This window comes from Aotus nancymaae, unplaced genomic scaffold (genome assembly GCF_030222135.1).
Source record: "Aotus nancymaae isolate 86718 unplaced genomic scaffold, 86718_ANA_hifiasm-v0.15.2.pri h1tg000058l, whole genome shotgun sequence".
In the NCBI taxonomy this organism is placed as follows: domain Eukaryota; kingdom Metazoa; phylum Chordata; class Mammalia; order Primates; family Aotidae; genus Aotus; species Aotus nancymaae.
Window position 1 is genome coordinate 40185265 of NW_026988472.1, and position 489663 is coordinate 40674927.

Here is a 489663-nt window from a genome sequence, read left to right on the forward strand (position 1 = left end):
GGTCTTGAACTCCTGACCGCAACTTATCTATCCGCCTCGGCCTCCCAAAGTGCTGGGAGTGAGCCACCCCACTCAGCTTCAGTTCCTACTTTTGGGGACTTTGTTTAAAAATTACAAAAGATTGCCGGGCGCAGTGGCTCATGCCTGTAATCCCAGCACTTTGGGAGGCTGAGGCGGGCAGATCACAAAGTCAAGAGATCGACACCATCCGGACCAACATGGTGAAACCCCATCTCTACTAAAAAAAAAAAAAAAAAATTAGCTGGGTGTGGTGGCGCGTGCCTGTAGTTCCAGCTACTCGGGAGGCTGACTGAACCTGGGAGGCAGAGGTTGCAGTGAGCCAAGATCACGCCACTGCACTCCAGCCTGGTGACCGAGCGAGACGCCATCTCAAAAAAAAAAAAAAAATTACAAAAGATTGTTTTGAAAAGGATCCATTTCCTCACTGGCATGCAAACAAAACAGAAGAGACCAACGGCACTCTTTCAGGAACAACACGAGGCCTTCATGAACGTGGGCTTCCCGCAGCCACTCAGGTATCAGAAGACCCAACCCGAGTCCAGCCCTGTGACTTCCCAGCCCTGCTTCCAGTCACAGGCAAGGCACTCAAGCTTCAGCTGCAATTTCTTCAGCTAAAAAACGAAGGTCATAATACCTGCCACAGCAACCTCACAGGCCTGTGGCCCAGGAATGTAGGAGAAAGTGCTTTACAAACCATATTGCATTTTACTACTAAGAGATTGTGAGTCCAGGCGCGGTGGCTCACTTCTGTAATCACATCACTTTGGGAGGCTGAGGCAGGTGGATTGCTTGAGGTTAGGAGTTTGAGACCAACCTGGCCTAACCTGGTGAAACCCCATCTCTACTAAAAATACAAAAATTAGCTGGGTGTGGTGGTAGGCGCCTGTAATCCCAGTTCCTTGGGAGGCTGAGGCAGGAGAATCGCTTGAACCCGGGAGGAACAGGTTGCAGTGAGCCGAGATAGAGCCACTGCACTCCAGTCTGGGCCACAGATCGAGAATAGAACAGTCTCCCTCCTGGAATGGAGAAAAGAAACAAGAGTTTTTTACCAATGGCAGACACCTGTGTTGCATGCAACAGAGGGACACCAGCTTCTTTTCTACAAGGAGGTTAAGTGTGAGAACTTGGTCAAAGCTTGCACTTAGCAAACATGTCTCTATAGCCAGGAGCGGACAGAAAAATCGGTGGGGGGAGGGTGGGAGGGGGCTGGAGAGCAAAGCACTTCCTAGAGACACCAAAACACAACCAGTGGGTGTAATTTTAGGGCCAATTCCTGGCAGTTGTGTTCTGGACTGCTAGGGGTTTGGAAACAGGTGGGATATACTTATTATCAGGCTTCCCAGGAGTCCTGAGGCTTGCTGACTAGCGGGAAACGTGGAACTCTCACGAATGCATCCTCGGGCTGGTGGCTGGCTACTCCTGGTCATCTGGTAGCCCACAATCTAGGCCTCAAGCGCTCGAGAGGCCTCTGAAAATGTCTCACCACAAAAGCAGACTGGAAGGGGCCCCATGATGAATATGAGGGAGCTAACTGAGGACATCGGGAAGCGGGTACTAGAAAACCCACACACTAGCTGGCCTGCCTCTATTTCTGGGGGTAAAATTACATTGCAGATAACTACCTCCGTTTTCCTACCTGGAAGATGGGCATAACATTGAGACCCAGAGGTGAAAGTGGGGTGTTTAGTCCAATCCTTGTATTTCACAAAGGAGGAGACGGAGACGGGACGTGAACTGACTAGCTCAAGTACCCAGCTCATGAGTGGCCAAATCAAGATGAACATCTAGATTGTGACCCATTAGTGTTCCCTGCACCCATCTGGTTTCTTCCAGGTCCTTCCCTGAAGACAGGAGTTGGCTGAAGGGAGTTCCTGCCATAAAATCAGTATCACTTTATCAACCTACCGACCTCAGCGGAAGATCCAATGAAAAGGACAGCTGCCGCCTGCAGACCAAGTTCACCTGAGTGCTTAAAGACGCCCCCCACAAACGATTATAGGTGGGTTTTCAAGCTTGAGGATGGTGAGCAATCCTAGGGTGGTGATGCAGATCCATCCAGAAGCCCTGAAGAAGGCAAATGACACTGATGATGAAAATCAAGAAGCACCCTTTGTGATGGAGGGTCCCAGCCCCTTACCTAGACCACAGTCCTGCAAGCAAGTCAGGGCCAGGACCTGAGTAGGGTCAAGGAGCCCCGTGACTGGTTGAATGCGCAGCAGTTACCGTGTGAAATTTTCAAGAACTTAACGAGGGGCCTGGCATCTTCATTTTACACTGGGCCCCTCAATCACGTGGCCAGGGCCGCTGCCTCCCTGGAAGCCATAGAGGGATGGCCCGGTCTACACCTCTTCGCCCCCTACCCCACCCCCGCAGCCCTAGACCAAGGGGACCCAACGGAAGCCCTGCCACTTGCACCCCCCGCTAGGCCTGGCTTCGGGAGGGGAAGAAGGCCGTGGGAAGGGGCAGGGGAGCGGGAAGAGATCCACACCCTCGGACAAGGAGCCCGCTAACCAGCAGCCTTTTCCAACCCTGGCAAGCCAGACGCCAACGCAAAAGTGCCCCCGGCCCACTCCCATCCCCTGCGCTGCCTGACTTGGTTCCAAGGGTTGCCCCTGTCCTCCCTGCTCCGGAGGCGACGTTCTGACTTCCGACGGGCAAGTGGGCCGGGGATGGGGGCCGAGGCTCAGTTTGTCGGTGGGGAAAATGGGAAGGCGCGAGGCCCTCGCGGGCGGAGGGAGCTGCCAGGGGCGCCGAGCCCGAGCAGGATGCACTTCCGGCCGCCGGGCCGCCCAGCCGGCGCCTCGGCTGAGGGAAAGTTTGGGGACTGGTGACGGGGAGGCGCTGTCGGCCAGAGCCCCGGCCTTGCCCTGGTCCCAGGGGCCGCAACTCTGACGGGCAGGAAAGACTAGCCGCCCAAATGCGGGAGCCAGACGCCGGGAGCCGCTGCAAACTCCGCGCCTTAGGGGCGGGGTCACGGTGGAGGGGCGGGGCTCCGGCGGAGAGGCTGAAACCGCTGTGGTGAATAAAGTTCCAACGACAAGTTCGTTCACGGAGGTTCCATAGTGTAGTGGTTATCACGTCTGCTTTACACGCAGAAGGTCCTGGGTTCGAGCCCCAGTGGAACCATAGCCGTAAATCGGCTCTTTTGGCTTTTAAAATCCCTTAAATGTTTCGGTTAAAAAAAGAAAAACACAATGAAATGTTTTTCTTTGTCCTTTTTTTCTTTTTAAATTTTTTGGCATGTTTATCTCGCAGAAGTGAAATGACAGATACCCTCTCCTATCCCACAAGGTCGCTGCCACCATCGTCCCACCTGAGAAATAGCGAAGGGCAGCAGCCGGGGGAAGTCCTAGACCCGATCCGGTGCCCCCGATCCGGCTGGGCCCTACCCATCCCCTCCTTCCAGTACCCAGGGGCGGCCTTGGAAAATCGGGCGCTCAGGGATGCACCTGGCGCTGCCTTTTGCCTGCAAGTCAGCAAGGGCCGCCCCCCCAACCTCCAATTAAAATGTGGCAGGCAATATACAGCAGCTGAATTATTAAAGGTTGATCATGATTATGACTGATTAAAAGTTCTATTTTTCATTACGCTTTGATGCACAGAGCAAGAAAAAAAAACACTGTCCTTTTTAGTGCAGCAGTAGAGTTTGTGTAATAGAGTTCATACACAGTATAAAATAAATGTCAGACATTCAATTAATACTGGTTGAACGAGCAAACGTTTCTCTAGTTTCTTTCTGTTCCTCTTTACTATTTCATTACAGTTTCGTTTGGGGAGTTTGTTATTTGTTTAAATATTGGTTTTTTTTTATCTTTGACAAGAGGAATGAGGGTGTAAGCCATGGTGGGATGGTGGGATGGTGGTAGCAAAAAACTAAAATAGGAAGGAGCACTCAGTATTTTTCTCTGCATTTTTCAACCTAGTAGTGCATCCTTAGCAGTGTAGAAATTTGTGTATTTTTCTAACTCAAGATCATAACTCCTTCCCTGTTACTACAATCACTTCATCGACTTTATTCTTTTTTAAAACCACCTTAAACTTTTTTTTTTTTTGAGATGGAGTCTCGCTCTGTCACCCAGGCTGGAGTGCAGTGGCACGATCTCGGCTCACTGCAACTTCCGCCTCCTGGGTTCAAGCGATTCTCCTGCCTCAGCCTCCCAAGTAGCTGGGATTACAAGCACTTGCCACCACACCCAGCTAATTTTTGTATTTCGGGTAGTGATGAGGTTTCACCATGTTACCGGACTGGTCTCAAACTCCTGACCTCAAGTGATCCTCCTGCCTCGGCTTCCCAAAGTGCTGGGATTCCAGGCGTGAGCCACCGCGCCCAGCCCACCTTAATCATTTTTAAGTATACAGTTCAGTAGTGTGAAGTATATTCACGTTGTTGTGAAACAGATCTCCAGAACGTTTTCATCTTGCAAAACTCAAACTCTATACCTATTAAACAACGCCCCTTTTCCTCCTATCAACTTTATTCTGAATGGTGATGTAAAAATAATAGCTAACTATGTCTAGCACTGTGCTAAGTATTTTGTATATATGATCTCGTGAAAGCCTCAAAATGACTAGAAAGTAGGCATTATTGCCGGGCATGGTGGCTCACGCCTGTAATCCCAGCACTTTGGGAGGCCGAGATAGGTGGATTACGAGGTCAAGAAATTGAGACCATCCTGGCTAACACAGTGAAATACTGTCTCTACTAAAAATACAAAACAATTAGCCAGCATGGTGGCAAGCGCCTGTAGTCTCAACTACTCGGGAGGCTGAGGCAGGAGAATCGCTTGAACCAAGGGGCCGGAGGTTGCAGTGAGCCAAGACCGCGCCATTGCACTCCAGCCTGGGCGACAGAGTGAGATTCCGTCTCAAAAAAAAAAAGAGAAAGTAGACATTATTATCGTCATCTTACAGAGGAGAAAATTGAGGCACAGAGATGTTAATAACTTGCCCTGAGGTCACAATGTAGAGTGCTAGTGCTGCAATCTGCACCCAGTCTGGGTTGGCAGTCTGTGCTCTTAACCCTACTGGCTGCGTTCATCTCCTACTTAACCAGCCCCTAACCTTGGCCATTTAGATAGTTTCCAATTTGCTGTTATAAGCAGCAATGCACAGCTTTGTGTAACTGTCCTCCCACCACCAAATTTAGCCTCTTCCTGAGTGAATAGGTGTGCACATGATGCCTAGTTGCTTTCAAAGAGGGGAATCCATGACATTTTCATACAATTTGAGAATGCTAATGCTTATTTGGCAGGAAATTGTTCAAGGTTGCCCCCTAGAAGATGATGGGGAAGAAAGGACGAAGACCTGAGACTTCTGGTTCTAGTTCCTATCTCCCTCCATTGCTTCCCTTACATTAAAGATAGAATGAAAACAGTATGGGCCAGGCGCGGTAGCTCACGCCTGTAATCCCAGTACTTTGGGAGGCTGAGGTGGGTGGATCACCTGAGGTCAGGAGTTCGAGACCAGCCTGGCCAACATGACAAAACCCCATCTCTACTAAACATACAAAAATTAGCCAGGCAGGGTGGCGGGTGCCTGTAATCCCAGCTACTCAGGAGGTTGAGGCAGGTCACTAGATTGAACCCGGTTGGCAGAGGTTGCAGTGAGCCGAGATCGCACCATTGTACTCCAGCCTGAGTGACGAGTGAAACTCCATCTCAGAAAAAAAAAAAAAAAGAATGAAAAGTACCTTCCTCACAAACCCAATCTCAGCTGATGCTAGTATCTTCCATGAGACTTTCTTGTTGAGGCAGGTAACTCTGTGGGTTAACTTGATGGGGCTCAGCCCAAGACCTAAGAACTAAATGGAATAAGATGCTTAACGAGGCCAGGGCTCAACTTAATCCCCTGCTCCTGGCCCAGCTCTCCAGTTCAGGAAGGTAGAGCTTCGACTGAGGACGACGGGAAGATGCCACGCAAGATAGAAGGCTTTTTGTTATTACTTCTCTTTGGCTATGAAGGTATGTGCTATTCAACCATTGACATTCATTGCATACTTAACATGTAATTTAATTAATATCATTGATAAACAGGAATATAACTTGAATAATGAAAATATTATTAATTAGCAACATGTTAATTAACTAATATGTGTTATTAATGAATAACAGTTGTCTTTATGTAGATGGCTTTCCACTTCTGTGAGGAGCCTTCTAAAGTTCAAAGGATGCTTAAATTTCGACGGAAAGAAAGATGGGTCTCAAAAATCAATAAAATAGCCCTAAGTTGCCACAATGAATGAGAAAGTACGGCATATTCTGGAAACGTTTTAGGAGTCAAAGTTGGAGTGACTGTAGAATTTAATATTGCAAACCAGAACGCTATTGACAATGGAGGAGGACACTATTAATAATTCTGCTGGGACAACAGGTATAACCCAGGACCATCAGGGCAAATCGGGACGTAAGGTCACCCTAGTTTAAATATGGATTAATGTAACATGCCCAGTACCACTGGAATCTAATAAAAAACATAATCCAACTGAGAGTCAGGAAGCCCTGGAGACTTAATACACTCACTCATTTAACAGTTTCTAAATATGAGCCTAGCGGAAGTGATGTGCTTCAATTAGGAAAAATTAAGGGCAAATCTCTAAAATGTCATCCAGTTCCAATTCCCCCTCATCTTTGAAATAATATTCTTTCATGCCTCTCTCAATTCTCAAGTATACATCTGCTCAGAATTTCTTCTCAGGTACATCTAGATGTTAGAAATTGGTTGACTGTCTTCTTTGTGGATATCGTGTATTTGTGTGTGTTATAGACAATAAATTAAAAAGCAGGAAGAAGGAGGTCTCGCTGCTCTGCAAATGACCTGGTAGACAAACACAATGAAACTCACACAAGTAGAATCAGAATTCTTGGTTTCACGGCTCGCTGCAGCCTCAACCTCCCAGGCTCAAGCCATCCTCCTGCCTCAGCCTCCCTAGTAGCTGGGACTACAGGCATGCACCACCACATTCAGCTAATATTTTGTATTTGTAGAGAGAGGTTTTCACCATGTTTCCCAGGCTGATGACTTTTGTTACTAAGTCACATTTCTCAGTATTTGGAAAGACTGGTGACAATATAATTCCAAGGTCATTCTGCAAACCATAAGGTATATTTCTAAGTAGGGATCATTTAAACCCATTGTCTGTTGTGATTTTTTTTCCCTTGCAATTAATAGTCCACAACTTGTCCCGGGAACTCTGAGCACTTTAAGATGCTTCGTTGTTTCTCCTTTATTCCTTGACCCCTCCTCCTTCCTTAGCAAGAAAATCTAAGCAGACTGTGTCAAGGCTTAGATCTAAATACTCCTGGTTCTCAGACACCCTCCAGGCTCACTCTCAGATTTCTCTTCTTTGTGATTCGCATGGAGATTCATTCATTCCTCGGTCCCTTCATTCAAGAACTCATCCCTGACTATCTGCTAGGGGCAAACACCGTGTAAGAACTTGACATGCAGGGCGGATCTTTGTTGCTTCCACAGCGGAGTCTAACAACCCCGTTCTGTGACCTCCCCACCCCCATGGGAAGCAGTCCTAGAAAAGTTTACCAATGAGCGGGGCACGGTGGCTCATGCCTGCAATCCCAGCACTTTGGGAGTCTGAGGCAGGTGGACCACCTGAGGTCGGGAGTTCCAGACCAGCCTGACCAACATGGAGAAACGCCGTCTCTACTAAAAATACAAAATTAGCCAGGTGTGGCAGCGCATGCCTGTAATCCCAGCTACTCAGGAGGCTGAGAAAGGAGAATTGCTTCAGCCCAGTAGACAGAAGTTGCAGTGAGCTGAGATTGTGCCACTGCACTCCAGCCTGGGTGACAGAGTGACACTGTCTCAAAAAAAAAAAAAGTTTACCAATGCATTTTAAAATTACACCTGCCCAGTTAGTAGCTATCAGTAATAAAAGACAGGCTGGCAGGAGGCATGAAGGATGGCACTCTTTTGTGTTCTGAAGTTTACCAATCTTTGTGCATGGCTAGGGAGCTCCAGAAATGTCCATGAAGAGCAGAGAACATCGTCTCTCCAGGTGGATGCAACGTGGGCCAGTGGGAAAGCTTGGGGAGCTTAAATGATCTTACCCACCTAACCCAGGCCTTTAACACCTCTTGGAAGGAAAGCAGCCAGTCAAAAATAGCTACTGTGGCTTGGTAACTTACTGTGTGCCCTACCCTGAGCCAGAGGGATGCTCCAGGGGACAGAGGACACAATCGCTGCACTTAACCAGCGTATTATCCAGGTGGAGATGCATAAGACCCCCATATATGGGAAAGATGTGATCCATTGCACAGCTGGGAACCTGAAGACAAAGCCTCTTCGTCCAATTTACCCTCCTCTGCTTCCGTTCCTCGGTGGCAGTGTCTCCTCATTACGGTGAGATGAGGTAGAAGAATTGTCTTCACTTAGGCGTTGCGTGAAGGTTCATTTGGGAGAGCACACAGCATCGTAGTAAGGCACTTCCCGTGTCTTCTAAGAGTCAGGCTTCTATTTCTCTTACACTGCACATATTGGATTCAATGCCAATAATGATTTTTAGAACATCCATCTTATTAAAATATCTTACTTCATTACTTGGTCATGTTAATCATATAAAAACAAAAAAAGTCCTTCAGCCCCAACTTATAGGTGACTGTGTTACCATCAGGGACTGCAGGGTTGTTTTTAAAGCAGCCTTATTGAGACGTGATCTATGTGCTCTTAAATTCACCCATTAAAAGTCTATCGTTTGATTGTTTTAAGTATATTTACAGATTTGTGGAGCACATAATCTAATTTTAGAACATTTTCATCCCCCAAACATGAAGCTCTCACTCCCCATTCTCCCTGTCCCCTCCCTCCCCCAGCCCCTGGGCAACCACAAATGGACTTTCTGTCTGTAAAGATTTGCCAGGCCTGCACAGTTCATTTCAGTGGAATCACACAGCATGTGGTCTTTTGTCTTTCACGTAGCATACGTCGTCGTTGAGGTTCATCTGTGTCTGAAGCCTGTGCGGATAACAGATTTACCCATGAATATGACTGTCGCCTAAAATAGTAACACTTTCACACCAGAAGCAATTTCCTTCTTTTTCTTTCACGAGAGGGATGTTATTGCAGCCTGCTGCGTCCCTCCTGTTTCTCAAGTAGATTGGAAGCTGGTTACAGACCATTTTTAATCATTCATAATTTTATGCTTTTCTCCTCGGCTTCATCTGTTTCCATGGGAAAGAACACTCTGTAGTTGGTGATATCCAATCAAAGAGACCAAACTAGTCTTTCCTGTGTGTATCTAAGACCAAACTGCAGCCTTTCCTTGTGGGTTGCAAGGTACATTTCAAGAAATAGACATGTCTTGAAATTTCATGCTGTGGCAACAAGGGTTTCCCCAGCAGAGGAAAACTGAGGGGCAAATGGACCAAGGGGCAAATGAGCCCATATTGCATAAATCTAAGATTGGTGACTGGCAGATGTCTCATGTAACGTGTGGTGGAATCACAGAAGCCATCCAAGCAGGGAGAAAAGTATGCAACCACATAATCGAAATCTTTCACTATTTTTCCTTTAGAGGCTGAGGTTTTTCCCTTGTTCTCCTTCCAACAATGCTATTTTCCAGTATGATACTATTAGGTTGGTGCAAAAGTATTTGCGGTTTTTGCCATCACAATAGGCTATGGTGAAAAATGCTTTTGTTCTCCAGTTCATTGGTGATTAAATCCTTGTGCGGCACTGCAGCTACCATGTTGCTTCTCCTTTGGTGACAGCTTTTTCTGTAAAACACTTGTCGTTCCTTCTTTCTCTGTTCATTTCCATAAGGATCTGGTACCTCAGAACTCCAGGCTGTCTACAGACAAATGCTTTCTTGGGGAGGGGAGTCTAGGAGGAAAAGAAACACAAAAAATCAGTCCAAAATTGGATTGCACCCAGGAATTGGCTCTGAAAGCAGGCCTTTTCCTTGGACTCTGTCATTTGCTCAGTGACAGCTCAACAGACCAGACCCTCTCCAGTGACAGACATGGCCTTTGAGCCAAGTGGATTTGGTTATGAAAGCCACACTGTCAGTAACCAATACCCCTTGCCTTTGGTTTTTCAAAAAGAGGATCTGGTACAATTTTATTTCTTTTTGAGACGGAGTCTCACTCTGTTGCCTACGCTGGAGTGCAGTGGTGTGATCTCAGCTCACTGCAGCCTCTGCCTCTGGGGTTCAAGTGAGTCTCCTGCCTCAGCCTCCCAAGTAGCTGGGATGACAGGCATGCGCCACCATGCCCAGCTAATTTTTGTATTTTTTGTAGAGATGGAGTTTCACCATGTTGGCCAGGCTAGTCTGGAACTCCTGACCTCAAGTGATCTGCCCGCCTCGGCCTCCCAAAGTGCTGGGATTACAGGTGTGGGCCACTGTGCCCGGCCTGGCACAACTGATGTTAGCATAAGTGACAGGGCCCTTCAGAAACTGCCTCACAGCCAGTCCCAGCTTCTCCTGAGGGTGGGGATGGGGCAGAGCATCTCCTGGACTAGCAGCCCCCAATTAACTAGACCCTAATTGCTTATTTCCTTTGCATTTCTTGATGAACAGCTACAGGTCTGAGGTTAGGAGTTCATGTAGTCATTAACTCTGCAGAGCACAGGGCACCATCCAGCCTTTCTGGGCTTCCCCTTGAGTTCCAGAAGCATCTGTCCCGCTGCCAGCTCGATTTCAACACTGGGGTGTCCCCTAGGCATCTTAAATTCATTATGTCCCAAACAGACCATCCTTCTCCCCATCCTCCCCAAACCCCTTGTCTTCACTGAAACCTTCTCCCCTTCCCCCCACCCTGTAAATGGCAGCTCTATTCCCCCAGTTGCCCCAGCCTGAGACTTCTGTTTCGTTCACACCCCCACCCCTGCCACGTGTAACCTGTCTGCAGGTCCTGTGGGCACTACTTCCCCAGTACAGTCAGAATCCAGCCACTTATTTTTGTACCTGAGCAAGTCGAGGAATGTGCCACACTGTGAGATTGAATTATGAGTCTATTATTATGCCGGCGACCGAGAGGTGGCTAACACCCAAAATTCTCTCGGCCCCTAAGAAAGTTATGTGGTCTTTTACACCCTAGTTTTAAAAGGGAGGGGGAACTTGGCTGAAGCAAATTTTTCACAAAAGCAGAGTAAGCGAAAAGTTAAAAGGTAAACTAGTACATGAGAAATAAAACAGTGCCAGGTGCCAGGGGTAGAGCTGTCATGAAAGACACACAACTTACAGATATGGGGGCTCTGGGCGCGCGACAGCACCTGCATTCCCAGGCTCTGCTGGTACCATTTAACTCGGCCTCTTATCAACAAATGCATTCCTGGAGGTGCCCAGTGTCGGCCCGCCCCAGCTACATACTACAGTTACATACTGAATGGTGGGAAAATAACTAAAATGAAGAAGCTAAGATGGAGTCTGTCCGGCTAACACAAAGCCTGAACAGCTTTTAGTCTGAGAAAGAGAGAGTTAGTTATAGCTGGCAAAAAGCAGGTTATCACATTATCACCTCCACTGCCACCACCCTGGGCCAAGCCACCATCTTCTCTTCCCTGGATGACTGCACTCACCTCGGAACCAGACCCTGTGGCCACCCTTGCTGTGGCCAGTCCGGTCTATAATACGGTACCAGAGGGGAGCGTTTGGTCAGGCACGGTGGCTCACATCTGTAATCCCAGCACTTTGGGAGGCCATGGCGGGTGTATCATGAGGTCAAGAGATTGAGACCATCCTGGCCAACATGGTGAAATCCCATCTCTACTAAAAACACAACAAACTAGCCGGGCGTGGTGGCGGACACCTGTAGTCCCAGCTACTCAGGAGGCTGAGGCAGGAGAATTGCTTGAACCCAGGAGGCGGAGGTTGCAGTGAGCCGAGATCACGCCATTGCACTCCAGCCTGGCGACAGAGCGAGACTCCATCTCAAAACAAACAAACAAACAAAAACAGAGGGAGTTTTGAAACCATGGTCAGTCACATCCTCTCCTATCCTCAAGTTCCACAAATGGCCCAGGAGGCCCTACGGGAACTGGCTCGCCGATACCCCCCAGCCTCCCCATCTCCTAAGACTCTCTCTCCTCTGGCTCCAGCCCCAGGGGCTCCTCGGTCTTCCTGGAACACGCCACGCACATGCTCACCTCGGGGGCTTGGCACATGCTGTTCCCTCTGCCCACAATGCTTTGCCCACAGGTGTCTCGCCTCCTTTGGATCTTTGTGCCAACATCACCTTCTCAGTGAGGGCTTACCTAAGTCCAAAAGGACCAGTCCCTGTCCCTACTTCCTTGCTTCTTCTCCACGGCAGTCCCTGGCATCTTCCATACTGTGTATTGTATTTCTTCATTCGTTCACGAATGTATTCTCCCCACCCACTCCCGCCCGACACACACACTAGCCTATGAGCTTTATGATGGTGGGTGTCTTTCCTGTTCCGTTTACTACTCTATCCCCAGCACCTAAAGCTGGGACTGGAATGTAGTAGATGCTCAATGAATACTAGTTGAATGAATGAATGCTTTGGGGTGAGTTATTATCAGCCATCTTTGTTCTGTATGGGTTTCTATGACTTGTGGGTGAGAAAAAGGTGGACTGAAAAGGCCAGAGCAAGTGGTGAGCTGGGGGACAGAACAACCCTCTTTTTTTTTTTTGAGACAGGGTCTCACTCTGTCACCCAGACTGAAGTGCAGTGATGCAATCGTACCTCGCTGCAGCCTCCAACTCCCATAACCCTCCCACCTCAGTCTTCCAAATAGCTCGGATCACAGGTGTGTGACACCACACTTGGCTAATTTTTATTGTTTATTTACTTATTTATTTATTTTAGCAGAGACCAGGTCTTGCCATGTTGCCCAGGTTGATCTGAAACTCCTGAGTTCAAGGGATCCTTCCGCCTCAGTCTCCCAACGTGTTAGAATTCTATGCACGAGCCAGTGCGCGCCCCCAGGAAAGGTCCTCTTTATAGGGAGGGGCCGAGCAGGCGGAGAAGTTGGAGAAGGAGGAGGCATTTGAGGCAAAGAAATTCTGTGGATGGAGGCACATTTGTGGCTTGGCGAGCAGTACAGAGTGAGAAACAGAATCCCAAGAGGTGGGCAGGAGGTCGCTCCATCTCCATGACCCCTTGCAGGACACTTTATTATTACACGTATTGTAGGGGTGAGAAAATGGAGAGCTCACAATAAATGTCAGAGATGGAACTCAGCCCCTGGCAATGGGGACCCGCCAAAGGGGTTTGTGCAGGAGAGTGGCAGCATCAGGCATCACTTCGCTGCCTCGGCAGCATGGAGGATGAAAGAGATAAATCGGCCGGGCCTGGTGGCTCACGCCTGTAATCCCAGCACTTTGGGAGGCCAAGGCGGGTGGATCTCCTGAGGTCAGGAGTTTGAGACTAGCCTGGCCAACATGGTGAAACCCCGTCTCTACTAAAAATACAAAAATTATCTGGGCATGGTGGTGCATGCCTGTAATCCCAGCCATTTGGGAGGCTGAGGCAGAAGAATCACTTCAACCCGGGAGGCAGAGGTTGCGGTGAGCTGAGATCACGCCACTGCACTCCAGCCTGGGTGACAGAGTGAGACTCTGTCTCAAAAAAAAAAAAAAAGAGACAAGTTTCTCTTTAGCAGGTACAGTACCCGGGAGAGAGGGTGGGGCCTCAAGCAGGTAGTGGCAGTGGGATGGAGAGGAGAGAAAGCCCCTCGTGGCCATAGGATGTAGGGGTTTAGGAAAAAGAGGAGTCTAGGAAGAGCCCTCTGGATGGGGTGGTAGATGGATGGCAAAGCCACTCAGAAGATAAGAAATAGAAAAAAGCAGCCAGGCGCAGTGGCTCATGTCTGTAATCCCAGCAATTTGGGAGGGCGAGGCAAGAGGATCCCTTGAGCCCAGGAATTTGAGACCAGCCTGGGCAACATAGCAAGACCCCATCTCTACAAAAAAATTAAGAAAATTAGCTGAGCATGGCGGGGCATGCCTGTAGTCCCAGCTACTCAGGAGGCTGAGGTGGGAGGATTGCTTGAACCCAGGAGGCTGCAATGATCAAGAAACAGAACATGACCAGTGGGGCCAGGCGCAGTGGCTCATGCCTGTAATCCTAGCACTTTGGGAAGCTGAAGCAGGAGGGCGGCTTGCATCCAGGAGTTCGAGACAAGCATGGGCAATATAGTGACACCCCCATCTTTACAAAAAAAAGATAGAAAAATTAGCCAGGCCTGGTGGCACATGCTTATAGTCCCAGCTACTCGGGAGGCTGAGGTGGGAGGATCACTTGAGCCTGGGAGGTGAGGCTGCAGTGAGCCAGGAGCACACCACTGTACTCTGGCCTGGGCAACAGAGCAAGACCCTGTCTCAAAAAAAAAAAGTCATTGTTAACTTCCTCTGACAGCACATAATTTGGGACTATGGGGCTGTCTTAGTCTGTTTGAGAAACTATAACAAAATACCATAAACTGGGTGGCTTATAAACCACAGAAATTTATTTCTTACAATACTGGAGGCTGGTAAGTCCACATCAAGGTGCTGGCAGATTTGGGTCTGGTGAGAGCCTGCTTCCTGCTTCATCCCTGGCACCTTCTTGCTGTGCCCTCCCATGGCGAAGACACAAGCTAGTGATATGGTCGGGGGGCAGGGTGGTCCCTGGCTCAGGCCCCACCCCCAGGCCTGTGCCCACTGACCTAAATGAGGACAGGCACAGACCCAGACACTCCTGCCTTGGTGCCCAAATGTTGCGTTTCCCAAGACCACCCTGGCTCACCATGCCCCCCATCCTGTGCCTATAAAAACTCCAAGACCCTAGCAGGCAGACACCCAAGCGCCTGGAGGTGGAGAGGAGCACATTGGCAGAAGAAGACATGAGTGGCTGGACGTCCAGAGGACGTTGAGAGGGGCACGCTGTCAGAAGAGCACGCGACAGATGCCCACAGCCGTAGGCCACGGACCAGCGGAACGAGGCAGAGTTTGCCCGGGACTGTCAGAGAAGAGTGGGGCCACCTAGCAAGTCTGACTCCAGGGGAAAACCATCTCCCTTCTGGCTCCCCCATCTGCTGAGAGCTACTTCCACCATTCAATACAACCTTGCGCTCATCCTCCAAGAGCACGTGTGATCTGATTCTTTCGATACACCAAGCCAGGAACCTCGGGATACAGAAAGCCCTCTGTCCTTGCGACAAGGCAGGGGTGTAATTGAGCTAGCACAAGCCGCCTCCGGACGGCAAACTAAAAGAGCACCCTGAAACACACGCCCACTGGGGTCTCAGCTGTAAACATTCGCCCCTAGACACTGCGGTGAGGTCAGAGCCTGCAGTCTGTATGCTCCCCGAGGGGCTTGAGCAGCGGGGCACTGAAGAAACAGCCACAGCCCCCTCGCAGGGCATGCGAGGGGGCGAGGGGACCTTTCCTATTTCACTAGCTCCCTGGGGTCTCTTTTACGCAGATTCTAATCCCATTTAAGGGGGCAGAGCGTCATCACCTCTCAAAGGCTGCATCTCTTACTACCACATTGGTGATTAGGTTCCAACATATGTGAGACCACAGCAGGGATTCTGGTGGCCTCCTACAAAGATGGCACGCCCTAACCTTCATGGCTACCTGAGACGGTCAGTTCTGCCCCTAGCAGGTGAGTAACCAGTGGAACGAGCACCCAGGAGAGACAGCAGTGCGGAGGCTGCAGGTGAGCGTGGCCTGAATCTTCCTAGGCTAAGTGACATGTCCGCTTCACTGCACTGCAGCCCCTGCATAACCCATGGAAGCACTCACCCCCAGCATGGTCCAGTGGCCTGTCTTCTCCTGGGTCCTCAAGCCCCTGCGAGCAGAGAGTGAGGCTTCCATTTCAGAAGGCCCGGGCCCTAGTACAGCACTGGGCCCACAGTGGACACAAAAAAGTGGTTGCAGAACGGGCAAATGTGTATTATTGAAATGAAAACTTTTATCATTGTGATGAAAAAGGCAAGACCATTTCTAAAAGCTTCTTGTGAGCATCAGATTCACTTTTTAAGTAGCAAAGTGGTTAAAGGAGGGACGTTTATTTCCATTTTTTACACTCAGGTTTTGTTTGAAATTTTTCCAGTAGTTGTGTTGCCTTTATCATCAGAAAAGAAAGAAAGGTGTTTGTTTTATTCAAAATGTCTGGGAAGGCCAGGTGCGGTGGCTCATGGGAAGGCCAGGTGCAGTGGCTCACACCTGTAATCCCAGCACTTTAGGAGGACAAGGTGGGTGGATCACCGGAGGTCAGGAGTTCGAAAGCAGCCTGGGCAACATGGCAAAACCCAGTCTCTACTAAAAATACAAAAATTAGCCAGGCATGGTGGCTATAACCCCAGCTACTCGGGAGGTTGAGGCAGGAGAATCGCTTGAACCCGGAAGGCGAAGGTTGCAGTGAGCCAAGATTGCGCCATTGCACTCCAGCCTGGGCAATAGAGTGAAACCCAGTCTCCAAAAAAAAAAAAGTTTAGGCAATGCTTTTCCTCACTTCTCTCAAGGCTCATGGCTGAGACCCCTATGACAAAAGACAGTTTAATGACGGAAAACCGTCCCTCATTTAGCAGAAACCCCGTCTCTACTAAAAATACAAAAATTAGCCAGGCGTGGTGGTGAGCGCCTGCAATCTCAGCTCACTGCAACCTCCACCTCCCGAATTCAAGCGATTCTCCTGCCTCAGCCTCCCAAGTAGCTGGGATTACAGGTGTGCGCCACCATGCCCAGCTAATTTTTGTATTTTTAGTAGAGACAGGTTTTACCATGTTGGTCAGGCTGGTCTCAAACTCCTGACCTCGTGATCCACCCACCTCAGCCTCCCAAAGTGCTGGGATTATAGGCATGAGCCACTGCGCCCAGTCATAATTATCTTTTTTTTTTTGAGACAGAGTCTCGCTCTGTCACCCAGGCTGGAGTGCAGTGGTGAAACCTCTGCCTGCCGGGTTCAAGCAATTCTTGTACCTCAGCCTCCCAAGTAGCCGGGATTACAGGTGTGCGCCACCATGCCTGGCTAATTTTTGTTTTAGTAGAGAAGGGGTTTTCATCTTGGTACTCAGGCTGGTCTCAAACTCCTGGCCTAAGTGACTGGTCCACCTTGGCCTCCCAAACTGCAGGGATTACAGGTGTGAGCCGCCGCACCCGCCCTATAACGATGGTCTTGTTCTTTCTGTTTAATTTTACTGTCCGTAGCTTCTTAGTATCTGTGGATGTTTTTCCTGGCAGGTATTTACTTCCCTTAAATTCTTCCAAAAGGGGTCTTGTTAGCGTTCATGTGACTATTTCTGTTTCACTTTTCCATGTAACGAGTGATGCTGTTGGAGCGCTCTTTCTTTTATTAATCGGATTTTTTCTGTCTCATTCTTTTGCTTTAGCCACATTGGGATTATCGTCTACAGAGGTATGTAACAGTAAAGGCTGCAATGTACATGCATGATGCTTTTGAAGATTTTCCTAGCCAAAAATAATGTAGAGCACTATCACTTTTTTAAACATGTATTTTGAAATATATTTTGGCCGGGCATGGTGGCTCATGCCTGTAATCGCAGCACTTCAGGAGGCCAAGGCCGGCAGATCACTTGAGGTCAGGGGCTCGAGACTAGCCTGGCTAACATGGTGAAACCCCGTCTCAAGTTAAAAAATACAAAAATTAGCTGGGTGTGGTGGTGCACGCCTGTCATTCTCCCTTCTCAGGAGGCTGAGGCAGGAGAATCGCTTGAACCCAGGAGGTGGAGGCTGCAGTGAGCCAAGATCATACCACCGCACTCCAGCCTGGATGACAGACCAAGACTCTGTCTCAAAAAAATGCATTTCTTTGGGGATGGCGGCAGTACCACATTTGACCAAGGCAAGCTCCACCATTGGTATTTGAGAATGAAAGTAAACCACGTCTTGAATCAGATGGCACAAACTTCCAGGGGATGTTAAAAGTCTGAACCTGGATTGGGGCTCCCCAAACTTCTGAAGATAACTATAATGGGGTGAACGGTGCCCCCTAGATGGGTGTATCTGTGAGATTATTAGTTGGTTGCCCAGGGTGGCAGACATTTACTTATTTAGAATGCAAGATGAGCGGTAGCTGTGTGTATGAAGCCTGGATTAATAGCTCCATTTGGCCGTTGTGGCAAAGCTGCCGTGGACGGTGCGTAAGGAGTGAGTGCGGTGTTTGATCACTCCAGGGGTGGCAGCCACAATTGCCTTTGACCGTGACTTTTCTGATGTCCTGCCTCTCTGGTTGGCTGCAGGATGAAGGCGAGGACCCCTGGTACCAAAAGGTATGCAAGTGCGATTGCCAAGGAGGAGCCAGTGGTCTGTGGTCTGCTGGTGCCACGTCCTTGGACTGCATACCAGGTGGGTATCCCCTCTCCTGGAGATGGAACAGTCATTAGGAATACCCCGTATCTCTTCCTTTTTCCCACTCGCCTGAATTAACCCCCTGAACGCTACCCTCATCTTTAGAATGAAAGATCAGTGGTAGCTGTGTGTATTCATGTATTACCATTATTAACAGTAGGTTAATGTAGGTTTTCTCCAGTTGGCCTCTGAGCTTCAAACCTCACACCGGGCCCTGCTTCAACACATTGCGTTGGTGGCAGTGTTGAGAAACAGCTCCCTAGATCTCCATGTCTCCAGGCTGGGATGGTAGGATGGGACCTAACTTTCAATGAAATTGATGCATGGGACTGATTAAAAATAAATTAATGGGAGGCCGGCCACAGTGGCTCATGCCTGTAATCCCAGCACTTTGGGAGACCGAGGCGGGTGGATCGCTTGAGCTCTGGAGTTTGAGATTTGCCTGGGCAACATGGTGAAACCTTGTCTCTACTAAAAATACAAAAATTAGGGTGTGGTGGCTCACACCTGTAGTCCCAGCTGTTCATGAGACTGAGGTAGGAGGATTGCTTGAATCCGGGACGTGGAGGTTGCAGTGAGCAGTGACTGTACCACTGCACTCCAGCCTGGGTGACAGAGAGAGACTATCTCAAAAAAAAAAAAAAAGAAAGAAAAAACAAAAGAAATTAGTGGCAGGCAGCCTGGAATTTTGAAAAGAGAACAGGCTCTAGAGCCAGGAAGACCAGGGCTGAAATCCTGGCTGTGTCACGTCTGGACTCTGGGACTGTCACTTTGTTCTTTGTCTGTGCAGTGGACGTGATGATAGCACCACGCTTGGATGCTGCCTGCACACCAAACAGCCATGGGCTTCCCTTCCAATGCCCGGCCCCCTTGTAATTAGGCAGGTGGTGCCATCCAAACAGCTCCAGCCAAGGTGAGCAGGCCACTTCCAAAATGGCACTGAAGGGCTGGCACTCGACTCTCCGGCTCTCCCTTTCCTGCCGTGAAGCCCCCTGTTGAGATAGTGGCTTCTCCTTCAACCTGGTCCCTGCGTGATCATGTGGAGCAGAATCCCCTGCCTACCTACGACCAGTCGTCTGAGTGAAAAATAAACCTGTGTTTTGTGGAGCTTCTGAAATTTCCAGGCCAATTTGTTCTGCAGCGGATGGAGCCTATGTCTAAGACAGGGGCCAGCAAACTTTGTAAAGGAGCAGAGAGGAAATATTTGTGGCTTTGTGGACCAAAGGTCTGTCGCAACTACTCCATTCTGCCCTTGTTGTTGGAAAGCAACCACACACATTATGTAAATGCTCAAGCATGGCTGGGTTCCAATAAAACTTTATTTACAAAACAAGCAGAGGGCCAGATGTGGTCCATGGGTCATAGTTTATTGACCCCCGCTCCACGGGGTTGTCAACAAGGAATAAATAAGACGAGGCATGAAAGCAGCCTGTGGGATACCCAGCACACTGTTGAATAAAGGTTGGTTCCTTTTCCACCAGCCTCCTAAGAGCTCACACTCTGAGGAGGGAGTGAACATATCCAATTTTCAGAGGCTTGGGCAGTACCTGCTAATATTTGCAATGCTTAAATCCTTTCCACGCTCAGAGCTTATTTTGTATGAAACTGGCCTCGCCACCTCTCCAGGGTTATGATGGTATCGTGCCACTTCATTTACTTTACACAATTGCCTAGTAATAGCTCCACAAGAGACAGGTTTGTGTATCTGTGTGCGAGGCTGTTTTCATCATTTCATTAAATTTGCATTAAAAAAGCAAATTGCAATGTGTGTGTGGGAGGGTAGGGTGCAATGGCTTCTACAGTGTGATTTTTCCATTTTCTGAAGGGGAAGTCATTTCTGAGCCAAGTTTGTTTTCCAAGGGAGCTGTGGAGTACTGATCGCGAGGAAACCAGTGGGGTTTTCCTATGTGACATCCCATCAGGCTCCACGGCCTGAGCTCATGCAGCCATTAAATGTTGGCAAGATGGGCTCAGTCAATATTGACACATCCTTGTTAATAATCCATTTATAAATGAATTCACCCGTCTTTCAACATGTGCCTATGATGTGTCAGGCACTGACAAGGAGACAGAAATGAAGGCATTGTCTCCATCTTAGAGAAACTTACCATTTAGTGGAAACAAATGTTCTTTTCACTAGAGACATGAGACCTCCTGGAATTCCATTCCAAGTAAGTTCTGTCTAAGAAGAAATTGAAAAGACATTGTTGATGTGGATTGGCTTCATTGACCCAATCAAGTTTGAAACTTCAAGACAGGCTACGTGCAGCCTGGGCAACATGACAAAACCCCATCTACAGATGGGGGGAACGGTGGCTATAGTCCCAGCTCCTCAGGAGGCTGAGGTGGGAGGATCACTTGAGCCCCGGAGGTTGAGGCTGCAGTGAGCCATGATCATATCACTCCACTCCAGCATGGGCAACAGACAGAGACTCTGTCTCAGAAAAAAAAAAAAAAAAAAGCCAGGCACAGTGGCTCACACCTGCAATCCCAGCTTTGGGAGGCTGAGGTGGGCTGATCACGAGGTCAAGAGACTGAGACTGTCCTGGCCAACATGGTGAAACCCCGTCTCTACTAAAAATATTTTTTAAAAAAATTAGCTGAGTATGGTGGTGTGCACCTATAGTTGCAGCTACTTGGGAGGCTGAGGCAGGAGAATATCTTGAACCCGGGCGGTGGAGGTTGCAGTGAGCTGAGGTCACGCCACTGCACTCCAGCCTGGTGACAGAGTGAGACTTCGTCAAAAAAATAAAAAATAAAAATAAGAAAGGCCATGTGTTTGAGGGATGTGATGTTAACTCTGGTCCCCAAAGCTGTCTCCCCTACACAGCTGTCATGAGCTTGAAGTTCTAAAATTAGAAATTCTTTTAGCGTAAGTGTTCTCCTCTCCCCACTGTGTTTTGGCTTTGTTTTTAACAATGCAGATATTTTCAGAAAGGAAAAAACTCAGCCTCAGTGTTAATGGTGAATTAATTCATGTTAATTGGTTCTTCCATGAGAGAGATGATGGGAACAGCCACAGGCCTGCAGAAGGCACTTGCCTGTCAGTCCCTGGGATTCTTGCGGTATGCCAGGAACGAAGCTTGTTCTGTCTGGGCCTTGTACATCAGGGCTTCTCTCATAGCCTGTCTCACCAAGAAAGAGAACCCTGGAAAGCGCAGAAGGACAGCGGGGTCATTCAGAGCTGCCAGGAGGAGCTGCCAGGTGCACTCTGACTAATGCCCGCCCCCCCATGGAGCAGAAGGTCACGTGCATTGTGGCCTCCTAATCTTCACTTTAATGCTATTAAAAATGCTAAAAGCTCTGTCTTTTCCACCGTTGAGCCAAGATTACCCCGGCACTCTGAGAACAGAAAATAGGGTAGGGAAATTATCAAAAGTATATGAAATCCCCCGGTTTGCTAACGCTTCCTTTTGATTCTAGATTTTCTATTCTATGTGATACTTGAGCTTATAATCCATTCTTCCAGAAATATTATTCTATATATTTTCTTCTGTACTCCACTATATTGTCAGATGTATTGAAGTCTAATATATATGCATAACACTATTCACATGTGTCTGGAATCTCGTGTTAAGAACATCCCTGAACTCTGTGTTTCTTTAGGTCTGCATGCTTTATAAGCCTGCCTACAAACCCAGAAAGTAGCCACTTAAGCAAAAAGGCTAGAATATGAAACATACACAGCCTCGGGTTGGTAATATTGCAAATATGCCTTTATCCATCTCATGATCACATCATGGCTCAGAAGAGCCATTTGGGCCACAGATGTAGGCTTTTCCTTCAGTGTGAGATGACTACAGAAACAGTTCTAATAGCTGCAACAACCAAGTGACATTGGGCAGAAAACTCGGCAAGGTCATATTCTATGTGTGTCTGATAAGGATCCCCCTTAGTTCTTTTTTTTTTTGAGATGTAGTCTTGCTCTGTCACCCAGGCTGGAGTACAGTGCCACGATCTTGGCTCACCGCAACCTCCGCCTCCCAGTTTCAGGCGATTCTCCTGCTTTAGCCTCCCGAGTAGCTGGGATTACAGGTGCCTGCCACCACACCCGGCTAATTTTTGTATTTTTAGTTGAGATGGGGTTTCGCCATGTTGGCCAGGCTGGTCTCGAACTCCTGACCTCAAGTGATCCTCCCACCTCGGCCTCCCAAGTGCTGGGATTACAGGCGTGAGCTACCGCTCGCGGCTTAGGATCCCCTTAATTCTTTCACAACACTATTTATGTTGCCTTCTAGCATCTACTCAATTTATGTTGATGAGGCCAGAGGTCACAGTCAGCATCTACTTCTTCCCTGAGGCCTCTGCTGCCTATTTCTGTCATTTCCTCTGCTTGTCCCCAGTGGCCACCCGAAACGGGGCAATGGTGTTTGTTCATTCATCTGTCCATCCACCCATCCAGTCAATACCTAGAGAGTGCCCAGCACCTGCAGGCATTCTGCTCTGCTCGGGGAAGAATGGGGAGGGAGGTAGGCAAAGGGAGATGACAATGAACTACGGTGGAGGAGGAGGAGGGGTATGTGACAGGTGTGGAGGGTGCTGGGGAGGAACCATCTGGGGCCCCTTACCCAGCTCAGGGCAGGCAGCGATCTGAAGGCTGAGGTGTGGAGGACCAGGCAGAGGGGTGGGGACAGCCTCAGGGAAGGCCTGCAGGCCACATGCAGACCTGAAAAGAGCTCAACCAGGCTCCCTGAAGGAAAAGGAAAGGGGAAAAAGGAGTCAGGAAAAATCACAGTAAAAGAACTAGAGTGCGCTCTTCTTCAGGGCACGGAGTGGGGGAAATGGCACATTTTCTATTTTTCCATGTTAAGAGAAATCCAGCTGGAGTTCCCCTTGTAATGGCCCATGAGGAGTCTTTGGACAGGATTTTTGAAGGTTTTTTCTCCCCCTTTAGACCCTCAAACCCCCCAGGAGCTTGTAAGGGCAGCCTGGCCACAGCCTCACTGGAAAGTGAATGCCAAGCTCAGTCCGAGGGACCTGTCCAAGTTTTCTGAGGGTGCGCAGGGCTCCCAGACCCACCCTGGTCCAGCCCCTCAGGGGAATCAGGTCCCTCCCCGCTGCACTCTCAGGCCCTCACCACACCCCTGCGACTTTAGCTGGGGCGGTGACCTCCTTCTCGGACAATGCACTAATTCCTGGTGGGGCCTAGATCTTCCAGGTTCAGAAGCCTGAGGGATGCTGTCGACAGGGCTTCTGTCTCACATCCTTCTGTCTGTCTCTTTCTCTCTCTCTCTCACACACACACACTTGCCCCTGCCTGGGGCAAGGAGAGCCGAAACCATTAGTCACATGAAGCCGGCCTCATTCTCTGGAGGGTGTGGTGGGGGCCATGGGGCGGGGGAGGATAAATGGCAACAGAACAAAGTAGGATAGAGGCCCTTGGATTTCCTCCCGATTGAGTCTTTGCCAGAAAAACATGCAAAATTCAAGATCTCAATGTAATCTCATGAATTCACCTGCACCAATGTCATGTACCTGCTGCTTTTCGGCCAGACGCTGTGCTCTATGAACTCTGCAATCTCCAAATAGTTTCACTTAATCTTACAGTGATTTTATGAAGACAGGTACTACTTACTGTCATGCCCCATTTCACAGATGAGGAGACTGAGACCCAGAGAGGTTAAGCACGTGGCCTGCGCTCATGCTGAGAGGGTGGGCCCCTACCCCAGGTGTCATTGGTTGGACACAGGCCTGCTTGACCATGACTGCCCATTACAACCCTGCAGCTTTGCCCCACGCCCGGGCCAATGATATCAGAATCCCGATGGTGTGGCCCGAACATCAGCATCTCTACAGCTCCTCCAGCAATGCCGAGGTGCAGCCCAGGCTGAGCCCCACCATCTAGAGTCTCTGCTTACCGGATTGCTGGGTTAGGGATCTGAAATCAGCAATGCCTCAGACCCAGGTTGTCAGGTGCATGGAAGTGCCTCGGGCCTCGAGCTCTGGATAGGGAGCAGGTCTGGAGGCTGAGTGATGAGGGCTCGGTTTGGGACATACGGAGTGTGAAGCTTCTTTGGGTTACCACAGGGAACGTATCCTCCTGGAAAAAATTCAGAGGGCAGTGGAATGAAGCTTGGGGCCAGGGAGTCAGGCATCAGCCCCCAGACACCAGCTGAAGCCAAGGTGACAGTGAGATCATCACCTTCCCTGGGGAGTAAGTACAGCATCCACGTCTGGACACACAGGTCTTTGGATCACAGAGTGAACCACACATTCTCTGCTGCCTGGACAGGCCCTCCCAAGCCGCTAAGGCCATTGGCCCTTGCCAGGTACCTCTGCAGGCCTACAGCCCGCTCTGAAACGTTAGAAGGGCTATTTGGGAAGAAATGACAAAAGAGATGTGGAGGGGAAACACACGAAGAAGAGCAAAGTGCCAAGAATAAGGTGACTGGGAGAGGTGGCACTGTGTTTTTCCCTTCCCCTCTGCCTCCTCCCTCAGAGCTGGTGACCCTGAACAAAAAAAAAAAAGAAGGTTCAGTCATCAAATGCTCAAAGTGGAGGGGCTTCAGAGACAACCAAAGTTAGAATTTTGCCCATGAAAAAACCCTGCCACCTGGCCTTGTGCCCCGCTCCTGATCGCTTGGGCTTGTCTTCCTGGCTGGAGGGGCAGCGAGGGGTGGAGGGGCCCTCGAGTCCACAGGCACTCAGTCCTCGGGATCTGCCAGCCCACAAAATGCCTTCCCTGGCAGGCCAAGGCTTTCAAAGTGCACTTTCGAAAGTGAGCTTGTTAAAAATGCAGTTACTCTGGGGTGGAGTCCTGGAAACTGCATTTTTAATAAGCTCCCCTGATGATTCCCTGGCCACACAAGGCAGGATTGAATGGCCCACAAAGCACTCCTCTTCACTCTCCCGGAAATGGACATGATCGTAACAGACTCCCAAAGTCTTGAGTACTTGATAAACTACAAATTCTGTGTCCTCACCCTCAGCCCCACAGAGCTGCAGATGCTAGTGGGATCAGGCCTATTCCTTTGGTGCATTTGGGTAGAAAGGAAGTTAAGCCTCCCTGGCCAGAGGTCTGAAGCTGGCCTGTTTTTAGCCTCTGGGGACAGGGCATAGCCGTCTCTGCAAGCATGTTTCATTCAACTTTACTGGCTTTTGAAAAATTCTCCAGAGAGACTTCAGCCCTCGTTTTACAGGTAATGATGCCTCAATAAATATGTTCGGCCCTTCAACCTGAACTCAAATTTACAGATGAAGAAAATACTATGATTTGCCTTATTTATTTCCAGTTTATCATTCATCATCAGAAAACTAGGACAAGGAGGTGGGAGGATCGCTTGAGCCCAGGAGTTAGAGTGCCAGAGAGCTATGACTGCGCCACTGCACTCCAGCCAGGGAGATGCTGTCTCTAACAAAAAAGGAAAACACATTTGCCATTTGTTTTCTGTAAAAATTCAGTTAGGAACTGGGTTTGGTTATAAGTACAAGGCCTCCTAAATACTGGCTTATTGATTTAGGAGTTTTGTTTTAACTTACATGGTAAAAAATATTAGGGGTAGGGAGTTACAGTAAGGTTATGAAGGCTGAGGTCTCTGCAGTTCTTTTTTTTAGACAGGGTCTGCCACCCAGGCTGGAATGCAGTGGCGTGATCATGGCTCACTGCAGCCACAGACTCCTGGGCTCAAGCAGTCCTCCTGCCTCAGTCTCCCCAGTAGCTGGGACTACAGGTGTGTGCCACAGGATGGGATCTCCCTATGTTGCCTCAGGCTGCTCTTGAACTCCTGGCTCAAGCGATCCTCCCAAAGCACTGGGATTACAGACATGAGCCACTGTGCTCGGCCTCTGCAGTTCTCTTAGCCTTACCCCCGTGGTGCAAGATGGCTACTGTCACACCAGCCATCAGATGTAGTCTAGGTGACAGGAAGAAAGATGGGGCAAGCAAAACCTGAACAGAAATCCCAGCAGGCAGACTTCGTATCTCACTGGTCAGAAGTGATGTCACGTGGGCACTTCTAAATGCAAAGGAAGCTGGGAAAGGCCCTGTATTCAGCTGGCTACATTGCTGCTCCCAATGAAAGGGGAGCTCTTTAGTCAATAAGAAGGGGAGGCCGGGGCAGTGGCTCACACCTGTGATCTCCAGTGCCTTGGGAGGCTGAGGCGGGCAGATCCCTTGAACCCAGGAGTTCGAGACTAGGCTGGGCAACATGGCAAAACCCCGTCTCTACAAAAAATACAAAAATTAGCCAGGTGTGGTGCATGCACCTGTGGTCCCAGCTACTTGGGAGGCTGAGGTGGGAGGATCACTTGAACCCAGGAGGCAGAGGTTGCAGTGGCCTGATATCGCAATACTGCACTCCAGCCTAGGTGACAGGGTGAGGCCCTGTCTCAAAAAAAAAAAAAAAAGAAATAGAAGAAGGGGAGAATGAATGAATACTAGGTTGAAAACTGGCAGCCTCTGACCAGGTAACGACACTGTGTTTAATGTGAGGGGACATATAGACGAGAGGAAGGGAGAGAGAATTAACACAGAAGAACCACCTTAGGCTACTACCCCTGGGAAAAAGCAGTTCCTTTCAGCTTTTTCTCATTCAACAGTTCCCCGAGCACATTTCACCCATTTTTTTTTCATTAGACTGGTGAGAAAACTGCAATTTACAAGTAGGAAGTCACTCTCAATATCTCAATATGCAATCGCCCGTCTTGCCTCTCACTGTGGTTTTGCCCCTATAATTGGCATCATCTGCTGCCCAAAGACAGTGAGGGGACGGCTAAATCTGTGTTAATGAAGGAAAGAAAGATGCATGGCATTTTAGTGCGGCGTCTCGCTGTGCACCTCTTGGTTTTCAGATCTCTAAGTTGGCGGAGGAGGCGAGGCAGTTCTCAAAATTCCGCACACTCCTTGTGAGGTTTCCATAGAGCCCCTTCCCTCTGCTTTGACAAAGGCTGTGAGTCTCTATGGCAATTCCTTTACTTCATCCTTCATTCCTTTCTCGCATGAGTAGTGAACCGTTGAAGACCCAGCTCTACTCATTGTGAACCAGAGAGACAGGTAAAGCCTTTTCCAGCTCCGAAGTGCAAAGCAGATGGGTTTGTTATTTCAGTCACCTGGTGCTTGTTGAGTATTGAGATATGTGTTTGAATATGCATCCTTTTTCCTTTCCCAGAATGCCCATATCACAAGCCCCTGGGTTTCGAGTCAGGGGAGGTCACACCGGACCAGATCACCTGCTCTAACCCAGAGCAGTACGTGGGCTGGTATTCCTCGTGGACTGCAAACAAGGCCCGGCTCAACAGTCAAGGCTTTGGGTAAGCAGGGCCCAGGGGATTTTTTTTTTCATGTGCTTTAAAAAAACATGCACTTCTCTACCATCCTGGCCAACACAGTGAAACCCCGTCTCTACTAAAAATACAAAAAAGTGGCCGGTGTGGTGGCATGTGCCTGTAATCCCAGCTACTCAGGAGGCTGAGGCAGGAGAATTGCTTGAACCTGGGAAGCGGAGGTTGCAGTGAACCACACTGCACTCCAGCCTGGGCAACAGAGGGAGACCCTGTCTCAAAAAAAAAAAAAAAAAAAATCCCTCTCTAATGACACAGAATGTACTTATGAGTGCTGCGGGGGAGATGAAGGAAGAAAGACCTCATCCATGCAGCCAGCAAAGGCTTTCTAAGGAAAACATATTTGACCTACAACTTGAAGTTGGCCAGGCAAGGGAGGGGAAGAGGTGTGGGGTGCAGGTGCAAAAGCCTTGAGTTGGGACGATACCTCCAGGGTGTGGATGGAGAACATACAGAGGGCAGCAAGGCTGGGGCACAGCTGAGGCAAGGTGGAGAGGCAGGCAGAGGTCAGACGGTGCAGGACCTTAGAAGCCACGTTAGTGACTGTGGTCCTTACGGCAGGGATAATGGGAGGACCCTGAGTGCAAATTAGTTAGCATACAGGTTTATGCTGCTGTAACAAAGGCACCAAAATACAGCAACTTAATGTGGAAGTGTGTTTCTTGCTCACTTAAAAGTTTCATTCATCAGCCGGGCGCGGTGGCTCACGCCTGTAATCCCAGCACTTTGGGAGGCCGAGGCAGGTGGATTACCTGAGGTCAGGTATTCAAGACTGGCCTGGCCAACATGGTGAAACACCGTCTCTACTAAAAATACAAAACTTAGCCGGGTGTGGTGGCAGGTGGCTATAATACCAGCTATTTGGGAGGCTGAGGCAGGAGAATCACTTGAACCTGGGAGGCGGAGATTGCAGTGAGCCGAGGTTACAGGCCACTGCATGCCAGCCTGGGCGACAGAGCAAGACTCTGTCTCAGAAAGAAAACAAATGTTTCATTCAGCAGCCTAGGGTTGTTATGGTGGCTCGATGGCACGAGGGGCCCAGGCTCTATTTGGTTGTTCTGTCATCCTCGACATGAAGCATCTATCTTGGGGTTCAAAATGGTGGCTCTGTCTTCTACCATCACATCCACATTCGAGTTAGTGGGGAGAAACAAAAGAGCAGCAGAGTGCGCATGATTTGCCTTTAAGAACACAAACATATTCTATTGGCCACTTCTGCCCACAGCCCATTGACCAGAGTTTGGTTAGTTGCAAGGGAGACTGGGAAATGTCATCTTAGCCAGGTGGCCATTTGGCCAGATGAAACCCAGGGGTTCTATTACCAAATGAAGAGGGGAAGGAAATATTGGGCGATAATTAGCAGACTCTGCCAGAAAAAGATTTTAAGTCAAAGAGTATCACAAGCACATTTGTGTTTGAAGAAAACTTCTCTGGTTTCTGTGGGGACTGAGCGATCCAGGGAGACTAATTAAGTGAGGTGTGGCAAGAAAGGAGGGGGACATGGGCTAGAATGGTGGCGATGGAGACCCACAGAAATAGAGGAAGTTGTGACACTTGGAGATGGGGCCGAGAGATGGATTGGGTGCTGGAGGTATGGAGAGGAGGGGGCCCAAGACGGTTCTCAGGTGGCTGGCATGGATGCACGGGAGGGTGGATACTCAGAGATGTGGGGTCTGAAAGCAGGCGGGGTGGGGGGGGCACTTCGGGGCTCACATTGGGACATGTTTCATCTGAGATGCTGAGAGGCATACGGAAGTCCTCTAGCTGGCAACTGAACTCTCTGGATTTGGAATTTAGAAAAGGTCTGGGACGGAAAAGTCAGGAGCCACCCAAGAAGTAAATCTGGAAAAAGAAGAGAAGGCTGCCCAGGGCTAAGTCGTACGAAGCTAATTAAAATACACACTGAAAGGAAAAAAGGAGGCGGGCGGTTGGGGGGGAACTACGATAGGTTTCCGCAATTTATGAGGAATGTACCTAAAAAACAAATTAGCTGGCCGGGTGCGGTGGTTCACGCCTTTAATTCCAGCACTTTGGGAGGCCGAGGCGGGGCGGATCACTTGAGGTTGGGAGTTCGAGACCAGCCTGGGCAACATGGTAAAACCCTGTCTCTACTAAAACCACAAAATTAGCCGGGCATGGTGGTGTACGCCTGTGATTCCAGCTACTTGGGAGGCTGAGGCAGGAGAATCGCTTGAACCCGGATGTGAAGGTTGCAGTGAGCCAAGATCACGCCATTGCGCTCCAGCCTGGGCAACAAGAGCAAAACTCCGTCCCCCCAAAAAAAAAAAAAATTAGTTGCTTCAACGGTTATCTGGCGTGAGGCTTGTCAAAGCCCTTCCAGATCCACATGGGTCAGTGCTCTGCACGAGGCAGACACTTCCTGAATGCCAGGGATGTCACCATCCGAGGGAAACACAAATAGGTGTGAAGAGGGTGAAATGCACAGCAACAATCACCTGGGGAGACTAATGCAGAGGGCAGGGGCTGGTGGTGTAACAGCCATGCACCTGCATGCTTTGTAGACAGACGTGTTCAACTGTGCCCAAAGGCAATTTCAGCTACTCCAAGGCATTTCTTTGACAAATTAGTCGAATCTGGCAATTTTTTCTCAGGAGGTGGAGGTGCAGGGAGAGGGAGAATGAGATGCAAGTTAAGTGTAACAGAGGCTGGACACTCCTAGAAGACAAGGCTCAGACTGCAGCCCAGACTGCCGGAGCTTGGCTGGGGGCTCTTCGGGTGCTGACATCCCCTCGAAAGCCAGCACCTGGGGGCTTTTTGCAGACGTACACAGGGGAAGGCTCCCGGTGACTCGATATGTTCTTGGCAGGTGTGCCTGGCTCTCCAAGTTCCAGGACAGCAGCCAGTGGTTACAGATAGATCTGAAGGAGATCAAGGTGATTTCAGGGATCCTCACCCAGGGTCGCTGTGACATCGATGAGTGGATGACCAAGTACAGCGTGCAGTACAGGACCGATGAGCACCTGAACTGGATTTACTATAAGGACCAGACTGGAAACAACCGGGTAAGTTGGGCTTATCCCAAACCACCTTCAGCTCACACCCCCTGGGGCTTCTCCTCCTGTCCCTGCGCTCCTGTAGCTGTCCTCTGTCAGAGCACTGACTCTGCGGCACGGTGGGTCATCTGCGCTTTCCCCCACAATGTACTGTGCCCTCTTTCCTCGTCTTGCCTTGGTGTCCAGCAGTTTGCAAATGAGTGCCACTCTTAGGTGCAAAAAAAATTGTGTCTGAGTTTCCATACCAGTAGACAGTTGCCTGAATTCTGAAGACTGACCATTTAGACTATTTCAACTCACTGGATCATTGAACGCACTTTGCTTCACAGGTGTGGTCTGATGTTACCGATGTGGGTAGGCAATCGTCCATTTATATAGATGTGGCCTCTCCTATTGTCTGAGACTGACAGAGGGGAGCTTTTGAGAACCTAGCAAATAGCCATTAGCTAAATGGTTAAAAGACTTCACCAGCACACACTTGAACCTTCGGGCAACTCCACATCCTATTAATCTTTGTGGATTGAGACTGAAGTCGTCTTCACCATAGACTAAACACAGTAGGCTTCTGACTATATATATATATAGATTTGCTATGAATAAAAATGAATTAACAACTCACTAGCTCTTCGGAAATGTTAAACATCCTTTTGTCTAAGAGTAGGAGATCCTCAGGCTAATTTCGACATTTAATCAGGTTAAGTAGACATGTACAGCTGAGATTCAGAAGGCTTTGTAAGTCTCTGATGACAGTTTGTACAGCAAGACATTCATGGGTTGTTTCAAGGAGTTTGAACACAATAGGAAAAACCATCTTGATACTTGGACGTTTCATTTTATTTTTATTCTTACTAGCTGGCTTCTCCAAAAGACAGAATTTTGTCAAGCCCTCTGCTTCTGAAGGTCTTGAAGGTTCTTTGCAAAGAGGCACTTCACCCCTGCACTTGTGCAATCTGGTGGGGCCTGTTCCACCTTCCCGTCTCTTCACCTGGCTCCTGACTTGAATAGGCTCAAGCACAAATTGCAATAGAGAGGGTGGTGTGGAGCGGTGCCGCTGTGAAGAAAGGCAAGAACATGGCAGACTAGGCTCTTCCCGTTTTGTGGATGGATGGGGCCAATGCAACAGCCGGTTATTTTCAGGAGACGATCCCAGAAGGAAATGAAATGTCCTAGTGGCATCAGGCAGAGCACCCTGACTTTGGTAAGAGGGCAAAGAATGATTTCTTTGGAAACAGCGTCAAACATCCACAGCATGTTTTTAAGTTACATCTTTAAAAACACTAAGCAAACTCCCTTTCTCTCTACTCTGGCACCACCTTCCCCTTTCCAGAATCTTCCTTTGAGTTTTTATATCTTTTTTTTTTTTGAGTTGGAGTCTTGCTCTGTTGCCCAGGCTGGAGTGCAGTGGTGCGATCTTGGCTCACTGCAACCTCCGCCTCCTGGGTTCAAGCAATTCTCCTGCCTCAGTCTCCAGAGTAGCTGGGATTACAGGTGTCTGCCACCGTGCCTGGCTAATTTTTTTTGTATTTTTAGTAGAGATGGGGTTATTGATGTAGGTAGAGAATTGTCCATTTATACGTGGTGTGTTGGCCAGGCTGGTCTCAAACTCCTGATCTCAAGCGATCCACCCACCTCTGCCTCCCAAAGTGCTGGGATTACAGGCATGAGCCACTACACCCGGCCAAGTTTTTATGTCTTTTTTAAAAAACATTTTCCAAGTTGAAAAGGTTCATCACTTGTATCAAAGTAGGAACACATATTTAAGCTTTGCCTTACAAATCCCGAGCCAAGCATGGGTTTTCACTTGAGCCCTAATTTGGATACCTTTAGAACATGTAAGTGTGATGTGGGCCTTTTCAAAATGTCAAAATGCGAAGGACAAAAACTCAGAAGTGATGAGTGAGGAGGCATGTTCCAGCAGCACCCTCCGATAGAATTCTCTGTGATGATGGAAATGTTCACATCTGTACTGTCCAATATGGTGGCCACTGGTCACATGTAGCTATTGGCCACTTGAAATGTGGCTAATATGACTAAGGTACTGAATTTTTTTTTTTTCGAGATGGAGTCTTGCTTTTATTGCCCAGGCTGGAGTGCAGTGGTGCGATCTTGGCTCACTGCAACCTCCAACTCCCAGGTTCAAGCGAGTCTCCTGCCTCAGCCTCCTGAGTAGCTGGGATTACAGGCATGCGCCACCACGCCCAGCTAATTTTGTATTTTTAGTAGAGATAGGGTTTCTCCATTTTGGTCAGGCTGTCTTGAACTCCTGACCTCAGATGATCCACCCGCCTCGGCCTCCCAAAGTGCTGGGATTACAGGTGTGAGCCACCACACCTGGCCAGAACTGAATTTTTATCTAATTTTAATGAATTTAAATGTAAACACATATTGGCTAGTGGCCACCCTATGGGATGGTGCAGTTCCAGATGTCCTGAGCATGGAGGTGTGATGACAATCACTCAAGGTTGGATTTTAGGGGGCACCTGCAAACTCTCTGTGCTTTAACCACTTTCTAATCCTTCCACAGTTAAAAGCTGGGGCTAGCTCCTGAAAGGAATCATTCTTCCTTTTCCCTCTTCTGATGTGACGGTGACAGGATTTCCTCCATCTCTCTAGGTCTTCTATGGTAACTCGGACCGCACCTCCACAGTTCAGAACCTGCTGCGGCCCCCCATCATCTCCCGCTTCATCCGCCTCATCCCACTGGGCTGGCATGTCCGCATTGCCATCCGGATGGAGCTGCTGGAGTGTGTCAGCAAGTGTGCCTGACGCTCACCTCGGCTTGGCGCCTGCCTGGGGGTGACCAGCACACAGCGGGCCCGTAGGAGACCCCTGACACACCACCAGGGTGGACAGGGCTATATTTCACAAAGGAATTTTAACTGCAGTACGGGGTAGAGAATGTTGCTTTTTTCTTTAAGATAGAGTTTTCTGATTTCAATGAAATAAAAATGAACTTATTCCCCACTCAGGGCCAGAGAAAGTCAGAACAAAGAAAATGTCCCCGAAACCAGTTTTCTTACAGAAGCCTAAGTAGCAGGGGTAATTTGCTGCTCATTTCTTTGTCTCAGTGACACTATGAAGTCTCAGGAGAACACAAAGCAGCCCCGATAATTTGAAAAGTCCTTTGCTTTACCACATTCAAGACAAAAACAGTTTCCTAAAACCTGGCTTCGAACGCAGAAGGGAGCAGTTCCTCCTAGTTAAGTTTCCACTAAATCATCGCCAAAGAGGACTTCACAGCCCTGGGGAGGCAGCTGAGGGTCTCCAGGGTGACTGGGTGGCAGGGATAAGTGCGGTGGGTGAGAGTCCCGGTGCCCTGAGAGGCTGTACATTACAAATGACCAAAAGCTCAAGGTAGGGGAGGTCCCTCTGCTCGCAGTTCTTACCTTCAAGGTGGTCTGGGCTTCCACCCCCGACCAACCCAGGGATCAGGGAGGGTCCAGAGCTCCCTATACACACAGCTCCATTCTGCAATCCATTCCTGCAAATTCCCCGTGTCTGTGGTCCCCATTTAGGTGATCACACAGCACAGGCTGCACATCTAAGTATATGTAGGGACCCCAAATGACCATAACGCAGCACAACTGCCCTTTACCTAGGGCTAGCATTTCCCAGCAAACTAAACATATTTCGAGAACAGCCGGCCCAGGAGCTACCACTGGCTACTCAGAGGCCCATTAGATCACTACAGGCTTAGTAGGAAGTGGGAAGGACTCACATCATAAAAAGGACCACGTGGCTTTTTCCCTGAAAGCTTCTCGCCCTCTACCTTCTGCCTTGCAACAGGCAAACTGCGCCTGCTCCTGAAAAGCTCTCTGGGAAGCAGTGGACCTCACCTTTGCTTCCTGGAGGCGGAGCCTTAGATTGAGAGGCCTCATTGGCCACTTAGAGCCCAGCCTGAGTTTCCAGGCCCCTCCCTGGGAGAGGCTGTTAAACACCGGGGAGGGGCAGGAGAGGTATATGGAGAGGAGGTGGTGGAATGGGAGAATGAGGCTGCTCCAAAGACTGTCCTGGCCCTAGACACAGGGTAGCCTTTGCTAGCAGCTCATTTCCGAGTTACTTCTCGTTTTCAAATGCCAAGGCAAGTGACTAGACTCGCGCTAACACAGTCCTGGACGACACATTCACCTTCCCTGTGAACAGGCAGCCTTCTAAAAGCCCCAGATATCCTCCTTGATGTTTTGGGGGCTCAATTACTTCATATGCAACCTAGCATCATTCTAGTCCCCATGCTGTATGCTTGAACTTCGGAAAACGCTTTTCCCTGCCCAATCTTCTGTCAAATATAAACATATCACACAGGGTGTCAGGGGAAAATCCTATCCCTGGCTTTAGGACACAGGAAAAAATCTATTTTGGACAGAAATGCCTGAACAGAGACCCTTATTTGGAAAGGTGAATCAACTTTGGTCACGACATGGACTGTCAGACAAAATGGCAGTATCCTAAGAGTTAAGGACTTCCATAACCGGCACATCAAACACAGGAGTCAAGAGAGTGCAGTTCAGGAAAAAAGGAAAGGAGGAAACTGAGGCAGGGAAAAATGTTCTCCAAATAATTGTTCATGTTGGAAACTTTTGTAATGGCTTTATTGAAATTTAAGTTCACATACAATTTGTATCCATTTAAAGTGTACAATTTGATGACTTTTGGTATATTCAGAGTTGTGGAACCATTATCACTAGATCAATTTTAGAGAATTTATCACCCCAGAGAAATCCTGCACCCATCAGCCATCACTCCCCAACCCATCAGCCACCCCAAGCCCTCTGTAACCACAAATCTACTGTCTCTATAGATTGGCCCATTCTGGACGTTTTCCATAAATGAAATATAGTATGTGGGATTTCGTGACTGGCTTCTTTCACTTAGCACAGTGTCTTAAAGGTCATCCACGTTGTAACATGTGTATCATTACGTCACTCCTTATTGCTGAACATCATTATTCAGTATCATGTCAAGACCACATTGTTATTTATCCATTCAGCCACTGACGGATATTTGGGTTTCCACTCTTTAGCTATTATGAACAATGCTGCTATGAACATCTGTGTATAAGTTTTTGTGTGGATGTGTGTTTTCATTTATTTTGGGTATAGACCTAGGAGTAAAATTGCTGGAACACACGGTCACTCTCATTTAATCTTTGGAGGAACTATCATCCCAAGTGGCTGCATTATTTTACGTTTTCACCAGCAATGTATGAGGCTTCTACTTTCTCTACGTCCTCAGCAACGCTTGTTACTGTCCATCTTTGATTATACCCATCCTAGTACGTGTGAAGTTGCATCTCACTGTGGTTTTGATTGGTATTTCCCTAGTGACTAATGATGTTGAGCATCTTTTCATGTGGTTACTGGCCATTTGCACATCTTTGGAGAAACGTCTATTCAGATCCTCTGCCCATTTTAAATCGGCTTACAACTTACTGAGTTTAAGAATTCTTTGTATGTTCTAGGTATAATTCCCTTTTTGGATATGACTGGCAAATATTTTCTCCCATTCTGTGGATTTTTTTTTAATCCTCTTGATAGAGTCCTCTGAGGCACAAATTTTTAAACATTTGATGAAGTCCAATTTGTTTTTCTCTTTGCTTGTGCTTTTGGTGTCATATCTGAGAAACCACTGCCAAATTCAAGGTCATGAAGATTTAACCCTGTGTTTTCTTCTATGAGTTTTATAGTTCTACTTCTTACATTTAGATCTTTGGTCCATTTTGAGTTCATTTTTGTATATGGTGTGAAATAGGAGTCCGACCTCCTTCTTTTGCATGTGGATATCCAGTTGTCCCACCACCATTTGCTGAAAAGACTATTCTTTCCCCCATTGAATGATCTTGGCACCCTTGTCAAAAACCAATTGACCGTAATTGTGAGAGGGTTTATTTCTGGACTCCAAATTCTATTACCTCACTTTATTCATTACTGTAGCTTTGTAGTATTGAAATTGGGGCATGTGAGTCCTCCAACTTCGGTCTTCAGGATTGTTTTGGCTATTCTGGGTTCCTTAAATTTCCATATGAATTACAACTAACTTGTTCATCATTGCAAAGAAGCCAGCTGGGATTTCACATTGGAAACCACTCAATACTTCAGCATTTAATAAACAATAAGATATACGATTCATAAGACATTTATCTGCAGGTAATTTGCTTACAACAGCACATTATTTACTTCATTCAATTCATGACAGAATGTATAAAAACTAAAACTTTTATTGAGGGAAATCTGAAGCCTAACAGAATCTTGCTGTCAAACACACAAACTATGCTTCAGTGTCATTTCTTTTGTGGGGGATACTTTCAAATTAGAAATTATACGTAACATAGGAAAAACTCACTCTTATTTTAACAGGTTTACTTTTATTTTTATAAATGCTGGAGCGCGGTCTACACTGGAGGAGATTTTTTGTTTAATTGCGGTAAAATATACACAACATTTGCAGATTTTTAAATAATTAAATGAAATGTTATGAACAAAAAAGTAGCATTAAGTGTTGCCAATATTAAGAAAAAAAATCTGAGCTGATTCGGGTACTCAGTGTGGGAGGAGGTTACTTGGACAAAGCAAAGGTATTTCCAGATAGAGGCACTGCTATGAATCCATTCTCAGAGCCCAGAAGATTGCACCCCTAAGTGACCCTCGAAACGGATGCTCACAGAAGCCTGCCTTTCTGTCCACTTGGGGCTTGGTTGCAAAGGCCTACTGACAAAAGCTTACAAGGGCTGTCACTTCCCCTGTGGTCCCAAGAGTAGTTCCATGCCGGGTCATTCTTAAGCCCAACCTTACAGGGCTGATATGAAGAGCAAATAGGATACGTGCATCTAAGGGGCTTTGTGGCGACCTACTAAGCTCTGTTTAACTGGCATTCAAGATTCAGTGATATTCCTTCTCAATTTCCTGAAACTGCCAATTGGGGTAGAAATACTAGCAATAATGTTTTATAATAGCAATCATGTTATAGTAGCTCTGTCAAGTGCTCTGCTGCAGGTTATTATCTCATTAAATCTTCACAACAACACTGAGGTAGGTACTGTGATTACCTCCATTTAAAGATAAGAAAACTGAGTCACATGAGATGTAGGAAATGGAGCCAGGACTCCACCCAGCAACCTGACTCTAGATCCTGGGCTTTTTAAAAAAAATTTTATTTATTGATTTTTGAGATGGCATCTCACTCTGTCACCCAGGCTGGAGTGTAGTGGTGTGATCTCGACTCACTGGAACCTCTGCCTTTTGGGTTCAAGTGACTCTCCTGCCTTAGCCTCCTGAGTAGCTGGGATTACAGGCATGCGCCACCATGCCCGGCTAATTTTTGTATTTTTAGTACAGACAGGGTTTCTCCATGTTGGCCAGGCTGGTCTCAAACTTCTGACTTCAGGTGATCTGCCCACCTCAGCCTACCACAGTGCTGGGATTACAGACATGAGCCACCGCACCTGGCTTGATCCTGGGCTTTCTAAACCACATCCCCAGATGACCTCCAGTGACTTCTTTCAATGAAATGTTCTATTCTCAAATCACATCAATTACCATCTGTAAGGAAAGGGGATGAAAGCTGGCACAGAAATTGTTGTGAGCTTTTAGAAAAGAATATGTTATACATCGTGGGGACTTATTGCCTGCTCTAATTAGCACAATTATTCCATCAGTGTAGATAGCCATTTCTGTTACCCTTCCTTCACTTGACTAAGTTGTCTTTATTTCTGCACCTAGAGTAAACTTTAGGCAAAGTTCTTAATATACTCTGTGTTGGAAACTGTTTTTGAAATTTGAACCGTGGAGTCACTTGAATAAGCCTGAATTACTAAAGAGAAACAATACTGACCATGACCACTGTTATGCTCCATGTCAGTTTCCATACATGGAGGTGCAGTGACTTTTAAGGGTATATGGGCTTTACAATGAACATATTCGGCTTCAAACCCTGGCCTTGCCACTTCCAAACTGGGTGACCTTGGGCAAGTTAATATCAAGTATGGAAATCTGTTTCCTCATTTACAAAAAGGGGATAATAATAGTACCTGTTTCACTGCGTTGTTGTGAAAAAAAAAAAATAAATAAATAAAAGCAAAACACTTGGGCATTGTGCCTGGCCATAGTAAGTGCTATGAACATTAAAAAGTATAAGCACCAAATACTTTGATTCAGTCTTGTTAAGTGTATAGTTTAAAGCACAGGCCATAAGTTTCCATGTCACTTAAGGAGACAGAGTGAAGAACTGATTGACACAGTACTTTTAAGAACGGAAAGCAATGACTTTTAGCTTCTACCCTTTGTTTAGAAAGACAAAGAAAATTGGAGAATATTTTATATATGTTAGCACAAAATTTAAGTTCTTTCTCTCCTGATTGAACGTGTACTTGGTTGGTCTTACCCTAAATGATGAAACTGAGGGCCTAACACAGGAGTTAGTAAACTATGGCCTGTGTCTATACGTAAAGTTTTATGGGACCACAGCCACACTCGCTGATTTACATCATCCATGCAGCTTCTGCACTACAAAGGCAGAGCTGAGTAGTGGTGACAGGAACCTGATGGGCCACAGAGCCCCCAATATTCATCATCTGGCCTTTTAAAGAAAAAGCTTGCCCACTTCTCCTCTAGAATGAAAAAACCCTTATTACACTGTCCATCTTTGCTTTCTCCATAGCACCTAGCACAAGATCGGCCTCTCTTCCCATCCTCCTCAAACTACCACATGAGTATCTAGCGACGTGCAAGGGTGACAACACTCAAGTATAAAAGAAACCAAAGTTTTCAAAATGCCATAAGGGGAAAAAAGCTTTATAAATAGGAAAACAAAGATCAACATCATTAAGTTACAGGATTTGCCTTGTTTTACATTAATTTCTGTCTCTTAAACTGATTACAACCTCAAAGGCCCATCATCCCTCATTTGAATTCGAATGCATTCTTTCTTCCCAAGAAGGAACTAAAATGGAGCTGTTCGCAGTTAAGCCCGAAGGACCACAGTGCTCAAGATTGGGACGGCCTGGCAGTCACATCAGTCAGTGCAAAATCTGCATTTTATTAAAGACATTTGGGAAGATCCATTCAAAAATACATTGTGCTCAGTAAAAATTAACCATTTCATGCTGATAATGAAGGTTATCACAGAGTAGATATTTGTGTAATATTTACAGCAACAATAGAAATTTTACATAAGTTTAGAATGGAATTACATGCCAGAAAAAACTTGATAAGATGTACCAACACATGATACAAAGAGTTATAGAAACACCTTACAAATGGTTCATAATTCACTTGTGAGGATTTAAGTATTCAACACTTTAAATTCATTTTGGATTCAAAAATTAAAAAGATTAACAATCACATCACACCCTTGCCACAGTAAAAAGTATGGAATTACACTTTATATAATGGATTATAAAGTCTGTGCAATTAAGAATTTCCAATGAATCTTCATCTACCACATACTAGATGTCACATCATTGTGGCTTATCCCTATTTTTAAGAATGAACAGGGTCTCAATGTCACCCTGCCCTGTGTCTTCCAAGATACCACCTTCAAGCTTACAAGAGACTGAGAAGCTCTGAATAGTTAGTTAGCTAAGTATATACAGAATAACTACCTGAATTCAAAATGGCACAAAGCAATTCTTGGAGATAGAAATTTGGGGCAATGATTTTGTTTGGTTTGTTTTTGTTAATCAATCCAAGTTTATAGTGAGAATTTACTTCTTTTAATCACCGTATTACCCCTCTAGCCTGACTCCATCGGTGACCGAAGAGTAAACAAGGGGAGGGAAACAGACTGAGGGCCAGAATCAATTGTGTATCTCTAAAGAAAGCAGGTTCTCTGCAAGCTTTGCTTTCCATTTTGGAAAACCTAAGCCGTGCTGGAGAACTTACACATTCTCCGGGAGGATAAGCATCTTTTTGTTTTGTTTTTCCGTGAAACTCTACGGAGTTCAAACTGGAGCTTTTGACAATTCTGGCAATAAACACTTTAGTCCCCACAACAGGGACAAAAGTCAAGGCATCTACCTTTTCTATTCCTGGGTTTCTTCTGATTAGACCTGAAGCAGAGGACTAGGACAAGCTTGTCTACGCCTGAAAGAAATCAGATCAGACTTTTAGGAAAGTAAAATCCCCAACCAAAGAAGTCCTGAGGAATTCTTAGCAGTCTGTCAAAACAGAGGGGATGGAGGAACAGATAAGGCCTCTTTCTCCCTGATACTCTGTGTTGGAAGAGTAACGAACAAGGCAACTTCTAATCTGCATACAACATGGAGACCGATTTTCAGATTCCAAAGGAGGATCAAAATAGGACCCAAGGATCAAATGGGGTTTCGAGAGCTTAACCTTGTGGGAAATGAAGGGCCTTGGAAGTGAAACTAGTTTCACGGCTGCAGTTTTCCTGGCCCTACAAATCCAGCGTGCCAACTATTACAATTTTTTTTCTGGCAAAATGAGACAAACTTCCCTTAAATTTGGGAGTAAACAGTGGATGAATGAAAATGCAAGGCAGGTCATGATCATATTTAATAGCCTACAGTAAATACACGGAAAGGTGGGGTCAGTGCCCGGAGAGGAGAAAGTGGAGCCAAGACCAAGCCTAACACTGATGAATGAACAAACCACCGTGGGAAATGAAGATTCATGTAGTAACTGGCTCACACGAAAGCCTACCACTTGTATAGTACATTCAATTCACAAATAAAAGATAGAATCAAAGGGGGCAGCGGGCTCAGAGTTTCCTAGCCACCCCACTTCTCCCACATCACGTGTATGCAGATAGATGAGGGATTTCATTTTCTTGCATGGTTTCTTACTCATCGTTTCTGAGACAGAATTTTTCATCGGCTGAACCAGACCTCAAGATATTCTGTATCCCAGTTGGTCAAGAAGCAAAAGGAAGAAATCGTAACTGCTTACAAGTTTGGTTTCTGGTTATTTTTGTAAGCCAGGCTTTTAAGTCTGAGAGGACTTTCTTGTGAGATTCTGGCCCTGGGAATTCGTGAGAGGACACTTAAAACCTTTGTACCATCTTTTTTTTTTTGTACCTTTGTACTATGTCCCCTTTCAAAAAAAAAAAAAAAACCCAGAATTGTGGTTTTTTTAAACTATAAATAAGTTTTCTCTGCCTACACACTTTCTTAGTGATGAACTGAAGGAGGCAAGGAAATATCTCACTATTTTCTGACTTGGTTCAGTGTATCCTACCGCATTCCAAGTTCACAAAAGTATGAGTCCGTGGATCTTAGAACCCACACAGAGCTCAATATCCCACTATCATGCAGGAGGTAACGAACTTCTAGGCAGAAAAGCAATGTTCTCCAGGAAATATGTTCTGACCAGCAGAGAACGTGCAGATTTACTGAGTCCCAGCCGAGCTCCAGCACTGAATCACACTGAGCCACTGCCCTTGCTGAAAGAGTTCAGTCACCGCCAGGTCCTAGGTGAACAGAAATGGACAGATCTTTCTACACACTTGAAAAGTAATCCTCTGGCCTTTGAAAAAAAGTTGTACACTATGAGTCATTCTCAATAATACATGGCTAGAAGAAAATAAATGGCTTTTTTCCTTATTTACTCTAAAGACTAGTTTAAGAAGTGAGGATACTATGATCTTAACTAAGAGGGGCTGGAAAGGGAAAATGGGATAGCATTTCCTAGTATAGTCCACTAATTTTCAGATTAGGAACATGCTAAACTGGCTAACTCTACAACCACAACATACTTTATAATACACGGCATGACTAGAGACTGACCAGCATAGCTCTGAGCTTAGAATTAAAGTACAACTGCGTAAGGTGAATCTTAAAGCATGTTTTAAAACAGATTTAACCAAAGCATACAGCACAAATACTTCTATAACAGCCACATCACAACCACCAATACGGACTTTTTTGCTTCTAATTGGTCTGCCATATGCTAATATATGTAAAGAGCTATTAAATGACTTGAATAAAAAACAAAGACATTTTCTTTTGGGAGACACAGCTAAAAGCCATGGATGCCTTTGAGCAGTTGGTAAAAATCATGCCAATCTGCCAGGCTGTTGCTTGCTTCTAAATATAAGCCTCGTGGCTCTATGAAAGATTTTCTAAGGATGCTAACCTAGAATTTAAGTTCTCCAACACCTATAAAGTAACTCTGGTCTCCTCCCAAAGTATGCACCTTTTAGCAGGCCCAAGACAATGGAAACGAACAACAGGATTCCAAGGATTCAGGAACAGTGGTAGAAGACTCTTAAGAGAATGTGATATTGAAGAATTCATACTAGCAGTACTGCAGCCTGGACAGAACAAGGGCAGAGCCAAGCTCTGCAAGACTGGTGGGCTTGGATGGTGTATGGCAGGGTTTCTCAACCTCAGCACTAGTGGTGCTTGGGGCTGGACCACTGTTTGTTTGGGGGGCTGTCCTGGGCATGGCAGGATGTTTAGCAGCACCCCTGGCCTCTACTCACTAGATGCCAGTAGCATACCATCACCCCTAGCTGTGACAACCCAATGCCCCCAGACATTGCCAAATATGTCCTCGGGGGCAAATCTGCCCCTAGTTGAGAACCACTGCTGTAGAGTCAGCTCACTTGAGCCCCTCAGCATGAAGCACTCCCTTTCGGTCTTAGGCTCTAGAAAGAGGTTAAATTTTAGAGCAAGACCAAACAAGGTTCAGTTAAAGTTTATTTAGAACTTTTAGAGAAGAAAAACGAGGACGGCAGAGAAATAAAGGTAGAAAAACAGTGAAGCAGAGTTTCTTTTCCAAAGGAAATCAGTGATACTTTCATAAAAGTAACATAAGCTTTCATTCACCCTTTTTCTTCTTTAGGAAGTTAGGGCCAATAATAGGACATGGATGTCATAAATTCCCCTTCCTAAAGAAATAGCAAAATATTCTGACTTTAAATCAAGTCCTTTCTATCACGGATGGCAATCTTTGTGATGTCAATAATTCTTCATCAACAAAAGGGGAAAACAACAGTTAAAAGCTAAGAGAGGGCCCATAAGGTCGGCGAGAAAACTTTATCATCCCCCTCCGTGAGCAGGAAGAGAATTGCATGCTAGAAATGCAGATTGTAGTTCACTTATAGCTTATTGGATGAAAAGTCAGAACAGACAAAAACTGAGAAGAGGATTAAAGAGCTACCTCGAAAACACTGGTTGAAAACATTTGTAGATATCTGTAGGTATTTTCTGGCTCAAATCTGGGAAGGTAGAAAAAGTACGTATTGACTTTTCAGCAATTAGGTTTACTTTGCTCTAGGTAGAAGGCAAATATGCTAGCCCTTCTTTGAAGAACCACTATGAATAGAAATGTTCTGCAAACATCTGAGATCCCAGTGTTAGCAAGGATGACAACATGGGAAACCAGCCCCTAGGTGACAACGAGCCTCGAATGCCACAGCATGGCAACAGGACCGTGCAGTTCCTAAGCGCATAGCACAGTGAGAAGTCTTTCCAGAGAAAAAAGTATAGTTTCTGGTTTGCAAGGGGGAATACAAGGTAGAGATCTAATATGAAAAAGAAGAGTTAAATACACACCCTTTTAGAGTCATTAGTGTCCAGGCAAAACTGCTGATGGTCCACCTCACCTGTATCATCAAGCAGCTGCCTGGGAAAAGCCAGAATTCAGAGCTACCCACTGACCTGGTAAAAGAAGTAAGACAGAAAAAGAACTAAAGAGCATGCAAAACTATTGATTTGAGTCAAATTGTTTCAGTAATAGTACCCAGTCGAGTTTCGTTTTAGTGCCTATTACACTTATTAGAATTAAATAAAAAGCACCTTAAAATGACCTATCTATATAATCAATACACATTATAGTATTTATATAAAAATGCAATATATGCACAATTTAAGCTTCAAGGAAACTAGGACCTTAGTCTTTATAATCTTCATAATCATCAGAGCTATGATGCTCAAAATCTGGGGGGAGGGTTAACAGTAACAGCACATTTCGATTATAGCTGACTTGATTCAGGGGCTGACACTCAGAATTTGAGGACAAGTAATAAATATGAGACGTTATCTCTTTGAGGGGTGGAAGGGACCTTTAAAAGTATTATTGCTAAGAGACTACTTCCAAAAATCTACTACTACTGATAGATGATGGTGCTGAGGTGATTTCCCTCAAGGATGGCCCAGAGGCATGGGAGGGTAACACTTGATGGCCAAATTTGATGATACTCAGGAGTAACATGGGAGCTGAAAGAGATCAGATGAGGGGAAGATAGGTCCTGTTCTGATGGGGGTGTGTATGTAACAGGTGTGCATGAAAATCTTGTCATAAATGGACAGCCCCAGGAAGAAAAAAATGGATACAGCAATTTTTTCTCTCTCTGGAATCGCTCCATATTTCTTTTAAATATGGTACTGGAGAGAGCAATAGCAAAAAAAGCATTCAGAAATAGAAATGCCACATATATCTCACACCCCATCAGCCAAGAGTCTCCAGGACAGTGGACAGTATTCAGGAGAATAGAGCTGGTTTGCAAGATCTGCAGACAGGTACTCTTATGACCTCACAACAAGGAATGTTCACTGGCAAATCTTTGGTCTATGCTCTACACTAATGCTAAGTGGAAGAGCACATTCTCTCTACAAAGATCCATGAGTAACACCTCAATCTATTCTCCCCTGTGTGCAAGTAATATCCCTGGACACAAACAGGAGCCAAGTGTGTGAGGACGGAAATGAGGCCTGCTGGAATTCTCACTGACCAATTACTTTCTCCCCTGCAGGTTTGGAAAGAGATGCTGCATTTTGTCTGCTACCAAGGATCATGTCTAGAGGCTACTGCTGGGGCCTAAAAGTTGAGCAAGGTTCATACTGTTACAGTCACATGTAGCCACGATTCAACTCCCTTTATTAGAAGTATAATACTCACTTCATATCACAAATGTATAAAAATATGGCAGATAGTGTCATAACGATACTTTCTTTAAATGAATATATTTATAAAACAGATATTTACCATATATATATTTATATATAGAATAAAATACTCCTGATGCAATATATAAATGTTACTGTTTAGTTTTTATAGAAACTACTGTAGCTGTCCCACTGCTTCACAATGTTTCAAACAGCTCAAAATAACTTTACATTATAACATAAAAGATATGATTATAACAGTACAATATTAATTATAAATAAATGTTACAAATCCTATCAAATATGGAAGTTTAGAAAACAATTTAAGACATACAGTTCATCTGCTAACCCTTCAAAGGGATACTCTTGGATTACAATAAACCCCACATTTAGTCTAGGCAGAAAAAAATATGTAGTAAGGGCATCGGTCAACACGACTTTCCTATCCCTTGCAGTGCCAGGACACATCCTGGCGTTCCCAAGTTCAACAGAGATTGCACTAAAGCTGGAATGTAAGGGGGAGAAACTGGCAAGAATTTCTTCTTCCTCAATGGCACACTCTATCCATTCTCACACAGACCTGTGGGGAGTGGCGATCCCTAAGGAACTCCTGTGGCTCTAAAATCCCTGACTAGCATTTGTGGCCGCAAGGAGCTCAACGGCCCCACACATGCATATTGCACACACCTTCATAAAGCTGAAAATACTGGCTCACCACCTGGCCCGGCCCATGCCCCAAGCCCAGCCCACCCTTCCCCACCCCTCCCCACTGGCTTGCCTGCCCACCCCTCCCCCCACCAGCACAAATTACAAGGCTGTCTCTTTTAAATCATTCAGATTTGGCATTCGTGATCGATTTGTTCTGTTATAGGGGTGCCCATTTGGCCCACTCTTGGCACCCAGCTGTTCAGAGTAGGAAGGGCCCTCTGTGGCACTCCTGGTCACAGAGGACACGTGCCAACCAGGATCCATCTGACCTGGCAGCTGGAGGGCTGGCCTGCCCTTCGGTGCTGGCTCCTGCCGGATGTTGCTGCTCCCGCCAGAGGCCTGGCTCAAGGGGTGAATCCGAATTTCTGAGAAGGAATTTTTGGTTTGTTGAGCTGTTAAGGGCTGGAAGCGGGGATCTGAGGAAGCCGGGTGATTCGAGGCGGAAGAGAGATGTAACAACTTGCGCAGTGATTTTAATGGCTGGCTCTGAAAGAAAGGATGAGAATACACATAGGATTCAAGTTAGAGCGACCATAAGGCTGGGAGGGAAGGGGGCTTAGATCTGAGGTGACTGGGCCTGGCCAGGAAGGGCAAGCTTGTGTGAGGAGGAGACAGTCCAGCCATATCTGTGCTTCTGGTTTTCTTCAAACGAGATTGTATTAGTCTTTAATGGAAAAGTCTAGAAATCTAGATAAGACATATAGAGTTGGTATAGCAGTCAGTCAAAGGCCCAGGCTCATCTACCTGGTTGCATCCTATCTCTAACCAGGGGATCTCATGCTTCAACCAGCAGGAAGGAGAAAGAGCAAAAGAAAGTGTATGCTTCTCTGTTTTGAGAAGACTTCCCAAAGGCTCCACACAATGCTTCCACTTATATTTCACCAGCTACAACTTAGGTACACAGCTGTATCTAGCACAAGACAAGCTGAAAATATGGAATGTTTTAGTTAGTTAGCAACGTACTCCGCTACAATTTGTATAGCCCTTTCTGTTCTTATCTCCCTGACTTCCCTCTCTAGATATTGCAAAATTCAAATGCTCCTTTGCTGCATTTTTTTTTTTGAGAAGGGGAGGGTAACATTTGGGCATTAAAAATACAAAGCACAGAGAAACATGCAAAACCCCAATATAACTATCTAAAGAATTCATTCACAGGAGGCCTTCAATTGCTAACATGGGCTCGCAGTGGTCCACCCTGCCTGCCTGTCTACTGTGTAGCTAGCTGGACACTCCCAGGTGCTGCATCATGTAGGGAGACTGACTTCAGGGCAGAGGGCAGGAGCCTCGTAGCGGTCTGCTCACTGGCCAACTCCTGAGCCTCATGCTCAACATTGAAGGATGACTCAATCTCCTCTTCCTTGATCTCAGAAGAGACATGGCAAGCACTTGGAAATTCACAGCCAATCATGACTGCTGGACACAGCCACTTGGGCTACAACCCTAGCCTTGGGACCCCTCTGGGGCCAATCCTCAGAGTACCTTTGCTGTAAGTGTCATGGTATAAGGGACATGCATTTAAGGGCTCAGCAAAGTTTGAATAAAATGTTGACAATCTCAAGGAACATTACAAGATCTGAAGGAACTAGGCACTGAAACCCAAGGTAAATGGCTTCAAAACTGACTCAAGCAGATATTGTTTTAGGGGAAAGTATTCTCCATCTTCATTCCGAAGTCTCTCCAAAAAAGCTTTGTGCTCCCTAGAGGAGGTAGCACAGTACACTGTACACTCTAAGTGCTCAAAAGTGACTTTTTAAAAATAATTAAATTGTATAACACAATGAAACTCCTGGTGATTATTATAGCCTTGACCACATGTAACTATCAAGCAATTACAATAATCTGCATTCAGCAAGAGAAATAAAGTTACTTGAAAATAGCTTCTAGCCAGGGCAACAAGGCAAGACCCCGTCTCTACAAAAACTTAAAAAACTAGCCATGTATGGTGGTGTGGTGCCTGTTGTTTCAGTTACTCTGGAGGCTGTGGTGGGAGAATGGCTTGAGCCCAGGAGGTCAAGACTGCAGTGAGCCATAATCTTGCCACTGCACTTCAGCCTGAGTGATCAAGCCTGAGTGATCAAGAGCTTCTTGGCAAAAGAAATGGTTTCACAAAGAAAGTTCTAAAGCTGTCTATTCTTTTTGTTTTGAAATTGGGAACAAAGAAGCAGAGGCTTGTCTCTGTAGTTTGGATATATATCCAATAAACTTGGATATCTGGTTCTCTATGCTTCCAACACCCCCAGATTATATTATGTTAGAAGCAGAATATATAAATGGTTGGGGCAAATAGAATGGGAATATGGGGAACTTCTGTGAGCAGTTCTATGCAACAGCTTACAGTTACAAAAGAGTAAACAGAGGCTGGGCATGGTGGCTCATGCCTGTAATGCCAGCACTTTGGGAGGCAGAGGCAGGTGGATCGCTTGAGCCCAGGAGTTGGAGACAGCCTGGGCAACATGGTGAAACCCCGTCTCTACTAAAAATTCAAAAAATTAGCCAAGCGTGGTGGCACACATCTGTAGTCCCAGCTACTTGGGATGCTGAGGTGGGAGGATTGCCTAAGCACAAGGAGGTCAACGATGCAGTGAACTGAGTTTGTGCCATTGCATTCCGGCCTGGGCAATGGGAGTGAGACCCTATCTCAACAACAAAAAAAGTAGTCCCCTCCCCCAATCACAGAAATCTGTGACACAAGAAATCATAGACATAAGTAATCCTATAGCTTCAAAAGCTTTGGAGGATTGTCAGAAATTATAGTGCAGAAGAATAAAGAATTTATAAAATACTCAATATCAAAAACCAAAATGCTCATTATGGGATACTGAAAAGATAAAATATTACAAAATTCCCAACCAAATAGTTGTTTAAAGGAGATAAACCTCAGATACCTGAAAAATTTACTGATTCAGTTTCTGCTTATTCCTCCATTATGGAAGATAAATGTGACTACATAGTACAGTCTAATATGTAGTTCCTAATGTAACTGTTTGCCTGTTTCCTGTCAAAAAGAGTATAGATTTCAGGAGTTAAAATATTCTTTCAAGAAAACTTATCATACCTGTCTTTCAATTTGTACGCTACTACTTTTAATGAAACCTTAATCTTCCCACCATCTCTGCTCATCCTGCCTGAAATGTTATGGCATGCTTCACTTTTTACCATGAATTATGGTTCTTTAACACAGTTCATCTCTTTCCTGGGCTGTATTTGTGGGCTGGGACTACATCTTCAATTGCCTCCAGCTGGGTGAAGGCTAAAGTGAGCTTGCATTTTTCCCAGTAGAACATAGGTCATTGAAGCAAGATTCATTCTGGCTCACAAGATGCGTCTGGCTATAACTGAGGGTCTATTTTGAGGAGGCGCGCGGCCTTACTGTAACATTGAGAGGCTAAGTTTCCTCTACCATGCCCTCCCAACTCCTCAGGACAGTTATTGCAGAGTTGGAGAGTCTAGGAGTAGTGCCGGATCCACTTACTTGGGTCTGTAGATCTGAGATCTTCTCAGGGCGCCACTCCTTTGGTCTGCTGCTTGGAGTGCTAGTAGAATGAATGGATTTCTGCAATGTTAGAAGATCAGGGCTGTCGGAATTGGGTACCTAGAGTAAAATATGGACAAACATTCAATAAGCCCACTAACAAGCCTAATTAAGATATGCGACCACACCCAAGAGAAGAACCAAACTAAAAAGCAAACCAAACCAAAACTCAAATAACCCAGTAAAAAAAGAACCCCAATTTCTCCCAATGTTCACAATGCAAGTGATGCTAGTTAAATTCTTCTGCCCTCTTAATAATTTTCCCTGCATTAGGAAAAATTGGCAGATGTCATGCAGCTTTGTTAAACCTCAACCCTTAAAGCATTCCCATGCTGTTAGTTTTAGTCGCTGTAAGAGAGAGCAGTTAAATTGAGTTGTACCAGGAATTGCTGTCGTATCCTCATTCCATATTGCAGTTAGGTTATGAACCAGTTCAATAAAACAGAATTTTTTTCCTGCTGGGAAAATGATCCAAACAATGTACTTGGTAGTGCCAAAGAAGTCTGGTAGGCTTTCAAGGATAGCAAAGTGAGAAAGTATGGTTTAGATCATATTCCCAAACCATTGTCTGATAAATCTGGATCTAGTATTATGTACTAAGAAAATACTGGAAATTTGTGCCACAAGTTCCAGATGAATGCTATTGGTCTATTCACCAGTTTTGGCGAACACAGAAGAGTTATGTTAAATGCCAAGCAAAAGCCCTGGTTTTAAACTAAGTGACCAGCAAAAGCTCAAGCCAGGCAAGGAAACAAGCTGTTTTTTCATGGAGCCTGTTACCTCATTCAATTTGGTCAATTCAACTTGGCTTCAAAAAGACAGATTGCCAATCAAGTGTTAACAATCTCTGTGAGTCAAATGCAAAGACATTTGTTAACTGTAAATTTAATAGAATTCCTTACATAAAATACAGGCTTTTATAAATGTTATCTGCCAATAATTGGCTAATCACACAAGACAAACTAGCCTTTCACTAGTTTGTTTGCTTCACAGAATTTGTGCTTCAACTTCCTAACTGATTCAGAAGAATGGCAACAAATTTATATCCCAGTGAATTTATGGAACTGGCTCACGTACTTAACTAGCATAAAGAGAATATGACCTCATGAAAATAAGACATGCTGTTGTCATCAGTAAAACAAGTTTACTGGAGCAGTTTTCAGGGCTACCATACATAAAAACGGGTACCATGGGTGGAGTGACTACAGGAAGCTTTTTCAAAGAAGAACTATGCTTTAAATGATTCTTTGAAATAAAAAGAGGAAAGAGGGATTTCTTGATGCTTGGATTCTCCCCGTTGGTGGAATCTGTCTGCAATATAAGATACAAATAAACTAATTGCAAAAAAAAGTGCTTTTATTGAAACTACTAGCCCTTGGAAGCCCTCAAATTGCTAAATATTAACAGTCCTTGACAGAATCTCGGTGCTGTGCATCTATAGAGGTTCTGTGTCAGTTCTCACCTGAACGTGAAGATGTCAATAATGCAAATTCAAAACAAGCACAAACTTCTTCTAAGTATATAATGTGAGATCATGATCAATACCTCTAGTAGGAATGCTGAGAGACCTAGACACACCTACTCACATTAAGCTTATAAAACATTAAATAATTTTACTTATTATCAGAAAGATGACTATAAAGAATTGTGCTAAAGAGCTACTGATACACTTCAATCTTTTCCTAATTGCTAGAGAGGACTTCAGCAAGTAAAAATTCTACCATGTAATTTGCCTATTAGGAGAAAAAATACCCCAACATACTGGAAACCCTTTCGAATTTGGTCAACTTTTAAGCCAGAAAACATCGCTAGGAAGAGGTATTGATCACTGTGGTGGGATACTAATGTTGAGTAAGAGGCCTTGTTCTATACTGCTAGAAATATTAACCCAATGGAAAACATCTAGCATAATTCAGAATACTGGTTTTCAAAAGGAAGAAGCAGAAATTTCAATACTTAAATGGAAGCATCATCACAAGTTGAGACACTAACTAACTAGGATACAATTACCAAGTTGGCAAAGTCACCATATGCTCTGAGGGCTTATGTAACTCTGGATATGTAACTGAAGCCAGATTTCCCAAGGCAGCTTCCAGATTTACTTGAGTCAAAGCAGGCACCTTTACAATACAGAATTATTTTTTTGGCATGACTTTTCCCTGTTTTGGATATCTCAACTGTCAGAGAACCAGAATGTATGTGAAGGTATTCAGGTATTCAGGTCATCTTTTAAGGGTGTGTATAAAAAGAGATTTGAGTAAAACATCCCATAAATTTTCCTGTTCCAATGACAAAGAACCCTGAGGAAGAGTTTAACTTGCATTGCTAAAGAGGCCAGAGAAGAGCTCCTAGAGGCTCTCTAGAGAGGCGGGTCCATGGTAATAAACTGAGCCTGGACTTGGTATTTAGGAGAGCCCAATCCTAGTTCTCCCAAGTGATTATGTGATTTTGGGCTTCTAAGCAAGCCCAAGACTTGCTTGGGCTCAGTTCCTATACTAGCAAGTAAAAACATTCAACCAGATTTAGGATCCACCTCAGCTTAAACATGTCACGAGTCTCTATGTACACTGGGTATCAGATTTTTATTCTTTTGGAATCTTATGCAAAGGCCACAATGCCTTAAATCTTTTGAAGCTTATTCTATTTAGTTTCTTTTTGCTGGGTTCTAGAAGGTAAAAAATAATTAACTATTTACATGCTCATTCAAAGAAGGCAGAGTTAACTCAATGTCAGGCTTAGGAGTCTGAGGGTTTGGAAGGCTGTACTGAGCGCTCTTTGGAAATCCCAAAAATTTTATTTTTCATTTAATTAAAAGATACAGAGGTACAAACAACTTTTGGTTGGTTAGGCTTAAGGCATTCATTATAGCCTATGCAGAGACATTCTGCAATTACTTTATATATCAAAAAGGAAACTTATGAAAACCTAATAAAAAGTTTAAGTGGAGAGGATGTTAGAGAATATTTTCCTTTTTACTTCTAATCTATACTACTAAAATGCCTAAATTTAACTAAATTCTGAATAATAAAGTCAACATGTATACTCTACTTGTGCCACAGTGAGCCAGGGACTTTAGGTTTAATGCTGCTCTACAGCATACATCAAAATCTAAATCTATATACGAAAACACCTTCAATTCCTTCATCTTTCCTACTTCCTACCACTTAATCACCCCATCATGGCTGGAGACCTGTGGTTTAGAACAAAAACCACAAAATAAAAATACCAGTGGTCAGGAGGTAGCCAAAGTTTACTGCTCACGATAGAGAAACACGTTCTACAGACAATGATAAAAGTTTATTAACACTTTCAATATTTTAAGTATTCCTAGGTTAAATCAGGTCTAATTGTTCACCCAGTCTAAGTAACAAACGTAGTAGAATCTGAGTGGCATTTTGACTTGACACTTTAAAAGTAAGCTTCAGTTAAAAAATATAGGAAGTTTTTAAAAATGAATACTTCAGAAACATTATGCAGCCATTAGGATTCAAGATAATAAAGTTTTTGTAGTAACAGACATATTCTGTGCATGTAGATAAACTGTTAAAAGCCAGAATACAAAATCCGTACTAAAAGGATTACTATAATTTAAAACTTAAAAACAAACAAAAACCAAAAAAAATCCCACACCTCCTTTCCACAAACACACGCATAGGCTAAACAGCTAGGGGGAAATATAACAAAATCCTAATACTAGTTGTGATAGGGTATTAAGATTTAAAATGCTCTTTTTCTTTTTCTCAAATTTTCTATAATAAACTCATTTATTTTATAAGGAAATACATAAATTTAACGAGCAAGCAAGAGAAAGAATAATCTAGAAAGATAATCTAGGAAGGTATTTGTTAACATTTCTACAACATCTGTGAGATAAAAATGCTTACTTCAGGTTATTTATACACATTGCTGTGAACATCTATCTAATTTACTTCCCACTGAGTCATAATCCTATAATGTTCATAATAGAAAGGGCCTCAGAAACATTGTCTAGTCTACTAAACTTACAGATGAAATCCATCTGAACAGGCCATTTTGATTACGTCTTTTTCCTCTTCAAATAAAAGAGAATAAATTATGTATGAAGTAAAACTAGAACCAAACCACTTAAAATGGCTAACTAGGCCAGGCACAGTGGTTCACGCCTGTAATCCTAGCACTTTGGGAGGCCTAAGTGGGCCGATTGCTTGAGCTCAGGAGTTTGAGACCAGCCTGGGCAACATGGTGAAACCCTGTCTCTTCAAGAAATACGAAAAAATTAGCTGAGTGTGGTGGCGTGCGCCCAGTTATTTGAGAGGCTGAGGTGGGAGATCACTTCAGCCCAGGAGGTGGGGGTTGCAGGGAGCCAAGATCACGCCATTACACTCCCGCCTGGGCAACAGAGAGAGACCTTGTCTCTAAAATAAATAAATAAATAAAAACGGCTAACTCCACCTTGTTCAGCCTTGAAATTGTCATAAAGCAAAAGGGGATGCAGCCTCATCAAGGGGAAGAACTGCTTCTGCTGCTGTCCTAGAGGCCGGGTTTCCCCAAGGTTCTCACGTCACTAACCAGCAAGATCCTTGCTTGGGTGGTTCAGTGAAGTGATGTGAACGGTCCCATGGAGCCAGCCCTTTGTTCAGGCAGAGGGCTCCCAGGAGATAAGGTGCATTCCATCCCACAGCATGATCAAAAGGCAAACATGTTTTCCTTCTAAAGCAAGCCCTAAAATCCCAGATACGATCTTTGTGACTATACAACTCAGAAACACACCTGTCAACGTGGGAATTCTATAACCAGCCAGGGGAGAATAAGGAATGATGGTTATTTATGAATTTCAAGATTTAAAAGTAAACCAAAACCCATTTCCTAAGTTTTCACATATCTTTAAACCCCCAGAGAGAAACAAATCCTGTGTCTTCAAAGTTTTTACATGAATATAAACCCACATAGATAAGAAGTATATTGAGAAAGGCTTAAAGTGTTTTCTCTCATCCAAATTAAATTTCTTCTATTCCTGGAGATTCTGCTGAATGTAGAAAAGGCTCTGTTGAGAGGATAGTTGTATAGAATTTCAGAAAGAGACATAATACAGTGCATAAATGTCAAGTCTCGATAAGAAAACAATCAACTTTGATTGCCAAGTGCAAAGTGTAAAGTATCCATTGAATAATACAGAAACATATGTCATTATATATAGAAATTGGCCATCTACTTACTGTTTGAGATTTCTTCTTTTTCTTTTTCATTGACCTGAAAAATCCTTGCTTCTCTTTTTCCTTGAGTTGCTCTGAATGACTAATATTTTCAGGACTTTTCCTAAATGAGAAGAGATTTTTATCATATTGATTTTTCAATCATTTTCTTGCCATTGTGTGACAAATATAATAAAGACTGAAAATGCATGACACTAGGTTCAAATAGCCAGGAAGAATCAAACACTTGGGTAAAGAGCCTCTAAAAAAGCACAGGACCAACTGAATCAAATCAACCATAGTTAGTGATTATCCTCTGGCACAGGCTCACTCAAAACAGCAATTTGAGCATTATTACAAATGACCTGTAACTGTTGCTGCAAGACACTTTTCATGATGTTGAAGACCTCAGAATTTGAGATTATGAAAAGTAGACAGCTTAAAGGATGGCTTCTCTGTAATTCTCCAAGGGAAAGAGCAGAAACATTTTCAACACCTACCTTCATTTTTTTATTTACGTTTTAAAAACCAGCTCAACAAGTTTATTATTAGCGACTTGTCAAGATATTAAACATAAAGATCAATACTGCTACAAAAACATCTTGAATAAAAGTAAAAATTGCCAGAAACTGGAAATATCCTAATTATTAAACCTTTTATCTATTTATTAAAACTAAATAAAAATAGTGACAAAAAAAATGTAGGGACAGGTGCAGTGGCTTATGCCAGTAATCCTAGAACTTTGGGAGGCTGAGGTGGGATGGCTTGAGGTCAGGAGTTTTAGACCAGTCTGGGCAACACAACAAGACCTCATTTCTTTAAAAAAAAAAAAAAAAAAAAAAAAAAAAAAAAGTAGACAGGACAAATGCTTTAATATAAAGCTTTCATGGGGTGGGGGGAAGCTCCTACCTAAAAATACTGACATTAAGCTTGGTACCACTCACACCACCAGGTATTTTAATAAAATCAGAAGATATTAAAAGAATAAAATAACTAATATTAGAACTCAGAATGATACATTTATAATTTTGAAAGCTAGAAAACTTCAGATGCGATGAAATGGGTAAGAATATTAAAAAGTTAAAAGAGTCTATATATTTATTTATTTATTTTTGAGACAGTGTCTTGATCTATTGTCCAGGCTGGAGAGGTACAATTTCAGCTCACTGCAATCTCTGCCTACTGGGTTCAAGCATGTCTCCTGCCTCAGCCTCCCACAGGTATGTACCACCAGGCCTGGCTAATTTTTTTATTTTCAGTAGAGACAGGCTTTCACTATGTTGCCCAGGCTGGTCTAAAACTCCTGACCTCAAGTGATCCATCCACCTCTGTCTCCCAAAGTGCTGGGATTACAGGTGTGAGCCACCGCACCCAGCCAGAAGAGTCTTTAAATATAGTGTTGTACTGTTAGGAAAAACATTCTAATCCCAGTGACAGACTGTGCCTAGGCCCTGGGAATTTGGTAAAAGTTTCTTGTGACAAGTTCTTTTGCAATCAAGGAGATGAAACCCTCTTACATGGGGCTTACAGATAGACTGCCCTAAGCTAAACTCCAAGACACAGCATTCAGTCACTTGACATTGTTAAGGAACACTGCAGAAGAGTGGGGTTTGCTGGAATCACAAAAGCATGACTTTGGATGGAAAGGAGCCTCAGAGAGCATCTAGTGGAACCGGCAATACTATTTTTAATGTTCTGAAACTTCTAGAGGTTAAAGAATTACATGCTTATGAAATAGCTATGTCCTTCCACAATAGTATCTGCAAATACGTAACCTAGAAGCACAATAGAATATTCAGATTAATGGGTAGAAGTTTTTACCAATCAGAATGAAAGTGTAACAAAATACCACAGGTGTGCTGAGGGTAAAAGTGCTTTCTGCCAATCCAGCAAATCTTTAAGGAAAGCATATTCATCATGACTGTGATCTCAGAATGTGAATGGGCATTACTGGAATAATGTCAATGCTGGTACAAGAGGAAATGAAGGCTTGAGACACCAGTCCTAGGAGGAAGTAGGATTTTGCATGGTAAGAGGAGAATCTATCTAGGATGAAACAGAGAATAAGATGAAAGTGAAAGGAGAGGATAATAAAAGGAAAGCTCAATGTTTACAGTTTGCATGTTGCACTGTTGGGTGCCAAAGACACAGGGAAGATGGGCCAAAGACCCTCTGCAGGGGCTCTTCAAGAGGCACTGGATAAACCAGAGCCCAGGTGGGGATAGAGGAATGATCGGGATATTTTCAAATTGAGGCTGAGCCAAGATGGTGAGGCTAAGATCTAGGCAGAGAAAGATCCCAGAGGCCAAAAGAAAAAAGAAATAAATTACCCTTAAACTGTTGGATGAAAACTAGGAGTGAAGTGTTTGTATCACCAAAGACGAGAGAAGGAAGTCAGAGAGAAAAAACAAAATAAGGGAGAAGCTATGTAGAAACATACATACCCAATTAATTAACAGAGAAAGGGAATGGAGAAAAGGCTGAGAGAGATTCAGAGACAGATGGAAAGAGGCTGGATGGAACAAACGCACTTGAAAAGCTGTGTTGTATAAAGGAATGGAGAATGAGTTATACATTGACAGCTAGAACTGAGCCATATGGGTAAGCACGTATTTGGTCATTTCCCTCATCTGTGCATTCTGGTCCCTGTGATTTCACCTGGAAAACAGCAGCTTCGTGCTGAATGGGGTAAAGAGGAGCAGTGGAGAAGAAGGGTAACTTCTTTCTTATCAATTCTTCTTTCTCATCAATCTCAGAGAAAGAAGAGTTCAGAAGGACTACTCATCCAGTCATCTGGCACATTCTCCAGGGCAGCAGTTGGGACCAAAACAGTATGGGAGGAGGGCAATGAGACAAGGGGTAAGCAGGCACACAGGCATGGGACTCTAACGTTATCTAACATGACAGCTATTTCCATAAGGGGCCAAGAGGAGACACAAGTCTAAAGACTCACCTAAAGAAAGGAAGGAATTAAAATTCAATGAATCAGTCAACCAACATTCAGTGAGTACTTTATACATGTCAGGCCCTGTGTTAGGTGTTGAAGAAATACAGAAAAATAAAAGAAGGAATCTGACCTCAATCAAGCTGTTCACAGACTCTTGTAGGGGGAGGGGAACAGGTTTGAGAGCTAGGGGAAGGTGAGGGGGGGAACATCACGGTTGGTCAGGTTTATGGGACCTTTATCATAATCCCTCTGAGAGCAGCATGGAAGGTGAGCTGAAGAAGTGAGAAACACTCCTCTGTGACACTTTCCTTGCCACCTCCCCTCCCCGGCAATGCGATGAGCATGGTTAGCTAACGTGTGAAAAGAGAGAGTCAGTGAATAATTCTACAAGAGTAATTCTGCAAGCTATGATGACAAGCACTAATGGATACCAATATATTCATAACCTCATGAGAAAAAGAAGGCTGGGATTGTACAAGTTACAGCAATTCTTCATTTAACCAGTGGGATTTCTTTCTTTTTTTGAGATGGAGTTTCGCTCTTGTTGCCCAAGCTGGAATGCAATAGTGCGATCTCGGCTCACCTCAACCTCCGCCTCCTGGGTTCAGGCGATTTTCCTGCCTCAGCCTCCCGAGTAGCTGGGATTACAGGCATGTGCCACTATGCCAGGCTAATTTTGTATTTTTAGTAGAGATGGGGTTTCTCCATGTTGGTCAGGCTGGTCTCGAATTCCTGACCTCAGGTGATCCGCCCGCCTCAGCCTCCCAAAGTGCTGGGATTACAGGCGTGAGCCACCATGCCTGGCCAACTAGTGGGATTTCTAAGTAATTTGGTTTACTCTTTAAACATTAATTTTTAACCCAATTGACAGCAGTCTTTCTAAACATATTTATACATTTTGTCTTTTAAAGCAAAGTGAAGTTGCCTGTTTTATAAACACACACTCCACAGAGATCTATGATATGTATGATTTTCCCACCTGCTTCTCTCCATAGCTATTGCTTGGATCCTTTTCCCTCTGCATACTGTAGTGTTGCCTTGAACTATTTCTTGCCCTGACATCCTCAGTGCCACCTGCTAGAACTGGACATAAATGAAGAACAGACTCCAAATGAGGGTGGGGATGTTATCCTATTAGTAAAGATGATGAATCCTACTATATTAACTCTGTTTTTCTTGTTCTGAGATATTTTGGCTATCTCTTGATTCTTAAGTGGGTTCTACATAATTGAGATGGCCGGAACAACAGCTCTGGATATCATACTGCAACATCTATTTATTGCTTTAAAATATAACACAGTAGCTTGACTTTTCCATTGTAAGAAAGGGGGATACTGTACAAATATTCTCTTCCTGAAGTAAATCTTAAGTACTACTATTAAGGAAAAACAGACTGAACTTAGGTAAGAGATAATTTAGGAATAGCGATTCACAGTCAGGCACAGTGGCTCATGCCTGTAATCTCAGGACTTTGGAAGGCCAAGGCAGGCAGATCAATTTAGCTCAGTAATTGGAGTCCAGCCTGGGCAGCATAGCTAGACTCCATGTTTACAAAAAATACAAAAATTAGCCAGGCATGGTAGTGTGCACCCACAGTCTGAGCTACTCAGGAGGCTGAGGTGGGAGGACGGCTTGAGCCCAGGAAGTGGAGGTTGTAGTGAGCCCAGATTGCACCACTGCACTCCAGCCTGGGCAACAGAGCCAGACCCTATCTCTACCCCATTGCAACAAAGAATAGCAATTCACTATATTACCAAAACAAGGTTCTTTCATGTTTTTTGTAAGTTACCAAATGTGCATTTCTCTCAAATATGAAGAACCTGATGAACCAATTCAAGAACTTGTTCAAGAAAATAATCAAGATGAGTCAAGTTTAATGACAGACTAAGTGAGATGCGATGCAGGAAGGAAATATGTCATAGCAGCATTATCATGAGGAGTAACAAACAAAAGAACAGAGCCAGTTCATCGCTGGCAATTCTGGAACTCTCAAGTCTCATAACAGCAATACTAGAGTAAGGATGACCCGATGAAGACTCAACTAAAGTTCAATATCCCAATTGAGCCTCTCATTCTTTTTTAAAACAACTCTTTTCAGGTTTCTATACATATCCACGCATAAAACAAGACAAACTGATTATCAAAAGACAGAAATAATACATTACTAACACTGTCTATCCACGTTTGGATTTAATTTTGATCTCACCTACCTAAGTTTCACAGGACTAAGATAATCTGTAATTGATATTCTTTTAAATAATCACCACTTCATTATATAATAACCAAGAGAACCCAATTCCTTCTATATTTCTGTATTCTTGTCATTTAGACAATTTTGTCATGACTTGTCAAAGCCACACCAGAAAATGGTCAACCCTGGCAAGTAAAGAAGTTGTACCTGTATTCTTACGTTAATTCACAATAGAGCTTAAAACAGTCACACGGAGAAAGAACACCAAAGTTTATCATGAAAGTGGAGGGGGAACACCCGACGCTGAAGTTAGATGCCATAACAATAGTAACTGCAGTCACTAACATTAACAAACACTTAGGAGCCAGGCACTGTTCTAAGTGCTTTTAATGTATTTGCCTCATTTAATTATCACATGAACCTTATGAGGGAGGTGCCATTCTTAGCCCTATTTTTTTACACATGAGGAAACCAAGGGACAGATAGACACAGTCCCCTGATTGATAGACAAGTTGCCATCGATCAATATATCCCATTTCCAGAGTCTAAATTCTTAGTCACGAATGTTAAAGTTGTCATTTTATAAATAGGCAATGGATGTAAATTGTGCTTACAAACAAAAGTGTTATTTACAGCTTTTAAAAAGTCATTTTTATTATTGTTTTAAGAATAATTAAGTAATTTTCACTATAGGGCACAACAACACTGAAACCTTGATGTAACTCTGTCAATAGGGTCCAAATTGTGATATCACACGGAGTCAGGAGTACTGACATAAGGCCCTTCTGTTACTTCTGGCAACAAACACCAGAGAGGGACTATCTGACAGACTGGTCTTATTCCAAATTCAGTGTATTAGAGTGATGTCCCATTTTATGATCTTGGTAGAGAACTTAGTAAAGTTCTGCGAAGTACACGTAAACACTACACATACAGATCCTGGGCAGTCTTTCAGGACAGTTGAGAAGAAGTACTCTACATTATTATTACTTTTTTTAAAGTCCTTACTCCCCAGACAGATTTGCTAATGGAACTTAGTAACACTGTATTTCTTTCCCTAAATATTTATTAGATATGACACAAGAAAGATAAATGAGGAAGAAAAGTTGACACATCATTTGTGCCTTTCACTACTATTATGCTTTTATGGTAGCATAAAGGACTGTTTCCCTATTTCTTTTTACCCTGAATGACTTGGAGTCCATTTAAGTTTGAACCCTGGCTCCCTCCTCTGCGTTACTGGCTGTCCAGCACGGGGCCAGTTCCTCGACTTTTCCAAGCTCCGGTGTCCTCGCCTCTAGCACGGGAGCACAGCGTGACTGTGAGAACTGACCGAGACAATGCACATCATCAAGTGCTAAGCAAAGTGTACCTGGTTCAATGTCAACAAAAGGAGACTGCAAAAGTCATCATTCACATCAGAAGAACACAATGGAAAGCATATCAGGTATTTAATAATCCAGGAGATTTTTTTGTCTCTTACATAATATTTAATATAAATGCCAAACTGGAAAAAAGTTACCAATAATGAAAAATCACATTTTCCTTATTCAATAATTTATCTAGAGAAAAAAGGCCTAGCAGGAGAAAGAACACTAAGAAGTTCATCCAGAATTTATTTGAACTCTCAAATCTACAATTAGAAAAGGGAAGAGTAAAAACAAACAAAATGCTCACCATGGATCGAATGCTGGTTGTCTTTTTGAGTGGTTGGTTCCAGAACTGCTCTCTGATGGTAGGGAAGAAACTCTGGTGGACACATTATTTTCGTGGAAAGAATTGTCTGGACGTGGAGATGGCACTGAATAAAGAAAAAGTAAGTCACTGATGGACTTTTTTTTTTTTTTTTGAGACAGGGTCTCATTCTTTCACCCAGGCTGGAGTGCAGTGGCGCGATCTCAGCTCAGCACAGCCTTGACCTCCCAGGCTCAAGCAATCTTCCTGCCTGAGCCTCCCAAAGTGATGGGATTACAGACATGAACCACCACACATGGCTGATGTACTTTTTTGGTCAAAGCAGTTTTCACATTATCCTACTGCATTTTCTCTAACACAAATAAAACAAGAAACAAACATAAAAATCCTCATCTACCCTTCACATAACTTTTGTGTTTTCTGAGGGTGAAGGCATTCCAGGGAACCTTCTCCCTCAACCACTACTTATGACACTAACTTGCAAGGGGTTAGCTGACACCAGGTAATATGTACTGAAAACAGAAACCTGACCTGCCAGATGATAAAGTGAAGAACATTATAGGATATATTCTTTCTCTCCTCTGTCTCTCTCTCTCTCTCTTTTTAATAAGAGACTGTTACCCACGCTGGAATGCAGTGGCACGATCATGGTTCACTGCAAACTCCAACTCCCAGGCTCAGGTGATCCTCCCACCTTAGCCTCTTGGGTAGCTGGGACCACAGGTGCACACCACCACATCCAGCTAATTTTTTGTAGAGACAAGGTTTCACCATATTGCCCAGGCTGGTCTCGAACTCTTGAGCTGAAGCGATCTGCTCACTTCGGCCTCCCAAAGTGCTGGGATTTACAGATGTGAACTACTGCACCTGGCCAGGATATTTTCAAGTATGAAATCTCATAGCCCCTACCACCATCCCCTGCACCGTTCTGGCATTCTTTGAAGTTCAAGCTTTCTTATTACAGATCAACAATGTAAAATCTATTCTTAGTTTGAAGTAATTCACATGTGTGCTGAAACAGACAAACTACAGTTTAAGCCTTGACACTTGGGAGGTAGTATCACTCATGTTTTTAAACTAAATTACACAGAAATTCAGCTAGTTCTACAAAAATATTATTTTTCTCTAAATTCTAAATGAACAGAAAGATAAAATACAATGTATGTGAGTAAATACTTTTTTGCTTTTGGGGGGAATAGTTATTAACTTTTTCTGTCAATTTCTAAGAATGGTTATAATAAAAATATACTGCAAATTTCACCACAAAAGGAATATACAGACTGTATACCAAAATAAATGACACCATTTCACTTATCTCTTGACCAGTAGAATGAAAACAGGAAGCATTCTGGAAACATCTGTCATTTCAATGATACCACTAAATCTTCCTCTAGAACTTAGTAGTATCATTGAAATGACAGGTGTCTCCAGATGCTTCATCTAGTTAAATATTTTCCTTCTATGTCTGAAATTTTTAAAATTAAAAATTCCACCTGCCAAGCTCTCACCACCCTCTCTACTGAGGTAGACATATGAAGTATTTCTCTGAATTAACCCATTTATTTTTTTTGCAATCAAAATAAAACCACGTTTCCAGAAGTAAAAGACTAATTAATTTAAATCTCCATTAGCATTTTATATTAATGTTATTCTCCACACATCTATAGAAGTAACATGCCTATGGTACATTTTAGAGGTAATGTTTTCAGCGATAGAAGAAAAGGCTTTTGCACGTGTATGCTATGATATTTTAATTAACTTAAATCTGAATTAAAAGTTTAGTCCCATAAAATTCTAAAGTGTAATCATGGTATCAGAAAAAAATGCATTAAAAGGCATATTCAATCAATGCCTTATGCTTTTCCAAAGGTGAGGCTGGAAGGGAAGGAACAGAGTAGCCTAATCATTAAATATACATTTAGTCCTAAATAACACTTCTATGCATTTATTTAGCTGGATTTCCTAATTAAAATGACTAAGCAGTTCTCCATGCCCTAGCCCCAAATCCTGGCCCTTTCCAACTATCCTCCTAAAACAACAGAAATAGTGGGAAGTCAGGCAACATGGGCTTACGAGGCCTTAGAAAGCTGTGGTGACTCTTGAAGGCTTTGCAGGCCTCCTGACCCCAGGCCTTGCTTGTGGCCCTCTGGGCTTGCTGTCCATTTTCTCTGCCAGGGTGCTGGAATGCCAAAGGGCTTTACAATCTATTATTGCAGAGTTACTAAAAGGGATTTGTCTTTCAATGTCTCCTAAGTTCATACAACCCCAAAAGCATCTGTTTTAGTTGTCTGTTAAATAGCAAAGTACATTTTAGGCTGTGCAAGTACACTTGACATTTTTCTTTATTTCGACAAATATTTATGAAACTATGCCAGGCAATGTACTAGTCAATAAGAATAAAAAGAAGAGAAGATGAAGAAAACTGAGTGTCTCTGAGGGGCTCACAACCTCATGAGAGAGAACTGCAGACAAAGATTCAGTGCAACGTGGTCAGTGTTCCATTAGAGTTACAGACAAGGTACCACAGACAGAGAAGAAAATGTTTCACTCCATCTGGAACAAACTGTGGGAAGACATTATACTGAAGAGGATCTTAAAGAAAGGGACAGAAACAAGCTGTTCCAGCAGGAGGAAGAGCACATTTCAGGCCAGAGGAGGGCACAGCCTGTGCAGACCCATAGGCTCGGCATCAGAGAGACCTGGGGGGTGGGGGAGAAAGTGGCCAGAGAGAATAGTAAGGGCGAGACCATGGGATGTCTGGAATGACATCCTAGAGAATTCAGTTTGTCCTGATGCCAATAGGAAGCCAGCAAAGGACTCTCAACAGGTGAGCAATAGGGGATTAGGGATGGGTAGGGTGGGGTGGGCAATGGGATGCCTTACTCTATTTTTTTCCCCCTTGTAACACTTAGTATCTTTTACTGCTCTATATAATTATTATGTTTACTGTTTATCTCTCCTCCTGAGGATGTGCGTTCTGTGATGGTGGAGATCTTTGGCTGTCTTGTTCACTGACAAGTTCTAAGCCAGAACAGTGCCAGACACACAGGTAACATCAATAAGTGTGCTATAGTTTGACAGAACAAAATGAGTGGTATGGTCAGAACATAGCTTCAGAAGGATCACTCCAGTCACTATATTGATGGGCACCTTGGAGATAGGGAGACCAGTTAAGAGGCTACTCAAGGAGGCCAACTCAGAAGCCAGGAGGGCCTGACTTAGCAGGAGCAGAGGCAGGGAGAAATGCTAGAAGGCAACAATGTAGGTGAGAAGGCTGCTGGCCTGAAGTCAGTGAAAGCAGTATGTACATAAAGCAAGAGAGGGAGGAGAGGGGAACCTGGTCAATGCTGGGGGTGGGCTTACCTCTGTAAAAGCTACCCACTCTCCTTGGCATGGGATCATTATACAGATGTCTATTTTCTTTGGGGGCTGTGCCATCATCAGAGTGTGGGTCATGATATACTCCACCCTGAGACAGGAAAGAAATTTATGAAAGTTAAGCCGCACATTGATGACAATATTGCCTATGCCTTTTTTCTTGAGACAAGGTCTCACTCTGTTGCCCAGGCTGTAGTGCAGTAGTGCGATCATGGCTTACTCTACCCTTGACTGCCCCAGTTCAAATAATCCTCCTGCCTCAGTCCCGAGTAGCTGGGACTATAGGTGCATACTGCTACACCCAGCTAATTTTTAAAACTTTTTGTAGAGATGGGGTCTTGCTATGTTGCCCAGGCTGGTCTTGAACTCCTAGACCCAAGCAATCCTCCCACCTTGGCCTCCCAAAGTGCTGGGATTACATGTGTGAGCCACCTGGCCCAAATTTAGAACACTGTCTAATCAATCTAGAATTGTGTAAAACTCAGAATTATGCCACAAGGAAAACTACTTACTTTTTAAGCCACTTCAACTTATTTGTGAGAGAGTGGATATTAATATATTTTAAAAGCTAGGCAGTTAATGATGTTGAACTAATAATGTTTACAGGCATATTTTATTGTGACATACCTCAGACTTCTGGCGTGTATGGAAGGAAGAGGTGCCTTCTCTGGAGGTCTCTTTGACTGATGATCTTGCCACAGTCATCTCTGGAGGGAGCTGTTCTCCAGGCTGGAAGTAAAATTTAAAAGGATTTATAAAAGCATCCTGTTCCTAGGGATGAAACTCATCACAGCCATTAGTTGGTATGACTAGAACCATAACCAGCTAAAATAAAAAATGTTAGTTGGCTAAAATACAAATATAGTCCCATAAGAATGAATAATCTGATGAATGTAATATAAGGCAAATTTCACACAGATGGAAAGTAAAATTCTCATTAAAGTTAAGGCAAGCAGGGAACAAATTAGTCTGAAAATAGTTCAATTAATTATTAAAAACAAAAAAAAATTACCCTTCTAATATCTAGACAGTCATGGTTCTGAGCAGTCCTCTGATTAGGGATTCTATTAGTTTATCTGAAATTTCTCTAGCAGATTTTAAGTCTGAGTTCTCCAAAATGAACCGTGCAGTTCCAAAAGTATTTTTCATGCAGGACTTATAAGGCAAAGTCAGATGAAAACAAGTGATTTTTGAATATATCAAGGAATAGAATAAGTCCTTTTAATAATTTTTGTGTTAAAATCCTCTAACTACTATAGTTTATGTGCTTAAATTCTTGTCTTAATCTCCTCTAGGATAACAGCACTTATGTTTCACGCATTTTCTGAAGCCAAATCATGACAGTGCTCATCTCCAAAGACATACCACTACCTACCTCTCTTAAAGAAGTGAGTCACAAGCTAAGAACACTACTCAGTCCACAATGGTGTTCACTGAGGAGGAAAAATGTGGCATTTTCCATCATCAGAAAAAAGATTAAGGAAGAAAATTACCAAGTCATTAGAAGGAGTTAGCTGCATTGCATCTGTATATTATGCACAGAAAAGTGCATTACCTTAAGCCTATGTGATATATCAAAAACATTTTATTTAAGATTTAAAATATGATTATTTTTTCTCCCTCTCATTCCCCAAATGCACTCTGAGGATTCTGGGCAGGAATTCAACCAACATAGCCTTCCTTCTATTTTATGAAAATGTCTCATTTGATTTTTACCACCCGTATTGTTTACAAAGGCCTCTACAAAAAGTATTTTAAGAAAACAAATTATTAACATCTAATATGAACTCAGTAAGAGTCTCTATGCTTTTGAAGGTGGTCCGATTCTTTGCATAGGAGTGATTCCTATGATTCACTCACAACTTAAGTTACTTTTCTAGCCTTTCTGGTACCTTTGTGCTTTTAAACTGGTACTTTCTTGTAGCTGGGCACTGTACCTCCTGAACTGGCCTTCACAGTCAGGAACAGATCTGTGCTTAGCCCACAGTAACTGTTTATAATTCGCTTATGATCACCATGTTCACAAAAATCCTTTTCCTGGAATTCTCAGAGAGCAATTACTTTTTCTAAGTTAAAAAGCTATTTGTTTTTGTGATTTCTTCTTCATTTTGTACCATGCTTAATGCTAGCACACTTTACCTAATTTTCCCTTCCATCTCTCCTCTACAGGAAGCTGTCAGGAGATCTTTCTAGGTTCTGGATGTTCTTTCTCCCGACAGTGTCTCCTCAGGGCTCCTGTGACCATTCCTCTGACTGCACTTCCAGCCTCTGCAAATGGGCACCTCCTGCCTTCTCCTTTCACCTGGGTATCAGACCATCTTTTTAGCCTCTTAGAGCACACTTCTGCTTAGAGGCCACTTCAAACTCAACCAACATGTCAGCAAGACACAGTGGCAAGCGGCTGGCCTCAGCACCTGGAGCCTGCCTCATAACCCCAGCTCCATCCTGAACTAGTTGGGTAAACTTGGAGCAACTCACCTAACTTCTTTGAGCTTCGACATGCTCATCTGTGAAATAAAGGGGTTGAATTAGGTGACTTCCAAATTATTCTCTTCCACTCCAAAAAGGAGGTCCTAGAAAAGAAACCATGAAGTCTTCCTTTTTCCTATATCCAATCCTTCAAATCACAAATTCTGTTGTTTCTACTTCTGAGGAGTAGAAGATCCACTCTGTTTCCAACTGGCACTGACTTAGTCCCAAACATACTCTCCTCGCCTCATGCTTGAATTATTGCAAAAGCCACTCCAAATCTTGCATTTTTCACTCCAGCAAAGTGGAACAAGTCGTAATCCCCAAAGCACACCATGCTATGTAACATCTGTTACCTTCCTTCTCCTTCCAATGCTCTTTTCTTCCCTCTTTCCTAAGGTCGCTGTCACTTTCTTCCCAACCTTCCTGGAAGTCTCTACTCAGGTGCCACCTGTTCTAGGAGCTCCCACAACTCACAACTTGGACTGTCCCGCTCCCCTGGCACACAGCATACCTCTAGTACAGTAGCCAGAATGTAAGCTTGCAGTAGCGGAACAACCTGTTGACAAGTGTCCCCTGCCAGCCCACACACTTAAGAGGACAGGGACCCTATTCTTTTCATCTTTCTAGCTAGAGCTTTTCATGGTGCCTAGCTGAAGATATGCCTGAAGATATCTTCACTCTTCAGCCTATTCAAAGCTTGTCTATGCATCCTAGCCCAGAGCAAGACCTTCAGTTGCCTGTAAAGCCGTTTCTAACTGCTCCTGTTCATAATAACCTCACTCTATTCTCAATTCCTACTTATAGCCATATTGACTTAGGTCTTACTTATTTCATTGTTATCATGTATCATTTAATCCTCCTCAAGAACAGGTAAGTTTCTCAAGTGCAAGAGCTCTCTCAGACTCTTTTGAGTGCCTGGGAACATTCAGCACAGAAAAGGTGTTCAATGTCCAAATACCAGCCCCTGAAATCACAGAAGCAGCAGGAATAACTAAAATTTGTTAGATACTTACTTTGTGCCAGGCACTGGGCACAGTGCTTTATAGATGAAATCATGAAAACATTATTTTTAAAACATGCTCTATTGTAAGAATGCTACTTCTTTTAAGCAGGTTAGGTCAGTTCTAGAGTCTGATGATAAGATGGAGGAGGCATTATGCTAAAAATACTGTTTTAAGATTTAAAAACAATCCAAAAGACTGAAAATTAACATCTGGCATAAAGTTAAATTTATCTATAGTTCTGGACAAATTTAAAACTTTTAAATTCAGTTAAAATATTGAGTAAGGTACTAGCAAAAGGTTTTGATTTAAGCAAATGTCATTTGGAGAGATCAGAGAAAATACCCATGAATTCACACTGTATTTTAAGCAAAACTAAAACCTAACCCATACAGCTGATGAATTCTGTAATAAATCAAAATAAGATTCTCTCAACAAAATATGCCAGAAAGGAACATTCAAGAAAAAAACTAGATTGCTAAAAACAAACTTTTGACTTCTCTTGAATACTCAACAGTTGATCTAAGTAGATTTAAAACAAAACAAAACACAACACAACAAAACAAAACAGAGATTAGGCCAAGTATTGCTTCCCTAAACGCATCCTATCAAGAAAAGCACAACCTTCTGTAGTAGGGAAAATTGTAGATGGACCCTCGTTACATCCCTTGCAACACCTTCCCCTGAAGGGCCACCAGATCTGGTCAAGGTGCTCAACTGTACCTGGGGTGACAAGAGTTGCAGGCTGTTGGCTCTAGCTGCCATCCCTTGCCCTATGCTTAAGCTTCCATCCAAGCCTTTGGCTCTCACTTTGTCACGGGTCACATACATAGAATGCCTATGAGGACGCTGCTGGGAAGAAAAGGGGCTTGTATAGCCCAGTCCATAAGAAAAAGATTCGTGAGGTGCAGACAGCGAATGGGAATGGCTACTGTCCATGTGCTCGGGCAGCTTCAATTCCTCCATTGTCTTAGAATGTCTGGTTGTGGTTCGACGTGAGTCCAGCGTTCCTTCATTTCGGTTATTTCTCCCTGAAGGGCTGAGCAAAGTTCTTGTGTCGCTGTGTCTGGTGGGGGTTGGGCTGGTGGGAGAATTCAAGTCTAAGCAGCTAGATGGGAAGTACCTACTGCTACTGGGCTCCGTAATTTGGGCCCTGGCTTCAGAAAGGTTGCTTACAGACTTGGAGTCACTCAGTGCCCCATGGCTTTTGGCCTTGGTCCTGTAGGAGGGACTCCTAGAGGACTGGGGAATGGTGTCGATATAGCTATGCCGACTCTGCTTTTCATTGGGCTGCAGTGTTCCAGCTTTGCTCTGAGAGCTTTCCATGAATGAGTGGCGGTTCTGCTGAGATCTGCTGTTCGACTTGAGGTACTTTGTCCCCGGGCCTTCTGAAGGCTTTGGGTCAATATTAAAATCAAACTCTGTTTTTGACTTGGCTTCTTTTGGGCTAAGAAGGTGTGGTATGTTGTTGTTGGTGAGATCTTTGCTGGTAGACCCAGGCTGGCTGCTTGCTTGGTAGGTTTTGGTGTGCATTGGGCTAAGACTAGCTCCGGCAAGGTTTCCATTTAGGAAGCTTTCATTGGCAGGGAGACCTTCGTCAGCCCGGGGCAGGCCTACACTCAGATTCTGGATGTCTTTGCTGTTAGATCTGTGGTGAGACTGCAAAGCAGTACTTTTGCCGGCTTGGTTTCTATGTTAAAAACAAAAGAAGTTTATCAGTTTCCCTCAATAGCTGACACACAAAAAGTATTGTTAAAAAGAACAAATACTTAAAACACCTGGAAAACTAAAAACATTAATTCTCTCAAGCATGTGCCTACCAATAACAAGTAACCTATCAATAGCAATTAAGTTTCTTAGACCAATTCACTCTGTAACAAAGCACTGGCCTTGATGAAATTATCCTGGCACTGCTAAATGCTCAGCTAACTTGCTGTCAAAACAGTTTCTAAATGATAATCTGGTAAAACATGCTCTCTCACTATGTTGGTACTCATATGAGTGTTTGTGATAGAATGACTGCTAAGAAGAGAGCTGAGCTATAAACTCTCTAACTCTTTTGTCTGCTTGAATGTCAGAAGACAACATTTAGACTTAAAGGTTACTATGTTTCTTGAACTTCATTTTTATTTGTAAAACTTATAGCCTACCTCAGAGATACATACAGCACATATACACAGACACCAATGTCTCTTTTGCCTGCATAATCAAAGAATGAGAATTCTGGCAATGTACTCAATAAAAGAAAATGACACTCTAAAAAGAAATGTAAACTGTCCAGTGAGGTTTGTTGGAAAACATGATGATCAATGTTTATGTCTTGGAGAAGTGGCAATTACTTGGGGCTCGTCAGACATCTTGTATAGTAAACAGGAATCCTGTACTATACCGGATTACAGAGAGCTGAAAGAGTTCATTTCTCTCCAAAATACACAATTATTTTCTTTTTTATTTAACACTTCATTATCCTAGACTGACTGAGCCCTCCTTTAGGACTTAAAGCTTCATTTCACACTTGGTTTAAAATCCAAATATAAATCCAGAGGAAAATCTTGTCCTCTATTTGAAAGCTGAAACTGATGCCATAGCAAGATCAGTTTGTTCTACTGTAACTATTGAAAGGACATAATTGTAGCTTGGGACAGACTAGAATGTTTAAAAATGAATAATGATTTACACAATTCTGGTTTTACTATGCATTTAGAAAATATTGCTGCAAATACTGCTATTGCTACAGATGGTTTGATTTGGGAGAGTTTTGTTCCCATGAGACACTAATTGGAAGTCACTTTTTTTGTTGTTCATGTAGAATGGTAGTCTGTGAAACTCTGCCTTCCAATTTTCCCCATGAGAACCTGCATGTTCAGCCATCAAATAACATAAGGACCCTTTTCCTAGTCTACCTTTCAGTCAGTAATCTCTGCCACAATGCTACCTGAGAGTGCCAAAATCTGATATTGAGCAAGCCTGTGACAGTGTGGGGGGGGGCTCATCTCCTAAATGTCCTCACTAATCTCTTCCAGTTGGGTTATTAGAATTGCAGCATTAAATAAAAGAATACCTAAATATGAGCACCAAATGGCAAAGCCCAGATCTAGAAATTACAAAAAAAGAAATACTAAGTTTCACTTTCTGCTAAATGATGTTAACAGAGTCTATCCGCAGATCAATAAAGTCCCTGTATCCTAAAGGCATCAGGTTTTAAACCACTGAGTTGTTTGCCAACTTATATCTTGGTAACTAAAATATCTCAGTGACTTTTCAAACCTAAATAGTGATAGACCGTCTCACCCACAAATAGATCTAAGTGTGATGGTTATTCTTCATTTGCCCAACCTCCAATCCATCCTCCACCCCATCAGCGCGGCCCTGGGCCTCAGGAACCCAATGCTGCAGACTGTCACTCAAGCTTCCTAGCCAGCTAGCTTCTGGTTGGGCTTAGCAGTGGAAGGCATCACAAGACAAGAGGAGAGAGGGGCTGGGAGATGTCTTTCCTGCTCCTTTCCTGCAGGCATCTGCACCCTGACTCAGATCGTGGCTGTGTCCTTCTAGATGACAGCTTCTAAAGAGTGGCTCCTCCTGCCCAGCTCCAGCTCTCCCTGGACTATCAGAACCCTACTTTGTCCCCATTCCCCTTCAGGCCTAGAGACAGTAATCGCAGACAGATAACATGTGCAGATATTGGGAAAAGTCCTCAGATCACGAAGACCAAAAAGGGACAGAGAACAGCAAAGGCAGTTGCTTGAGCCTTTGGAATACTTAGAAACACTGTTAGCGACATTGAGCAGAAATGTACATGTGGATTTTAGGAAGAACATATTCAGAGCAACGTAAGAGACAATTCTAACATGAAAAGAGACGTTATCCAGTTAAGGTAGAAACGTGTCAAAGCTTTAGGTTTTCCATAAGTGTACAAAGAGCCTAAACTCATTCTGAGTGTTTGTGTCTTAGGATTAGTTGGAAACTAGTGAGCTTTGCACCTAATTCCTACATAGAAAGGGCATCACACTGTCTTCGCATTGGAGCTCTGCCAAAGTGCAACAATAAAATACAGCTTTGAAAATTCCATAGATTTCTTTGACATACAACTGTAAAGAATCTGTGTTAAATTGCCGACTAGTTAAAAAAAATTTTACATATAAACTCAAATGGTTGCAGATGGATAGATGGATAATGATTTAAAGTAAGTTTTAAAAGCAAATGTCAAAGGTGCAAAGCTCCATTTTGACGGAGAAGGCTGGTGCAGGACTGGGAGAGTGGCAATGTGGGGCAGCTGACGCACCATCACATCATGTCCATGGTGAGCAGAACCTCAGGAGAGCCTGAGGGAGACAGGCAGGCGCTAAGTAACACAAGAGTCCACTGCCTCTCTTAGAGAGAAAGAATTTAGAAGACAAGGTACACAACAGTGTGTGTATCTCCGGAGACAAGACAGGGGAGTTTATACGTGGCAACTAATGTGATATGGTGCTGTGAGCATCTCTAAAACGGTCGTGAGAAGTCTTAGGAAGCCACCGTTTGTTTTGAGATTCAAGCTCAAAACAAAAGCTTTGTCTCTAACAAAAAAAGCTTCCATGGAATATGTATGGACCATAGACAAGTGTGAAGCAAAAGCGCTCGGATGCATGTAAAATGTGGTAAGATCATTCCTAGAAAAAGCATTTAGGACTTTTTCTTTAATATATTCAATACAGTGTCAAGACGTGAAAATGAATTCTTCCAGAGATTTTAAATTAATTTATATTCTCCTTTATTTCAAAAGGGGACTTGGGAGGACTCCTCAAGGACCCATACAGATCTTATCTTCTGTATCCGCTGAAAACATCATCATCAAACACATCCTCCTTAACAGATCCCTAAACAGGTTCCTGAGGAGAGCCTCAGGTCCCCACTGGTTAACTCCAAGAACTCTCTCAAATGAGTCACTAGAAGACAAACACACAACCTCTTCACAGTATGGGTTACAACAGTAATTACCATAACACAAATCAAAAACATATTATCAGTCTACTGAACTGTATATCATTGGGATGTTTTTGTTGTAAACTAAAGGAGCTAAGAGACAATTAAGGTAGAAGGGAGACAAAAGCACCTGAACTGACAGTAACCCTAAAGAAGACATAGGACTAATTCGCACTTCCTAAATGCAAAGGAACAACCAAATGATGACGACTATTCCTTGACTTAGTGTCTGAAAATTTCATGGCAACAAACACAGCCAGCTAATATAAGTTGTGAGGAGAAACAAACTGAACCAGTCATTTTCAAGAAAAGTAAACAACTCTAAAACACAATTACACTATCACAGTTAAGCAGAGAAAACATATGATAAATGGTCATCATCAATCTATGGATGCTCTCCCAGACCTAAATAGTACCAGGTCTTGAGCTTTCAAAATTCTGATCTGTTAAGAACAATTGCCTGGCCAGGCGCAGTGGCTCACACCTGTAGTCCCAGCACTTTGGAAGGTTGAGGTAGGCCAATTGCTTGAGTCCAGGAATTCTCTACAAAAGATACAAAAATTAGCCAGCAATGGTGGTGCATGCCTGTGGTCCCAGCTACTCGGGCTGAGGTGGGATGATCACTTGAGCCAGGAAGGCAGAGGCTGCAGTGAGCCATGATTGCACCGCTGTATTCCAGCCTGGGCAACAGAGCAAGACCCTGCCTCAAAAAAGAACAAATGCTCTATATGGATGGAAAATTTAAGGTTGGGGTGGGAAGAAAATTTGTATTAAAAAAGCTTCATATTAGAAATGACTGTTTTCAGCCAGATGCTCTGGCTCATGCCTGTAACTCCAGTACATGGGGAGACTGAGGCAGGAGAACTGTTTGAGGCCAGGAGTTTGAGACCATCCTGGACAACAACAGTGAAACCCCATCTCTACAAAAAAATGTAAAAAATTAGCCAGGCATGATGGCATGCTCCTATAGTCCCAGCTACTCAGGAGGATGAGGTGGGAGGATTGCTTGAGCCTGGGAATTCAAGGCTGCAGTGACTTATTATCATGCCAATGCACTCCAGCCTAGAAGTCAGAGCAAAGGCCCTGTCTCTAAAAAAAACTAAAAAATAAAAATAAAGAATCATTGTTTTCTATTTATCTTGTAATAGCAGAGGAGAGAAACTATGTCCTATCTCCCATAATCCAATGACCCGAGATGAAAAGATCAGCCTCTTGGGAGATGAAGGAAGACAGGGAGACCATGACTAGGACACCGTCCTCTTGGACATGCAACCAACAGAATCAAGGAAAGTCAGGTCTGAAAGACAACCTGATCATATGGCCCAAATCCTATATGTGTGTTTTTTAGGAAACAAGCTTTTTAAAAATTATGCTGAAAAATCATATTTAAAGAGCAATAATTTTAATCACTGACTTTACTATTTCCATACTGTCTTATGAAAAATTAATTTCCCAACTCAGTGAGTAAAAGACAAGAGCAATCAAAACACAAGATCCCTCTGTAGAGCCAGATCTACTTGGTCCAGTCACAAAGATTACACTAGATACATTTCCATCCACCATCTGTGTTTGGCATCCTCTTCTCTCTCCAGGAATCCCCTTGCCTTCACCCATCTTTCCTCCTCTAGGTATCACTGATGGGTCTCATTCACACAGAATATTCTAGCTCTTGAGACTGTAAAACCCCTTAGTTGCTAACCCAATGCTACCTTTCCCAGGGAATGCATAGGTTTCCATCATATACTAGTTAAAGATAAGAAAGTCTTTAAGACCCACACAACTCCTTAATTGTGGTTCTGAATCATGCAATAAGCATAAGGAAGATATTTTTGAATAAAGAGCGCTTTCCTTCTTTTCTCTAATTGCATCATTTAAGCAGCCACCTCCTCCACCTACTTGTAAGACCAACACTGCATCTGTATTTCCTTAAAAGGGAATATTTACCTATTAGACAATGTGCTGCTTTCCACATGGTAAGGTTTTCTTTTTGCTGACCTTGAAGGAGAACGATCCAGAAGTCTCTGGGTTTGAAATGTAGGGTGATTCAAACACTGTTCTGTCAAGTATCTGTCAGCTGGGTCCAACTTCAGTAAATTCTCAGGAAATAAAATTTAGGATTGTTAAGAACATTACAAAGTCAAATTTAAGTTCTAATAAAAACCTTATTGTTTTTCCTTATAAAAGAAATACACGGTCATTGCAGAATATCAGGTAAACACAGTTCAGGAAATAAAAAAAAAAGACTATCTAAATCACCTATAATCTCATCATCAATGTCCTATTGGTATATATCATCCCAGCCCTTTTTTGAACATCTCATATACATATTTTCTTTTACAAAATTTGGCTTATATTATATACACAGTTTTATACCCTGCACTTCTCATTAACTAATCAAAATCATTTTTATAATATAATTTAAAAATTTAAAGTATACTTTTAATTAAGTGGATATTCACTTGAAAGAAAATACATTCTTAATCTTTCTCTTGTCCCCCAGATACCCAGTTCCCTTTTCTGGAGGCAGCCTAGGTTACCAGTTTCTTGGGCATCCTTCCACAGATACTCTATACATATCTCTATCTGCTCCTTTTATTTTACCCACATAGTAGTATACACACAATTGTGGGAATTTAGCTTTCTTCCCACTTGACGTAAGATCTTAAGAAATCATTCTGGTCTGGGTGTGGTGGCTCACACCTGTAATCCCGGCACTTTGAGAGGCCAAGGCAAGCAGATCACCTAAAGTCAGGAGTTCAAGACCAGCCGGACCATCACGGTGAAACCCCGTCTCTAATAAAAATACAAAATTAGCTGGACGTGGTGGCTCATGCCTGTAATCTCAGCTACTCAGAAATCAGAACTGTCGTTTCTCAAGGTGGGGGGAGGAGGCGGGGGGCGCATAAAGCCTGGAAGGAGTCGTAAGAAGGCTTCCAGGGTGTTAATAATTTTCTCTATCTCCATCTGGGTAGAGTTACATTAATATGTTTACATTATAAAAAGTAACTGACATATAGACATAATTTGTGCACCTTTTGAAAGGGCATTTCAATAAATATTTACTTAAAGAAATCTGATGGTAAAGATATTAAATAAATAGGAATTTGAATGTTTAGCTTCTAAACTGGCGGAAGCACAGGAAGATTCAGGTTATCTTTCTACTTTTATCTGTGCTAGTTTTTACAGGTACCACACTGATGCTTGGCAATTATATTTGATAATGATTTAACAAAAACATTCAATTATTTTTAACTAAAGAAAGATAAAAGGCAGAAAACATGAAATTGTATTTAATTCCATGTTTCTACTTTATTCTATTTACATTTTAAAAGTTACCAAATTATTAAGGTCTCAATCAATAAGGATTGACTGCGTAAAAAAGTATATTGACAAAACCTACCTGATTTAAGTGATAATTTATGTATAATTACACAAAAGGCTTTGAGAGTTCTTTTTTGGGGATAGCATTTCTCAATCTGTGTTCAGAAGAACACTAGAGCTTTAGTTTTATAAAAAACAGTATTCGGTATTTAATTAAATTTGGAAAATATTGGGTAAGACAGAAATGCTTTTTTATTGTGATGTTTCTAAAAGCCTTTATAGATTAATGAATATTGTGAATTTCTACAAAAGGTTATATGGTATGTGGCCTTTCCCAAATGTCACACCCTCCTCCCCCACCTCCGCCCTCATACCTATGTACACTATGTTCCCTGGAACACAGATTAACATAGTTTAAAGCACAGCAAAGTTCTGAGAATGCCACTCAGAAATTTCCAACTGTGCTAAGTATGCCTTTTAAAGGCTCTATGCACAGTGTAACCTCCACTGATTTTGACAGTTGATTGACTGGGCATAAAATAAAATTGATCCATTAACAAGTGTTCTTTGAAGGTCTACTATCAAACAACCAACACTTGCTTATGCACTTCTGGCTGCAGTGAAAGCTGAAGAAATATGAAAAATAGTTCCTACTTAAGGAGCTGACTGTCTACTGGAGAAAAAAAAAATTAAACTTGAATAATTCGAGAATGCTTTTAGAGTGAAGAGCAGGAAGACTTCGACAGGGAGGGTAGCATGAGAGAGAACACTCAGACCACAGTATTAGCAATGATCCTGTTATGTCTAAAGTAGAACCAGAAAGAGTCTGGGAGAGAAGAGGCCAAGTTAGAAAAAGAGGAAAATTAGATTCACTGATCAAATCTGTGTAGACGATGGGAGGCTTCAAATACCATGTCAGAAAAAATTGTTGAATCCCTTCTTTCAACATCGATTTTAAGATATGTTTTAAAACCTTATGCTTGAACAGCTCTTGTGTGCTAACAGATTTTTATTTTTCTGTCCATTTTAAGAATGTCATTTAGGGATTTCATGATTCTGTCTAGATGGATTGTGACAATACCAGATCCCATTGTAATTTTAAATAAATTACATGCCTTTTAATATGACATAGTTCCCCATGATTTGCCATTACACATCTCCTAACATTTCACTCATAAAAGCAGGCTATGGTCACATGTAGACATAAAAGAATCCACAAACCAAAAGATATTTTATAAAGATAATATCAACTTGCCTTACCTTCATTAGGTCAAGTAGAACACTATTCAAAATTCCAAGGTATCTTCTTTCCAAGGACTGAGGATGGTTAACAGCTGGAAACTGTAAGAGCAACACAATGGTAATGTTAACATTTAGGGAAGGATATGTGTGTGTATGTGCTTGTGAATGTTGCAGAAGGGAGCAGAGGAGCAAAAATGCCAATCCCAGTCACATTCATACTTGTATATTACTTTTGTTGTCTACGTATTTTTTTTTTTTTTGAGACAGTCTTGCACTGTCACCTGGGCTGGAGTGCAGTGGTGCGATCTTGGCTCACTGCAAGCTCCGCCTCCGGGTTCAAGCGAGTCTCCTGCCTCAGCCTCCCAAGTAGTTGGGATTACAGGAACCTGCCACCACACCCGGCTAATTTTTTGTATTTTTAGTAGAGATGGGGTTTCAGTATGTTGGCCAGGCTGGTCTTGAACTCCTGACCTCATGATCCACCCATCTTGCCCTCTCAAAGTGCTGGGATTACAGGTGTGAGCCACTACGCCAGTTGTCTGTGTATTTTTATATGGATTAATGGGACTGGGTGCCAATTAACAGGAAAACTCACAGGTGAAAGATGATACTTAAATTTAGGCAGACAATACTAAGGCATGTGAAACAAACTAAAATACAAAAATTTGAACTAATTATGTAGTAAAATAGAATATCATCTGCTTACACAATTAGTTCTAATACAGTGTATACATGATTTGTCTGCTTATGCACATGATTCGTCTGCTTATACACATGATTCTTAATTACGGATAGTAATTGAGGGACTAGCAGAAGGGATATTATAAGACATCAGATAGAATTCTTACAGCTTCTTAACAACAACATACCATTTACTCTTGAAAACAGAGAAGTAAAAAAAGAGAAAGTAAGTGGCCAGTATCTAAAAGGTCACAGAAGTAGAGAGTGAATTCAGACACACATTCTATCATCACTTTTAATATGCTCATATAATGACTTGCTTTCAAATCCTTCCATTTTTAAAGCTGGAACCAAAGAAAAAGCTAGGTTCCCAGATTAACAAATGCATTTTTAAATTAAATGAGGGGAAGAGGTCAAGTTTATTTAGATGCACTTTCTGTTCTTTCCTCTGCCAACTCACATTTTGCAGTATCTAGTGGATGTTAAAGTACTGAGTAACATGACTGGCAAAGCCTAATGCCATGCACTGCCTTCCAAATGTGAGGGCTAGTCTGCTTCCATATATTATTTCCTCTATACCAATATACAAGCATTTCGAAGTACTAAAATCCCTAAACATGCCAAATAAGTAAATGGAAGGACTAATTATATAGTAAAATTTCAAACAAGGTATTTAAGGAGAGATTATGACATCATCTCCACACCGTGCTCTGGACAGCAGGAGACAAAAAATACAAGAAAGACCCAAACCCTGCTCTTGAGGAATTGGCTGTCTGGTTGGGAAAGCAATCAGTGTTAAACTGTGCAAACATAAATTCTAGTTGAAGCTCACAGAAAGGAAAGACCAAGGTGGTTTATGGCCATGGAGAAAGAACCCATAGGTAATAGCTGAACTGGGTTTTGAAAGATATGAAAAATGTAAAGACAGAGAAAAGTAGGACAGCACCTTCCAGATAGAGGAATAGAATGAACTCAACACAGATGCACAAGGCAATATCCTAAAACTGATTTCTGAGGGAAGTGATGTTATGCGAGGCATTCTGGATATATTATTCTTATTTTAGAGATGAAGAAGGTGACAATCAGAAAGTTCAAATAACTGGTTCAAGGCAAGTTACATAATTAAACAGCAGTAGAACTAGTATTTGCACCCAGTCTTGTGATCCAAACCCACACTCTTTCTAAACCTAGGTGCCTCTCTCCTAAGGGAAGTACAGAGGTTTCCTTTCATGTTACTGGAGCATTAAATATCAGCCCAAAGAGAAAGACACCAACCATGCTGTGATAAAAGACCCTATACCAGTATATTTTAATATTTTGTGTATCAGGTCTATCTTATGCTACCAGATACCCCCTTCTTTTTCTAGGAGTCAAATTTCATTGATTAAAAAATTAATGCTGAAAGTCAAAAGGTATTAGAAATATTATAATAAAAAATGACCAAGCAAACTCCTAACTTCAAAGAATTAATTTACATGCTTTTCAATGAGACCTGCCATTCTAATATGAAATAATTCAACATACAGCCAAAACTCATGCATAGAAGTTTAACGTATATCCCTATCAGTCTTGTTTCTTTCTCAATCATGTGGCCAATCCAATCTAATCCAATGAGAATGCCTCTTTGCTGAGCACTATGTGTGAAGTTCTGGTCTGGACATTTTACAAATAATATTTCATCTTTACACCAATCCAATCAGGCAGTCCTTTGGTTATCATCATTTTACAAAAGAAGAAATAGAGGCACAGGATGGTGAAATAACTTCCTGACATCATTCAAAATAGTAAATATGGATCCAGGCCTTGAACCCCAGCAGTCTAACTCCAGAGTCTAGGCCCTCTACTATGGGGCATCAACTGTTACTTTATCACAATAACGCAAACCAGTATAGCATCATCTTGTAGATTTTCCTGTCTCCACATAACTAAATCCAAATGCGCAACTCACTGGACTGGTTACTGGTGAGTCCGTGGTGCACAGCAGATGCAGTTTACATATCCCATGTGCTTACCTATCTGTCATAGACATCTCCCTCAAAAGATATCGTCAAGCCTCCAAAGAGATTAAACTAATTTAGTTAAAATACCAAAAACATTTTCAGACTAAAATGTAAAAGTATTAAGGTTTATAAAAGTCAAAGGTGATGGAGGCAGCAATTTCCCTGAAGGATGTTTGTAAGCAGCATTGTCATATGCTGTCAAGCATTTTATAGACAATATTGTTTAGGGAAGAAGACTATGAACAAACAGGACCACAGACAAATGAGAAAAAGATATTCTTTGTGGGACCAATCTAATCAAAATGCTCCTCGTTCTTCAATATCCATTTCAAATGTCAAATGCTCCATAAAGTCTTCTCTAATGAATCCCCAACCATGATTTCTAACTTTCCAGAAAATCTGACACTCTCATGTTCTAAACCATATGGAAATACATTAGAAAACTGTACAATGCGGTAAATAATGCAGTACTTTATTATATACCCTGCTTTCTTATCAACTGTATTGTTTTCTAATTATTTTGTGGATGAAAGTCTTAATTCCTCAGCTAGTTTGTAAGTTATTAAAGCCAAGTAGCATGTCAGACCTGTTTATACTCTCTTCAGAGAAACCAGCATAGAGCCTCATTAACTAGGCCAAGAACAAGTCAGCCAGCAAACCAGGCTTAATGTTCCAGCAGTTAATGTTAAAATCCTGAGATCAAATATTTAATCATTCAACACTATTCAGCCTAGCAGGCACTATTCTAGGTGTGCTGCAAATATAATGGTGAACGCAACAGTTCATTTCCTCAGGGAATTCATTAGTCCAGTGAAGATACATATTTGCAAACAGCTACTTAAAGGAGAATGCAATGGGTGCTAAAAAGGAGGTATGACCAGAGTGTTATTGAGTCACCAGTTTCCCCTCGAATAGTCTAGAAGGTCTTCATGGAGGGAAGAAATTTGGCCTGAGTCTAGGGGAGGAAGAAGGAGGAGAAGAAAGAGGGGCAAGTGTTGGGAGCATTATAGAAATAGAAATGCAGACTTTAGAAGCAATATGTCAAGGAAATGGTGAGAGGTTCAATGTGGCCAAAGAGCACACACTGGGCCAAGCAGGGAGGCAGAGATGAGGCTGGAGGGCTAAGAAGAAGGGGTTTTTAAAGCTACCCTAAAGAGTTTAAACTTTCAGCAACCTTGAAGAGGTGTCTAAACAAAGAAGAGAATTGTGTGGTTTGAGAAATGTGAGAAGGCTAAAGTGAAAAGATAAAGATCGGGGGATCCGTTTGGGGGTGGTGGTCAAAGGTTAGGTAAAGGTAAAAGGGTAGAAGCATGAGAAATGGAGAGAAAAAAATACAGTTGAGCTTAAATGCTGATGCTACAGACTGGTTAATCACTTCTCAGATATGTAGTGCGTACTTACTGGATATGGCACTTTCTGTGTTAAATGCTGGAAACACATCTGTGATGTGATAAAACAGTTGATTTCTGCCCTTGAGAAATTTAAATTCTAGTGAGGGAGGACTAGATAGTTAATAATTAACAAGTAAAGAAATAGACAAAATAATTCCATACTGTGGTAAGTTCTATGATAGAAAAAAAAGGGTGTTATGGGAGAAAGAATAGGAAGAAGGTAGGGGTGGTATGTTGGGTGGCCAGAGAAAGGGGCACTCTTTGAGACTGACAGAATGAGAAGGCACCACACGAGGGAAGCACCTTGCCAGGAGTAGAAGCCATGGGTCCCAAGTTGATGAAACTGGAAAAACCGTGGAATGTTTACAGAAGCCAAAGAACAAAAAAGGCAAGCGTGCTACGAATCTGGAGAACGGGGGGAATGGAGATAGGTATGAGATGAGGTCAGGCAAGGAAGGTCTCATAGTCTACAGCAAGGAGTTTGGATTGATTCTCAGTGAAAATGCAATTCATTAATTATGACTAACTTTATTTCTGAATATAATAGATTTTTCTTTCTTCTAGACTGTGGACAAGTCCTGTTTATTGTCATATTTCCAACATCTAGTATGACAAATGTTTGAAAATGTTGAGCTAACCTGCTGAACCACATGTGCTGCTGGCACCCCAATTACTGGTCATATCTGGCAAATTTTTGGCTTACAAAAGCAAAAATAAAAGGAGAAAAGACAAACTTGCCTGAGGTAACTCAGACAAATGTGAAAGAGAGAGAGAGCAGGAGGAGGAGATAAAAGAGACACTGGTATGCCTTTGTCCATTCATTTTGCCCACATTTACTGTGCCTAGAAGGAGCTGGATGGTTGGGCACCAGGTTTGAGTAGTGGTGGTCTCTAAAGGGAAATTAACTGAGGGCCAGAAAGTCAAAAGAAAAAAACAAAGTACTTTGTAAATGGCAAAGTAACATGGTTTGAGAATTATACATTTCAAAGAAAGGAAGGAAATGGTGAGGAGATTATTTTGTAGTTGCCACAATGACCAGCAATTATCCCATTTTGGCCCAAAAAAGTAGCTGAAAACTTTAAAAAGGTTGTTTTTGGGGTAGATGAAAGACAGAAGTAATCTATAACTCACTGAGCACTCCAATAAGGTGACTCCTCCTCATTTGGGAAAAATTTATACTTTCTAAGACACTATTTAGCATATTCTTAGAAAAGCTTTGCACAAAGTTGTCAAGTCTAGGAAAGGCTGCCCAAGACAATACACTAATTTTTTGTTTTTGTTTTTGTTTTTGAGACAGAATCTCACTCTGCCGCCCAGGCTGCCTCAGCTCAATGCAACCTCTGCCTCTTGGGTTCAAGCAATTCTCTTAATTGCCTCCCGAGCAGCTGGGACTATGGGTGTGCGCCATCATGCCCGACTAATTTTTCTATTTTTTTGTAGAGACGGGGTTTCACCATGTTAGCCAGGCTGGTCTCAAACTCCTGGCCTTAAGTGATCCGTCTAACTCGGCCTCCCAAAGTGCTGGGATTACAGGAGTGAGCCACTGTTCATGGCCCCAAGACAATGCACTAGTTTGAAAAGAAGATTTGATGTTTCACTGTCAGTAGACCAGAAATATTTACTAAAACAAGAACCTTTAAATCTGGGGAATTCAAGTTTTCAGGGCTCTCCTCAAATCACTACAAATATGTATGCTCAATATTCATACATTTGGTATATTTGGGGGATGCTTACTATTTTGGATAAAGAAACAGTCTAGGCTGGGTGTGGTGGCTCACACCTGTAATCCTAACACTTTGGGAGGCCAAGGTGGGCAGATCACAAGGTCAGGAGATCGAGACCATCCTGGCTAACATGGTGAAACCCCTTATCTACTAAAAATACAAAAAATTAGCCAGATGTGGTAGCACACACATTTAGTCCCAAATACTTGGGAGGTTGAGGCAGGAGAATTGCTTGAACCCGGGAGGCGGAGGTTGCAGTGAGTCAAGATCATGCCACTGCCTTCCAGCCTGGGCAATAGAGCGAGACTGTCAACAACAAAAAAAAGAAACAGTCTAAGATAACCAAAGTTTAGAGTGTAAGAATGTATACACTAAAAAAGATTCTGAAAAACTGGAACTTATAGATTAAAAAAAAGATTAGAATTTGAATTCTAACCACTTTTTAAATTCACAAATACTATAAAAGATTTCGAAATAAAATATTATGGTAGGGATTATAAACACCATAATGGGAAAAGAAATAGTATTCAAAGGATAGTTTAGCATTCCACTGTTGTTCAAATGGTATTTGAATTCTATTCAAATATTGCAGTGTTGATTCCATTTTGGGTTTCAGCAAAACCTCTTACCCGGAGCCCATGGAAGCGAGGATTACTGTAGAAAAGCTTCATCTGCTCAGATGGAAGTGGTCCTAGCACCTTCTGAATAGTAAAAAGTTGGTCAATTTCACTTTCTCCAGGAAATAAAGGCTGTCCATCGCTAAGCTCCCCAAGAATACAGCCCACTGACCACATGTCTACGGACTTTCCATAGGGAGCGCTGAAAAATAAAGGAAGAGATCATTTTGGCAACTGAAAAAATACAATGTTTTGATAATTTTCAAATTATTGTGAACAAATTTATAATTTGCAGCAAACTTGTATATTTATGAAATTAAAATCTTCCATGTGAAAAAAGGTAAGGCTGAAAAGTAAATCATAAGAACACAGGTGAATAAACTTAGGCAAATAAAGCCATCAATTTAATAACAATTTAGTATACACTAATTTGAAAAGTATTCACATAAATATATGTAAATATATATATATATATATATATCTTAAACATGAATGGCTTAATAAACCCTAATACAGTATACATGTCTGGCAAGTAATACCTCACTAGGGGAATGAAATGCTTCCAAAGAATTGCATTTTCTTTTTTTTTTTTTTTTTTTTTTTTTTTTTAAAGAGAAAGAGAGAGAGAATAGGAAGGAGGAAAAAGGAAGAGAAAGAGAGAGAGAGAATGGGGAGGAGGGAGAAGGAAAAGAAAGAGGGAGAGAGAATGGGAGTATTGCTTTCTTGCCCAGGCTAGAATGCAATTTAGTAATGGGTATTGAAAACCTCTTTTATACTGATAATTATACTTAATGATGTAGTCAGGAAGGAATAAGGGAAGAAGATAACAAACAAACAGCCAACCAATATTTAATTTAAACCTATGAAATGCTATACGATTACTGAGGAGTGATTTACTTCCAATTATATAGTCACCTTTGGAATAGGTGTGAGGTGGTAATGTATGTTTTGTGTATTTGAAGTGGAGAGTTCTATAAATGTTTATTAAGTTTACTTGTTCCGGGTCTGAGTTCAAGTTCTGAATATCCTTGTTAATTTTCTATCTCGTTGATCTATAGAATCGTTAGCTCTTCTTGTTGCATTGATCCTTTTGCCATTATGTAATGTCATTCCTCGCCTCTTTTGATCTTTGTTGCTTTAAAGTCTACTTTATCAGAGGCGAGAATTGCATCTCCTGCTTTTTGTTTATTAGTTTATTTTTACTCTCTGTTTGATTGGTAAATCTTCCTCCTTCTCTCTGAGTCTTTGTGTATTGTTGCATGTAAGATGGGCCCGGATGCAGCATACCGATGGGTTTTGGCTTTTTATCCAATTAAAATATATATAAGTTTAATACCGGCATTTGATGCTAGCTGGCTGTTTTGCCCATTAGTTGATGTAAATTTTTTATTGTGTTAAAGTTCTTTGCTTTTTGATATATTTTTGGAAAGGCTGATATTGGTTGTTCCTTTATATGTATAGTGCTTCTTTCAGAAGCTCTTGTAAAGCAGGCCTGGTGGTGGTGAACTCTCTAAGTACTTGTTTGTTCGCAAAAGATTTAATTTTTCCTTCGCTCATAAAGCTTAGTTTGGCTGGATAGGAAATTCTGGGTTGAAAGTTCTTTTCTTTAAGGATGTTAAATATTGGTCCCCACTCTTTTCTGGCTTGTAGGGTTTCTGCTGAGAGATCTGCTGTAAGTCTGATAGGTTTCCCTTTATGGGTAACCTGACCTTTCTCTCTGGCTGCCCTTAGTATTTTCTCCTTCATTTCAACCCTAATAAATCTGGCGATTATGTGCCTTGGGGTTGGTCTTCTTGAAGAATATCTTTGTGGTGTTTTCTGTATTACCTGGAGTTGAATATTACCCTGCCTTGCCAGGTTGGGAAAATTTTCCTGAATGATATCCTGAAGAGTATTTTCCAACTTGGATTCATTCTCTTCATCACATTCAGGTACACCTATCAAACGTAAATTAGGTCTTTTCACATAGTCCCATATTTCCTGGAGACTTTGCTCATTCCTTTTCATCCTTTTTTCTGCATTCTTGTCTTCTCGTTTCATTTCACTGAGCTGGTCCTCGACTTCTGATATCCTTCCTTCTGCTTGATCAATTCGACTGTTTAAACTTGTGCATGCTTCGCGAAGTTCTTGTGTTGTGTTTTTCAGCTCCATCAATTCACTTATATTCTTCTCTAAATTGTCCATTCTCTTTAACATTTCGTCAAACCTTTTTTCAAGGTTCTTAGTTTCTTTGCATTGGGTTAGAACAAGTTCTTTTAATTCACAGAAGTTTCTTATCACCCACGTTTTGAAACCTGCTTCTGTTATTGGAACGCACGTGTAATCTATTAAGCCTTGTTCCATTACTGATGAGGAATTGCAATCCCCTGTAGAGGGAGAGGCATTCTGATTTTGAGTATTCTCTACCTTTTTACGCTGGTTTCTTCCCTTCATTATATATTTGTCCGTCTGTCGTCTTTATAATTACTGACTTTCTAACTGGGTCTCTGACGTCCAACTTGTTGATTCCCAGCGCCGAAATCTGAGCAATCCACTGAGCCGGCCAAAACAGCGGTGTTAAGATTGATGGTGCTTTTCTGCCCGGGAATCTCCGGACTCTGCACCAAGAACTGGCGTGCTAAGGCACCAGCAAAACCGCCACGCCGGCCACAAGAGTTGCCCTGGCGACCCGTGGAGCTCCTCCACTGGGAATCTCGTGGTCCGTGAGCAACTAATATTCGTCTGAAAGTGTGGCGTCCTCTCGTTCTTTGTGCTTTCACTGGGAGGTACGTGCCCGAGCTGCTAATCATCAGCCATCTTGGATCTCTCTCCCCTAGGTCCAGAGCACATTTTCTAAGACAAATAATTATCCTTTAGCTCTCTAAATGTCAAAAAGATACATCTTATCCATTTTATGAGTTTAGTCTATTAAAGTTTACTATGGGACTGACTTATGTGTTTTCTCAACAATGAATATTATTTAACCTTCCATTACTCAGCATCACAGTTTCTGATAGCTAAGATTGTGCTAAGGTCTACCATATTATTTATTTGAATATAATATGTGTAGCCTATGTATATAGAGCATTATGGTAGGTATTTCCCTCAAAACATTTTCCAGTTTACTTAGGCGTTTACAGCTTTCTTTTAGGGTGTGAGTTTACCAGAGGGCTTTAGGAGTGTTGCTATTATTGATAAATGGAGGTTGTATATGAAAATCTAGGTACCCTCAAAACAGTTTTATATCTATTTCCCAGTACCTAGAGTGTTAAAATTATTTATAGCAAATTAAGAAACCACACACACACAAACACACACACACAAAGTGCGCATGCTCACACACGTTTCAAACATAAATAATCCAAGCTTTAAGAAGGGAAAGCCAAAAGAAAATATCTGAAAAAGAATATGGAATGAAATTCTGGAATGCCAAAATGATATAGTAGTGAAACAAAACTTTTAAATCAAAGGACTGTTAATATTACACAGAACAGATTTCTAGGATAACAAATCATTGCAATGGTAAGTCAATATTTCATTTATTCATTTCCTTCCCATATCAACTTAAGAACCACACAAAGAAACTTCACTTAGATCTTTTTGGTAAGTTTGTTGTGCAGGGAAAGATACTGATCTTTCTTTCATATCTGTTTGAGAGAGAGAAAATTTGTTCCATAGTGCTAGATGGAGAAACTTATGGAAAATTTCCACATACCCACTACAAGCTATTTTTCTTCTGTCATTTGATTTGAATAATTTATGCAGCTGGAATGATTCTGAATGTCAAGGACAAAGCCTTGAGAATGTATAAAATTTAAATTCTTAATGTATAACCAAATATCTGATTTCAAAGGGATTTTTACTAATACAGTCTTCAACTAGTACTTGACGATCAATTAGCAATGCTCATTTTAGCACTAATTTAGTTACATTATCCCCATACTTTCAGCAGCTACCACACATCTCTAAACATAACTCTAGTTTTTCTGTAAGTATTATTAGGCAGCAAATACTCTCTGAAGATTCACAGTAAGGCTGTCCTCAAGATAAACTTCTTGGGGCCATGTTACAGACACCACCATATTATAACAAGCCCTTCTACTACACTTGAGTCCTCAGATGGGGTTCTAAGAACAATCTACTTCATACTCAGTTCTCCATTGGTAAAGTGTCCAGTAAATTCAAATTTCCCAAAAGAAAATGCACTACGCATCCCAATGAGTCCAAAAGGTACACAGAAAATATATAGACAAACACAAAGAAAATCAATCCTAATTCTAAGATTAAAAATTAGCATAAAAATTCTAAACTCTGCCCACACAATAGAAGAGATAATAAAGTGACTAAGCATCATTTGTTTCTCAGGATAAAGCAAGTTTTTGATTAAAAAAAAATAGTAAAGCTTTCAAAAAGTGATGTCAATGATTCTTACAGGTTTTAGGTCAGAAATGAATCAAGAATTACTACTAGATGGTTGGTAGGTAGTGGAAAATAAGTAGTTAATATCAAAATAAACCCTCAGTGAGTAACTTAAACATGCAGTCATCATGCTCTTCAGAAAAAAATTCAGAAACTTATATTACTATTACATAAGAAACATTTTTAAAAATTAAATTCCTCATGTCCCCCAGATACACGTATGGAATGCTAAAGAAATGAAACCTACAACTTGTGCACTTGTCATCATTATCACTATATCTAATTTTATTTGTGGAGTATAGCTTCTTTCTCTGTTCTTGGGTGGTCCCAAAGAAGGAAATACAATCTAGGGAAAATAATCCTACAACTAGGGTAGGTAGAGAATTATTAATGAGAACTACAGGCTCTTTCTTAGGCTTTAAAGTTAAAATGTACTAAAAAGAAAAGAACCTGATCAGAAGACCTTTTTCTGGTGCTAACAGATGAATGAAACAGCATTGAAAGTTAAAGGGTGGGCACAAAGGGAATGAATGTAGAGATGTTACTGATAAAATCATCAATGCAGTGCTAGTTTGAATAGGCATTTATCATCAAATAGGATTTACATTGTTCAGAACAAAAATGGCAATTGGTTCGTTTTTTCGTTTTTGTTTTTTTTGTGATGGAGTCTCACTCTGATGCCCAGGTTGGAGAGCAGTGGTGTGATATCAGCTCACTGCAACCTCTGCCTCTGGGACTCAAGTGATTCTCCTGCCTTAGCCTCTCAAGTAGATGGAACTACAAGCAGGAATCACCACGCCTGTCTAAGTTTTATATTTTTTTGTAGAGACAGGGTTTCACCATGTTGCCTGGGCTGGTCTCGAACTCCTGAGCTTAAGTGATCCACTAGCTCTGGCCTCCCAAAGTGCTGGGATTACAGGCATGAGCCACTGCACCCAGTCTGGTTCAATATTTACTCCATGTGCCTGGCAAAATGGCTGGATGTAAGAGATACTTGATAAGTATTTGATGAATGAATGAATGAACAAATAGGTAAGACAGAATGTCAAACTGTGTGGATATTCACATTCTTCATGTGGAAGTTTATTAGCAAAGATGGCTACAATAATTTTTTCCATTTCCATACATATACCATTTTGTAATATGCTCTGCCATTTGTCCCATCAAGAGGTGGAATTTATTTCTCCATACCATCAATCAGGGGTTGGTCATGCAACATGCTTTGGCCAACGAGGCAAAAGCCATACAAAAAAAGGCCTGAAAGTTACTGTTGCTTTGGGGTTCACCCTCTTATAGCACAGAATTCTCCAACTATCACACTTAGAAACTTGGACTAGCCTACTGGAGGATAAGTCTCCAGGGATCAGAAATGTTCTGACCCATCTGAGACCCCTAAACTAACCAGCTCCCAGATGACCTGCCAGCTGACTATACCTCCATGAGTGACTCCAGGAGAGACCAGCAGAAGAACTACCAAGCTGAACTCAAACTGCTGATGCCCCCACACCCAGAATCGTAAGCAAACAAAATAGTGCTTATTTCATACCATTAAGTTTTAGGTAGTTTGTTATACTTCAATATGTAACTGACACATTTAATTAACTAAAGTTTATTTTCCATAGATGATCTCAAAGCCAATGACAATAGGATCAGCAGATGTGGAGATGTCATTCTATTTTGGGATGGTAACTCACCCAAGTAAGAGTTCTGGGGATCGATACCATCTGGTGGCAACGTACTCTGTGTAATTAGCATTATTGCCTTCTGACAGATTACGAGCAAAACCTGAAAGATAGAAAAGCCCAAAGCTGTAACTTTGAAAAATAAATAGTAATTCATGTTGGCAAAATATTTCAGCGCTAGTAATACTTGAAACAACATCAAAAGAATGTGATGACTGTTCTTGCATGGGCTATTTATTAATAATGTCCTTATCTGAAAAAGTTAGTAGAGTGTTCCTATGTCAATTGAAAGACATACAACGTATTCACTTCAAATCCAGTCTCTTCACTATGCTAAAGAAATCCATGTTTTCAAAGTCACTCCATGCTTTTATAATTATTCAGAGCGTACTTTTAAATCAGCTCTCTCAATAAATCCAAACCTCAGGAAAAAAATGAAATGAAGTCCCCACAAAAGCTAGAAATCAAAATCAAACTAGCATATTGTAGATGGTCATTAATTTTGCTATGTGGCACTTAACACAGTATTTGCATATGTATTGTTGCTGAGCAGTTCTGGCCCTTACATAAACAGTGATGGAAACAAAGCAGGCCAAAATTAGTATAATTTCCTAATGATTGAGCATATTAGGGGTATCTTAGTCACCAATTACAGACTCTATCACAACTTTTACCCCCACCCTTTCAAAAGGTTTTAGGGCCACTGCAGAGCCACAAAATAAGGCAGGAGGATAAGTTAATCATCCATCTAAATCAACAAACACAACATAGGTTCACTGTGAATAGTTACAGCAAATCAGAACATTAAAATTAAGAGTAAAAATTAGGTGTACATCAGTTTTGAGACACGGAAAATAGTGTTTCTTAAAATGAAACAGCAATAAATAAAAACAATCACAGCACAAGACAAAACCTCCAACTTCAGATAATCAGTGTTTCTTCATAAGACATGCTTTGAATAAATATTTGTATTTTTGAATGGGGTTCTTCAAGTCAGACCAAGAGCTGCGTGCTCTGGGAGGGGAAACAATTAGGAAGTCCTTGCTAGGGATACATGGGACACAAAATGCCACATGTGGTGCTGCCAGAAGGAACTTCCTGACCATTCACAACAGTCTTTTCTCTGAGAAATAATGCCAGACCAGGAGCACTCTTTTCCTACTATTAACCATTCTATAGGCATTACTTTATATTTATAACTTGCTTTATATTTTCAGTAACTTAAGTCTCCATTTTGGGTGGTAATCACAATTACAGACAGGAAATCAGAAACAGATGCTATTCCTGAAAATCATAATGCTAAAAAAATGCTAAAAATGCTACAATCAAAATCTTTTAGATCTAGTATTCAATATTTCCTTTATCCTAAGCACATTCTTTAAAAATTTAGGATATAGCAAGACTCTTTTACATACTAGTCCTTATCATAAGTATGAAGAAAATTAGCTTCCATAAAACATTTTTTCTCAGGCAAACAGGTTGATAATATTCAAAACCTTTGAAAATATTAAGTGACAATAGCTACACATGCTTCCAATTGCTACACTGGACAAAGTGCATAGGAGATGAATGTGTAATTATGAAATATTTGACATTTAAATATTAAATATGAAAAAAGACTTAAAAATCAAGTGTTTATTTTTCAGAATACAGGTTAGGCAAAACTATAATTTTAAAAAGTGACCCATGACCTAAACAACCTAACATACAATCTAAAATTTTTTTCTGAATTATTTTAATTTAAATGTTTAACTGAGATTAATACAGAGTTATTATCTACATGGGAGACACAGACAATTTTCTACTAGGAGAGAGTACAACTAAAAAAATTTCCCTATACATTCAATCAAGAGCTGGAATATTACACATTACTAATTCCATTCACTGAACATTTAGAGGGAACAAATGAAAATGCTCTAAAAATGTCTTGACTTTACAGATATATAACTATTGCATATACAAAAGACTTATGTGTATTTATAGAGGAATACTTTTGGTGTTTATGATTAAACCTGGAACAACTATCAACATTAAAAAAATTTTGTGAAGTTATCAGGTATTAGGCTTATGTGTGTATTTGCTTTGAACTAATTCTTATTAAACAAAAATCATATGACAAATTTTTTAAAATAGTAGACAGTACTCTGAAAAGAAAGAGCAGTACTCCTCTAGCAATCAAGTTTTCAACACATGACTCAAAAGAATGTTACTCTACCAATTTAAGTCAAAACATATTAATTACTTTTAATATTCCTTTAAAAACTACCTATGTGTTACAATAAATTAATTCTGTTAAGTACCAGGACTTAATTTCTTTTTAACTTACCAAAGTCGCACAGTTTTAGGACATCATTGTGGCTGATTAAGAGATTTTCTGGTTTTATATCTGGAGTGTCAAGATTAAAAAAAGAAAATTAGTAAAAATGTTCTATGTTCTCCTGACTGACACTGTTAGATCACTGCAACAGCATCTAATTAGAAATATCTAGAGTAATTTGAATAGAAAACTGAGGCAGCAAAAAGAAAAGTAACACATTTTATGCTGGTACATAAAAGTTTCAATGAATTTCTTTTTCAGAAACATGCAGGCCACAATTTCAAAAATAATTTTTTCCTTTTTAACTATTAAAAGGATTAACTAGATCTCTGAAAGAATTTTAAGAATAATTAAATCTAGGCTAATACATACCAAAAAACTATTATTACTTCATAAAATACTAATAATACCAATTTTTGGAGATAGAAATATAAAATATTTACACTCACAAGATACTTTAAAATACATGAGAATAAATAGCTAGCATTACATTTACTGGAGAAAAAATACAAGATATGCTTTCTGTTACATTCTTCTATATAATTTCTATATTTACATCTCTTTAGCTTTTCTGCATGGTTCACAATTATCAATGTCTAATGCTGAAGCCATACTGGATGAGTCAAATTAAGATTTCTAATTTTTTCCATGTTTTGAAGATATGGTGGGAGTTAAGTAGAAATTCACAGAAAATACAGTTGAATTCTCTCCTTGGGAGGCATCTCACAATTTTATTTTTAGAGTAGAATACCCATCATCTATATCATATGGTAGAAGTGCAAATGGAGAAAGGGCAGAGGTAGTAAAATCTGTAGATTTCAAATCATGGTTTCTACCATTAATTCGCAACCACTGATTCACTATGCACGTAACCAAATCAAAGCATCATGATGGAAATGCACCTAATTCGGATCCTCATTAATATCCTCAAACTACATTATAGACTGTTACTAGAATCATTACCCTAGACACTAGATGTCCAGTTGATGTGGAGATCTACCCATGCTACCAACAACCTTGATAAGGTAACTGCTATGAGAGTCAAATACAAGAGAAATATAAACTGTTTCTAGGAATAACAGATGTTAGCATTCTTCCTATGACCTTTAAACTATTCTAACAAGTGAGACTATTTTTAAAGTGATATCCTTGTGCATTTATGTATAGGCAAATTAAAATATAGCATTCTTTTATCTGCTAATTCAAAGACAAAAAGTAGATACTGCAATATTTTTTGATAAATATTTAGGGTCACTGTTCTATCAGTTTGTGTCCCACTACTGTAAAACTCTGCAATGCAAGAGAGATTATCAGGAGAAGATAATAGGTATAGAGTCTAAGATGATGCTGAGCAAGTAATTTCCCTTTTATTGTTATAAACCACCCACTTCATGGCAGTAAAGGACAAAACAGTTTATGGGAGTATAATTACGACCTTTTTGCAGGGTGATCATGCCTGCAAATGTAGACAATGGGCACTTTTCACTAACGTGTAGGGAAAATTGGGAGGTGAAGATACATACTGGAGATTGTTGGTGTAAGAAGGAATGAGACATGAATGCCAATAGGGGCCAGTGAACTTAGGGACCACCTATATGAAGCCCGATTTGGAGTTGTTTCACATTACTATGTGCAGGATCAAGGCTATAGAGACCAACATTTTGCTCTTCTCCTATACCCAAATAAGTTTCAAAGTTCACACTTGTTGAGTTCTCTTACATCACTAGGCATTTCTACAGTTGGGAGTGGATCTATAATAGTTATGCAACTGTAAAGATCTCACCACAATACCCAAATAAATTTGTAATCCATTCTTTTGGTGACAGAAAAGGAGATTCGGAGAGCAAATGACTTCTCATATCTTGTACTTTCACAATATATTTAATTTAAATGGCAATGTCAATGCTTATGAAAATATTCTTAAAGATAGTAACGTCTGAAATACTCTTAACTTTATTTGATGTTTTAATATTTTCCATTTAAAAAAATCTCATACTCACCTCTATGGACAATATCATTCTTATGGCACCAGTGAATAGCCTTGATTAGCTGATAGATGTAGCTTTTCACTTTCTCAGGTGGAACTCCATTGGGCATTTCTTCCAGCAATTCGAGCATATTCTAAAAATTAAATAGAGTCATTAATTTCCCAAATTGGGTAGGCCCATAAATTATGTATTAACAATTTTATAAAGCATCTAGAATAATTCATCTAATACAGAGTATGTATTTTTTTTTATTGTTCTGCTTTCTATACATAACTTTTTCATGCTGAATCAGGATTAAAATTGGGGCTTTCTTTTATGAGGAATTCCATTTCTACTATTCCCTAATGCTACCCCAAATAATAATCCTGTATACTTTCTACTCTCCCTAAAGGTTTTCAGGCATTATTTTAGAATAATTTGAAGAGAAAAGCAATACAAAGTAGAAATATGACACTGTAATGTATAAAGTGGGGAACAAATCATTTTAACACAGTGTGCTATATCTCTGCAATAGAACCTTGTGATAAAAATCTGGCTTTGAAAATACTTCTGGAAGATCTGGGCAATATTCGTAAAAGAAAAAAAAATCTCTAAAATTAAAAATGATCAATACATTTAGTACAAAAATCAAACAGGCCACCAGAAAATACTGTTGAAATAAAGTCACAGACCCCATACAATTCAATACTCAAAACCTTAATTTGGAGACAGAGACCATTATAAACAAAATTCATGCAAAATTTTTTATTATGTGGAAACTCCACTTAGCCATTCTCTATTGAATTTCCAGATTAACAAAACATTCTCCTTTCCCACTGTAAAGTACAAGGCCCATGGCACAGACGTAGCTTATTGTATGTAGGCAACCATCCAGGACAGCAGTTCTCAAAGTGTGACCTGTGGATCTGTGGGATCTCAGACCTTGCAGAGGGCCCATGAAGTCAAAGCTATATTCATAAGATAGACTATGACATTTGCCTTTTCCACTGCGTTGGCATTTACACTGATGGTACAAAGCAACAATGGATAAACTGCTGGCACCTCAACATGAATCAAGGCATTGGATTCTTTAATCCAATTAAAACTTGCCTCTAAAAAAGAAAACAGAAGTTTTAGTTAAGGACATCCTTGATGAAGCAGTACAAAATATTACTTTGACTAAATTTCAATTCTTGAGTACATGTCTTTTTTTGGAATCTGCATAAAATGGCAGACTGCACATAAAGCCCTCCTGCTGCACATGCGCCATCTGTACAATGGTTGCCCTGAGGAAAAGCACTTGAAAGATTGAGATGCAAGCTGAACGAGCTGCTTTATGTGGAATGCCATTTTTTACTTTAAAGAATAACTGACATACAAACTTACCTATGTTAACAGGCAATACGTTTATTGTCATTTTAAAATGAACTAATATTTTTATATTGCTCAGTCATGACTAATATGAGAAACACTAATAGATAAAATACACATAAATAAAAAGCTCTTAGGGTTCCCAATAATTTTCAGAGTGTGAAGGGGCCGTAAGATCAAAAAGTTTGAAAATCATTGCTCTAATTTGGCCTCACAATTTTGTTCCCACCAGTCAAGTTGTATACCTATAAAGACTCAGTTGTATTTACTCTCAGGTCTATTTACAATAGATGCACTTATTATTTTAATATAATTAAATACCATATAAACCAATGAAATAATGTTTTTGTTTAAAAAAGAGTTGCTGTTGATAAGAAAACAAAGTTGAATACTCTACAGAGGCTTAATAAAGGAGAAGCCACTGAACTTGTTGCCATCTAATCAAATATGAGACAATTACAAAACACTGGCAAGGGATGGGTGCTGGTGGGAACAAGCATGTCCACTGAAGGATTCTGCACGGAGATTGCTTTGCAGATGTTTTTGAGCATTTGCTTTACTTTAAAGATGCATTACAGGTATGATGTATGTAAAAAAGACCAATCAGAACTTCAGAAGAGCAATATGCAAAAGCCCTTGACCCTACCTTTATAGTGTGGTAAATGAATACTACAGTATTTATATTTCCAATTAAAATAAACATTTTAAGTATGTATGCATCGTTTTTTGATTCTCCATTTGAATTCCCTTTTTCGATTAACAAATTTATAGGCAGTCCCAAATGCATAAGTGGAATAGGAAGGCTTTGTAATATAGAAAACAAATTGTATCTCTTGTTTCATATTCCATTCTAAATTCCTCAGTGGCAGAGATATTGTCCTCCAGCATCCAGTCTTCCCTTACTCCACAGGACCATAATTTTCAAGTGGAGGCCTAGCTGCCCAGAACAACGAATACATTTCCCTTCTGCCTTGCAGCTAGCGTGGTCATGAAACTATGTCCTGGCCAAGGGGATATGACAGCTGGAACTCTATCCTGACCTTTAGGACAAGGGTCACACCTCAGTGTGGTGGAACAGAGCTGCCACACTAGTCCTGTACTGCCCTACCTTTGTATTTATACGTGAGGGTGGTATACACAGAGACCCAGGATTACAGAGGCTTAAACCTCTGTAATGGTAGGCCTCTGTTACCAGCCCCTTACCCCTTAGAGCACTTTCTCCTTGCTCTCCTGAGACTCACTGTTAATTAAAAGGCACTGACACTAATGTGGCAAGTATGACAGACATGTTCTACCTAAGAACCACAGGGTCAAAAGAAGAATCTTAGGCCTGACTGTCAGACAGACAGACAGTTCTAGTAGCAGTTCAGCCATTTACCAGCAGGGAGATTGCAGACACACAAAATTGCCTCTCCCAGTGAGGAAACAGATACACAGAGCTGACTTCTCCATTTGTTATACTAAATTATTATTATTAATGAACAACCACAAGAATAGAAATAAAAAAGATAAACTAAAATAGATGTCAAATTTTTCTTACTTGGTAGTGAAAACTGCAAACTGCATGATTATTTGTGATAATGAAAAAATAAAGAGCAGCCAGGCATGGTGGTGCGCACCTGTAGTCCTAGCAACTCAGGAGGCTGAGGTGGGAGATTTGCTTGAGCCCAGGAATTTGAGGCTGCAGTGTGCTATAATCATACCTGCAAATAGCCACTACACTCCAGCCTAGGCAACACAGTGAGACCCCCATCTCTAAAAACAATTTTTTAAAATAAAGGACATCTGGTTTCCCCTGGAATTCTAATATAGCAATTCTTTTTTTTTAATAGAATTTGGTTTCTTTTAAAAACCAACTTTTAGTTTTATTTTGGTATGGAAGGTACCTTAGAGGAATGTATAAATTGACACACAAAAAGAAACTTAGATTCTGGAAAAGGAACATACAGCAGTGGTTTAAGACTACAAAGAACCTTCTAGCATCTTCCCAGTTTTTCTAGCAATGAAATTATTGCATGTTTTTTTTTTTTATTTCAAAAAATTATTTGTAAAGGCTGAATGCATTCAAAGCCACATTACTGGTCTGTTACCTTGGCAATACTGCTTTCCATTTGGTTATGACAATGTCGATGCTCTGTCATTTATGGTATAGCAAGCACCTGGGTATAGACCTGCAGCAAACATAAACCTCTCCCGCTTCAACCTTCTTTGGACAATAGCATAGGAATTGGTAGGAGCCACCTATTTACTCACCAAGAAAACCTGCTAAAAAGTTTGCCTGGCTCTAGTTTCTTCTACTATTGTTAAAGTGTTTATCTGCTTAAATTCTTGACCATAATAACTGCTGTAGGTCAGCTGCTCCCCAAGAAATTTCTCTTTTTTTTTTTTTCCAGAGACAGGGTCTCACTATGTTGCTCAGGCTATTCTTTAACTCCTGAGTCTCAAACGATCTGCCTGCCTCAGCCTCCCAAAGTGCTGGGATTAAAGGTGTGAGCCACTGTACCAGGACCCTCTCCAAGAAATTTCTAGGCACATATTATTGACTACTGTAACATATATTTGCCCTTAGGTCGTGTTATTAATATTGTCACTAACAAGGTGACCATTTTTCAAGGCAGGCTAAGGCAAGTGCACAGACAGCTCAAACAATGCGTGCTTTTCTTTCTTTTTCCCATGCTTGCAATTCCTGACTCATGGTCTCATCTACCATTTCAAGCCTCACCTTAGGCCTCCTGGCACAGCTCCTACCCTCAGATAAAGCCAAAGCACTGGCAGTTCACAAAAGCTGCTTCCTGGGCCCACTCATTCCCCAGCCTGGGTCTCATTCAGTGTGGTATCTTACACAGCCTCTTCCAGCCTGTACCATCACTGTCAGTTTACCAGTGTCTCCTTCAGAGGCCTTGTTTATGCTTAATTAAATCAAGCCTAAAAATTACTTGTTGAATATAGAGTTTAAGACTTCAGAAGCCAAATCAGTATATTTTTTAAACTTATGATTATCTCTACACAGTTTAATTGTACAAAATTCTTAAATATATTTCAGAACTTCTAATAATTATGAACACTTTCATTTTTAAAGTCCTCAGATTATGAATACATTGATAAGCAATATTAGATAACAGTACTTTCTTAAATAATGTCAGAAACAGCCTTAAATAAAAGAATCAGGCAAATCTGCACATTGGCAATTAATGACTTACTTTTTCAACATACTCAAACACCAAGTACAACTTTCCCCTCCGACGAAATGCTTCCTTCAGCTCCACAATGTTTTCCTGCTTGAGAGTCCGAAGCATTTTAAGCTCTCGTAAAGTCGTTTCCTTGACTTCTTCATTTTCTAGAATGTAAACAATGGTGAAGAGAGTAAAATGAAAACTTTCAAACTACTATTCAAAGAATTCCAAGAACACTGAAACATCCCAATTTCACCTTCCACTTTGAGTACTTCTGCATAAGAAGTCCCAGAATGAAATATTAAATAACATGTTTTCTGGTTGAAAGGATCAAGAATAATAGAAGAAACAGTTTACTTGATCAGCACAAACTTGATTTTCTGCTTATATATTTTTATGCTCCTTTTACTACAGTGTATGTGTAAAAACACACTTATAGATACAAGATATGCATCCATTGTCATTTGAACTCTAACACTCTATACTAGGAAAGAAAGATTAAAAGGGCCATAATGAATCAAAAGTGTCAGTGTGCAGAGGAACCTCTATGTGACCAGCATCTGTAGTAGTTGATGTTTTTAAGGATGGTCTGAAGCTTTGGCCTAAAAGAGTATTTTATTCCTCAGGCTGCATGAGTCACCTCAGGGAGCAGAGGTCATGCGCCAAGTATCTACAATGCAAGTCACAGCCAAGTTTCAGGGAATTCTGAGAATGTCTAATCCTCTCTCTGAACAGCAGCTGCTGCAGGTTCCTGCTGTCCTCCCTGTGGCATGTCCATCTGTCCATCCCAGGTAGTGTAGCTGTTCTGGGATGGAGAATTTATGCTGAACCAATAGATCCTCTTCCATACCATCAACTTCATTCATGATAACCTCTGTGGTCATGGAGGAAGGACAGAAGTTGTATTAATTCTAATGGATTGTCAGGAGAGTGATGAAAATATTTCTATTTAAATGAGTTTTTATTATACTTTTAGATTTAGCCTGGAAATCCTAACTACCATGTTTTTGCATGTATGTACCAGGATACAGGATCATAATCCCTCATCTACAATTCCAAAATCCAAAACACAGTCTAAAAACTGAAAGCTTTTTCTAAGTTTGGGGCAAATTCACTGAGAGGTAACACCTGAATTGACATGAGACTACTTACAGTCTTTGCTTATCCCATCTAATATGAACATCCATATGTTGCACTATAGAAATACTACTTAATTACTGGGTGCTATGTATTATAACATGCCCCATGTCCATTCTAAAGTCAAAAAATTATGAATTCGATAACACATGTGACCACAGGCTTTTGGGTAAGGGCCAGAATCCCAGCTGGAGAGCTGTGTGACCCTCAGGCTCAGACCTGTCTTTCAGTGTGAGAAGGAAGAAAATGGAGTGTGAAGATAGGGGCATGAAAGTCTAATAAATACAATCTCTAGAAAAAAGGGTCTCTAAGCAAGGCACACAGGAGGAAAAAGGCTAAATGGACGCCAAAGGGAGAGGGAAGATTCTAAATGCAGAGCCAGGAGTGTTTCCTCAGATTATTTTCTATCCCAGCCTCCTTTCCCAACCTCCACTCAAGCTGAGTTTAAAGAAAAGGGACTGACATAAAAGCAAGGGCTTTGTAGCACCCGAGTATCCATAACAAACTGGAGGCACAGAGTCAACACTTCCTTGTGAACTGATTACATAAGTGAAGTATTCTACTTTAGCCAGAAAGCTATTGGAGAACTGTGGAACACAGATTAGGACCAAGAGAGATACTGCCTATGAGAAGACAAGAACCAGCAGTAGGAAAGGCCAACTGTGGCATAATCAGTGAATTACCTGGCTCACACCAAGGCGGTCAACAGGGAACTGGGTACTTACAAGGGAAAGAGCATGACAGTGGATGCCACCCGGCAGTGGGGGAATGTCTGAGATGCAATTGGAGATATTCCAAAGTGGCTTGGAGGATTGGGAGGGGACAAAGGTCCAGGTGTTCTGCAAGTTGGGGCTGAGCCAGAGCAGTGGTGTTCTGTGACCATTAGAATGCTAAGGTAGTTGCAGCTGCTGAAGCCCAGGGAACGCCAGCAGTTTCCTAAAGAAGCAAGATCGGGAACATGCTTCTCTGATAGTCCCTCTGAGTTACTCAAGATTGGGATAATCAAACTAAAATCCATCTATCTCTAAGAGACAGAATAACACACCAATCTCAAATAAGAAACAAATTATCTAACAAGGGACTAATTTAACAAGAGACAAGTCTACTAATTACTGATGACCTGGTCCCCGCCTGCCTTTCCATCTCCATCTCACGTCCCTCTCCCCCTCCCTCACCTCCATTTTTCAGTTCCCAAAATAGCCCCAAACTTGATTTTTCCACCTTAATGGCCTTCAGAATTGCTCCCTCTGCCTACAATGCTCAGTCTACTACCTAGGCTCTTGATAGGGCTCGCTCCTTCAGGTTTTAGTTTAAATGTCACTCCTCCAGAGCCTTCCCAGACCACTAAAGCAAGAAGGCCCCCATCCTCATCATTCCTTGTCACAGTTCTGGACTTTTTTTCACAGAACTTCTCACCATTTTTCTTGATATATTTGTTTGCTTAGTGGTATACAATCTATGCAGCCACCCCTGCTAAATCAAGAGCTCAAGGAGGACAGGACTCAGTTCTTCTGTTCAGCAATATACACCAGGACTGTACCTGACATAAAAAGAGGTGATCAATACATTCTTCCTATATGAATGCTTCACCTGGGGCCGTAAGGAAACTCTCTTATACATGACTAGCTCTTCCTCACTTCAGCCACAGCAAGGGAGGGCAAACAATAGGCACTTTGCCCTCTCAGTTTTCTTACAGCACTGCCAATTTCCTCAAGCACCACTTATCAGGCAGTAAGAGAAACTGAATTTCTTTTTTCCCCTATTCACCTCTGTCCCTAGGTGTCTTCTACAGTATGTGATTAGAAACAACGGAGGATACAGAACACTGACAGTGCTCAGGGTCAAGAACACACACCCATACATGCACACAAACACATAAATAGACATAAAACATTCAGAGCATCCAGAAGCTATGCTGGAGCTGGGTACAAATAAATGTTGCCACAAAGTCACTAAATAAATACAGCTGGTGTATCATCCTTAATCACATGCTTGGTGAATTCTTGGTACTGGAAATGCGAATGAAACAACATCATATTTGTTACCAACTTGTGGCAGTTTCACTTTGCTAATGGATAAATCCTCTTCAGAATGGCCACATCAGAATGGTTTTAGTAGAAGAACAGTGGACTAGGACTAGGGAGACCTAGATTCTGGGCTCAGCCTTTTAATCAACTAACAGTACACCATGCAACTTTAGGCAAGCCACTTAACTTTTCATCAGTAAAAGAAACAAACATATGCCTCCATCTCTCAAAAATCCTATTGCCTTTTTGAAATCTAATAATCTATTAAAATCTTATTGATTATGAGCCTAAACCTCATGGAACTTGGGTGCTTTGTTATACATACATTATTCAAATCTGTATTGACTCCACCTAACAATGGTTAGAGAAGATAATGAATCATCAAAAAGAAGCACACAAAATTACCTAGAATGTAGTGTCCAAACAACCTCATTTGAGCAGCTGTTTTAGGAAAGAAAGGCTTCTCTACTTTATTCCAGCAATAGTATTAAAAGTTGAGGTAAACACTTGAGCACTAAGATTGCAAAGAATGGGAATAGGCAAGAAGTGGAACTAATTCCCTAAGTTCAAGCAAAATGGGCACTCTTCAGTACTGGGTACATCCTATAATTTTGTTTTTCTAAGTACTTTGAAGGTTCTTGGCCTGCCCTGCACTTTATGATGAAAATTGTGCAACTAAATTATCAGATGATGGTCGGAGGGGAGGGGAAGGCAGGCACATTCCAACTACACAAGCTTCTCTTCTCAGAGGTACACAAAGTAGCAAAGCATTTTCTAAGGCATTACAAAATGCCTCAAAAAAGCATTCATTAAGGCATTTTCAAAAGAGGGTAGCAGAGCCCACTGAAATGAGCACAAAAATCACTGCCATCTAGTTGAAATAATCCCCGTGGATTGTTTGACTAGGCTAGGATTCTTTATCAAGGCTGGGCTCCAGTTTACAAATGAAGAAACCAAGTCTAGGAAGGATAACTTTCTCAGGGTGTGTGAGCTGAGGGTCACATTCTACCTCATAGTCTGAGTAGAATACAGGGACAAAGGTGGCATAGTACAATACAGTAAGTTTTGGAAAGTGAGTCACAGTACCCAAGTTCAGGTCTAACTATGCTACTGTTTAGCTGAATGGCAAAGCAACATAGTATGGGTGGAAGAAAAACTCAGTGAAGATCCTGGGTCAGCATTTTAGCCGCAATTATTCACAAACAAGCTATGCAACTTTGGGCCTGAGGTCCATCATCTGTATACGGGGGCTGAGTTATACTAGATTATTCGGAAGGACTCCTCCTGAGTCCATACTTTTATGTGATACCTGCTTATGTGCATGCTGACCCACCTTGTCATCAGTTACCGCTGAGGGAGTTTAGCTTAACACAGGATCAACTCTGACAAAGTTGTGTGCAGATATATAGAAACCCTACTGAATGAGGACAAAATGGCAGGGTGGAAAAGGACGTTAAGTAAAAACAAAAAACTGTCCTACTTCTAAATTTACCAGTAAGGCAAGGTAACACACCTAAAAATCAAGAGCGATTTGCTAAAGTAAAAGAGAACAATTCTTAAGAAGAAAGATCACAGGAGCAAAGGAGATTCAAAGATAAGTAACGAAAAGAGAAAAATCTAAAGATGAGCAGAAACTCTATTGTATATCTATTTTTAAAGAACTGTGGGCTTAGAAAGGAAATCCAGGAATAGCTGTAACCTACTTTGTGAAATCACAAACCTGACATTTTTGTATAGCCAAAGAGCCCCCTGCCCCAAATGGACCTTTAAACAGATAAACTGATAAAGAAAAATCAACCCATTCTTGATCAAAACCACGGGGATACCATATTTGAGTCTGGTTGCTCTTATTAAAGAAGGGACATCAACAGACAGACGATGTGGCTGAGGAAGTTTGAATGCTAGTGCTACTGTTACACACACGAAGAAAGATGTGGACCCTCCAATCTTTAGAGATGAAGAACAGGTAAAAGCACAGCAAGGAGAAATTTATTAAATCACAGAAGACACAAAATGATCACCAAATCCTAGAAGAATCCCTGAAGTTTGAAAGAGATCCATGGTGAACATGAAAAGGAAGTGTGGTGAAATCATGACTAGCCAGAATGCTCAAGTTCAGTTAAATTATTTGTTTAATCAAGGGTTGGACTTTTTGTTTCAAGGCCTCTTTCACACAGAAATCAGGCTCATGAATTTAAGGACTCCGGATTATGAACTCTGGTTTTGTACCATTACATAAAATAAGAGACCAGAATACTCCTGATCCAGAGATCAGTAGAGAGCTTTCTAGTGTCTGGGTAAAAAGAATAAAATAAATTAGAAGACAGAACAGGTGATCAATTAAATGTTTTCTAATAATTAAGGAGAATGTGTCCATTCCAAGAGGGAAATAGGTCTCTATAGAAAACATTAAGCCGCAGAATATGAAATGCAAGCAATTTTATTTTATATAAAAGCAGAGACACAACCTAAGTTTCATCTTAAATGTAGACTACTGTACAGCTCCCTGGAGTCAGCCTCCTTACCATGCACAGAGGCCCAGTGACAAGTAAAGAGGATCTCTCTTCACCCCATCACCTTACAATTAAGAAAAGATGGAAAAGTCTAAGGAAGCAAAAAGAAGGTCCAAATGTATATTAAAAATAAATTTTATAAAATAGGCTCTCCTAAAGTAAAGGTTGGACAGACAATATTTTGAATTCTTGCTGGTCCAAAGCTATGTAATCTAAATCAGCACTCTTGGGTTATTTAATAAACTGAGGACAGCGGACACTTGTACTTGTGTATGCATGAGAATGACAATCCAATAGTGATACATCATCTGAACATCATTGTAGTAGATGGGAGTTATAGGAAGGACAGAAGAATTGGGCTAAATTTATAATTTATACAAAGTCTGAAAAGTGCCTTTTAATTAAATAATCTCTAGTATCTTTATGGTCTATGGTCATTTTTTCCCTTCTCAGAAAATCCAAATAATGAGTAGAACTATTAGGTTGGTGCAATGGCAAATACCACAATTACTTTTGCACCAATCTAATAATACAATGGAGATATCTGGTTGGTCAGATGTTTACTAGATAAAGTTTCTCTGTGGGAACTTAATAGCCAAACTTATAATACCATTATTTAGGGTATCTTAAAGAACTCATCTGGGCCGGGTGTGGTGGCTCATGCCTGTAATCCCAATACTTTGGGAGGCTGAGGCGGGCGGACCACCTGAGGTCAGGAGTTCGAGACCAGCCTGACAAACATGGTGAAGCCCCATCTCTACTAAAAATATTTTAAAAATTAGCTGGGCATGGCAGGAGGCACCTGTAATCCCAGCTACTTGGGAGGCTGAGGCAGGAGAATTGCTTGAACCCAGGAGACGGAGGTTGCAGTGAGCCGACATGGTGCCACTACACTCCAGCCTGGGCGACAGAGTGCAACTCCCTCTCAAAAAAAAAAAAAAACCTCATTATCTGAGACCCCAAATTTATGATGAAGTGTCAACGAGCAGAAGTCATCAAACTAAGAAAAACTTAACTAATGAAGTAAGCTCAGACAAAAATTTGTCATCACTCAAACATTCTTCCCTTTTAACAGGAGTCTATATCCCCAAGTCAGGGTGTTAACGTCTTTAAGGGAGAATCACGGGCAAAGACACTGATAAATTATCTGATAGAATTATATCTGCTAACAATTAGAGAATAAAAACCTCGAAAAGGCAAGCCTTGGTGGCTCATGCCTGTAATCCCAGCACTTCGGGAGGCTGAGGCAGAAGGGTCTCTTGAGCCCAGGAGTTCAAGACCAGCCTGAGCAACACAGTGAGACCTCATCTCTACAAAAAACGAAAAAATTAGCTGGGAGTGATGGTGTGCACCTGTAGTCCCAGCTACTTTGGGAGGCTGAGGCAGAAAGATTGCTTGAGCCCAGGAGTTCAAGGCTGCACTGAGCCATGACCATGCTACTGTACTCTATCCTGGGATACAGAGCAAGACCCTCTCTCTGTCTCTGTCTGTCTCTGTCTGTCTGTCTGTCTGTCTCTCTCTCTCTCTCTCTCTCACACACACACACACACACACCCCTAAAAAAGAAGAAAACACATAGGAATAAAAAAAGAAAAAAAGGAAGAAAACTGACAAAGCGTTTTGTATATTTCTTAATGACCCTCTTTACTGTAGAAGCTATTCATTGGCCTAGCCTACAATTGTACTGTAAAAACTGCTCTTCCTCCCAAAAAGGTTAACACTTGATTGTTTCTTGAAATAGCAAATTAGTTAAATTGCTATTATAACCTAAATTGTGTTAACTATAAACTTATTTTCATAATTTTAGTTTCATTTTACCCACTTTAAGCCCCGATATAAACTTTTATTTACTATGAAATTTAGGTTCCCATTTTAAATAGTGATCTATCATCCTGGGATAATAAGGACTTATTGAACTAAATAGTAGGCTAACAAAACATAGTTTCACAAACATTTTACACAAATTTGTGAACATATGACTTTAACAAGAAAGTAGGATATTAGCATAATATTTTAAAACTACCAGAAGTTAACACGTACTCTCACAAAATATTCCATGTTATCAATGAGAGAATAGATAGTCACCAACTTACAATGGTTTAACTTCAATTTTTTGACTTTACGATGGTGTGAAAGTCATATGCGTTCAGGAGAAACCATACTTCGAATACCCATAAAATCATTCTGGTTTTCACTTTCGCTACAGTATTCAATAAATTACACGAGATATTCAACACCTTACTATAAAATAGGCTTTGTTATATGATTTTGCCCAATTATAGGCTAATGTAAGTATTCTGAGTACGTTTAAAGGAGGCTAGGCTAAACCTAGGCTGTGTGGTAAGTTGGGTGTAGTAAAGGCTTTTTTTGAGACAGGGTCTCACTCTGTCACCTAGGCTGGAGTGCGGTGGCATGATCACAGCTCACTGTAGCCTCAACCTTCTGGGCTCAAGCGATCCTCCTACATCAGCCTACTGAGTAGCTAGGACTACAGGCATGCACCACAATGCCTAATTTTTAAAAAATTTTTTGTAGAGACAGGGTCTCACCATGTTGCCCAGGTTGGTCTCAAACTCCTGGGCTCAAGTGATCCTCCTGCCTTGGCTTCCCAAAATGCTGCGATTACAAGTGTGAGCCACCACACCCAGCCAAAGCATTCTGTACATAAGAAGTTTTTCCACTTATGATGGGTTTATTGGGATGTGGCCTCATCACAAGTCAAGGAGCATCTGTACTGAATTAACTTGAACATGGATCAGACCAAGTGCAGATCCTATTTCAGTTAACAATATTTTTACAGGATTATTTCATTATCTTCACCAAGACTTTTAAACATTAGATCTAGATAATCACTGCCATAATATCAAAATAATATTTTGAGAATAACTAATAAAGGGGATTAATGAGAGCTACATGACAATGAAGGCAATGTTATCATAACACTATTTTTTATTATAAATGGCAAAAATTTAAGATAATAAACTGATTGAGAATTAAATGGTTTACATAAGGGTTGAATAGACATCCTTACCTGAATAAGACTATCTATGTACACTTCACATTCCAAAAGAGTTGTTCACCAAACATGTACCCTTTCTTTCCAGTAAGCAAGACACTACTCCAGCAGGAGGAAAAGGGTAAAGACAGAAAAGAGAGTACTATTATCTCCCTGGGAGAAGTGTAAACAGTAGGAAAGTGGGCTGGACTGGAATGAAAAAGTTTATGAATAACTGGATATATCTTCAGGTTCTAGCACAGAAATGTTTTGGAAGTATCCCTCTAGAAGTATGCGTAGGCGGTAGGTAGGTGGCATTGACAAGGTGGGGTGGGTGATAAGGCTGCATGCCTCTGAGGGATGGTGAATGATAATGGTTTGGAAGAGATGAGGGCAGAGCAGATTAATGTTTTGTTGGTTCAATAAAATAAGGGCAGATCAAATGTTTTCCATGTCTAGACTATTCACGTACTCCCGATACCACATCTAGAAACAGTTTCTCTCACCTCAAAATGATCCAAGTTCCGTATCTCCATTCAGGCAATAACTGCTTTCCATTGTGTTTTATTGTTATTTATACAGGTCTTAATTCTCCTAATAGGTCATACACTCTTGAAAGTATCCACACCTGAACTCTCACAGCACTTTGCTCAGTGCTCAATGAATTTCAATGGATACACTAGATTTCCACTCTAAAGGTATCATAACACATGTAAAAATATATAATTGAAGCTAAGAATTGGTATGCATAGGATAGAGATTGTGAAGAACATAGTATTTACTTAAAAAGAAAGTAATGGGGGCCGGAAAAGGTGGCTCATGCCTGTAATCCCAGCACTTTGGGAGGCCAAGGCGGGCAGATCGCTTTGAGCTCAGCAGTTTGAGACCAGCTTGGGCAACACGGCGAAACCCCGTCTCTACAAATAAAATACAAAAAAATTAGCTAGGTGTGGTGATGCATGCCTGTAATCCCAGCTATTCAGGAGGCTGACGCTGTAGAATCGCTTGAGCCCGGGAAGCGGAGGTTGCAGTGAGCCAAGATCGCGCCACTACACTCCAGCGTGAGTGACAGTGTGAGATCCTGTCTCAAAGCAAACAAAAATGACAGCATACATGGCCTAGATTGTACTTTTTACAAGATTTGACAGTTATTATTTTTGGTTGTAACTGATGCTTGCCAATATGCCCTGAATGTGATGAATGCACAGCCAGAAGCCTTTACATGCATGCAAAGGTTGTGCTTTGATCTACTGTTGCAACTATTCTTTTTAGGAGATCACCATTTGTCTCTCAGCCACCTGTTGACCCAAAGTCACTGCTCAAAGAGCTCATTTCCAATGGTTTCACAGTGGGATGGCCTGGGGCTACTGCTTCCTGCTAGACCACAAGTATCCCATTTGAAGCAAGATTTTTTTTGTCCCCCCAGAACAAGCAAAAAGTTCTTTTTTACCTTCCCTTTAAGCCTACCCATACAATGACTGCTAAAGTTCCCAGCTGATATGCATGTGTTCCAATAAGTAGCACATCAGAGATGGGTTACATCAAATACTGCTGCATCTATCCTGGAGCAAGTCCCTTTTTGTTATTTAATGTCTGCTAAGTCTCTGAGGTGAGGGTGATGAAACTGTTCATAAATATAGGGGCTGGTGTCTTACATCACTTAGGGAATGTGTGCTGAAGAAGGTAAGCTATGACTGCTATTTCCATACTTCTGATTGGATATGAAGATTGATGCTACGTTGGTACTTCCTACTTTTAGACCACAGTTTTTCAAATAGCAGGCTTTGACTTATTAGTGGTGTAATCAATCTATTTGATGTCACAATAGGCATTTTTATGAACAAGAAAGAACAGAAAGTAGAGTGCTTCACACTCATAATAAAGAAGTCTGTGACATTTTTGCTTCATTTACATATAGTGTTACATATGTGTGTGGACACTGGGTTAGGATGTAACATATATTTCTACTGTGGGTCTCAGTCCAAAAAGTCTGAAAAAAATGTTGTCTGGAGCACCTTAAAGGCCGTATCTATTTTTGTCATCAGTTTCTCTATTTGGCTATCTTTGGATGGCCAACAGTCTAGATTTTAAAACAAATGAACTACTGAAATGCATTATTTTAAACTTTCTTGCCCAGCATGGGGTAATTTTACAACTCTGTTTGAAATGGTCTGGATGTGATGAAGGCCCCTAAGCATAGTATTTCTTCTTAAAAACCTTTTATTCTTCCACTGCATTATTCTAAATATAAAATCAATCCCTCAATATTGTCTGTCACTTATCCTTGTATTTCTAACTCTGACTAGGAGCTGGAGATCACAGTAACCAATACTGAAATCTTTCACACAGTACTTGCTATTTGTGTGGACCCACAAAAGTATTTACTTCAAGTCAGTTTTTTAATTTTAATAATATTTAGAAACAGCATAAACAACATGCCTTCTAACCAGCCTTTGGAGCAAGATTTCCAATGCTGACTGTACCTTAAAATAAAAAGATGAATTTTCTAATATGAGATTTGAAAAGATTCACATAGAAGGAACTAAATGTTTAGAAGCAAAGCATAATAAATAAGCTATATTCACTTTCTGAGACTGTGACTTCAAAATATCAGTAATAGACAGTGTATAACCAGCTAGGTGCCACTTCTTCCACACTCTATTTATAAAAATGTAATACAGAAGGAAAAATACATATATACATATACATATATATATATATATCTACCTTCACTGTCCTTGAATTTCTTGATTGCCACAATTTCATGTGTTTCCTGCAAAGGAAAAGAAGCAGAAGGAAAGTCATTCTCCAGTGTTTTTCCGACTAGGGATTCCAATTGCCTGGAGGTATATTCTGGGACAGAGTAGCAAGAAGCCAGAGTGTCAAAAATAGATCATCTTCCTCTCCCCCGCCGCCCCTCATTTCTTGGTTCCAAAATTCTTTCTTACCACCCCACAAACATTGTCAAGGAAGGAAAAAGAGAAAGGGAGAGGGTGTGGAGCAAAGAGCAGATATGGTGACAGAATATGCATAGATCATGAATCAGAAGTGTCAATGTCTTGAGGATACTCAAAAGTGCCAGGAAGAGTGACAAAGACTGTCATCTGTACTGCCCTCTGAAATCCAGAGACACATTTTAATTGGCCTTCTAAGACCAAGAAAGGGCCTCACCAATATACAGTAGTTGCTGGTAGCAGAATGCTTCCTCCAAGTCACGTCCCTTTACTTACCTTTTCCTAACAAACATATCTAGTTTTCACCAGCTCATCCCTATTGATGGTCATTGCAAATCCAAAGTGGGATAAACATTCCATCACCAAATACCAATCATCACCTTCATCCTGCCCTTATTCAGAAAGAAGAGATTACAAAATTCTGCTTTAAAACAAAATATGAAAATCTTTTTTGTTGTTTTTGGTTGGGAGAAAAGAAAATAAGGGCTAGAAAGGAAATGGAAATGCTAAGAACTAAGTACCACTGAACTAAATAACTTGTATCCAATTCTGGTCCATAAAAGGAATAAAAAAGCTTTTGGCAAAATAATGAATATAAATTCTTCAAAGCCAACATTTATATGAAAGCCTTCTGAATGACTCAGGCCTGTTCTTTTTTACTCTAAGTGGGGACACTTTCAGATCAGATCTTGTAATGTTTAATGGAACACTGTCCTTACATCAAAACAAAGACTTTAAAATTGGACACAATACCAGGCAAGTGCTATAAATTATGGAGGGAAAAGATACTTCTTAAAGGTATTGTGTTTTTGTTTTTAATGAAGGAATAGGATTGTAGGGTACAGACGACTTACATGTACGTATAGGGTACAACTTATTTGTACATTAAGGGATCTTCTGACTTAAAGAAACTTCTTCCAGGTATTATTGGGAAGGAAGAACTGCCAATTTTAAGTAATGTAGGAGATTGTCAGCTAGAATATTATCCCACATAGTCCAAAGGTGACTCTTTTATGTATGCTACTCTCCCACAATACATGGATATCATGTTCCTACCCTGCTCCTTTTCAAATGGTGCTAGCTAGCAATCTACCTACAGCATAACTGAAAGAACAGACCCTATCAGGAACCTCCTCTTGCTTTTCTCACAGCACAAAGAAAGGGTTAGCTTCCAGGAATAGAGAAAAACTGCACACATCTCAAATGAATATTGTTCCAGGTAGTGTTCCATCTTATATTCTACTCTAACTGAAAGACTCCCACATACATTTCTTTCATTTCATCCTAAGTGTTAAAACTTTGATTTTATAAAAGATCTTAGTTCAAAACTGTCCACTGATACAACTACAAATTTAAATTTGTAACTGGCACATTTATAACACCTTGAATAAATTTATTAGTTATTTTTCTCTGGCATCTTATAAATACAATTTACTGTATAAAGCAGATGGCTAACAAGGGTCAAATAAAATGTTTATTCTTTTATTTATCCTTCCAGGAATACAATGAAAATCTTCTCTCCTCAAAACTTGCTCTGCCTCCCCCGATATGGTTTATATATTTCCTTAAAGAATGAAGTGGAACAAATAAAGTTTTCTATATTAAACCAATTCACTGTTTAGTGAAAACCACATGCAATTAAGAGAAGATGGTGGAAAGAATTTAACATTTCACATGTATTCAAACTACTTATAAAAATAATATAAACTCATTACAGAACATACAAAAAGAATATAAAAGATATAAATAGGGTATAGAGAAGACATTTTAACAATTAACCCTTGCTAATATTTTGGTATACTTTCTTCTGGTAAATCTTTCTCAAATGGTAGTAATATTGGACATCTTACTGTATGTTGTTTTTATTTAACTTGGTATTATATAAGCAACATTTAAAGCTGTTATTAATTTTTAAAGCTACCATTTTTAATGGATGGCTGTTTAACAAGTCTGTTAATGAACATACTTCAATATCTGTATCTTTATTTCTACAGAGTAAATTCTATTAAGTGATATAATTGGTTCAAAGGGTGTGAATGTTAAAGGCTCCCAATATATACTAACAACCTGACATCCAAAAAAAGTCATGTCACAGTTTCCTTCAGCAGTGTATCAGAATATTCACTCTATATCCATTGCCAAAACAAAATAAAATCATTTTTAAAAACCTCTCTGGCATTCAATGAGATATTTTCTTCTAACAATTGGTAAATGAAATCAGGTCCACTAGGGTTAATATTTTCTTGCTGATTCATGGATGACAACTTGTTGCCAAATTCTGTTACAAATCATTTCCCCAGTTTATTGTGATCACTAACTATTTAGAGTTTTGTTGTTGTTGAATATAAATTACATAGTCAAGTTTACTGACATAGGCCTTTGTAATATGTCTATTACTTTTGTGCTCAAAGTCCTTACTTAGCCTGAGCATGGTTAATATTCATCTGCATTTATGTATCTTGATATTTTAATGAATTTCTTTCCTTAAATATTTATTCACTTGTAATTTATTTTAATATATGACATGGTGAGGGAATCCAGATTTAACATAATTTCTAAACACTAAACCAATTTTCCCAATACCCTTTACCACAAATTTTTAGTTCTTTGTTACATCTTAGCATTCTTACATATAGATACTAGATGTGCTTTCAGAACTTTCTAGTGGACTCTAGCCTAGTCAAGTATAGGCTATTGATCTGTTCTTATGCCAGAACCAGTTTTTAAAGTATTGTGACCTTAAACTGTTTAAATTAATCTAAGGTTATAGACACCGATTCTTCTTATACCATTTTGTTAAATATATTTATTTTTGAGAGCAGGCTTTGACTGTTGAATTTAATTTGAAATTATAGATACATGAGCTATAATATTTTATTTTTTTTTACATATTCAACTTGCTTCACTGTTTACCACCAGTCCTTTACTTGTATGGTTTATACATATTTGAGTGACTGATTTGCATTCATGTTTTACTTAGCCAGAGTGCATCTTTGAAAGGTCTTCTGACAGTGTCCTATTTTCCAAGTCTTTGCATTTTTTAACATCTTCACATATACATGGCAACTTGATAGGCACAGAATTCTTGGGAAAGCAATCTTTTATTCTTCAGAGTCACTAGAAGCTTCAGTGTACCATAAAGCCCTGGAAAATGCCATTCATATCACAGACACCAGAGTCTGTATGCTTATTAAAGCAACTTTAATGCAGGAGGGAATAAAGTATCTTCCTGTAACAAAATCCATATACTCACATATTTTTCCAAGAAGAAAATTAAGGGTCTAAAAAGAAGGGCTGCCATTTTCTGACATAAAGAAATTATAATACTATCACATAAGGCAACAAATGAGGAACAATGACCTGACAGTCTCTGGCATTTGTAATAGAAAAGAAGTATGAGGCCTATTTGAATTTTGTTCCAATATAGATCACTTCTTTTTTCTGCCTAAATACTGTTAGGACTTTTCCTTTCCCTTGAAATAAAAATTTTAAATTATTTGGAATATATCTATAGGGGAGAGTGTGTGTATGTGTATTTTTTGAATCAATAATATCTGGAAATCGATGAAATTAGAAAAGTCTTCTTACAGCAACCTTAAATGCTGTTTCTACTCCTATTTTTCTATTATTTTCTACCACAAATCTTACAACTTTTAGGTTGGACCTTTCATAATTGCTTAGTATGTTTTCTACTAAATTTTTGTACTTAGTATGCAATGTTCACGATTTTATCATTAGCGCCTAGAATAGCAGGCACATAGTACGTGTTCAATAAATATTTAGTAAATGAACATTAATGAGTTCAAAAGAGCTACACAATTTTGTTTTATCTGTTTTAGGCTTCTTTCATTTGTCCTCATCTCAGCCAACTTCGGCATTTTTTGCCTTGCTTTAGCTTATTCACTCTCTGTAGAGGTCATATCTTTCTGGCTTTCTTTTGCGAGACTAAGCAGATGTCTTAACTTTATTTGCTCGTTAGAAAAAGTCATTTTCAGAACCATGTGTTGCTTCTAAATCTTCACAGCAATGTTTTATCTTCCTGTGTCTTTTCAGTGTTTTCTCTGTTCCACCCTTTAAAACTCATCCTTACTAAGATGGAAAGAGATCCGCCAGGACTGGCATTTGGCTCCAACTTGACCTTCAAATATGAACTGATGCACCCCGAGCCCGATTTTGGAACCTGGCTCGCTAGTACACATCCTTCTCATTGGGGTTGGTTGGTCTGAGGCTAAACTGCCTGGGCAGGGTTCTCTCAATAAGGCAGAAGAGCATATGCCATTAGCTCTTTACCTCATGGCATTCTGGAGACCACATTTCCAAGCACAGCCTGTTCCCATCCCTCTACCTTCACCATACTTTGCCACAGGGACTCAGAATCCTAGGATAGCACATTCCTTTTCCAATCCTTCTTTGCTTCTTGCCTTACTATATTTAGTACATTTTAGTCTCTGCAAAGATCTGGAAATGCAGATGCTAATGCAGGTTAGTTTAGAGGGCTGAGAACTCCAGCTTCAGAGGTGTCAGATTATAGTGAACCTCAGTGAGATGGCTACTTATTTTTCAGTTCCTGTGAACATGGGTCCAAGTCATTTCCTACTCCCTTTGGATATCTGGCCTGATTTTTTTGGGTTCACAAAGAAGGATAAACAGCATGATGTTCAAGACTATGCTTTTAAACCAGTCCTGCTAATAAAATTAATTCTCCCTGGACTTTGCTAGCAAGCTTCAATGCTTAGTTTCTTAATTTGCAGAACTTCATGGGTATTTAATATCTTCATGGGTGTTTAATGGAGAGGTAGGAAGTAACACGCCAAGCTTTATTACTTATTCTACCACCACCCTGAGACGCTATATATAAGAAAGGTGTAGACAAAGAAGAGAAACATAAAAAAAATAACTCTGAAAAGCTTGTTTTGAATTTAATTTATTCACAAAAGCATACCATTGCCCCCACAACGTCTGCAACAGAATGTCACCAGCTGTAGTTAGCAAGACAGGCAAGTTTGCTACTTGTTTCAGTGTCTTTATTTAAAATATGAGGTATTTAAAAGCTGACATCTTAAGCAATAAACTAAGAATGTGATCAAATATATCAGTAATCTATTAATGATAATTCCATGTCTCACCCTGAAATCTACCTTAAAATTGGAATTGTATTATGTACTTTGGAACACAAACAGAAAAGACTAGGTAACTTTAGATAAAGGTTACTGAATTGTACTAATGTCTCCCTAAGTAAACAAAGTAAATCAAGACATTTCACATTTTCCAGAATAAATTTCCTCAGCTGAAAAAAAAATCAGAAACAGAATAAAAAATAAATGTATGAGTACTAATAAATACAAATATCTGGAGAGCTATAGTTCTTCCAATATTCTCAAGATCTCTATCCCATAAAAATCAAGCCTCGATCACTAAAGAATCATACTGGACAGAGAGACTTATAACCATAAACTCATTTTCATTGCTGATTGTAAGGCTTTGGGTCATTGTTTTATTCCCAGTATTAATTGTCCCTTAAGATTCTGGCAAAGCAACTAATTGGTATTAACCGCCATATAATTTAGTAAATTATTTTAAAAGGCAGTTATATAACTTAATTATGCTTTGTAACAGTGGATTCTTTAAACTGATCATATACTGTTTAAGGAAGTAGTAGGAGTCATTATTTTTCAAATGTTTTGTTAAGTTAAAATATCTAACAGGTATGAAACAGAACAGAATAAAATATTCTTTTATTCTACTATTCATGGATTAAGTCATTTCAAAGGTTATAACAGTTATTCCTCAGTATCTAGAGGGATATAGAGGGGGCCATTGGTTCCAGGATCCCCGAGGGTACCAAAATCCATGGATGATCATCCCTGACATAAAATGGCATAGTATTTGCATATAACCTATGTATGTTCTCCTATATACTTTAAATTATCTTTTGATTACTTATACTATATAATAAAATATAAATGCCATGCAAATAGTTATAATACTGTGTTATTTTTTATTTGTATTTTTTGTTGTATTTTTAATTTTTTTTTTTTTTTTTTTTTTTTTTTTTTAGTTTTTCTGAGTATTTTCGATCCTCGGTTGAATTCATGGATGTGGCATCTGCTATTATGGAGGGTCGTCTCTAGTCTACAATTCATTTTCTAATTACTCTCTGAGGAAGCTCTTTCTTGGGAGAAATTCTTTATTTCATCATCCAAATAGCAGGGAATATAACTTGATGACTAAAGTATTTTAAATATTTCTGTTCACATTTTATTTGCAAATATCTTGTCTGCTGCTTGAGCAGAAGTAAAATCCTACAAACATAGAAACTAAACTTTATTGCTTCTCGACCTGTTGGCTAAGATCAAGTGAAACTACTGCTTTTTTTTTCTTTCTTTCTGTTTTTTTTTTTGAGATGGAGTCTTGCTCTGTTGCCCAGGCTGGAGTGCAGTGGCGCAGTCTTGGCTCACTGCAACCTCCACCTCCCGGGTTCAAGTGATTCTCCTGCCTCAGCCTCCTAAGTAGCTGGGATTACAGGCACGGGCCACCATACTGGGCTAATTTTCATATTTTTAGTAGAGATGAGGTTTGGCCATGTTGGCCAGGCTGGGAAACTACTACTTTATGGACCAGTATGGTCCCTGAAAAAGTAAGCTTCATTTTAAGTTATTTTTAAGTACTCTTGTAGTAGTCCCCATGCTAAGTGCTTCCCATGGATTATCTCACTTAATTCTCAAATCATCATTCTGAGGTAGATCTTACACTCATTTTACAGATGACGATACTGAGTTTTAATGAAGTTCCATAATTTGTCCCATGACCACACAGCTAAGATGTAGCAGAGTTGAGATTTTAAACCCAGGATGACTGATTCTGAATGCCATTTCTCAACCATGATCATGTTATACTACCTTTCCAAGCCATGTACGCAAATTTTGTTGTAGAAAACGATTCTGAAACACACACACACACACACACACACACACACACACTACTGAGGAGGGATGTTAAGACCAATGAACATTTAGAAATAGTTTTCTAATAATATGTTATATTTATACACTTAAAAGTACAGGCAAATATTTCATTACCTCCATCTTTATCTTTGTTTTGACCTTTAATGTACAGAAACTTTCTAAAATAACTTAGTCCCAAAGCATTTAAGTTATTTTTACATTATAAGTAAAATTATAAAATGGGAGTAAATTCAAGCACAGGATACATTCTAGACCAGGTAAATTATAACACAGCTAATATGCAGTTGCCAAGTACTATAGAAATATAAAATACCATCCATGATATTCAGTGATAAAAGCTAGATTTCTCCAGGAAATTCCTTAGAGATCCTGACTTGTATTATTTATTATTTGAAAACTACCATAGTTTGTCAATACTAAAAGTTAGATTTACCGCTAAATTTTAGTACTTTAGACCAAATGATATACACACAAAAAAATCGTTTCAATCAGTTAACTAACTAACAAATGTTTACTGGACCTTTTGCTTTATGTGAGGTTTTCTTTTGTATCCTGTGTTTGACATGAGTGAGTAAATGGGGCTGTCTTATATACATAGAAGTTTACAACCTGGTATGTAATAATGCATGACAGTAAGTTAAAAATGTATGACAAAAGCTAAAAAGTATAATAAATGTTATATGATATGCCACAGGATTTCAAAAAAGATCATGCAAATATACAGAAAAAAACGTGTATCCCCTTTATATTTAACAGTTGATAATATTTTGGCTTATTTGCTTCTGATCTCTTCTTGCCTTTTGAAATGTAAAATGTCGAAAATAAAACTTCATTCATTCCCATTCCCTCTACCCAGATGTAATTTCTATCCTGAAGTTGATATGTATCATTCCCACACACATTTTTATCACTACAAATGAATCTGTCCATAAATTGTACACTAAAAATCATGCAACTAGCATGTTATTGTATGTATCTTTTTTCAACCACGTAAAAAAATACAATGTGTATCTGAGATTAAAAACACAATCTAGTTCAATGGTTCTCCCTTGGGGGGTGACTGTGTTTCCCCCAAGACATCTGGGGACACTTTTGGTTGTCACATAGGCTGGGGAGGGGGGCTACTGGGATCTAGTGAGTAGAAACCAACAGTGCTGCTAAACACCCTACAGTGCACAGGACAGTCCCAATAACAGTCCCAGCCCCAAATGCCAACAGTGCTGAGGGTAAGAAACTCCGCTCGAGTTTATTCATTTTAACCATTTTGCAGTACTTCCCTATAAACATTCCCCCTTAAAAATGTGAGAATGATCACTTGTTGAGGAGATCAGGTAAAGCTTTACTGAAAAGATTAACATGCTATGAAAGAAAATTTTAATCGAAAAAGAGAAGATTAAAAGATCCATTCTCCAAAAATTATTAAAACTATTTATCATGGCACTAAAATGTTTATACTCATTTTAATAAAACAATGATTACTTTTATAATAACTTTTGTAATACAGGTCCATTAAAATATTATACAGTGAAATGGCTGGGTGCAGTGGCTTACACCTGTAACCCCAGCACTTTGGGAAGCCGAAGCGGACTGATCACCTGAGGTCAGGAGTTCGAGACCAGCCTGGCCAACACGGCGAAACCTCATCTCTACTAAAAGTACAAAAATCAGCCCAGCATGGTGGCGTGTGCCTGTAATCCCAGCTACTCGGGAGGCTGAGGCAGGAGAATCACTTGAACCCAGTAGGTGGAGGTTGCAGTGAGCCAAGGTGATGTCACTACACTCCAGCCTGGGCAACAGAGTGAGACTCTGTCTAAAAAAAAAAAAAAATTATACAGTGACATATACCAAAAGATATATTGAAAACATATTTCCTTTTTTTCCTAAAAATTTCAGGAATATTTTTCATTTGGCCAAAAAGAATTTAGCAGAGGTGCACTAAGTCTATATCGATAGCTGACAAAACTGCCTACTAAGGTTCACATGATGGAGCTATTGCTACAGGAAACATTGATGTGAACTCTAACCTGCTCATAATTAGAATTAAGTGGTACGCTAAGAGTATTTTAAGAAAACTCTTACAATTTAAAAAGCATTATAAGAAAAACAGTGTATTTATTTCATGCACAGTCTCTAAAAAGAGGATAGTCTTATGAAACTACTAATACTTTATCAAGAACATGAGACAGTAGGTGGCCAAAAAGGAAGATGTAAGAAGTGGGATCTCACAAAGAAAGAGACTTTGTATAGAAAATGACTGCCTTCTGGGCGGATCACTGGAGGTCAGGAGTTTGAGAACAGCCTGGCCAACATGGTGAAATCTCATCTCTACTAAAAACACACAAAAAATTAGCTGGCATGGTAGCACATGCCTGTAGTCCCAGCTACTCAGGAGGCTGAGACATGAGAATCACTTGAACCTAGAAGGCAGAGGTTGTAGTGAGCCAAGATCACGCCACTGCACTCCAGCCTGGGCAGACAGAGTGAGACTGTCTCAAAAAAAAAAAAAAAAAAAAAAAAGAAAGAAAGAAAAGACTACCTTCAAGCCAAGTCAGTGATAAACTATTTCCAATAAGACATAAAATCTCTACCATCTCTGGGCTGGATCTGCCCTCCATGAATCTTTTGTTGAGATATAAAATGAGAATGTATGAGTGTAAAATATTCAGACAGAATGCCTAACCATTCCCGCATCTTTCCCTACAAAACCTGGGCCTGTCTCCTGTCCCATATATCTCAGTGAACACTAGCCAGAAATTTGGGATCACTGTTGACATCTCCCTTGTGTGCACCACCAAATCCATCCAGTCATTCACCAAGTGCTATTGGGTTTTGCCTCCTACGTTGTTTTCAAATGGGTCCACTGTCCTGTACCTAAATGCTCTTACCTCTGGTGAAGCCTTTGGTACTCTTACCTTGGAATACTGCCATGACCCGTCTGATAAGTTTGTCCCCTCAGCAACTAGGATCTTCCTTTGGGAAAGGAAATCTGATTTCAAGCTCCACAATTCCCCTTAAAATTCTCCCAAACTCCAATGACCTGATGATTTTGTCGCAGCTGCTCCACATGGCAGGTAGCTCCGCTATCTCCTCTCCCTACGTCTCCCTTGCTTGCTGAGTCACATCTCTCCTTGCCACGTTCTCTGCTGCCTTACGGTCTATTCCCTTGCAAGTTTTGCCCTCCCTTGCCCCACTCAACCCTCTCTCATCCCCCTGATCCTGGCTCAGTCAATCCTCACTTCCTTAGAGGAGCCTTCCCATGGCTCTTTGATGAGATCTGAAGGCCCTGTGCTGTTCCCTCAGCAAGCACCTCTTCTTTATAACTTGCATTAAAGTTCTACCTTTACAGATTTATATGATCACTTGATCAAAGTCTGACTCTACCACTAGACTGCAAGCTTATAGTTGAGAAATAAATGTATTACTGGACCAAAATGTGCTCAGCAAGAAAGAAGAGCGAGTGTAAATGTCTTACTATATTGTGTCGCCAATTTAAAACGTATATCCTGCTGGCCTGGCTCATTCTTCTCTTTGGATATCAGTTACTTATTATACCACAGCCTAACACAGAAACACTTTTTCCTACCATAATTTTAAAAAGAAAAAGACATTGCTTGGTACATAAGGAAAAACAAACCAACCAAAAACACAGAATACAAATATACACGTTTCGGTTTTTTTAAGGACAGTATATTCCCCAGGAGACATATTAGATATGTTTTTCTATACTTTAGAAAGTTTTGGAAGGGTATGGTGGCTCATGCCTATAATCACAGCACTTTGGGAGGCTGAGGCGGGCAAATCAATTGAGCCCAGGAGTTTGAGACTAGCCTGGGCAACCTGGTGAAACCCTTTCTCTACATACACACACAGACACACAGACACACACACACAACAAAAGATTAGCTGGGTGTAGTGGTGCATACCTATAGTCCCAGCTACTTGGGAGGCTGAGGTGGGAGAATCCTTTCGGCCAGGGAGGTTGAGGCTGCAGTGAGCTGAGACTGTGCAAATGTGCTCCAGCCTGAGCAACAGAGTGAGACTGTCTCAAATAATAATAATAATAAGAAGAAGAAGAAGAAGAAGAAGAAGAAGTAGTAGTAGTAGTCAAGGTATCTAATAAGGCTGTGAGACTTGGGGCCACTTAGATGGCTGACATTTGAGTGCCACAAATATGAGAACAAAATCACATTAAAAATCTTGGACCACTTAATTGATAAATGCAAACAAACCCACACATCCCGAAATCCTTTGTAAATACTTCTAATATGCTCTATTATAACTGTTATCATCAGTATCAGCCTGAAGGGACGCTGGTTGATAATGCCAAAGAAATGAACTAAGAGGGCTAGTTCATATAGAACTATACACTAAACATGGGTATATCTTATGTATATAAGTAGGTGATTTAAGATGAATCACTTAAAAATAATTTACCTCATACTTCCAGGACTAACATAAATTTACTACCCTATGTTGATATTATAGATTAATTAATAAAATGTTCAAAAAGTAAAATATAGTTATCAAAATGAAAAATGAGGCATTCCGAGAACAGTTTTCCTTAATCTCTCTGGCAGAAAATATCAACTATTTTCAATGGAAAGAGAGAAAGGTGAACTTTTGTAACAATCTAGCTCCATACTTATAGATCATATAAAATTTGAAATGCATCTCATTTTTATGTAAAACCCACACCTCAAACATTATATATAGATACCCTCAAACCACCTTGTCTATAGCAAATTCACACCAAATCGTCTGCAAATGAATGAGAATTTTGAAGACTACATGGCAGTAATGCCTGTCAGTCTTTCAATTTAGTATTAACCATCATGTCTATACTGCAGTTATTGTGCAACTGTTACTATTTTATTTTGTCCTTATTTTATAACAATGAGAAGATGAGAAAATGAAAATTCTATTTCTAGTGATCAAGTAATTGAGACCAAGATGGCATTAATTAGGCATGCCAAATGCAGACAATCTAAACCTCAGATAATCATTGGACTTAAAAGCTATGTTCAATTTTGAACGAAGAATATAAAATTTAAATTTAAATGCAGGAAATATATCCTCAAAGACTATCTTGCTGTGGCAGGAACAGCAATTTATAGCACACTAAATTTAACCTGTGCCAAGAAAATGTAGCTTTTAAAATTTTCTGTAACTGTTTTAACCTTGCCTTTCAAGCCCCCACACTTGACTTTAATTTGCATTATAGGATAGCACAGTCCCTTCTAGTTTATAGTCTCGTTCAGATAAATGCTCAGTTTTTCAGATTTTCTCCCTGCTTCCACCAAGATGGCAGCTGTGTATATGGATGTGGGTGGGGTTATAGAACTTCACTGTAGTAAGGTAGAGGTTCTCAGGTCTCCAAAACAAGGTTCCTTACAGGCCTGGATCGCAGACACTGGCCTGATGCTGCTGTTGGAGCTCATGGAGGCTGTAGACTCAGGTGTGCTCTCTTGGCCCAGAGCCCTGAGGTCTAGCCCAGGTGGTCTGTCTCTAATTGGTGCCGAAGAAATCTAGACTCCTTAATTTCATTTACACCCAAGACCTGGCTGTCAGTTACAGTTTATCAGCTTGTCTCCAACACATCTTTCCCACTGACAGGTTCACTGGCTCTCAACCCAGCAACCTGGAGTGTGAAGTAACTTTGGGATTCCTTAGAAGCCACTCATTAGCTAAAGGAGGTCTGGCAGTACTCTTCACCTAACCACAGCACGATACATTTTCTTTTGCTGTGGCTGCTTACATTATGCTAAAGCAGCCTTGCAAGACAGTTTCTTCCCTGAGTTACAAGAGGGGGATGGCGCATAAACCTCATTCACTTTTGGCTTACCCTCAACCTACCCACCCCTTAAACCTAGAATTTCAGTTCCCTAAGGTGATGGGGCGGGGAATGATAAGACATATATACCTGACACCTGCTTGCTCTAACTCCGCCTGTTCTTCCCACATTCCTTTGATATCGGAATGGGCTATCCTTCATTTCTCCTTAAATACTCAAGGAATTTCCCCTACAAAGTGGCATATATCTTCCTCTCTTTCCTGGGACCATGATAGAAGAAAAGATCAGAAGAGAAAAAACAATTTACTGACCAAAGATACATCATCAGGTATTCCAAAAGTATTATCTTTGCTAAACATATAAAGATTCAAGAATATTGACAGAATAAAAAACCAAAGTTTAAAATTATGGACTGATGATCAGCATAAAAATGCATGGTCCAAATGAAGAGATAAATCTATTGCTCTGTTGAACGAGTGATAGAGCTTGCTAGAGATTCCTTTATTAAGGGGGGACCGACTGTGCCTTTCTTATGACCAATTGTTCCTGTAAGTTATGTAGAGACCATCGAAGTCAGTATACTTAATTTTTGCAATTATTTGTGTATAAATAATGTACAGGTAGCTAACAATAGCATAGCTACTACAGAGCAAGTTGCTCACTGCTTTCTTAGAGCCCGAACAAAAGCCAGACCCATGAGTATATACTCATACCTTCTGCTGACGTTAGACAGTAGAGCAAAAATGGTAATAAATTAGCGCTCAATTAAAAAAATGCTTGATTCTGTTTTTTTTAAATTCATCAACACACTGATGAATTGTGCATGCATGTATATAAAATTCATAAGTCTTGAATTCTGGCATATACAATATCCTAATTTTATATTTTCTTATAAAATAAGAAAATGCGAATACTAAAATTGCAAATAAACCCAATGCTCCAAGGTTTAATTTTTTCCAATTCAAGAGAGATATGGCTGTTTTAGGACAGGCACAAGCTTAACAAAACCTGAGGTTCAAAAAAAAAAACACAACAATTTGGTTTTGTATAACCGAGGCACAAGGTGCTCAGGTGCACAATCGCTACGACACTGCTAAGATGTGAAAGAAAGACTGTGAGGTATAGAACGGAAATATAGAAACTCCCTATTCAAGCACTGCGCTGGGTTATCTCTAGGGACCCTGGGACCGTACTTTCTGACAGATGTGCTCAGAAAGCAGGCAAGGAAGCAGAATAGGACAACTTAAATCTGAAAAAGGTTCCAAGTCACAGCATTTTGCCATAACCGTATCTACAGAGAAAAGTGAAAAATACATTCAACATAGGTAGTAACAATTTTTATTTTCTTTTCCTAAAATCTGATTTTCAAAGTATCTAGTTAAACTTGTAATAACTCCTCATATCTTATGCATTGTGGAGAAAACTAGAAAATGCCAGATTTACTTTCTCTTAGCACAGAAAGAGAAGGCTATCAGATATAAATCAGCAGCCCGTGCTATTTTTCAAAGAGCTATGACCAGTTTGTCTTACATCTAGGTATCTAGCATTTTATCTTACATATGATAGGTATGTAATAAAATGTCTGCTCAATTAAAATGTATTATCTATCACACAGGCCTGGAAGAGGAACTGTTTACCACCATCACATAAGGAAGCCTGATGACCAAACTATGCCACCTTGAGCACTAAAGCAAAAGGAGGAAGAGACAAAACTCCCAAAAGTTTTGTCTGTTGTCTTGAAACAACAGTGGCATGTAAGTCTCAAGCAATTCAATGTTTCAAGAGAATTAGCCAAAGAACACTGTAAACCTGAATAAAACATTTGTGTCTGGTTACTTGATGTCAAGAATATCACTGAAGCACTCTAGTTAAAATCCTCTTCAAATAATATTCTCTAAAGTCCTCAGTGAGATCATCAGTTTTGCACATAATAAAAATTTAAAATATTCACAGCTGTTAATCACAGGAATTCAGGAGAAGAATGCTGCATTACATATCGTGCAGCCTGGAGGCTTTCAGGATAACATTCTAATTCCATGCTTTACCTAAAAATTTGTAAGGAAAAGCTCCCTTGCTCAAGTCATACCTAATCATTTGCAGTTTCTCAGCTAAGCCTTCACACATGCTTGCTTTTATCTGCTCACACTCTGCCTCAAGCATTCATTCTTCATTTATTCAATCAACAAACATATTTCAAGCTCCTACTATGTAACAGGCACTGGGGATACATAGAAGTTACATTCTGGAGGGAAGAGACATATAATAAGGAAACAAATAACAGAATAAGATTATGGTAACAAGACTGACAATTCAATAGAGTACCAGTGCAGTATCTAAGGAAGCAATGTTTTAGCTTTACTAAAATGACAAGAAGCCAGTGAACTTCTAGTTCACTCCTTTTACTCCTTCAAAACCTTCCTTCAGGAAGCGCTGAAGGATCCACCAGCTTGTTTTTTGTACTCCTCTTTTCGTGATCCCAAGACCCTATTCACACCTCCAGCAAACCACTCACCACAACTGCACTGGAATCTATGCTTTGCCATGCAGCCTCACTTCCCAGCCAGATGGTGATAAAGATCCATGAGGGTAGGTACCCCACTTAACTCTGTGCCCCTGAGATCTAGCAGAAAAGGCCTCCCAAAAAGGTTACAATGAATGGATTAGGCAGTTCAGCTGCTCTGATAAAACTTACAGAGACCAATAAGAAATGAGACATGGGACATACTGGGCAAAGAAAGAAGATATGTAACTTGTCCAGGTGCGATGGCTCACACCTGTAATCTCAGCACTTTGGGAGGCGGAGGTGGGTGGATCACCTGAGGTCAGGAGTTCAAGACCAGCCTGGCCAACATGGTGAAACCCCATCTCTACTAAAAATACAAAAATTAGCCAGGCGTGGTGGTGGGCACCTGTAATCCCAGCTACTCAGGAGGCTGAGGCAGGAGAATAATTTGAACCTGGGAGGTGGAGGTTGCAGTGAGCCGAGATCCCGCCATTGCACTCCAGCCTGGGTGACACGAAGGAAACTCCATCTCAAAAAAAAAAGAAGAAAGAAAAGAAGAAGAAGAAGAAATAATAATAATGTAACTTAAACATGGCAGAAAGTAAAACAAATATGATCTTGTTTAAAGGACCAACCAACCGAGTTTTCAAATGGATAACCTGTTTTTCACATTGTCATGCTCTGACCTCCAGGGCAGAGAGCACACCCCAATCTCTGTGCCACCATAAGCCTTTCCCTTCTAGAGTGTGGTCACTCTGTAATCACTGACCATGCCTTTCTCACCCTTTATCCCAAACAGCCAACAGGACTCACGAGAGTGGGTGCGTTACCAAATGTCTATTTAATGAACTAATCTGAAGTTTTAAAGCTCACTCCGTGGTTTCTCTTCAGCTAGAACAAAGAATCTTATTATATCAATGAAATGTATTCAAATGGCATGGAAGATAAATCAATATGAATTTGAAAACAAAACTGCCTCAGATAAATCATAGTGTGGCTAAGTGTTCATGGAAATTTAAGAGCCAATGGTATGAAAACATGCAAATTAATTGAGAAATACATTATTCCTAACAAAACATGGCAGAAAATTTATATTCACACTCTGTGTTTACAAAGAATAGAACAAACTGTAAGATTATAGTACCAAGTACACAGAATATGTATGTAAATGAAACATTGAGTCTACATTTCAAATGAATAAAAAAATTTAAACATTTTCACTGAAAAAGCAACGTAAGGGGCAGTATGAATCGTTTTCTCAACAGAGAAACACAGCTATATTATAACTGCTTTGCAATTAAGTCCCTACAGAATTTAAATGTACTGGCATGGATAATATTTATATAATGATTAGTGGGTCACATCTTTCTAGTTATTCTACTACCTGTATTTAAACACAAAGACATGTAAAACCAATAGAAATTATCACAAATGTATAACAAAATGTGACACGTAATATACAGATGTCAGAAATAATCTGGTTAAATTTTTTTATTGAGCCCTAAGCAACCAAACAAAAAAGCAGAAATTTCCTTTCATTTTTCTTTATTATTTTTATTAATTTTTTTTAGTGGGGGCAGAGTTAACACTCTGTCACCCAGGCGGGAGTGCAGTGGCTTGATCATGGCTCACTGCAGCCTCAATGTCCCTGGGCTCAGGTGATCCTCCCACCTCATCCTCTGAGTGGCTAGGACTACAGGCTACTATCTGTGTGTCACCAAACAAGGCTAATTTTTGTACTTTTTGTAGAGATAGGGTCTCTCTATGTTGACCAGGCTGGTCTCTTAACTCATGTGCTCAAGCAATCCTCCTGTCTTGCCCTCCCACAGTGCTGGGATTACAGGTGTGAACCATTACACCCGGCCAAAAGCAGAGATTTCTAACAAAATCATTGTTTCCTACTTACAGAAACAAGCCAAAAAACCTGATTAAAGGACTACACTCCAAACAGCTGTAAATTTAACCTGTTATTGGTTATTTATACTCCTGATGTCAAGTCTATGTGGTTTAATAATAAAGAAAACAAAAACTGTTTCTAATTAGAAACATATTTTAGTAACATTTAATTGTGTGACACTTTTTAGAAGCCCAGAACGGTTATTTTAGATACATCAATCTTGATTTCAAGCAAATAATAGAAAAGCAAAGTGAAACTCAAAGTTTGTCACATTGCTGAAAAAAGGATAAGAAGGACTTCAGCTCAGAGCTAGACTGCCTGCATTTGAATCCTGGCTCCACCAGCTACTACCTGAGTGGCCTTAGGGAAGTTCCTTAACTTCTCTGTGCCACCATTTCCTCCGGAGAAAATTGGATATGATAATATAACTTATTCCTGAGGTTGCTATTAGGATTAAATGAGACGATACAAGTAAAATGCTTAGAATACACGAGTTAAAAAAACATTATCACCATTATCACCTACCACCATCAAGGAGAAAGTTCAAAAGTGTTCTACTTTTAGGCATTCCCAAATCATCAAAACCAAATTTCCAAAGGAACTCAGAGATCATGGGGTTGAGGTCTAGTTTCTCCTGCCCGTGGGGAGAACTAACAGTCCTTATTATTACAAAGCCCAGACTCACAAAGGCAGTAGAGCTGAACTTCCCATCCAACAGAGCTAAGGATCCTCCAGGAGTAGGAGGATCACGGGACCACAGGTTCTGCATAAGGCAGAGAGGGGTGTTCAGGACTTCTGACAGTGGTGGTACTTGCGGAGATCCCACTTGCTTGATCACTAAGCACCACAGAGTTGCGGCCAGGGAAGCACTACCCACTGGATAGCAGCTCCTGGCAAAGGGTTTAATTGTAACCAGAGTAACAACAAGGCACTAAGCACTAGACCCCTTCCCCATTTGCCTAGTACTTCATAAACCAAAGGAGGCTTATATCAACCAATGTGAGGGGAGGAGGCTCCCACAATACTACCAGCCAGGTAGTATGAAGTTAGATTTCATTTTTATTTCTAAAATAAAGAATTGTGAGTGATTTCCATCTGAGTATAATAAGGCAAATTAAAACTGATTCTACAGGTCTTTGAACTCTACAAAACTATGAGCTATTTGAAAGTAAGGATTATGTCTCAGTCCTATCTGTAGACCCAAGGGCCAATCACTGTGCCTGATACATAGTATATTTGAAGAATAAATAATTCTTATGTTTATTCTTTAAATACTAAAATATAATGTTACTATTATAAAAATGGTGTTAACAGATTTTGGAATTTTCATTATATATTAAACACACGTACACACATAGAGACTTCTCATTCTGGTCAAGATGGAGTACCCCATTCTTTCCCTGGTCCTCCTCCTTAAGACTAAAAATCCTTGACCATGACACACAAACATGCACAGGAAGCCAAGATGGAATGAAGATGGCACACTGCATGGGGACTTCAGCACTTGAGGAGCAACATGGCAGGGAGTTCCTGGGTTTCCTTACTGTCTACAATATATGCCTAATAAGGTACTACAAAAGCCTTCAACCCGGAACCACTGATAAACAAATACAAAAAAAAGCAGGAAGAAAAGCCTCTTCTTTCAGCCAAAAGACCAGGAAAAGGGCAGGCTAACAACCGAAAATCTTTTTGGCTATATCCTCCCTATTCCAGGCAACAGGGAGGGTACTGCCAAAAAGAAATGGAAAAATTGCAGCAATGGAAAAACTGCAGCACCACCCCACTGAGGTTTCAGTAGGACCAAGTGGGAAGACACTCTTTTACACATATACATCCCGAGAAAGCTGGCGGCACCTGTTACAATTCCCTGCCTAATGGGATCAGTGAGGCTGACCAAGGAGCTAATCTTTCATTGCCCGTCAGGCAGCAGCACCTCTGACTCCCCGGCCAGGGCAGCATCTGCAAGATGTAGCAGAGGCAATAAGGCAGTGCAAATCTGAGGTCCAATTTCAGTGGCAAGGTGTTGGCGGGGCCAAGTGAGGAGCTGAACATCCACCTCACCCATCTGCAACGTGAGTAAAAGTGGAGCTTTTGCAGAGGTGGTATCAGTAGGACAAAGAGGGAAGTTGAACATACACATGTGCCCTCATCCTACACCTCAACTGGGTGTCTACCTGCTAAAACACATATTAAATGGGATCCAGAGTCTTGGAATATCCAAAAAGACCAGGATACAATAAAAAAAATCAATCATCATATTAGGAACTATGAAAATCACAACCTGAATGAATGAAGACAATTAAGAGACATTAACATTGAGATGAAGCAGATGCTGGAATTACCTGACAGGGATTTTAAAGCAACCCTAATGAACTAGTTCAAGAAAGAACCCAGAAGAGCCCATGGGCAGACAAAAAAGAGTCCCAACAAAAGCCTTCTCTTCTTCAGCAAAAGGACAAGGAAAAGAACAGCCTAGCAGAACAAAAGACTTTAGACAGTAACTACTCCAGCCATGAAACAGTGAAAACCGGGACCTATCCACGCCAGCAAATGCTGCGTAGAGAACATGTCTAACCCCCTGCCAGGCTGGTGTCAGTGGAGGCCAACATGGGGAGCAGTAAAAAGATACTACTCCTGGCCCTCCCAGCCAGAGAGGTCAGCAAAGGCCTAAAGGGGAACTGGAATCCCCATCCAACAAAGCAGTAGCAAAGAGCCCCTCTCAGTGGGTGTCAATGGAGGTGGAATTAGAAAACTCAACTTCCATCCCCTTCCTTTCCAGCTAGGGTGTTAGAGGCGGCCAGGTAAAACAGAAGATTAAATAAGATCTGGAGTCTAATGACCTAACATCCAAAATGTCCAGGTTTCAACAGAAAATTATTCATCATACTAAAAAGCAGGGAAATCTCAACATGCAAAAAAGACTAACAGGTACCAAGAAAAATTTTAGATATGTCAGAATTATCACACACAAATTTCCAAGCTGCCATCATACAAATACTTTAGAGTAATTACAAACATCCTTGAACCAAATAACAAAATATAGGAACTCACAACAAATTAATAGAAGATATAAAGAAAAAAAACTTTAGACCAGACATGGTGGTTCACACCTGTAATCCCAGCACTCTGGGAGGCCGAGACAGGAGGACTGCTTGAGTCCATAATTGGAGACCAGCCTGGGCAACACGGTGAAAGCTGTCTCTATGAAATAAACAAAATCAGCTGGGCGTGCCTGTGGTCCCAACTACTTGGGAGGCTGAGGTGGGAGGATCACCTGAGCCTAGGGAGGTCAAGGTTGCAGTGAGCCATGATTGTGCCACTGCACTCCAGCCTAGGTGACAGAGTGAGACTCTGTCTCAAAAACAAAAAAAAAACAAAAATGAACAACAAAGAAAAACTATGCATTCAAAGATACAGCAAATAACTGAAATTTAAAACTCAGTGAATGGACTAAACAACAGAATAGAGAAGACAGAGGAAAGAATCTGTGAACTTAGAGACAGAATAGAAATAATCCAATCTTAACAGAAAAGAAATAGATGGGGAAAAAAATGAACAGAGCCTCAGGGACATGTGGAACTATAACAAAAGACCTAAGATTTATGTCACTGGAGGTTCAGAGGACGGGACAAACAGAGTAGAGCTGAAAATACTCAAAGAAATCACAATGGAAGAGTTCCAAATTTAGCAAAAGACATAACCTACAGATTCAAGAAGCTGAGCAAACTCCAAACAACATGAACCCAATGTAATGCCAGCCAAGACACATCATAGTGAAACTTCTGAAAACTAAAAACAAAAAAAACCAGCACCTTACCTATAGGAGAAAAACAATTTAAATGACAGTGTATTCTCATCACAAACCACAGAGGCTACAAGGAAGCAGCACAACAATTTTCAAGCACTAAAAGAAAAGAACTGTCGGCCGGGTTTGGTAAAACCCCATCTCTACATGGTAAAACCCCATCTCTACTAAAAATACAAAAATTAGCTGGGTGTGGTGGTATAAGCCTATAGTCTCAGCTACTTGGGTGGCTGAGGTAGGAGAATCACTTGAACCCAGGAGGCAAAGGTTGCAGTGAGCCGAGATAGCGCCACTGCACTCAAGCCTGACAATAGAGCGAGACTCAGTCTCAACAACAATAACAAAAAGAACTGTCAATCAGAAATTCTGTATCAAGCAAAAATAACATTCAGGAATGAAAGGGAAATAAAGACATTCTCAGATGAAGGAAAACAAAGAGAAGTAGCTAGCAAACTTACCCTTAAAGAACGGTTAAAGGGAGTTCTCTAATAGGAAGTAAAAGATAACCAGCTGGGTGTGGTGGTTCACATCTGTAATCCCAGCACTCTCGGAGGCCAATGTAGGTGGGACTGCTTGAGCCCAGGAGTTTGAGACCAGCCTAGGCAACATGGCAAAACCGTATCTATACCAAAAATATAAAAATTAGTCAGGTGTGGTGGTGCACACCTGTGGTCCCAGCTACTCAGGAGGCTGAGGTAGGAGGATGGCTCAAGCCCAGGAGGTTGAGGCTGCAGTAAGCCGGGACTACACTACTGGGTGACCCTCCAGCCTGGGTGACAAAATGAGACCCTGTCTCAAACAACAACAAAGAAAGTAAAAGATAACCAAAGAAGCTTGGAATTTAAGAAAAAATATTAGTAATAGGCTACAAAAATAAAAGGTGGGGAATAGGCCAGGCGCAGTGGCTCACGCCTGTAATCCCAGCACTTTGGGAGGCAGAGGCAGGCGGATCATGAGGTCACGAGATCGAGACCATCCTGGCCAACATGGTGAAACCATGTCTCTATTAAAAATACAAAATTAGCTGGGCATGGTGGCGCATGCCTGTAGTCCCAGCTACTCGGGAGGCTGAGGCAGGAGAATTGCTTGAACCCTGCAGAGATTGCAGTGAGCCAAGATCATGCCACTGCACTCCAGCCTGGCGCCTGGCAACAAAGCAAGACTCTGTCTTAAAAAAAAAAAAAAAGGTGGGGAATGTAAGACTATCCTTTTGCTCATGAGTTTCATAAATCAGATTTGATAGTTGAGACAAAAATTATAAATTATACCACCACCTAACATGGTACTTGATGAATGTAGAAGAAATACTTAAGACATGTATATTTTTTAAATGGGAAGGGCAAAAGGGCCTAAGAAGAGTAAGATTTCTACACTTCACTTGAGTGGTAAAACATTGATAATAGATTGTGGTAAATACAAATGTATATTTTAATACCTAGATCAATAACTAAGAATACAATACAAACTGACACACTAAAGAACTGTGTAAGTAAGATGGAATTCTAAAACTTCCTGAAGGCTTTAAAAAAAAAAAAAAAAGGAAATGAAACCAACAGGATCTTATTATCATGTATAAAATACCCAACAGCGGCAGAATACACATCTTTCAAGAGCTCATAAAATAACTACCAAGTAGATCACATCCTGGGCCACAAAACAAACCTTAACAAATTTTAAAGAACTGAAATAATATAGAATATTTTCTCTGACCACAACGGAATCCGATTAAATATCAGTAAGAGACAGACAACAGGAAAATCTTTAAATAGTCAGAAATGAAATCTAACTTTTCTAAATAATCCATGAGTCAAAGAAGTAGTCTCAAAGGAAATTCTAATTTCATAGAACTTAATGAAAATGAAAATACAACATATATCAAAATATGTGGGATGCAGCGTAAGCAGTATTGAGAGGTAAATTTATAGTATTCGATGTATACATTATTTAAAAAGAGGAAAGGTTATAAATCAATAAGATAAAATTTTCCCTCAAGACTAGAAAATGAAACCCGAAGCAAGAAGAAAATAATCATGATAAAACCAGAAATAAACAAAATTGAGAACAGAAAAACTGATGAAGCAAAAGGCTGATTCCACAAAAAGAACAATTAATATTGATAAACTTCTAGCCATACTGGTAAAGATAAAAAGAAAGAAGACAAAAATCATCAGTATCAGGAACAAAACAAGAAAGATCTCTACAGATCCCGCAGTCATTAAAAAGAAATAAAGGAACACTACAAACTTTACACTCTTAAATTTGACAGCTTAGAAGAAATGGACCAATTTCCTTGAAAATCAAACTACCAAAGCTTAACCAAGATGAAATAAACAACTTTGAGTCATGTAATTATTAAAGAAATTGAATATGCAATTATAATTATCAAGATTCTAATAAATGAAATCTGTAAGTTCAAATGGGCTCGCTGGAGAATTCTAACACTTAAGGAAAAATTAACAGCAATCTTATACAGTCTCTTTTAAAAATCAGAAGAGGGACAGAGAATAAAGAATTAGAGGTACACAAATCAGCCCAACTGATTTTTCACTCCAAAAGGAACTCAACGGAGGGGAAAAGAACAGACTTTTCAATGAATGGTGCTGGAACTAGACATCCATAAGGGAGATGAAAAAAGAACTTTGGCTTTTATCTAACACCTTGTACAAAAATTGACAAAATAGATCATGCACTTAAATGTAAAATGTAAGCTTATAAAACTTTTAGAAATAACCATAGGAGAAAACCTCTAGGATCTAGGGCTAGGCAGAGTTCTCAGATTTGACACCAAAAGCACAATCCATAGGAAAAAAAATTGATAAACGACCTTAACAAAATTAAAATTTTTGGCCCATGAAAGACACTGTTAAGAGAATGAAAAAACAAGCTATAAGCTGGGAGAAAATATTTTCAAACATATAGGACGAAGAATTTAAGTCCAGAATATATAAAGAACTTAAACTCAACAATAATAAAACAATCCAATTCAAAATTGGAAAAATGGCACAGGTACTTCACTGAGGAAAATACACAGACGCCAAATAAGCACATGAAAGGTATTCAACATTTTTAGCCACTAGAGAAATACAAATTTAAACTACAATGAGGTCACCTACACACCTATTAGAATGGCTAACATAAAAATAATAGTGATAATACAAAATGCTGGTAAGCATGTGAATAAACTAGATTCCTTATACATTGCTGATGGGAATATAAAATCATACAGCCACTCTGGAAAAGCATACACCAGTTTCTTACAAAGCATTACATTCACATACCATACAACCCAGCAACTGTACTCTTGGGTACCTAACCCAGGGAAATGAAAACCAGAAACAATCTAAAGATCCTTCAAAAGGTAAACAAACTCTGGTACCTCTATACTATAGAATACTATTCAGCAATAAAAAAGAGCAAACTATTTGTTCACACAAAAACTTGGGTGAATCTCAAGGGAGCTGTGCTGAGTGAATAAAGCCAGTCTCAAAGGGTTAAATGTTGTATCATTCCATTAAAATAGCATTCTTGAAATGACAAAATTATAGAGATGAAGTACAGATTAGTGGCTGCCAGGGGTTAGAAAGAGGGAAAGGCAAGGGTGTGGCTATGGCTATAAAAAGGCAGCACAAGGGATCCCTGTGATAAAACCATTCTGTAGCTTGACTGTGGTGGACATACGAATCTACACAGGTGATATAATTACATATAACTAAACATACACACACACGAGCGCAGATAAAATTGGTGAAATCTGAATAAGGTCAATGGAAATACGTCAATGTCCATTTTCTAGTTATAATATCATACTACAATTATGCAAGATGTTACTAATGGGAGAAACTGGTCAAAGGATATAAGGAATCTATTATTTCTTACAACTACATGTAAACTATAATTATCTCAAAATTAAAAGTTTGAGGGAAAAAAGCAAGATAATATGTGAAAGTGAATGTGAAACAGGAAGTGAGGGTGGCAGCATCCAATCTGATTCAAAGGTTGCAGGAGTTCTGTAGTACCCAATAGGCACACACATCTCATTAATAAATAATTGTGATTATTCCTCAAAGCATTTGTGAGAAGGAAATTTAGCCAAGAGACGGAGTTTTCCAAATGAGACTGTTTAAACTGTCACAGCAAGATGCTGGATGGGCAGGTTTAATGTTTAAGTTGTCCGTGGCTTCTCCTTCCCTCCAGTGCTTTGGGTTGGGAAGAAGCTTCTGATGAAAAGTAGATCAGTTAAAAGGAAAAAAAAAGGTACATTTTTTGCACATTTGGAAGTAATGGGCATATGTGTGATCCTGCTACATATAATTAAAGATGTTAATACTAAAACTTTCTGTAATGTAGTCACTGCAATTTCATTTCTAAAATTCTGATTCTGGCCTATTTTGCTTAAATGAAGATGTGCCAATGAAGAGTTCAAAAGTCTAGGAAAGATCAGTGCAGCCAGAAGCTCTCAGGAGGGAGACACACAAGTTTTCTTAAAACTTTATTGAGGCCGGGCACGGTGGCTCACGCCTGTAATCCCAGCACTTTGGGAGGCTGAGGCAGGCAGATCACCTGAGGTCAGGAGTTTGAGACCAGACTGGTCAGCATGGTGAAACCCCATCTCTACTAGAAAATACAAAAATTAGCTGGTGAAGTGGCACATGCCTGTAATCCCAGCTACTCAGGAGGCTGAGGCAGGAGAATTTCTTGAATGCAGGAAGCAGAGGTTGCAGTGAGTGGAAATCGCACCACTGCACTCCAGCCTGGGTTACAGAGCGAAACTCCATCACACACACACACACACACACACACACACACACACACACACACACACACTCACCCACCCCTGTATTGAATATTGTTTGTTGTGCCTGCAGCAAGAAGAATTGTTTCTTTCTCTAGGAACTAGTTTGTTCCCAGGAAGAGACATGGCGGAGAGAGGAAGAGTTGATACAGAGCTATTGGTGGGGCTCTGTAGGCCAGGTGTATCACTCTCCTGATCCTTCACATGATCCTTAAATGCTCTTAAATGAGACATAGAATAACTCAATGATGTTCAAGGCAAGAGACACTAGGGACACCATCAGCATGAAGATGATGAAGGTGCTTTTCTCCGAGGGTGAGAGAGGAAGTAGTCCACTTAATGCAGGGAAGGGTCTGGTTTACGAGTGTAAACCACACTTAGGCTGAATCCATAGACAAACCACAGGATCATCAGGAAGGCCACCTGGAACAGAGGCCTGAGGACAAGACCAATGGTACATGTTCGCAGCAAGCTCCCTGGGATTTTCACCTTTCCATGTTTCTCAAAGCCACACTAGAACTTCTTTATTTCAATTCCCTGCAAGTGCATCTCCACACTAACATCAGCAGTTTGGGCAACTTCAAGCTCTCGCACTTGCCTGTTCAACTTCTCTTCTTTTTGCATTACGTAGAACATGTGTGTCAGGTATAAGAGTCAGGGAAGAGACAAAAATATTATCTGCAGAACCCAGGAGTGGACATGAGAGATTGGCAAAGACTGGTCATAGCAGACATTTTCACAACCAGGCTGTTGAGTGTTACAATGAAAGGCAAACTGCTCATCATCCCAGGCTGACTCGACTGCAGTCCCCAGGAGCAGGATTCAGGAAATGAAAAGGACTGACAGCCACACCTTCCCTCCAGCTGTTAACAAAGCTGGAACCTTCTCTAGGAGGTACCTGAGGCACTCCAGTCACCCACTTGCCTGTTCGCTGTTAGTTCGCTTAAAAAAAGTGAAGTAGGCATGCCAAGTGATTGAACTCATTGGAGGACTAAGTAAAATGAAAAAAGTTAAGTTCAAGCAGTCAAAACTGTCTCAAGTTCAAAAGTCTGCTGCTGTTTGGTAGCTTCCTCACTCCTCCCTAATGAAAGAAAATTGCTGACACCAGGTAGAAGTTTATCTGGACTCATTTTCATACAAGGTAAGTGCTTCTAAACAAGGATGTACATATACCTATAATAGGACAAGTTACATAGATGAGAGAACAAAATAGACAAATGTAAAGGTCTCTTTCAATTCCAGAATAAAGCAATCTCCAAAAATAATGACACAACAATAGAAACAGAATTAACAATTCATACTTACACACTGACTAATTGATCTTCAGAAGAATTAAGGCCAAAATCTCCTAAATAGATAATGATATTCATTCAACTACTATTTATTTAGTGCCTCCTAGGTGCCAGGTACTGTGCTAGGCACTGGTTCATTGGTGAGTAAAATAGAATTCGTATACTTGTGGATCTCACAATCAACTGGGGAAACAGATAATTAAAAGTGCAGTATTTTATTAAATGTAAGACAATTGTAAGATAAACCATTATTTTTCCGACCACTCAGAAAAGAATCAAGAAATCCATAGTAAGATACATCCCAAATTCAGAAATGTGAGGAAAAATATCTATCTTAGAATCTAGAAAAAAGGCTCAGTGAGCAAGTAAATATACAACTTCAAATTTAATTAAGTGTCAAGAGGAAAACAAATAAGAGGCCCCAGCAAAGGACAACGCAAAGACACCCAGATCAGACTGGATAGGGTCAGCCATGCCAAAAGAGTGAGAAAATTGCTGCAGGTGAAGGAAGCAGCCTGTGCAAAGATTTTTAAGAGTGAAGACCTCACTGTATTCAAGAAATTAAAAGGCAGGCAGTGAGGTTACCAGGTAGTAGGCAAAGAAAGAAATAGCATAGCCTGAGACTGGTGCCAGAGCTAACTGCTGCCGGGGCTAACTCAGGCATTCATTTGGCAACAGCAGAGAACCAGGGACAGAAAGTGAGATTACACTGTGATGCTGGGGCAAGAATGAGGCCATGGGAGAATTATGAATGGCTGTTTAAGAGCTCTAGAGGCCAGTGGAAGGGTTGAGGGAAACTGGATCAGACTGAGGAACGCACAGAGCAGCACAAGGCGGGTATTCTGTGCTAACAGATGGCCACTGAGTTTTGGTGGTGGCAAAAAGTAAAAGAGGATGTCAAGAATGATAGAGCTGGTCCTGAGAATCTCCAGAGAGAGAAACAGACTATCAATCCTGGTACTGTGGTACTGAATGCTTTGGTGAATGAAGTGGCGTTTTCCAAGGGTAGCTGCCAGCCCAGTTAGCATGAAGTAGTAAGATCAGGACAGAAAAGGAGCTGCTGCTCCCTCATTATCTGGGAATTGGAGGTCACAGGGGTCCCAATATAAATATGTACTTACTGAACATAGACCATCTATCTATCTTCAGTTGAATTGTTAGCACATGGAAGTTATTTTGTTAAGACTATATTACTATACATTGTGTTCATTCTTGTGAGTTTCTTGTAGGTATTGTTATAATACATGAAGAGTTCTTTAAAAAACATTTCAGGAGGAGCAACACTGATACCACCCACTAATCTGCCGAGGATGGTGGAACCTGGCATGGTACATAACTCATAAGCGTGCCATTCCTGAAGACATGCTAGTCTTCATCCACTTCCACTCTATAGCCCTTATTTTTTAATAGTAAATATCTCTAAGCGAAAGCATAGTAAAAGGTTTCTGTCTCTAATTTCGAGCATACTACACAAATAGATCTTACCTTAAAATGGGCCACAGCTAATTGATTATTACATAGTAAAAAATATTTTCATACAAATCGTTTCAGTACAGCGAATCATTTTAAAACAAATTTTATTTAGTATATTAAAATTACATTCATAGAGAAAAAACAAAAACAAAAATTACATTCATATTTAACATTTTAATTCTTTTAAAAATATATTTAATTGTCAAAGACAAATATTCATTTTAAACAAATCAGAAAAGTAAAAGAGGAAAATATTAAACACATTAATCTGCCAACTAATAAGCAATCTTTAAATATCATACTGCTAATTTGTTTATTGGTTTAATGGATGTTTCTCACAGTATACTCAGTGAGAAAAATAAACCTTAAAATGAACCCTAAAAAACAAGCAAGGTTAATGAAATTTATGTCTCAAACGACTGAAGTTAGTTACAACTGTTATCCAAGGATAAGAAGTGAAACCTCCCAAAACGCAAATTTTTAGCCAGTAATCAAATTATAAGGCTTTAAAGTACACACAGTACTTTCTCGGTTGCTTAAATAACACATTTTAGACAAACTGTCTTCCTCTATCGCACAGATGCTGAAAGTAATCTTATTAAGCTAAAGTCACCAAGATCTATAGTTTATAATTAATACATTCTTCAAGGTTAATTGAATATAAACTATTGGCAGCATAAGAGTTCCATATTTATGCTCATTAGCTTTTCAAATTTAAGCCGTGCTTAGTCTCTAGAGATTTCAAAATGCCTTAGAAAACTGAGTTCTTCTTCAAAAATAAGTGGGGTGAAATAACTGAAGAAAATAATCCCTAGAACTACTTTAGCATGGTTTATAGAAGGTTAAAAAAAAAAAAAAACAATGCTGTAGAGAAAAAAGGAAATCAAAAGGTGTAATAATTCTGGTTTCTTTAGGGTAAAGTCAATAGCCATTTGCAAGAACTACATAAAGTTCTTAAGTTTTCCAAATATTTTGTTCTGAAAAAGTTCTTACTAAGCACATGAAAATACAGAGATCTGAAATTCAAAGGGATGAAAATAACAGGGAATGAGTCATCTCAGCTAAGAAAATGGTTCCCAGGAAACTTAAAAAACCTCTTGCTGAACATTATTTATAAACTGGACAAGATATTTCCAATTTTAAAATGTAAACAGGACTTCCAGTTTCAGCATCAACCCATATAGTGCTTGGGTATCATCACTCCAGTCCTTATATTAAGAAAAAACCCTGACAAATTGAAAATCAGCAACTTTTCTTAGATTTATAGAATTGAGGTCAGAGGGTAAACCAATGTCCTGAAATCTAGAGAAACAGGGAAATACAAAGAATCACATCCAAGATCAGCTTACCTGGAGCACAAGGCACTGGAATCACACCCTAGCAAGAAAACTTAAATGGTAATTTTGACAAAGGCTAAGTGAGACTAGCTTGTGAATGTGAACTCCTGGGGACTAAATCTTAGGAGGCCCTCTAAGTTCTTGCAGTTTTATCTCCAGGAATCTCACCAGGTTCTGACTATGAAGACTCAAGAAAACACTCCTCCCCTTTTGTATAAGAGGCAATGAGAAGTAATCTGAAATACCCCCAAAGGTAAGATCTAATAAAAAATCTCCTCTTCTTTTGGGTAGGGAGAGGAAGAAAGTAACCATATTGAAATATGCCTAAGGGAAAGATAACCATTTTGAAGTAAGGCCAAAATGTTTTTCATAACAAAGGTCAACACTCCAAGAGAAAATTTACCAGAGCCTTAGTGTCCAGGGAGAAAGGAAATCAGCCAAAGACAGTCCCTCTAGCCTTCTTGTTTCATCTAACAAGGGAGAAAAGTTGGGGAGCCGGGTGGCTGGAAATACTTCTGAAGGTCGTAGCCAAGAACTCAGGCCTTAAAAAAGACTGAGATTACAGAACACTTTGCCTTCGCCATAGCCTTCCCATCATGTCAACAGAGCTCCAGTACATTAACAGGGAATTACAACTGAAAGAGTTGCAAGACACAGACTCATTATTTATAAAGGAGTTCTTAGGAGAACCCGCAGACAACAGGCTAGGAAAAATAAAATAACAAAGGCACTAGAAGAAACTGAAGCCTCTGGCATCTATACCTTCATCATTAAACATGACCCAGCTCCTAGATAAACATAAAACCTTACACTAAAGGCCTATTTATTCAGTTCCTATTGCCTAATACACCATATCCAGCTTTAAAAAAAATTACAAGGCATGCCAAAAAGCAAGAAAAAGCATAGTCTAAAGCAACAAACTAAGCATCAGAACCAGACTCAGATATGGCACAGACTTGGGGATTATCAGATATGAAATTTAAAATAACTGTGATTAATATGTTAAGGGCTCTAATGTAAAAAGAGGACAGCATGCAAGAACAGATGGGTAATGTAAGCATACATAACTAAGGAATAATCAAAAGAAAATGCTAGAAATCAAAATCACTGTAACAAAAATGAAGAATGCTTTCAATGGACTCCACAGTAAACTGGACACGGCTGAGAAAAAAGTCACTAGGCTGTAAGATATGTCAGTAGAAACTTTCAAAACTAAGATGGAATGAGAAAAAATAATTTTTGAAAGCAGAACAGAATATCTAAGAATTATGGGAAAATTACAAAAGGTATAACATATGTAACTGGAATACAAAGAGAAAAGTGAGACAAGGGAGAAAAAATACTTGAAAGAATAATGGCAAAGAATCTTTCAAAATTAAGGATGCCAAACTGCATATCCAGGAAACTCAGAGAACACCAAACAGAATAAATACCAAAAGATCTACAGCTAAGTATATCATATTGAAACTACAGAAAACTAAATACAAAGAGAAAATTGTGAAAGAAACCAGAGGAAAAATAAAAACATCTTACCTACAGGGAACAAGGATAAGAATTACATCTGACTTCTTGTCAGAAACCATGCAAGTAATAAAGTTGAATGAAATATTTATAAAATGTTGAAAGAAAAAAAACTCTACCTAGAAGTTACTCAGTGAAATTATCCTTCAAAACTGAAGGAGATTTTCTCAGATAAACAAATAATTAGTGAATTTGTCAACAGTAGACTTGCCCTTTAAAAATGTTTTAAAAAGTTCTTCGGAGAGAAGGCAAAATTATATAGGTAAGAAACTGGTATCTACAGAAAGAAAAGAGCATTAGAGAAGGAATAAATGAAGTTAAGATAAAATCTATTTTTCCTATTCTTCATTGATAACTGTTGAAATTAATAATAGTAACTATTCACTGAGTACAGTGTATGCAAAATGCAGATAAACAATATGAATAACAATGTTATAAGGGACTGGAGGGAAGAGTTCAAAAATTCCAGTAAAAGGTGTAACGCCGGCAGCCTCACCCAAAAGGTTCCCTGATGCCCCCCCTCCTTCCTTTTCCCCGGCTTCCCGCTGCTGTGTGCTCCGCCCAAGAACTCTCCGAGTCAACCACGCCCCAGCTAATTCAATCCTAGCCAGCTCTTGCACCGGAGGACTCGCCCAACCACCCAATAGCCAACGACGACCTGCCCCGTTCCCTTCTGGTCCTCTTCGGGCCAATCAGAGTGCCTTGCCGTTGCTCAACTCCTATGCCATAAAAACCCCACACTCTGGGAAGTCGGTGTGACTTCTCCGGCCCCTTGTGTCGGACCGCAGAACCTCGCCCAGGAGCTGATTAAATTTCTTTATTTCAATAACTGGCCTCAGTTGCCTCATTCGAACCTCGGTTGCTTCATTCAAACCTTACATTTGGTGCCGAAACCCGGGAGGAGCCTAGCCCCTCTTCCTTTCCTTTTTTGGGAAGGGCTGGCTCCTCACCCAGAAGCCGAACCAGGAATCCGTCAACCTCTGTGGCGTCACTGGTCGCCACACGGTAAGACACCGGGTAAAATATTTGGTGCTGCCTGAATTTGCTGCTCAGAACTTCACCCCCGCCTACTCCAGAGAGCACTCCTGTCTGTAGTCACAGCCGTGCCAGGAGGGCCCTTCCTCACTCCAGGTTGGAAGTTCCGCGGAGACGTCCAGGAGCTTCCCCTGTCTGTTCCAAAAGCCAAAGCGCCAAGGAGACATCCTTCTGCTCTGGTCTTTCTCCGTTCGTACTCAGAACGAGAACTGGGACACCGGTTCCCGTTCCTGACTACTCCATAGCAATGGGTGAATTCTGAGCAGCAAATCCACATTCGGCTGTATTCTCGGCTCCTGTTTCTGCTCCTATCTTCTAACTCTCTCTCTCTCAAGATGGCGGCCGTTTCCCGCTTCTAACTCTCTCTCTCTCTCTCTCTCTCAAGATGGCAGCAGTTTCCCGCTTCTCTCTCTCTCTCTCTCAAGATGGCGGCCGTTTCCTGCTTCTAATCCTGCCTATTCTCTCCCTCTCTACCTCCCTTCCTGTTTCTGTTCCTGTCCTCTCGCATCTTTCTCTTTAAATTGCCATCCTCCGTCTTCTCCTTCTGTGCTGCCCCCGCCCCGACCAGTCGTCAAATCCTAACCCAATCCCTCTCAGCCCCACACAGCCTTCGCCCTGTCATCCTCACCGGCTCTCCCCCTCCCCTGCTTCTGTAAACCGTTCAGTTCACACTATGGCCCCCTGCCTCCAGTACAAGTTCGTCAGATTTATTAAGCTCCTACCAGCCGATATTCACTGGCTAAGACCAGCTTCCCCTCAAACGACCGATATCCTACAGTGGCTATCATCCCACTGGCTACAGGAAACCTTCACCAAGTTTACGCCTCTAGAAATAACCCTCTTCTCTTTCTGTCTCCTACTCGTCCTGGGTCCCCACCCCAAATTTCCTCATCAAAATAACAACCTCAGCCCCTTTACCGTCCTCCTCCTCACAAATCCCTCGCCATACACGGAACGTCAACTACCTTCAGTTCCTCCTCTTCCTAGTTCTAACCTGGTCTCTCCTGTTAATGTTCACACTCGCTCACGCTGTGCTCCTAATAATTAACCTCCCTCCTTTGCCCCCTTCGCAAAGCCCACCCTCATTAAAAGTATCAAACTGGTCAAAATGGCCACCGCCCAGACCAAATTCTGCAGTGCCTCCTAGCGGGCATGCAAAGCGCAGCCCAAAAGGTAGTTAATTACGATAAATTAAGGGAAATAACTCAGGGTCCTACTGAAAACCCCATCGCCTTCCTCGACTGATTAACTAATGCTATGATCCTTCATACCCGGCTGGACCCGGCCTCTTTACTGGGGGCTACAGTTCTAGCCACCCATTTCATCTCTCAGTCAGCGGCTGACATTAGAAAAAACTTAAAAAGGCTGAGGAGGGCCCCCAAACTCCCATACGAGACCTGGTAAACATGCCATTTAAAGTTTTTAATGGCCGAGAGGAAAAGGCTGAGGCCACCCACCAGGCCCGTCTACAGCAAAAGGTAAGCCTCCAAACCCAAGCTCTTGTGGCAGCCCTGAGGCTGGCAGCCCACCAGGTGCCTGGTGGAAGGGGTCCATCAAAACCCACCAAGAACTCCGGAGGCGTTCTGCCTGGGCCCTGTTTCAAGTGCAGTCAGGAAGGACACTGGGCACGTCAGTGTCCATGCCCCCGACCACCTACCAAGCCCTGCCCGGACTGTAAGCAGCTTGGACATTGGCGCAGTAATTGCCCGTCCCGGACTACAGGCCCACCCCCTGCACCTCTATGTGGAGGGCAGGCCAGTCCACAGGAAGCAATCCCATCGCTTGAACTTCTGGGCCTTCTGGACAACTGACGCAGCCCGGACTCAAAGACCCCCATCACTCTTGCCAAGCCCAGGGTGACGCTGCAGGTAGTGGGTAAGTCCATTTCCTTCTCAGTGGACATGGGGGCTACCTACTCTGTATTGCCTTCCTACTCAGGACCTAGCATACCTTCCCAGGTTTCAGTCATGGGAATTGACGGTGAGCCTTCCTGTCCTAATCAAACCCATCCTTTAGCCTGTGTCCTCAAGGGACACCCCTTTTTCCACTTTTTTTTAATTATACCCTCGTGCCCAGTCCCCTTTTAGGATGAGACATTCTCCAGACTGTGGGGGCCACTCTCTAACTCACTGACCCCCCACACTCGAGCCCTCACCTCCTACTGCCACTCCTAACTGACGCCACGTTCTGCCCTAACTCCTCACACTACTTATTCCCACGAGTTCCCCTTGTAACACTCCTATCTTGCCGGTCTGAAAGTCGTCCGGCAACTGCTGCCTGGTTCAGGACCTGCGCCTTATCAATGAGGCGGTAGTAGCCCTCCATCCTGTAGTCCCCAACCCATACACCCTATTATCAAACATTCCCTCCACTACCTCTCATTTTATAGTTCTTAACCTTAAGAACGCCTTCTTTACCATTCCCCTTCACCCTAAATCCTACTTTCTCTTTGCCCTCACCTGGACTGATCCTAACACCAACCTGTCACAATGGCCTACCTGGAGGGTCCCATCTCAGAAATTCCAGGTCAGCTCTCACCTTTTGGGCAGGCCTTGGCATACAACCTTAACTTCTGCCCCTCCGGCCCTGTCGCCTTCTCCGCCTGCCACTGCAACCTGCCTGGATAATCACCCACCATTCGCCTAATCTCTAATATCACGTCACTCCAGCAATCACCAGCTCCGGGCAGAATGCCATGGCCCATCATCACCAGCTGACAAAACAACTGCTGGAACGTTGGAGTGCCCAGCAAACTCATCCTCTCTGGTGGCGGCTGGGCTGGGTAGCGGCACCCTAGGCTACAGTGTCACCTCGGCCACTGAACTAGAAGACAAGCTCCGTGTGGCTGTCGAAGCGTTGGCTGCCTCCCTGGCCTCCCTCCAGCGACAAATCACGTCGCTGGCCCAGGTAACTCTCCAGAACCGACGGGCCCTTGACCTGCTAACAGCAGAAAAGGGAGGTACTTGTCTGTTTCTCCAGGAACAGTGCTGCTATTACACCAACGAAACAGGCCTAGTAGAAGAGAACGTCGACACTCTCCACTGCCTCCAAGAAGACCTCCGTAAAAAGCAGAATACATCAGTCTCGCCTCTCAGCTGGTGGCAATCTCCCATGCTTACCTGGCTGACCCCTATCATCACTCCCATCATCGTAATCTGGTTACTATTACTAATAGCCCCTTTCCTTCTCAGGTTCCTGCAAGCTCGTATGCAAGAAATTGGACGAGTGGCTGTTAACCAAATGTTGCTTCATCCCTACATCCGACTCCCAACCGAGGCACCTGCTCACTAGACCCTGTCCCCCTCTACGCCCCTAACCAGCAGGAAGTAACCAGAAAGAGTGGCATCCTATATCATCAAAAGGGTCGGAATGTCAGGCCGGTAGCCTCACCCAAAAGGTTCCCTGATGCCCCCCCTCCTTCCTTTTCCCTGCCTTCCTGCTGCTGTGTGCTCCGCCCAGGAACTCTCCGAGTCAACCACGCCCCAGCTAATTCAATCCTAGCCAGCTCTTGCACCGGAGGACTCACCCAACCACCCAATAGCCAACGACGACCTGCCCCGTTCCCTTCCGGTCCTCTTAGGGCCAATCAGAGTGCGTTGCCGTTGCTCAACCCCTATGCCATAAAAACCCCACACTCTGGGAAGTCGGCGCGACTTCTCCGGCCCCTTGTGTCGGACGGCAGAACCTCGCCCAGGAGCCGATTAAATTTCTTTATTTCAGTAACTGGCCTCAGTTGCCTCATTCGAACCTCGGTTGCTTCATTCAAACCTTACAACAGGTACCTACACTCCTCAAGAAGCAGTACAGAGTTACCTGAAAGTATAGAGCTATCTGAAAGTGGACTTAGATAAGTTATAAATGTACACTGCAAACTCTAGGGCAATGACCAAAAAGAAAGTAAAAACAAGTATTATGGACATTTCTAAAACAGGAGAGAAAATGGAATCCTGTAAAATGGTCAGTTAAAACCAGAAGGTAGAAAAACAGGGGAATATTAAAAAAAAAAAAAAAAAAAAGTACTACAAACAGAAAACAGTTATAAGCATGGTTCATATTAATACAACTATATTAATAATTATTTTAACTGTGAATGGCCTCAACACATTGGTTAAAAGAGACTATCAGAGTAGATTTTAAAACACGAATATAAAGGAATGGGCCAGGCATGGTGGCTCATGCCTGTAATCCCACAGCACTTTGGGAGGCTGAGGTGGGAGGATCACTTGAGCCCAGGAGTTTGAGACTACCCTGGGCAACATGGCAAAATCCTAGCTCTACGAAAAATACAAAAAATTAGCCAGGCATGGCAGTGCGTACCTGTAGTCCCAGCTACACAGGAGGCTGAGGTAGGAGGATGGCATGACCCTGAGGAGGCGGAGAATGCAGTGAGTCATGACTGCACCACTGCATCCTAGTTTGGGCAACAGAGCAAGACCCTGTTATCTAAAATAAATAAACAAATGAAAGAAAGAAGGAAGTAAGGAGAGAGAAAGAAAGAGGAAGAAAGAAAAGAAGGAAAGAAAGAGAGAGGAAGGAAGGAAGGAAGAGAGAGAGAGGATAAAAGCAAGGGGATGGAGAAAGATATACCACATTAACACTAATCAAGAGGAAGCTGGAGTAGTTATATTAATTTTAGACAAAGCAGATTTCAGAACAAGGACAATCACGGGGATAAAGAGAATTACAAAATGCTTTTGGTGGCGAGACCAGTTTCAGAAAAAAAAAAAAAGAGAATTACAAAATGCAAAAGTCTCCAAGAAGACATAACAATCCTTAATATGAATGTATTAAACTAGACAACATCAAAACACATGAGGAAAATATTGATATAACAGCAAACAGAAATACACAAATCCACTACTATAGTTGGATACTTCAACAGCCCCTTTCAGTAACTGAAAGATACAGTAGGCAAAAAAAGGAGTATGGATATCTGTGAATTGAACATCAACCAACTGGATCTACTTGACATTTATATAATACTTCAGTAACAGCAGAATACAAATTCTTCTCAAGCTTACATGGGACAATCACCAAGATAGACCACATCTGGGGCATAACATACACCTTAATAAATTTGTAGCTATTATACTAAGTATGCTATCATACCACAATGGAGTTAAACTAGAAATCCATAACAAAAAGATAGCTGGAAAATCTCAAAATATTTAGAGAATAAACAACAAACTTCTAAATAACACAAGTCAAAGCAGTCTCAAGATAAATTTTAAAATATTTTGAACTAAATAAAAATATAAGTCAAAATTTGTGCAATACTGCGAAAGCAGTACTTAGAGAAAAGTTTATAGCATCAAGTGCATATATTAGAAAACAGACCTAAAATCAAAAATCTAAGCTTTACCTTAGGAAAGAAAAGAAAGAAGGGCAACTTAAGCCTAAAACAAGGAGAAGAAAAAAAAAATTAAAATTACAATAGAAATCAATGAATTGAAAATAATCAACAGTAAAAACAAAAGCTGCTTCTCTGAAATCAATAAAGCTGATAAACCTCTAGCCAAGTTAACCAAGAAAAAAAAAAAAACCCACAAATTATTCACATCAGATTTGAATGGTCATTGCTACCAAATCACATGAACATTAAAAGGAAAATAACAGATTATTATAAATAAATCTATGCCTAAAAATTTGACAACTTAGATGAAATGGATCAATTCCTTTAAACATACAAATTATCAAAATTTACACAAGAAATAATAATCTGAATAGGCCTGTTATCTATGAAAGTGGGTCAATAATTATTAATATTCCAAAAAAGAAAGCTCCATTCTCACATGGTTTCACTGGTGAATTCTAGCAAACATTTAAGAAATTATACCAATTATCTACAATCTCTTCCAGACAACAGGAGTAGACGGAATACTTCCTAACTCATTCTATGAGGTCAGTGTCATCCTAAGACTAAAATAAGCTAAATATATTTTTCAAAAGGCAAACTACAGACCAATACCTCTCATGAATATAGATGCAAAAATTCACAATAAATATTAAGGTAATCAAATCCACCAATATATGAAAAGAACTATACACCAGGTATGAAAGGCTGCTTCAGCATTTCAAAATCAAGCCATGTAATACACTACCACCACCAAGTAGAAACACAGAAAAATCACATGGCCTTATCAGTGGATACAGAAAAGCATTTTTTGAAACCCAATCTCCATTACTGATTTAAAAACAAACAAACAAACAAACAAACAAACAACAACAACAACAACAAACCAGCCCCTCAGCAATCTAGGCATAGAGAGGAACTTCCTCAACTTGATAAAGAATATCTATAAAAAACCTAACATTATCGATATTTAACAGTAAGAAACTTCACACTTTCCCCTTAAGATCAGAAGGATGCTCCCCTCATCAGTCATATTCAACACTGTACTGAAGTCATAAGAAATATAATAAGAAAAGGAAAGATAGACAAATTGGGAAGAATGAAAGAAAACTGTTTTGTTCATAGATGACATGACTATCTACATAGAAAATCCCAAAGAATCTACAAAAAAAGAAAAAGAAACAGAAAAAAAAACTGGAACTAATAATTAAAGCAAAGTTAACATACAAAAGTCAATTACTTTCCTGTATACCAAAAAAGGATGCAAAGTTAACATACAAAAGTCAATTACTTTCCTGTATACCAGCAAAGAACAGCTAGAATTTGAAACTGAAAACACAATACAATTTATATTAACACCCCAAAAACAGTACTAAGGTATAAATCTAACAAAATATTTGCAGGATCTGTATGTGAAAAATTATTTAATGCTGTTGAAAGAAATTGAAAATGATCTAAATAAATGGAGAGCGATTTTGTGTTCATGAATTGCAAGACTCAGTATTGTTAAGATGTCAATTCTTCTCAACTTGATCTGCAGATTCAATGTAATTCCAATCCAAATCCCTAGAAGCTATTCTGTGAATATTGACAAACTAAAGTCAAAGATTATACTGAAAGGCCCAGAACACCAATCCAATACTGAAGAATGACAAAGTGAGAGGACTGATACTACTACACCTCTTTAATATAAAGCTACAGTAATTGAGACAATATGGTATTGGTGAAAAATAGACACAGACATCAATGGAACAGAATAAAGCACAAAAACACACTCAAGAGCCAGCCTGGTCAACACAGCAAGACCCTGTCCCTACAAAAAAATTTAAAAATTACGACAGCCGTAGTTGCTCAAGCCTGTAATTCCAGCACTTTGGAAGGCTGAGGCGGGTGGATCATCTGAGGTCAGGAGTTCCAGATCAGCCTGATCAATATGGTGAAACCCCATCTCTACTAAAAATACAAAAGTTAGCCGGGCATGGTGGCATGCACCTGTAGTTCTCTCAACTTGGGAGGCCGAGACTAGGAGAATTGCTTGAACCCGGGTCGTGGAGGTTGCAGTGAGCCGAGATTGTGCCACTGCACTCCAGCCTGGGTGACAGAGTGAGATTCCATCTAAAAAAAAAAAAAAAAAATTAAAAATTAGCCGGGCATGGTGGCATGCGCCTACAGTCCCAACTACTTGGGAGACTGAGATGGGAGGATTACTTGATCCAGGAATTTGAGGCTGTACTGAGCCATGACTGCATCACTGTATTGCAGCCTGGATGACAAAGTCAGACCTCATCTCTAATACAAACAAACAAAAAATAGACTCAACACAAATACAGTCAGCAGATCTTTGACAAAGGAGCACAGGCAATCTAATGGAGAAAGCAATATTTTCAACAAGCAATGCTAGATGAGATGCAAAAGAAAGAATCTAGACACAGAGCTTACAAGTTTCACAAAAACTAACTCAAAATGGATCATACACCTAAATGTAAAATGCAAATGTATAAAACTTCTAGAAGATAACCTAGAAAATCTAGGTGACCTTCAGTTTGGCAATGAGGTTTCAGATGTAACACCAAAAGGACTGTCCATGAAAGAAAAAATGTTCAGTTAGACTTCATTAAAATTAAAAACTTCTGCTCTGCTAAACATATCATTACAAGAATGAAAAGGCATGCCACAAACTGGAAGAAAATATGTGCAAAACACATATCTAGAGAGTGTTAGCACTGAAAATGGCAGAACCGGGAAATCTAGGACTCTTTCCCTCCACAGAAACAACTAATGAGCTGGCAAAAAGTATCAGAATCAACTTTTCCACAACTCTGCAACTATTCAAAAACTCACAACAACCAGGGGAAGGCTTGGTGAAAGAGGCAGCTGCTTTGTGATAAGATAACACTGTGCATTTTAAACTGCCCGCCTACCTTCACCCACATATCATATCCATGGCAGATGAGAAGACTAGAAATAGAGGGCAAGTTCCTCAACCTGATAAAGGACACTTACAAAACTCACAGGTAACAGCATGAATACTCAATGGTAATAGACTGATGTCTAATTACATGGATAAACCATATTTTGTTCATTATATACATATACAATGAACATGATGTTTTCAAGGTTCAACCATATAATATTGTTATATGTTGTTCCAATATTGTTCAGCCATATAAAGGAATGAAGTTCTGATACACACTACATGAATGAACCTTGAAAACATCATGCTAAGTGAAAGGAAATCGGACACAAAAGGACAAATACTGTAATATTCCACTTATATAAAATATCTAGAACAGGAAAAAATCATAGAGATAGAAAGTAGATTAGAAGTTACTACTACTGGGGATGGGGGAATTAAAGAGTTATTGCTTAATTGGCAGAGAGTATCTGTTTGGGGTAATGAAAAAATTGTGCAAATACACAGTAGTAATGGTTATGTACACTGCCAATACAATTAATGTCAAACTGTGGCCTTAGAAATAGTTGAAATGACAAATTTTATATTACATATATTTGACCACGATAAAAAAAAAATTGAGGCCGGTATGGTTTCACGGCTGTAATCCCATCACTTTGGGAGGCCAAGGCAGGCATATCACTTGAGGTCTGGAGTTTGACACCAGTCTGGGCAACATGGTGAAACCCTGTCTTTAGTAAAAATACAAAACTTAGCCAGCTGTGGTGGCACATGTCTATAATTCCAGCTACACAGAAGGCTGAGCCAGGAGACTGGCTTGAACCCAGGAGGCGGAGGTTGCAGTGAGCTGAGATCGCAATACTACACTCCAGCCTGGGTGACAGAGCCTTTATCTCAAAAAAAAAAAAAAAAAAAACTGTAGTATTTCCATATACTAACAACAAACAATCCAAAAAAGAAATTAACAGCAATTTCATTAAAATAGCAGAGAGGTGCAGTGGCTCACACTTGTAATCCCACCACTTTGGGAGGCCAAGGTGGGTGGATCACATGAGGCCAGGAGTTTGAGACCAGCCTGGCCAATATGGCGAAACCTCGTCTCTACTAAAAATACAAAAGTTAGCCGGGCGTGGTGGTGCACGTCTGTAATACCAGCTACTCAGGAGGCTGAGGCAGGAGAATCGCTTGAACCCAGGAGGCAGAGGTTGTAGTGAGCCAAGATCACACCACTTCATTCCAGTCTGGGCAACAGAGCAAGACTATCTCAAAAACAAAAAAAGGCATCTGAATGAATAAAACATCTAAGAATAAATCTAACCAACGAGGTAAACGACTAGTACACCAAAAACTACAAAACACTGCTAAAAGAAGTTAAACACTAAATGGAAAGGTCCCATGTTCATGGATTGAAGAATTTATAGTTAGGATGACAATGCTACCCAAAGCAATCTACAGAGTCAATGCAATCTCTATCAAAATTCCAACAGCTTTTTTTCCCCCAGAAATGAAAAAAACTAATTTCAAATTCACATGGAATTGCAAGGAGCCCCTGATGGCCAAAACAGTATTGAAAAAGAAGAACAAAGTTGGAAGACTCACACTTCCCAATTTCAAAATTTACTACAAATCTATAGTCATCAAACCAGTCAAGTACTGACATAAAGATAGGCACATGGCCCAATGGAATAAAAGTAAGAGTCCACAAACAAACCCACATGTCTATGGCCAACTGATTTTCAACAAGGGTGCCAGCACCAGTAAATGGAGAAAGAATGATCTCTACAAATCCAGGTACTGGGACAACTGGATATCCACATGCAAAAGAATGAAGTTAGACCCCATCTTACAACATATACAAAAACAATACAAACATAATGAGAAATTACTTAATAGGTACAATGTACATTCTTTGAGTATGGTTACACAAAAACCTCAGACTTCATCCACTATGCAAATAAACCTGTGTAACAAAACTGCACTTGTACCCCTTAAATTTATAAAACTTCATTAAAAATTTTTTAACTATACAAACATCAACTCAAAATGGATCAACAACCTAACATTAGAGCTAAAACTATACTACTGTACTATTAAAAAAACATAGCAGTAAATCTTCATGACACTGGATTTGGCAACAGTTTTAAAAATATGAGCAATAAAGAAAAAAAATAAGATAAACTGGACTTAATCAAAACTAAAAACCTTGCACATCATCTAGCATACTATTAAGAAACTGAAAAGGCAACCTACAAAATATTTGCAAACCATATATCTGATAAGGAATATATATTTAGATAACATGAATAACTCTTACAATTCAACCACAAAGACAACCCAATTTAAAAATGCTCAATGGACTTGAATAGACATTTCTCCAAAGAAGATATACAATTGGCCAAAAGTACATAAAAAGATGCTCAAAATCACCAATCATTGGGGAAATGCAAATCAAAACCACAATGAGATACTACACTATATCCACTAGGGTGGCTACAATTAAAAAATAATTTGGTGGCCAGGCATGGTGGCTCACATCCATAATCCCAACACTTTGGGAGGCCAAGGTAGGTGGATTGCTTGAGGCCAGGAGTTTGAGACCGGCCTGGCCAACATGGTGAAACCCCATTTCTACTAAAAATAAAAATGGCACCACTGTACTCCAGCATGGGCAACAGAGTGGAGACAGCGGGTGGAGGGGAGGAGGAGGAGAACAATCATACAATCAAAATCATACAATGTTGTATGATTCCATTTATGTGAAATATCCAGAATAGGTAAATATGGAAAGCAGACTGGTGGTTACCAGGGGCAAGGGAAAATGGGGGGTAAATAGTGAGTACAGAGTTTTCTTCTGGGGTGATAAAAATGTTTTAGAACTTGAAAGAGGTGGTGATTGCACAACATTATGAATGTACTCAATGTCACATACTTGTATACTTTAAAATGGTTAATTTTATTATGTCCTTTAGGAAATTAACTTATTTGAGCACCAGTTTCCTCCACATAAGAGAAGGATAATTCCTTCTAACTTTTATGGTTATTATAAGGATTGAAAGCAACACGAAAATAAAGCAGCTAGCACAATGCCTGGAAGACAAGAGGCACTTGAAACGAAAGCTACTGCTTCGTCTTACTTTCTTATTTACGTCCACTTGAATCTCACATATTTTTCTCCAAAGAATTTCACACTCATAAATCTCTTCATATTTATGAGAATGTCCTTCTCTTGAGCTGAAGAACTTTTTCACAGTCTCAATGAGGACTGTTTTTTTTTTTTCCTATTCATCTTCGGGTGTAAAGGGAGCTAGGCAGGCCAATGATGTGACAGACGGTAAATAGACTGTATGTGTCTCTGTGTGCCCAGTACCCGGCAAATTCCACATCTCTGCTGTGACAGTTGACATGTGAAAGAGGTAACCAATACAAAACTTCCTGCCCAGCCATTCAAAGAATTTACTCAAGTCCAGATCAAGGGAAAAGTAATTTTCACTGAAGTCCCCCACCTTATTAACCTTATTTCTCAGGCTCCTAGAGCACCAAGGGCAAAGAGTCAAATAGAAATTGAGACTGTGGTTCACTAAGGCCACTACGCTGTTCCCACAATATTCTCCTAGTTAGGGCTTGCTCAACATCAAAAGTCAGCAAACTCTTTCTATACAAAGCCAGATAAATATTTCAGACTTTGTGGGTCAGTCTCTATTGCACCTACTCCACTCTGTCATTGTATTGCAAAAAGCATGCATTTAAAAAATACTTACATGATAAAAAAAACTTAAATGAATGAGTGTGGCTGCATTCCAACAAAACTTTATTCGTAAAATAGATGGAGGACCAGATTTGGCCCACAGGCAATAGTTTGCCAACTCCAGATCTACACATCTGGGGGAGGTTCTCCTGCCCATCCTAATATGGTAGAGTCTTAACAGCAATGACTTGGGCCTCCTAGATCAAGTTTCAACTGTGCCATTTGGGGAAGGTTCTACAATCCATCATTACTCCACCAAGGATTCTGGGCCCTCTGACACTTATCAAGGTAAAATAGAGGTTCTCACTATACCATTCTCATTCAGTCCATTGCCAGCTAATAATGATACTCCTTAATTCTATTCCAGCTTTGTGGTAGTTCTCTGTGGGGTTCTGGGAAATGCTTCCCCCTGCCCACCTTTATTACTGACCTGAGTTTTTCCCAAGCAGACTTCAGTGCAGAATTTACTGGGGGAAAAAAAAAGGGAACGGTTTCACACTATCATGTCAACTACCATCTTATCTTAAATTTACCTCTCCCAAACTATATGTTAAGCTTCCTGACAATAGAAAACATGAGCTTATATTTGTTAATTTATCCATGTTAGATTAAATTCCTTAAAAGAACTACATCTTATTGTTTTTTGCAGTCAGTGCCTAGCTAAGTGCCTGATATTTTATGGACACTCAACAGATTTTTCTTACTTAAATAGATGTCTGGTTGAATTTTACTTTATGATGCCATGCCTAGAACACAGTCTTTTAAGTATAGGAGGTAGCTTTAGAAACAAAAGAAGTTGATTTTTTAAAATTAAAATGCTTTTATATAAGAAAGACATCTTTAAATTATAAAATATGAACTACAGTTTCTAATTACACAGTAAATAAGTGCTGGATTACTTTTTATGTAGAAATAGACTACCATGTACTACATTGTGGTTTATTTTTGCTGAGACGGCCTTGCTCTATCGTCAAGGCTGGAGTACAGTGGCACAATCTTTGCTCACTGCAACCTCTGCCTCCCAGGTTCAAGCGATTTTCCTACCTTGGCCTCCCAAGTAGCTGGGATTACAGCTGTCTGCCACCATGCCCAGAAAATTTTTTTGCATTTTTAGTAGAGATGGAGTTTCACCATGTTGGCCAGGCTGGTCTTGAACACTTGACCTCAGGTGATTCGCCTGCCTTGGCCTCCCAAAGTGCCGGGATCCATGCACTACTTTGTAGTAAGTAGTTTCAACAACTGATAAAGAACTATGCTTAAATTACTCAAGAGTTTCTACTATGTGGGCATTTGTTAATCAGTGAATATATACTGCAGGCCTGTAGGGGGAAAAATGATTCACATTCATTTTTGTTCCTGAAGTTTTGAAGAAAAGTGGCATTAAGGAGCTAGAACAAATCTGCCTCCCAGGTTCAAGCGATTCTCCTACCTTGGCCTCCCAAGTAGCTGGGATTACAGGTGTCCGCCACCAGGCCCAGCAAATTTTTTTGTATTTTTAGTGGAGATGGAGTTTCACCATGTTGGCCAGGCTGGTCTTGAACACTTGACCTCAGGTGATTCGCCTGCCTTGGCCTCCCAAAGTGCTGGGATCCATGCACTACTTTGTAGTAAGTAGTTTCAACAACTGATAAAGAACTATGCTTAAATTACTCAAGAGTTTCTACTATATGGGCATTTGTTAATCAGTGAATATATATTGCAGGCCTGTAGGGGGAAAAATGATTCACATTCATTTTTGTTCCTGAAGTTTTGAAGAAAAGTGGCATTAAGGAGCTGGAACAAATCACTTAAGCACATTTATCAGAGATTAATGAAATTACTCACCTTATAGTGCAGAAGAAATGTTTCTTCTTTGAACTAATAATATTTTTATAATTACCATAGGAAGGACTTTAAAGTCAACCTATAAGTAGTCAATAAATAATAATGTTAACTTAAATTAGAGAACTGAAGATGAAAGATGTAGTAGAGAGCTGTTGCAGAGTAGCAGGGACTCAGTTTCTGAAGAGGGATGAAAGATGTTCCCAAGATTTGAAAGTGGTAAACTGGAAAAGCATTCCAGTCAACTCATCCCCTATAACAGAGGGGGAAATGATGATTTAGGAACTGAGTAACTGTGAAAAGGAAGAATGAGGGAAAGTTTTCAGAGTAGAAAGAGGTAATACTAATTCTAACATGACCATTTCCTTACTCTGTTTACTAAAAAACTGTCAAACAATAAATTAAATGCAGTTTCAGATGATGAGGATAAAGGCAACCAGGAAGCTTGCAAAGGCCCAAAACTCTTCTAGTTCCCTAAAAAAGTAAGCTCAGGTCAGGCACAATGGCTCACACCTGTAATCCCAGCACTTTGGGAGGCCGAGGCGGGTGGATTACCTGAGGTAAGGAGTTCAAGACCAGCCTGACCAACATGGTAAAACACCATCTCTACTAAAAATACAAAATTAGCTGGGCATGGTCGCGTGTGCCTATTATCCCAGCTACTCAGGAGGCAGAGGCAGGAGAATCACTTGAACCCAGGAGGCAGAGGTTGCAGTGAGCCAAGATAGTGCCATTGCACTCCAGCCTGGATGACAAGAGCAAAACTCCATCTCAAAAAAAAGATCAGATCAGCTTGGATAATGACACATGAGCCATTATTTCTTTAATAGATAAAAAGACAACAGAAGTGGCCAGGCACAGTGGCTCATACCACTGTTGGAGACCAGCCTGGTCAACATAGCGAGACCTCATCTCATTAGAAAAAAAAAAAAACACAACAGCAGCATTTGTAGTTTTTCCAATATCAACAGTCTAGCAAAATCTCAAATACAAAATATTATAATACAAAGAATTAGAATTTGGGTGAAACTTTTTCAGTGTTCCAGACACTGTTCTATAATTGGAACAGGAACAAAACCCAGGACAAGAGCAGAAACCAGACACAATGGTTCTATCTATAAGTGCCTCTCTAAGAGGAGAAAAATCTTTTTCCTCAAGTATCTAAGTATCTTCTTAAAATTATTTAGCAATTAAAAAAAAAAAAAAAGGTAGGCTGGGTGCAATAGCTCACACCTGTCATCCCAGCATTTTGGGAGGCTGAGGCAGGTGAATCACTTGAGGTCAGGAGTTCAAGACCAGCATGGTCAACATGGTGAAACCCCATCTCTACTAAAAATACAAAAATTGGCTAGGCATGGCAGCTCATGCCTGTAATCCCAGCTACTCAGGAGGCTGAGGCACAAGAACTGTTTGAACCTGGAAAGCGGAGGTTGCAGTGAGCAGAGACTGCACCACTGCACTCCAACCTGGGCAACACAGTGAGACTCCAACTCAAAAAAAAAGTAAGAAAAGAAAGAAAGAAAGAATGACAACTCCTGTCTCATGCTCAAGTTAGCTATTTCTGGAGTCAGATCAAAGCCTAGTTCCACCATTTATCAGTCACATGATTTTGGCCCTATTACATAGCCTCTCTGAGACTCAGTCTCCTCATCTGTAAAATGAGGCTAAGAAGAGAGTTACCCTGTTGCAGAGATTGAGACATCTAGCAGAGTGTCTAGCATATGGTAGATGTTCAATAAGTAGTATTTGTTAATATTAGGTTTTATATTCTGCTGCCATTTTTCTTTATTATTAAAGCCAAACTCATTATTTCTCCCCCCAAACTGATACACCTTTTATAAGTTTTCCAGTCAGATAAATAATACCAAAGCTTTTCTAGTTTACCACATTCAAATCCCTGGGATCATCTTTCATCCCTCCATAAGGACCAAGTCCCTGCTACTCTGCAACAGCTCTCTACTGCATCCTTCATTTTCAGTTCTCTAACATAAGATAATTATTTATTGAACATCTATAGGCTGTACCCCAATGATGGATGTTCACAGCTTTGTATAAACGTATATCTCAAAAGCATATGTGACCTACTACTTCAAAATAAACAAAAACTTCTCATAAGTCAACCACAGTCACAGGAAACGAATTATATGAATCAGCACTTTCTGTCCTAGGCTCAATGAGCATCACTCTCCAGTCTATCAAGCTGTACAAGTCCACTCCTCCAGTTCTTATTGAATGTCTTTACTTCAACCCCATCCAATTCTCCTTGCCTTGTTGTAAGCATGACCTCTTTGGGTTTTTGCTAAGAAAAGCATGCTATAAAACATGCCTATCTCACAGGCACTTTAAAACAGACACATAATGCTGGGCAAGGCGGCTCATGTCTGTAATCCCAGCACTTCGGGAGGCTGAGATGGGTAGATTAGTTGAGGTCAGGAGTTCAAGACCAGCCTAGCCAATGTGGTGAAACCCTGTCTCTACTAAAAATACAAAAATTAGCAGGGCATGGTGGCACATGCCTGTAGTCCCAGATACTCTGGAGGCTGAGGCACAAGAGAAAAAAAAAAGACATGCAAATAAAAAGATAATTAAGTATGTATATCTGCAGGGTAAAGGTCCAAACCAGAACATCTTTTTTTTTTTTTTTAATTCTTTTGAGATGGCGTTTCACTCTTGTCACCCAGGTTGCAGTGCAGTGGTGCAATCTGGCTCATTGCAACCTCCACCTCCTGGGTTCAAGTGATTCTCCTGTCTCAGCCTCCCAAGTAGCTGGGACTAAAGGCATGTGTCACCACTCCCGACTAATTTTTGTATTTTTAGTAGAGACGGGGTTTCACCACATTGGCCAGGCTGGTCTTGAACTCCTGACCTCAGGTGATATGCCCGCCTCAGACTGCCAAGGTGCTGGGATTACAGTCATGAACCACTGTGCCCAGCCTAGAACATCTTTCAAATGTGAGTAGTCCTAAGGAGTTCTAAAAAGAAGCTTAGTCACTGCTAAGAGTTGTCATATGCATGTCAATGTGTATATATAACAACTTATTGTTCTATATGCAATAAATATATACAGCTTAATTTTGTTTAGCTGTCAAAAAAAAATAGTACAAGCTATATTTCTCCTTTTAAATTGAGCAGCATTTATTTCAGTAAATTAAGAAGTATGGTCTTTGGTCTGGATTAGCCCAGTGTCATAGTCTGTGCACAAAAGACAAAATACACCTATTTATCAGCATGACCTCTAAATTACTGCAACAGTACACAGATTAAAACAGTGACTTTCTTCCATACTTGCTCAAATAAACAACATAAGAATTATTTGATTATATATACACCCACAGCCAAACTTTTCAAAAAGATACCCAATTTATACATAAACAATCACACAAACCTGACTTACACAGTTTTATAAACACTTCACTAAATTTTTAAAGGTATGCAAAATATATTGGCCTGATTACATATGAGTACAATCAGGAAGATTATATACATTTTTAATTATAACATGAGTTTCATAATAATCCATTTGTTTGACCCTAAAGTGTCAATCTTACCAGAAGCATCAAATTCTCTATTTTTGGATAATAGGGTATAGATTTGAAGGTCTGATTTTAGCTGAGAAAAGGATATACTATCTATAACAAGCCTAATGACTAAACAGCTGCAGATTCTAAAAAAGAGTTTTATAATACTCTGAGATAGGCACTAATTCATGCTTTAAATTTTCCATCCAGTGATATCTTTTTAGACACTTGCAAGGAGAAAGCAACAACACTTAAGGAGCTGGTGTGTGACCTCATGTAGTGAAGGACAGCAAAGAGAGAAATGTTTTAGATGTATCTCATTTGCAGCAACCTCACAGGCTTGGTTTCTTTCTTTTTTTTTTTTTAAGTATCTATTCTTCTATCTCTTCAGACAGACCATAAAGCCATAGGAAGGCAAGAAAAGTATGGTTTATTTATCCTTGTAACTCCAAGTGACCTACACACAGTAACTAAAAATCAGAGTTCACATTTAGAGTTGGTTTCCTGAGAGCAGAGATGTCCATTCTCATCCACTTTCACACTGGGCCCATCCTGCTGGTACTAATAGTGTGTGTTTTGATAACCAGGTACACAAAAACAACCATTTTAACAAATCAGTAAATAGATAAAAACAATATATTTCAATAATAACTTAATTTTTACATAAAAGGCAGAAGGAGAGCTTAAGGTCAAATGAAAGTATAGAGAAAAAGGTCACAGGTTGAAGTTTGACAATGACTACAAGAAAACATTTGGACTCTGTACATGATGTATAATATATACCAGATATATGTATATGTAATACATATTTAAGCATGTGCATATGTACATATGTAAGATATGTATATATCTCAGAAATCTCTGAGTTTTAAAACCCAAGATTAGAAGAACTGAAGCTTCCATTTGCAATGTTAAACAGAGCCACTGTATAAAAGGAGGTTTTATGTTCAAGAAAGAGTAAAATTTAACTTGGAAACTAATAACCTATTTCCCCCAAGTAATATCCACCCAGGAATTTCTTTTTAAGCTTCAGAAACTTATAACTAAAGGCAACTCATTAAAAGTATAGCATTTAGCATTTTATTAGGGAGCTTTTCATTTGTTTAATTTCAAACCACAGTAATATTTCTTAACAAGGTGTTCAAGGTGCTAAATTTATTTTTATTACATTTATTATTTTAAATTCTTAAACATCTTTAATCAAGAACCAATAGTATTCAAACCATTTTTGAAAATTTAATGGCAAAGAAGTCTTTAGATAACTATTATTAACATAAAATAGTTCAAATACCCAATTTCAAGAATACAAAAGCCATTGCCTGAAAGTGAGAGATCTGTGATTTAAAACACAAAAATACATTAACTATCATGAAGGCTGAAATCCAAAAGGCAGGTAATATTTTTGTACAATAGAAAAGAAAAAGCAAATGTAAGAGTATCATCTTTATTTATGTGTGTGCATATTTACATACATACACACATATATTATTTTCAATAGATGACAGATTCAAGAGTTTAAATGTCTTGGGTTAAATTGCTAAAATCATCACAGACAAAACCTTGGGCTTAACAAATTATATGCAAATAAAGCCAAATACTCAGATTAGGTATGCCATAATAGAAAAATATTTAAGCTAGTGTTTGTTACAGTTTCAGTATTTGCCATCTGAAAGTTACTCTCCAAGTAAAACATGCTTACCATTGAACAACAGCTATGGAAACTTCAAATAACTTCTCTGAATAATTTCTGATTATCATACTAAAATAATTTCTAGTAAGGTTCATTTCACAGCTGTTCAAGGATGATCAACTATAGCCAATAATCATAATCACACACTATTATCCCAAGTCTTAGCTCATATCCAAACACCTACTTTATTATCCTTCAAATCTGGATTCAAATGCATCAAGCAATCTAAGTTAATGGGTCTCTATGAAAAATACTTAAAAAAAAACCTTCTCTTTGCTCATAAGTACTTGAACATAAATTAAATCTGTCACTGCCTTGCTTTCTTCTTCCCATCCCACCACCTTTTCTCTTTTGTCATTAGGCAGCTTTTCATTTATACAGTCATGCATCACTTAATGACAAGAATACATTCTAAGAAATATGTCATTAGGTGATTTTATCACTGTACAAACATCATAGAGTGTACTTACACAAACCTAGATGGTACAGCCTAATACATACTTAGGCTACATGGTATAGCCTATTGTTCCTAGGCTATAAACCTGTATAGCATGTTACCTTACTGAGTACCATAGTCAATAAATATTTGGGTATCTGAACATATATGTTTTTCATCTAAACAAAAAATACCGTATCATAATCTTATGGGACTATTGTACATGCTGTCCACTGTTGACCTAAATGTCATTATGAGGTGTACGGCATAGGTCAGCTGAAAAAAAAAAATAGCATGTGATTGCTAAGAACTAAGAACTACCCAACCATGATCAAGCTTATCTAAAAGTAGTCTCTTTCTGGCCGCATTCACATATTAATTCTACTTCATTAAAGAACATCATCATAACCAGAGTTTTAATTACAGGTTGATCATCCCTAATTCCAAAATCCAAAATGTTCCAAAATCCAAAACTTTGAGTACTGATATGATGCCACAAGTAGAAATTCCACATATAAGTACATAAACTTTGTTTTAGGCAAAAATTTAAAATAATTGCATAAAATTACCTTTAGGCTATATGTATTAAGTATACATGAAACATAAATGAATTTCCTGCCTAGCCTTGGGTCCCATCCCTAATATGTCTACTATATATATGGAAAAATTCCAAAATCCGAAAAAATAAAAAACATTTCTGGCCCCAAGCATTTCAGATAAGGAATGCTCAACCTGTACATGCCCACATGCACAGAGCACTGTATTAGTTTCAAAACAGTTAAACATATACAGATATTTCTTTCTAAAAATCATGTACTTGCCTTGTGTCTGCATTTAAGTACAACTCCATAGGCTCCTATAATAAAAAGAAATAAAGAATCAAGGGCATGCATACAAATTATAGGTCTTGAAAAAAATCAAAGCTCTGCTATATTGACATTGCTTTTCAGTGTTACAATAATGACTCCTAAAGTGACGAGATTCTACAGTGGTAATGCAATATTGAGCCACATACAAATGGAACATACTTTATTATACATTTATTATAAATCAAGAGTATAGACAAGTCATTTCCTCCAACAAGTATTTTTAAATGTTTCCCTTTTTAAAGAAAATTTCATGGGAGATATGTTTAAATGTAGGCTTACACATTCATGAAGATAAGATTTGGTTTTAACTTTGAAAATTAAAAGATTCGCTGGAACTTAAGAGCTAGGCCAGCCATGGTAGCTCATGCCTGTAATCCCAGGACTTTTGGAGGCCAAGGCTGACAGATCACCTGAGGTCAGGAGGTCGAAACCAGCCTGGCCAACATGGCAAAACCCCATCTCTACTAAAAATACAAAAATTAGCTGGGCATAGTGGTGGGCTTCTGTAATCTCAGCTACTTAAAAGACTGAGGCAGGAGAATTGTTTGAACCCGGGAGGCAGAGGTTGCAGTCAGCTGAGATCGCGCCACTGAACTCTAGCCTGGACAACACAGCAAGACTCCATCTCAAAAAAAAAAAAAAAACCTTAAGAGCTAATGACATCCCAATAGTAAGCTCAAGCACAGAGCTCACCAAATACACTATCTGTTCTATGAGACATTAAAATCTAAAATCTTCCTCTAGGATACTAAAATGCCTCTCTTTCTTTTTTTTTTTTTTTTAAAGTTTTTTTGTAGAGACATGATCTCGCTATGTTGCCTAGGCTGGTCTCAGACTCCTAGCCTCAAGCAATCCTCCCACCTCAGCCTCCCAAAGTGCTGGGATTACAGGCATGCACCACCACACCCAGCTGAATGTCTCTCCTGACTGGCAAAATGGTACAGGCCTCAGTATTCCAATTAATAGCTAGTAGGATTTGCTACCTTTTGCCATAAAGACTCACTTCATGCACAAAGGCTACATGTATTTCTTTGTATTATTTTCTTTGGTATATTTCGATAAGTAACCACCTTTGGGGTTACTTATCCTATTATCGAGGCAACAGACTTCTTCCTTAGAAGTAGAACAGAGTTGACAGCGAGGTACCCAGGAAACTGAGGTTAAAAATATAGTGCGAAAAATCTAATTAAGAGAATCAAAATGTAATGAATGATAGCTGAGCTTTGCAGAAACATCAAGAACATTAACATTAGCAGACTGGCAAGCCTGCATTCATCTACGAGAAGGGGGCTTCAGGGTGACAAAATTGGGAAATGTGTCTCCAATAGAGTCTACAGGACCTGAACAAGTCTCCCTCACTTTGGTAGAGATGGATGAATCCTGTTAACACAGTTAGCGCAGAACCAGCCATTATAACCTCTAACTTAACCCCACAATTGCCAGGCAATTGTCCAATTCTCTAACTGCCTATGCCAGTTTTTCTATGGGGTGGAAAATACACTGTCTAAACTACAAAAATGTAGACTTTGCTTGACAGATTTTTTTTTTTTTTTTGAGATGGAGTCTCGTTCTGTCGCCAGGCTGGAGTGCAGTGGCATGATCTCGGTTCACTGCACGATCCACCTCCCAGGTTGAAGCAATTCTCCTGCCTCGGCCTCTAGAGTAGCTAGGACTATAGGGCAACTCACCACGCCCAGCTAGTTTTTGAATTTTTAGTAAAGATGGGGTTTCACCATGTTGGCCAGGATGATAGCAATCTCTTGACCTTGTGATCCACCCGCCTCAGCCTCCCAGTGCTGGGATTACAGGCATGAGTCACCACGTCCGGCGACAGAGTTTTATATACTTTATATGTATATCCTAGCCAAAAAAATATGTGAGGTGATTTCCAAAGAAAGAAACATACAGCAATGGTGGTTCTGATTACAACTTAAAGTAATATATTCTGATATATATATGCCTGGTAATTTCGAGCCAGTCCCAAAGAAGATGATCACCTATGGCTATACTGAGAAAAACAAGTTATGATCTAGAAAAACTTAGGCCCAGAATCTGGAACATCCTAACATTGTTACACCCTATGTGCTAGCCTTCTCCAGTTAGCAGCTTTATTGCATTAGTCTCTAACTCTAATACTTTTGAAAAATAAACAAAAAAGGCAGCCATTATAGAACAGATGGTAGGCAAGACACTGAGAATGAATTCTTATATAACATCAATGAAGAAATGGAAAAGGAGTTGACTAGGCAAGGAACAAAGACCTATTTGTTTTACATGATTTGAACTTCAGACCTTGAAACAAGCATCCAATGATTAAACTATTTAATTGTTTATACGTATTTGAAAAGGATTTGCCAACTTAAAAATTTAATGAGAGCTTTCTGTTCACATAAACTTTTTTACAGTCCTTTAGGAATTCAAAGTTTATTTCAAAAATCTGAAATATGAAATTTTTGTAACATGTTTTAAAGATATAAATGCTGAGAAACCATAATTATTATCACTTGTCCTCTGTTAACAGAATCATTTATCAAAATTTCCAAAGTTATCTTTAAGTCTAGAGCAAAAATTACTAAGCAGGAAAAATCAGGAAGAAACGATTTTCTTTAGGAGTCAGTATACACAAAACGACATCATATTTCATCAAATCAATGGCATTCCATCGGTTGTGGGCATCATTTTATGTACTATTAGGAAAGGAAGAGTGCTGTCAATTAAACCGTGAGATGATACTGATTCTAAGATACATCCTGATTTCAGAGATAAAATTGTGTGCCTCAGAATTTATAAAATGTAATCTCTTTTTCAAAGAAACAGAAGCTATTCATTCATTTATATACCATGTATTAAGTAAAATTTAACATATACAAATAAATTTTAAGTTATTCAGCTAGGTACGGTGGCTCACACTTGTAATCCCAGCATATTGGGAGGCCAAGGCAGGCGGATTACCTGAGGTCAGGAGTTTAAGACCAGCCTGGCCAACATGGTGAAACCCAGCCTCTACTGAAAATACAAAAATTAGTTGGGCACAGTGGCTCAGGCCTGTAATCTCAGGAGGCTGAGGCAGGAGAATCGCTTGAACCCAGGAGGTAGAAGCTGCAGTGAGCCGAGATTGTGCTACTGTACTCCAGCCTGGGTAACAGTGAGACTCTGTCTCAAACAAACAAACAAATAAATGAAATTTCAGTTATTCAAAATAAGCCTAGCTGATATAAAAATAAAATGTAACCAAGGAAAAAAAATGTAGACTAAGGAACTCATGATTGCTAAAAAAAAAAATGAATGAAGGCAGTCAAGACTTTTAACACTAGGGCTCTTTTTAAAAGAAAAGGGGAAAAAAATCTTTGATTTAGTAAACTTTAAAGGGTTTTAAAATGTCATTAACTTTTTATTGAAGAGTAAGACCCAAATTGTTTAAGAGTAATTTTATTTTTAATATTTTACTCTCAGACACACATGTGAATTGATACAGGTTAAATTAACAGAATAAGATTAGTAACTTTTTGGTGGTAGGAACAACTAACTAATTGTTCATTGCTCCAAACTCAAGGAACACAAAAATTCCAACTTACCTTCACCTACAACCCCAAGGATCTCAAATTTATTCATCACATTACCAATGTTAGGAATCTTCATGAAGACAAACTCCTCTTTTGATGCAAGCCATAAAACATGGCACCAAAAGAACTTCTCAGAAAGCTGTGCGGTAAGAACAAAAACCCTTCTGAAGGAAGAAATTCTCACTGGTTGGTGGGAGCTTTCATATATTTGTTCTAATCATCAAGTATTAAATGATTTCCTGAAAAAAACAAACACAATTAAAAGCCGTAAGTTTTATATCTGCAGTACTCTAATAACCTATCCTACCTTTTTATATAGTTACTTTCAATCCATTTTAATGTTTTATACATTTAAAATGAAGAAGAAACCAACAGTAATAGGACGGAAGAATCCAAAATGGAACGAATACAAACAAACAAATGAACCTCTCTGTATTTGAAATCATTAATATAACCACACTTTAGGGGACCAGGGCAAATGAATTAACCACAGGTAACTTTTGAAAACAGCATTTTCACTATCTACTCTCCTAAAGCTAAAAACAAAAAGAATTAAAAACAAATACTAGCCGGGCACGGTGGCTCACGCCTGTAATCCCAGCACTTTGGGAGGCCGAGGCGGGTGGATCACGAGGTCAAGAGATCGAGACCATCCCGGTCAACACGGTGAAACCCCGTCTCTACTAAAAATACAAAAAAAAATTAGCTGGGCATGGTGGCGCGTGCCTGTAATCCCGGCTACTCAGGAGGCTGAGGCAGGAGAATTGCCTGAACCCAGGAGGCGGAGGTTGTGGTGAGCCGAGATCGCGCCATTGCACTCCAGCCTGGGTAACAAGAGCGAAACTCCGTCTCAAAAAAAAAAAAAATAAATACTATACTCTACTTAGATACCTGCTTTTATACAGTGACATGAAACTTGTTTGTGTGTATGCTAAGATTGGGCAAATAGGTAAATATTCTGTGAATATACTGACCTTGGTTTCTTGGTCTTATAAAAGGGAGTAACAAACATAAAAAGGGAGAAGGCTTGGAGTTGGAGTTAACAATTCAAGCTCAGTTTTTAATACACAGGGCTATAGAAAGATATAAATGTTTTTGTGTAAATATACACTCACATACCTATATTCCCTAGCTCCATCTGCTGAGAAGGCCTAGAAGCAATGATACCCCTATAGCTATGAACACAGCTGGTGCTCTAATAAAAGGAACTACGGTTCCTTGAAGAAATGGTTGATTCCAAGGCTAGGGCAGGAGAAGTACAATAGGAGCCTAGGGTATATTTTTGTGAAGCCAGAAAGGAAATGCTCAAAGAATGATAGGGGTACCTCAAAAGGACACAGGAATCAGACTGATGTGACTCCCAGTGGCCTAATTGGGAATATTTGAGCAACAAAATAAATAAGCACAGTAACAGATTATAACCCATATAATTTTTTTTAAAAAAGTGCTTACTGACATAAATAAATGGGGGAGAAGAGAAAGCTGTTTTGGGGAATATAATTCCAAATAATAAATGTAGTGATGGAATTAGAAAATCGCCATTTGGCAATCACTCTTGGTAATAATTATTTCAAGCAAGTATGATCAATATATGCTAAAACTAGTGGTTGAAAGTTTGATGGAAAACAGGATATTATCTAATCTCAAAGTATCTCCTCACAAGATACCTATTAATTACAAGAAGAAAAATAGTAATTTTACACTGAAGAATCCTGCCAGACACCACCTTAATTAAATGATCAAGTTAACATCATCAATAAGAGGACAAAACCAACATTATATGCCCCCTGATAGGATGTATCACATCACCACTTCTGTGGCATTCCTGCCAGAAATGCAAAACCTGAATCTAACCACAAGAAGCAACAGACAAGCCCAAGTTGAGGGACATTTTACTAAATAAATGGCCCATATTCTTTTAAAATGTCAAGGTCATGAAAGACATGAAACAACTGAATACAAGAAGCAACAACTCCAGATTAAAGATTAAGAGATATGACAATGAAATATAATGCATGATCCTGGATTAGATCCTGGACAAGAAAAAGCTTTTTTTCTTTTTTTGCTATAAAGAACAACTGATACAATTCAAATTTCACAGATTATAGTACTGTTGTCAGTTTTATGATTTGCATATTAGTACTCTGGTTATATAAAACAATGCTCTCATTTTAAAAACTAAAGTTTTTAAAGGGGCATCATGTTTGCAACTTAAGCCACTGAGAAAAATTACATCTGTATATGGGAGAAGAGAAAAAGAGACAGAAAGAATGATAAAGGAAATATGATTAAACGTTAACAATTGGAAAATCTAGGTCAAGGATATAGGAAGTAGGAAATTCTTTGCACGGTTTTTGCAATTTTTCTCTAAATCTGAAATATTTTCAAAATAAGTTCTTTTGTTTCAAAAAACCTATCGTATCTCTAAGAAGAATATTGGTACCAACACAAAATATTGTTTTAAAAAGAAGAAATAAATCTAAACAAGTAAAGAAGTTCCTTGCTGCCTGTAAAATCTGAAACTTTTAACAAAAATACCCCAGGTGATGTGGATAAGTACTGTCAAGAAGTGCCCTTTCACACAATGATGGTAGGAATGTAAACTGGTGCAAGTTTTCTAAAAAACAATATATGCACAATTAGGTGATTTTAAAATATGCATATCCTGATAAGGGCATCTGACAAAAACCTACAACAAACATCATTCTTTTTTTTTTTTTCTTAATTGAAACAGTTTCGCTCTTTTTGCCCAGGCTGGAGTGCAATGGGACGATCTCGGCTCACTGCAACCTCCACCTCCCAGGTTCAAGCAATTCTCCTACTTCAGTGTCCTGAGTAGCTGGGATTACAGGCATGTGCCACCACGCCCAGCTAATGTTTTCTATTTTTAATAAAAATGGGGTTTCCCCACGTTGGTCAGGTTGGTCTTGAACTCCCGACCTCAGGTGATCCGCCTGCCTCGCCCTCCTGAAGTGCTGGGATTACAGGTGGATTACAGGTGTGAGTCACCGCGTCCAGCCCAACATTCCTTTTTTTTGAGACGGAGTCTTGCTTTGTCACCAGGCTGGAGTGCAGTGGCACAATCTCGGCTCACTGCAACCTCCACCTCCTGGGTTCAAGCGATTCTTTTGCCTCAGCCTCCTGAGTAGCTGGGACTACAGGCGCGTGCCACCACACCCGGCTAATTTTTGTATTTTTAGTAGAGACGGGGTTTCATCATGGCGAGGATGGTCTCGATCTCTTGACCTCATGATCCGCCCACCTCGGCCTCCCAAAGTGCTGGGATTACAGGCGTGAGCCACTGCGCCCGGCCCAAACATCATTCTTAAACGTGAAACAGGAGACATAGTTCCTTTAAAATTTAAGAACATACGCTGGAGGTGGTGGTTCACGTGAATAATCCCAGCACTTTAGGAAGACAAGGTAGGAGGATTGCTTGAGCTCAGGAATTAGAGATCAGCCTGAGCAACATAGGGAGATCCAGTCCCTACCATAAAAAAAAAAAAAAAAAAAAACCTAGCCTGGAGGTGGTGGTTCACGTGAATAATCCCAGCACTTTAGGAAGACAAGGTAGGAGGATTGCTTGAGATCAGGAATTAGAAATCAGCCTGAGCAACATAGGGAGATCCAGCCCCTACCATAAGAAAAAAAAAAAAAACAAACCCTAGCCTGGCGGGCATAGTTGTGGTGGGAGGATCACTTGAGCCCAGAAGGTCAAGGCTGCAGTGAGCCATGACTATGCCACTGGACACCAGCCTCAGCAATAGCGTGAGACCCCGTATCCAAAAAAACAAACAAAAACATGACAAGGAGTTCTGTTATTAATACTTATTAACATTAGTATTAAACATCCTAGCCAGGCACAGTGGCTCATGTCTATAATCCCAGCACTTTGGGAGGCTGAGGTGGATGGATCACTCATGGTCAGGAATTCAAGACCACCCTAGGAAATATGGTGAAAGCCTATCTCTAGAAAAAATACAAAAATTAGGTAGGTGTGGTGGTACACATCTGTAGTCCCAGCTACTCTCAGAGGGTAAGGTGGGAGGATTGCTTGAGGCTAGGAGGTCGAAGCTGCAGTGAGCCATGATGGCACCACTGCACTCCAGCCCGGATGACACAGCAAGATCCTGTCTCAAAAACAAAAAACAAAAACATCCTCATGGGTTACAGCTGGCTTAGTAAAATAAGAAACAATAAATGACTGAAATGTATGATTGAAAAGAGGGAAACAAAAACAGAATTTACAGATATTATTACCTTACAGAAAATTCAAAAGAATTCATAAATTATTAGTAGTAGTAGTATTTGGCAAGGTAGCTGAATATAAACTTAAGACACAATTATCAAATGGATTTGTAAAGGTCATTTGTAAGAAATAGAAAATGCAATTTTTAAAAATCATGTTTATGGGCGGGGCACAGTGGCTCACACCTGTAATCCCAGCACTTTGGGAGGCTGAGGCAAGCAGATTGCTTGAGCTCATGAAGCAATTTGCCGAGACTGGCCTGGGCAACATGGCAAAATCCCGTCTCAACAAAAAAATACAAAAATTAGCTGATGTGGAGCACGTGCCTGTAGTCCCAGCTACTCCGGAGGCTAAGATGGGAAGATGGTTTGAGCCTGGGAAGCAGGGGCTGCAGTGAGCCAAGATTGCGCCATTGCACTCCAGCCTGGACAACAGAGCCAGACCTCGTCTCAAACAAAAACAAAAACAAAAAACACATTTATGATAATTAATAAAAAACACATAAGATTTAACAAAAGATATTCAAGATCACTTTTCAAATATATATGTAACTTTACTCGAAGACCTTAAAAAACACCTAAATAAGTTATCCAAATGTTATGGCTAGGAAGATTCAAAACTATAAAGGTATCAATTCTTTCCATATTGATCTATGAAATCCCAATAAGGTTTTCTAAAGAATTAAGACAAGCTGATTTTAAAATATATATGGAAGGGCAGAGTTCCAAGTAGAAGCAACACCCTCCTACTACAAGTATGAGCAGCAAAGAATAAGAGAAAGAAAAGAGTAAGAATGATAAGAAAAGTTATAAAAGCACTAGGCTTTGAGGGTAGGATCTGGCAGGATGCCGTACTGAATATGTTGAGGATTATAACAGAGTGATAGGAATTAAGACAGGGTGGTTCTGGCACAGATAAATAACTCAGCCAATAGAACAGATGTGAGAGCCCAGAATAGACCATCTTCAGTATCCCTACAGTTTCCTACAGACCTCACAGAAGTCAGAGTAACTCTTGAAGCTAAGTCAGATCATGTCACTTCTCATTCAAAACCCTCTAATGGCCTCCCATATTATTAAGAGTGAAAACCAAAATCCATATGAGACACAGGCCTTGACCTCCCCTCCTCTGATATCATCTCCTACTAGTCTCTCCCTTGACTAGCTTCACTCCAGCTACACTGACCTCCTTTCGCTATACTTATTTTAGAAAACTTAACTTTAGTTCAGCAGAATCAAAAAATTTTAAAGGATTACTCTGACATTTAGAGAAAATGATGTAACGATTTGAGAAGAAACAAATATTTATTCACTCATTAAGCAAATAATTACTGATTGCCTCCCCTGTTTCAGGATAAGACACACAACACAGTGGTAAACAAGACAGGCAAGGTCATTACCCTCATGGAACATTTTGCTGGTGGAGAAAAAATATGAGACTATTATCTTGTATTTTGTTATGAAGGAGAGAAAAAGAATGATTACTCAGACAGGGAGGGCGTCTCTAAAAAGGTAACATTTGAGCTGAGATGGCAATGACAAGGAGTCAGCTATATGAGAATCCATGTCAGCCACATTCCTGGTAAAAGATACTCAGAGCATTTCTGAAAATGAATCATTTGTTCATTTTCTATGGCTAGTTTGAAAGAACACCCAGGAAATATTTAAATATTCTACTCTCTGCCAATAATGGTATGGTTCATTTCAAAGGAAACGAGATAAAAATTAATCATTCTCATTAAGACGACCCAAAAAGTTCTGTATATAAGTATTTATAAAGAACATTTGTGGCTGGGCGTGGTGGCTCATGCCTGTAATCCCAGCACTTTGGGAGGCCAAGGTGGGTCAATCACAAGGTTGAGAGATAGAGACCATCCTGGCCAACATAGTGAAACCCCATCTCTACTAAAAGCACAAAAATTAGCTGGGCGTGGTGGCATATGCCCGTAGGCCCAGCTACACAGGAGGCTGAGGCAGGAGAATTGCTTAAACCTGGGAGGCAGAGGTTGCAGTGAGCCAAGATCGCACCCCTGTGGCAGTCAAAACTGAGTAATAAAAACTGGGAATCAGGCCAGGCAAGGTGGCTCATGACTGTAATCCCACCACTTTGGGAGGCTGAGGTGGGTGAATAACCTGAGGTCAGGAGTTTGCGACCAGCCTGGCCAACATGGTGCAACCCTGTCTCTACTAAAAATACAAAAATTAGCCGGGCATGGTGGCACACGCCTGTAATCACAGCTACTCAGGAGACTGAGACAGGAAAATCACTTGAACTCTGGAGGTAGAAGTTGCAGTGAGCCGAGATCATGTCATTGCACTCCAGGCTGGGCAACAAGAGTGAAAACTCCATCTCAAAAAAAAAAGGCTGAGAATCCAAATGTGAGTGGGGCCGGGCACGGTGGCTCACGCCTGTAATCCTAGCACTTTGGGAGGCTGAAGCAGGCCGACTGCTTGAGGTCAGGAGCTTCAGACCAACCTGGCCAACATGGTGAAACTCTATCTCTAGAAAAAATACCAAAAAATCAGCCGGGTATGGTGGTGGGTGCCTGTAGTCCCACCTACACAGGAGGCTAAGGCACGAGAATTGCTTGAGCCTAGGAGGTGATAGTTATAGTGAGCCAAGATCACATCACTGCATTCCAGCCTGGGCGACAGAACGAGACTCGGTCTCAATAAAAATAAAAAATAAATACGTGAGTGGATGTCAAGAGCGGTCTTTTAAATACCACTATTCATACTGAGGGAAAAAAATGCCATATTGGATTTAGCTGCAATTTTATATGAATATTGCTGATCCATCTTTTTTTTAAGGCATAAAAACTAAAACACTTTAGTTCTGGTGATGGCAAACTACATATCTTGGATGAAATGTTTCTTTATACACAAATACAAATGCTAGAGGAAATACTTTTTAGAAACATCTTTAAAGCTCCAAACACTTAACAAGATTGTGAAGAAACACCTAGCTAAAATCAAAGCAAAATAGAATCCAGAGAGATAATCCAAACCACCCAAAACTATTTTAGCTTTTCTAGTATTTGAAGATTCAGATAATGATAGAAAAACAGGCTTGCTCTTGAAATCGTTACAGATCAAGGAACACAAAAGTCAAAGTCAAGAGTGTCTCAAAATGAGAAAGTTTGTTAGTAGTAATTCATTGTATATTTCAAAATAACTAAAAAAGTAGAATTGGCAGATTCCTAACACAAAGAAATGATAAATGCTTAAAATGATGGATACCCCAATTACCTTGATCATTACACATTGTATGCCTGTATCAAAATATAACATGTACCCCATAAATATATGCAACTATTATGTATCCATAAACATTAAAAATAAAATCTTATGAATAAGGAGAAAGTCTGATAAACCACCACTCACTTGAAGCCAAAACCCCAGGATATACTCCCAGGATAAGAAAAAACAGAAATAAATCAACCCTTGGACAAACTTGAATTGTATGTTTATGTCATCTGGGTGATCTAGACAAAAATCTTTAAATGTACCCTGGATGAAGGTGGTTCCACATTCAGATTGTTAGAGCCACCAGTCATCTGGGTGAAACAAAGAAAAAAAGCAATGCTCTAAGGGAAGATGGCATCAACCAAGTCCTCACAATACTGCTACAGATAATTTATCATTTACAATGTGCAGTACTTAATCAAAAATAGCCAAATACACAAGGTAAGATAGGACGAACAAGAACCAACAGAAACAAGTGAAAAAGAAAATGACCCGAAAAGGCTTTGGGTCAAGAATAGCCCATAAATGATCAGCAATAGGCTATAAAACAACCATAGGGTTGAAGCAATAAAAACCAGGGGTTGAACATTTTGACAGAATTGAAAAGTCCAGAAGGTGAAAGATCAAACTGTAAAAATAAATTAGAATGCTAGGTAGAGAACATAACCAAAAAAAAGAACTCAATGAAAGAGAAAAATATTAGGATATAGAAGACACTGAACATGTTTTTAAAACTTGACCAAATGAACATATAAACTATAGCAAAGAAATGCAGAATATCTTTTTTTCCTTTCCAAGCACACATAAAACATTCACAAAAGCTGATCATATTTTAGGCCATAAAGCAATCCAAAATAAATTACAAAGGCCACTCACAGTGGCTCACACCTGTAATCCCAGCATTTTGGGAGGTTGAGGCAGGCAGATTACTTGAGGCCAGGAGTTTGAGACCGGCCTGGTTAACATGGTGAAACCCCGTCTCTACTAAAAATACAAAACTTCATTGGGCGTGATGGCCACGCACCTGTAATCCCAGCTACTTGGGAGGCTGAGGCACAAGAATCACTTGACCCAGTAGGGAGAGGTTTCAGGAGACAAGATGGCACCACTGCACTCGAGCTTGAGTAACAGAGCAAGACTCCATCTCAAATAAATAAATACATCAAATAAATTACAAGGATTGAAGTAAAAAGACATTCTTTTTCCACAACTAAAGTATGTAAGCTTAATCACAAAAGAAATAGTTAGAAAATAATGCGTATGTTTGGAAATAAGTACATTCCCAAAATAATTCGTAAGTCAAAGAAGAAACCATAATACACTTAACAACAAAAATACAAATTTATGGAAAGAAGACAAAACAATGCTTAAGGAAGAAATTGAGAATCTTATATGCATATATCAGAAAATATTAAAAACTAGAAATTTATGAACTGAGCATCAAACTCAAGAGGCTAAAAAAAAAGAACCACAAAATGAGCCCAATGAAAATGTAAAGAAAGAAATGAGTAAGAGCAAAACTTCATGAAACAGAAAACACAAGTAATAAAAAGATCAAGCTGGGAACCTACAGAACTTTGAGTTAATATATGGTGTCTTAATGTGGCTAAGCATGTGTTAAGTTGTTACGCAACAGAAAACTGATACAACAGCATTGTTTCTTTTATATACAGTTTAAAAACAGGCAAAGCTGAACTATAAACTATATTAAGTATTTATACGTAAGTGGTAACTGTATAAAAAAGTGATCAAGGAAGTGTTTATCGTAAAAATTCAAGATATTAATTACCTCTAAGGAGGGATCGAGATTGAGAAAAGATATATAGCAGCCCAACGTGGTAGTTCACACCTTGTAATCCCAGCACTTTGGAAAGCTGAGGCGGAAAGATCGCTTGAGCCCAGGAGTTTGAGACTAGCCTGGGCAACATAATGAGACTTTGTCTCTATAAAAACTTTTTTTTTAATTATTTTTAGCTGGGCGTGGTAGCAAATGCCTATAGTCCCAGCTACTTGGGAGGCTGAGATGGAAGGATTCCTTGAGCCTAGGTGATCACAGCTGCGGTGAGCTGTGATAGTGCACTGTGCACTGCCTGGGTGACAGAGCAAGACCCTGTCACAGAAAAAAAAAAAAAAAAAGATACATAAGAGGGCTTCCTGGGACACTATTTCTATGTCTTGAGTGATGGTTAAATAGACGTTCACTTATAATTGTTCATTAAAGTATATACTTACGTTTTATGTATTTCTATGTTGTCATATTCCATAATAAAACAAGCTTTTAAGAACTCAGAATATTTCTGATAATGACTTCATATATAAATAGTTCCTCGGTCATTTATATGGTATTAAAAGATAATTTTTATCAAAGTATTGCAATATTACATTAAACAAGCAAATTTAACTGTTCTCTCTTTCTCTCTCTCGGAGGGCTCAAGACACTACATAATGTACTATGTTTAGCGGTCGGTATCACAACAATAAAACAAAAAATTCCAGTAACTGATAACCTGGATAGTGAGCATTTGCCTAAAACCATGCCAGATGAGGAACTGGTAAGGAAACCAGCTGAGTTTGGCCTCAGGGAGAGATGACTGACATCCAAATGTCTGAAGACTGGAAAAAATGGAATAGAGCCAGTGATTTATTTCAGGGAGCAGAACTAAGATCAGTGGTAGAAGCAAAAAGAAGACAAATTTCAGCTCAGTAGTGATTGGACGCATGTAAACCAAAAATAAAATCCTAAATTAGCCGGGTGTGGTAGAGTGTGTATGCAAACCCAGCTACTTGAGAGGCTGAGGCAAGAGAATCGCTTGAACCCAGGAGGCAGAGGTTGCAGTAAGCCAAGATCGAGCCACTGCACTCCAGACTGGGCAACAAAGCAAGATTCCATCTCCAAAAAAAAAATTCCTAAATCCCCCAAATGACTGAACGAACTCCTTCTTGGCCAAGGGCACCCCAGAGAAACCTGAAAAACTGAATTCCCAGCCAGGGAGGGAGGGAGGTCAGACATACCTCGTTATACTCCCTTCTTTTTGGATGGCGATCATAATACTGGCAAACCAGACCCTGTGGCAATAAGATACCAAATTATAAACAACACCTAAGGTCAGGCAAAGCAGAGGTTAAGTCATGCCCTATAAACTGTAAAACCTCACCACAGATTTTTAACCTAGTATAAAGCCTAATGTGGCTTACTTTCCAATCTGACTCTGGTATAGCATCACATGACAAATAGCAGATCCTGAAGGCAAAGTATTTTACCCCAAAATATATTTCTTTGACATATTTTGAAATAAATGCCACAGGGCCAACAGACTGAAATGGCCCTCAAAACTGTCTTTTGGGGTAGGGGAAATTTGCATCTGTAGAGAATCTCCTTGATGCAGCCAGGCCTTCCCTTTCTGGGCCTTTCTCCCATCCTAGGAGAGATCAACTGAGAGCCTGACACCTTTAAGGTCTGAAAAGAGACATTTACCATCTATTCTCCCTGAAGGCTGCTACCTATGAGGCTTTATATAACAAGAACCTTGGCCGCCACAACCCGCTTATCTTAACTCTGGCATTTCTTTCTACTGACTTCAAGTCTTAAAAAAAAATTTAACTCTTTCAACCAACTGCCAATCAGAAAATCCTTCAATCCACTCCCACCTTGGCTGAAACAACGTACATCATCCTCCAAGTACTGACTGATTATTTTGCCTACAATTCTTCTCTCCCTAAAATAAGTAAAAGCAGATTACAACCTGATCGCCTTGAGCATACTTTGTCAGGGGTTCATGAGACTGTTCCTCAGACCATGGTCACTCATATTAGCCCAGAATAAACCTCTTTAAAATATTTTACAGTCTGGGCGTGGTGACTCACGCCTGTAATCCCAGCACTTTAGTAGGCTGAGGCAGGCAGATCACGAGATCAGGAGTTCGAGACCAGCCTAGCCAACATGACGAAACCCCATCTCTACTAAAAATACAAAAAAATTAGCCGGGTGTGGTAGTGGGTCCCTATAATCCCAGCTACTGGGGAGGCTGGGGCAGGAGAATTGCTTGAACCTGGGAAGCAGAGTTTGCAGTGAGCCAAGATGTCACCACTGAACTCCAGTCTGGGTGAGAGTGAGACCCCATCTCAAAATAAATAAATAAAATATTTTACAGAGTTTGTTTTTAATATTAACAAAATGATCAATCATCAATGGTTATTCATTCATTCTCATTTGTGTCATACTTGTCAGACGCCTATAATCAGAAAGCCACTGTTGTAGATACTTCAGGATATAGTGGTGAACAACATAAACCATGCTCCTGCTCTCATGGAGCTAAAGGAGATAGACAATAAATATGATAATTTCAGACAGTGACAAGCATTATAAAGGAAATAAAATGGAGTATTATGATAAGAGTTATGGCAGTTGGGAAGGGGAGAGGTCCTTTAGGTAGGAGATCTGGGAAAGGCTTGTCTGAGAAGGCAGTATTTCAGAGAAATTTGTCACATGTGAAAAATCAAGCCACAGGCACAGGACTATGAGAAGAGCACTGAAGGCAGCACAAAGAGTCTTAGAGAGCTTGATAAGTTCAAGGAACAGAGAAGGCCTGTATATCTGAAGCAAAACAGACAAGGAGTAACCTCGCAAGTGGCAGGAAGCGGCCTCTGTAAACCGTCTGTCCCTGCTAGGAAGGAATCTTGTATTAAACTAGATGCCCCTCTAAGGTACCTACCAATGTGAAGATTCTAACTCTCTCAAAAATTGCTGGAGTTTTTTATTACCAGCTATTAACTGTGTAAACAAATAACCAAATGCATTTTAAGGTGCATCTGACTCACACTAAGAAATACTCTTAAAATTAAGCAATGCTTCTGCATTAGCACACAAGTAGGTACCTAACGAACTGTCAGAAATGTAGGCTTATAATTTACTTCAGATTATTAGTATTGAATTTAAGAGCTGCCTGGGCCTTGAATGTTTTCTTTGTTACTAAAATTATAATCTTCATCTCAACGGGTCTTTTCTTCTTCCCAAAGAGAGTACAAAATCAGTTGAATCATGAGTTTTGTTTTTGTTCCTGGCATTGTTTTTACACATCCAAATGAGAGAACCATTTTGTCACCGAAAATTGCACAGGAATACATTTGGTACATGACTAAACTTCTGTTATAATCAGAGAGTTCAAATGGTTTGAAAGCATCTTAAAAGTCAAGATCCTCGTATAGAAGAAAACCATTTCTATAGAAAGTACAGCCTTGTGAAAAACACCCTAATTAATTGCCCTCTTATAAAGACTTCTCCATGCTGAATACAATTAAGGAGATAAAACACTCTTACTTAGTTTTCTTTCTACATGCGACCACCTGATCCATAATTAATAGGATCTTCATTTTGCTTTATTCTCCCAATAGTGGAGAGTAATTTATCAATCCATCCTTTATAATTCAGTTCCCCTTATTAAATCAAACAGATACTTATCATGACTTATACAGAATTACTAGCATAAACATTTCAAACTACCAAATATGTAATGTGTCACCCCACCCTTGACCTTCAGAATCCTTCCACAAGGTAGGAAATCCAGTGTCAACCCAATGTATCTTCTACCAGCTACTTGATACTTCTCCCAGCACTGCCAATCCAACTAAACTCCCAGTCCTTCCTAAGAATATGAAGGTCTTTGGATTCAGATTGAAAACAGAGCTAAGGGTGGGCACAGTGGCTCATGCCTGTAATCCCAACACTATGAGAGGCCGAGGCGGGTAGATCACCTGAGGTCAGGCATTTGAGGCCAGACTGGCTAACATGGCAAAACCCCACCTCTACTTAAAAAAAAAAAAAAAAAAATTAGCAGGGCATGGTGGCACATGCCTGTAATCCCAGCTACTTGGAAGGCTGAGGCAAGAGAATCATTTGAACCCGGGAGGCGGAGGCTGCAATGAGCCGAGACTGTGCCATTGCACTCCAGCCTGGGCGACAAAGCAAGACTCTGTCTAAAAAAAAAAAAGAAAGAAAAAAGAAAAGAAAAACAGAGCTAAAATGGGATCAGAGCCAGGCGCATGGGCTCATGCCTGAAATCCCACCACTTTGGGATGCTGAGGCAGGCCGATCGCTTGACTCCAGGAGTTCAAGACCAGCCTGGGCAACACGGCGAAACCTCATGTCTACAAAAAAATTAACCAAGCGTAGTGGTGCATGCCTGAGTCCCAGCTACTCAGGAGGCTGAGGTGGGAGAATCATTTGAACACAGGAAGTCGAGGCTGCAGAGAGCCATGATCACACCACTGTACTCTACTGTGGGCGATGACCAAGACCCTGCCTCAATAAAATAGGATCAGAGAAACTCAGAGTTCATACTAAAACTGTACTATTTAATATACCCTACTGGTTAAAAAGGTTTTGAAGACATCTTTATAAAAATATAAAGATCAATTTTAACACGGTTTCTCTAGGGTAATATTTTTTGAACTACGAATTCTAAGTAACTGAATTTAAAATAAACTTACAGAAGTTGGGGACTGCCTAGATTTTGCTGGATTGATCTAGGTCAGAAAACGTGGTCTAAGTTATTGTCCTCAACTCCAAAAAAATAATCTTCACGTGAAAAAGGGATGGAAGGAACTGATGTCTAAGACTTGAAGAACACCTCCAGGCTTTAAATGAATTTAAGACCATTGACCTGGATGAATTTCATATTTGAAATGCTGTAAGACTTTCAAAATGAAATTGCTGAAATTTAGTAGTCTTGGGAAAGTCACAGGAAAAAGAAGAGGAAAACAAAGACTGGCCAAGAGCAAATGTCACATTTTCCAGAAAGGGCAAAACAGTACATTCTGTAAACTCTACACCTAAGAATTTATAATTAAGCAATCATTCAGTGTTTTGAGAGCTAACCATGTGCCAGATACTATGATAGATTCTGGGGACATAATAGTAAAGGAAACAGACAAGATCCCTATCTCATAGAGTTTAATCAAAGACTCACACAGTAAGTATAAAACAGTAAATATTAATGCTATCAAAGACATATACAGTGCTGGAAGGGCTTATGACAGGGGTTTTCCATCTATTAGAAAGAGTTGTTGGCTCTCTTAGAGAAAGCAATTAGTGAGTTGAGGCCTGTAGAATAATTCAACATAAACTGATGGAAGAAGGGGGATGCTTCAGAAGAAAATGATTTATGCAAAAGTTCCAAGTCAGGAGGGAACAGGGTGACACAAGAGACCCAAAGGTGGGGCAGGGAGGGGTGGGAGTCAGTAACATAGTACAAGGTGAGGCTGGAGAAATAGCAGGTTGGGCTATTTCAAGAAGCATAATCTTTACCACGGGACATAAGGACTCATAGGAGGGTTTTGAACAAGAAGAGGAGGGGTAGGTTCAGGGGGTGGTATGATAGTCTGATTATCTGCAGTTTGCAAAGATCACACAAACTACAGAGTAGAGAATGGCTCAGTACCTGGAAGGGGAGATGTCATTTTGAGGGTAAAACAGCTAGGAAGCCATGGCAGCCACCCAGGTGAAAGATAAAGGCAGGATGGACTAAATTGGTGGATATTAAGATAAATGAATAGATTTAGGATATGCTGGAGAGGAAGTCAATACCACTGAGGAAGAATTAGAGGAAGAAGAGGAAGCAAGGATAACTTCTTGGTTTTGGGCTTAGGCTACGTATGAGTGGAGAGGCATGAGAAGTGCTGTTTCTTCATTGAGGAAGACTAGAAGAGGAGGAGATTAAGGAAAGGATAGAAGAAATCCAAGATTCCATTTTGGTCATATTAAGGTTGAGTTTAGATATCCATAAAAATGGAAAAGGTAAAAACCACAGGAGAAATAGAAATGAAAACCTGAGGAAAAGAATCTGCAACTTGTAACTATCTCAAAACACAGAAGGCTCATTAAGAGGGGTGGAAACCCAATTTTTAAAACAGGCAAAGTGATATGAACAAACAGTTCAGAGAAAAAGAAACACAAATGGCTCTTAAACATAAAAAAAAATTACTCAAATTTATATATAATACAAATTGAAGATTAAAATCACATGGAGATACAATTTTTTACATTAGCAAAAACCAAAAATAACATACGATGTTGATGAGAGCATGAGAGAATTAAGCTTGCTCATACACTGCTGGTGGGAATATATATCAAATTTGAAGACAATTTGATAAAATCCTTCAAACCAAAACATACACAGCAATTACATTTCCAGAATTTATCCCCAGAAACACATAGACACACATCATATAGTGTATATATACATTATTTACTGCAACATTGTTTGTAAAAACAAGAATGGAAACAGTGTAAATACACATCAACAAGGGCCTAGTTAAATGAATCACACTAAAACCATTCAAATATGTTAAACTAGAGACAGAAGTGAAATATGTATGTACAGTAATCAGCATTTCATAAATTTTAGTTATGTTGTCACTAATTTATCTTCCAATGAATTAAAATTATGCTTAAAACTATTTTAATTAAATATCATATCTTTTTTGTATACTGTGGTTCAATATTGAAAAAAGGGAGTTACTGTTTGTAAAAGTTTGAAGATCTACTAAATGAAAAGTATACAAGTACATGGTAGAGGTTATTGATCCTGAAAACATCACGAGATTTCAAACACTGTCAATGACATGGAAAATTCACAAAGGCAGCTTCCAGGCTAAACACTGTTAATATTTTGAGAAAAAGACCCTCTTATCAAGCCTCCAGACTCCTGGTCCTTGTGGCTATAAACTGCAAACTATATGAGAGATTTTCTAAAACCTAGGTTTCTCTCACCAAGCCAAACTATCATATTTAGTTGATCTTGACTTTTGTTTCCTCAGTTAAAAAATAAGTCTCCTCAGGTGGATGATCTCCAAGGTCCTTTTTAGCTTTCAATTCCCACAATTTAATTATGAACACTAGGACCCTTTCAAATTGAAAATGAGCACAAAAATCCTCAATAAATAAATGTAAATTCCTAAGGCACCAATATAAAATATATAAAACCTACCCTCTTTTTTCATTACAGTTCCAAATCGTTTACCAAGGTAAGTTTCTAGAGCAATTGAGTAAATTCATTCTAAAACAAGAGAAGGCACGGAGTGATTATCTTTAAGCATATTTCAGAGGAACAGGAAGAACAAAGTAAGTGGAATACCACTGGCCAAACAGCTGGTGATGAAGCTATTCCTGTGAGGGTCACTTATGTTAAAGGGAAAAAACAAATAGTAATAATGACTAGACAGCAGCAACTTTGCAAGGCATGGGGAGGAAGTCTGGGATGTTTTCCAAATGTATTGGGAAGAAGTTATTTTTATTTATAGAGATATTTATTTGTGTCCTATTTAAAATATAGAAGAAACTGAAGAAAAATCAAGTGAAAATCTTGCACTTCCTCAGCTGTTTGTGCTGCTAACTTCAGAAGGGTAAGTAAAATTACTTTGACCATAGAAGTAATAGTCAAAAATACAAGCAATTTCATCAAGACCATTAACTGATAAAAGCATTCACTTAAATTCCAAACAGATCTGAGAAGCTGACTAATAAATAATAACGATTTAAAAAAGAAAAGATAGACCAGGCGCAGTGGCTCACACTTATAATCCTAGCACTTTGGGAGGCTGAGGCGGGTGGATCATGAGGTTAGGAGATCGAATCCATCCTGGCCAATATGGTGAAACCTCGTCTCTACTAAAAATACAAAAATTAGCTGGGTGTGCTGGCTAGTGCCTCCCAGCTACTCAGGAGGCTGAGGCATTAGAATTGCTTGAACCCAGGAGGTGGAGGTTGCAGTGAGCCTAGATCGTGCCATTGCACTCCAGTCTGGCAATAGAGTGAGACTCCGTCTCAAAAAAAAAAAAAAAAGAAAAAGAAAAGATAGATTCTTTCCCTCAAAGAGGATACAATTTTTTTTTTAAAGATATGGTTAAGGGCACTTTTGAGTTATAGTTCTCCTGCATACTACCTTAATGATCAGCTGAGCAGTCTCTTGAAGCTTTGGAACGTTTCCATTTGTAAGTTGGAGATCCATGTGCCTACCTGAGGGCTTGTTTTTTCCCCCCACAGCATGCATGGTATCTTTTCCAATACCAATTCTGATTCTATGACATCAACTGAGTATCCTTCAATTCAATCCACAGGTTTAAGGACTCAGTCTCACAAAACTCAGATTCCTGTCACAAGTCCCAGGTCCCCACGCTATCCACGCTTCTGTTCAACTTGGCTACAAATGTTGGGGTTCCCACAAGTCACTCTCCTCAAGTTTGATAATTTGCTAGCATGACTCACAGAATTCAAGAAATCCATTACTTATGTTTTCTACCAGTTTCTTATAAAGGATACAACTCAGGAACAGCCAAATGGAAGAGATGTACAGGGCAAGGTATGAGGGTTGGAGGAGCCAGCACAGAGCTTCTGTGCCTTCTCAGAGTGTAACACTCTCCCAGCACCTCGATGATTTTGACAAAGAGTTAAACTCTAAAATATCTGAAGAAATTTATTCTGAGCCAAATATGAAGACCATGACCTGTGATACAGCCCCAGGAGATGCTGAGAATGTATATGTGCCCAAGATGGTCAGACTATAGCTTGGTTTTAACTGCCTTAATTTTGAGGGAGTGTGGTAGGTAGAGAAGAGCTCTCACTATGTTGCCCAGGCTGGTCTCGAACTCCTGGACTCAAGTGATTCTCCCGCCTCAGCCGCCCAAAGTGCTGGGATTGCAGTTATAAGGCCACAATGCTCGGCCCCCTACAGCTTGATTTTGTACATTTCAGGGAGACATAAGACATCAATCAATACGTGTAAGATGTACATTGGTTTGGTCAAGAAAAGTAAAACAACTCAAAGGTGGGGAGTGGGGAGCTTCCAGGTCATAAGTAGATTCAAAGATTTCCTGATTGGCAATTGGTTGAAAGAGTTTATCTAAACACCTGGAATCAATAAAAGCTCCCTTCTATGGTTTGGGTTAAGATAAGGGGTTGGGGAGACCAAGGTTCTTATTATGCAGATGAAGTCTCCAAGTAGCAGGCTTCCTATGGAATAGATTGTAAATGTTTCTTATCAGACTTAAGAAGGCAGCCTGTGTGGTGGCTCCTACCTGTAATCCCAGCAACTTGGGAGGCTGAGGCTGGCAGATCACTTGAGGTCAGGAGTTCAAGACCAGCGTGGCCAACATGGAGAAACCTCGTCTCTACTAAAAATACAAAAACTTGCTGGGTGTGGTGGCATGCATCTGTAATCCCAGCTACTCCGGAGGCTGAGGCTGGAGAATCCCCTATCCCCACCCCAGGTCTTAAAGTACTATGAGAATTGCTTGAACCTGAGAGGTGGAGGTTGCAATGAGCCAAGATCATGCCACTGCATTCCAGCCTAGGTGACAAAGCGAAGACTCCATTCCAAAAAAAAAGACTTAAAAAGGTGCCAGACGCTGTTCTCTCCTGGACCAGTAAAAAGACCTGGAAAGGGAAGGGGATCGTCTATAGAACGTAGATTTTTTTCCCCAAAAGAGACAGCTTTGCCAGGGCCATTTCAAAATAGAGAAATATATTTCGGGGTAAAATACTCCTATTTCTTTCAGGGCCTGCTATCATGTTGGTATCTTATTGCTACAAAGAGTCTGTGTTTTAACATTAATGCCTGAATTCCAAAGGGACAAAAGTATAAGGAGGCATGTCTTTCCTATCATGGCCTGAACTAGCACTCAGGTCAGAGTGCCCTTGGCAGAGAGGAGAGTTTCATTTAGTTGGCTGGGGGGCTTAGAATTTTATTTTGCTTTACAGTGTGTTCACCAACCCACAAGATTCTAGGGCACCATCATTTAGGAAAGTTTCATTACGTAGGCATGGCTGATTAAAGCACTAGCCATTGGTGACTGAGCTCATTCTCTTTCCCTTTTCCCCTCCCAGAAAGTCTGGGGTGAAGCTTAAAGTCCTAAGAGTGCCGCTTTCTTTCTGGTGACCAGCCCCTATCAGAAGCTATCTAGAAGGTTCTGCCAGGAGTCATCCAATTAGCATGCAAAAGACACTCTTATCACAGTCATCTTCATAATACTAAGATAATATAGCAATTGTAATGTTTATTTTGAACTACATAAAATCCCTTTAATTAAGATACCCCCAATATATATGGCAAAATGACAAAAATTTTGAATCTCCAGATTCAATAAATTCAGCTGAAAATCCTGAATTCTTAGCTTGCCATTATGAGTTGGCAATGTCTACACTGCTCTTGATGGTCTGTCAGGGCCTCTCTTCAAATGCATTATTAAACATAAAAGTTTTGCTGCAATTAATCTCAACATTTTAGGTTTCATAATTTCACCTTCAAGTACCTTCAAGAGGTACTTTTTCCTTGTTTACTCTGGCCAGAATCCCCATTTCCTCTACTGTTCCATAATAGAATTAAGAAGTATTTGAATTTCAAAAGATCGATTAGCAGAAAAACACCACTTAGCTACATCATGTTAATATCAAAAATCAAGAGCTCAAACAAATCATTTTTTCACATTAGTCTAGCTAGGAAGTGATCCCCCCACCCACAGACGGAGTCTCATTCTGTCACCCAGGCTGGAATGCAATGGTGCGATCTAGGCTCACTGCAACCTCCGCCTCCCGGAGTTCAAGATTCTCCTGTTTCAGCCTCCCGAGTAACTGGGACTATAGACATGTACCACCACACCCAGCTAATTTTCGTATTTTTAGTAGAGACAGAGTTTCGTCATCTTGGCCAGGCTGGTCTTGAACTCCTGACCTCAGTGATCCTCCCTCCTTAGGCTCCCAAAGTGCTGGGATTACAGGTGTGAGCCACTGTGCCCAGTGTGACACGAAACTTAGTACCTACAAAAACAGCTCACAGCCAGGGACGGTAGTTCGTGCCTCTAAACCCAGCACTTTGGGAGGCCAAGGCTCAGATTGTTTGAGACCTAGAGTTCAAGACAAGCCCGGGCAACACAGCGAGGCCTTGTCTCTGCGAAAAATTCAAAAATTAGCCATGTCTGCTGGCCCATCCCTATATTCCCAGCTACTTGGGAGGCTGAGGCAGAAGGATAGCTGGAGCCCTGGAGTTCAAGCCTGCAGTAAGTTATGATCACTACTGCACTCCAGCATGGGTGACAGAGGAAGACTCTATCTAAACAAAACAAAACAGCTCACTCCAACTTCGTTCTAATTATTGAAAAATTCCTACTCACCAGAAATCTGCAAAGCCACTTCCACCTCTCTAAGCCTTAGTTTACTCAGTGGCAAAGTGAAGAAATCCTCAAATCTCAGAAATCACTTAAAGCACTGAGAGTCTAAGATCTACCCTATTCAAGTTCAAAAAACATTTATTAAGCATCTATTATGGCATGCCTGCTGTTCATATATGCAAACTTTAGGCTAACCACAATTCTTATCTACAGTCAATTCCACCTCTTAAAGCAGGGGAAAAAGAAGAAAATCCACTGGTCTTTCTTCTTTTCTTATGCACCAAGATAGTCAGAGATTTTTTCTTTAGAAATGAGGAAAAAGATGTAGCTAAGTGGAATATGGAGAAGGAGAAGGAGAGAATAAAGAAGTGAATAAGAAGACAGTATCTTCCACCACAAGGTAATTCACAATTTACTCATTCAATAAAATATTCATCAAGCACTTATTTGGAAGCTTCATTAAAGATAAATCTGAATGAAAAGTTTCCTCAGAAGAGTTTCAACAAGGTGCACTGAATGAAAGAAACCAATCATGTCATAAATTTGCTACATTTTATGCGAGTCACAATACATGATAATCATAATACATATTCAATCCTTCAAAATAGATGACAAAAGGAAACTTCAGTATTCTAATAATTTCATCTACAATACCAGAGAATATAAAGGACTTTTCTTAAAATGAAAATATTTAATTGCCCAATTTCATACCCAAGTTAAGTCTAGATGCCATTGTGCTGGACTGCTTTTTAAGCAAAAAGCTGAGATTTTCTTTCATGAGAAAGCAAAAAATAGACAATTAAAAGAAATGTTGGTAAAAGTTTGGTTCAGGCATTTTAAATGCAAATATTCTAACTCATATGACAGGTTGTAAGTTCAAGCTACTAGTGCTGAATCACATATAACAAAGTCTTCCCTGCTTTCCAACGTGAAGAGATACTAGAAAAGCAAAAAACATAATTTTTGCTTGGAAAATCAGAGAAACCTTCATTGAAGAGGTGATATCTGAATTCTGGAAACAAGAAGTTTAGCTAATAGACAAAATGGGTAAAGGCATTCTATGAAAAGTCTGTGCAAAAATGCAGGCAAAAAAAAACACAAATGTTTGGAGAATGCAAGTAATGCAGCATATCTGAAATCCAGGGCAAAAGTCCAGGAATAGCAAGAAAAAAAGGCATGGACAAAATCATAAAAGGTCTTCTATACCATGCTAAGAAGTCTAGGTTCTGCTTCAGGCTGGTAGTTTTCAAACTTTGCCCTATATGGCTCAAGGGGCTTTTTGAGAAAGGCAGAAGCAAAAGTAGAGTGCCCTCCTGCTTCAATCAGACAACACTGTTGCTTTCTCTCTCTTTTTAAACAAAAATCTATTTTTTTTTTTTTTGAGACGATGTCTCCCTGTGTCGCCCAGGCTGGAGTGCAGTGGCACGATCTTGGCTCACTGCAGCCTCTGCCTCCCAGGTTCAAGTGATTCTCCTGCCTCAGCCTCCTGAGCAGCTGGGATTACAGGCACGTGCCACCATGCCCGGTTAATTTTTGTATTTTTAGTACAGACAGGGTTTCACCATGTTGGTCAGACTGGTTTCAAACTCCTGACCTCATAATCCACCCACCTTGGCCTAAAAAAATCTATTTTAAACATTGTATTTGTCTTAAAGAAAGAACAGCAGGCCCAAATGGAGTCACTCAGGCTAAGGTTCCAAGTTACCAAACCAAAACCTAACTTGTTTACTTGTAAAATCTGACCCCCTAAGAAATCAGGAGAAAGATGATAGACAAATTCCATTAAGCTAAGATTCCCTATAAGAATGACCAATCCACTATTTGATTCTTGGTCCTGCTTTCCTCCACTTTTTTGTGCGTACAAAATATACCTACTCAGTCTAGGTCATTAGAGCTCTTTCTGTTTTGTAGACTGGATGATGCCTGGTCCATGAATTGTTAATAAAACCCATCAGATCTCTGAGACTCAATTTGTTGAAATTTTGTTCTTTAACACCCTGTATTTAAAGAAGGGGTCTAACTGCCTTACAGGAAGTTTGAAGGCTACTGCCATAGACAACAAGAAATCAAGAGAAGGTTTAAGTTGAGTATTTTATCAGTGTTATACTTCAGAAAAATCACCATTGGAGGCAGGAAGAGAGGGTAGAGACACTAGTCAGAAAGCTAGTGATTTACAGAGACCAGAAACAAAATGATGAAATTTAAACTGAAGTGCAATGGTGAGAATAGAGAAAGGCAGATAGAGTTGAGATATTTAAGAGATGTAATCAAAAGACATAGTGACCATTTAAAAATGAATGAGAAATGGAAAAGTCCAGATGAAAATAAAATTTCTACTTTGATCTGTAGGCCAGGGTTTGTAAAAGCAAAAATTATATGAAAAAAAAAAAGAAAAAAAATTCTGCCTTGACTACTGGGTATATCAGGACTCTACTAACTGAAACTGGGAATAGAGATGGAACATATGGAAAATAATATTACATGAATGACAACTATGAGGTCTTAGCTGTTACTTATTATGGGCAACATGGTGAGACCCTGGCTCTACTAAAAATTACAAAGTCAGCCAGGCATGGTGGTATGTTCTTGTGGTTCCAGCTACTCAGGAGGTTGAGGTGGAAGGATCACTTGAGCCTTTCGCAGAGATTGCAGAGAGCAGAGACTGTGCCACCACATTCTAGCTGGGGTGACAGAGGAAGATCCTGACTCAAAATAATAATTCCCTATAGATTTAGCATCCAGTGATGATTTTTGAGATCCTGTCTCAAAACAAACAAACAAGAAAGATACAGGGAAAGAAACATTCTAACAATTCATAAATAATTAAGAATTGATTACGTGGCCGGGAGCGGTGGCTCACGCCTGTAATCTCAACACCTTGGAAGACCGAGACAGGTGGATCACTTAAGGTCCGGAGTTTGAGACCAGCCTGGCCAACAGGGTGAAACCCCGTCTCTACTAAAAATACAAAATTAGCCAGGCATGGTGGTGCACACCTGTAACCCCAGCTACTCAGGAGGCTGAGGCAGAAGAATCGCTTGAACCCGGGAGGCAGACGTTGCAGTAAGCTGAGATTGCGTCACCGCTGCACTTCAGCCTGGGCGACAGAATGAGATTGTCTCAAAAAAAAAAAAATTGATTATGCATATTTATAATAATATCTAACAGAAAATGAACTTGTAAACAATATTGCTGTCATTACTAACTGTAAATAGATTATCCATAGTGCATTCTACTTTATAGTTCCACAGTACCAAATAGTTAATTACTTGTGCTTCTAATTTCATGCAAATGACACATAAAGCACTTTGAAATACAAACCACCATCTTTCTATTCAGGGAGTCCAGAATCTAATAGATAGAATAAACCCTGTACATTCATTATAGCAAAGAGGAAACAGATCTCATCTCCAGATCTCCTAATCAGCTGAGGAGGAGCTGTCCTCTGGCTTGACCAAAGGACTCTCTCCATTCACAATAGAGTAAGTGGGAAAATTAGACAGCCTCCTGGTGACTAAGGAGCCTACTTCTCAATGTGGTGTCATCATTTTCCTTAAAGTAACTCCTAGTTTATATAATCATAGACACAGGATTCAATATAGAAACCCACAGACATTCCAAATTTAAATAGTTTGTTATCTGCTATTTTCAATTGTTCAGGCTAACATAAAATTTTTTTTAACTTTTTAGTTTCTAGACTGATATGTCCTCCTTAGAAAATGAAAAATTATTTCAACAATCCAAGACCAATTTAGATGATGAGGCTGGGTGCGACAGCTCATGCCTGTAATCCCAGCGCTTTGGGAGGCCAAGGCAGGTGGATCACGAGGTCAGCAGTTCAAGATCAGCCTGGCCAAGATGATGAAACCACATCTCTACTGAGAATACAAAAAAATTAGCTGGGCATGGTGGTGGGTGCCTGTAATCCCAGCAACTGTGGAGGCTGAGGCAGAGAACTGCATGAAGCCGGGAGGTGGAGGTTGCAGTGAGCCAGGATGACACCACTGCACTCCAGCCTGGGCAACAGAGCAAGACTCCATCTCAAAAAAAAAAAAAAAAAAAAAGATGATGAACAAGCAGTCCGTCCACTGCTTTTGGCATAAACCCTTCCTCTACCTGGATCCTTCTTTCTAGTCGTTTGAGAATACTGACACATCTGGCTGTCATCCCTCACTAATTATGTGACCATTAGCAAGTTACATAGCCCCTTCAAGGCTGTTTTCTCATTCATTAAGAGAAACTGATATTACCTACTTATAGGCTAATGGAGAGGATTCAAGATTATATAAAGCCTCTGATGCAAAGAAGCCACATAATAGAGAATATTGTTACTAATTAAATGATAACACTAAGGAAACACAGTAGATGACGTAATAAGAAGGCTAACAACTTTAGAAAGAGGGATTTATTATTTCATCTCAAAGAGCCTGCATTTAAAGGGATTCCCCAAATGAGACAAGTAATTTATGTCAATGCCCAAAAGAATAGATTCATGAAATGTAATTAACATTTTTAAGAGCAGTATTTGTATTAAGAAAAATAAAACCTTTTAAAGCAAACAATTTCAGTCTTGCCAGCTCTGATGACAATTGTATTATTTTCAAAGTACTGTTATTTTATCAAGTTGAACAATATCACTGAAAAATTGTCTACTCCACCTTAACAATTTAGAACTATGCTAAATCTAGAACAACTTCTGAAATTGCATTGCACTATCATCATTATTGATCATTTATAGTTATGTAAGTAAAGATACCTCTCATTAACTGTATGAAATAGAACATCTTCTGTTGTGCCAAGAAAAAAAAAAAAAACAAGAATTGACAAACTGAAGAACATCTAGATGCAGAATTCCTGAGGTATTTGTTTGAAGGAAATAAAAGCATCTGAGTGGGAGGAAAAGCAAATGTGCTTCAATTACCTTTAGCCCCAAGAAGTTTCATGAAAGACATCACAGAAACAATATACACACAAAAGGGATGGTTACAGGACTATAAATGGAAGTAGTCTGCCTGGGCTATGAAAAATAAAACAAAGCTTCATTCTCAAAAGATAAAATACAAAGAGGTGAGTTAGAGAGTCTAAATTCTAAAGAACTGTTGTTATAAATCAGTATCAAAGGATACAGAAAACAAGATGAGGCAATGAAGATTACTATTTAGAATACATGAAATATATTTACCTAATGCTGTTTCCATAAGTAATACTTTATTCCAACAAAATTAAACCAAAGAGAAGTACTTCCAGAATGGCAGTATGAGGTGCCCATGTGGACCCTGGACCCTCTCCTCAGCAAAACAAACTTAACTAGTACAAAGAATACAAAAAAAAGAAGGAAAAAGAAGAAACTATTTACAGTCTGCAGAAACTGCCCTAAGGACATAGGGCAAATGTAGAAATATTTAGTCAAGAAAATCTACTGAATCTTGGTAAAAGGACCAAATCGGAAAAATTGGAACCAGGACCCACTTCCTTACATGCCCACTCCTGCTCCCTCTTCCCCAGCTCTATGCCCAGTGAGCGTAGCCAAGATACAAGTTTCTCCTCAGGAACAGTAGGTTGCCAGAATCCACATCCCCTGCCACCACTCACAGCCTCTGTTTCATGCTGCAGAAACTATTCCAGTCAAGCAGAGCTGCCTCCACCTGACCTCATTCATAGGGCAGCAGCTCTACCTCAGGAAAGGAAGGCTGAGAATACTGAAAATGGAACCAAATGGAAATTCTGGAATAGGAAAGTAAATAACCAAAATAAAAGATTCATTAGCACCTAGATCCTGCTTTCTAATACCATTCTATGATAAAAGAAACCAGGAGCCAGGCACAGTGGCTCATGCCTATAATCCTAGCACTTTGGGAGACCAGGGCAGGCAGATCACTTGAGCCCAAGAGTTCAAGACCAGCCTGGGCAACATGGTGAAACCTCGTCTCTACAAAAAAATACAAAAATTAGTCAGGCATGGTGGCCCACGCCTGTAGTCCCAGTTACTCTGGAGGCTGAGGTGGGAGGATCACCTGAGCCTGGGAGGTCAAGGCTGCAGTGAGCCGTGATCGTGCCACTGCACACTCCAGTCTGGGTGACAAAGTGAAGCCCTGTCTCAAAAAAAAAAAAAAGAAAGAAAGAAACCAGGGCTCTTTGGTGAAATAGCTTAAACTAGGACTGGAGCAAAGTAATATACAAGATGAGCCTGGAGCATCTTCTAGTGCCAGAAAATAAAGAAGTGGGTTTAAAAACAAAAGAGAGAAAGAGAAGGGAGAGAGGAGGAGTTGGGGGGGAGGGGAAGAAGAAGAAAAAAGAAAGAGGAGGAGGAGGAGGAGAAAGAAAAAGGCCAGCGCAGTGGCTCATGCCTGTGATCCTAGCACTCTGGGAGGCCGAGGCGGGTGAATCACCTGAGGTCAGGAGTTCGAGACCAGCCTGGCCAACATGGTGAAACCCTGTCTCTACTAAAAATACAAAAAAGTAGCTGGGATTACAGGCATGGTGGCACATGCCTGTAATCCCAACTACTCGAGAGGCTGAGACAGGAGAATTGCTTGAATCCTGGAGGCAGAGGTTGCAGTGAGCCAAGATCATGCCACTGCACTCCAGTCTAGGGGATAGAGTGAGACTTCCTCCCAAAAAAAAAAAAAAAAAAAGGGAAGAAAGGGAGGAGTAGGAGGAGCAGGAGAGAGAGAGAGAGGAAGAAGAGAGGAGGAAGGAAGAAAGAAAGAAGAAAGAAGTGTGCTATGTCAAATCACATCAGTTAACTGAAGGGGTCCCCAATAGCCAAAGCAGGAACAATTTGAGCAACAAAATAAAGTAGTACTACATTTTGATTATTACTCAAAGTATTAAAAAAAAATCCATGAGTCCATAATGATTTTTTAAATAAGTAAATGAGAGAGTGAGAGTTGACAAATCCCCTGTCCAGAAGAATTCCAAATAATTTATGTAAATATCCCATCTTCAATAAGATGGAGCGTAACTCCATACTCCTTTAATGTGGGCTGCACACTGTAACTTTCTTCCAAAGAGGACATTATAGAGAGGGAGAAAAAGAGTAGTTTTACAATGCAGAAACCTGACAAACACCACTTCAGCCAGGTGATTAAGGTTAATTAACATCAATAGTGATAAGCATGTTGATAGTATGTGCCTTTGATACGATGTGATGAAAATGACACTTTACTCATGTGGTCTTCCTCCCAAAAACCTGCAACACCAGTCTAATTGCAAGAAAAACATCAGACAAATCCCAACTGAGGAATACTCCACAAAACATCTAACCAGTATTACTCAAAACTGTTAAGTTCATCAAAAACACAGAAAGTCTGAGAATCTAACAGCCAACAGGAGTCTCAGAAGATATGACAACTAAATGTAATATGATATCCTACATGGGATTCTGGAGCAGACAAAAAAAAAAGACATTAGATAAAAACTGAGGAAATTTGAATAAAATATGGACTTTGAATATCAGTAATCAATAATCACTATCAATATTGGTTTATTAATTAAAATGACTGTATCATACCAATACAGGATGTTAATAATAGGGAAAACTATGTGTGGGGTATATGGAAACTCTCTACTATCTTTGCAATGTTTCTGTAAACCAAAACCTATTCTAAATTATGCTTATTTTAAAAAACTCACTAGAGGAGGTGAATAGATTTCAGCTGGCAGAAGAATCAGTGAACATGAAGACGGATTGATTGAGATTATCCAATCTGAAGAATACAGAAAAAATCAAAAATGAACAAAACCCCAGAGAAACATGGGATACCATTAAGCATATCTATCTAGCCCATCATCCCCTTTTGGTTATTTCTCTGGAAAGCCTGGACTAATACACAGCAACATACATGCAATGGGAATACCAGAGGAGAAGAAAAAGAACAGAAAAAAATACTTAAGAAACAGTGGGAGAGATCCAAGATGGCTGATCACTAGCAGCGCGGGATTGTAGCTCCCAGTGAAAATGCAGAGAATGAGAGAACGCCACACTTTCAGACGAATTTTTGTTGCTCACGGACCAGGAGATTCCCAGCGGAGGAGCCCCACGGGTCGCCAGCGCGACTCTTGTGGCCGGCACAGCGGTTTTGCCAGCACCTCGGCACAGCAGTTCTTGGTGCAGAGTGAGCGGGACTGGGTCCCCTTTTGGCCGACGTTGTTTGGAGCTCCGGGAAGACAGAGTCACCTATTCAGCTGATTGAAGGACGGACTCAAGAAGGGAGCTAGACCGGAGATTCCCAGGCAGAAAAGCACCATCAATATTAACACCGCTGTTTTGGCCAGCGCAGTGGATTGCTCAGATTTCAGCGCTGGGAATCAACAAGTTGGACGTCCATTCAGAGACCTAATTTGGAAGTTGGTAATCACAAAGACGACAGGCAGATAAATTTACAATGATGGGAAGAAACCAGGGTAAAAAGGCTGGGAATACCCAAAATCAGAATGCCTCTCCCTCTACAGGGGATCACAGTTCCTCATCAGCAACGGAACAAGGCCTGATGGAGAACGAGTGCATTCCATTAACAGAAGTAGGCTTCAGAAGGTGGATGATAAGAAATTTCTGTGAATTAAAAGAACTTGTTCTAACCCAATGCAAAGAAACTAAGAACTTTGAAAAAAGGTTTGACAAAATGCTAACGAGAATAGACAATTTAGAGAGGAATATACGTGAATTAATGGAGCTGAAAAACACAACACGAGAACTTCGCAAAGTATGCACAAGTTTTAACAGTCGAATTGATCAAGCAGAAGAAAGGATATCAGAGGTCGAAGACCAACTTAATGAAATAAAACAAGAAGTCAAGATTAGAGAAAAAAGGATAAAAAGGAATGAGCAAAGTCTCCAGGAAATATGGGACTATGTGAAAAGACCTAATCTACGTTTGATAGGTGCACCTGAATGTGACGGAGAGAATGAATCCAAGTTGGAAAATACTCTTCAGGATATTATTCAGGAAAACTTTCCCAACCTAGTAAGACAGGACAATATTCAACTCCAGGTAATACAGAGAACACCACAAAGATATTCCTCAAGAAGACCAACCCCAAGGCACATAATCGTCAGATTCATTAGGGTTGAAATGAAGGAGAAAATACTAAGAGCAGCCAGACAGAAAGGTCAGGTGACCCACAAAGGGAAGCCTATCAGACTTACAGCAGATCTCTCAGCAGAAACCCTACAGCCAGAAAAGAGTGGGGGCCAATATTCAACATCCTTAAAGAAAAGAACTTTCAACCCAGAATTTCATATCCAGCCAAACTAAGTTTCACAAGCGAAGGAAAAATAAAATCTTTTGTGAACAAGCAAGTACTTAGAGATTTCACTATCACCAGGCCTGCTTTACAAGAGCTTCTGAAAGAAGCACTACACATATAAAGGAACGACCAGTATCAGCCTTTCCAAAAATATATCAAAAAGTAAACAGTATTAACATAATGAAGAACTTACATCAACTAATGGGCAAAATAGCCAGCTAGCATCAAATGGCAGTATTAAATTCATATATATTATTAACTGGATAAAAAGCCAAAATCCATCGGTATGCTGTATCCAGACCCATTTCACATGCAACGATACACAAAGACTCAAAACAAAGGGACGGAGGAAGATTTACCAACCAAACGGAGAGCAAAAATAAATAAATAAATAAAAAGCAGGAGTTGCAATTCTCACCTCTGATAAAATAGACTTTAAAGCAACAAAGATCAGAAGAGGCAAAGAAGGACATTACATAATGGTAAAAGGATCAATGCAACAAGAAGAGCTAACGATCCTAAATATACACGCACCCAATACAGGAGCACCTGGATACATGAGACAAGTTCTTAATGACTTATAAAGAGACTTAGCTTCCCATACAATAATAGCGAGAGACTGTAACATCACATTGTCAATATTAGACTGATCAACGAGATAGAAAATTAACAAGGATATCCAGGACTTGAACTCAGACCCGGAACAAGTAAACTTAATAAACATTTATAGAACTCTCCACTTCAAATACACAAAACACACATTCTTATCAGTACCATATCACACCTATTCCAAAAGTGACTACATAATTGGAAGTAAATCACTCCTGAATAATTGCATAGCATTTCATAGGTTTAAATGAAATATTGGTTGGCTGCTTGTTTGTTATTTTCTTCCCTTATTCCTTCCTGTCTCCATTGTTAAGCACAATTATTGGCATAAAAGAGGTTTTCAATTCCCATTTTTAGACTGCATTCTAGCCTGGGCAATAAAGCAATACTCCCATTCTCTTCCCTCTTTCTCTTCCTTTTTCTTCCTCTTCTTCATTCTTTTTTTTCTTTCTCTCTTTCTTCCTTTTTTCTTAAAAAATAAAAAGAAAGAAACTGACATTACTCAGTTTCACTCTGGGCACTGGCTGAATCCTTCCTTTCACCTCCTCCCCTTCCTCATAGGATTTTTCTTGTTTGGAAACCATGTGTTCTGTTTACATTATGCCTATCCAGTCAATCTGAATGGAGGGTGGGGTATGGAAAAAAAAAAAGAAAAAGAAACAGTGGCTGAAAACTTCTCAAATTTGATGAAAAACATTTATCTACATATCCAAGAAGCTCAACAAACTCCAAATACAATAAACACAAAGAGATCCACACCCAGAAACATCACAGTCAAAATGCTGAAAGGCATAGAAAATCTTGAAAGCAGCAAAAGAGGCCAGGTGTGGTATCTCATACCTGTAATCCCAGCACTTTGGAAGGCCAAGATGGAAGGATCACTTCAGACCAGGAGTTCAAGACCAGCCTGCTAAACACAGCAAGACCCCATCTCTATATCAAAAAACATATTTAAGGCCAGACATGGTGGCTCACGCCTGTAATACCAGCACTTTGGGAGGCCGTGGCAGGCAGATCTCTTGAGGTTAGGAGTTCAAGACTAGCCTGGCCAACATGGTAAAACCCCATCTCTACTAAAATACAAAAATTAGCCAAGCATGGTGGTGTGCACCTATAGTCCCAGCTACTCCACTCAGGAGGCTGAGGCAGGAGAATCCCTTGTACCCAGGAGGCAGAGGTTGCAATGAGCTGAGATTGTGCCACTGCACTCCAGCCTGGGTGACAGAGCAAGACTCCATCTCAAAAATGACAACAACAACAAAAGAAAGCAGCAAGAGAAAAACAACTTATCACATATAAGGGATCCTCAATAAAATTAATAGATGACTTCTGATTAGAAGCAATGGAGACTGGCCAAGCGCAGTGGCTCACAACTGTAATCCCAACACTTTGGGAGGCTGAGGTGGGCAGATCACTTGAGGTCAGGAGTTCAAGACCAGCCTAGCCAACATGGTGAAAGCCCACTCTACTAAACATACAAAAATCAGCCAGGTATGGTGGTGCACACCTCTTATCCCAGCTACTTGGGAGGCAGAGGCAGGAGAATTGCTTGAACCCGGGAGGCAGAGGTTGCAGTGAGCTGAGATGGAGCCACTGCACTGCAACCTCGGCAACAAAGTGAGACTCCATCTAAGAAAAAAGAAAGACAGAAAGAAACAAACAAACAATGGAGACTGGAAGGCAGTAAGATGACACAATCAAAGTGATGTCAACCAAGAATTTCATATCCAACAAAACCGTGTTTCAAAAATGATGGCAAAATAAAGACATTCCCAGATAAATAAAAACTTGAAGAATTCATTGCTAGAAGATCCAACAATTACTAAAGCAAGTTTTACATACTGAAAACAAGTGACACAAGACAGTAATGTAACTCCACACAAATTTTTGTTAAAGGGTCACTAAAGCACAAAAGAGGTAGGTGGGAGCAAAGCTATATTCGAGTAAGGAAATGATACCAGATGTTAACTCAAATTTCTTCTGAAATTAAGGAAACCAGAAATGGTAAATAAGAAGGTTAATATGACAAACTACAAATATATACTTCCTCTAAATATGAAATTATATAAAGTTATCATTTTAACAACATGTCAGGTTTTAACATGAATAGACATATATAACAATAACATCACAAATAGGAAGAGAGAATAGAGCTACATGGAAGGAGTGTTTCTATATCTTATTGGAGTTAAGTTAGCATACAAGTAGATTCTGGTAAGCATGTATATGGTAAGTCCTAGAGCAACACTAATAACTTCAAAGAAACTGAAAAAAATCATTAAAGAAATTAAAATGTTACATTTGAAATCTTTCCCTTAATAAAAAATAAAACAGTAAAGGAGAACATAAAAAAATGAAAAATACAGTAAACAAATAGCAAAATAATAGATGTAAATCCAAACACATATCAATAACTATACTAAATGTGAAACGATTAAACAATCCAATCAAAACGCAAAGACTGTCAGACTGGATTTAAAAAATAAGATCCAGTCAGGCACAGTGGCTCACGTCTGTAATCCCAGCACTTTGGAAAGCCAAGGTGGGCAGATCACTTGAAGTCAGGAGTTCAAGACCAGCCTGGCCAACATGGCAAAACACTGTCTCTACTAAAAATACAAAAATTAGTCAGGCGTAGTGGCACGTGCCTGCAGTTTCAGCTATGTGGGAGGCTGACACAGGAGAATCTCTTGAACCCGGCTCACAACATTGCGCTCCGGCCTGGGCAACACAGCGAGACTCCATCTCAAAAAATAATAAAAAAAATAAAAAATAAAAAACAAGATTCAGCTATATGCTGTCTATGGGAGGCATATTTTACATTCAGAGATATAAATAAGTTGAAAGTGAAAGGATAAAGACATACATGCATAAGAGAGTTGTAATGGCTATATTAAAATCAAACACACTAGATGTTAAGACTTTTAAAAGTATTGGGTAAAAAACTAAGGAAGTTTGAATAAAGTGTGGACTTTATTAATAATCACTATCAATAACGAATAATCAGCAATTGGTAATAAAAAATCAATTACTAAAGATAAAGAGGGATGCTGGGTATGGTGGCTCACGTCTGTAATCTCAGCACTTTGGGAGATCAAGGCAAGTGAATCACTTTAGCTCAGGAGTTCGAGACCAGCCTGAGCAACATAGTGAAAACCCGTCTCTATCAAAAATACAAAAAAGTAGTCGGGCATAGTGGTGCATGCCTATGATCCTAACTACTCGGGAGGCTGAAGTGGGAGAACTGCCTGAGCCCAGGAGGCAAAGGTTGCAGTGTGCCAAGACTGCACTACTGCACTCCAGCCTGGGCAATAGTGAGACCCCATCTCAAAAAAAAAGGATAAAGAGGGACATCTTACAGTGATAAGAGTCAATCCATCAGGAAGGGATAAAAATTATAAACATATATGCACCTAATGAGAGAGCTCACAAAGTACATGAAAGTTGAACCAAAGAAATGAGAAAATTGGGATCAGCACAGTAAGAAATACATAAGGAATCAACTATAGAGAAAACACTCAAGAAAACTATCCTCTGTTCAAATATGAATGCTTAACCCTGATTTCAAGGTCTCATCAAGATAAATTTTCTGATTTTGAGTTACTAAGAAATAGGAATAGTAATGTCACTTGTTTTGGAAATACATCATAAGAACAAAAGCTAAAATTTGTTGTATGAGTAAATATAACAATATAACTTATTTTTAAAATTCAGATACTAGAAAAGAGCAATAACCACAAACATTAAAGTAGTTATTTTCATCATCTTTTCCAAGAAAAGCAGTAGACTGAGTTTGGAACACTGAAGTACCACCACCAGCTCTCATTTGTATTAATACTAAGTATTAGAAGGCTAAAATAAATTATAAATGATGTACATAATATTTGACAGGAAAAAAAGTAGAGATGATAATTTTCCAATTAGCATTTTCTTAAAATGTTCTTATAAAATTACAAAGTTTAGGCCAGGTGCAGTGGTTCATGCCTGTCATCCCAGCACTTGGGGAAGCAGAGGCAGGAGGATGGCTTGAGCCCAGGAGTTTGAGGACAGCCTGGACCACATAGGGAGACTCTGTCTCTACAAAAAAATTTTTAAAACTTAGCCAAGCATGGTGGGCATGCCTGTGGTCCTAGCTACTTAGGAGGCTTAGGTGGGAGGATCCCTTGTGCCCAAAAAGTCAAGGCTGCAGTGACCCGTGATTGTGCCACTGTACTCCAGCCTGGGCAACTGAGTGAGACTCTGTCTCAGAAAAACAAAGAAGAAAAAAAAGAAAAGAAATAAAAATTACAAAGTTTAAGCCAGCATGGTGGCTCCTGCCTGTAATCCTAGCACTTTGAGAGGCAAAGGTGGGCAGATCACATGAGGTCAGGAGTTTGAGGCCAGCCTGACCAACATAGTGAAACCCTGTCTCTCCTAAAAATACAAAAATTAGATGGGCATGGTGGTGTGTGCCTGTAATCCCACCTGTTTGGGAGGCTGAAGCAGGAGAATCACTTGAACCCAGGAAGCAGAGGTGGCAGTGAGCCGAGATCACCACTGTACTCCAACCTGGGCAACAGAGCAAGACTCTATCTCGAAAAGACAAAAAACAAACAAACAAAAAAGAATTACGAGGTTTAAAATAAATAGAAATTCAAAGAATACAAAATGAGAAAATGTGTTTCTATATTTAAGATAATAAAATTCAACTTCTTTTCAAAAGTTCAATCAACAGGTTCTCCAAATTTCATTCACTATCTTCATTCAAAACTAACTTTGGACTAAACAATAGTAAATCTCTGAATTGTTTGCCTGAACTGCTTTTCCACTACCAAAAATTAAGGTCCCTAAGAACAGGAATTCCATTTTCACAATTCTGTACAGCAAAACATACTTCTGCTTCTCTGTTAACTTTGAACAAGTCACCTCAACAATTTAATCTGCTGTAAAAGGGCCTTGTTATACTGATTGTTATCAGGTGTGTTTGATTGTTGATTGTTATAAACTGTGTTTACTTTGGTCCTCAGACATTAGAAATCATTGAAGGTTTTAAGGAGAACAGTCATACCACAAGTCTGATAAACTTGTATATCAGAAAGGATTGTTGAGAATGAGGGAAAATGATTTGGAGGAGGTAGAAACTTGGAGACTGGTAAAACAAGTTATGTACCTTAATTAAGGTAGTGGCAACAGAGATGAAAATAGGATGGTTTTCAGGGAAATAACCAACACATACCATACCCTTACAATTTTTCTATTAACATACTAGACCATGAATAATCTCCTCATGGTCTTATAAAAATGAAGAAAGTCTAGACTAATGCTGTCAAGGTAACAAAAACAGTCACTTTAATTTGTAGAAATTTCATTTCATTAGACCAAAGTTCCCATGGCCAGGCGCAGTGGCTCACGCCTGTCATCCCAGCACTTTGGGAAGCTGAGGAGGGTGGATCACCTGAGGTCAGGAGTTTGAGACCAGCCTGGCCAACATGGTGAAACCTCATCTCTACTAAAAATACAAAAGTTAGCTGGGCATGGTGGCATGTGCCTGTAAACTTAGCTACTCAGGAAGCTGAGGCTGGAGAATCACTTGAACCCAGGAGGTGGAGGTTGCAATGAACCGAGATCACACCACTGCACTCCGGTCTGGGCGACAAGAGCAAAACACCGTCTCAAAAAAAAGAAAGTACCAAAGTTTCCCTGATGGCCTACTTTTCATATATTTCATATACCATGCCCTCTGCCCACTCCAGATCTTTAAAAAATACAAGCATTGCTTGAACCCTGGAGGCAGAGGTTGCAGTGAGTCGAGGTCATACTACTGCACTCCGGCCTGGGGTACGGAGAAAGACTTTGACTCAAAAAAAAAATTAAAAAAAGAGTTCATTTCTTTCTCATGTAAAAGTGAAGGTAAGTGGTTCCAGCACTGTCCATATCACAGTCCAAAGTATCTACTTCAGCTTTCACCAATTTCTCCGCATCCGAGTCACAGAGAAAGGAGAAAAGTGGAGGACAGGGAAGGCAAGACTCCATTCCTATTAGGGCAGAACACCCAAGATGCACCCAACGTCTTCATTCATATTCTATTGGACAAGATTTAACCCTCTACCACACCCGGCTGTAAAGGAGACTGGAAATGTAGTGTTTACCTGGGTGGCAAGTACCTGGGTGACAGAGCGAGACCCTGTCTTGAAAAAAAGAAATTAGAAGAGATTCTCCAACCCTAGAGAGGAAAAACTAAATAGGAAAGAGGCAAATGAACCCACCATTATGGACTGCAGGAAGGAAATAAATGAAAACTATTTGCATCACTTTCTATATCTTATCATGCTCTGAACTCCCCTACCCCGTCAGATCATCCATGTAAAAAAAAAAAATCAGTCAGAAACTAGCAAGCACGTATGTTATACTTGCATTGCAGAAGACAGACGATATGGACCCAGAACACAAATGATGTGTCACGAAGTCAGAGAACAGCAAACCACTTAATTTTCTTGGCTGAATATATCAACCTAGCTAACAAAATTTTAAAGCTTTGTATTTCAAAGAGCTTAGAAGTACACAAATTTAGATCTCCTGAAAAAGGACATCTCCTTTTATTTATTATTGCTAGAGTGGAATATTATCATTTCAGAAGGACAGCACAATGTCTTATGGCATGCTTGATTATTTTTAACCTAAATCCACCAAAGACTATGTAAAGTTACTCATACTTAAAGTTTGTACTTATTTTCCTCTCTAAAACTGAAATGATATTATCTGGCCTGGAATTCATTTACTGGGATTGTAAAACCTTAACAACGAGAAAAGTCAGAAAATAAGATACAGATGCACTGTATGGTAAAATACATTAGGGAAAGGCCACGGTGTTAATAAGCAAAAGAACAAAAGTTATCCGAAGTACAGCATTTTAAATTCCTCAGTAAATACCATTGGGAAATGAAAATCTTGAGGCTCAAAGTATATCGCTATCATCTACTGATAAGATGAGGCCAAAAGAGACACTCAATGGGTACAAAAATACAGCCAGAATGAATAATTGATAGCACCACAGGGTGACTACAGTCAGCAATAATTTATTGTACATTTTTAAATAACTAGGCAGTGGCCAGGTGCAATGGCTCAAGCCTGTAATCCTAGCACTTTTGGAGGCCGAAGTGGGCAGTTCACTTGAGGTCAGGAGATCAAGACCAGCCTGGCCAAGGTGGTGAGACCCCTGTCTCTATTAAAAATGCAAAAATTAGTGATGTGTGGTGTCGCCCGCCTGTAATCCCAGCTACTTGGGAGGCCAAGGACGGAGGATTGCCTCAACCCAGGAGGCACTAGTTGCAGTGAGCTGAGATCATGCCACAACACTCCAGCTTGGGTGACAGAGCGAGACTCTGTCTCAAAAAAATAAACAAGTAAAATAAAATAAATAAAATGAAATAAAGTAACAAGCCTGCGCACAGTGGCTCACGCCTGTAATCCCAGCACTTTGGAAGGCCAAGGCAGGGGATTGCTTGAGCTCAAGAGTTGAGACACCAGCCTGGGCAACATAAGGAGACCTCGTTTCTACATAAAATAGAAACATTAGCCAGGTGTAGCAATGCAAGCCTGTAGTCCCAGCTACTTGGGAGGCTGAAGTAAGAGGATGGCTTGAGCCCTGGAGGTCAAGGCTGCAGTGAGCTGTGACTGCACCACTGCACTCCCACCTGGGCAACAGAACAAGACTCTGTCTCAAAAACATTAATAAAATTAAAATTAAAAATAACTAAAAGAGTATAACTGATTGTAACACAAAGAAAGGATAAATGCTTTGAGGTAATGAATACCCCATTTACCCTGATGATTATTATGCAAGGTATAACTGTATCAAAATATCTCAAGTACCCCATAAATATATATACCTACTATGTACCCACAAAAATTAAAAATAAAATGTTTTTAACCAGACACAAAAAAAGAAAAGACTTGAGATGCTCAAACTGGGAAGCTCAATGTAGTAGATCAATCTCTTGTAAACTTGATCAAGCTGGGAACTGTGCTACCCAGAATTCCCTTTCCTGTACAGTACACCAAGTTCAAGATGGCCAAATTCTTACAAAGTCTTCATGGTCAGACACGGTGATGACAAATGCAGAAGTGTGTGGCAGTTTCCAGCTTGTCCTTGCTCTCCTCTTGTCCCCTCTGTGTCCAGCTCTTCTTCTGCTCTGACCAATAGTAGAGTCAAACCCAACAACAAATGCTTGGCTGTGGACTCACAGAGGCAATAGTTACACATAGGCAACAGCCTTCCACAAAACTCTCCCGAAAAAAGCCTTTCTGCATGCCTACTTTGGTGACTGTACACAATTTTCCCAGTAAGCTCTCATTCATCAACCTGTACCAGTACCTCAGCAGGATCTATTAGTGACTTTTTCTGGTCCTTCCTCTTTCAGATAGATACTCCTATCCCCAGCACCTCTTATAATTGTGTACAGTCTGATTACCATGTAAGTTCCTTACCCATAATACTCACAGTGGTTCTATTTCTCTAACTAAATTCTCAGTAAAGTACTCAAAATTCAGCAATTAATTTGTAATCCAGCAGTATTGACAGAATGGCTTTGATTATTCTGATTAAACCCATTCTGAAAGCCACCTTCCTGTTACTATTAAGCTAAAATATTCCTAAGATAATGAGGTTCACCTCATCCATTTACTTTTAAATGTAAGAAATGTTCTCTGCTTTCTGTCAGGTGATTCTTTAAAAAGTCTGCTTCATTACTTTTGTCTTTAATCATTTCTCTACATGTGGCACACAAAAACCTCATATTAAATAACTTACAGTATTCATTCTAAGTGTTGTTTTAATCAATTTGCCACATTTGGGGATTTGCTAAGAAAAAAGACAAATGGACTAAAAATTGGTAATTTTAAAGAAGTCTTCTCTGAAATGAGCCCATGAATTCTAACTAGAAAATTATAAAAACACAAAACATATGAAGCAGTCATTAGAAATACCTTTTCCCCCAAAAGGAATGAATATAAACTAAGCATTCAGATCCTGAACTAGACACTGGTAGGTGTGATTCAATAATGTCTTTTTTTTTTTGAGATGAAGTTTCACTCTTGTTGCCCAGGCTGGAGTGCAATGGCACGATCTCAGCTCACCTCAACCTCCATCTCCCGGGTTCAAGCGAGTCTCCTGCCTCAACCTCCTGAGTAGCTGGGATTACAGGCATGCACCACCACACCCGGCTAATTTTGTATTTTAGTGGAGACGGGGTTTCTCCATGTTGGTCAGGCTGGTCTCAAACTCCCGACCTCAGGTGATCCGCCAACCTCAGCCTCACTGCGCCTGGCTTTTTTTTTTTTTTTTTTTGAGATGGAGTCTCCCTCTGTCATCCAGGCTGGAGTGCAGTGGTGCCATCTCGGCTCACTGCAACCTCCGCCTCCCAGGTTCAAGCAATTCTCCTGCCTCAGCCTCTCAAGTAGCTGGGACTACAAGTGTGTGCCACCACACCTGTTTAATTTTTATATTTTTAGTAGACATGGGGTTTCACCATGTGGGCCAGGCTGGTCTCTAACTCCTGACCTCAAATGATCTGCCCACCTCAGCCTCCCAAAGTGATTACGGGCATGAGCCACCACGCCTGGCCCTATTCAATGATTTTTTTAAAATGACCTTTTCTAAAGATTCTTCAGTTTCTTTTTGGACCTTGACAACTATAAAAGTCTAATATACATTTTGATACAGCTTTTATAAATTACCAACTATTTATTTCATAATTGTGACATTAGGTATTCTGTAGTTAGCCTGCTATATTCAAGGGCATAAAAACAACTCAAAAGTGAAAAGACATTCTCTGCCATGAGTTAAGAACCATACTTAAATACGAGATTCAGGTACTAGTCTCTGAAGACTACTTAGGACTAAGAAAACTGATTACATCTGAAAACCCAACCCTAGAAGTAGCTAGTAGTACTGGGGGTGAGGGAAGATTAGGATATATTAATGCCAATAAAAGAACTCTTGTTTTACAAAAGAATTCACTCTATAATTTATTTTAAAACAAGATTCCTAAGGTGTGTTTAAAATTACTGTATCTAGAAAAACTCTGGGAACAAATCATTTTACGAGATGGTGTTCTTCTATAAAAACAAGTACAAATGCAAAAGCCAGTGCTTATGCTTACTAAAGGCCCACCGCTGGATCACTACCCACAAAATAGTATAGAACTCATACTTTTAGTGGGAAGGATTTCTTCAGCTCAAACTCAAGAAAGGAACATACAACTAATGATTCACTAAAACACCACTGGGAAAAGAAAGAAAGAAATAGCACTTTATGTGGCTTCTTATACAACGCTTGAGTTTACTATAGAGTTTACATTTCATTTACATTTACTATGAAGAAAAATTGTACTTACAGTATCAGCACACTCTGAAAAGAATCCAGAACACTGTGAATCCATTCCTTTAAGGTCACAAATTTTAACTTAAATCAGTCTCAGATCCCACTCATTTGCTGATTATAATTATAGCTATAGCTATTTTTTTCAAATTCAAAAACTATATATTGAATTCAAATATAATCATGCTCCAAAATTAGAATAAGATTTTTCTCTAAACTTTATATTTTAAATGTTTTAATCTACAGGAATAATAAAATTGTTTAACCAGCTAGACTGGTTAAAGATACTATATATATTTTTAATCTGAGCACATTTGAATCATCACTTACAATAGCTTCTAAAGTTTTCTAAAGTCTTCATGACAATTCACACATAAAATTGACATTAATCAAACACCTATCACATGTAAACTGCAGTGAAAGACAAAAAAGGTAGAGGATAATTTTCCTTCCACAACACTAATTACAATTACAGCTTTTGCTTGCCCACTCCCTTAAGTCTCAACATAGTCAATGGAGCCCTTGCTCATTATAACTGCCTCTTGCTGGTCCCTCATGGAGACGAACCTGCAACAGTGGGCTGTTTTAAGTTGCAATCCCTTTGCTGAGGCTGCTTAGCATTTGTTGACCTCCTTGACTACAGCAGCTTACAGACTCCTCAAGTTCACAAGGAGCATGCATGAAACTGCTACAGGACAACCTATGACAATACTCTGATTTCTCAGCTGCAACTCATCAAATTACTAATGTTGTCCTGAACCCCTATTAACTTCAATACAGACAGCACCATATTTGAGAAGCCAAAGAAGAGACCCAGAGCTAGTGAAAAAGACATAGGGTTTACTGAGGGAACTTACATACAGGGGCATCCAGTACAGTGGCAGCAGGCTAGAAAGGAGAACTGATTCCACTTATAAAAAAGCATGCAGTTTATGTAGCATTTTGACTTAGCACCCTCCCCCCATCAACTTCCACCTGGCAACCTTCATTTAACCCAAAACAACAGGCCTCAATCCTCCTCAGAGCCCAGTATCCACAGGACTGACCTAGGGGTTCACATGTTCCTTATAGATAAGGAATGAATCTGCTGGTTGGCCACTGCCGGATTCCTTAGCTCGGAACTCTATGAACACAAGTTGTTCTTAGACCTCAGGGTCATTCTCAGGTATGCTTAAGTAAGTTACTGCTGTCAGGTATATCTGCTATACAGGTTCATACTCAGAGTTTGCCTATGTTATTACTGTCAGGTATATCTGGCATACAACTAGTTAATCTGGAATTTTCCTCTGGGAAACATTAGTTGACACTTGCCCACAATGACACTCATATGCCACTTCTCTCCCCACAAAGTTTCCCGAGTTCTTCCTGCAGGGCTTCTCTATTGGCACCACAGAGCATTACCCAAGCAAGCCAATGCCCTCTGCAAATGTGGAGAGTTCCCTGGGGTACTTCCAGTAAGAGGCTCATAAGAACAAGGACTAGGAAATGAGCTGGGCGCACTGGCTCACACCTGTAATCCCAGCACTTCGGGAAGCCAAGGTGGGAGGACTGCTTGAGCCCAGGAGCTTAAGACCTGCCTGGGCAACACGGTGAAACCCTGTCTCTATAAAAAAATACAAAAAACTATCTGGGTGTGGTGACAGGTGCCTGTAGTCCCAGCTAACTTGGGAGGCTGAGGCAGGAGGAACCCTTGAGCCCAGGAGCTCAAGGCCGAGGCTGTAATGAGCCATGTTCTCGATACCACACTACAACCTGGATGACAAAGCAAGACCCTGTCTCAAAAAAAGAAAAGAAAAATGAGCACATCAGAGACACCTTATGACTTTGCTAGTGACTTAACCACTTGGAAGAATTTTTTAAACTACTGATAAGTTTTCATGTTTTAAGTCCTTGAGATACACATTAAAAGCTGTCTCAAAAATAATTAAATTTTAAAGAGTTCATAACATTTGTTTATGAATCCTTTAGGAAAATTTAGCTTTCACTGGTATTGAGGCACCTTGAGATTTGGGTTTAAATTCAAAGATAGTTCAGAAATGAGAATGGGATGTAATCTTTATTTTTCATTTAGGAAGACTTTCTGCTTCCAGTAATAACGACTATATACAATTCAGACAAATCTTTTCACTGAGAACAGTCAGAAATCTAGACAAAAATAAGTGCTAGAAATGACCAAAAACCTATCAGTTTCCACAGATTGTACATACAGAAAATCCGAAATAATCTGCAAATAAGCTAGCAGAAAAAAATTAGCTTATCAAAACTGAGAGATACAAAAGTTAATATTCAAAAACCAATAGTATTTCTATACACTAGCAATAAAGCTAGGAAATGAATTTTTAATACCATTCCTAATACCATCAAAATTACCAAATTCTGAGAAATAAAAAGTGGAAAACCTTCTACATAGAAAACTTTTTTTTTCCTTTTTTTTAAATTGCATTTTAGGTTTTGGGGTACATGTGAAGAACATGCAAGATTGTTGCATAGGTGCACACGTGGCAGTGTGATTTGCTGCCTTCCTCCCCTTCACCTATATCTGGCATTTCTCCCCATGCTATCTCTCCCCACCTCCCCACCCCCCGCTGTCCCTCCCCTATTTCCCCCCAACAGACCCCAGTGTGTGATGCTCCCCTCCCTGTGTCCGTGTGTTCTCATTGTTCAACACCCGCCTATGAGTGAGAACATGCGGTGTTTGATTTTCTGTTCTTGTGTCAGTTTGCTGAGAATGATGGTTTCCAGGTTCATCCATGTCCCTACAAAGGACATGAACTCATCGTTTTTGATGGCTGCATAATATTCCATGGTGTATATGTGCCACATTTTCCCTGTCCAGTCTATCATGGATGGGCATTTGGGTTGGTTCCAGGTCTTTGCTATTGTAAACTGTGCTGCAATGAACATTCGTGTGCATGTGTCCTTAGAGTAGAACGATTTATAATCCTTTGGATATATACCCAGTAATGGGATTGCTGGGTCAAATGGAATTTCTATTCATAGAAAACTATTAAACAAACAAAAAAATACTTTTACAAATTAAAGGGGACCTAAAAAAGTGAAGGGATATCCCATGTTGTTAAAATTTAACACGATAAAGATGTCAATTCTATCCAAATTGAGCTAGAGACCCAATACAATCCCAATCAAACAAATTTTTAATAGAAATCTTACTTATTTATGAGAGAGTCTTACTCTGTCACCCAGGCTGGAGTGCAATGGCACAATCTCAGTTGACTGCAACCTCCACCTCTCAGGTTGAAGCGATTCTCCTTCCTCAGCCTCCCTAGTAGCTGACATTACAGGCATCTGCCACCATGCCCAGCTAATTTTTTTGTACTTTTAGTAGAGACAGCATTTCACCATGTTGCCTAGGCTGGTCTTGAACTCCTAACCTTAAGTGATATGCCTGCCTCAGCCTCCTAAAGTGCTGGGATTACAGGCATGAGCCACCACGCCTGGCCATAGATTTTAAAATATATACATAAATGCAAATAGCCAAGGCAAACAAGAAATCCTTGAAGAAGTATAACAAAAAGACTTTCTCTCTGGATCAGGACATACTATAAAGTTCAGTCACTAGACAAACAGATGAAAAGAATGAACAGAAAGCCCAGAAATAGATCATACAGGGATGCTTGCTGTACAAGACAGTTGCACTGCAGATCAGATCTTTTCAAATGATACTGTTATTTTGATATTCATAAGGGAAAGCAAAATTAAAGTTAATCTCCAACTCACACCATACATAAACATCAATTTCAGGTGGATTACAGACCTAAATATAAAAGTCAAAACAATAATGCTCCTTAAAGATAATATAGAAGAATATCTCTTTGTGGATACAGCAATCACCCATCATAAAGGAAAAGACAGATAAACAAGACTATATTAAAATTAAGAACTTCTATTTGTCAAAAAGAAAGTTAACAGTTAAGCCACACAGCAGATATTATACCTACATGTTCACACACACTGACATTTTTTAAATGGTCAACACACGATAACAAAAAGCAGACCAACTTTTAGTCAATAATTTTACTGATTTTAAATTCCCTAAACAAAATGCACTCTGTTACTGGCTGAACCTGGGGTAGACATCACCTGTCACTCCAGCCTTAAGTACTCTACTGATTTGGGGGGTTTTGCAATGTCATCACCAAGTCAACTTACATAAGGTTTGGCTTTGTAATAATTCACTGAATGCCTCATATACCTTATGAAGTGTTTGCCATGTTTCACTGTGACACAGTTTAAAAAGTCGTATGTACACCTCTTGATTTACAAAACGGTAAAATTTAAAAAGAGAGAGAGAGAGAGACAAAAGCTGAATGTTACTATGTTAGCATCTTACAAATCAGTATAATATAAACACCCAAAGAGAAAACAGGCAAAGAAGTATTAACAGTCCTTTAACAAAAGAAATACAATTATCTAATAAACCTATGGAAAGCTATTTGTTCCTGGCCAGGCATGGTGGCTCACACCTGTAATCCTAGCACTTTAGGAAGCTGAGATGGGAGGATCACTTGACCTCAGGAGTTACAGACCAGCCTGGGCAACTTAGTGAGACCTCATCTCTATTTTAAAAAAAAAAAAAAAGAAGAAGAAAGAAAATAAAAAGATTGTTCTATCTCAACAGTAATCAACTAAATAAAAAACAAAAATGAGAAATCAGTATTAACCTATCAGATTTGTAATAAGTAAAACAACTGGAAAATATCTAGTGTTCTCTCATAGGTATGGGAAAATGTGAACTCACATTCAAATCAGGTAGAAAGAAATATAAAGGTTTCTGGCCACAATTTCTTTAAAAAAAAATCATACTAAAAAAGATGGTATATTCTGTCATTGGAAAAAAATATTTCACAAAACTAAGAAATGGGCAAACTATTCCACATCTTTGCTTGTTGCTTATAAAATTCACTAGAAGCTAGCTGCCTATTTTAAAGGAACTTGGTATTAACCTATGTAATGAGACTATTTTATGCCCAATATTAATTAGTTCTTATAAGACACCAGAATAAACTTGTTATTCTAATAAAAGCCACAAATGTTTCATCTTTTTTCTTCTTAAATATAGTTGCAGTTCTTCTCCCCAGACTAATAGCACACCAGGCATCTTAAACTGCTTTGCCCCAGATTTCCTCTGTAACGACTAATGTGGACAGGATGTTTTTATGACCATGGAAAATGAAATTGCAATCTTTACCAATTAGCTGCTTGTATAAACATTCTGTTGCCCAAATATAAAATCCACCAATTTCCATATGCACACTCATCATTCACGTGTGGAGCACTAACGTGTTCAAATTCAATTTGAGAAAATCTGGTTGCAGAATTATATAACTCCATACATACAAAACTGAGTTTACAGAAACAAATGCATACTCAAAATATTTAAACAGAATAACATTTTGCTAATCTCTGGAAAGCGGGATTTGAAGCGATTCTGTATTCTTCACTGTCCCAAGTACCTGAATTTCTTACACTAAGCTTGTACATTCAGAGAAAGAAGCTATTATTTGTAGAAAACATTCTCTTCCCCTTTGTCCCCACTTCCTGCACCATGTGGCCTTTGCATCTTCTGCCTGCACTGCTTCTGAAGGCACCACCATCCTCTCAACACCCAGATTCAGAACTGTAGCTGCTTCTGAGGCTATGGCCTCTTTTCTGACAGTTGACCACCCAGCTGTCAAGGCTCACTCATCCCAGCTGTGTCGCTCCTTTCACTTCCCAGGGCTGCTCCTCCCAACTTCCGGTATCTTTTTTTTTTATTTTTTTTTTATTTTGTATTTTTTATTTTTGAGACAGAGTCTTGCTCTGTCTCCTAGGCTGGAGTGCAGTGGCACAATCTCAGCTCATTGCAACCTCCACCTCCTGGGTTCAAGCAATTCTCCTGCCTCAGCCCCTTGAGTAGCTGCAATTACACGTGCACACCACCACGGCCGGCTAATTTTTGTATTTTTAGTAGAGACGGGCTCTCACCATGTTGGTCAGGCTGGTCACGAACTCCTGACCTCAAGTGATCCACTCACTTAGGCCTCCCAAAGTGCCAGGATTACAGGTGTGAGCCACCGCGCCCAGCCTCCAGTATCTGTTAGTTTTAATTCATCTTACAAAAAAAGTCTGTTGGCTCACTCTTCCTAAAGTAAGCTCCAAGGATGTCCATTCCTTCACTCTAATGGTTCCCCAGACCCATATACTAACACCCTAGTACTCAAGGTCTCCGCAGTAAGACTCCTGCCTTTTTGTTCTCATCGCTCCCTTTCTCAGACCTTACTTCAACTATTCTCTGACCAATTAAGTATAGAACAATGGTTTTCAAACTTTAACACATCACAATCACCTAGACAACTTGTTAAAACCTAGGTTTCTGGGATTTCTGAGTTTCTAAATCAGTATGTCCACAGTGGAGCCTAAGAGTTTGCATTTCTAACAAGTTTCCAGATGATGTTGATGCTGCTGGTCGGGGGACCACACTCTGAGAACCACTTGGTAGACTATACGCTGATGAGGCCATCAAGCAATTCCCTTCACCTGGCATATATTGCTGCTGCGACTGAAATCCTTTCAAGATGGACCTCTTAGACCAAAACCCTTCCATGAAGCTTCACAGCAGGGGTGTTAGAGAACAGCCTGACCAACATGGTGTAACCCCATCTCTACTAAAAATATAAAAATTATAAAAACTAGCTGGGTGTCATGGCACACACCTGTAATCCCAGCTACTCAGGAGGCTGAGGCAGGTGATTCGCTTGAACCCAGGAGATGGAGGTTGCAGTAAGCCAAGATCACGCCACTGCACTCCAGCCTGGGTGACAGAGTGAGACTCCATCTCAAAAAAAAAAAAAAAAAACCATAAAAACATTCACACCAGGGTTTAGATGCATCTGGATTTCAGAGATGCTAAAAGAAAATGGGAAGAAAAGTGTACCTTAGAACAGAGGAAATTCAGTAGCCATGTTTTCCCCTTGAAGATAAACAGCCTGTGGAAAATGACTCTAGGTATAATACATCTATGCCTACAGTAGAGCTCTGCACAGAGAAAGTGTTCAATAAACATTTGCCCAACAAAGTACCAAAATAATCCCCCACTAGTATTCTAAGAACAAGGAACTGGATCTGTTATATTTGTATTCCTAGCACCGACACAGCGCTTAGAACATAATATGCACTAAATATTTGTCTTTTAATTGGCATGCAATGACAGTGGGAAAAAATGGTGGGGCTACAAATAACATTTCAAAGACAGAAGCAGAACTCACTGACCAGAATAGGGAAATGAAAGAACTCTAGTACGATGCACAGAGAAAGGAAAAGTCTAGAAGAGGAGTTGAGTTTGAGGAAAGAAGCTAAATTTAAGAGAATAGTATGTGGTGCCTACTGCTTAGAAAACTATATACTAAATACTTTAAGAACTATAAAGATGTAACTTGCCCTCAAGAAGTTAAGGTCCAGCAGAGGATGTGGTCTGTATGTAACTATAGTGCAAAGAAATGATAAATGCTCTAAGAAGGATATTAATGAAATGTTGTGGATATGTAGAAGACACAAAAGCATATTCCAGAAGCACAGGGTTACAGTTAAAACAAGGGCAAGAAAGAGGAGGAAAATAGTCAAAGACAGATTGTTAAGGAAAATAAAGATTATTGTAGAGGAAGAAGGCTAGAGATGGAAGTAGGAAGACTAAGAATATTTGACAGAAAAGGGAACAGAATTTGAAGGAGATCCAGACTATCAAATGCCATAAAGCAGTAAAATATCTGCCAAAAAACCCTAATTATTGTTACCATTCCAAGTCCAGTTCAGGTCCTATCTACTCTCAAATCCTCTCAAATTCCTTCAGGCCTGAATTAACCTCTCCTCCTCATATATTCCCACTGTACCAACAATATACATATCCACAGACAAGAACTATTACTATTAAGCTCAGGATTCTGTAGACACAGCACAGCATCTTTGACATATAAAATATAATATACTCAACTGAGTATAATTATCCTAAAATATCCTCTGGACTGAGTTTATAAATAATGACAGCTTATTTTTCAGTGGCACATCAATGAAAACTACACCACACCAAGATTGGGTTGTGACGCTCAGGCGTGGTGGCTCATGCCTGTAATCCCAGCACTTTGGGAGGTCGAGGTGGGTGGACCACCTGAGGTCAGGAGTTTGACCAGCCTGGCTAACACGGTGAAACCCTGTCTCTACTAAAAATGCAAAAATTAGCTGGGCGTGGTGGTAGGTGCCTGTAATCCCAGCTACTCAGGAGGCTGTGGCAGGAGAATCACTTGAACCTGGGAGGCAGAGGTTGCAGTGAGCCGAGATCACACCAATGCACTCTAGCCTGGGTGACAACAGTGAAACTCCGTCTCAAAAAAAAAAAAAAGAAAAAGATTGGGTTGTGACATCTACTTAAGTGGCCAGAACTTCTCTTTCATTCAGTTTGCTGAGCATCAACTGTGGATCAGATGTTGTGTATAAAAGTTTTTCAGAGAAAGAGCTCATAGTAAAGGTGAAAGGGTTAATTAACTCCACATGAGAAGTGCTAAAATAAAGGGAGTCATGTGCTGCATAATGATGTTACAGGCAATGACAGAAACAGGCTTTACAGAAATCTTAGACAGGAAAAGGCTTTACAGAAATCTTAAACAGTGATTTTCTCCAGCATTCCGAATAACAATTATCTTCTGTTACATGATAACTGTTACGGTTATCTTCTGTTACATAAAAAAGTATGTTATTGATGGAAAATGGAATTTTTGAAAAGTATAAAACGCATTACAGAAGCCAGTTTACACTGTGTACTCAAGTGCCATACTGGCCTCCAGCAGGCCTCTTAACAGTCCTCAACCTAACAGTTACCAAACTCTTCATCACCTCTGTAAAATAGACTGGCTGTTGCCATCAGTGCAAATGTTTTTGGCTAATGGGTAACTATCTAGTTCAACTTCACACTTCTGCCCCCTTACATTCAGCTGGATGCTTTGCATCCAACAGTTGCATTTCTTCCCAAAAACATATCAATTACATATTTTTCAATTAAACAGTGTGCAAACCAATTAAAAGAAAGTTGCCATTTCTGTAAAAATTACATTGGATGCTTTGGCAAGATTCAACAAAGGTGATGAGTCACTTAAAAAATGTGCCTGTCAAATTAGATGTGGGTTAGATTATGTTAAAAGACAGGAGAAAACTGTAAAAATCTATTATTCTGCACTACTTTCATAGGTTATCTAAATTATTGCTCCACTTTCAAGAAGTCAAAACTGAACCTACTATACAGATAGGATGGATTATACAAGAAAGATGACACTGAACTTCAGTCAGCTGAGAAAGGTCCTAGCACATCAAAATAGTGGCAATGAGCAGGACATGGTGGCTCATGCCTGTAATCCCAGCACTTTGGGAGGCTGAGGCAGAGGTTACAGTGAGCCAAGATCGTACCACTCCTCTCCAGCCTGGGTGACAGAATGAGACATGGTCTCAAAAAAAAAAAAAACACTTGAGGACTTTTATAAATAGTGATGCAATGATATTGTATCATTTCCATACAATGACCATTATATCATTTTCAAAGTGCTTTCATGCTTACCATTTTACTGACTGGACATCACAACCACCCAGTGAATTCACAAATCAGAGAACCATACACTTGAGGAAAAACACAGAAAAAGAATATCTAAGCCTGGGCAACATGGCAAAACCCCATCTCTACTAAAAATACAAAACTTAGCCAGGCATGGTGGCGGGTGCCTGTAATCCCAGCTACTCGTGAGACTGAGGTGGGAGAATCGCTTGAATGTGGGAGGTGGAGGTTGCAGTGAGCCAAGATTATGCCACTGCACACCAGCCTGGGTGACAGAGCAAGACTCTGTCTCTTAAAAAAAAAAAAAAGTGGAGAGTGAAGGAGATGTGTTAACACTACTTACTTACTACCTGCAATAAGCTCATGGATGTCCCACCTCCAATCCTATACAGGGGTCTTATCATTTTTACTAAAAGACCATATTTCACTAAGATAACCAACTGCAGACAGCTAAATACAGATTAAACTGTGAGACAGTAATCACTTATTCTATTAAAGTTTGTATATTTGCAAATTAATCTACCTAAAGTTTTCCCCTTAAGTCTGAGCCTAATTATAACTGATTTTCCCTACTTTACTAGAGATCAGAATAAAAAATCTATTAACAGCACAATCATCCTTAGAGTGCAACAAATTGAGCTATTTACCCTGGCTCCAAACTTGGGAAGCCCTTTGCAATTGTTACAGAAACCAGAAAAGTAGTCTTGCAAAGAATCAGCACAAGGGCAAAAAGTTAGTATCAGCACATACGTCTTCCCTTAATGCCCTTTTTATTCTACCTAAAACAATGTGGATGTTATCTTTCTTCCGACTTCCAATGTCCTATCAACCATTAAATGTTAATGCTTATTTTTGCCACATAAAAAAATAAAAGGGGGCAGGGCATGGTGGCTGACGCCTGTGATCACAGCACTGTGGGAAGTCGAGGCAGGTAGATCGCTCTGAGCTCAGGAGTTCAAGAGCACCCTGGGCAACATGACAAAACCCTGTCTCTACAAAAAATTACAAAAATTAGCAGGACATGGTGGCATGCACCTGTAGTCCCAGCTACTCAAGAGGCTGAGACTGGAGAATTGCTTAAAACAGGGAAGCAAGGTTGCAGTGAGCCAAGATCACACCACTGCACTCCAGCCTGAGCAATAGAGTGAGATCTTGTCTCAAAAAAATTAATTAAATATAAAAGGGGTTGAGTAAAACTATAAGAAGTAGAGATATTGGCCGGGCACAGTGGCTCATATCTGTAACCCCAGCATTTTGGGAGGCCAAGGCGGGCAGATCACCTCAGGTCGGGAGCTCGAGACCAGCCTGACCAACATGGAGAAACCTTGTTTCTACTAAAAATACAAAAATTAGCCGGGCATGGTGGCACATCCCTGTAATCCCAGCTACTCAGGAGGCTGAGGCAGGAGAATCACTTGAACCTGGGAGGTGGAGGTTGCGGTGAGCCAAGATTGTACCATTGCACTCCAGCCTGGGCAACAAGAGTGATACTACATCTCAAAAAAGGCCGGGCCCGGCTCATGCCTGTAATCCCCACACTTTGGGAGGCCGAGATGGGCAGATCACGAGGTCAGGAGATCAAGACCATCCTGGCCCACATGGTGAAACCCCCATCTCTACTGCAAATACAAAAAATTAGCCAGGCATGGTGGGGCACACCTGTAGTTCCAGCGACTCAGGAGACTGACTCAGGAGAATTGCTTGAATCTGAGAGGCAGAGGCTGCAGTGAGTCAAGATGGCACCACTGCACTCCAGCCTGGGCGACAGAGTGAGACTCCCTCTCAAAAAAAAAAAAAAAAAAAAAAGGAGTAGAGGGAAAGGTAAGATTTAGATATGGGCTTAACATACAACTTATAAAAGAATATTCATTCATTCAACAAGTACTTATTCTGCACCTACTAAGGTTGGAAACAATAATGGTTAGCATTCTTCTACATCCCAATATACCCTATTTTTATTCTTGCCGCCTTTCAGGGCCCCTATCTATAAAATGGAACTAATAACTACTCTCATAGAGGTGTAATGGATTAAATATGGCAAACCAAACTTTAAAGTGTTCTGTGCTCAAATAAAGTAACAGTTAGACCAAAGGTTTTCAGAACAGCATGTTTTAAAAAAAAAAAAAAAATGCTGGGCATGGTGGCTCTTGCTTGTAATCCCAGCACTTCGGGAGGCTTAGGCAGGCAGATCACCTGAGGTCAGGAGTTTGAGACCAGACTGGCCAACATGGTGAAACCCCATCTCTACTAAAATTACAAATATTAGCTGAGAGTGGTGGCGGGCACCTGTAATCCTAGTTACTTGGGAGGCTGAGGCAGGAGAATTGCTTGAACCTGAAAGGCAAAGGTTGCAGTGAGCCAAAACTGCGCCATTGCACTCCAGCCTGGGTAACAAGAGTGAAACTCTGTCTCAAACCAAAAAATGCCTCAAGATGTAACAATATATATAGTATGCTAGTATTTATCCCTGGACAGGAAGCAGCCTAAAACATCTCTGTATCCCTCAAGGTACTTAGCATATTACCCTTCATCGAACAAGGGTTCAGTAAAAACTTTTTGTCTAAGGTATGGAGTACTGTATTCATTTTAATAATCTGGCAAAGAAGAAAGAATGAATAACAGGAACTAATATTTACTGCTGCCTGTTATGTACCAAGTACTACGTTGGGTACTTCACCTATGTTATTTAGTTTAATTTTCACAGCCACCTTATGAGGTATGTATTAAACAAAAAACCAGGAGATTTTCATTTTCCAATAATCAGATCATAATAAATCTAAACTAAAAACTGAGCAACATATCCTACATTTGGCAGCATTTGCTTATTTCATGTTAAAAGAATTAAGGGAATCCTACAAAAAGATATTAAGGGGAATAAACCTTTATTAACATGAAAAGAAAATCAGGAAAAAATATAAATGGGCAACAAATAAATCTTGTAAATGTTCAATCTTACTAGCAATTTTTAAAATCCAACAAAAAAACAATAAGGAGAAACCATGCAGCCAGAGTGGCCAATACAAGAAAAATTAACAGCCAACTTTTCCTTCAGGAGAATCAGCAGTATTTCCTCTACATCCTTCATAAGTGTAGCACATTCCCAAGTGAATTATCTACCATCACCACCCAGTGATTCTGGGGGGAAGGGGAAACACAAGGCCAGTATCGTAATAATATGATCAAAGGTGTACACAATGATTCACTTTAAAAGACATTATCGGCCATAATGTCTACAATAGAGAAAAGAGGGAAACCCATGAGGACAGGGCACTGAAGTTCTACGTTAAAATGGCTGACCAAACACATATTTACCTTTCTTCCCAAACAAAACTCAGTGAAATAAGCAAAAGAAATAAAAAATTAATCCAGAGCAGCCCTGGGAATCTAGGAGATGCTCTCAGTACAGAGATCAGTGAGGAATTCCAAGGAGCACTGAACCAAGTTAAAATAGATGGTAAAACCCAAAGAAAAGAGGCTCTCAGGCCGGGCACGGTGGCTCACACCTATAATCCCAGCACTTTGGGAGGCTACAAGGTGGGTGGATCACAAGGTCAGGAGTTCAAGACCAGCCTGGCCAAGACAGTGAAATCCCATCTCTACCAAAAATATAAAAAAAATTAGCTGGGCATGGTGGCAGGTGCCTGTAATCCCAGCTAATCAGGAGGCTAAGGCAGAGAATTGCTTGAACCTGGGAGGCGGAGGATGCAGTAAGTCAAGATCCAGCCACTGCACTCCAGCCTGGGTGACAGAGCGAGACTTCATCTGGAAAAAAAAGAAAGAAAGAAAAAGAAAGGAAAGAGGCTCTCCCTCAAAAGATACATTTTTCCAGAAGAACCCCTGAAAGGTAATAAAACAGAGGTAGTAGGGACTGAGGAAAGAAATGGCTAGTAGTAAGCTACACAACTAAAGAGTTGTGAAGCACCCTTGCCAATGTCCCCTCCCTACCTTCTTTCAACAAGACTAATGCAGCATTTACCCAGCCCTGGCTCTCTGAAATAATTCAGACGAGGAATACTCCTCAAAATGTTGAGGCCACAGAAGTGGGGCAAGGTGCCAATTAACTGTAGCTTCCATGAGGAATGGGGAATCTCACCATTCCGAAGACAAGCAACCCACATACTCAATAGAAAAATACTGCATTCCAGGCAGAAGACATGAAGACATCAAGTTTGAAACAAAATTGTATAGGAACCCATACATGTTGGAGCATATTGTTTGAGGTAGAAGAGAAACAATGTGAAGTTGAAAAGGTGGGTGGGCAGAGAATATATCAAGGAGAGCCTGATGGGCAAAATCAGGGAATTCTGTCTACTTTCTCTTTCTGTTACCAGCAGACTTTTGAATAGGTCACTGATATGATCTAAATCACATTTTATATCACAATGGCAACTGTAGATAATATATGAACTGGACAAGACCCAACTATCTATCTTGGGAGCCTGGGTAGATCTCAGAAAACTAAATTTGAGGAAAAGATGTACTTCACATTAGACATCTGAGTGTAAGGTACCTATAAAATATTCAGGTGTAGATTTCCAGCAGATTACGATGGACTCTAAAACCTATAGAGAAAAGTCATGGAAGAATTTAAGCCGAGCATAGTGGCTCATGCCTGTAATCCCAGCACTTTGGGAAGTCAAGGCAGTTGGATCACTTGAACCCAGGAGTTCTGAGACCAGCCTAGGCAACACAGAGAAACCCTGTCTCTACAGAGTGAGGACAGAGTGAGCAGCCAGGGCAACAGAGTGAGACTCTGCCTTAAAATGAAAAAAACAAGATTTCAGAAATTTACAAAGACATCAGTATATAAGTGCAACTGAAATCCTCGGGGTAACTGGGGTACTTTATGGAGACAATGACCTATGATAATCCTTGGCTAAGAAGTCAAAACCAGGTAACAGCAGTGTGTAAAGAGTAAATAAATCATCAAGAGCCCACACCGAAAGCAGAGAAAGAAATACAAGAGAAGGACATGGAGAACAAGAATGACAATGGAATACACTGGTTCAAGGAGACAGTGATTAACAGTGTCAGGTGCAACAAAAATGTCAAGTAAAATTAGGACTAAATGAATCCACTAGATGCAGCACACGAGAGGTCACAGGCAATCTGAGCGACAACAGTTTAAGCAGCAGTGGGGATGGGAAGCCAGAAAACAAAAGCTAAAATTTGAAAAGTCAATGAGAAACACACTATGTGTAAACTGCTCTTTCAGAAGTTTCAATGAGAAGGAAAGAAGTTAGGTAGTTAGGAAAGGAATGGACATGTGGCTCAGGGAAGGCTTTCTAGGATGAGAATCTTAGGCATAAGATAATGGGCAGAGAAAAACAAAGGCATCAAAAGTGAGACCCTGAGGATGAAGCCCAGGTAATCCTTTGTCCTGGGGCTGTCCTGGGCATTGTAGGATGTATAGCAGCATCCCTGGCCTCTACCCATTAGATGCTAGCAGCACATGCATCACCACTCCCCAATTGTGACAACCAAATATGTCTGCAGACACTGCCAAATGTCCCCTGGGGACAAAATTTTCACCCCTCCTCCCTAAGTGGACAGCCACTGGTAACAGAACAGGGAAAATGAAGGGGAATAACTGATGGGAAAAGACTGTGAAAGAAGCAGCAGTGAAGCCTAAGGCCCTGGCAAGGGACTGCCTCAAACAGCAGAAGCATCTGATCCTCTGAGACAGGAGGAGACAGCAACTCTGGAAAGGGAGAGATTGACAAACTGGTAGAATGGAGCCAGAAGCTGAAGAAAATCAACCAAATGGCTCAATATCAACCAAATGGCTCAGTAAAGTGGAGGCAAGGTCATGTGCTAAATATGAGTGGTGATAACTTAGTGGCAGATTTGAAAATGGTGGCTAGAGTTTGTAACAACTGTTGGGGTCTGGTAGCTGGCAGGTCACACTAGGGAATACCGACTGAGGCTGGAAACTAGCATACTCCCTTCTTCATCAAGAACGTTAAAATGTATTACACCTTCCCACAAAAATCACATACTATATATTGATTACAGTCCCAAAGAACTCACAGGTCTATATGAATTTCAACTGCATAATGGAGAAAACAGACTCTTTAGGTTCACCTGGGAAACAAATCCATTTTTTAAATAACATAGCTCCTATCAGATAACGTGAACTGTGCTCTATAAAACCAATGTCCAAATGAACTTTTGGTAAATAACCTGTTCAAGTTAGAGGTTGTCTGTGGTTATACCAACTTCCTGGTTCTTGGGATTGTTGTTGTTGTTGTTGTTGTTTGGTTTTTTCTTTTTGATACAGTTTCGTTCTTGTTGCCCAGGCTGGAGAGCAATGGCGCAGTCTTGGCTCACTAACTACAACCTCTGCCTCCCAAGTTCAAGCGATTCTCCTGCCTCAGCCTCCCAAATAGCTGGAATTACTGGTGCCCGCCCACCATGCCTGGCTAATTTTTTTTGTATTTTTAGTAGAGATGAAGTTTCACCATGTTGGCCAGGCTGGTCTTGAACTCCTGACCTCAGGTGATCCGCCCACCTCAGCCTCCCAAAGTGCTGGGATTACAGGCGTACTTCCTGGTTCTTAACTGGTTGAACTACTTCCTGACCAACAGTCAGGAAGAAAACTAGAATAGAAAGGAGTGGCTGCAAAGACAGAAAAATGTATTAAATGAAACTCTTCATATGACAAAGACCTGCTCATCTCTGCCCTCTAAATCAAGGGCTGCAAATGCAAATGATTATAGGACCAGGAAACTGGAGAAGATTAGTCCGTTCTCACACTCCTATAAAGATACTACCCAAGACTGGGTAATTTATTATATAAAGTAAAGAGGTTTACTTGATCCCCAGTTCCACATGGCTGGGGAGGCCTCAGGAAACTTACAATCATGGCAGAAGGGGAAGCAGGTACCTTCTCCACAAGGCAGCAGGACACAGAGTGTAAAGGGGGAAGAGCCTCTTATAAAATCATCAGATCTCATGAAAACTCACAGGAACAGCATGGGGAAACTGCCCCTGTGATCTAATCACCTCCTACTAAGTCCCTCCGCTCCACATGTGGGGATTATGGGGATTACAATTTGAGGTTACATTTGGGTGGAAATACAGAGCCACAGAGCAGTTGCCTGAAGCCTGTGCATGGGAAAGAAGCTGGAGGTGAACCATCAGCACAAAGACAAAAACATAAAGGACTGCTCTTGCGAGAAAAAGAAAAAAGAAAAGCCCAGGCATAGGCAAACAATTCTCAAACACCCGCCCAGGGCTGTGCATAGAAAGTGACCTAAACAGGCCAGGCGTGGTTGCTCATGCCTGTAATCCCAGCACTTTGGGAGGCTGAAGCAGGCGGATCAGAAGGTCAGGAGTTCAAGATTAGCCTGACCAACATGGTGAAACCCCATCTCTACTAAAAATACAAAAATTAACTGGGCCTGGTGGTACACGCCTATAATCCCAGCTAGTCAGGAGGCTGAGGCAGGAGAGTTGCTTGAACCTGGGAGGCGGAGGTCGCAGTGAGCCAAGATAGCGCCATTGCACTCCAGCCTGGGTGACAGCAAGACTCCATCTCAAAAAAAAAAAGTGACTAAACAGAAGGGAAAAACTCAAATCTGTTCTACACAAATATGGAGTCCAAATTTACACTACTTTCCAGGTGCTGGAGACCCATCTGAGAATAGACCAAAACCTCTCTAAAAGCAGTGAACCCAAATGGTCCTATCAGAGACAAATGCAAAACCACCCAAAAGAGCATCCCACAACCCTGGCATAGGCAAACAATTCTCAAATACTGCAAACCACATAGAGAAACAGCAGAAAACTTGGAGGGCAGAAGGGAAGGCAAGTGGGAGATTTCATTACTCAAAAATTACAGCTAAGAAAATAATCCAAAGAGGACTTAAACATAGTATTTTAAAATTATATTTTAAAAATTTAAAAATGCCCCTATGAACACTTAAAAGCAGATTTGAAAGAAAATGCAACAGAAATTCTTAAATTTGAAAATACAGTTAAGGTGGGGCACAGTGACTCATGCCTATACATCCTAGCACTTTGGGAGGCCGAGGTGGGAGGATCACTTGAGACCAGAAATTCAACACCAACCCGGGCAACACAGCAAGATCCCATTTCTAAAACATGTATATATATTTTTATACACAAATATATATTTGTACATTTGCATATCAATATTTATATATTTGACTATTTATAAATAGTCAAATGTTTTCAGTGAAACCCTCAAAAAATTAACAAATTAACTGCACAGCTAAAGAGGAAATTAGTGAATTGTATGATAGATGTCAAGAAATTACCCAGAGAGATAGGATGTAAATTCAAGAAAACTTAAACATGAAGGATGTGATGAAAAATCCCAACACATATCTAAATAATGGTTCCATAAATGGAAAATAGAGATGAAACTATTTTAAAAGATAATGGCTAAGATTTTCTCCCACAGCTGAAGACATCAGGGGTCCTTAGACTAATGGAACACATCAAATAAAAGCAGCATAAATAAAACAAATCCACACCTAGAGATATCACAAAAAAAAAAAAACCCTGAAGATCAAAAAACACAAGGAAATAAACAGCAACTCAAAAGTACTGTAAATGAAAAAATAAAAAATAAGGAAAACATCTTAAAGGTAGCTCAAGAGGAGAATTACCTATCTACAAAGAAATTACACCTAAACTAACTGTTAACTTCTCATTAGCAAATAAAACTAGGCCAAGTGCAGTGGCTCACACCTGTAATTGCAGCTCTTTGGGAGGCTGAGGAGGATCACTTGAAGCCAGGAGTTCCAGACCAGCCTAGGCAACAAAGTGAGACCCTATCTCCACCAAAAACTTAAAAATTAATGGGAGCTAAATGATAAGAACTTATGAACACAAGGAAACAACAGACACTGGGGTCTACTTGAGGGTGGAGAGTGGAAGGAAAGAGAGGAGCAGAAAGGAAAACTATTGGAAACTGGGCTTATTACCTAGGTGATGAAATAATCTGTATAATAACCCCTATGACACATGTTTACCTATGTAATAAAGCTTCACGTGTACCCCCAAACCTAAAATAAAAGTTAAAAAAAAATTAAAAATCTGTCAAAACACAAGAGAACATTAACTATCCCCCTCTATTTGAGGGGGAACAGTAGGAGGAGGGAGAAGAGCAGAAAAGATAACTATTGAGTACTGGGCTTATTACCTGGAAAATGAAATAATCTGTACAACAAACCACTGTGACATGTGTTTATGTAACAAACCTTCATGTGTACCCCCAAACCTAAAATAAAATTTAAAAAAAATTAAAAATTTGTCAAAACACAAAAGAATAACATCAAAGTACTCAGGGAAAGTAATTAACCCAAAATTCTAGACCCAGTTCAACAATCATTCAAGAGAAAAAGTGAAGTACAGACACTTTCACAAACACCAAGACCAAGTTTACTATTAAGGAGCCCTTACTGAAATAATTATTTGAGAACATTTTTTAATAAAGAAGGAGAAAACTGAACCAAGAAGGAAGAAATGGAGTGAAGGGAGAATGGTGAGCAAAGAAACTTGAAAAACACGTAATGAGAAAATATTCGCTATTTTTATAGGCATAAGGTGGCTTAAATAAGGCAAAACTAATACGTAAATAACATTAACATGGAAGAGGGGCCGAAAGTTAAGGAGTAATTCATTCCAAACTCTTGGTCTTATTCAGGAGGACAGGAATAATAATTAAGCTTAGACTTAAGGAAATGTTCATGTTAAAATGCTAAGAGTAACCACATTTCTGGCTTAAACCCTGGAATAAGAGAGCTACAATGAAAAAGACCTGAACTAATTTCAAATTTAGGACTTTCTTTAAACCTAACAGAGCAACCAGTTGGCTCAAAAACTAAGGGAACAACAGTACCTAAAGGGAGAGAGGAGATGACCATGTGCTCACTTGTTGGAGAGTACAGCTGGACACCAAAAAGAGTTCAGGTAGAAGAGTCAGTAAATAAGTGAAATTCGATGTGGTTTGCTGAAAAGATAGTGTGAAACTGCTGGGGGTCACAGAAATTGAGGATATGATACCTCAAAGTCCTGCAGGGTCTTCCTCCACCAACCCTCCTACCCAACCCACTCAGAAGAAAGAGCCCTGAGGCAAGCTCTGAGGTATGCCCATTGTGAGGTAAACCTGGGGGTGAGCAGCAGCTAAGCCTGAGAGGCCAGACACTACCCTCAGATCACTCTCCCCTAACTCAACTAGGGAAGACAAACCTTCACTGTGAAAGGACAATGGTTACTTCTAAGACAACAGTAAAAAATCACAGCAGCAGGGAGGAGGGGTTGATACCCGAGTCCTGGGAGAGGGGCAGGATTCCACGTTGAGCCCACTGCAACGGCCAGTGAAAGGGCAAGATCCTGAGACTCAGGCCTGAAACTCAGGCTTAATCAAGAACAGAGACCACATCCTACCACCCCTCCCCACCTCCAAGCAAATAAACTTCCAGGAAGAGTAAGAGCAGAATATTACTGGGAAAGGGATGGGAGAAAATCAAGAGCATGTAAACAGACCCTCACTAAGGCACGCTTCGAAGGGGAGACCTGAAATTTAGACTGGAACAGACACTGTTCTGGTAAACCAGTTCTCACCCTCATCACAAAGCATCTCTAAGAGAAGTGGAAGACTGGGGTAGACTAGGTTAACCATAACACCACAAAAAGCTCAAATCCAGCCGAATGTGACAGTGAAAAGGAGGCCTAGCATGACTAATACCATTTTGCTCCTAAGCCCCCACTACCACCCAGTGATACCATCAAACTATGGGAGAAAATCAGTTTATAGTTTATAGTTTAAAGCAAATAGTCCCTTCTGAAAACTAACCCCTGAAGAGATAAGGGCAGTATACATGCAAGTAACAATGTTGTTAACGATTTTTTTTTTTTTTGAGACAGGGTCTCACTCTGTCACCCAGGTTAGAGTGCAGTGGCACAATCATGGCTCACTGCAGCCTCGACCCGCCTGGGCTCAGGTGATCCTCCCACGTCAACCTGCAGAGTAGCTGGGACCACAGGTGTATGCCACCACGCCCAGCTAAGTTTTGTATTTTTAGCAGAGACAGAGTTTCGCCATGTTAGCCAGGCTGGTCTTGAACTCCTAGGCTCAAGTGATCTGCCTGCATCAGCCTCTCAAAGTGCTGGGATTACAGGAGCGAGCCACCACGACTAGCCAACAAAGCTTTTATATGCATTCAGTAACCAAAAAATTTGTGTGACTTGCTTTACAGCAATATTTGCTTTATGTGGTGGTCTGAAACCAAAACCATCTCCAAGGTATGCCTGTATTGTACAATGTAGACACACACACACACACACACACACACACACACACACACACACACACCCCTATTATGGAAAGAACTCAGCATTTCAATGAATTCGCTCAATAAATCATAGAAAAAAACTCAGAGACGTCACTCAGGGTAGCTGTCAACTTTGGCTTCCCCTTCGTCTGCCATACTGTAAATGTTGGTAGAAAAGATTCAGGAGCCCCACAGAGAGCTATTGGCACCTACCCATTTACCAGTGTGGATCCAATTATAATAATTATATGTCTTACACAGGTGACTAGAAACAGGACAGGCATGTCTATAGGGTGAGCAGAGAGGAGGATCCACGAGATAGGCACTTGATATAGCAACCACTGCACAAGGAAGAAGATACAGATATGAGGAGATGGGGGGAGCAAAAAGGGCCACCTTTGATAAGGGAAGTGTTTACTGAGCACTTCCTATGTGCCAGGCAATGTGTCACATACTGAGGGTACAACACTCAACACTCCATGCCTCCACGGAGCTTACAGGAGAAAAGATCCTGGGATGTAGCTAGAGTACAAGCAACAAAGCAAAGCACGTAATACATAAATAAATGGCCAGGCATGGTGCCTCATGCCTGTAATCCCAGTACTTTGGGAGGCTGAAGCAGGTGGATCACGAGGTCAGGAGATCGAGACCAGACTGGCTAACATGGTGAAACCCCGTCTCTACTAAAGATACAAAAAATTAGCTGAGCATGGTGGCACGTACCTGTAGTCCCAGCTACTTAGGAGGTTGAGCCAGGAGAATCACTTGAACCTAGGAGGCAGAGGTTGCAGTGAGCCGAGATCACAACACTGCACTTCAGCCTGGGTGACAGTGAGACTCCGTCTCAAAAATAAACAAACAAACAAACAAACATACATTACTTCTTGCAATTCTCCCAGCTTTATGTGCCCATCCTTAGATCCTTGTCTTTTTTTTTCTTTTTTTGCACCTGACATTCTGGGCTTCCTTTAAGACTCTACACAAGCACTCAAAGTCATTTCCTTTCACAGTCCCCTTAACTCCCTCTAAGTGTACCTCTTCAGGACAGGTGCAGTGGCTCACACCTGCAACCCCAGCACTTTAGGAGGCCAATGCGGGCAGATCACAAGGTCAGGAGTTCGAGACCAGCTTGGCCAATATGCTGAAACCCCGTCTCTACTAAAAATACAAAAATTAGCCAGGCATGGTGGCAAATGCCTGTAATCCCAGCCACTCGGGAAGCTGAGGCAAGAAAATTGCCTGAACCCAGGAGGCGGAGGTTACAGTGAACCGAGATTGTGCCACTGTACTCCAGCATGGGTTACAGAGCAAGACTCTGTCTCAAAAAAAAAAAAAGAAAGAAAGAAAGAACTCATGGCAAAAGCGAAATCAATTCAAGGCTGGCAAAAGCGAAATCAATTCAAGGCTGAATCAATATGTAAATTTTTTGAAGGAGGTGATGCTGCAGTTATTCTTTGTATATGTGGAGAGGAACAGTGGGCAATAGCATTGTATACAGGCATAAGCTAACAACTTTACACCAAGAAAGGCTTGCATGAATGCTCATTGAATCACTAAGGCAATCTAAAACTTAGCATGGCAAAGATTTCCTAAAAAGAATTCAGCATGTAGGGACATTTACCGTGGGAGAAAGAAACAAATCAGGACATAAAAAATAACACCTTTATAGCACTTTCATATACATAAGCCCACCTGAACATAAAGAGTTTAACAGAGACCAATTTAATGTAAAAGATAAGGCCACCGAATGTGAACCATATTTGAAAATGGTGCTCTTGATGAAGATTAGTGTTCCTATACAATAGTAACAACATTTTCTAAAAACGTTCTGGGTGCTCAAATGTGATTTCATAAAATATGAAGCATAAATGCTGAGAAATATTAAACTAGATCTAAGACACTGTATTTGGAAGAACAAAAGAATAAAGCGGCCAGGCGCAGTGGCTCACGCCTGCAATCCCAGCACTTTGGGAGGCCGAGGCAGGTGGATCACGAGGTCAAGAGATCGAGACCATCCTGGCTAACATGGTGAAACTCCATCTCTACTAAAAATACAAAAATTAGCTGGACGTGGTGGCGTACGCCTGTAGTCCGAGCTACTCAGGAGGTTGAGGCAGGAGAATTGCTTGAACCCGGGAGGCAGAGGTTGCAGTGAGCCGAGATCGCGCCACTGCACTCCAGCCTGGCACCTGGCAACGGAATGAGACTGTCTCAAAAAAAAAAGAAAAAAAGAATAAAGCACATTTAATGAAACACTTTGTTAAAACATTAAATACCTTAAGCAGATTAAAGGTGTCTGGAGGGAAAAAAACAGCAAAGAATTTTAAGTTTAAATATGGAAGAGAGCTAAAGCTGTCAGAAAAAATATTCTAATTTTAGTTATAAATAGAAATGACATTCCTATATAAGGTTAACAGTGAGGGATAAAAGAAAAGGTACCTTTAGAAAATTAAAGGGAATTTCCACAAAAACAATGAAGAGTACTGCAGACGACAATGAACCAAGAAAGGAGTTACAAAAATTTTAATGAAATAAGGGAAGAATATTTTACCTTGCAGAAATTATAACCTTTCTGGTAAATTACCAAGGTTCCATTGAGCTAAAATTCTTGGGTTTTGTAGCATTTCATTTCATGTCACACCCCTGCTTAAAATTTTCAACTGTTTCCCAGGAGACTTAGGACAAGTTCACAATCCCAGCAAATGGTCTACTAAGCCTTTTCAAGACCTAGCCCCTGCTGCCAACTTCTGCTTCACTGCCTGTTTCTCTATTTTCTGGTCATTTTAGATTTCTTTCAGTTCTGTTTTTTTCTTTTTTTTGGAGACAGAGTCTCGCTCTGTCGCCCAGACTGGAATGCAGTGGCACGATCACGGCTTACTGAAGCCTCAAACTCCTAGGCTCAAGCAATCCTCTCAGCTTATTCTCTGGGAGTAGCTGGAACTACAGTCACATATCACCACACTCAGCTAATTTCGTGTTTTTGTAGAGATGGGGTTTTGCCATGCTGCCCAGGCTGGTCTCGAACTCCTGGGCTCAAGTGATCTGCCTGCCTCAGCCTTCCAAAGTGCTGGGATTACAAGCATGAGCCACCAGGCCCAGCCCTCTTTCAGTTCTTTAAAAGGTTCTGTTTTTGCAAACCCCAGCTCTCCCACCTTGCCTCATCACATTTGCACCTTCAGTCTGGAAAACTTATTTCCTTAACTAAACCAGGTCCTTCTCGTTCTTCAGGTCTCACTTAAATGTTACTTCCTCAGAGTGACCTTCCTATCTCTTCCCCAAGGACAGACTCTCCAACCTTACCCTGTTACATACAGTTGACCCTTGAACAACACAGGTTTGAATTGCATGGGTCTACTTATATCCAGATTTTTTTTCAATATAAATTACACTGAGTATGCCTGCCTCTCCTGCCTCCGACCTTCTCCACCTCTTCCGCCTCTGCTCCTGCTGAGACAGCAAGACAACCCCCCTCTTCCTCCTCCTCAGCCTACTCAATGTGAAGACGATGCGCACCTTTATAATGATCCACTTCCTCTTAATGAATAGTAAATATCTTTTCTCTTCCTATGATTTTAATAATATTTTCTTCTCTGGCTTACTTTACTGTAGGAATATACAATATATTACAAATAACATACAAAATAATGTGTTGATTGACTATTTATATTACCAGTAAGGCTTCTGGTCAACAGTAGGCTATTTACTAGTTAAGTTTTTGGGTGGTCAAAAGTTATACTTGGATTTTTGACTGCATGAGGGTCAGTACCCCAACCCCTACGTTGTTCAACGGTCAAGTACACGCCCATAGTGTTCTGTAGTTCTCCTCTGCCTCCATCTCAAGACTAAATTCTTTGGCCAGGCTTGGTGGCTCACACCTGTAATCCCAGCACTTTGGGAGGCTGAGGTGGGTGGATCCCTTGAGGTCAGGAGTTCAAAATCAGCCTGGCTAACGTGGTGAAACCCCGTCTCTACTGAAAATACAAAAATTAGCCAGGTGTAGTAGCATGTGCCTGTAGTCCCAGCTACCCAGTAGGCTGAAGCACAAAAATCGCTTGAACCCAGGAGGCGGAGGTGGTAGTTAGCCGAGATTGCGCCACTGCACTTCAGCCTGGGTGACAGAGTAAGAGTCTATCTCAAAAATTAATTAATTAATTAATTAATTAATTCTTTGAGGGCAGGGCCTACTTCCATTTTATTTATCACTCCACGTAGTCTCTAGCACAGTCTGGCACATAGTACATACTCATTAAGTAACATTTGTTAAATGAATGAAAGATCCTCAGGATGTAGGACAGATTATTTGAGAAATAAATAATTGGTAAAGTATAAAATACCTATTTGCACACAATTATCTTTTGTCTATCCCAACTATTTTCAGTAAGTACAATTAAAATCAAACTTCTGCTTCTCATTTGCATCTTCTGCTAAACTTGAATTTAGTGGTAACATTAGGAATAATGATTACTAGCAATTAAAGTTAATACATCTCATAAGTGGCTGACAAACCTTGGTGGGGTGTGTGTCTGGGGTGTGGATAAATCCCAGGATATGTCACATCTTACCTGGCCTCTGGTAATCTTTGAAGGATTATACTCATCAAGAAATTAGTTTCTAAAATCAGCGAATGTCAGGGTAATCAGGTAAATCCAGGCCAGCGAGTTGTTCTTCAACTATTACTTACCACCTTTTTCATCTGCCATAACTTCCTTATGAGACTGTTTATGTTTACTTTAATTATCAAAATACAATCTCATATTTCCAAGAACCTAATCTTTAAACATAATACAAAATCTTTTTTTTTTTTTTTTTGAGACAGTCACTCTGACACTGAGGCTGGAGTGCAATGGCATGGTCTCGGCTCACTGCTACCTCCGCCTCCTGGGTACGAGCGATTCTCCCACCTCAGCCTCCCGAGTAGCTGGGATTACAGGCACATGCCACCACATGCGGCTAATTTTTGTATTTTTAGTAAAGATAGGGTTTCACTATGTTGGCCAGGCTGGTCTTGAACTCCTGACCTCATGGTCTGCCCGCCTCGGCCTCCCAAAGTGCTGGGATTACAGGAGTGAGCCACCGCGTCCAATCTCTTTTTTTTTTGAGACGAAGTCTCACTCTGTAGCTCAGGCTGGAGTACAGTGGCGTGATCTCGGCTCACTGCAACCTCTGCCTCCCAGGTTCAAGTGATTCTCCTGCCTCAGCCTCCTGAGTAGCTAGGATACAGGTGCAAGTCACCATGTCCAGCTAATTTTTGTATTATTTGTAGAGACAGGGTTTCGCCTTGTTGTCCAGGCTGGTCTCGAACTCTTGACCTCAAGTGATCCACCCACCTCAGACTCCCAAAGTGCTGGGATTACAGGCATGAGCCACCTCACCTGGCCCATAATACAAAATCTAAAACTGATATCTAAAATTGCAACTTACCTAAAATAATGTAAGACAACCTTTTTAAAAATATGTATGTTATTTTTACATGTTTTGTTAACTTCCAAAAAACCAAAGTTGTTCTTACTATCAAAATCCAGTTACAATGGCAGAAAGCACTTCATGTTACCATTTGATAAACGGTCAAAAAAAAAAAGCAAGCCTATTTTGAACCGGTTATAATTGAATTGAAAGTAAACTATTAATATCAGACCAGTGCTGTGTGTCTAACCTGTTTGCCATTAAAAATCCAGACACAACCTACCATACAAGGAGTTACTGATTTACCTGCCTGGTTCATATAAGGGTCACTTTCCATAGAGAAATGTTCACCTAAAAGCAAAGAAAGTTAGATACAGTTTCCAAAACACTTTACTTCTAACCAAACCATTACATTCCTCTACTATAGGTACCCCAAAAAATAACATCCCTAAGCTATCCTATCAGCAGTGTCTGTCTACACAAGCAATATACTGAGCAGAGGCAGAAACATGCACAAGTGGGGATCAGCCTGTGCTGATGAGACTTTCTCTTCCCAAGCTGGCCTTACTCCCCAGCCCATCCTAGAAGTAACTAAGAAGAAAATGATGCAGGCAGGAAAAGGCAGCTACAGTACCTTGCATGTTAAGCTGTTTCCAAATCCCATTACAATCCAGTCTGAAGTAGACAAAGCGTCTGAATACCTGAATTTGACGAAGCCTGCTCTATGACATGCGCATTAGGTGTGGATCTGTCAAGGGGAATTAGAAGTCCAAACAATAAAATGCACAATGTTATTAGCTTTAAATCAAGAAAACCAATTGTTTCCCTGTGTGCTTACATTTGAAAGTAACTTCTTCTTGCACAATAATTATATTACTTTTACCTTCACTGCTTTTCCCTGCATTCCCAACATATCACCAAGAAAGTGGTATTTTATTTGCTGGTTTAAAAACAATCAAATGAAAATAAAATTTAAGCCATAAACACAAGGTAATTTATATCATTTACAGTTATGATCTTTTATATTCTGCTATGTATTATATTTAGGCAAAAACTTTTGAAAATACAAAAAGCATTATGAAATAATGCATGAGAAGTATTTATTTTTAATTTTGGTTTTTGTTGTTTTTTTTTTTTTTGAGATAGGGTTTCACTCCCATTGCCCAGGCTAGAGTGCAGTGGTACGATCTTGGCTCACTGCAACCTCTCCCTCCCAGGCTCAAGCCAACCTCCCACCTCAGCCTCCCAAGTAGCAGGGACTACAGGAGAATGCCACTACATTCAGCTAATTTTTGTATTTTTTTGTAGAGACGGGGTTTTACCACGTTGGCCGGGCTGGTCTCGAACTTCTAAACTCAAGTGATCTGCCCGCCTCGGCCTCCCAAAATGCTGGAATTATAGGCGTGAGCCACAGTGCCTGGCCTCCAGAAGATATTTTTTTAAAGACATCTTTTAGGGCAGGCACAGTGGCTCAGGCCTATAATCCTAGCATTTCGAGAGGCCAAGGTAGGGGAATGGCTTGAGCCCAGGAGTTCAAGACAAGCTTGAGCAAAACTATGAGGACCCATCTCTACAAAATACAAAAAAATTAGCCAGGCGTGGTGGCCTGCACCTATAGTCCCAGCTATTCAGGAGGCTGAGGTGGGAGGATCACTTGAGCCTGGGGAGGTGGAGGCTGCAGTGAGCCATGATCACACCACTGCACTCCAGCCCGGGTAACAGAGTTGAGACCCCTGTCTCAAAACAAAAAAGTCATCTTTTAAGATCTACATGATTTCATTTGTCAATGTCTGATGACAAAGAGATCTAGATTGGCCAGGCACAGTAGCTCACACCTGTAATCCTAGCACTTTGGGAGGCTGAAGTGGGCCGATCACTTGAGCCCAGGAGATTGAGACCAGTCTGAGCAACATGGTGAAACCCTGTCTCTACTAAAAATACAGAAATTAGCCAGGCCAGCTGGATGCTGTGGCTCATGCCTGTAATCCTAGCACTTTGGGAGGCCGAGGCAGGCAGATCAGCTGAGGTCAGGGGTTTGAGATTAGTCTGGCCAACGTGGTGAAACCCCATCTCTACTAAAAATACAAAAAATTAGCTGGACATGGTGGCACATGCCTGTAATCCCAGCTACTCAGGAGGTTGAGGCAGGAGAATCACTTGAACCCAGGAGGCAGAGGTTGCAGTAAGCTGAGATCAGGCCACTGCACTCCAACCTGGGCAACAGAGTGAGACTCCATCTCAAATAAAAAAATTAGCTGGGTACAGTGGCACATGCCTGTAGTTCCAGCTACTCAAGAGGCTGAGGTGGGAGGATTGCTTGAGCCTGGGAGGTAGAGGCTGCAGTGAGGTGAGATCACAGCACTGCACTCCAGTCTGGGCAACAGAGTGAGACTCTTGTCTCAAAAAAAAGAAGAGGTCTAGGTGAAGCAAGTAAATAAGATTAAAAAAAAACTCATCGACAGGAGAGAATTTTTGGGGGTGATGGAAATGTTCTAAAACTGGATTGTAATGATAGCTACACCAACCTCATAAATTCACTTAAAAATAACTGAATGACACGCTAAAAAGGTGAGTTTTATGGTATGTAAAGTACATCTCCATTACATCAAAAAGAAATCAACAAAATTTGCGCACAGGTCCCATCTGTGTAGAAATATGGTCCTGCTTTGGCCAAGATTATTTCTGGCCCTGAGGCTCTACAGTATTCATCAGGACTTTCTAACTTTAATAATTAACAAAAGTGATTTTCATTGATTACAGAAAAAGATGTTAAGTACTCTTTTTTCCTAACATGGACCTCTAAGTGTTCTTTTAGGGAACAAAACTGTTTGATTCTCTTAATGATGAGTCTTGTTTTAAAAAAAAAATCATAGAAAAGCATGGTGGCTCACACCTGTAATCCCAACACTTTGGGAGGCCAAGGCAGGAGGATCACCTGAGGTCAGGAGTTGGCCACCTGGCCAACATGGTGAAACCCCGTCTCTACTAAAAATACAAAAAAAATTAGCCAGGCATGGTGGTGTGTGCCTGTAATCCCAGCTACTCAGGAGGCTGAGGCAAGAGAATCACTTGACCCCAGGAGGCAGAGGTTACAGTGAGTCATGATCACGCCATTGCACTCCAGCCTGGGCAACAGAGCAAGACTCAGTCTCAAAAAAAAAAAAAAAAAAAAAGTTGGCCGGGCGCGGTGGCTCACGCCTGTAATCCCAGCACTTTGAGAGGCTGAGATGGGCGGATCACCTGAGATCAGGGGTTCGAGACCAGCCTGGCCAAAGTGGTGAAACCTCGTCTCTACTAAAAATATAAAAATTAGCCAGGCATGATGGAGCATGCCTGTAATCCCAGCTACTCAGCAGGCTGAGGCAGGAGAATCACCTGAACCCAGGAGGTGGAGGTTGCAGTGAGCTGAGATCAAGCACTGCATTCCAGCCTGCGCAACAGAGCAAGACTCTGTCTCAAAAAAAATAAAAATGTTTAATTAAAAAAAATTTTTAAATCACAAGAACCTTTAAATAGCAAAAAGTTCTTTCACGTAGAAAAAATTTCAGCGTCCAACCTCTGTATTAACACACAACAAGGGCCAGGCATGGCAGGCTCATGCCTGTAATCCTAGCACTTTAGGAGGCCGAGGCAGGCAGATTGCTTGGGCTCAGGAGTTCAAGACTAGCTCAGGCAACACAGTGAAACCCCATCTCTACTAAAATACAAAAAAAATTAGCTGGGCGTGGCAGCATGTGCCTGTAATCCCAGCTACTTGAGAGGCTGAGGCAGGAGAACAGCTTGAACCCGGGACGCAGAGGTTGCAGTGAACCGAGACTGCGCCATTGCACTCCAGCCTGGGCAATAGAGCGAGACTCCATCTCAAAAAAAAAAAAAAAAAAAACCCACCACACAACAATAACATATCTCTGTAGACTTTACCTACAGATTTTACTTCACTGGTCTTAATTACATAAGAGGTGCCCATCTGCAAATTATAATGGCTGCCATTTTACTTCAAGGGTATATCTAAGCCACAAAATTGAATTCAAGGAGTATCTTCATAGCCTTTATTAGTGTAGCAAATTTAATCAAAGTCCATCAAAAGTTATAATGCAACATGCAGAAACATGAAATATCAAGTAGCTAATTAGAAACAGCAACCTCATTTTGAGCACAAATGATTATGTACAACCTTCATTTATGAAGAAACAGAACCTCTGATAGAAAAGTCTGACCCTCTGTTAGAAAAGTCTGAACTTCCAACCCTCCTCTCCAGTAGTCCTGATCGATCTGAGTTAAGCCCCCTGTGTGATTAAATGTCCAGCAGCCTTTCCAATGTAGCCTGTGAACTCCAAGAAGCATATGTATACCTTCAGTACCACCCCAGGCATGATATACAGTAGGAAATCAAAATACCCTTGGGGTGGGCCTGGCAGTGGCTCTTGCCTGTAATCCTAGCACTTTGGGAGGCCAAGGCAGGTGGATTGCTTGAGTTCAAGACCAGCCTGAGCAACATCATGAGACCCCACCTCTATTAAAAGAAAAATTGGCCTGGTATGGGAGCACATGCCTATAGTCCCCAGCTACCAGGCAGGCTGAGGTGGGAGGATTGACTGAGTCTGCTAGGTTGAGGGTGGAGCAAGCTGTGATCACACCTCTGTACTCCAGCCTGGGCCAGAGTGAGACCCTGTGTCAAAAATAAATATGCTTGGGAAATCAGTATCCTAAAGAGAAGCAGAAAGCATGGTTTTGAAGAGCACAGCTTCAAGTCAGACCAGTTTGGATGGCAATTTTGCTACTTCTGATGACTAGCTGGGTAAACCGGGCAAAGTACTTTATCTCTCTGAGCCCATCTGCCATGTATACAAGAGGTAAGAAGACCTGCTTCTATAGAGATGTTGTGAGAACACACATGTATTCATGCAAATCAATTACCTGTCACAGTGTCTGGCATTCAGTAAGGCTCAATAAATGGAGTATTATAATTATTACAGAGAAGACTGCCCAAAAGAGAGACCACACCCAAAACTTGACCCTGATTGGAATTATCTCAAACACAAATGTTTCTAAGAGCTTAATTCAAAGCATTGACAATCAATTTCAAATACCTGAATGGGGTAGGTCCTTTTAACCTAATAAATAACTTTCTGTTAATTCCCAAATCTGAAATGTTTAAATGTTATCAGTCTCTTTAGGTAAAAGGTCCTTACCCTCAGCTTTGACACCCACCGACAGAATTGTACCCAAGCTTGTATCTCAGTATGAAGAAATGTACAAACTTGAATGAGAAATGAGGCCAGATCTTTGATTAATTCAGTCATCCGTGCACTGCTCTACACACATAAAAACAATTCTAAAAACGATCAAAACCTAAAATCTGAACACTAAAATTGTGCATCAGCAACAAAAGATTTCTAATGTTGTGCTTGAGATTGAAAGCAAATTAGAGAAACCTCCAAACAGAAAGTTTAAATGCAGTCTTTTTAATTGCATTATTGTCTTAAGTTGAAATGTAGTCCAACTGATGCCATCATCAGATGATAAAGAATCTGTGAGATTCTATCTTCCCCTTTACCAAGAAAATTGATGTTGCCAAAAAAAAACTTTAAAATCTAAAATTATCCAATTCTAAGTAAATAGCTTTTTCTACTTAGAAAGCAACTTAATACTTCAAATTGTGCTATTCTTATACCAAAGTTAAGGGTTATCTAAAAGATTTCCCTCACGTTTTAGATCTATGCATGTGAATTAATTTATTTCTAAATGCCTCATATTATTTGACATCAATTTATTACATGAAAAAGTCATATCCCCACACTAACTGCCAAAAACCAGGTACTGAGTTAGCATACCTTCTAATATGTAGAGGAAATGAAGATCACCAGCAGTTATCAAAACGGAAGGGGAGAGAATGGGAAATTTTAACAGACATGTTGAAGAAAACCTATTTTCCTTGCTCTCTTTACAAATTTCTTATAGCCAATTTCTCAGATAAAGCTAAATTTTCTTTTACAAAGTAAATGGAAATGAAAATCCTAATAAAAGGTTGACTTTCTGCAAGAGAAGCCACTGTCATTTCCAACAATGCAGCTATTGTTAAGAGTCTCTCATAAATTTCTGGACAGAGTGGTGAAACAGGCTAAGGGTGATACTTAAAGGAATTTCTCCACCTCTGTCTTTCAGTTTGTAATGCAACAATACTGTACCTTCAAAGTAGAAACACCAATGTAAAATCTGGTTCCCGTTAACTGAAACTGCCTTAACCCCAAGCAGCATATTTGCAACCGAATACATCTGATTCGCAGTCAATCTTCTATTCTATTGCCCATCTATGTGAGATGGCCCTGCAATTTGTTTCAATGGGAGACTTTCCTTTTAAAACCCCGTGGGACACAATAGATGCCACACTGATTTAAATAATTCCAAGAAAATTACAATATAAACAAAGGCAGACTTAGGGAACTTGCATAAGTAAAAATCAAAAACCTGAGAAAAAGGGATAAAAAAAATACCAACCACAAGCCCCTAAATCATGAATAAATTTTAAGACTAAGCCAGAAAAAAAAGAATACTCTCTGGACAAAGAATTCTATTTCAAATTAATATATATATATATATCAGATTTTGTTTAAAAAATGTAGGCTTAGGAAATATGCTAAACAAGCAAATCTGGAATACTCAACTGTTTGATATATATACATATAGCAAATTAATCGCTGCATTGACTATGTTAAAAAGGGAAGGCAATTCAAAGAGATTTGATACCCTCTCCAATTGAGGAACCCACAACTACTCTGAAATGGCAGATTATTTAACACTCTTGGAATGGTTAACTTTTAGTATGCCTCTTTTGGAGTTCTATTATTTAATGCAGCCCAACGGAATTTTTCCCATTAGGTTTCCTTGCACTTGTGAAATGCTCAGCATACAGTGCTGGCAGCATTAGTTCTACAGTTTCTCTATTCTGGCTCCTTCCCCTCTCACCCACCCTCACCTCCCCACCCCACCCCCTATCCCCGCCCCGAAAAAAAGATTTCCTTCCCAAATGTTCTCTTCTCTGCATTTGTCAACAGAAACACCTACTGGTGGTGTCAAACTGCTAAGACTGCTGCAGGCTTCCTTATTCCTGGTTTCAGTGTCAACGCCAAAAATTCTCAATCCTAAAATAGTACTTTTAATAAAGAAATTAAAAGCCTTGCTAGGTACTCAATCTATCATATTCTCGAAAAGCAGCAAGCCTTTAAAAAAAAATCTATTAATGGACCCTAATTGGATTGTTAAACATAAGATCATACTATCCCCTTCAACACTAAAGATACAGTAACAAGTAAATGTCGCCTCTTCACATTTCGTGAACAAAACATTTTAAAACACTTAAAGGAAATAAAAACAAATTTACATCTAAGTGTCATTCACATGTAATTCCGAATAGCCTCGGTGAAGACGTCTTTTCTGTAACCCTACAGTAAGAAACAAACAAGCTGGAAATGTTCTAGCAGATGTTACCTAGAACGATAATCCTGTTCTATACACATCTGTCTCCTGTTTCAGACAAATGCTCTCAGACAAATTGTGTAATCTTTGACATTAACTATATAACCATTACGTTCAAACAAACCGAATTCAGATGCACAGAAAGAAATCATTCGGTGTCAACAATACTTTCTAAAATCAGCTTAAATTCCAGTCAATTAAAATATATTGTGCTAACACAATACCGATCTGCAACTACTTAAATATCACAGCACTCGTCTAATCTCACTGTAGAGATACTAAGGTCAGGCTTTTCTTATTCAGGCATCTGTGCTTTCACACTCAAGTGAAGCGAAAACAAAACCCTCAAGGAAAATCTGCCTTTACACTGAAATATGTTCAGGTTATTTTTTCCCCCAACGTGGGCACAAAATGTGTCAATGCAAGGAGGACCTGCTCGTTCTGGGAGACGGTTCCAAACCTCAGAATCCGATTTCTATGAGGGTCCAAAGGGTATGAAGGTCTGAGAAACGGCCATTCTGTTTCCCCCTACTACGCCAGTCGCGAACTTCACAGCATCGCCCGAAACTTGTTCGGGGGAGGTTGCGGAGCCGCGGGGCCGGCAGCCGGTCGCTCGCCCACCCTCGCCGGCAGCCAAGGTCAGAAGGGCCGGAGCCGCAGCTGGCGGCCCCTGGCGAGTTTCGGGCTCCCTCTGAACTAGGGCAGGGGGTTCTGGCGCGCAGGCACCTCCTCGGCACCAGCGGGAAGGGGCTTCCCTCGCCGCAAGCCCCGGGGAGCTCTTGCCGCGGGAGCGGCGGGGCGGGGACGCCGCAGACCCGCCGCTGAGGGGATCACCGCGGGGCGGCCTCGACCCGCCGCCCCTCTTTCACACCCTCTCGCCTCCCCACACCCCAAAATACAGCCCCAGCCCCTCGGGGGAAGCTCTTCCAGAAGGGCAAGAGAGCGCTGAGGAAGGGCTACTCCGGGCTGGGACGCCCTCACCGCGTCGCCCCGTTCTGGGGGGACCGGCGCCGCCGCCCCTTCTCTCGTCCGCCCGGGGGACCGGGTGGGTCCCCACTCTCGGGAGAAGCTGGGTGGACGCGGGGCCGATGTGAGGGTAAGAAGGCTTGGCGGGCGGCTGGCGGCGCGACTACTCACCCTGCCGAGTCCCCCACTTCTAGCAGGGGACCCCACAGCTCCTGAGGACGCCGTCTCCGCTTTACCTTCCCCAACGGCAGAGACAACTAACCGAAACCTCCGGCCCCGCCCTCTAGCAGAAGCGAACGCGCAGCCTAATTTGCTAACTGCCCCGCCCCGGTCGGTCCATTCGGACCAACGGGAAAGCGTCTCAGGTTCTGCCCGATCCCGCCTTTACCCCCCCTTCTGGTAGGAGCCAATGAGGAGGGAGCGCTTGTCCGAGGGTTCGTGCTCGCGCCGCTCGTACTCGAGTCTCTGAAGCCGAAGAACGCTGATTCCTTATACAAGCTCGCCTGCGCGCTCACGCGTGCGCCGCGCCTCCTGGCACGCCAGGTTTGGTTGCCCCGCCAAGCCCTAGCAACCTGGGCTGAAGAGGTTGAGAGGGGCGGGGCCCGAGCCTGGAGCTTCGCCAGGGGAAGTGCGGGGAATGAGGGAGAGGGTCGACGGTGGTGGGGTGGGGAGATCGTGACTGAGGGGTGGCTGCGGGGGTAGGGGGTGGCGAGGAGGCCCCGGAATCCGCCTGTCACTGCGGAAAAAAGGGGAATCCTGCCTGCAGCACAGCTATCCTGCCCTCCCTCCGGAGGGACCCGTGCGGAGGGCTGGGATGGGGGAAGTCGAGGAAGAGGGAAAGAGCACATTCGGGGCGGGAGCTGAGAAATAAAGGAAGGAGGATGGTTTATCTCTGTTGTTGGTAAAAATGATATCGAAGTCGATTGCTGCTGCTGCCCAACTGTTGCCGCTGCATATGCACACACACACACGCACATATGCACACACATAACACACACTCACACGTACACTCACTCATCCAGCAGCTTGCGATCCCTTGGCTGAGTTAGGCGCAAAGATCTAGCCGCCTGAGGATTCCTTATACAGCAGCTGGGCGCGTGCAAAGAGCTGTTGCAGCAGTAGCAGCAGCAGCAACGACCCATAGCTCCGCTTCGGTCAGATGCTCTGCTACACAAGATCCCCCAGCTGGCATGAAAGCAATGAAGTCATCGCCCAACCAGTAGAAATGTAAAGATCTTAATACTGACTATGGGTCGGGTTTCCAAGGGGGATGAAGAGGTGATGAAATGGAAGGAGATAACATTTCCAATGCTACTTTTAGAAAATAAAGAAAAATAATTTTTAAAAAACATTGGGGACAAGTCTATGGAAAACTGCATAATAATTTTCACTTTAACAAGCAAAGCAGAAAAAGAGGGTCTCTTCTGGTTGTCAGGAAAAGGACGGAAAATAGGCAGTGTATGAGGTCATACCAGCCACCAAATTAGAAAGATGCAGTACTGTAATAGGAAATAGATATTTTGGATAAAATTCACTTCATCTATTCCTGTAGTGAATCTGGTAACAATATGTATCCATATGCTGGGTTTGGCCACTTGATACCAAGCCAATAGGGTTTTCTTTTTCATAACGGTGAATATTTGATGAGGAAATGAAAGTGGAAGCACATTAGAAAATTTTACAGGTAGGAGCAATGAATTAGCAGAGAGGGAAAATGGAGTCAGAAGCAACAACAGAGAGCTTTGCAGAGTCTCCTGCCTCCCCCAGATGCAAAGTAACAGTGCTGTGACCTCAAGCTTCACCCACGTGGATCCAGAACTCCTGGGGCAATCACTCCATGTTCATCCCTGTAAGGTGGAGCCTTTGTGCTAGGAATTTCAGCAGCATTACATTTGACTCAAATGAATCATTTTTAAAAATTTTTCTTTAGACCTGGTGAACTGGAAGTAACAAATTAATTATCCATATAAATTCAGAAGATGGAGAAAAACCAATAACTGAACATTTGTTAATATAGGTCCAATTTAGTATTAAATAGTAATATTAGATGTCTTATAATGTCCCATCCCATATATACAAATATGAACTTCTGTTTAGGGAGACTTGCTTTGATCTGGTTTTGAGTAGTGGTAAAGGATTTCTTAATGTCACATGCAATTTAGTTAATTCCTCTTTTGGTCAATAACTAACCTTTCTAGAAGGTTAGTAAGAGTTTAAAAAGTACCATGCCCCGGGTGTGGGGGCTCATACCTGTGATCCCAGCACTCTGGGAGGCCAAGCCGGGCAGATCACGAAGTCTGGAGTTCGAGGCCAACCTGGCCAAGAGACCAGCCTGGCCAATATAATGAAATCCCGTCTCTACTAAAAGTACAAAAATTAGCCAGACATGGTGACAGACCCCTGTAATCCTAGCTACTCAGAAGGCTGAGGCAGGAGAATTGCTTGAACCCAGGAGAATTGCTTGAACCCAGTTGCAGTGAGCTGAGATCGCAACATTGCACTCCAGCCTGGGTGACAGAGCGAGACTCCAACTCGGGGAAAAAAAAAAGGTACCATGCAGCCAGGCGCTGTGGCTCACGCCTATAATCCCAACACTTTAGGAGGCTGAGGCAGGTGGATCACCTGAGGTCAGGAGTTCAAGACCAGCCTGGCCAACATGGTGAAACCCCATCTCTACTAAAAATACAAAAAAATAGCCAGGCGTGGTGGCGCACACCTGTAGTCCCACCTACTTGGGAAGCTGAGGCAAGAGAATTGCTTGAACCTAGGAGGCCGAGGTTGCTGTGAACCAAGATCCTACCACTGCATGCCAGACTGGGCGACGGAGTAAGACTCTGTCTCAAAAAAAAAAAAGTACCGTGCTGCCATTTAACTGAACTCTTACGTAGAAAGAACACTAATGCTAACCAGTGAATGAATACCTGCTATGTGCCAAAAACTTCACATAGATTTAGGGTTGCCAGATAAAATACAAGATGCCCCATTAAATTTGAATTTCAGATAAACAACAAATAATTTTTAGTATAAATATATATTTTTAACCTGGGTACACGTGGGACAAGGCTAGAAGACTAAATAAGCCTTCTAACCATTGCCAAAAAAACATTTACGAAATGCCCTTCTAGGCCTAGACCTTGTAATGCAATCAGGATCTGGGAGTAAAGCTTAAGAACCAAATTAATGTACAAGTTTGTAGTGTTTGTAGAAAGAGCTGAGCATACTTAGACTAAAGCATTATTTGCCGTTTATCTCAAATTCAATTTTAACTAAGCACCTTCGATTTTTATTTGCTAAATCTGGCACCCTACATACATTATCTCTAATCCTCTCAATTCTCTATGAAATTCTCACCATTTTCCAGATGAAGAAAGAGCGTCAGACCCTCCGCAGCATCGATTTGCTTTTTTGCCCTTCTAATAGAACGCCAACTCTGTTGAGGCATCCACTCCCTCCACACTACCCAGAGTCTCAGTCAATCAATGTGTGGCCTAATTACACTGAAGGAAAGTGTAATTAACATCCGATGGTTTGAAAGAGAGGTTTTTCCCTGTCTACCCTGCTAGATGAACAAGGAAGCAAGTACCCTCGTTCCCACTGGCAGCCATTTCATGACTAAGAGGAAAACCAGCCTTAGGTCAAAGCCTACACACTAAATAAGGCAGAACCGAAAAATAGAAAAAAAAAATTTTTAATTGGGTTCTTGATGACATCACTGAGTTGTTTAATTAAACAAATTCTGCCTTTTCCTTGCATTTCAGACAGTTTGAGTCAGACTTTTTATTAGATGCCACAGATGCATCCCACTACAGATGTCAGAACCCATGCGTGCTACTCATTATGGGTTTCAATAATAAATAAACAAGTGGTAATCTAGATGTAAGACATTTTTGGCTGGGCACAGTGGCTCGTACCTGTAATCCCAGCATTTTAAGAGGCCAAGGCCAAGGCGGGCAGATCACCTGAGGTGAGCAGTTCAAGACCAGCCTGGCCAGTATGATGAAATCTCGACTCTACTAAAACTACAAAAATTAGCCGGGTGTGGTGGCATGCACCGGTAATCCCAGCTACTCGGGAGGCTGAGACAGGAGAATCGCTTGAACCAGGGAGTCAGAGGTTGCAGTGAGCCGAGATCGCACCATTGCACTCCAGTCTGGGCAACAAGAGAGAAACTCCGTCTCAAAAAAAAAAAAGAAGAAAAAAAAGATGTTAGACATTTTTATCTTTGGTATACGTGGGACAAGTCTAGAAAACTAAATAAGCATGCTATTCATTGTCAAAGAACACTTATGAAGTACCCATCTGGGCCTAAACCTCATAATGCAATCAGGATCTGGTAGAAAAGCTTAAGAAGCCAATCAACACATAATGGTTTTTTTGTTTTGTTTTGTTTTGTTTTGTTTTTGAGACAGGGTCTTGCTCTGTCACCCAGGCTGAAGTGCAGTGGCCTGATCTCAGCTCACTGCAACCTCTGCCTCATGGGTTCAAGCTAATTCTCCTGCTTTAGCCTCCTAAGTAGCTGGGACTACAGGTGCACACCACCACACTCTGCTACAATTTCTGCATTTTTAGTAGAGATGGGTTTTCACCATGTTGGCCAGGCTGGTTTTGAACTCCTGGCCTCAAGTGATCTGCCCGCCTCAGCCTCCCAAAGTGCTGGGATTATAGGCGTGAGCCTCAGTGCCTGGCTCAACACATAAATTTATGGTACTTGCAGGAAGAGGTGAGCATTAGTTATTCCTTGGCCCTGCTCAGAGCTTAAATCAAACTGTCAGATCTTACATGTTTTCATTTAAAGTTTATACCATTTGGAAACTTTTCATTTTAGAAATGTGAATCCAATTCCTCATTTGAAACAAAGCGTCTATCTTTGTCCTCCAGGCACTGAGTTTAACCAGGAACAGTGTGGAAAGAACAGAAATGTCAGCCTTAACACTTAAACCAATTTTCTTCTGTACCTTGAGCACAGCTTAAATTGCAATCATCTCTTTTTAAAAATGTTCAGGACATTTTCTCCCTAACCAAATAAGCTGTATCTCTATGATTGTGATTATGATGGCCACAATCACAGACAGTGAAAGTTGGCAAGGGAGCTATAAATAGTAATTAAATCCTAATATATTGCAGGAGTTTGGTAGCAGGAATTAAAAACATTTTTATGTGTTCTATGTTAAAATCAAAAAAAAAAAAGAAAGAAAAGAAGGAGGGTAGGAAGGAAAAGGAAAAAAGAAGGGAGGAAGGAAGGAAATGTCTGTTTCTTTTTTTTTTTTTTTTTTAAGATGGGGTTTCACCATGATGGCCAGGCTGGTCTTGAACTCCTGAGATGATCCACCCACCTCAGCCTCCCAAAGTGCTAGGATTACATGCATGAGCCACCGCGCCCGGCTGGAAATGTCTGTTTCAAAAGACCCAAGAAAGAAAACCACACCAGAAAAGAACACCACAAGAAAATGGTTTGTTGCTGTGGCAGTGTAGCTTACTGGCTAAAACTATAGACTCAGGCGCCAGATGGTTTGGGCTCAAATGCTAGCTCTAGTTATGTCATTGGGCAAATTGCTCAACTTTTCTGTGCCTCAGTTTCCTCCTCTGTAAAAATGGAGATGAAGCTGGGTGCAGTGGCTCACACCTGTAATCCCAGTATTTTGGGAGGCTGAGGCAGGTGGATCACTTGAGGTCTGAAGTTTGAGACCAGACTGGCTAACACAGCAAAACCCCATCTCTACTAAAAAGACAAAAATTAGCCGGGTGTGGTGGTGCGTGCCTGTAGTCTCAGCTACTTGGGAGTCTGAGGCAGGAGAATTGCTTGAACCCAGGAGGCAGAGATTGCAGTGAGCCTAAGATTACACCACTGCACTCCAGCCTGGGCGACAGAGTGAGCTCCATCTCAGAAAAAAATAAAAATAAAATTAAAAAATACACACACAAAAAAAATAGTCAGGTGTGGTGGCACCTGAAGTTCGAGGCTGCAGTGAGCCATGACATGACAGCACCAAGGCACTCCAGCCTGGGTAATAGAGCAAGACCCAGTATCAAACAAAACAAAACAAAAAATATATATGCCCTATGGAGAGACCATGAGGTGAGGAACTGAAGTCTTCTGCCAATAGCCATGTGAGTACAACATCTTGGAAGCAGATTCTCCAAGAATGGAGAATGACTGTAGCCCAGCTGACATCCTGACTACAACCCCACGAGAGACCCTGAGTCAGAATCACCCAGCTAAGCCCCTCCTGAATTCCTGACACCCAGAAACTATGGTATGACAAATGTTTGTCATTGTAAGCCACTAAGTTTTGGGGTAACTTGTGACGGACCAATGGGTAACTAGTACAAGTGGTTCCTGTCTCCATTTTACAGATAAGGTTTTAGGAAGCTGCCCAAGCTCACCAAGCCAGTAGGCAGTGGAACCAGGACCCAGGACAAAGTCTAACTCTTAACCTTTAAGCTCTTTCCTCTTAGCAGTAGAAACCATGTACAGATGCCAACTATGTGCCAGAAGCTTCCCTTACGGTGTCTCATTGATTCCCACAATAGCTCTGCAATGAAGACATCTTTCGGCCTTTCAAAAAGATATCAAAGTAAAGTTCCTACCTTCTTTTTTTCTTTTTCTTTTTTTTTCAGACAGGATCTCGCTCTGTTATCCAGGCTGGAGTGCAGTGACACCATCTCAACTCACTGCAACCTCTGCCTCCCAGGCTCAAGAGATCCTCCTGCCTCAGCCTCCCCAGTAGCTAGGATAGGACTGCAGGCATGAGCCACCATGCCTGGTAAATTTATTTTTTTTGTGTGTATATATGTATATATACACATATATATGGTATATATTTTTTTGTATGTATGTATATACACACACAAAATACAATACATTTGTAGAGATGGGGTTTCGCAATGTTGCCCAAGCTGATTTCAAACTCCTGGGCTCAAGTGATCCTCCCAACCTCAAAGGATAAAACTGTTCCTTTTCAGTTTAGAATAAGTTTCTAGTACATTCTCAAGTCAAGGCAAATATATGTACTAAAGCATATTAAATAAGAATACCCATCACAGGCCAGGCATGTTGGCTCATGCCTGTAATCCCAGCATTTTGGGAGGCCAAGGCAGGTGAATTCCTTGAGGTCAGGAGTTTGAGACCAGCCTGGCCAACATGGTGAAACCTCATCTCTACTAAAAATATAAAAATTAGCTGGGCGTGATGGCGTGCACCTGTAGTCACAGCTACTTGGGAGGTTGAGGCACGAGAATTGCTTGAACCTGGGAGGTAGCGGTTGCAATCAGCTGAGATCGTGCCACTGCACTCCAGCCTGGGCAACAGAGAGAGACTCTGTCTCAAAAAAAAAAAAACAGCACAGAGCATAATCCAGCAACCTCTCCACCAAATTCTATAAATAGTAATTAAATCCTAATATCTTAATGTCCTTCTTGAGATGTGACTTTGACACTCTTTCCATTGAAAGTTGAAGGTTTATGTTCCGTCCCCTTGAATCTGGGTGGGCTTGTGACTCGGTGAAAGTGACATTGTGTGACTTCCAAGGTGAGGTTACAAAAGGCAGTATAGCTTGCATTTGGTTCTCTTGGGGAGGTCAATATTTTCACCCAGTCACTGTGTTGTGAGGAAGCCCAAGTCACCCTATGAAGAGATCACCATGAAGAGGAAGCAACGGCCAGTCCCAACTTGTCAGGCGTGTGAGTGAGCCACTTTTGAAAGTGTTGCCTTTACCCTGAGTCAAGTCACCCCAGCTGATGCAACATGGAGCAGAAATAGCCAGTCTGCACCAAACCTTGCTCCTGCACCAAACGTGCACCAAAATTGCAAATTCACAATCAAATTAAATAATGGGAAGCCACTGTATTTTAGGGGTAGTTTGTTATGCAGCGACAGATAACTGATACAATGCCTAAGACAAAAAAACACATGAATTTGCACATCCCGGCTTCCAAAAGCAACAAAACAACTACATTACTGTTTTAGTAGGAGACAGATTTTGAAACCTATTGACATCTGTCAATAATCCAACTATTTCACTTCAACCAACTCTGTTATGGCCAGGTTGGCTTGAGTTCATCTGTCCAACAAAGATTAATAAGTATCTACTATATAGAAAACACTGTACTTGTCATGGTGGGGATACACAAATGGAGCCAATCATCATAAGCTACATTTTCCTGATTATTTCTCCTTCAAACTGCTAATAAACATGGAGATAATCAAAAAGTAATCATGAAAAAAAAAGGAAAGAAAAGGCTGTTACTTTACTCATTCATCAATAAGGCAATCAGCTCCTGACAGCATCACATAGATTAACCAAATTAAAACCAAACACAAGTTTATGTTTTTGCTAATTAACTTCACCGTGGGGAAAAGTATGTAACTTAAAGACTATCTTAGTCCAGTTTGTGCTGGTACAACAGTGTACCTGAGACTGGGTAATTTATAAAGAAGAGATTTATTTCTTATAGTTCTGAAGGCTGGGAAGTTCAAGGTTTAGGAGGCAGCATCTGGTGAGAGTCTTCTTGCTGAGTCATCCCATGGTGGAAGGGAGAAGGGCAAGAGGGCACATGAGAAAGAGAGGGAAAAGGGGCTGAATTCATCCTTTTATCAGGAATCCACTCTCATGATAACTATCCCACTCCTATGATAACAGCATTAATCCATTCCTAGGAGTAGTGCCCTCAAGATCTAATGACCTCTTAAAGGTCCCACCTCTCAACACTATTGCACTGGAAATTTTTGTTTTTCTTTTTGAGACAGGGTCTCCTTCTGTCACCCAGGCTGTAGTGCAGTGGCTTGATCTTAGCTCACTGCAACCTATCCCAAGTAGCTGGGACTACAGGTGTGTGCCACCACACCTGACTAATTTCTGTATTTAAAAAATTCTTTTTGTCGAGATGGATTTTCACCATGTTGCCCAGGCTGGTCTTGAATTCCTGGGCTCAAGCCATTCTCCCACCTTGGCCTCCCAAAGTCCTGGGATTACAGGCATGAGCAACATATGTTGCACACCTGTCTGAATTAGGGATTAAATTTCCAACACATGAACTTTAGGGACATGTTCAAACCAAAGCAAAGACTTTACGAAGAAGGAAATTTCAACGTGTCTTATTGTCTATTCATTGGCTTCCAAGAAAAGAGTATCCAACTACACATGCCAATTAAATGGTTGCAAAATCTCAGGCTCCTTTGGAAACTTTATCTGTAATGAATGCATTTACACAAGGCAAGGTCTAGGCAACAGTGTTGGTTTCAGGGGCCCCAGCCTCCCATTCTACTCCTTCTTTCAGCCTCCCTATGATCTCAGATTTCGTACTCCCAGTCCATCTCCTACCTTCTCCTCTTTAAAAGTAGCTCTGAGAAAAACACTTGATAAATTCATGAAAACCAGCATATAATGTTACTGTGTTATGTGTATCTTTCATGGCAGTTGGCATTTTAACAGGAAAGTAACCAATTACTCAATCAATCAATAGAACAGAAGCAAAACCTTTAGTTATAAAAATGCAACATTCAGTGAAACTACCAACATTATTCATAATAGTCGAAAAGTGGAAACAACCCAAACATCTATCGAGTGACGAATTGTGAAACAAAATGTGTTGTATCTATACAATGGAGTATCAGTTGGCAATAAAAAGGAATGAAGTACTGATGCATGCGAAACAGGGATGAGCACTGACAATGTTATACTAAATGAAAGAAGCCAGACACAAAAGACTGCACATCATATGGTTCCATTTATATAAAATGTCTAGAATAGGCAAATCCATAGAGACAGAAAATAGCTAGGTGGTTACCTATGGCTAGAGGGAGGGGCTGGAGGGAAATGGGTGGTGACTGTTAATGGATATGGGATTTCATTTTTTTTTTCTTTTCTTTCTTATTTATTTATTTATATTTGAGACGGGGTCTTGCTCTGTTGCCTAGGCTGGAGTGCAGTGGCGTCTCAGCTCACTGCAACCTCCACCTCCAAGGCTCAGGTGGTCCTCCTACCTCAGCCTCCTGAGTAGCTGGGACTACAGGCATGCACCACGATGCTCGGCTAATTTTTTATTTTTAGTAGAGACGGGGTTTCACTGTGTTGACCAGGCTGGTCTCGAGCTCCTGACCTCAAGCGATCCACCCACCTCGGCCTCCCAAAGTGCTGGGACAACAGGCTTGAGCCACTGCGCCTAGCCTTGGATATGGGATTTCTTATTGGGGTAATGAAAATGTTGAAAAATTGATTGTGGTGATGACGGTTATACAACTCTGTCAACACTAAAACCACTGAATTGTATATTTAATTTTTTTGTTGTTTTTTTTTTAGAGATGGAGTCTCAATTTGTTGACCAGGCTGGAGTGCAATGGCACAATCATAGCTCACTGCCACCTCTGTGAATTGTACACTTTAAATGGGTGACTTGTATGTGTTGTGAATTATATCCCAAAAAAATTATTTGATTAATGAGTCCAGGAGAATACACCGGGGGTTATATTATAAAAGTCTCCTGTGCATGCCTGTGAGAGACTCAGGTCTACCCTCATGCCACTCAAATGTATTTCTCAGACCAGCAGCACCTGGAAGTTCCCAAATGCAGAATCTTGGGCCCAAACCCCCGACACAGAATCCATCTCACTTAGTCATGCCTTCTTTGTGGACCTGAAGCTTTTCCAAAGTTTTCAGTTAGGTAGAACCACATAAGTTCATCCATGTTACAAAACAAAGTAAGGAAACAATCTTTCCCTTCTAGAAAAGGAGCTGCTCTTGTAACACTTGGCTATCTTTGGTGCCTGCTCCTTTCAGAAAGCAGGTGGCACTGTAGGATCGGGGTAGCAGCACGAGGGTGCCTGCTAATGAGTACCGTGTTGCTTTGGGGGTGGTGAAAATATTCTGGAGTCAGGCTGGGCGCGGTGGCTCACACCTGTAATCTCAGAACTTTGGGAGGCCAAGGCAGGCAGATCCCAAGGTCAAGAGATTGAGACCATCCTGGCCAACATGGTGAAACCCTGTCCCTACTAAAAATACAAAAAAACTAGCTGGGCGTGGTGGTATGTGCCTGTATGTAGTCCCAGCTACTCGGGAGGCTGAGGCAAGAGAATTGCTTGAACCCAGGAGGTGGAGGTTGCAGTGAGCCAAGATCATGCCACTGCACTCCAGCCTGGCGACAGAGGAAGACTCCGTCTGAAAAAAAAGAAAAAGAAAATATTCTGGAGTCAGATAGTGGTGATCGATGCACAACTTTGTGAATATACTAAAAACGTTGAATTGTGCAATTTACAACGATGAACTTCATGGTATGTGAATTACCGTATATTTCAGTAAAGTTATTGTTTACAAAAATCAGTGAGACAGGCAGGATAGGCATTTTTTGTAGAGCTGGTAATAGTACTTCACAGTGCCTAGGAATTCCACTGAATTTGTTTATACCAGGGTTTCTCCACATCATGACTATTGACATTTGGGGCTGGCTCATTCTTTGTTCTAGGGGGTGGGGGCTGTCCTGTGCATTGCAGGATATTTGGCACCATCACTGGTGCCACCATTAGATGCCACTAACACCCTTCTCCTGATTGTAACAACCCAAAATGCCTCCAGATGAGGCAGACCTTGCCAAATGTCCCCTTGGACACAAAATCATCCCTGCCTGAGAATCACAGACTTGTACACAAAGTTGGCTCTGCCTTTAGGATAAGGAAGCTTTCTTTAAAAATAATCTGATTCTCTGGCATTGGCAGGATTTCCTCCTGTTCTTTTCTCAGTGGAAATGGTAAATAAATGGTCAAATTCCTATAATTACCTTTCAGTTTGCCGAAATCCCTTATTTATGGATGACCTTCAGCCTTTTGCCTGTTCACTGATGCAACTTTTCTTCATCTGTCCCATTTTTCAAGTCTGAATTATTTTTACAACTATCCAATTGACCTTTATCTACTTCTTAGTTTCTTTTAAAATGGGAAGTTTTAAAATGAAATAATGTCTCTGTCAGAGTCCAGGCAGGAAAAGAGAGCAGGCTCTAGATGTAGCAAACAGAGACCACTTCTTTTTTTTTTTTTTAAGAGTCTCACTCTGTTAACCAGGCTAGAATGCAATGGCACAATCTTGGCTCACTGCACCCTCTACCTCCCAGGTTCAAGCAAGTCTCCTCCTTCAGCCTCCTGAGTATCTGGGATTACAGGCATGAGCCACTGCGCCCAGTCTAAGTTTTGTATTTTTAGTAGACACGGGGTTTCACCATGTTGGCCAGGCTGGTCTCGAACTCCTGTCCTCAGGTGATCTGCCCGCCCGGGCCTCCCAAAGTGGCGAGCAGAGATAACTTAATAGACGGAATTGCTTACATAAGGCTCGGAAGGGCTGAAGAAGTGAAAGAGGAAAGGTGGGGTTCCCCAGAGATGACCGATTGCAGGAAACCTTACCATCACTAAGACTGGAAAGCAAAAAGGAAAATGGACTTTCCTGAGCCCAGGCTGTGCTGCTGGAGTTGCTGGAATATTAATCTCTTCTCTTGAAGCATGGGCTGCCGCCTCCTGGTAGGAAGCCAAGCACCTGTATTCCTATGGATGTTGCAGGAACTCCATGGTGACCCCATCAAAGGAGTTTCTTTCTGAGGTGGGGAAACTATGACACAGTGTTCAGTGAAAAAAAAACCCTAAACATATGTGATGACAACAGCTGTCATTTTTCGAGCAATGACTATGTGCAGGTATTTTACACACATGATCTTGTTTAAGGAGATAATCATTCTGACAGAAGCTTTATGGGGTAGGTATTGCTATCTGCACTTGACAGATGAGAAAGTGAAGGCTTTAAAGAAGGATAAGTTTCCAGTAACATGCGAGTTCATGAAGGAAGGCTTTGCCTCCTTTATTCTATTTTTTTTTAAGAGATGGGGTCTCACTATGTTGCCCAGGCTGGAGTGCAGTGGCTATTCACAGGCGCGATCCCACTACTGATCAGCACGGGAGTTTTGACCTGCTCCGTTTCCGACCTGGGCTGGTTCACCCCTCCTTAGGCAACCTGGTGGTCCCCCACTCCCAGGTGGTCACCATACTGATGCCGAACTTAGTGCAGACACCTGATCAGCATAGCGCACTACAGCCCAGAACTCCTGGACTCAAGAGATCTCTGGCCTCAGACTCCGGAGTAGCTGGGACTACAGGCACATGCCATCGGGCCCAGCTTGTCTCCCTTTTTCAAACTCATATTCCCAATGCTATATGATATTTTTTCCTTTTTTTTTTTCCTTTTTTACTGTTCTGAAAGTACATCAGCACCCAAGGCCATATCATAGATAACTATTTTTTTAAAATTACAAATATATATATATATTGAGACAGAGTCTCACTCTGTCGCCCAGGTTGGAGTGCAACGGCTCGATCTCAGCTCACCACAACCTCCGCCTCCCGGGTTCAAGCAATTCTCCTGCCTCAGCCTCCTGAGTAGCTGGGATTACAGGCATGCGCCCCCACGCCTGGCTAATTTTTTTCGTATTTTTAGTACAGACAGCGTTTCACCATGTTGGCCAGGTTGGTCTTGAAGTCCTGACCTCATGATCCGCCCGCCTCGGCCTCCCAAAGTGCTGGGGTTACAGGCATGAGCCACGGTGCCCAGCCTATTTATATATTTTTAAAAATAGAGATAAGGTCTCCTTGTGTTGTCCAGGGTGGTCTCAAACTCCTGGGCTAAAGTATTCCTCCCACCTCAGCCTCCCAAAGTGCTGGGATCACAGGCGTGAGCCGCTGCATCCGGTCAATAGCTATTTTTTGAATGAATGAATGAATGAATGAATGAAAGTTTCATAACAAGTAAGTGGCAGAGTTTCATAACAAGTAAGTGGCAGAGACAGAATTCCTATCAGGTCTTTCTGCCTTCAGAGCTCATGTTCTTAACTACAACACACTGCTGCCTCCCACAGGTGTAACATGAGCTCAACTATGGATGGGAATATATTTTAGGAAAAATATGCTAAAATGTTAACAATGATTACCTGATTACTTCTGGTTGGTGAGCTTTTGGATGGTTTTCCTCTGCTTTTATACATTTTTTGTACTATGCATTTGTTTTAAACCATAAATATAAGTTGCTTTTATAGTCAGGATAAATAAATAATTGAATTCATTTATTTTCTTAAACGTAAGTATTCAAGGCTTGGCATGGTGGCTCATGCCTGTAAAGCACTCTGGGAGGCCGAGGTGGGTGGATCACCTGAGGCCAGGAGTTCAAGACCAGCCTGGACAACATGGTAAAACCTCGAATCTACTAAAAATACAAAAATTAGCCGGGCATGGTGGTGTGTGCCTGTAATCTCAGCTACTCAGGAGGCTGAGGCAGGAGAATTGAACCTGGGAGGTGAAGGTTGCAGTGAGTCGAGATTGAGCCACTGCACTCCAGCCTGGGTGACAGAGTGAGTCCTCATCTCACACAGACACACACACACAAACACACACACACACACAGTATTCAGGGCCAAGAGCAGTGGCTCACACCTGTAATTCCAACATTTTGGGGGGCCAAGGTGGGTGGATCACTTGAGTCAAGACCAGCCTGGGCAATATAGGGAGATACTGTCACTACAAAAATATTTTTTAAATTAGCTGGGCATGGTGATGCATGCCCATGGTCCCAGCTACTTGGAAGGCTGAGGTGGGAAGATCGCTTGAGCCTGGGAGGTCGAGTCTGTAATGAGCTATGATCACGTCACTACACTCCAGCCTGGGCAACATAGGGAGACCCTGCCTGTACAAAAAATGTTTATAATTTAGCCAGGTGTGGTTGTGTGCCCCTGTGGTCCCAGTTACTTGGGAGGCTGAGGCAGGTGGATCGCTTGAGCCCAGGAGTTCAAGGCTGCAGTGAGCTGTGATAGCATCATTTCACTCCAGCCTGGGCGACAGAGTGAGATCCTGTGTCAAAAATATTGCAGTGAGGCAGAGTTTTCTCTTTTCTTTCTTTTTTTTTTTTTTGAGACAGAGTCTCATACTGTCACCCAGGCTGCAGTGCAGTGGCACCATCTCAGCTCACTGCAACCTCCACCTACTGGGTTCAAGCGATTCTCCTGCATCAACTTCCTGAGTAGCTGAAATTACAGGTGGCCACCACCATGCCCAGCTAGTTATTTGTATTTTTTTCAGTAGAGATGAGGTTTCACTGTGTTGGCCAGGCTGGTCTCAAACTCCTGACCTTGTGATCTGCCCGCCTTGGACTCCCAACATGCTGAGATTACAGGCGTGAGCCACCACGCCTGGCCGAGTTTTCATCTTTATTTCCATGGCGTGTCTGCTGGAGGCTGCATGGTAGAAATGAAAAGGCCTTGGTCGCAGTCCAGACCTCCTATTCAGCAATAGGCACATGAACCGGTTGGCCCATGGATCGAGGGCTGTTGCTCTTCCAGCTGAATGAATCCGTGCAGGTGGAATATCAATTTAAGCAGGTGTGCTTTTTGTTTTTACACTGTTAATTCATGTGCATCATCCACTTTGAGTGTCGTGGTAGGTACTTCGGTGCACCAGCCCAAGTCCCCTTAGATGAAAGGCTTGTCCTAGCAACTGGGAGTGCTGGCTCATTTAGGAGATGTCTCAGCTGTACAGCCACCGGATCCAGGTGGCCTGCATCCGATGGCTGATAGATGCAAGGTTACAAAGTCCTGGCCATCTGGGCCCAACTCAGGATGAAGCTTCAGAAGTCACCCACTCCTGCTTATCTCCCCTCCCTTCCACAAAGCTTCACCCCCAGGGCACTTCCTAATAAACATCCTGTGTCCGTCTCGGAGTCTGCTTCCTGCAGAACCCAACCCCTGACAAGTCTCAGTTCCTATTTTATTGATTGATTGAGATGGAGTCTTGCTCTGTTGACAGGCTGGAGTGCAGTGGTGTGATCTCGGCTCACTGCAACCTCCGACTCCCTGGTTCAAGCCATTCTCCTGCCTCAGCTGCCCGAGTAGCTGGAATTACAGGCGCCTGCCACCATGCCCAGCTAATTTTTGTTTTCTTTTTTTTTTTTTTTTCCAGTAGAGATGGGGTCTCATCATGTTGGCCAGGATGGTCTCAATCTCCTGACCTCATGATCCGCCCACCTCGGCCTCCCGAAATGCTGGGATTACAGGCATAAGCCACCGTGCCCAGCCCGTATTTTATTTTTTCACTAAAAAGTCATCTCATCTTCAATAGAGAAAGAGCACCATTATAGGAGGAATGAGGAGTAGAAGGGCATTTTATAATTTAGCAAGATATCAGCACAGAGAGCTAACTTTTCCATTAACCCAAAAAGCTTTGTTGTCACCAGACAACTCTGGCAAGGATGATGTCTGAAGTGTCACTACTCTCAAAGGAATCTGTAAATGGGAAAAGCCTTCCTAACCTACACCTTCTCTAAAACAATTTCATCTCATGCCGACATTTTGGAACTAGTGACCCTTCTGTGCCACTCAAATCCTCTTCCTAGAGACATATGGTTACAGTGATGTGCCCATTTCTAATCACCTGCCTACCCAGTGGCCCCAGACTTTATTCAACTCATCACCAGGAGGAATCCTTATAACTTTTTTTTTTTGAGATGGAGTCTCACTCTGTCACCCATGCTGGAGTGCAGTGGCTCAATCTCAGCTCACTGCAACCTCCGCCTCCCAGGTTTAAGCGATTCTCCAGCCTCAGCCTCCCTAATAGCTGGGACTATAGGGTGTGCCACCACGCCTGGCCAATTTTTGTATATTTGCTTTTACTTTTTATTTATTTATTTTGAGATGGTGTCTCACTCTGTCGCCCAGGCTGGAATGCAGTGGCACGATCTCGGCTCACTGTAACCCCCACCTCCCAGGTTCAAGCGATTCTCCCACTTCAGCCTCCTGAATAGCTGAGATTACAGGCGCATGCCACCATGCGCAGCTGAGTTTTGTATTTTAGTAGAGATGGGGTTCTTGCCATGTTGGCCAGGCTGGTCTCAAACTCCTGACCTCAAGTGATCCACCTGCCTTGGCCTCCCAAAGTGTTGGGATTACAGGCATGAGCCACCATGCCTGGCCAGGAACCCTTATAACTCTTAAGACAAAATACAAGGAAAGCCAAAGTCTGACTATTCTTCTAAAAGAGACTGTTTAAGTGCTTGTTCCAGGAACAGGAATATTTCCTGGGCTCAAGTGATCCGCCTGCCTCAGCCTCCCGAGGTGCTGGGTATAAGGTTTGTTCCTGGGTTCTTGCCAAGTTTAAAAAGAAGAAACTGAGGCCAACACAGGAAGATCCAATATGAAGGAATTTATTCAGGCTCCCAGGCGAGGTTCTGTGGTCCGACAGGAGGGGCCAAAGAAGTCGCACGGACTCCTCTTAGACGTGGGATTTTATAGGGAGTGAAGGAGCTTGATTGGTTGTGGAAGAGCAGGACTACTATTGGGTAAGGTTACAAGCCTTTGTTTGCATACAGGACTTGGCTGCTATTGGTTAGAATTACTCGGCTGCTATTGGCTAGAAAGACTCGGCTGCTATTGGCTAGAAAGACTCGGCTGCTATTGGCTAGAAAGACTCGGCTGCTATTGGCTAGAAAGACTTGGCTGCTTATTGGCTAGAATCACAAGACCCTGCTTGCATACTGGGTTCTTTAAGGGAAAGCCAGGCTGTGCAAGAAGGGGAAAAGGGAACATGCCCAAGCATGTCTGAGCTTTCGGACAAAAGGTGGGGGGTGTGCGTCCGAGCTCCTGGCGAGGCAACCAGCCTTACACTGGGGTTACAGGTGTAAGCCAATCTTTACAATTTTCTAAAAATATGAGATTCAGATAACAGGTAGTCAATTTCTTCCTTCATTCATTAAGATACGGCAGATTTCCATAGGCTGAGACAACATACAATGAGGGAAACCTGCGTGCAAGCCCATCCCTGTGGTCCCATCTACCCTCGACTTTATTACGAGTTCTGCTGCTCACAGGCAGGGTGACCCTGAACAAGCACATTCACCCCTTTAAGTCTTGATTTTCTCATAATCGTACCTTCCTTAGATTAGTTAGAGATCCAAAAGTATCAGGTTTTATTACCATAATGTGACTGCCACTGAAATGAACGCAACCAGGCCTATATTTACTCAGTAACCAAAATGTTTCTCTGTCTCTGTTGCACATGAAATATGGTTCCAAGAGGTTTCTTTCAAAATGTTAAGTTGGGGGAAGAATTAGTCAGAGTCAAACAATTTGAGGCAACAATGGTGCCAAATTGACGGCATCCTGGAAATCCTCTATACTTAATGTCTCATCTAGTCACTTTTTTTTTTTTTTTGCTCTGCATTTTGTCCTGTTGAAAGCATCCAGTTGCACTGGTCTCTGTTACACATAAAAATGTGTAAATCATGGGCAGGACCCTGACTTCACATCCTCTTTCCAGTTCTGTGCGTTTTGTTTCTTTTGTAACCCACATAGACATCAACACCCATCCCCCCGCATAATCCAGTCTGCCTGCTGAGAGTCATTTGAGCAGCATGGCCCAACCTCCAAAAGCAACGGTGGCTCTCGCCTGTAATCCCAGCACTTCAGGAGGCCAAGGCGGGTGGATCATTTGAGGTCAGTAGTTCAAGGCAGCCTGGCCAACATGATAAAATCCTGTCTCTACTAAAAATACAAAAATTAGCCATGTGGTAGTAATCCCAGCTACTCAGGAGTCTGAGGCAGGAGAATCACCTGAACCGTGAGGTGAACTGCAGAGGTTGCGGTCACCCGAGATCACGGTGCTGCCCTCCAGTCTGGGCGACACAGTGACACCCTGTCTTAAAAAAAAAAAAGATGTGAAGTTAAAAATTCTAGAGCAGGAATTCTTACCCTGGGATCCAGGATTTATTTCCAGGAGGATCTGTGGCTCGCCCACATTACACGGAGAACGTGGATTGGTTGTGTGCACTTCTATGACTGTCTCAGGGGATGGCCCATGTTTTTCACCAGATTTTCAGAGGCCAGGACTCACAAGAGTTACGACCTCTCTTTGAAAGGGTAAAAGGCTTGTGTCCAGCAGAAGTGATTGAACAGTGAACCCCAGGTCCCTCTCGCAACCAAGCAGGACTCCAGCAGGCTGAGGGCTCTCACGATCACCCACAGCTTTCCTTAGCAATGGGGCTGTCTGGCTTGGCTTTTCCTTCCCACTGTCACCACTTGTGCTTTCATCCTTGACTTAGCCTGTCCCCTCCCCTCATCCCTGAGGCCATCCTATGGTGCCTGATGAGGCCAGTTCTGCTGCATTCTAAACTGAATTTCTGGCCAGGCGCGGTGGCTCATACCTGTAATCCCAGCACTTTGAGAGGCCAAGGTGGGCGGATCACGAGGTCAAGAGATTGAGACTATGCTGGCCAACAGGGTGAAACCCCGTCTCTACTAAAATAAAACACAAAAATTATCTGGACGTGGTGGCACGCACCTGTAGTCCCAGCTACTCGGGAGGCCGAGGCAGGAGAATCGCTTTTAGAAGAATAGTCAGACTTTAGCTTTCCCTGTATTTTGTCATAAGAGTTATAAGGGTTCCTGGCCGGGCATTGTGGCTCATGCCTGTAATCCCAGCACCTCAGGAGGCCGAAGCAGGCAGATCACCTGAGGTCAGGAGTTCAAAACCAGCCTGGCCAACATGGTGAAACCTTGTCTCTACTAAAAATACAAAAAAATTAGCTGCGCGTGGTGGCAGGTGCCTGTAATCCTGGCTACTCAGGAGGCTGAGGCAAGAGAATTGCATGAACCTGGGAGGCAGAGGTTGCAGTGAGCCGAGATTGCGCCACTGCACTCCAGCCTGGGTGACAGAGCGAGACTCCATCTCAAAACAAAAACAAAAACAAAGCAAATTTCTTGCTGTCTCCCTGCCTCCACCCCCTGGCCTCAGCTGGAACCTGAGTCTGCCAGGACACCAAGTCCCAGGTCTCCAAATCTTCCCTTTATCAGCCATCAGAGGGGGTCGTGGTGGGGCAAAGGTCTGATCCCTCAGCTGCTGTGCACTTGGGCCTCCCACTGGGTGTTTAGCTCAACCCAGCTAAACCCAGAGATGTGAGGTCAAGGACAGGGCCTTGGGAGGCTGGAGTCAAAGGAGAGTAAGCGAGTTTCAGAGTGAGAGTGTCTGCGGCGGGATCCAGGATGCTGTTTGGAGCAATGTGGGTTATAATGACCCAGAGGGGCAAATCTATTCAGAGGCCACCTGAGACTCTACTTGAAAAACCAAATACAAACGTGTTCCAAAGGCTGGAGACAAGAGCAATATTTTCTTTTTTGCAAAGCTAAGAGTTAAGACACAGAGGGAGACCAAACTCAGACAAAAAAGCAGGACAGGGACAAATGAGAAGGAGCCAGGACGATGGTCCTGGCTGGACTCAGGCATCAGTTTGCATAAAGGCGGTATAGTGGTTAAGAGCATGGACTCTGGCACCCGACTGCTTACATTCAAATTCTGACTCAGCTGTTTCCCAGCTGTGTGACCTTGGGCAAGTTACTTAAGTGCTGTGTGCCTCAGTTTACTCATCTACAAAATGGGGAATACTTTTTTTAAATTAATTTTATTTATTTATTTATTTATTGCATTTTGGGTTTTGGGGTACACGTGAAAAACATGCAAGATTGTTGCATAGGTGCATACGTGGCAGTGTGATTTGCTGCCTTCCTCCCCTTCACCTATATGTGGCATTTCTCCCCATGCTATCTCTCCCCAACTCCCCACCCCCCGCTGTCCCCCCAACTCCCCCCGACAGACCCCAGTGTATAGTGCTCCCCTCCCTGTGTTCATGTGTTCCAAAATGGGGAAAACGAATCATACTTACCTCTTGGGCTTGCTGAGAGGATTGAGTGGATTAACACATGTGAAGGATTTAGGATGGTGCTTGGCGCACCGTAACTGTGTCAGCTGATATTATTATAAAGTCAGCACACGATGATTCACAGGCAGGCCCTTGTGAGTTCAATATCCATGTGAACACATCAGCTAACACCGCCATTTCTGCACTGCTCTGGCTCTGCTGCAGGCCAATGACACCGACGATAGCTGCTCACCAACCCAGGTGACGCCTGAAGAGCTCATCGCGTGCCACACACTACCCCAAGCTGCCAGGCATGGCGCCTGGACTTTTTTTTTTTTTTTATACGGAGCCTAGCTCTGTCGCCCAGGCTGGAGTGCAGTGGTAGGATCTCGGCTCACTGCAACCTCTGCCTCCCGGGTTCAAGCGATTCTTCTGCATCAGCCTCCCGAGTAGCTGGAATTACAGGCAAGTGCCACCATACCCAGCTAATTTTTTTTTTTGTATTTTTAGTAGAGACAGGGTTTCACCATGTTGGCCAGGCTGTTCTCGAGCTCTTGACCTCGTGATCTGCTCACCTGGGCCTCCCAAAGTGCTTGGATTACAGGTATGAGCCACCGTGCCCAGCCCTGTTTTATTTTTAGAGACAGGGTCTTGCTCTGTCACCCAGGCTGGAGTGCAGTGACATGAACATAGCTCACTGTAGCCTCAACCTCCTGGGCTCAAGCAATCCTCCCACCTCAGCCTCCCGAGTAGCTGGGACCACAGGTGTGCATCACCATGCCAGCTAATTTTTAAATTTTTTGTAGAGACGGGAGTCTCCCTATGTTGCCCAGGCTGGCGTCAAACTCCTGGGTTCAAGGGATCCTCCTGCCTCAGCCTCCCGAGGTGCTGAAACCACAGGCATGAGCCACCGTGCTTGGCCCCTTTTCCCTTTTAATCATTCATCTCAAAAAACATATTCCAAGTCTGTGGCCTCTAGGATGGCTCCAGAACCTGAACGGGCAGCTCTGACTTGCTTCTGAAGCCCCCAGTCTCAAATCTCCTGATTGATGGACTAGCCGGTCACATGCCACTTTAGGCTCAACATTTTTTTTTCTTTTTTCCTTTGAGATAGGGTCTCGCTCTGTCGCCCAGGCTGGAGTGTAGTGGCACAATCTCGGCTAACTGCAGCCTCAACCTCTGGGCTCAAGCAATCCTCCCATCTCAGCCTCCCATGTAGCTGGGACCAGAGGTGTGCACCACTGTGCCTGGCTGTTTTTTTAATTTTTGGTAGAGATGTCATCTCACTATGTTACCCAGGCTTGTCTCAAACTCATGGACTCAAGCAATCCTCCCACCTCAGCCACCCAAAATGCTGGGATTATAGGTGTGAGCCATTGAACTTGGCCAGCCTTGACGTTTATACAGATGAACTTCTTTTTCTAACCTTTCCAAAGCTGCCTGCCTCTCTCAAGGTCCTTTATTATCTTTTAGGCCACTGTAACAGTACTGACTCCATGTTAGAAAAAAGTCTGCCTGAAGAGGAGGGAAAAAAAAAAAGAAAAAAGTTTGCTTGGCTGGATGCGGTGGCTCACACCTGTAATCCCAGCACTTTGGGAGGCCAAGGCAGGCGGATCACCTGAGGTCAGGAGTTCGAGACCAGCCTGCCCAACAAGGCGAAACCCCATCTCTACTAAAAACAAAAATTAGCCAGGCACAGTTGCAGGCACCTATAATTCCAGCTACTCAGAAGGCTGAGGCAGGAGAATTGCTTGAACCTGGGCAGGGGACAGAGGATGCAGTGAGCCGAGATCACACCACTTTACTCCAGCCTGGGTGAAAGAGTGAAACTCTGTCTAAAAAAAAAAAAAAAAAAGCTTGCTTGCTTGAATATAATTATTGCTTTGCTTGAGTTTGTAGATTATTTACTAGAAACAGCCTCGGGAAAACAGGGCTTTCAACGAAGATAAAAGAAAACATGCAGACCAACAACTCTGGGAACAGGCTGACTGGCCTGATAAGAATAAGCTGCTGGTGCCTACAGAAGGCCACAGAACATTGACCAAGAAAGCAATGATTAATTACTGCCCGCCAGAGGCTGCGCATATTTTGCAAGAATTTTTGTTTGTTTTTGAGACAGAGTCTCCCTCTGTCACCCAGGCTGGAGTGCAGTGGCATGATCTCGGCTCACTACAACCTCCAGTTCCTGGGTTAAAGTGATTCTCCTGCTTCAGTCTCCCAAGTAGCTGTGATTACAGGCATGCCACCACACTTGGCTAGTTTTTGTAATTTTAGTAGAGATGGGGTTTCACTATGTTGGCCAGGCTGGTCTCGAACTCTTGGCCTCAGGTGATCCGCCTGCCTTGGCCTCCCAAAATGCTGGGATTATAGGTGAGAGCCACCACGCCCGGTCCTCAAGAATGTTTTGATCATTTCCCCTAATTTATCTTAAAAACCCCTGATCCAGAGGCACAGCTGGGAAAGCTGGTCTTTGAACGCTAATGTAATGCCTGCCTCGGATTGCTGGTTTCTCAGATAAAACTAACTTTCCTTTCAACAAAGCTCATCTCTTGAGTTTTTGGCTTTCAGGCCATGAGTGGCCGGGACCTGAGCTCAGGTACAACACCACAATTCTCCCAAGCCCTGGAGCCCTCTTTCATTTTTTCTTAGTCTTCTGGATGCAACAGTAGCCAAGTCCTAGCAAAGATTTCCCAGTTTCTTTTTATTGTTTCCCTTATTTTCACTTGTGAGGCCGTGGTCCTAGTTCAGGCCATTACCGCCGCCTGTCTTCTGACAATGGCCTTGGCCTGGGAATACTTTCTCCTGTCTCCAGCTCTCTCTCTCCCTTCAGTCCATCCTGTGTGGAGCTGCCAAGCTAATCTGCCTAAATCACAGCTTGGATCGTGTCACTGCCTAGCTAAGAAAAGCTTTATGACTGCCCACACTCTACAAAGAAAGATCCAGGCTCCTCACGGGACTCGGGAGGCCTCTTGGAGGCTGCTCTTTGCCTGGTGGACAGAGGCATCAGCAGAATGGCCCAGGTGGGGAGAAGCTTTGGGTTAACAGCAGCCTGCTCCCACCCATTCTTCATCCTGAGCCCTCACTGTGAACCCACTCACACATTTTGCTGACCGTTCAGGTGCCCCACACTCTGGCTGCACTGTGCTTCCCAAAATTCAGTTTCACTCTTTGGAGCTTTAACCCTCTTCCTTTCACTATGCAAATCCCAGCCAGTCTCCAAAACCCCATCCCATTCCAACTGTTCCTCTTTCTTTTTCTTTTTTGAGACGGAGTCTCACTCTGTCACCCAGGCTGGAGTGCAGTAGTACGATCTCAGCTCACTGCAACCTCCACCTCCCAGGTTCAAGTGATTCTTCTGCCTCAGCCTCCCCAGTAGCTGGGACTACAGGCATGTGCCACCACACCTGGCTAATGTTTGTATTTTTAGTAGAGACGGGGTTTCACCATGTTAGCCGGGATGGTCTCGAACTCCTGACCTCAGGTGATCTGCCCTCCTCAGCCTCCCAAAGTGCTGGGATTACAGGTGTGAGCCACCGTGCCTGACCTCCTCAAGGCTTTCCCCATATCTGTAGTTCAGGGCTCCTTCCCTCTTCTGAACATCTCTATAGAAGTATATATATTTTTCATTCAATAATTTTTAAACAAATTTAAGTAGAGACGGGGTCTCACTATGTTGCCGAAGCTGGTCTCAAACTCCTGGATTCAAGTGATTCTCCTGCCTCAGCCTCCCGAAGTGCTAGGATTACAGGCGTGAACCATTGCACCCAGCTTATAGAAGTATATTTTTAATACCACTCATTTGAGATTCACTCCTCTACTGCCATCACTAGATTTCTTGCACTGGCATGTCGAATTGTCAGTTTTCTCTACATTTCTGTATGTTCAGTGCCAAGCAAGCATTGATATATCAAAAGTTATATTTAACAACTACCTGCACAATAGTTGGCATTGTTAAATTTTTAAATATCTCAAATATATAGAAAAGTAAATACATCAATATCATAGACAGCTATGCCACCAACTTCCAGGTTTAAAAGATGCTAATATGTAACCAAATTTGCTTCAGATATCTTTTAAAAAAAGAAAATAAAAATGTAACAGAGAATAGTTACAGCTCACCTCCCTCCCCTCAACCCGTGTATAAACTTGCTCCTCCCTTTTGTCTCCACAGGCCACCACTGTCCTCATTCCCAAGAATGTTTGTACTTTTAACTATATATATATATTTCCATAAATAATGATATCTAGAACTGTATGCTTTAAAATTTTACACAGATATCATATTGCTATGGTTTGAATATTCCTTCCAAAGCTCATGTTGAAACTTAATCCCTAACATGGCAGTATTGAGAGGTGGGGCTTTTTAAAAAATATATTATAAATAGAGACAGGGCCGGGTACAGTGGCTCACGCCCGTAATCCCAGTACTTTGAGAGGCTGATTGCTTAAGCCCAGGAGTTCGAGACCAGCCTGGGAAACATAGCAAAACCTCATCTTTCTAAAAAAAAAAAAAAAAAAAACAGAAACAAAAATTAGCTGAGCGTGGTGGTGCCTGCCTGTGGTCCCAGCTATTCAGGAGGCTGAGGGAAGAAGATTACTTGATCCTGGGAAGCAGAGGTTACAGTGGGCTGAGATGGCACCACTGCATTCCAGCCTGGGCGACAGAGCAAGACCCTGTCTCCAAATAAATAAATAAATAAATACAATACAATACAATACAATACAATACAATACAATACAATACAATACAATACGAGAAAAGGTCTCTCCTCTGTGCTGCCCGGGCTGATCTCAAACTCCTAGCCTCAAGTGATACTCCCGCCTTGGCCTCCCTCAGTTCTAGAATTACAGGTATGAGCCACTGCACCCAGAGAAGAGGTAGGGCCTTTAAAAAGTGACTGGGTCCTGAGGGCTCTACCTTCATGAATAGATGAATTTTTCATTGATTCATAGATTAATGGGTTATCATGAGAGAGGAATTAGGGCTTTGGAAGAAGAAGCTAGCATCTTAGCATGCTCGGCCTCCTCACCATCTGATGCCCTGAGCCATCTTCCGACTCTGCAGAGAGCCCCCAGCAACAAGAAGGCCCTCACCAGATGTAACCCCTCGACCTTGGACTTTTCAGCCTCCAGAACTGTAAGAAATAAATTATTTTTCTTTATAAATTACTCAGTTTCAGGTATTCTGTTGTAAGTAACAGAAAACAGACTAACAGGGTGGGCATGGCGTCTCACACCTGTAATCTCAGTACTTTGGGAAGCCAAGGTGGGAGGATTGCTTAAGCCTAGGAGTTCGATATCAGCCCGGACAACATAGAGAGACCCTGACTTAAAAGAAAAGAAAAGAAACAAAGACACATGTAACTGTCCTGTTCCAATGTGCCTTTTCTTTTAAACCAAAGGTTGTTTTTTGTTTGTTTGAGACGGATTCTCACTCTGTTGCCCAGGCTGGAGTGCAGTGATGCCATCTTGGCTCACTGCAACTTCTGCCTCTCGAGTTCAAGCAATTCTCCTGCCTTAGCTTTCCGAGTAGCTGGGATTACAGGCACCTGCCACCACACTCAGCTAATTTTTGTTTTTTTAGCAAAAACGAGGTTTTACCATGTGTTGGCCAGGCTGGTCTCGAACTGCTGATCTCAAGTGATCCGTACACTTTGGCCTCCCATAGTGTTGGGATTACAGGAGTGAGCCACTGTGACTGGCCATAAACCAAAGGTTTTGTTTTGAAACACTTTTCATATTGATGGCTTTATTCATTGCACCTGTCATCCATTGTACTGGTTCCATCAGTTCGGGTCACATTAAGAATGAGATGGCATATACCCAGCAGATTTAACTAAGGAGAGTTCATTTCAGGGGCTTCTATTTGAGATGTGGGCAGACCCAATAAGGAACGATGGTGACTCACCCCGGGACTAGCAGCATCAGGAAGGTTTTGTGCTTATTTTCTTTGTTCCAAATTCATCCTCCATTGCCACCTCTGTGAAATGGACCTGGGCTGGTCTCAGCGCAGTGGTATTTACAACTAATTGATCACAAACAGGTACAGATTTCTTTTTTCCTTCTTCACTCCCACTGTTTCTCTTGATTAACCTTAAAAAAAAAAAAGTAAAAGAAAAAAAATAGATCTCAGCCCTTTAAGTATCTTGCCTTTGGGCTGGGCACAATGGATGCCTGTAATCCCAGCACTTTGAGAGGCCGAGGCCGGAGATTGCTTGAGGTCAGGGGTTCAAGGTCTGACTGGGCAACATGCTGAAACCCAGACTCTACTAAAAATACAAAAATTAGCCAGGCATGGTGGCACGCGCCTGTAATCCTAGCTACTTGGTAGACTGAGGCATGAGAATGGCTTGAACCCGGGAGGCGAGGTTGCAGTGAGCCAAGATCATGCCGTTGCACTCCAGCCTGGGTGACAGAGCAAGACTCTGCCTCAAAAAAAAAAAAAAAAGCTATCTTGCCTTTGCCAGCTGGCATGATGTGAAGCGTCAGTAGGGGGTGAAGGAGTGATGGTGCAGGAGGAGAGGGTTTGGGCAGCATGCTTGCTGGGCCGGCTCCTACAGCACTCACAACTCCAGTGCTTGGCTCTTGCTGGATACAGGAGCCAGCATTGCCCTGCGGCCAGCAAGTTCCCCTGCCACCCACCTCAGGTGGCTTGGCAGCCTCTAGTGAGTAGCTTTGCCTGGCACCCTAAAGGGAAGATTCCCAGAAAGTTCCAGAGCACAGATTTCCAGTCCCACCTGCAAAGCAGCTCAGTGCCTTATCTGCCTTTTGGTGAGCCAGGGCCGCACTCTCCCCGTGGGGTCTGGATCTCAGCCCTGGAGCAGGGAAGGGCTCTTTCTTGCGTGCTCCATCACAGCCATCAGGTAGCAGGAGCTGCTCCTATCAGCTAATCCTAGATTCTCCAGAGTTCTCTATATATTTTTTTCCCAAAAAAATTATTTATTTATTTATTTCTTTTTGAGACGGGAGTCTCGCTCTGTCGACCAGGCTGGAGTGCAGTGGCGTGATCTTGGCTCACTGCAACCTCCACATCCTGGTTTCAAGCAATTCTCTGCCTCAGCCTCCTAAGTAGCTGGGATTACAGGTGCCCATCACCATGCCCGGCTAATTTTTTTGTGTGCTTTTTTGGTATTTTTAGTAGAGACAGGATTTCACCATGTTGGTCAGGCTGGTTTTGAACTCCTGACCTCGTGATCCACCCGTCTTGGCCTCCCAAAGTGCTGGGATTACAGGCATGAGCCACCCCACCAGGCAGAGTTCTCTATATTTCCTACTAGCCAATCCCTCTCTGCTGCAATGAATCATTCTTTGTATTAAACTTTCTCTGGTTTAGTGATTGTGTGGCTTCTGTTTCCTGATTAGCCCCAAATTCATACATAGTTCTCATCCCTAAACCTGAAGAGCTCAGAGGAGGGAACCAGCTACTGAAATCCAGCAAGAAACAAAGTTATGGGAGAGTGGCTGTCTCATTCGGAGAATGAGTACATAAACAGAGGCTTGTTCATACAGTGAAATGTGGTGCGACCTTGAATGCTAGGCAGTCTCCATTCTCCCTTCTAGACACTATCTCAATCCCTCCCCCTGCTCTTCGCCTGGGAAACCGACAGCAGGGTACCGGCAAATGGTTAACAAGTACCTTGGGGAAAAAATAATGATCCTGGTTTGTAGTGCTGGCTGATTTCTTTGGCATCAATACTTGCACCATGGCTAAGAGCCAGCCCCAGCACACCACAGGTGGTGAAGACTGCAAACCTCAGGCTCCTTTGCCCTTTGGTTTTCAGATGGTTGGGCCACTGGGAGGCCCAGCAGGTGGGAGGTAAGATGAGGTTGGTCTCTTGGCCAGCCCCCGCTGCCTCTGTAGGCTGCGGTTTGGGTGGACCTCTGTATCTCTCAGCACAAGAGGCCTAGTTACGTTGTTTCTGCCTTTTCTCTATGACACAGCACAGCTGCAGTGAGAATCTTTATGTGCGTGTGCATGTCCCCTGGACCCAGGTGTGACAATTTCCCCTGCTGCAGGGTTGTCAAATAAAATACAGGGTGCCCAGCTAAACACTACATAATTTTTTGGTATACATTTGTCTTAAATATTGCATGGGACATACTTATACTAAAAACCTGTGAGAGTAGAATGATGGGTATCAGAGGCTGGGAAGGGTAGTGGGGGGTGGGGGCGAGATGGAAGTGGGATAGAATGGGCACAACAATATCGTTAGATAGAATGAATAAAATCTAGTATTTGATAGCACAACAGGATGACTGGTCAGCAATAATTTATCATACATGTAAACGTAACTAAAAAAGTATAATTGGATTGCTTGTAACACAAAGGATAAATGCTTGAGGTGATGGATACCCTGATTACCCGGATGTGATTATTACACATTGTATGCCTGTATCAAAATATCTTATTGATATGGTTTGGCTGTGTCCCCACCTACATCTCATCTTGAATTCCCACGTGTTGTGGGAGGGACCCGGTGGGAGGTAACTGAATCATGGGGGACAGGTCTTTCCCGTGGGAATTTATCTTTCCCATGCTGTTCTCGTGATAGTAAGTCTCATGAGATCTGGTGGGCTATTATAAGGAGGAGTTTTTCAGAGCAAACTCTCTCTCTTTGCCTGCCTGCTGCCATCCATGTAAGAAGTGACTTGCTTTTCCTTGCCTTCTGCCATGATTGTGAGGCCTCCCCAGCCACGTGGAACTCTAAGTCCATTAAACCTCTTTCTTTTGCAAATGGCCCATTCTTGGGTATGTCTTTATCAGCAGTGTGAAAATGGACTAATATGGAAAATATACCCCATAAATCTATAAATATACTATATACCCACAAAAATAAAAATTAAAAACCATTCCTTGTTTATCTGAATATCAAATTTAATTGGCTGTCCTATTGTTTGTTTTTTGCTAAATCTAACAACTCTACCTGGGGAGACTCCTAGAAATAGAATTTCTCTCTCTTTTTCTTTTTTAAGACAGGGTCTCACTCTGTTGCTCATGCTGGAGTGCAGTGGCATGATCTTAGTTCATTGTAACCTTGACCTCCTGGGCTCAAGCGATCCTCCCACCTGGAATTTCTAAAATGATGTCACCAACATGGTTTGAGTTCTGTAAATTAAAATTAATTAATTAACTAATTTTGAGACAGGGTCTCACTCTCGCCCAGGCTGCAGTGCAGTGGCACAATCATGGCTCACTGCAGCCTCAACCTCCTAGGTTCAAGTGATCCTCCCACCTCAGCCTCCTGAGTAGCAGAGACCACAGGTGTGCGCCACCACACCCAGCTAACTTTTTATTTTTTGTAGAGATGACTCTCACTATGTTGCCCAGGCTCGTTTCAAACTATTGGGCTCAAGGGATACACCTGCCTCGGCCTCCCAAAGTGCTGGGATTACAGGTGTGAGCCACTGCGCCCTGCCAAGGTCCTGTAAATTTTATGTGACAATTTGTTTTCCTGTTCTTAAGATGCTCCTTGATTATCTGGATTTCAGTCATCTGTAACCTCATATTGGGTCTTTAACAGGGCTTGACAGGGGGTGGGGCCGTGGTCGCATGATGACAATATAGAGGCTAGAGCTCTCTGGTGCTATGAGCAAGACTCTGTCACGTGAGACATGTCCATGGAGGAGGCTGAGGAATGTGCTTCTGTCTGAAATTCAGCAGCCTGAATTCAGCAGCCTGAAATTCTGGACCCAGTCTCCCCTCCACCTTAACACTGATTGGCAAATGCCTCTGGGTGGGGCCAATGAGGATTTGCGTTTGGATCCAAGGTCCCTTCCCTTCCAGAGTCCCCCCGCCAACGCCTCAGTTCCCAGAGGGCTGATTCTGGGGTCCTACCCAGGTTCCTACCCTTGAGCATCAGACTTGATCCTGTCTGATGCTCCCTAGTCTCCCTAGCAAGTCTTTCCGGTTTGGGGAAGTGTCTTTACTGTCATGGTATTACAAAGTAAGGTGACAAATTAATGCTCAGAAAGGTCTTAATGATGGTAAAATGTGTTGCCCTCCTGGAGCATTTATGTTTTAACAGTAATCCAAAGGGCTAGATTTGTTTTGTTTTGTTTTTTGAGTCTCACTCTGTTGCCCAGGCTGGAGTGCAATAGGGCGATCTCGGCTCACTGCAACCTCTGCCTCCTGGGTTCAAGCGATTCTCCTGTCTCAGCTTCCTGAGTAGCTGGGATTACAGGCACCCGCCACCACACCTGGCTAATTTTTGTATTTTCAGTAGGGACGGGGTTTTACCATGTTGGCCAGGATGGTCCTGATCTCTTGATCTTGTGATCTGCCTACCTAGGCCTCCCAAAGAGCTGGGATTACAGGCGTGAGCTACTGCGCCTGGACTTTCGAAGGGCTGGATTTTTTTTTTTTTTTTTGGAGATGGAGTCCTGCTCTGTGCAGTGGCATGATCTCGGCACACTGCAACCTCAGCCTCCCAGTTTCAAGCGATTCTCTTGCCTCAGACTCCTGAGTAGCTGGGACTACAGGCACGTGCCACCACACCCAGATAATTTTTGTATTTTTAGTGGAGACGGGGTTTTCCCTATGTTGGCCAGGATGGTCTCGATCACTTGACCTCGTGATCCGCCCGCCTCGGCCTCCCAAAGTGCTGGGATTACAGGCATGAGCCACCGCGCCCAGCCTCTAAGGGCTGGATTTTAAGAGACCATTTTAGGGGCACTTTCTGGTGCTTATGTATTTAAATGCAATTTTTTCTTCTCTTCCAGGGGAAGAGTCCTTGTCTTCTTTTCCACCATTTCCTCTAAGTTTATCTTATATTTTCTCATTCAGAAGAATTCCTAATCTTCTGACCTTGGAGATACAATTTTTATAAATAGGTCTGGATCAAGCAGCCAATTGTGTTCCATGATGTCTGTTTCCTCTTCTTCCAAGCTACTTGAAATCGGTTTTTATATTAATAGTTATCCCACAGCGTCATCTGCTGGCTGAAAGCAGTAGGCACCCTTAAGTTATTTAACCGTGCGTTTTACAAGAGCAGTTTTGTTTTTTTTTCTTAAAGGGACAGAGATGATTTGTTTCCTTGGTTAGAACAGGTTGAGTTAGGTTAGGTTTGGGTTGGGTTGGTTTTACTAGGTTTGCTTTGCTTGGCTTTGTAACACTGATGAGCTCGGGTTCTACATAACTGGAAAATTTTCAAAAGCTTTAGGTCTTCAAAGAAGGCATGGCCCAGTGAGTAGAATCTGTTTCAAGAGGTCTGGGCCAGAGATTCTGCATTTCTAACAAGCTCTCAGGTGATGCCAGCACCACTGATCCAAGGGTCACCTCTGAGTAGCAAGGGGCTACACCTGAGTAGAAAAGGCACCTGGGCAGGAGGCTTTTATAGTGCAACCCTCCTGGATGCATTTTTTCATGCTTTCAGACAGTTAATACATGGAAAAACAACTTCTTTCTCTTCCTCCATAAGATATTTTTATCTTTCATCATCCAGATGATTTCTTAATCTTCTGACCTTGGAGGTATAGATTTTAAATCAGTCCAGATCAAGCAGAAAATCGTGTTTGATTTTGTTTCCTCATCTTCTTCCAAGCTACATTAAAAACAATCCCAGCTGGGCGCAGTGGCTCATGCCTGTAATCCCAGCACTTTGGAAGGCCGAGGGAGGCAGATCACTTGAGGTCAGGAGTTTAAGACCAGCCTGGCTAACATGGTGTAACCCCGTCTCTAATAAAAACACAAAAATTAGCTGGGCGTGGTGGCGTGTGCTTGTAATCCCAGCTGCTCGGGAGGCTGAGGCAGGAGAATCAGTTGAATCTGGGAGGTGGAGATTGCAGCGAGCAGAGATTGCGCCACTGCACTCCAGCCTGAGCAACAGAGTGAGACTCCGTCTCAAAAAAAGAAAAAAGAAAGAAAGAAGCAAAATTAAAAAAAACCCTGATCGCGCCGTGCGCGGTGGCTCACGCCTGTAATCCCAGCACTTTGGGAGGCTGAGGCGGGTGGATCATGAGGTCAAGAGATCGAGACCATCCTGGTCAACATGGTGAAACCCCATCTCTACTAAAAATACAAAAAATTAGCTGGGCATGGTGGTGCGTGCCTGTAATCCCAGCTACTCAGGAGGCTGAGGCAGGAGAATTGCCTGAACCCAGGAGGCGGAGGTTGCGGTGAGCCGAGATCGCGCCATTGCACTCCAGCCTGGGTAACAAGAGCGAAACTCCGTCTCAAAAAACAAAACAAAACAAAAAAAAACCCTGATCGCTTTCTAGTTGTCCCCCAGTGTCATCTACTGTCTAAAAGCAGCATAAGAGCAGGTCCTCCTCTCAAAGGGAACAATCAAGTTAATTTGTTTCTCAGTATTTGTTTCCTAATATCCCTCTGAGGTTCTATATAACTAAAACTTTTTTAAAGGTTAAAAGTTCTTAGGATAATTTAAATAAGGATTTAAAAAATTTCTTTGAGCACTTTAATGATCTAACATTTTGCTTTTTGTTACGTCTTCATTTGATGGTGCCAGAAAGGGTGTTTTCATTCAATCAGACTTTCACCTCATTAATGAACCATCTGTTGGTGGCAAAGCTCTGAGCCTTGCCCTTTGCAAGGCAAAGCTCCCTGGGGGCAGGGGGTGGGGACTGGAGCAGCACAAAATCCAGGCAGGGTAAGAGAGAGCTCAGAGGGGCTTCCTCTTCCTCTTCCTCTTCTTCTTCTTCTTCGAGACAGAGTCTCACTCTGTCGCCCAGGCTGGAGTGCAGTGGCATAATCTTGGCTCACTGCAACCTCTGCCTCCTGGTTCTAAGGGATTCTAGTGCCTCAGCCTTCCGAGTAGCTGGGATTACAGGCGCACGCCACCACACCCAAATTTTGTATTTTTAGTAGAGAAGGTGGTTCACCACGTTGGCCAGGTTGGTCTCAAACTCCTGACCTTAGGTGATCCATGCGCCTCAGCCTCCCAAAATGCTGAGATTACAGGTATGAGGCAACGTGCCTGGCCAAAGGGGCTTCTTGTTGTAGTGTGGAAGAAGATGCTAGAGATGGGAGAGCTCCCTCCTTCCCAGGTCTGGAAAGTAATCAGCTCTAGTGGGAACATTTACAGGCCACACCGCATCTGGGCACCTGGACACAGCCATAGTGAAGCTGACAGCAACCAGGAAGCCCCTCTCAACACAGCATCAGCTGTGGCTTTCATCCAGGCTTCTCAAATCTGTAAAACCTGGCTGTGTTTTGTGCAGAAGCAGTGAAAGCGCCTCTCGCCCCTCTTGGTGTGACCCATTGTCACAAGAGCACAAATTTGGGACTGTTTTTGCCCCAAACTTCTACAGAGTTTGTAATAACAATAAAATGGGCTTTCCACTTTTTTTTTTTTTTGAGACAGAGTCTTGCTCTGTTGCCCAGGTTGGAGTGCAGTGGTGTGATCTTAGCTCACTGCAACCTCTGCCTCCCAGATTCAAGCGATTCTCTTGCCTCAGCCTTCCAAGTAGCTGGGATTACAGGTGCGTGCCATCACGCCCGGCTAATTTTTATATTTTTAGTAAAGACAAGGTTTCACCATGTTGGCCAAGCTGGTCATGATGACCTCAAGTGATCTACCTGCCTTGGCCTCCCAAAGTGCTGGGATGCTTTTTTTTTTTTGAGACAGGATCTCTGTTGCTCAGGTTGGAGTGCAGTGGCATGATCATAGCACACTACATCCTCGATCTCCAGGACTCAAGCACTCCACCCAACCCTCTGAGTAGATGGGACTATAGGTGCATACCACCTCACCTGCCACCACACCCAACTAATTTTTTTCATTTTTGGTAGAGATGAGATCTTCCTATGTTGTGCAGGCTGGTCTCGAACTCCTGAGCTCAGGCGATCCTCCTGCCTTGGCCTCCTAAAGTGCTGGTATTACAGTTGTGAACCACCAGCCCGGCAGATTCTCTACTCTTATAGGATGAGTTCATTCCTAAGAGGCACCTCAGGCCAGCATGAGTCTAGGCCCTTTTAATTTCGAGGTTAGAAACCCAATCAACTGGCTTAAGCAAGGGGGAAAAAAAGAAAAGGAAATGAATTGGCTTGTGTTACTGGGAAATCCAGATGTGTACTTCAGGCATGGAAGGATCCAGGGACCACAAACTGTTGTCAGGGCTTTCTCTGTATCCAACTCTTCTGCTTCTTTCTGTTTGTCCTCATTCTTTCCCAGTTTATAAGGGCTTCCTCTAGTGGTGGGAATACGACCATTGAAACCTTCAGGTTTATAGCATCACAGCTTGAGAGCATGGAAAATGAGAGTGGTTCTCATTCCCAGCACTCATATATGTGATTCTCAGAGATGCAGTCTAACTGGGGTTGCTGGGTTCATGTGCCCATCTCTTGAACAAACCAGTGGCCAAGGGGATGGAGTAGCAGAGTCAAGCACTGTGGTCGGTTGCCCGCCTTCAAGATGGCTCCCAATAATCCCCACCTCTCTCGGTAGTTATGCCTTTGCACAGTATCCTCCCAAAAGGTATCAGGCTGGTCTGTGTGACCAGTAGAATAAGGCAATCATGACTGTGTGTGACTTCTGACGGTAGGTCATAAAAAGCACTGCAAAGGTTGCTTGGTCTTTTTTTTTTGAGACAGAGTCGCTCTGTCACCCAGGCTGGAGTGCAATAGCACAATCTTGGCTCACTGCAACCTCCGCCTCCTGGGTTCAAGCGATTCTCTTGCCTCAGCCTCCTGAATAGCTGGGATTCCAGGCCCCCACCACCATGCCCAGCTAATTTTTGTATTTTTAGTAGTGATAGGGTTTTGCCACGTTGACCAGGATGGTTTCGAACTCCTGACCTCAAGTGATCCACCCGCCTCAGCCTCCCAAAGTGCTGGGATTACAGGCATGAGCCACCAGACCCAACCAAATGTCGCTTGGTCTTTCTTTTGATCTTGCCCTCTGGGAGAAGCCAACTGCCATGCCTTTAGGAGAGATCCATTCGCTAAGGCACTGAGGTCCCTGCTGACAGCAGTAGGGGTGAGGCTGGAAGTGGATTCTCCAATCACAATCACATGACTGTAGTCCCAGCTGACATCTGGACTGCTACCTCATGAGACACCCTGAGCCAGAACCACCTACCTAAGCCACTTCCAGATTCTTGATTTTAATTAAATTAATTAATTAGTTAGTTAATTTTGAGAGGGAGTCTTGCTCTGTTGCCCAGGCTGGAGTCTAGTGGCTTGATCCCGGCTCACTGCAATCTTCACCTCCCGGGTTCAAGTGATTCTTCTGCCTCAGCCCCCTGAGTAGCTGGGACTACAGGTGCACACCACCAGGCCTGGATAATTTTTGTATTTTTAGTAGAGACAGGGTTTCACCATGTTGGCCAAGCTGGTCTCGAACTTGTGAGGTCAAGTGATCAGTGCACCTCGGCCTCCCAAAGTGCTGGATGGCAGGTATGAGCCACCACACCCAGTCCCAAATTCCTGATTTTTTTGAAATGATGAGATTAAAACACGTTTGATGCTACAAGCCACTAACTTTGAAGGTGATTGAAGATTGAGTGCTAAAATGGGAAAAATGGAAATCTTGCTGATCCTTGAAAGGATGCTGGGCAGGCCTAAATACCAGCTGCCCAATGCCATCCCTCATGCTGGGAGTTCAGCTGACTGCCAGGGCTACAAACCTGCCCAGTGGGCCTGACGCTCACCAATGGACTGGACCCAGGCTCTACTTACTGTTACTAATAGAAGAGTAATGATGAAACATACTAAGTTGGCTGGGCATGGTGGCTCCCAGCCATAATCCTAGCAGTTTGGGATGCCAAGGTAGGAGAATGGCTTGAGCCCAGGAGTTCGAGACCAGCCTAGTGAGATCTCCATCTCTACAAAAACTAAAAATAAATTTATGGCCAGGTGCAGTGGCTCATGCCTGTAATCCCAGCACTTTGGGAGGCAAAGGCGGGTGGATCACTTGCAGTCAGGAGTTCTAGACCAGCCTGACCAACATGGTGAAACCCCATCTCTACTAAAAATACAAAAATTAGCCAGGCATGGTGGTGGTGCTTGTAATTCCAGCTACTTGGGAGGCTGAGGCAGGAGAATCGCTTGAACCTGGGAGGCAGAAGTTGCAGTGAGCCTAGATTGTGCCATTGCACGCCAGCCTGGCAACAAGAACGAAACTCTGTCTCAAAAAATAATAATAAAATAAATAAATTTAATCAGATATGGTGGCACATGCCTGCAGTCCCAGCTCTGGAGGCTGAAGTGGGAGAGTCATTTGAGCCCAGGAGATCAAGGCCACAGTGAGGTATGATTGCGAATGTACTCCAGCCTGGATGACAGAGTGAGACTCTGTCTGAAAAAAAAAAACAAAAAACCCAAAAATACACTAAGTTATTCCTGGTCCTTATATTCCCTGTTACTAAGAGATTAGGCTTTGGGCTTTGATGCCAGCTATGTGATCACAGATGAGTTACCTTAGAGACTCAGTTTCCTCATCTCTAAGATGGGGTAACAGTTGTAACTACCTCTTAGGGTGATGGTAAAGATGAAATGAATGTACACACTTAGTCCAGTACTTCTCACTTGATGAAGCTTAATGAATGTCGGCTGTTTGGATTATTTATATTTGTAGTAGGCTAAATAATGCCCTCGAATATATCAGGTCCAGTCTCTGGAATCTGGGAATGCTACTTTATATAGTAAAGACTTTGCAGATGTGATTAAGCAAAGGAGGCTGATATGGGGAGATTATCCCGGATTACCCGGATTCTCCCTAAAGCAATCACAAGGGTTTTTTTTTTTTTTTTTTTGAGATGGAGTTTCGCTCTTGTCGCCCAGGCTGGAGTACAATGGCTTGATCTCAGCTCACCGCAACCTCTGCCTCCTGGGTTCAAGCGATTCTCCAGCCTCAGCCTCTGGAGTAGCTGGGATCACAGGTGTGTGCCACCACACCCAACCAAGTTTTGTATTTTTACTAGAGATGGGGTTTTGCCTTGTTGGCCAGGCTGGTCTTGAACTCCTGACTTCAGGTGATCCACCCACCTCAGCCTTCCAAAGTGCTGGGATTACAGGTGTGAGCCACTGCACCCAGCCTAATACAGTATTATTATCTAAAAGCCACCCGCAGCTGTACAGTCCATGGCACGAAATATAAAAGAAGATGTAGAAATAGAAGTGATCGAAGACTTCATGGTGACCCTTTGGAAAAAAAAGAGAAATAGAAGTGATTTAGAAATTAGACCGCTTCACTGTTCCTGACCTTTTCTACCAAATATATAGAAATATCCTAGTTACATAAATGAAGATATTCATTTTTACCTTGCAAGCTAAAGAGATAAGAGAACTCGGCAGAAAATTCAATCTAAAATTCTAAGGAAAGAAGAAGAAATTTAAAAATGGTACTTACTACTACTGATACAAACTTCCATGACACCTACTCTCCTGAAAAACAAAAAAAATTTAAATTAAAAAAATTTTTTTGGAGACGGAGTTTTACTCTTGTTGCCTAGACTGGAGTGCAATGACATGATGATTTTGGCCCACTGCAGCCTCTGCTTCTTGGGTTAAAGAGATTCTCCTGCCTCAGCTTCCCCAGTAGCTGGAATTACAGGCATGTGCCACCATGCCTGGCTAATTTTTGTATTTTTAGTAGAGACAGAGTTTCTCCATGTTGGTCAGGCTGGTCTCGAACTCCTGACCTCAGGTGATCCACCTGCCTCAGCCTCCCAAAGTGCTGGAATCACAGGTGTGAGTCACTGTGCCTAGCCTTTTAATTGTGTGTGTTTTTTAACACACTAGATTTGGATGTCTTTTTTGATGGTCATCGATAGAATGCTCCTTTATCCACTTATTGTTATCAGCTTCTAATTTTGGTAGACTGAAAATATTGCTAGTAAAATTTGTCAATGGAGCAAATATTCATCTAAACCATCTCTTGAAATCCCATTCGCAGGCTGCTGTTTCAGGAATGTAATTAAAATCGGCTGCAAAGGCTTGAATTCTCACTGGATAAAATCTCTGCAGGCCAATCTCTTTTGTGGATTCCATTTACATTTTAAGTTAATTACCAATTTCGTATAATTAAAATTCCTACCTTGTGGTCCTACTCCAAACCTTTATGCCTTGATAGTCCAAGGGTGGACCTGATAGTGCTGGCTTTGTATGTTTCTTGTACTTAGGGTTTTTGGTTTTTTTTTTTAGTACTTTCAGGCAGTTCCTCAGTGTAGAGTATTACAATTTATGTCTTAAAACTCATATTGTCTGGGGACTCTTTCCAGTAAACGTTACTTCCATTGATGGGAGATTTGCAGGTCTAATGTTTTAGTTCTCGACAGGCCACCCTATCCTGGGTGCGAGGGCGAGGTTATGTTGGAACTGCAGGCCACAGCCGCCTGGGTGTGACAATGACAAAAGCCCAGATGGCAGAGCCAGAGAAACAGCAGCTCCTGCTGCTCATTGAGACTTAATTGTGTGTGGAGGCAGAAATAGAGCGGAGTGTACCTTTCCCACTGTGGCTTCCCACTAATGATATGATGATGGAGCCACTGTCAACATTTCCAGAGCTTAAAAATCCCGATTTCACAGTCATTGAGTTCCTTGAAAATTGTCAGGACCATGTGACATGTTGACAAAGGAGGTGGTTGCGGGATGCACAAACCTAGCAGAAGCTACAGCAGACAAAAGAGAGAGGAATGCAGCCGCATGCCCAACACACAGACACCACACAAGGTCGCTGGGTAGTAGGCTGAGGAATGTGAGGTCTTTAAATATCAGATGAGACACCATGATTTCCAGTGTTTGCAGCTTCTGGATCTTGACGCCCTTATCTCATGGATACTGAAGCTTTATCATGACTTAAAATCTGTGACCAAATGCATAGTGGGCCCAGTGCTATTTATCTTTGGCGGCTGACTCCACTTTTTGGTTAGTGTTCAGTTTGTTATCAACTGGAAAGTAAATTACATTTAAAGATAAAAGACTGCTCAAGGTTAGAGAATTGGTGGATAGCAGGGGAAGGAGAGGTCCTTGAAGGCAACTTGGATTCTTCTACTATGCCACACTGCTTGCCCTAGAGGAAAGACACAGATTTATCATGTAACCTGTTACTCACTAGAAAATGCCAGGGCAGACTGGGTGCGGCGGCTTACACCTGTAATCCCAGCACTTTGGGAGGCCGAGGCAGCCGGATCACGAGGTCAGGAGTTTGAGACCAGCCTGACCAACAAGGTGAAACCCCATCTCTACTAAAAATACAAAAATTAGCCGGGTGTGGTGGCGTGTGCCTGTAATCCCAGCTACTCAGGAGGCTGAGGCAGGAGAATCGCTTGAACCTGGGAGGCGGAGGTTGCAGTGAGCTGAGATCACGCCACTGTACTCCAGCCTGAGTGACAGAGCGAGACTCCATCTCAAACAAACAAACAAACAAACACACACCGCCAGGGCAATGCAAGGAGGCAGGTTGTGATCTAGTAATTCTTTCTTTTCTTTTCTTTTTGTGAGATGGAGTCTTCCTCTGTCTCCCAGGCTGGAGTGCAGTGGCGAGATCCACCTCCTGGGTTCAAGCGATTCTCCTGCCTCAGCCTCCCAGGCAGCTGGGACTACAGGCATGTGCCACAACGCCCGGCTAATTTTCGTATTTTTAGTAGAGACGGGATTTCACCATGTTGGCCAGCCTGGTCTTGAATGCCTGACCTCAAATGATCCACCCATCTCAGCCTCCCAAACTGCTGGGATTACAAGCGTGAGCCACTGTGCCCAGCCAAAAATTTAAAATTTTTATGTTAATCAATCTAACAGAGAACAGTTTGTTCAAAATAATAGCAACAGTGTATTCCATTGTGTATGCTTACATGTATTGCCTATGAATAAGTCAAATGAATGGTAGCAGAGCTATCAGGGATGGGAAGAAAGGACTAGGATTATGTTGTTATTTTAAGGTAACTGCACAATCTGTAAAGTGGTATAGTGTTAGTTGAAAGTGGACTTGGGTTAATTGTAAATGCATATGGCAAACTCTAGGACAATCACCAAAAAAGTCAAAAGAAGAAGTATAATTGATATGGTAACAGAGGAGAGAAAATAGAGTCATATAAAGTGCCCGATTAAAAACACAAAAAGCAGAAAAAGTATGGAAGACAAAAGTAGAAACAGAGAACAAGGTCAACAAATAGCAGACAGTAACAAGTATGGAAGCTATTAATCCAACTATATAAAGAAAAGTCACTTTAGGCCAGGCGTGGTGGCTCATGCCTGTAATCCCAGCACTTTGAGAGGCTGAGGCAGGCAGATCACTTGAGCTCAGGAATTCGAGGCCAGCCTGGGCAACATGGCAAAACCCCGTCTCTACAAAAAATACAAAAATTAGCTGGGTGTGGTGGTGTGCACCTGTAGTCCCAGCTACTTGGGAGGCTGAAAAGAGTGGATCGCTTGAGCCCAAGAGGTTGAGGCTGCAGTGAGCCGTGATTGTGCCACTGCACTCCAGCCTGGGTGACAGAGTGAGACCCTGTCTCAAAAAAAAATCACTTTAAATATAAATGATCTAAACATATCAAACAAAAGACAGAAATTATCAGATGGATGATAAAACAAAACCCAACTATACATGTTCTACAAGAAATGTGCTTTGTATGTAAAGACATATATAGATTGATAGGTAAGGGACACAGAAAACTATACCATGCTAACATTCATCAAAAGAAAGCAGGAGTAGCTGTATTAATTTCAGACAGAGTAGACTTTAGAGCAAGGAAAGTTATCAGGGATAAAGAGGCGCATTACATAGTGATAAAGGACTCAATACTCCAGGAGGATATAACAATCCTGATGTGTATATGCTTTACAAAAGAATATCACAATTACCTTACAACAGACACAAACATTTTTGTCTCTACAAAAATTAGCTGGGCGGCCGGACGTGGTGGCTCACGCCTGTAATCCCAGCACTTTGGGAGGCTGAGGTGGGCGGATCACCTGAGGTTAGGAGTTTGAGACAAGCCTGACCAACATGGAGAAACCCCGTCTCTACTAAAAAAATACAAAAAATTAACCAGGTGCAGTGGTGCATGCCTGTAATCCCAGCTACTTGGAAGGCTGAGGTAGGAGAATCACTTGAACCCAGGAGGCAGAGGTTGTGGTGAGCCGAGATCGTGCCATTGCACTCCAGCCTGGACAACAAGATCGAAAGTCTGCTCCCCCCGCCAAAAAAAAAAAAAAAAAAGAAAAGAACCAGAGTAGCCAGCACAATGCTAAAGAAGATCAGTGTGGGAGGACTGACACTACCAGACTTCAAAGACTTCAAGACCTACTAAAAAGCTACAAATAACTTTTCACTGCTCTCCAAATATGCTGAGTATTCAGTATATGTGTTGGGTTAATGATTAGGTCTGCCCACAAAATCCTATTTAACCCAAATACACGTGATGTGCTGGTTGGATTCATTCTATTGGAAATCATGTATTCCAGCCTTCTCTTTTGCTTTTTTTTTTTTGAGTTGGAGTTTCGCTCTGTCGCCCAGGCTGGAGTGCAATGGCGCAATCTTGGCTCACTGAAACCTCTGCCTCCTGGGTTCAAGCGATTCTTCTGCCTTAGTCTCCCGAGTAGCTGGGATTACAGGCGCCCACCACCACACCCGGCTAATTTTTGTATTTTTAGTAGAGACGGGGTTTTTCCATGTTGGCCAGGCTGGTCTTGAACTCCTGACTTTGTGATCTGCCCACCTCGGCCTGCCTAAGTGTTGAGATTACAGGCATGAGCCACCGTGCCCGGCCTCAGGCTTCTTTAAAGAGCAAACTAGATGGCCTTGTCGAGTACCTTGCCGATCATCCAGGCAACCTCCCTTCTAATGTCTTTCTGCCTCTACCTGTATATGATATTGGCCTTTCAAAGAATTCCAATAAGATCAAGGAAAAATGTTAATAAAGAGAAAAAAGTTTTGATCTCTATTTTATCAAATTTTCAATATGATCTCAATTTTGTAAAAACATAAAAAACAAAAGGGTATTTATGGATAAAAAAAGAGAAAAAGAACAGGGAAGAAATCTACTAAAATATAACCTATGTGTATTCCCAAGTGGTGAATTACAGACGCTCTTTCTTTTTTTGTGCTTTCTCATATTTACTTTTTAAAACTTGGTCAGGCGCAGTGGCTCACGCCTGTAATCCCAGCACTTTGGGAGGCCGAGGCAGGTGGATCACCTGAGATTACGAGTTCGAAACCAGCTGTCCAACATGGCGAAACCTCGTCTCCACTAAAAATACAGAAAAATTAGCTAGGCCTAGTGGCGGGCACCTGTAATCCCAGCTACTCAGGAGGCTAAAGCAGGAGAATCACTTGTACCTGGAAGGCAGAGGTTGTAGTGAGCCGAGATCACTGCACTCCAGCCTGGGCAACAGAGTGAGACTCAGTCTAAAAAAAAAAAACTTATAAAACATAACCCATGTACAAAAGTGCATACTAAATGTATGTGCCTTTTATTTTAAAGGAAGAAACTATCCAGTATAAGTCACCCATGTCAACAAAACAGATTACAGAACTCCCCCACATATAAGTAACCTCCTGGATCATGACTCTCAACCTCCTCCCCAGAGGTAACTCCTAACTCGTGATAAATCCAGTCTTTGTTTTTCACATGTTTGTTTTACACAGAGGTGTGCTTCCTGGATTTGAGTATTGTATGGACAGGACAGAATCACACCATTTGGATTCGTTCTCTCTCTCTCCTTTTGCCGAACATTTGATTTTGAGATAGCATCCATGTCTTAATGTATAGTTGTGTATTTTCGTTTTATAGAGTATTCATTCTATTGAGTGAGTATGCCACAATTTAATTTGCATTTTACTATAGATGGACTTTGAATTTTCCATTTGGGGTTATAAATTATGCTGTTATGAATATTATTATTATTTTTAGAGACCAGGTCTCGCTCTGTTGCTTAGGCAGGAGTGCATTTGTGCTATCACAGCTCACTGTGGCCTCAACCTCCTGGGCTCAGGTGATCTTCCCTCAGCCTCCCAAGTAGCTCGGACTATAGGCACATGACACCACAGCCAGATAATTTTTTGCATTTCTTAAAAATAGAGACAGGGGCTCCCTATGTTGCCCATGCTGGTCTCAAACTCCTGGGCTCAAGCGATCCACCCACCTTGGCCTCCCAAAGTGCTGGGATTACAGGCGAGAGCCACTGCACCCAGAAAGATTCTTAAACACTTATCTCGATGTACAATGTACATACACATGTTTCTCCGGGGTATAAACATAGGGTAGAACTGCCCACAGGCTATGCTTATCTTCAACTTTCTTAGATAATGCCAAACTGAGCTAACTGAGCTCATATCCTGTTACTTGGGTATGGGGCTTCCAGGCAAAAAAGTTGTTTAAAACGTTTTTTTTTTTTTTGAGCGACTGAGTCTTGCTCTGTCACCCAGGTTGGAGTGCAGTGGCAAGATCGTGGCTCACTGCAACCTCCTCCTCCCAGGTTCAATCAATTCTCCTACCTAAGCTTCCCAAGTAGCTGGGACTACAGGCGTGCGCCACCACACCCGGCTAATTTTTGTATTTTTTAGTAGAGATGGGGTTTCACTGTATGTTGGCCAGACTGGTCTCGAACTCCTGACTCCAGGTGATCTGCCCGCCTTGGCATCTCAAAGTGTTGGGATTACAGGCGTGAGCCACTGCACCTGGTCTAAAAAGTTTTTTTAAAAAAGATAATGCCAAATTGTTTTCCAAAGTGTTTGCGCTAATTTACACAGCCACCAGCAGCATATGAGAGTTCCTGTGCTCCACATTATCAAAATCTGATATTGTCATTCTTTTCCCTACTTTGTAATACTGGAGCTGGACCTCTGCAACGCACGTTTTGTGCTTTGGCAGCCTGCTCCATGTTATACTCTGCCAATAGGGGGCACTGGAGGACTTTTCTGCTTCCTGTTTGCTGATTTGCTTCTCCACACTGCTGGGACTGGCTTGATGGGTGCAGTTTACCGCTGGCCCTGCAGCGTTCCCTTTTCGGTAGGCTTCCAATGAGTTTCCTCCTCACTGTGGTGGTGGGTGGTGGGTTCCTGCAGCAGCTGCAAAATACTTTCCGATTTTTGTTTTTGTTTTTGTTTTGATACAGTCTCTGTTGCCCAGGCTGGAGTGCAGTGGTGCAGTCATGGGTCACTGCAGCCTTGAACTCCTAGACTCAAGCGATCCTCCTGCCTCAACCTCCCAAAGTGCTGGGATTACAGGTGTGAGCCACCACATCCTGCCCAACAATTTTTTTTTTTGACAGGCTGGAATGCAGTGGCCGATCATAGCTCACTGCAGACTTGAACTCCTGGCTCAAGCGATTCTCCTGCCTCAGCCTCCCCAGTAGCTGGGACTGCAGGCATGCATCACCACACCCAGCTAATTAAAAAAAATTTTTTTTTGCAGGGATTGGGTCTTGCTATGTTGCCCAGGCTGGTCTTGAACTCCTGAGTTCAAACAATCCTCCTGTCTTGTCCTCCCAAGGTGCTGGGATTACAGGTGTGAGCTATCATTCCCGGCCTGCTTAACTCTCTAAATACTTTACCTACCCCTGTTCCAGCATCTTATAGTCACATCCCAGTATTTAGTGGGGGCAGAATTAGTTATAAGTGGCTAGCTAGCCAGGAGGAGAGACTTGGTACTGATCCCTTCCTAGCTTGACGACTTTCTTTGGGGAGAGATAGTTTGACTGGACAAATGAGGGGGCTCAGGGTCTAAGACCAAATTACAGACAGAAATGGGATAGGGAATCCAGGATGAAGTAGCCAGCATGTCAATCAATCACAGTAGTCCTGTCACTGGAGTTGTCCAGGTTCTTGGCGTTTGAACAAAGAATTGGACAAAATGCACAAACGAAGCAATGAAAGGACAGAGTTATTGAAACGAAAGTACACTCCAGAATGGGAGATGGCTCGAACAAGCGGCTAGAGAGCACTGGTTACAGAATTTTCTGGGGTTTAAATGCCTGCTAGAGGTTTCTCATTGGTTATTTAATTATACCCTATGTAAATGAAGACTTGGCCCACGACTAGTCTGATTGGTCGTGGGAGGCGAACACTCAGAGCGGCTGAAGAAGTGAAGTTACAAAGGCAGTGGCTCACCCCTGTAATCCCAGCACTTTGGGAGGCCGAGGCAGGTGGATCATTTGAGGTCAGGAATTCAAGACCAGTCTGGCCAACATGGTGAAACCCCATCTCTACTAAAAATACAAAAATTAGCTGGGTGTGGTGGCATGCGCTATAGTCCCAACTACCTGGGAGGCTGAGCTGAGGCAGAATTGTGTGAACCCAGGAGGCAGAGGTTGCATTGAGCCGAGATTGCACCACCACACTCCAGTCTGGGTGACAGAGTGAGACTCCGTCTCAAAAAAACCAAAAAACAAAAAACTCGGCCCGAAACCAGTCTGATTGGTTGTGGGAGGGGACCAATCAGAGGTGCTTTCCATTTTTCATCTGTGATGCAGTGGAAAGAGAGTAGCCTCTTATCCTTTTGTTACTTGAATGTGGAGAGGTGGAGTTTTCCTTTTGATTCAGTTCTAGGAAGTCAGTGTGAATTGGCCTTATGTTTCTTGCCTCCAGACCCTGTTCTCCTGCCTCATTTCCCCACTGAGAGATGTGATCCCCATACATCTTTATGGGAGGCAGAGAGGGACCAGTGGTCTTTCTTTTGTCACTGCTTACTGTTGACTTGGGGCATAGTCCCTACCTACTGGGGATCACAGAACTTTTGCTGAACTCTGTCTAGTAGAAACAGGGTAGCTTCTTGTTGGCAGATGGTAGTGTCCTCACCTGGAACTGGCTGGAAACCTTGTTGCATGATCATCTGAAGTTTGATGGTCTCTAGGCAAGAGGAAATGAATTTGGTTAGAAGATTTAACAAACATGGTCAAAAAGCCAAGACAAGTATAATCATTAATAATTGGCTGGCTGGGTGTGGTGGCTCACTCCTATAGGCAGGTGGATCACCTAAGGTTGGGAGTTCAAGATCAGCCTGACCAAGATGGAGAAACCTCGTCTCTTCTAAAAATATAAAATTAGCAGGGTGTGGTGGCACATGCCTGTAATCCCAGCTACTCGGGAGGCTGAGGCAGGAGAATCGCTTGAACCTGGGAGACGATGGTTACGCTGAGCCGAGATCTCACCACTGTACTCCAGCCTGGGCAACAAGAGCAAAACTCCGTCTCAAAAAAATAAATAATTATTATTATTGGCCAGTCAGAAGAAGGAGCCATGAAGTCCTACTTAGCATTTCTGACCAGGAGCCCCATGACTTGGAGAGCTGTTGTCATATCTTAGAGGCCCAATTGGCGAGTTTTCTGGTGGCATCTCTTATTAATCCTGATTGATTGATATGAAAAAAGCATTCTTCTAAGAAAAGACATAAGCCACCATTTTCAGCAGTTAAGAGATCCAGTCCTCTTCTATTTTGTAAAGTGACTGCTGCCAAGGAGTCTATTTGATTTTGTATAGATACTTTGGGCAATGTCTTCCAAGCTGTCTGAAAGCTTGTCTGAGTCAAGGGGCTCCTGGTCAAAAATGCTGAGTAGGGGTTCATGGCTCCTTCCTCTGGCTGGCCAATTACTAGTGATTATATTTGCCTTGGTTTTTGGAGCTTTGTTGTTGTTGTTTTGAGACGAAGTCTCGCTCTGTTGCCCAGGCTAGAATGCAGTGGTGTGATCTCAGCTCACTACAACCTCTGCCTCCCGGGTTCAAGCGATTCTCCTGTGTCAGCCTCCTGAGTAGCTAGGATTACAGGCATGCACCACCATGCCCGGCTAATTTTTATATTTTTATGGAGACAGGGTTTCACCATATGGGCCAGGCTGTTCTCAAATTCCTGACCTCAGGTGATCCACCCACCTCAGCCTCCCAAAGTGCTGGGATTACAGGTGTGAGCCACTGTCCCTGGCCTGGACCATGTTTGTTAAATCTCTTAACCGAATTCATTTTCTCTTGCCTAGAGACCATGAATCTTCAGATGATCATGCAACAAGATTTCCAGCCAGTTCCAGGTGAAGACACTACCACCGGCTATCAAGAACCTACAGAGCGGGACGAGAGTTCTGTGATCCTTGGACAAACATTGGTAACAGGACAGGGAAGTTGCAAGCCCGCCAACTCCCGTTCCTACTCCTGCTGTTATTTTTAGCCTTATTAAAAGGGGTAAGGGTTGGATGGCTTGTTTGTGTGTGGTGGTTGCAGTTAAAGGTCTAATGAGGGATTGGTTCTTGGGAGCTATACTGATATTGGAAGCTAAATAAACAAGTGTACAGGTTCCAGTCTGACTGGCTGGTAATCATCAGTAAACTGGTCTCACACAGGAAAGAGACTCCTTGTTTTTCAAGACAAAAATTGTTTGTTTGTTTGTTTTTTGAGACAGAGTCTCACTCTGTTGCCCAGACTGGAGTGCAGTGGCATAATCTTTGCTTACTGCAACCTCCGCCTCCCTGGTTCCAGCAATTCTCCTGCCTCAGCCTCCCAAGTAATTGGGATTACAGGCACCCGCCACCATGCCTGGCTAATTTTTTGTATTTTTAGTAGAGATAGGGTTTCACTATGTTGTTCAGGCTGGTCTTGAACTCCTGACCTCAGGTGATCTACCCACCTCGGCCTCCCAAAGTGCTGGGATTACAGGCATGAGCCACTGCACCCGGCGAAGTGTTCTTACTACAAAGGCAAAAACAAGGAAACTTTAGCAGATGTTGGACATGTGTGTTGCCTTGATTGTTGCCATGTTATCAACTAGTGTTTGCGTATGTTCAAGCTCTTCACATTGTACACATTAAATATATGCAGTTCTTTATATGTCAATTATACTCAATAAAGTGGAGGAGGAGGAGGAGGAGGAGGAGGAAGAAGAAGAAGAAGGTGCCATCTGCCAACCACAGTTCTGGGGAAGTTCTCCAGTTCATGTAGGGATCCTAGGTCAAAGAAAAGATAGACTGTGAAAGTTAATAGAACCAAAAATGAGGGACAAAGACCAAGGTAGAATCCAATGATAAGATCTAGAGCCCCCAGTAGGAGACTGAGAGATTAAGCAAGTTTCCAGAATAGATGATACTTGGGGCAGTGACCAAATAAGAATCCTGATACAAGAATTAAGGTCCCACGTCAGAATCAAATGATGCAGAAGGGTAGCTGGAGGCTTATGTCTGACCTTCCAGGGGCTGGAGTCTGTTAAATGTCTCGCCTTAGGTTAGATCAATCCTGGGATCTGATTCAGTGTTGATTTTATGGGTGTGGGCAAAACCTGGCACATTCCTTTCTCCTTGATAATGATTTCTGCTGTATAAATGTCATCTCCTTCACTGGTCTAAAGGTTCTTGAGGCCAGGGCTTTCTCAGGTCTATCTTCCATTGTAGCTAATTCAGTGCATTGCACAGAATGAAAGTGGCTGGTATTAAATAAATATATGTTGAGAGAGGTGAGGAATAGGCCCGGATCTCTGGGGTGAAAACACAGGGAATGGGGATGTGGTTGTTGAGGATGAGGAGGAGCTATGGATTCAAAAGGCATAACTCTGGCCCCCAAAACTGGCACAGGCAATGATTCAAGATGAGAAGCTGGGACTAGGGAAAAGTGGGTGAGATGCCAGGCTGCAGTGGGGTAAGCTGGGTTGAGCCAATGCAAACCTTAGTCTGGCAAGGTTGGGAGAGAAAGGGAGTTGTGAGGCATCCCCTGGATAACTATTCATATGAGGGAGCCTATCCATAAGTAGAGGTCGTATATACCATATAAAGAGAGGTTGGAGAGTGGCTGAAAAGAAAAAACTAAATATGTAAATTAGGAGATTATTACATGTGTAACACAGTGATTATTTATCTTACAGAGGGTTCGTTATAGGGATGCTATTAAAAATAGGCCGGGCGCGGTGGCTCATGCCTGTAATCCCAACACTTTGGGAGCCCGAAACGGGTGGATCACCTGGCGATCAGGAGTTCGAGACCAGTCTGGCCAACATGGTAAAACCCCATTTCTTCTAAAAATACAAAAAATTCGCCAGATGTGGTGGCAGGTGCCTATAATCTCAGCTACTCGGGAGACTGAGGCAGGAAAATTGCTTGAACCCAGGAGGCGTAGGCTGCAGTGAGCTGAGATCACACTACTGTACTCCAGCCTGGGTGACAGAGTGAGACTCAGTCTCAAAAAAAAAAAAAAAAAATCAGGGTCCACTAAGACATTTGAAATTTGATTCCTGCTCCCACACCTCCGCTAGGCAATACTCTAATGCTGACTGTCTGTGGTGGCTCCACCCCTGAGGCAGAGATTTCTGCCTGGGCCCACAGGCTTTCTAATCTAGGTGGAGGTGGCCATGTCCCAGCAGCTCTTGCATTTGGTGAGCCTGCAGACTTAACACCATGTGGATGCTGCCAAGGTTTACTGCTTGTGCCCTCTGGAGTAGGGGCTAAAGCCACGCCTTGGGCCACTTGGGCCACTCGACCCACGATTGAGATGGCTGAAGGGTGCTGTACTAGAATAGGTCCCAAGGCAGGCCTGGGTAGTGAGCTTGCGGGGAGTGCCTCAGGCCTGTTCCCTAAAACCATTCTGCCCTACTAGAGCTCCGAGCCTCGAAGCTCAGTGAGCCGAGATCACACCACAGCTCAGCTTACTGAGCTCTTCCATCGAAGGGGCATCCTCAAAGATCTCTGAAACACCTTTGGGGTCATTTTCCTGTTGTTTGATGAATAGCACCTGGCTTCCTTCTGTCCGTACTAGTCTTTTTAGCAAATGGTTGCTTGGCCTCACCCTTAGTATTCTCTTGTGAACATGCTTTCTCCCTCTTTATGTGGCCAGGCTGTGAATTTTCCAATTCTTTCCCTTCTACTTCTCTTATAATTATAAATTCTGTCTTTAAGTAGTGTTTCCTCTCACATCTCACTATATGCCATTAAAAGTAGCCACACAGCAGACTGAATGCTTTGCTGCTTAGATATTTCTTCCACTGGATATCCTAGTTTATCACTCTTATGTTCTGCAGTGCATAATGTCCTAGGATGTGGACACAATTCAGTCAAGGCCTTTGGAACTTTATAATAAGGATGGCCTTTACTTCAAGTAAGTTTCCAACACCTTGTACTCATTTCCATCTGAGACCATATCAAAATGGCCTTTATTGTCCATATTTCTACCAGCATTCTGATCATAACTACTAAAGTAATCTCTAGGAAGGTCCAGACTTTCCCTACAGCTCTTGTCTTCTTTTTTGTTTGAGACAGAGTCTCACTCTGTTGCCTGGGAGTGCAGTGGTGTGATCTTGGCTTATGCAACCTCCGCCTCCTAGGCTCAAATGATTCTCGTGACTCAACCTACCTAGTAGCTGGGACTACAGGCATGTGCCACCATGCCAGGCTGTTTTTGTGTGTGTGTGTATTTTTAGTAGCAAAGGGGTTTTACTGTCTTGGCCAGCCTGGTCTTGAACTCCTGGCCTTAAGTGATTCGCCCACCTTAGTCTGCTTTTGTCTTCTTCTGAGCCCTCACCAGAATCACCCTTTATGCTCTATTCACAGTAATAGAGGTTTTTTCTAGCCTGCTCCTCCAAATTCTCTCAGCCTCTACCCAGCACCCAGTTCCAAACCTGCTTCCACATTTTCAGGTATTTAGTACAGTAGCAACCCGACCTCTAGTACCAATTTTCTGTTTTAGTCAATTTTCTATTGTTATAACAGATACCACAGACTGGATAATTTATAAAGAACAGAAGTTTATTTGGCTCATGGTTCTGGAGTCCAGGAAGTCCAAGAGCACAGTGCTGGCATCTGGCCAGGGTCATCCCATGGCAGAAGGCATCACATGACAAGGGGGCACATGTGTGAGACAGAGAGAGAAAGGAGGACAAACTACTGTGATAACTAATCCACTCTTGCAGTAACAGCATTCATCAATTCATGACCTAACTGCCTCTCTCTTTTTAATTTTTATTTATTTATTTTTGAGATGGAGTCTCACTCTGTCACCAGGCTGGAGTGCAGTGGCGCGATCTTGGCTCATTGCAACCTCCGCCTCCCAGGTTCAAGCAATTCTCTTGCCTCAGCCTCCCGAGTAGCTGGGACTACAGGTGCGTGCCACCACCCCCAGCTAACTTTTGTATTTTTAGTAGAGGTAGGGTTTCACCATGTTGGCCAGGATGGTCTCGATCTCTTGACCTCGTGATCCGCCCGCCTTGGCCTCCCAAAGTGCTGGGATTATAGGCGTGAACCACCACACCCAGCCTCTCTTTTTTATTGAAACAGTGTCTTACTCTGTCACCCAGGCTACAGTGCAGTGGTACAATCAATCCTACCTCACCACAGGCTTGAACTGATGGGTTCAAGTGATCCTCCAACCTCAGTCTCCTGAGTAGCTGGGACCACAGGCTCTAAGCACTTTTTAAAGGTTCTACCTTTTAGTAATATCACAATGGCAATTACTTTTTTTTTTTTTTTTTGAGATGGAGTCTTACTCTGTTACCCAGGCTGGAGTGCAGTGGTGCCATCTCAGCTCACTGAAACCTCTGCCTCCCAGGCTGAAGCGATCCTCCCATCTTAGCTTCCTGAGTAGCTGGGACCACACCTGTGCACCATCATACCTGGCTAATTTTTTGTATTTTTTGTAGAGACGGGATTTTGCCATGTTGACAAGGCTATTTTTGAACTCCTGGGTTCAAGGGATCTGCCCACTTCGACCTCTCAAAGTATTGGGATTACAGGCGTGAGCCACCATGCCCAGCATAGGTGATTCTTATGATCAAAGCAGTCCAGGAAACATTGACTTACACCAGTGCTTCTCAAACTTTAATATGCATACCAATAGCCTGGGGATTTTGTTAAAATGAAGATTCTAATTCAGTAGGTTTGGTGTGGGACATGAGATTCTGCCTTTCTGACAAGCTCCCAGATGATGCTGAAGCTGCTGGTTCACACTTTGTGTAGCAAGAACTGAGAGCAATGCTAATAGAATTTTTTTTGAGATAGAAATGTTCTGCATGCACCAATATGGCAGCCACTAGCCACGTGCAGTTATATAGCATGTGAAATGAGGCAGGTATGACTGAGGGGCTAAATTTTTAATCGCATTTTAAACTTAAATTCAAATTCTAATAGACACATAAAGCTAGTGACTACCTTATGGAAAGCCAGATTTAGAACATTCTTCAGGATAACTTGCTGAAGAAAGTACTCCAGAATCATTCCAGATTAGTAAATTATGCTGGTTTTTCAAATCTTTGATTTAGAAATTAGCATTCTCAGGTCAGGTGAGGTGGCTCACGCTTGTAATCCCAGCACTTTGGGAGGCTGAGGCGGGGGGATCACCTGAGGTCAGGAGTTTGAGGCCAGCCTGACCAACATGGTGAAACCCCGTCTCTACTAAAATACAAAACATTAGCCGGGTGTGGTGGCAGGCACCTGTAATTTCAGCTACTTGAGAGGCTGAGGCAGGAAAATCACTTGAACCCAGGAGGCAGAGGTTACAGTGAGCTGAAATGGTGCCATTGCACTCCAGCCTGGGCAACAAGAGCAGAACTCTGTCTCAAAAAAAAAAAAAAAAATGAAATTAGCATTCTCTTACAGTAAAAACTGTGGGTGGAGTACATTATTCCTGGAAGCCTCAATCCAGTCATGTTGTCTGTATAATGTGCTTTCTAGGAAATTTTTCTTTATCTCATCTTCTGCTATTTGGCTTCTAAAGTTTGTTTCTCATTTAGAAAATTTTTTCCATTGTCATCAACATTTAAGAAAGGGAAGTAGGGTAATTCATTTATTGAAATACTTATTATTGAAAAAATTTACCCTAAAATAATTCTGAATGTCCAATTCAGAAATAGCAAAACATATTTGGGACTGTTGGCAACTGTATTTACCAAGGAGTTAAAATACTTAAGGCCATTCACACCAGAAAACATTTGCAGTCATTTCCTTAGACAGACTGCCAGAAAGTTGGCCTATCCTGCACTGCCAAAACATTTTATGAAAGTTTGGAGCTTGCCTGTTATTTGTGGAAACTGTGCTAGCAAATGGGTAGACGACAAGGATTTGATTGTTCTTGACACCAAACCTTTAGTGTCTTATGTCGCGCTTTGGAAGTTTGCAGACGTAGGCTTGGTATATTTTTCTTTCCCTATCCTAGCCAACACTACATAATAAAAACAGTTTGCACGCTGTGAGTTCATACAAAGCATCTCACAGAACCACAGATTTCCATCTTCTTTTCTCAGGCACTTGGGTTGACGGTCCCCACCACTGGAGGGGAGACGAGAAGCCATTGAGAGTATTGTACTCTCAATGTACAGCACTCAGAGGCTGCTGGGTCCAGGTCTTTAGACCTCGTGGTGGACTGACTCCCTCTCTCTAGAAGCCTAGAGGCAAGGTTTGAAAATACAACTGGCTGGGAATGTGTAAAGCAGAGTGTGCTGGAAATTTCCCAAACCCAGGAGCTAAACGACTTCTTTAGGAAAAGGAGGAAACTGTCCTCTGAGTGAATTTCATGTTAGCTTGCCTAATTTCACTGTGCTCTATACTCAAAATCTATAGGATTTTGCATGAAAGACTATTTGTGTTCATTTACATAAACATGTAAGAGTCCATTTGCTTAATAAATGAATACCTATTTGTGCCTATGAGAAATGCGAGCAATGTGTTAACTTCTTTGATAACTCTGACCATTAAAATTGCTTATTAATTTATCTGCAGATTATGCATCTATTGTAGGACCTAGTGGTAGGTCCTACCTGTGGTAGGCTTAGTAAATACTTCCTGCCTGAATGTGAAATGAATGTGCATGATGTATCACGCAGATGAATTACGATGCTGGATGCTGGCTTTAGCTGGGGGTGGTCTGAAATAGCTCTGAGAGGGGCTTCTGTCTGTGAGGTTTTCCAGTCACTGTAGAGTCATGTGCACTTTGAATCAGTCACAATTCCAGAACAGAGTGCAGCCTACTTTAACTGAGGTTCCCTCAATTCCCTATTCTTTTTTTTTTTTTAATTTATCTCATGAGACACCTTAAAGTGTTCACAAACCATGCACATTGAAAAACAGAAGTACAGTACTGCTAGAAAACCGGGACAGAATGTTTGAATTTTGGCTATGTCTTTCTGAATTCAAGCCTTCAAATGCCAGCGTGCCCAAAACATTGCCTTTTATTCTTTCCATCCACTTGCTTATCAAATCAACATTGCTGTTGTTGTTATTCTCCATTAAAAAAAAACTTTCCTAAATTTTGATGAGCGATTTTATATTGTAAAGCTTCCTTAATTTATCCTGTCTTTTCTTTCTTTTTATTTTTCTGGTGACAGAGTCTTGCTCTGTCACCCAGGCTGGAGTTCAATGGCACAATCTCGGCTCACTGCAACCTCTGCCTTCCAGGTTCAAGAGATTCTTGTGCCTCAGCCTCCCGAGTAGCTGGTATTACAGGTGCCAGCCACCATGCCCGGATAAGTTTTGTAATTTTAGTAGAGATGGGGTTTCACCATGTTGGCCAGGCTGGTCTTGAACTCCTGACCTCAGGTGATCCACCCGCCTTGGCCTCCCAAAGTGTTGGGTGTTGGGATTCCAGGCGTTAGCCATCACACCTGGCCTATCTTGTCATTTCTAAAAAGTAATTTGAAATTTTTAATTTTAACTTTTTTTTAAGAGACGAAGTCTCACTATGTTGCCCAGGCTGGTCTTGAATTCTTGGGCTCAAGCAATCTGCCTGCCTTGGCCTCCCAAAGTGCTGGGATTACAGGCATGAGCCGCCATGCCTGGCCCAATTTGAAATATTTAAAAATGGTAAGTCTTTGGTTTTGAGTTTTTCTGATATGTGTTTGTCACTGAAGTGGTGTTGATTCCATATTTACACCTTTTCAAGTACTGACTTTAAAATATGTTTGCTTCTGCCTGCCTCTTTTGAGCATGGTCTTACTTTATTTTGGAGGTTTTCTTACTTTATTTTGCCTAAATCTCTTTATGTAGTGTCAGTCTTAAATATCACCCTTTGGCAACCCTTGATGAACAGCCTCTCAAACTTTCTTTCTTTCTTTCCTTCCTTATCTCTCTCTCTCTCTCTTTCTTTTTTTGAGAGAGGCTCTTGCTCTGTTGCCCAGGCTGTAGTGCAGTGGTGCAATCACAGCTCAGTGCAGCCTCGAACTCCTGGGCTCAAGTGGTCCTCCTACCTCAGCCTTCTGAGTAGCTGGGACTACAGGTGCACACCACCAATCCTGGTTAATTTGTTTAGTTTTTGGTAGACATGGGGTCTCACTATGTTGCCCAGGTTGGTCTTGAATTACTAGCCTCAAGTGATTCTCCTGCCTTAGCCTCTCAAAGTGCTGTGATTATAGGCATGAGCCACTGTGCCTAGCCCTCAAACTTGAACCTGCATCAGAACCCCCTGGGAGATTTGTTAAAACACAGATTGCTGGACCCACCTCCTGGTTTCTGCTTTAGTGGGTTTGAGGTGAAGACCAAGAATTTGCAATGCTGATAAGTACCCAGGTGAGACAGATGCTGCCACTCTGAGGACTGCACTTTGAGAACTGCTGACCTAGGATCAAGGCATTGAACATCAACAGCTGCTGACGTCATAAAAGGAGAGACAACTAGGCATTATGTGCCTCCTATGGAAATGCACACTACCTATCATCTAGGAAGCATTCTTGCCAAAAAAAAAAAAAAAAAAAAAAGAACTTGAATCTTACCAAACCTCTAAACTACCAATTTGTAGGAAATATAGACAGAGTAACATATGGGAATGCAAATGGCAAAGTCCAGAACATGAGAAACCAGAATTCTTCAAATAACAAATTACAAAAAGAAAGAAAGAAAGAAAGAAAAAGATGGAGGAGGAATCCACAGATTAAAAGAGATTTCGTGCCGGGTGAGGTGGCTCACGCTTGTAATTCCAGCCCTTTTGGAGGCCAAGGTGGGCAGATCACTTGAGGTCAGAAGTTCGAGACCAGTCTGGCGAACATGGTGAAACCTCATCTCTACTAAAAATACAAAAATTAGCCGGGGGTGGTGGTGGGTGCCTGTAGTCACAGATACCTGGGAGGCTCAGGCAGGAGAATTGTTTGAACCCAGGAGGCAGAGGTTGCAGTGAGCTGAGATGGCACCACTGCACTCCAGCCTGGGTGACAGAACAAGACTCTGTCTCAAAAAAAAAAAAAAAAAAAAAAGAGATTTCAAAGGCCTATCAATCAACTGCAACATATGAACCATATTTTCTTCTAAAGCTATAAAACGTGTATTTTTATCAGAAAATTGGAAATTTGAATAGTGAGTGGTATCTGGTGATATTAAGAGGTTATTTTAAATAGGTGGCATTATGGGTATGTTGTATGATACATAGAATAATAGCTTCCCCAAAGATGTCCACATCCTAATCTCTGGAACCTGTAAATATGTGGCAGGAGGGACTTTGCAGATGTGTTTAAGTTAAGGGGCTTCTAGCAGGGAATTAACCTGGATTGTCTGGGTGTGCCCAATGTAATCACAGGGTCCTTATGAAGGAAAGAGGAGAAGAGGAGAATCGAAGTCAGAGAAGGGAATGTGACAATGGAAGAAAAGTTCAGAGAGAGAAAGAGAGCTTTGGGGCCAGGTACAGTGGCTCGTGGCTGTAATACTGGTGCTTTGGGAGTCTAAGGTAGGAGGATCGCTTGAAGCCAGGAGTTTGAGACCAGCCTGGGCAACATAGTGAGACTGCATCTCTATTAAAAGTAAAAAAAAAAAAAAGCTGGGCGCAGTGGCTCATGCCTGAAATCCCACCACTTTAGGAGGCCAAGGCAAGTGGCTTACCTGAGGTCAAGAGTTTGAGACCAGCCTGGCCAACATGCTGAAACCATCTCTACTAAAAATACAAGAAAAAAAAATTAGCCATGCATGGTGGTGGGTGCCTGTAATCCCAGCTACTCGGGAGGCTGAGGCAGGAGAATCGCTTGAACCTGGGAGGCAGAGATTGCAGTGAGCCGAGATTGTACCGCTGCACTCCAGCCTGGGCAGCAAGAGCAAAGCTCCATCTCAAAAAAACAAAAAAAAGTCATCCTTTAGAAATGCATAATGAAATACTTACAAAATACATGATATGATGTCTATAATTTGTTTCAAAATACTATGGCAGTGGGGAGAATGGAGGGAGGTGTGCAGGGGCAGGATTGACCATAGTTATTGGGGCTGAGTGATGGGTGCATTATTTGCGCATTTAAAAAATTGAACATAAATATATACACACAAGAAAAAAATAGTTACATTTAAGCGTTATAAATTAAGACTTCTGAAGACCTACGTTGGTGAAATCCAAGCTGGACTCACCTAGCGGTGGTAACATGGCCAAAGTGGGAGTATTATAAGGACTGAAGTGACAGGGACCATTCTTCAAGTTGGCAATTGGCACTGGAATGGGGGAGAAGACCTAAGGGGCCCAGCTCAGGAAAGACAGGGGCTGGAAGAGAAAGGAATGATGTGAGACCCTAGGAAAGTGGAAGCGTTAAATCAGCAAATACGTACAAGGAACAGAAAGACAGTGAAATGATCCAGTCCAGGAGCAAAAATTGTGCCTTGTTTCACAGAGCCAAAAGTTCTACCTGCACTCTCTTAGACTCTGGGTCTCCTTGGTGTTCAGGAGTAGACAGGTGCCCACTTCCATTCACCATTTTGCTCCCTTTTGCCCTCTTTTCCAGTTCTCTTGAGTCCATGCTCCCTGAATTATACCCTTCCTTTTGTCAGATACTACTGCTTCCTATTTCCATGATTGCTTATTGTATTAGGCCATTTTCACATTGCTATAAAGAAATACCTGACATTGGAAAGTTTATAAAGAAAAGAGGTTTAATTGGTTCATGGTTCTGCAGGATGTTCAGGAAGCATGGCTCTGGCATCTGCTTGGCTTCTGGTGAGGCTTCAGGAAGCTTCCAATCACAGTGGAAGGCAAAGCTGGAACTAGTGTATCATATGGCAAGAGCAGGAACAAGAATGAGAGGGAGGTGCTACACACTTTTAAACAGCCAGATCTCATGAGAACTCATTTATCTTCTCTAGGACAGCACCAAGGGGTTGGTGCTAACATTCATGAGAAATCCACCCCTGTGATTCCATCACCTCCCACCAGGGCCCGCCTCCAACACTGGGGATTACAGTATAACAGAAGATTTAAAAGGGACAACATCTAAACTACATCACCTATATTCGTTTGACTTTATGGCTTTCCAATCAATTTTCTTGGTTTTTTTCTTTATTTTTTACTTGTTTTTGGCAAAACAGAGGCAAACAAACAATAAAAATGCCCACGTGGGTTGCGTACATGGAATGCAAAGGGCCTCTAAATGTGTTTTTCTTCCCAACCACCATGTTGGTTTACAAATCTGTATTTACTTATTTTTATTGTTTTGAGACAGGGTCTTGCTCTTGTTGCCCCGGCTGGAGTACAATGACATGATGTCAGCTCACTGTAACCTCTGCCTCCCAGGTTCAAGCAATTCTCCTGCCTCAGCCTCCTGAGTAGCTGGGATTACAGGTGCCCGCAACCATGCCCAGCTAATGTCTGTATATTTAGTAGAGACGGGGTTTCACCATGTTGGCCATGCTGGTGTCGAACTCCTGATCTCAAGTGATCTGCCCGCCTTGGCCTCTCAAAGTGCTGGGATTATAGGTGTAAGCCACCCCGCCTGGCCTCAAATCTGTATTTAGACTGAGGACTCTAAGGGGAGGAAGGGTCCGCAATTTATCTACACAGTACCCTGCACAGTTGTAAGGTGAAACCTGCGGTTGGCTATGAATAAAGCAAAGCTTTCATTATTAAGATGACTGAGGTTTAATATAATTGGAGCCCTTAATGAAAGCTATTTCACTGTAAGAAGGAGGAGAAAATAATTGGAAGGCAAATTACAGTAGCTTTTTTTTTTTTTTTTTTTTTTTTTTGAGACAGAGTCTTGCTGTGTTGCCAGGAGCCAGGCTGAAGTGCAGTGGTGCAATCTCAGCTCACTGCAATCTCCGCCTCCTGTGTTGAAGCGATTCTCCTGCCTCAGCCTCCGGAGTAGCTAGGACTACAGGCGCGCGCCACCACGCCCAGCTAATTTTTGTATTTTTTTTAGTAGAGACGGGGTTTCACCTTGTTGGCTAAGATGGTCTCGATCTCTTGACCTTGTGATCCGCCTGCCTCGGCCTCCTAAAGTGCTGGGATTACAGGCATGAGCCACCGCACCTGGCCAAATAACAGTAGCTTTAATAAAAAAGAAGAGGGGTACAGGGAAGCTGTCTGCGACATTTCCTAAAATGAGGGTGATGCTTTACCAGCAGGGATGAACGTCAAGGACATAATGTTTAGTGAAAGAAGCCAGACTCAATAGAGGACATATTATGTGAGTCTATTGATAAGATATCCAGGAACAGGCAAAACCAATCTACAGCGATAGAAATCAGAATAATGGTTACCTGAGCAGGAGGAATCATGAGAAGATTTTCTGGGGTATTGGAAATGTTTGTTTGTTTATTTATTTATTTGAGACAGGGTCTCACTCTGTCACCCAGGCTGGAGTGCAGTGGCGTTATCATAGCTCATTGCAGTACTGCACTCTGGGCTCAAGGGATCCTTTCACCTCAGCCTCTTGAATAGCTTGGGACTACAGGTGCGCTAATTTAATTTTTAAATTAGCTGGCCATGATGGTGCGAACCTGTAGTCCCAAGTATAGTGAGAGATGGGAGGCGGGGGTCTCACTATATTGCCCAGGCTGGTCTTGAACTTCTGGCCTCAAGTGATCCTTCTGGCTCAGCTTCCCAAAGTGTTGGAGTCCAGGAATGAGGCACCGTGCCCAGCCAGAAATGTTTATAACTTGATTTGTGCACTTTACCGTGTGTAGGTTAAACCTCAACTGAAATTAAAAAAAGGATGAGACCACACTTGGCTTTGTGGGTTGCTGATCCAGCTGGCTCGCTGCCTACTGTGCTGCTCATCACTCTCCCTGTGACCATGAAACCCGCACTGCCCTGACTGTTCCTAGCCTCCATCTGCTATAGCCAGTGGCCTCCTGTCAGTGCTTATCACATCTCTGGCTTCTCTTGCGGACATCACGTGTCCACTAGGAGAGGTGTGCAGAGCCCTCGGAGTGGTAGCAGCAGCTAGAGGAGTGGTAGGATTGACAACTGTTTCTACAAGTTTTCTGCTTAGTAACCGTCAATGTGTCCCCATTACCCACAGAATGAAGTTCAGACACCTTAGCATAGCACTCCAAGTCCTGTTTAAATTGACCCCTTCTTATTATGATTATTTTTTGAGATGGAGTCTTACTCTGTCACCCAGGCTGCAGTGCAGGGGCGCGATCTCGGCTCACTGGAACCTCCACCTCCCAGGCTCAGGCGATTCTCCTGCCTCAGCCTCCTAAGTAGCTGAAACCACAGGCATACACCACATGCCTGGCTAATTTTTTAAATTTTTGGTAGAGACGGGGTTTCACCATGTTGCCAGGCTGGTCTCAAACTTGTGAGCTCAAGCAATCTACTTGCCTCAGCCTCCCAAAGTGCTGGCGTCACAGGCGTGAGCCACCGCACCTGGCTGCTGCAGTGACTTTTCATTACTTTGTGCACATGCCGTTCTCTGTGCGCTTCTGTGTCTATCAAACTCTGCATTCTTCCCCCTCAACTCAATTGCCACTTCTTTTACTGACAAAAAATAGGCGTGGCCAAGTGTGGTGGCTCACACATGTAATCCCAGCACTTTGGGATGCCAAGGCGGGTGGATTACGAGGTCAAGAGTTCGAGACCATCTTGGCCAATGTGGTGAAACCCCCTCTCTTCTAAAAATATAAAAATTAGCTGGGTGTGGTGGTGTGTGCCTGTAGTCTCAGCTACTCAGGAGGCTGAGGCAGGAGAATCACTTGAACCCGGGAGGTGGAGGCTGCAGTGAGCCAAGATTGCGCCACTACGCTCCAGCCTGGGTGACACAGCAACACTCCATCTCAAAAAAAAAACAAACAAACAAAAAAAAAAACAATAGGCGCATGAGGAACTAACACTTGCGGAGGATCTGTTATCAACTGGATAGCATTTAGATGCTTTTCATATCTCATCTTCTTTAACCTTCACTCTAAGACACTTTCTCCAAATTAATTTTATCCACTCTTAGCTCATAGTGTTATAGTGCCTTCCATAAAACAGGCTGTGAAATCTGTAAGTGCTATAGACACAGTGCCTCGGGTCTCTACCTTCTCAAACACTTTACAGAAGTATTTGAGGCTCCCAGCCCCACAGTTGGCTGGCTTGAAATATGAAAAGAAAACTGTTTCAATAATGGTCCCAGCAGAAACAGAAGATGTAGTCATAAGTCATTTTGAATTTACTGGATTATTTACAGAAGTGTGGGTAGGTTCAAGGGAACTAGCAAGAGATGCTGAAGGAGCCAGGAACTGGGGGAAGCTGGAAGGTGTATCTGCTTCTCCCCCAGGCCCTCACCTTCCTGAAGACCCAGGGAGAACCAAAGCTGTGAAAAGGGGACCCCTGCCAGGAGCTGTCATTGCACTGCCACTGCCACTGTCACCACCAGAACTGAGGTCCTAGAAGAACGGGGCATGGGGGAGGGGGAAGGACTCAAATGGAGAATAACCAAAACAAAGGGTGTAACATTAAAAAAATATATTTTTTTGAGACAGGGTCTCACTCTGTCACCCAGGCTGGAATTCAGTGGTGTGATCTTGCTCACTGCAGCCTCGACCTCCCTGGGCTCAAGCCATCCTCCCACTTCAGCCTCCTGAGTAGCTGGGACTACAGGTGTGCACCACCATGCCCAGCTAATTTTTGTATTATGTATGTATGTATGTATTCTGTAGAGATGAGGTTTTGCCATATTGCCCAGGCTGGTCTCAAACTCCTGGGCTCAAGTGATCCACTTGCCTCGATCTTCCAAAGAACTAGGAATGAAAATGATAAATGTTTTAGTGAAATGTCCAAAAGGCCAGTTGTCAGCTGGTCAACTGAAATTCCATTCATCTAGTTATACAATAGGATATAATATGGGTATATCTAAAAAGGTTCAGTATGGTGAAGGGTGTGGTAATAGATCCCTCTGAAGATTTTAAAACTCTCTTTCTCTGTCTGTGTCTGTCTCTCCTCTTTGGATGGGGTGCAAACTCCTGGAGTATTCAAACTGTCTTATTGTGGGAAGTAAATAAGTTCCTCTTTAAAGTTTCCTTTCTTGTTAAAGAATCAATCATAAGTGTGCTAATTAGTCTTCGTTAAGCCCTATCCTATGTAGCGGTTAGACATGCCATGCTTACAGGCACATAGTACATTTTATGTCCTTGTACTTTAACCAAGATATCCGTGCTGGATGTGCTCTCCATTGCTTTTACCTGTTTAGAAAAGTTTTAAGTTGTCTGCCTTCCTGTCAGTCTAGCTTCTCTGTCTTCCTATTACAGACTTCACTTCTTGATCTTTTTCCAGGGAAATTACTATTTTGAAGCTAAAAAAAGAGGTTTATTGTAAGCAACAATAGCAATACTAAAACCAATTTATATCTTACAGATATGTGCTCTTGGTTTAATGGGGATAAAAGGGCAAATCGTTAGAAGCAAGGATCTGAAGATGTTTGTAAAGTCACTATTTTAAATAATCAGTGATTTAATACCCATTCTATATGCATTTTTACACTAAGGTGAAAATATGAATGGTGGGTTTACTAGTTACAACTTGGAGCTCTAGTCTCTGCCAGGCTTAGTTAGGCTTCTGTGTTTTAGGGAGAAAGATGCCCATTTAGTGGGAAAACTAGACGGAGTCTTCACTAATCCTAAAACACTAACGTTATGCATGCAAATCATATTGTTTCTTTCTTTCTTTTTTTTTTTGAGATGGAGTCTCACTCTGTTGCCCAGGGTGGAGTGCAGTGGTGCGATCTCAGCTCACTGCAACCTCCACCTCCCCGGTTCAAGCGATTCTCCTGCCTCAGCCTCCTGAGTAGCTGGGACTATAGGCGCATGCTACCATGCCTGGCTAATCTTCTGTATTTTTAGTTGAGATGAGGTTTCACCATTAGCTAGTACAGTCTCGAACTCCTGACCTGGTGATCTGCCCACCTCAGCCTCCCAAAGTTGGGATTACAGGCGTGAGCCACAAACCTGGCTTTTTTTTTTTTTTTTTTTTTTTGAGACGCAATGGCGAGATCTCAACTCATTGCAGCCTCCACTTCCCGGGTTTAGGCAATTCTCCTGTCTCAGCCTCTCAAGTAGCTGGGATTATAGGCACCCGCCACCCTACCTGGCTAATTTTTGTATTTTTAGTAGAGACAGGGTTTCGCCGGTGGGGCAGGCTAGTCTCAAACTCCTGACCTTAGGTGATCCACCTGCCTCAGCCTCCCAAAGTGGGGGAATTACAGGTGTGAGCCACGGTGCCCGACTGATATTATTTCAATATAAGCATGTGTACTGATGAAGATCTAGATTAAACTTGCTTATTTAGGGAAGATTATCTTTTCACTCTCACTAATATTGAACTCTATAATAGGTACAAAAGGAAGTAATAAAACATGCTTGAAATACAGGAATATTTTGCCCTGGACTTGGACTGGGTGGGGTGATGTGTATTTTTGAAGGTTGTCACAGGCTTGGGGCCATATCAGGAGAACTATAGGAGCAAATTCACGGGAGCAGATCTGAGGCTTGAAAAATAAATCATGAAAACTTGGATTTCACCAGCTTTAGTTCTTACTCTTTCAGTTCACAGTCTCTTTGTTTTCATGCTTTCTAGGCAAAGTTGATTGAACACAATAATGTTCCAACCTGTGTTAACGTTATGAAAAAGCTGTCTCAAATTTATTTTGGCAAAGGGGGAAAAGCAGGGTATAATAAAATAATTATTATTGAAAAGTTCATATACATAGTGGATGATAAAAGCATAATTGATGACAAGGGGGGAAGGAATTATTGGGACATATTTGAATATATTAATATATTCAGAAGCCAACTGCCACTTATTTGCTGTGTATTAATTTAGTTTCCTCATCTATAAAATGGGAATAAGAATATCTACCTCTTAGAAAAGTTGTGAAAGAGCATTGCAAATACTGGAAATTTATCTCTAAAGAGATTAGTACGATTCTCAGCACATGCTCAATAAATGGCAGTTATTGTTATTATCAATAACTCAGATTTAATATAACAAAGAGTCACATTTCTATAAATCCTTTGGTGAGTACAGTAACTGAGAGGATGTTCTAGTATAGATAATTCACATTACATGCCGGGCGTGGTGGTGCGAACCCCAGCTACTCCGGAGGCTGAGGCAGGAGAATTGCTTGAACCTGGGAGGTGGAGGTTGCAGTGAGGTGAGATTGCGCCATTGCACTCCAGCCTGGGCAACAGAGCGAGACTTCATCTCAAAAAAAAAAAAAAAGAAGATAATTCAAATTACATTTTTAGAGTAAGGGCTTCAGTAATTTCATGTTAACAGAAATATGGAAAATAGATGAGGCATCAGTGAGCCAGGCAATTTAGCAATCATAGTAGTATTCCTACAATTTAATAAAGAGCCATAGAAATAAAACAGGTATAAATGATAAGTCAATTAAATCTTTCATATATAGAATGTAGAGATGAATTTCAAATATTTCCATTGCATCGGGATTAGAACAGTAGCCACTAATTAAGAATTTAAGTCCTCCTCAGCCCCGCTGTGCCCATAATAAGGATTTGTTTAGATTAAACCTCTGTTTAATTTCTTTATGTTTAAGATCTCTTTCTGGCTTTATTTTTTATTTTTTTGGAGAGGTAACTTTTGGAGTTTCGCTCTTGCTGCCCAGGCTGGACACCGCAACCTCCATCGCCCGGGTTCAAGCGATTCTGCTGCCTCAGCCTCCCGAGCAGCTGGGATTACAGGCATATGCCACCATGTCCGGCTAATTTTTTTGTATTTTTATTAGAGACGGGGTTACTACTTGATGGTCAGGCTGGTCTTGAACTTCTGACCTCAGGTGATCCACCCGCCTCAGTCTCCCAAAGTGCTGAGATTATAGGTGTGAACCACTACGCCCGGCCTCTTTCTGGCTTTTAAAAACATGTTTGAACCTTCATCTTAGACCACTTCAACATTTTCTCCTACGTGATATATATTATACAATTGATAGGACAAAATCTCTCTTTAATATTTGCATATCATCAATCTAGTCTTTCTATTTTCGCCTTAAATTTACTTGAATTTGGCATTAACATTTAGTCTTTCATTTTTAAAAGATTAAATGATAGAGCCATTTGACTTTGTGCCACTTGCCAATGTTTAAATACAATAAACACTTTGATTTTTGCTTAATATTGCAGAAGCTGCAACTGGAAAATTCTATCCTGCGTTGTAGACAATGGATATATTCCACAGGAGTTTTGAGTTTTAAGCTCTGATTTCCAAATTATGATTTAAAAAGTATATCATGCCGTCTGCACTAAGTTAGGTGATCACAGATACGAAACCTACACCCAGCTTTGGAAAGAGTTCTAGAGAGAGAAGCCCTACCAATGGTTTGTTCTTGGCTAACACAGAACATTGTATTATTTTTCAAACAAAAATTTGAAATCAGCTTATACCTAACCTCAGAACGAGGGACAGATGTTTTTCTCCGGCGTTCTGTTTGCTGCAATTTGTGCTGAGATCCGCTGGTCATTTTAAGGCAATTTTTACGCCCCCTCCTTGCTGCGACCTCCACCTGCGATATGGGCCCTGCCCGGTGGGAAAGGGAGCGGGCAGAAGGGACCCCAAAACGCACTCTTGGGAATGCTCCTGAGTCAGTGAGCAAGTGATTTCCCCCTGCGGGTTCATCTAGTTCCCGTTAGCTCAACCCTGGGTTTAGAGGAAGAACGAAATCCAGAGAGGGAAGCTGGGAGGGGAATCCGTGGCAAAAACTCATGGAAAAAAAAAAAGCTGTTTCAAGGACTCTGCTGCAACCCGCCAAGGAGTGGCTTTGCTCAAGCTTCTGTAACCAGCTGCTTCTCCCTGCTCCTCGAACTTGCTTGAGTTCCGAGGGAAGAGACTGCTTTTTGGGTGCGTGGCCAGGGTGGGTGGTGGCCAGGATTCGAAGGCAACAGCGAAGGGGAGCGAGTTCCCGGGATGGAACTTGACGCAGAACCCGGGGTCCCATCTAGGGGCTCCCCACGGCTTCGGGTGCAGGGGCTGCGACTGGTTTTTTATTTGGCGGAGGCGTGGCGGGTAGGAGGCAAAGTGCCAAGGGCTTTCCCGGGCTCGCAGTAGCACACGCTCAGCTACTGCCTGAGGTGGCGCTCGGCTTGACCCCGGCTCGACCCCGGCTCGGGTCCCGCACGCGGCGGTGGTCAAAGGGCGTGCTCGCGGCAACCGCAAGGCACGCGGGCCAGCCGCGCGGGGGGCGGGGCGGCGGTGGCGGTTGCGGGGCATGCGCGGCTCCGCGCGCGGCTTCTCAAACATGGCGGCGGCGGTGTGAAGCTCGGTGCCGGCTCGCGCGATCTGTGGGACAGAATTTCGTTGTTTTCACTGACGAGACTGTAGGTACTTGGTGATTTCGGGCCCCGTAAGGAATGGAGAGGCGGAGCTGTGTCTCCTGGACCCTGACCGTTGTCCGTGGGCGGGCGGGGAGAAGCCATCGGCGCGCGTCCCGTGTGAGGAACGCCCCCTTACGATCCCGCCGGTGTCCCACCTAAGCTCGGCCTTGCGCTCCGGTCTTCCGCCCCCGGCGCCCTCCGCGGACGCCCCTCAGCCGCTCTCGCGCTTGTTCTCACGCCGTCCCGGGGCCCCTTAGCCCTCTGCGGGATTTGGGCGCCCGGCGGATAGCTTCCAACAGCCCCCTCGCCTGAAGCGCGGACAGCGCCCTCCGGCACATCCTCCCTGCGGTGGGTAGGGCCGGGCTGGGGCCCGGGGCGGGGGCGTCACAATGGGCGGCGGGGCCGAGGAGGGAAGTTGACTTTGCCTGGTCTGGGCCGGGGTAACTCTTGGAGTTTGGGAGGGAAACAGCGGCCCGGAAGGATGCGCCTGTGGCGGCGTGCGGGCGCGGATCCCGGTGCCAGGTGCTGGAGGCGACGGTGGCTCACTGTAACTGTGCAGCGGGACCGGAGGGCGCGGCCGGTCTCGGGCTGCCGGGGAGGCGAGGTGGGTTCCGAGCCTCCTGAGGGGTCGAGAGGCGGTCGCGATCGCCGCGCCTCGCGGCCTGACCGAGTGTAGGCAAAGTTGTTGCTTTCACTTAGGAACAGTCCGGAAATGGTTTCTTAACCTTCTCGCATTTTTCACCTGGATAGGGCTTGTGCCCTAGCCAGGTGTGAAGAGCCGGAGGAAGAACGGGTCTAGACGAATTTGCTGGATTTTACGCCTCGAGGTTGTACATAGATAGCTTCCTGGGCTGACCTGTAATTCGGCTCCCCCACCTCCGAAACGTTTGGGCAGCGAAAGATTTACTTACAGGTTCCGGTTTAATACTATTGATTTTTTAGAAGGAAGTTGTTAAACATTTGTCAAGCGCCACAAAGTGTGATTGCAATTTGAAATTTGCTTGTTTGTAAATTAGGAGATTAACGATTATGACTTACTTTAGGGCATCTCTAGAAAGTTAATAGATTGGTTAGTGGGGGTAAACTGAGGCAGATAAAGTAAATAACTTGCTTACAATCAGACGATTTACAAAACTATTGGAGATAGCTTTTTTTTTTCTGAAACAACTTCAGATGCTGCTACATTTCAATGCTCCCAGAGCTGTTCATATTTATGTTTTGAGGGAAAAGTGTTAACGTACAACATTTAGGGAGTGCAACTGCCTCTGATGAACAATTGTTTCATGACAATGGTTCATAGGCGCGTATTTAATTCTTTTCAATAACAGCGCAGGGAAATGTTTTTCAATAATGACGATTTTGTCTTCTATTTTTCTTAATTACTCATTAAAGTATTTCCAATGGCGAATGTACTTTCAGGCTGTTTGTGGGTTTTTTTCTATTTAATGGGAGGAATGTGAAAATAATCTTTTGGAAATGAATCCAGTGGGATTTTGAGAAAAGAGTTTATGAGTATTCACCTGATGCCTTGTTTATAGCTTTATCTATAACCTTTAAAACAGTTTGATAGAATGTGAAGAAAAAACACCATTTAAAATGGCTTTGAAAGTTTTAAATAAACTTTATTATATATATATAATATAAAGTCTTAAATAAACTTTATATTATATATATATATGTTTATAAAATGCAGCCATATGTGCTTCTTAAGGATGTATACCTGTTTACCCCAGAGAACCTGATTTGCTTTGGAATTGGCAGTTGGAAAAAAAGATTGGTGTAACTATACTGCATTATATGTGCTGATGCTCTAAAGTTGATAGTGTCATGACATATACAAAAAATATTGGAGTCAGTCTGAAAAAGGTGTATCAGTTTTTCTCATGAGGTGGTTGGTCAGTCCTTTTGATTAATGATTCCATCAACAAGTCTTTATTAAGCACCTGTGCAGTCTTTACTATGGAGTTCAGTTTATTCAGAGCCCACTCTGTGTGCTAATTTCTGGGTGTTTACGGCTTTCCACCCGTAGTTTAACTCCTGAAAATTTCAGGGGATTATAGCTACAAAAATCAATATGAATGTAGAACAAGTATTCCTTTCATTCAAAGGATGAACTCGAGAAGTCAGTATTTTTGTCATAATTATCCAAACAAAATTCTGAGTGTAACTGCAAATTATTTCTGACTTATGTGATATTAACTTTGAGATTTTTTGTTAGGATTATATAAAGCTATATATTTTCATGAGATTATTTTCTGGTTCAAATAGATAACATACTGGTTAAGCTCGAGGGGAAAAATGAGTTGCTGGTATAAATAGAAATCAATATGTGCCCTGGAGATTGGGTATTTTTTAATACTAAGCAACTTCACTTCTATTACTAAGTAGTTTAAGCTGTCATTAAGTTTTAACTGGTATTTTAAAGCACTTTGTTTTTTCAAAATATTTCAGAAATCTCTGAGCTCAGAAACAAATAAGGGTTTTGATTGTCAGCTATAAGGCAGATGTGACTCTCAATTTTCTTTTGGGGTTGTTCCTTTTTAGCTGCCTGCCTGTTCTTCCAGATGCTTCCTATCACTCCTCTTCCTGCCCCTGTTCCCTTTGCTGTTGGTGTCTGTTTCCGCATCAGTGAAATGGCCAGGGTAATCCTTTGCTGCTTCACTGAGAAATAATTAATGATGGTAAAGTGCCTTGAAAAGGCTGAGTAAATACCAAGTCTTTTGAATTAACATGATGTAGCCACTTGTTCCATTTAAGGAAGAGCCAAATCCCAATTTTAGTTTGAGCTCTTGGGGGTGGGAGAGAAAAGTTTCACTTGAATATTTTACTGCCTTTCTCTTTAGGTTAATAGCAATGACTTTTGTAACTCTAGTAACTGGAACATGGGTGGATGCAGCAGTATCCTCTGCTGTTTGCCTTATTAGTCATCTCTAGTCTTTTTTTTTTTTTGGTCTGGTTATCCTGTCTGCCATTTTACCCCCTCTGTTCTCATTCCACTTGTGGATGGAAATCTGATGTAGTCTCTTATTAGCTGCCCTCTTGGGGTGGGGAGGGTAGGTCTCATTATCTCCTCATAGTCATATTCCTGGTTTTTAGGATATACAAGAACAAAGTGGGCTCTGCCAGCTATCAACCTTAGAGCTATGAGCTGTGGTGTAAAGTTTAGTCTGGTATTGCCAGAAGGTGTTTCGTAGTTTGCAGCAGGCAAATCAAGCATCCTAAGAATTTTAGAACCATTATTAATGTCTGAGAATTAACACATAATTCCTTAGAATTTGAATTGATTGTTGATTCCAGGAACTAAAAACCTGGACATTTTGAAAATGGCAAATGTTGGTGATTTTTTTTTTTTTTGTGATGGGGTCTTTTTCTATTGCCCAGGCTGAAGTGCAGTGGCATGATCTCAGCCCCCAGCAGCCTCTGCCTCCTGGGTTCAAGCAGTCTTTCCACCTCAGCCTCCCGGTAGCTGGGATTACAGGGGTGCGCCATCATGCCCAGCTAATTTTTTCATTTTTAGTAGAGACAGGTTTCACCATGTTGGCTAGGCTGGTCTCAAACTCCTGACCTCAGGTGATCCTCCTACCTCAGCCTCCCAAAGTGCTGGGATTACAGGTGTGAGCCACAGTGCCCACCTGTGTTGGTGATTTTGAAGGAAAGACTTTATACCCTTTCCTGGCTTTGGGGTTTAATATTCATGATCTCTTTGTCTTGGGAAAATAGATGAAGGAAACCACTGGTGTTTATCTTAGATTAAAATGCATAATTTATACCATTATATGAATACTGGTATAATTTAGTGGTAAGTACATTTTTTAGGCTCTGAGTACCTTAGGCTTTGGTTACCATTTATAAAAAGATAACAAAGTTGGTGGTGGTTCTTTTTGATATGGAGTCTTGTTCTGTTACCCAGGCTGAAGTGTAGGTGTGATCTTGGCTCATTGCAACCTCCACCTCCTGGCTTCAAGCAATTCTCCTGCCTCAGCCTCCTGAGTTGCTGGGACTACAGGCACACACCACCACACCTGTCTAATGTTTTTTTTTTTCGAGATGGAATCTTCTTTTGTCACTCAGGCTGGAGTGCAGTGACATGATCTCAGCTCACTGCCACCTTTGCCTCCCAGGTTCAAGTGATTCTCCTACCTCAGCCTCCCAAGTAGCTGGGACTATAGGTGTGTGCCACCGAGCCCGGCTAATTTTTGTATTGTTAGTAGAGACGGGGTTTTGCCACGTTGGCCAGGCTGGTCTTCAACTCCTGACCTCAGGTGATCCGCCCACTTCTGCCACCTCCCAAAGTGCTGGGATTACAGGCATGAGTCACCGAATCTGGCTTTTTTTTTTTTTTTTTGAGGGAATCTTGCTCTGTTGCCCAGGCTGGAGTGTGGTGTTGTGATCTTGGCTCACTGCAACCTCTGCCTCCTGGGTTCAAGTGATTCTCGTGCCTTAGCCTCCTGAGTAGCTGGGATTACAAGCATACATCACCATGCCCGCTAATTTCTGTGTTTTTAGTAGAGATGGGGTTTCACCATGTTGACCAGGCTGGTCTTGAATTCCTGGCCTCCTGCCTTGGCCTCCTAAAGTTCTGGGATTACAGGTGTGAGCCACCTTGCCCTACGAGTGGTGGTTCTTAAAGCAGGATAACTTGAAAAAATTTTAGAAACTGTCAAGATTTGAAATGTGTATGCGTTCTTTGGTTTTCATGAGAAAGGCAATTTTGTTTATTTTGTCTTTATGTTGTCTATTTCTAAGGTTACCTTGGTAACCTAAGAAATAATACTGGTGGTTTTTTTTTTTTTTTTTTTGAGATGGAGTCTCACTCTGTTGTCCAAGCTGGGGTGCAGTGACAATCCTGGCTCACTGCAACCTCCACCTCCCAGATTCAAGCGATTCTCCTGCCTCAGCCTCCTGAGTAGCTGGGATTACAGGTGTGCGCAACCATGCCCAGCTAATTAAAAAAAATTATTTTAGTAGGGACGGGGTTTCACTGTGTTGTCCAGGCTGGTCTCGAACTCCTGACCTCGTGATCCACCCACCTCGACCTCTCAAAGTGCTGGAATTACATGCATGAGCCACCGTGCCTGGCCTATACTGGTGGGGTTTTTTTTTTTTTTTTTTTGAGACGGAGTTTCACTCTTGTTGCCCAGGCTGGAGTGCGCGATCTCGGCTTACCACAACCTCTGCCTCCTGGGTTCGAGTGATTCTCTTGCCTCAGCCTCCTGAGTAGCTGGGATTACAGGCATGTGCACCCACGCCGGCTAATTTTTTGTATTTTTAGTAGAGACAGGGTTTCACCATGTTGGCCAGTCTGGTCTTGAATTCCTGACCTCAGGTTATCCACTCACCTTAGCCTCCCGAAGTGCTGGGGTTACAGGTGTGAGCCACCGCGACTGGCCTATGCTGGTGATTTTTATGCTAAGTGATTTTTCATAAACATATGTCCTTAAACCTGTCTCTTACATTCATTTTTTGGGCATGTGACGGAAAAGTTTTTTTTTTTTTTTAAAGACAGAATTTTGCTCTTGTTGCCCAGGCTGGAGTGCAATGGCATGATCTTGGCTCACCGTGACCTCTGCCTCCCAGGTTCAAGTGATTCTCCTGCCTCAGCCTCTTTAGTAGTTGGGATTACAGGCCTACACCACCATGCATGGCTAATTTTGTATTTTTTTAGTAGAAATGGAGTTTCTCCATGTTGGTCAGGCTGGTCTTGAACTCCCAACCTCAGGTGATCTGCCCACCTCGGCCTTCCAAAGTGCTAGGATTACAGGCGTGAGCCACCGTGCCTGTCCTGGAAAGGTTTTAACATAAGCAATGGAGATATCTTATTGTGTGAAAAGTGAAATAGTTGAGGATCCCCTAACAGTGTATATGATGGTGCTGTTCATGTTAATATCATGATCATTTGACCTAGACTACATAAATTCCTTATTTGAAGAGTTAAAACCTATAGAATAAGCTTGACTCTGTTTGAGTAAAGAACTGGGAAACATTTGAAGATAGCATTTGATTACCTGCTACTTGTGACCTGTGTTTATGGCTATGGCTCTGTTCCTTCCTAAGTTTATAGGAGCAAATTGTTGTAAGAGCGGAAAGAGAGTGCCCACTTTTTGTGGTAACATACCATTGTAAACTTCAGAAGGGACAGATATATTACAATTCTAGGGCATAGCTTGAAGATGCTTTCATTCCTCAGAGAAAAGTTTGTGGGGCTCTCTTTGGTTGTCTTTAGAATACACATTTGACTTTTTCAACCTCTGTTTCTCATAAAGATAAACTGGTGGTGAATCGTAGACGAACAGCTCCATTTGTTTGTTATGTACCTTATAGCATTGGCATAGTTTTTAAAGTGTATTGATAAAGTGCTTTTTTTTTTTTGTTAACATTTGGCCACTTTTCCTACCTTTCATTAGTTTTAGCTGGTTTAAGATTTGAGTATATATTTGTTTTTAAATGCTGAATCAAATGTGTTTCTTCTTTTTATTCTCTTCCTCTTTGAATACAGTCGGAAACATGTACCCTTTGCTATGAACTGTTCCTTTTTTTTCTTTTGAAAGATTTAAAAAATGTTATTTGGAGTATTTTTCTATATACTTTAAGTTATTTGAAAAGTAGTAGAGTCAGTGTTAATTTTTAACTAACTTGATAGAGTTTCATAAATCTGTTCAAATGAAACACAGCATCTTTGGTTATTAAAAGAATGAAGATATAGTATGCAATAGTAAGTACATTTAGATATTGTTTGATTTCAGATTGCTTTAGAGACTCTGATTTGAGTTTTTTTTGTGTTGAAATTTGAGAAGTTGTAGAAATATTTAAATGCGTAATTTGCTGACACCTGCCTTATGTTTGAGGTATTGTCAAGGATGTTTAGTTTTCTGGTCACTTCAGATTGTGGTTTATTGCATGCTTTTCTGCAGTCTGTTTTCTAGTGGGGATTGTTGTTGTCATCATTTCCATTATTTCTTGTAGGGCCAGTGTTAGAAACCATAAATCTAGACTGCAGTGATAGTAGGAACAGCCTATAACCAGATGCAGTTCTTTTGTCAAAATGTTGCACCATGAGCTGCCTGTAGTAAATTGGCATGCCCTGCCATTAACTCAAGTCCTCCACAGATGTCAGTGGGTAGCAGGTCTTTGGGCAGTTAGCCTGTGGCTATGCTTTAAAACCTTAGGAATTTACAGCTATAAACTGGCATTTTGGCAACCCTTGACTTGTCTTTTCATTTATCTGTTTTCTGACATAACATACTTCTTTACTAAATAGATAGCTTTCCCATAAATCATTTTAAAATTGCAAGTGATTAACTTACAGGTTATGATTTTTTTTGGATAACTTAAAATAGGATTTTTTGAAAATAGTTAAGTCTTCTTAGGTTTGTTTTGATACAGCAATAGATTAATTGCTAATTTATTGGGGTGGACTTTACTAAAGCATAATTTAAAATTGCTCCTTTAGAAACCTTGATTTCCTCTAGAAGGCTTGATTTGATAAATTGTTGCTACCAAAAATATTCTTTGATTTTATTTTTTTAACAGACTTCAGAAATGTAGAGATGAATTTTTTTTTTTTTTTTTTGAGACAGAGTCTTGCTCTGTCGCCCAGGCTGGAGTGCAGTGGCATGATCTCGGCTCACTGCAGCCTCCGCCCTCCCAGGTTCAAGCAATTCTCGTGCCTCAGCCACCTGAGTAGCTGAGATTATAGGCTAGCACCACCATGCCTGGCTAATTGTATTTTTAGTACAGACGAGGTTTTGCCATGTTGGCCAGGCTGGTCTCGAACTCCAGACCTCAAGTGATCCACCTACCTTGGCCTCCCAGAGTGCTGGGATTACAGGCATGAGCCACCTCGCCCAGCCCAAAAATGTTCTTTCTTTTTATTTTTTTGAGACGGAGTTTCACTCTTGTTGCTCAGGCTGGCGTGCAATGGCACGATCTTGGCTCACTGAAACCTCTACCTCCCAGATTTCAAGCGATTCTCCTGCCTCAGCCTCTGGAGTAGCTGGAACTACAGGTGCCCACCACCATGCCCGGCTAATTTTTGCATTTTTGGTGGAGACGGAGTTTCACCATGTTGGCCAGTCTGGTCTCGAACTCCTGACCTCCAGTGATCTATCTGCCTCAGCCTCCCAAAGTGCTGGGATTTCAGGCGTTAGCCACTGTGCCTGGCTTGTTCTTTCTTAATATTGATTAGTCATAATTGAGAGATAGAATTTTAGCTTTAAATGTAATTACAATATTAGAGGTTAGTGTTTTTTTGATTACTTTTATAACTATGTCAGAAAATGTGACATTTGATTTACTTGAGTTTTTCTATCCTGTATTAGGATAATCCCCATTACCAGAAACAAAATCTTAGTTGAAAGAGAGAGCTTCTCTTGGTCAAAGAAAAATATATAACTACAGTGTATTTTAATTAAATCAGTTTTTTTTTTGCATTTAGGCATAAATGTGAAGTAATTCTTGAAACAAAATAATTATTTTCAAGTCAAAATGAAAAACGTAAAGGTGGTGTTTTATGCAGTTAACTCAGACCTTCCCCTTTACAATAAAAAAAGACTTTTTTGTTTGTTCAAGTCTGAAAGTAGTGTCTTTATGACAAGATAGATATAAAAAGGAAAAAAAGCCCTTTCTACCTGTGCTATTTACCTAATCTCCGGTAAATTGTGTATGTATAATAACTCCTGTCACTTATTCTAATATTTTCTTTAAAACACCAGCAAACTTATTTGTAAATCTCTTATCCTTGAATCTTCTTACATTATTGATAAACTCAATGGGATATGATGAAACATTTTATCAATAGATTATTTTGTGAATAGGGACTGTGTTTTTCCTTTTTCTTTTTGGTGAATATTGGTTTAAAGCACATGTTTTAGTTCCACCTGTTATATGGTTGGCATTTATAAACTGAATTCTATAATGGTAACTCATTTATACAGAGCTTGTCTTTTTGAGACCACGAATATCCTAGAAAGAAGTAATACATCCTAGCAGAAGTATTAAACAGTCAATCCACTTGATTATTTCAGTCTAACTTTCAGAGATGTGATCTGGGAGGGGAGGTAATGCTTTGTGAGTTGTCTGTGTATGGGTGGCTCCTGAAGCCATGGCGCCTGTGAGAGATTGTAGAGGGAGGTGAGGGCGCAGAGGGAACCTGAGCATCTCCAGCATTTCATAATCCAGTGGAGGAGACAGGGTCTCTTTAGTTTCTACTCATTTTGTGTCTTCAGCTTGAAATTCCTCTCTTCTTTCTCTGCTCATTGAAATTGTCATCTAAAGAAACAATTCAAGTGTCACTTCCTTTGAGAAGCTGCCTTTTATATTCCCAGTGAATTGTGCCTTCTACCTTCTTACACAGTACCATATTTACCACTCTTAAAACCTGTATTTTATTGTTTTGTTCAATAATAATTTGTTAATGTGTCTCTCCTACTAGATTTCCAGCACTTTTGTAGTAGATTGTCTGTCTTCTGTCCACACAGCACCAAGCACATAACAAGAATTCTGCAAATATTAGTTAAATGACTAGATCGCACCTGCATACAGATGTTGGTAATGGTAAAAGGAACAAGAAAGACTTCAAGAAGGAGGTTTCTTTGAAGCATAAAGGTCTTAAAGCATATTTTAAGAAGCAGAAGAGGAGGAAACGGTATCCCATATAGATAGAACAACATCATGAGTCATTGAAACAAAGTCCTTTTGGGCTTATTGTGGATGGTAGATGTCAGATGGCTTTGAAATTGTGTCGAGTGGGACCTTAAAAATGTGCCCCACAAAGAGTTTTTTTCCCTACAATTAAAGAGTAAAATTGGTGAAGCAGGAGGGTGATGTGGGCAGAAAACAGCTCAGACCATATCTGACATTATGTGTTAGATAGGTTATAGTAGGGAAAGACCCTGGTAGCAAGATGAGTTGGGCGACTATGGTACTACATGAGACAGGAGCCAATGAAAGTGTAAACCGGTATATGGCAGGGGAAAGGGAAATGAGATGGTATATGCTGGCCACTGATTGAATGTGTGAATGAAAGAAGAGGAACAAACATACCTGGGGCTTTAAGGCCATGTACCAGGAAAAGTAGTGGTGTAAGAGAAAGATGCAGAAGAAGCATGTTTTGGGAAGGTGATGCTTGGGTGTAAGTCTGTTGAATCAGAGGTGCAGGAGGCTCTCTAGCTGGCTTTATTATTATTATTATTATTATTTTTAGAGATAGGTCTCGCTCTGTCTCCCAGGCTGGAGTACAGTGGCACAATCTCAGCTCCATGCAGCTTCCACCTCCCAGGCTCAAGCGATTCTTGTACCTCAGCCTCCTGAGTAGCTGGGAATTCAGGTGTGCGCCACCATTTTTTTTTTTTTTTTTTGAGACAGAGTCTCAGTTTGTTGCCTAGGCTGGAGTGCAGTGGTGCGATCTTGCCTCACTGCAGTCTTGACCTCCCCAGGCTCAGGTGATCCTCCTACCTCAGCCTCCCAAGTAGCTGGAAGTACAGGCGTGTGCCACCATGCCCAGCTAATTTTTTAATTTATTGTAGAGATAGGGTTTGCCTTGTTGCCCAGGCTGATCTTGAACTCCTAGGCTCAAGCAATCCACCTGTCTTGGCCTCCCAAAGTGCTAGGATTACAGGCATGAGCCACTGCACCCTACCTATGAATGTATTCTTCATAGGCTTCCTTTAAGTGCCAGATTACCTTTAGTTATACACATCATCATGTTCTTATTACGGGCACACAGTAATGGTGGGATAGATAGCCTTTTGCCATATTAGGTTTATCCATGTACATATTTTTTTAATAGCACTTATATTGTGTTTTGTTCATAAGCTTATTTCTGACTAGACTGAAGTCTTGGAGGCCAAGGATAGTCTGTTATTTATCTTTGTTGCAGAATGCCTGGCATATTGAGGACATGTAGGAAGAGTTTGAATTAATGAATTGTGGCTCAAAATACACAAAGCTTCTAACAAGTAATTCTTGTTAGACTTGACTCTTGCAGTTCTTACAGGTTTCCCCAACACAGTCATAATTCTTGTACCTCTTGGCAACATGATGTAGCAGAAGTGGGCTTCCTGGGATAGGCCTCAGTTTGAATTCTAACTTTGCTAACCTACTATCTATTATTTTTTACTCAATTAGTTTTAAAAATTGAGCCATAATTTACATACCATAAAACTCACCCTTTTAAGGTATATAATTTGATGATTTTTAGTATTTTCACAACAAGGTTGTACAACCATCACCATTAATTCTAGAACACTTTTATTACCCCACAAAGGAAACCTCATACCCACACTCATGCCCATTAGCAGTCACTCCTCAATCCCTTCTTCCTCCATTCCCAGGCAACTAGTCATATGCAGATCTTATCATTTTTATTCAAGGGAAACATTAAATTGATCTGACCTTATAACAACTGACTTCTAATGCTATATACCCTTCAGAAATGTATTCTGCTAAAAGGAGGCATTAATTGTTTTTTCTTCTTGTAGGAAAGAACATCAAAAAGGGATACCATGGGACAAACAGCGAATGAAGGTAAGATTTACTTGTTAAAGGTAATGGTTTTTAGTTATTCATTTGGAATGAATATCTTCTGGTATACTGAACTTTTGAAATAAAGCCTTAAAAAAATAAATTTATGGGAGATGCTAGGTGCTTATAATTTGCATTTTAGAACTGAATAGCTATTAAAGGTCATTTTGTCTTTCCTTGCTAGTTATATAAATGAGAAAACTAAAACTTAGGGAGGTTAAGGTCATGCAGCAATTTGTGACAAAGCCAAAATTAGAATCCAAAGAGTGTTTAAAAAATGTTTCATCCTGTTACGCTCTATGAGAAGTCTGCTCACTATTCCATGAATATGCCACACTCATTTGCAGGCGGCTTTGTGTTGTATCTTCTTTCCCATAATACATTCTTTACACATTGGCCTTCCTACATCCTGTTTCTCCTTCAAGTGCTTTATCTCTCATGACTTTTCTTCTGGCTGAATACTGAGTACTAAATGCTGTTCTCTAATTTTAAGTGCATCAGTTTTGTGTAGTCTCTTAAGTAGATTCTTAGCTTCTCTAGAAGCTAAGCATGCCTTTACAGTTTCTCTTTGTTTTCTATTAGAAAAATCTTACTATAGAACTAGTTAGTAAATATAAATGTGTACTTTCTTTGTATGGATTCAAGTTTGGCTTTTTGGTGAGGGAGGAGAAGATAAGATGAATTCATAAGCAATGTTGTGTATTTCTCACAGGAGACTCCTAATATCTAGTTATGTCTCTCTCTCTTTTTAAAAAGTTTAATTTTTTTTTTTTTTGAGACAGTCTTGCTCTGTTGCCCAGGCTGGAGGGCAGTGACCTGACCTTGGCTTATTGCAATCTCTGCCTCCCAGACTTAAGTGATTCTCTTGCCTTAGCCTCCTGAGAGACTGGGACCACAGACGTGAGCCACCATGCCTGGCTAATTTTTTGTATTTTTAGTAGAGACGGGGTTTTGCTGTGTTGGCCAGGTTGGTCTCAAACTCCTGACCTCAAGTGATCTACTCGCCTCGGTCTCTCAGATTGCTGGGATTACAGCCATGAAGCACCGTGCCTAGCTTTTTAAAAAAATTTTTTTTAAAGAGATGAAGTTAATCAGGCTGGAGTGCAGTGGCGTAATCATAGCTTACTGTAACCTCTTAACTGCTGGGCTCAAGTGATCCTCCTGCCTTGGTGTCCCAGGCAGGTGAGGCTACAGATGTGTGCCACCATACCTGGCTAATTTTAAAAAGTTTCTGTGGAGACCGGGTTTTGCTGTGTTGCTCAGGTTGGCCTCCAACTCCTGGCCTCAAGCGATCTTCCCTCCTTGACCTCCCAAAGTGGTGGATTACAGGTGTGAGTCACTGCATCCAACCTATTTATTTATTTTTGTGATGTGAAAATCACAAAAAGTCATGGATGGCTAGTGCCTAGATCCATTTGTTTATTCTTTGTAAAAAGAAGGTATTCTGTCATTCTTTATTAGGCAGAAAATTTCTATAGAGAGAAACTACCTTTCTTCAACCACTCAGTTGAAATCATCCCTCTCAAGTGTTCACATATCTTGAAGAGTCACTCAGTCATAACTAGTAAGTAGATCTGTTACTGAATGGCATCATTCTTAGATCCTTCTTTTAAGAAATTTGTCACTTGGCAATTAGAACATCAGTAAGGGTAAAACAGCAACAGATGAAAACACAAGTATGTTTAAATCCATGAGTTTATAATGATAATAAAAAGCAAAACAAATAAAACCTACTGGTCATCTGTGGAGAATGCTAGAGATCCAGCTCTTCACTTTGAAAACTAGAAAATACAGGAAAAGAATAAAATGTTGATTGTGATTTCTCTATGTGATCTGTGCCTTAAGGTAACTGAATGGTTGAAGCATGGAAGCTTCTCTCCATAGAAGTTTTCTGGCTAATAAAGAATGATAGAATTAGAATACCTTCATTTTGCAACCACTGATAAACGAATGGATTTAGGCAATAGCCGTCTGTGACTGTTCACATCACAAAAAGAGAGATAACTAGATATTAGGAGCCTCCTGTGAGATATACACAACATCACCTATGAAATCATTTTATCCTCTCCTCCCCCACTAAAAAGCCAACTTAAAATCTGACCAAACTCTTCTGGATTGAAATATGAATGCCAATTTAAAGAAAATACAAGAACCAGAGGAACCCAACTCTCTGGGGAGGTAGTCAGCAAAATTCAGACTGGCAAACTTGAAAGGACCAACCATTTGGTATTGTCAGCAAAAAAATTGTAAAGGGAAAGAATAAAAACAAGAAGAAAGGAGGAAGGCCTGTAGATCAAAAGAGACATAAAAGACGTATCAACCATTGCTATATGTGGACTTATTTGGGTCCTGAATCAAACACTCACGCTTAAAATAGTTAAGACAGTTGGGGAAATATGAACACTGGTTATTTGATGATTTTAAGGAATTATGGTTAACTTTTTAGGTGTAATAAAAGTATTATGGTTAAGTTTAAAAAAATGAGTCATTTTTAGAGATATATACTATAATACCTGTGGATGAAATGATACATCTTAGATTTGGTGAGGTCACAAAGTCCAGTGTTGTTTGAGCTCTTTAGCTTAGCGTCAAGAAAATCTCTGCCTAGTCCATTGAATTACACTGTATTGTAGCTTCCCTGTTATGTTTTGACTTCTGAAAAGCATCCATTTTATTTCTTGGACATGTTAATTTAAACACTGTAGGGATCAGCTCATTTTGGTTTATTGATGCACTGATTTTTTTTTTTTTTTTTGAGACGGAGTTTCGCTCGTTGCCCAGGCTGGAGTGCAATGGAGCGACCTTGGCTCACTGCAACCTCCACCTCCTGGGTTCAAGCGATTCTCCTGTCTCAGCTGCCCAAGTAGCTGGGATTACAGGCACCTGCCACCAGGCCTGGCTAATTTTTTCTATTTTTAGTAGAGATGGGGTTTTACCATGTTGGCTTGGCTAGTCTTGAACTCCTGACCTCAGGTGATCCGCCTGCCTTGGCCTCCCAAAGTGCTGGAATTACGGGCATGAGCCACTGCGCCTGGCCTGATGCATTGATTTAACAAATGCTTGAGAGTGCTGTGATGCCAGGTCCTGTTTTAGGCACTTGAGGATACCACAGTGAATGAGATAGGCAAAATAAAATAATTAAATCTGCCCTTTTGGAGATTTCATTTGAGTTGAGTGAGAGAATAAAATAAATGAGCAAATTATAAAATACATAGTATATTAGAAAATGGTAAGTCCTATGAAGAAAATGAGGATATTATAAAACTAAAATTGGCTATTTAAAAATTTTTATGTTTTTCTGAGTGTTCTTTCAAACTGTTGCTGTGGCCTCTCAGTATTGCTGTTTTCTTTTTTATTAGATTCCATGGATGTCAAGAAGGAGAATCAAGAGAAAACTCCTCAGTCAAGTATGTCTTTTGTACAGAGAGGTAGATTTTAAAGTAATTTAATACAACATAGTTTTCTTCCTCACTAGTGTTAAAATTAATTTTAAGTGCACATTTTCTTATTTTATTTTCTTGTTGTACAGTCTGTATACAGTAAACATCTATAAATATAAAATATAAGTAATAAGAAAGGTCAAAAGTTGTATTTTATTTTGAAAATTTTACTTTGGTTTTACTCAGAGATGAGTTGATATGGATTAAGTAAAAAGGTAACTTAGTGTATTTCAGTGCAAATTTTCCTAAATTATAGGTATCTAGTTATTAATTGCCATATATTACTAATTTAAAATAGTTTGATTATTAGCAAAAACTTTTCTAAAATTATAGTCAATGTGAAAGTTTTTTTCATAGTCAGAATACAGTTCAGTGGTTAGGAGCTTATAGGCATTGTGGAGGGTCTGACAGACCCATCCTAGAATCCTGTTCTCACTCCTTACTGGCCATGTGACCTTGGGCACATTACTCAACATCTCTTAGACTCTTTTTGTTCTTCTTTCTTTGAGACAGAGTCTCATTCTGTCGCCCAGGCTGGAGTGCAGTAACGCGATCTCAGCTTACTGCACCCTCCGCCTTCTGGGTTCAAGTGATTCTCGTGCCTCAGCCTCCCAAGTAGCTGAGACTACAGGTGTGTGCCACCATGCCTGGCTAGTTTTTGTATTTTTAGTAGAGATGGGGTTTCACTATGCTGGCCAGGCTGGTCTTGAACTCCTGACCTCAGGTGATTTACCTGCCTTGGCCTCCCAAAATGCTGGGATTACAGGTGTGAGCCACCAAGCCCAGCTCTTTTTTCTTCTTTATAACACAGGGATAATGATGGTACTTATATCATGGTACTACTAGAAATAAACAGAGGAAATGCATTTAAAGCACCTAATATAATGCCTACGCATATAGTAAGTGTTCAGTAAATGTTAACTTTATTTATTAATTCTTGTTTTAAGTTCCTTATTGTGAACAGCATATGCATAATACTGCATCAGAGACACTCAAGAGATATAATAGAATCTGATGCATTGGCTTGCTCTTAAGGAAATGAGAAAATAAGTCATATGTACACAAAAGGCATTAAAAAATAACATAGCAAACTATTGTTTTACCAGACATTTCTAGATATTTCTTGCCCCTTGTATTTCTGTTGTATCTGACCTGCCAGCCCCAGTGTGGAGCAGTCCGCCCTATGACTTTCTGTTGCTACATGAAGATTGCCTATAGAGGTAATCCCCATGGAATTATTTTCTCTCACTATAGCTGGGCCCTCAGAGCTCCTTTAACTCTCTTTCCCATGGCCTTATTTGTTCTTCAGCTCTTCCTTGTGACCTCCATATCCTCTGAGGAAATGAAAACCATTGAATTAGACTGTTCTTTATCCCTACAAACTCCTCTCCATCTGTTTTAAAAAATATAACAGCTTTACTGTGATATAATTCACATATCATACAATTCACCTATTTAGAGTGCACAATTCAGTGGTTTTCAGTATGTTCACAGAGTTGTGCAACCACAACCGCAGTCAATTTTAAAACATTTTGATCCCCCTAAAAAGAAACCCTGTACCCATTAACAATACTCTTCATTTCCCCCTAGTGCCTCCTCTCTCCCCCAGCTCTAGGCAAATACTGATCTACTGTCTCTATAGATTTTCCCATTCTAGACTCTTAATTAAAAAAAGAGATTACTTAAATTGATAGTCATCTGCAGATATTTCTCAGGCCTGGACCCTAACATCCTATTTTAGAAATCAGTGAGTGACTACCAGAAGGTAAGCTCCAACAGAGCCAGAGTTTTCATCTGTTTTATTAACTGATGCGTCTGCAGTACCTAGGACAGTGCCTGGAACATACTGATAACCTGCTGTGGGAATCCGGTCATGAACAATACAGATATGATTCCTTCCCTCTTTTATTGACTGACTGATTGAGTGAGACAAGGTCTCACTCTGTCACCCAGGGAGGAGTGCAGCAGCATGATCATGGCTCATTGCAGCTTTGACCTTCTGGGCTCAAGTGATCCTCTCACTTCAGCCTCCCAAGTATATGGGACTACAGGTGTGTGCCACTATGCCTGGCAATTTTTAACAATTTTTTATAGAGACAGGGTCTCCCTCTGTTTCCCAGGCTGGTATTGAACTCCTGGGCTCAAGCAATCTTCCCTCCTCCGCCTCTCAAAGTGCTGGTATTAAAGGTGTGAGCCACTGCACCCAGCCTCTTACCCTCTTTGAGCTTAGTGGGCAAGATAGAAATTAACAGATGCCTAATTACAGTTGTGATAAATGCTGTGAAGTAGTGGACGCTGATCATTCAGCTGAGAAACTTCTTCTCTAGGTATTTTGCCCATCTTCACATAGCTTGTGAACTCAAGGAGAGCACTGGTGGAAGACATAATTCTGATTACTCTAGGGAAGACCAGGGCAGCTTGTACGGTTTATATTCAGTGCAAAAAGATGTTGGAGCTAATGTGTGGACTTGAATAGAATACAGGTAAAACAAGAAGAGAGACCATGGGCATGTGTGAGTAACAATCAGATCACAAGGTTATGTATGTATCATATCAGTTCCCAGGGCTCTCTTCTGAGATTGAATACTGTGCCCACCCCAGTCTGTCAATGGAGACATGATGCAGAGTCAGACTGGGACCTCAGGCTTAACTAAGACTTTCTGACTATTTTGGCTTCTGGTTGGGAATTCCAGTTGTGGTATTGATGTAGATGTGTCAAGTCTAAACTAAATTAGTAAAGTCTGGAGCTTTGTATGTTTCCGCTGTGTTATTGGTAGAGTTCTTAGCATGTGGGGCAGCCAAGATGAACAGTTTTATCAAGATGATTAAGAATTTTGCCTTACAGAAAAAGGAAAAAAAAAAAACCTGAGGTTCCAAATGGCAAATGCTGCATATGGTCATTAACTAGTAAATTATATTGTAGAGCACTAGTATAAAGGATTTGCTAGCTCAAACTGTAGCCCATTCAGACACAAATGGTAATAGAATATTTTTAAAATTTGTGTTATGGAGATGGATTAAGTATTTTCTAATATTGCTGAAAAAATTTACCAATGTTATTGGTTTATGGAAGAGTATTCTTTGGGTATTCATTTCCTGCTTGTTATTTCTGACTCACACTCTTTTCCTCCAGGGATGTCAGCTCTTTAATGACATCATCCATCTTAAGTAAATGTTTTTTTTTGTTTTTTTTGTTTTTTTTTTTTTGAGATGGAGTCTCCCTCTGTTGCCCAGGTAGGAGTGCAGTGGCATGATCTTGGCTCACTGCAACCTCTGCTTCCACCTTCTGGGTTCAAGTGATTCTTCTGCCTTAGCCTCCTGAGTAGCTGGGAGGCACCTGCCATGACACCCAGCTATTTTTTTTTTTTTTTTTTTTTTTTGAGACAGAGTCTTGCTCTGTTGCCAGGCACCACGCTGGAATGCAGTGGCACAATCTCAGCTCACTTCAATCTCCGCCTCCTGGGTTCAAGCAATTCTCCTGCCTCAGCCTCCCTAGTAGCTGGGACTACAGGCACACGCCACCACGTCCAGCTAATTTTTGTATTTTTTGGTAGAGACGGAGTTTCACCATGTTGCCCAGGATGGTCTCGATCTCTTGACCTTGTGATCCGTCCACCTCGGCCTCCCAAAGTGCTGGGATTACAGGCGTGAGCCACCATGCCCAGCCTTTTTTTTTTTTTTTTTTAAAAGTAGGGATGAGGTTTTGCCATGTTGGCCAGGCTGGTCTTGAACTCCTGACCTCAAGTGATCCACCCACCTTGGCCTCCCAAGTTACAAGAGTGAGCCAGTGTGCCTGGCTGATTTTGTTCTTTTTTAATGCTCTCCAAGATCATTTGGTGGTAGAGCTTCACTTAGAATCTTGGGTCTCCTGATTTTCAGGTTAGTGGTAGGGGGAATCACTGACACAGCTGGTCTGTTTAGTTTTGAAGTCATGGATTTTGGTTTTCACTTTTGACAAAGCTATTCAGTATCAATTTAAACACCACTGTGACTTCTAGTTTTATAACATGCCATTTATTGAGTGACTTACATATATGCCAGTTTATTTAGCTCTTAGCATATCTAGTGTAATGTACATTACTTTTCCCATTTTATAAATGTACATGGTACTAGATATGCTCTCAGCATAGCTCTCATAGCTGAGAGCATATCTAGTACCATGTACATTACTTTTCCCATTCTTAACACTCTTTGATGCCTGATTTTCAATGCTGGTAGTGCTTGCTTCACATCATCTGGAAGTGGAATCAAACCCAGTATTTTCTTTTAAATGAAGCAGTCTCTTAGATCTACTAAATAAAAGCAAGGTGCAAAATGTTATGTGTGACATGCTTAATACCACATACAATATGTATACATATTGTATGTATACATAGAAATGCATACACACATATGTAATGGTGGCACACTGGAGCTGGCTCACACCAGCTTGGGAGAGCCAATTCTGCACATCTTTTCCCAATTTCATGGTTCGTGGTTTTACCTTGGCACCTTACAGTCAACCATGGTGGTTGTATTTAAACCACAGAAATCTGCAAACACTATCAGTCAGGTTTTTTGTTGTATTTTCCAGAAAGCTGGTTGTTAAACAATTATCAGCACTCTGTGGGTTTTTTTTTGTTTGTTTTTGTTTTTTTGCAAAGAGGGAGTCATCTAAGTATAATATCTTTTATAGGAAATATAAGAAGCTAGTAAACGTAGATTGTTCCAGGAAAGAGAACTGTCAAACCCAGTATTTTTATAGTGAGGAAATTTAACAAGAGCATAGAAAAACCTCATGAATGATGAGAATTAAGCATCATGTGAATTACTAGTACTTTCACTACTATCATCAAACCTTTTTCTCAGTGTGTTGACAGTCTGGCTGGCACAGTGAATTGATATGTTCAAGCCAGGCAATGTGCTCTGCTTTTTGATCTTCTCCTCTAACGTTATAATATGTCATGAAGACTAAGTGAGGAAGGACAGCAAGAGTCTGTAGAAAATATAGGTCATTAAAATAATCCTTATTAGTGACTGTACTGATGACTGGCTTATTGCTTTGTTCTGCCACCATCTTCTTGTCACTCTGAATGGAGATCTAGTAGTCCATTGAGAAACTACTCTGGTTTCTGGACTTTTTCTTGCCATAAAGCATTGCAGGGGTGAAATTCTGTTTGACCGCACACTAAACACCTTTAGCTTCCCATGAATAATGAACAAGTGCTTTCATACTAATGGAATGAAGTGGTGAAAACATATTAAATAAATTTATTTTAGAGACAGATACGGGTAGACTTTGCTATTACTTTTTAACAGTTTCTTTGGTTATTTCTGACATTCACAATTTTAGAATCACTGTGTTGTAGTCCACATTACATTAAGAGTATCTAGTTTGTAATTTATGTGTGAACCACTATTATCAGGATATTGTCTTATTTTTTATTTTTATGCTGTTTATGAAATGTAGATCAGGACGTTTGCATCTACTCTTTTGGAAGTTTTTTTTTTGTTTTTTTTTTTAAGAGGCATGGAACTAAAACCCATTTTAATCCTGAAAGTTGTATATACTAAAGAGTTACATTGTGTATGCTTTACAAAACTATTTTGTACATGTGTTTTTTCCAGATGATTTCCCCTGGGAGGAGTATTTGAAAGAGACTGGGTCTATAAGTGCTCCTTCAGAGTGCTTCCGTCAGGTATGCCAGAATTCTGTAGATGTTTGTTAAACTATTAACTTGTTGGAGGATGTCTGTGTGATTGTTAGATTCTGGTAGTGTGAGGAGACAGTGGGATTGTGGTAGTGACACTTAAGAGCCAGATGGTCTCTTTGCATTCATTAATTAAGAACTTCTGTGTGTCAGGTATACTAAACTTTATGATTGCCCATCTGGTGGGAAAGGCAGACATGTAAATAAATAATTATTAGAAGTGTGATAACTCCATACTGGAAGGGCTCACAGGAGAGACACTATTTGAGATGGTTGGAATAGGGGGAAGGCTATTCCAGGCAGAGAGAACATCCAAAGTCAAGACACATGGGCATGAAAGAATCTAAGTATTAAGAGATGGCATGGGATGGCGGAAGCACAAAGAGGATAGAGGCAATAATGTGAGAATGAGGTTAAAGGTGTGGGAGCATTTAAACTGTGCAGAGCAGTTGGACTTTATTATAGGCAGTGGTGAGCTGCCGGTTGGCTTATTTCAAGGGGAATGGCCTAATCAGATTCCTACTTTAAAAAGGCACTTGGAATATTTTGGAGTCTGTATTTGGGTTGCCTGGAAGTGGACAGATGAGTGAGAACAGCAGCGGGCAGTGTTTTTATGCAGCATGTCAAGCCAAGGAGAGAGTTTGAAGGTCTTTTCCCTTGACCTTTTTAGCTCAGACCTCACTCATCATCCACTGTGACTGTTATTTAAAATGTTCCTCAGGTATTCTGGTGACATAGCTGACCATGTGTCTTTTCTTATAGTTTGTACATTTTAACCAAATTTTATTTATATATATAGTCTCAGATTCCACCTGTGAATGATTTCAAAGTTGGTATGAAATTGGAAGCCCGTGACCCTCGCAATGATACTTCAATATGTATTGCTACGGTTATTGGAATTACTGGGGCCAGGTTACGGTTACGGCTGGATGGTAGTGACAATAGAAATGATTTTTGGAGACTTGTCGATTCCCCAGACATACAACCTGTTGGGACATGTGAAAAGGACGGAGACTTACTTCAACCTCCACTAGGTAAGAAGAAACAGTTTTAAAAATAGTATATTCTTTCTAATGTGATATTCAATAGAAATGGCTTTAAGTGGCTTTTTAAAATTTATTTTCTTGGGCATTCTTGCAAATAGATGGTCAGATGGTTACTGTGGAGAATGTATGATGAGAGAGGAACTCAGTACCATCTGTTGTGGAGTTTTGCTTAAGTACATATTTGGCATGTATGTGCCGAAGGTTCCCCACTCCAGGGCAAAACTCATGCTAGGTCTTCAAACTTGAAATGTCAAAACCAGCTCTACTAGATTACACATGCAAATTCAGAACTCCTTCTGGGGAAGAACTTTGTAGCATTTGATACAAGGCACATGCTCTCTCAATATTGTCCACTGAGCCATTCATCAATGGGGATAAGAATAGGGGAGGGGTTTGATTCCACATTCAGGTTCGAATTTCAAACTCAAGAATTTCATTTTACTTACAGTGGGAAGAAATCAGAGTAAGGGAGCAGGAATTAGTACCTTTAGGTCTTTGAAAAAGAGAAAATGGAGGTTTTAGCAAAGATTTTGAGGTATAAAATATGTACCTTAATTTTGACCAAATTTTTCATATTTTAAAATAAAACAAAGTCTAGTTAAGCATAAATGCTTAACTTAATAAAATTACTTCTTAGACTTTGTTTTATTTAAAAATATGAAAAGTAAAAAGGGTATAACTAATTTGGGGCAACATTTTTCTTTTTAAAATTTAAGCATACCATGATACTCTGTAGGAAATAAATAATTTAGTTTATTTAGTTGCTGTCCTACACTTTTGAGTGAATGGTGGGTATTGATTTTTGTTTGGTTCTTCTTTACAGTGCTGAAAATGAAAATTCCTTGTTGCAAAGCACAATAAAAGAATGGATTTTGTTTTCCTATTAGTGAAAAATTCCTTGAGAACCACAAATTTAAGATATTAACAATAGCCCCTCTTTTTAATAATACCTCTTTATGCTGTCCTTATTCTATTTGTTTGTTATAACTATTTTGATTTAAAAAATATATATGTACATATATATATATATTTTGAGATGGAGTTTCACTCTTGTCACCCAGGCTGGAGTGCGGTGGCACAATCTCGGCTCACTGCAATCTCCACCTCCTGGGTTCAAGCGATTCTTCTGCTTCAGCCTCCCAAGTAGTTGGGATTACAGGTGCCCGCCACCATGCCTGGCTAATTTTTGTACTTTTAGTAGAGACCGGGTTTCACCATGATGGCCTGGTGGTCTCAAACTCCTGACCTCAGGTGATCTGCCCACTTTGGCCTTCCAAAGTGCTGGGATTACAGGCGTGAGCCACCATGCCCAGCTAAAATATTTTTAAAAACTAGTTGGAGATATGTTATTCCAAGAAGATGGTTTGGGGCATGTTTGTTTTTTGCTTTTTGCCTTCTTTCTCCAAGTAAGAAAGCTTTTTGCTTTCTTACTCACATCTTTTGTTGTTTATTTGTTGTTTATAATGCTTCTCAAATTATACATAATTCTCTATGAAAGATAAGTGCAAATCTGGGCTTAGTGCTTCCCTGTTTGGATTTTATTTCTCTTTTTGCAGTATAGTAGGTTTTTGCAGTTTGTTTAAAGGAGATGCTGCTATTGTAATTGTCAGCATTGCAAATGCTTAACTAGATTTATGGTCTTTTTTTTTTTTTTTTATAAAATTACTTCTCAGGCTTTGTTTTATTTAAAAATATGAAATGCATGAAATGCCTGCTGATTAGTATCTATTTTGGCAATATATATAAAAATGCATAATTGGTGCCAGTTTTCTTTTTAGGTACTTTTGAATAGTTTAATTTCCACTTTATTATTATACAACTTAGTTAGTTTTCCTTTTAAAATGATTTATTTATTTAAACTTTGCAGGTTATGATTTAAAAGATTTTGAAAAGTTTTAACACAAACTGAAAGGTGTACAGGTCATAAGTATATAGCTTATAAATGAACACATCTGTAAAGCCATCATCCAAATCAGAAAATAGAACGTTATCAGCCCCTCAGAATACCCACTCCTGCTGATAACCAGTCATAATCTCTCCTTTCCTAAAGGTACTACCATCTAGACTTCCTAACCTTATAGATTAGTTTTACCTCTTTTTGAACTTTTTATACGTACCTTAATGTAATTTTGATCTTTTAATCTATGTTTGACTTTAAGCAATTATTGTGTTAAGTAAAATGCTACATTCAGGAAAATCTTGGCACATGATGGAATAGGATAATATGGGAGTTGAGAGAAAGGCTTAAGGACCAGAGAATGATTCTTATGCAATACTTTCCATAGAATGGAGAATAATAATGTTGATTTATTATAAGGGAGTATGTGACAAATCACCCTCCACCCCATTAGTTTTTTTTTTCTAGCAGTAATTGTATTTCTAGTCAGATGAAGGGGATTTTGGTACAGGATTATTAGAGGATGACTTTCCATCTTACCTTTTTTACATGTTTTGTCCTATTGATGGAGAATAGGACAAAACCTGCACCCATTGCCAGTGATTTGTGTGCCTTCCTGTCTTTTTTTTCCCCCAGATGAAAACACTTTAGAATATTTATTTCTTATTTATTCTTATTTTTATTATATATATATGTATATATATTATTGCATTTTAGTTTCTGGGGTACATGTGCAGAACGTGCAGGATTGTTGCATAGGTACATACATGGCAATGTGGTTTGCTGTCTTCCTCCCCATCACCTATATCTGACATTTCTCCCCATGTTATCCCTCCCCAACTCCCCACCCCCCACTGTCGCTCCCCTAGTTTCCCCCCACAGACCTCAGTGTGTGATGCTCCCCTCCCTGTGTCCATGTGTTCTTATTGTTCAGCACCCGTCTATGAGTGAGAACATGTGGTATTTGATTTTCTGTTCTTGTGTCAGTTTGCTGAGAATGATGGTTTCCAGATCCATGTCCCTACAAAGGAAATGAACTCATCATTTTTTATGGCTGCATAGTATTCCATGGTGTATATGTGCCACATTTTCCCTGTCCAGTCTATCATCGATGGGCATTTGGGTTGGTTCCAAGTCTTTGCTATTGTAAACAGTGCTGCAGTGAACATTCGTGTGCATGTGTCCTTATAATAGAACGATTTATAATCCTTTGGATATACACCCAATAATGGGATTGTAGGGTCAAATGGAATTTTTATTTCTGGGTCCTTAAGGAATCGCCACACTGTCTGCCACAATGGTTGAACTAATTTACACTGCCACCAACAGTGTGAAAGTGTTCCTATTTCTCCATATCCTCTCTAGCATCTTGTTGTCTCCAGATTTTTTTAATGATCACCATTCTAACTGGTGTGAGATGGTATCTCAATGTAGTTTTGATTTGCATTTCTCTAATGACCAGAGATGATGAACATTTTTTCATATGTTTGTTGGCCTCATATATGTCTTCTTTTGAAAAGTGTCTGTTCATATCCTTCGCCCACTTTTGAATGGGCTTGTTTGTATTTTTCTTATAAATCTCTTTTAGTTCTTTGTAGATTCTGGATATTAGCCCTTTGTCAGATGGGTAGATTGCATAAATTTTTTCCCATTCTGTTGGTTGCCAATTCACTCTAATAATCCTTTCTTTGGCTGTGCAGAAGCTTTGGAGTTTAATTAGGTCCCATTTTTCTATTTTGGCTGTTGTTGCCAATGCTTTTGGTGTTTTAGTCATGAAATCCTTGCCTCTGTCTGTGTCCTGAATGGTTTTGCCTAGGCTTTCTTCTAGGGTTTTTATGGTGTTAGGTCTTATGTTTAAGTCTTTAATCCATCTGGAGTTAATTTTAGTGTAAGGTGTCAGGAAGGGGTCCAGTTTCTGCTTTCTGCACATGGCTAGCCAGTTTTCCCAACACCCGTTTATTAAACAGGGAATCCTTTCCTCATTGTCTGATTGCTCTGGCTAGAACTTCCAATACTCTATTGAATAGGAGTGGTGAGAGAGGGCATCCTTGTCTAGTGCCAGATTTCAAAGGGAATGCTTCCAGTTTTGCCCATTCAGTATGATATTGGCTGTGGGTTTGTCGTAAATAGCTTTTATTATTTTGAGATATATTCCGTTGATACCTAGTTTATTGAGAGTTTTTAGCATAAAGGGCTGTTGAGTTTTGTGGAAGGCCTTCTCTGCATCTATTGAGATAATCATGTGGTTTTTGTCTTTGGTTCTGTTTATGTGGTGAATTACGTTTATAGACTTGCATATGTTGAACCAGCCTTGCATCTCCAGGATGAAGCCTACTTGATCATGATGGATAAGCTTTTTGATGTGCTGTTGCAATTGGTTTGCCAGTATTTTATTGAACATTTTTGCATTTATGTTCATCATGGATATTGGCCTTAAGTTTTCTTTTCTTGTTGAATCTCTGCCGGGTTTTGGTATCAGGATGATGTTGGTCTCATAAAATGATTTGGGAAGGATTCTCTCTTTTTCTATTGTTTGGAATAGTTTCAGAAGGAGTGGTACCAGCTCCTCTTTGTATGTCTGGTAGAATTCAGCTGTGAACCCATCTGGACCTGGGCTTTTTTTGGTTGGTAGGCTATTAAATGCTGCCTCAACTTCAGCCCTTGTTATTGGTCTATTCAGGGTTTCGACTTCTTCCTGGTTTAGGCTTGGGAGGATGCAAGTGTCCAGGAATTTATCCATTTCTTCCAGGTTTACTGGTTTATGTGCATAGAGTTGTTTGTAGTAATCTCTGATGGTGGTTTGTATTTCTGTGGAATCTGTGGTGATATCCCCTTTATCGTTTTTTATTGCATCTATTTGATTCTTCTCTCTTTTCTTTTTTATTAATCTGGCTACTGGTCTATTTTGTTGATCTTTTCAAAAAACCAGCTCCTGGATTTATTGATTTTTTGAAGGGTTTTTTTGTGTCTCTGTCTCCTTCAGTTCTGCTCTGATCTTAGTTATTTCTTGTCTTCTGCTAGGTTTTTTTTTTTTTTTTTTTTTGAGACGGAGTTTCACTCTTGTTACCCAGGCTGGAGTGCAATGGCACGATCTCGGCTCACCGCAACCTCCGCCTCCTGGGTTCAGGCAATTCTCCCGCCTCAGCCTCCCGAGTAGCTGGGATTACAGGCGTGCGCCACCATGCCCAGCTAATTTTTTGTATTTTTAGTAGAGACGGGGTTTCACCTTGTTGACCAAGATGGTCTCGATCTCTTGACCTCGTGATCCACCTGCCTCGGCCTCCCATCTGCTAGGTTTTGAGTTTTTTTCATCTTGATCCTCTAGCTCTTACAATTTTGACGATAGGGTGTTGATTTTAGACCTTTCCTTGCTTCTCATGTGGGCATTTATTGCTATATATTTTCTTCTAGACACTGCTTTAAATGTGTCCCAGAGATTCTGGTACATTGTGTCTTTGTTCTCGTTGATTTCGAAGAATATCTTTATTTCTGCCTTTATTTCATTGTTTATCCAGTCAACATTCAAGAGCCAGTTGTTCAGTTTCCATGAAGCTGTGCAGTTCTGAGTTAGTTTCTGAATTCTGAGTTCTAACTTGATTGCACTGTTGTCTGAGGGACTGTTATGATTTCCATTCTTTTGCATTTGCTGAGGAGTGATTTACTTCCAATTATGTGGTCAGTTTTAGAGGAGGTGTGATGTGGTGCTGAGAAGAATGTATATTCTGTAGATTTGGGGTGGAGAGTTCTATAAATGTCTATTAGGTTTGCTTGGTCCCGGTCAGAGTTCAAGTCCTGTGTATCCTTGTTAATTTTCTGTCTCGTTGATCTGTCTAATACTGACAGTGGAGTGTTAAAGTCTCCCACTATTATTGTGTGGGAGTTGAAGTCTCTTTGTAAGTCATTAAGAACTTGCTTTATGTATCTGGGTGCTCCTGTATTGGGTACGTATATATTTAGGATCATTAGCTCTTCTTGTTGCATTGATCCTTTTACTATTGTGTAATGTCCTTCTTTGTCTCTTTTGATCTTTGTTGGTTTAAAGTCTATTTTATCAGAGACTAGGATTGCAACTCCTGCTTTTTTTGCTCTGCATTTGCTTGGTAAATCTTCCATCCCTTTATTTTGAGCCTCTGTGTATCCTTGCATGTGAGATGGGTTTCCTGGATACAGCACACTGATGGGTTTTGACTTCTTATCCAATTTACCAGTCTGTGTCTTTTGATTGGGGCATTTAGCCCATTTACATTTAAGGTTAATGTTGTTATGTGTGAATTTGATCCTGCCATTTAGATGCTAGCTGGTTGTTTTGCCTGTTAGTTGACAGCAGTTTCTTCATTGTGTCGATGCTCTTTACTATTTGGTATGTTTTTGGAGTGGCTGGTACTGGTTGTTCCTTTCTATGTTTAGTGCTTCTTTCAGGAGCTCTTGTAAAGCAGGCCTGGTGGTGATGAAATCTCTGAGTAATTGCTTGTTCGTAAAGAATTTTATTTCTCCTTTGCTTATGAAACTTAGTTTGGCTAGATATGAAATTCTGGGTTGAAAGTTCTTTTCTTTAAGGATGTTGAATATTGGTCCCCACTCTCTTCTGGCTTGTAGGGTTTCTGCTAAGAGATCCGCTGTGAGTCTGATGGGCTTCCCTTTGTGGGTCACCTGACCTTTCTATCTGGCTGCCTTTAGCATTTTCTCCTTCATTTCAACCCTGGCGAATCTGACGATTATGTGCCTTGGGGTTGCTCTTCTTGAGGAATATCTTTGTGGTGTTCTCTGTATTTCCTGGACTTGAATATTGGCCTGCCTTGCTAGGTTGGGGAAGTTTTCCTGGATAATATCCTGAAGAGTGTTTTCCAGCTTGGATTCATTCTCTCCGTCACATTTGGGTACACCTGTCAAATGTAGATTAGGTCTTTTCACATAATCCCATATTTCTTGGAGGCTTTGTTTGTTTCTTTTTACTCTTTTTTTCTCTAATCTTGCCTTCTCATTTTATTTCATTGAGTTGATCTTCAGTCTCTGATATCCTTTCTCTGCTTGGTCAATTCAGCTATTGAAACTTGTTTATGCTTCGTGAAGTTCTCGTGTTGTGTTTTTCAGCTGCATCAATTCATTTATATTCCTCTCTAAGCTGTTTATTCTCGTTAGCATTTCGTCAAACCTTTTTTCAAGGTTCTTAGTTTCTTTGCATTGGGTTAGAACTTGTTCTTTTAGCTCAGAGAAGTTTGTTATTACCCACCTTCTGAAGCCTGTTTCTGTCAATTCATCAGACTCATTCTCCATCTAGTCTTGTTCCCTTGCTTGTGAGGAGTTGTGATCCCTTGTAGGAGGAGAGGCGTTCTGGTTTTGGTTGTTTTCATCCTTTTTGCGCTGGTTTCTTCCCATCTTTGTGGATTTATTTACCTGTGGTCTTTGTAGTTGGTGACTGTCAGATGGGGTCTCTGAGTGGACATCCTGTTTGTTGATGATGAAGTTATTTCTTTCTGTTTCTTAGTTTTCCTTCTAACAGTCAGGCCCCTCTGCTGTAGGACTGTTGGAGTTCCACTCCAGACCCTTCTTGCCTGGGAATTACCTGCACTGACTGCAGAACAGTAAGGGTTGCTGCCAGTTTCTTCTTCTGCTATCTTTGTCCCAGAAGGATACCTGCCAGATGTCAGTCTGAGCTCTCCTTTATGAAGTGACTCTTTGGATATACGGGGATTGGGGAGCTGCTTGAGGAGACAGTCTGTCCTTTATAGGAGCTCAAGTGCTGATCTGTGAGCTCTGTTGTTCTGTTCAGAGCTGCTGCGCAGGTACGTTTACGTCTGCTACAGCAGAACTCATAACCGCCTTTTTTTTCCTGGTGCTCTGCCCTGGGAGGGTAGGCCTTTATTTATAAGTTTCCGTCATGCTGCTGCCTTTTTTTCAGGGATGCCCTGCCTAGCAAGGAGGCAGCCTATTCACAGTCTGCCAGCAGAGGCATTGCTGAGCTGCTGTGAGCTCCACCTAGCTGCTGTATGAACTTCCCTGCAGTCCTGTTTATAGAGTTACAGTTAGAACTGTCTCGGCAGTGGCGGCCTGCCTCTGTAATGGCAGACTCTTTCTGTAATGGTGGACTGCCTTGGCAGTGGCGGGCTTCCTCGGTAGTGGCCGACCGCGTTGGTAGTGGCGGACTACCTCAGCAATGGCAGACCTCCTCAGCAATGGCAGACTACCTTGGTAGTGGTGGACTGCCTCGGTAATAGCGGACACCCCTCCCCCACAGAGCTGGAACGTCCCGGGTTCAGCTGTGCTTGCTGTGAAACTCTCAGTCCAGAGTGTTTCAGATTGCTGGTCTTTGTGAGGGTGGGACCTGTGAGCCTGATCACCTGGCTCCCTGCCTTAGTCCCCTTTTTTTTCAATTGAACCAGCGACTCTGTCTCCCAGGCGTTCCAGTCACCAGTTGAAATGGCGCCCGGATTTGTGTGAGTCCTTGTGTGGAGACCCGCTGCGCCTGCTGAAACAGCTGCACTGGAGACTCGTGGAGCTTTTTCGCCTGGGAATCTCCTGGCCTGGCTCCCTGTTTCAGTCCCCTTTTTATCAGTTGAACGGGCGACTCTGTCTCCCAGGTGCTCCAGTCGCCAGCTGAAATGGCGCCTGGACCCTTGTGAGTTTTTGTGCAGAGACCTGCTGTGCCGACTAAAACAGCCGCACTGGATACCCATGGTGCTCCTCCGCCTGGGAATCTCCTGGTCTGTGGGCAATAAACGTCCATCTGGAAATGTGGAGACCACTCACCCTTCGCGCTCTTGCTGGGAGCTGCAATCCAGAGCTGCTCCTACTCAGCCATCTTGGATCCCTCTCCCGCCTCCCTGTCATAATATATGCACTCATCAGGGGCACATGCAAAGTTCTTTCTAATTCTGGCATTGAGGCAAGCAGGTGTTGCATGAAACAGATTGCCTCCAGAAAGCAGGAAAGCTAGCAGACCCCTGCTCCCTGCTGCATATACCAGATGCTGTGATACCATTAGTTGGTGAGATCTCTAGAAAAGACACCTGTTGAGTCTATTTTGATAGCATCTGATACAAATTCTAAAAGAAGATCATTATTAGTATGTGTTAAGAGTGCTAAAGTGAGAACTGTCTTTTTTTCTAACTCATTTTATGGAAAATTTCAAACATACAAAAAAGGTAAAAGAATTTTACAGTGAGTACCCCCATGCCCACTTTCTAGGTTCTACCATTATCATTTTATTATACTTACTTTATCACATATCTATCCATCTGTCTGTCCTTCAATTGATTCATCAGTCCTTATTTTTTAATACATTTCAGAGTAAGTTGTTGACATCAGTGCACATCCCCAAAATACTTTAGCATATATATCATTAATGAGTAAATATCTATAGGTTTTTTTCTTTTGAGGTAAAATTACATGCAATGAAATGTACTGTTTTGTGTGTATATGTGCTGAGTTTGACAGAAAACTGTCTTTCTGAAATGAAAGAAGCCAGAGGCCCTGAGGAAAAGGGGGATAGAGGTCTTTTACAGTCTTTGCCCTTGCTTGTGTGATTGTTGGTGGTGGAATGGAAGCTCTCCTGAGCTCCAGCTTAGATCATCCCTGGTATTATGGTTCATTCCCAACGTATACATGTTTGTTGGTGAAATCCTAGCTACTGGCTTCTCTTAAAATCAGAGTTTCTATCCCCACTGTAACATTGTTGCCAGCCAGTATAGTGGGATACTAGCAATGAGAGGAGGGTACATCTGCTCCTCTTGCCCTTGTCCAAAGTTCTTAGATAAGAAACTCATTCTCTCAAGAAGAGTGGTGAATGAAACCTATTTTTTTATACCAACCTGATGTAGTATCACAGGGAGGCTTTTTCATGATATCTAATTTATTTTATAAAACAGGGTACCAGATGAATACCTCTTCCTGGCCAATGTTCCTCTTAAAGACACTAAACGGGTCTGAAATGGCATCTGCTACATTATTTAAGAAGGTAAGAAAGATATTATAAAAAGCTGCCATGTTTTTATTGTTTTGGTGGGAATGCTTAAATGCTTAATCTTCTGTGACATGGAAAAGCAAACATACTTTTAAAATTACTGGATTGGCAAGTATATTCATTTGCTAGGGTTGCCATAACAAAGTACCACAGAGTGGGTGGCTGAAACAACAGAAATTTATTTTCTCAGTTCTGGAGGCTGTAAGTCCAAGGTCAAAGTGCCCTCCGATATATGCTATGCTCCACCATTAGCATATAGACATGTTTGCATCTCCGCACCTTCACTAACATTGAATATTATTCATCTTTTAAAATTTTGTGTATCTTTTTTGTGGGGGAGTGATGAAGATGAGGATGATATCACATTGGTTTCTGGTGAGATCTCTCTTCTTGGCTTGCAGATGGATGCCTTCTTGCTGTGTCTTCACATGGCCTTTTCTCTATCCATGCACATCCCTAGTGTGTCTTCCTCTTCTTATAGGGACATCAGTCTTATTGGATTAGAGGCCGACCCTTATGACCTCACTTAACCTTTATTACTTCCTTAAAGGTCCTTTTTCCAAATGCATATATGTTGGGGGTGGTGCTTCAACATGTGAATTTTAAGATGACAAAATTCAGTCCATAACAATAGCTTAAATAACAAATGTATATTCTCACAGTTGTGGAGGCTAGAAGTTTGAGATCAAGGTGTCAGCAGGTTTGATTTTTTTTTTTTGAGACAGAATCTCACTGTCACCCAGGCTGGAGTGCAGTGGCATGATCTCAACTCACTGCAACCTCCGCCTCCTGGGTTTAAGCAATTCTGCCTTAGCCTCCCGAGTAGCTGGGACTACAGGTGTGCACCACCATGCCAAGATAATTTTTTTGTATTTTTAGTAGAGATGGGGTTTTGCCATATTGTCCAGGCTGGTCTTGAACTCGTTTTTCTTTTTTTTTTTAATTTTTTTTTTTTTTTTTTTTTTTTGAGACTTGAGTTTTGGTCTGTCGTCCAGGCTGGAGTGGAGTGGTGTAATCTCTGCCTCCCGGGTTCAAGCGATTCTCATGCCTCAGATTTCCAAGTAGCTGAGATTACAGGCGCGTGCCACCACACCTGGCTAATTTTTGTGTTTTTAGTAGAGACAGGGTTTTGCCATGTTGTCCTGGCTGGTCTTGAACTCCTGGGCTCAGATGATCCTCCAGCCTTGGCCTCCCAAAGTGCTGGGATTACAGGCATGAGCCACTGCCCCTGGCCAGGTTTGGTTTCTTTTGAGGCCTGTTTCCTTGGCTTGTAGATGGCTGTCTTCCCTGTGTTTGCATGTAGTCTGTTTATCTGTGTCTAGTTTGTTCCTCTTATAAGGATGTCAGTCATATTGGATTAGGGCCTACCCTAATAACCTTATTTTAACTTAATTACCTCTTTGAAGACCTAGGTCCAAATACCATCACATTCTGAGGTGCTGGGGGTTAGTGCTTCAACATATGAATTTTGGGGGTGACACAATTCATCCCATAACAGCAAGTCATAAAAAAGTCCCAAATATGATCACCCACTAGTCCAATTTCATTAGTAGCCTCTTTCTTGACATGGATATAAAAAGAATGCTCTACTGGAAGCAAATCTTCATTGCTATTTTTTATTTACATTCAGAAGTGAAGCTTCCCCTCACTTTACTGTATCAGTACCTTTGATATTGCAGAAAAAGATGATGGGCCAAAAAAAAAAATCACTTGAAAGTTAGTTGGAAAGATTTGGTTTCAGAAGCAAACAATGTTAAAAACAGTCATCAGAAAGAACCTTTTATGGGAAATACTTTCTATATAAAAAAGGAGGAAAAGTTTCTAAAATAGTTTATGTTCTTGAGAAAATGTTGAAAAGAGTATGTTAAGAAACAATAAAAGCCACGTTTTAGTTAAATTATGAGTCAAAATATTTCTTTCTCTCCCTGTCTCCTGATTGTTTTTCAGTCACTTAACTTTTATTACAACTCTACTTGGAATGGTAAGAATTCATTGTAGTTTTAAAAAGCTTTTGAAGAAGATTGAAGGCATAGGATGTGAAACATCAATTACTATGCCTCTTTCATTGCAAAGAAAAATTCTGCGGGTACACCTTTGAGTAAGATGAATGCAGAAAGTGGACTTGCCCTACCTGCAAGGGACACAGGCAGTGCAGGCCCTTTGGTCAGTAGTGACCATAGGTAAGAATAGCCAATTAAAAAATATTTAGCAGAAGTCTTATTTATTAAACACCTATTATCTTGGTCTGTGGCTTTAGAAAAGCCATTGGATCTGTTTTACTAGTCAGATTGCTTAATCAGCTGATCGCATGCCACACATGTCATACACATTTTGTTTTTAATTTTTTTTTTTTTTTTTGAGAGAAAGAAAGAAGGAAAAAAATGAAGAAGAGGAAGAAAAAGGAAGAGAAAGAGAGAGAGAGAATGGGAGTATTGCTTTCTTGCCCAGGCTAGAATGCAGTTTAGTAATGGGTATTGAAAACCTCTTTTATACCAATAATTATACTTGATGTAGACAGGAAGGAATAAGGGAAGAAAATAACAAACAGGCAGCCAACCAATATTTCATTTAAACCTATGAAATGCTATGCGATTACTGAGGAGTGATTTACTTCCAATTATGTAGTCACTTTTGGAATAGGTGTGAGGTGGTAATGTATGTTTTGTGTATTAGAAGTGGAGAGTTCTGTAAATGTTTATTAAGCTTACTTGTTCCGGGTCTGAGTTCAAGTCCTGAATGTCCTTGTTAATTTTCTGTCTCGTTGATCTATAAAATTGTTAGCTCTTCTTGTTACATTGATCCTTTTGCCATTATATAATGTCCTTCTTTGCCTCTTTTGCTCTTTGTTGCTTTAAAGTCTGCTTTATCAGAGGCGAGAATTGCATCTCCTGCTTTTTGTTTATTTGTTTATTTTTACCCTCTGATTGGTTGATAAATCTTCCTCCTTCTCTTTGTTTTGAGTCTTTGTGTATCGTTGCATGTGAGATGGGTCTGGATGCAGCATACCGATGGGTTTTGGCTTTTTATCCAATTAGAATATATATATAGGTTTAATACTGGCATTTGATGCTAGCTGGCTGTTTTGCCCATTAGTTAGTGTAAATTTTTCATTGTATTAATGCTCTTTGCTTATTGATATATTTTTGGAAAGGCTGATACTGGTTGTTCCTTTATATGTATAGTGCTTCTTTCAGAAGCTCTTGTAAAGCAGGCCTGGTGGAGGTGAAGTCTCTAAGTACTTGTTTGTTCGCAAAAGATTTAATTTTTCCTTCGATTATAAAGCTTAGTTTGGCTGGATAGGAAATTCTGGGTTGAAAGTTCTTTTCTTTAAGGATGTTAAATATTGGTCCCCACTCTTTTCTGGCTTGTAGGGTTTCTGCTGAGAGATCTGCTGTAAGTCTGATAGGTTTCCCTTTATGGGTAACCTGACCTTTCTCTCTGGCTGCCCTTAGTATTTTCTCCTTCATTTCAACCCTAATAAATCTGGCAATTATGTGCCTTGGGGTTGGTCTTCTTGAAGAATATCTTTGTGGTGTTCTCTGTATTACCTGGAGTTGAATATTACCCTGCCTTGCTAGGTTGGGAAAGTTTTCCTGCATGATATCCTGAAGAGTATTTTCCAACTTGGATTCATTCTCTTCGTCACATTCAGGTACACCTATCAAACGTAAATTAGGTCTTTTCACATAGTCCCATATTTCCTGGAGACTTTGCTCATTCCTTTTCATCCTTTTTTCTGCATTCTTGTCTTCTCGTTTCATTTCACTGAGCTGGTCCTCGACTTCTGATAGCCTTTCTTCTGCTTGATCAATTCGACTGTTTAAACTTGTGCATGCTTCGCGAAGTTCTCATGTTGTTTTTCAGCTCCATCAATTCACTTATATTCTTCTCTAAATTGTCCATTCTCGTTAACATTTTGTCAAACCTTTTTTCAAGGTTCTTAGTTTCTTTGCATTGGGTTAGAACAAGTTCTTTTAATTCACAGAAGTTTCTTATCACCCACGTTTTGAAACCTGCTTCTGTTATTGGAACACACTCGTAATCTATTAAGCCTTGTTCCGTTACTGATGAGGAATTGCGATCCCCTGTAGAGGGAGAGGCATTCTGATTTTGAGTATTCTCTGCCTTTTTACGCTGGTTTCTTCCCTTCATTATATATTTATCCCTCTGTCGTTTTTGTAATTACTGACTTTCTAACTAGGTCTCTGAGCAGACGTCCAACTTGTTGATTCCCAGCGCCGAAATCTGAGCAATCCACTGCACCGGCCAAAATAGCGGTGTTAAGATTGATGGTGCTTTTCTGCCTGGGAATCTCCGGACTCTGCACCAAGAACTGGCGCGCTAAGGCGCCAGCAAAACCGCCATGCCGGCCACGAGAGTCGCCCTGGTGACCCGTGGGGCTCCTCTGCTGGGAATCTCCTAGTCCGTGAGCAACAAATATTCGTCTGAAAGTGTGGCGTCCTGTCGTTCTCTGCGCTTTCACTGGGAATTACGAGCCCGAGCTGCTAGTGATCAGCCATCTTGGATCTCTCTCCCCCTTCAGGTCTCAATTTTTTTAATCATAAAAGTAATTCATGTGGGGGGGGGTGGTCAGGGGATTGGAATCAAGCTATCCCCTTAGCTAGTGAAAAATGCATCTCCCTTTGTCCCAACCATTCCTTCATTCCACTCTTCTCTCCAAATTGAAGTTTTATTTGTTCTCACAGACCTTTTTCTGTACATTTACAAACAAATATGGACTTTTATTTTCTTAAACATCGATTAGAATATATTGTATGTATTATTCTGTGGTTTACTTTTTCTCCTGACATATCTATGTTTTGGAAATCGTTCTGTTTCATTTCATATATATTTTAGGTTGTATTGTACTCTTCTGTAGAATGGATCATCAGAATTGATTTAACCCTAGAATGACTTAACTGTAAGGATAGATGATTAGGTCATCTCCACATTCTTGTTTAGATCAGCTCCACAGTAAGCATTCTTATAAAGAACTTTGCGTATAAATGTGGATGGCTACATTCTTGAAACTAGAATTGCTTGTTCAAAGGGATGTATGTTTTGGCTAGGCGTGGTAGCTCACACTTTGGGGAGTGAGGCAGGAGGATCACTTGAGCCCAGGAGTTTAAGACCAGCCTGGGCAACATGGTGAGACCCTGCCTCAAAAAAAAAATTTAAAAAAATTATAAAGAAAAAACAAAGAGATGTATGTTTTAAATGTTGATATATACTGTTAAATTGCATCCCAAACGGGTATTCTAAGGCTACAGTCCCCAACCTTTTTGTCACCAGGGCTCGGTTTTGTGGGAGACAGTTTTTCCACGGATGGAGGGGTGGGTGGTTTTGGGATGATTCAAACACATTACATTTATCATTAGATTCTCCTAAGGAGCATGTGATGTAGATCTCTTACATGTGCAGTTCACAATAGGGTTTGCACTCCTATGAGAATCTTAACACCGCTCTTGATAGGAGACAGAGCTGAAGTGGTAATGTGAGTGATGGGGAGTGGCTGTAAATAAAGTTGGAGATTTGCTCACTTGCCTGCTGCTCACCTCCTGCTGTGCCACCCAGTTCCTAACAGGCCACGGACCAATACCATTCTGGGCGGTGGGGACCACTGTTCTAAGCTGTGCTCCACCATTAGCCTATAAACATGTTTGTATCTCCACACCTTCACTAACATTGAATATTATCCATTTTAAATTTTCATGAATCTTTTTATGGGTAGGGTGGTGAAGATGAGGATGGTATCTCATTGTTTTAATTTGTATTGTACTGATTACTAGTGAAATTGTGCTTTTCAGATTTGTTTAATGGCCTTTTGTTTTTCTTTGGATTGTCTGATTATAGTCTTTGCCTATTTTACTTTTTTTTTTTTGAGACAGAGTCTCACTCTGTCGCCCAGGCTAGAGTACAGTGGTATGATCTCAGCTCACTGCAACCTCTGCCTACCAGATTCAAGTGATTCTCGTGCCTCAGCCTCCCAAGTAGCTGGGATAACAGGCATGTGCCACCACACCTGGTTAATTTTTGTATTTTTAGTAGAGGCGGGCTGTCACCTTGTTGGCCAGGCTGGTCTTGAACTTCTGACCTCAGGTGATCTGCCCGCCTTGGCCTCCCGAAGTGCTGGGATTACAGGCGTGAGCCACTGTGCCTGGCCCTTTGCCAATTTTTCTATTGGATTTCTTTCCTTCTTAGAATCATCTTAAATCCTCACTTTTCCTTGTTTTTGGCCTCTGGATGGACAATTAATTAGGAAGATCGACTCACTTAGCTTCCTAATTATGTATCTGTTCTGTTTATTTCTAACCTTACCACCACTTCCCCTTGGGCAGGCTGTCAACCTAAAATAACAACAGAGTAAGAGGCTCTCCTCCCACCCCCAAAAAAAATAGAGTCTATTTGGGAACGAATGACAAGGGATTACAATGCAGGATATTTGTGCTATGATGGATCATTGGCATATCTGGTGATGGTAAGGCAAAGGGAAGCTTTTAAAGGCAAAACAAGGAAGGTTACATAAGTTGTTTTGAAACACTTATCTTGGCCACAAGGATCAATAACAAGAGTGGTATTCGGGGTTGAACAGTCTGTTACTGGATAGATGGCCTTGCAGGAGTATTCTTTGTGTAAGGTTGTGGTTTTCAGAGAGTCCTTGTAATAGTTTTTTATCATAGGCATGTGTACACGAGAGTCCCTCCTCTCTGGTCCATTTTGTTAGGGTTTGGCATAAGTGACTCCATTTTGATTCTGAGAACTTTTACAAGGCTTTCCTCTTGCCTAAACTGTTATGCTAGCCTTTTAACTGCCTCTAGTCTTCACCCTTTCACACAACTGCTAGAAATGTGTATCTCATACAAAAATCTTACCACGTTATTCCTCTGTTCAAAACTCTTTTGAAGTTCCTGGATGAAGTATAAGTTTTCAACTCAGGATGAATTATAAGTTTTCAACATGGCCTGTTAGGTCCTGTGTGATCAAGTTTAGGGATGCCACTCCCTGTTTTCGATGTTATGTTCTTAAATTGCTTGTAATAGCTTGTAGATACTGTTTATTTTTAGAGCTGTGCTTTGAGTCATGCTGGTTTTCCCTGGTTAACTTCTCCTTTAAGATTCAAGTCATATATTAAATCCTCCAAGATAACATCCCTAATTCCCCCTCTCCATTCTTATACTTTTTTTGTTTTGTTTTGTTTTTTTCTTTGGTGAGACAGAGTCTCCCTCTGTCACCCAGGCTGGAGTGCAGTGGCGCAATTTCAGCTCATTGCAGCCTGCAACCTCCACCTTAAGTGATTCTCCTCCCTCAGCCTCCCAAGTAGCTGGGACTACAGGTACCTGCCACCACGTCTGGCTAATTTTTTTTTTTTTTGTAGTTTTAGTAGAGATGGGGTTTTGCCATGTTGGCCAGACTGGTCTTGAACCCCTGATCCCAAAGGATCCACCCACCTTGGCCTCCCAAAGTGCTGGTGTTACAGGTGTGAGCCACTGTGCCTGTCCTATTGTTAGACTTCTGGAGCACCTTTTACATATCCCAATCTTTGTATGTGTTAGATTATATTATTATTTTTACTGTCTCTCTTCTTGGACCGTGAGTCCCTTTTGAGCAGTTAGCATGTCTTTGTATTGTCAGTGCCTATATTAGCTTCTGGACACATACTCGTTAAAAGAATGAAGAAAGGATGAAAGAGTACAGGAAGATGAATACATATGGAAGGAACAGATGGGCTTCGTTTTGGACATGTTGAGTTGTCTCTGGGAAATTTGAGTAGCGATGACTATCTGGCTGCTGAAAAGTTGAGAACTTAGGAACAAAGTTTGACTTGGGCACATGGATTTGGAAATTTTTAGCATAAACGGTAATGATAGAAGCCTTGAGCTTGAGTGAGCTAGCCCAGAGAATATATAGAAGGAAGAGAGAGGAATGTTAAGGTGAGAGCATTGAGAAATACCCACCTACCTTATAGGGTGGGTAAAGGGATAAGAGCAGCTGTAGAATTAGAGGGAGGAGGAAAACTAGAATAAACCAGTGTCATTAAATCCAGTGGGGCAGATTTGCAAGGATTAGGGAGTGGTTAACAGTCTCAAGTACAGCTCAGAATTACACAGTGCCTGGCCCATATCATGTACTTAAGGAAGGTTAAGTTAAGAGGGAAGCTGATTTTTGACTATTTGGTAGATAAAAGATTGTCAGTTACATTAGCAAGAGCTGAAGTCCAGATGAAAAGTATCCTCAGAGCTAAATTTATAATTTTTGGGGCAGAATATTGATTTAGATCATTCCTCATGGCTTCACTTTACTATTTCTATAAATAGACGTCAATGATGGGAGGATCACTTGAGTCTGGGAGGTTGAGGCTGCCATTTGCTGTGATCTCGCTACTGCATGCTAGCCTTTAGCCTAGGTGACAGAGTGGGACCCTGATTAAAAAAAAAAAACCCTCAAATTCCTATTTCTGCAAAATAGGAAACTGGCAAAGGCTGGAAGAAAATTCATACGTAGATTAAATGTCTACTGTGTTCCCACACAAGCAGTGAGCTTACTCACTGGTTGGGGAGGAAGTCAGTTAACAAAATAACAAACATATAGTGAGGCTACATCATTTACCTTAAGGAGAATGGTAAAGGTTTGGAACAGCTGCTGTATGGGATAGAAGAGGGAATGGTCTAGGGTCACATGACAGTATTTTGGAGGGCTTAGCTAAGGATGAAGGGTAAAAATGTGTGGAACTACATGTAATAAGCATATGGGAGAGACTTTGCTGTAGCAGTGCTCAGCGCTGTATTAGTCTGTTTTCACGCTGCTGATAAAGATATGCCCAAGACTGGGAAGCAAACGAAGTTACAGGACTTATAGTTCCACATGGCTGGGGAGGCTTCAGAATCATGGCGGGAGGTGAAAGGCACTTCTTACCTGGTAGCAGCAAGAGAAAGTGAGGAAGAAGCAAAAGCGGAAACCCCTAATAAAACCATCAGATCTCATGAGACTTATTTACTATCACGAGAATAGCACAGGAATGAGTGGCCCCCATGATTCAATTACCTCCCCCGGGTCCCTCCCACAACACATGGGAATTCTAGGAGATGCAATTCAAGTTGAGATTTGGGTGGGGACACAACCAAACCATATCAGCAGCTAAGTATAAATAGGTGAAGCAGATGGCGATATTGAACGAAGGTTTGGAGATAACAGGGCAAGGACAAGGGAATAAGTTGGTTTTTGATGCTGAGAAGAAAGTAGTAAAATGATGCTTTGTAACCTGGGTATGAAAGGGTATGATAGAATGTTTGAGTGTTTGGTCCTTTAATTTACATCAGTGGTTCTCAACTGGGAAGAGGGTGTGATTTGCTTCTCCAAAGGAGATTTGGCAGTGTCTGGGGACATGCTTGGTTATCAAAACTGTTTGGGGGGTTAGAGGTGAGGTGCTACTGACATTTAGTGGGTAGAGAGACCAGGGAGTGCTGCTTCACATCCTACAACACACACACACACACACACACACACACACACAGTGGCTCCAAATACACACACACACACACACACACACACACACACTCTGTGGCTCCAAATACACACACCCACGCACACACACACTCTGGCTCCAAATACACACACCCACGCACACACACACATATTGTGGCTCCAAATACACACACACATGCACACACATGCACACGCACACAGACACACACACACACACACACTTGTGGCTCTACATGTCAGTAATGCCAAGGCTGAGAAACCCTAACCTGTATGTATTAATCCATTAATCCCCTGGTGAGCTCATCTAAGTTCCTGGCTTTAAATACAGTTTATATGCAGATGATTTTTAAATTTGTATTTCCACCCAGACCTTTTACTCCCAACTCAGATTTGTATATCCAGTGACCTACTCAGCATCTCCACTTGGATGTCTGATGGACATCTCAAACTGCTCTACCTGTTAACCAGGGAGTGGAAACTATCCTAGTTTCTCAGGCCTCAAACCTTGGTACTTATTTCTAGATCACACCCTACATCCAGTCCATAAGGAAATCCTATTGACTGTACCTTCAGAATACAGTCAGCTTTTCATATCCTTGGGTTCTGCATCCATGGGTTCAACCAACTGCAGATTGAAAATATTAAAAAAAAAAAACTCAAAATACAGCAAAAAATAGTACAAGTGAAAAAAATATATATAACAGCTGTTTACATACCATTTACATTATATTAGGTATCATAAGTAATCTAGAGAGTATTTAAAATATATAGCCTATATATAGGATTTTGCATATAGCCTATATATAGGATTTTGTGGGACATGGGAAGAAATAGCCTTTAAGGAGAACCATATTGTAGGTAATCAAGAAGGGAGGTTAAAAGCTGGGTGTGGTGGCACGTTCCTGTAGTCCCAGCTACTTGGGAGGCTGTGGTAGGAGGATTGCTTGAGTCTAGGAGATTTGAGTCCAGCCTGGGCGACATAGTTAGGAGACCCTGTCTTTTATTTAAAAAAAAAAAAAAAAGGCGCAGTAGCTCATGCCTGTAATCCCAGCACTTTGGGAGTCCGAAGCAGGTGGATAACCTGAGGTCAGGAGTTTGAAACCAGCCTGGCCGACATGGCCAAACCCCATCTCTACTAAAAAATACAAAAATTAGCTGGGTGTGGTGGCAGGTGCCTGTAATCCCAGCTACTCGGGAGGCTGAGGCAGGAGGATCGCTTGAACCCAGGAGGTGGGGGTTGCAGTGAACCGAGATCGTGCCACTGCACTCCAGCCTGGGCAACAGAGCCAGACTCTGTCTCAAAAAAAAAAAAGGGAGGTGGTTATAAGAACACTCTTCACTAGCAATCTTCTAGAATAAAACCATTTTTGTCTCACCATAAAAGAAAAGAGAATGATCCCTTGTTTATTTTAGCTATTGTTTTTGCAAATTATATTTTTGTGTTCAAGAAGTTCTTAAAGAACTGGTGATGATGACAAACCAAATTCTTTAAAAACATTTCACTTAACATAATGACCTCCAGTTCCATCCATGTTGCTGTATTGACAGGATTTCATTTTTATGGTTAAATAATACTCCATTGTGTGTATATATATAGATCACATTTTTTTAATTCACCTGTTGATGGACACTTGTTTTTGTTTTTTTTTTTATTTCCAACTTTCATTTTAGGTACATGGGGTACATGTGTAAGTTTAGGTACATGGGGTACATGTGTAATATGGATAGATTGTGTGTTGATGGGGTTTGGGGCACAGATGATTTTATCACCCAGGTAATAAGCATAGTACCCGATAGGTAGGTTTTTGATCCTGACTCTCCTCCTGCCTTCCACCCTCAAGTAGGCCCTGGTGTTTGTTGTTCTCCTCTTTGTGTCCATGTGTACTCACTGTTTAGCTCCCATTTATAAGTGAGAACATGTAGTATTTGGTTTTCTGTTCCTTTAGGGTAATGGCCTCCAGCTCTCCATCTGTGTTGCAGAGAACATGATCTCATCCTTTTTTATGGCTGTGTAGTATTCCATGGTATATATGTACCACATTTTCTTTATGCAGCCCACCATTGATGGGCATCAAGGTTGATTCCACATCTTTGCTATTGTGAATAGTTCTGCGATGAACATATGCGTACATGTGTCTATGGTAGAGCAATTTATTTTCCTTTGGGTATGTACCCAATAATGGGACTGCTGGGTTGAATGGTAGTTCTGTTTTAAGTTCTTTGAGAAATCTCCAAACTGCTTTCTCCAGTGGCTGAACTAATTACATTCCCACCAGAAGTGTATAAGCATTTTCTTTTCTCTGCAGTCTCACCAGGATCTGCTGTTTTTTGATTTTTTAATAATAGCCATTCTGACTGGTGTGAGATGGTATCTCATTGTGGGTTTTTTTTTTTGAGACGGAGTCTCACTCTGGCTCCAAGGCTGGAGTGCAGTAGTGCGATCTTGACTCGCTGCAACCTCTGCCTCCCGGGTTCAAGCGATTCTCATGCCTCAGCCTCTCTAGTAGCTGGGACTATAGGTGAATGCCACCACACCTGGCTAATTCTTTGTATTTTTAGTGGAGACAGCGTTTTACCACGTTGGCCAGGCTGGTCTTGAACTCCTGACGGCAGATGATTCATCTGCTTTGGCCTCCCGAAGTGCTGGGATTATAGGTATGAGCCACCGAATCTGGCCATCTCATTGTGGTTTTGATTTGCATTTCTCTAGTGATTAGTGATATTGAGAATTTTTTCTTATACTTGTTGGCCATTTGTCTGTCTTCTTTTGAGAAGTGTCTGTTCATGGATGGACACTTTTGATTCAGTATCTGGCTATTGTGAATAGTGTTGCAGTAAACATGGGAGTACAGGTATCTCTTCAGTATACTGATTTCCTTTCTTTTGGTTATATACCCCCAGCAGTGGGATTGCTGGGTCATTTGGTAGTTTTATTTTTTTTCTCTGCTTTCTTACGATTAGTTATTGTTTTAGTCTTTTTGATAATAACCATTCTTACTAGGATGAGATGATATCTCATTGTGGTTTTGATTTGCATCTGTTGACCATTTATGTGTCTTCTTTTGAGAAATATCACAGGTCTTTTGCCTATTTTTAAATCAGGTAATTTGTTTTGTTTTTGCTATTGAATTGTTTGAGTTCCTTATATTTTCTGGTTATTAATCCCTTGTGATGGATTATTTGCCATTATTTTCTTTCTCTCTTTCTGTAGGTTGTCTTTTCTTTCCTACTTTTTTTTTTCTTTTTGAGATAGTGTCTTTCTCTGTTGCCCAGGCTGGAGTGCAGTGGCACGATCTTGGCTCACTGCAACCTCTACTTCCCAGGCTCAAGCAGATCCTCCTGCCTCAGCCTCCCAAGTAGCTGGGACTGTAGGCTTGCACCACCACACCTGGCTAATTTTTTTTTCTTTTGAGATGGAGTTTCACTCTGTCACCCAGGCTGGAGTGCAGTGGTGCAGTCTCAGCTCACTGCAACCTCTGCCTCCTGGGTTCAAGCGATTCTCGTGCCTCAGCCTTTCGAGTAGCTGGGATAACACATGTGTGCCACCACACCTAGCTAATTTTTGTATTTTTAGTAGAGACGAGGTTTCACCATGTTGGTCAGGCTGGTCTCAAACTCTTGACCTCGTGATCTGCCTGCCTCGGCCTCCCAAAGTGCTGGAATTACAGGCGTGAGCCAATTTTTATACTTTGTTTGGAGATAGGATTTCACTATGCTGCCTAGGTGGTCTCTAATTCCTGGGCTCAAGTGATCTGCCCACCTTGGCCTTTTGCAGTGCTGGCATTACAGACATGAGCCACCACACCCGGCCTAGGTTATATATTTTAATCTTAAAATTAGTTCTATTGCGTTGCTTATTCCTTTCTGTTGTTTTGTTGCAGAAAATATACATTGCCATTTGAAATTAGTTTGCTTTGCTACAGAAAGTCTCAGTCTTTTATATGACAGTGTAAGGTCCTGGGATCCTTATGTGTGCCTCGAATGTTTTCTGCATTTTGTGAGCATCTAGCACAAATTTGTCAACTGCCATGTTTATTCTTTGTTAAATGCAGCTTACCTCACCACTTTTTTCTTCTCATACTAGTAACAGTCAATTGACCTTTAGCCCTTTCATGTAACACTGCTTCTTACTTACCAGCTATTTATCAAATACTTTGATCTTCAATCAGTCTACCTTTTGACTTGCCAACTTTCAGGGTGGAGTTTTTTTTTTTTTTTTTTTGGTAAGCAGGGTCTTACTCTGTTGCCCAGGCTGGAGTGCAGTGGTAAGAACATGGCTCACTGCAGCCTCGATGACTTCCTGGTCTGAAGTGATCCTCCTGCCTCAGCCCCGTAAGTAGCTGGTACTACAAGTGTGCTGCCACCATGCCCAGCTAATTTTTGTATTTTTTTTTAGAGACGGGTTTTGCCATGTTTCCCTGGCTGGCTGGTGTCAAACTCCTCAGCTCAAGAGATCCACCTGCCTTGGCCTCCCAAAGTGCTGAATTAGGGATTACAGGTTTGAGCCCAGGGTGATTTTTAAGAAACAAATTAAGATACGTAATTCAGCCTGGTGTGGTAGCTCACACCTGTAATCCCAGCAGTTTGAGTGGCTGAGGTGGGAGGATTGCTTTAGGCCAGGAGTTTGAGACCAGCCTGGCCAACATAGTGTGGCCTCGTCTCTATAAAAATTAAGAAAAGAATATGTAATTAAAAGGACTTTGGAAGCTATAATTAAGGAGCTTCCAGATTGTAAGGGTGTAAAGAGTAACAATAGAAAAATACAGGGTGATGAGATGGGTTTTAAGGGGACATTTGAAAAAGAAACCAACCTTCCAGATATATTTTTTAAATTGGTGAGAGAATTAGTTGAGAGCTTGCTCACTGTTTTTGGGTGATTCCTTGGTTCTTTTATTTAAAAAATTGCTTGCTATTGGGTATTGTGCTGGAAATAATAATATGAATATCTGTTTTTAATAATCTCTTAGTCTCATAGAGGAGGGAACACATTTCAGTAGTGATATTACAATTGAAGATGAGAGTGGCTCTGAGCTGGGCCTAGGAGTGGGCAGGGGTTGGTCAGGGAAGCATTGAAGGAAGCTAGGAGAACTGGGCTTTCAGTTGGGTGAGTTGAAATTGTCCAGGCAGATGATGGGGTAGGGTGTTCCAAGGAGGTGGCTTCAAGACAGACTGCCTAGGTTTAAAATCCAGCTCTGATTGGGAGGTTGTGGTTTTTAATTGAATTTTAGATAAGTGAAAGGGATAAGTCTAGTGTAGTGGTTCTCAACCTTGGGTGCACCTTAGAATTTCCCGGAAAATTAAAATATTGCTGTTTCCCCGGCCCCACCATAGACCAATTCAATTCGTATCACTGGTGGTGTGGTCACAGGTGATTCTAATGTTCATTAGGGCAGAAAATCACCAGTTCAGGACTACTATTTTTTATTCTTTTTTTTTTTTTTGTCTTTTAATTTGAACAAGTGTCAGAAAAATAGGATTACTATTTCCAGTCTTTTGGCTTAGGTGACTTGCTGTGATGGTGCCATTTAGTAGGGTTGCTGTGATGGTGCCATTTAGTAGGATGAAAAGCAGATTGAAAGAAAAGATGTTGCTTTTAACATAACATGTGGTCTTTCTAGCAATCCTGTTAACATTTACATGCTTTATCCTTTTTGTGACTAAGAAATACTTTTTAAATATTGATTTCTGGATTGGATATTTTAAATGACCCCAGACTATATGACTTTCATGTTCTTGTGTCTGTGTTTTATACTTTGAGTTTCGTTTCTTTTCTTTTTTTTGAATTTGAGTTGTTCATTTTCTTTAGAATTCTTACAATTGAGTTTCTTTTAGGGTATCATCTGATGTTATTTCTTTTCTTTGGACTTACCACTTTTTGACATACCAATTTACATATTTATTAGGTTTGTCTGACTGCCTGTTGTAAAATTTCTTGTTGATTCCTTTTCTCTGTCTGCAACCACTACTACCACCAGTGCTAGAATGTAAGCTCCACCAGAGCAGGGATCTTTGATATATTTGTTCACCAATGAATCTTAAATTCCTGGTACATAGTAGATAATACATATCTCTTGAATGGTTGAATCTGGCTGGTTTTGCTTCTTTCCAGGTTCTTGATTCTGCTCCTGAAAAAATATGAGATGTTAGAGAGCAGAGTTTCGGATTTGTGAGCACTGTTGTCTTCCTATATTAATTGATAATTAAACATGGAGCTTAAGTTTTGCTTGCTAAGGGTTGTGAGAGAATATACAATTTTTCACTTCGAGCACATGGGTCTTAATACATCTTAAAAATGAAGTCTTTTTTTTTTTTTATGTTTTGGTAGGAACCACCAAAGCCCCCACTAAATAATTTTAAAGTGGGGATGAAACTAGAAGCTATTGACAAAAAGAACCCATATCTCATCTGTCCTGCAACCATTGGAGATGTGAAAGGGGATCAAGTTCATATCACATTCGATGGCTGGAGTGGAGCTTTTGATTACTGGTGCAAGTATGATTCTCGAGATATTTTCCCAGTGGGGTGGTGTCGCTTGACAGGAGATGTATTACAACCCCTAGGAACTAGAGGTAAGACAATAATTAACTACATGTTTTTTACTTTATTGAAGTTATATGTAACTGTTGTTGGTGGCATTGTGGTTAGCGTTGGTGATACTAGGACTTCATGCCCCAGCTAGTGGCAGGCAGAACAGCAAAGCACTGTGCAGGCTAGAGAACTGGAGGTAAAAGAAGGCTATGATTAGATTTCTTGAGCATCACTGTAGCATCATAGTCTGAGTTCCAGTCCACACTGGAGAATATGGACAAAGCTAAAAGTCATATTTGTGCCATTGAGGTCTTGTTGCTGTAAGCATGGGGGGTGGTATGTGCTTAGCTCCTTTTATGGTTGATGTTCAATTAAAAATTATACATTGTATTCCATTGTTCATATCTCAAAGATATTTTTTAAAAGGTTGGGCATAACTGTTGTAAACATGTCTTACATGATTTTGGTCCTGTTTTTAAGTTAAATTGACACTTTGATAGCCTTAAGTTAAATCCATAGTGAAAATTTTTTGACTCTGTGGAAACCATTATAAATTAGTATGTTATTGTAGTCATGGTAATATTTATTAGTTGTAACAGTGTTTCCTAAGCTGAGAACTATGATCTTCTAGATGTTTTCTTTCAGAGAAAAGCGGTCAACATGTTGATGTTCCTTGGTGACTCTTTCAAGGGCTTAAATATGCCTAACCTGGTCTTCTATGATGGAGTAACTGCTGAGGCTTAAGTGGTGTCTAAGAATAGAACCCAGTCATTGACCTAAGTTTAATATAAACTTAGTGGGATTCAGTTAGCTGGACGTGATGACACGTGCTTATAATCTCAGCTACTCGGGAGGCTGAGGCAAGAGAATTGCTTGAACCTGGGAGGTGGAGGTTGCAGTGAGCCAAGATCACGCCACTGCACTCTAGCCTGGACAACGAGAATGAAACTCCATCTTAAAAAAATAAATGAATAAAAAATAAACTTAGTAGGATTAAATATAAACATACTTAAAAAATTTACCCTACTATATGTATTCATTTTTATGAGGAAAAAAAGAAAAATAGATGTAGAAAATAAGTAGGCAAGGTGTGCAGAGGAGTGTAGTGTCTAGGTAAGAGCCATATTATTCTTGCAGTGGCTGTTAGAATCATCTGTAATTTGGGACTTTAACACATTCCATTATACTAGAGTACTGCATACCACAGTGTTCTTTTTACTAGGTACCTCTTTAACTAGTTTCCTACTTCCGTAAGTCTAGGAAGTAGATATTAATGGTTGATTTTGTAAAATTCAGCATGATACAGATCTATGCGTATGTGATATTAAGATAAATAAAACATAGTCTCTACCCTCAAGAAGTTTACCTTCTAATGGAAGAGGGATGCATGGAGGCATAGAGTTGTAAAAAGAGATATAGTATTAGCAATGTAAAAATAGAGACGTATGCTAGATGTGGAGGTGGCCCAAAGACTTCCAGTGTTGGTTGGAGGAAAAGGTGGTTGCATAAAGGAAAATATCATGAAAGGATGCATGATTCGAGTATTAGATGAGAAGCAGAAGTCGCCCAGCAGAATGAAGATGAAGGTAGGATGGACACATAACAAAAGTGCAAAATTCCAGAGTTTATCCTAAAAACTGATGAGTTCACTTTGGAACACAGTGAGTCTGAAATGTGTGGCTGAGAATGCTGTTGTCCTCCAGTATTTTTTCTCTCTTTTTTTCTTAGTATTGCAATTGGTTGCCTAACGTGCAGACTATATTTCCAGACTCCTAGCAGTATGGTGTGGCCACGAGACTAAGTCCTGGTTGATGTTGAATAAAAGCACGCATAGAGTGTACTTTTTCCAGAAAGAATATTATAGAGAGATGAGCATGTCCTTTCCTCTAACTTCTTCCTGCTTTTATCCTTCTGCTATGAATGTGGTTTTGACTGGAGCTCCATCTTAGAGCATGAGATGGGAACCATATGCTGTGGAGTGGGTGGAAAGCAGCCAGGAGCCAGAGTCCCTGAGAACTTGGTGGAGTACAGCTTTCATACTAGCCCACCTGTTTTCAGACATTAGTGAGAAATAAACTTCTATGTTATATAAATCACTATTCTTTTAGGTTTTTCTGTTACCGTTAGCTGAACTCAGTCGTAATTGATTCAGGGTAACTTTGGGACATCCAAGTGCACATGTTCATTGATCGAATAGCTGCACATACAGATCTGGAGCCTAAAAAGATAGGTCTTGGTTGACAAATCAGGTTTGAGAGGCATCATGTTCACTCAAACAAATATTCTTTGTGCCAGGTGGGATTACAGGTGCTTAGGATGGGAGGGCTAGCAGTTTACTTATTTTGTTGATAGCAGCAAGTGGTGGAAGTTTTGAGTGGGTTTTAATTGTGCGTGTATAACAAGTAGAGGTAGAAAAGGACCAAGACAGAGCCTTGTGGGTCAACATTTAAAGCAATAATTATCACTCTTGAATTACTTGGGGGAGTCACTCTTGAATTACTTGGAGGAGCTTGTTAAAAGGCAGTGCTCGGGAACTAACATTCAGGGGTTTGAATCAGTGGGTTTGGAGTGGGGCTTAGTTGTTTACAGTCACATGGTTTGAGGCCTGAACTTTGAGAAGCACAAAAATAAGGAATAGGTAGAAGATAGAAGTCAATCTAGGACACTGGAAAAAAAATGTACATAAATGTAGGAGATCACTAGGTTGGTTTCTGTGGCAACGGGAGAAAAAAGATTTTAAGGAGAAAGTACTAAACATTATCAAAGGCAGTATAAAAGTCAAGCAAGAGGAGAACTCATTAGTGGTCCTAGTAAAACTAAAACTATGGTTACTCAGCTTCTTTAAAAATCTAGATTTAGAGAGTCAAGGGGTAAATAGGAAATGCAGTGTTAAAAAAAAAAAGAAAAAGAAAAAGAACAAGTGGCATCCGAATACTTTGTGAGATCTGCCTCCTCTGTCTTTACCCAGGTTTACATTTGCTTTGAGTGAACTTTAGAAATCTTACCTCACTTTATGTCCCTTTACCCTCTACTATATATAATTGTCATCAAATTGAGAACCACATTAGTGTTTTAATTTTTGCTTCCACCGTCAAACATAACTTAGAAAACTTAAGAGAAGGGAAAGTCTGTTGTATTTATTTACATTTTTACCCTTTAAGTTGTTCTTTTTTCATTCCTGATTTTCAAGATTTTATTCTTTTATAATTTTCTTCCTGTTTAGAGAACTTCTTTTTTTTTTTTTTTTTTGAGACGGAGTTTCACTCTTGTTACCCAGGCTGGAGTGCAATGGCGCGATCTCGGCTCACCACAACCTCCGCCTCCTGGGTTCTGGCAATTCTCCTGCCTCAGCCTCCTGAGTAGCTGGGATTACAGGCACGCGCCACCATGCCCAGCTAATTTTTTGTATTTTTAGTAGAGACGGGGTTTCACCATGTTGACCGGGATGGTCTCGATCTCTTGACCTCGTGATCCACCCGCCTCGGCCTCCCAAAGTGCTGGGATTACAGGCGTGAGCCACCGCGCCCGGCCTAGAGAACTTCTTTTAACCATTCCTTTAGGGTTGAGTGGCAACAAATTCTCTGTTTTTTTTGGAGACAGGGTTTCGCGGTGATGCCCAGGCTGGAGTGCAGTGGCACAATCATGACTCACTGCAGCTTCAACTCTCCAGATGCAAGCAATTGATCCTCTTGCTTCAGCCTCGCTAGTAACTGGGACTATAGGCACATGCTACCATGCCGGGCTAATTGTTTTAATTTTTAGTTGAGACGGGGTCTCACTGTGTTGCCCATGCTGGTCTTGAATTACTAGACTCAAGTGATTCTCCCTCCTCAGCCTCTCAAAGTGTTGGGATTGTAGGCATGAGCCACCACACCCAGCCCTCCTCTTCATTCTTGAAGGATAGTTGCTGGATATAGAATTCAAGGTTGATAATTCTTTTCTTTTTTTCTTTTCCTTTTTTTTTTTTTGTGATGGAGTCTCGCTCTGTTGCCCAGGCTGGAGTGCAGTGGTATGATTTTGGCTCACCGCAACCTCTGCCTCCCGGGTTCAAGTGATTCTCCTGCCTCAGCCTCTCAAGTAGCTGGGACTACAGATGCACGCCACCACTTGCGGCTAATTTTTGTAATTTTGGTAGAGACTGGGTTTCACTGTATTGGTCAGGCTGGTCTCAAACTCCTGACCTCAGGTGATCCACTTGTCTCGGACTCCCAAAGTGCTGGGATTACAGGCATGAGCCACTGCACCCGGCTGATCTCCTTTTTTTTAAACTTTAACATCTACTTTATCTGATGATCAGATTTTCTGTGGATGATGTTCCTGTTATCTTTTTCTAATACTCAAAATTTTTTTTGAGACAGGGTCTCACTTTGTCACCTAGGCTGGAGTGCAGTGGCATGATCTCAGCACAGTAAAGCCTTGACTTCCTGGGCTTAAGTGATCCTCCTGTCTCAGCTCTCCAAGTAGCTGGGAGTACAGGTGTGCGCCACCATGCCTGGTTAATTTTTGTATATTTAGTAGAAACTGGGTTTCACCACATTACTCAGGCTGGTCTCAAACTCCTAGGCTCAAGCAGTCTGCCTGCTTCAGTTTCCCAAAGCGCTGGGATTACAAGCGTGAGCCACCACACCTGGCCAAGAAGTTGCCATACTGTTTTCCATAATGGCTGTACTAATTTACATTCCCACCAACAGTGTAAAGAGTTACCTTTTCTGGCCTGGCATGGTGACTCACCCTGTAATCTCTACACTTTGGGAGGCCGAGGCAGGAGGATTGCTTGAGGCTAGGAGTTTGAGACCAGTTTGGACAACACAGTGAGGCTCTGTCTCTACAAAAAAAATAAGTTAACTGGGTATGGTGATATGTGCGTATAGTCCTAACTACTGGGGAGGCTAAGGTGGCAGGATCACTTGAGCCCTGGGGTTAAGAGATCCCAGTGAGCTATATTCATGTCACTGCACTGCAGCCTGGGCAACAGAGCAAGACCTCATCTCTATAAATAATAATTAAAAAAAAGGGTTTCCTTTTCTCTGCATCCTAGCAAGCATCTATTTTTTTTTTTTGTCTTTTTAATAGTAACCATTCTAACTGGAGTAAGATGGTAACTCATTGTGGTTTTGATTTCCATTTCCCTGATGATTAGTGATGTTGAGCATTTTTTCATATACTTGTTGACCATTTGTATGTATTGTTTTGAGAAATGTCTGTTCAGATTCTTTGTCCACTTTTTAACTAAGGGATTATTAGTTTTTTCTTGCTATCGAGTTCCTTGTATATTCTGGTTATTAGTCCCTTGTGGGATAAATAGTTTGCAAATATTTTCTCCCGTTCAAGAGGTTGTTTCCACTCTGTTTATTGTTTCCTTTGCAATGTATAAGCTATTTCGTTTTGTGTAGTCCCACTTGTCTTTGTTTTTGTTGCCTGTGCTTTTGAGGTCTTAGCCATAAAATCTTTGCTTAGACCAATGTTATGAACTGTTTCTCTATGTTTTCTTCTATTAGTTTTATAGTTTCAGGTCTTTAAGTCTTTAATGCATTTTGAGTTGATTATATGGTGAGAGAGAGGGGTCTAGGGGTCTAATTTCATTCTTTTTTTATTTTTATTTTTTGAGACACAGTCTTGCTCTGTCACCCTGACTGGAGTTCAGTGCAGTCTTGGCTCACTGCAACCTCTGCCTCCCAAGTTAAAGCAATTCTCCTGCCTCAACCTTCTGAGCAGCTGGGATTACAGGTGCCTGCCACCATGCCCAGCTAATTTTTATGGTTTTAGTGGAGATGGGGTTTCACCTTGTTGGCCAGGCTGGTCTTGAACTCCAGATCTTGGGTGATCTGCCTGCCTTGGCCTCCCAAAGTGCTGGGATTACAAGCATGATTCTCCATGCCCAGCCTAGTTTCCTTCTTCTACATATGGATATCTGGTTTTCCTGGCACTTTTTATTGAAAAGGGTGTCTGTTTCCCAATGTACGTTCTTGGTGCCTTTATAAAAAACCGGTTAGCTGTATATAGATGGGCTTATTTCTGGGTTTTCTCTTTTATAGGTCAATGTATTTGTTTTTATGCTAATACCATGCTGTTTTGGTTACTATAGCCTTGCAATATGTTTTGAAATCAGGTGGTGTGATACCTCTATTTTTTTTTTTTTTTGCTCAGGATTATGTGGGCTATATGGGCTCTTTTTGGTTTCATACAAAATTTAGGATTGTTTTTTCTATTTCTGTGAAGAGTGACGTTGGTATTTTGATAAAGACTGCATTGAATCTCAAGATTGTTTTGGGTAGTGTGGTCATTTTAGTGATATTAATTCTTCTGATGCATAAGCATGGAATGTCTTTCCATTTGTTCATGTCATTATCAGTTTCTTTCATCAGCATTTTGTAGTTTTCTTGTAGAGGTGTTTCACCTCCTTGGTAAAATTTCTTTCTAAGTATCTTGTTCTTCTTCTTCTTTTTTTTTTTTTTTTGAGACTGAGTCGGGCTGTGTTGCCCAGGCTGGAGTGCAGTGGCGCAATCACAGGTCACTGCAGCTTCTACCTTCTGGGCTCAAGCAATCCTCCCACCTCAGCCTCCTCAGTAGCTGGAACTACAGACATATGCCACCATACTCAACTAATTAAAAACTTTTTTTTTTGTAGATACAGGGTCTCACTGTGTTGCCCAGGCTCCTGGACTCAGTGATCCTCCTGCCTCGGCCTCCCAAAGTGTTGGGATTACAGATGTGAGCCACTACACCCAGTGTTTTATTTCTTGCATAGTTATTACAAATGGAATTTTCTTTCTTTCTTTTTTTTTTTTGAGACGGAGTTTCGCTCTTGTTACCCAGGCTGGAGTGCAATGGCGCGATCTCGGCTCACCGCAACCTCTGCCTCCTGGGTTCAGGCAATTCTCCTGCCTCGGCCTCCTGAGTAGCTGGGATTACAGGCACGCGCCACCATGCCCAGCTAATTTTTTGTATTTTTAGTAGAGACGGGGTTTCACCATGTTGACCAGGATGGTCTCGATCTCTTGACCTCGTGATCCACCCGCCTCGACCTCCCAAAGTGCTGGGATTACAGGCGTGAGCCACCGCGCCCGGCCAAATGGAATTTTCTTAATTTCTTTTTCAATTATTTCATTATTGGTGTATAGAAATACTACTGATTTTTGTGTGTTGATTTTGTATCCTGCAACTGTACTGAATTTGTTTATTAGATCTGAGAGTTTTTGGTGGGGTCCTTAGGTTTTTCTAAATACAAGATCATGCCACCTTTAAAGAGGGACAATTTAATGGTTAGAAAGTCGTGTGAGGAAGTAACCATTTGAACCAAAGCCAGCCCACGTGGCACAATTTGACTTCCTTTTTTCCATTTGGATTCCTTTTATTTCTCTTGCCTAATTGCTTTGGCTAGAACTTCCAATATTATGTTGAATAGGAGTGCTGACAGTCAGCATTCTTGACTTCTTCCAGTTCTAAGAGGAAAGGCTTTCAGCTTTCATTCAGAATCATGTTAGCTGTAGATTTGTCATATATAGCTTTTATTATGTTGAGGAATGTTCCTTTGGTGCCTAGTTTGTTGAGTTTTTAGTCATGAAGGACATTGGATTTTATTAAATGCTTTTTCTGCATCTATTGAGATGACTATATGGTTTTGGTCCTTCATAATGTTGATATGATGTATCACATTTATTTGTGTATGTTGAACTATCCTTGCATCCTTGGGACAAATCCTACTTGATCATGGTGTATTGTGTTTGGATTCAATTTACTAGTATTTTGTTCAGGATTTTTGCATCTATGTTCATAGGGAAATTAGCCTGTAGTTATCTTTTCTTTTCTTCTTTCTTGTGTCTTTGTCTGGTTTTGGTATTAGGGCAATGCTGGCCTTGTAGAATGAGTTAAGGAGAATTTTAATCTCTTCAATTTTTTGGAATAGTTTGAGGCAAATTGGTGTTAGTTCTTCTTTATAAGTTTGGTGGAACTTAGCAGTGAAGCCATCTGATCCAACATCCCAAAGATTATTGAGAGACTTTTTATTACTGATTCAATCTCATTGCTTGTTAATTGGTCTGTCAAGGTTTTCTATTTCTTCCTATTCAGTCTTGATAGGTTCGATGTATCCAGGAATTTATGCATTTCCTCTAGGGTTTCCAATTTGTTAGTGTATAGTTGTTCATAATTGTCTCTGATGTTCTTTTGTATTTCTGTGGTTTTTGTTGTGATGTCTCTTTTTGTTTGGGTAGTTTTCAGCTATTTTGTTAAATAGGTTTTCTCTGCCCTTGGTCTTCGCTTCATCTTTTGGAACACCCAAAATTTGTATATGTTAGTTTTATGGTATCTCATATGTCATGTAAGCTTTCTTTATTATTATTATTATTATTTTTTGTCTGATGGGGGCTGTTTCAAGGACCTATCTTCAAGTTCTGAGCTTCTTTTTTCTGCTTGCTCTAATCTGTTGTGAGGCTCTGAAAGGAATTTTTTATTTAATGCATTGAATTCTTCATTTCTAGGGTTTCTCTTTGGTTCTTTTTATGATACCTATTTCTCTGGTGAATTTCTCATTCACATCCTGAATTGTTTTTCTCATTTCTTTGTATTGTTTAATCTGTGTTCTCTTGTATCTCATTGAGCTTCTTTAATATCATTATTTTGAATTCTTTTTCAAGTATTTCTTTTTCATTGGAATCTGTTGCTGGAAAATTATTGTGTTCCTTTGGAAGTGTCACATTTCCTACTTTTATCATATTTCTTGGGTCTTTACATTGATGTCTGCACACCTGGTGTCATAGTTGGTGCTTCTAATATTTGGATTGGCTTTTGTATGGGAAATCTTTTTCTTGAAGATTTATCTAGGTGTTGTTGTTTAGATAGGATACTTTAGTTTTGATTCTGAGTGCATGAAGTAGTGAAGTTTTTCTATGTGTTCTTTGGCTGTAAACAGTATCATCAGTGTTTGTGATTTCCTTAGCAGCTCAGGCTGTGGTTGGTTGGGGCTGTGTTGAGGTTTTGCTGTGGATGAGGATGCCAGGTACACCAGTCCTCAGGCCCCAGTGATGGCACTAGAGGGCTGAGCGTACCTGTTGTTGGGCCCCTGGTCAGTGTAGATGGACACTGGTGTCATCTGGTCCAAACTGGCCGATACTTGGACTTCCAGGTGGCTTGATAGGATGTCGGCAGTGGACATAGTGGGCTGGGTGGGTAGGTCCTTGGTTCTCTGGGTGGTGTGTGTGGTGTAGGTGATGGCGCTAATGGTGACAAGACAACTTTTGGGCCCTGAAGCAGCATGTGTTTGTGTTAACAGTGCCTGCAACAGGCTGGGTGGGCCAGTCCTCAGGCCCCCAGTGGGTATGTGCCAGTGGGTGCTGGCTGAGGTCGTAGCGGCAGGCTGGTCGGGCCCACCCTCAGGCCTCCAGGAGGAGTGCATAGATGCCAGCAGTGATGATCAGGACGGGGCAGTCTCCAGGCTCCTGGGAGATATATTTGGTCAATGAGAGAGCAGTGCTGGGCTGGCCATGCCTGTCCTCAGGTCCCTGGTGGTATATTTGGACACTGGCTGTGGTGGGCAGGGTGGGGCAATACCCTGGACCCCTGGTGCAGTGCTTGGGTGGCAGCAGCAGTTGTGGGCAGGCAGAGCCTGTCTTCAGGGTGTGTGCAAGTGTGCTTCAGTACTGCTGCTTGGGGGAGCTGCAGCCACAGACTGCAGTTCTCAGGCTCTGGAGGGGACATGTCCTTTAGCCTCTGGTGGTAGTGGCTGCGGTAGCAGCAGGGAAAAACCAGTGTGCAAGTACACAGAGGTGGCCTTGCTGCTGGGGGTAGGGTTGTAATTGCTAGTGGCGCACACTTAGGCCCCCAGTGACAGCTGCTGTGGGCAGTGTTAGAGTCTGTTCTCAGTGTCTGTGTGAAGGAGCCCTGCTGCTGTGGCTGTAGTAGGGTTGCTGTCATTGGTAGTCCTCCCAGGTAGGCAGTTCTTAGGCTCTAGGGAGCATGTGCTTTGTCTTGGATGGGAGTGGGCAGCTTCTCCAGTGTGCTATACCATTTTTCCCCAGGGTGCAGGACACTGTGTATGGTAGAGTGCTGGGGACCTTGCCACTTCTGTGGGTCTAATGGTTGTTGTGCAACTGCAGCCCTCTGGGTGGATGTTGGGAGATGGTGGGGCTCTAGGGATGTGAAGATGTGGGGGTTGTTGGGCTCCAGGGCAGGATGCAGTGTGGTGGGGGCTGAGCTCTCAGAATGGCGCTGTCCTACAGTTGCTTAGGACTTGGGACATGGGATCACTCTCTAGATCAATGATGTTGCATGGTCTCCACGCAGGTCCTTAAGCTGTTCTCAGGGCCTGTGATGGGTTTTTCTGTGGCTAGGGTTGGCGGAGTCCATGGTGGGGATGTTGACCACTGGGGATCTCTGTCTTACCCTTACCCTCACTGAAGAGCCTCTTCCGGCTCTCAGCCAGTCTTGACCAAACTGCTGTCTTGCATCCCTCTCCTTTCATGCCTCAGGTTCTTCCTCTTCTTTGTTGGATTCCAGTATTCCTTCTTAGATGCTCAGTTTGAAGATTATATAGTTAATATTTTGGTTCTTCTTTGTGGAAGAGAGGAATATTGGATGCCTCCAGTCAACCATCTTGAAGTGATTTACCTATCATGTGTTTTAATTATATCTTTAAAAAATTTAATGGGCCATTATTATTACTTACATAGTCAATGTTTGTTGAGATTGACCCACGTATTTAGCGTGTTTTTTGCTCTTTATTTATTCTTGACATCTGAAACCTTTCATCTGGGATTACTTTTCTTCTTTCTGAGGTAAATCCTTCAGAATTTCCTTTATTGAAGGTCTGCTAATGGCATTCTGATGGTAAAATGCCAGGTTGACAGCCATTCTCTTTCAACACATTGAAGACATACATTCTTTTGACTTTTGGTTTCCATTATTGCTGTTGAGAATACAGCTGTCAGTATTTCTTCTCTGACTGTAATCTGCCATTTAAAAATCTAGCTACTTTAATCTTTTCATGTCATCTTTAGTGTTTTACAGTGTCACCCTGATAGTTCTGGTTGTAGGTTTTGTTGAATCTTGATGTCTTGACAAAACCACACATACACAAATACACTGTTTACTTTCATTGTGAGAAATTAAGGATTTCAGATGGCACAAGTAATTCAAGGTTATAAAGCAGTTTTCTTGTTAGCCTTTTGAATATTGAGTACAAATAGTCCAAACCATGTTAAAGTAGAATTTGGGAGCAGTTAAGAGTAGAAACAAATGTGTGCCCACTGGTGCCGCAGTCTGTTTTATAAATATTCCCAGAAGTCCCCAGAAGAACTTTGGGATTCTGGGGAAAGTACAGTTAAAAACTTTTAGTTGGTGTTCACCCTAAGATAATGCATGTGTGATTCATTTTGCTTTTTTTCAGGTATCGCTTATTAATTATGGATAGGTTAATAGTGGTTAGTACTGTACTTAGACAAGGTGAAATACTCTTTTTGAGTAGAGAAAACATTTAGGCAATACATCATTTATTTGGATGACAGCTATAAAAATATACTTTTTTAGATATAATGTGTATATTCTTGAAAGCAAAGTATTTTTCTAATTTTTCATTCTAACTTTTATAACAGTTTTCTTCTAATAGATAAAGTAACTTCTAATAGATAAAGCAAAATATTGGGAAAAGCTTTTGGATATAGCTGTGGCAAACTGTGTGGTATTTGACCTCATACTACTTTTCTCTTACACATATAACTTTAGAAAACACACACATACATGGTCAAATCAGTGGAGAAATGTTGAAATAAGTTATGGTATAGTTGTTTTTTAGAATAATTATAGAATAATTTAAAAGAATGAGAGTGTTTCTACTTATACTAAGAAGGAAAGCTCTCCGAGATATATTAAGTGAAAAACATAAGTCCCCTCAAATAAATACAGTGTAATACTGGTATGTCAAAACAAAATACTTATGTATTTCTATATGTACATATAGAAATATGTATGTAAATATGTAAAAAAAATCTTGAAGGCTATATATCAGATCTGTAATACTGATTATTTCTGTGAAGGATGTTGACTGGTAAAGGAAGTGGTAATGGGGACTTTTGCTTTTAACTGGGGCTTTTCAAAACAAAACTAATATTTTTGTATATAGCATTTGTGCTTTAAATTAAATAAAATGACAATTTTAGTTTGAAAGGGATTATTGTATTCTGTTTTTTTTCTTGCCTATTTTTTCATAATATGTTGCGACTGTATTCTCATGTAAAATATCTCTATAAATTGAATATTATTTCGGCACTGCATTCCATTGTATGGCTATTCCATAATTTACTTAATCAAATCTCTATTTTGTTAAGCATTTAGAATATTTTCAGATTGGTTATTAAACTAGATGATATGATGAATACTTTTATGCATATATCTTTGTATACCTCTCTGTTTCCATAGATAACTTTGCTAGGTTAAGGGGTATGTTTCTAAGACTGACAAATGGTCTTTCAGAAAGCTATACCCATTTCCACCAACCTCAGAAGTAAGTGCAAGTGTTTTTTTCCTACTCTGGCCAACCTTGGGAATTATCTTTCTTGTTATTTTTTGCTAATTAAAAATAAATTGGGGCCAGGCGCGGTGGCTCATGCCTGTAATCCTAGCACTTTGGGAGGCTGAGGCGGGCAGATCACGAGGTCAGGAGATTGAGAGCATCCTGGCTAATGTGGTGAAACCCCGTCTCAACTAAAAATACAAAAAAATTAGCCAGGTATGGTGGCATGCGCCTCTGGTCCCCGCTGCTCGGGATGCTGAGGCTGGAGAATTGCTTCAACCTGGGAGACGAAGGTTGCAGTGAGCCGAGATCACGACAGTGTTCTCCAGACTGGGCGACAGAGCAATACTCCGTCCCCACTCCCAAAAAAATTTGTTTTTCAAAATTTCATTTCTTAGATTACTAGTGAAATTGAATCTTTTTCTTTCCATGTATTTTGGTCATTAATGTTCCTTTATAATTTGCCTGCTAATCACCTTTTCCCATTTTTCTCTTAGCATGTTTTTTCTTATCAATTTGATAATGCATTTGTTTATTCATTTATTGAACATATCAACCCTTTGTCATAAAAGTAAAAACTTTTTTCCAGTAGTTTGCTTTTTAATGTTAAAGTTTTTTTAACTTAGAGAAATATTATTTATTGACTTTTAATATTAAATACTTTAAATGCCTTAGAATTAAATAATTTCAAAAGGCACAAATAATATTAATTGAATTTCATAAATTAAAAAAATCTGTATTTTAGTTTATTTTGAATATTTTCATTTTAAAACACATTCAAATGATAATACTTTGAAATACCTTAAAATACACTAGAAATGTGTGCTCTCAACCTTTATATAATTGCTTTTGCAAAATATTTTAAGGTTGTAGCACTTAAAACTTGTTCAAATAATTAATAACTAAAGACAATATTGTTGCATAGTTTCTTAAAAAAAAGTAACGAGGCATTCATGATTGCTCCTTGATAGGGCTTTACATTAAATAAATGTTTATTTAAGCTTTATTAGTTTTCCTTTAAAGGATAATAATAAAGTTTAATTTACTCTGAAACTTTTTCTAACAGTTTTTAAAAACTGTAAATACTTCTGTGATCAGAAACAGCAAAAATTTGTGTGAGGCTTATTAATGGTAGAAAAAAATCACTGAGAAACTCACTTGGATAGAAAATTCAGCAAGCTGTATGGCTTTTTCCTTCTTGTTTATTTAGATTTTCCTTTCTTAGCTCTTGTTATGACCCTACAATCTTTCAAAGCCCTTAGCTTCTGGCTGGTGCTGTCTCAGCTCATCAGATTTACTCACGAGACCCGTACAGAGTGTCTGGTGAAAAAGAGGAAAGGAACATATGTGCTGCTGTGTCCTTGGCAACTTGCAGAAGAAGGCTGAATCACATAAATGAAAATGAGGCCCATTGTAGATTTTCTTCTTGCAAATTTATTTGATCTTGCCGTTTTCTGTTTTCAACTGGCTTCCCCCTCTTTTTAGTTCTCCCTAGAAAATGATAGAAATTTAGGAATGCCCTGTAAGCTATCGTTTTTTTTCCTCAGATTGCCATTCCCATGTCTCCAGTGCATATATACTTATAGGAGTTTATAGCCAGTCATTTCATGAAAGTCCAAATATTTGATACATGAAAGAGCAAGACAGGATAATCCAGCAACTTAGAATCAGAACTAAGACTACCTTGTTTTGAAGGCTATGTGAAAATTTTTTTAAAAATCATTTATTTTTTCTTTTTTGGGGAACGTTTATAAACCCATTACTATTTTGTCTCTGTAATGTTATTTATTAATATAGATTATTAGTCTTTTGAGAAATTAATCTTTTGAAAAATTCAGAAATAGAAGATTCTTTTAAAAGTTTACCCCCAGTATGGTTTTCATTATTATGGGATGTTCAAAGTTTTTAACTTTAGCTTCAGATTTATACATCATTGATTGTAACTTAATGACCTGCACTGGTATGAAGTGTCATCTTGTAGCCTAATTCTTTAAGCAATTTTGACCTTACAGACCAGGAAGGAGGGCAAACAGCAAACTTCCAGATGCCGAGTATAATGTTGCAGGATCCCAAGGGTATAGAGGAATTCTTCTGGTCCAAAGGGAACCATGGAGGAGGGGAAAACCTAGAATAAGGAAGGTGTAGTAGCCAAGCATTCTTGTCCTGTGGCACCGTAGGCTTCCAATGACCGTCTTAGCTCTTTTCTTGATAAAACCCTTCCGAGTATTGGGTCTTCTGTCCCCCCACATCTCACGGAAACAGCTTAATTTAGAAATGGAACTCAGTGGTAACATGGCATTTCCTTCACAGCTTAATTTAATAGACCATAAAGGTAATTAATTATTTTGGGAAGTGTTAGCTGCTTCTTTGAATGCTGGTGTATTTTATGCAGGTGTGTGTGGTTTAGTTTTTTCTTCATTAAAACTTTAAGGGAGTGAGTTTTAAAAATCTAAATGTTTGCTCTTTTAAAAAAATGTAACTGGTCATTTTATATAGTAGGGTTTTTTTTCTCCTATTTTGAAAAACTCTAATGTTTTCCTTTTTAACTGTTTCAAAGTTTGTCTTTTGGGAAATTTTTCGTTGAGCAAACAAGAAATAGGTCTATTTTCCATACTCCCACCCCATTCTCATTTTTTTTTTTTTTGAGACGGAGTTTCGCTCTTGTTACCCAGGCTAGAGTGCAATGGCGTGATCTCGGCTCACCGCAACCTCGGCCTCCTGGGTTCAGGCAATTCTCCTGCCTCAGCCTCCTGAGTAGCTGGGATTACAGGCACGTGCCACCATGCCCAGCTAATTTTTTGTATTTTTAGTAGAGACGGGGTTTCACCATGTTGACCAGGATGGTCTCGATCTCTTGACCTCGTGATCATTCTCATTTTTAAGAAAACAAAACTAGAAATTGTGGCTGATTTTTGCTCCTTGTTCAGGCATGTGCAGAGAGGAGTATGTGGTTTCTGTGATGTGTGCTTCATCTCTTTAAATTTTAAAATTAAGATTTTATAGCTTTTAATGCATGTATTCACCAACTTTCCCCCTATTTTTGTACAACTGTGTATGTTCAGTTAAAGCCACATAGTAGCACTTTACATTTCTCTCTGTTACAGTAGGTCAAAAGTGGCAGAGGTGGTGCATATAACTAAGGTTGTAAAAAGTTCAAGGTGTGTCAGTTCCACTAGAAGGCTTCTGAATAAACACTCGAGTATTTACCTAGATTCTTGCCCTTAATGTAGTTTAATAAAATACAGACTAATACACTTAGTATATTTAGTACTCTTGTTTGGTATAAATGAAATGGTCAGAAATGCTATCTACCCAAATGACTGACTCAAAAGCTATGAAATTTAATACAGCTGATATTTTCTTTTTCATATGAACAGCTTGGAACAAATGTTTTGCTTGTGCAAATGAGATGGCTATTATGATGCAAAGAAGTATCTTGGAAAAAAAAATTTTCCTTTTTCTGTTTTAAGTATTCAAGTTAATACTGCAACAATTGCAAACAGAGTCTGGAGATTTTTCTTTCTTGCTTCTGTTCTATGATATATTTTAGCAAGTTCTCTTGAGACTATTAAAATGTCTTGGTTTTTAGGACATGTGATCAGGTGGGGATAACTTTGTCTATAGATGCAATAGGTTGGCAGTTAGATTTTGCATGTCTTGTCATTTCTTTCCGGATTCTCTGACCTAGGGTAACCTCTGGAAGGACCTTTGGTTCTTCTCTGAAGGCAGGAGTGAAGGAAGTTTGAGCAGGTGACTGATGATCACTGTCTCTACAGTCCACAGACAATACACAAATTACTTTAGCAGTCTCCTTAGTCCCCTCCTCCCACTCCTCCCCCCTTAAACCAACAAATGCAAATAGCTTCATCCCCATTTGCTAGAAATTCAGGCTTGCTCAGGCAACATGGGCTTTGTTGTTGACTTGCTTTCTCCAGAAAGTCAATTTTGTTCTTGGTAAGGAGCAAGGCTATCCTATCATTTGGAACCTAAATCACCTTAATGTTAAAAACAGCAACACTTGTTTCTCTGGAATATTGATAAAGGTAGGAATTACTGCAAAAGTTTCTTTATATTGTAATTGAAGTGTGGTTAAAGAAATTCATTGTCTGCTTTGTTAGCTTTTGTATACTAAATATCTTGGTAATTTTGCTTATCTCAAAGAAGTCCTCTGTTTTGTTCTAAATATTACTTATTGAAATTGTTGGCACTATTATTTGAATAGTCACTTCTAAAAATTGTTTTATGGTACAGGGAAAAGTAAGTCTTTGGTTATTTCTACCATGAAAATGTTTTTTTTCCTTTTTTAAAAAGAATAGTCCTATTGTAAGTTGTCTGATTATTTAAATCACCAGTTTGTAATGACACTGTTGTCATTTTTAAAAAAATAGTTTTTAGGGATGTGACAGTAAATGCTTTTTTACTGGTATTACATGAGATTTATTAAAAGATTTTTTTATGATACAGAAATGTGAATAACATTTTGCTAATTAAATATATTAATACATTTGATTTTTTTTTGGAAATTGTAGCAGTGACAGCTAAGGTTTTTTTTTTTTTTTAACAGTAGCATAATGGAAATTACTCTACAGAAATAATTTAGGAAGAAAAAAGATACTGTGGTTTAAAAATTGAGTGGCTTTTAAAAGCTCATGTTGCCAGATGAATTATGAATTGACCTAAAACAACTGAAGTTGCTTTTTTGTGTGAACTTTCTTCTGAAAATATTAAAAGCTATGGAGATTATCATCTTTTTAATAATGTCACTGTGACCAAAATCTTGGGTTCTTTTGAAGTAAGCACATATGAGTAGCAATTGTGAAATAAAATAGTCTTCTTGAGAAGCATCCCCCATGAGGCTGAAAGGGGGAGTAGTTTACAAATAATGTCAGTGGTTGATTGGCAAGAAGAAAACAAACATACTTTTAAAACAAGATTCTTAGAGCTCTTCTAAATTCTAATTGTGATTTCTAGCTTGTTCTTGCATTTTTATGATTTTCTTTCTAGGCTGAATACTTGTGGGGATGTAATTATATAACAGTAGGGAAACGATGTAAATTTTACTAAATTAGATTTTCTTATTTTAATTTAGCCTATATGCCAACTAAAAATGGCATTGTCACTTAGGTATGGAGGTAGAGAACAATTTCAGCTGGGCTTTTGTATCTTAAACAAAATACAGATTAGAGAGCTATCCTTTAATGTCTAATTGTGTTTGGAAAATTTTTCCTAGTAACATTTTTGCAAGTTTCCAGTAACCTTAAGATAGAATATTCTATGCAGATTAAGGTTTAATGTTTTATGACATGTATGAAGTGTTTTTTCTTCGTTCTTTAATCTGTTTATCTTAATCCCCAAGCCCTGTTTTGAAATGGGGGAGGAGAGAGTGAATAAAAACTATAGATCCTTTCAATATATTTGGTTTTGGTTTAATTATCCAGACCTAATTTTTAAAAGCTGCTGGAAAAGAGCTAACAGTGCTTCCTAATGAAAAGTTCTGTCAGACCCCCAAAGCAATCTAATTTAAACGAAATCTTTACTTTTCTGAGTGAGTGATTTCTTTTTGTGTAGGAATTGCTTTTTATTGTATGTGCTAAACATGTAATTTTTAATACTGTAAAACTGTGATTCTTTGCTGTTGAGAGGGAAGCCTACATGGACCATCAAGGAGACTCAGAAAGGATGGTGAAGGAGCTAAGGCAGCAGATTCTGGGCTTGTTTTAGCTGTTGAATTCTGACCATGTCATCCATCTCTGCTTGGTAAATTAAGAGAACCCTCTGGTTAAAATAGGGAAATTGGTGCAAGGTCCAACAAGGGTTAAAATATGAAAAAACAGGTACAATTTTTATAAAAACTGGGACAGCTACTACTGAAAATTAAAGATGGTGTTTTCCTTTGTAACTTGATCCCTTTTCCTAGTAGCGATCAGTTATAAAACAAATCTTTGAAAATGAAGGAAGGGGAACAAAAGGGGCTTTTGTGCTTGTTTTGGGCACAGTAGGAAAGGGGGAAAAAATGAAAAAGTAATATTTCAGAGAAGTCTTTAAGTGATGATACAAGGGAGAATGATAACCTGTGGGAGGCAAGGTTGAGGTGTGGGAGGGATGTCTGACTGGAACAGAGGATGCCCTGTTACTATGAATGGAGGTAGACACTGTGTTTCTGACGGTCAACTACTTGGGCAATAGAAATGCTTTCACCATTATTTTCTGCTGAGTCAGCTTCTTTGAACGATTTCTGCCTATAGTACTGAGGTGATCCATTCTTTGATTCTGAAATTGCTGGAGACTGAGTTGCAGATTATTGTGTTTTGTGAGGATTCTAAAGGTCACTGCTTGGCATGCAGTGAGCCTGCATGAATATTTCTAATGTTACTTTTAGTAGATTCACATATGCTAGTCTAAAAATTATATAACTGTTTATCTAAATAGAATATTATGCTAATGTTAAATCATCATTTTCTTTAGAGACACCTACGTATTTAGAATGACTGGTTCTGTTGTTACTCAAAGAAGTGGCTAAGTTGTTTATTTTTGTTGGGGCATTTTGTATTTTTAATGACAAAATTGGTATTTATTATAGAACATTTAGAAAATAAGTGATAAGAGGAAAATCTGAAAACTACATGTATTCCTACCATGTGGGGATAATCACTGCTAATATTTTGGTATATAAGGATTAGAATATTTTAATTAAAAATCAAAGTTTAATTGCCAGTAGTCATTGAGACTAACTGAGGGCATCTTTTAAAAAGCATATGTTGTATTCTGTTCTATGTATGCAGAGTTGTATTGATTTGGTCTTCTCTACTTAGGTATTCTTACTCTGTTATTCTAGTAATTAACAGACTTAAAATGTGGTTTGATTGTAAATGTTTGAATTAGAGAAATTCCACAGGAAAATTTAAATTGTCAAGAAAGACTATCAGAAGGTACTCCACCAATATTTGGTGCAATAATTTTTCATAAAGGTATGTTTAGTCAAGAGAATTGAAAAAACTCAATTGTTTTAGGAAAAAAGAAAAAACTAAAGCACCTAAACATAGGCTTATTATTATTTTTAGATTTCAGCTTTTATTTTAGGTACAGAGGGTACATGTACAGGATTGTTACATGGGTATATTGCACCCAGGTAGTGAGCATAGTACCCAATAATTAGTTTGTCAACCTCTCCTCTCCCTCCCCCCTCTAGTAGTCTGCAGTATCTATTGTTCCCATGTTTATGTCTATGTGTGCTCAATGTTTAGCTCTCACTTATAAGTGAGGACATGCAGTGTTTGGTTTTCTGTTTTGTGTTTATTTGCTTAGGATGATGGCCTCCAGCTCCATCTATGTTGCTGCAAAGGATATGATTCCATTCTTTTTTTATGGCTATCTAATATTCCATGGTATGTATGTACCACATTTTCTTTATCTAGTCTATCATTGATGGCCACCTAAATTGATTCCATGTTTTTGTTATTGTGAATAATGCAGCGATGAACATATGAGTGCATGTGTCTTTTTGGTATAATGATCTATTTTCCTTTGGGTATATACTCAGTAATGAGATTGCTGGGCTGAATGGTAGTTCTAAGTTCTTTGAGGAATCGCCAAACTATTTTCCACAATGGCTGACCTAATTTATGTTCCCACCAATGATGTATAAGCGTCCCCTTTTCTCCACAGCCTTGCCAACATCTGTTGTTTTTTTGGCTTTTTATATAGTAGCCATTCTGACTGGTGTAAGATGGTATGTCATTGTGGTTTTGATTTGCATTTCTCTGATGATTAGTGATGTTGAGCATTTTTTCGTGTTTGTTGGCCATGTGTATATTTTTTGAGAAGTGTCTGTTCATGTTCTTTGTCCATTTTTAAATGGGGTTATTTATTTTTTGCTTGTTGATTTAAGTTCCTTATAGATTCTGGGTATTAGACCTTTGTTGGATGTTTACTTTGTGAATATTTTTTCCCATTCAGTAGGTTGTCTGTTTATTCTGCTGATGGTTTATTTGGCTGTGCAGAAGCTCCTTTGTTTAATTAGCACCCACTTGTCAGTTTTGTTGCACTGCACTTGCTTTTGAGGACTTAGCTAAAAATTCTTTCCTAAGGCCAGTGTTGAGAGGGTATTTGGTAGGTTTTCTTCTAGGATTTTTATAGTTTGAGGTCTTATATTTAAATCTTTAATCCATCTTGAGTTAATTTTTATATATGGTGAAAGGTAAGGGTTTAGTTTCATTCTTCTGCATATGGCTAGCCACTTATCGCAGCACCATTTATTGAATAGGGAGTCCTTTCTCCATTGTTTGTTTTTGTTGGTCTTGTACAAGATCAGATGGTTGTAGGTAAGTGGCTTTATTTCTGGGTTTTTTGTTTTGTTCCATTGGTCTGTTTTTTTTACCAGTACCATGCTTATAGTATAGCTTAAAGTTGGGTAGTGCGATACCTCTGGCTTTGTTCTTTTTGTGTAGGATTGCTTTGGCTATTTGGGCTCTCTTTTCGTTCCATATGAATTTTAGAATACTTTTTTTTTAAATTGTAATTTAGGTTCTGGGGTACATGTGCAGATCATGGAGGATCGTTGCATAGGTACATACATGGCAAGGCGGTTTGCTGCCTTCATCCCCCCATCATCTATATCTGGTATTTCTTCCCTCATTATCCCTTCCCACCCTGCCCACCTCCGCTGTCCATCCCCTAGCCCCCACCACTGACTGCAGTGTGTGATGCTCCCCTCCCTGTGTCCATGTGTTCTAATTGTTCAACACCTGCCTATGAGTAATAACATATGGTGTTTGGTTTCCTGTTCTTGTGTCAGTTTGATGAGAATGATGGTTTGCAGATTCATCCATGTCACTATGAAGGACACAAACTTATTGTTTTTTATGGCTGCATAGTATTCCATGATGTATGTGCCAGATTTTCTTTATCTACTCTATCAATGATGGACATTTGGGTTGGTTCCAGGTCTTTGCTCTTGTAAACAGTGCCGTGACTTTTTTCTAATCTTGTGAAGAATGACATTAGTAGTTTGTTAGCAATAGTGTTGAATCTGTAAATTGCCTTACACAGTATGGCCGTTTTAACGATATTCAGTCTTCCAATCCATGAGTATGGGATATTTTTCCATCTATTGATGTGATCTCTAATTTCTTTCAGCAGTGTTTTGTAGTTCTTCTTGTAGAGATCTTTCACCTTCTTGGTTACCTGTATCTAGTTATTTCATTTTCTTTGTAGCTGTTGTAAATGGGATTGTGTTCTTGATTTGACTCTCAGGCTGGATGTTATTGGTATGTAGAAATGTTATTTGTTTTTCCATATTGATTTTTATATCTTGAAACCTTGCTAAAATAGTTTATCAGTTCTACTAGCCTTTTGGCAGAGTCTTCAGGGTTTTCTCTGTATAGAATGTATCATCACTGAAGAGATAGTTTGACTTCTTTTCCTATTTAGATGCTTTTTATTTCTGATTGTTCTGGCTAGAACTTACAGTACTGTGTTGAAAAGAAGTGGTGAGAGTGGGCATCCTTGCCTTGTTCCATTTCTCAAGGGGAATGGTTCCAGCTTTTGCCCATTCAGTATGATGTTGGCTGTGGGTTTGTCACAGATGGCTCTTATTATTTTGAGGTATGTTTGTTTGATGTCCAGTCTGTTGAGGGTTTTTATCATGAAGAGACATTTGATGTTATCGAAAGCTTTTTCTGCATATATTGAGATGATCGTGTGGTTTTTGCTTTTAATTCTGTTTATGTGTTGAATCACATTTATTGATTTGTATATGTTGAACCAACCTTGCATCCTAAGAATAAAGCCCGCTTGATCACGGTGAATTAACTTTTTGATGTGCTGCTGGATTCAGTTTGCTAATATTTTGTTGAGGATATTTACCTCTATGTTCATCAGAGATACTGGCCTGAAGTTTTTTTCCCTTTGTCATGTCTCTGCCAGATTTTGGTATTAGGCTAACGATGCCTAATTCTAACTTCATAGAATGAGTTAAGGAGGAGTCCTTCCTCTTCAAGTTTTTGGAATAGTTTCAGTAGGATTGGTACCAGCTCTTCTTTGTATGTCTGATGGAATTCGGCTGTGAATTCATCTGGTCCAGGGTGTCTTTTGGTTAGCAGGTTTTTAAATACTGATTCAATTTCAGAGCATGATATTGGTCTAATCAGGGTTTCAGTCTCTTCCTGATTCAATTTTGGGAGATTGTTTGTTTCCAAGTATTTATCCATTTCCTCTAGATTTTCTAATTTGTGTGTATAGAGTTTTGTTGGTTTTGTTTGTTTGTTTGAGATAGGGTCTCACTTTGTCACCCAGGCTGGAGTGCAATGGCATGATCTTGGCTCACTGCAGCCTCGGCTTCCTGGGCTCAAGTGATCCTCTCGCCTCAGCCTTACAAGTAGCTGGGACTACAGGTGTGTGCTACCATGCGTGGCTAATTTTGTATTGTTAATAGAGATGGGTTTTTACCATGTTGCCCAGGCTGGTCTCGAATTTCTGGATTCAAGCAATCCACTCACCTCGGCCTCCCAAAGTGCTGGGATTGCAAGCGTAAGCCACCACACCTGGCCTTGCATAGAGTTGTTCATAGTATTCTCTGAGGATCTTTTATATTTCTGTGGGATCAACTGTAATGTCATCTTTGTCATTTCTGATTGTACTTATTTCGATTTTCTCTTTTTTTCTTTGTTAACCTAGCTAGTGTTCTATCAATCATGTTTATTTTTTCAAAGAACAAACTCTTGGCTTCCTCAATCTTTTGTATGGCTTTTTGCATCTCTGTAATTTTAGTAATTTTTTTTTCCGCTAGCTTTGGGGGTTGGTTTGTTCTTTCTTTAGGTGCAAAGCTAGTTTTTTTTTTTTTGAGACAGAGTCTCATTCTGTCCCCCAGGCTGGAATACAGTGGTACGATCTTGCCACTGCAACCTCTGTCTCCCAAGTAGCTGGGATTACAGGCACCTGCCACCACCCTGGGCTAATTTTTGTATTTCTAGTAGAGACCAGTTTCCCCATGTTGGCCAGTCTGGTCTTGAGCTTCTAACCTCAGGCAATCCACCTGCATCACCCTCCCAAAGTGCTGGGACTATAGGCGTGAGCCACTGCACCCAGCCCAAAGTTAGATTTTTAAATTTGAGTTCTTTCTGACTTGTTGATGAAGGCATTTAGGGCTATAAGCTTTCCTTTTAACACTGTTTTAGCTACATCCCAGAGATTTTGGTAAGTTGTTTCCCTATTTTTATTAATTTCAAAGAATGTTTTGATTTCTGCCTTAATTTTGGTGTTCACCCAGGAGTTATTCAGAAACACGTTGTTTAATTACCATGTATTTGTGTAGTTTTGAGAGCTCTTGGTAGTGATTTCTGTTTTTATTGCACTGTGGCCCAAGAGTGTGCTTGATATGATTTTTTTTTATTTTTTATTTTATTGAGACTTGCTTTATGACTGAGCATATGGTCAATCTTAGAATATGTTCTGTGTGCAGATGAGCAGAATGTATATTCTGTGGTTGTTGGGTGGAGTATTCTGTAGATGTCTATTAGATCCAGTTGGTCAAGTGTTGAGTTTAAGTCTAGAATTTCTTTATTAGTTTTCTGTTTCAATGATCTAATGCTATCAGTGAGGTGTTGAAGTCTCTCAGTATTATTGTGTGGTTGTCTAAGTCTTTTCATAGGTCAGGAAGAACTTGTTTTATGAATCTGGGTGCTCCAATGTTGAGTCTATATATATTTAGGATAGTTAAGACTTCTTGTTGGATTGTGCCCTTTATCATTATATAATTCCCTTCATTATCTTAATTTTTATTGGTTTAAAATCTGTTTTATCTGATATAAGAATAGTGACTCCTGTTCTTTGTGTTTTCTGTTTGTGTGATAGATCTCCATCCTTTTACTTTCAGCCTGTGAGTTTTGTTACTTGTAAGATGGGTCTCTTGAGGACAACAGATGGTTGGGTCTTGTCTTTGTATTCAGCTTGCTATTCTGTGTCTTTTAAGTGGAGTGTTTAGCCCATTTACATTCAAGGTTAGTATTGATATGTGTGATTTTCATCCTGTCATTGTGTTGCTAGCTGGTTGTTATGTAGATTTAATTGCACTGCTTTATAGTGCCTGTGGGCTATGTGCTTAAGTAGGTTTTTGTGGTAGCAGGTGTCATTCTTTCAATTTCATTTTTTGCACTCCCTTAAGGATCTCTTGTAAGGCTGGTCTAGTTGAAAACTATTCTCTCAGCATTTGCTTGTCTGAGAAGGATTTTATTTCTCCCTCATGTATAAAGCATAGTTTTATGGGATATGGGATTCTTGGTTGGAATTTCTTTTCTTTAAAGACACTGAAAATAGGCTCCCAATATCTTCTGGTTTGTAAGGTTTCTGCTGAGGGGTCTGCTGATAGCCTGATGGGATTCCCTCTGTACATGACTTGACCCTTATTTCTGGCTGCCTGTAAAATTTTTTCTTTTGCATTGACCTTGGTGAATCTGATAACTATGTGCCTTGGGGATAGTTGTCTTGACCATCTAGCAGGTGTTCTCTGTATTTCTTCTATTTGTATGTCAACTTCTTTAGTGAGACTAGGGAAATTTTCTTGGACTGTATCATCAAATACATTTTCCAAGTTGCTTATTCTCTCTCCTCTCTCAGAAATGCCAGTGAGTCATAGATTTGGTCTCTTTGCATAATCCCATATTTCTCAGGTTTTACTCATTTTTAAAAATCCTTTTTTCTTTATTTTTGATCGAGTTGATTAAAAGAACTAGTCTTCGAGCTCTGAGATTCTTTCCTCAGTTTGGTCTGTTCTGCTGTTAAAACTTTTTATTGTATTATGAAATTCTTATAGTGACTTTTTCAGTTCTAGAAGTTCAGTTTGGTTTTTTCTTAAAATGGCTTTGTCCTTCAGCTCTCAAATTGTTTTACTGGATTTTTTGGATTAGGTTTCAGCTTTCTCTTGAATCTTGATGAGCTTCTTTGTGCATCCAGACTCTGAATTCAGTGTCTGTTGTTTCAGACTGATTAAGAACTCTTGCTGGGGAGCTAGTAGACTCCTTTGGAGGTAACAGGACACTCTGGCTTTTTGAATTGCCAAAATTATTGCGCTGATTCTTTCTCATTTAGGAGGGTTGGTGTTCCTTTAATGGTGGTGTAAGTTGGGGATAGTCCATTGGCTTCATTTCTGGATGCTTTCAGGGGTCCAGTGCCCTTTGCAGTATCTTTATGTGTAGGTAAATTCTTACATTTGATTTATAGGTGTATTTATTAGCCTGATAATTTTTGGTTTTGTAGTTTGTTCTGTGATCCAGTAAATGGCACTTGACAGTAATAGCTGGTAGATAGCTAGATTAATACCCATCTGTGCTTTTGTACTTTCTTGTGTCCACAGGTGTGCTCTATAGCGGGGTGTGGGGGAAGAGAAATGATCCCCTCCCAAGGTCTGCTCTTGGGCCTTGGGGGAGCCCCTTCTGATGACTGTTGTTGTGCCTGTGATTCTTTTGTTAGATATTCCAGGTTGTGGTGTCCTGTTGGGCAGGGGCTGCAGCAGAGAAATATACCACACCCCTTCTGGACTGGCCCTCACAGGGAGGCACACCCTACTCCTGCCCTGTCTTAGGAACCTACATGTCTTGCCCCTATCAGTGCTTCGAGGGTGGGAGGGGTCCCTCCTCTCCTCAAATGCCAGCCACAGATCTCAGCTACATACTCCCTAGTTGCAGGCTGCAGCCCTAGAGGAACTGGAACATTCATTCAGTGGCTCCTGGTAAGGTTCCAGCTGTGCTGAGGGATCTGATGTGCTTCTTGGTTGCTAGGAAAGTAATCAGTTGCAGCAAGCCACTCAGGCTGGGCAGCAGGGGCTGTACTGTGCACCTGCTTCTGCACGATAGCTAGGCATTGGCCATGGGAGGGGCTGGTGGGGCAGGAGGGCTTGCAGAGCAGGCATGCTCCATTCCCATGGGGAAGCTGGCCCAGCTGTCTCCTGGCTCAGAGATTAGCTGGGTGTCTGTGGCTGCTCTCTGCCAGAGCTGCCCACCACATAAAACCTCCTGGGCTCTGCACCATCCAAAGGCCTGTCTCTGCCTCTTGGGGAGATCCCCCTGCCAACTCACATGCCCATGGGGGATGCAGGGTCCTCTGTAGCTAAAATCACAGAAGTCTGTGGTGAGAGTGAGCTGTTCTTCAGTTTTTTTACTCACTCCTTTCCCAGGAGCTGTTCAAGGGTGGGAGCTAGCGCTGGCATTCAGGTACCCTGTACAGGGTTTCCAGCCTCCTCCCTCTTCAGCCTTTGCTTCAGTGTTGCCCATCCATCCACTCTTGGTGTTTTCTCTCCAAAGATCTGCCCAGATTATGGTGCTTTGGTTGATAATTTGGTCTCTCTCTCTTTTATTTGTTACTTATTTTTTTTTTAATTTTCAAATAAATAAATAAGTGAAAAAGTGACATACAGTTTGTATTTTCTAAAGATCATGCTTTTAGGCTACAGTATGGATCAGAAAGGGTAGCCCAGAATGGAAATTAAAAGGCTAATGTTGTAGCTTGTGTGACAGGTTATTGAAGCGGGATATTTCCCTGACCCCTTTGTGGGTGGGAACTGGAGTGCACTATCTAGCTGCTTTGGTGCCAGCAGGGGCAAACTCCTCTCACTTGGACTTGCTGCACTCCACCCCTCGCGGGAAAGGAAACACACAGGTGAGCAGGTGCAGGAGCCAGGATGAGCGCTTCTGGGTGCTGGTAGGAGCAAACCCCATGGGGACCCCATGGCAGTGTCTATGGGGGTGCCTGTGACCCCTGAAGCCCCAGAGGGAGTGTTACAGTCAGTGCTCTTTTAGCTCTGCTGTCCACAGATGGCCTAAGTGTTAACAGCTCAGTGGAGGGTCAGTGTGACAGCCTTTGCACCTGTACTGGTGGTACCCGAGTTCTTGTCTGGCATCCAGGAGGAATGAGGTTGCATAAATGAATTTGAAGGATAATAAATGTGGGGGATTTTATTGCTGATGGAGGTGGCCCTCAGCAGGATGGGGAATTGAAAAGGGGATGGAGCAGGAAGGCAATCCTCTCCCGAAGCTGTCCCTCTGAAGTCAAGCTGCTTCTCTCCGATGCCCAACCGTAGTCTCTGACGTCCAGCTATTTCTCCTCACTCTGCCAGCTGAGCCTGGGGTTTTTATGGGCACAGGATGTGGGGTGGGGTGGGCCATGGGTGGTTTTGGAAGAGGCAACATTTGAGCAGTAAAACAGGGATGTAAGTTCTCACTTTGGGACAGCCATGGTATCAAGCTTTTTGGCTTGAGGGTGGGGCACTTTCCAGGGACCCGCCCTCCCAGAATTTCTCTGCTTTCTGTTTCTATCATTATGACGTCCTGAATCAAGTCATTGACAGGCATGAAGAACACATCTGGGAAGTACTTGGGAGGGGTAGGCTTGGCTAGACATGTGGAGGGAGGAAGCATACAAAGATGACTTCAAGACTTCTGACTTCAGATAGGTAATGTCATTCATCAAGATAGAGCATTTAGGATAAGCACAATGAATTCTGCTTTTGGAAATGTTGAGTTTGGGATGCTTATGTAGATATCTAGTTGACTATTGAAAACATCTCTGGAACTTGCAAGAGGCCTATGCTAGAGAGAGGGAGAGAGAGTACACAGGCATGTGCACAAGTATGCATGCACTTGAGCAGGCAAGAGAACATAGGAGTGAATGATTTGGGAATCATTACTATAGGCAGTAGCTGAAATAATGGGACTGAACTAGAGTACTCAAAACTGAGGTGGGGATGGGGAGAAGGCAGTCAATCCTGAGGAACACTACAGGAAAAGTGACAGAAGTAGGAAGGAACTCAGGAAGGAGCTGCTATGTGAGACCTAAGAAAGAGTTTTAAAGAAGGCAGAAATGTCTAGTGCTACAAGTCAAATGAGATCAGGAAGAGGCATCCATTGTCAATGGCTGTTAGGAAGTTGTTGGTGACATTAGCACACAAAGATTCCTTAAAAGGTGGTATCTCTGGAAATATTATTATAGCAGGTTAAAAATGAGAAAATGGTAATAGTGGTGAACATTGACTAGTCATTCAAGCTTAGTTTAAAAAGGAAGGAGAGAGAAGGTATTAGCTAGGGAGAGTGTAGGTAAGTAGGAGTTCCTTCTTTAGAAGAAACTTTTTTTCTTCCATTTGTCAGGCAGTGACAACAAGCCTTCCCCAGTCTCTAATCCATTGATAGAAGAGTACAGGAACACCTTTAGGGCCTGGGAAAGGAGGGTAGGAATAGAGACAGGGATGGTGATGTGAGTGGTGCTGCTGTTGATTAAATGTGCCACATGCAGAATTTAAATAATCCGCCCCAAATCTCATAGGTATTGTGTGGCAAACAGTAGATAGTGAGAAGCAGGGAAAGGAATAGCTGTAAAGAGCAATTGGTAACAAAGCCCCATGACCATACTATCTCTGCTGCACCTCTTCTGAGAAAATTCTTAGTGTTCAGCTGGCTTCTGACTTTCAGGTGCCTGTTGTGATAAGTACATGCTTCCTTGTTTCCCTTTTCACTAGTAACTACCCTTTGTGGTTTCCTTCAAGAGTTTTCCTCAGCCTTTGAGGTATTCTTAAAGGATATTTTGTTGTTGTTGCTGAAAATAAGGAAATAAACATGCATTTAAAAGACTTCTGTGCTTATGGAGAGGTAAAGTCACTCTTATCTGACAATAACAGTCCTTGAGTATTCAAAAGGTATTTTCAGAGGAAAAGCAGACTTGGCTGTTATGAATGTTTAATTCTCAAAGCAAGGTTGGCCTCTGGGATGGGATGGATGGCTCTTCTGATACAGGTAGGGGGAAGGGAGAGAAGAAATAGAGCAGTATGTAAAGACACCAGTCAAGGAAGCCAGTGCTATGGTATGGGATGGCAGCAGGAGCAAATGAAGGAAGCTCGGGGGTTTATACCTGACCTACCTCCCCTTTGCTCTTATTGCTGCCCATGAATGACCAGTTTATGGCAATCTAGGCTCTATGGCACAGGGAGCAAAATTCCAAGCAGAGGCATTGGGCAGCACAGCTGAGTCTATATGAACACTAGGCCTCCTTTAAGTGAAAAGGTGAAAGTTCTCGACTAAATAAGGAAAGACAAAAATCATATGCTTAGGTTGCCAAGGTCTACAGTAAGAACAAAACTTCTGACTATGAAATCGCAAAGAAGGGAAAAGAAATTCATACATAGTATATATGGGGTTTGCTCCTATCGGCAGTTTCAGGCATCCAGTGTGGGGGGTGTCTAAGAATGTATCCCCCATGGATAAGGGGCGGGGGAGCTACTCTATTTGTTAATATTTTCCTTATAAATATGCCTTCACATCTGATTTTTTTTTTCTAAACAAGATTCTGTCAGAGAGTACCTGTTGACTATTGACTATATAGTGAAACAGCACATAGGAGTTTGAAAGGTTGTTCTTTGGGTCTTAAAAAAACAACACATGCGCCTTGACTTGGGAGTGAATTTGATGAACCTTTTTGTTGTTGTTGTTAGAGGACAGAAAGCAGAGTGGCACGCTGGAAAAGGCGTGTGCTTAAGAGGCAAACTCTGTTAACCAAATGGGTGCTTTTGGCTCAGTTACATAACTTCACAGAGCCTGTGTTTCCTCATGTGTAAAGTGAGGAAACAATATCTACCTCACAGGGTGTTTGGGAGGATTTCATGCAATAATGGATATTGAAGTGCCTAGCATGTAATGGGTAGCCAGTAAATATTGGCACCTATCTCCTTTCTTTCTCTAGTTTCCCCCATACTAGGCTTCCAGGACTCCTGTTGGCTTTACTTCTTGCCTTCTAGATTGCTTCCCAAGATTTGTTAATTTCATTTTCATTCCCACAATTCAGTAATTCTCATTTCTTGGACTTTTTTTTACCTGAACATTTTCTGTTCTGTATGAAGATAAGCTGAAGAACCAGGTAAACTTTGTGTTAGTTGTTTACATAAAGGTTTTATTAAAGATGAGTAGCATATCCTTCTTTATATTTCACATAACTTTTTCAAAAAGATTTTTATTCACTTTGTGATCACTATGAACACAGTTAAAGTTCTGTAGTTTTAACCTTATTTAAAAAAATCCATTTTCTATTTCAAGTAGTTTAATACTAATTAGAGTTTCAGCATAGTGTGTGTGTGTAAATATATATATATATATATGTATGTTATATGATTGCTCTTGGGAGTTTAATTTTGATATGTAATATATTGAATGGTTCCTCTTTCCTTTTTAGTTAAGTCAGTTTAAAAAGTATTTTATTCTAGGTGCTGGGGATATGGCAATAAATAAAATTGTGTCCTTTACTTACGAGGCTGAGGTGGGAAGATTGCTTGAGCCCAGGAGTTCAAGGCTACAGTGAGCTATGATCAAATCACTGCACTCCTGCACATCTGCACTGGACCACAGAGTGAAACCTTGTCTCAAACAAAAAAACAAAAAACTCCAAAAAACTGAGTCCTTGACTTTGAAAAGTTTGCTTTCTAAAGTGAAATTCTGTTCATACATAAAACGTTTTGGCTGGGCGTGGTAGCTCATGCCTGTAATCTGAGCACTTTGGCAGGCTAAGGCAGGTTGATTGCCTGAGGTCAGGAGTTGGAGACCAGCCTGGCTAACATGGTGAAACCTGGTCTTTACTAAAAATACAAAAATTAGCTGGGCATGGTGGCACGCATCTGTAGTCCTAGCTACTTGGGAGGCTGAGGCAGGAGAATCACTTGAACCTGGGAGGTGGAGGTTGCAGTGAGCCGAGATCATGCCACTGCACTCCAGCCTGGGTGACACAGCAAGACTCTGTCTCAAAAAAAAAAAAGTTATAGTACTTTTTTAAACTTTGCTCATACATAAATATATACCATACATCAAAGAGCTTTTTATTATAGTAGAGAATAATATATATATATAAATTATATATATATTTTAGGGTACTATTGGAAACTATAGCTTTGGTTTCAAATGCCAAAATAGATCAAATATTGATTTCATTATAGTTGCTATGTTCTGAAAAGTTACTGTCTTATTTGCTACAATTTAGTTGCTTATTTTATATAGAATATACTAGTTTTGGGGGTGTAGCATGGACTTGAAGGCTAAAAATATTTTTCATTCATTCATTTAATATTTTTTGAGGACCTCCTATACTCTTAGGTTCTGTCTTAAACCAACCTGGCACAGGAATTTGAACCCAGATCTAGAGCTCAATTATTCCTCTTCTTTATTCTATATATTTAGAGTTGGGGCCTAGAACTGTAGAGATCGGTAAATTGGTCAAGTGAATGAACATTTTATTTGGGTTTAGTAATTGTGTTAGCCTGTTTTCATACTGCTATAAGAAACTGCCTGAAACTGGGTAATTTGTAAAGGAAAGAGGTTTAATTTACTCACAGTTCAGCATGGCTGGAGTGGCCTCAGGAAACTTACATTCATGGCAGAAGGCGAAGAGGAAGCAAGGCACCTTTTTCACAAGGCAGCAGGAAGGAGAAATGCTGAGCCAAGGGGGAAGAGCTCCTTATAAAACCATCAGATCTCATGAGAAAACTCTCACTATCAGGAGAACAGCATGGGGGAAACTGCCCCCATGATTCATTTTCCTCCACCTGGTCTCTCCCTTGACATGTGGGGATTATGGGGATTATAATTCAAGATGAGATTTGGGTGGGGACACAAAGCCTAAACATATCAGTGACTAAGAGGAGGTCACTAATGACCTTGGAAAATAATTTCTTTAAAATATGTTTTTGGGAAGAAAAGTTTATTACAGGAGCTAGGGAAATGGAATAATAGGGAAATTGAAATATCAAGTATGGATAATTCTTCTTGATGTTTTATTCAGAGTAGTGAGTGGAAAGAGGGAATTCACTCAAGGACTTGAAAGTGTGTCAGAAACAGAGTGGTAACTTCAAAATAAGGGATATGTGAAAGTTGTAAGAGACAGCAAGGAGTTGGGATTGAATGATTAAATACCTTGAAGAGAGAAGAGATAATTGAAACCAAAATGTCCCATAGGAACCGAAAAAAGATGTTGTTAAGGCATAAATAAAAGAAGATTGGACTTAGAAAAGTAGAGAGAAAACTTTTCATTTGATGTAAGAGAAAAAGATGAGAATGGTTGAAAATAAAAGTATTTTAAGATGGAGAAATGGGATTTTTTTATTTTTGAGATGGAGTGAAACTTGGTGCATTCTCAACTCACTGCAATCTCCACCTCCCCAGTTCAAGTGATTCTCCTGCCTCAGCCTCCCAAGTAGCTGGGATTACAGGCATGTGCCACCACACCCAGCTATTTTTTTTCTATTTAGTGGAAATGGGGTTTCACCATGTTGGTCAGGCTGATCTCAAACTCCTGACCTCAGGTGATCCACCCGCCCCAGCCTTACAAAGTGCTGGGATTACAGGTATGAGCCACTCTGTCCAGCCAGAGAAATGGGATTTTTAAAGTCACCCCCAAAAGATAGCCTTTAATCTTCTCATAAAGTAGAAGGTTGGGTCATTTTCTGAATGAAGCAGAGAAAGAGGGAGATGGGAACTTAAATAGGGAAAAGCCTTCTGCCATAGAAACATACTTGGAAATCAGTGAGTTGCAGCAGTGACTCCTCAGTTGAGGTTAGCATGGATTTTATATACACCAGTAGCATCTTAACATTCTACAGCAGGAGTTGGCAAACAATAGCCTGACGGCCACATCTAGCTCATGTAGCCTGTAAGCTAAGAGTGTTTTTTTTTTTTTGTTTTTGTTTTTTTTTTTAATATTCTTAATTGGTTGTAGAAAAACAAAGAAACAAAAAAGAATCTGTGGCAGAGACCTTATGTGGCCTTCAAAGAGTGAGATATTTAATATTTGGCTCTTCCTGGAAAAAGGTAGCTAACCCTTATTCTACAGCTCAGGACCAGAGAAAGCAGATGATAGTGTGACTCAGAGATGGGGACTGACATTCTGGACATGATCAAAGATCAAAGGGTGATAAAAGAAGGGATACTAGTTAGGGGTTTTTGATGGAGGTGGACAGTGGGTGCAGGTTGAGTGGGGAGTAAAGCAAAGCCAGAAGAAAGCTAATGGATTGAAAGAAAATTGAATATGGGCTTGTGGCTAGATGTCATAATGAGAATGTAAAAGCCTGATTAGTTGGTTTGAAGCAGAGATAACAGGTAAAGAAGTTGGATGTGGAGAAAGGGGACGTGGTTGATTGCCAACTACAGCCATTTCAGGGAATAGCTGAAATCTCCAGTGATAAGGCCAGGATGATGGAGCATCAAGAGTCTCTTATGATGGTCAAATTCCTTAAGATGATGACAGGGAGACTATGTATGAAGAAATAATGTGTGTTAGGTTACTGGACTTTTTGAAAAACGTGGAAGTGAGCCTGGAGTATGAAGTAGATGATGGTAATGAGGTAAAAAGAGGCTGGTATAAGTAGGTGAACTACTTGTAAATGAGGGGAAAAGTGATGTTGACAGTGAAGTGGTCCTCTGTTTGCCCTGGCAGCTTAGGATAGGCTGTCCCTTCCTCTTGGTTTGGTAAGTGGTAGAAGATAGATAAAAAGGCTGTAGAAAACATGTGGTATTATCTATTGCAGGCCAGGTTTACATGTACATAGTCTATGAGTGTGGGAGGAACAAAGCAGCAGATTGGTTTGGAGTTGTAAAATGAAGCCCTCAAAATAACAGTAGTTGATTTTTGCATAGGTGTATAAATGTTTCACTTACATAGTTCTTCCTGTAAAGATTTTTTTAAAGCATTAGTGCTTTTTACTATGTAAAATTCATTTATTTGTAATAATGAAATTATCAAGGAATTAATACTAAAAATATCTCTTTTTACTTAACTGTGAATATAGACAAAAGTAACCTCGCAGGTAACCTTTATTTGAATATTAAAACTGGATTGGGCTACAAGGCAACTAGTAGCTATAAATCACTTGGGCCTGATAGTGGTTTTTCCATGACAACATTAATGTAGAGTCTCTATTTTAGTATATGAAACTTTATTGTTAGACATACGTATAGGGACATAATATATGTCAGCCTTAAATATATAATTTTTATTTGCCAATCGTACCTCATTAAATCTGAAAAAAGTCAAGAGCAAGGGAGCCCCTGCCCTCTGAAAGATAAAACAGGAGCCCTAGGCAATTGCTTTGCTGTATTTTTCTATGTTGATGTGAGAGTTGCTTCCTGTATATGACATAATTGGATAGTATATTCTGAAGGAAATACCCTTTTTTGTGCTTCCCATAAAAATATGAGAAGTAGCCAATAGGTAAGTTGCTGGAAATTTTTACCATGCTAAGTTGAAGTTACTGGTTCCTCTAATAAAAGCGTATTTTTTTTCTGGAGAATTAAACTGTTTTCTGATAATATGAAATCTTAGAATACCTAAAACTTCATTTCAGGTGGTACCTTTATTTTTAAGTGGTTTTCAGTGAATAACCTTTGGAAATGGTTTTAAAGGTTAAGTAAAACTTACTTTGAGTCATATGACAATGCCTTAATTGTGTCATTTACTTTAATTTTTTTTGTTATATTTCTTCCCCAGTTCCTATTGTAAAGAATATAGCAAAAACAGAGTCTTCTCCTTCTGAAGCAAGCCAGCATTCAATGCAGTCTCCACAGAAGACTACTCTAGTATTACCAACACAGCAGGCCAAGAGATCAGGTCGAATTAAACCACCTGGACCTACTGCAGTCCCCAAAAGGAGCAGTTCTGTTAAAAATATCACACCAAGGAGAAAAGGTTCAAACTCAGGAAAAAAGGTTAGTTGTACTTCCTCCTAATTTGTATTATAGGTTTTTGTAGTACCTTATTATTTATAACGTGAAATTTACTAAGAATATGATGAGGGTCTTTAGGAATGTACTAAGAGTATATAGGCTTTTTAAAGCCTCACATAGCTATCAATAGATTATTTCTTTGCTTGGGTAAACTTAAAACTTCTTATAGTGCTCTCCTTCTTTAAAACCATATTGAAAGCACAGTTAATACATGGGTGTATTTAGGTTCAGACTAGTTAATTTGAAACTCAGTATACTTTAAAAATAAATGTGAAATGAATCTTACTGTACATATACTATACCTCAGTAACCTAGGGCAGGGAGAAAAGAATCAATGTGATGAATTCAGTAATGCTGGAGTCAACTCTAAAACCTAGAAATAATAGAAAAAGCAACAGCCTGAAGACACTGAAGAGTGAATGGAAACGGATAGATTCCGGTGGCAGGGGAAGTGCACACTGAGAGAAGGGGTGTTATACAAAGTGAGTTTACATTGTTGTGGTTTTAAGCCTTAGGTCAAGTACACTTTGTGTAACATGTGAAGCAACAGGAGTGTTAGTAAAAAAATGGCAATTTATCTGGCCTGGATAAAACAGAAAACAGAAGCCAGGAAAACTGTAACTGTTGAGGAGAGATTTTGGAAGGGAAAGGGCCAGAGAGGGGATCCGCAAATTCTGTCTACCAATGTCTCTGACAGACCCCTGATCTGAGCATGTTTGTCTAATACACACGGGCCAGTGTAGCTAAAGCAAAAGATCTGAACTGAGGCTGGATGAAATTAGGCCCAAGATCAGAGTTTAAAGTTCAAGTTCAGCCAGGGTAATTACTAGCTAAACAAAAGAAATAACAGTCATCAGAAAAATACAGAATTTAGAATCTATACAAATTAATATTCTTTTTTTAAAATTTATTTATTTTACTTTAGGTGCATACTATATCTGGCATTTCTCCCCATATTATCTCTCCCCACCCTCCGCTGTCTCTCCTGTACCCACCCCCAACTGTCCCCAGTGTGTGATGCTCCTCTCCCTGAGTCCACGTGTTATCGTTGTTCAACACCCACCTATGAGTGAGAACATACAGTGTTTGGCTTTCTGTTCTTGTGTCAGTTTGCTGAGAGTGATGGTTTCCAGATTCATCCAAGTCCCTACAAAGGACACAAACTCATCATTTTTTATGGCTGCATAGTATTCCATGGTGTATATGTACCACATTTTCTTTGTCCAGTCTATCATTGATGGGCATTTGGGTTGGTTCCAGGTCTTTGCTATTGTACACAGGGCTGCAGTGAACATACATGTGCATGTGTCTTTATAATAAAACAATTTATGGTTCTTTGGGTATATACCCAGTAATGGGATTGCTGGGTCAAATGGAATTTCTATTTCTAGATCCTTGAGAAATTGCCACACTGTCTTCCACAATGGTTAACTAATTTACACTCCCACCAGCTGTGTAAGAGTGTTTCTATTTCTCCACATCCTCTCCAGCATCTGTTGTTTCCAGATTTTTTAATGATTGCCATTCTAACTGGCGTGAGATGATATCTCAATGTGGTTTTGATTTGCATTTCTCTAATGACCAGTGACGATGAGCATTTTTTCATATGTTTGTTGGCCTCGTGTCTTCTTTTGAAAAGTGTCTGTTCATATCCTTTGCCCACTTTTGCATGGAGGTTTTTTTTTTTTTTTGTATATCTGTTTTAGTTCTTTGTAGATTCTGGATATTAGCTCTTTGTCAGATGGGTAGATTGCAAAATTTTTTTCCCATTGTATTGGTTGCCGATTTGCTCTAATGATTGTTTCTTTTGCTGTACAGAAGCTCTGGGGTTTAATTAGATCCCATTTGTTTATCTTGGCTTTTATTGCCATTGCTTTTGGTGTTTTAGTCATGAAGTCCTTGCCTATGCCTATGTCCTGGATGGTTTTGCCTGTGTTTTCTTCTAGTGTTTTTATGGTGTTATGTTTTATGTTTAAATCTTTCATCCATTTGGAGTTAATTTTCGTGTAAGGTGACAGGTAGGGGTCCAGTGTCTGCTTTCTGCACATTGCTAGCCAGTTTTCCCAACACCATTTATTAAACATGGAGTCCTTTCCTCATTGCTTGTTTTTGCCAGGTTTGTCAAAGATCAGATGGTTGTAGATGTGTGATATTTCTTCTGGGGTCTCGGTTCTGTTCCATTGGTCTATGTCTCTGTTTTGGTACCAGTACCATGCTGTTTTAATTACTTTAGCCTTGTAGTATAGTTTGAAGTCCAGCAGTGTGATGCCTCCGGCTTTGTTCTTTTTGCTTAGGATTGTCTTTGCTATGCGGAGTCTTTTGTGATTCCATATGAAGTTTAAAGTGTTTTTTTCCAGTTCTGTGAAGAAGGTCATTGGTAGCTTGATGGGGATAGCATTGAATCTATAGATTACTTTGGGCAGTATGGCCATTTTCAGGATATTGATTCTTCCTAACCATGAGCATGGAATGTTTCTCCATCTGTTTGTGTCCTCTCTTATTTCATTGAGCAGTGGTTTGTAGTTCTCCTTGAAGAGGTCCTTTACATCCTTTGTTAGTTGTATTCCTAGGTATTTTATTCTCTTTGTAGCAGTTGTGAATGGGAGTTCGCTCTTGATTTGGCTCTCTGTTTGTCTGTTTTTGGTATATGGGAATGCTTGTGATTTCTGCACATTGATTTTGTATCCTGAGACTTTGCTGAAGTTGCTTATCAGTTTCAGAAGATTTTGGGCTGAGACGAGGGAGTCTTCTAGATATACAATCATGCCATCTGCAAATAGAGACAGTTTGACTTCCTCCTTTCCTAATTGAATACCCTTTATTTCTTTTTCTTGCCTGATTGCTCTGGCTAGAACTTCCAGTACTATATTGAATAGGAGTGGTGAGAGAGGGCATTCTTGTCTAGTGCCAGATTTCAAAGGGAATTCTTCCAGCTTTTGCCTGTTCAGTATGATATTGGCTGTAGGTTTGTCATATATAGATTTTATCATTTTATGATATGTTCTGTCAATACCTAGTTTATTGAGAGTTTTCAGCCTGAAGGGCTGTTGAATTCTATTGAAGGCCTTCTCTGCATCTGTTGAGATAATCATAGGGTTTTTGTCTTTGGTCCTGTTTATATGATGGCTTATATTTATGGATTTGCGTATGTTGAACCAGCCTTGCATCCCCAGGATGATGCCTACTTGGTTGTGATGGATAAGCTTTTTGATGTGCTATTGCAATCTGTTTGCCAGTATTTTATTGAAGATTTTTGCATCGATGTTCATCATGGATATTGGCCTGAAGTTTTCTTTTTTAGTTGAGTCTCTGCCTGGTTTTGGTATCAGGATGATATTGGTCTCATAAAATAAGTTAGGGAGGATTCCCTCCTTTTGTATTGCTTGATACAGTTTCAGAAGGAATGGAACCAGCTCCTCTTTGTACGTCTGGTAGAATTTGGCTGTGAACCCATCTGGACCTGGACTTTTTTGGTTGGTAGGCTACTGATTGCTGCCTCTACTTCAGCCCTTGTTATTGGTCTATTCGGGGTTTCAACTTCCTCCTGGTTTAGTCTTAGTAGAGTACAAGTGTCTAGGAATTTATCAATTTCTTCCTGGTTTACTGGTTTATGTAAGTAGAGCTGTTTGTAGTAATCTTTGATGGTAGTTTGTATTTCTGTGAGATCAGTGGTGATATCCCCTTTATCGTTTTTTATTGTATCTATTTGATTCTTCTCTCTTTTATTTTTTATTAATCTGGCTAGTGGTCTGTCTGTTTTGTTGATCTTTTCAAAAAACCAGCTCCTGAATTTATTGATTTTTTTGAAGGGTTTTTTTGTGTCTCTATCTCCTTCAGTTCTGCTCTGATCTTAGTTATTTCTTGTCTTCTGCTAGTTTTTGAGTTTTTTTGATCTTGCTCCTCTAGCTCTTTCAATTTTGACGATAGGGTGTTGATTTTAGATCTTTCCTCTCTTCTCTGGTGGGCATTTATTGCTATAAATTTCCCTCTCGACACTGCTTTAAAGGTGTCACAGAGATTCTGGTAAGTTGTGTCTTCATTCTGGTTGGTTTTGAAGAACATCTTTATTTCTGCCTTCATTTCATTGTTTATCCAGTCGACACTCAGAAACAAGTTGTTCAGTTTCCAAGTGGTTGTGCGGGTTTGAGTGTGTTTCTTGATCGTGAGTTTAGTCTGAATGCGCTGTGGTCTGATAGTCTGTTTGTTATGATTTCTGTTTTGCATTTGCTGAGGAGTGATTTGCTTCCAATGATGTGGTCAATTTTAGAGTAAGTGCAATGTGGTGCTGAGGAAAATGTATATTCTGTGGATTTGGGGTGGAGCATTCTGTATATGTCTATTAGGTCTGCTTGGTCCAGTTCTGCATTCAAGTCCTGGATATCCTTGTTAATTTTCTGTCTCGTTGATCTGTCTAATATGGACAGTGGAGTGTTGAAGTCTCCCATTATTATTGTGTGGGAGTCTAAATCTCGTTTTAGGTCGTTAAGGACTTGTTTTATGTATCTGGGTGCTCCTGTGTTGGGGGCATATATATTTAGGATAGTTAGCTCTTCCTGTTGGATTGATCCTTTTACCATTATGTAGTGTCCTTCCTTGTCTCTTTTGATCTTTGTTGGTTTGAAGTCCATTTTATCAGAGACTAGGATTGCAACCCCTGCTTTTTTTTTGTTCTCCATTTGCTTGGTAAATCTTCTTCCATCCTTTTATTTTGAGTCTATGTGTGTCTTTGTATGTGAGATGGGTTTCCTGAATACAGCACACCAAGGGTTCTGACTTTTTATCCAGTTTGCCAGTCTGTGTCTTTTGATTGGGGTGTTTAGGCCATTTACATTCAATGCTAATATTGTTATGTGTGGATTTGATCCTGCCATTTTGTTACTGGCTGGTTTTCTTTCCCATTAGTTGACTCATTTTCTTCATTGCGTTTTTGGTCTTTGCCAACTGGTTTGCTTTTGCAGTGACTGGTACTTGTTCCTTTCCATGCTTAGTGTTTCTTTCAGGCGCTCTTGTAGGGCAGGCCTGTTGGTGACAAAATCTCTCAATAATTGCTTGTCTGTAAAGGATTTTATTTCTCCTTCACTTACGAAGCTTAGTTTGGCTGGATATGAGATTCTGGGTTGAAAGTTCTTTTCTTTAAAGATGTCGAATATTGGCCCCCACTCTCTTCTGGCTTGTAGGGTTTCTGCTGAGAGATCTGCTGTGAGTCTGATTGGCTTCCCTCTGTGGGTGACCTGACCTTTCTCTCTGGCTGCCCTTAGCACTTTTTTCTTCATTTCAACCCTGGTGAATCTGGCAATTATGTGCCTTGGGGTTGCTCTTCTTGAGGAGTATCTTTGTGGAGTTCTCTGTATTTCTTGAATTTGAAATTTGGACTGCCATGATAGGCTTGGGAAGTTCTCTTGGATTATATCCTAGAGTGTGTTTTCCAGCTTGGATTCATTCACCCCATCATATTCAGGTACACTGATCAAGCATAGATTAGGTCTTTTCACATAATCCCATATTTCTTGGAGGCTTTGTTCATTTCTTTTCACTCTTTTTTCTCTTCTCTTGCCTTCTCTTTTTATTTCACTGAGTTAATCTTCAATCTCTGATATCCTTTCTTCTGCTTGATTGATTCAGCTATTAAAACTTGTGTTTGCTTCACGTAGTTCTCATGCTGTGTTTTTCAACTCCATCAAGTCATTTATGTTCTTCTCTAAGGTGGTTATTCTAATTAGCATTTCGTCTGACCTTTTTTTCAAAGTTTTTGGTTTCTTTGCATTGAGTTAGAGCGTGTTCCTTTAGCTCAGAAAAGTTTGTTATTATTCACCTTCTGAAGCCTGTTTCTGTCAAATCGTCACACTCCTCGGTCAAGTTGTGATCCTGTGTTGTTGAGGAATTGTGATCCCTTGAAGGAGAAGAGGTGTTCTGGTCTTTGATGGTTTCATCTTTTTTGCACTGTTTTTTTCCCATCTTTGTGGATTTACCTGGCTGTGGTGTCAGAGAGCTGCTTGATGAGGTCACTTGTCTGCCTGTGGAGGCGCTACTGGGTTTCTAGGGACTCCCTTCAGGTTACTAGGGAAGCTTCCTGTGTCTTTTTTGTTTATACTGGGAGATTAGGCCCGCCTCTTCTGCTGACCTGTAGGTGCTGCTGGGTTGTCAAGAACGCAGTCTCGTTGCTACGTAGGCTTCCTGTGTTTTTTGTTAAAACATGTAGCCCAGTCCCACCCCTCTAGTGGTGGGTTGTGCCCTTCCTCCACTGGGCTGGATCATTCAGGGTTCATCTCAGACTGTGACACTGGCTGCGCAACCCACTAGAGTCAGAGCTTCAGCCCTCTGGGGTTTGTGTAGGAGGGTAGGGACCCGCCCAGCCTCACCTGACTGTCTCCCCCTTTCAGCTTCCTCTCTCTCCGGTCATGGGGTAGGGGCCTGCCCAGCTGCTCCTGCTTACAGCTCCCTCTCTCTGCGGGTGGAAGGAGGGGGTGATAGCTCAGTCTGAAGGCTCTTATTCAACTCTTGTAATTCCCGGCACTTGACTGGCAAAGATCCCCTGTTCTGTGTATTGCTGAGGCTTTGGGGGAAGTGCTGTATTGGACTGGAGCACCAGAGGGGGAGCCTCCGACTCTGGTCAGATGCACTTTCTGGGTGAAGTAGCACCCCTCCCCGCCTTGGTCTGCCCTGAGTGGGCTTTGCTCACTGTCGGACCAGACCCGTTGAAGTGCACCTGGTACCTCGGTTGGAGCTAGGAGATCTCTGGATTTCTGCGTATCTCTTGCTGGGTGTTGTGTGCTGGAGTTGTGTCTAGTCGACCATCTTGGATCTTCTCCACAAATTAATATTCTTAATGTCTGGAATGTAATTCAAATTATCCAAATACATAGTAAAATGAAAAATGTTTTCAAGAGAAAGGAAAATCAACTGAGACAGACCCCAGTATAATCCAGGTATTAGAACTAGCAAACAAAAGTTTTAAAGTGACTATTCAACTGGTCCTCGATGAAATATCACACACACACACACACACACACACACTGTACTGATTAAAAAGACCATCTTACTGGAGAAACAGAAAGGATAAAAAGGAGCCAAATGGAAACTTAGGAACTGAAAAATACAATATCTGAAGTAAAAAATTCACCAGATAGAATTAACCAGAATTGATTAGAGGTGACAGAAGAAAGAGTAAATGAAGTGAAGGATAGAAGAATAGAATTATCCAGTGTGAAAAACTCAGATAAAAAAATTGAGAAAGAAAATGAACAGAGACCCAGAGACCTTTTAGATAATATCAAAGGTCCAATGCAGTGTAATTGGAGTCCCAGAAGGAAAATAAAGGGAAACTGGAGCAGAAAAAATATTCAAAGAAGTAATGTCTCAAAATGTTCCAGATTTCATGAAAGATAGAAATATGTAGAAACAAAATACTCAACCAAGAACAAACAGAATAAGCACAAAGACATCTAAGCTGAGGCATATTAGAGTCAAACTGTTGAAAACCAGAGACAAAGAGCAAATCTTACAGGTAGCAGTGTAAAAATGAAAAAGTACATGCAGAGAAACAAAAATTTGATTGACAGCTGACTTTTTTTTTTTTTTTTTTGAGACGGAGTCTCATTGTGTCACCAGGCTGGAGTACAGTGGCATGATCTCAGCTCACTGCAACCTCCGCCTCCCAGGTTCCAGTGATTCCCCTGCCTCAGCCTCCTGAGTGGCTGGGACTACAGGCACACACCACCATGCCCAGTATAATTGTTTTTTTTATTTTAGTAGAGGTAGGGGTTCACCATGTTGGCCAGGATGGTCTCAATCTTCTGACCTCGTGATCTGCCTGCCTTGGCCTCCCAAAGTGCTGGGATTACAGGTATGAGCCACTGCACCTGGCCAGTGACATTTCTCATCAAAAGCCATGGAGGCCAGAAGAGAATAGAACAAGATCTTTTAAGTGCAGAAAGGAAAAAAAAAATTGTCAACCCAAAATTCTATATCAAAAATACTCTTCCAGAATGAAGGTGAACTTGGAATGTATATAATTTTTGTTTGTCAATTATACCTTAATAAAGTAGAAAAGACTCCTTAGTAGAGTTCAATAGTTTTCTTCATATAATTTATGCTCTCTTTTAGTTTATTCTTATTTCTGCATATTTTATGATTTTTGTTGCTATTGTGAAGAAAATCTTTTCCTTATTACTCTTCTATGAAACAAAATGAAAGATATAAATACTTGCTTAAAAGAAAAGAATGAAGGTGAAGACATTTTCAGATAAAAGCATACTAAGATAAATCACTGTCAAACCAGCACTGCAAGAAATGCTAAAAGGAAAATCATCAGGCTAAAATAAAGGAAAATGAGACCAAATGGAAACTTGGTTCCTCAAAGAGAAAGGAATTGCTTTGAAGAGGGTAAATGCAAATGACTTATAATAATATGACTATTTATAACTAATTACAATACAGTCTTGCAGAGTTTATATTAAGCAGACATGAAACAGTTGTTAAGTGTAATGGCCTGAGGTGGGGGATATGAAGCTATATCATTGCAAGATTTCACCATTTTATGTGAAGTGGTACAATAATTAACTTTATCTGGATTGTGGAAAGTTAAGGATGTACATTCTAATCCCCCGGGAATATTGTAAAAAAAAAAATGCAAAGAAGTATAGCTAAAAAGCCAATAGAAAATTAAAGTGTAATTCTAAGGAATATTTGAATATTCAAATATATTCAATATAAAATAGTCTAAGGAATATAAATTATTAAAAAAAGCAAACGAGGGGCCGGGTACAGTGGCTCATGCCTGTAATCCCAGCACTTTGGGAGGCCAAGGTGGAAAGATCGCTTGAGCCCAAGAGTTTGAGACCAGCCTGGGCAACATGGCAAAACCCCATCTCTACACAAAATATAAAAATCCCTAGCTGGGCTCAGTGGTGCACACCTGTAGCCCCAGCTACTTGGGAAGCTGAGGCAGTAGAATTGCTTGAGCCTGGGAGGCGGAGGTTGCAGTGAACTGAGATGGCACCATTGCACTCCAGCTTGGGCAACAGGAGTGAAACCTTGTCTAAAAGTGGGGGAAAAACAGAAAGGAAAGGAGGAATGGAACCAAACACAGAGGAGACAAATCAAAAACAGACAATAAAATAGTAGACCCAGCCAGGCAAGGTGACTCACACCTGTAATCCCAGCACGTTGGGAGGCTGAGGTAGGTGGATCACCAGGGGTCAGGAGTTTGAGATCAGCCTGGCCAACATGGTAAATCCCCATTTCTATTAAAAATACAACAATTAGGCATGTTCACAGGGCCTCTAAGCCCAGCTACTCAGGAGGCTGAGGGAGGAGAATGGCTTGAATCCAGGAGGCGGAGGTTGCAGTGAGCTGAGATCGCACCACTACACTTCAGCCTGGGTGACAGAGTGAGACTCTGTCTCAAAAAAAGAAAGTAGACCCAGATTCAGACATACTTCTGATTGCATTAAGTTAGTGGACTGTCCTTTTTAGTTAAAAAGACAGAGATTATCAACATGGATTTTTTTTTAAAGATCCAAATATATCCTGTCTACAAGAGATGCACTCTAAATATAAAGACAGAATCTTTTCAGATCTCTTGGGGCTGACTCAATTAAATGTCAGCAGTATTATCTTAAACATTTCTGAGTTCAGCCATCTGATATCAGTATCTATAACTTTTCTATTTTGTTTCAACTTGTGTTTGCTGTATGGAAAAAAAGCTATTATGATTTAAAAATATATTGATATTGATATTTTTCTTTAAAAACTCAAAATTTACAAAATAAAAATCAAAAGTCAAAGCTAAATGCTTCAAATATATAGTCATGAACATTGAAAAAAATCAAGCAGATTATTTTAATACAAATGGCAGCAGATAAAATTTTTAAAATGAAAAATAAAAGTTAATAGTGAAATTTAAAGTGAAATGATAATTTAAATGCATTTAAAGAATTAACATGTATGTATATTTTCCAGCTTTTGAAATGTCTGTGTGATTAGTCGATATAATGGCAAAAATATAAGATAACACCAAATAATTTCTTTTGACTCCTTTATTTTCCAATTCCAAAGTAATTTGATAATTTTGGAGAGCTCTCTTTGAAAACATTATTTATTTGATGATGGAGATGGAGAAGGGACAGGTGCTGTAATATTGTAAATATTATTTAAACAATTTTTTCCTTTTTATTATGAATACATGATACTCGTACATATTTATGTTGTCTATGTCGTATTTGGATACAAGTTGTCATTTTCTTCCTCCCCTTAAGAGAGGAGTGCAGGAGCACATTTTCTAAATAAATGTACCTTTATTCAGTTTGCAGTGTTAATGCAAACATACTGTCTTGGTATGTCTCAAAGGATTCAGATTTCATATTTTTAAAATAATGAAAGAATGAGATGATCAACCCAGTAATTATAATTCAGTACTGACAAATACAATGATTGTGTCCAGGCAGTGACACTTTGGGAGGCAGAGGTAGGAGGAACCTCTGAGCCCAGGAGTTCAAATCCAACCAGGGCAACATAGCAAGACAAAAAAAAAAAAATCACATTTTTTGTTTTTTTTAACATTGATAAAGAACATTGTATCAATATTAAATAAACAAAAAATGTAATTTACTAGAATACTGTCAACTCAAATGACAATCATTAATTTAAAGCAAATAAATTCCAACAACATTGAATGTTCTGTTTTTTACTGCTTTGTTCCTGCCTTTTAAATGTCCTCTGTTATTACGTTTTTGATGCACAGGAATCCCTTCTCTTATTTTGGAGAGTCATGTTTGAAGGTAGCTCCTGGAAAACCCCAAGAATTGATGTAAAATAAACAAAATACTAGTGAAGTTTAACAATGCTCAGGAGACGTTGGTTCTTATAGGCAATAGACATAATTCTGTATAGACTTTAGCAACCCATCTGTTGTGATTTTGTCAGAATTATTTTATTTAATATGGAGAAATGTGGTTTAGACACAGCAAAGACTAACTAGATGAGCAGCTGCTTACTGAAGATAAACTCTGTCCTCTGCCTTATTGAGACTTTTTTCCTACTGGATGTATTGCTCTGGGTTAGAGATTTACAGACTTGTCTTTAGCAATATGAAAAACGTGTCTTACAGGGAATCTCAAAAATAAAGTAAGTTTTACAGAATAAACTAATTTGGCTAAGGTGTGATTAGTTGGAGCAGGGGTAGGACAGGAAATCCCAGCCTTTTGGTCTCTTCCTCCCCTACCTGGACAGTTTATGGGTTTCCGAGAAGTTCAGTTTGGAAAGTTCTGCAGTTCATGACACACACAGGGGTTTCCAACCTGAGGACTTCTGCTAACTAATAATTTTGTAAACCAATGATGTTTATAATTTTCTGACTTTCTTATCTAAGAATATATTAACGAGTATTGCATACTTAGGTTTTTTTCCCTTTGCTTTTAACAGGAAAAACTTTTGCCTGTGATATGTTCTACATCTGCAGCTGCTCTAAAATCAACGACCAGAGGCGTGTTATATAAAGATGCCGCTTCTGGGCCATGTAAAATAGTGATGTCTACAGGTAAATTCATATTTTAAAAATAGTATAGAATTACTAATCTTTTATTCTGTATTATTTTCAGTATCTTCGAGGTCCTGGAAATAAAATGAGGGGAAAAGGATGATAATATTAAACATTTATATTAGCATTTTTCATATTAAAGCATTTTGAAATTCCGATTGTTCCATTTTACATTAAGGAAAAAGTCTTTAAATACGAGAGTCACTTGAAAATTCAGATACTCTTAAAGTATTTTACCCACTTAAGTAAGATTTATGAAATTTACATTATTGTCAAATCTTGTTTTCCCTTTATCTCATTTCAAAATTTATTTTGTCTTTTTGTATTGTATGTATTTTCAAAGGTGCCTCAAACCTTTTCTTAATGCCTTTTAAAAATTACTTCCCTTACAGTCTCCTATTCCCTGGACTTTTTTTCCTTTTAATTTTTCTTTCCTGACTAAAAATAAATTTAGTTTTTTAAAAATAGAAGTCACTTTAAAAATGATTGTTGTAACATCATTTTTTTCAGTTTATTATTTCTGATTTTTAATTAGAGAAAGACTAGCTAAATGGATATAATACAAAGGAGATAAAACATTGAAATCCTTGTTTAGCTTCACTTGTGTTCAGTAGAATTTGTCCATACCATCAGCACCATGGGTCCAATTTTTAATAGCTATTTCATTTCTGAAGGATGACATAGTCCTTCCTCTGGCTGTTGCCACAAAGTTGAATTATCACATATTTCAACATAGCAAAACTGAAAACAGTTTTCTCTGGACTATGTGTGTGTGAAATTTTTGAAATATTAATTAATGGATTAAAAATAATGTGCTTCTTGATGTAGGGGGACAATTTATTTTATTTTTCGTAGTGATGTGCCCTCGTGTTTTTGTTTTTGTTTTTGAGACAGAGTCTCACTTTCTCACCTAGGTTGGAGTGCAGTGGCACGATCGTGGCTCACTGCAACCTCTGCCTTCTGGGTTCAAGCGATTCTCCTGCCTCAGCTTCCCGAGTAGCTGGGACTACAGGCATGTGCCACCACACCCAGATAATTTTTGTATTTTTAGTAGAGATTGGGTTTTGTCATCTTGGCCAGGCTGGTCTCAAACTCCAGACCTGAGATGATTCGTCCACCTCGGCCTCCCAAAGTGCTGGGATTATAGGCGTGAGCCCCCGTGCCTGGCCTCCCTCATGTTTTTATAGGGTATATTGATTTGCATTTGTCGATTCTCGGTAAAGAAAATTATTGGAAGTTGGCATTTATGTGATTATGGTTGAATTGATTCTATATCATAGGCTTTTGTTATACTAAGGAAAGAGTTTATTTTAAAATTTTCTTCAGTGAATCTTGGTATATATAGAAGGAACATTTTTATTTTCTTAAAATTAATAAAATATTAAGGTATATTAATAGAAGTTAACTGTTACATATATCTTAAATTATTTGGCTACTTTAGAAAATACAATTGAGGTACAGCATTGGTGATTTAAAAGAAATTCTGTCCAAAAAGAAGCATAGCAAGATGACCTGTTTTGAAAGGAAATTCTTGTAGTGTGTATACAGTTAAAAGATGAAAATATTCATCTGTCTTTGTGCCATTTTGTATAATGTGGGAATGTATGAAGAATTATTTTTGTGACGTTCCTAAAATGTCTATAGGTTTTATATCATCAATTCAGACAAGATCCTAAAAAACTGAATAAACATTTTGATTGTTTCTTTGTGGGTTTGGTATCTTTGCATGAATGTAGAAATATATTTACCTACATATTTTTAGGTCACAGAAGTGATCATTGATATTAACTATATTTAGGTTTTCTGTGAGTGAAGTGGCTAGTGGGATATAGTAATTGATAATGTACTGTTCACAAACTTTATTTTAATCAGTCTCATTGTTCTGTTTGCATACGCATTTTTCCTCAAGTCTGTGTCTATGTAAACAAACATGGAAACTTTGGACCTCACCTGGATCCAAAGAGAATCCAGCAGCTGCCTGACCACTTTGGCCCGGGCCCGGTGAATGTGGTGCTTCGCCGGATTGTGCAGGCCTGTGTGGATTGTGCCCTTGAAGCTAAAGCTGTTTTTGGATACCTGAAGCCAGATAATCGTGGCGGAGAAGTGATAACTGGTATGCTCATCTAATACATCATCTAATTCAGTCCCACCCTTCCCCCCGCCATCCCCCTTCCCTCCCCCTGCCCTTTCCTCCCCCTCCCCTCCCTCACCCTCCCTTCCTCCCTTCTCCCCTCCCCTTCCCCCCCTTTCCTCCCCCTCCCTTCACTTCTCCCCTCCCCCTCCCCTCACCTTCCCCTCCCCTCCCCTCCTCTCCCCCTCCCCCCTCCTCCCTCCCATCCCCCCAACCCTCCCCTTCCCCCTCCCCCCTCCCCTCTCCCCCTCCCATCACCCCAACCCTTCCCCTCCCCCTCCCCTCTCCTTCCCCTCCCCTCCCCCTTCCCCATTTCCCTCCCCTTTCTTCCCCCCTCCCCCTCCTCTTCTTCCTTCCTTCTTCTTCTTCCTCCTTCCTCCTCCCTCCTTTCTCCGTCCTCCTTCCTCCTTGCTGCTGCTGCTGCTGCTGCTGCTGCTGCTGCTGCTGCTGCTTCTCCTTTTTCTCCTATTTCTTCTTCTTTTTTCTTCTTTTTAGAACCGGGTCTTACTCTGTCACCCAGGCTGAAGTGCAATGATGTGATCTTGGCTTACCGCAACCGCTCCCGGGTTCAAGCGGTTCTCCCACCTTAGCCTCCTGAGTACCTGGGATTATAGGCCTGTGCCATCATGCCTGGCTAACTTTTGTATTTTTAGTAGAGACAGGGTTTTGCCATGTTGCCCAGGCTGGTCTTGAACTCTTGGCCTCATGTGATCTGCCCACCTTGGCTTCCCAAAATGCTGGGATTACAGGTGTGAGCCACTGCACCCAGCCCGTAATATTTATTATATTGGTATAATAGAATATTTATAAGAGTTATAATGTATGTTTCTAGACTTTAAGCTCTGATTTGAAAAGTTTACTTTTTAAAATGGACAAATGATGTCAGAATAATACTGTAAATTGGGACAAAAGTCACAGATTCTTCGTTTTACATGCTGTGTTAAGCTCATTATTATAGGCAGAGTATCTTGGTTGATAATATATTTTATCTATAAGAAGTTCTAAATAAAAATGTGACTCAAGAAGTCATTAAGTGATAAGATACAATTGGTGGCTGTGATCAGATACCACAACATTCATACCCATGGAATATTTGGAATAGAAGGAAGTGTTATAGATCAGTGAGTTTCTGTTGTTGTTGCTGACTTAAGAATATTTTCAAATGAGGATGTTTTTACCAATACAGGCTGTTGTGTTTGAATGAGAGGGACTTTTATAATTTAAGATTATTCCTTTATGAATTACAAAAAAACACAAATTAGACTTATAATACATTTCCTAAAATAATGGTTTTTAAAAATTAGTTTTGTATTTCTCATCCGTCTGAGATGACTCTGACATCCTTTTTTTCCCCTAATAGCCTCCTTTGATGGGGAAACTCATTCCATCCAGCTCCCTCCAGTCAACAGTGCATCATTTGCTCTTCGCTTTCTTGAGAACTTCTGCCACAGTCTGCAGTGTGATAACCTTTTGAGTAGCCAGCCTTTTAGTTCTTCCAGGGGTCATACTCATAGCTCTGCAGAGCATGATAAAAATCAATCAGGTGAGAGAAAATGTAAACTTTTTTTTTGTTGTTAGAAATAAGCATTGTCATTTAATTCATTACACTGGGTAGTAAAGTATGGGAATACCATGCATAAAATTACTTATTTCCAAAATACAACGAATATAATGAAGATTTTATACAAATAACTCTTTATTAAAAACAAAATGATACAAGGAGCAGAGTAAAAGATGCTTTTTGTAAAAAAGAAATAAACATTAAAAAGAAAAAATGATTCTTATTTTGAAAACAAATGAAGGTCTTAAAACATGCTTCTATTTTCTATGTTGCCACTAATATACATTATTGTGACTTCCAAATACATATGCACATATCTCTATACATACATATATGCTACGTAAGCTTTTATACTACTGTTTAACTTGAGAATCTTGTGTAATTGTTTTCCCTTGTGTTCTCCTCAAAGTAAACATTTTAGCCACAGTGAACTAATTAGCAATGTAGAACATATAGTTGTTTTTGTTCATTCAAAGTAGAAAAGTAATTTCTTGTATTCATAATGAACTTGAGAATCAAAGCCCATGGTTTATTTGTGTTTGGCTTCATTTTGACTACCTCACAGAGTTAAACATTCTCTATTAGACTGAAGTATGGCTTTAAAGTTATTGACCTTTATGATCCTTAGAAGTTAGCAAAGTATGTTGAGCCCATTTACTATAAAGATGAAGATTTTGTTGCAGTCATCAAGGTTTGACAAATGAGTGATACTTTTTTGTTGTTGTTGTTGTTGTTTTCTGAGACAGTCTCGCTCTGTCACCCAGGTTGGAGTGCAGTGGCACAATCTCGGCTCACTGCAACCTCCACCTTGCTGATTCAAACGATTCTTCTGTCTCTGCCTCTTGAGTAGCTGGGGTTATAGGGGCCCACTACCACACCCAGCTAATTTTTGTATTTTTAGTAGAGACAAGGTTTTGCCACGTTGGCTGGGCTGGTCTTGAACTCTTGACCTCAAGTGATCTGCCCGCCTTGACCTCCCAAAATACTGGGATTTACAGGCGTGAGTCACCATGACCGGCCTGTGATATGCTTCAATTTGATGTTTGAACCATGGTTGCTTCTCTTCCATAAGAACTCCAAACTGATGCCCAAATAAGAGAGTTAGGTGTAAGATAATCCTGTAGAACCAAAAGTGGATTTCTTGCCTCTGATCCCTAAAGCAGGAAAGCTCTTTCAGCTTTTTTGCAAGTGTTCTTTGTTTTTTAGAAGTGGTTTGTCTCTTTTTCATCTGACTCGTGAAAGCTATGTTTTACTGATCATGGCAGGATTGTATGTGGGTCTTTTAAGAGTAGCTGAAGTTCTCAGGTGTTATCGCCCCATGGTTTTGGCTGGGTGCTGCTGAATCTGGAAATACAGAGTACCATCACAGACTCTCTTTTTCAGTCCAGGGGTTCTAATTCACATGCCACTCAAGTGTGAAGCTTGGGTACTGTCTCTAGCTACTACCTTTTTTTTTCTGGTCCTCCTGGTTACCTGCACCTTTCGTCATAAAGCTTGTCTCCTCTACTTCAGTGACATCTCTCATATCCATCCCTTTTTTTCTATTTCCTTGTCACTACCCTGCTTCAAACTGTACTAACCCCTTCTCTGGTTTAGTAAAGCAGGCTCCTAACTGGAATGCTCTTTCCAGTTTCTCCCCAAATGTCCAGTAAATCCCTTTGAAATAAAGGTATGATGCTGTGACATGCTCGCAAAAAGTATACATGGAGAAGCAATGGCATGGAGAGCCCAGGTGTTGGAGTTTGTCAGACCTGGGTTCCAGTCCTGCCCTTGTAATCTCTATGCTGTAAGACTATGAAGTCTGACCGGCCTACATTTTAATTCAACTCCTGCTATTAAATAGCTATGTGCCCATAGACAAAGTACTGAGCCTCTGTAATTCTCAGTTTCATTATCTGCGAAGTGGATACCTCTTTTATGCCTGGCATGAAGTAGGAGCAATAAAAGGTAGCTATCAGAACTAGGGGGAAGAGGGAGAGTGAAGTTTCATGTTTTCATGTGATATTATCCTTTTTTTTCCCTCCTTCAGGAGAGGTAGGAGGTCATCAAAAATGGTAGGAAAATTGGAAGATGACTAGAAAGGAAAGGGCCACCTGTGTGGGAAGAGGTGTATCTGTGTAGTGATAGGTTTTCTGTTTCTAAGGGGAAAAATATGAGTTGGAGATGTCAAGAGTACAATTTCCTGATTTTTTTTTTTTTTTTTTTTTTTTTTTGAGATAGAGTCTCACTCTGTTTCCCAGGTTGGAGTGCAATGACATGATCTCAGCTCACTGCAACCTTCGCCTCCTGGGTTCAAGCAATTCTCGTGCCTCAGCCTCCCAGAGAGCTGGGATTGCAGGTGCCTGCCAACATGCCCACCTAATTTTTGTATTTTTAGTAGAGGTAGAGTTTCACCTTCTTGACCAGGCTGGTCTCAAACTCCTGGCCTCAAGTGATCCTCCCACATTGGCCTCCCAAAGTGCTGGGATTACAGGTATGAGCCACCATGCCAGGCCCAGTTTCCTGATTTCTTACACAAAGCATTAAGAATGCCAGTAATTTACATAATCCCATTCTTTGAAAGATTTTAAAGAAAACGTAATTCTTCTTTAAATTGAACACAGAATATTTGAATTTTCTTCATTGAACACAGAATGTTTGAATTTCAGATTAATCAAATGATCAGAATAGGTAACTATTTGAAAAAAAAAAACACTGAATAATTCATAAATTTTACATTATTTTAAGGGTTACTAGTTTTCTTTCACAGAAGCTTTTTTTGTTTGTTTGTTTGTTTTTGTTTTTTTTGGAGACGGAGTTTCGCTCTTGTTACCCAGACTGGAGTGCAATGGCGCGATCTCGGCTCACCGCAACCTCCGCCTCCTGGGTTCAGGCAATTCTCCTGCCTCAGCCTCCTGAGTAGCTGGGATTACAGGCACGCGCCACCGTGCCCAGCTAATTTTTTTGTATTAGTAGAGACGGGGTTTCACAATGTTGACCAGGATGGTCTCGATCTCTTGACCTCGTGATCCACCCGCCTCGGCCTCCCAAAGTGCTGGGATTACAGGCGTGAGCCACTGCGCCCGGCCACAGAAGCTTAATTTAGCCACTTGAAAATGTCTTTGAGTTGGAACTCTTAGGTTAGTTTTTCTTGTCAGCTTGTAGTTAAAGAAGTTGCATATAAATGTGAGGTTGACTCTTACTAAGATTTCATGTCCAGTATCCCATTTTTCTTACATTTATAAAATAAGTGACTTAAAAATAGTTTTTTAAGATAGAGTGTTCTTCTTAGGAGACTTTGATTCTGGGAAATCTAGTGTTTGCATATTTTAGCAGTAGTCATTTTTAAGACATTTTACTGAAGTATAGTCTGCATAGAGAAAATTGTACAAGAAATGTACCTTGATTAATTTTCATGCCTGTATGACTAGTTCTTGGTTGGAAAAGTAGCTATTACCAGTATCCTGGAAGTACTGCTAATGTGTCAAACCACCTTTCATCCTCTACTACCTGTCACTTCGCACAGGGATGCCTACTGTTCCAGCTTCAAGTACCATATATTATTTTTGCCTGTTTTTGAACTTTACAGAAGTGGAATCATATAGCAGTTACTCTTATGCCTAGCTTTTTTTGGCCCATCATTATGTTTGTAAGACTCATCTGTATTGTTGCATATAGTTAGATCGTTCATTCTCATTGCTGTATAATATTCTATTGTGTAAATATGCCACCATGGTATGTATCCATTTGAGTGCTTTCTGTTTTGTGCCCTTATAAATAGTGTTACGTTTTGTACCCTTATAAATAGTATTATCTTGAACATTCTATACACATCTTTCTGTTCCTGTATCTATCTTGGAGTGGAATTGCTAGGTCATAGCAAATTTATAGATTTAAGTTTTAGTAAATACTGCCAAACGGTTTTTCAAAGTGGTTGCCTCAATTTACTTTCCTATTAGCTTTCTGCTTTTTAAAATAGATGATAATTCTCTGGTGAAATTTTCTATTCTTTGACCTTTTCTGTCCATTTTTCCTGTTTTCTTGAACAAATTCATCAAAATTGCGTTACAGTCTTTGCCTACTGACAACAGTAGTTTTTCTCTCAATTGTTGGTTATATGGTCTTACTTCTTTGCATGTCCACCACTATTATTTTTCTATGTGGGACACTGTACATACAAGATCTGCAGAAGCTCCAGATATCTATCTTAAAGAGTTTCCTCTTTTTTAAGCAGAAAGAGGGAGGGCTCATCCCATTCAGTGATGGAGCTGGGTTGGGGCTGAATAGCAGTTTTAGTAAGACTCAGTCTATCTCTGATTCCTCCCTATTCTTCAGGTGTTACTTTCCCGGGCTTTTGATTGAGAACTTGGGAATTCTGTAGCTCCTTAGCCTTGAAAGACTGGAGAATTGTACTTCTCTCCTTCAGAGGTTTGTTGCTCAGCTCTTCAGTCTTCTACGTCATATATTATCATAACTTTGCACTTGTGTTTAGGGATAGATGGCTTATGTGTTTGAGCTAGAACTCTTCCGCCGGTGGGTCTTTATTTCTTAAGCACCATGAGACTGTGAGAGATTTCAGCGTGCCTGTTAAGAATTTTCAGCCTAGCTCCCTAGCTTCCTGTATAGCTCTAGAACTTAGCAAATGTCCCATGGGGGAAACCAGCTATGAGTTTGAGTTTCTTATTTGTCACTCCAGCTGTGTTAAGCTGCTAAATCTTTTGATTTATTTTTGCCTGGGTATAGCCCTCTGCCTGTGTCAAGTTCTATTTCAGTGTAGTGCCAAGAATCAGAAAATTCCTACAGGGAAAAAAATTGACGAAATATTCAGTTTAGATTAGAATGGTTCTTCTCCTTCTGGAATTTGATTTTATTAGTTTCTATGACTGCTATACCTTTAGAATGCTTTTTTTTATAATAACTTTATTGAGATGTAATTCACATACCATAATTTCACTCTTTTAAAGTTTATACTCAATATTCTTTAGTGTATTCACAGAGTTGTGCAGTCATCTCCACTATCTTCATTACCCCTAAAAGAAATCCCATACTGATGAGCTGTCATCCCTCAATCTCTCTTCCCCCTAGCCACTGGAAACCATTTATTGACTTTCTGTCTTTATGGATTTTCCTATTCTGGACATTTCATATTAATGGAATCATATAATATGCGGCCTTTTGTGTGTGGCTTCTTTTACTTAGCATAATGTGTTTTTTTGTTTTGTTTTGTTTTTTTGAGATGGAGTCTTGCTCTGTTGCCTAGGCTGGAGTGCAGTGGTGTGATCTTGGCTTGCTGCAGCCTCTGCCTCCTGGGTTCAAGCGATTCTCCTGTCTCAGCCTCCTGAATAGCTGGGACTACAGGTGCCCACCACCACGCCAGGCTAATTTTTGTATTTTTTTAGTAGAGACAGGGTTTCACCAGGTCCAGGCTGGTCTTGAACTCCTGACCTCAGGTGATCCACCCACCTTGGCGTCCCAAAATGCCAGGATTACAGGTATGAGCCAATGTGCCCAGCCTATATTTTCAGGGTTGACCCATGTGGTAGCATATATATCAGTGCTTCATTCCTTTTTATGGCTGAATAATATTGTATGGCTATATCATATTTTGTTTATCCATTTATCAATTGATGCACTTATGTATTGTTTCCACTTTTTGGATATTAGGAATACTGCTGCAATGAACATTTGTATGTTAGTTTTTGTGTGGATACATGTTCTCTTGGGTATAAACCTAGGAGTGGAATTGTTGGGTCATATGGTTAACTCTGTTTAACTTGATGAGGACCTGACAGACTTTTCCAAAGAGGCTATAACATTTTACATTTCTATCAGCAGTGAATGAAGGTTCCAATTTCTCCTTGAAAACACTTGTTATTGTCCATCTTTTTCATTATACCAATTCTAGCAGGTGTGAAATGGTATCTCGTTATGGTTTGATTTGCATTTTTCCAGTGGTTGATGATGAGCATCTTTTCTTGTGCTTTTTGGCCATTCATATATCTTTTATTTATTTATTTATTTATTTTTCATTCATATATCTTTGGAGAAATGTCTTTTCAAATCCTTTGTCCATTTTTAATTGGGTTCATTGTCTTTTTATTGTTGAGTCATCAGAGTTCTTTGTATATTCTAGATTTAGAAACAAGTCCCATATCAGATATATGCTTTGCATATATTTTATCCTATTCTTTGGGGTTGTTTTTTTCACTTCCCCCCACTTTTTTTTTTTTTTTTTGCAATGGAGTCTTGCTCTGTCACCCAGGCTGGATTGCAGTGGTGTGATCTTGGTTAACTGCAACCTCTGCCTCCTGGGTTCAAACAGTCTTCCCATCTCAGCCTCCAGAATGACTAGGACTACAGGTGTGTGCCACCATGCCTGGCTTATTTTTGTATTTTTAGTAGAGATGAGGTGACATGGTTTGGCTGTGTCTTCACCCCAATCTCATCTTGAGTTGTAATTCCCATAATCCCCACGTTTCATGGGAGGGACCCGGTGGGAGGTAATTGAATTACGGGGGCAGTTACCTTCATGCTGTTCTTGTGATAGTGAGTTCTCATGAGATCTGATGGTTTTATAAGGGGCTTTTCCCCCTTTGCTTGGCACTTCTGCCTGCTGCTATGTATGACGTGCCTTTGCTCCTCCTTTGCCTTCTGCCATGACTGTGAGTCCTCCCCAGCCATGTGGAACTGTGAGTCTGTTAATCCTCTTTTTCTTTATAAATTACCCTGTCTTGGGTATGTCTTTATTAGCAGCATGAGAACAGACTAATACACTGGCCTTTTCTTTAGTTCTTTAGAAATGATTTTCATTTTTTAGTTCCTTGAATGTATTTATAATAGCTGATTTAAAGTATTTGTCTAGGTCAGGTGCAGTGGCTCATGTCTGTAATCCTAGCATTTTGGGAGGCTGAGGTGGGCAGATCACTTGAGGCCAGGAGTTGAGACCAGCCTGGCTAACATGGTGAAACCTTGTGTCTACTAAAGATAAAGAAAAGTAACCAGGTGTGGTGGCATGTGCCTATAATCCCAGCTACTTTGGAGTCTGAGGCATGAGAATCATTTGAACCTGGGAGGTAGAGGTTGCAGTGAGCCAAAATCATACCATTTCACTCCAGCCTGGGAGACAGAGTGGGACTATGTCTCAAAAAAAAAAGTATTTGTTTAGTAAATCCAATGTCTGGGCTTCCTCAGGGACAGTTTCTATTGACTGATTTTTTTTTCCTTTGTATGACCATATTGTTTCTTTGCATGTCTCATTTTTTTTTTGAAAACTGGACATTTAAAAATCACGTAAATGGCAACTTTGGAAATCAGATTCCCTTCTCCCTAGGGTTTGTTGTTGTTGCTGGTGCTGTCTGTTTAGTGACTTTCCTGGACTACTTCTGTAAAGTCCGTATTCTTTGTTAAGAGTGGCCACTGAAGTTTCCTTGGATAGCTTAATGTGGTTAGCTAATGATTGGGTAGAAATTTCCTTAAATGCCTGGAATCATTGTATCTCCCAGCCTTGGCCAAAGGATTTTCTGTGTATGTTGGGACATAACTTCAGTGCTCCAAGAGGCAGCTTATAAGTCGACCTTGTGCAGAGCCTCAAGGTCAACCAGAGATGAAAGATTAGGGGTTTCTTATGTCTTTCCTGGGCATGCATATATACATCTGTGCATATGCATGTGAACCGTCTAGATTCCCAGGAATATGTCTGTGTTTTTCAGAGTTTCCTGAGGGACATCTTATACTCAGTTTTTCCTTTTAAGCTTTTTTGGCCAACTTATTGTTAGCCCTGACTGATAATGTTGTCTCAGGCAGCTGCAAAGTTAAACAGTTGCCACCATTTTCCCCGGTCAGATGCCCTGGAAATGGGTTGTTCTTAGGGAACAAGCTCTAATTCAGGTCAAATAAAGACAAACCCTGAAAAGGAGCTTTTCAGTGAGCTGCAAGACTGGTTTAATAGTGATAGTTCTCTGGGGATGGGGCTTTTGGAGAGCTCCAAACCCATTGTGCTCCCTCCAGTGACTACTGCGTGGCTGTTTTTCATACCTGCTGTAGTTGTGAAGTGTTGGTTTTCAAGGCTACTGTGAAAATGGGGTGAGGGGTATTATATTAGGGAAGTTGAAATGCCACAGAATTTGATGTTTTTTTCTGAGATCCAGCCATTTTTCTTAAACACTTTGGATTGTGGCAAGTCTTTAATTTCCAGAGTTTTGAAAAAGTTAGTTTTTATAGTTTTTGCCAGTGTTTTCAGTGTTTCTTATGAAGGAGTAGATTTTGGGAAGTCTTTGATCAGTCATCCTGGAATTGCTTCTCTGATGATTTTAAAAAATACTTTGTAAATTACCTGGCTTTTCCTCGATCTCTGTAGGAACACTTTCCTCCCTTAGCTTACTACAATACCCAGAAGCAGAAGTCAAGAGTCAATTTTATATTTGTTTCAGCCCCAGATAGACCATACCCAGCTTCATAAACTTTTCATAAAGCCTTAGTACATTACAAATAAAAGATAGACTTTTTCTAATCTTGCCAAGATTCTGAAGTAAATAAACATTTATAGAAAACTATATTTTAGTACTCGAATTTTCCATATTATTAAATAGTTATGACAAGCCAATTATTTCTTTCCTTAGAATTTAATGTCTTCATTAATTGTAGAAATATGAGATATGTTTTGCCTGTTGGTTTTATAGTCCATTATTAAAAATGAAGCTAAAGTGGTAAGAGCTCTACTGGACTCACTGGGATTCACTGAGTAACTAGATTGAGCTAAAGGTTACTCATCATAAGATTCTGAGAAGCATGCCTGACCCTCAGCCAAAATTTTGAACCAGATGAAGTTTGACTTTGATACTCATTGCAATTCTTCTTCCCTTTTGAGGTCTACTATCAGAATTTTTAGAGTTCCTTTATAACTTCTTTGTCCTTTTAGTGGGAGATTAAACCAGGATATTTGTTGATACTTAGGGTATAATTGATAATTAATGCTGTCTTTACTTTCAGGATCATGCTTTACAGAGTGGTCCTTTAGGTAGAAGTGCATTTGGCTGAATGATAAGTAAGCAGTAGACCTGTTTTAAGGGTAGCTCTAGGCTAGGATTGTTATTTAACAAAATAGGTATTCATTATACCGTACCTTTCTCTGAAGTTTTAACTCCTTTGGTTCATGGGAACAATTTTCCCAGGTAATTTTAGACACATTTTAATGGGTTGCCTCACCGCCTTGTGAGATATTTAGAGAGATCTGATAACCCCCAGAATAAAGAAGCCTAGATATACTCCTTCTGGAAATGCTTTTAAGTTTTGAATATTATTTCAGTGCAAATATAAAATAGGATGAAATAGACACATGTTATTCATGAACATCAAATAACTGAGAAGTTGTCAATGAAGTTATTGTAGGCAGGTGATGTAGAAGCAGAAGTGTTTCATGCTGATGATACGAAAATGCTTGAGTATATTAATTCGTTATAACAGACAACTTTTTTTTTTAAACAGCAAAAGAAGATGTAACAGAAAAGCAGAGCACCAAACGATCTCCTCAGCAATCTGTACCGTATGCTATTCCTCTCTCTCCTAAACTCCCCAAAACAAAGGAGTATGCCTCTGAAGGTAAATAGCATGTACACTTCCCAGGATTGGGAAGAAACGTTTCTCTGCTACCACTTGTGTATACTCTTGGGGTGGTAGTATTGGAAGTAGGGAGGTATATTTGCCCAAATAAGTTTGGCAATTAGGCTACTACATTGACAGCTTTGTTGAACACTTCATTCATTCCCTTCAGAAGTGCCCAGCTGTCATTTCTCCATAGATTAAAAAAAAATGGTAATAACCTTTTCCCTTCACTATTGTATTGCTAAAAACTGGTAGAAAGAAGAATAGAAAAACCTACTGCATTTCTCCAAAGAAAATGTTAACTGCCCAAGTAGTAAACAAATGTTAGAAACCAACTGTATGATCATATTATAACAAATAGCAATGAAGAACTGCATTTCTAAAAACGAATGCTTTAATAAGGCGTTTATAGTCTTGGTGGCAAGACTGGCAAATGATAGTAAGTTACCATGAAAAATATAGGTGATACGGAATCGCTTTGGACTGTAGGACAATGTCCATTGATATAAATGCCAAGGAACGCTGAGGAGGATGGATCACTTGAGGTCAGGAGTTCAAGAGCACCCTGGCCAACATGATGAAACCCTGTCTCTACTAAAAAAAAAAAAAATTAGCCAGGCATGGTGGCAGGCGCCTATAGTCCCAGCTACTCAGGAGGCTGAGGCAAGAGAATCGCTTGAACCCAGCAGGTGGAGGTTGCAGTGAGCCAAGATCAAGCCACTGCACCCCAGCCTGAGCAACAAGAGCAAAACTCTGTCTCAATCAGTCATTCAATAAATGCATGCATGCATGCCAAGGAGGGGATAGGCATGAACTTTGTGTTAGAACTTTGTGGTTCAGTATAGCACAAGTTAAGTGAACTGTTGCTAGGGATGAGATTTTTTACCTTTTATTAGTATTTGAACTGTAAGTCTATTGAAGATAGCCTCCTTTGTCTTTTTTTCTGTAGAAGCATCATTGTTTGCTGGGGGAAATGGCATTCCGAAAGAGGAAAATCTTTCAGAAGATTCTAAGAGCTCATCACTAAATTCAGGAAATTGTTTGAATCCTGCCTGTAGAAATCCTATGTATACTCACACTTCAGTCTCCAAGGATTTTTCTCTGTGTGTCCCAGGCACCACAAGTTCACCAGTAGTTGGGGACAAATCATCCCCCAAGAGCAGTCCCGATGAAGTTAAATTCCAAATAGAGGGGAAAAGTGAAGGTATGTTCAAAAATTGTAATTCTCATTGTGTTTGTCTTTTGCGTTGAGATTTTCACACCTAACAGCATCCTCTGAGAGTGTATCACATTGGAGAAAGTGCTAAATTTGGGAGGCTGAGTCATTCCTTTCACATCACTGTCAGGGTCAGACCATTATGGATCGATCCTCCAGTCCTGTTGACATCACAACTGTCTCTGGGGATCTGGATCACCAACCATGTCTCTGATAGAGACTTCTCAGATTAGTAGTGCTTAAGCAGTTGTAATTTATCATTTCCTTGGGTCCTGTCTGGATGCACAAACCTCTCATGACTCTGAGACCTGGAAAGACAGTGCCTTTCCTTTCTTCCTTTCTGTTGTATACTTTTCTTAGTCTCTCTTGAGACCTTTCCTGGCTCCAGCCCGCGTTGACTCCTGGATTTGGGCTGGCATCTTGTTGCCACAGCCACACCATTTCCTCGTTCTCCACATCCTTCCTCAGACCCACCAGGAAGACATGACATGCATAAATAGGGCAACATCCTGTTGCCATTTAGAAGGATCCAAAACAGTCTTCCATGTGCAAAGAGGGCTAACGCTGTACCTTTGAAGGATTAAGGGTGCAGGAGAGTGAGGGTGGGAATAAATGTTTTGTCCTTTTTCTCCAGGTAGGCATGTAGGCAAGGTTGAGGGAGTGAAGGAAGTGGGAACCCAGTAACTCCCTTGCCTTTCCTCATGGGTGTTACTGATGGGCAACCACACTGTGCACACACTGTGACACATTTAATATTGTCAGCCCCATCTCCTCTGGAGATTGTCTTTGCTTTTAGAGTGACATGGTTTGCAGAGTCTAACAATAGATGCTTATTCCATAAGGGCTAGTATACCCTGCATTTTAATGTATTTTCACAAAGTATCACCTTTTGAAGACAGGCCTTCTCAGTACAAGGTTACTTCTAATGCTGAATATCTCACTTCGGAATGTATGTCAAACACTGCTGTGCTAAGGTAGCCAGTCTTGGGGCTTCAGAAGGCTAGCCTCTGGTCTTCTTAGGAATGTAGAGGCTAATAGTAATAACATTGCTTTCTAGTAATTTACCCACTGGTAATAGAAATAATCATCATCTTCATCACTATCTGACATACACCAGGCATATAATATTTCATATGGCCTCCTACATTATATTGTTACAACAATTCCTTAAAATGTAAGTGTTGGTAAGCATTTTCAGATGAGAAATTTGAATTCATTGGGCTAAGGTTCCTCAGCTAGAAAGTGGCTGGGCCAGTCCTTGAACTCAATCACTCTGACTCCGGGGTTGTACTCTTAACTCCTGTGCTGCTTGTATCACCCAAGAATAGGAAGCATTTCCATTAGAAACTGTCTACAGATGTCATTACTATTATTTTTAAGGCATTTGAACTGTTACCTAAAGCTGATTCCACTCCTAACATTCAATGATGCTCACACAATTTCCTGTCCTGCCTTGTCCCATTATTTGAATGAAAAATATTGCTGATCTTTATTATAGGAAAGAAATCCAATAATGTTGGGGGGAATCAAATCACTTTCATACTTTCATTATATTTATTCCAGAAATATTTATTGATATGCCAGTGTATGTAAGACAGAGCCGTTCAGGAGAAAAGCATGACTGGACTTTTATTATTTTTCACATTGTTAGTTTGTTTCATGTAATTATTTGAATAACAGCAATGTAATGTTTGCAAACTTCTCTGATTGTTTTGAAGATGTAGGCTCAAGTAAATTATATTTTCTTGCTAGAATAAAAACAAAATCTTATGGTTGTTTTATTTTTAATATGATTAATTTTGTACCCCAAATCATATCTTTTTACATATAGTTTATCTGCAGTAATCTGTAAAACTAGTTACATGTTATTCAAAACATAAATGTACCAGATTATGATGATAGAAACCAGAATTCTACAAAAACGTAAGTGGGAGCTATGATTAGCTTTGCCAATGATTTTTCATGTATTACCTTGTGTCTTTGTTGAGTTAAAGGAGATGGCGTTTCTGTCTAAATTGTCAGAATGCCTTAGGCACAGGGTGGTCTACACCATCATCATTTTTACTTGGGTGGATACAGCCCAGCAGAATTTCTCTGTAGATATGACCAACATTTTTTTCTCTGACATGTGGAGGGGAAGATATATTTTGGTATAGAGTTTTTATTTCACATCATAGTTGTGATGTTGGAAAGAAATAAACCTCAGAGTTACACACAAAAAATTAAGCACTATAAGTTCTTTTATCTTTTGTTTTTCTTTACCCTTCCCCTGGGTAAATACTCAGAATGCTTCTAAAATGGCCGTAGCCTAGATGATAGGAAAGAAAGAGTACGCCTCTGGCTAATTCACACACATAAAAACTTAAAATTGGTTAAAGAAACAGATCTTCCTAGCTAAGTACAAAATTCACTTCAGTTATCACACACTAACTTTAGGGAGTTAAGGGCTCTGGTTGAGTAAGTGAATACTTGTCAGGACACAGATTTCATCATAACTTAATAAAGAGTATTAAAACCTTTTGAACACTTAAATTGTTTCATGTCTCAGTTACGTATTTTTTTAACATACAAATCTTCAACCAAAATATCTATTACCATGCAATTAAACATGATAAAGGAATTAAATGTTAAAGTTATTTCTGACCTAGTTTAGCAGAAAATAATCTTGTTTTCTTCAAAATTCAGATAAGCATTTAAGCCACAAGAGACAGGAATCTGAAGAGTAATGCTAAAAATATTCTTATTGAATACATGAGAGAGATTCGGTAAATGGACTTACTTGCTTATTAAAAATAAAGGGATTATTGAAATTCTTTGATTAAAGTGAATGCATTTAAGCAATTATAAAATTGTAAATTTGGCAAGGTGTCGTGGCTCATGCCTGTAATCCCAGCACTTTGTGAGGCTGAGGTGGGCAGATTGCTTCAGCCCAGGAGTTTGAGACCAGCCAGGGCAACATGGAGAAACCTGTCTCTACAAAAATATAAAAATTAGCTGGGAGTGGCAGCATGTGTCTGTAGTCCCAGCTACTTGGGAGGCCAAGGTGGGAGGATCACTTAAGCCCGGGAGGTCAACTCTGCAGTGAGCCATGTTTATGCCACTGCACTCCAGCATGGGCAACAGAGTGAGACCCTGTCTCAAAAAAAACAAAAAAAAAAACAAAAACAAAACCTAAAAAACAAACAATTGTAAATTTGGGGAATTTCCATCGGATTTAGCTAGTAAAATAAACCTAATCTAGACAGATAGAGATTGAAATTTCTTGAAAGACTTAAAGAGAGAAGTCATAGGTTAGATTAGATTAACCTAATTTTACCCAAGTAACAGATCTTTTGCTGTATTTGCCTGTGGCCAAAGATGCCTTGGGTTGCTTAGTCTGTTTTGTGATCTTTAAAGCTTTAAGGTAACTTCTGAACCTGCTTTTGTTGTTTGGGGGAGGTCAGACTGGATGCTCTTGTGTAGCCATCCTCACATCATCTTTGTATAAGCTTTCACAGTTGGAGTCTTGAGACCTTGTTGAGGAACTTAACAGAAGCTTCCAGGAATGAGACCATTATTCCCTACCTAACATCTCTTCTTTCAGGATAATGATCAGATCAAGTATGATTTGTCTTTTTTCCCCCCTATTGAAGCTCCAAGCTATATAGCTGTACCTGGTCCCAGTGTCCTGAAACAAGCCTCCTCGAAGGACCCTTCAACCTGGTCTGTGGATGAAGTGATACAGTTTATGAAACATACAGATCTTCAGATATCAGACCCCCTCGCCGACCTCTTCAGGCAACATGTAATGTATCTTTTGATCTGGTTTTCCTGCCTTTGAATGACCTCTGTGCAGGCCCTTCATCTGGATACTGTGTAGATGGTGGGGGAACCCTATCAACTGATTTTTCCTTGTGTGAGAAAGGTTATTTTTCTCAAGATTAGTTCCTTAAATGGTAGATTAATTATCTATTCTTTAAGTGAGTATCCAAGTGCCTAAAATACAAACGGCTTCAACTTTTCAAGACATGGTGATTCAGCATTGTAACTCTCAGGTGTACCTCCCCTTTGTAGTGACAGATACAAGGATCCTCCCCAAACTGCTCCCAACTCAGTGCCAGGACCATGAGTAGGAGGGGTTGACCACAAGTTACTACAGGGTGACCTTCCTCCAATGAATCCAGCAACTGTATAAGATTAAGTACAACCTTTTAAACAGAAACTCACAAATACCAAATAATATGCTTCCATGACATAAACTTGTTAAGGTAATAAAGAATTTTAGGAGGATGCCTTGTAAATATTAAGTAGTATTTTCAGTGTTTTCTAACAAATCCAATTACTCATCTATTATCTGAGGTACCCTTTTCACTGTTGCAAGAAAATCAGTAATTAGTTTTAGCTTCTAACCAGCTTCAGACAACCAGCTGATTAGCTTTCAACATAATGACAACACTGTATAGCACATTTACAGTTTGCATTGATATTGACATATTCCTGGCCCTTCTCAGAAAGTTACTGACTGTCTGAAATTCATTTCTACCATTCATAATTTTTGGGCCTTTATCATAAATATAGGTAGTATTTTATTTAACACACAGTACTTAAAATCAGATTGTTTGATACTTGAGACATTTTTTGAAGATACAAGGTTAAATTTTCTTTTTCTTAAGATTTTAACTAAATTCATAAATCATCAAATGATGCTTCACTATATAAATAATATTTTTGATAGTTTTCGGGAAATAAAGCAGATTCAGAAAATATATATCTGGGGTGTACAGTTGCTCTATTTTACGTGTTCCTATGTATAAATAACTTGATATGAAAGCATTATTAATGATTATGATTTCCTTCTGTCTGTAGGAAATTGATGGGAAGGCTCTGTTCCTACTTAAGAGTGATATGATGATGAAGTACATGGGCCTGAAGCTGGGGCCAGCATTAAAGCTGTGTTACTACATTGAAAAACTTAAAGAAGGAAAATACAATTAAAAAAATGTACAAGTTTAGATTGGATATAATTCTCAGGTGTACTGTTAACATTTTAATTTAAAAGTATTTCTCTTAGCAGTTTTTGTTTTGTAGACAGTTCCTATAAAATGTTTTATTAGAATTGCAGAACTTTATTTCAACAGTTCAGTCAACTTTTTTTTTTCCTGGAGTCACCAGCCAGCCTTGGGAGGCACAGCCGCCACTCCCCTACTCTACTTCTTTAAAAAGCATTTAATGTGTTAGTATTAACACATTCAAATTGGCAGTTCTTTATGTCTTTTTACATTTTCATTGTACAGTTTCCAAATATACTTAATGTAGTTAACAGAGAAAAACCTTTGATTTTGGTTAATCTTTATATCTAGAACCAAAACAGCTAAATCCCAAAGGGGAAAATATCAGGGACTGACAACTTCTATAATTAAATCCATGAGAATTTTTCCTCACCAGAGAATTTAAAGGTGCAGCTATAAATATCATCTTTTCTCAAATATTTCGTGTGATACTCTGCAGTGTTCTGTTCATGTTCTATCAGTGTATCTAGAAAGGGAATAGCCATATAAATTATTTTCCTTTTATTATTTCTCTATATGTTGTATTTGATCATAAAGGAAAAAAGCAAGCTTATAAGCTTTCATAAAGTGTTCTTACCAGTTTTTGATAAAAATTTTAAATTATACGATAGAATTGTCATTTTATGCAGGAGATATTTATACTACGGGGGTGGTTTGGATGGAGTCGGATTAAAGTTTTTCAGTGAAATACCTATTATTTTAAAACTTTCCATATTTTCACTAAGCTTGTACATTTAGCTAGGCATTCTTTTCTTACATCTCTATGTGAAGATACCCATGTCCAAATTTTTTGAAGATATATATTTTATTATATGTGTTTATTCCTCATATGGTACTTTACCATATTTATATATTGTTTTATACCTGTAGGTTTACACGCAATTAAATATTTTTTTCTTGAATTTAATCTGGCACTTTGCACTGCCACAGAGGTAACGATTAACTTATATATATAGTTAGATGTTTTGATTTCGTAAAAAATATATGTCCATCGTTTGCTATCACCAGTACCTCTCAGCTTACTCTTCAGGGGATATGAAGTAGTCCGTAGATTGGTTTCCATACAGGGAAGTTCTCTGTCCTATGCAATGTTTCTAATTTGCTTAGTTCTGAGCCATTTATTCTGCTACACGTTGAAAGATATATTAGTTCTGACTTATTGTTTGGGGTTTTATTTTTTGAGATGGAGTGTCACTCTTGTTGCCCAGGCTGGTGTGCAATGGCACTATCTCGGCTCACCACAACCTCCACCTCCCGGGTTCAAGCGATTCTTCTGCCTCAGCCTCCTGAGTAGCTGAGATTAACAACCATGTGCCACCACGCCCGGCTAATTTTGTGTTTTGAGTAGAGATGGGGTTTCTCCATGTTGGTCAGGCTAGTCTTGAACTCCTGACCTGAGGTGATCCGCCTGCCTCAGCCTCTAGAAATGCTGGGGTTACAGGCATGAGCCACCGCGCCCGGCCTTGTTTGGGGCTTAATTTTATAAGTTAGAACTTTGAAGAGGAAATGGTGCTATATGTTTATTGTTACTACTTTGTGTAACTTTGATGTAATGTTTATAAGCTATGAGAATCAGTTATAAAGTATTAGCCATTTGTTGTAAATGCCAATAAAATATTCACCAGGGGCAAGAATGTACATTTTCTTTTTAGAAAACCAAATGTACTTTAGACATGAATGCAACTATTTAAAGAATAACTTCATCTATATTCTTTATATGTCATAAGATTCTTACTTAAACTTGGTCTTCTTTCAAATTGTTTGTATGAAGATGCTGTACCCACTTGAACAGTCCTCAGGTGTTTACATAAATAACGTTTTACAGTTTTCATATTTTAAAATATTAATAAAGTTAAATCTCAACGATTCATTTAAAGCCTCGATGTAATTTTATTTATCATTACCACATTACATTAATGTATGAATTTGTTGGAACTGAAACAGTCACTCTAGTAAGCTTGTGGCTTTCCATGTCCAAATACTTGAGTTTTAAAACCTGCCCAGATTCTACCTGTAAACAGATGCCTTAGAGCCAAGGGCTGATTTCTTACAGGGGTCTCCAGTGAGACCCCAGGGGGGCTGTAAGAAGTTCAGTCGATGAGCTATATCTGTGGTCAGAGCCTTTATTACTTATGATATCATCAGTGATGCGAGTGTGCTAGGAAATGCCAGTGCCCCGAGATATCTCATCCCATCTGAGTCTGTACGCCTGGCTGGCAACTCCGGCTGCTCTTTTACCACTGGGGGCCAGAGGCTGCCTCCTGGATGCACCTGCTGTTGGCTCTCTGCCTCCAGATGGCCCAGTTGTCCCGGCAGGATGCCCTTGGAGGACTGGGGTTCCAGTTGCGTAGCCTCTCACTTATCTGACCCCTGACCCCCGCTCCGGGTGCTGCGGCTCCAGCTGAGGAACCCAGAACCCCTCACTGTTCTTGCTCCCCAGCAGCATGTCCTGTGATTCACTGGAGACAATGGGGTCCTTACCGAGGCTCCAGGGCTGATGCTCAGTGGCCGGAACGGGGGTGTTGATTTGAGACTTGAGTGATTTGGGGCCCCTTTTTTTCTCCTATCTGGCTTGTAAATTTTTAGTCCAGAGACTAATAAGCCATATCACGGTACTTCCTGTGAATTTTAAATGATCTTCCTCTGGCTTTGCCTCTCATTTCATCCTTTTCTGCTCTGTAGCCCACAGAATTCTGCACCTGGAGCCCTAAGACCTTCCAGGCACACCTAGAATTTGCTTTGGTCTTTCGTCTGTGTGATTTCTCATCGTTGAAATGTCTTACAGTACATGTTCTAGAGTGGGAGTTCCCAAACTTTTAAACCAAGGCCTCCCTCTGTAGGCACAGAAACACCATGCCCTTCTGTGATATTCAAAAGTAAATACTGTGAGTAGTGACAGTGTAATTGGGAGGAAAAGCACTGCTTTTTCAAGCTGCAGGAGGCATTGTCCTTGCAGTTGGCTGAGTAAAGGAAGTAGGTTAAAATTTCTGGGGCTATAGCTTGATGCTGGGGCTTGCTCACGAAGCGCCCTGAGGCTGATCCAGGCAACGTGGGAAAGCTCTAGGTTTGAGAGGACGTGCAAGTGAGAGCCCACCATTGGAATATGTGGTGGACAGTCCTTCCTGTCTCTTGGCTGTTTGCCCTATTTTGTCAGCAGGTTGATGCGACTGAACCTTGAGAGCCACACTCCATAGTTAGCACGTGCTCAAGTTGAGCTTGGCCACTCCCCCTGCTCTAATTGAGGCAACTCTAGTGTTATGGGATCATCTTTCTGGCCTTAGGGATGCTATCAGCATTGAGGGGAGATCTTTAAGAAATAAGGGACCTAGCTCCTCCCCTCGAGCTGCCTAGAACATAACAGATAGACCAGCATTCATGAAAAGGAGGACATCAGGGCGCTTGTGCCCATAAGTGATGTGTCCTTATGCAACAGTAATGATGTGTCCTGTTCTGCCATAGAACCAAAGCACTTAAGCACATTCATTTCTGGAAATAATCCCTCAGGGACAACAGGGCAGCCAGGGCAGGGTTTTGGCCTTGCCACGCCCTGTTCCTCCTTTGGCCTCATTCCTCCACCTGGCTTTGGCTGGCCTTGGAGGCTCAAGTGCACTGATGTCAAGGGTGGGGTGGTTGCACATATTCCATGGGGGCAGAAGTCTGTCCATTGGGAGCGGGACGCATATCTTACACCTTCCTTTAATATTCACGTAAGAAGAGAGAGAGATTAAGCTTTTCTGCAGTTAACGTACAGATTCACTGATGTGTCTGAAGTGCTGGACATTGTTGGTACTTGCCACCATCCCAGCCCTTCTCGGTTCCTCCCTGTCCTTAGAGACATAAAGCCCGAACGCGACACTTGCCACACTCCTTTGCCGGTAGACGTGGGTTCTTAACATTCTGCCACAAGAGGGGCTGTGTCCTGATTTTGGAAGGAGGAAGGTGAGGAGAAGCTGCTTCCTTCTGGTGACTGCATGGGACAGGCTTTTGAGCATCAGCAGGAGGCACAGATGTGGGGTTTGCCAGCAGCCTCTGGATATCATCTTGAAGCTCACCTACTTCACTTGTGCAGGCAGCTGAGACCACTGGGGGCAGGGGAACTTCCCTGCAACTGTTGCACTCCTGGATTTCTAGAAACTTCCTCACCTTAGCCTCCACCTTCCAGCAGCCATATAAGCTTCTGATTCTGTATTAAACCACTTCCATTCTGAAGATTTAGAATGGCTCATGTGTTCCCAGCCAGACTTGGACTTGTCCACCTTCTTCAGCCTATCTGTCCTGTAGAGGTGGTCCACTATTCAGAAAGAAGAGTAAAACTCCCACAGAAAGTGGCCTTTATATTATCTAGTTTAAATACAAGTATATTTCATCAAATCTAAGACCCCTTTGATTGTAAGATGCACCACTGTTTACCAAATAGTGAAGGAAAATGCTACCTATTAAGCTGTCACTCACCATTGATTATAATATGCAAACTGGACCAGGCGTGGTGGCTCACGCCTATAATCCCAGCACTTTGGGAGACTGAGGCGGGCAGATCACTTGAGGTCAGGAATTCTAGAACAGCTTGGCCAACATGGTGAAACCCAGTCTCTACTAAAAATACAAAAATTAGCCAGGTGTGGTGGCAAAATGCGGCAGGTGGCGTAGCCGTGAGAGATCCACCAGGCAGCCTCTACCTGGCCGAGAAGATTGTACAGGGCTTGTGGAGAAGGCGTTGTTTCCACCAAGACCGGAAGGATGATGGACACGGGTCAAGGGAGGTGTATGTTGAAGTTCAAAGAACCTGAGCAGTAGCGAGCTTCTGTCAAGACACACCTGCCCCTCTTCTAGTAGGTGTGTTACTTTCTGTTCAAGTGTCCTCTGTACATCTGGTGATGATTTGATTGAAAACCTTTATCTTTTACCCCCGGTTAAATCAATTGTTCCTACACCATTTACTGAATAACCCATCTTTTCCCAAAGGGTAAAGTCATCACCGTTATCACATATTAAACCTTATAAAATGTTTTAAAAACATAATGTATTATTTATGTGGAACAAAATTACCCCCAAACTTAGCAGCTTAAAACAACAAACACTCATGATTTCATGCAGGGTCTGAAGATCAGAAATCTGGGCACTGCTCAGTTGCGTGGTTCTGCCCCAGGGTCTTACAGGTCATACACACGCTGTCGGCTGGAACTGCAGTCATCTCGGCTTGACTAGGATGGGGCTCTGCTTCCCAGGTGGCTCACTCACATGTAGGATGACTATAACTCATCCCTGGAGTTAGCGCTGAGAGACTTGTGCCCCGGCTCACCCCACAGTCCTGGGATGGTTGGTCATCCACACACGTTGACTGGAGCCCTCGGCTCCTCTGTGGCTGTGGGCAGAAGGCCTCCATTCTCATGGAGCTGCCCACCCCAGCCACCTATTCCCTCCAGTAAAAGGCTCCCAAGACTCCAGCGGATGGGAGGCAGAAGTGATCCAGGAGAGAGGCAGAGGTATCTGCGGACCTTTCACAAAACTGAGCACAGGTTCAGCAACAAGGAACATACGAATTATAGGAAACAAATACTGTCTTTTTAAGCTTAGGGTCATAAGAGACACATGATGACTTCTGGGATGTTCTGTTGGCCCACAGACCATCCCTGATTCACTTTGGGGTGGATTACACAGGAACGGGGCTATCAGGGGGCAGGGACCACTGCAGGTCAACTTGTGGGCTGATACCACACATGAAAAATATTGAGCTTCACCAGTGATTAAAGAAACACGAAGTAAAACGGTGTGGTGTGTGTGATTCTCCACCTTTTATAAATTTAGCAAAGTCATGGAGGCCATAATCCTAAGTGAATTAATGTAGGAACAGAAAACCAAATACTGCGTGTTCTCACTTACAAGTGGGAGATAAATATTGGGTACTGATGGACATAAAGATGACAGCAATGAAAAAGTGGGGACTACTAGATGCGGGAGGGAGGGAGGAGAGCAAAGGTTGAAACACTCACTGTTGGGTGCTATGCTCACTACCTGGGTGCTATGCTCACTACCTGGGTGACAGGATCATTCGTACCCCAAACCTCATTGTCACACAATATACCCAGGTAACAAACCTGCACGTGTACTCCCTGAATCTAAAAGTTGAAACAAAATTTAGCAAAAGTCAAACCAATGTCAAATACTCATGCTAATGGTACATGAATTTGGCGTAACATGTCCAGAAGGCAGTTAGGCATCACACAGAAAAAGCCTGAAAAAGGCACACACCTATTGACTTAGTAATTTCTCTACTTCCAATGTATCCTGCAAACGTAACCATGTGCTCAAAGAGTAAGGTATTAGCAAGCCTGTTTATCACAACATTGTTAGAAATGACAGCTCGTAGGCCGGGCGTGGTGGCTCACGCCTGTAATCTCAGCACTTTGGGAGGCTGAGGCGGTTGGATCATGAGGTCAGGAGATCGAGACCATCCTGGCCAACATGGTGGAACCCCGTCTCTACTAAAAATACAAAAAAATTAGCTGGGCGTGGTGGCGCGTGCCTGTAGTCCCAGCTCCTCGGGAGGCTGAGGCAGGAGAATTGCTTGAACCCGGAAGGCGGAGGTTGCAGTGAGCTGAGTTCGCGCCATTGCACTCCAGCCTGGTGCCTGGTGACTGAGTGAGACTCTGTCTCAAGAAAGAAAGAAAGAAAGAAAGAAAGAAAGAAAGAAGGAAGGAAGGAAGGAAGGAAGGAAGGAAGGAAAGAAAGAAAGAAAGAAAGGACAGCTCATAAACCAGTCCACAACGGGGGAACGGTTGAAATTCTGTTACACCCATGCAGTCATGAAAAAGTGACACAGGGGAAAGTTATTCACGTGGAAAGATACACGATATGTTGATCAAAGCAGGTCACAAGCAGATTTGCAGCATTTCTTCTCTAGGGGATCTCACCGTGTTGTTTATACCCAGACGTGTTTACACGTTTAGAAGACATTTGGAAGATACACATGAAGCTGTTTATAGTGGGTGTGGAGGGGCAGCTGGGATTCTGGCCATGTTCTCTTCGTTTTGCTTACCTTCACTCTCTGATTTTCTCTGCATCATCTCTTAAATAAAGGACTGGACAGAAACTGATCAGCAAGGAAGCAGGAAGTGGCACCGTAATAATACTGATCCAGACGAGGGAGAATTAGAGGCAACAAGCAGTCAATGCCTCAGGGCTGGCTACCTGGTAAGAGATTCAAGTGCAGATCATGAACTTGTGTATGATCGATTACACGTAATCAAAAGTAGAAACCAGAACCAGATGGACCTTATGGATAATTTAATAGAAAGGCACAGGAATGAAAGACTTTGTTCTCAGTCTTTGACAGATGTATGCAAAATTAAGTGGCAGATATTGATATCATTGTAAAGGCATTATTAATAGACATCAAATTCAAACAGGGAACATAGCCTTTTCAGGACTCCATAGAACGTTCACAAAATTGAGTACCTACTATGCTACCAAGAACCCTCTGGGTGACAGAAAGCACAGTACAGGCTATGGTCCGGGGCATAAAGCTGGAAGTTAATGAGACCCTCTGAGGCACTGACAACAAAGTCAATCACTGCCACCACCTTTCTAGGCACAGCTGCTTTCCGGAACTTTCTCCTCTGTGTTCCTGGCCCGTATATCCAACCGTCAGCTAATGTCTTCACTTCCAAGCCACAGCCATCTCCTGCTCATTGTCCCTGAGTCTTTTCCTGTCCTCTTTTTGCCACTCTACCCCTCCCCAGTCCCGCCTGTGTCAATAGCACCCTCAGGGAGGAGTCATGAGTGTGGGTTTGCCATCTGCTGCTTCTCACATCCTTTTCACCTTGCTTAAACCATCAGTTTTGTCTTGTTACTCTTTTAGGTTTACACAATCTTTAAAACCCTCTGAACTAGGCAAAACTACATTCCCTTTAACAAAAGCCATATTCCCACACCACCTTCTAATCTTTTATCAAAGAAATATTATAGTTTGTTTATATACCTTGTATGTAAAACTGTTTTTCCAGTAGTCTCAATTACATATTACAGTGTTAACTCTTAGTAACTTTTTTTTTTAATCTCGGCTCACTGCAACCTCCACCTCCTGTGTTCAAGCAATCTTCCAGCCTCAGCCTCCTAAGTAGCTGAGATTACAGGGCTGCGCCACCACATCCAGCTAATTTTTTTCTATTTTTAGTAGAGATGAGGTTTCACCATATTGGTCAGGCTGGTCTTAAACTCCTGACCTCAAATGATCTGCCTGCCTCTGTCTCTCAAAGTGTTGGGATTACAGGCATGAGCCACCACACCTGGTTAACCAATAATTTTAAAAGCTGTCTTTATTTTCAAAAGATTGCTAAAGTCACGTGAACAAAAGGCACTGAAGTTTCTTTTTCTTTCAGTCAGAGTCTTGCTCTGGTCACCCAGGCTGGAGTGCAGTGGTGGGATCTCAGCTCACTGCAACCTCTGCCTCCTGTGTTCAAGCAATCCTCCTGTCTCAGAGCCTCCTGAGTAGCTGGGACTACATGTGGGCGCCACCGCGCTCGGCTAATTTTTGTATTTTTAGCAGGGTTGGGGTTTTGCCGTGTTGCAGGCTGGTGTCAAACTCCTGACCTCAAGTGATCTGCCCTCCTCATCCTTCCAAAGTGCTGGGATTACAGGCATGAGCCACCGCACCCGGCCTGTGCCTTGTGGTATTACTGACACTCACACCAATGCAAGGTTTGCTCTGCCCATGTCTGTCTTCCTGACATTCATACCCACACATGTTCTGCCTCTGCCCATAGCTTACTGTCTTTCTGTCATTCATACCCACATGTAATACGGCTCTGCCCATCTCTTCCTGTCTTCCTGCCATTGGTACCCACACAGGATCTGCCCTGGCCTGTCTCATCTTTCTGTGCTCCTTCCTCACACCTCTTCTGCTCCTGTCTGTGTCTTTCTGTTTTACAAGGGTCCATATCTACCCGTGATGTGTTTCCTTCCCTTATCTCGTTGCCTTACTTGATTCTGACACTTACTGAATATTGGACCCATCCTTCTCCTCTCAGCCACTCTTGTGAATCTGCCCTGGCCATTTCTCAGAGCTTCTACATGTCCGGTTTCCTTCTGAATTCAGGTCCTGCCCTGGCGGTGCCTCTTCCTGGGTTTCTCTGTTCCCAGGGTTTGGGACATCTTCTTCTTTGGAACTTTCGTGTCTCAGTTCCAATGTCGCCTCTCAGAGAAGTCTTCTGTGACTGTCCCTCTTGGCACGTCCTCCTTCCTTGTCACCCCCTTTTACTTTCTTCACAGGGCTCCACGCCTTCGGAAGGAACTTTGTTCATGTCTGTTTTCCCTCCCCTTGCTGACCCAGAAGGTCAAGGTCAAGGCCTGGTGTGTGCAGCTGCCCGCTCTGTCCCCGCCTCATGATTGTGCACGGTGCCCTGGAGGTTCTGGGTGAGGTCATGCTCAATGAAGAAGTGAATTCTGAGAGAAGATCCAAGATGGCCAAATAGGAACAGCTCTGGAGTCCAGTTCCCAGCAAGAACAAAGCAGAGGGTGAATGATCACAGCATTTCCAAATGAGTTTTTACTGCCCACAGACCAGGAGATTCCGGGGCTGAAAAGTGCCACGAGTTTCGAGCACGGCTGTTTCAGCCGGCGCAGTGAGTCTCCATACAAAAACTCACACACAAATCTGGGCAGCCGTTTCAACTGGCGCCTGGAACACCTGGGAGACAGAGCCACCCATTCAACTGATAAAAAGGGAACTGAAACAGGGAGCCAGGTGATCTGGCTCGGGGGGGTTCCACCCCCACAAAGACCAGCAATCTGAAACGCTCAGGACTGAGAGTTTTGCAGCAAGCACTGCTGGACCTGGAACGGTCCAGCTCTGTGGGGGGAAGGGCGTCAGCCATTAGCGAGGCAGTCCACCATTACTGAGGCAGTCCGCCATTACCAAGGCAATCTGCCATTACTGAGGCAGTCCGCCATTACCTAGGCAGTCCGCCATTACCGAGGCAGTCTGCCATTACTGAGGCAGTCTGCCATTACTGAGGCAGTCTGCCATTACAGAGGCAGTTGGCCATTACTGAGGCAGACTGCCATTACCAAGGCAGTTCTAACTATACCTCTATAAACAAAACTGCAAGGAAGTTCACACAGCAGCTGGGCAGAGCCCACAGCAGCTCAGCAACACCTCTGATGGTAGACTGTGCCTAGGTTACCTCTTGCTGGGCAGGGCATCTCTGAAAAAAGGCAGCAGCACATCAGGAACTTATAAATAAAGGCCCACCTTCCCAGGAGAGAGCACCTGGGGAAAAAAAGGCAGTTATGAGTTCTGCTGCAGCAGACTTAAACATACCTGCTCAGCAGCTCTGAATGGAAGAACGGAGCTCCCAGCACAGCATTTGAGCTCCTATAAGGAACAGACTGTCTCCTCAAGCAGCTCCCTGACTCCTGTATATCCAAAGAGACACCTCATAAAGGAGAGCTCAAGCTGACATCTGGCGGGTATCCTTCTGGGATGAAGATAACAGAAGAAGAAATTGGAAGCAACCCTTAATGTTCTGCAGCCGCTGCAGGTGATCCCCAGGGAAGCAGGGTCTGGAGTGGACCTCCAGCAGTCCTATAGCAGAGGGCCTGTTAGAAGGAAAACTGAAAAACAGAAAGAAATAACTTCAACATCAACAAAAAGGACGTCCACTCAGAGACCTCATCTGAAAGTCACCAACTACAAAGACCACAGGTAGATAAATCCACAAAGATGGGAAGAAACCAGTGCAAAAAGGATGAAAACACCCAAAACCAGAATGCCTCTCCTCCTCCAAGGGATCACAACTCCTCACCAGCAAGGGAACAAAGCTAGATGGAGAATGAGTCTGATGAATTGACAGAAACAGGCTTCAGAAGGTGAGTAATAACAAACTTCTCTGAGCTAAAAGAACATGTTGTAACCCAATACAAAGAAACTAAGAACCTTGAAAAAAGGTTTGACGAAATGCTAACGAGAATAGAGAAGAATAAAAATGAATTGATGGAGCTAAAAAAAACACAAGAGCTTCATGAAGCATACCCAAGTTTCAATAGCCAAATCAACCAAGCAGAAGAAAGGATATCAGAGAATGAAGATCAACTCAATGAAATAAAGTGAGAAGGCAAGAATAGAGAAAAAAGAGCAAAAAGAAATGAACAAAGCCTCCAAGAATTATGAGATTATGTGAAAAGACCTAATCTATGTTTGATAGGTGTACCTGAATGTGATGCAGAGAATGAATCCAAGCTGGAAAACACTCTTCAGGATACTATCCAGGAGAACTTCCCCAACCTAGCAAGGCAGGCCAACATTAAAGTCCAGGAAATACAGAGAACACCACAAAGATATTCCTCAAGAAGAGCAACCCCAAGGCACATAATCGTCAGATTCACCAGGGTTGAAATGAAGGAGAAAATGCTAAGGGCAGCCAGAGACAAAGGTCGGGTTACCCACAAAGGGAAGCCCATCAGACTCACAGCAGATCTCTTGGCAGAAACCCTACAAGCCAGAAGAGAGTGGGGGCCAATATTCAACATCCTTAAAGAAAAGAACTTTCAATCTAGAATCTCATAACCAGCCAAACTAAGCTTCATAAGTGAAGGAGAAATAAAATCATTTACAAACAAGCAATTGCTGAGAGACTTCATCACCACCAGGCCTGCCTTACAAGAGCTCCTGAAAGAAGCACTAAACGTGGAAAGGAACAACGAATACCAGCCACTCAAAAAACGTACCAAATGGTAAAGAGCATCGACACAATGAAGAAACTGCATCAACTAACAGGGAAAACAACCAGCTAGCATGAAAATGGCATGATAAAATTCACACATAACAATATTAACCTTAAATGTAAATGGGCTAAATGCCCCAATCAAAAGACATCGACTGGCAAATTGGATAAAAAGTCAAAACCCATCAGTATGCTGTATCCAGGAAACCCATCTCCTGTGCAAGGACTCACATAGAATCAAAATAAAGGGATGGAGGAAGATTTACTAAGCAAATGGAGAGCAAAACAAAGCAGGAGTTGCAATCCTAGTCTCTGATAAAACAGACTGTAAACCAACAAAGATCAAAAGAGACAAAGAAGGGCATTACATAATGATAAAAGGATCAATGCAACAAGAAGAGCTAATGATCCTAAATAGAGGAGCACCCAGATAGGTGCTCCCAATACAGGAGCACCCAGATACATTAAGCAAATTCTTAACGACCTACAAAGAGACTTAGACTCCCACACAATAATAGAGGGAGGCTTTAACTCTCCACTATCAATATTAGATCAATGAGACAGAAAATTAACAAGGATATCCAGGACTTGAACTCAGACCTGGACCAAGCAAACCTAATAGACGTCTATAGAGCTCTCCACCCCAAATCCACAGAATATACATTCTTCTCAGCACCACATCATGCTTACTCTAAATTGACCACATAATTGGAAGTAAATCGCTTCTCAGTAAATGCAAAAGAATGGAAATCATAACAAACAGTCTCTCAGACCACAGTGCAATCAAATTAGAACTCAGGATTAAGACACTAACTCAGAACTGCACAACTTCATGGAAACTGAACAACTGGCTCTTGAATGTTGACTGGATAAACAATGAAATGAAGGCAGAAATAAAGATGTTCTTTGAAACCAATAAGAACGAAGACACAACATACCAGAATCTCTGGGACATATTTAAAGCAGTGTCTAGAAGGAAATTTATAGCAATAAATGCCCACATGAGAAGCAAGGAAAGATCTAAAATCGACACCCTATCATCAAAATTGAAAGAGCTAGAGGAGCAAGATAACAAAACCCTCAAAAGTAGAAGAAGACTAGAAATAACTAAGACCAGAGCAGAACTGAGGGAGATAGAGACACAAAAAACCCTTCAAAACAACAATAAATCCAGGAGCTGGTTTTTTCAAAAGGATCAACAAAATAGACTGCAAACCAGATTAGTAAGAAAGAAAAGAGAGACTAATCAAATAGATGCAATAAAAAATGATAAAGGGGATATCACCACAGATTCCACAGAAATACAAGCCACCATCAGAGATTACTACAAACAACTCTATGCACATAAACCAGTAAACCTGGAAGACATGGATAAATTCCTGGACACTTGCATCCTCCCAAGCCTAAACCAGGAAGAAGATGAAACCCTGAATAGACCAATAACAAGGGCTGAAGTTGAGGCAGCAATTAATAGCCTACCAACCAAAAAAAGCCCAGGTCCAGATGGGTTCACAGCCGAATTCTACCAGACATACAAAGAGGAGCTGGTACCACTCCTTCTGAAACTATTCCAAACAATCCAAAAAGAAGGAATCCTTCCCAAATCATTTTATGAGACCAACATCATCCTGATACCAAAACCCGGCAGAGACTCAACAAAAAAAGAAAACTTCAGGCCAATATCCATGATGAACATAGTTGCAAAAATGTTCAATAAAATACTGGCAAACCAGTTGCAACAGCACATCAAAAAGCTTTTCCATCACGATCAAGTAGGCTTCATCCTGGGGATGCAAGCCTGGTTCAACATTCACAAGTCCATAAACATAATCCACCACATAGACAGAACCAAAGACAAAAACCACATGATTATCTCAATAGATGCAGAGAAGGCCTTGGACAAAATTCAACAGCCTTTATGCTAAAAACTCTCAATACACTAGGTATAGATGGAATGTATCTCAAAATAATAAAAGCTATTTATGACAAACCCACAGCCAATATCATACTGAATGGGCAAAAACTGGAAGCATTCTCTTTGACATCTAGTACTAGACAAGGATGCCCTCTCTCACCACTCCTATTCAATAGAGTATTGGAAGTTCTAGCCAGAGCAATCAGGCAAGAAAAAGAAATAAAGGGTATTCAATTAGGAAAGGAGGAAGTCAAATTGTCTCTATTTGCAGATGACATGATTGTATATTTAGAAGACTCCATTGTCTCAGCCCAAAATCTCCTTAAACTGATAAGCAACTTCAGCAAAGTCTCGGGATACAAAATCAATGTGCAGAAATCACAAGCATTCCTATATACCAATAACAGACTAAAAGCGAGCCAAATCAAGAACGAATTGCCATTCACAATATGTTAGTTGAATTCACAATTTACAATTCAACTAACAAAGGATGTAAAGGACTTCTTCAAGGAGAACTACAAACCACTGCTCAAAGAAATGAGAGGACACAGACAGATGGAAAAACATTCCATGCTCATGGTTAGGAAGAATCAGTATTGTGAAAATGGTCATACTGCCCAAGGTAATTTATAGATTCATGCTATCCCCATCAAGCTACCTATGACATTCTTCACAGAACTGGAAAAAGCCATCTTAAATTTCATATGGAACCAAAAGAGAGCCCACATAGCCAAGACAATCCTAAGCAAAAAAGAACAAAGCTGGAGGCATCACACTACCTGACTTCAAACTATACTACGAGGCTACAGTAATCAAAACAGCATGGTACTGGTACCAAAACAGAGATATAGACCAATGGAACAGAACAGAGGCCTCGGAGGCAACGCCACACGTCGACAACCATCTCATCTTTGATAAACCTGACAAAAACAAGCAATGGGGAAAGGATTCCCTGTTTAATAAATGGTGTTGGGAAAACTGGCTAGCCGTGTGCAGAAAGCAGAAACTGGACCCCTTCCTGACACCTTACACTAAAATTAACTCCAATTGGATTAAAGACTTAAACATAAGACCTAACACCATAAAAACCCAAGAAGAAAGCCTAGGTAAAACCATTCAGGACATAGGCATAGGCAAGGACTTCATGACTAAAACACCAAAAGCACTGGCAACAAAAGCCAAAACAGACAAATGGGATCTAATTAAACTCCAGAACTTCTGTACAGCAAAAGAAACAATCATTAGAATGAACCTGCAACCAACAGAATGGGAAAAGTTTTTTGTAATCTACCCATCTGACAAAGGGCTAATATCCAGAATCTACAAATAACTAAAACAGATTTACAAGAAAAAAACAAACAACCCCATTCAAAAGTGGGTGAAGGATATGAATAGACACTTTTCCAAAGAAGACATATCTGAGGCCAACAAACATGTGAAAAAATGTTCATCATCTCTGGTCATTAGAGAAATGCAAATCAAAGCCACATTGAGATACCACCTCACACCAGTTAGAATGGCGATCATTAAAAAATCTGGAGACAACAGATGCTGGAGAGGATGTGGAGAAATAGTAACACTTTAATACTGTTGGTGGGAGTGTAAATTAGTTCAACCATTGTGGAAGACAGTGTGGCGATTCCTCAAGGACCTAGAAATAGAAATTCCATTTGGCCCAGCAATCCCATTACTGGGTATACATCCAAAGGATTATAAATCATTCTATTATAAAGACACATGCATACATATGTTCACTGCGGCACTGTTTAAAATAGCAAATACCTGGAACCAACCCAGATGCCCACCGATGATAGACTGAACAAGGAAAATGTGGCACATATACACCATGGAATACTATGCAACCATAAAAAACGATGAGTTCGTGTCCTTTGTAGGGACATGGATGAAACTGGAAACCATCATTCTCAGCAAACTTACACAAGAACAGAAAATCAAACACCACATGTTCTCACTCATCGGTGGGTGTTGAACAATAAGTACACACGGACACAGGGAAGGGAGCATCACACACTGGTGTCTGTTGTGGGGGAATAGGTGAGGGACACCAGGGGGTAGGGTGGTTGGGGAGGGATAGCGTGGGGAGAAATGCCAGATATAGGTGACAGGGGAATGGAGGCAGCAAACCACCTTGCCATGTATGTACCTATGCTACAATCCTGCACGTTCTGCACATGTACCCCAGAACCTAAAGTGCAATAAAATATATATTTTTAAAAAAATGGTGGAGGAAAGTACTTTCAAGCTTGCCTGAGGTCTGAGAAGCTGAGCTTTCTGCAGTGGTCTGAGGGGAAGCTTTGACTAGAGTGTTTGAAGGACACCTTTCCTGTTTGCTTTCTCGGCATGGAAACGTCAAGATGCAGAATCCAGTTAGGTCACTGTAGCTTGAGCCTCTGCGATCTGGATTTGAGGCTGCAGACTGTGTTGAACTGGGAAAGCGGGAGGGCAGAGTGCACTGGGGTCCAGCCTCCTGGGGTCCTGAAAGGGTAGGATGGTGTAGGCTGGTCCCCCACCCAGAATTAGGCACGGGAGGAAGCCACATGGGATTTGCTTCCCCACCAGGAGTGAGGTGAGTGAGAGGCGGGTCCCAGAGTAGTGCACCTGGTGGTGATCAGCATGGGCTGAAGTGTCAGAGGAGGTGACAGCTCAGGTCTCGCCTAATTAGTAGGTCTCCTCCAGCTGGAGATGCTGCTATCTTCCACCACCCCTGGGGCACACCTGAGACCCTGCTCCCCGGACCTCCCCCAGGAGGCTGAGTGCTAGACTCAGCCTGGGAGACAGGCTGAAGTTCTCAGGTAAATTTACCCTACTAAGGCTGCGGTTTTGTAGGTAACACAGAAATGGGGAGGTGCTAGCCTGTTACTCTGTCCCATGCTCAGTCTCTCCCCTTTTCATCACCATCTCAGCCCCATCCATCTTCCTCCCTCCTTTCCTCCTTCCCTCCCTCCTCTCTCTCTTTTTTTCTCTCTGACACATGCACACGTGCACACACACACACACACACACACACACAGATTTGGAGAGGCAGACTCACCCTTAATCTGGGTGGGCACCATCTGATCAGCTGCCAGCAAAAGCAGGAGGAAGAGCGAAAGCAGGTGGAAGAGCGTGGAAGGACTAGCCTGGCTTAGTCTTCCGGCCTACATATTTTTCCCTTGCTGGATGCTTCCTGTCCTCAAACGTCGGACTCCAAATTCTTCAGCTTTTGGACTCTTAGACCTTTAATCACAGACTGAAGGCTGCACTGCTGGCTTCCCTACTTTTGAGGTTTGGGATTCGGACTGGCTTCCCTGCTCCTCAGCTTGCAGATGGTCTATTGTGGGAATTTACCTTGTGATCCTGTGAATCAATCCTCCTTAATAAACTCCCCTTTATATACACAACTATCCCATCAGTTCTGTTCCTCTGGAGAACCCTAATACACACTCCTTTGTCAAAACTGCACTTAGGGCCAAAAACCTGCTGCAGACCCTGGGGTCAGCAAAGCCGCACGCTCTCAGGGCCTCCTGGAAGCGTGGCGTTGCACATCTTGGCCAGGCCACTGGAGCTGTCCAGGGCTCCAGGCAACAGGTGGTGAGCACTGTGCCTGGTGAGATGGACTCCCCCCTGCCGTGGCCGTCAACGGTGGACTGAATAAAGAAAATGTGGTACAGATACACCGTGGAATACTATGCAGTCATAATAAAGAACAAAACCATGTCCTTTGCAGCAGCATGTATACAGCTGGAAGCCTTTCTCCTAAGTGAATTAACACAGAAACAGAAAACCACATACCGAATCTTTTCACTTGTAAGTAGGAGCTTAAATATCGGGTACACAGGGACACAAAGATGAGACTAGAGACTGCAGACTACTAGACGGGGCAGGAAGGAGGGCGCAGGGTTTGCTAGGTATTTATTAGGGGCACATTTGCAAAGTTGGCTTGTTTTCGGTTTTGTTCCCAAAGCCGGCATCGGATGTGAGAAAGCAACCTGGAAAACACTAGAAAGTCTGAACGCAATTCTCTGATGTTGGACTTTTTTTTATGATACACATTTTGGGACAAGCAGAATGACACTGTTGGCTACTAGTTCATATCTCTGTATCTCTAGATTTGTATCTATATCTACATATATTCACACACACATATATAATGTACAACTATATAGACATATATATGTATACTTTTGTAAAAAGAACACTTTAAGAAAGTAGGTCGAAAGCGGGGCGGGGGGGCGAGGCCCTTTGACCCCCCCCGAGTCACGCACGCGTGCCCAGCGCTACTGCGCAGCCGCAGAGACGTAGTCCAGGCTCCTTCCGCTCGTGCCTCGGTGTGCCTCGCGCGAGAGGGGAGACAGTTACCGCACAATTACCACACAGCCGCGGCACAGACGTAGGCCTCAGGTCTCCGGCCTCAGAGCCAGACCCCGCCACCTCCCGATGTCCGACGAGACTGGGGAACAAGGTGAGGTGACCTCCCCTCCACTGCCCAGCTAACTTGGGCCTCAAGTTCTGTCAGAGTCTGGGCCGCGCCCAGTTAGGCGACCATTCGGGGGCGGCAGGATTGGATGTTCATCGGCAGGGGCATGTTGAGGGGCGGCCTCTGGGTATCGGCCATCTGCTGCCGGTTGGTCGGGGCGCCCGTGGGAAATTTGGCGTGGTGGACCAAGATGGCGCTGAGCTCACGGGGTCTCCGGGCTCAAGATGTCCTTGCGGCATGAGGTGATCTTGAGGCTCATGGCGTCCCTGTGGCGCTCGGTGGCTCGGCGTTGGGGTGACTCGGGCTTGTGCCCAGAGTGCGTCAAGATACTGGGCCTGGTTGCCCTAGGGCCCGCGGTTCTTTGCCGAGCCTCGATTGGTTGGGAAACCATCTAGGCGGTCGTTGATAGGCGAGGCGGGCCACCTCCGGGAGTGTGCCTGAAAGCCCGGCAGGCGGCGCGGCGGGGCCTGGCGCTACAGCAGGTCTATGCAGCCGCACTTTTTCTTGAATGTGTTGATTTTTCGCTGGTGGGCAGCCGCGGGGCACAGCCCTATTCAGTGTTTTGGCGTAGCGGCCCAGGTGCAGCCTCAAATGCCGGGTCCTCTGGGGGGGCTTTGGGTGGTGCCCGCCGCCTTTCCCCGGGCGCCTGCGCGGGTGACATTTTGAGATTTCGCGCCTCATTAAATAGTTGGTGCTGACTTTCTGGGACTAGCTGATCCTTTTCCAGCTGTTCTCTTTTTGGTGAGGGGCGGTATTGGGGGGCGAGGAATGACTTTTTGTTGTCGTTGTTGTTTTTGCTTTGTTTTTCAGTCAGAGTCTCGCTCTGTTGCCCAGGCTGGAGTGCAGTGGCGCCATCTTGGCTCACCACAGCCTCTGCCTCCCGGGTTCAAGCGGTTCTCTCTCCTCAGCCTCCTGAGGAGCTGAGACTACAGGCGCGCGCCACCACGCACGGCTAATTTGGTAGTTTTTGTTGAGACGGGCTTTCGTCATGTTGCCCACGCTGGTCTGAACTCCTGGGCTCAGGCAATCCTCCCGCCTCAGTCTCCCAGAGTGCTGGGATTACTGGCGTGAGCCACCGCATTGGGTGAGAGCTTTGAGTTTAAAGAATTGACAAACTCCCGAGTTGATTTCCTGTCAGACTTTTCGCGGTTGAGACATAGAGTTGGGGTTTTGATGGTAACCGCGTTTCATTAGCGACAGACCAGGCAGCATCGCTGTTTTATTGTAAATACGTCGATGAGGAGGAAGAGAAAGACGTAGGGTGTCGGGGGCAGAGGCGGGAGTCGGGAGATCCTGCGAGATCGGGGTCCCTGTGGAGCGGGGGAGCCGTCGAGGCGCGCGAGGGCCGGGCCCCCTTGCCGCGTGGTCTTTGACGGGAAAGTCTCTGATTTGGTTGGTGGCGGACGGCGTCCCTCCCTCCTCCCCCGGCTCTCCCCGGCTCTCCCCGAGTGCGAGTGCGGCAGACCGGCTTCAGGTTGACTAAAAGATAGCGATTTTCCGAGCAGCTTTGCAGCGCGGCGCTTTCTAAAGCGGGGCGTGGGCTGGGTGCCCTTTTGAGCCTCGCTTGTCCCGCCTGCAGCAAGTGCTGGGCGATGGGATACGGTTTTGGCGGCAGTGGAAGGGCTGCCTTGGAGAGTCCCGCAGGAAGATTTAGAAAGCGATTGTTCTTAAAACGAACGGAGCCGGTCTGGCTGTTGTAATTGCCCTGTTTTGCTGTGTGTTACTCAAAGTGGTTCCCGCGCGAGTGGTCCCTCATTGTGAGCTGTGCCTCATGTGATGAGTTGATGGCAGGTGAAAGCCTTGCGCCTTGGAAGTGAATATTTATGACTTTTGAAGATGTGTTTAAAATGTCTTTAACGTCTAAAAGTCTCTTAGAAAACCAAATGGCTTCTTGTTCTTATGTTATCAAGAATTTAGATTCCTGTGGTAAATATGAGGTTCATTTTAAGTAAACTCATTTTTATGGGATTTGAGACGTAAACGTGAAATTAATTTTGCACAGTCAAGTCATGGCTGGGCTCTTTGAAATTATTTATCTTGTGGGAAGAAGTGAGAAAGAACTAAAATGTGTGGTGTTATCAAGAGCTTAGATTTCTGTGGTAAATATAAATGAGTTTCCTTTTAAGTAAACTCATTTTTGTGCAATTTGAGATTTGAAATTGAAATTAATTTTGCACAATCTAGTCATGGTTGGGCTCTGAGAAAATGTTGTAAAGCTGTGATTTATCTTGTGGAAAGAAGTGAAAAGGAACTAAAGTGTATAGTGTTATCAAGAGTTTGAATTTCTGTGGTAAATATGAATTTCATTTTAAGTAAACTCATTTTTACAAGATTTGAGATTTAAAGTGAAATTAATTTTGCACAATCGAGTCATGGTTGGGATCTGAGAAAACGTAAAGCTGAAATTACCTTGTGAGAAGAAGTGAGAAGGAACTAAAATGTGTGGTGTTTTCAAGGGCTTCGATTTCTGTGGTAAATCTAAATGAGTTTCTTTTTAAGTAAACTCATTTTTGTGGAATTGGAGATTTGAAAGTGAAATTAATTAATTTTGCACAATCTAGTCATGATTGGCCTCTGAGAAAATGTTGTGAAGCTGTGATTTATCTTGTGGGAAAAAGTGAAAAGGAACTTAAATTTATGGTGTTATCAAGAGTTGGCTGGCCACAGTGGCTCAAGCCTGTAATCCCAGCACTTTGGGAGGCTGAGGCGGGCAGATCACTTGAGGTCCGAAGTTCCAGACCAGCCTGGCCGACATGGTGAAACTGGTTTCTACTAAAAGAACCAGAATTAGCCGGGTGTGGTGGCACGTGCCTGTTATGCTAGCTACTCGGGAGGCTGAGGGAGGAGAATTGCTTTAACCTGGGAGGCAGAGGTTGCAGTGAGCTGAGATCTTGCCACTGTACTCCAGCCTGGGTGATAGACTCTGTCTCAAAAAAGGGGGGAGGGAGAGTTTAGATTTCTCTGATAAATATAAGTGAGTTTCATTTTAAGTAAACTCATTTTGTGGGATTTGAGATTTAAAAGTGAAATTAATTTTGCACATTCTAGTCATGGTTGGACTCTAAGAAAATGTTGTAAAGCTGTAATTGTTTATCTTATGGGAAGAAGTGAAAAGGAACTAAAATTTATGGTTTGTCTACTATGAACCAGGCATGATGCTGAGAGTTGAACTGTCATTTTTGTCCTAAATAGCCCTGTGAAGTAGATATTATTCCAACTTTACAGGTTAGAAACTTTGAGGCACAGAGAGATGAAATATTTGCCTAAAGCAAAATGGCAAATTTGGCAATTTGGACTTGGATTCAAGTGTTTCTAAGTAAAGCCCAGCTCCTTGCATCATGTCCTGGTACCTAAAAGACATGACCCAATTCATTTCAGGGGCAATGTGAATGAAAATTACATGTTATGACCCAGGCTTGTTGTCTGTGCTCCTTGTTAAATAGTTCTGTTGGATAGATGTGGTCAATACCCAAAAGCTTTTGCTGTCTTCGCCAGGCATGACTCTAAGCACTTGATATGTATTAATTCATTTAATCCTCATAATTCCGTGAGGTATGTGCTATTATCATTCCCATTTTACAGATAAAAGAACAAAAATGAAGCACAGAGGATTTAAGTAAAAGTTGTTCAACTTACTTACACAGCTAGTATGTTGGGGAGGTGGGACCCAAAGCCAGGTATTCTGGCCACAAGCCTAAGGTGTTAATGCTGTTTGATGCTGCCTCTCATGTAACCAGATATGTGTGACAGTTGCCTCAGAAGTATTAAAGTGTGAGTGTTGTAGTTCGGGGAAAGCCATGTCACATCCACATGGGATGATCATTGGCATAGCACTCTTGCTTTTTGGAGGTGAAACTTGAATTAAGCCTTGAAGTTGAATAGGTTCTTCTGGGTGGAGACACAACAGGGTATTATGGGTGGAGGGCATAACAGGAGCAAGAAGCTCAAGAGTGCAAGATTGGTGTTGATTTGCATATGTACCACAGATATAAACATGTTGGGAGTCTAGGTACAGGGTGTTCCCGTGTCCGCCCCCAAGTTTTGACAACATTGTAATTAATCCAACTAGGGAGTTCTCTGTTCTCTGGATGTAAGAGCTTGTAACCATTGTCTGCAAACTCACCTGCAACAGGCTACATAGTAAATATTTTAGGCTTAGAACAAGCAGTCCCCAACATTTTTGGCATGAGGTTTCATGGCAGGACAGGGGAGTGCTGGGGGCGGGGGGGGATATGGTTTTGCAATGAAATTGTTTCATAAGGAGAGTGCAACCTGCACGTGCAGTTCACAATAGGGTTCGTGCTCCTGTGAGAATCTAATGCTGCAACACATCTGACAGGAGGTGGAGCCCAGGCGACAATGCTTGTTAGCTCCTGCTGTTGTGCAGTCTGGTTCCTAACTGGCCAAGGACCGGTACCAGGCAGTTCTCCAGGGGCTGGGGACCCCTGGCTTAGACTAAAGGGGCAAGTGGTAAGAAGTAGCCTCTGTGCAGTGGGCGGGGTCCTGATTATGGAGGGACCTTGCAAGCCATGGTAGGAGTTTGGATTTTCCTGTGTTATTGGCAGCAGAGGTATTCCGGGTGATTTTAATAATGAAGGAAAGCTCATAGAGTGTGGTGGTAGACTGCACCATTTACTGGCTATAAGACCTTGGTAAATTACTTAAATCAAGCTTGTCCAACCTGGCTTATTTTGTTGTTGTTGTTGTTGTTGTTGTCATTGTTGTCGTTCTGTTTTGTTTTGTTTTAGTCTTTCAGCAGCCTGAAGCCATGCTTTTTAGCTTCTGTCTCTAGTGATAAGTGGAAAAGAGGGATGAGGAAGGGGGTTTACTGGATCAACCAGAAACAGAAACTAAGAACCCATGACTGTATTCTCTCCCTTGGACACCCCTAATAAGCGGTCTTTGCTTCAGTTTTCTCATAAGGAAAATGCGGATACTAATATAACCTACCCTAGAGGGTTGTCAGTAATTCAGCAAGATAGAATACCTAATCAAAGGATCAAAAGAAAGTACAAATTAAATTAGAAATAGTAATTTTAAACTGTGGTTTTGCTAAAATTTCTGTAATTATAATGAAATGGTTATCCTTCTGAATAAAAATAATTTGTCAAAACAACTCAAGAAAAGGTAGGATAATTTGATTAGATCATTATCCATGGAGGAACTTAGAAAACGTTTTAAAAGCTGGACCCAGAGAGTTTTTTTTTGTTTAATTCAACCCTTTAGAGCACAAAAATTCTGGTGTGATGTAAACTTTTTTAGAGCATAGAAAGAGATGAAAGGCTTCCCAGCTAATTTTTCAGAGCAATTTTGATACCAAGTGTATCAGTACTGATTCATTAATTGGGAGAAATATGCCATCCACTAATTAATGTAAGATCTTAGAAATAGAGATGCAAACAATTTCTAAATAAAACACCAACAAATTGAATGTTGTTCTTTATAATCAGCTGGAGGTGAGGGCACCTCCAAAACATTAAGAAATGTATTAATATGTTGCATCAGTAGATCAAAGGAGAAAAGTCATTTAGTCATCTGATGCCAAGAAGCGATTTGGTACTATTTATTATCTGTCTTGGTTTTAAAACTACATGCAGGACCAGGAGGATACCACCTCAGTTTAGTTTAGAACATCTGGCTGACCGCAACAGCCCTCCTTAGTGGGAAGAAGTAGAGGAGAGTTTTCAAACGTGGATACCTATCCGTTGTTTCTACTTCTAGGAATTTATCCCATAGAACTACTTCCACAGGTGCAAGACTGTTGTGCAGTGTTCTTTATAAGAGCAAAACTTTAGAAGTCACTTGAATATCTATGAATTGGGGACTGATTTAATAAATCATGGCATATTTACGAGATAGAACACTAAGAAGTCATTACAGAAACTACAGTAAATCTAAAAGTATTGATTAGGAAAGACTTTCTACCATAGGTTACTTTTGCCTGTTTTTGAGTTGAATGACAATTGAGTCATATACTATATTCTCTTTTGTGTCTGGCTATTTTTAAACTTAAGGTTATGGTTGTGAGATTCGGCCTTCCTGTGTGAGGCAGTAGTTGGTTTATTCTCATTGCCGTGTAGTTCTTTTGTATGACTATACCACAATTGAATTATTCATAGCTTGTATAAGTTTTATGGTCCAGAAAACTCAAATAGTTTAAAAAGTGAAATTTGATTGAAGTTACAGCTCCAATTAGAGGTATTTTATAACTTGATACTTCTATGCAACATTAGTGTGCATTTATCTAACTTGAGTTCTCCCATCTTCTTTATCCCCTTTTGATTTCTCTCTTTTGGGCTCATGGTCATTAGTATCTCCACTATAGAATGGTCATTAGTATCTCTACTATATAATGAAAGGGAAACCGGAAAAGAGATGAAACTTGAATCCCTTACTTGTGCCTCTCATTACTGCTCTGGCTCAGGATGGATAAAGTGAAGTAGTTCTTTTATTAACATACCCTTCCCAGTAAGTGGGATGCAGACCTTCAAAGCAAATCTCTAGTACAAGATATACTCTGATACTGTTGTAGCCAATATCTTCTATTTCCATAGTTAAGTGATTCAGAGCCATAACTGAACCTTTCTAATTCTAGATTGTTTGGCTTGCCTTTCACAGCCATTTATTTAGGTTTAATATGCAATGTAATAAGGCAATCCTAACTTGAAAGCTGAAATGGACCTTAGAGGTCGTCTCAGCTGGTATTCAAAACCTGGTGCATGAGAAGATGGTATCTCTCATGGTCTGCCCAGCCCACATACTGGTGGGGTCTCAATCCAGAATAGGCTCCTGGCTTACATTTTGGAGGCAATGTGTTCTCCTTAGTCAAGAGCCTTTTGGAGCTCCTTTACAAAAGCAGTTAGCCCTTATGTTCTCTTGTTCATTTGTTTCCAGCATTTATTCTGCAGGCTTTAAGTTACTAAGCGGTCACCTCACAGTTTGTAAGTGTGTTTGATTTGATTCTTATTTCTAGTCATGGGCAACATAGCCCTTCAGTTTTAAAAGATTTATTCTAAATTGGCCATGGAAGAAATCTGGTTTTGTCACTTTTTAAAATTCAACCCAAAGGCCAATTCAATTTGAGTTAGCATTCTGAGAGCATATCCATATTATTAAGGTAGTAAGTATATGAAGTAACTTTTTTATGCATTGCTTTTCAGGAGTAGAGGTTTGCCACTCTTAGGTGACTAAGCAGTATCACAAAAATGATGCCTAGCAGCTCCAGTGAAACTGCCATGGTTTGTATTCAAATCGAAAATCTGTCTTTGTTCTTTTTATTGTGCTATACTTCCATTCTAAATTTAATTTTATACAGTAAAATGCATAGATAATTGAATTTTTGTTATATATTTTGGCAGTAATATAGAAAGCTCTTGTGACGATTTGTGTTCAAGTTTCTTTGTGAACACACACTTAAATTTCTTCTCGGTAAACAGAAGTTGAATTACTAGGTTATGGAGTTCATGTAAATTTAACTCTGTGAGAATCTGCTGAACAGGTTTTCAAAGTAGTTGTACTGCTTTTACATTTTTGTTATATTCTTCTATATTTCTTAATCCTCCAAGTTGAATCAGTATATAGATTATTAAACTGTATGTAATTTGGCTTAACAGAAAACACCTTGTTTTAGTTACATAAGGACATAGATAGTAATGCTACCTAAGTAGTCTAGGCAATTCTCTTAACTACTGCCAGTGCTAACTGTTTTTCAAAAATCTTTGAAGATAATGTTAACTGCCTACCAAGAGTCATTTTTCTCTGACATAACTATGTAAAAGCACTTTGAAAAGCATGATGCACTATACGAGAGTAGGATAGTATATTTTTAAAAATACTAAACTGTAACCTAATTCCACATTTTTTTGTAATTTCTATCATGTATTTTCAAACAAAAACATACATAGCTACCAAGTATGTTTATTTTAAAATTATTCCTATAGTTCATAATTCATTCTTAGAAGGAAGAGTTATTATATTGAAGTGTAATGGTTATTCACTACTTACTTATTTATACCCTATCTTATTTTTAAAAGGTTTAAGGTACTTTAGAGATTAATTTATCAAGAAAAATAGGTGTTCAGATGTTTTCTATCTCGTCCACAGAGGGGCACTGTTGGATTATTTAGAAATCAAAAACCATATAACATTTATTTTTTTGTTCGTGGTTAGAAATACTTGCTTTTAAAGTAGTTCTGGTGCTAAAGGACTAGTCTTTCTACCATGAAGCGTATAAAGGGTTAAGCTTAGTGAAAACTGTTATCTTAAGTATTGTTGGTTAATGAGAACACAGTTCCACAAACACATCTTTTTGGAGACATAGTATTTACAATGAGCAAAGTTCCTTTGCTATCACAAATAGCCCTTTGTAAAAGCTTCTTGAAAGTGAAATTAAACCCTCAACTTTTCTTTTAGTTCTGTCTTTCATCTTTCCTTTTAATTTGTTTATAAATCTTCGTCAGATAAAAACAAGAATAACAAGAATAACAAGAATACCTACTTATGATGAGGACGGCGCTGTTCTTTATGCATATGAAACAAAACCTGAATTTGCATGTGAAATAAAAACTGAGGTAAGTAGTGTTAATTGCTAATTGCCAAATATATTAACACTTGCTGTTTTAAAGAAAAAGATTTAAATTCCTCATATACTATGGAGTTCCCATAAACTCAAAATCAAGAAAATATCTCTCCCCTGAATTTGAATGCTTTCTTTCATCAGAGAATGAGCACTTAACCATTTTACTTTCCCCTTTTTCTTATACAGTAGAAGATTAAGAGTAGTTTTGTACTCACTTTCAGTACAAAACTCTAAACCTGGATTCTTCCCATATAATAAATTCTTTTATTGCCTCCTTCCTCAATTGCCAGTTACCGTTTTCATTCTCATATTAATGTGAATTTCTTAAATCTCCACTCTAGATTAAGACTTCTGAAACCCATTAAAAAATTGGTTATAAATAAAAACAATTTAAATAAATAAATATAGTTCCCCTCGCCCCTGGTGTTCAGTTTGACTGTTACAGAAATAAAGCATTAACTACTTTAAAACTACTAGCAGGAACCGATTCATGTAGCTGATGCCTCCTGTAATACTGAAGAGCAATGGGAGCCAGTTTATGATGTCGTTACCTATTGCCAGGTATGGAAGCTCTGTCTCTTCAATGTAGTTTTCTAAAATGTTAGGCAAAAATTCTCCTTATCTCACATAAAAGGAAAGTGTACAATTAATTGAAATTTTGCCTATCAAATTATTTATGATTATCACTCCGTTGTGATTATTTTTTTAAAAACAATTTCTGGGTGGAGCCACATTTCCTGGTGGCATTTTTGAAATAGCAACATGTAGATTTTGTAGCTTTTTAAAAAGCTCATTACCAACCAAATGTAGTTAAGTCTCTTTCATCTGGATTGCTCAGTATTGAACTAGTTTCCCCTACAAAATCCTTAAAGGAAATTGACTGATTTGGATGAACTTTAGTATGCGCCTAAATGCACATCAAGATATCTCAGTGGAAACAAAATGGCAGCCCATCAAGGTTTATAAAGAAACATACCTAAGGTAGTTTTGAGGGGAGTTGTAAGAATCACCATGTTGGTAGAGATGTGATTACTGGGAATTTTGTGAGTTGAGTATCCCAGAGGTAATAAAGGTTTATTTTAAAAAAAAGTTTCTTGACCGGGCGTGGTGGCTCAAGCCTGTAATCCCAGCACTTTGGGAGGCCGAGGCGGGTGGATCACGAGGTCGAGAGATCGAGACCATCCTGGTCAACATTGTGAAACCCCGTCTCTACTAATACAAAAAAATTAGCTGGGCATGGTGGCGCGTGCCTGTAATCCCAGCTACTCAGGAGGCTGAGGCAGGAGAATTGCCTGAACCCAGGAGGCGGAGGTTGCGGTGAGCCGAGATCGCGCCATTGCACTCCAGCCTGGGTAACAAGAGCGAGACTCCGTCTCAAAAAAAAAAAAAAAAAAAATGTTTCTTACCGTATATAAGGTTTCTTGAATGGAATAAGCTAACATGCTTTGGAAACTAAAATTGTTTGGATGTTTATCATGATCATGGGTAAGAACAGAACTGGAGTGCTTCCAAGGGACACACAGAGTCTTGTGGGGAAGTGGGTGCAGAGGCTAGCTGGGGAGGGGGGGAGCGGGTTCTCCTCAGCCTGCCTCCCCCTGCACTGCTAGGTTAGAGTCCCCTTCAGCAAGCCTGCACGCTGAGGTGGGAGGTAGCGTCTGTTGGGGGAGGTGCCCAGGGCCATGGTCAGCCTGAAATGGCCCCAAGGGCCCTTCTCCATTCCTCCCAAGGGACTGGCTCTTTCTTCACCTATCCATTCTAGATCACAGGGGTGTCGCTGCAGCCTGCCTTGTTCTTTCATCCCAGTTCCCTCTTGAGTCCACCTCCCTCCTGCTTATGCTGGGAGCAGAGGAGGACGCCCTCCGCTGGCCGTCCCCTGCCTACCTCAGTCCCGTAGTCCTGCCTCTTCACTCCTGGAGACAGTGGAGCACCTGGGGCAGTCCTCCCTTCCAAGTCCTCATATCTGTCCCCATAGTCAACCAACTGCCCCCATCCTCACCCTTCTGACCCCTTCACGACCATTTTAGTGGCCAGGGTTGACACCCTCACTGCTTTCTGCATCTGGTCCCCTCCCCGAACTCAGAGCTGCCCCCCCGTCGGGCATCTCTCTCTCTCCTCTGGCGTCATTCCTGTTCCCTCCTTCCCCTCTACAGGTTCTCCCACAGCTTGGAGAAGCCACTTTTCTTGCCTCCCATCCCTCCTTTCCTGTCATCCTCACTCTCTCCTTACCATGACAGCCCCATTCCTGGAACGTCATTGATACTTGCTGTCTCCACACCTGGCTTCCTGTTTTTCTCTGTGGCTATTTTTGAACCTGCTGTTCCTTCTGCCCTATAAGCCCTTACATGCATCCTCACCTGGTGAGCACCTTCTCATGTTTTAATTCTCACCTCAGACCTCGCCTCGTCTGAAAAGTTCTCTATGACTGCCAGCCTGGGTTAGGCCCACTCTTCTCTGCACACTTAGCCTCCTGTTCCTGCCTGTGTCACGGTGCTGATAACAACACTAGTAACACTAGTAACTAATAACACTGAGCACTGTTGAACTGGGCATAGTGTAGTGTTGTTTCTGTTAGCATTAACCTAATACTACAGCAAGGTTCTCATCCTCAAGAGAACCCTGAGAGAGATTTTCATCCCGATTCCCTACATGAGGACATCGAAGCACAGAGAGGTTAAGTAACCTGCCCGGGGTCACACAGCCAGTAAATGGCTGGACTGTAGTATTTGACCCCAATCATGTTCCCCTAGAGCCTGCACTGTTTACCTCAGTGTCGCAACCCAGTAGTTCTCACCAGGGACATCAGAATCACCTGGGGGCTTGTGAAGACATAGACCACTGCCCCTACTCCCAGAGTTCCCAGTTCCATAGGTCTGGGGTACAGCTTGGAATTTGGCATTTCTAATGAGCTTGCAGGTGATGTTGATGCCACCGTTCCGGGGACCACACTTTGCAAACCACTGTTCCAGGCTATTAGTCACTTTGTCTGTTGGAATCCTCTTTTTACTTGTCTCTCCCCCAGCTGAGATGGCAGTTCCTCTAGGAGAGGAGCTTTTTTTTTTTTTTTTTTTTTTTTTTTTTTAAATAGGATAGGGTCTCACTCCATTGTCCTGGCTAGAGTGCAGTGGCACAATCATGGCTCACTGCAGCCTCAACTTCCCAGGCTCAGGTGATTCTCCCACCTCAGCCTTCCTAGTATCAGGGACTACAGGCATACACTGCCACACTTGGCTAATTTTTTTTATTTTTGGTAGAGACGGGGGTTTCGCCATGTTGCCTAGGCTGGTCTCTAACTCTTGAGCTCAAGCGATCCACCTGCCTCAGCCTCCCAAAGTGCTGGGATTACACCTGATCAGGAGCCTTTTTTCAGTCCATGTTCTCAACACCTAGCAAAGTAGTTCTGCCAGGTGGTAGGCTGTCAATAAAGGTTTAGTTGAATAAATGAATGAATTAATGAGGAAATGTTTCTGGCCTTTTGTTAAGTGTATTTTTCTTTACGCAAAGTTTCTGCATATTTCAAGAATTCTCAGATTTTTATCAGTCTCCTCTGTGCTTGATTGGCATATAAATCTCATGTGTACTCCATGGTTTTGTAAGGTTAATTGCTGACCGCAGGATTTAAAAGTACTTTGAAGCCGAAAGTCACATCTGTTATATTTGGTTCAATGTTCTTTCTGGAGTGGAACACTTGCTGTCTATAATATAGACTTCACATTTGTAGATATATGAACATATATGTTGCATATGAACATTATAAAGTGAGTCTTTGTTCTTTTAGCAGATTTGAGCATTTCTTTCCTAAAATAGCACCTTCCTTGATGTGCAGTGTCTCCATCATCAGTGTGCTAGTGTAGAGGCATTGTGGCACGTTCATTCGCCACCATTAGAGCTGCCTCAGTGCCTACATGGGGTAGAGCAGGGGAAGAGACACTGGGGCTCCTGAACTCAGCCTATTGGCTCTGTGTCACCTACAGCCAGGCTTTAATAGAAGCAAGACATTTCTGATGGCTTGAGAACTTTTGCTGTGTCTAGCAGTTAACATTTGACTTAATGGTATTTTCATGTTACTTTTCTTTGAAATAGAAACTACATTATATTATACACTGTATACCTATTATATAACTACATTGTATTATAATAGGTTGTGTATGATGCTATCCAAAACCTGGATAAGAAGATTGATATCATTCGTAGAAAGGTTTCAAAAATCCAACGTTTCAATGCAAAAGCAGTGCGGACAAATCATGTAAGTGTTATAAAAAATATTTTTACAACTATGATAAACGTCTTGTTTGTAAAGATGCCAATCAGCTAGAAGTGAGAGAATACCAGTAACTGTGTGAGATTAGCAAGGCATGTCTATACTTGTAGCAGTAGATGGAGACTAGACTCTGTTGGGAGAATACTGAAGTTTAGGTTTGATAACTTATGACACTGCATATTTTTATGTTTGTAACTATCATGTGTAAAATACAATTAAAATGTAGAATTGAAGAAGAATTAATTATATACTCAACAGGGAGCATTTATTTTTAATAATGTAAAGCAGTGTTGCGTGGAAAATAAGTATTAGTGTATTTACTACTCATTTTATTGCTTTTTTACTCACTGTTGGTTTATGCTGCGTTTGTGCGATTTCAGAAGCCATTTGGCTTTGGATGTGGATGTACATGCAAAAAGTATTCTTACCTGCTTGCTAAAAAGCGTAAACTCCAGAAAATGAAGGAAAGTCAGGCTTACGAGACATACTCCTACCCTCAAAGTTATAGTCCCACTTCACTGGCGTCAGTGCGGGAGAATAATTCCTGGAGCAGCAATCCAGCACCATCCGTTATCATGGAAGAAGAATACCAGCGAGCTGAACCGGAGGAGGACACAGTGCGTCCCTCAGACTACCCTGAGCATGATAATCAACCGCATTATGCATCTGATGGTGTAATGCCTAGCTCTTGGGGGCCCTACATTGGCAGCCCTAGGGCTAACAGCAACTACTCGCCTAACAGCCCTTCTGCAGCACCACTTTCAGGTATGCTGGCCTAGGGAGAGTCCAGTTCAGTACATGCCCCTGAGATGATGGGTTACTCAGCTTTGATGGAGAATAGGCACATTGGATCATCTCTCGGCCTCCGTTCTGGTTTTGGTGAGTTTGAAATGCCATATCTACGAGTAGCAGTATTTGACCTGCATGTATCAACATCCTTGATGCAAACTAGTAGAAGCTGCTCATTTCCTATTTTGAGGGCTGGTTTTAGGTTATATTCAGAATGATGACTAACATTTATTGAGTGTCTATTATGTGCAAGGCACTGTGCCAATCAACTGACACCCACCCTTCTTCCCCACTTATAATGACACCATGGTGTTGGCACATTTATTACCCTGTCCCCAAGGTCACAGAGCTGGTGAGTAGCACTTCTAGAGCTCTGCCTCATTGTGATTTTTTAAATCTTCTATTTTTTCTTTACTCTTTCCCTAGATAAATAAAAAACACTCCTGAGAGGGCAAGAGCCCAGATGATAGGGAAGAAAGGGTATACTTTTGGGTAATTCGCACACACACACAAAGATCAAATTGTGTTGATGGTCTTGGTTGGAGAAACAAATTTTCCCAACTAATTATGAAACCCACTTTAGTCATCACACACTAATTTTAGGGAATCTAACACTCTGGGTGAGTAAAAGAATACTTAGCAGTACACAAAGAAATTTCAACACAGCTTAGTATAGAGCGTAGCTAAAACTTTCTGAAGTATGAGCACTTAAATTGTCTCATATCTCAGTTATTTCTTTTTTTAACATAAAAACCTTTGACCAAAATCTCTATTACTATGTAATTAAACATGAAAGAGGAATTAAATAAAATGTTAAAGTTACTTCTGGCCTAGTTTAGCAGAAAGCAATCTTGTCTTCTTCAAAATGCACATTAGCACTTAGGCCATCAGAGACAGGGATCTAAAGAGTAAAGTGATACTAAAAATAACCTTATTGAATACATGGTGAAGATTTGATAAAAGGACTAATTTGGTTCTTAAAGATAATGGGGTTGTTACTGAGATTCGTTTATTAAAAGAAACAAATTAAAGCAATTGTAAAACTGTAAATTTGGGGAATTTCCATTATATTTAGCTAGTAAAATCAACCTAATCTAGATAGACCAAGAGAGAGATTAAGAGAGAAATTCCTTGAAATACTTGCAGTAAGAGAGTCATACGTTAGGCTAGATTAACCTAATTTTACCCAAGTGACAGATCTTTTGCCATATTTGCCTGTGGCCAAAGAAGACTTGATTTGCTTAATCTGTGTTGTGATCTTTGAAACTTTAAGGTAACTTCTGAACCTGTTTTTGCTATCTAGGGAAGGTCAGATGGGACGCTTTTGTATAGGCATCCTCACATCATCTTTATATAGACTTTCACTAGATTTTACAGTTGGAGTCTTGACTCCTTGCTAGGAACGTCACAGAAGGTTTCAACAAAGACACCATTCCTCCCTTCCTAACGTCTCTTCTTTCAGGATAATAATCAGGTCAAGTGTGATTTATCTTTTTTTCTTTTTTCCCCTCTCCAAAGTTCCAAGCTCGCCAATTAAAAATATCCAGTATTTAGACAAGTCAGACTTCATTAGGCACCCTGCAACATGGTCAGTGGAAACGGTGATCCTATTTCTGAAGCAAAGGGATCCTCAGACATTATGCCCTCTTGTCGACCTCTTCAGAAGCCATGTAATGTATCTTTTGATCCTGTTTTCTTGCTATAATGTCTTTGAATGACCTCTGTGCAGGCCTTTCAGCTGGATACTGTGTAAATAGTGGGTGAACCCTATCAACTGATTTTTCCGTATGTCAGAAAGGTTATTTTGCCCAAGGTTAGCCTTAAATGGTAGGCTAATAGTCTGTTCTTTAAATGGGTATCAAAGTGCCTAAACTACAAACTGCCTCAACTTCTCAAGACATGATGAGTCAGCATGGCCACTCAGGTGTACCTCCCCTTTGTAAGGACAGATACAATGATCCTCCCCCATCTGCTCCCAGCTGGGCACCAGGACCACGAGGAAGAGGGGTTAACCACAAGCTATAATAGAGTAGCCTTCTTTTTATATAACCAGTGATTCAACAACTGATTCTATTTGCCTCACTATTGATGATTTGTGATGCTAATATCCTCTTGCTATTACCAGATCATTTACAAAGTAATATCCTAGGCCAAAGTTTTATAAGATCCAGTTTCTTTAATTTCAAGTTTTGCTTAGTAGAAAAAATATAGAAGGTGCCAAACAAAGATCGTACTAAAAGGGGTTTCAGGTCTTTTCAGATAAGGTCGTACTAGAAGGGATTTCAGATCTTTTCAGATAGTGTTAAATGAGTGAGATTTTGTTTTTAAACTGGAACATATAAAACCAAATCATGTGCTTCAGCAGCTTAAGTTGGTCAATTAAGATAAGGAATTTTAAAAGGATGCTTTATGACTGTGAAGAAATATTTTCACAGTATATCCTAACAAATAAAATTAGTAGCCACATATCTTTCAGTATAGTAAGAAAGTTGGTGATTAGTTTTAGCATCTAGTTAGCTTCAGACAACTAATTCACGTTCATCGTAAAGACAACATTGTATAGACATTTATAGTTGGCACTGATGTTGACATACTCATCTTCCCAGCCCTTCTCAGAAAGTTAATGGCCATCTGAAATTCATTTTTGCTATTCATAGTCTTTACTATTTTGTCATGGATGTCTAATATTTTATTCAACATACAATATGTATTTAAAGTTAAGTTTGACACAGTTTATTTTTTAAGATATTAGGTTAAATTTCCTTTTTCTTAGAACTTGAAGTGAGTTTATACATTACCAAGTGGTGCTTCAGTGTACAAGTTATATGTTTAATAGTTTTCATAAAGCAGATGCATATTCAGAAAATATACATCTGCAATGAACTGTTCTCTAGTTTGCTATACATGTTCTCATAAAGAACTAACTGCTCTGATGAAAATATGGAAGCATTACTAATTATTGTTAAGTTTCTTCTCTCCACAGGAAATTGATGGGAAGGCCCTGCTCCTACTCACGAACGAAATAATGCTGAAGTACATGGGGCTGAAGCTGGGAACGGCCATGAAGCTATGCCACTACATTGAACGACTTAAACAAGGAAAATGCTTTGAAAATTAAAAAAAAAAATCCTTGTGCAAATTTAGATTGGGCCAACTTCCAGAGATACCAATGCCTTCTTAGTGTAGAGTCATTTTTCTGCCCTTGAGTCATTTTTGTTTTTTACAAAGCATCTCTCAAATATAGCTAGAATTGTAGAGCTATGTTATATAGTCCAGTCTACTTCTTTCAAAACCATTTAACTGCTAGATAGTATTAGAATAGTCCAATAGGAAATTCATTCTTTATAGGTCTTTAAAAATTACTCTTATTATATTGTTTACAAATGTATTTCATGCAAGAAATGGAAAATAAACCCCTTTGATTCTGGTTCATCTTTATACAGAGAACTAAAACAGCTAAGAGAGGTATTATCAGGGGATGACAACTTCTATGATTAAATCTATGGGAATTTTTCCTCAGAAGAGAATTTAAAGGTGTACCCATAGATATCTCTTTCTGAAGTATTTTGTCTGTCTGATGCTGCAGTGTTCTACCAGTTTCCAGAAAGAGAATAGCCATATAAGTTATTTTCCTTTCTGCTATTATTTCTGTACATGTTTTATTCAGATTTAGAGAAAAAATAAGCTTATAAACTTTTATGAAGTGCTCTTAACAGTTTTTAGATAAACTATAGGATAGATAGAATGGTTATTTTATGCAAGAAATATACTACAAGGGTGGTTTTAATAAAGCCTGACTACTTTTTTTCCCAAAACACTATTCTACTAAAACTTTCATATTTTGGCTAAGTTTGGACATTTAACTACACTTTCATTGCTTGCACCTCTTTATAAAGATACCTCTGTCTAAAGTTTTAAGAGATAATTTTATTTTATGTGTTTATTCTTTATAATAGATAGTATTTTATATTATATTCTAACCTGAAGTATACACCCAAGTAATTTTTTTTTAGTTTAAAATGGCGTTTTGTATTCCCCCAGAGGTAGGTAGGATGAGCCATCTATTTGTGAGATGTTTTATTTTGTGAAATCTAAGTGGATTATTTGCCATCACTAGTACCTCTCAACTTACTTTTCAGAGGACAAGAAACAATCTGTGGATTGGTTTCCATACAGGGAAGTTCTCTGTCCTATGCAATATTTCTAATTTGCTTAGTTCTGAGCCATTTATCCTGCTACACTTTGAATGATATATTAATTCAGACTAATGTTTGGGGGCTTTATTTTGTAAGTCAGAACTTTCAAGTGAAACATGTTCAACACTATTATTTCATTATAAATTTATAACATGTTATTACATTGTATAACAAATATAAGGTTTATAAGCTATGAGAATTGGTACTGTCACCATTAGCCACTTATAAATGTGAAGAAAATGTTCACCAGGGGCAGTAATGTACCTTTTCTTGCTAGAAAACCAAATGTACTTTAGACATGACTGCAGCTATTTATAGAATAGCTTCACCTATGTTATTCCTTAGATGTCATCAGATTCTTACTTAAAGTTGGTCGTCTTTCAAATTGTATGAAGATGCTGTACCCACTTGAACAGTCCTTAGGTGTTTACATAAATACTATGTTTTGCAGTTTTCATACTTAAAAAAATAAAGTTAAATAATCTCAACGATTCATTTAAAGCCTTAGATGTGATTTTATTTATCATCACCGCATTATATTAATGTGTGAATTCGTTGGAACTGAAACAGTCACTCTAGTAAGCTTGTGGCTTTCCACAGTGTCCAAATACTTGAGTTTTAAAACCTGCCCAGATTCTACCTGTAAACAGATGCCTTAGAGCCAAGGGCTGATTTCTTACAGGGGTCTCCAGTGAGACCCCAGGGGGGCTGTAAGAAGTTGAGTCGATGAACTATATCTGTTGTCAGAGCCTTTATTACTTATGATATCATCAGTGATGCGAGTGTGCTAGAAAATGCCAGTGCCCCGAGATACCTCATCCCATCTGAGTCTGTACGCCTGGCTGGCAACTCCGGCTGCTCTTTTACCACTGGGGGCCAGAGGCTGCCTCCTGGATGCACCTGCTGTTGGCTCTCTGCCTCCAGATGGCCCAGCTGTCCCGGCAGGATGCCCTTGGAGGACTGGGGTTCCAGTTGCGTAGCCTCTCACTTATCTGACCCCTGACCCCCGCTCCGGGTGCTGCGGCTCCAGCTGAGGAACCCAGAACCCCTCACTGCTCTTGCTCCCCAGCAGCATGTCCTGTGATTCACTGGAGACAATGGGGTCCTTACCGAGGCTCCAGGGCTGATGCTCAGTGGCCGGAACGGGGGTGTTGATTTGAGACTTGAGTGATTTGGGGCCCCTTTTTTTCTCCTATCTGGCTTGTAAATTTTTAGTCCAGAGACTAATAAGCCATATCACGGTACTTCCTGTGAATTTTAAATGATCTTCCTCTGGCTTTGCCTCTCATTTCATCCTTTTCTGCTCTGTAGCCCACAGAATTCTGCACCTGGAGCCCTAAGACCTTCCAGGCACACCTAGAATTTGCTTTGGTCTTTCGTCTGTGTGATTTCTCATCGTTGAAATGTCTTACAGTACATGTTCTAGAGTGGGAGTTCCCAAACTTTTAAACCAAGGCCTCCCTCTGTAGGCACAGAAACACCATGCCCTTCTGTGATATTCAAAAGTAAATACTGTGAGTAGTGACAGTGTAATTGGGAGGAAAAGCACTGCTTTTTCAAGCTGCAGGAGGCATTGTCCTTGCAGTTGGCTGAGCAAAGGAAGTAGGTTAAAATTTCTGGGGCTATAGCTTGATGCTGGGGCTTGCTCACGAAGCGCCCTGAGGCTGATCCAGGCAACGTGGGAAAGCTCCAGGTTTGAGAGGACGTGCAAGTGAGAGCCCACCATTGGAATATGTGGTGGACAGTCCTTCCTGTCTCTTGGCTGTTTGCCCTATTTTGTCAGCAGGTTGATGCGACTGAACCTTGAGAGCCACACTCCATAGTTAGCACGTGCTCAAGTTGAGCTTGGCCACTCCCCCTGCTCTAATTGAGGCAACTCTAGTGTTATGGGATCATCTTTCTGGCCTTAGGGATGCTATCAGCATTGAGGGGAGATCTTTAAGAAATAAGGGACCTAGCTCCTCCCCTCGAGCTGCCTAGAACATAACAGATAGACCAGCATTCATGAAAAGGAGGACATCAGGGCGCTTGTGCCCATAAGTGATGTGTCCTTATGCAACAGTAATGATGTGTCCTGTTCTGCCATAGAACCAAAGCACTTAAGCACATTCATTTCTGGAAATAATCCCTCAGGGACAACAGGGCAGCCAGGGCAGGGTTTTGGCCTTGCCACGCCCCGTTCCTCCTTTGGCCTCATTCCTCCACCTGGCTTTGGCTGGCCTTGGAGGCTCAAGTGCACTGATGTCAAGGGTGGGGTGGTTGCACATATTCCATGGGGGCAGAAGTCTGTCCATTGGGAGCGGGACGCATATCTTACACCTTCCTTTAATATTCACGTAAGAAGAGAGAGAGATTAAGCTTTTCTGCAGTTAACGTACAGATTCACTGATGTGTCTGAAGTGCTGGACATTGTTGGTACTTGCCACCATCCCAGCCCTTCTCGGTTCCTCCCTGTCCTTAGAGACATAAAGCCCGAACGCGACACTTGCCACACTCCTTTGCCGGTAGACGTGGGTTCTTAACATTCTGCCACAAGAGGGGCTGTGTCCCGATTTTGGAAGGAGGAAGGTGAGGAGAAGCTGCTTCCTTCTGGTGACTGCATGGGACAGGCTTTTGAGCATCAGCAGGAGGCACAGATGTGGGGTTTGCCAGCAGCCTCTGGATATCATCTTGAAGCTCACCTACTTCACTTGTGCAGGCAGCTGAGACCACTGGGGGCAGGGGAGCTTCCCTGCAACTGTTGCACTCCTGGATTTCTAGAAACTTCCTCCCTCACCTTAGGCCCTACCTTCTGGCAGCCATATAAGCTTCTGATTCTGTATTAAATCACTTCCATTCTGAAGATTCAGAATAGCTCATATGTTTCTGGCCAGACTTGGACTTGTCCACCTTCTTCAGGATATCTATCCTGTAGAGGTGGCCGACTGTTCAGAAAGAAGAGCAAAACTTCCATAGAAGGGGGCCTTTATATTATCTAGTGTAAATAAATAGTATATTTCATCAATCTAAGACCTCTTTGATTGTAAGATGCACCAGTGTTAAATAAATGGCAAAGGCGAATGCTACCTATTAAACTATTACTCACCACTGATTATAAGATGGAAACTGATTTCATAGATATTAACGTGAAAAGATGGGTGGCTTAAGACATATGAAATGTTAGCTCGTAAAAGCTCAACATGTGGTTTTAAAAGCTTAATGCAAAGAAACTGCACTAACTGAATTGAAGACTAATAATGTAAACCCAAGGGAATGGCAAGAAAATGGTAGAGCTAGTCTGAGCTTGGCAACAACCCTAGTACAAATTAAAACAAAAGCAATCTTATCAGATCTGCCCCAAATTCCCAATTATCAAGGAGACTTTGAAATGTTAAGTTGTATCCATTGTCGTAAGCAAAAAGCCTTACCACAAATGTGTATTTTGCCTTTAGGTATTAGCTAGTACTAGGATGAAGCCATCATATTTAGCAAGGCATTTAACAATTTCCTTGCATCCAGCCAAGGGAAAAAAGGGGAACTTGGAATGATTATAGATTAAGAGACTCTTAAGCGTCATGTCACCCAAATGCAATGCACAGACGACACTGTTTAGATTAAAAGAAAACAGGAAAAACGCATCCATGAGACAATCCAGGGGGAAGGTGAATACCCAGTGGATATTAGGTGACATTGAAGAGTTGCTATTCTTTTCTAACAATGGTGCTAATTGGTATTATAAGATGGTGCCCCTAACTTTGGAAATCAGTACCTTATAAAAAGTTTACAGATTAAATGAGATGATATCTGGGATTGCTTTGAAATAATTCAATGGGGAAGGAGATGCAGATGAAACAGGGTTGGCCTTATGTTGGTATTTGTTGTAGCCAGTAACATATACATGGGAATCCATTATACAAAACCTCTCTAGTATCATACATGTTTGAAATTTTTTATAATAAAAAGTATGCAGAATATGAAGACAAATTTCTCGATACTTTTCAGACTCCAGAGATGTTTGAAGTCAAGCAACATTCAATATACAGAGGATTTCAGTAAAGTAATGATCAGTATTTAGACTTCTTGCTTGAGGTTTCTTAATATTAGCCAAAGATAGTTAAGCCACCTACAACGGAGAAGCACCTGTTCTTCCTTTTGTGGTTGAAAAGAAAACAAGATTGAAGTAATAGATGAAAAACAATACAGTGCAAAGAGTCAACTCATTCCTTTGTCAGCCAATAATTGGGAGGTGTATAGAAAACAGGAAGACTTGAACACACAAAAACAGATAAATGGCAGGGTGGCAGATCTGCCGTTCTGTTGAATGAAATGACAGGTGTTTCTGAAACTTATCAGTGTAGGGTGAAATCTGATGCTGCTTTCCTGGAGGAAGCGATGGTCAGAAAAGGAAGACCCTCATCCCTTCCCCCATGCTCCTCCACACTCTGCCGTCTCCAAAGGGGCCTCTACCTCTAGGACATTCTGGAGAATTCCTCCAAGTACAAGGCCTGGTTGTTTCAAAGTTCTTAGCACTCTCCCAGTTGGTTATCCCAGTTATTACCTCTCTAATTATGTTTGCTTTTCAGACAAAAGGATTCAGTTCCTTTTTCATTGTTTTTCCCCCTATACAGTTCTCTTCCATACACCTGAAGAAGCCCCTCATGACTCATATTTGCACATATACACCATTCTCCATGTTGGGAAGTCTTTCTCCCGGAAGAGTCCACCTAAGTCAACGGTGTCACAACAGTAGGTTTCCAAAGAACATTCTGTTTTCGGCCAAGTGCAGTGACTCGTTCCTGTAATCCCAGCACTTTGGGAGGCCAACGTGGACAGATCACTTGAGGCCGGGAGTTTGAAACCAGCCTGGCCAACATGGTGAAACTTCGTCTACTAAAGACACAAAAGTTAGCCAGGCATGGTGGTGGGCACCTCTAGTCCCAGCTACTCGGGAGGCTGAGGCAGGAGAATCACTTGAACCTGGGAGGCAGAGGTTGTAGAGAGCTGAGATCGCGCCATTGCACTCCAGCTTACTTGCTCACAATTGGAAGTAGATGTTCCTCTGCTGAATGGCAATTTGGGGACCCAGGCTCCTTCCATCTGTGGCTCCACTATCCCTAGGGCCTTGGGGTCCTTGGACTCTTGGTGGCAGGGCACACATCACTTCCATTCCCATTCCACGGCTGGACCTCAGTCACATGGCCACACCTCACTATAACAGTGACCAGGAAAAAAGTCTATGTACCCAGGAAGTTGAGGAAATGGGTCTTTGGTAACTAGCCAGCAGTCTCCACTATACATCATGATCTTCACATCAGAATGTCACCTGTTCACCCCTCCTATAAGCTTGTAGGTTTCTCTGTGGCACCTCTCTACCCACATGGCACTCACACACCTGGCTCCCCTTAGCCTCCTTCCCTGTTGTATTGTCTTTACATCACTTAAACTTATGGCTGCTGTTCCCAGCAATTAACTTTTCCCTACAAAGACTATTGCTTCCCATCCATTGCCGTGGGATTTGTGGTTCCTCCCCTAAGGCAAATTCTTGCCCAGCCCATTGTTGTGCTTGGCCCTGAACCCTGCTTTGGCCTTTGGGAGGTAGGTACATAACTGGACTGAAGAGCACCATATCGAGCAGAAGCCTTCCCATGGGGGATATCATCTGTCTTACGCTTCTCCCTCGGCTGTGAGCACAGCATTGGCCAGACAGGGGCTGCCCCTACAGACTGGGTTCTGGAGCAAGCAGGAAGGCCTGTGGGCCTGGTCAAAGGCCGTCCTATGGCCTCCTTCATATCATGTGAGCAAGAAGTAGTGTCTATAGTTGTAACTTGCAGGGATTTGGAGATTCGTTACCATAGCTCAAAAATATAGGGAGATGCCACTGATACATTTCCTACCACAGTTCATTCATTCAATCACTTGTTTATTTGCATATTGGATGTCTTTCCCCACAAGAATGAACTCTTCTTGAGGGCAGTGAGTTTCACCAGCTTGATTCAGGCCATCAGGGATCAATTACTTGTTGATGGAATCATAATCCTGGGAATCAGATTGAGGCAGAGTTTTTAAGTAGCACATACTGAGCCATTCCACAAATGTCAGTGAATGACTGACAGAAGGTGCTGTTTGGCCTTTAGATTATTTTCTGGTTGGTTTCACTTCTGTGTTTTACATACAGCCAGTCAAGCACTGAAACTATAGGAAGAAAGAAAGAGTTATTGGAGGATGGTGTGATTCTGAAGAGAATTAAAAACTGTAAAATTCCCAACCAGCCACTGGTTTAACATGATATCTTGCTAGCAGCCCCTGAGTTGCTCACTCTCGCCTTCTCACTAAGTACCCTTCGGAAAATGAAAATGACCAGAACACAGGGTACCCCTGAAAACTAAGGCAAGCTTTTGCCTGTCCGAAATATTTGTACAGCTCTCAGGCCCTTGAAGCTGGATTGAGAAAATATGTACATCATCAATTCTGAGATGTTCTTTTTTCCCATGTATGAACGCCTCTGACATCTAGCTGGGTTTTACAACGCACAGCGTCTTCAGATACCGTGTACTATGGTCATTTGGGATGTGGCCGTGCTGCACCCCTTGCATTGTTCCTTCAGGCTATGTCAATTCCAAAACGCCTAGCAAACCCTAGCCAAGGAGGTGGCTGTGACTCCTGGAGCTGGGACATAGGGTCATGCTTGTGCACTCCACAGGCACAGCACTGCAGGTGGAAGCTGAAACAGAAGAGCCCTGATGGGAGCACACACTGCCGAGTGGAGTCTTCCAAACCCTGTGTCAAAGAACCAGAAAGTGGGGGAGGAAAATGCCCCATAAGGCGCTGCAGACTGGCAGGCACCTGGGCGTGTGAGAATGCGCAGCACAGGCACCATCCCTGGCCTCAGGATGCTCGCAGTTTATCTGGGAAGAGAGCATGAAACACACAAACATCTATGTAACTCGTGAGTGTGCAAAATGCAGCTGTGAGAGATCCACCAGGCAGCTTCTACCTGGCCGAGAAGATTGTACAGGGCTTGGGGAGAAGGTGTCGTTTCCACCAAGACCCGAAGGATGATGGACGCGGGTCAAGGGAGGTGTGTGTCAAAGGCCAAAAGACCCCGAGCAGGAGTGAGCTTCTGTCAAGACACACCTGCCCCTCTTCTAGTAGTAGACAATCTTCTAGTTCCATCTTTCGCACACATGATCTGATCTCTGCTAGTTTCTCTGTTGCTTCTTGTTTTCTGTACCCACATAAGGTCTGGTCCTACTGTTCCACTTCTAGATGTGATCCTCTTCAACACATAGCCCTGCTCAGCTCTGTTTCTGGCTTCCTGTGATCCACACCTGCACATGATCTGGACATGCAGATCTTCCTTTTTTCCCGTGTTCTATACCCACACAGGTTCTGCCATTGCCCTTCACTTTCTGCCTTTCTGTCCCCTGTATCCATACAGGATCTGGCTCTGCCCGTCTCCTACTGTATTCCTGAGATTCATAGCACGACATGATCCGGCTCTGCCCATCCCTTTCTTTCTTTCTGTGTTCCATATCTACACACGATCGGTCATTTCCTCTCCATTACTATCTTCCTGTGCTCCAAACCCACACATGATCCGGCTGTCCCCATCTCTTTCTGTGCTCCTGAGAACTATACCCACACATAATCTTGCTCCATCCTTTCCTTCTGTCTTCCTGAGACCCACACCCACACATGGTTTTGTGCTGCCCATGTCTTACTGTATTCCTGAGGATCACGCACCCACATACAATCTGGCTCTGGCCACCTCTTTACCTTTCTGAGATTCACACCTACAAATGATGTGGCTCTGACGATCTCTTGCTGTCTCCCTGAGATCCACAGGCACACATGATCTGGCTCTGCCCAACCTTTTTTATCTTCCTGTGATTCAGACAAACCCACGATGTGTCTCTGCCCATCTTTTTCTGTGTTCCTGGATATGTACCCAGAAATGATCTGGTTCTTCCCAACTCTTTCTTTCTGTGTTCCATACACATGCATGGTCTGTCATTGCTTGTCATGTGCTGCTCTTCTGTGACACATGATCTGTCATTGCCCTTCACTTACTGTCCCTCTGATCCATCCACACGTGATCTGGCACTGCCCATCTCTTTGTCTTTGTGGTATTCCTGCCAAAACGTGATCTGACTCTGCTCATCTCTTTCTTTTTTTGCTGAGATCCATACGCACATGTGCTGTGTCCATTCCAACTATTGCTGTCTTCCTGAGATCCATACCGGCACATGATATGACTCTGCCCATCCCTTTTTGTTTTCCTGTGATTCATGCCACACATGATCTCACTCTGCTCATCTTCTACCGTATTCCTGGGATTCATAGCTACACACGATCTGGCTCTGTTCATCTCTGTAACTATCTCCCTGTGATCTATACTCACACATGATCTGCCTCTGCAAGTCTCTTACTGTCTTTCTGTGTGGGATAGCCACACATGATCTGTCATCTCCTATCAGTTCCTGTTTTCCTGTCCTCTATACCCATACATGATCTGGCTCTGCCTATCTCTGTCTTCCTGATCTTCATATCCACACCTGATCTGCCTGTGCTCATCAGTTGTTGTCTTCCTGTGATCCATACCCACGCTTTATTTTATCTGCCTATTTCTTTTTTGTGGGGGAGGGGAGAAATTAAACCTTACTTATTTTAAAAATGAAACCACTAGGAAAATATATCACTGCCTGGAAACAGCGAACAGACAGGCTATATTGTCATTTCAAGTAATAACCTGGTAAAAGTGCAGTGAGGTTGCTATCAAAACAATCAGGCCCCATGCTGGGGTAGGAAGATCGCGTGTCGCAAAGGCCCCAGGCAAAAGTGGTCTTTGGCAATGGGGGACTGCCCCTCCTTTGCTCTAGGGGAGTCACAGCTCATCTTAGGCCAAGTTGCTTACTTTTTCTCCCTTGAACTTACTGTGGTCAGGGGTCTGTCTAGATTGGGCTCTGTTCATTCAGGGGCTATGTAAGCAAGGCTGGATTTAGGCTTTCACTGCATTCTGTGCTATGAAAACCAGGTTTTTCCAAATCCCGTGCTTCGCAACTGTCTTATAATCAGCCAAGTAGCCAGCAGCTCCTCCTTTCTTACTCATTCTGAAACACTAGTATAGATCACAACCAAAACCTCCTTCTCTTCCAGGGGAAAATGTGAGGGCAAGATTGTCCTGTCATTCTTTGACAGACAGCCTCAGGGCCCATAGGCCAATAAGAGGGAAGCTCTGTTTCCCATAATTAGTGTCACATCACTGCTCATGTTTTTGTGTGGTCCTCAGGCTGAAAGATGCAGTGTGTAAGAATTTTAAGAAGTGCACACCCACACCTTGACGGCCAGAAGAGGGTATCCACAAGGAACCTTTCAAACTTCTTTTCCAAACTACTCTCCCTCGCAATTCCACATCTTAACATCAACTTTATGCCTTTGTATAAATAACACAAAAACAAGGAAATAAAAACCCAGAAAACTCTTTTCCTCTTCCAAGTTAGTGACCTCATGGATTTTGTTGCCCAGCTTCTGGAAAACAGTGTGGTGATGCTTCTGGGAAACAGGAGGTTGGCAACGAACAAAAACAGCTCTTCTCAAACTCCGTCGAATTTGCCCTGCCAGCCTGGTGGGCCCTGTGGAGAAAGAAAAATCTGGTCCTTCGGAGGGCTCTGGCTTGTGACAAGGGAGCTCCCCACTGCCAGGACAAGCCCTGGCTACAGAAAATATTGGCTTAAAAACATTCTCCTGTAATATCTCTGACCCAAATTTTAGCACCATTTTTTTTTCTGTTTCGCTTTTTAGGACTAAACCGGGTTCCAGAGGCCAGTGGCATACGCCTTACACTTGGTATCATCCTCAATGTCTTCATTCATTAACCTGGCTTAAAAGACTAAACTTCCCATTCCTTTTAAAAAATATGTTTTTGCCCTGATAGCCCCAATGGCCACTGACAAAGACTTTTATTTCCCAGTCGATAAGAGAGACACCTTCCTTGGCTTGCTCATGGTCTGGATGAGGTGCGTGTGGCCATCGACACCCTTGGTCACACAACCGTCCAGTGGCTGCTTCACCTGCAGCTCCTTACCCCCTGCATCTGTTGAGTCTTTGGCTTTGTCATTGCAATGCATGGTGATGGTGTACCCAGTCAGGCGGTCCTGGAACTTCTCCAGCTAGCTGGTCCCCAAGGCCTGGGCTTGAGCCAGAGGCCCATGGCAGCATTCGATGCACCGGTGCACCTGCTGCATGTGCACAACAGCTGGTGGTGCACCAGAACACGAGGCCCTGCAGCTTCCAGATGGTCTCTCTCCCCAGACTCTTCACCAGGGAGTCCACCTCCTGCACTCGCAGCTGCTGCAACTCCACTACGATGACCCCGTGCTGCCCCCCTATTTCTTACGATCTTCCTGTGTTCCGTGCCCACACATGATCTGCCTCTGCCCGTCTCCTTCTGTCTTCTTGAGATCCCTACTGACACACGTCCTGGATATACTCATCTTTTGATTTATTTCTGTGTTCCAATCCGCATATGTTCTGTAACTGTCCAGCAGTTAGTCACTTTCAGTGATCCATACCCACACATCGTCTGCTCTACCCATCTCTTACTGCCCTCCTCACATTCATACCACATATGATCTGGATCTGCCCATCTCTGTCTGTCTGTGTTCCATATCCACACATGTTCTGCCATTTCCTATCATCAGTTAGTGGATTCCTGTGCTCCATACCCACACATGATCTGACTGTGCCCATCTCCTTCTGTCTTTCTGAGCCCCATACCCACACATGACCTGGTTCTGCCCATTTACAGCTGCCTTCCGGAGCCTCACACCCACACACGCGATCTGCTATTTCCTATCAGTTACTACTTTCCCATGTTACGTACCCATACGTGCTCTGTCTCTGCCCATCATTTCCTGTCTTCATGAGATCCCTATCCACACGACCTGGCTTTGCTCATCACATTCATTCTTGCTGAGGTCCATATCCACACATGATGGGACACTTTTACCGTCTTCCTGACATTCATACCCACACATGTCCTGCCTCTTTCCATCACTTACTGACTTCCTCATATTTATACCCACACGTGATATGATTCCGCCCATCTCCTACTGTCTCCCTGAAATTCACATCCAAACATGATCTACCTCCGCCCATCACTTACCTTCTTTCTGACATTCATACGCACACATGATGTTTTATCCCTCTCTTCTTGTCTTCCTGACACTCACACCTACACATGATCTGCCTCTGCCCATCTCTTACTGTCTTCGTGACACTCACACCCACACACGATCTGCCTCTGCCCATCTCTTACTGTCTTCGTGACACTCACACCCACACATGATCTGCCTCTGCCCATCTCTTGCTGGCATCCTGACATTGATGCCCAACGTAGCTGTCCCTGCCCATCTCTTTCTTCCTGGCATTCATACACACACATGATCTGCCTCTGCCCATCTCTTACTGTGTTTGTGCATTCATACCTACACATAATCAGCTTCTGCCTGTCTCTTCATGTCTTCCTGACATGTATCCTCACATATGATCTACCTTTCCCCATCTTTTACTGTCTGCCTGACATTCCTCCCCACACATGATTTGCCTCTTTCTTTACTGTCTTTCTAGCATTCATACCCACACATGATTTCCCTCTGCCTGTCTCTTACTGTCTTCCTGACATTCACAGCCACACAGGATCTACCTCTGCCATATCTTATTATCTTCCTGACATAAATACTCACACATGGTCTCCTCTACCCACCGATTACTTACTTCCTGACTTTGACACCCACACATGGCGTGCCTCTTTGTATCTCTTACTGTTCTCACATTCATACCCAAGCATGATCTGCCTCTGCCCATCTTTTATTATGGTCCTGACATTTGTACCACACATGACCTTTTTTGCACATCTCTTACTGACTTCTGGACATTCACCCCAAACATGATCTGCCTCTACCCATCTCTTCCTGTCTTCCTGATGTTCATAGTCACATATGACCTGATCTGCCCATCTCTTATTGTCTTCCTGACATTCAGACCTCACATAATCTGTCTCTGTCCATCTCTCCCTGTCTTCCTGACATTCATGCCCACACATGATCTGCTCTTCCATCACTTCCTTTCTTCCTTTCATACTGCACATGATCTCACTCAGCCCATCTTTTACTGTCGGCCTCACACCACGCAAGATCTGCCTTTACCATCTCTTACTGACTTCCTGGCATTAATATGACAAATTATCTGCCCCTTCATCTTCAGTGTCTTCCTGACATTTACACCAAAAGATGATTTGCCACTCTCCGTGTCTTACTGTTTTCCTGACTTTCAAACCCACCCATGATCTGCTCTGCCCATCTCTTACTGTCTTCCTGACATTCAGACCACACACGATCTGCTCTATCCATCTCTTCCTGTCCTCCTGATATTGACACCACACATGATCTGCCTCCACCCATCGCTTACCGCTTCCTAAATTTCATACCACACATAATCTGCCTCCACCCATCTCTTACTGTCTTCCTGACATATACACTCACATATGATCTGCTGTTCCCATCACTTACTGTCTTTCTGACATTCACACACACACATGATCTGCCTCTGCCCTTTGTTTACTGTCTTATTTTCACTGATACCCACCCGAAATCTGCATCTGCCCATATCTTACTGTCTTCCTGATACTCACAACAACACATTATCTGCTCTGCCCATCTCTTACTGCCTTCTTTACATTCATCCCCACACATGCTCTGCCTCTACCCATCTATTACTGCCTTTCTGACATTCATAGCAACACATGCTTTGAGGCTGTTCTTCTCTTACTGCCTTCCTGACATTCATACCCACACACGGTGTGCCTCTATCCATCTTTTGCTGTCTTCCTGCCATTCATACTTACACAAGATCATCCTCTGCTCATCTCTTCCTGTCGTCTTGGCATATACCCCACAGATGATTTTCCTTTGCCCGTCTTTTACTGTCTTCCTGACATTCATCCTTACACATGATATGCCTCTGTTCATTCCCTGCTGTCTGCCTGACATTCATACCCCGACATGGTCTGCCTCTGTCCATCTTTTACTGACTTCCTGAACATTCATAGCCAGACATGTTTTGACCCTGTCCATTTCTTACTGTATTCTTGACATTCAGACCCATACATGAGCTGCCCTCTCCCATCTCTTACTGCCCGCCTGACATTCATACCCACACATGATCTGCCTCTGCCCATAGCTTACTGTCTTTCTGTCATTCATACCCACATGTAATACGGCTCTGCCCATCTCTTCCTGTCTTCCTACCATTGGTACCCACACAGGATCTGCCCTGGCCTGTCTCATCTTTCTGTGCTCCTTCCTCACACCTCTTCTGCTCCTGTCTGTGTCTTTCTGTTTTACAAGGGTCCATATCTACCCGTGATGTGTTTCCTTCCCTTATCTCGTTGCCTTACTTGATTCTGACACTTACTGAATATTGGACCCATCCTTCTCCTCTCGGCCACTCTTGTGAATCTGCCCTGGCCATTTCTCAGAGCTTCTACATGTCCGGTTTCCTTCTGAATTCAGGTCCTGCCCTGGCGGTGCCTCTTCCCGGGCTTCTCTGTTCCCAGGGTTTGGGACATCTTCTTCTTTGGACCTTTCGTGTCTCAGTTCCAATGTCGCCTCTCAGAGAAGTCTTCTGTGACTGTCCCTCTTGGCACGTCCTCCTTCCTCGTCACCCCCTCTTACTTTCTTCACAGGGCTCCACGCCTTCGGAAGGAACTTTGCTCATGTCTGTTTTCCCTCCCCTTGCTGACCCAGAAGGTCAAGGTCAAGGCCTGGTGTGTGCAGCTGCCCGCTCTGTCCCCGCCTCATGATTGTGCACGGTACCCTGGAGGTGCTCGGTGAGGTCGTGCTCAATGAAGACGTGAATTCCGGGAGTCAAGACACAGCTCAGCAGGAGTGGCCATGCATACGGAAATCCTCAGAAATCCACGGGACCCTACGGCAGAGGAAAGCTGGAAGGAGCCAGTAGACTCGGACTGCAGAAAGCCGGCGGTGGGCTAAGGCTGACTGCTCTTGTGGAACCAGGGAGGTGGAAGGTGCTGGAAGGAGGCAGGGCTGGGAGTGGGCTCAGGGAGGAAAAGTCAGGTGAGAATTTGAAAGGCGGGAGAAGAAAACACGCGGCCTCAAGCGTGTGCGGCAAGCCTTGGGCGGGGGGCTCGACTCTCCTTCGGGGTGGGCTGGCCCGGCTCTCACATTCCCATCACGGGAGGGAGCCGGGGGCTGCTGGCCTGTAGACTGGGCTCGGCTTCGGGCACCTGGAACCTCTGTCTACACCTAAGTCAGGCGGGAAGAGCGCAGGGTGGAAGGGGGTCAAGTTGAGAGGACACCGTGCCCAGACGCAGACTGAGAGGCAGGAGGACTGCTCCGGTGGGACTCGCGGGTGGGGACCACGGGCTCAGTGAGAGGGCTGGGAAGCTTGATCTCCAGGTGCAGCGGCGGGGCTGGAGAGGGCAGTGAAAATGAGACCATCAGAGATAGCCCTTGGGCCACGGGGCGTCATTCCGCAGTGGGAGGAGTCATGGAGCCTGGCTGAGGGGAGGTGTGGAGGCTTCTCAAGGCATCCTCGGGGCACGCCAGGGTCACAGGGCTTGAGAGAGCAGGCGTCCAGCGCTGGAAGCCAGGGAGGTGGAAGTCCGGGACGAGGTACCCCTAGGCTGAAGGCAGCGCACGGACTACCGTACCACCACATGTGCGGGTCACCAAACCCACACCAAGTCAGACACTCCAGTGCAAGTAGACAATCTGCCAGTTCCCTGCTGGGGGCCTGTGGAGGACCTGTGGGGGGCCACCTGTCCTCAGGGCCGGCTCCTGCTGGCTTGGCCCTGTCCACAGATGCCCCTCTGTGTTTTCCTTGCCTCTCCTTTCGGGGTCCCTCCTCCGTCCAAGAGCCTCAGAGTGTTTCAGAAAGAGATTGGAGAGGGAGAGACCTGCCCAAGGCACTCAGGGCTGCACCCCCTCCTCTGCCACCTCTGCCTGTGTGGGAATCAGAGTCTGTTTTCCCCTTGGTCCAGTGAAGATCACCCCTCCCCCGAGAGTTGTGACAATTCAGGGAAATCAAGAAGGGAAAGCGTCTTGTCCCAAAGGGTGCCCACTCTGTCTCTGCCTGTCTTCCTGCGTTTTTCACCCCCAGACCCCACCACTCCCTTTTCTACAGCCTGGCCACAGCTCACCCCAACACACACACTGGGGAACTGCAGCCCCAGCAAGTCTGACTATTAAGAAAGACTTCACATTCCTTTTCCAAATTCTTTTGAGCTTGGGTGTTGGAGTCACTAGCTATGGGCTCTGGGTGTCTGTTTCTCTATCCATAAAGTGATGCTGGGAGGATCCCATACATCGGTATAGACCATGTTCACATAGTGTCCTGAGTTAGCGTATCACTTTTTCCTGACTGTGAAGGCAGCTGAATGATTGGACTTTGACTCCATTTTGCTCACTCCATTCCTGGAGAAATGGATGGGATTTTTTTCTGATCAGTAAATTTGGGAAGAGTAGCTGGCAATAATCTGTCCAGCTCCATCTTCTTCTGCTTTTGGGGTTGTTTCTGGGTGACTCTGGCCAATACTGGAACCCTCTTGCAGACTCCTTGCACTATGTTCAACTGCATCCTCTAGTAGGAGAAAGATGTTATTTTAGCCTCCATCTTTACTCTTTTATTTCTCAACTTTTCAGAACCTGGGGGAAAAGAAAAGAGAAATGATATTTATTGAAGCCCTCATGGAAAGGTAAGTAGGTATCTATTTTTTTTTTTTTTTAAAGATCAGGTTTCACCATATTGGTCAGGCTGGTCTTGAACTCGTGACCTAAGGTGATCTGCCCGCCTCAGCCTCCCAAAGTGCTAGGATTGCAGGCATGAGCCACCGCGCCTGGCAGTATCTAATCTGTCTCTCTGTCTCTCTGTCTCTCTGTCTCTCTCTCTCTCTCTCTCTCTCACACACACACACACACACACACACACACACAGAGTCAGTCATCAGGTTCTGTTGCCTCCTTCTCCAAAACACAGCTGATTCTGTCCATCCCTTTTGTTTTCATCTCCTGCTGTGTCATTTTATAGACATTAGCTCCACACATTTATGGTCACTAATGGCTGTCTTCTTCAGGATGTTATGCACCATGAATCTAAAATAACATATGTAACCTGAATACATAATCATAATAGTGGCCCTCAGATCTCTAATATGACTCTTTCCTGCCTGGCCAATCTCATTTCCTACTATGTTCTAACCCACACACTTTGTGCCAGCCAACTTATCTTTATACTGTTTCAATTTTCTGAACACAGAACTTCCTCTCACCTCAAAGCCATTTGAAATAGATAAAGCAGCTCTTTTCTTTTGACTACTAAAGATCCCTCCAATGATCCCTGCTCCCTGGTATCTGTACCCTTGTGCAATCCTCTCCCATTCAATATAACTTGGACTTACTGAATCCTCTTAAGGACAGAAGTGATAAGATGTCAATTCTGCAATTAGATTTTAAATGCTATGGGCTCTGTCTTAGACATTTTCTAAAATTGCTTACTCTAGAGGAAGTCAGCGGCCATGTCATGTGGCAGCTCAAGAGTTGCACACGCAAGGTCCAAGGCTGGCCTACAACTTCGCAGGTGAGCTTGAAAGTGGATTCCTACCCCATCACCCACTGAACTATTTAGATGAGATCTCAACCAGCTTGACTGAAACCTCATGAGAGATCCTGAACCGGAACCACCTGGCTAAGTTGGGATTGGGCTCCTGACTCATAGAAACTGAGAGATAATCAATGTTTTTCTGCAGCAATACATAGCTAAAACAACGGCTTCCTGCTTTTTCTTTCTTTTTTTTTTTTTTGAGACAGAATTTTTGCTTCGTAACCCAGGCTGGAGTGCAGCATGTGTGTCACCATTGAGAAATATTTATTGGGTGATGATTACTGTTTTTTAATGTTGCATCTTATTTTATTAATTTATGTCTGAGCATATTTCATAAGTGAGCCTGGCTGCTTATGAAACCAATAGCAATGCTTCCGTTAGAAAAAGTGCAGGTACACAAGAAGTAACTCTGGTCGGAAATGTGATCTGCAGTGGCACAATCACGGCTCACTGCGCAGTGTCATCCTACCTGGGCTCAGGTGATTCTCCCACCTCAGCCTCCCAAGTTGCTGAGACTACAGGAATGTGCCACCATGCTTGCCTGCCTAATTTTTGTATTTTTTTGTAGAGATGGGGTCTCGCTATGTTCCCCAGGCTAGTCTTGAACTCTTAGGCTTACGTGGTCATCCTGCCTTGGCCTCCCAAGGTGCTGAAATTACAGGCATGAGCCACAACACCTGGCCTTCTGCCTTGTTTCTAAAGGCAAAAAATGTGTTTGATTACTGGTATATTTTCCCCAAACCTCACTGCCAAGCTGTTCTCCCGTTGATTTCCTCTCTCCACTCGTAATAACTTCAGAATCTGATGGAAAGCTGTCTGTTGCTTACAAGTGCACAGGAAATTCTTGATGGCTGGTTTTTGATTAAAGTCTTAATCTGTTAAATCTCAACTATGGAAATCTTTGCCGAAAGTCTCAGTGAGATTTTGAAGCAGTGAATGCATGTTGCTGAAAGTGAAAATGTGCAAAGTTCTTTCTTGGTATGTGAACCATTTGATATGTACGACCTGTCCTGGTGGTTAATTCAGATCTTCTCTGTTGTGTAGTGGGTCTTGTTTTCACTTGTCTTTTGGTGTTTGCGTATGACTGAATGAGGTCACTTCCAAGGATGAATAAGAAGTTGCTGAATATGCTTTAGGGGGCAGTAGGGATATGTAGTTTTACTTCTTCTTTTTTCCCCTTTTATTCTTAAAAATTTGTATTTTTGCTGTTTACTTTTTCTATACATGAGTGTACATCTTACTCCTGTATGTGAATTTTATCTATAATATGTAATCAGCAATAGTGTCACCATTGAGAAATATTCATTGAGTGAAGATTACTGTTTTCTAATTTGCATCTTGCTTTATTCATTCATTTATGTGTCAATGTATTTCAGAAGAGAGCATGGCTGAAGCATTTCTACCATAGCAATGCTTCTGGTAGAAAAAGTGCAGGTACACAAGAAATGACTCTGGTCAGAAAGGAGTGCCCTGTTATACCCTTTCCTGAGCTACCTAGTGCAGTCAGTGACACATGAGCATCCCTCTATCAGGAGACTGTCAAGAGGTCCTGGCCAGGGTAAGGAATGGTGGCCATCCGCACTGAGTTCCACTCCAAACATTGTCAAATGTGTGCATTACCTGCTAAATGGATATAGTAATGATGACAGTGCAAAGAATTTTAACTCTTTTTATTATGTGATTATAAGTGAACTGCCTGATTCAGATGTGGTTTGAATCAATATAGTCATATTGGTCAGGATAAGTCATGCTGTGCTGCAGTAACAAAGAAAAGCCTGAAATTCCAGTAGCTTTGCTTGGTCTCTCAGGCAAAGTCTAGTTCTCTATAGGTGCTGCTTCTTTGTGTAGCTCTGCTATTGTGTTTTTATTTATTTATTTATTTATTTATTTTGGTGGCGGTGGCCTCCGCTATTCCAACACACGGCCTCCAGGACCATCACATCAAGGGAAGAGAAAAACTGGAAGGTAGTTCAGGGTCTTCTTGTTGCCTCAGCCCAGAGGTGACATGTCGTGGCACTCTTACTCAGATCCCACTGGGAGTAGTAATCATATGGCCTTGCTTAAGTACAATAGAGTTGGGAAGAGTAGTTTTTCCAAGAAGAGGAAGAGGGAATGAAAGATTTGGTGATGCAAATAGCATTGTTTCTACCACAAAACTTGAAACGTTTTCCACGCTAAAGCAATTACAAACATACTTTGGAGATGGACCAGTTTGGTGTGTTGAGTGACACTTGTAGGGTGTAGTGCATAGGTGTGCAAAGATGACTGGAGGAAGGGGTGTCTGGCTGGAACCTATCTGTTGCTCCTAAGGAGGGTAGTGATCCTTCCAGTTCTTGCCATGCAAGGTTTTGTGCCTTGTTTTACAGATCTTCCAATGTTTAAAAGGAAAATGGAAATGCAGGTCTTCACGTTAAATCCCCCAATTTTAGAATGTAGTCTTAAATATAGGAAAAAAGGCTAAACAAAATGTGCTTGCAGGACTAATTCGAGCTATGTGCTGCCAATGTAAGATTGTAGCTCTTTGTCCTAGGAACTTGGGATCTTGAACAGCCCTTTATTTATCTGTAGGGTAGAGTAAACCTTGAATTTCTCCTAAGTGTCTTGACTCTGCCTGTGAGCATTCTCTCAGTCCAGGTTCAGGTTGTTCATCCTCACATTGTTCCATACTCAGCTGACTGCTGGAACACTTAGGGCCATACTTAAAGTTTAACACCTACTTCCTGCATTCCAGGTCATTGCCAGGCTGTGCAATCTAGACACATTTGGTAAACCACAGATATTGGGCATGACGAAAACATGGGATGGGTATTCGGGAATTGTTATGAACTTGGAGAGCTAAGCAGGGCCTGGAGCAGAAAGGAACTTGAGTAGGTTTTGAAGGGGATCCCAAGAGTCATGAGGATAAATTGAAAGTGGTGATCAATGTGGGGAGGCCACGTGAACAGATCTGCATTCTAGACAGGTCTTTCTGGGAGCTCTTGGGGTGGAGATAGGAGCTCTCAGCCAACAAGAGCTGACCATCTGTTCTGTGCTCTACCTGAGACGCGCATCCCATCCACATGTTTTCCTTGGGGTCCACTTGAGGAATTTCTTCCTGTCTTTTTCTGGGCTGCACTCAGAAGAGCAAGTGTCCCTCTGAGGTAGCCCAAGTTGTTGGGTTAATGACCTTGAGCGAAGCACAACTCTCTCTCTCTCTTTAAAATGGTAGAGCAAAGTACTTTCAAGCTTGCCTGAGGTCTGAGAAGCTGAGCTTTCTGCAGTGGTCTTAGCGGAAACTCTGACTGGAGCATTCAAAGGGTGCCTTTCTTCTTTACTTTCTCGGAGTTGAAACATCAAGATGCGGAATCCAGAAAGGTCACTGGAGCCTGGTCCTCAGCAGTCTGTACTCGAGGCTGCAGACTTGCTGTTGAACTGGGCCGGATGGGAAGGCAGAGTGGGTGCCAGGGCCCACCCTCTTGGGGCCTGAGAGGGTGGGATGATGAAGACCGGTCCCCCACCCAGATGTAGGTACAGAGGAGGACATCTGTCAGGATGCGAGGTGGGTTTTGCTTCACCACCAGGAGCGAGGTGGGTGAGAGGCAGGTCCGGAATCGTGCACCTCGTGGAGATCAGCGTGGGATCATGGTGTCAGAGGAGGTGGCAGCCCAGGTCATGCCTCATTAGGAGGCTTCCTCCAGCTGGAGGCGCTGCTGCCTTCTACCACTCCCGGGGCACACGCGAGGCCCGACTTCCAGGACCTCCCTCCAGGGTTCTCAGTACTAGACTCAGCCTGGGAGACGGGCTGAAGTTCTCAGGCAAATTTTACTCTACCAAGGCCACCCTTTTGTAGGTAACCACCAAACGCATGGGCATCTCTGGACCTAAGCTGGGCATCAGGCATCTTGACAGCTCCCTGGTGGTCCTGGGATGCAGCTGGGGTGGGGAATTCTGTGTCTAGCAATGTGACCAATACCGGCTATGTTGTGGGAATGCTCCCCGACCGCCCTCCCCACTCGCTCGAGGGCAGTGGCTGCCAAGCTGGGCCTGTGCTCTCACCACCCCTTCCCTCCCCCAGCTCCCCTGAGTTGCATTCTAAGATCCCCAACCTTCCCCTGCTCTGTTCCTGTCGTCCCCCAAAATGTCGAGGCCACTGCTTTAGCTCCACACCCTGCAGTGTGCTGTGTCCTCAGCTTTCATTTTAGCCTGTCACCAAAGCTACCAAGTCCCAGGCCAGCGAGCTTCTCTCTCCCTGGCTTTGCTGCGATAGTTTCCCTTTAATGAAGGTTGAGGAGGTTCTTTTCTGAAAATCTGGACCCTTCAGGATTTTCAGTCTGGGACCGCCCCAGGGATGTCCCAAGAGGCTCACAAGAGCTAGCTTCCTTCACAGGAGGGGGATCCTCTAGGCAGGTGCCCATCCCAGGACAACTCTAGGGAGAAGATCCCTGAGGTTGTTGCTGCAGTCTGCCAGCAGAGGGCGCTGTATCCCAGCGCAGATGAAGTGGGTAAGAGTGGTTTCTCCCCAGCAGGTGGGTGAAGTCGGGCTGTTCTGACTTTGCTGCCAAAAAAAAAACTCCTCTTCCCGTGGTGGAGAGGTCGGCAGCTCTTAAATAGCATGAACAAGAGATTCTTTTTCTATGTTCACTTCACAAACCCTTTTCTGTAGTTATTTCAAATACACTTGCCCCCAATTTATATAGCAGATGTGTTCTTCAGAAGTTGCCCACACGCTAGATCGTGTCTCAAGTGCGCTCAAGAACCCTCCCTCATTCAAAAAATAAACTGGTGTTATCTCTTGTAAAGCAAACTTCAGATTTCTAATTCAAATAACAATTCATCCACTCTAGGGCATCAGATTCTTATACGAAGGGTTTGATAAAGGGAGTTCAGCTGTATAATTTACTTCTGAGGAAGCCTCAACCACCCTGCTCATCAGGTTACAGACTTCTAAGGCTACATAGCCTCTTGGTGTCACTACAGAGCTGCCCCCAGGGCATGGCTTTCCATGGGCCCTGTGATTGGATGGTGGCCTCTGGATAGGGGCCTGTCCCTGAGTGGCGGCACCTGAAAGCCCCATCCTCACCTGGAGCCTATTCACTGCAAGCAAGGAAGGGAACCCTGGCCTGTGTGCACCTCCTACTCACAGGCCCTGGGCACTTGCGTTTTCTCATCAATCCCCATGAGAAAGGCAGCCGAGTTGTGGTTTTACTGACAAGGAATCCAAAGCAGGATGAGGTCAAAGAACACATGCCACTTTGATTCCAGGACCAATCTTGCCTTCAGGCTTCTTTCTTCCAGCCTATGTCACTTTTTCTCCTGTTCTAACAAGTTCATTTTCTTGCTGATATCCAAGGGATCAACCATTTTCTAAGGCCAATGGGAAGGAAATCAAAATGACATTTACATTAGTTCAGCTATTAGTCACTAGTCAGGAAGCAGGCATGAAAGTGCATGGCTGGAAAACCACTTTTATGGAACAAAGTGGAATCTAAAACTCTGCTTACTGGAACTAAAGGCTTTTAAAAATCTAGAATTGTGGTGATCTTGCTCTCTATCATTATCTGGAAACAAGATATAATAGAAACACATTGATTTGTCATTGTTTATATCCTTTATATCCCTTGCTCATGCTTACTGTGTGCTCATTTATTGAGCACTCTGTCCTTGGTACCCCAAATGCACTAACTCACATACTTGAAGATATTTTGTTATATACATCTCACAGTTGAGGAAATGGAAGCAGAGAGGTTAAATGACCTGCCCAAAATCACGCAGCTAGAAAGGAGCAGAGATGGGAATTGAATCCAGACTTTGTGGCTCTAACACTGGCACTCTTTTTTTTTTTTTAACTTTAAGTTCTGGGGTATATGTGCAGGTCATGCAAGATTGCTGCATAGGTATACACACGCCATGGTGGTTTGTTGCCTCCATCCCCCCATCACCTACGTTAGGTATTTCTCCTAATGCTATCCCTCCCCAATCTCCCCACCCCCTGCTATCCCTTCCCTAGCCCCCTACTCTGAAACAGACCCCAGCGTGTGATGTTCCCCTCCCTGCATCCGCGTGTTCTCATTATTCAACACCCACTTATGAGTGAGAACATGCAGTGTTTGGTTTTCTGTTCTTGTGTTAATTTGCTGAGAATGATGACTCCCAGATTCATCCATGTCCCTGCAAAGGACATGAACTCATCCTTTTTTATAGCTGCACAGTATTCCATGTTGTATATGTGCCACATTTTCTTTATCCAGTCTATCATTGATGGGTGATCATTTAAAAATCTGGAGATAACAGATGGCGGAGAGGATGTGTGGAAATAAGAAAGCTTTTACACTGCTGGTGGGAGTGTAAGTTAGTTCAACCATTGTGGAAGATAGTGTGGCGATTCCTCAAAGACCTAGAAATAGAAATTCCGTTTGACCCAGCAATCCCTTTACTGGGTATATATCCAAATGATTATAAATGGTTCTACTATAAGGACACATGCACAATGTTCATTGCAGCACAGTTTACAATAGCAAAGATTTGGAACCAACCCAAACACTGGTATTCTTAACTTTTACTCAGGGTCCCCAGCCATCCTCCTGCTTAGGTGTAGTGACAGGAACTCGTTCTGCTTCTGATGCAGAAATGTCTTGTGCTTGGGTATTTTCCATATTTCAAGAAAGAAGAATGCATGGATATCTAAAAGAATTTAAAGGTTGTGTTCAGCCAGTTGAAAGATTTATAATAGTCTCATTTCATTATGACCCAGTGGGATACATAAGATAACGAATTGGGGTGTAGAAAGAAAATATTGCACGTATTTATGTTTGTTTTACTTTTTCCAACATTTCTGTTCTTGCTCTTATTTTATAACGTACATATTTGTTTGCTAGTCCATGCATGTCATTTATAAAGAAACCCACAAACTCTGCGGAGGTAACCGCTCAAACATTTTCTTTGCATACCAGTGATGAGATGTTGACTATTGCTTGCTTTATGTTTTATGTATATTTTGGTAAGAGTGTAGAAACCACTTTTGAAGAATCCATCTTGTTTAAAACAAGCATTCCATTCATCTGATGCTTGCACGAGTCACCTTTGACTAGGATCCAAAATAGGGCCAAACCAGAAAGGCCTGACAGTGGCTACGCTTGGGATGGGGCCAGTATGGCCAAGAAGTGATGCGTATGAAAGCAGAGAAGGTGCTCCAGGTTTCAATTCAATAAGCAACTATTGAGGCTTTGCTAGACACTGTGTGCTATGGACCAAAAGCTGTGCCTGCTCTCAGGGAGCTTCCCACCCAAGGGACAGAGAGATTGGCTCAGTAAAATGGGAGAGGCTTTCCTAGCCTGTTCCTGTTGTGCAGGGGGTCTCAGGGAAGCGTAGGGAGGAGAGGAGCTGGGGATGGTCTCCTTAGCCGGGACACTGGGGCTGGGTCCTGCAGAGTGTGGAGGAGCCACTTGCCAGGGAACAGGGGACCATTTCATGCTATGGGTCAGTTTCTGGATGAGAGCCAATTGGCCAGTGATGGCGATCAAAGCATGCCTTGTTGTCATGGAAGCTGAGAAGGGACAGGATTGGAAGAGATTTTTAAAACAAACCAATAAAAAGGCAAAGAAGGAAAGCACTCATGTGGAGTTGGCACTGGGGACAGGAGAGCCAATACCAGCTAGGGACAAACAGCCCCCTTCCGTGGATAGCATGGAGGGCATTGTGTAATCCCAGCCCAGGCCAGTCACTCCTGCTCACAACAATGACCGAGTCAAGGAAAGGTTTCCTTTGCCAAGGTGCTTAATGTATTTTAAAAAGTTTCCCATTGAAAGCACTTGCAATAAAAGCTTTCAGAGCTTGAAGAATCGGCCTTCCATTATCTGGCTCTCCCACTGCCTGTTGAGTGGCATTCCCCAGTCACACAAAGAAAATAGACTATTCTCATCCACGCTCAAGTACATTAGGAGCACCCATTCATTCACAACAGTTGAGATCCTCTTTACCAATAATGTTATCCGTGTGTTAACAGGATTTCCCCAAGGACTTCTACCAGGCAAGACCTTGTTAGCTGCTTTTCATCAGTGCCTGAAATCACAAAAGCCTCATTAAGAAACCATCACTTGTTAACAAAAAAGTGGTTAACTCTGTATGCTGGCCCTGCCACCCTGAAGACTGAAATCCTGAGAGCATTTGTCTTTCCAACGGTCTCCATTGCTATGGTGGCCGCCCTGGGGACTGACACTTGCTGGCATCTTGTAATCAGAAACCAAGTCTTTGTTTTGCAGGGACAGTGCTTGGATCCTTGACTGTTACTCTAGGCCTAGGTCTCCCTTCAGTGGAAGGGAAGGATGGTTGGGAGTGTGGTCTCCTCATTCTGAGCCCACAGGTCATTAGATCACATGTGCCCTAAGTGTCCTCTTTGCTCCTGGATAAGATGTAAAGGAAAATAGTAGAAGGCACATTGTCCTGCTGTCCAGAGCCCTGATGGGGAGGTGCTGGGGGTGGGAGGGGCAGATGGCATAAAGCTGCAATGCTTGAAGACCCTATAGGGTGAGGCACCAGACAGGCGGGACTCCAGACCAGAGTGGTTGTTGTTTTGTTATTTTCTTTTTACACCCTAGTCTGCTTCAAAAGAGTTTATTTGAGTTAAGAAGCCTATGGCCTAACAGAGTTGGAACGCTGGCAGAGAAATAGTAAGGACCAAACTGAGGGCCTGGGAAGGTCTGTTCAGGGGAAATCATTTAGGGGAGGGGATTCCAGATTCCAAGAAACAAGCCATGGAGGATGACATTCCAAGCAAAGTTGTGACAGTCAAGAAACCTGGGAAATGTGGAGGTATTAATGGGCATATCATCAATCAAAGATGGTGGGGCCCAGTGGAAAATGGGTATATAGTAACAGAGATATAACTGTCAAAGACGGGCAGTAACTATTCAATTCCAGGAGGATTTGCTGGAACACAGAGTTCCCAGTTTCTATCTGGGGTTCTTTTATTATTTCTTAAAAAATAACTTTGTTGAGATATAATTCACACATCATAACAATTCACCAATTTTAAAGTGTACAGTTCAGCATTTTAAAAGTATATTCACAGAGCTGTACAACCATCGCCACAATCAATTTTGGAACATTTTCATCACCTACCTGGAGTTGTTGACTCTACAGGGTAGATGAAGAAATTGGGGTCAGAGCAACCAAGATGACAAAAAGGTTATAAGATAGGAAGTGGGAGAGAGCGAGAAGAGAGAGGAGTCTTGAGTCTTGAGGACAGGAGGCTGCAAAAAGGTCTGGTGCTTAAATTGGGAACTACTAAAAGGAGATTCGACTTTTGTTTCCATAAAAGGCAAACAAAACACTGGGCTCACTTACAGCAAAAGGGATTTAGGTAAAACATGAGAGAGAAAAAACTTACTGGCAATGTTTGTAAATTCCTGGGTTATGCTGTCCTTGGAAATAAGACCAATTCACGGAGTGAGATTTGAATAATGAATAAGCCCTTCCAGTTTTGTGTTTGTAAAATAATAAGGATCCTGTCATGAGAGTGCCTGCCCTTTCTGTGAGATGGTGGTAGTCTTGCTGAATCCTTTTTGCTAGAGAGAAGCTTCTAAAGGGCCCATAACATGCCAAATGAATGACAGCCCTATGGATGGGTGAACAGTGGTACCAAGTAAATTTCCTGATCAGATCAGCCGCATGGCAGTAAATCAGAAAATGCGAGTGAGGCATCAGAAACCACAGCTACAGCTACAGACTCCTCTTCCTGATTGCTTCTTGGTTGCATTCATTCATCAAGGACTTTTTGAGCCCCTGCTGTAGGCCAGGTGTCAGGCCCTAAAGATAAAGCAGTGGTTCTGGACCAAAGATGATGTTGCCACTCAGGGAACGCTTGGCAATGTCTGCAGACATTTTTGTTATCTTGCAGGAAGAGGCCAGGGATGTTGCTGAATATCCTACAATGCACAGGACAGCCCTCACACCCCTCCCCAAACAGAATCAATCACCCAGCCTCAAATGTCAATAGTGCCAAGTTTGAGAAACCTTGAGATAAAGAAGTAAGACTCAGTTCCTGCTGTGAAAGAATTCAGCCCCTGTTCATTGTGGTGTTTCTAAATGTGATTTGAAATGGGTCCTAATAATTTCTGCATTGAAAAGAAAATATTCAAGTTCCTCATTTGAAGAGACCATAAACTGGGAAAAACCACGTTCCCAATACCATTCTGGACTGATTTCATGGAGCTATGATGTAATAAGGGTTTATTACATCCTTACTAATTGTCTGGTTTATCAAACTTTAGATTTAAAACATTCTTAAGCAGGGGGAGGACTGTTTCCTGGTGGCCTTTATCATGTTTATTAGCAGAGTGAGCCTACAGGGTTTTGTTTTGTTTTGTTTTGTCTTTTTGAGGCAGGGTCATCTTGCTCTGTCACTTAGGCTGGAGTGCAGTGGTGCCATCTCACTATAGTCTGGACTTCCCAGCTCAAGTGATCCTCTTAGCTCAGCTTCCCAAGTAGTTGGGACTACAGGTGCATACCACCATGCCTGGCTAACTTTTATATATATATATATATATAATTTTTTTTGTAGAAATGAGGTTTTGCAATGTTGCCCAGGCTGGTCTGGAACTCCTGGGCTCAAGTGATCCTCCTGTCTTGGCCTTCCAAAGTGCTGGGATTACAGGTCTGAGCAACTGTGCCCAGCTGGTGCCTACAATTTTATCTGAGTGAATATAGAGAATACATTTGGATGGAAAATAACCTACAAATGGAGTTAATAACAGTAAACCTCAACAGTTCATCGCCTTTGACTTGGACTTGTTTGTAATCTCAGCAGGGCATAACTAAAATCTCACTTTGCTTAGAAATCCCTTGGTCTAATAACAGCTGCAGGTGGATTAGTTGCAACATTTTGGAACCACTTCTTTTAAGCACTTATATATGCTACTTACTATAGTGTCAACCAATACGTTAATTAAATTAAATGATCAATTTGTTAAAATAGCACCCTAAGGACCTCAACTACACCCTATTTTGTCTTGCTGATGTGGGAGGCAAGTTATTTGACCTGGTGGTATTGAGCTGAGGAAAACTGCTTTTTTATTTAACGAGGAGTAAAATCTGCTAGAATGACCTCTTACGCTTTTTTCCCTGCTGTTAAAGTTTTCAGCTTAGCAGCTTTTGACTGTGGCTTTTAGAAGCTTGGCTTCCCCATCCTTCAGCTTAAAATCACCCCCTCACCATTGTGCCAAGTGCTCTGAGCATTCCAGCTAACTGGAATGATCTTGAAAATAATTGAAGAAAAATCCGTAATTCAGACTCTCTGCTAATTCATCCTGGCTTTTGCCCCTAAAGAGTCCAAATTCCTGTGGGTTCATTGGGCTTTAGACCCAATATTTAAGACTATGACAAAGTACAGATTTTTTGAGTTGTTGATGCTTAAAATCTAAAAGCAGAAAGCTCTTCTGAGCCTCAATTTCCTCACTTGTAAAATGAATCTAAATCCTTTCCTGTCCTGTTTTATTAATTATGCTCCTTATGAAGATAATGAATATATTGACATATTCTCTCAGTAATTGGCTTCTCCCTCTCTCCCTGTCTCTCTCCTTCCTTCCTTCCTTCCCTTCCTCCTTCCTTCCTTCTTTTTGTTTGGAGTTTTTACCATTGCAGCCATATTTTTTTCATGCTAAAAGTGTGAGAGTTTTGCCTTTCAATCTAAACAAATCTTTGACCTCACCTCAGACTATTCTACTCACTGTCAACAACTTCCTTGGTTAGGACAGTACCTGTTCCTTCTTTAAATCTTTCTCTTTTTTTCCCTCTTTAGATCTACTCGTTTTTGCTCTGCCAGGATGATCAGTACCCACAAACACAGATCTTCAGAACTTGCTCCAATTTCTTATAATTTCTGAACTGAAGCCAGCTGAAGCCATCTTGACAAGTCTGAGCAAATTTGAACATTCCTGGTGACTAATCCTATTTCCTGAAAGGCTGATCCTTAGGCTGGTTGGCCCAAAGCATTTTTGATAGGAGATGACAAATCAAGTCTTGAGGAAAAGCCTGCTGGAAATCCTGCATGGCCGAGACCTGAGAGTACGTGAACTGGACATAGTTGTGAGGGGTGGGAGATGAGAGTGACCACAGCTGGCTGAATCAAGCAGAAAAACAACAGGGCCTGAGAGTGTGCTGGTGGCCCTCTTTGTGAGCCCTGTGGGGATCACATGTCTCTGTCCAGGGACCGTGGTTCCGGGCTAATGGCTCTTTCTCAAAGGTTTGTGTGAAAGTCTGCATACTCCCGACTGGGGAAGGGGCATGGAATTGAACCCAGGGAATCCTAGACTCACTGGGGCCACAGCAATGGGTGTTTTCCCTTCTCTTAATTCCTGGCCTGCTTATAGCCAAGCAGACTGGATCCCAGTTTCCATCAAACGCCGGATGAGGGGCAGGCAGAGGGTGTTGCTGCCCCAGTAACACAACCCTGATCTCAACACAACACTGCATGTGCAGCCTTCACAGAGCTCAATGGGCAAGCCTCCCAATGCCACAGGCAGTCCCCATTACAATAGCCTCATCTTCAAAGGCCCCCAGTGTTGAATGAGAAGGACCATAAATGGGTTTGGCTGGGGTGGGTGGGGAGGCCTGTGGCAGGAATTTATCCCAGGGCTGGGAGTTGTCCCACATTGGCTCAATACCCAAGGTCAGCTGTGTAGCCAGCCTTTCTTACCCAACCAGAGCTGCCGTCTCAAGTTGGGTTGGCGGCCTTCCTGCACCAGCTGATGGGGCCTGTGTCTTTACAATACACTGGGAAGAGCTGCTGAGTCTCTGGCTTTGAAAGGACAAAATCTGCCATTTGTAGCAGCTGAAAGGATGGCGTCCGGCTGATGCCATAGACTGGGACTAGTCAGCCTGACGAGAAACAGCTATTTGGTCACATTTTGAAAAAGAAATTTTACCAACACAGGAAAAGAACAGGAAAAGGGCTTCCCAGATACAATAAAGAGAAATGTGTGGCTTGAGGTTTATAAGGTAATTACAGGTTACCACTGACTTCCTTTTCTCTTGTATGTCACTTGGCTTTAAGTACTTGCTTCTAAAGGGCAAATGGCGTTACTTTGTCCCCTGAAAGCCAGAGACTCAGTGGCTCTTCCCCGAGTATTGTAAAGACACGGGCCCCATCAACTGGTGCAGGAAGGCCACCCAGCACTGCAGTGACAGGAGGAAAGAACCGTAAGCATGAACGACAGCAGACGAATGGGAAACGCTGGTGCCCAGGCACCTTTGTGTTCCATT

At 41.4% G+C, this 489663-nt stretch overlaps 3 protein-coding genes, 1 non-coding gene and 1 pseudogene across 10 annotated transcripts; 3 read left to right on the top strand and 2 right to left on the bottom strand.

Moving 5' to 3' along the window:
* The first annotated feature begins 3074 nt into the window (after positions 1 to 3074).
* On the top strand, positions 3075 to 3147 carry TRNAV-UAC (transfer RNA valine (anticodon UAC)). Its single transcript has one exon. It is a non-coding gene; the product is annotated as a tRNA-Val (tRNA).
* A 2742-nt stretch (positions 3148 to 5889) lies between these two features.
* On the top strand, positions 5890 to 35436 carry RS1 (retinoschisin 1). The gene is made up of 6 exons (XM_012434229.2): positions 5890 to 5981; positions 17314 to 17339; positions 18184 to 18289; positions 27400 to 27541; positions 30399 to 30594; positions 33199 to 35436. The coding sequence occupies exons 1-6, from the start codon at positions 5930 to 5932 to the stop codon at positions 33349 to 33351; spliced, it is 675 nt and encodes a 224-aa protein (XP_012289652.1). The 5' UTR covers positions 5890 to 5929; the 3' UTR covers positions 33352 to 35436.
* Positions 35437 to 46234: 10798 nt separating this feature from the next.
* CDKL5 (cyclin dependent kinase like 5) lies at positions 46235 to 243175 on the bottom strand. The gene is made up of 18 exons (XM_012434219.3): positions 243096 to 243175; positions 167327 to 167553; positions 163704 to 163738; positions 110768 to 110813; positions 99396 to 99532; positions 94858 to 94978; positions 92867 to 92926; positions 90553 to 90643; positions 84473 to 84662; positions 78066 to 78146; positions 75429 to 75580; positions 69246 to 70212; positions 65677 to 65778; positions 65035 to 65140; positions 61654 to 61777; positions 54863 to 54962; positions 49608 to 49727; positions 46235 to 46621 (listed from the first exon to the last, which is right to left on the bottom strand). Exons 2-18 carry the CDS (start codon positions 167388 to 167390, stop codon positions 46235 to 46237), a joined length of 2883 nt encoding a protein of 960 aa, XP_012289642.1. The 5' UTR covers positions 167391 to 167553; positions 243096 to 243175.
* A 66292-nt stretch (positions 243176 to 309467) lies between these two features.
* On the top strand, positions 309468 to 425705 carry SCML2 (Scm polycomb group protein like 2). Of its 7 annotated transcripts, none has more exons than XM_012434245.3 (15): positions 309468 to 309486; positions 321437 to 321482; positions 324839 to 324907; positions 330527 to 330597; positions 331409 to 331643; positions 341418 to 341506; positions 357321 to 357564; positions 392529 to 392746; positions 404186 to 404300; positions 406210 to 406413; positions 407792 to 407974; positions 417455 to 417568; positions 418497 to 418775; positions 422420 to 422571; positions 423633 to 425705. In XM_012434245.3, exons 2-15 carry the CDS (start codon positions 321461 to 321463, stop codon positions 423759 to 423761), a joined length of 2124 nt encoding a protein of 707 aa, XP_012289668.1. In that variant the 5' UTR covers positions 309468 to 309486; positions 321437 to 321460; the 3' UTR covers positions 423762 to 425705. The 7 variants fall into 7 exon arrangements, with proteins under 7 accessions (XP_012289668.1, XP_012289682.1, XP_012289661.1 ...); XM_012434259.3 differs by lacking the exon at positions 309468 to 309486 and adding an exon at positions 309870 to 309966 and having other exon boundaries at positions 418521 to 418775; XM_012434238.3 differs by lacking the exon at positions 309468 to 309486 and adding an exon at positions 309889 to 309962.
* Positions 425706 to 469706: 44001 nt separating this feature from the next.
* On the bottom strand, positions 469707 to 473523 carry LOC105705491 (protein FAM136A-like; annotated as a pseudogene).
* Positions 473524 to 489663: the final 16140 nt, after the last annotated feature.

Excerpts from the sequence above, each read along its gene's own strand:
- RS1 (XM_012434229.2), top strand. The coding sequence starts at position 5,930 with ATGCCACGCAAGATAGAAGGCTTTTTGTTATTACTTCTCTTTGGCTAT. Across the intron at positions 17,340-18,183 it reads TGGGATTATCGTCTACAGAG|GATGAAGGCGAGGACCCCTG; the intron begins GTATGTAACAGT and ends GGTTGGCTGCAG. Across the intron at positions 30,595-33,198 it reads ACCAGACTGGAAACAACCGG|GTCTTCTATGGTAACTCGGA; the intron begins GTAAGTTGGGCT and ends CCATCTCTCTAG.
- CDKL5 (XM_012434219.3), bottom strand. The coding sequence starts at position 167,390 with ATGAAGATTCCTAACATTGGTAATGTGATGAATAAATTTGAGATCCTT. Across the intron at positions 84,663-90,552 it reads TCCCCAGAACTCTTACTTGG|CGCTCCCTATGGAAAGTCCG; the intron begins GTGAGTTACCAT and ends TTTATTTTTCAG. Across the intron at positions 65,779-69,245 it reads TGCAACTCTTGTCACCCCAG|CCTGGAGAACAGCTCCCTCC; the intron begins GTACAGTTGAGC and ends TTTTACTTCCAG.
- SCML2 (XM_012434245.3), top strand. The coding sequence starts at position 321,461 with ATGGGACAAACAGCGAATGAAG. Across the intron at positions 324,908-330,526 it reads TATGTCTTTTGTACAGAGAG|ATGATTTCCCCTGGGAGGAG; the intron begins GTAGATTTTAAA and ends TGTTTTTTCCAG. Across the intron at positions 417,569-418,496 it reads AAAGGAGTATGCCTCTGAAG|CCTCCTTTGTCTTTTTTTCT; the intron begins GTAAATAGCATG and ends TATTGAAGATAG.